Below are 576,716 nucleotides of genomic sequence, written 5' to 3' on the forward strand. Positions count from 1 at the left end.
CTAGAAAGCTCTAGCATTCTAAAATGCAGCGTTGATGGGAGCATGTTTTCAGCTCAGCTCTTTAGTATATGAGCGTCCAAACAAGAGCGTTGTAATGTGAGAACCTGCCAGCAAACGCCTGCCAATGTGGCACTTTTAGTTCCTCGTCTGTTAGAGTTAAGTTGGAGTTTTATGGTTTTTACTTTGGTTTTTTTTTCTTTTTTCTTTTTATAGACTCCATTTTGTCTCCGCTTTCCATAGGGATTCCACGAGTGCCTTCCATTTTGAAAGACGGCTGCCAATATGGGCTCATCTTCTTCTCTCAGATGAGGTGGGAAGATGAAGGCGGGAAGACTGGGGCAGGAAAATGACTCTAGTCTGCTCAGAGACAGGAGCCTATAAAAAGAGCTGGAGCCGCACCTCAGGGCTTCCTCTGCTGCTGCTTCTGCTCCTCTCTCTAGTCCCTTGTCAGTGTTGGTAGCTTGGGCGGCGGTTAGAGGACTGCTAGGCCTCGCAGGCCGATCTAATTTTATTTTATTTTATTTTACTTTATTGTGGGAAAACCTCATATGCCCACATGCCTGTAGGTCATTTCTTTTAGGCATTCTCCACACAGGACTGTGAGTCAATTAAGGAAGACAGAAGACAGAGGAAATCCGCGCCCCCATCTTTCACAGGTCCTGTTTCCAGTTGCTGACATCCCTGAAGGTTAATCCCTGTGTCCTCCTGCTCGTGGGGGACATGGCAATGTTTTCTTCACCTTTTCCTTGTAATCTTCTTGTGAGGGTCTGAATCAGGCTGACATCTGAGCCGTTATCTACTTCTATTCTCTTATGCTATAGGGAGTCCTATTTTCTTTGTTGTGTTGTATTACATCGTTCATATTATTAAATAAAAACCCCCTTACTTTTACTCAACTTAACCTTTGTCATAACTACACAATAACAGGGGTGGAGGAGGGTAGAGCCCCGCAGAACAGCCCATCTTCTGTTAAGTAAAACTAACTCTCTCGGACTAACACGGCAAGAGAAAGCCATAGATTTCAGTCTTATTCAGCTGGTCACGTGGAAGCAAAGCTCTGTGCTGTGCCTGGGGTGCAGAGGTCTAGGGGAATTCCAGCCACGCAGTGGAAACAGGGTATTGGGACAGAGAGGCAAGAGGAGCCATGCCCTTCCAGGTGCCCGTTATACCCTTTTTTTCCCTCCACTGCTGGTGTTGGAAGGGAAGCCTGAAGACCAGCCTCTGGGCTCCACTGGCGGCCTGATTTCAGAGAAGCCAAGCAAGCTGGCAGCCCATGTCTGTAGAGACGGAGGCTGCACCAAGTTAACACAGCAGGGGCATTATATTGGGTCTCCAGCTAGTCTCTCACCCAGCACCTACTTGTCCCAGCTGAGTGCAGGCCAATGGGCTTATCTAAGGAGCCTGCCCACCCGCAGCTCTCTGGCCATGAATCAGCTCTTGCTGATTTTTGCCTGAAAAACACCCAAAGGAAACAATCATACCTATCAGCCTATTACCAGCACTGAGATAACGTCACCATTTGCAGCCTGTGGGATCAGTCTGCTCCTCCTTTGCCCACCAGACAGCATTCTTTCCCTCCCCAGATGGCTGGTGTCCTTCTCAGGGCGGGCAACCTCACTGGCAGAGGGTTGCAGGCTTTGGCCATTCAGTTCCCGCCCCAAAGGGAGATTCTATTAAAAGGGCTTTCTAGCAAAACCCACTACAAGTAGACTTTCCTTTTGTTGATTTCCACCCCCCCACGCACACCCCTCCCACCCCCGGTAAAGATTCCACCACAGTCCTCCCGGTGCAGCATTGTGCCAAGGAAGGGGAACCAAGGAGTGACAGCACCTGGATACAATGAAGGATTGGCTTCTCTCTTTATTTTAGGGGCAAAATTGGTAGGTCCCTGTCCTGTGCCAGTGGGGCAGAAGGGAGGGTGGGAACGGAAAGCTGGTGGCACTAAGAGAAATCCCTCCCTCTGGGGATGTGAAAGAACAGGAAAAGGTGATTAAAAAACAATTGTGCCATCCTAGGGCAGCTGTTGGCTGGGAGTTCTCATCACGAGTTCAACACTGTGCTCTGGCTAAAATGGCTGTTCACTCTGCAGCAGGCTGGTGAAATCCATCCCCTCCAAATCTGGCAGGGGTCTGCCTGGGGCTTAGCCTGAGCTCTCCTGAGTTGACTTCCTGGTCTCAGTCTCTGCTGGCTTGGCTCGCTGGGATTGCCATGCAATCACGATCACCTCCTCTGTCTCCACACACACAAGGGTCACCAGAAAGATTTTATCCTGAGACCCTCAGCCCAGCAGCATCTCCCTCCACCCTGGAGCTCAGAGCATCACGCCCAGACCTGGCTGTTACTGGCCCAGCCGTTAGAAGTGGACACGGCTCATGGAGGTAGCACTGGTGACAGTGGGACAGGCTCTGCTTGTGAGGAGGAGGGAGATCTTGGTCTCACTGTGGAGGAAGGCTCCGGTTATGCAGGAATGGCATTAATGGGAACTGAAGGGAATTCTGCCTTGTCCTCTCCAGTGATGGTTTCTGTTACCATGAGCCTTGGGATCAACAGAAGGTTAGAAGAATGGTCAGATGGAAAGGTCCTCCAGGATCCATTAATGATTAATGATCATTCATTTAGCTTCAGTATGGCAGGGGGTTTACTGACAACGAGAGGCATCTACAACCTGTAAGAGCCTGACCACCCCATGGCACCCTCTCCTCAACACACGTGGCACTGCCAGCACATTCTGCCTCAGTTTCCTTCCCCAAGGTGAGTTGTCTTAGTTCTCCACAGACTGCTCAGTGCTGGAAATATGACTTGGTCCTCCAACCATGTCACAAACAAAGTTAATGTCTAGCACAGAAAAATGATCTTCCACCCTTTGGGGGCTTCTCCTCAGTCACCTCTCTGGGCCCTGTTCTCAGCCCCTTTATGGACTACACTGGAGTCTTTCCACTGCACCAGAGTATAGGCAGGTTCTTCTCGTCCTCAGCTTCTGCAGGGCTCTGTTCTCTGTATCTGTCCCTGCTCCAGGAGCGAGCTCTCAGTCCCTTGGATGGTTCCCTTGGAGCAGCCCTGCCAGAGAACCTTCCCCCAAATCAAGCCCGGCTGCTGCCTGCATTCCCACTCTCACGCCTCTTAGGAGGCCCAGGGAACCATTAACTATCATCACACACCCTTAACCCCACCCCTCCAGCTTGGAAGTTGGCAGTTAGTAAAGCAAATAGGATGTTAGGAATTATTAAAAAAGGGATCGATAATAAGACAAAAGATATCATACTTCCCCTATATAAAACTATGGTACGCCCACATCTCGAGTACTGCGTGCAGATGTGGTCTCCTCACCTCAAAAAAGATATACTGGCATTAGAAAAGGTTCAGAAAAGGGCAACTAAGATGATTAGGGGCTTGGAACGGGTCCCATATGGGGAGAGGCTAGAGAGACTGGGACTTTTCAGTTTGGAAAAGAGGCGATTGAGGGGCGATATGATAGAGGTATATAAAATCATGAATGGTGTGGAGAAAGTGAATATAGAAAAATTATTTACCTTTTCCCATAATACAAGAACTAGGGGACACCAAATGAAATTGATGGGTAGTAGGTTCAAAACTAATAAAAGGAAATTTTTCTTCACACAGCGCACAGTCAACCTGTGGAACTCCTTGCCCGAGGAGGCTGTGAAGGCCAGGACTCTATTAGGGTTTAAAAAAGAGCTTGATAAATTTTTGCAGGTTAGGTCCATAAATGGCTATTAGCCAGGGGTAAAGTATGGTGCCCCTAGCCTTCAGTACAAGGGCAGGAGATGGATGGCAGGAGATAAATCACTTGATCATTGTCTTCTGTTCTCCTTCTCTGGGGCACCTGGCATTGGCCACCGTCGGCAGATGGGATGCTGGGCTGGATGGACCTTTGGTCTGACCCAGTATGGCCATTCTTATGTTCTTATGTTCTTATGGAAGCACTGATTAGTTGTAGCTCACGGAGCTGGCAATAAAGAGGACAGTCCCCTTGTGGCACTGCCCAGCGAGCTCACACCTTAGAGACCACTGAAGTAGGCACTGCCCTAGGAGAATGTCCTGGGAAGGGCTGAGAGCTGCACAGGCGAGTCCCCGTCTCGGGAGAGAGCGCCGCAGGGTGACGGGATGGGCGCGTTACCTCTCGAGGTGGAAGAACGTTCTGTTGTCCAGCCTGAGGAGAGGGCCTCAAGGAGAACTGGGAAGAGGAGATGCTTAGACAAAAAAATGCAGATGGTGTAGCTGGAGGAAGGTGGGGAGAAGGACAGAAGGGCTCTGTCCCCTCCAAGGGGAACATCTCAGAACTGATCCACTGACACCTGCACAGCGAGGTCCTGCACGCTGCCTGCAGCAGGGGTCAGGCAGGGTTTATATCGCACTGTCAGCACCTTCCCAGCTTGAGGGGACCTAGCGAGCAATGGCGTGAAAGGAAAAAGCAGGGGAGCTCCGGTAAGGAACCCCTCGCTGACGGCGACACGTCCTGTCCTTCCCCCTCCCAGGCACGGGCTTAGACTTACAATGTACGTCTCCTCCACAGGGAGCACAGGGCAGGGCAGGCCTGACCCAACCACAGAGGTGAACTTGGACATCGCCAAGGACACCCTGGTTTGAGGAGCGCTAAACGAGACAGGAGAGACTTGTTTTTCTCTATTTAAAACATAGGTTCAAATGTTCTCTCTTATGAAACAATGGGTCAGATATTCCACCTGTGGAACAGGGCAGGGCGGCCAGGTCAGAAGCCGAGTTATGTTGTTTATTTCACATTGTGGTACCCGGCTGTCTATGGAAATACAGTTCACCTGTGTCCCAGCAGAGCTCCAAAAGAGTTTCCTGGGTTTGCGGCCTGGGAGCAGGGTCTGGCCGCTCAGGTGTGATCCGTAGCCCAGCGCTTGCCAGTCACAGAGTCGATTAGTGTTGCTCACCGCTTAGCAAAGGCCGGTCAGGGACTCACAACAGCTGTTCTGCTGTGTTCCAAGCCGTGATCCCGAGGACACAGGCCCACAAAGAGTTTGTATTGTACTGGACCTGAAAAATGTGGTAAGAGGTTTTACCAAGATTGCAAAAGGAGAATCCCAGGTACTGGTAACATAGAGTGTGTGTTTATTGTGGACTATTATGGTTAAAGAAGAGTCCTCCTTTGGAAACACCTGACTGCGAATGTTAACAAAAGCCACGAAACACCGATGTCCCTTGAAATGCAACTGTCCATAGTGCTGACCAGAAGCACCGTGTACAACTCCAAAGAGCTAAAACTTCAAAGTGGCTGCTCCGAGGCAGCTTACACTAGACCATATGATTGTCTTAGGGTTAAAGAAAAGTAAAAAAAAATCAAGACAACTATTTCTTTTCTTCATTGTTCATTTTGGCTACGTCTACACGTGCAGCCAACATCGAAATAGCTTATTTCGATGTTGCGACATTGAAATAGTCTATTTCGATGAATAACGTCTACACGTCCTCCAGGGCCAGCAACGTCGATGTTCAACTTCGACGTTGCTCAGCCCAACATCGAAATAGGCGCAGCGAGGGAACGTCTACACGTCAAAGTAGCACACATCGAAATAGGGATGCCAGGCACAGCTGCAGACAGGGTCACAGGGCGGACTCAACAGCAAGCCGCTCCCTTAAAGGGCCCCTCCCAGACACAGTTGCACTAAACAACACAAGGTACACAGAGCTGACAACTGGTGGCAGACCCTGTGCCTGCAGCATAGATCCCCAGCTGCCGCAGAAGCAGCCAGAAGCCCTGGGCTAAGGGCTGCTGCCCACGGTGACCATAGAGCCCCGCAGGGGCTGGAGAGAGAGCATCTCTCAACCCCCCAGCTGATGGCCACCATGGAGGACCCAGCAATTTCGACGTTGCGGGACGCGGATCGTCTACACGGTCCCTACTTCGACGTTGAACGTCGAAGTAGGGCGCTATTCCTATCTCCTCATGAGGTTAGCGACTTCGACGTCTCGCCGCCTAACGTCGAAGTTAACTTCGAAATAGCGCCCGACGCGTGTAGACGCGACGGGCGCTATTTCGAAGTTGGTGCCGCTACTTCGAAGTAGCGTGCACGTGTAGACGCAGCTCTTGAATGCCATGTACGTAAAGGGAAAGTTTCACTCTAGACTTCTCGTTTTTCTCTATATTGAATGTGTGTGTGTGTGTGTTGGGGAGGGGGCAGGGGGCACCCAACGTCATAGTTCGCCAAGAGTGCCAAAATCCATTGGGCTGGCCCTAGGAGAGGCAACCTCTGCCAGCCACCAATTAAAGCCCACTAAATGCATAATGTGCACCGTGCCCCTTGTGGGCAGGGCTCTTATCTAAGAGGAAAGGACTTGACCTTCTGGGCAGATGGCGACAGAAAGATGATCCAGAACTGGTTGATCACCAACCTCACCCTGGGAACTACCCCCGCCCGGAGCTCCCGTCAGTTCTGGCCCCCACCAGCTGTGCCGCCACATCTGGGGTGAGGGCACCTGCCAGGGCATAGGACTAACCGAACCTGCCCACTCTAGTACCTGAGGAAGCACAGCTCTGCATTGTATCACCATGGAAACAGAGACCATGAGGTGCTGAACATCAAAAGAATGGGCCAAATGATTCTTTGGACATGATCCAAGTTGTCCCAGCCTCTAGGCATCGGGAAATACCCGCCGGAGGAGGTTCTCTCGTGAGGTGCCCAGGACTTCCTGCAAGAGCTTGGGTGGGAAATGCTACGTGAGGAGCCTTTCCTACAGTCTTTCAGGACTTCTGCTGCCACACACCTGAGGAGCAATGCCCAGCTCAGGTGAGGTGGGGGCCTGAGTCTGAGGTTGGGAGGAGGGCAGAGCTGATCAGCTCCCTGGCTTCCAGCCTCTGCAGGAGGTGGGGTCCCCACAGCCCCCAGCAGGGTTCCACCCACGGGGGGTCGGGGTCTCCCCCAGTCCCATCCAGGGTTCTTAAATTCAAAAAGGATGCATACAATGAATGGAAACGTGGATACTTGACGAAGGAGGAGTATAAACATACGGCTGCAGAAAGCCGGGCAGTAATCAGGAAAGCGAAAGCACAATTGGAACTGCAGCTGGCAAGGGATGTGAAGAGTAACAAGACGGGTTTCTACAGGCATGTGAACAATAAACAGGTTATCAGAGAAGGTGTGGGGCCATTACTGGATGAGGGAGGTAACCTAGTGACAGATGATGCAGGAAAAGCTGAAGTACTCAATGCTTTTTTTGCCTCAGTCTTCACAGACAAAGTCAACTTCCCCATGACAGTCCTAGATCATGCAGTGTGGAGAGAAGGTGGAGGGCAGCCATCTGTGGGGAAGGAACAAGTTCTGAGCTATCTAGAAAAATTAGATGTGCACAAGTCCATGGGTCTGGATTTAATGCACCCCAGGGTACTGAGGGAATTGGCAGAGGTCATTACTGAATCTTTGGCCATTATCCTTGAAGACTCTTGGAGATCAGGAGAGATACCGGATGACTGGAAGAAGGCAAACGTAGTGCCCATCTTTAAAAAAGGAAAGAAGGACAATCCAGGGAACTATAGACCCATCAGCCTTACCTCAATCCCTGGGAAAATAATGAAGGGAATCCTCAAGGAATCCGTTTTGGAGCACTTGGAAGAAGGGAAAGTGATCAAAAGTAGCCAACATGGATTCACCAGGGGCAAGTCCTGCCTGACCAATCTGATTAGCTTCTATGATGAGGTAACTGGCTCTGTGGACATGGGGAAGTCAGTGGATGTGATATACCTTGACTTCAGCAAGGCTTTTGTTACTATCTCCCACAACATTCTTGTCCATAAGTTAAGGAAATATGGACTGGATCCTTGGACTATAAGATGGATAGAAAGCTGGCTTCATGGTTGGGCCCAACGGGTAGTGCTCAATATTTGGATGGTGGTCGGTTTCAAGCGGAGTGCCGCAGCGCTTGGTTCTGGGGCCAGTGTTATTCAACATCTTCATTAATGACCTGGATGAGAGACTGAATTGCACACTCAGCAAGTTTGTGGATGACACAAAACTAGGGGGCGAGGTAGATTCGTTAGAGGGTAGAGAGAATCCAGAGGGACCTGGATAAATTGGAGGACTGGGCCAAAAGAAATCTGATGCAGTTCAATAAGGAGAAGTGTAGAGTCCTGCACCTGGGACGGAAGAATCCCAAGCATTGTTATAGGCTGGGGACCAGCTGGCTCAGCAGCAGTACGATGGAAAGGGGTTAATGGTGGATGAAAGGCTGGATGTGAGTAAACAGTGTGCCCTTGTAGCCAAGAAGGCTAACGGCATACTAGGGTGCATTTCGAGCAGATCTAGAGAAGTAGTTATTCCTCTTTATTCAGCACTGGTGAGGCCATATCTGGACTATTGTGTCCAGTTTTGGGCCCCCCAGTATAAAAAGGATGTGGATTTGCTAGACCAAGTTCAGCAAAGGGCAACAAAAATGATTAAGGGGCTGGAGCACAAGACCTATGAGGAGAGGCTGAGGGATTTGGGCTTGTTTAGTTTACAGAAGAGAAGACTTAGGGGTGATTTAGTAGCAGCCTTCAACTTCCTGAAGGGGAGCTCTAAAGAGGAGGGTGAGAAACTGTTCTCCGTGGTGTCAGATGGCAGAACAAGGAGCAATGGTCTGAAGTTGAAGAGGGAGAGGTGTAGGTTAGATATTAGGAAAAACTGCTTCCCCAGGAGGGTGGTGAAGCACTGGAATGCGTTGCCTAGAGAGGTGGTGGATTCTCTGTCCCTTGAGGTTTTTTAAGTCCCGGCTGGACAAGGTCCTGGCTGGGATGATTTAGTGGGGATTGATCCTGCTTGAAGCAGGGGGCTGGACTAGATGACCTCCTGAGGTCCTTTCCAGCCCTGTGATTCTGTGATTCTGTGACTCTACCCAGCTGGCTTCCAGCCATGGGGGGAAGGGGCTGGGGTCTCCCCACCAGCCCCAGCCAGGGTTCCCACATCTGGCACTGCTGGCTGGGGCACCGTGCCTCAGCCAGCTTCCAAGTGTGGGGTTGGGGTTCCCACCACACCCAGGCAGCTGGCATTGCTGGCCGGACTGCGACACCCCAGCCAGCTTCCAGCTGCAGGGGTCCCTGTGCCTCCCCTAGCCCCCGCCAGCCCCTGAGTGTGACTCCCTTAGCCTCCTTCAGACCCTGAGTGACTCCCAAGTCCCAAGTGTGGGGTTTGAACCGGGCGGAGCACTGTGGGGGTGAGTGTCTTTCCTCCACCGCAGCTCTGACTAACCATAGTAACTGCAGGGTTATTATTTCATGAATACATTTCCCCTTTTCTATGAAATAACTACGATGAATATATAAACATGAAGGGGCACAATTTTGTATTCTTGCCTCAGGCGCAAAATTAGCTAGTTACAGCTCTGCTCCCCCCACCCCGCTGGTTTTGAATTGCCAAGTCTTCCTGAATTGTCAGAATGGCTCCCTGTCTGGGCAAGGTTGGGAACTGCTGGGCTACACCGACAGTGCAGGCAAGCAGACATGCCAGGCACCCTCTTCCCATGAAGATACTGGCACGCTGGGCGTGGGATGGGGATGGAGGGGCTGTGCAAGGAGAGAGAGCAAAGGAGCTAGACCTGTGCGAGCGCGTGGCTGCAAGGGGTAGGAAAGTGGAGACGATGGCCAACGTTTCAACCCAGATGTGCTGTCGCCAGGGTTCTAACCATTGACGCCGCTGGGAGCCGTCGGTCCTTTACTCATTGGACTGGACCAAACAGCTGGTCAAGCTAGTCCAGTCTCCTGCCTCCATCAGGAGCCAACGTGGGATGCCGCGGCTGGGAGCTAGGGGACGTCCCAGCTGCTTTATGGCCCGAAGCATGAAGGTTTCCATCCCTGGAGAGCTCTGGTTTATTCCATCAATAATAACTGGGGGTATTCGCGTTCCTCAGACGAGCAACCCATCACGTTCTGGATCCTGCTAAGGGCGCCTTTGAGAACCAGGTCTCTTCCTCTGAGATGCTCTGGCAAGAAGGATCGCAGGGCCCAGGCTTGTCCTGTGCAGGGTGTAACTCCCGGGGAAGAAGAAGAGTCATTTCCACAGAGCACTGGGGTGGAATTAGGAGGAATGGGGGGTGTGCCGAAGTGGGCAGTGTGAGGGTTTTAGCCCCCTGGTTGGGTTGCATGTGTTTCCCAGTGCCCTTTAACAACGCGAGGTGGGTGCCTCAGTTTCCCTGGGCAGGGCCTCAGTGCATAGTTGATGATGGGCGTTTTGGTGTGATGACTTCTCGCACACAGTCAGCGGCCCTCCAGGCTCTTTGTAACCTAGGCAACCACCTGACACCCTTCTTCCCTGGAAAACACAACAAAGGCAGGAGGAGGGGCCTGGCTGGTTTGAATTGGAACTGGGCAGCTGGAGAGGGGGACATGCTCATGTAGGAAGGAGGGCCAGGGCCCCGCTCCCCAAGCCGGATGGTACTGACAGCGTCAGGTTTCTGTGCTGATGTCTGTTCTACGCTGTGTCCCTGTCCCCTCATAACCCTCCTGTTATCCCTGCTGAGGGAGAGTCACACCGGCCCGCAGGTGGGGGACAGGGCCTGGGGACCCCCACACTCCGTGAGGGGGGAAAATCTGAGCAAAGGGAAAATGTAACGGGAATAACAGGCCACAGGGCCTGACGATCAGACTGACTGTGGGACCCTCTCTCCTGCCAAGCTCTGGGTGGTTTCACTCTCCAGGGAGCAAAAACGCAAGGGGCTGTACAGACACAGAAGACCTGGGGCCACTCCCGTGCTGCTCTCCTGGGGAGGCGCTGGGGAAAGTGGGCTAGGCCCCAGGGCTGGGAAAGCCCTTTTACCACCTAGGAAGCCCATGACTAGGAAAATCAAAGCAGGGGAGAGGGAGAAATGGCTGGAGTTCAGCAAGGAATCTTTGTTTGCTCAGGGCCATTTCTTCTCCCCCGTGGCCAGCTGCTCCCAGACCCCAGGGCAAGGGAGTGGCTGCTCTGTGCTGTGCCACTTACGGAGAAGCCCTTCAAACACTCCCCCCACCCCCAGACTACAAGTGAGCCCCAGCTCCCTGGAGTGCCGCTCCCTTCCACAAAGCCCCAGGCGTGAGCTCGCCCTGCTCTGGGCCCAGAAACCGGCTCTTCCCCAACGCCGTGTTTGCAGCAGGAGGAAAGTCCTCCGGAGGATCCTGCCTGGGCCTGCTCTGCACCCTGCAGCGGTACTGGTCAGACTGGTTCGCGTAGGAGAGGGATTTCTTTAACTGAGCTTGTCACACTGGAACAAACCCTCCTGCAGACTCAAGTACTGGTGAAGGGATCTCCGACACATACAGCTTCCTCCCTTCCTGCGTGGACACAGCAGTGCACCTACCCAGCGCTCGTCTCCCCACTGCACTGCGTCCTCGCAGGGGGCTGTTTATGTGTGGTACAACTTTACGGTGTCCAGCGCCTTGAACGTTGCCTGTGTTCTGCGTGCAGGCTCCAGGAAATGACCCACGGTTTGCAGCAGGGAAGGGACAGGCACATCCAGCTCCAGTTTCTCTTGGATGGCCCATTGGAGGGACGGCAGCAAAGCAGGGCAGTACCAGTCACACTCTAACATTGGAGGTAGATGGGGGGCAGCCCTCAAACAAGGAGCCAGAGAGGCCGGGCACTTGCATTGTTTTCACTTATCTGTCCCTGTTAGAGTGTAACAGGAAACACTGACATTGGGGTGCCCCATGGGACTAAGTAACCCATCAAAGAAGCATTGTGCAATGCTAACGAAGGACTTAAGGAGGTGACCACAGCCTGTGAACTGCAAAGCAAGTGGCCATTCTGTGCATGGGCGGAGGTCAGAAAGGAAAAACCCAGGTGGCTGGAGACGTTGCCAGCTCCTTCCGGCAGATCCTGTATCTCTGGACTGATTGGATCCCACAGGGCAGTGACCAGGCATGAAGCAGAGCTCCCCACAGACAAGCAGGGTGCCCTGAAAAGACTTTGGGGAACCTGGCAGTTTATTACACCACTGCCCCGTTGGGAGTTACAGACTGTGACTCACCTGTGCATATGTAATACATGCACCTAATAGGGAGCTAGCTCTTTAAGCGACCCCTGCGTGGGGGTGGTAGGAGTGAGTTGAGTGTTACTTTATAGACTAACAGGCAATGTGCAAGGCCCTGTACACTGTAAAGAAATATCTGTTAGTCTGTAAGGTGCCATGGGACTTCTTGTTGTTTTTGAAGATACAGACTAACTCACTCCCTCTCCGACACTTGAGCGTTACTGTTGCTGGGCAGATTTACCACGCCACCCAGAAGTTTCTGGAGTTGGGTCCAGTAGTTCGGGGTCAGATTTCATGAGCAAGCAGGCAGGACAGATGCTTCTCTAAGGCCTAGGTGAGCTGGGAGCAGATGAGTCACAGCAGAGAGCAGACGGTTCCTCACTCTGCAGCAGGTTGTTAACCCTCTACCGGGGATCACGGGCGATGCTGCTTAGAGCAAGGAGAACTGGGGAGGGAAAACACCTTCTGCGTTAATTGTCTGCTTTAAATGCTGTTTTCATTTTCGCCAAACTATTTTAGTTACTTTTCTCAGCATCAACAAGAAGTCCCGTGGCACCTCAGAGACTAACAGATGATTTAGAGCGTAAGCTGTCGTGGGCAAAGACCCACCTCGTCAGATGAATCTTCGTCAGATGCGGGTCTTTGCCCACGAAAGCCAATGCTCCAAATTATCTGCTAGTCTATAAGGTGCCCAGGGCTTCTTGCTGTGTTTGAAGATGCAGACTAGCACAGCTGCCCCTCTGATGCTCTTCCCGGTATGTTTCTTCAGTGTCTCTGTAAATGTGGGAATGAGGAGAGAGTCCTTTCAGCTTTGCTATTCTCAGGGGTTTTTTGTATTTTCTTGTAACAGGATTTCTCTCAGCCTGTTCATTTGGGAGGGAACTGACTAGTCTAATCCAGGAGACGGCTGCCTAGCGCTTACCACAGCAAAGGAAGCGGCTGCCTGGACTTCTGCAGAGGATTCCCTGCAAGCAAGTGGAGAGATGAATCAGACTCGGCATATGGTGCAGATTTGATGACCAGAAGCACAAATGGAGGCTTTGGTGAACTAAATCTCAGCTTTAGGGACCTCGCTGTCTCGTCTGGGACTGTGTTCGTGTGGGCTGAGCTGTTCACATTTTACTTTTAGTTTCCTTTTTACTTAGCATAACTATGCCCATCATCTCTGGGTTATAACATAGCCATGTTCTGTAGCGAGAAAGGGATTTCTTCTTAAGATTTGATACAAGTTATTTAATTAAAGTCAGTTCTTTAGTTTCTTCTGGAACTGGAATGGAAGGAGGCTGACATTGGGCAGCCCAGGCTCAAATCCCTTACAGACTACAGACTCTGGGTCTCCAGGATGGTATGCCAGTGGGAGTGGGGTTTCGTAGGCACTGGAGAAGGGCAGTGAATTCTCGCCCACCCAAGGTTACATGTAGATTTGGCCTGCTTTAACCTCTCAGTTCCTTTTGCTTCATTAATAACCCTTCAGCTTGTTCCCTATGGAACTGGCTGCCAGCGCTGACTTTGGGGTAAGGTCTGGGGAACCAGCTGAGCTGGTTGGGACTGGGAGCAACCTGCTGTGAGGGGACTTTTCTGTTACTCCAGTTTGTCTGGGTGGTAAATAATAAGGGGCGGGAGGTGTAAGGGGACAGACTGGGACACTGGTAAGACCGGTACGGATCCAGGAGCACGTCGTGTTCCTGGTGGGGTGAATTCTAGACACCACCACCAGCGTGGGTACCCGCCCTACTCCTCATGGGCCACCCTGAGGGTGGCACCCCAGCTGTGATGAGTCGCTCTGGACTGTGCGACAGTCTGAACGTGAATTCCCAGAGCGTCGCTGGGCCCAAAGGGCTCAGGCAGGAACCCAGGCAGGAAGAGGGAGGTGTGTTACGTCTGTAAGTGGCCCTGAGGCACCGGCTGCTGGAACCCCATCCCCAGTGCTGGCGGCCACAGTCCCAGAAGGAAGTTGCTAGGTTGGTGCTGGTCGGAGAAGAGGCGCGGGAGTGATGCCAGGCTGGGAGAACTGCCTTGCGGTGACCGGCTCGGGGAGTTCAGACGCTTTAGCCTGACAAGGGGAAGGTTACGGTTAAGCAGACGCCAGATGGAGGCAGAATGGAGCCACGGGGCACATTTTAGACCGTGCGCGCTAATGAACTGGACTGACTCCCCGGGGCTGCTGTGGGTTCTCCAGCTGAGCGACTGGAAAGCTCTAAACGCTCCAGCCAGTGGTAGCCCAGTGGCCCTGTTCATGCAGGAGATAAACCAGCCAATCACAGTGTGCCCTGCTGGCCTCAGGACCCGAATCGCAGCCCTCGGAAAGGTGCAGCCGAGCGGACGCTGCCCAGTGCTGCAGCACACAAAGGCTGCGGCTCTACCCTGGCACTGGCCTATTTCCCCAAGCACCATTCAGCTAAATGGCCATTGGGAAAACTGCCCCCAGGCCCCAGCTGCAGTGAACAGGGAGGGAGGAGCTGGTGCATGTCTGGCTAGAGGAGGGGAACAATGGGGAACAGGAAGCCAGCTGGGAGGGGATGAGCCCCAGAGCACAGCAGCCCGGAGTCAGGGAGGGAAGCCTGGAGTTGGCGGGGCAGGGGCTTGTGCCCAGTGTCTGTGGGGAGGCACAGGCGGGGCTGGACCCCAGAGCCCAGGCTCCAGGAGGCTCAGAAGGGGCTGTGGCAGCAGGCAAGTTCTGCTCACGCTGGGGCCCAGCCCCACTTCCTTTGCCGAACCTGCCCAGCACCTGGGGATTCCAGCCCCAGTTCTGCACTGGCTTTCATGCCAGGAGCTCTCATCTACGCGGCTTTGGCCCTTGCTGCCCATGGTACAGAAATAACCCCGTCTACCAAAGGCCATAAATCAGCTGCACTGAGGCTCTGCTCGTGGCCCTGCTATGGCTGCCCAGCCAGCTGAGCCATCTTCCTGTGAGCTGGGCACACACAATGGCCATGTCTCGGCTTCCCTCCCAATACTGCCTGGTTTTCAGGGCCGCCGTCCTTTGCTTCCTGGGAGAAGGGAATAAAAAACGTCCGGCTCCCAACAGCCCAGCATGCGCTCTGGGTAGGACAGAGCGGCACGTTTCCTGTCTGGGTGCTCAGCTCGCCCAGCGCCCCCCAGCAGATCTGGTGCCCTACACAGGCTGTGGGGCTGCTGGCAGGGTCATGGGGGCCTGATCTGTGGGGGCTGGAGCAGGCCAGGCAGGCAGCCATGTTCAGACCCACACTACACTCACTGACAGCAGAGGGAAGCTGCGTGACCCAGACCCAGCCTGCTCTGCAAGTTGCTTGGGATGGGGGTGGATACCCCACCCTGTCACAGGCAGTGGGAAGCAGAGCCATGCAGCTGGGAGCCGGCAGAGAGGTTGGGGCCAGTCACCCCTTTCCCCTGCTGCTGGGGAGTGCATGGGCAGCCCCACCCTGTGCCGCCAGCAACAGCCCCTGCAAAGCCCCCGGAACCCTTTGTCGGGGGCTGGGGTGGAGTGTGGGTGGGATGGGGGCAGAGCAGGCAGTATCCCAGGCTCTGCACCACCCTAGGTAGGGCCCTGCAGGGCACAGCCTGCATGAGCCAGCCAGGGAATGGGGCTGGCCACTGGAGCCGGGGTGGCCCCAGCACGCGGCTGCCAGGGAGCCATGTGATTTGGGGCCCTTCGCAGCTATGTACGTTGTGTGTTGGGCCGGACGGCCCTGAGCTCATCCTATGCAAAGTGGGTGGGGGGGTTGGGCAGCCCCCGCGTGGAGGGTCCCAGCACGACGACAGGCCCCGCGTGGGGCTGATCCTGAGTAGGGGGCTAGACAGCAGCATGCTGACGCTGGGGAGTGTGGAGGGGGTCGGCCGGTGGCTCTGAGACACGAAGCCCTTTGCCTCTAGCTGGGCGGTGTGAATCCACAGAGACTGGTGTGACTCAGTGCTCTGGCTGCTCACCTGGTTCCTGCAGTGCCAAGGGTGACGGGTCTGACTCCCAGCTCAGGAAAATGAGCCAGAGCAGCGGTGGTGCCCAGCAGGGCGCCCTCTAATTTCTTCCACCCCCGTGCGGAATAAATGTTGTTATGTGCACCAAGGCGTGCGCACCACCAATAGGAACTCACACGGCCCACTGTGGGTGCTGTGGACACCCTGCCAAGCAGCTGGGCAGCACCTGAATCTCTCCTGGGTGGCCGCTTGAGTGCTCAGCTTACAGGGAACCCTGGTGACCAGCGAGCCCAGTGAAGAGTCAACCTCTGGGCAATGGAGACAGCTGCTGAAAGTCTTTTCCATCCACAGGGCTGAGGAGGGGACATGCCAAGCCAATCTCCCCTGGCTGCTCTCACCTGGAGCTCCCAGCACGATGCTGCGGGAAACAGGGCTAAAGCCATCCTGAGCCACACGAGCAGGGGAGTGAGCAGGGCCGGCTGGGGACACAGCAGCCGGGAGGCTGAGCCTGGACACTGCAGCCTGCTCCAGGGGCCACCTTTTTAAAAGATGTTGAAAAATTGGCGATGGGGCAGCAAAGGGCCCAGTGTTTTGAGGGCTGGAACAAACACCTCCTTGTGAGCTCTGGGGAAGGGGCCCGCTGGATTTAGCTTCTGCAAAAGAGGCTGAGCAGTGACGTCACTGGAGTGTCTCAGAGCCTCCCTGGGGAGAAGGTGGTGGGTGTGACAGGGCTGGGCAATGCGCAGAGAAGGCAGAACCAGACCCAGTGGCTGGACGGTGGTGGGAACCAGATACGCTCATATTGGAAATAAGGCACAAACATGGCACAGGGAGAACAATTCTCCTTTGGAACAAACTAGCAAAGCAAGTGACGGATTCGCCATTTCTAGATGTCTCCTAGTGACGACCAGACGCCCTGCTGGGGTGTGCTTGGATCAGGACTGAGCTACTGGCACACAGGAGGCCTGGGACGGGCAGGGCTCAGAGTCGTTGCTCTGATGAGGCCTGTTCCAGCCTCAGCATCTCCTAATCAATGACAAACTGCATGTGGCCTCGGGAGCAGCCTGAGGGGTCCATGGTGCAGCCAGCTTGCTCCCCAGACTCAGCTCTCGTCAGCTGGGACAACCCAGGGGAAGCCACTCAAACATCCCTAGAGGCTGGCCAGGGGCAGGACACCAGCCTGTGACATCATAAAGGTGCGTTGCAGGAACGCAGCCTATTGGAGGGGAGTTGATGACCTCACAGAGCGACCATGACAACAGCCAGGCTGGACAGAGGCACGAGGCGGGAGCAACCTTGGAGACTCCGGTGGCTTTGCAGCAGCCAGGCTCCTTCCCACGGCCCCCCCGGGGCCGGAGAGCGAATTCGGATTAATCCGCATGAGCCTGAGGAGGAGCCTCGTTGGTGTTTTCTCCCTCCCCACCACCGACTGTGCAGCCTGGCTGGAAGGGGGGAGCCTCCAATGGAGCTGGCGCCTGCCGTGTCCGACCCGTGGGACCAGCTGAATTTTGGGCACAGAAATCACCAGGCTAAAGACTTTGTCCTGTCGAACCGGTGGGGCCGTTGGGTCGTTTGTTCAGGTTTCCCTTCTCCTCCTTCCCTCCCCACTCCTCTTCGTCTCCTGATTGCTTCCCCCTTTTCCTGTCTTCCCTCCCTCCAGCCAGGAGGCTGGTGGTGGGGTGTCTGTGTGTCTGTCTGTCTGTGTCTGTGTCTGTGTCGGGGCTGGGGGGTGTTGCTCTCATTGTGGGAGGCCCTCACAAAGACGTGGGGCTGGACTTGCCCTGGGACTGATCCCCTCTGGTGCCGACCTGGGCCATCCTTTGGGATGTCTGCTGAGACTTCCGTCCCACCCACCTCTCGCACTCTCCATGCTGATTGGCCAAGCAGGGGGCTATTGACAGGGAAGACTCGGGTCCCTTTGTTCTCTTTCAAGGCCAGACAAACCCGTCCCAAGCAGTCATGGGTTTGGGCGATGGCACTGCCCCCATCCAATGATTGGCCCCTGTGCAGCTCCGGGTTCTCTCTATCGGGCCAGGTCTGGCTGGACATTGACTGTGAGCCATGGCTGGCTTGCAGCTTGTTTCACAGCGCTGTGTTGTGACCCATCAGTGTGTGCCAAGGGGCTGGTGGGGGGCAGGACACCAGCCTTGCAGGCAGGGCCGGGGGCGGGGTGGGGTGGGGTGGCAGTGACATCACCAAGGCCTGATGCAGGACCTGGATGAGGGACTGGGTTGCACCCTCAGCAAGTTTGCAGATGACACAAAACTAGGGGGAGAGGTAGATACGTTGGAGGGTAGAGAGAGAATCTAGAGTGACCTGGATAAATTGGAGGACTGGGCCAAAAGAAATCTGATGCGGTTCAACAAGGAGAAGTGTAGAGTCCTGCACCTGGGGCGGAAGAATCCCAAGCATTGTTACAGGATGTGGACCGACTGGCTCAGCAGCAGTACGATGGAAAGGGACCTAGGGGTTATGGTGGATGAAAGGCTGGATATGAGTAAACCGTGTGCCCTTGTAGCCAAGAAGGCTAACGGCATACTGGGGTGCATTAGGAGGAGCATTTCATGCAGATCTAGAGAAGTGGTTGTTCCCCTCTATTCGGCACTCGTGAGGCCACATCTGGAATATTGTGTCCAGTTTTGGGCCCCTCAGTATAAAACTGACGTGGATTTGCTGGAGCAGGTTCAGCGGAGGGCAACAAAAATGATTAAGGGGCTGGAGCACAAGACCTATGAGGAGAGGCTGAGGGATTTGGGCTTGTTTAGTTTACAGAAGAGAAGACTGAGGGCTGATTTAATAGCAGCCTTCAACTTCCTGAAGGGGAGCTCTAAAGAGGAGGGTGAGAAACTGTTCTCAGTGGTGACGGATGGCAGAACAAGGAGGAATGGCCTGAAGTTAGACCCACAGCAGAGGTGGAGTAGGCGGCTATCTTTAAGTCTCTGGAGTACCAGTTGAACCTCTGTCATCTAGCACCTTCCAGACCTGCTCAGTGCCAAATGAGAGACTTTGCCAGATCACAGGAGGTTAATATTGTCTAGCACATTACCAACACTTCCACTGCCCAGAACTGGTGGCTGGAAACAAACTTCATGGAACCACGGGAAACTTGGCCACACCCATGATAAGTGGACATCCGGCTAACTAAAATCATGTCAGATTACGGATGTTACCAGACGAGAGAGATTACAGAGGTTCAGCCTGTACATCCTTTGTTAGAATGGGTAAGTGCTCCTTCCGCTCTCCGTTCACAGCAGGCAGGCTCCTGACGTGAGGAGCTGGATTGAAGGCAAAGATGGAGGAGCTCTCAGAGTCCTCTTATGCTCTTGCCCATGTGGAGGGAATTCCATTGTTCCTCCTTGTGTGGAAGCACATCTGAGAGGGAGCCTGTCACTTGATCAAGTCACCTGTCTGTGTCCTGTTTAAGCAATCTGCCCTTGCCCCTCTGCTGGGTTACACCTTACAGCCACGTTCCTCAGATATGGATTGGAATCTGATAGGGCCCTTTCTCCATCAAGTACCGGTTCACTTCATTAGGAACCCTTTCACAGTCATAGAATCCTAGGGCTGGCAGAGTCCTCAGGAGGTTGTTGAAGCAGGATCAACCCCAACTAAATCATCCCAGACAGGATTCAAAAACCTCTAGGGAGCTTCACCACTCTCCTAGTGAAATAGTTTTTCCAAATAGCCAGCTTAGACCTCTCCCTCTGTAACTTGAGACCGTTGTTCCTTCTTTTTCCATTCAGCACTACGAGAACAGCCTTGCTCCATCATCTTTTGAACCCCTCTTCAGGTAGCTGAAGGCTGCTATCAAATCACCCCTCACGCTTCTCTTGTGCAACTAAATAACTCCATATCTGTCAGCCTATTTTCATTAGTCATGTGCTCCAGCCCCCTAATAATTTTCATAGCCCTCCGCTGAACCCACACTAATGCATCCACATACCTTCTATACTGGGGGGGCCCAGAATTGGATGCAATACTCCAGATGTGGCCTCACCAGTGCTGAGTAGAGGGGAATAATCACTTCTCTAGATCTGCGGGAAATGCTTCTCCTAATACACCCCTTAGCTTTCTTGGCTGCAATGGCACACTCTTGACTTATTTCCAGCTTCTCATCCACTGTAACCCCCCAGGTCCTCTTCTGCTGAACTGCTACTTAGCCAGTTGATTCCCAGCCTGTAACAGTGCTTGGGATTCTTCCATCCCAAGCGCAGGACTCTGGTCTTGTCCTTGTTGAACCGCATCAGATTTCTTTGCACCCAAATCCTCCAATTTGTCCATCCCCTCATCCAGGTCATTAATAAAGATGTTGAACAACCGGCCCTAGAAGCAAACCCTGGGGCACTCTACTTGAATCCAATCACCAACCATACATTGAGCCATTGACCACTACCTGTTGGGCCCCTCCATCAGTTCAGCTTTCTATCCATCTTACAGTCCATTTAGCCAGTCAATACTTTCGTAACTTATGGGCAAGAATGTTGCGGGAGGCTGTATCAAAAGCTTTGTGAAGTCAAGGTATACCACATCCATGCACTTCCCCACGTCCACAGAGCAAATTACCTCATCACAGAAGCTAATCAGATTGGTCAGGCACGACTTGCCCTAGGTGAATCCATGTTGACTATTCCTGATCACTTTCCCCTCTTCCATGTGCTTTAAAACTGATTCCTTGAGGATCTTCTCCATGATTTTTCCAGAGACTGAGGTAAGGCTGACCAGTCTATAATTCCCCGGATTGCCCTTCTTGCCTCTTTTAAAGATGGGGACTACATTTGCCTTTTTCCAGTCATCCAGGACCTCTCCTGAGCTCTTCCTATTTTCAAAGATAATGGCCACAGGCTCTGCAATGATATTCGACAACTCCGTCGGATGCATTAAACCTTGACCCATAGATTTGTGTTTGTCTTGCATTTCTAAATAGTTCTTAACCCGTTCTTTCCTCACAGAGGACTGCCCACCTCCTTCCCATGCTACATGGCCTGGTGCTGTAATCTGGGCCCTGACCTGGTCTGTGAAGTCTGAGGCAAAAAAACCATTGAGTACTTCAGCTTTTCCCACGTCATCTGTCAGGAGGTTCCCTCCCTCATCCAGTAACGGACCCAGCCCCTCCCTTGTCACCCTCTTATTGTTAACATGCCTGTAGAAACCCTTCTTGTTACGCTTCACATCCCTTGCCAGCTGCAGCTCCAGTTGTGCGTTCGCTTTCCTGCTTACTGCCCGGCATTCTCCAGCCACGTACTTATACTCCTCCTTAGTCATCTGCACAAGTTTCCACTTCTTATAAGCCTTCTGTTTGTGTCTATGATCGCCATCGATTTCCCTGGGAAGCCAAGCTGGTTGCCACACCATCGCACCCATGTTTAGCCCAGTCACCTTAAAATCCAGTAGCGTCACACTGGTGAGCGGCCACTGCTCTCTGCCCGCCCTGCTCGGACGTCGGGGCTGCTCCTAGCGGCAGTGCAGAAGGAGGTGCAGCATGGTGTGGTGTTGTAACCCTTCCTTCTGCACCACGGCGGGTGGCAGCACTGCCTTCCAAACGGGGTGACCAGGTAGCAGGTGCCACTGGCCTGGTGCCTACCTCAGAAGGCAGAGCCAGCGCCAGCAGCAGCACAAAGGGAAGGGTGGCCCTGTATGGTATTGCCGCTTCCTTCTGTGCCACTCCTGGCCGTGGCTCTGCCTTCCAAGCTGGGCAGCCAGAAAGTCAGTGCTGCCGCCGGGAGCAGCATGGAAGGAAGGGCGGGATGGTGCGGTATCGCCTCCCTTCCTCATGTGCCGCTGCTTCTGGCAGCACTGAACTCCAGCCTGGGAGGCCACAGAGCAGCAGCCGCTGGCCAGGCACCCAGCTCAGAAGGCAGCGCTGCCACCAGCTGCAGCACAGAACAAAGGGTGGCAGGTGATAGTATCACTGCCCTTCCTTCTGCCCACTGCTGGCGGCAGTTCTGTCTTCCAAGCTGGGCAGCCGGAAAGGCAGCGCCACCGCCAGCTGCAGCGCAGAAGGAAGGGTGGCATGGTGTGTTATTGCCGCCTTTCCTCCCGCACTGCAGCTGCTGGTGATGCTGCCTTCTGAGCTGGGTGGCTGCAGAGCACCTGGCCTCTGGTGAGGTGCCCAGCTCGGATGGCAGCGCTGCTGGCAGCAGCAGCACAGAAAGAAGAGTGGTGTGACATGGCATTGCCACTCTTCCTTCTGTGCCGCTGCTGGTGGCATCTCCACCTTCCAAGCTGGGCAGCCAGAGAGAGCAGGAGCTGAGCTGCAAAGTCAGTGCAACCACCAGCAGCAGCGCAGAAGGAAGCATAACAAGCTCTGGGATTGCCACCCTTCCTTCTGCACCGCTGCTGGCAGGGGCAATGCTTGCCAGGTTCGGCAGCTGAGAGCAGCTGCCACTCCAGCCACCCAGCTCTGAAGGGAAGGAAAAGTCATGGACATGTTCTCCTATTTCCAAAAGCCACCTGGACAGAGATCAGAGGCCTGAAGAATTGGTCATGGCTGGGAAAGCCCAAACGGACGGTGACCCTATGAGCGACCCTCCTGCACTTGTCCTGCCACCCCCTGTTGGGGTGAGACCCCCAGAGTGAAAAATGCTGCTTTAGGGGATTCCACTACAACCCCAAGGTCCAGCATGGCCAATGGCTCTTGGCAGACCTTTTCCCACAACTTCCATGGAAGTGGTTGTATGTGCTCAGGGAAGTTTTTCCTATTTCAAATATCTGCCTGGATGGAGATTGGAGAACCAAAAGGAGGTCATGGCCAGGAAAGCCCAGTTGCATGGTGTGCCACTCAGACAGCCCCATCCCCGGCACTGAGTCACCAGATACTTCTTTGTACATAGTTGCATATAAATAAACCTGTTACTTACCTGGGAACACGAATATTGTGTCTCCCTGCCACTTGTATCAGCCAAAATTTATACAACCTTCTATTAACTTCGCTGGCTGGCCTGTCTTAATTTCCTGGAACAGCAGGAATAAAACTTGGCCTCCAACGGATGCTACATCAATGCAAAATTCTTCATCCCAGGAGCACACCCAACCTCCGATGGACCAACATCAGGAGGCAAATAAATAATCATGAGACTGGCTTAAAAGAATGAGATTAAAAGCAATAAATGAATAAATAATTCATTTGTGGTCTGTTTGGCTGTGTCTACACGTGCCCCAAACTTCGAAATGGCCATGCAAATGGCCATTTCGAAGTTTACTAATGAAGCGCTGAAATGCATATTCAGCGCTTCATTAGCATGCGGGCGGCAGCCGTGCTTCGAAATTGACGCTCCTTGCCGCCGCGCGGCGCGTCCAGACGGGGCTCCTTTTCGAAAGGAAGCCACCTACTTCGAAGTCCCCTTATTCCAATGAGCTCATGGGAATAAGGGGACTTCGAAGTAGGCGGCATCCTTTCGAAAAGGAGCCCCGTCTGGACGCGCCGCACAGCGGCAAGGAGCGTCAATTTCGAAGCACGGCTGCCGCCCGCATGCTAATGAAGCGCTGAATATGCATTTCAGCGCTTCATTAGTAAACTTCGAAATGGCCATTTGCATGGCCATTTCGAAGTTTGGGGCATGTGTAGACATAGCCAATATGTGTCTTTACATTCGTGACACACCCGGGTCAGGTGTTCAGCTTTTTCTCTGCAAACCCAAGCACTCGAAACGCTTTTTCAGTGAGAGCTGAGGGGGTATTTACACTCCAGAGCCTCTGTTGACAGAGCTGTGCCAGCCTGACCCCCTAGCTTACGTGCAGCCCACACATGCACAGAAGGAGTTTTTCTGTTGGCGTAACACTACCACCTACCCAAACACAGCCCTCTTAGACTCCTGGCTGGGGCAGTTGTGCCTCGTAGTCAGAGCGGTAGTCAGAGTGGCCCCCCCACCCCCACACACACCTCCCAGGGCTCTGCAAATCTGACCCATGGGAATATTCCTTCCCGCCCCAGACATGGGCTCCTGAGTATTTCGGCAAAACCCACTGGCCAAATACATGGGAAGAATGCTCTGGAGTAAGTTCAGGCCCACCAATGGGGTGGTGGGAAGGGGGCAGTTGCCCTGGGGCCTTGCATTTCAAAGCGGCCTGGTATCTCCCCACGGCCTGGGCAGTTCTAAGGGTGGCATGGCACTCTTGGGGCGGTGCATAGAGTTAGCTGCCCTGATCCTTCCACCTGAGGCCCTGCGCCTTTGGGAGCATGAAGCCAGCACCCCCACACCTTACCCCGGGGGTCCCATGAAGGCTGTCATCTCTCCTGAGCCCTTCTGTGATGGGGTTCGATTCTGAGATGAACTTTCAAAAACTGTTGCAACCACTGTTCTATGTTTGCACCAAACCTTGTGCCAAGTGGGCCAAAGACAGTATCTGTTGAAAGCTGTCCTTGGCCCCACCCCCTCACCTTGCCCCAGTCCCGCTGTTGGCAGCCTATTGTGAAAGGGCTCTTTGTCAAGTGAATCAGGACTTAAATGACAAGGGCCATAGTAACATCCAAGGACCGTCACTGGCTCCATTCAGACCAGCAGAGAGGCGATGGCAGAGTCCCTAAAAAGGACATGGGCAGCGACCTGCTCCTGTGACAGGCTCCATCGTGGACTTGCTTCCACACAGCAAGAACATAAAAGGAAAGAAGGACAATCCTGGGAACTACAGCCTGGTGAGTCTTACCTCGGTCCCCAGAAAAATCATGGAGGGGATCCTCAAGGAATCCATTTTGGAGCACTTGGAAGAGGGGAAAGTGACGAAGAGTAGTCAACATGGATTCACCAAGGGCAAGTCGTGCCTGACATTAAGCTAGGGGCTCAAGTAGATATATTAGAGGGTAGGGAGAGGGTCCAGAGTGACCTAGACAATGGTGTGTTGGGTGCATTAGGAGAAGTATTTCCAGCAGATCTAGAGAAGTGGTTGCTCCCCTCTACTCAGCACTGGTGAGGCCACATCTGGAGTACCGCATCCAGTTCTGGGCCCCCTCAGTATAGAAAGGACGTGAACACTTTGGCATGGGTTCAGCAGAGGGCAACAAAAATGATTAGGGGGCTGGAGCATGTGACCAATGAGGAGAGGCTGAGAGATTTGAGGTTATTTGGTTCGCAGAAGAGGAGACTGAGGGGTGATTTAATAGCAGCCTTCAACTTCCTGAAGGGGGGTTGTAAAAAGGATGGAGAGAAGCTGTTCTCAGTGGTGACAAATGGCAGAACAAGGAGCAAAGCTCTAAGCTACAGAGGAGAGGAGTAGGATGGATATTAGGAAGAGCTATTTCCCCAGGAGGGAGGTGAAGCACTGGAATGTGTTACCAAGACAGGCGGTGGAATCTCCATCCCTAGAGGTTTTTAAGTCCCGGCTGGCCAAGGTCCTGGCTGGGATGATTTAGTGGGGGCTGATCCTGCTTGAAGCAGGGGGCTGGACTCGATGGCCTCCTGAGGTCCCTTCCAGCCCTGGGATTCTGTGATTCTGTGAAGAATGGAATTGCCTCCACATGAGCAAGGGAATAAAGTGGACCCTGGGGATCCCTCTGTCTTTATCTTCACTCCGACTCAACGTGTCAGATGCCTCTTTGCCCCGAACTTGGGCCCGGAAGGACTGAGAGGATGGACCCCAGAGACTTGTGATATCACAGCCGACTCCGCCTCTGCCGTGAGCCTGCGGCGAGACCTGTGTGAGCGGCGGATGGAACTGGATTGCGTTAACAATTTGTGACCTCGTTGCCAGGCCTCACGCTGGCTCCTGGCAGAATCTCGCTCTTCGGAGACGAAGCTCCTCCTGGGCCGTGGCCAGTGTGCGCCAAGGTGGGACGGGTGCCGGGAGCAGTGGGTTACGGTGAAACAAGAACAGGGCACGCTGCTGTCCGCGGGGGGGGGCGGGATCTGGGGGTTCTGAGCATAGCCAGCGTCAGGGGCTGGGGATCACAGCGGACCAATTCGAGGGGAGTGGGATCGCGGGCGGGGAGAGGCCCCTCCTGTTAACCCACGAAGCGAAGGCAAGGCTGGCCCAGCCTGGGGTGGAGTGAGGGAGGAGCTGAAAGGCTATGGGACGCCCAGCTAAACTCCTACGTGACGAGGCACACGGGGACCCCTGGGACAGGCACCCACTGGTGCACGGTGCCCGTCAGCAGGGAACCCAGCCAGGGACGCTGGCCGTGCAGGGGAGAGGGGCCCTGCGTGGGACCCGCCTCGCTGGAGCCGCAAAAGACCCTTCATTCCTCATGGCCTGAGGAGGGCACAGGGCTGCAGGGTGGAGCTGCAAACCGGCAGTGCTGTGGGACAGGACGGTGAGACCCAGCTGGTGACTTTCTGGCTGGGGTCTTCCGACTCACCCAGAGACACGGGCACTGAGTGCTGGGAAGGCAGCAGCCCGTGGCTGTGACTTGTCAGTCCCAGTGACACAGGGAGGGCCGAACGGAGACCCTGAAGCCGCACTTGTGCTGTGAGCAACGAGGCGGGGAGGGCCTGCCCGGAGCTTTCCCCTCCCGGCTCCGGCACAGGGCAGTCGGAGAGAAGGGACGGCCGGGTCGTGCCGTGTGCACAAGACGATGGTGCGCAGGGCAGGGGGTTGCACTGATTAAACCCTGGGGTCATCGGAGGGCGGGGGGAGCCTCTACAGAAGGGAAGCGACCCTGGCGCAGAACACTGACAGGGTCTGGGGGTGCCAAGGGGGAGTTACTCCCATGAGGAGCTGGGGGAGTGGTACTTGGCCAGGCAGGGAAGTGGCAATCAGTGGCCTTGAGAATGGTCCCAGCTGGCCTGCAAGAAAGACAGGCTGGGCTCCCATTGGTGGAGCCCAAAGGAGGACATTGGTGTTGCCCTGGGGAGTTGAGTCTGACCAGGGCTCTAGCCACAAGAGGAGCTACACAATCCTCTGCACCAAGGTGAGACCCTTAACAGCTGCACGGCTCTGCCCGACGAGGGAAGGGCCCAGCATAACAAGAGGGATGTGATGGGCTGCAGGGAGCAGCGGTACATCGGCCGAGAGGGGCTCTGAAAAGCATATGGCATATGGCAAAAGCGTTAGGCATATGAAAGCCCCGCAGACGCAGCCAGGCGGGGTGGGCACCGGGCGGCGGGACGCTGGGTGCAGGGAGCCTTTGGGGTGGCTGAGCACACTGCCGAGAGGGGACATCACTCCTTGGGCTGCGTCTTAGCCCCCAGAGGGGCTGGAAGGCCGTGGAGCCCAGCCCGGCCCTTTCCAGGCAAGAGGCCCAGGGTGTGGTGGGGCCGACCTCCCTCTTGGCTTTGCCACTGTAATGTGTCGCCCCAGGTGGTCCCCTGCAGCGCTGGAGCCTGGGGCTGCCATTGGCTCCCCAGTGGGATGCCCCTTTCGCCCACAGACCCACCTGGGGACCATGGAGGGGTGAGCTCGGCACCACAACCTTCTCCTTCCCGTGGGCGAGAAACAGCCCCTGCTGGGGCCCAGCCTGTGGGGGGAGGGGGAGGGATGCATCAGCTGAACCAAGCGATCATCGACTGGCGTGTCGTGCGAGGGGGGCCCTGTCTGCAGCATCCCCCCTCGACTCCCATGGGACTCCCCCCGTCAATGCTGCTGGGGCTTGCCTGGAGCCATGGCGCTGTGGGGGGGGAATACGGAGCGGCGAGCCCCTCCACAGCAGCAGAGCTGTGGGAAGAGGGGATCCACTGGGGATCCCCACCAGTCACACGGAGCTCCTGGGGCCTGATGGCTTTACAGCAAAGCCTGCAGCGTGGGCAGCCCCTCCCCAGAGCTGAGAGCCAACAGCTGCTTTCTGCCACTGCCGAACAAGGAGCTTCCTCCCCCTGGGGGCCGCTGAGGTGCCCCGGAGCTGCTGTTGCTCTGGAGCCTTTCCAGCTTCCTGCCCCATGGAGCCGGGTGCAGCTGCCTCTCTGCCCGTGGGCACAGCCGGCTGTGTGCAGGCCGGCCTCCCTGCTGGCCCCGGGCTGGCAGGATGTGGAGACACTTCCCAGACCACCCTTTGCCACGAGGCCAGACCTCCCCTGCCCAGGGCATGGCACCACTGCCGGAGTCTCAGCTGGGCCACAGACGCCCTGCCAGACCTTGGGAGCGTCACTTACTCCCGGCAGCTGTAACACAGGCTAACGGCCCGGCCTTGCCCATGGAAGCTCGGTGGGGCCGGGAACTGGTTCGGACTCTGTCCAGCCCCTTGCACAGGGCTGTCCTGACCTCAGCAATGCTGCAGCACAAATAACACCCGTTTGCCCCATGGCGACACCCGGCAGAGAGGCAACGCTGTTTCCCAAGGCTGCGGGGAGTGACCCAAAGCCGGGGCAGACTCCAGCAGGCTCCAGCCTCCAAGTTCCGGCTGTGGCCACGAGACTCCCTGCCTCAGTTATCACAGGTCTTTCCGGTGGATAGGCCCCTCCAAGCCTAGATGCCAGCGGTGGGTCTCACCTAGTCTGTGCCCAGTAGGGCAGGCGCCCCCCGACGTGTTCTCCTCCAGGGCAGTGCCTCCCACGCGTATAACGTTCATCTATCCCTCTCGGGGCTTCGGCCTTGTCGGCGCACCCCTCTCCCCCGTGCCTAGCGCCTGACTTTTAGTGATTTATCTCCTGCCCTGTCCCGCATGAAATCCAGTGGTGTGGCACTGTATGGGCAGCCGCATGGCCCCACAGTATGCAATGTTTTTATGGCTGACCTGGAACAACACTTCCTCAGCTCTCGCCCCCAGTGCCCCTCCTCTGCCTGCGCCACACCGGTGACATCTTCACCATCTGGACCCCTGGGAAGGAGGCTCTTGAAGAGTTTCACCATCATGTCAACAGTTTCCACCCCACCATCAGCCTTAGCCTGGACCAGTCCGCACAAGAGGTTCACTTCCCGGACACTACTGTGCAGATAAGCGACGGTCACATAAATACCACCCTATACCGAAAACCCACGGACCGCTATGCTTATCTACACGCCTCCAGCGTCCACCCAGGGCACACCACACAATCCATTGTGTACAGCCAGGCACTAGGGAACAACCGTATTTGCTCTGATCCATCAGACAGAGACAAACATCTACAAGACCTTTACCAAGCTCTCCTCGAACTACAAAACCCACCTAAGGAAGTGAGGAAACAGATTGACAGAGCCAGACGGGTACCCAGAAGCCACCTGCTACAAGACAGGCCTTACAAGGAAAACAAGAGAACACCATTGACCGTCGCATACAGCCCCCACCTAAGGCCTCTCCAACACATCATCAGTGATCTGCAACCCATCCTGAGCAATGATCTTTCACTCTCACAGACCTGGGGAGGCAGGCCTGTCCTCGCCTACAGACAGCCTGCCAACCTTCAACAAATCCTCACCAGCCACTATAGATCACAAAACAGTAACTCTAAGCCTGGAACCAATCCCTGCAACAAACCCCACTGCCAACTCTGCTCACATATCTACACCAGCGATATCATCACAGGACCTAACACCAACTCTACCATCAGGGGCTCCTTTACCTGCACATCTACTAATATAATATGTGCCAGCAATGTCCCACCGCAATTTACATTGGCCAAACTGGACAGTCTCTCTGTAAATGAATAAATGGACATAACTCGGACATCAGCGGTAATATACAGAAGCCTGTGGGGGACACTTCAATCTCCCTGGACACACAGTAACAGATTTAAAAGTAAAACAAAACAAAAAAACCTTCAAAAATAAACTGAAAGAGAAATTTCTGAGCTCCAATTCATCTGCAAATTTGACACCATCAACCAAGGATTGAGCAGAGACTGGGAGTGGCTGGCCCCTTACAAAAGCAGTTTCTCTACTCTTGGTGTTCACACCTCCATATTATCAGCAGTTAACGGGCCACATGCCCCATGACTGAATAGACCTTGTCAGCTCTGGCCCTCCTCTGGACTGAGACTCCCTCTTTAAATCGTCCTCTGAACCTCCCCCCACACCCGTACATCTGATGAAGTGGGTCTTTGCCCACGAAAGGTTATGCTCCAAAATATCTGCTAGTGTGTAAGGTGCCACAGGACTTCTTATTGTGTCGGAAGTTACAGAGTAACTTGGCTCCCACTCTGATACGTGTCACCGGTGGTATGTGTCCCACACTTGGGGAAACTGCGCCAGGGGATTGAGCCAGGTAAGTTTGATGACCCACACCTGGGCTCCCACCTCTTCCCTGCAGATATTTTTCCACGTCCCGACTGACCTGCCCACGGCTGTGTGCTGGCACGTTCCCTTCCCCTGTGCGCCCCAGTGACCCTGGAAGTGTGCCCCAGCTCTGCAGTGGCTGGGGGCTCAGACACAGCCGGTCCACCGGCTTTCCACAGCTCGTTAAGCCCTCCTCTTTGGCAACAGCTGGAGCTCTGCTCAACCCCATCTTCTGGTGGGAGGGGAACGGCCTCCGGAGCTCCTCCGCCTGTCACCCCACCCTGTCTGCATGCTGGGCTCCCGCTCCTGCCCTGCCCAGATCAATGGACAGCTGCCAGCAAGGTGAGGGCATTGCCTGGCCCCCACTGCTTGTGGTCAGTGCCCCAGGAGCACACTGCTGGGATGGCTCTGGGAGTGAGAGTGCGGCAGCTCTCTGGCCTCCACGTGGGTGTGGGGCAGGGAGCTGGATGGTCCCAGTGTCCCCTTCTGCCTCGGGAGCGAGGAGTCTATGGAGCGTCAGGGACCCACATTCCTAACGAACACCCTGCAGGTGGGACCCGGCACCAGCCGAAACCACCCCACAGGCCTCGGGGTCGGCCGGCCGGCCGGGACCCCACAGCATTTCCAGAAGGACTGTGAAGTGCGGGGGTGGGGAGTCCCCCAAGCAGCCCTATCTGACTCTCTGCTCCAGCTCCCCGGGTGCCCCCCCCATGCTGGCAGAGAAGGGCCATCACACCTCCAGCTCCCTCAGAGCCAAGGGCAGCCTGGGGCCCCTCCTTTTGGTACAACCCTGCTAAGCTCAGGTTCCCAAAAGTGGGGGGCTGGCCCCCTTCTTTAAAAGAGGGGTTGATGGCCATTGGGGCTCTGCCCCCAGCACCCAGGCCAGGTTTAACCCTAGAATGGGCCAGGCCAGGGCCCATATGGTGCCATCTCAGAGCCCTGCCCAAGAATCATAGAATCCCAGGGCTGGAGGGGACCTCGGGAGGTCATCAAGTCCGGCCCCCTGCCCAAAGCAGGACCAGCCCCAACTCAATCATCCCAGCCAGGGCTTTTTCAAGCCTGGACTTAGAAACCTCTAGGGATGGAGATTCCATCTCCTCGCTAGGTAACAGATTCCAGTGCTTCACCTCTCTCCTGGGGAAAGAGTTTTTCCTAGTATCCAACCTACACCTCCTGCTCTGTAACTTCAGACCGTTGCTCCTTGTTCTGCCGTCCGCACCGCGGAGAACAGCCTCTCCCCATCCTCTGTGTAATCCCCCTGCAGGAAGTTGAAGGCTGCTATCAAATCCCCCCTCAGTCTTCTCGTCCACAGGTTAAATAAACCCAAATCCTACAGCCTGTCCTCATAAGCCACATGCTCCAGAACTGGGGGGCCCAGGGTTGCGCACAATAACCCAGATGTGCCTTCACCAGTGCTGAGCGTACAGGGGAATAATCACTTCTCTAGATCCGCTGGAAATGCTCCTCCTAAGTGCACCCCACTATGCCTTCAGCCTTCTTGGTTACAGAGGCCCTTTGTTGGCTCCTATCCAGCTTCCGGCCCGTCGGTTCCCAGCCTGTTGCGGTGCTTGGGGTCCCTCCGTGCTGAGTGCAGGCCTGAGCCCTGCGCAGCTCCAGGCTGGGGCTGGCCAGACGGGTTCAGCGAGAGAAGGAGCGGCTCCGAGGGAGCTGGAGGCTCCTGGGGTTCACATGTTCAGGCAAGTGTCCCTCCCGCTGCACCAAGCTCTGCTCTGCCAGTGCTACCTCGTCCCTGGACGCTAGGTCAGCCCTGGGCCTCTCAGCTGCCTGCCAGCCCCCCAGCTGCCGTGGGGGTTCTGCATCCTGCACGCCTGGGAGCCACCGACTCATTTAACAGCATTGCTTTGTCCTTATCTAGCACCCCCCAGCCAGCGCCCCCGAGCGCTCCTGCCCCTGCCTGAGCCTCAGCCTCCTGCAACGGCCGTTGGGTGGCCCTGTCCGCGCTGGGCTGAGACCAGGCAGCCAGAAGCCCCAAACTGGCTAAGGCCGTGGTGAAATCAGCTGCCACGTTTCCCACCGGGCTCATGTTTCACAAGCCTGTGGGTTCCTCCTTGTCCCAAGCCTCTGGGTGAGTCATGGCCCCACCCCACCTGCCCTGTGACTCAGGCTATATAACCAGCACCCTGCCGCCAGGGGAAGGCCAGATTCTGCAGGCCCAGCACTGTCCCGGCTTTGAGCAGGCTGGGAGCCAGCGGCGTTGCCCGGGCCAGGCTCAGGGCAGTGACCGCTGGGGGTTAGGATTTAATGAACAGCTACAGAGCGGGGCGAGGCTGGGAACCGCCCTGCGACTGGGCCCATGGCTGGAGGGAGGGTTTCCATCCAACACCCACTGGGGGTGTGGAGTGACTGCAGGGGCTCCCCAGCACTGCGTTCTCCGCGCTGAGTCCGTGGGGAGTTCGCCCACGAGGCAGGGAGAGCTGGTCCCTCAAACAGCCACCAGGTCCCAGGCAGAGCAGCGGGCGCCACAGAGCTCCTCCCGCCAGCAGCGATGGGGGCGAAAGCTGTGATCTGCCGCAGAGCGATTCGCAAGCAAAGGAGAGGGGACGTCCCTCTGCTAAACGAGCCCGTTCGCGTCCCCATGGGATGGAGAGGGAGTAAAGCGTCTCCCTCTGACAGTGGGGAAACTGAGGCACTAATAGCACACAGGCTCCCCCACGCCACCGCCGGAGGGGGTCAGGCATCGGGAGGTCCTGGCTCCCCATCGTGTGCTCAGGCCACACCTGGCTGCTGAGGCATCAGAGCCAAACCCCGTCTAGGTCGATGAAAACCCCCCTTGAGCCGGCCCAGGCTGAGGAGTTCAGGCCTGACGGCTTCGTGAGGGGAGCCCAGCTGGCGGCTGGACGGACAGACGGTGGCGGAGAGACAGTTCGGTGCCACAGGACGGGACAGGATCCTGCATGGAGCGACCCTGCCCCCAGCCCACCCCGCGGCACCCCGCCCTGCCCAGGAATTGCCAGGCAGGCCACGGGGGGCCTACAGCAACTGGGGGCGAAGGCGCCTCAGGCAGGACCAGCCAGCCGGGCCGGGCCGGGGGGGGGGCCCAGCCGTGGGAAGCAGGGACAGACCCGGCGCGAGCCGACAACAGAGCCAATGGCTGGCAGAGAGCAGAGCCCAGCAGCTCTGTCCGGGCCTGGGGGCCGGCAGCTCCAGCAGCATTCAGCCCAACGTGAACACGCAGCAGCTCTAGCTAATTCACCCTCCCCGAACACGCAGCTGCCCCGGGAGGCTGGCAGCCGTGCCCTGGCGGGGGCGGGGGCTGTCGGCGCCCCGGGGGCGCAGCAATGGCCTGTTTGCGCTGTTGCAGGCCCTCGGTGGTGCTGGCGGCATGCAGGGCTGCTGCCATGAGCCGAGCCACCGAGTGCCACAAAGAGGAGCCCACGGGAGCCGTCCACGGGAGAGAAACCGCTGAGCTCGGCTCGGCAGCGCAGCGGCAGGAAAACACCCGCCACGCCAAGTCCACGCCGGTCCCTTTGCTCGTCTCTCCCGCAGGGGGCTGGGAAGCCGAGTGGTTACTGGGCAGTGATGGGGAGCTGGGCCTACCCACGCCACCAGGCTCTCTCCCAGGCCCTGAGGGGGTCGGCAGCGTTGGACCTCGGGGGGCAGGACAGGGCCCCCCGAGTTACCCTCATGGAGTTACCGGGTACGGCCGCTTCCCTCGGCTTCTGGCCCCAGATCAGGAGACCAAATGGCCAGGCCCTGGCTCGGTCCTTCCCAGAGGCGTCCCTTGGCCCTTCCTGCAGGAGCTGCAGGGTCCGTCTGGCCTCTTCTCCAGGCTACTGGCTGGGGCTGCTGCCTGTGCGACCCTGTCTCCAGCTGAGCATGCAGCACTGGGTGTGAGGGGAGGGGGCGAGCTGGGCCCAGGGCTGTCCTTCAACCCCCTCCGGCCCAATGGGGGGTGTACGCCCCTCCCCACCCCAGGGGTTCTTTGAAAGCTCTGGCCCAGGGGCGCTTGTGAGGCCCGTCTCTGGCCTGTGCTAGGCCGGGGCCCAGGCCAGCTCCAGGGTTCTCAGCCCAGCATACATGTCCCGGAGTACTCAGCGGCTTCCGGGAGAGACAGCAACTCCTTCAGGCACCTGCCCACTCCCATAAGAGGCTGCCAGTGAGAGCCCACCCCACTTCCGGCAGCGCTGGGGCTCTCCTGCTCCGTGCGGTGCACACCGAGCCCTTCACCCCAACGGGAGTGCAGGCGGGCTCAGCGGCAAACCAGGGCACGCCAGAGGTGACGGGCTGGTGAGGTGCACCCGAGCTAGTGGGAAGCGGTTTTTGGGGAGGTGAGACCTGGGGGGCCAGTCCCCTGGGAAGGGTGAGTGCCGCCGGCCGAGGGGACGGCACTGAGCCCTGCTTTATAAATCTCGATCTTCCCCTGCCCCGAGGCTTAAACCCCTCGCAGCCCCAAACTGCCCCTCATCTACCTACATGAGCCCCACTGCTGCCCCCCACTGCTCCTTTGCCAGGCCGCTACTGCCACTGCCTGCTCCGTGCAGCCCCCCCGGCCCTCCTACTCCCTCCCCCCCCACAGCGTGGGCAGGTCCCTGCCCTCCGTGCTGAAATGGGACTCAGCTGAATTGGTTGAACGGCCGCATCCCTCCCGCCAGCTGTTCATTAAGGTGAGCTCCATCTTGGGGACTGGGAGCTGGAGGAGACAGTGGCAAGAGCTGCAAATGGCCCCTAAAAGAGCCACGCGGGGCTTGGAGCTGCCCAGCCAGTGATGACCCCTGGGCTGGGAATCCCTGCTCTACACCCAGCGGGGCAGCCAGCAGCACAAGCAGCAGGAGGGGCAGCGCTCACAACCCCGCAGCTTTGGACAGACACACACCGAGGGGTCAGCTGGGGCCCATCCCAGCAGAGGATCCCTGGGGCACACGGAGCACTCGGCCACTGCCTGGCACCCAGGGCAGAGCAGGGATGGAACGGGCCTGGTGCCTAGCAGGCTGCAAGTTGCCCATTGCATCTGCCAAAGCACCTGGTGTCAGGCCCTGACCCGGGGGACCTCTGCAGGCCCAGGCTGGGTGACGGGGGAGGAGCAGTTGCCCTGGGCCCCTTTTTGGTGCCAGGAGGGGAAGGGGGCCCAGCCCCGCGGTCCCGGCAACGCTGAGAGCCAACTGCCCTAGGCCCTGCCGGCCCTGGTGGGGCACAGAGCTGGACTCCACTCCCGCCTTGCCCAGGGCCCTGTGGCAGTTGCTGGCCTCGCTGTGCAGGCCTGTCTAGACAGCCACAGGCCCTGGGCTCAGGGGGCTGGTGCTCAGAGACAGTGTCGGAGGTTGGGAGGGACATGCCTACATTCACTTCAGCAGCTGATTTCTTCCGGGGCCGGCGGAGACCTGCACCCCTCTCCTGGAGCCGGCGGAGACCTGCACCCCTCTTCCAAGTCTGACGGAGACCCGCACCCCTCTCCTGGAGCCGGCGGAGACCCGCACCCCTCTCCCAGGGCCAGCGGATACCCGCACACCTCTCCCAAGGCCAGCGGAGGCCTGCATCCCTCTCCTGGGGCCAGCGGAGACCTGCACCCCTCTCCCGAGGCTGGCAGAGGCCTGCACCCCTCTCCTGGGGCTGGCGGAGACCTGAAGCTCTCTCCTGGAGCCGGCGGAGACCCGCACACCTCTCCTGGGGCTGGCGGAGATCTGCAGCCCTCTCCCAGTCCTGGCGGGGGGCTCAGCGCTCAGCTGACAGCAGGAGATGGGTACCATCAGACCTCTGCCCTGCCCGTCCGACAGCAGCACTGGGGCTGCCGGTGGCCCTCCGCCAGGGCTGCAGAGGCGACTGGTTCTCCCTCGGCGTCAGTGCTGGCTGCACCACGTGGCACCGTACAGCACAGCCAGAGGGGTGGCGGTTACTGTCACTGATTGCCGGGTCTGAGCTGTGCTGGACCCAGGCCAGGGGGGTTCCGTGCCAGGCCCCGCACGGGAAATCCCTGGCACACAGCCCCCGCGCAAGCGCCATGCAGGGGCGCAAGAGGCTCCCTAGGAAAGTGGGGACCCCTGACGGTCAGCCCACACCCCACCCTCGTCCCCCCACCCCAAGGCCCGGCTGGGGCCTCTTAGCACCAGTACGGTTCAGAGACGCAGTGTCTCCCTGCAGCCACACTCACGCCCCGGCCCGCCCGCCCTCTGGCAGGCTGAGCCACCCCAGCGTGCCCATGCAGGAGCTGGGGGGACAGCCGGTCCTTCCCATGCTCCAGCAGCTCAGCTGAAACCTGCCCCGGCTTCCTGCCCAGTGGGCAGTGACCCACCGGCCCTGCCCACTCCTCCCCTCGGTCTCCTCTGCCCTGGGCCTGACTCTCTCTGCTTCTCCCCAGACACAGGCAGCAGCAGCCCCTTCACCCTCCTCCGTCCGTGTCAAACTGGGCAGAACCCAGCAACGAGACCTTGTCCTCCATCGAGTGACGGCACTCGCTGAGTCCCAGAGCTCAGCACCTTCCTCTGCAGCTAAATAATAAGAGCAAAGACGGTCAGTAGAGCAGCGTGAAGGGAATATGCTCTGCCAGCCTTTCAAAGCTGTCATCGCTGTCAGTGGGGGCAGGGCTGATAATCAGGACTCCTGGGTTCCGTCCCTGGCTCTGCACTGACTCGCCAGGTGGTCATGACTCAGTGCTGAGCCCAAATTTCTGCTTCGGGGTGATGCGGAGGGAAGTTTTCGAGGCATGGCCGTCTGAGCAGGACATCCTTTAACGGGGGCAAGACGTCCTGTAACAGTGGCTTGGCAGATCCCACAGAGGAAAACCCAGCAGAGCCTGGCCAAAAGAGAACTGGAAGCGCAATTAGCAAAGGACACAACAATGAACAGCAAGAATTTTTTAAAGCACTTCACCAGCACTCCGCCTGGCCGGTGCACCACTGATGTGCTAAAGACGTACCTCTGTTTTAGGGGGTCAACCAGCATGTGCAGAAGAGTGATCCAGTGGATCAGAACAAAAAAGCAGCCCAGTAGCACTTTACAGACAAACAAAATAATTTATTGGGTGATGAACTTTCGTGGGACAGACCCACTTCTTCAGCCCATAGCCAGACCAGAACAGACTCAGTATTTAAGGCACAGAGAACCAAAAACAGTAATCAAGGTTGACAAATCAGAAAAATATAATCAAGATGAGGAAATCAGAGAGTAGAGGGGCAGAAGGTGGGGGGGGAGTCAAGAATTAGATTAAGCCAAGTATGCAAAAGAGCCCCTATAATGACCCAGAAAATTCACTTCCCAGTTCAAACCACGTGTTAATGTGTCGAATTTGAATATAAAAGAGAGTTCAGCAGCCTCTCTTTCCAAATGGCTGTGAAAATTCCTCTTCAGTAAGACGCAAACTTTTAAGTCGTTAGCAGAATGACCCACTCCATTAAAATGTTGGTTGACCGGTTTGTGGATCAGGAGTGTTTTTATGTCTATTCTGTGCCCATTAACTCTTTGTCTAAGAGAGTTTGAAGTCTGTCTGATGGATCAGGTGTAAGTCAATTTCCAGAAAGCGTCTGACAAGGTCCCTCACCAGAGGCTCTTAGGCAAAGTAAGCTGTCCCGGGATAAGGGGAAAGTCCTCTGATGGATGAGTACCTGGTTAAAGCAGGAAACAAAGAGTCAGAGTAAATGGTCAGCTTTCGCAGCACAAAGAGGTAGGTAGCAGGGTCCCCCGAGGTTCGGTACTGAGACCGGCGCAGTTCAACGTATTCATGATCTGGAGAAAGGGGTAAGCGGTGAGATGGCAAAATTTGCAAATGATACAAAACTACAGCTGACGGTGATGCTCAAATGAGGAGTGAGGAAGGGATCTCGCAGAACTGGGTGACGGGGCCCGACAGCTCCGGATGAGATCCAGTGTTGATAACGGCATATTGGAAAACATAATCCCAACTTCACGTCCAGGGTGACGTGGTCTAAATCAGCTGTCACCAGGCAAGGAAGAGATCTCGCCGATAGTTCTCTGCAAACATCTGCTGTGTGCAACAACAGCCAGAGCAGCTAAGAGAATGTTAGGAGCCATTACCAATCCATGGCCCGGCCTGCACCTTGAATTCCAGGTCAGCCTCATCTAAAAGAGCATATTATAACTAGGAAAAGTACAGAGGGGGCAACACAAAGGGTTAGGGGTAGGGAACAGCTTCCATGTGAGAAGAAACTAAAAATCCTGGAACTTTGCAGCTTGCAAAAGAGACGCCTGGCAGGGGAGACGATAGAGCTCTGTACAATCACAACTCGGGTGCAGAAAGTGAGTAGGGAATTGCTAGTTACCCCTTCACACAACACAAGATCGGGGGGGGGGGGTCACAGTGAAACTAGCGGGCAACAGGTTAAAAGAAACACGCAGAAGTGTTTCTTCACACGGCGTACAGGCAGCCTGTGGCACTCCCTGCCAGGGGTGTTAGAAAGGCCAAAAGTACAGCCGGGATCCAAAAAAAGGGCCTGCGACGTTCCTGGAGGGCAGGTTTATCCCTAGCTATTAGCTAAAACGGCCATGCACACAATCCCATGCTGCGGGTGTCTCTACAGGGGAGGGCTCACTGGAAGATTCCCTGTTCTGTTCACTCCCACTGGGGCACCAGGCACTGGCCACTGTGGGCAGACAGGCCACCGGGCTAGGTGGACCTGTGGTCTGACCCAAGGTGGTTGTGCTCATGTTTGCACTGTGGGCTGCAGGAGGGCTGGGGGGCACGGCTCTGAGGACATTGCCAGATGTGTGGACAAACCCCACGCAAGCGTCTCCGAGAGCCTGCAAGCAGCCTGCATCCGCCACCGACTTCTGAGTCCACATGTGGGCAAAGGATGCGGCTGAGGGGACTGCCGCAGGGTCTCGCTCTGCCCGAGGTGCGGCGCAGTGACGTGGAAGGAGGCGGATGAGTCTCGGCCACGGAGTCCCTCTGCCCCACGCAGGTCTCTGGGGTGCTGGCGTCCTCCCCACTCTGCTCCGCTCGCTGCTGGGGTGCGTTCCTGTTCTCAGCAAGGTCTGCAGCAGGCCAGGGCTCCGCGCGGTGGCACCGCCAGCCTCCAGCCCTTTGGCCCAGAGAGGCGCAGCCCCCAGCATGCGCGGCCCGCAGGCTCCCAGCAGCTGTTTGTGCGCATGGGGCGGGCGTGGGGCAGGGCTGTAAGTGGGAGCTGCTGGGCCAGGCTGGGGACCCCGCACAGACACCCCCAGCTAAGGGAGCGCCTGGCCCCCGCCCTGCTGGCCCTCGTCTTGTGCTCTGCTGACATCTGCTGGTGAGACACCATCATTTCACCAACACCCACGTCTCTTCCTGGGTCCCTGGATCCTTTCTGGTCTCTACTGCTGGAGTCACCTGCCGCCCCAGGCCTCCGGGATGCCCACAGAGACGGTGAGGAGAGGGAAGCTGCCGCTGCTGCTGCTTTGCTTTGCCGCCATCGGTCAGGCCTCACAACCCTGCAGCAGCAGAGAAACTGAGGCAAAGGCCCGTGACTCTCCAGCGCTCCTCACGAGCGACGTGCCGGGGCTGGGAACGCTGTGCTCCTTGCTGACTGGCACGCTGGCACACTGGCCCCACGGGGTAACACTAGCAGGCAGCGTGGCCACAGCCAGGTGGGGCTCCGGGGGAGTGCTCCTAAGAGACCCCGAATTAGGAGCAGTCCAGGGGGCTGTGAAACACAAAGGGACCAGTGGGTGGGGCTGCTGACAACAGACCAGGGTCTGGACTGGGCTAAGACACTGGAAGTGGAGCCCAGATTGCTGGCACCCAGTCCTGAGCTTCGGCCACTACGCCCCTCAGCCCCCTCTCCTTTGCGTAGACCCAGCGCATGCAAGGCCAGAAGGGACCGACCATTCACGCACCTCCTCTGGCCTCCTGCATAACCCCCACACCTGGCACTGACCCCAATGCCTCACGTGGGACTAACACACCACCCGGACCGGCACCAGGAGAGTCCCCCACATGCTTGGTGGCTGGTTCGTGGTCAGTCACCCTCGGGGCCAACACGCCTTGTAAACAGAGCACTTCGGCGGGCTCGCAGGAAACACACAAACAGCTGATCATCTGATCAGCAGAGCGCCCATAGCCGCTCGTAGCTGGTACTGTGTGTTTCTATTGTGGGTGCATAGCCACGCATGCTTCAGCGCACAGAACAAATTTGTTCTGCCCATGGGCGGAATAATATCAGAGGGATCCCTGCTTGGGGTTACAAGCTTGTAGAACCAGAGAATCTGAGGGCTGGAAGGGGCCTCACGAGGTCATGGAGCCCAGCCCCCTGCCCGGCACAAGATCAACCGCAACTAAATCATCCCAGCCGGGGCTTTGTCAAGCCGGGACATAAATACCTCTAGGGATGGAGATCCCATCACCTCTCCAGGTAACACATTCCAGTGCTTCACCTCCTGGTAAAGTAGTTTTTCCTAATATCCAGAGCTTAAAAAAAACCAAACAGCCCCGTATACAGCAAAGCCAAACTGAACTCAATGTGATTGGGTCCCAGAGCAATGAAGACGTGACACTGTATCTGGTTTTAACCACAGAAAGTGGTGGCTGATGGAGAATTCGGAATGATTTTCCCAGCTCACGCGGGAGCAGCTCATGGAACACCAGGGTTCCGCGGAATGGAGTTGAAGAAACACGGCCCTAGGTTGGGCCATATGATGATCCCATCCTTTGGACTGACAGCTCCCCCCACCCTTTCCCGTGCACTTGTGCTCCAGTCGGTGCACCTGCAAGAGCAACCTGTTGCCCGGAGCACAGAGAGGCCTAGGGGGCTGCTGGAAGGAAAACCAACTGCTCCTGCAGTGCCGACTGCCGTCGGGTGAGGACGCAAGGACACGGTCCCAGCTGGCAGGTGTTGGAGAACTCACACTGCCAGCACTGAGATTCCTTGTGCTTCCCAAGTGTTCTCAGGGGTAATTTCCTGTCTTGGGACCAACTGGAGCAGCCCCAGCTGGGTGACATTTGCCTGGCATCACTCTGGACTTCGAACCCAGGGCTCCAGCATCAGTCACGCCCTGCTGCAGCCTTGACCCAGACGCCACTGCTGGCCTGGCGCTGGAACTGCTGGCAAAAGGTCCTCCCCCCACTGGCTTGGCGCCTACCCCATAGAATATGACACATTCCCCCCCCATCTCACTCCCACCTGCTGGCCAAAATGCCCCCACCTCAGGGAGCACATCCGCACCCTGCTGGCTTGCTGACTCCACCCCATCCCCGCTGCACACGCATCTCCAGCGCTCACCTGAGCGTGGGTCCTCGATGCACCAAACCGGGAGTGAGGCTCTGCAGGCAGCACCCCGTAATGTAGCACCCATCTTTAAAACAGGAAAGAAAGACGATCCGGGGAACTACAGACCGGTCAGCCTCACCACAGTCCCCAGAAGAATCATGGTGGGGATCCTCCAGGAATCCATTCTGGAGCACTTGGAAGAGGGGAAAGTGATCAAGAGTAGTCAACGTGGATTCACCAAGGGCAAGTCCTGCCTGACCAATCAGTTTAGCTTCTATGAGGAGGTAACAGGCTCTGTGGACATGGGGAAGTCAGTGGATGTGATGTACCTTGACTTCAGCAAAGCTTCTGACGCAGTCTCCCACAACATTCTTGCCCATAAGTTAAGGAAGGATAGATTGGATACATGGACTGTAAGATGGACAGAAAACTGGCTAGAAGGTCAGGTCCAATGGATAGTGGTCAATGGCTCAATGTCTGGTTGGAGATCGATTTCAAGTGGGGTGCCACGAGGGTTGGTTCTAGGGCCAGTACTGTTCGACATCTTTATTACTGACCTGGATGAGGGGATGGATTGCACCCTCAGCAAGTATGCAGATGACACTATTAGGTAGAAAGGTAGATACATTGGAGGGTGGGGATAGGGTCCAGAGTGACATAGATAAAGTGGAGGACTGGGCCAAAATAAATGTGATGGGGTTCAACAAGGAGAACTGCAGCATCCTGCATTTGGGATGGAAGAATCCCAAGTATTGTTGTAGGCTGGGGACCAACTGGCTCAGCAGCAGTGCAGCAGAAAAGGACCAGGGGATTACAGGGGATGAGAGGCTGGATATGAGTCACCAGTGTCCCCCTGTAGCTAAGAATGCTAATGACATATTGGGGTGCATTAGGAGAAGCATTTCCCGCAGATCTAGAGAAGTTGTTATCCCCCTCTACTTGGCACTGGTGAGGAGGCCTCATCTAGAGTACTGTGTTCAGTTCAGGGCCCCCCAGCATAGAAAGGATGTAGATGCATTGGACAGGGTTCAGCGGAGAGCAACAAAAATGATGAGGGGGCTGCAGTAGTTGATATATGAGCAGATGCAGAGACTTGGGCTTATTTAGTTTGCAGAAGAGAAGAGTGAGGGATAATTTGATAGCAGCCCTCAACTTCCTGAAAGGGGGGCTCTAAAGAGGCTGGTGGGAGGCTGGGCTCAGTGGTGACAGATGGCAGAACAAGGAGCAATGGTCTGAAGTTACAGAGCAGGAGATGTAGGTTGAATATTAGGAAAAACTACTTCCCCAGGCGGGTGATGAAGCACTGGAATGCGTTGCCTAGAGAGGTGGTGGAATCTCCATCCCTCGAGATTTTTAAGTCCTGGCTTGACAAGTCCTGGCTGGGATGATTTAGTGGGGGCTGATCCTTCTTGAAGCAGGGGGCTGGAGTTCATGACCTCCTGAGGTCCCTTCCAGCCCTGGGGTTCTGTGATTCTATGATTCCAGGGCTGTGCTGGGCTCACAAGCTGAGTGGGACCCTCATGGGAGCTTGCATTGCCTCCTGGACCCTAGTTCTTCTGGGCCACCGTCAGCCACTTCCTTACTGAGTCCGTTCTTTTCACCCAGCAGAGGGGGTTGCACACACATGTGCTCACGCACCCATCTCCCATGCTGTCCCAGAGCCGTGGGACGCCTTTAGCCCCTGCTGGGCAGCCGTGCAAACTAGGGGGGAAACTGAGGCACACAACGGCTTCATAAAACTACAACAAAAATTCCTTTTGCATCACAGCAACACGGCCTGCTGCTGAGACTCCCCCGGGCCGCACCCGTCGGCCTCCTATCGTGCAGAGCTAAGGGGGAGCTTCACTTCGGAGCAGAAACATGCACGGTCCAGCCGAGCCCTTGCGCACTCATGGCAGCAAAGCCACTGGCTTGCACTCCCAGACGACCACATGCCTGGTGCAGTATCGCTCGCCTCTCGCTCTTCCCAGAGCCCCCGACTCTGCCCCACCCAGGCCGGAGGCATTTCCCCTTCCCACACCCCAGTGAGGGCGTCGAGCCGGCACTGAACCCCCTCTCCAGCGGTAAGGGGGGAGGCCTGGGCTCGCAGCTTGCACAGCGACAGGCTCTGCTTCACCACAGAGCAGGGGGCAGCCCAGGCAGCCCCTGGGCAAACGAATCCCCTCCCGCAGCTAGGATGGCAGGAGCCTGGCCAGATCCCCATCTACCAGCCTGTGACCACCACTGAGCAGCAAGGCAGGGCCATGGGAGAAGAGGGAGCACCAGGGTGGAGTCCCAGGGGTCTGGTTTCCAGCACTTAGAAAGGTGGTCACCCCCCACCCCTCAGCTGACAACAGGCTCCACCTGCAGCAGGTGAGGGACCCTGGGAAGGGTGGCAGGGCTCCCGCAGGTAGGAGATAATCCTCACGGAGCGACCAGCACCCACTGGCAGTGCTCAGCATCTGCAATGGCTTCAGCAAGGGAGGTCCCTGGTGCTACTGCAGCTGCCAAGCACCAGTCTGTCATTAGCTAATTACACAAAGAAGCCCCATGCTGAGACTGGGCCCTGCATGTCCCCATTTTCCAGCTGGGGAAGTTGGGGTCCAGGGAGGTGAGCGAGCTGTGCAAGGCCACCACGGAGCAGGCCAGGAAAAGAGCTGAGGTTCCTGGTCCACTGTCCCACGTCCAGCCACCCAGTCGCACCGTGGGACGAGGGTGGCCATGCCTAGTGGGTGGAGCAAGGTGGGGGCACCAGGAGCCTTAGGAAGCCGCAAGGGAACCAGGGCTGGAGTGCACCAAGCAGGTCAGGATGAGTGGGAGCAAAAGGCAGGATCAGGCCTGGAGCAAGGGTGGTGACAAGGCAGGTCCGGGAGCAATCCGGTGGCAGTACTGGGTGCTGAGCACCAGCGCTCAGCCTTTGCTGGTGGACTTAGGAGCTGGCTGGCTGATGCCCTTGGCCTGCCAGTGGGGTGGAACGGGAGAGGGTCAGGCCAGTGGCCTGGCTGAGAGTCAGTGGTGTGCAGATGCTGGGCAGGCCCGGTCCTGACACGAGCAAGCCAGCAGCGGCTCCAGGCACAGCACCTGGGGCAGTGTGGCCTAGTGGGCTCAGCACTGGGCTGGGAGCCAGGACTCCTCACACCTCATTACACGTCTGTTCACCATGTGACTCGGGGACAAACTGCTCCCCCTCTGTGTTCCTCATCCACCTGCAGCAGGGGGCTGGTGACCCCATCCGTTCCCCAGGGCTGATGGGGGCTGGGCACTGCCAGGCCACCACCATGAGTTTTATTGCAGGGCCAAGTGTCCTAGGGGAAGGGGAGAGCGGCCCCTGGGAGGGCAGCCCTGCCGGGAGCTGATCCTCCACCCCCACACATCCTCTCCCTGCCACTGCCCCTCAACACTGAGCTCTGCAGCTGAGCACGCCCTGCCCAACGCTTTCCCTGGGGCCAGAGCCCCTGAGGCCACCAGGGTTCTGGCCCCAACCCAGCAGGGGGGGCCGCAAGAACCCCCAAGGCAGTGAAGGGCTTGGATTAAACGAGCAAACCGGCGTATGCCGGCTAATGACTCTAATTAATTAATTAAGGGATAATCTCTAGTTCTTGGGAGTGGGCGGCTGCTGAGACTTGATTAACCACAGACGGTTTAATCCACCTTCAACGCTGCATGCCCCACACAGCAGCTGCTGTTACTTGGTGACAAACCAGGATGCGTGTGTGAAAGCAGGTGCCCACTCCTGGGCTCTGCTCCCTTGTGATGCCCCAGCAGAGCATGCCCAGAGCAGGGTGAGCTGTGGGCTTAGGGGTGCATTTTAAACTAATTGCTCTGGGGCACAGCCTGTTGTAAAATGGACAAAGTGACTGGACAGAGCAGTTTGCTGTCAGTAAGGGTTGTGCCTGGATTCCAAAGAGTTCAGCAAAGAATTACATATACTAGGGCTGAAAAGTGTTTAAAAATTAATTGTGATTGATGACAGTGTTAAACAATATTAGAATTCATTTACTGGCATTTTTGATGTTTTCCACATTTTTCAAATATACTGATTTCAATCACAGAACAAAGTGTACAGAGCTTATCGCTTTACGCTTATTTTTATTACCACTATTTACGCTGCATAAACACAGAAATAGTATTTTTCATTTCATCTCATCCAAGTACCATAGCACAGTCTTTTCATCATGGGACCAGAACTTCCTAGTGTACTACGTACAAAAAAATTGCATTCAAAAACAAAACAATGTAAAACTTCAGAGCCCATGAGTCCACTCAGTCCTACTTCCTGTTCAGCCAGTTGCTCCCAGAAAGACGTTCGTTTACGTTTGCAGGAGATAATGCTGCTTGCTTCTCATTTAGTCACTTGGAAGTGAGAAGAGGGGTCCGTGTGGCCCTTGTGTATTACTGCCCAATATGCTAAACATGCACATTCCCTACCCTGCTTCAGCCACCTTTCCAGAGGACACACTTCCGTGCTGATGACGCTCGTTAAAAAATGTGTCGGTGACTCAACTCTGGAAGGAAGAACTAGATGCTTCCTGCTCTGCTTTACCTGCATTCTGCCATATCTCACGTTGTAGCAGCCGGGGCGATGACGCAGCATTAGTTTGTTTTAAGAACACTTTCACCGCAGATTTGACAAAACACAAGGAAGGCGTCAATGGGAGATGATGACAGCTACAGGGCTAGACCCAAGGTTTGGAAGCTGAAAGGCCTTCCAATGTCTGAGAGGGAAGAGGCAGGGAAGCTGCTTTCAGAAGCCTGACATGAACACCACTCCCCTTTGGAAACCACAGAGCCTGAACCACCAAAAAAGAAAACCAGCCATCTCTTGGTGGCATCTGACTCAGAGCATGAAAATGAACACGCCTCAGTCCATACTTTGGCAGTAAGGAAATTCCCCTTTCACAGTCCACAGTATAGAACCCATGACACACAGTTAAGCAGTTCTGAATGTGTCCGGAAGGGGGCCCTGGGACACCCTCAGAAACTCGCCTGCAATTCATGGCGGTGTTTCTGTTGTGTGTCTCTTTATCATCTGCCTCTAAACTCTGAATTTCTTCTTCCAGCAGCACATGATCAGGTGTGTTCTCCTCCGTGTGGGGGCAAATTCACTGGTGTTCAGTCCCAGCTCTCTCTGCTACCCACCCTTCTCCGTCTGGTGCTCAATTAACATGGGCCACAGGCAGGTGCTCATAAGACAGGGGACAGTGTCCTTCTAACACCTCCCGCAGCTGGGGGACAGCCCTGTGCTCAGGGGCCACTCTCACTAGGACATCTCACTTTGTACTGCTTGGTGGCAAAGGTGAGGTCCAAGGTGGCCCCAGACCAGTCGAAAGACTGATTGTATCTTCGAGAACAAGAAGTCCTGTGGCACCTTATAGACTAACAGAGATTTTGGAGCATAAGCAGATGCATTTGACGCAGCAGGTCTTTGCCCATGAAAGCTTATGCTCCAAAATACCTGTTAGTCTATTAGGTGCCACAGGACGTCTTGCTGTTCTTGAAGATACAGACCCACATGTCCACCTCTCTCAGACTGATTGTAGAGTCCCAAAGGGGGAGTGCACCTGTGCTCAATCCAGAGTAGGACAAATGTGCTGCTACGGCCTGAGCGAATATGCCAAGGAGGGAGCTGTAACAGCCTCATCTCCTCTGCGCAGGGGGTGTAGCGGGGACATGCCATGCAGGCTGTGGCAGGCTACGCTATCAACAGAGAAACTCCTCACCCACAGGACACACAAGCTGCAGCCAGGCTCTCCCCAGGCCCCATGAGCCTGCATGCAGCAAGGATCCTTCCTGGTTTCACAGGCTACACCTCCAGGAGGGACTGCAGCAAATCTCACGCCAAGCAGCCAAGGGAGGTGGCTCGTGAAAGCGGATGATTCGGTGAAGCTGTTCATGCCCTTGTGTGTCTGTGGCACATTCGTACGTGACGTTATAAATACCGGCTCTGGCCCTGCATTGCAAGCGCTGTGGTGCTGGATTTCACAATGGAAGGTGCGCTCACCTCCCAGGCCGGCGACATGAGCGAAACAAAGGAAGAGCCACGTCGGGCGCCAAGCCACGTCTTAGGGATTTGTCCGAGGTGCCTCCGCAGGGAGCCTGCCGATGGCCGAACACCCCCAAAAAGGGAACAAACCCGCCGCCGGGTGGCACTTCAAAGATTAACACAACGACTCACGAGGTCCCGGGACAGGCCCCGTCTTCCGAACTTCTCCCATCGTTCCCAGGCCACCTTCCAGGCCCCTCTGCACCCACTGCGGGTGCAAAACCAGGGAACATCGTTACGCGACCAAGGGAACCGCGTGCCCACTTGGGAAACCCCAGCAGCCGCGTGGCCAACGGCCCAGTCCAACACCCCGGCCCCTCACCTGCCAGGGTGACCCTCCGACCCGCCCGGGCCCTCTAACCCCTCCCTGTGCCCTGGACCCCCACCCGCGCTCTGGCTGGGTGCCAGCGGGCACCGCCCGGCCTGGCAGAGCTCCGCCTGGGCCCGGTGCAGCCACCCTCGCAGGCTTAGGAAATGCCCCCCAAGGGCCGGGCACAGAACAGCGGAGCTGGAGGGGCAGGCGGTGGGTGTGGGGGGAGGTCCTCGCCCGCCTTCCCACGGCGCTGCGGCTGCCCCGGCCCGGCCCGCACGTGGGGCGCAGGCGGCGGGGGGTGACCCCGCGGGGGGGGCCGCCCCGGGCGGGTTCGGGGCTGCAGCGGCCCCGCCCCACGCCGGGCCCAGGCGGACTACAGCTCCCGGCGTGCCCGGCCGGGGCGGCGCCTGCCTCCGCCCGCCCCCGCCGCCCGGCGATCGCAGCCCCGCAGCCGCAGCCGCAGCCGGAGCCGGAGCCGGAGCCAGGGCGGGCAGCGCTGCGCGAGCCGAGCGCGGGATGAGCCGGCCCGGGGCTGCTGCGGCTCTGCCGGGCCGCGCCTAGTGCCGCCGCCGCCCGCCCCGGGGAGCAGCCCGGCCCCGCGCGGCACCGCCCCGCCCCGCCCCGCGCCGCGCCGGGGGCGCAGCATGGCGAGCCGGCCCAGGAGCAGCGAGGCCCTGAAGGTGGTGGCCCGCTGCCGCCCCATGAGCGGGAAGGAGGAGGCGGCCGGCTGCGAGCGGGTCTTGGAGATGGACGTGAAGCTGGGGCAGGTGACCCTCCGCAACCCCCGGGCCGCCCCCGGCGAGCTGGCCAAGACCTTCACCTTCGACGCGGTGTACGACGCCAGCTCCAAGCAGGCCGACCTGTACGACGAGACCGTCCGGCCCCTGATCGACTCTGTCCTGCAGGGCTTCAACGGCACCATCTTCGCCTACGGCCAGACGGGCACCGGGAAGACCTACACCATGCAAGGGGCCTGGGCCGAGGCGGAGAAGAGAGGCGTCATCCCCAGCTCCTTCGACCACATCTTCACTCACATCTCCCGCTCCCAGAACCAGCAGTACCTGGTCAGGGCCTCCTACCTGGAGATCTACCAGGAGGAGATCCGAGACCTGCTGGCCAAGGACCAGAGCAAGAAGCTGGAGCTGAAGGAGAACCCCGAGACGGGCGTTTACATCAAGGACCTCTCCTCCTTCGTGACGAAGAACGTGAAGGAGATCGAGCACGTCATGAACCTGGGCAACCAGGCCCGCTCAGTGGGCAGCACCAACATGAACGAGCACAGCTCCCGCTCCCACGCCATCTTCGTGATCACGGTGGAGTGCAGCGAGGCTGGCCTGGACGGAGAGGACCACATCCGGGTGGGCAAGCTCAACCTGGTAGACTTGGCTGGCAGCGAGCGCCAGAGCAAAACGGGGGGGCCCGGGGAGAGGCCTAAGGAGGCTTCCAAGATTAATCTCTCCCTCTCAGCCCTGGGCAACGTCATCTCCGCCCTGGTCGACGGAAAGAGCACCCACATCCCCTACAGAGACTCCAAGCTGACCCGCCTCCTGCAGGACTCCTTGGGCGGCAACGCCAAGACCATCATGGTGGCCACCCTGGGCCCAGCCTCTCACAGCTACGAAGAGAGCTTGTCCACCCTCCGGTTTGCCAACAGGGCGAAGAACATCAAGAATAAGCCCAGGGTCAACGAGGACCCGAAGGACACCCTGCTGCGGGAGTTCCAGGACGAGATCATCCGGCTGAAAGCCCAGCTGGAGAAGAGAGGGATGCTGAGCCGGAAGAGGAGGCGAAACAGCCGCAGGAAGAAGGCAGTGGACGGAGAGGCCCCGGAGGCCGACGGGGAGGAGGACAATGATGACGGCCTGGAGAAGAACGTGGAAAACTACTTGCAGGAGCAGAAGGAGCGGCTGGAGGAGGAGAAGGCGGCCATCCAAGATGACCACAGCCTGGTGAGCGAGGAGAAGCAGAAGCTGCTGGAGGAGAAGGAGAAGATGATCGAGGACCTGAGGAAGGAGCAGGAGGCCACCGAGTTATTGGCCACTAAGTACAAGGTAGGAGCCCGTGTGCTCAGTGCACCAAGGGTTTGCACGGGCAGCCTGGGGCAGGCCGTGTTTCACTGGCCTGGCTGGTGCACTACAGCCTGGAGGCCCAGGTTGGGCCGTGCACCTGCAGCATGGCACTGTGGGAGCTAGTCTGTTTAACTGCTGGCCTGCTGGAGAGTCCTTTCCTGTACCCAGGCCACTGGCTGCACAGTGGTCAGGCTGGGCCTTGCTGGCTGGCCTCCTGCTGGGGCAGGGCAGGGGAGGGCCCTTTGGCAGCGGCTGGCACGTTCAGGAGAGGGCTGAGTTTGGCGTATTCGCCCGAGTCCCCTCCCGATGACAAAGCTGTTTGCGGCGGTTGTGCTCCGGTGATGCTGCAGAGTCGTGCCCAGGGCCAGGGAGGGGGCTCCCAGACGCACGCTGGCCTGCAGCACCAGGGCTCAGCGACAGCCGATTGGAGCCCCAGTGCCCGATGCCTCCCTATTGTCTTCCCCACGTCCTTTCGGCTGATCCCGAGGTGGTCTGCCGGCAAGGAGCTGCAGACCCGTTGCAGCAGTGTGCTGCCTCAGGCACCTGTCACCCACCCCCAGGGAGCTCCAAACCCCAGAGCTTCCCCACACATCAGGCCCCCCACCCCTGGCACCAACCGGAGCAGTCGCAGTGGGAGGGGATTTTGTTTTACTCTGGGTTGGCTCTGCGGCTGCTGCGGAGCAGACGCTGTGGTGCAGCACCTAGGATCCCGGAGCCGGGGCCAGAGGCTGGGACAGCTTGTGGCTCCGGCATGGGGACTGTGTGTGTCTGGGGCGTGGCTCATGGCCTGAAACCCAGCACTCCCCCTCCCGGTGCATGCTGCTCTTTGCAGGGCGATGGGGCATGCTGCAGGGACGGTGCTGGCTCCCCTGGGGACTGGCACTGGAGGGACCTCCCCCAGGTCTGGGCTTTTGAAGCTGAATACTGCTAGCACGTTTGTTATGGGGGGGGCAGTGTCATCACCTCCAGCTGGGGAAACTGAGGCACAGTGCGAGGCAAGCACTTCCCCAAGGTCGCACAGCAACTTTTGCTGGAGAGCGGGGAAAGAGCCCAGGAGCCCTGACGCTCGGGGCGTTACATCACAGCTTCCCCCGGTTCGTGCTTGGACGGACTCCCCACCCTCCGCGAACATCCACGCTGCTGCCTCTGCTTACCCGGGTGGGAAATGGGACCCTGTCCCTCTGCACTGGATGGCAAGTCTCCCATGGCGTGCGCACCCTAGAACCAGCTGCTGGTGGCTGTGATTCTGGTACAGGCCTTACCCACCCAGGCATCTGCCCAGCCTTTGGGGCGAGAAGCACGCCAGCGTTCCCCTTTCAGTGCAGCATGTCCGCCCCAGGCAAGGGCCTTGCTATCCAGCCCCACTCTAAGTGCTTGGGGTGGAGATCCCTGCAGGGCCTGGGCTGTCGGTGCAGGTCCCTCAGGCCGACCCCTCCCCTGCTGCCCCTGGGGCCTGGGGGGAGTTACTCTTGCTGTGGGTTTCTCTTACTGCCTCTCCTGGGCATGGAGGAGGGGGTGGGGTGTCTTGGGGCTGCGGAGGGGTTGAGGATCAGGTGGCGGTCCTGGTGGGCTAACGCCCCGTGTGCCGGAGGAGGCTGGGCGTGGTTCGGTAACTCCTGGCTGCCCCATGGGGACCCAACATTGGCTGTGATCTCTTTGTCTGCTTTCCCTCCGTGGGGTTGCTTTGGGGACTGGGTGTATTTGGGGTTCCTAAAAGCCACAGTCACCTCCCCACCCAAGTGGGCGGCTGGGGCTGGAAGCTGCAAAAATCCTGTTGCAGAGAAATGTTCCTCTTGGGGCCGGTCCCTGAATCTGGCCCTGGTGGGTTTCCAGAGCGGTGCTGTGGGATGTTGGGAGCCCAGGCCCAGGGCTGGCAGCGGGTTAGTTCCGCGCCCAGGTACGGTGTCCCCAAACCCAGCTGTGGATGGAGTGCTGCACCCAGGGTGCGCTTGAAAGGTGGCTCCCTGCCCCCCCCCCGCCCCCCGGCGGGAGCTCTGCCTGTTCCACGCCCTTCTTCCCCCTGCCCCAAAGGGGGCACAACACAGCAGCGCCCCCTGGTGGGGAGGCTGCCAGCGCAGCCGGGCAGCTGGGAGTGTGGGGGGAGCCCCGGGCTGGAGGTGCAGGGCTGGCCCCTGGCCAGGTGTGGGCTGCAGCAGGAGGGGGAGGTGTGGTGCCTGGGGCTGGACTGGCAGGAGGGGCACGTCCCAGTCTGCCCTTTGCCTGGGGCTGGCTCTGTTCGTTCTTTGGCGCCCACGTTCTGCCATGCCGGGGCCCTGGGCTGCCTTTGCCTGCGTGTGATGTGTCTGCAGCTTGGTGCTGCCGTGGGGAGGAGGTCCAGCGGCATGCTGGGGGCTCACCGGGTGGGAACACGTGGGGCAGGGCCGTGGGGCTGGGCCACGCGCCTTTCAGACCCTAGGTCGGGGGGTGGGCGGGCAGGGGCTGGTGGGTCTGTGCACGCTGCCCCAGCCGCTGGCGGGAGCTCCCCAGAGGGTCTTGCTCTGAGGTTTTGGGGGCTGGGTGGGGTGTCTGGTGGGCACTGGGGCCAGGCTCTGCAAATCCTCCTGGAAACCTCTGGGCCCTGCCGGGGTGGCTGTGTGCTGGGTTTGGCTCTGCTCCCTGCTCAGCCCCAGGCCAGTGCTGTTAACACCTGCCCGCGCTGGGGGCTGCTCTGTGCGGCCCCTCCGTGGGCTGTGCCAGCCAGCCCGGGCCAGGCCCCTGGCAGCGTCTCCTGGGCTGGCCCTGTCTTGGCATCAGACCCGTTTCCACACCGGCGTCCCTGGCGTCCGCTGGTGTCGGTTTGTTAGCGAGCTCCCTTCCCCCACTGCCCTCACCTCCCAGCCATGCGCTCCGGGGGCAGGAGGCCGACCAGGGTTCACAGCCCCCCCAGAGGCGGATTCCCCAGGGTCTGGCTCAGCCTGGGCTGGCTCCAGCACTGTCTGTACCAGCTGTCACCTGCCGTGGGCTGGAGGCTGTGTGGTGACCTTGGCTGGCCACTGGCCCCTGCTCTCACTGTGAGGGTGCTGCCCCCCCCCCGCCCCCGCGGAGGCCGACAGGGCCACGGCTGGCTCTGGGGGTGCTGCCCACCCCCCCCCCCCCGCGGAGGCCGACAGGGGCCAGCTGGCTCTGGGGGTGCTGCCCCCCCCCTCACCTGCGGAGGCCGACAGGGGCCAGCTGGCTCTGGGGGTGCTGCCCCCCCCCCGCGGAGGCCGACAGGGCCCGGCTGGCTCTGGGGGTGCTGCCCCGCCCCCCCGGAGGCCGACAGGGCCCGGCTGGCTCTGGGGGTGCTGCCCCGCCCCCGTGGAGGCCGACAGGGCCTGGCTGGCTCTGGGGGTGCTGCCTTGCCCTCGCGGAGGCCGACAGGGCCCGGCTGGCTCTGGGGGTGCTGCCCTGCCCCCGTGGAGGCCGACAGGGGCCAGCTGGCTCTGGGGGTGCTGCCCTGCCCCCGCGGAGGCCGACAGGGGCCAGCTGGCTCTGGGGGTGCTGCCCTGCCCTCGCGGAGGCCGACAGGGGCCAGCTGGCTCTGGGGGTGCTGCCCTGCCCTCGCGGAGGCCGACAGGGCCCGGCTGGCTCTGGGGGTGCTGCCTTGCCCCCGCGGAGGCCGACAGGGCCCGGCTGGCTCTGGGGGTGCTGCCTTGCCCCCGTGGAGGCCGACAGGGGCCAGCTGGCTCTGGGGGTGCTGCCCTGCCCCCGTGGAGGCCGACAGGGGCCAGCTGGCTCTGGGGGTGCTGCCCTGCCCCCGTGGAGGCCGACAGGGGCCAGCTGGCTCTGGGGGTGCTGCCCTGCCCCCGCGGAGGCCGACAGGGCCTGGCTGGCTCTGGGGGTGCTGCCTTGCCCCCGCGGAGGCCGACAGGGCCCGGCTGGCTCTGGGGGTGCTGCCTTGCCCCCGCGGAGGCCGACAGGGCCCGGCTGGCTCTGGGGGTGCTGCCTTGCTCCCGTGGAGGCCGACAGGGCCCGGCTGGCTCTGGGGGTGCTGCCCCGCCCCCCCGGAGGCCGACAGGGCCCGGCTGGCTCTGGGGGTGCTGCCCTGCCCCCGCGGAGGCCGACAGGGCCTGACTGGTTTCCACGCATTGCCCCCTCAACAAGCTTTCCCAGTGCAGCTCGGAAGCCAACCATAAATGCAGGATTTGGATGCAGCTCCCCTGAGCGGCCAAGGTGGGGCCTGCAAGGGGGAGGGCAACAGCCTCCGGGGGGGTGAGGCTGGCACTGCCAGGAGAGCGGTGTTGGGGCCAGGGGGGGTGGCGCGCCAGGCACGAGGTTCTAGTGTGCGGCTGCAGAGAAGGCTCACCACCCTGCCCAGCATTTGCAGCACAGCCCTGCCTGCTCCCTGTTGCATAGGGCTGCCCCCTGGTCTGCGCAGACAGGCCCCTGGCCGCTCGGCTCTGCAGCCCTGTCTTGCAGGTCTAACCCCACTGCCCGTGTTCCCCGGGTCAGGCGTGTGCAGCGGGCTGGCTCTCTGGGCGGCGAGCTGAGCTGGGTGACACCCAGCTGGGCTCAGCCCCCTTTGCCTTCCGCTTACGCACCTGCTGATGCATCAGCCCATTGAGGAGCCTGCTGGGTTCCCCCCGGACTGCATTGCTGGGCCTCCATGCAGCGCACCAGCCTCCCCTGCCTCTCGCTGTGCGGCTGTGAGCTGCCCTGGAGCTCTGGCTGCCCCCAGCCCTGCAGTGCTTCATGCTGAAGGCCAGGAGCTGGAGCGGCCTCCGGAGCAGGCTAAAAGCAGGCAGCAGGCGCTGGCGGGTGCAGCTCAAGTCACAGGGGAGGCTAAGAGAAGAGTCGGGGCCGAGTGCTCTGGCGGGTGGCAGGGGGGAGTATTTTCCTGCCTCGGCAGTCTCTGGTTCCCCTCCCACTCACCTGTGTGGGCTGCGGGGCCCTTGGCTGCTTCCCCTTCCAACGGGGGGCGTCGACGCCTCTCGGAGCGAGGCTCTTGGGTAGGGCCACAGCTGCTGCAGTGCCAGAGGGGCAGCTCCAGACAGTGGGGTGTTTGGCAGGACCACAGTAACGCTGCTGGCAGTGCCCGGGGGAGCGTGGGGCACGGGGTTCGGTATTTAAACGAGAGGGTGTTTCCCTCCACACTGGGGTTGTTCCCGGGCGTGCCGCTGAGGCAGGCGGAGGTGGCTTCAGCCTAGCAGCTGGAACCCTCTGCCTGCTCCCAGCAGGCAACGTGGCGGGCCCAGGGCCACCTTATCTGCTCACTGCTGAGAAACGAGCGAGGCAGGGGCAGAGACTGGCTGGGTGTGCGTCTCCTACCCTGGCGTATCAGCTTCCTCTCCTGCTTCAGGGCTTGAGCCAGCAGGCCCCCACCTCTAGTATATCTGATTTTTCCTACTGGGATAGCATCCCTGGCCCAGGGCCCCATTCCACGAGGCACCGCGTAGACACAGAACCACAGGGCCGGCCCTGCCCCAGGGAGCTTATGGCCAAGAGGAGACCCCACCAGTTACAGACAGACTGCTGAGCGAGCACAAGGAAGCTGGCAGAGGGTAGTGGACAGCACGGCTGGTGGGGGGTCTCAGGGCACCGGCTGCCAAACTGTCGTCACCTTTTTCTGGGTATTGGAGCAGAGGAGAGTTCTAACAGGTTCTGACGGAGGGTCGTGAAGAAGTTCTGGGCTGCCTGCAGGAAGGTCCTCCCTTCAAGGGCCAGGGCCAGCTGGGGAGACAGCGTGAAGTTGCGTGCTGGGAGGCCTGAGGAACGGTGCTGGCGGCTGGGACCTTGGGCTGAGGATAGACAGGAGATGGTGGGTGGGTTGGGGCAAGGGAAGGTCCTCCCCTTCGAGGGGCCGTGGCAGTGAAGTAGTTTGCGTTTGGTGCGACAGAGACAGGGATTCCTGTCTGTGTAGCGTGTCCCACGTGCCCTGAGGCACCACCTGGCTGTGAGGACCTGGCGAGAGCTGATGCCCAGGTGATGGGCCCGAGGGACAGGTAGCGTACCGGGGTTGCTGCCGGAGACGGAGGAATGAGGGCGCGGAGCAAAGATCAGGAAACTTGTTTCAGCCACGTGGAGCCTGAGCCCCTGGTGGGACAGCCACGAGGAGCCGCCAGGGGGAGAGGGCGAGATTTCACAGTGGGCAGCGAGATGGGGCCGGGCTGGTCTGCGAGCTGCCGGCAGGGATGGCAAGGGGGGCTTGTGTGTGAGCCTGCACAGAGGCAAGGTGCAGAGGGCAGTCACGTCCCCATCGTGGTGGTCCCTCTGGCCTAGTGAGCTGCGCAGCCCCAGGTTCTTCAGCATTCGCTGTCCCCAGGGCGTCTTCTCCCAGCCAGAACTCTGGGTAGCGACTTCCTTGGGGCTCTGCAGGCCGGTCGACTAGATATGTCCATGCCCGGCAGGCCTGAAGGCCGAGCTCCCCGATCTGTGCGTCGTGCCACTTAAGGGGGTGTGGAGGAGGTTGGGGGGCCCAGCTGTGGCCCAGGCCAAGCCCCCTGGGGGCTCTGTTCCCAGCAGCGTCTGGGGATCTGGCTGCCACCTATCCTGTGCCCGAGGAGTCTGGTTGCCTGTCCCGTTCCTGGAGCGCCACTCCTAGCCACAGCCGCTGGCCCTGCACTTGGGGCACAGTCTGCCTGCCTTGGCCCCCGGTGGCGGCTCCAGTCCTGCCCCCGCGTTCAGCTGTGGCTCCAGCCTTGGCCCCTGATCTCCCGTCTGCACCCCCCTTGCAGAGCTGGGGTCCCGCTCCTGGTCCCGGCACCAAGGTGGTGGGTGGTCAGGGGTAAAGGGGGGCTCAGGATAAAAAGTTTGGGGGCCACTGCCTTAAATGGCCAGCAGGGCCTCTGACTGGGCCAGCCCCCTCTCCTGCCTTCCCCGAGGAGTGTCTCTTTGCCCCTCCTTTGCCTCCGAGGAGCAGGTGAGATGAGGTCTGCCCGGGCGGATGTGTCCCGGGGGCTTTGGGAAGGGTTGCCAGCAGGGTGGGCCGTGCACACAGGCGCCGGGGAGGGAGGGCGCGGAACGTGGCCTTGCCGTGAATGGAGGCCTGTGTCTGGCGTGCTCGCTCGCTCGTTTAACAAGCACAATACCCGTTAGCGAGTGTCTCCCCACACACAGCCAATGGGAGGGCGTGCTCCAGGCACAAAGGGGGCTGTTGTACTCGTTGGAGCTGCGTGCGTGTGCAGGCGGGATCGCAGATGGATGCACAGGGACCCACTTGCTGTCACGCCCTCCCTGACCCCCACCCCCAGGTTGCTCGCGAGTCCCGGCACCAGGGGATCAGACTCGCTCATGCCAGCAATGGCCCCACTCGACGCTCGCCTGCTGCACCCCACCGTGCCTCCCCGACACGCTTCTTTCCCCGCAGGCAGCGCCGGCACCCCAGGGCTGAGCGCCGTCCCCTGCCGGAGGAGACAGCAGTGGCCGGCCCTCCTGTTCCCCCACCACGTGACACCTTTGTGACGTCTCAGGGGCCTGCCGGGCTGGCAGCCCCTGGGCAGAGCCTCCATATGGGGGCTCTGCCCCTGGGGCACAGGTTGGCACAGCACCTGGAGTGTGGGGACAGGAATTGAGCTTTTGGGTCAGTGTGTGCGAATGGTTCCCTGGCGGCGGGGGTAGCGCCGTAACTCCAGCTCTGGTGCTTTGCAGCACTCAGGGTTTGCTGGGAAAGGAGGGTCTGATTGCCAGCACTATCCCATTGTCTGGGGGACAGGCTGAGGGACCCTAGATTGTTTGATTTGTGTTTGGCTGGACTCTCCATCGCCCTGGAAGGGGCCGGGACCAGCCAAGGGCTGAGGTGTGCGGCTCAGGGAGGTCCCAGGCAGCCACGTGGGCTCTGAGCGCGGGAGGTGTCTGGGTGAGAAGCCGGGTGAGGGGTTGAACGGTGTGTCAGAGCTCCCCAGAGCCCAGCGCCGTACATTGGCCCCATTCCCGGTCAGACCCCAGGGCGGGTTCGGTGTGAGAAGTGGACTTCACTTTGCCCAGAACAGCAGGCGGTTGTGCCGCTCTTGAGAACGGTGCCCCCCAGATGTGACCGCTGGAAAGCAGCGAAAAAACAGAGGTGCTCCTGTTCCAGCTCCTCAGCAGGGTCTGAGTCTGAGTAACAGCAGCGGCCAGCTCTGTTTGTGGGCGGTACAAAGGCCATCACCGCAGGCGAGCGGCCGTGTCAAGCAAGTGATGAAGGGAAAAGCGTGTCGTGCTCTGAGTTCACCCAGCAAACGAACAAAGCACAGCAATGCCCTCCAACCTCCGACTGCAGCACCACGCTCTGATGACGCAGGGCTTTTTGTTGGCGAGCTCCTTGATAAATTGACAAAACAAGGCTCTGCAAGGGATTAGCGCGTGACAGTGGAAAGGAACAAAAGTGAATCTGGGAGCTGAGTGCAACATAATCACAGCCAATCTGATTAGCGATGGCCTGATGTCACCATGCATAGTAAGTGACTTTAACAGGCTCATTACGCCGTGCGTGGAAGCATTTGCTGTAAGTTCCGGGAAGGACAGCAGTCGGAGGTTGAAAGAGGAGATTAGGAAGTCCCCTATGAGCTTGTGTTGATGAACATTCTGGGTATCTGGACGATCATGGGGGGGATCATGTTTAGGACTATAAGAGAATTCAGAGAAGAGCTAGGTAGACTCGTGGAGGTTAGGTCCATAAAAGGCTATTAGCCAGGATGGGTATGTGGATATATAATTGAGTTACCCATCTCCTAGAAGTGGAAGGGGCCTCAGGAGGTCATCTAGTCCAGTCCCCTGCCCTCTTGGCAGGGCCAAGCACCATCCCTGACATTTATTTGTCCCCATCCCTAAACAGCCCCCTCAAGGATTGAGCTCACACCCCCAGGTTTAGCAGGCCAAGGCTCAAACCACTGAGCCATCCCTCCCCTGGCCGTTGCCTGGTAGGAATGGTGAGCCTGGGCTCTGTTTGTCAGGGGCTGGGCGTAGATGGCAGGAGACAAACCACTTGAGCATTGTCTTCGGTCCACCCCCTCTGGGGCAGCTGGCACTGGCTACTGTCGGCAGACAGGATCCTGGCCTAGATGGATCTTTGGTCTGACCCAGTAATGGCCATTCTTATGTTCTTATGACGTAACTTGCCTGCAGCTCCAGATGCAAAAGTCTGGAGTGAGCCCTGCCTGTCTGACCTAAGGGCCTAGGACTGGCAGGGCGGATACGCTCCAGGAAAGGCTCTGAAAAACGTGTTGGAACCACAGGGAGGCGCAAACCAAAATGGAGGACAGCAAACCAGAGGTTTGTTTCTGCTGGACTTCCTCTTCTGGAGGAGGTTCGCAGGTGGTGCTGGGCGAGCAGAATCTGCTGGGTAATGAATGTGCCGGCAGAGAGTCGACTGCTCCTGGTCACCGCATGCAAAGGGCACCCCTGAAAACCACTGAGGTAGTCCCGTTCGGACTTCACAGTTAAGGATAATGCACTTCAGCTCCCCTGTGGGGTAGCAGGAGCTCCCAGGGTCGTGCTGCGGCAAAGACAGCAAAGGGGAGCCCAGGCCGTGTAAATGGGAGCAGTGACTAGGAAGAGGAGGAGGTCCCATAGCACCGTAAAGACTAACAATTTTATTTATTAGGCAATGAACTTTTGTGGGAAAGACTACAGGCCTGCTTGGTTTTGTGGTTTGTTTGTGAAGCTGCAGACTAACTGGGATCCCCTCCGAGACTAGGAAGAGGATAGTGATGTTTTACTTCTGTATTTGGCCTTGATGAGTGGAATATTGGAGTGCGGCTGCCAGTCCGGGTGGAAGGGTGCTGACAAGCTGGAGATGGGGCAGAGATGGTGGGAGGTCTGGAGGCAATGCCTTGCCATGAAAGCACTCACCCTGTTTAGCTCACAAAAAGATGATGGAGAGGGTGACTCGATTATAGTGCGTCAGTGGGAAGGAAATACCAGGAACTAAAGCGATCTTACATCTAGTCTAGGAAGGTAGAACATACGAATGGCCCTGCTGTGGCAGACCCAGAGGGTTCACCTAACCCGATATCCTGTCTTCAGACAGCAGCCGGAGCCAGCACGTCAGAGGGAGTGAACAAAACAGGAAATCACCAGAGTGATCCCTCTCCTGTCATCCATTTGTAACCTCTGACAAACAGAGGCTCAGGGTCCCAGTCCTGCCCATCCTGGCTTACAGCCACTGATGGATCTAACCGCCACGAATTTATCTCGTGTATTTTTGAACCCTACTATAGAATCCTAGAACCTCGAGGGCTAATGAGTCCAGTCCCCCACACTCATGGCAGGATCCCATCCCATCCCTGCCAGGTCTTTGCCTTACCTGCTCTTAAAAAGCCCCAGTGATGGAGATTCCACAACCTCCCGAGGAAATGTATTCCAGGGTTTAATCACAATGACAGGGAGCTTGTCCTGCTGTCCAACCTAGTCCTACCTTGCTGCAGTTTAAGCTCTTTGCTTCTTGTCCCGCCTTCAGAAGTTACGGAGAATAATTTTTTCCCTCCTCTTAACAGCATTTTAGATGCTTGGAAGTTATCATGGCCCCTCAGTCTTCTCTTCTCCAGAGTAAGCAAACCCAAGGCTTTCGGCCTTCCCACATAGATCATGTCTTCTGGATCATTTTTCCACTTCTCTGGACTTTCTCCAGTCTGTCCACCTCTTTCCTGAAGTGCGGTGTCCAGAACAGGATGCAGTACTCCCGTTGAGGCCTAATCGCAGAGCAGAGCGCAAGAGTGACTTCTCATGTCTTGCTCACCACACTCCTGTTCAGGCGTCCCAGAGTCATGTTTGCTGGTTTTGCAACGGCGTCACACTGACTCATATTTAACTTGTGGTCCACTCTAACCCCTAGATCCCTTTCTGCCATACGCCTTCCTAGACAGTCGCTTCCCATTCTGTATGTGTGAAAACGATCCTTCCTTCCTAAGTGGAGCAATTTCTGTTTCTCCCTATTGAATTTCATCCTATTTACCTCAGAGCATTTCTCCACTTGGTCCAAATCTTTGTGCATTAGATTCTTATCCTCCAAAGCACGAGCAACACCTCCAGCTGGCAGAGCCGTACTCTGCATAGGGCACCACCCCTTTGCACCCCTCCTTTTCTGCTTCACCCCAGACAAGATGCAGCGGGGGGTGGTACAACTGCACGGATGAGAGGAGCTGCCACCACACGGTGCTGGTTCCTGGGACCCCGTTCCTCTTCGTTGGTCGCACTGTTTCTTGGTGGTGGAGCCCTGTGGCTCAGCGGATATCAGCGTCTGTTCGCGGCTACCTGCCTCCATGGGTAACGTTTGTATCCACGTAAGGCTTTATCCACATTCTAACCTTGGCCTTCACAACACATTCTGGCAAGGAGTTCCATGGTTGTCTGTGTGCTGGGTGAAGAAGTACTTCCTTCTCTTTGTTTTAAACGAGAACCAATGGCTGGAAGGGGAAACCAAACAAATACCAATTAGAAACAGTGCACAAACTTTGGCAGGCGAGCGTGTTCCACCATGGGAATAACCTACCTAATGGGTAGGTCAGCCTCTGTAGCTGGGGATTGTGGGTTTGAGTCCCATCTGGGTCATGCTAATGACTTGGGGAGGGATAGCTCAGGGGTTTGAGTATTTGGGGTGGGGAGAAGGGATAGCTCAGTGGTTTGAGCATTGGCCTGCTAAGTCATGGATTGTGAGCCCGCTCCTTGAGGGGAGGAGGGCACAGAGAGATCTGGGGCAAATAGATGTCAGGGATGGTGCTTGGTCCTGCCAAAAGGGCAGGGGACTGGACTAGATGACCTCCTGAGGTCCCTTCCAGTTCCAGATGTGTATCTACATTTATTTATTTAAATTTAAGTGAGTATGTCTTCAGATCGAGGTTGGATGCCTTTCCAGGTTCTTGTGTTTGACCAGAGCAGCATTGTTTGGGCTCAGTAACAGGATGAAATTGAGCTGTGTGGCAGTCAGACTAGAGGGTGGGTCTGTTCTGGCATTAAACTCCAGGAATCTAGATCTCTTTCACTGATCTCCTTTGGATTTGTCCCAGCCCCTGTGATGTCCAGTGTACCATGGCCTGGATTTTGTGGCTGTCAATGGGACCATGTAATCACTTGGTCATCTGGGTGGAGGAAGGGTGCAGAGGGAGGTGGGGGAATCGACACAGAGAGGCACTGGAATGAAAGCCTTAAACTGACCAGGAGCAAACAGCAGTTCCTGCTGTGTAAGAAATGCTCACGTTGCCTGGACTCACCAAGGGTGGAGGCAGCAGCTGCATAAATGGAGGGAGAGTAGAACACCAAGCGTTTGCCCAGATTCACGGGCCGGCCGACCGATCAGCAGCTAGTCAGTTACGGTTAGTGCCCCGGACCCATGGCTGCTGGAGGCCAGAGAATACCGCGGCTGCGGTGGCTGACAAAAGAAGGATTATTTAGAGAGAGAGAGAAATTGCACCAAAGCTCCAGTACTGGAATACGTTGAGACTGACCAACAGCGTAAGGCATCAGCTGGCTGCTTCTATTCCACCTGAGCCTGCAGTCCGGCAAGGTGACCCCAGTGGCATTTGCTTCCAGATGTCTCCCGGCAGGACCCCAGAACTGTGCTCGGAGAGCAGGAGGGAATGCTGTCAGGGTTATTTCTGCCTCTGGGCGTCTTCTTCCCTGCGTTTATGGACAGAAACCAGTCAAGGTTGAAATTGTCTGATGCCACAGCACAGAAGTCCCGTTGTACGAAGTTGCACCGAGACCTCAGCACAGGATCGTGCTGTCGCACAAATCAGCAGCAGTGCTCGTTAAATCGGCAGTCTGGGCCCAGCGAGGAGTCCCTTAAAGCAGGCCTGCTTTGACCTATAAATAAGGAAAGAAGCTGCGGGAAAAGGAGGTTGAAGCAAGGCCGAGTCAGTCCCTGCCCACTTCTCAAACAAGGGCAAGCTCCCAAGGAAAACAGCAAACGGCCCAACCTCCAATGAGCTGGAGGGTTGCGCTATGTGGAAGTACCTGGGCACCTCAAAGCATTCAGACCCAGCGGGACTTTGACAGATGGGCTTCTGTGCAGGGGGCGTTGTCTCATTGCACGCGAGGTGAGGGCAGAAATAGCACCGCCCACCATGCCTCGCTGGGTCTTCAGAATGGCACGAACCCAGCCCAGTCCTGGCCAGGCACCAGGGCCGCTGCCCAGCGGAAAGCGTCCAAGTGTGAAATAGGCAACACAGGCTGGAAGCAGAACATCAAAGCCACCCAGTCACTGAGCGTGATGGGAGCAGCACGTAGCTTTCAAATGATGGATCCAAAAACCCCTGAGGTTCAGAGGTCATAGCTACAGGCTGAACCTCTCTTGTCCGGCATCCTTGGGACAGGACCGGTGCCAGACAAGAGAATTTGCCGGCCCACGAGAGGTCGGTATTGTCTCACGCATCACCAACACTTCCACTGCTTGCAGGGCTCTTAAAAGATATTTAGGGGTGAATTAGAAGTAAATAACAAACCAGATGAGAGCCAGGACCGGTGGCTGTTAACAAACTTAATGGGTCCACAAGAAACTTGGCCACACCTATAATAAGTGGTCGTCCAGCTGACGAAAATCATGCCAGATTACGGATGTTGCTGGGTGAAAGAGCTCCAGACTAGAGAGGTTCAACCTGCACTGGCAGATGCCTAAAGGAGAGGTAGAATAATTTTCTTCCTGGTAGGGGTTCCAGGTCACGTACCCTCATGGCTTTTGATCCAGTGCTTCTCGACCCAGGGTGCGTATCCCTGGAGGTGTGCGGAGGTCGTCCAGGGAGTATTTGCTTAGTTTAACAGCAGGAGACTTAAAAACCACCACCGACGTCCATACAAACTAAGATCTTATGCAGACAGTGATTTGTTTTGACTGGGCTCTATGCTGTGCCCTGAGACCTACGTCTGATCATGACGTTCCCATTGATTTATGTGACGGGGGAGGAAGTCAGAAACGTTTCAGCACTAGTGTGCTGTGACCCGTTTGTGTCTGTGTGTCCGAGTGGGGTCAGCTAGTCGGTTTTTAGGGACGTGAAAGTGGGTGGCAGGCAAGACAAGTGAGGCTTCTCTTGGGGCACGGCTGTCTGGAAAGTTCGCGCCACCGGTGCCGAAGACACTGGAGGTAGCAGCTCTGGATCTGATCTTCCTTCCCTGGGGCTGCTGGACGAAGGCAGACCCCAGGGTTTGCTTAGCTCCCGGCCTGGCTTCTGCAGCTTAAACTTGGCACACGAGCGGTGTGTAGCTCTGGACTCGGCAGCCGTGGCAATGGCTGCTGGTGAGGCTCCTGGGGAGCTGGGAGGGCCTCAGGAGAGACCTTTTTCTGTGTCTGCACTGCTCCTAGTACAGGGCGTGCTGCTCTGGGGTTGAGGCCTCTAAGCTCTGCGGTAATTACCTGAACCAGACCGATTTCCCAAGCCACCTGGTGTGCGTGTCGGGGGGGGGGGGGGGGGGCGGCGGAAGGGTGTGTGTGTGCGCGCGTGGGGGGGGGGGGCAGAAGGGTGTGTTAACCCGTTCATGACCCCAGCGACGGGTGTGGCAGGTGCTGGAGATGGCTGACAGGAGAGATCACACTCCCTCCAGGGCCTGGGCTGGATGCGGCCGTTCCCCTGTTCTTAGACCAGACGTGTGGCCTGTCGATCCTGGCGGGGAGGGTCGGTGCCTCAGGGCTGTTGCCGTCCCTGTGTGTTCACTCCAGGTCTCCGTACAGCTGGCAGGAGAGGTTCTCCTTATCCCTGGCTCTGGGGCCGACGGCGCTGGTCTCCCACAGCTTTGTGTTCTGGGCAGTTCTTTGGGTCTTACCCTGTTACTGAAAGCAGGTCCTGACCCAGCAATTCTGTAAATACGGACCACACCCCCCAGTGGGCCCTGTCCCCCCACTTTCCAGCTAGGTCTGCCCTCTGCCCCTGCCCCCCATTTCCAGCTAGGCCTGTCCCCTGCCCCTCCCCCCCATTTCCCGCTAGGTCTGTCCCCTGCCCCTCCCCCCCATTTCCTGCTAGGTCTGCCCTCTGCCCCTCCCCCCATTTCCTGCTAGGTCTGTCCCCTGCCCCTCCCCCCCATTTCCAGCTAGGTCTGTCCCCTGCCCCTCCCCCCCATTTCCAGCTAGGTCTGCCCTCTGCCCCTCCCCCCATTTCCTGCTAGGTCTGTCCCCTGCCCCTCCCCCCCATTTCCAGCTAGGTCTGCCCTCTGCCCCTTTCCAGCCATCCCTAGTTTACCCACCTCAAAACAGCCCCCTTCCAACCCTTGCTAGGCCTGAAGAGCCCCCACCCCGTCCATGGCTCAAGGGTCCTCCACTCCACCCTGCCCAGACTGAACCCCTCCACAAGGTGCCAGCTCCCCATGCCTGAACACCCCAAGCCCGCTCAGATTGAACCCCCCCCCAGCCCCAACAGCCCCCCCCCACCTGACCACCCCCACAACCCCTGCTTAGCCTGGAAACCCCTCCCCCACTCTCACTGCCCCCCCGCAAGGCCCCAACACCCTCCCCGCGCCTGAACACAGCCCCACCCCCGCTCGGCCCTGGGTGGGGGGAGGATTACCTGGAACGGGGCAGGTGGCAGCAGCAGCTGTAGGGGATTTGCCTCCCCGCCCCGCCACCCCGCAGGCCTCCAGCTGCCTGCTGGAGCTCAGTGCGGGGAGAGGGTGTGATGGAGTGCTCCAAAGGTCCCCTGCAGCTGCCCCCTGCCCCAGTGATCCCTGGCCAGGCTGGGGACAGAGCAGGGAAGGGGTGGGGCAGCCGTGGGAGGGCGTTCGCACCCCTCAAACCCCCTGCGGCGGGCGTGTAAATCAGAATTCCTGGGGGGGGCGCGGGTCCCGTTTTACCCGGCCTGGGTGAACTGTCCCCCCTGCGGCTGCCAGGGCGCATCCCCCTGCTGAGGAGGACGTGCTAGACCAAAGGGGGAAGGACCGTGGTCCCTTCCCAGCTCCGCTCTCAGACGGTGCTCCCCTTCCTGCTGGAGCTCAGCGCCCCGGAGAGATCGGGCCGCCGCGGACAGGCCTGGCGAGGCCGTGCCATGCTCGGTGCACACTCCCTGCCCACGCGGGCGAGCAGAAACAGCACGAGTCGAAGAAGGTCCAAATTCTGCTGGCGGCTTCCACCTGGCACTGCGGGGCGGGGGGCGAGCCGGCTTCAGCCCCCTCCCCCCAGCAAATAGGAGGCACTCCGGGGAGAACAGAGGAGCCCAGGGGAGAGCTGCCCACGGCCCATGAATGACGGACCCACAGGCAGCACTTCGCCCTCTCCGTCCCTCTCGGGTCTTTCCCCCGCCCCCGCCCCCTCAGGCCCCTTTGCAGCTAGGTCCCACTGAGAAGGGCGGGACCCGGGGCGCTGGGGACACAGGGACGTGGGGTGGGGCAGAGACACGCCACCTCCTCTGACTGCGGCCGTGTAAGCCCGAGTCCCAGGCACGGGTCGATCTCGACCTCTCCCCACCCCAGCCTGGCGTGCGCCGGGGAGTCACAGCTCAGACCCGCCATGCCACGCTCTGTTCTGTACCAGCCCAGCTTCACCCTGAGCCAGGCCGCTTCTCCTGGGGGTGCTCCCTTCCGCAGCTCCCACGCCTCCCGCTGTGCCTGGCGCCCTCCCTGGCATCAGGCAGCCTGCGAGCTGCCCCGGGGCTGCTCCGCTCTGCTCTCACTCTGCCAGTGCAGGGTCAGATGCAGGGGACTTCTCCCCTCCGCTGCCTAGGAAACGGAGCCTCTGGCTCTTACGGGGCCTGGGGGGAACGTGTGGGTCACAGGAGCCCTGACGGTGGTGCGCAGCGGCAAGAAAACGATCTAGACCCCAGGCTGTCCAAGGCAGGAAGACGACAAAGAAAGCTGAAGGGAACTCCGTGGAGAGCTACTCAGAGGAGCAGGGCGAGGTTGGAAGACAGGGTCCTACCCATGCGCCTGGCTGCCCTGGCGCTGTGCTTTCTCGCGAGGGTATTTGTCCTTGGCGGTCGCTGTCAGCGTATCTCGTTAGTGCGTCTGTAGCTGCTGCCATGCTCACGGGGCGGGCGAGCAGGTCAGCCGTGCGTAAAACGCTCATTGCTAGAACAAGTTCAGCTGCCTCCGTGTCAGCCCTCCTCTGTGGGAGAGGACAAAGGCCGAACCCCACAACGCGACAGGAGAGCCGGGGGCGGGTTCTGGCTTCCCGCGCTTGAGAGCAGGGGGCTCTCTGAGGGGAAAAGGTGAACACAAGTTAACTTGTGCTAGTTTGGTTACGCGACCCCTTGCGCAGGGCTGGACGCGGGGCACGCCCTCGGGTATGGGAGTGAAATCCGGGTGCATCTCTTTGAATCTGGTGGTGGGATTTCACATGTGCTGCTGAGAAACAGAGCAGATGAGTGTTGGAAGGAAGTAAATGAGGGCGGCAAGGAGCCGCTGGAGGTGGGGGGGCAGAGCTAGAAAACGAGTGGCGGGATTAAAATGAACAGAGAAGTGAGGCTGAACAGCAGGAGCAAGGCCCTGAGAACGGGAGAAGCGTTTTGGTGGAAACTCCGTCTCTGGGGACCAAGCCCAGGCAAAGCCCCGCGGAGGACCCTGGAGGGGACAGTCCTGCCCTGCCTGGAGGATTAAGCCCAGTGATGTCACAGGGTTTCCTTATCTCTGTTTCCTTGAGCCCGTCTGTGCTCTCCATGACACTGGGATGTCACGACCCCGGCTGTAGGTTCCTGGGCTCCTCAGAGCGTGTGCTAAGCTGTCAGGCAGCCGCAGCTCTGGCCCCATGCAACAAGCCTCTGACCCTTGGTCTTTTCCGGCTTGCTGGAGCCGATGACTAGTTAAATTGAGTCATCTGTGGCTGAAAGCAGGCAGTGCCCTCTGAAAGCCTGGAGATAACAATTACCAACATGGTATTTAGAGGCCCTGGCACAATAGGCTGTGATCTTATAGTCACTTACTCCTTGTACCGGCAGAGTTGCGTTTGTGCCCCGGGCTGTAACGTCTGAGCTGGTTGGTACCCAGCAGCACCACATCAGGTTTCCTGGTGTCAACGTCAATGTCTGGCCATTGGTGTAACAGCCGTTGATGGGTTTTCATGTTAGTATTGTAGTTGGTGATGCAGGTGTGATGAGATTATCGTGTCTTAATGTTTATGCCCAAGATTGCAGATAGAAGAACATCTAGTGGACGAGCAAGCGGGGTTCAGGAAAGATAGAAGTACCATACAGCAGGTATTGGCACTAAGATTGATAGCGGAGAAAGCTCGGTGAAAGAACAAAAACGTATACACTTGCTTTGTCGATTTTCAGAAGGCATTTGACAGTATAGATCAGGAAGCGATTGGGCAGTGCTGGAGTCGTACGGAGTGGATAGCAGATATACCTGGGTCCTGTATGATATCAGGACAGCTACACTGGGTCAGACAAAAGGTCACCTAGCCCAGTATCCTGTCTTCCGACAGTGGCCAGTGCCAGGGGCCCTGGAGCGAATGAACAGAACCGGCAATCAAGTGATCTGTCCCTTGTCACCATTCCCAGCTCCTGGCAAACAGAGGCTAGGGCCACCAGCCCTGCCTGTTCCAGTTGGTAGCTGTGGATAAATCTATCCTCCTTGAATTTACTTTGTTCTTATCAGAACCCTATTACAGTTTGGGCATTTCCACCATCCTCTGGAAAAGAATTCCATAGGGTGACTGTGAAGCAAAACATTTTTTATATGTTTTTATATCTGCTGCCTGCAAATGTAATTGGGTGGCTGCCTTATGGTCTGAAACACAAAAGTGGAACAGAAATAACCAGGTGTTTGGAACAGGCACCATATGAAGAGAGATTAAAAAGACTGGGGCTTTTCAGCTTAGAGAAGAGGAGACGAAGGAGGGACGTGCTAGAGGTCTGTAAAATCATGACAGGTGCAGAAACAGTGAATAAGGAAAGGTTGCGTGTTTGTTCCCATAATGTACGAACTGGGGGTCACCCAATTAAACTAATGGGCAGCAGGTTTAAAACTGACCAAAGGTAGGTTTTCTTTTCACGCAGCGCACGACTGGCCGGTGGGACTCCTCACCAGGGGAGGGTGTGAGCACCAGGACTTTAACAGGGTTCAGAAGAGAACGGGATAAATTCATGGAGGTTCGGTCCATCAGTGGCTGTTAGCCAGGCTGGGCAGGAATGTTTGTGTTTTTCAGAGGCTGGAAACAGATGACAGGGGACAGATCATTAGGTGAGTCCCTCCCTGTTCTCTTCACTCCCTCTGGGGCACCTGGCATTAGCCAGAGTCGGAGGCTAAAGGGACCTTTGTCCTGTCCTAGTCTGGCCATTCTTGTGTTCTTATGATAGTGATGGAGTAGGTAACGTTTCCTTATTCATTTTTTCACACCATTCATGATTTTCAAGGTCTTTAACGTGCCCTGCTCCCTTAGCCATTCCTTTCCCAAGCTGAAAAGTCCCACTCTTGTTAATCTGGCCTCATACGGAAGCTGTTCCTTACCCCTTGTCATTTCTATTGCCCTTCTCGGTACCTCTCCCAAAGCCAGTGCATCTTTCTTTCGGTGTGGCAAGCCGAGCTGCGGGCAGTATTCAGAGGAGGGCATACCACAACTTTACTTAGAGACAATGCGGCATTTTCTGTCTTATTTCCTATTCCTTCCCTGAGGATTTCTAGTGTTCTGTTGGCTTTGTAGATTGCCACTTCATGTTGCCCAAATGCTTTTAGGGAACGCTCCACATTGATTCCAGGATCTCCTTCCTGAGTGGGATCAGCTATTTTAGACCCCATCATTTTGTGCATATGACTGGGATTATATTTTCCATGTGCATTACTTTGCATTCATCAACACTGCATTCCATCTGCCCTGGTGTTGCCCAGTCACCCACTGTTGTGAGATCCCTTTGTAACTGTTTACAGTCATCTTTGGATTTAACTATTCTGAGCAATTTTATATGCTCTGAAAATTTTGCCACATCCCTGCTTATCCCCTTTTCAAAATCAGTTATGAAAAGTTGAGCAGCCCTGGTCCGAAGGCAGACTGCCGTAAACCTTCAAAATAAGGGCATTAGTCTGCACATAATTCACTTTAACGTGAGTTAAGCACAACTTGAAGATGCTCTGTGGACCCTTCTCCCTGCCTTCCCCCAGCTGTGCGGCTGAAGGAAGGTAGGGGGAAGGCTTTTAGCTTGCCTAGCTGCCCACAGCTGCAGGCAGTGAGGTGAGTAGAAGCCCCTTCTCCCTGCCTTCCCCTTGCAGCACTGTTGTCAGGCAGGGACAAGCCGCCAGGAAACTGACCACCCTGGTGGGCTGGTCAGTTTTCCAGTCCCGCAAGCAGAGGGGAGCTGGGAACCAAGTGGCAGCCGGGTTCCCTCTCCCTTCTGACTTGAGTGAAGATTTGAGTTATGTGGGGATTGCAAGAATGCAACCCCCGCATATCTCAAGGGCTTACTGTACTCTTCTTCCCCCCTGCCCAGCCTTTTAAGTCAGTGGTTCCCAATCTTCTCCAGAAGAGGACCCAATTCAGGAACAGTTCATGACCCAAGGCAATTCAAAATGGCAGGGGGGAGCCATGCCATAACTAGCTAATTGTCTGCCCAAGGCAAGACTATAAAATTGTTCCCCCTCTTGTTTATATATTCCTGGTAGTTATTTAATAGAAAAAGGGAAAAATAATAAAATAATAACACTGTTTATTATAGTTAATTATGTAATTATTATAGTTGATCTGAGTTGTGGTAAGGGAAAGACATTCATCTTCAGATAGCTCCCCACACTCAGAGGCCGGAGGGGCTGGGGGGGGTCACATGGGGGGGGCTTGGGGGGCTGGGGGAGTCACAGTTGGACTGGAGAGGCAGGGAGGATCACGCTGGGGGAGTAACACTTGGGCTGAGGTGGCTGGGGAGCTGGGAGAGTCACACTCAGGTTGGGGGGAAAAAAGGAAAGCTGATAGATCAGCTACATAGAACAGCGGCAGGCAAAAGGTGAGGAGAGAGGGAGGCAGGCAGAAATTACTTACTGCAAGAGACTAGTAAGTGGCTTGCCTGGGGTGGCTACAAATATCAAAGGGGGAGATGTAATGTGTAATTGCTTTTGTATTGATAGATCTGCTGGATGTGGCAGCGTTACAGAGCTGCAAATGGCTTCTTTAAGAGCCACATGCAGCTCCGAGCTGCTGGCGACCCTTAACATATCTAATCTTGACTCATGTTTGCTTCCCGACCCATAGGTTGGGAATCCCTGTTTTAAGTGGAGTGCCTGGCAATGTTTGCATCATCATCTAATGATCCTCCAAGGACTGGAATGACAAGCCTTTTGTTTTCTTAATCGCCCTGCCTCTCTCTGTTTATAAAGGAACTCCCTCCTCTGAAGGCAAAGCTGGGACCAGAGCAAGCTCTGTTGCAGTTAGGAGCTGCCTCTGGGGCTACAATGTGCTTTGGGCAGACCCTAGAATCATAGAATCATAGAACACTAGGACCGGAAGGGGCCTCGAGAGGCCATCGAGTCCAGTCCCCTGCCCTAACGGCAGGACCGACCACTATCTACACCATCCCTGATAGAGATCTATCTAATCTGTTCTTAAATATCTCCAGCGAGGGAGATTCCACAACCTCCCTTGGCAACTTATCCCAGTACTTGACCACCCTGACAGTTAGGAACTTTTTCCTAATGTCCAACCTAAACTTCCCTTGCTGCAGTTTAAGTCCATTGCCTCTTGCTCTCTCCTCAGAGGCCAAGAAGAACAAGTTTTCTCCCTCCTCCTTATGACACCCTTTAAGATGTCTGAAAACCGCTATCATGTCCCCCCTCAATCTTCTTTTTTCCAAGCTAAACAAGCCCAATTCTTTCAGCCTTTCTTCATAAGTCACGTTCTCCAGACCTTTTATCATTCTAGTTGCTCTTCTCTGGACCTTCTCTAATTTCTCCACATCTTTCTTGAACTGGGGTGCCCAGAACTGGACACAATATTCCAGCTGAGGTCTAACCAGCGCAGAGTAGAGCGGTAGAATGATTTCTCGTGTCTTGTTCACAACACACCTGCTAATGCATCCCAGAATCATGTTTGCTTTTTTTGCAACAGCATCACACTTTTGACTCATATTTAACTTGTGATCTACTAGAACCCCTAGATCGCTTTCTGCTGTACTCCTTCCTAGACAGTCTTTTCCCATTCTGTATGTGTGAAACAGATTATTCCTTCCTAAGTGCAGCACCTTACATTTATCTTTATTAAACTTCATCCTGTTTACTTCAGACCATTTCTCTAATTTATCTAGATCATTCTGAATTATGACCCTATCCTCCAAGGTAGTTGCAACCCCTCCCAGCTTGGTATCATCTGCAAACTTAATAAGCGTACTTTCTATGCCAATATCCAAATCATTAATGAAGATATTGAACAGAACTGGTCCCAAAACAGACCCCTGCGGAACCCCACTAGTTATACTTTTCCAGCTGGATTGAGCACCATTAACAACTACTCTCTGGGTGCGATTAGCCAGCCAGTTATGCACCCACCTTATTGCAGCATGATTTAAGTTGGACTTGCCTAGTTTGTCGATAAGAATATTATGTGAGACTGTATCAAATGCTTTACTGAAGTCTAGGTATACCACATCCACTGCTTCTCCCTTATCTACGAGTCTCGTTATCGTGTCAAAAAACGCTATCAGGTTGGTTTGACATGATTTGTTTTTTACAAAACCATGCTGGCTGTTCCCTGTCACTTTACTACCTTCCAAGTGCTTGCAGATGACTTCCTTAACTACCTGCTCCATTATCTTTCCTGGCACAGAAGTTAGGCTTACTGGCCTGTAATTTCCTGGGTTGTTCTTATTCCCCTTTTTGTAGATGGGCACTATATTTGCCCTCTTCCAGTCTTCTGGAATCTCTCCTGTCTCCCATGACTTTCCAAAAATGAGAGCTAACGGCTCAGCTACCTCTTCTATCAGCTCCTTGAGGATTCTAGGATGCATTTCATCAGGCCCTGGTGACTTGCAGACATCTAATTTTTCCAAATGGTTTTTAACTTGTTCTTTTTTTATTTCAAAAACTAACTCTACCCCTTTTCCACCAGCATTCTCTATGTCAGGCATTCCTTCAGACTTCTCTGTGAAGACTGAAACAAAGAAGTCATTAAGCATCTCTGCCATTTCCAAGTTCCCCATTACTGTTTGTCCCTCCTCACTGAGCAATGGCCCTACCCTGTCCTTGGTCTTCCTCTTGTTTCTAATATATTTGTAAAAGGCCTTCTTGTTACCCTTTATGCGTGTAACTAGTTGGAGCTCATTTTGTGCCTTAGCCCTTCTAATTTTACTCCTGCATTCCTGTGTTATTTGCCTGTGTTCATTCTTTGTAATTTGTCCCAGTTTCCATTTTTTATAGGATTCCTTTTTTAGTTTGAGATCATGCAGGATCTCCTGGTTAAGCCAAGGCGGTCTTTGCCCATATTTACTATCTTTCCTACATAGGGGAATAGCTTGTTTTTGGGCCCTTAATAATGTCTCTTTGAAAAACTGCCAACTCTCCTCAGTTGTTTTTCCCCTCAGTTTTTCCTCCCATGGGACCTTATCTACCAGCTCTCTGAGTTTACCAAAATCTGCCTTCCTGAAATCCATCATCTCTATTTTGCTATTTTCTCTCCTACCAGTCCTTAGAATTGTGAATTCTATGATTTCATGATCACTTTCACCCAAGCAGCCTCCCACCTTCAAATTCTCGACCAAGTCCTCCTTATTTGTCAAAATCAAATCCAGAACAGTTTCTCCCCTGGTGGCTTTTTCAACTTTTTGGAATAAAAAATTGTCTCCAATGCAGTCTAAGAACTTATTGGGTAGTCTGTGCCCCGCTGTATTAGTGTCCCAGCATATATCTGGATAGTTAAAGTCTCCCATCACCACCAAATCCTGGGCTCTGGATGATTTTGTTAGTTGCTTAAAAAAAGCATCATCCACCTCTTCCACCTGGTTAGGTGGCCTGTGGTAGACTCCTAACAGGACATCACCCTTGTTTTTTACCCCTCTTAAACTAACCCACAGACTCTCAACACGTCCATCTCCTATGTCCATCTCCACCTCAGTCCAAGTGTGTACATTTTTTATATATAAGACAACACCTCCCCCCTTTTTTCCCTGTCTATCTTTCCTAACCAGGCTGTAGCCTTCAATACCAACATTCCAATCATGTGTATTATCCCACCAAGTTTCTGCGATGCCAATGATATCAAAAGAAGTCGAGGGGTTCAAACTTCAGGGGGGCCACAAACCTTCTAGCCACCCTTAAATGGCACCCCTGGTGTCAGGGCCCCTCTCATGGTTGGTCTACTTGGAGGACAATAAAATCTTTGTACCACCTGCTGCTCACATCCATGCTGTGGACCTACAGGGCCTGGGCTCCAGCCATGCTGCAGAAGGGGCCATGTGATTCCATGTGGCGAAGCATCTGTCTTTCCCTTTCTTTTTTACGGCTCCAAGGAAATGAGATAAAAAAAACCTCCTGAAGAGAAGGTTGAGGTGTCAAAGTCAAGGACGTAAAACGGGGAAGTGACAAAACCCAGGCAGCTCGGTGACCCGCACTGTGCCGAGGCGCTCTCGTTAAACGCGCCGTCCTCGATCGCGGCAGGGGCCAGGCGCTGGCCGGGGGGTGCACGGAGAGAGCAGCTGCCCATGTGCATTTAAAACACTGGACTGGAACTCAGGCCAGCTCGGTTCTGTTCCTGCCTGTGCTCTGGGCTGCCTGGAATAGGGCTCTCTAACGGAGGCGCCCTGGGGACTGAACTGAGGTCCTACTGGGCTCCAAATTCTGGGCTTTCCGCCTTTGCAATCCCTCCCGCTGAACCAGGACATGACGTCGTGCGGCAGGCGTGCGCAGGGAGATGTGTGTCTAGAGGAGGCTGTGGATGTAGGTTGTGAGGGGTGCGTGAGTTGGGGAGTGAGCAGGTCTGTGGGTGAGCAGGGTCTTTATTTAACCCTCTGAGTGGGCTCCTGCCGTGAGGCGCGGAAGAGCAGCAGACAGAAAACGAGACAAGGAAGAGCCTCAGGCAGAGCCCTGGGAAGCTCTCGCCCCCTCCCTCAGCCACCCCGTCCCAACCTCTTGGTTTCCTGCCGGCTGGAGGGGCAGGGAAGCCAGCAGGGGCAGCAGCTGCACGAGCAAGGAGAGAGGACAATCTGTGCTGGCAGAACCAGGCCAGCAGAAGCACTTAGGATGTGCAGCGTGACCTAGATATCCTGGTGGTGGGAAATGGCTGGCTGCAGCCCAGCCCGAGACTCCCAGCAGGCGGCGGGGAAGGGGCCCTGCACGCTTGCAGCTTGCCCGGTTCCTTGCCACGTGCTCAGGTTCCCTGAGCTCTCTTTGTGGCAGGGGGCGCTCCGCAGCCCAGGTCTCTCCCCCTCTGGGGTTCTTGGTCCTGCTGCCCTTCCGCTGCCGCACGCAGGCCTCCGTTTCTGTCCCTGTCTGCCTGTCCTGCCGCGTTCCCTGCTGCCCCTGGCCAGCAATGCTGAAAGGCCCTTGGGCTTCTTGGCGGCAGCGTGGGGCTCTGAGATCTCATTCACCCGCTGACCCCACAGCCAGGGTTGGTCTTAGCCCCACTACCCCCCATTAACGCCACCCTCCCTCTTACTCAGTTGGTGACACAGGAGCCATCTTCTAATGTCTCCCTCATCCCCTGCAACTGGGCCAGGTCGGCACCTGCCGCTTCTTGCTCCAGGGCCTGTCTGAGCTCGGTCCTTGTCCTTTCTGCCCGGTGAGAGCGCTTATTCTGCTGCCTTGATTAGCCCTCCCATCCCACATCCTTCTCCTCTCCTGCCTTCCTGCTGAGTCACTAGCTAGCTAGCAGTCACCCCGTCACCGGTAGTCACCAGGATGGCCTCCAGACGGGTCCCTGGCTCTGTCAGGTGTTGGTAACCCTTTGGCTGCGGGCAGACGCTCCCTCTGTGTGCTGCCCTGGCTCTGCGCAGATCCCAACGTTGCAGACCCTGGGAGAAACCCCCAGGAGTAGAGAGTCAGGTAAGGTGTGAAGGTGCCAGGCAAGGTTTATTGTCCATGAAGCACGGTTCTCCCAGATGTTCTGCTGGTACAAGTGCCTGTCTCAGTGGCCATGGCAGTCCGTGGTAGGGTTTGCTCCTGCCCCTTGGCTGGACAAAGAGAAGCCCCTCTGAGGTACTTCTTCCTACTCAGGTACAAACAAGTGATGCCTCACTCCCGACGCACCAAGGTGCCACCTTTGTGCTGTACTTAGATACTACAGCAGATGGTTCGATCAGAACAGCTCGCGCCGTCATTCTGTCAACCTGAGCCTCTCCTGGACCCGGGTCAGCATGTTCCTCTTATCTGTGGGGAGTGCGTAGTACCCAGATGTTTCCTAAAGGGGTGTTCTGGGACCATCCCTCTGGGATGTGCTTAGTACTGCTTTGGTGTGCGTGTTTCTGCAGGATCAGCCCTGTTCGTGCCAGATCATGGGAGCCAGGCCTGGCTCTAGCTCACAGCTCAACTGTGCGTTGTATTGGCAAAGTCTTGGCTACGTTCATTGCCCTTGGGCCCCTGCCAGCCTGTGGTACGTGGGCTTAGATTTCAAGCCCTCTGCTTCCTGTACATCCAGCTTCACATTCAAGCTGTTGGGAGTTGCAGCTCCAACAACGCAGCCTGGAAAGAAGGCGGCGACTTTGAAGGGGAGGAGTAATTAACCACTGGGCTGGTTTCCCAAAGGACATGGTGGATTCATTATCACAGGCAGTGTTGAGACCAGGAGGGGGTGTTTCTCTAACAGCTCTGCTCTAGGGAGTGTTGTGGGGCAGGTCCCTGGCCTGGGTTATACAGGGCTCTGATGAGAGGATCCCACTGGTCCCTGCCAGCCAGCCTGTCCAGAACACAGTCGGTTAGATCAGCTGTGGGGGCAGGGGGGGAATAGCTCAGTGGTTTGAGCATTGCCCTCCTAAACCCAGGGTTGTGAGCTCAATCCTTGAGGAGGCCATTTAGGGATTGGGGCAAATAGATGTCAGGGATGGTCCTTGATCCTGCCAAGAGGGCAGAGGGCTGGACTAGATGACCTCCTGAGGTCCCTTCCAGTTCTAGGAGATGCGCATGTCCAGTTATGTCTGTCTATTTCTCAGATGGCATCACTTTTCCTTCACCCCTGCCCTCCATTCCCCTCCACATCAAAGTCAAGCTATTCCTTCCCCAGCTCAGCTGCCCCCCACTCACCCTGTGACAGTGTGTGCGCACTAGTGACAGGAGGCATGCAAAGAAAGGGGAACAGGCGAGTTTTGAGAAGCCTTTGTACAACCCATGCCCACTCATGGCACTCTGATACCTGGCCCTGCAGATTTCCAAGACCAGCAGCTGATGAAGTGAGTCTGTGCTCACGAAAGCTCATGCTCAAAACTTTTCTGTTAGTCTATAAGGTGCCACAGGACCCTTCGTTGCTGTCACCCTCTTGTGGCACCCAGCCCAGCTGGATGAACCTGCTACTGGCATGGCTCAGTACCACAGGGCTGTTAGCACATGCAGTGACGGCTCAGACTCGGAGGTGCTGGGGTCAGTCCTGACGAGCAGGGGCTTAGAGGGCTGCCTGAGGGCCTGTCCACTCCTATGGTCCATTCACCCTAAGCACTGGGCCCAGCCCACGGAGAGCTCAGGCTCCGTGGTTCCTTGGCCTGTGCGCTGCAGCTGCCTGGGGGGAAGGCAGCTGGTTGTTCGCGTGCTGGCTAAGCAGCATGTCCTTCCCCACGGCATCGGGCGCTTAAGAACTGGGCAGAAACTCAGCCAGCGCTTCCAGTTGGACTGTTTGCTCCTGGCTCCTGCTGCTTCCAGCAATCGGGGGGTTAACGGCGACCGGTGGCAGCTTTGCAGGGACCTCACGGCTGCTCACGCACTGGCTGGAAGATTAATTTTTAAAGCCGTGTTGGTAGCAGCGCGGAGAGGGGCTGTCTGGCTCCCGCCGTGCTCTGCGTCCGTAATCCCCAGCCCGGCAGCTTTCTGGAGAGCAGCTAATTAGCAGGGCGACCTTCCCCTGCGCCCCGTGGCATTGGTGTCCGCACAGCTCAACTTGGGGCAGGGGCAGTGTCTGTGCCCCTGCGAACAGCATGAGAGGGTTCTCCCTCCCCAGCGGGAAGCTGGGCAGAGCTGGCTGTCCCGCGGCAGGAGGGGGGATCCAGGGACGAAGGCCAGTGAGTGCCTGTGGTGCCTTCCACCAGCCCCTCACGGACTTCCCACGGCAGCAGGAGTTGGGTTCCCGGCTTTCTGCTCCGCCGCTGGCTGCAGCCTGTGTCAGCGGGAGAGTTCCCCAGCACCAGGCCCCCTGGGCTTTGCTCCTGGTCAGTTTCAGTGCCTCACCCACCCTGGGGTCACCCCCCCGAACCCTCTCCCGAGAGCCTGTTTCAGCTCTTTGGCTCTCCCCTGCCAGTCCCCCAGCTGCTTCTCTCTGCTCTCCCTGCAGCTGGTGGTGCCCTGGGGCTGCCCAGGCCTGTGCTGCTGTTTCTTCAGGGCGGCGGGGAGGGGACTGCCTTGCAGGGGGGATCGTGTCAGGGCCAGCCCCTGAGCTGCTTCCAGGACACAGCTAGACAGAGGCAGCCCCACGCTCACAGGCACATGCAGAGGAGTGACACACCCAGCCGCACGGCCCTGTGTGCTTCCCCCGCCCCGTCCTCTGTTGACGAGAAATATGAGTCCCTGTCAGTATCCGCGTGTGGAATAAATTTTATGTGCAGTGGGGGATGTGCGGATGTGCACCGCCAATGGAAACCCAGGCTGCCGGCTGGGGGTGCTCTGCTCGTCAGCTCAGCAGCCGCCCCAGTGCTCAGCTGGTCCCTGTCTCGCTGTACACCTAGGGAAGCACTTGTGAAGTGTGCAGGGTCTGGCCCGAGATGCAGCAGGAGTAGCCGTGGCACCCCTGCCCTGCTACCGATTGTACGGGGAGGCAGGAGGCGGGGGGCGCTCCTGGGCCGAACAGATCCTCTTGTTAAAGTCCTGCCCTGCTGGCAGAGAGGGGACGTCTCCTCTCGGCCCAGGGAAAACCAGCGTGTCGCTTCCCAGCGACAGGGAGACCAGCGCGTGTTGCACCAGCGTGTGCCGCACCCCCTGCCTAGCTTCTCTGGTGGCAGGGCCCAGGTCTGGCTCTGTTCTCCACACTGCTGTTTCGGGAGGAGCTGTGCCCTGGGTCCTGCCCCCAGCAGGACCCTCCATCACCCCCTGCGGGTGGCCAGGGGTGCGGCAGAGCATCCTCTCCCGGCTGGTGGGAGGAGGCAGGGGATGGTGGGAGCCAGTGTGGGCTGGCGGATTGGCTGTGAAGCTGCAGCCTGGGGTCCGTCCCCCCCCCGGCTCTGGCGTTGGCTTTGTAGCGGTTGCCCAGAGGTGGGCACCGGGGCTAACCCCTCTCTGCTGACACTGGCGTGGGCCAGGGTCGTGAGCGTGGCTGTGCAGTGGTCACACGGGGCTGCAGCAGTCCCTGGCTGGTAGCTAATGGCCTCTGGTATCACCCAGCCCAGGGGTCAGTACTGTGTGTCTCGACTGATACTCCATACGGCTGGAGGGTGCTGGGCTGGGGCAGGGCAGAGGGTCGCCATTCTCGCCCCCAGCAGGGCGCACAGGCTGGGGCTTCGTGGCCTCCTGTGGGGCAGCTGCACTGCAGAGAGCAACGCACCCAGAGCTCAGCAGCTGTGCGGAAGGAAGTGGGATCGACAACGGCCCTGGCTTTGCGCCAGGGTCTCAGGGATGTGTCATCGCTGAATGCCGGGGACCGGCACACAACAGGACATTGTCTGCGGTGTCAGTCCCACAGCCCAAGGGCAGCGACCGAGCAGGCAGTGTGTCCCAGAGGGAGGGGCACCCACTGCCTGCCACCAGCGCCCCCCCGGGGGCCACGCACCCCTTGTGGGAACGGCACACATCACTGGGGTGGCCCCGACTCTGCCCAGCCGGCGTCGCGCAGGGCGCTCAGAGAGGATTCTCCTCTGGATGGAGCCCGGCTCCTGGGCCCGCTGCGGCTGGGGGCGGATGTGTGGCAGCGGCGTGGGCTGGGGCTGCTGTTCGTTCGGTGCCTCCCTGTTTCTGTCCCGTGGCCCGTGGGAGCAGGGCTGGCAGGAGTGGAGTGGAGTGGGCGCTGCCGTTGGTTACGGCAGCCCCCAGCAAATGCATGCTGTGATCTCCTCCCTCCCTGCGTTGCCTCTCTGCTGTCCCCAGTCAAGGCCAGAGGAGCAGCGTGAAAGGCACCACCGGGGCAGCCTGAGACGGGGAAGGGGGCAGAGGTGGAAGCAGGGGGAGGTTTCCCTCCACAGGCTCCTTCCCAAGGCCTGGAGCTCATTCCCGCCTGAGGCTGCAGACCAGAGGGTCTCTCTCTGAGCGGGGAGCTTAACCCAGCGGCAGAGGGGGAGCTCCCAGCCGGGAGCGCAGGAACGCACTTGGTGCTCGCAGTGCAGGGCCTGGAGAGCCACACGAGTGGCCAGGCAGCTCACTGCTAACGCTGGCGAAGCCAGAGACAACCCCATGCAAACGGCCCTCTGCGCACAGATCCCCCCTGGCACACGCACACAGGTCAGCTGGCCCAGCCGGCTGCTCTACCCACTAGATCATCCTACCCCTTCTGTCCCAAGGCAGGGGGATGCTGCCCCTCCGCCTGGCGCCCCAGGAGTGCCGCTCATGAGCTGGCAGACCCCGTGGGGTGACGGTCGCCTGCCACGCGAATGGCATCCTGTGCTTCATGTCTGCCTCGCAACCCCCGGCCTCGGCAGCAACGAGCTCCCAGCCCAGCAGTGCTGGGCCTACGGCCTGGCGGGCAGTGGGACAGGGCAGGTGCAGAAGAGGCCAGGCAGGGGGTGGGACGATGCTGAAGGAGGGAGGGAACGGGGGGCAGAAGGGGAAGGGGTGAGAACTGTCCCTTGGCTGTCTCTGCTCGGCGGGTGCCTGGGCTGTCTGGCACCAGATGGGCTGTGGGGCCCGGAATGGGGCTGGCGAGGGGCAGTGCTGTGCCGGGAGCCCCGGCTGTGTCCTGGGAACCCCCCTGGGGCGTTGGAGTCTGACAGGAGCAGGCCCTGTGCCTGCCACAGGCTCCGCCCAGGCGCTTAGCGGGGCGGGGCAGGGATTGACCTGCTGGGCCTTTCACCCCCAAGGGCCACTGGTTCTAATCCAGCCCCGTGGCAGGGGCCTGGCAGGCTCGGAGGAGGGAAAAGGGGGTGCGAAGCCTTTCCCCACTAGCCTGGCACAGAGCTTTCCTGCCTCTCATCCCCCACTGCCCAGCGAGCACGGGGGTCCCCGCTGGGCTCCCCGGAGCTGCTGAGAGCCGCCTGGCTCCCTCGGGCACGGGAGCGCCAGCAGCCGCGTGTGCTGGCAGGGTGCTGCCAGCGGGGGGGCGGGGCCCCACTCACATGCCATAAGACGCAGGAGGAGTGCACAGCTGAGCGCCTGACTGGGGACACCGTGGCACTGCTGAGTCCTGGGGGGCGGGAGCTGACAGCAGCTGCTGGCTGGGAGAGGGACCCCATGTGCCCCTGGACCTGTGTTCCGGCTCCTGGGCCGTGCTCCGAGCCGAGGGACCAGGGGGGTCTCAGAGGAGCAACCAGGCAGGAGAGAGGAACATTGCGTGAGCTGCAGGGTGGCAGGAGCGACCCAGAGCTGGGAGTGCGCATGGCCTCCGAGTGGTATTGAGGCAGAGCCGAGCCCGGAGCAGCAGAGGGGCTGTGGGTTGGCAGGGAGGCGCCTCGTCCAAACAGGGCAGAGGCCTAGGGTGTGAGAGGTGTGCAACACGAGGTCAGAGGTGGGGCTGGAGAGCGTGCCCAGAAGTCTGCCAGCTGAATGCTGTAGCCTGCTGGTGTATAAGCGGATTAGCTACCAGCTGGGAGATGGAGGCCGGGACGGTAAAATACAGGGGTGCAGCTCAGCCCAGCACTGCAGCCGTCTGCATGGAGGCTGGGGTCCCTGGCAGGCAGCCAAGCGGGAACCAAATGCTGCCGACTGTGTGAGAGGGGAGACAGCTGTTTGTGTACTATTGGTGTCCGTCCACAAAATGTCACCTTCCCCCTTTGCTACCCTGAGCCGGAGCTGATCAGAGCTGGTCCCACTTTGCCTCCCTGGTGTAATTCATGAGGGCATGTGAGCCCCCTGGGGCCCTGGAGAAGTGTAGTGGTAGCCATGGGACCGTTACAGGGCTGGATTCAGCCCCAAGGGGGCTGCATTGGAAAATTAGTGGTTGGTAGCACCCCAGCAGGAACACAAAGGCAATAGGACTTAGCTAGCGCCATCAGGCCCTGCCCTGTCCCTGGTCCTCCCAGCAGCTCAGAATTCCCTTTGCACTCTTTTGCCAGCTGAGCCTGTGGAACATGTGACCACCCAGAGCCTGGAGGGCAGCTGGGGATGCTAGGAATGGAGCTGGACCCCCCTGCGGAGCTTGCTGGGCCCTCAGCTCAGTGCCAGTGGGCTGCTCCCACAAGTCAGCTGCAGCTGGGCACCGTGTGCTGCTCACATGACAGAGGCACTTTATTTGATGATGCAAGTGGCTGAGACGCGGGATCTGGTCACTCCTGGCATCCCCTCCGGACGCTACGCGGCAGCGATATGCAGGTTTTGGGCAGCTGGTGGCTTACAAAGGAAGTATCTGTCCGTATGCCCTGTGGGAAGAGTGGAAGAATGGGAGAGACCGAGACGTTAGCCCTTGGGAGCCAAGGGACTGCTCCTGATGCCATAAAACGCCTGTTGCAGCTGTGAGCACACAGATCCCCTTGAGACTGTCACTTGATGTGCTGAGTTACCTGCCCTCTGGGCTGCCCCAGCGCTAGGTCCCACTGAGCCCAGTCCTCTGGTCTCCTCCACCAATGGCACAGAGTTGGGGCCACAGCCCACAGCAGAGTAACACGGACCCTGAGATCAGCTCAGGGCAGGCTCACTCGAAGATACATGACACATTGCCCAGGTGCACAAGGCTGCTGGGAGCAGAACCCCAGAGAAATCCGTCTTTCTCTGGATAAAGTTTTATACAGCGCAGACTCAGAAGTTGTTCGCCCCCTGTATCAGCGAGAGAGATGCCCAGCTGCCCCTGGTAGTGTCATTTACACAGGGTTAGTAATAAACTAACATGATTTTATTACGTATGAGAAGTAGGATCTAAGTGGTTGCAACGGAGCTCGTGACCTAATAATTTGTTAGTCTCTAAGGTGCTACAGGGCTGCTTGTTATTTGTGAAGCTACCGACTAACATGGCTCCCCTTGGACATGGACTGCAAGCAGTGGTCAAGTCAAGGTGACTGATAACTCTCCCCGTAGTAGCTCCGTTGCCTAGCTACCCCAGAGACAGCCACCTTAGAAATACCAGAGCTAAAGGGTGGCTGGCACACTTGATCAAATTACGTTACCGAGCAAAATAAAACAAAACATGCCAGCTAAGCTACTACTCCATGGAACTTCTTACATGCTATTTCTCTCCCTACCAGTGCTTCTAATCATCTTTTTACATTCCTAGAAGAGCTGACTGGCTTGGCCGAAAGGATCACTAGTAAAACAAGAATTACCACGCTGCCGCCGTGTTTCAGAGTTAACGCCCACCAATACAAATGGGCTGATTCCTTTTCAGAGTAAAAGGTTGTGGATGAATGGCATACCTAGCCTCCCAGTGTGCCCTTCAACCCTCTGTGTGGCTGTTCAGTGCCCCCACCTGCAGTCCTTATGCAGGACTGGTCCCCCAGTGTACATAATAGCACCTGGATTAAATTACCCTGCACCGCACAGGGATGCCTGCGTGAAGCTTGGAAATTATGTAGCCCTGGGCCTTGGCTCAGCTCAGTAACAAACTGCTTTGTTGGATCCACAGAATCCGAGGGCTGGAAGGGACCTCAGGAGGTCGTCTACTCCAGCCCCCTGCCCAAAGCAGGATCGACGCCCACTAAGTCATCCCAGCCAGGGCTTTGTCAAGCCGGGACTGAGAAACCTCTAGGGATGGTCTGCAGACTGACGGCTGTAAGGCGGCTGCTGCTACCCTGTACTTTTGAAGGTGGGCATCTCAGCTGGGCTGTTCGTTGTAGGCAGAGCTGCACAGAATGCCAACAAAGAACAGCAGCTGCCTTCAGTGCCCCCAGCACACCTGGCTGCAATGCTGCTACAGTCGGTAGGAACAGCGCCAGAATTTCAAGCAAACGTGTCACAGGATCTGCAGCAGACTAGTGTTATGTGCCTGTCTTTTCCAGCAGCATCAGTTCAGGCATCCTTGGGTGGCTGTAATTTGCTTTGCTTTCCGCTGCTTTGGAGCTTGTAGTTTGAGTGGTTGACGTGGAACCTTGCATGGGCTGGGAGTAGTGATCAAGTCCAGGCGATAGTCGCTCTGTTGCCTAGATACCGGGGGACAGCCGCCTTAGAAATACCAGTGTGGGTGGAACCGGGAGAGAGGCTTGCCACCTAAAATGAGGGGCGGCGTGAAACTGGTTTTCTCTGCCTAGGTTCCTGTAGCCAACAGTTTGCTGTGAATCCCAAGTTACCGCCTTCTGCAGCAAGTGGGCTGGGAATCCATCCCCATGGAGAAAGCAAAGGGAAAGGTGCATGAGCTTGTCTTCTCCTGGCCATGTGCGCTCCACGCTTTGTCATGCCCGGTCCCACGCACCGTGTGGCTGGCAGCGGCTTCGGACCACCTCTCTCGGGGGGAGGGCTGTGTTTTACCAGTCAGAGAGTGATCCTGGCATGGAAGCAAAATGCTTTGGCGTTCTCGGTGACAGCTCTTCACCCCGCTGGGCGAAGGACAACTGTGCACTTGCCGCTGTGCTGCCCTGAGGGGGCCAATATATTTGAGTTGACGGAGTCCTTCTCCTACCGTAGGGCCCAAGAGACGCGTGCAGGAGCAGTCAGCATCATCCCAGAACTCACTAGTGGCTCCTCCCGGCGGAGTGCTGGACACAGGCTGCTCCCAGGGCCAGCAACCTGCCCCTTCGTGGCCGCAGTCCAGCTCTTCAGGGGCTGTCTGGCCCATAAGAGGATTTGTGTTTTGGGACTGGCAAACAGGAGCTCAGGCTGGTCTGGAGCAGGTACAGGGGAGTTCTCTGTCTGGAGCTGACCTGCCCTGCCTAAGAAAGGGTCTGAGGGGCCAGCGGAGGGACCACATAACCCTGTGGGTCTTACCCTTATCAGATTTCCTTGTTTCTCAGGCTTCACCCTGCGACTCTCAGGTAGATCTGGGGTGTCCTGAGTATGTGGGTGTAGGAGATGGGGCCACCTAGATCATCTCACAGGCAGTGAAGTTGGTCCCTTGTATCTGCCAGCGGCAGGTCCCCCACCTCTTGGCATGTGGAGGGGACTGTCTGGCATGTCCATAGAGCTCTCAGAGCTGCAGAGTGAGAGGAGCCAGACGGAACTGGCTGTGGTCCCCTGCAGTGCCGGGTCTCACTTTAAATATGGCCCCTTTTGAAAACCCGTTGAGTCAAGGAAGCCACTGTGGTTAATGATGAAGGAGACTGAGGTGCCCTCCAATCCCTTCAAAATAACATCCTGCCTGCTCTGGATTTCTGCCTCAGTGGCCTCCGTCCTCCTTCCAGCCATCGGCTCCGCTGTGCTCCTGCAGGAGAGACGTGAGGCCGGGGACTGGGGCTGGATGCTCTGGAAAAGGAGGCATGAAATATGACCGAGCCGGCTTTGCATGTGGGGCTATATCTACCTGTTGTCCGATATTTTTGCAGATATCTTCTGGAAAAGCTGGATTTGAGGTTCCGATCCTGCTTCCAACTGCTCCCTGTGTGAATCGGCAGTAACCCCACTGAGCTGAAGGAAAGCACAGGGGTATAAAATTGATCCAGCCTGGCTCCGTGGGCTTCGTTCTTGGTTGCCCTGCACCTGCCACATTCATTGCCAAAGGGGCGTGAAACGCTGTCACATCAAAGCAGGAGCCTTCCAGACCTGTTTTGTCCCCGTGTAAATTATTGTGCAAGATCCAAGACAGCCGAGATGTGGGCTCCTAGCCTTTCCCATCCCAGTTACTTTACCAACCTGCATGTGGGGAAGCTCTCTTAAAGGGGCAGTCCTCCTGTGGCTTGGCAGCAGGGCAGATGGGTCTTGCTCTTTTTAAGATCATTTCAAACTTTTTTCTCGCACTTCCCTGTGGATGGGGCCACAAGTAGCGCGGGCCAGTATTACGATGGGATGAGCTAGCTGCAAGGGTCTCGTGGGACCTTACCATGTTTCAGTTCCAGCTGGATTCTGGTTGGTTCTGCAGCTGCACAGACTGTGGCAGACGTGCTATCATTATAGGTGTTCCCACGCCCATGTAACGCTTGGGTGGGAATCCTGGAAAGGATGTTGTTAATTCAGTAGATGATGATCTGGCGCAGCATCAGGCACTGTTTTGTCGCAGGTGACATCTTCTGAATGAAGCATAAAATAAGTGTTCTCGTCACTCGTAGCCGTTGCGGATCCATGGCTTCTTTCTCAGGAGTGCCGTGCGGCTCCAGGACTCGTCAAAGACCAGCCTGGGTATTTAATTACCTTCTGCTTTCCTTCCTGTGAGGGATTCCAGCTGGCCAATGACCTGCCGTCTAGGAATCCTTCTAGGCTTTCATGTAGTGCCAGCTGCAGATCCCGGACTCTATCACCCTGGGCAGATCCTGGCTGAAACATCCTGGACTCTATCATCCCAGTGGGTGCCACATTGTGGAGGGGGGCACCTGAAGTGAGGGATGGGACCTTCTGCATTCTGAACCCTATGAAGCTAAAGAAACAAGTTGACCAGTTCTCATCACACATAGGGTTGTTTTCTGTGGCGTGGCTGGAGGCCTTTCGTATGGGTTGCTAGTAGCATCTGTTGGGTGTAGGGCAGTTTGATTTTATCAGTAGTGGGCACATTCATTGAGAGCTGGCCTCAGGAGGTTTGATTATCATTTGCCACCGCCAGCTGTGCCTTTTTGTTCATGCTGCCTAGCTCAAGGGTGGTCTCAGATGATTGTGTTTTAGCTCAGGAGAGGACATTGGCCAGTTGCGGGCTGGGGACCGTCACACAGGCACCTGGGATTAATTGACCTGCTTACCCCTATCCATCGTAATCCTGTGGAGATGTTAGATGGCTGGAACAAAGCCGGTCGGTGTGGCTGTGGACACTTGGTGCTAGGGACCTCAGCTGACTCAGCGAGCTGTTGTGGAAATTCATGGGTGCTGTTTGGCACAGGCCCAAGGCAGGCATGTGATTGCATGGCGCCTGCACGCTCTGGGCCGGGGGGAGCAGTGCCTCGTTGGTACGGCACACGCGTGGGTGAGAGGTTGTAAGTCGGGGTCAGCAACCAAAATAGCAAGAGGAGCCATTTTTTCCAACTGGGTTACAAAATCAATCCCTCAGGAGCCGCAGTGCTTGTGAATACAAGACCGTCCTTGGAAAGTAACGTCAGACCGTGCTCTTCCTAACCCCGGTTTGACAAACAGAGTTGGAGCAGTTAGAAAGTTTAAGGTACTTTCACCACCGAGTCGGAGATCAAACGAGGACAAGGAAAACGTTGCGCCTGGGGACAGGCACTTCATCAGGAAGGAGCAGTGTTCACATCAACCCTCCACACCAGTGTTCCTCAACCTTTTTAAAAATTGAGCACCCCCAGCCCCCCTGAACTTATCCCCCCTCCCCCTCCAGAGCCAAATGGCCCCCTCCCCTGCTCTAACCCAACCACTCTCCCCTCCTCCAGAGCCAGGTACCCCCAGCCCTCCTGAACTTATCCCCCCTCCCCCTCCAGAGCCAGACAGACCCCTCCCTTGCTCTAACCCAACCACTCTCCCCTCCTCCAGAGCCGGGTACCCCCAGCCCCCTGAACTAATCCCCCTCCCCTCCTCCAGAGCCAGGTACCCCCAGCCCCCTGAACTAATCCCCCCTCCCCTCCTCCAGAGCCAGGTACCCCCAGCCCTCCTGAACTTATCCCCCCTCCCCCTCCAGAGCCAGACAGACCCCTCCCTTGCTCTAACCCAACCACTCTCCCCTCCTCCAGAGCCGGGTACCCCCAGCCCCCTGAACTAATCCCCCCTCCCCTCCTCCAGAGCCAGGTACCCCCAGCCCCCTGAACTAATCCCCCCTCCCCTCCTCCAGAGCCAGGTACCCCCAGCCCTCCTGAACTTATCCCCCCTCCCCCTCCAGAGCCAGACAGACCCCTCCCCTGCTCTAACCCAACTCCTCTCCCCTTCTCCAGAGCTGGGTACCCCCAGCCCCGCCTTTACCCCATCCTCTCTCCCCTCCTCCACAGCCAGACACCCCAGCCCCCTCCCCCACTTCAACGCAATCCCCCCTCCCCTCCTCCAGAGCCAGGCACCCCCCAGCCCCTCCCCCCACCGCTGTAATCTAGTGCTGGAGACTCACTGGATCCGCCATCATCTCTGCTGCTGGGTGCTTCTCCTTCGAAGCGCTGGGGAGGGATGCACGCACAGAACGGCGCACAGCGCTCCTCGGCGCCGCGTGTGCCTTGGGCACGTGTAGCCCCAGGCTTCTCTCATGTCCCGGGCTCGGCAACCAGCCAGCGGCACGGGGAGCCCGCCGCAGGCAGCTCTGCAGCCAGGCCTTGCTTCCGGGGCTGGTAGAGAGCTGCAGAGGAGTCAGCGGTGCTGGTATCCAAAGCCGCAAATGACTCATTAAAGAGCTGCATGCAGCTCCGGAGCCGCAGGTTGCCGACCCCTGTTCTAAGTCCGTTCCCAGGGCGGCTGCTGGCGGGACACTGCTGGGCCTGGGCCTCTCTGACCCCGGCAGGAAGCAGAGACCTTGTGAAGAGCTTCGTGGGGGGCCTTGGATCCCTGGGGATGTCACCTGATGTGCTGGGACTCCCCAAGCCCACCTCTTCTGCCAGCCTGGGCCCCCTGGGACCCTGCCATGCTGAGCCAGGCTGGCAAGCCTCTGCCAGCGCGCCCCCACCTGCAGCGCGATGCGGACACAGCCGTGAGCTCTGGGAAGGCTCAGCTTACAGGGCCTGCTCCAGCACTCAGTCACCCGCCTCCCTTGCAGCGCAAACCCAGAAGGATGTGAAATTTGCTCCTCCCTCGGTGCAGGGAAAGATATGCACCTCCCCACCCCTGCCCCCACTCATCATAATTACCCAAACCGGATTGTACTGTAAACAAGAAATGGAGCTATTGAGCACACAGGGTGTACGCTCCGTGGTGACTGAGGAAGGAAAGCAAAGCACCAAGACATCGGCGACAATAACTGTTCCTCAACCTAGACATCGCTTGGGGCAGGTTCTTTCCCAGGCCCTGCATTTTTACAGCCAGGGCAGGGGGAGCCTTAGCCAGTTCTGCCCCCTCCTCCACCCAGTCTCCATCCTGTGGCTTCAGGTGTTTTCAGCTCTCTAGGTGGCATGTGGAGGTGGGAGTGAAGGAGGCTGAAGCCTGTGCTTGTTTTCTTGCTGCACCTTCTAGCAGATTTCCGTAAGGCAGGAATCCTCTGCGTGAGTCCCCCGCCTCCCAGTACAAGCTGCAGGCTAGTAGCAGGTGACCCCCATCACCCGACTCCGTCGTGTCCCAGTGTTCATGAGTCAGGGGCTGTATGGGGCTCTGCAGGAAGGCCAGGCCTTTGCCCCATCCATTGGCCTGGCTGAGGGACCATCAGCCCCATCCGTTTTCTCTGCTGTTGTAATGGAGGTGTTAGCAGGTGGTGTCACCCAAAGTAGCACCCTTGAAATAGCCCCTGTTCCTAACTCTGGATGCCGAAATGATGCCGGTGTCGAATTAGGACCTTCACGTTCAGTGAATCAGTGTGTCCGTGAGTTCTCTCACATAAAGCGTGTCCTCGTTATGCCACGTTCGTCTCACCCACTCGTTTTCCTAACGCGGACAGAGCACAGGGTCACAGGGCTGTGCAGAAGGTGTGGTTGGGCCCCCAGCGCCTGGCTTAACGGCTGGGTGTAAGCGTGCGCTCCAAGGGCCAGGCAGAGCAGGGTTCTGGGATCACCACCAGCTGGGCACACAGAGCTGTCTGTCATCCTCAGTCATTGTTACAGGCTGGGGACCGACTGGCTCAGCAGCAGTATGATGGAAAGGGACCTAGGGGTTATGGTGGATGAAAGGCTGGATATGAGTAAACAGTGTGACCTTGTAGCCAAGAAGGCTAATGGCAGACTGGGGTGCATTAGGAGGAGCATTTCGAGCAGATCTAGAGAAGTAGTTATTCCTCTTTCTTCGGCTCTGGTGAGGCCACATCTGGACTATTGTGCCCAGTTTTGGGCCCCCCAGTACAAAAAGGATGTGGATGTGCTGGAGCAGGTTCAGTGGAGGGCAACAAAAATGGTTAGGTGGCTGGAGCACAAGACCTATGAGGAGAGGCTGAGGGATTTGGGCTTGTTTAGTTTACAGAAGAGAAGACTGAGGGGTGATTTACTAGCAGCCTTCAACTTCCTGAAGGGGAGCTCTGAAGAGGAGGGTGAGAAACTGTTCTCAGTGGTGACAGATGGAAGAAAAAGGAGCAATGGTCTGAAGTTGAAGAGGGAGAGGTGTAGGTTAGATATGAGGAAAAACTACTTCCCCAGGCGGGTGGTGAAGCACTGGAATGCGTTGCCCAGAGAGGTGGTGGATTCTCCATCCCTTGAGGTTTTTAAGTCCCGGCTGGACAAGGTCCTGGCTGGGATGACTTAGTGGGGGTTGATCCTGCTTGAGGCAGGGGGATGGACTAGATGACCTCCCGAGGTCCCCTCCAGCCATCAGTCTCTGTGATTCTGTGATTTCCATCCCCAAAATTCAGTCACTGGGGCTGGGGGTGCACCCTCCCCCCATCACTTCCCCTCTCCTGGCTTTATCCTCAGCTTCCTCCACGGGAGCTGGCGGCAGAGGCAGGGCTCTGAGCAGCAGCCCGGAGCCCCGGCATGGGGCTTGTGGAGGCAGTGCCACACTGCTTAGAGGAAACTTGGAGTTTGTGCCGCACGCTAGCAAGCCCTGCTCACAACAGGGGGTCATGGCACGGTGGTGCCACCCCCTGCGCCCAGCAGGTGCTGAAATGCTGACCTGTCCCGAGCACAGTCCCCTGAGCAGGTGCCCAGATCTCTTCTGCTCCTCCGTCGAGGCTTGGCTTTACCCGGACAGCGTCACACTGGTCTGAGCCGAGCCCACCTTCCTAGCCCTTCCCAGCGATGCTGCTGGCCATGCCAGATCCTTCCGGTTGAACCTCTCTGGTCCAGCACTCTGCAGTCGAGCGCAGCTTTAGGTAGCCGGATGACCACTTATCATGGGTGTGGCCAAGTTTCCCGGGATCCCCTAAAGTTGGTTTCCAGCCAATTCAGTGCTGCATGCTGTTGTTTAGCTGTAATTTACCCCTAAATCTCTGCTAATCACCCAGTAAGCCGGGGCGGGGGGGCGGCGGTGTTGGTAATGCTGCTAGACAATATTGACCTCCCATGGTCCAGCAGATTCTCTGTTTCTGCACTGGTCAGGTCCTGAGAGTGCCGGATGAGAGAGGTCCAAGCTTTGGTACCTTTCACTCTTCTTCCCCTGGGCCCTGGCTGACTGGTTTCTCTCACAGTGGCACCTCGCAGCCTGGCACCCAGGGCTCTGCACAAACACAGAACAAGACCTGAGGTGGGTCTGAATCGCAATCAGTGCGGGGGGGCCCAGAAAGTCGGAGTCGGCGTCCCTGCATTGCCCCGGCCGGCATTTTCCAAAAGGACCAGGGCTGCCCCTAGGCACATGCAGAGTATGTGGCAGCAGCAGACACCTGAAAAAGGTGGGACACCTGCACAGCTGTGTTTGCTGGTTGCCTATGGACAGCCATGACCCCCTCTGCTGTTTCCTCTCCCAGGGTCTGTTCTCCCCTCTCTGCTGCAGGGCTTCTCCTAGCCCCCCGTGCTCCTCTTAGCCTGCAGCAGCCAGCCAGTGCATGCTCCCCGCTGCCAAACTGGCTGCAGAGGGGGCCCCAGCCTCCGCAGCTCAGTTCCAGCCCCCGAGTCCCAGTAGAAGCTGCACGGAGGGGAGATGAGGGAAGCATTGTGAGAGGGGGTAGGAAGGGAGCCCCTGCCCCCCAGCAGAAGCTGCATGGGGTGAGCACAGTTGCAAAGGTCACTGAAGTTTGTAAAGAGTCTCATTTGGGGAAGGAGCAGGGCTGCTCTGAGCCCCGTTGAAGCCAATGGCTGCTGCGGCTGCTCAGCAGCAGCACATCTGGAGTCGCTACATGTCTAGGCCTGGGCTAGGGTCCTCACCGCCCTTTTGGAGCACCGGGAGCGGTGGTTTCTAGAGCACCTATCAGTGGGACTTGTACTCCCGCACCTCTCAGCCACAAGTGAAAAGCCCATGGTTTGGCTGGCCGTGCCGTGCCTCAGTTTCCCTCTCTGTACCTGTGGGTAACAAAGACCTACCTCCGGAGGGGTGGGATGGAGGTTTCTGAGGTAATGTTTGTGTCTGATTTGCTGGCGGAAAGTGTTCCAGAAATGCTCAGTGTTCTGACCAGTTTCGATGCCTTGGTTCCCATCAGCCAACCCAAGCAGGATGTTCCTTCTGTTCTTCAAAGCAGCTGTCGCCTCTCCTGCCTTGATCTGCCCTCTTCTGCTGCCCCCTCCGTGGTGGTAATGCTCCATGGGCCCCCGCAGGGCAGGAGCTGCACGGTCAGGTGTCTGTTGCCCACTTCTTAGCCCCTTGCTCCTCTCCTGTGTGCGTAGGGGAGAGCAATGTGCTGACCCCTCCCCATGTCCCTTCTTCTCTGGCCTCCCCAGGCGATGGAGAGCAAGCTGCTGATAGGAGGCAGGAACATCATGGACCACACAAATGAGCAACAGAAGATGCTGGAGCTGAAAAGGCAGGAGATAGCTGAGCAGGTAAATCTCTGCTTAGAAAGGTGGCTGGGCAGGGCTGGCGCTGGCTTGTGGTCCCCACAGACCATCACTGGCCCTGTTCTAGATGTCACTGTCCAGAGAGTATATCGGCAATCTGTTTTATGCATTGCAGATGTGTGTGTGATGTTTCACAGTCCCTGGGGGAAGTCGGCAGAACACACAGTCCTGAGTGATGTAATTGGGGGGACAGTTTAAAAGGCACTGCCAGATGCAGTCCAGCTCCCGGTGCCCAGATTCCACAGTGATGGGCACCCACAGTGAGACAGAATGCCCTGCAAGCCCCATTAAACTCAGCTGAGTCCATCCCTGTGGTATCCCTGCTCGGTCCCATCTGCATTGCCACAGCAAGTGTGGGATAGCAGTTGCCATCCTCAGGCTGTTTCTTTCTGTCCCTGGCTTAGGGGAGTTAGATTCAGGGAGATCCCATTGTAGAGAAAGCGGGATCCATGGACTTTGATGCATCTCATCTGGGTGAGAGCTGGTCTGTGGGCCAAGACTGTGAATGCCACCACAAGATGTGGTGGGATTAGCTGTGCTGTGGGCATTGGCCTGAGAAAGGGGTTCCCCACTCACACCCAGGCCCTAGTGACCTCCTGTCAGCACGAGTCCTGTTTGCTGTTGAGCTGAACAGCTGAGATGAAAGGCTCCCAGACCTTTTTAACTGCAGGGCCGCAGGATGGTTTCGGGGGCAGGGGGAGGGGCTGTTCCCGCGATGGTTGTGTTTCTCCCGGTTGCAGAAACGTCGGGAGCGGGAGATACAGCAGCAGATGCTGCTTCGGGATGAGGAGACCATGGAACTGCGGGAGACCTTCACCTCTCTTCAGCAGGAAGTGGAGCTCAAGACCAAGAAGCTGAAGAAGGTGAGAGGCTGCCTGTGTCGGGAGGCAGGTGCGGGGAGCCAGGCTCCGGCTGTGCTTCTTAGTAATGACACAACAAGGTGGATTCACCCTTGTGCTGAAACTGGGGGGAGCAGGGGGGTGGCTTGTGGGTCAGTCTTGCTTCTGCTGAACCTAGATCGTGCAGGACAGGTCATGTCAGGGGTTGCCGTGACCTTTCTAATTGTTCATAGCAGGACCGCTGACATTCCAGCCCCCCCAGCCTCTCCCCCAGGCCACACCCCATCCTGACTCCCCCCCCAAGGCCCCACCCTTTTTCCACCTCTTTCTCCCACACCCAATCTCTTCTCCGTGATCCTGCCCCTGCTCCACCTGTCCCCATTGCTCACTACTCTTCCCTACCCCATTGGTTTGCTGGATCCTTTCAGTGAGATGGCCCTGGCTGAGCAGGGCTGACATGGGTTAACAATCTCTTCGCCCCACAGTAACCAGACTTGTAGTTTGGGTGCTTGTCAGAGTTGCGAGGTCCTCTTTTCAATCTGACTTTCCGGTAGAAGACTGGGCACCTGGCAGCCCTTGATGGAATCTGGACACATAAGCCAGGGACTGGACTCTCTGGGTAAATTCCCAGTGGGTGGTGACCAAATGCTGTCCCTGCCTGTATCGGGGCTGCAGCAGGTCCAGGACACCTTTGTACATTGTGACATGACATTTTCGGTGCGTGCCACTAAAGCCACATCCTCACCTCCGTGATCCAGACAGCTCGAACCAGAGTGCGAGAAGCGGCTGGTGTCAAGTGGTGTCACTCCAGTGATACCAGCTGAGGATCTGTCCCGAAGCCCCTGCCAGGCTCATCTTTGTAATAAAGGTGCAGCCCACGTGTGTTAGCCACGTCTGGCACCCACGCAGCATTCGGCAGGTGTTCTGTGGGGCGCAAGGTTGGACGAACTTTCAGCTTCCTGGGTGGGAACACTTGTGGGAAACCCATTTTCCAGGCCTTTTGGGGGCACTGTGAGCAAGTGGCTTGTTTTCACATGGGGTAGGACCTCAGGCCACATCCCAGAAGCTGCTGCATGGACAGGTACTACCAGGAGCTCTTTCTTGTTGTCCCCAGTTGTACGCTAAGCTGCAGGCTGTGAAGGCCGAGATTCAGGACCAGCATGATGAGTACATCAGAGTGCGGCAGGACTTGGAGGAAGCACAAAATGAACAGACCCGGGAACTTAAACTCAAGTAAGTATCTTCTCACCTTCATGGGCAATGCATGAGATAAGCTCTGCCAGCCGTCAGACCATGCTGAGAGAAATGGCAGAAAGGAACAGAACGAGGTATTCCAATGTTTACAGTGATAATGAAAAAAAAAGTCCTTTTTCTTCAGTGACTAAGGAGGATGTCAAACTGCAGCAAAAGAATTTTTAAATCTCCAGGATTAGCTCTCTTCCATCCAAGAGTTTTAAAATAACTGGCCGAGGAGTTTTCTGACCCAGGATTGTTCCTTTTCCCAAATTTTGGAGTACTGGGACAAGGAGAAAGTTAATGTGCTAATATTTTTAAAAGGTTAACAGTCTAACCAAGGTAACCATAGTCCTGTAGGCCTGATATTAAACCTGGGAAGACTCAGAGAAAACCTAATATGGTTCTGACTCAGTAACAAATGAAAGGATGTTGCCATAATTAATACCACTAGCTGGAATATTATGGAAAGTAAGTTGTTAAACAAACCTACTCTTGGTTTATGATGACATCTCAGGTTTGGTTGCTAAAGGTTGTTGTGCTCATACAGTGTTCTTAAGCCTCTGTAAGGCATTTGACTCAGCCCCGTGCAATTTTCTGATTTTAAAATACATCATCATACAAAATCAGGGTGACCCTGTAAAATGGGTTACAAACTGATTAACTGAAGGATTTCAAAAAGTAAGGTCGATGAGAACTCCTCCTCCCAGGGGTGTTTCTGGTGGGGACCCACAGGGATCTGTTCATGGCCCAAAATTATTAACTGTCTTTTTCAATGATGTGGGGGAAAATAGAAAATCATTAGTGGCAAAATCTCTAGAGGTGACACAAAAATTGGTGGAATGGTAAATGGTGCTGTGGACAGCTCAGGTACATCGACCAGCACTTCTCAGAGGGTGGATCGGGACCCCAAAGTGGGTTGCCGTCCTGTTTTAAAGGAGTCACTGCAGCTGGCGTTAGACTTGTTGGGGTCTGGGGCCAGGGCCAAGGCATACCACCCCGGGCAGTGGGGTCAGGCTACAAACACCCCACTCCTACCCACCCCATGCCCACCCCCAATCAGGGCTTCAGTTTTGGCTGCCCCCCATGGAGAGTGGGGGTCAGGATTTGCTGCACCTTCCTGGGGTCTTGTAGTAATTTTTGTGTTCAGATGGGTGTTGGGGAGCAGTGAAGTTGAAGAACCACTGGGCCAGACTGGCAGGGATCACCATATATCACCAAATGCAAGTTCCATACAACTAGGAACAAGGTCACTGTTATGGAGGCGGGGCGGGTGGATCCGAGAAGCTGTGGCCAGTTCTGCTGCCCTGCTCCAAAAAGAACGTTAGAAAATAGGCGAGGGCTCAGAAAAGCCCTCCGGGAACCAGTCAAGGCCTGACAAACCTGCGTCATTGTGAGAGATTTGAGATGCTCAATCCAACTTGGTTCTCCAAACTGAGAGGCAACTTGGATCAGCCTCTACAAGTACTGACACAAGGATGAGATTTCTGACTGTAGGCAGCGCCTTCATCTAGTGGAGAAGGTGTAATGAGAGCCAAGTGTTGGAAGCTGAAGCCAAGCAACCTCCGATGAGACTCAAGGTGCAGCTTTTCAACAGGGCGGTTAAGGAACAATTGGAACAACTTACCACGGGATGTGAGGGAGGTGCCATTATTTGAAGCCTTTCATTCGGGCCCTTTCCAAGACCTGGGTCTCTTTCAGAACAACTGTGGGCAAGTGGCAGGAATCACTGGGTGAGGGTCTTTGGCCTTCACTATGCAGGAGGTCATCAACGGTCACCAATACTTCCCTGTGGCCGAGAACCCAGAGTTGCCATGGCTCTTGAGAGGCCCTTACGAACACTCAAGGGATGAGGGTAGCTGGCGTGGCAGGCTGGAGGCTGAGGGACAGACTGGGATGGGTTAATTCTTCTGGAGCAGGGGAGACTCCGTGTCTCCTCTAAGGATGCCCAGCAGGATTTTGGCTTGTAAATGAGGCACCTGTAAATGACCGTGCATGATCAGGTGGGGCTGACTCTCAAAATCTGGCTCAGCAGGGCGAATGGAGAGCAATATCGGTGCAAGATCCTGCCTGTTCCTACCCTGAGAAAGACCTTCTGCCCCACGTCCACCCCACAGCGGTACTCCCAGGCTATGTCTGCACTTGGGAATAAAGTTGAATTTGTTAAAGTTGACTTTGTAACACTGGATTTTATGAAAGTCAAGTTGAGTGTCCACACCTGCTCACAAAGTCAACGTAGTGTGTCCCCCTCTGAATTGCCTACAGTCAGCTGCGGCCGGAGTGCATTGTGGGCACCAGTCCCACGGCGCCTGCAGCCCTGCTGCGTTTTGGGTTTCTATGCCAGTGTCTTGTAGGGAAGAAAGTCATTGCAAGTGGCTGTGGGCGTGTTGTGTCATCATCCCCGAGTGCGTTGCTCTCACTCCCCCAGGCCGTCGAAAACTAATGGCCGTTTTTCTGCAGCCTGCCCCTGCCTCAGGATGCTTTGATGACGGCTCGGAGCACAGTAGTGGCTCAAGCACTGTCATTGCTTCAGGCAAATTAAGGAGATGACTTCTGGGCCAGGGTCTCTTCACTTGGTGAAGCCCACGTACCCAAGTGCCACTTGTGGCTGATGTAGATACCGATGTAATAACTGCGTGGACCGCTGTCTTCACAAAGAAAGATGAGACAATGACATGTGTTCTCTTCCCGCTCTAGGAGTGGGGTCTAGTAGGGTAGAGGGTGGGTGGGCTGGTAACCAGGACTCCTGGGTTCTCTACCCAACTCTGGGAGGGCATTTGTGGTCTAGTGGTTACAGTGCTGGAAGGAGCCATTACCCTAGCAGAAGTAGTACTGGCTTTAGAAGAGACGGAAAAGTTAAGGAAGTATTAGAAGATAGAAACGCTGGGGAGAGATGAACCCTCGAGACTGTTGTCTCTTGGCCCCACTAAAGAATTAAGGGATTCCCTTGCATCTTCTAGTAAAGAAGTCCTAGGTCAACTGCCTGTGTGGGAGAGGGAGGAGGAGGGAGAGGCCACAAGCTCCATTGCTTCGTAGGAAATCATCCTGAGCCACATGCTTTGGGAAGGAAGCATGGCCCTGCAGAGAGAGCATAGGACACTGGCTTTAACCAAAGAACCTGTTGGGTTGGGGTTACTTTTTAAAAAGGGACAGAAGACAATACTCTTTAGAAAATATCCAGCGGCACACAGTTCATAGAATTCTAGGGCTGGAAGGGACCTCAGGAGGTCATCTAGTCCAGCCCCCTGCCCAAAGCAGGAAGAACCCCAACTAAATCATCCCAGCCAGGACCATGTCGAGCCGGGACTTAAAAACCTCTAAGGATGGAGATTCCACCACTTGTCTCAGTAACACAGTTACAGTAGAGACCACTTAAAAATGTAACATGATGCATTAGAGTGGTGGGGGGGCAGCCCTGTAAAATGTACAGCACCCAACACAAGTTTCTCAGCCTCTCCAGCTAAATTCTGTGCAGGGAAAAAGTCCTCTCAAGCACTGAAACCCCACATAGGACAAGGCATGAGGCCATTGGCAGCCACGGTCTGCACAGCCCAGCAGCCATTGGCAGGCTGGGCGGGGTCTTTGATTTTCACCCAGTGCTGCTGAGCGTCTCTGACGTTTACGCAGCACCATTCATCCACCCACTCAGAAATGAGATCCTGGATCTCCTGATGGCTCTGTGCTAGAGCTCATTTGCAACCCCAAGAAATCGTGGCTAGATGCGACTGCTCCTCGGGTGTGCTGGCCACGCTGGCCAGAAACAGAATGAGTTCAAATTCCTGGGCTTCCTCTTACTGGCTTCTTGCACAGCTGGAGAGCAGTAGAGGTGAAAGTGGCCAGAACAGCCACATTTCAGGCATTGTGGGATACCTCTGGAAGCCGATAAAATTGACTGGCAGTAACACTGTTTCCACACTAGCATTAATCTGACCTTTTACATTCAAACTTGGCATTACTCCGCCTGGGAGGGGTGGGGCGGGGCAGGGTGGGCCGGGGCGAGAACGTCGACCTTAGTGCCCCTTAAAATCTACCTAATGGTATTTGCAATGAAGACAGTCATATTGTAAAGTCGACTTCATGCTGTAGTATAGACAAAGACCCCGTCAGAGCCAGGCTCTGCAGAGCCAGATGGGAGTCAGTGAGCGTTCCCAGTAGTGTGGTAAGTGGCATTAGGCCAGTGCATTGGTGTAACGGGCTGTCCGATGCAGGCTACCTCTCACTGTGTCTGACAGGAGATGCTCTGGCTCTTCTCTCTGCTTGCTCTGCTCTGTCCCTGGCCCCATCTCTGCCTGCCTGGTGGCATTGCTCTGCCTGTGGTCTCTGGTTCTGTTGTTTCCTCCTCCTGTTCCCTTTTCCGTTTCTCTCTGCACCTGCTCATCATCCCGTCTCTGCTCTTTTCCCCACCCTTTCCCTATTCTCGCTTCTCCCCATCATCTCCCCCTTCCTTGCTTCTTCCTCTGTCGTCCCTTTTGTCTGCCGCCACCGGCTCCTGCTTGCCATGGCTTTCGTGCAGATACTTGATCATTGAGAACTTCATCCCTCCTGAGGAGAAGAACAAGATCATGAACCGCCTGTACTATGACAGTGAGGAGGACCAGTGGAAGTTCCAGCCGCTCGTGCCTGCTGGGGGGTAAGGCTGTACTTCTGGACAAGGGGGCCTGGCCTACTGCTGGGGCCTTTTCCTGAGGCACTGGCAGCAGCCCCTCCTGGCTGCAGGAGGGTGGATTCTACATGGGGAGGAATGGCCAGGTGGGCGGAAGCCCAGCAGAGCAGGGGTGCCCGATGGTTACTGAGTTGCTGGCTCATTGAGCAGAGACGCCTCCTTAACACAGCTTCACACAGGCCCTCCTGAGGGGGAATTTGGCCCAGAGGGGAGGGCCCTGGAGAACAGGCACCACAAGGAACAGTGTGGGGCTGCAGTTGGGTACACAGTGCAGTGAGTGGGAGGGCAGGCGGTGCCAGAAGAGTGGGGTGCAGAGAGCCCCCGGAGGTGTCTGTCTTGCAGGAGCCCCAGTTCCCTGTGGGAGCAGCATTCCTCTGAATTCAGGGCACGCCTGAATCTGACTGTCCTGAGCCGTGGAACCCACTGGGGTGCCCAGGGCTGCGCTGCCAGCCACCTGAGCACCCAGACTGGAGCCTGTGCGCTGTGGCCGGTGTCTCTTACCGGGGCACCTGGATGTCTAGGGGACCAGCTCTGCACCAGACCCCAGGCACATACCAGGAAGGAAGGGAAGCCCAGTTCTTCCAAAATTTACATCTGTTTAGGGAGAGACTGAGGCAGCCAGGGCCACGTTGGCTGGGTTTATTCTCAGTGCTGTACAGTAACGTGTATTATAAATCTCTCCTTAGCAGCAACAACCAGATGAAGAAGAGGCCAACGTCTGCCGTGGGCTACAAGAGACCCATCAGCCAGTACGCGCGGGTGGCCATGGCCATGGGAGCCCATCCGCGGTACCGGGTGAGTGTGGGAGCTGAAAGGGGAGGAGTGAAGTGATGGGGTGGATGAAGGAGGAACCAATGTGGAGCTGCAGGAATGGCTGGAGGCGATGTGGGACTCGGGGGAATGGCTCCCCTGAGAGTGGAAGGCGTTGACTCCTTTTCCTGGGGCAGGGGCGTCATAGCAACAGGAAGAGCCAGTTACTTTGTGTCACAGAGCAGGAGGCAGGAGCAGCCTGGAGGTCTGGTGTGTTGCTGTATCACTGAGCCTGGGCATGGGAGGGGTTGTCAGCCACCTGGTGCCTGGGCTCGTTGGCCTGGGAAGAAGAGCTCTGTCTGACAGGCCAAAGGGGGCCAGCTACCCCTCCAAGCCCCACCAAGCTCATCCCCTGTCTGCCTCTAGGTGAATGGAAAGGGGCCACCGCACAGGCTTATGCCTGTAGCATCTGCCCCACAGCCCAGCTGGCCAAATTCACCAACAGAGCTATCCCCCTGCCCCGCCCCTCACCTGGGTCAGTACCTGGCCAAAGGACAGGACACAGAGGGTGGGAATAAGTGGTCAGTTTCAGAATGGAGGGAGGTAAATAGTGAATTCCCCAGGGGTCTGTGCTGGGCCAGGGCACTTCAGCATATTCATTGCTGGTGATCAGGGAAACAGGACAAGCCAACAGATGGCAAAATATGCAGTTGATACAAAATTACCCAGGGCACTTAAATCTGAAGCAGAATGCACTGGCTTATAAGGGGATCTCAGACCTGGGTGACTGATTGCAATGGGTTACGAGGGGATCTCAGACTTGGGTGACTGACTGTGATGGGTTACAAGGGGATCTCACACACCTGGGTGACTGGGCATCAAAATGGAGCTGAAATTCAGTGCTGACAAATGCAAAGTGAGTCACATTGGAAAACATAGTCCCAGCTAGACCAACAAAATAATTGGGTCTAAATTAGCTGTTACCGCTCAGAAGAGAGAGCCTGCAGTCATTGTGGACAGCACATTGATTGCAGCTGCAATCAAAAACCTAAGAGAACGTGAGGAACTAGTGGGAAAAGGATAACGCCATTGTCTAAGTCGATGGCATGCCCACACCTAGAACACAGCTTGCTGTCCTGGTCACCCCATCTCAGAAAGGATATATTAGAATTGGAAAAAGTACAGAAAAGAGCAGCAGAAATGATTAGGGGTCTGTGACAGTTTCTGTGTGGGAAAAGACTTAAAAGACTGGGGCATGCTAGCTGGGAAAAGGGAGGATTAAGAGGGGACATGGAAGAGGTCTATAAAATCATGACTCTTGTGGAGAAAATTGTTAGGAAAGTGAAATTTTTTCCTTCTCGTAACACAAGAACCAGGGGCTACCCAGTGAGATTATTAGGTAGCAGGGTTAAAACAAACACAAGGAAGCATTTCCTCACACATGACACAGACAACCTGTGGAATTCCCTGCCAGAGGGTTAAGGCCAAGACTCTAAGAGGATTCAAAAAAGAGCTGAATAAATTCATGGGGGATTGGTCCATCAATGGGTATTAGCCAGGCTGGTACGGAATTTAGCCCTGTGCTCTGAGGGTCTTAACTTCTGACTGCCAAATGCTGGGACTGGCCAACAGAGAACAGATCACTCGATAAATGCCTTGTTCATTCCCTCTGGGGCACCTGGCACTGGAAGACAGGATGCTGGGCTAGACGGGTCATTGTTCTGACCCACCATGGACATTTTTATGTTGTTCCGACTCAGACACTGCTGTTCACTGGGCCACACGATTGCAACCACTCAGTCCTGTCCCTTGTGGGCATGTCACCATGGTGGCACTAGCCAGCTCCCCTGCAAGGCACTGATGTCAGGGAAGCGGGGGGTACGGAGAGCAAGCAGGGTTGTCTGAGAAAGCAGGTGAGAGACAGTGGGTCTAGGGATTTGGCCTCCAGCTGCCTGGACAGGAAATGTCTCCTGCCACCAAAGCGGCACCCTGCATCTGCACGGTGCTGTTTCCCTGGTGATGAGAGGCCTGCCCTGTTAGTGAATCCGTTTGTCAGTGTTGTTTGTACTCTGTTTGGTGAAGGCTGAGAACATCATGTTCCTGGAGCTGGACCTCTCCCCACCAGCTGTCTTTGAATTTGAGCTGACCAAGGACCAGAGCGAACAGGACCCACGAGCGCTGCACCTTGAGAGACTGATGCGCCTGGACAGTCTCCTAGAGCGGCCAGCAGCTTCCAGGGTGCGGAAGTCCCGATCCTGGTGAGTCCCCACGGCGCAGAGGGTCAAAGCATCTTCCTCTGAGGCTTGCTAGCACTCAGGGGTGGCACCAGGACGTGGGAGAATATGGGTGCTGAGGCCAGGAAGGGATAAGATTACGAGCAACTGTGAGGACCCCACTGGTCTGCCAGGGAGTAATTCATAACAAGCTGTGTGAAATTACAGCTCATCTGTTCCATGCTTGGCACATTTCTTGCCACAGGGGCGTTGGTTCCCCAGGTTGGAGAGTCCAAGAATGAGGAAGCTCCAAGCATGGAAGAGGAGGGAAAAGCAACACACTGGGTCACTGCATAAGGTGTCGTCTCCATGGTGATGTCCAGGGGAATGGATGGGCTCACTTCTGCATCTGTCATAGAATCACAGGACTGGAAGGGACCTTGAGAGGTCATTGAGTCCAGTCCCCTGCATTCATGGCAGGACCAGATACCATCTGGACTATCCCTGATAGATGGCTATCTACCCTGCTCTGAAATATCTCCAGGGATGGAGAGTCCACAACCTCCTCAGGCAATTTTTCCAGTAATTAACCACCCTGACAGTTAGGAAGTTTTTCCTAATGTCCAACCTAAACCTCCCTTGCTGCAGTTTAAGCCCATTGCTCCTTGTCCTAGCACCAAAGCTTAAGGAGAATAATTTTTATCCCTTCTCCTTGTAACAACTTTTTTGGGCATGTGAAAGCTACGTCATGTCCCCCCCTCAGTCTCCTTTTTCCAGACTAAACAAACCTAATTATTTCAATTGTCCCTCATAGGTCATATTTTCTAGACCTTTAATCATTTTTGTTGCTCTTCTCTGGACTCTCTCCAGTTTCTCCACATCTTTCCTGTGGTGCCCAGAACTGGACACAGTAGTCCAGGTGAGGCCTAATCAGCACAGAATAGAGGGGAAAATGACTTCTCATTCTTCCTCACAACACACCTGTTAATGCATCCCAGAATCAGGTTTGCTGTCTTTGCAACAGCATCACACTGTTGACTCATATTTAGCCTGTGGTCCACTACAACCCCTAGATCCCTTTCTGGAGTACTCCCTTCAAAAGGAGTCCCCTCCCGTTTTTTATATATGCAACAGTACTTTGTGTTTGTCCTAATTGTCCCTGAGGTCCCGCCCCTGTACTAGTCCTCTGCTGAGGCTCCACCTCCACACCGGGCCTTCTTCCCAAGGCCCTCCCACTTCCCTGGAGGGCGCCTGTCCCCCTGGAGCGATAACACTGAGGGCCTGGGCTAGATTCTGTTCTCTAATAAAAGCAGTGCCATCTGTTCATGCCCAGGGCCTCCGCAGAGATAACAGGCTTGTTATCGCACAGCTGGGCCCTCAGTCCCGCAAGCTAGGCAGTGTCGGGGACACAGGATCTTTCTCCTTGGCCAGAGCCTCTTCACATGCCCAGAGCAGGTGTCTGTCCATGAGCCCCTGCCAGACTCCCTGCACAAGGGACCCAAGTCTCTTTGGACACAGGGGTCACAGCCAACACTGCCCCCATTGCCCAGCCTCACCTGGACTGCACAATCAGGCATGGCAGTCCAGAGCTGCCATCTTGATAATCAAGAGCCTGTTGATGCCAGAGCAGGAAATCACTTTCTAGCCAGCTTTTAGTGTGGGTTTAGCAATCCCAGGGAGAACCTGAGGTCAGAGTTTTCAAATTTGGGAACCTAAAGTTTGGCATCTAAATGAACTGAGCTTCCCAGCTCCCCTTGGATAAGCACTAACATCCATTCTGCAGTCACTGTTAAATGAGTGTTAAACACAGGGCCTCCCATCCCACAGTCTGCACTGCTAAAATGCAGCTTCCTCTGGCCTGGAGCGCAGCAGCTAGGTAACGGCATGGAACTCAGCCTGCCTCCCATTTGGGTACAAAGGGCAGAGCTGACCCAGCTGGGATCTGACCCTGTGACTCAAGGGCTGTTGGCTCCTCATAGGGCAGTGGTTAGTCCATCCCCTCTAACTCCATATGCCCCTTTATAGCGCTACTTGGAGCAAAGCAGCTGGTGCTCCTTGTTAGTGGGTGTGGATGGGAGGCTGGGAGGAGGGAGAGAGGTGGACGCTGAGGCCAGAGAGCAGTTTTCCTCTTATCCCACTCTCAGGTGCCAGACGCCCCGGTCGCTGCCGCCCTCAACAACTCACGTTTCCCTGGCATCCGCCGCCCAGCGCCCACCTGCGATGCCAGCGCAGGAGTGATGGTTGCCCTGGAGCTCTTGCCTTCCCTTCCATCTTCGCACAGCCAGGACTGCGCCACCCATCGCTGGCTGCTTCCGACAGCGCTCGGCCCAGGCAGGGGATTCCCCGTCAGCAGCCTCCCTGCCCTGGGCCATCTCGTCTTTGTCTTCAGCTACTTCTTGTGTGTGTGTGTTTGTGTGAGACTCTCGGTGGCCAGGGACACAGGCGCTGCCCTCCTGTTCCCTCCCCCTCAGAATCAGTCACTTTATTTATTTATCCTATTTATTTGGGCAGTGGGTTCGCAATGCAGAGTTAGGTGGCGCGGTCAAGTTGAGTCACAGCCGAGGCTCGTGGGCACCCTGCAGATTTCACCCTTCTCCTCTGCCTTGCTTAAAGCTGCTGTGCAATGCCAGAGCACCTCCCGGGGAGCCAGCTGCAATCACAAAAGCTGCATTTTTGTTAGGTCAGTAACATGCTGCCCATTGCAAGCAGAAAACGGGTGGGAAGCTAAGCCCTGGCTCTCAGATGGCTTTCCTGTGAGATGGGAACAGCTGGCACTGTCCACACACTCAGCAGACGGGATGGTTGTTTGCTTTCTCACAGGCTTGTGACCATTTCACAAGCATCTGGGGATTTTCTCACAGCCAGGCCTTGTGTATGCCGGCCACAGACAAAGGGACACCTTCCGTGCCGTCTCAGCAGCAGCAGCCGTGACCTCTTGTTGAGTTCTAGGCTCAGCTGTCTCCCTGTGATGTGCAAAGGGGGAGCTGATGTCCACTGATCCCAGGACTTTGCTTGACAAAGGCACCTGTGGGTGATGGCTGGACCCACCTCACCATGTCATCTGACATCCTGCTTTGTTTCCACTTGGACCTTACCTTGGTGGAGCAGCCAGCGGGAACTTCCATCCCATTCTCCCAAAGACATGCACAGAGACTGGAGAGGAACATTACCCACTCAGAAAAAGGCCTCACAGATCAAAGCAGCAATGGAAGGATCAACCAGTGAAGGGCAGAAGATAACTGAACCCACATGTCCTGGCACTGGTACCTGGACTGCGTGTTACACTACTAGGGAACATCCTTGGTCCGCTGCAGGGTTATGGAGGAGGCAAGGGCAAACAGGTAAAAGGAGGGACAAGAGGAGCTTTTGTCCAGTCCTGTTGAGGAGGATTAAAACAGGAATCCAGCAGCAGCCCAGGCTACTGCTGTTAGGACTCAGGCCAGCGTTCCTGCATGTGTCAACATTCAACCCTTTGGTTGAGGGCAGGTGCATTGTCACCTAAGACCTTCTGCTAGGGGGTGGGAGGGCACAGAGAAAGGTGTGGGCTCTTGGGCAGGCACAGATGTGTAGCACTGGGGGAGAGGGAGAAGCAGCAATCAAAGACCTTTGCCCAATCCCAGTCAGTGAGATGGGATTTAGCTGGTTCACTCAAGACCTGGGTTATAAAATTGCCTTTCCACAGTTCCTGGTCGGAGGCCAGCCCCCAGCTGGATCAGAAGAAGGAGCTGTGCCCTGGAATCCAGCTGATGGGGCTTACACAAGGATGGATACAAGGGCTCGCCCCATTGCGGGTATTGTCCTTAGACCAAGGGAGACCTCATTAGAGTTTTGCCACCATCCACTAGTGAGCCCTCTGCGTGTCTGCCTGCTCCCTCTCTCCGTCACTGCTGTTGGCCTCTCCCAGCTGCCCCAGAACTCTGCTTCCAGTCGCACAGCTCTTCAACCCCCGTGCCTTTGAGTGGGAGGAAATGAAGCAGTGGCAAAGTGTGGGGCCTCCCTCTGCTGTCAGGGCGGTGACACCAGCAGCATCTTACTGAATTGCGTGAGTCCTCACTGCTGGACTCGGCAGGAGCAGACCCTGCAGCGTGGGGATCAGCTAATTCATCTCCCTGGAGCGAGGGCTTAGGCTGCGCAGCTTAGAGAAGAGCAAACCTCTGTGCAGTCAGCTTTCCATCCAGTGCCCAGCTCACGGATGGGAAAGCCTGGCCTGGGGAGTCCACGCAGCACAACCGCCCTCTCATTCCATAGCATGCCTGGGAAGCCACAGGTTACAATCCTGTTTTCTGTTAGAGAGTAGCAGCCCGACCGTGGCTGGTTGGGTCCTGCCATCTCCTCTGGCCAGAGGGGCCGGTTTAAAGGTGAAGCCAGCTGCTGCTTTCTCCAGGATGTGTTCAAGCTCCCACTCATCCAGCACGGCGTTTTCACTCTTGAGACATTTCCAGTGCACTCTCCATTGGGTGGTGTGTAGGTCCCCGTCCTTCTGCATTACCTGGGTCAGGCATGCTTGTGCATCCTTGCTACCAGTTCTTCTCTCTGGCACCCTCTCCTTTCTCCAGGGCCTCCAGGAGTGGGGGTGGCACTGGCTGGGCCTTGCATTGCTTCAGATGATGTAGATGTGTGAAGCTGGTAGGAGGAGCAGCAGCTCTCTGGCTGAGGCTGGAGATGACCTCTGCTTCTCCAAAGCATCGAAGCAACCCCCCAAAAGCCCATGAAGGGGAGGAGAAGGGCCCATGAGATATCACAGGTGGAAGACCCTCCAGGTGCCATGGCCATGGGACCAGGAACCGTGCTGCCACAGAACAATGCCAGTCACATCAGTGAGAGGAGCAAGGGAGACGGGAATGCCTTCCCACTTTCTTTGTGACCACACAGTTTTCCCTTCTCCAGTACCAGAGCCATGGAGGAGCAGCGTTACTCTGGCAGGCGCAGCATCCCTGCACTGGCACAATGGAGCACCGGGCTGCAGGAGGAAGGAGACAGACTGAAAATGGGGGAGGGGGGGTCCTCCATGAACCCCATTCAGATACACTGCTGGCTCCCCAGTGCTCCCAGCTGCCCTGGGGCTGGGGCAGCAGAGTTGTGTGTGGGGGGAGGAGCTGATCAGGCTGGAACAGAACTAGTGGAGGCTAAAACCAGCGTGCTGCTGCCAGACTCGCTGGGGCTGTTTTGTTCCCTCGCTCCAGTTGGTGCCAATGTCGGCAGCTGATTGATTCTCCTCATTCCCACTTCCTCCCCCTGCAGTTGGCCCATAATGTTGGAAGGAAGCCTGGGTGTCTGCGGTGCTCTGAGCCCTGACTTCTGCTTCTTTATCTCACCCAGCTGCAGGGCCCCTGCCTCGGAGGCTCCGCACCAATCGCCCTGCTCACCACACTAGTGGAGAGGGCTAATGCTCAGGTGAGCAGCACACCAGGGAAAGCAGCTTGTCCTCAGCACCATCCACAGGGACAGACAGGCACCAGCCCTCCTCCAGGGATGTGGGTGGGTCCAAAGCAACTCCCCACACATCTACATCCAGGGCAGGAATGGGCCATTCCCATGTCCAAGAACATACGCCTCTCCCCCTCTTTACTCCAGAGGAACTCGAACTAGGTGAGGCATCTGCAGAACGGCTTGTCTGACTTCTTATTTGTACATTTCCTTTTGGGCACAGATGCAGGTGCCTGTTTGACAGAAGGGTTCTGTGTGGCCCTGGGTATAGCCAGAGAGAGTGGCTGGATTTTCATTCACCACCTCCAGGGAGTGCACTGGGAATCCTCTGAGCTCGACACACAAAGGCACTTGTAGCCTTGCTGTCACCCTTTAGCAGCTCTCCAGCCATTTCTAGCACTCCAGGTTTTGAGTGGTACGTACCCAGTTTTAGACATGCTAGTGCTTCGGACTGCCCACCTCCTCTTCAGCACATAGACACCCCTGCTCTCTTTTCACATGGTGTTCAGGGAAGGTAAGTGAGACCATCTCCCACAACATCTCGTGCAGTTCCTGTTTGCCCTCCAGTGGTTTGTCCTGTGCTGTGATGAAGCACAAGACCCAGGCAAGATTAGTCATAATGTGCAAACTTTCCAGCTGACGCTGCTGCTCTTATTAAGAACCCTCCCCTGGGGTTGGAAATTTGACATGGACACTTTGGGTCCAGTCACCCCACTTGCCCAGCTTTGAATGTTGACTTTCCAAGGTTCAGCATCCTAAGAAAACTCCACAAATAGCAACCCCTATTGATGATGTGCAGAGAGCTGGGTGGGGGGGAGCGGCGTGCATGTGCAGGGGCCAGGGCCGAGCTGCGCTCAAAACCTAAGTGCTGCTTTGACGCATCTGTTGTGTGTGGACAGCTGAAAAATCTCGCGCACTCTCAAGCTGCTGCTGCCAGTAACCTCACAATCTTAGCACAAAACCCAAATAAGGCTGTAAATAAATACTGATTATTTAAGATGAGAACCACAATGCTAGCAGTGGTGTCTGTCCTCTGCCTCGGTACGATGGGCTGACTCACCCCCACAGCCTCACTGCATTGCTGCAAGAACCTCAGATGTATATTTCTATCGTTCTTTGTATGTCGGTATGTATGTAGGTGTGTGCAGGCGTGTGTGTGTGTGTGTTGCCCAGGGGCCAATTTACCATTCACGTGAGCAATGACCGGGGGGCAAATTCCAGAGGGGTTAGCAGGTTGCTATTTTTTTTTTCAATTAATCAGCCAATGGACTGACAAGGTGAGGGCCTTGATTAGGACCAAATTTTTGTGCCTGTTGTCATGGTGGTTTTATTTAGAAAGCAAAAGTTTACTGTCTGGTAGCCCATCCTTGTCGCGCTATACATATGAATATACAGGCCATATTATAAATATCTATATATATTATACATATTATCTGGTCATTGTCCTCACCTCCCCCGGCTGCGGATGGACACTTCTTCACTACTCTGTAAGGTAGCTTTGACGTGGTGGTGGGAATGAACAGAAAGTGCCACGGTAACAAGGACAACAATAAAGGACTGAGCATCACTGCAAAGAAAGCTGCTGCCCCCTTCGTTTGTGTTTTTTTTTGTCAAGGGGGACCCACTCACAGGTGCCCTGATGTAACAGTTCCATGCAGCATACCTACTAGACAGCGCAGGGTGATATTAAATCCACTGAACCAATGGTCAGAGCTAGGGCACTGAGATTCGGATGCCTGGCTCTGCCATTCAATTGTTCTGTGAACCCAGGCAACCATAACAGCTAACAACTTCCATGCTACAGCCTTTTTACTGTGGTTTCTTAGTAGCACTGCTGGGTGATTAACAGCTGTGGCCTCTTCTCCCCAGGGTTTGGACAGAGAATGTGAGGTGTGACAAAGATGGGCTGAGAAAAGGAGGGCTGATGTGTGAAGAAGGGAACAGCAGTGTTGTGAGAAGGACATAGTCCAAGAGTGAAAGCAAAAAGCGGGAGGAATCGCTTATTTAGAACGAGAGGATGGATGTCTGAGGAAAGCCAGAGAGGAGAGATTTGGACAAACTAGTGAGACAGGTGGACTTGATTAGGAGGGAACTGCAGGACTGGTTGAGAGCTTGTCTAGGAGGCAAGTTTACCTGCTAGAGAGGTAAGCGAGTTAGTCTGTATCTTCAAAAACAACAAGTCCTGTGGCACCTTATAGACTAACAGATATTTTGAAGCATAAGCTTTTGTGGGCAAAGACCTGCATACATCCTGACTGAACAGACCTTGTCAGCTCTGGCCCTCCCCTTTAGTGAGACTCCCTCTTTAAATCCTCCTCTGAACCCCACCCCCCCCCGCACGACTCATGCATCTGACGAAGCAAGTCTTTGCCCATGAAAACTTATGCTCCAAAATATGTTAGTCTGTAAGGTGCCACAGGTCTGTGACTTACAGTCCCCCCCACACCTTAGCATGAGTGCTCTTAGACTGGAAGCTCTTTGGGAGTGGAACCATCTTGTCACTCTCTGTGCAAACAGGCCTCATCCATCAGGACAAGATGGTCTGCAATCCAAGTAAAACTAGAAGCTCTACAGCTCCCTCCAAGGCTGCAAGCTGCCTGACTGAGGAGTTCCCAGCAGTGAGGAGGATAAAGAAAGAGGGATAAGGCTTAAATGAAAACACAAGGTCTGGTTTTGCCAGTTTTTAGCTTAACTGAGTGATGAGACACCCTAAGGAGATTGTTGGGGCAACACAAAGGGCTGAAAATCTGTGTGACAGGTGAGAGGGTAGGGCAGGAGAAACGGATTGATGGTTTATCAGCACAACATGGCAATCGCAAGGCTTAATTAACAAGGGCTTTTAAGGGCTGGGCTCGGTGCTGAGGGGGTATCCTGGGAAAGGTGTCACGACAAGCAAAGAATTACTTCATGTCAAACAGAGTTGCTGAGTGACTTCAGCAGAGCCGCCTTTGCCAACGGGCATGTTCTATCCCACACAAGATGACAGTGATTTCAAAGAGGGAAAACCAGCTCAGTCACCAGCTACAAAGCTCACTCTTAGAGACACTTCTCAGGCTCATTTGACTTTCCTGATGCCTCTGCCCATGCAGGAAGAGCAGCTGCCATCTTAGATTAATGGAGGTGCCATATTTGCTCCATGTTTGTTTCTGCCCCTCCCACCCAATACACAGCAGACGGAACCAGGACACTGTCACCTTGAGAGGCTGCATGTGCTATGTAGGCAGTAATTGGCTGTTCCTGAATTCCCACACACCATAATGAGGGTTTATTCTCACAAGTGACCTAGATAAATTGGAGGATTGAGCCCAACCATCCATCCAGCTTTCTATGCATCTTGTAGCCCAGGGATCCAATCTATATTTCTTAAACTTACGGGCTAGAATGTTGTGGGAGACCATATCAAAAGCTTTGCTGAGGTCAAGATATATCACATCCACTGACTTTCCCACGCCTGTTACCTTGTTATAGAAGCTAAACAGACTGGTCAGGCAGGACTTGCCCCTGGTGAATCCATGTTGGCTACTTTTGATCACTTTCGCCTCTTCCAAGTGCTCCAAAATGGATTCCTTGATAGCAGCCTTAAGCTTCCTGAAAGGGGGCTCTGGAGAGGATGGAGAGAGACTGTTCTCAATGGTGACAGATAGCAGAACAAAGAGCAATGGTCTGAAGTTACAGAGGGAGAGGTGTAGGCTGGATTTTAGGAAAAACTGTTTCACCAGAAGGGTGGTGAAGCACTGGAATGCATTACCTAGAGAGGTGGTGGAATCTCCATCCCTAGAGGTTTTTAAGTCATGGCTTGACATGGTCCTGGCTGGGATGATTTAGTTGGGGGTTGATTCTGCTTTAGGCAAGGGGCTGGACTAGATGGTCTCCTAAGGTCCCTTCCAGCCCTAGGATTCTATGATGCAATATACAAAGCAGCTCAGGACTTGCATGTTTTCTGGGTGTGGGTTGCTCTTTTAAAATACAAAGCTAATGTTATTTCCATGATGACGTGGTTCAATGAATTTAACAGTACTTGACATTGCCCTTCAAATTCACAGCATCTTCCCTTCTCTGGAACTGTCACCCTTTATGGTGAAGGCTGATAGCATTAAGTGCAGATATTATCTTTCTTGCAGGGGACCACAGGACCAGAAGGGACTTCACAGCAACGCCATCACATAATGCCACTTGTGAATATATCACACACCAGCTTTGAACCAGAAGTTTAGTAGTTCCCAAACTTTTCAGCATCATGCCCCCCTTTTGATTTTTGAGAAACCCTCACACCCCCCAGCTATTCTTTTTCCATCATCCAACCCCCCTTCTAACAAAAAATTGAATTCGTAATTTAAAATAAACACAAAAACTTGACATAAAAATGGTATTTAAAATTACAAATAAGCACAAATAGCTTTTCTTTGTCCCAAAATGTAATAAAAATGTAATTTAACATCAGAAACAGCAGAAAAAAATTAATGTGAAGGATGATGCTGCATTTTCTTCACAAGTTGGGAAATCCTAGGTTTGAAAGATGAAAGTGCGCAACGCAAATGGTTTTTGACATTCAGTCAATTTCTTTGTTTCATTTTTCACAGAAGTACATTGACAAAAATGGAAGAATAATAGGTAGCGCTTCTCCAAATTTTAAGTACATTGGGAAATATTTTATCCAAAATTCCTCCAAGCTTGAGTTTTTTAAATTATCTTTGCACTTGAATTATATTTTATTTCAAGTGCTTGGTCTGGCAATGAATCGGCATCAACGTTGAATGGATTTCGTACTAATTTGTGAATGGGGTTACAGGAAAAGTTGTCTGGAAAATAGTGGATAGCAGACTCAATGGAGCCATATCCCCCCACCCTGCCCCGAGCCACTCGCCAACTACCGGAGCCTTAGTGCCTCTCCACCCACAGGGCTTCCTTACCTCCTGACAGACCTTAACCCTGCTGGGCCGACACCAGCCCAGCCAAAGGCTGCAAAGGCCGATTCCAGCCCCATGCTGGACATGGCCCTCGCCCCAGCCCCATGGGCACCAGCTCCGCCCCAAATGGGCTGCTGGCATGGCCACATCTGCAGGCACAGCCCAGGCCCAACAGAGACCAGCTGCAGTCCTTGCCAAGGTGCCAGACACTGTGCAGGCCCCGTCCCAACCCAGAGGCCAACTATGGACCAGCCAGGCTAACGGCAACAGCCCCCACCTTGTAAGCGTCTGGTGCAGCCTCCAGCCGGCCAGCTGCCTGGATCCCCGTGCCAGCCACCAGAGCTGCCTGTGCCAGCCACCCACCCATCCAAGCCCTGCGCTGCCAGAGCTGCCTGCTCACCCACCAGCCACCAGGGCCAGCTGTCTGCTCTCCCACCAGCTGCCCGAGCAGCCCATCCAAGCTGCGGGTCAACTGCCTGAGCCTCGTAAGCCCCCTGCCCAAGCCCTACCCCTCCCCACCCGCAAACCCAGGCACTACCAGTCCCATGCTCTTACCCCATCCCCCTCCCTTTCCCCTGAGCCAGGCCCCCTAGCCCCTCATCTAACCCCATCCTCCTCCTCCCTCCCCCCCAGCCCACATGCCTTTGCAGGAGGCAGCTGGCTCCATGTGGGTCTTCGCTGGCTGCCTGCTTTTTATAGCAGCTGTGCCAGGCCACCCATGTAAAATGGCAGGGGCTGAAAGCTGGAAGCAAAGGCCAACTCTTTGAGTGGCAGGGATGATGGCAGGGGGGGGGAGTTGGGTCACCTCACCCCCTCTGGAATTTCTGCATGCCCCCCAGTTTTGGAAACCATGCAATAGTTGGACTGTGTGCCCCACTAATTATAAAGGGAAGTTGGCCCAGACCCAACCTCCTCTGATGCTTAGAAACCTGTGTTTGGTGTCTGACAAAGTTTCTTCATGGCCAGGTCACACCCAGTTATTCCTGTGTCAGCCAACACTCTTCTGTAGCTTAACAAGTTCTGCTCCTTCCCTGGGGGTTCCTGCCTGATGTATTTACAGTGAACAATCCTATCCCAAGCCAAGTAAGATATGCCCTCTGTTCATCTGCTCAGGCCGAGAAGCTCTTCTCTGCACCTGGTCCAGCTCGTATTCTTCGTGCTTGAATATGAACAGAATGCTATGTGGTTTTCCAGAGCAGTCTGCTGTGCCTTGCACAATGGCATTAATGCTTCCCTAGCTCTACCGGGAATGTCTTCATTGATGCACACGTTTGCCTTTTTGAAGGCAGCATCACATGAGCGAGACACAGTCATCCTGGGACAAGCCCAGCTCTCTCTCACTTCCGTTTGTCCTTTCCAGCTCATGAGGTTCCAGCTTACAGCTGAAATTCCCGTTGTTAATGCCTAAGTGCACACCCTTGGAATGGGTACTGTTCAGTTTCATCCTATGTCTATTACTTCCATCCTCAACATCTTCCAGAGTAATGCCCTGAGCCTGCTCCTAATTGAGGAAGCTGTCCAACTGTGTGCCATCAGCACATTTAATTACCACATTTAATTATATCCTGTATCACAGTCTCCTTAGAATGGCTTCTAAATTAGAGGGTATAGATTTAGAGGAATTCCATTAGACCCCCATTGCTTGCTTCCTTGTTAATTTCAAAAGGACTTTTCCACAAGGAATCAAAAGACTGTGGCCAAGATATTCAAACATAGGTGCTAAAGTTAGGCATAAATTTACAATTTGGCACATAAATAACGAGGGGTCCTGTGGCACCCTATAGACTAACAAATGTATGAGCATAAGCTTTTTTGGGCAAAGACCCACTTCGTCAGATGCAGGCCAGGACCTGCATCTGACGAAGTGGGTCTTTGCCCACGAAAGTTTATGCTCATACATTTCTGTTAGTCTATAAGGTGCCACAGGACCCCTCATTGCTTTTGCAGATCCAGACTAACACAGCTACCCTTCTGATACTTGGCACATAAATAAGTGACCTGATTTTTCAGAGGTGCTGCTTCCATGCAACTCCTATTAACTTCAAAGTTCCTGCAAAGTGACCATTACCCCAGGTGAACCAGCCAAACCTATCAGCAGACAGAGCTGTAGTAAACAATACCTGATGATGTGGTTGAGCCCAGGTCTACACTAGACCTGAAAGTCAATTGTAGATACACAATTCCAGCTATGGACATTGCATAACTGGAATTGACTTATCTACAACTGACTTACATGGCCCTCCTCACTGAGTGTCCACCTTTGTGCTAGTCTGGCATTCCACTTGCCCCTGCCAGCTGCCCCACTGGCTGCCTGCCAGTCGCTCCTGCCAGCTGCCTGTCCCCTGTTCTCTGCCAGACATTTGCCCACTGTCTTGTGGGTTTAGCTGTAGGCAAAACCCTGTGATTCCAGCTGTGGCTTCAGCTCTCAGTGATTTCAGTGCATAGTGGCATTCAGATCTGGGCCTAGCCACAGCATCTCAATACCCACCAAGGAGGATTCTCACAAAATAAGTATAGACCCAGGGTTAGATCTATCTTTGAACAGTGGGGGGGGGGGGGGGGCAGAAGAGAGAACTAGCCAAACCAGTCTTACAACCATATGACCAAAAGGCTCCCAGCCAACTGGTTCAGCCACTATCCCTCCCCCTGTTACACCATAACGCTTGGATTGAGGGAGCCCTGTGCAACCTATAGCTTATACAGCAGTGATGACTGCCATGTACTCCCACAACAACCACCAGCATTGGTGAGACTCCACAATTCTTATACTGGGTGATAGCATAAATTGTGACTTTACAACAACATGTTGTTTACAACAGACAAAACCTCATGGCTTCACCTGCTACCCATCAGGCTTTGTTTACAAGGCATTACATATGCACACCTTTGCATTTTCATGCAAATGCTCTCTAAAAGACACATTCCCCAAATCATTCAACAGTATTGAGCTCCTGCTGGCACATTCCTTACAAGTGAAATAGCTGAAGTAATAGGATGACAGTGTATAGTATGCAAACCCTACACCAGGCAATGCACGGCCAATGAATCATTGTAGGATCAGCCAGTCCCACCCCGACGAACTATCAGAGATGCCAGCATTGGAGGGAGGAACTTAAAAAGGGCAAACACACAGTCCAGCTGGTAACAGACCAGAGAGCAGCAAACTGCCAGTCATAGAATCGTAGGGTTGGAAGAGACCTCTGGAGGTTATTGAGTCCAACCCCCTGCTGAAATCAGGAACAATCCCTACTAAATCTTACCATCAACATCCTTGTCAAGCCAGTACTTAAAGCCCTCTATGGATGGAGATTCCACCACCTCACTAGGTAATGCATTCCAGTGCTTCACCACTCCCCTAGTTAAACTGATTTTCCTAAATATCCAACCTACACCTCCCCAACTGCTCCTTGTTCTGTCATCTCTCACCACTGAGCACAGCCTAACTCCATCCTCTCTGGAAGTTCCCTTCAGGTAGTAGGAGGCTGTTCTCAAATCACCCCTCAATCTTCTCTTTTGCAGACTAGATAAGCCTAAATCCCTCAGCCTCTCCTTATAAGTCATGTGCTCCAGCCCCCTAATCATTTTTGTTCCCCTCCACTGGACTCTCTAGTGTGTCCACATCCTTTCTGTAATGGGGGAGAGCAGAACTGGATGCATTAGCCCAGATGCTGCCTCACCAGTGCTGAATAAAGGAGAATATTCACCTCCCTAGATCTGCTGGCAATGCTCCTACTAAGGCACTCCAGCATGCCATTAGCCTTTTTAGCTAAAAGGGCAAACTGTTGGCTCATATCCAACTTCTCATCCGCTGCAATGCCCAGGTGCTTTTCTGCAGAACTGTTGCTTAGTCAGTTGGTCCTCAGGGACTTCGAAGTTGCCCAGGCACGTTGAAGTACCGGCAGGTTAGCTACAGCTACACACAAACTGGCACTTCAAAGTTAAACACTTCGGAGTTGCCGCGGGAAAGAATTAGCTTAATGAAGCGCTGCATATGCAGCACAGCACTTCATTAATAATCTCCCAATAACTTACTTACCATGCTCCCTTCGAAGGAGGGAACTAGTGTAGACAAGCCCTATGTGTCTCTGTTTTCTCGGTGTGCTGCATGTTCAGTGAGGAGTGGTTGTAACCTTGCTTAGTATTGGAACCTGGATATTGGGTATCCCACAAGCTGGTGAGCAGGAGGCCCACCCAGCATGGGAACCAGTCAGTTCTGACCACTGGGAGGACAAAAGGTTGAGGAGAGAGGATCTGGGTGGCCTGACCAGCCAGTTTCAGCAGGTGGGGGAACAAAGATTAAAAGAGGCTCAGATGGTCTGTTTAGTTGGGAGTGAAGACAAAGGAGGGGCTGTTGAGGTACATGATATAAGATAATTGGGTAGAAGGAGGGGGCTGCTGGACTGGGAACAAAGAGCAGACTGAGCCCCCCAGGAGTGGGACATATGCAGATGGACTGTGCTGGAACTGGCAGGTTCAAAGGCCTTGAAAACTCCTTGTGCTCTGTTCAGACATTCAATAAACCTCCTGTGTTATGCTGGCTGAGAATCACTGCAGGCTAGACATTGGGGTTGCATAGCTCCATCTGGGTGGGAAGGCCCCCCAGGCCCAGAGCGAGTGGACTCACTGAGAGGGGTGCCTGGTGAGAAACAGCTATGCTGGATGCTCACAAAGTGCAGTTCTGGGAATCAGTGAAGCCCAGGGCTTAAGCCTGGATACATAATGGGCCCCTGGGAATGGCTGGCGCACTGAGGGGCATTCCTTCCAGGGACCATACAGGGCCAAGAAATCACAGGGCCCGTGAGTCCATGACAGGGAAAGAAAACAGCTTTAACCCACCTGCAGGACAGTTCATTGATGTTAATTTCTTTCTGTGGTGATTGACAAGCCCCAGCCAGAGGGCTGAGCCACTCAGAGCTCACCTGACGTGGTGGAACAGCCAGACGCCAAAGAGCAAAGGCCTGGGTGAGTGCAACGTCCTCACCTGGGGCTTCGGAGAGTCTGAGGAAGGAACCCAGTGACAATGTGGGGGAGAATTAGCACCTGATCTTTTCACCTCTGGAGAAAAGGAATGGCTGGCGACCTGGATTGCTGAACACCCTGGGCCTAAACGCTTGGGCTGCTAAGACAGCAGCAACCTGGATCTGAAAAGTCTCCCAAAGTGCATGAGCAAGACTCTGCAGCAGCATCTTGGGCAGCTTCTACACTATCACTCTCCCGTTGGCGGTGCCACAGTAATGAGGCAGTTCCCACAGAACTAGACTGGAGTAAGGGAATGTCGAAGGGAGGCACTTATTTCGAAGTTGCCCCGTCGTCACTGTCAGCCTGCAATTCGAAGTCCGCACTTTGAAATTTGCGTGGCTGCCATTATGCTATTGAGGCACTGAATATGCACTTTAGGGCCTCCTTAGCCTGCTTCAAATTGCCTCATTACTATGGTACCTCCGACAGGAGAGTGATAGTGTAGAAGCAGCCTGGTGCAGAAGGTAGCAGAAGTAGCTACTCTGGAACTTTGGGAAAAGAACAGGAAAACCAGCAATGGCTGATCCAACAGGCAATATAGCCGCAGAGACTTCCTGGGATTTCACCTCCAGGCTGTAGGCAGAGCCCCAGAAATGGTGGTTCAACACTGAACTTGTGAAATCAGGCCCCTCAGACAACCCTCAAGATTTCCTTTTGATATTCGAGCCAAGTGGTGAGGGTAGCTCCATGGCCACCTAAGCAGCAGGCATCTTAATTGACTGGGCCTGTCCTCCAGTGGCTGGATGTAACAGCAACGCAAAAGTACATACACCCAGCAGAAGGCAGCTGTTCTGGGTTACCTTAATCCCCCAGAGAGCGAGAGAGGGACTTCTGAGTAGAGTTGTGACACTGAACAGGTTCCTCCCAGGGACCACATGGAGTGAGAGTGCTCTGATCCTGTGAGTCCATGCCAGCGAATGCTGCTGGATCTCCTCAGTCGAGACTGGGGACGAATCCCACATCCTGATCTGTGCCATCTTCACTTCAGTGTGAGACAGCCCTAACCAGAGCCGGAGGGCATCCGGCAGCTCCTGACACAGAGCTAAATGAAGACGCTTTGTGTCATGGGCTCACTGCCTTCGCCACCCCCTGAGTGCAATAGCTGTACTTGTTGTCCTTGACAGCCTTTTCAAACACGGGCCCAGTCTCCCACTCACAGACAGCCCTTCTATGTTACACATCCAATCGCCATCTGTTCCAAGAAGGCCTTACTCTAGGAGTTCTCAACTTCATTGCACCGCACCCCCATTCTGGCATAATGAATTATTATGCATGCCTTGTACAAAACAAACCCTAACACAGAGAGGTGTGCGGGAGTTTCAGGGTACCATTCTGTCTAAGTTATTTTGAGTTACGGTTACAGTGTAACCATAATCTTGGAGAGCGTGAATCTATGGGTTCAGGCTGTATTATTAGGGACCCAATAAACACCCAAAGAAAGGCCTTTGAGTAAATAAGCTGGTTTTCAGACAGCCTCTTCTTTTCTGCTCCAGTAAAGAGACAAGACTTCTGGCCCACAGAAGGCTCCAATCTTTACAGAAGGGATGGAAAGACGCGGTCTGCTCAGACCCCAGAAGACCGCACGCTTGCTCTGAGATAAGTTATAATTAACTTGAAACTACATCCCCATGCATTGGAAGCTATTGGAGGACTGCTTCTGTCAGAGCCTGTGGTAGGGCTGGGGTGATCTCTGCTAAGACTAGCATGTGTTCAGGTTCTGTTGTTTTTAATATGTCTGTAGTGCTTTTATAATTATAATTGTGGGAAGTCACCCTGTTAACTGAAAGCAAGCCCACCTCTTGCAGCAGCCTTTCTCTGCTGGGAGTACCACAGAAAAGGCTGGGCAGGAACTTTTCAGCCTGGCAATACCCTTGTAAGAGGGGAGGGAGAAGAGGGTCTCCACCCCGGAGAGGTGACAGCTAGAGGAGCTGGAAGCCTGTGGGATTCCTCTTTTTGAATCACTGAGGGAAACAGATGTATTTGCTTTGAACTGTGACAGCACCTAGTGTTTGTCCCTTAGTGAATATTTCAAAACCTTTCCTAGAAAATGTCTTCCAGCTTCTACCCCCCTCCTGTGGTCAGATACTATCTCACTGGGCTGTTTACTGATGTTTTGCAATTAGCCGAATCAGGAAACCAGTAGATTGAATCTTTGGCGCACTGATGGGTGACAGCTAGGCTGGAAATTAAAAAGCCTTGAGCTTGCTACTTGAAGTTTTGACCTGAATGTTGCTGCTTAAAACAGAAGGTAGCTCTCAACTTGAACACCACGATGGCTCACACTCTTAATATGAAAGTGATGACACATCAGGTTATCATCGCGCTTTAGAGAACTGATCAAATGTAATTTATTTCCAAAACTTTAGACGTTTATCTCTGGAAATTGTATATTACTATAATAATTGTTATTCAATTGTTTTGCTTGACTTTCAGCATTCTAAATTCCAAGCTCCCTCCTCCCCCATCTTAAATTCACTGTCCCTTTTTAATAACATCCTCCTGGCGTTACCAGTGATTTCAACACACAAGGACTCAATATGCTAGTCCTATGATGTTTTTTTCTGTCTGTCAGAGCCCTAAGTTTCTCTAGGGACCTGAGAATGTAACCACCACCATACTGGGTCAGACCAAAGGTCTATCTAGCCCAGTGTCCTGTCTTTCAACAGCGGTTGAATCTGAGTACATCAGAGGGAAGGAACAGAATGGCTACGTCTACACGTACAGCCAACATCGAAATAGCTTATTTCGATGTTGCGACATCGAAATAGGCTATTTCGATGAATAACGTCTACACGTCCTCCAGGGCCGGCAACGTCGATGTTCAACTTCGACGTTGCTCAGCCCAACATCGAAATAGGCGCAGCGAGGGAACGTCTACACGTCAAAGTAGCACACATCGAAATAGGGATGCCAGGCACAGCTGCAGACAGGGTCACAGGGCGGACTCAACAGCCAGCCGCTCCCTTAAAGGGCCCCTCCCAGACACAGTTGCACTAAACAACACAAGATCCACAGAGCTGAGAACTGGTTGCAGACCCTGCGCCTGCAGCATAGATCCCCAGCAGCCGCAGAAGCAGCCAGAAGCCCTGGGTTAAGGGCTGCTGCCCACGGTGACCATAGAGCCCCACAGGGGCTGGAGAGAGAGCATCTCTCAACCCCCCAGCTGATGGCCGCCATGGAGGACCCAGCAATTTCGACATTGCGGGACGCGGATCGTCTACACGGTCCCTACTTCGACGTTGAACGTCGAAGTAGGGCGCTATTCCTATCTCCTCATGAGGTTAGCGACTTCGACGTCTCACCGCCTAACGTCGAAGTTAGTGCCGCTACTTCGAAGTAGCGTGCACGTGTAGACGCAGCTAAAAGGTGATAATCAAGCAATCCATTCTCTGTCCCCCAGTCCCAACTTCTGACAAACAGAAGCCGGGGCACCAGTCCTGCCCAGCCTGGCTAATAGGCACTGGTGGACTTATCCTCCAAGAACTTATCTACTTCTTTTTTGAACTCTGTTATAGGATTGGCATTCACAATGTCCTCTATTAATTTCATTCGGTGACCCTGTAGCAGTGTAGTCAAGAGGGGAATCCTAGGCCTCATCTGAGAGTTGCTGGCCATTCCATGGTGTCACTCTGAACAGGCGGCCACACCTTTTGCTACACCAACTCTATAAACAACTCAGAAATGGGGAATTAGCAATCTCTGGTTCAACAGTCTTGGGGACTGGTACCACCAAGTGGGAGAAGGGGGTTGTTCAGAGGCACTAATAGCTATTGAGGGTGTCACGTGGCTGGACTTTTATATTGGGTCTGGAAACCATTTTATATGCCCAGTGTGGCTATTGGCCCCAAATACTGTGCTGGGGTGCCAGTGAAGTGTCAAATGAAAGCTGATGATGCACTGAATCTATGTTTGCTGCTTGTGTGTCTGTATCATGTATGTATGTAAAGTTATAGATTTCTGCCTTGTGGGTTATCCTGGGAAGGAACAAGGCGAAGGGAGTAAACCCTGACAGAAAATCCGGAGGGGAGTCCAAAGGTGGTTCTGTGCCAACTTCTGGCATTGACCCGGCAACCCCTGCAGCTGAGCTGGTACCAGACGTAGAGGTTATCCTCTCCTTTGGACTATATCAGTAAAGCCGAGAGGGGGACACTGGCGTCTGGGCAGCCCAGGGTCCCAAAAAGAAAAAATTGCCCAGGCTTGCGCCTGGAGAGGTACTCCAGCATCGCTTAACAGCGTTGAACCAACACGGGAGGTAACAGATACCAGTTATAAGCTCTCTCTCAATTGGCAAAGAGAACGAGTGCCGGGGTTGCCTTTGACGGTGGGAGAGATCATCGCATCTCACTGGACAGTTACCGCCTGCCTCAAGCTGGGCGGCCCCCAGCCAGAAGGGTACTGTCCCGCCACAGTTCACCTGCCTCACTGGGTGCGTGAGGCTTAAGGTTCCCAAACCTGACAAGTGACTGAAATTTGAGCACCAGGCAAACCAATAAGAAAATCAACAAGAAAAGGAAACCATCAAAGTTTTAAGCTTGCTTGCTGGAATGTGTGGACTATGCTGACCGGTTTGACTGAAGATCTTCAGGACAACAGTGACACCCGAAAGATCGCTGTCATCAATGAGGAACTGAAGAGGCTCCAAGTTGACATTGCTGCTCTGCAAGAGACACGACTCGCAGATTCGGGATCTCTAAAGGAAAAGGACTACACCTTCTTCTGGCAGGGTAAAGCCCAAGATGAACCCAGGGAGCATGGTGTTGATTTGCCATCAGAAACACCCTTCTACAAATGGTGGAATTAGTCATGGGCGGATCAGAAAGACTCCTTCAGGTCACACTTCAAACTTGCACCGGTCATGTTCACAAGATCAGCGCTTACGCTCCAACCCTGTACGCCACACCAGAAGTAAAAGACAAGTTCTATGACGTGCTTAGTGCTGCCATAGCGCAAATACCTGCTTGCGAACAACTGTACATTTTGGGTGACTTCAGTGCAAGAGGTGGAGCTGATTGTGACTCATGGCTTTCCTGCATAGGCCACTTCGGTGTGGGAAAAATGAATGAAAACGGACAGCGTCTTCTCAGACTTTGCATGTATCACAATCTGTGCATCACAAACATATTTTTCCAAACCAAGCCACAGCACAGAGTGTCATGGAGACGCCCACGCTCGAAACACTGGCATCAACTAGACGTGGTCATCACTAGACGTGATAAACTCAGAAATGTCCTTCTGACACACAGCTATCATAGTGCCAACTGCGGTACAGATCACTCGCTAGTTTGCTCCAAACTCAAAGTGAGACCCAAGAAGCTGTACCACTCTAAACCAACTGAAAGGCCCCGCATTGATGCCAGAAAGATAGCAAACTCAGAGAGAGCCAAAAAGTTCAGAGTGACCCTCGAGGAGAATCTGCACAGCAGCCCTGGGGGTGCTGATGTGACATCCAGATGGCAGCATCTGAGGGATACAGTTTACAACATGGCCTTGTCAGTGTTTGGAAGAACAGCTAGATACACAAATGACTGGTTCGACGCGAATTCTGATGAGATGATTCCAGCCATCAAAAAGAAGCGCACTGCACTCCTGGAGTACAAACGCTCACCGAGCCAGAGTACCCCGCAAGCACTCAGAGCAGCCAGAAACACAGTACAGTAGACAGCCAGGCACTGTGCCAACAACTACTGGCTCGAGCTATGCAGCAGCATCCAGACCAGTGCTGACTCTGGTAATCTCAGGGGAATGTACGAGGGTATGAAGAAGGCATTAGGACCCATCCAGAACAAGATGGCACCTCTGAAATCCAAATCTGGTGAAGTCATCACTGACAAAGCCAAACAGATGGAGCGCTGGGTCGAGCACTACTCCGAGCTGTACTCACGTAAGAACACTGTGGTTGATACAGCCCTCGATGCCTTCAAGCTCCTACCAGTAACGGACAAACTGGATCAGGAACCAACTGTGGACGAACTGAAGAAAGCCATCGACAGCACTTCAGTAGGAAAGGCCCCAGGCCACGATGGTATACCACCAGAGGTAATCAAGTGTGCCATGGACATCCTCCTGGAACCCCTACATGAGCTACTGTGCCTGTGCTGGAGAGAGGGAGAGGTTCCACAGGATATGTGCAACACTAACATTGTAACCTTGTATAAGAACAAAAGAGACAGAAGCGACTGCAACAATTACCATGGAATCTCCCTCCTAAGCATCGCTGGTAAACTGTTCACTCGCATCATCCTCGTCAGACTCCAGAAGATTGCTGAGAGGGTGTATCCCGAATCACAGTGCAGATTCTGCGCAGAGAGATCTACCATTGACATGGTCTTCTCTCTGAGGCAGCTGCAGGAGAAATGCAGGGAGCAAAGGAAGCCACTCTATATTGCCTTCATTGACCTGACCAAAGCCTTCGACTTGGTCAGCAGGGTTGGACTGTTCAAACTGCTCCACAAGATAGGCTGTCCACCACGGTTACTCAAGATGGTCCAGTCTTTCCACGAAGACATGAGAGGAACCATCCAATATGATGGCACATTATCGGGTGTTTTCAGCATCAGGAGCAGTGTCAAACAAGGATGCGTGCTTGCTCCGACATTGTTCGGGATCTTCTTTGCACTCCTCCTGAAGCACGCCTTTGGATCTTCAAGAGAGGGCATCTTTTTGCACACAAAATCTGATGGGAAACTGTTTAATCTTGCAAGGCTGAAAGCTAAGTCTAAGGTGCGTGAAGTCCTCATCAGAGATATGCGGTTCGCAGATGACGCTGAAGTGTCACACACAGAAGACCAGCTTCAGAAACTGCTGGATCAGTTCTCCAAAGCATGCAAGGACTTCGGGCTTTCCATTAGTCTAAAGAAGACAAACATACTTGGTCAGGACGTTGCTGAACCTCCATCCATCAGCACTGACAACTATACATTAGAGGTCATCCACAAGTTCGTTTACCTCGGATCCACCATCACTGACACCCTGTCATTGGAGACTGAGCTAAATAGGAGGATCGTAAAAGCAGCCACAACTCTGTCCAGACTCAGCAAGAGAGCATGGAATAACATCAAGTTGTACACCCACACCAAAATGCAAGTCTACAGAGCCTGCATCCTCAGCACCCTCCTTTACGGCAGTGAGTCTTGGACCCTGTATGCCCGCCAGGAAAAGAGGCTGAACGTCTTCCACTTGCGCTGCCTCAGGCGCATCCTTGGAATATTGTGGAAGGACAGAGCAACCAACTCTGCTGTCCTTGAGCAAGCTGGAATCCCAGCCATGAACACCCTCCTCAGGCAGTGGCGGCTCCGCTGGCTTGGTCACGTCCACAGGATGAATGATGGAAGGATCCCAAAAGACATCCTGCATGGTGAGCTAGCTTCTGGCAAAAGACCTCCCGGACACCCCCAGTTGTGCTACAAAGATGTTTGCAAGAGGGACCTCAGGGAGGTAGACATCGAGCCGGACAGCTGGGAGGAGCTGGCAGACAACTGCAGCAGATGGAGGCAGGAACTACACAAGGGCCTCCAGAAGGGTGAGATGTGGATCAGACAGCTAGCAGAGGAGAAGCGAGCCCACAGAAAGCACAGTAAGAACCTGCCAAACACCCATTACACATGCAACAGATGCAGCAAGGACCGTCACTCTCATGTGGGCCTTCACAGTCACAGTTGACGCTGCAAAATGATGATCCCAAATGGAACTACAAAGGGCTCAATCCATAGTCTACGTAGACTGAAGGATGCCTACTCCTACTCCTAGATTTCTAGCTCTCCAGCTTTATGAGAAATGTTTCAGTGCCGAGGTTCACAGTGGGAGGCTGGTCTCCACCACAGCCAGGACAATAGACAGAGCAAAGGCCCAGATGGCCAACACCCCTTTTGTGATGGTGGGATTTCCCTACTGGGACTGCAACGAATGGAAACTCAGCACAGTGACCCACCAGGTCAGGCGGTAAGCCAAGGCCTATGGAGAAGAAAGGAATTTTTCCTGTGCATATGAAGAACTGTAAGATAGGCCCTGGCAAGGACTTTCTTTGTTCTTCAGTCCTCAAGAGTTAGGCTTGTCTGGACTAGGGGCGCATTCCTCAGAAGGATGATGTGGATTTAGCAGTGTCCATCTTGGATCTTTTGTCTTGTGGTCTCCAAACGCCAATGTCCCAGCATGTGGACCCCAGTAGGCCGGATCTACAAGGCTCCAATGACTGAATCTATGTAACCTGAAATAAACTTTCAGAGACTTTCAAGAATCAGCAAATATCACTGGCCTCCATCAGTAGTTGTAACTGATGCATGTAAAGTATTGTTTTAACAATTCTTCTCTCTAACCTTGTTCTTTCTTTTGTATTAATAAATATTTAGGTATTAGATCTAAAGAACTGGTGAGTGTGTTGCTTGGGTAAGATCCACATATATATTGACTGGGGTCTGGGGCTGGGCCCTTTGGGGTCTGGAAGAATCTGTGGTGTTTGGTGAAACAGGCTGAAGAGCCTCTGACCTGAAGTTGGGGGCTGCTGGTCTGTGCTGGTATAGTAGCCGAGAAGTCTATGGGTTTGCTTGTTTGGCTTCTGGCTGGCCAGTGGAGGTGGCAGAGGTGCTGTGGTTGCTGGTTGGGTTTGCCTTAGTGAGAAGGAAATCTCAGCCTGGTGCTGTAAGTGGCCCAGATTTTAAGCAATGGTACTCTAGAATGATTCTCTAGCTGTGCCCAGAAACACCATCTTATCACAGAGGGAAAGTACTGCCACCACAGTGGTGGGTTGCATGGGCCCACTCAACTCCACCACACCCCAGCCCAGGGCCTCAGCAACAGCAGAGATGTATGCTGCTGGGTCAGCAGGGATCCCAGCACAACACTACCTTCACCTGGGGAAACCCACAGTGGGACAACAGTGGGCTTCTTCATAAACTCCCCCTCACTCATACCTGTGCCCACTGGTCATCCTCAATGTCTTCAAGGTACTCCTTGGATTCGGGCACATATGGCAGTTTGAGATCCCAAGCATCTGTCCCCACCTGGTGGAGGTGCCTCATTGCAGATGGCTTCTGCAGGAGAACGGGGGCCTCCAGCCAGCCCTCTTCCTCCCAAGGGCTGGAGGCCATCTCCCAGGCAGAGCACTGCTGGGAGACATCTGCTCCCTCTGGTGGCTGATTCCCAGCCGAGCGGCAGGCCCACCTCTTATACTTCCTTTTCCTACATGGAGGCTCTGCCCCTCTGCTTTCGACATGGGTATCAGGGGCTTTTCCAGCTCTTACCAGCCAAGGCTTTTCTGCACTGTACACTATGTGGAAGACCACACCTCTTTACTACAGACCCCTAGATTTTGTTTTATGAGAACATATCCTTATTTATTTTCTCCACACTGCTCATGACTTTATAGACCTCTATGGCTGTGTCTACACTAGCCCCAAACTTCGAAATGGCCATACAAATGGCCATTTCGAAGTTTGCTAATGAAGCGCTGAAATACATATTGAAGGAGCAGATGGGAATAAGGGGACTTTGAAGTAGGCGGGGTCCTTTCAAAAAGGAGCCCCGTCGGGACGAGCTGCGCGGCGGCGAGGCGCATCAATTTCGAAGTGCCGCGGCCGCCCGCATGCTAATGAAGCGCTGAATATGTATTTCAGCGCTTCATTAGTAAACTTCGAAATGGCCATTTGCATGGCCATTTTGAAGTTTGGGGCTAGTGTAGACACAGCCTATCACATCTCCCTACAGTTTTTCCCTTTTCCAAGAGGAAAAGTCCCCATCATATTAATCTTTCCTCATACAGAAGCTATTCATACCCCTAATAATTTTTGTTGCCCTTTTCTGTACCTTTTCTAATTCCAATATAGCTTTTCTGAGATGGGGTGACCACAGCTGCAAGCAGTATTTAAGATGTGGGTGTACCATGGATTTGTGCCCTTATGATATTTTCTGTCATATCTATCCCATTCTTAATGATTCCTAACATTCTGTTTGACTGCTGCTACACATTGTGATGATGTTTTAAGAGCACTTATCCACAAAGACTCCAAGATTTCTTTCTTGAATGATAACAGGTAATCTAGACCCCATCATTTTATATTTTGTATGCACAATTGGGATTATATTTTCCAGTGTGAATCCAGCCACAATCTTTCTGTCTCTTTTCATCACTGATAATTAAGATTCTGCAGAAATAACTTAGCCAGCAATGCTGTTGATTACAGAATCATAGACATGTAGAGCTGGAAGGGTCCTTGAGAGGTCATCAAGAATAATTCATGAGACTGGGTAGCATCTGATTTAGTCTCTTGGATCTAGGCTGGCTGTACTTGCACGTGTCTGTAAGGTCAGCTCACGTGGTTCATGTCTACAGGGAGCTGAGAAGCTGTTAGCTGAGACAGGCTGTGTTACATAGATAGATAGCAGGTGTTAGATATACTTAGTCACTCTTCTAACTGTAACCACTCTTCAGCAGAAAATAAAGCTGAAAGTCCAGGTTTCGTTCCTTAGATTTATAGATTCTAAGGCCAGAAGGGAACATTGTGATTATATGACCTCAGCTCCTCCATCAAACAAGTTGATGAACTTACACAAAGTACTAGAAAATACTCAGTCTTCATTTAAAAATGTCAAGGGATGGAGAAACCACAATCGCTCGTGGTAAATTATTCCAATGGTTAATTGCTTCACTGTTATTTGGGGATTTACTTAAGGAAAAACAGACTTTAAGGTCAAGTGCTAACTTTGCTTTCTTCTTCAGGGGGTCACTTTGGTCAGGTGTAGGACACTTGAGAATCAGATACACTGTATGCACTGGCATTTTTGCCTGTAAAACTTTTGTTGTGCAGGGGTGTGAAAAAACACCCTGACTAACAAAAGTGCCAGTGCGGAACATGGTGTGTTGTCAAGAGTTGCTGTTTTGGTGACATGCACGCCGTCATTTGTTAGAAGTGGTTTAATTAAGCTGGCAGGAAAAGTTTCTTCCTCCAGCATAGAGCAGCTGTGCAGGAGACCTTACAGTTGCACAACTGCCAAGGTACAGCTGTGCTGCTATAAGGTCTGTGGTGTAGACAAAACCTTAGTTTCCTGCTTTCCTTCCTTTTTGGCCCAGCACAAACCAATGCTTGCTCCCCCACATTACCCTGGCCATTAAAACAAGGACATTTGCTATTGTGCAGTGTGAGAAGTTATGTCCTTCCCTCACTCTCATTTTGCTGATTTCCTGTCTACTTCAGAAAATGACAAACTAATAACCACTTTGTCTGTTCTCCAGTCACTCACTTAACATCAGCAGCAGCATTCCAGGGCAACAAGCTGTACGTACCACCCTGCTCATCTATGCCATTGTGCGTAGTTTGGTCACAGAGATCCCCTTGAGACCATCACTTGATATGGTGAAGTATCACTGAGACAATCTTCCTGCCTTCCTAGGAGCCCACTTTACTCCGTCTTGGCAAGATCGGCCCTCCAGCCTTCTCCAGCACTGACACTGAGATGGGATCATAGCTCTATATCGAGCAATTTAAACACTGAGATCAGCTCAGTTCTGGGAAGGCTCAGTGAAAGGGACTTACCTCAGCTCCCAGGGGGACAGTCCCAATGGGACCTGAACCCCAGATAAATAAGCCTTATTTCATATACAACTTTTTAGAGAGCAAGCTTATATTGTCCACCCTCTTTCTTACATAAAGACAGATGCATGACCGCTTTTCCCACTGCCCAAGTAACAATTATTTACATTAGGGTTATTACTAAATAAAAGTGATTTTCTTAAGTATAAAAAGTAGAATATAAGCAGTCTCAAGAAATAGCACAAAAAGTAAATTACTGTGCACAAAGCATATGGACAGCCTCACAACAAAATGGAACACCAGCCATGGGGAATGTTTCATAGACAGAATTACAAAAGCATTTGTACCTGGGACTAAATGAATTCTTTGCTTCAGTCTTCACAGCTGAGGATATTAGGGGGATTCCCAAACCTGAGCCACCCTTTGTAGGTGACAAATCTGAGGAATTGTCCAAGAACAAGGTGTCATTAGAGGCGGCTTTGGAACAAATTCACAAACTTAACAGTAACAAGTCACCAGGATCAGATGGCATTCACCCAAGAGTTCTGAAAGAACTCAAATGTGAAATTGCAGAACTGTAGACTGTGATTTGTAACCTATCCTTTATATCAGCTTCTGTACTCAATGCCTGAAAGATAACATAACACCAATATTTAGAAAGGGCTCCAGAGGGGATCCCAGCAGTTGCAGACCAGTAAGTCTAACATTAGTACTATGCAAACTAGCTGAAACCATAGTAAAGAATAAAATTGTCAGCCACATAGAAGAACATAATTTTTTGGCCAAAACTCAATACGGTATCTGAAAAGGGAAATTATGTCTTACTAATCTATTCGAGTTCTTTGAAGGGGTCAACAAACATGTGGACAAGGGGGATCCAGTAGATATAGCATACTTAGATTTCCAGAAAGCCTTTGACAAGGTCCCTCACCAAAGGCTCATACATAAATTAAATTGTCATGAGATAAGAGGAGAGGTCCTTTCATGGATTGAGAATTGGCTAAAAGACAGGAAACAAAGGGTAGGAATAAATAGTAAATTTTCAGAATGGAGAGAGGTAACTAGTGGCACAAGAGTCAGTCCTTAGACCAAATCCTATTCAATTTATTCATAAATGATCTGGAGAAAGGGGTAAACTGTGAGGTGGCAAAGTTTGCAGACAATACTAAACTGCTCAAGATAGTTAAGACCAAACAGACTGTGAAAAACTTCAAAAGGATCTCACAAAACTGACTAATTGGGCAACAAAATGGCAAATTAAATTTAATGTGAATAAATGTAAAGTAACGCACATTGAAAAAAAAAAAATAACCGCAACTATACATATAATATGACGGGCGCTAATTTAGCTACAGCTAATCAGGAAAGAGGTCTTGGAGTCATTGTGGATAGGTCTCCGAAAACATCCACACAGAGTGCAGCGGCAGTCAAAAAAGCAAACAGGATCTTAGGAATCATTAAAAAAGAGTTAGAGAATAAGACAGAGAATATCTTATTGCCCCTATATAAAACCATGCTATGCCCACATGTTGAATACTGTGTAAAGATGTGGTCACCTCATCTCAAAAAAGATATACTGGCATTAGAAAAGGTTCAGAAAAGGGCAACTAAAATGATTAGGGGTTGGGAACAGGTCCTCTACAAAGAGAAATTTAAGAGACAAGGACTTTTCAGCTTTGAAAAAAGGAGACTAAGGGTGGGGTATGACAGAGGTACATAAAATTATGAGAGGTATGGAGAAGGTGAAAAATGATTTACTTGTTCTCATAATATAAGAACTAAGGAACATCAAACAAAATTAATGGGTATCAGGTTTAAAATAAAAGTGACTTCTTCACACAGCACATATTCAAAATGTGGAACTCCTCGCCAGAGGAGGCTGTGAAGGCTCGGAATATAACAGAGCTAGATAAATTAATGGATGTTAGGTCTATTAATGGCGAGTAGCCAGGATGGGTAAGAAATTATGTTCTCAGCCTCTGTTTGTCAGAGGCTGGAGATGGATGGCAGGAGACAGATCTTACCTGTTCAGTTCACTCCGTGAGGCTACTATTCAGGGAGGCAGATGTTTTGTGTGACAGCCCTACAACAGAAAAGGACAAATGCTAGAATCAGACATTTATGTATTTGTTGAGAATGACAACTGCTAGTCATTGTGGCTACAAGGAGTGGCAGAAGAGACAGGGCGCTGCAGCTAGTCATCAGGAATGGTGTAAAGGAGTAATGTACCAGCTAACAATTGGGGAATATGCGGGACAATTGGGTGATGCGATGGGAATGAAGGAGCTTGAGGCAGGCGGTGGGAGACGGGAGCAGCAGCTGGAGAGAGGCAATGGGTGGCAGCGCTTAGGAACACTGGTAGCAGCAGTTTTGGTTAAGGGAAGGGGCACCAACTGTACATACGGGTGGCACTGGGAAGGGACCACTGGTAGCAACTGGGGAATGGAAACATGCAGTAAAAGGGACCGCTGAGCCGCAGGATGGCAGTCGGGGAAGGCAAAAAGGAAGCGTGCAGCAGCGGGTGTGAAAGGTGGGAAGGGGAGTATGGGACAGGCAGCCGTTGGGCGGGGAGCGTGCGGCAGTGGGAGAGGGGAGCAGGTGGTGGCTGGGTTGGGGCGGCGGAGCGGGCGGCAGCTGGGCACTTCGGGAAGGGGAAAGGATCGTGGCTGGGGGGGTTTGGGGAGGGGAGCGGGTGGCTGTTAGGGTGGTGCGGGTTGAGCGAGGGGTTGCTGGGGTGGTGGGGGGTAGCGGTCAGGGACTGGGTGGCTGTTGAGGAGGGAAGCGGGTTGAGGGAGGAGGGGGGTCGCTGGGGTGGTGTAGGGGACTGGGTGGCCGCTGGGGAGGGAAACAGGTGGGCGCTGTGGTAGCGGCTGGGGCGGTGCGGCTGGGGGATGAGAGGGGAAGGGAGCGGGCGGCCGTTGGGGACGGATGTGGACAGGGGTTGGGGTGACGGTTGGGGTGGTGCAGGTGGGGGAGGGGAGCGGGTGGCCGTTGGGAAGAGCCCCTGGGGAGCTGAGGGGGAGGGGGACGAAGCCGCCGCCAGAGCCCGCAGCGGGGGGCGGGGCGCTGGTGAGTGGCAGGGCGGAGGAGGGCGCCTCGCGCGCGCCGGTTGCGGAAGGCCTCGGAGGGCATTTGGGGGATGGGCTGTGGGCGGGGCGGGGCGGGGCGCGGCGCAAGCTGTGCGCGCTCGCGCTCGCGCTCTCGCCGGGGCGGGGCTTTTCGTCTCCTGGCCCCTCCCTCCCCCTCCGGAGGCCAGTGCAGTAGGTGGAGTCACGCGAGCGGGGTCACATGACCGTAGCTCCCGTACGGTGGGTTCCCAATATGGCAGCAGCGGCCGCAGGGGGAGCTGGAGCCTGGAGCGCTCGGACCTAGGGCCGCCCGCCCGCCGCTCTTCTCCGCGCCCCCCTCCCCCCCCCAGCACTGCGGCCCCGCGCCTGGGCGGACGGATCTCGGCCGGGCCCCTGCGAACCAGCTGCACCCCCTCGCGTGCGACATGAGGGAGAGGGGCCGCAGGAAGAAGGGCAGGACCTGGGCAGAGGCCGCCAGAACGGTGCGTGGGGCCCGGGCCCGGGCGGCGGGAGCTGCGCAGAGGCGGGCAGGGGGCCGGAGCCAGGCTGACCCGAGAGACAGGAGGCCGCCGGGGCGGGTCAGAGGCCTTCCTGCGGCTGCCACGGGTCTGGCGGGCTCCCCCCTCCGGCCGCAGTGCGGCCACTGCTGGTGCGCGCTGCGTCCGCGGGGGCCCGGACCAGCTGCGCTGGGGGGGAGCCTGTCCCCGGAGGTCAGCTTTGGGCGGGTCATTTGGCCCCAGCGCCCCGACCTGGAGCGAGGCCTTGGGCAGCGAGGTGCATACGCTCTTCGCCAGGTCGGGCTCGCAGGGCTGAAGCAGACTGGCAGGCAGCTCGGGTAGCCTGACAGGGTTAGAGGCGTCTCTGGGGCTGAGCAGAGCGTCTCTCTCTCTCTCTCTCTCCAAACACTAGCTGAGCTGTTGCAAGAGTTTGTCTTGGGCAATTACCGTCTGGGCTTGTAGTTTTTGCTGAATGTGTGTGAGAGAAACCAGGCATGTAGTGGGATAAATTCGGGACTGTTTCTCATTAGAAATATACCTGCTTTATGTACTTCGTCCTGGCAGTACTTGCTCCTTAACTGATGATAGCTTAAACTCAAATTCTTATTCCGAGGATGGTTTCTGGAGAGGTCTTGTCTTCATTTGACTCTATCTGGGCCTGGTTTAGGCTAAACTCTTACACAGACACAGTGGATGAGCCAATGGTCATTTAGAAGTGCCTTAATAGTTCACAAAAGTAAACCAAACTCTGTCTTACTGAAAGGTTGTACACACTTGGCTGGTGTCAGATTAAATTAGAGAGATGGTTTCTCTGAACGGTAGGTCTGTGTGTAAATAAAAGGATTTCAATGAATAGCAACAACTTGATATGTGTCAGAGAATACTTAACACTAGTCTCTGAAGGTAGGAGGCTATTCAGATGGAAACAGATATTTGTGTGCTGGAAGCTGTACTCTCTAGGGACTGAGTGAAAGATGAGGGTGGGGATAGCACTTAGCCTGAGAAAAACAAGTGGAAACAAGCACACAGGACAAGTCTGCACTGTTGCTTTAGTGCGTTGTAACTTTCTGGCTCAGTGGTTTGAAAAATCACCCTCCATCTCCCTCTCCTCCTCTAGGGCAGCGAGTTATAGTTTTTGAAACATCCGTGTGAACCAGGCTTCCGCACTGGCAGTCATGCTGCCGGCACTGTTAGCTGCTCCCCTTATGGCTGTGGTTCTACAGAGCACTGGGAAAGCTCTCTCCCAGCATTGCGGCCACAGCAGAAACTGCACCTTAAATGTCTGAGTGTACACAAACAATCTAAGTAAGACTTAGGCTAAGTTCTTTAGGTCAGGCCGGACCTCATGTTACGCCTGTGCAGAGCTCAGGACAGTAGGACTCTGGTGTCTAGGTTTAATTCTCAGTATTCACACTATGAGTACAGCCTCACTATTCACATTTTGTAAATGGGAGACTGAATCATAAAGAGGGTAAATGTCTAACATCAGTGAGTCAGTTTGAAACCTGGGACTGACTGACTGAACTTAAACACTTGTACTGTGCGTGGGAGCATAGGTCATCTACAAGTCTTTTCCATTTCACTCTGTGTTGGGACAAAACTGTCTGGCTCCAGGAGTACCCCAGTTGTTGTCCTTCAGTCTCAGTAAATCTTCTCCATGTTGTCTGAGGTCTTCCTTTTTTGCGTTTTCCATGCGAGAGCTTGACAGACTATGCTGGATGATGATTTTCTGAGAGTGAGGTAACGAAGGGTAACAACATGATTAGGAGTATGGAGGGGCTTCTGTATGAAGAGAGTTTAACAAGACTGGGATTGTTCATGTTAGAAAACAGATGACTGAGGGTGGGATATAACTGATACCTATCTATCTATAAAATCTTGACTTCTGTGAAGAAAGTGAATTAGGAGGTGTTGTTTACTCGTTCCCGTAACACAAGAACAAGGGATCACCCCATAACATTAATAGGTCACGGTTTAAACAAAAAAAGTACTTTACACAATGCACGGTCATCCTGTGGAAGTCTCTGCCAGGGTATGTTGGGAAGAGCAAAACTAAAATGGGTTCAAAGAACTAGGTAAGTTCATAGAGGATAGGTACATCACTGGCTATTAGTCAAGGTGATCAGGATGGTTCAGGTTGTCTTTTGATCTCCAGCTGCCAGAAGTGGACTAGATGACAGAGGGTAGCTCACTGAACTGCTTTGTTCTGTTTATTCTCTATAATGCCTCAGATGCTGGCTGCTGTCAGCTATAGGATACTGGGCAAGATCATTGATCATTGGTCTGTGACCCATGGCTATTAAGTTCTCTTCTTAATACTAGAATAAAACTTAGGCTCCTTCAAAGTGCTACTTTGTCAAATAGAGCCATATCAGGCTTGTTCAGGACTGAGCTTTTCTTATCCGGTTCCAGCTATACTGTTATCAAATCTAATTCTGGCAGCTATGAAGGTTTAGATAGCTTTCTGTGTATATGAAAGAGACCCCGGGCCTGACCATATTTCTTTTTGTAAAAGTTTAAAAAATGTTAATGACTTTTACCCTCTCATAGCTGTCTGTGCATCTTTGGGACTTGAATTTATTGTGAACAATTGTATGAGCCCTGCAGGTGCCACTTGATAGATCAGGGGTCAACATCCCTTCCAAGGTGGAGTGCCAGAATTTGAGCTTTTGACTTCTACATATGGTCCGAGTGCTGGTGATAACATTTACAGTCTCTAATAGTCCTACTCATAACAGCTTCATTAATAAATAAATAAAGATGCAGAGCTTTACTGCTTAGGTCAGGGGTCTTCAACCTGTGACTCTGAAGCCGCATATGGCATTTTTAAGGACTACTTTGTGGCTCCTGGTGCTCTAATTGCAAAGGGAAGAAAACAAACCAAATACCCCTCCTGGTTATTTTCGATAAACAGCAAACATCTAAAAGCCCAACAATGAACAACTCATATCTAAATAGGAAACAATATGTGATCTTGAAATGTTGCATAACCCCCTCTTGTGTCCTCCAGGGGAGAGATGGTTTGGAAGTGAATGTCAGGAAGACAGTGGTACAGACACCTATGTGAAGTGTGAGGGAAATAGAATATGTAAAAAGTTTATGAACATCCTGCAGTAAACATGTATCACATTACAAATCACTTTGTGTGCGTGCTGTTCTTAAAACAGTGTTACGAAAGGTATGGTTTGATGTTATTTATTAAGGTCTTTCTTGTATTCACATGAATTGTGGCTCTTGAATTACTGAGTTTTTTCACTAAATTGGAAAAAATGCCTCTTCTTGCTATTTTGGTAGCCAGCCCCTGGTTTTAGTGGTGGTTGGTAGCATTAGCTGTTTTTTTGTTAATCCACAGACTGAGTGGCTTTAAGCAAGTTCCTGGCTGTGTGGGGGAGGAGAAGCAGGTCTGAGCTGAGCTCCTGCCTCATGTGCTGATGAAAATCAGCTTGTGTGCCACTCTTGGCACCCATGCTGAGGGTTTGTGCCCCCTAGGATAGATAATCCAAGGGCAAACTCATCCATTCGTTTTGTACACTGAAGGGTAAAAGGATTTCTACCAGAGGTATTGGTTCACGACTACATGTATATAGCAGAATTATCAATAATAATCAGAAAAGTATCAACACATATTTCTGTTCTTCATTTTTCAAATTACTGCAGGCAAAAATGTAGTAGTGTCACATGATAATGAAAGACCTTTCATTCCTATATTAGCTCAGGAAAATGTATTTGTTTTAACTAAAGCTAGGCATTGTTAGGTCAGCAAGTCCAGATAAATTGCACCTGAGAACTTTCTAAAATAGCTGATTGTAGCATTCTCAGGACTGTTAATATAATTTTTTCTCTAGGTCGTGGGGCACTGGGTGGTTCCAGGGGACTCCAAGCAAACTAATGTGCCAATACTTAAAAAGGGTAAAGGGCCTGGGCTGGGCAAGTATAGCCGTGTTAGTCTGATGTAGGTCATGGACAAAATAATGGAATGGCAGATGTGAGACTCAATTCCAGGAGACTAGTTAATGCCAGTGAGCATGGGTTTATGGAGAATATCTCTTACCAAATGTCTTTTGTGATGAGCACGCAACTTGGGTTGATGTTAAATAGCATTGATATAATGTGCTTAAGTGAGGAATTTGACTTGGTATGGAATGACATTTTGGTAAAGAAGCTGGAGTGACACAAATCCAAAAAGGCGCGCATTAAATGGTTAAAACCTTGCTAACAGAGGTTTGGTGTAAATGGGGAATCATATTAAATGGGTCTCTTTCAGGTGGGGTCCCCCGAGAATGGTGATCTCCCAACCTTTTAAAGCATGAGATCCCTTTCTGAATGTAAGTGCAACCTAGGATCCTCCTCAAACCCAAACACCCTTGGTCCTGCCCTGCTCCCTACCTCCCTCCCTCACTTTCATTAGGCTGGGGCAGGGGTTGGGGTGCAGGCTGTAGTCTTGGGCCAAGGCAGTTGGAGTGTAGAAAGGGCTCTGAGCTGAGCCTGGGGCAGGGAGATGAGGTGCACCCGCAGGTTTAGTGCAGTCTCTGGGAGAGAGTTTGGTTGCAGAAGGGGGTTCAGGGCTGGGTAAGGGGTTCAGAATGCAAGCTGTGGCTAGGCCCTGCTTACCTCAGGCAGGTCACACGCAGTGATGTAGTAGAGTTAAGGCAGACACCTCCACCCTGCATCACTCTTGAAAGTGGCCATCATGTCCAGCAGCAGATCCTGCGGGGGAAGGACAGGTGGGTCCATGTACTGTCCTCTGTCTGTAGGTGCTTCTCCCTGTTATAGGAATTGCCTTTGACTTATTCCTGCAGGGGAGGGCACAATACAGCCTGTGGGCCAGATCCAGTCTATGGACCACCCTGCTGGGACCCTCCGGCATGCAGCAGGAAGCTGCTTAGAGCAGCGTGAGGCTACCCCACACTGCTTAAGCAGTGTCCTGCTTCATGTAGCTGTCTGCTTCAGACCCCAGGGGGAGGCTTTGTGTGCTGCCTTTGCCCCGGCTCTCAGAAATGGAGGCTCAGAGATTTTTGCGGTGGTGGGTGGGTTAGAAATAATCTGAAGTGGATCTTACCCACCCAAGTTCATTACCTAATGAATAAAATTTTTAGCCTTTTATGGTGCTACAGGACTGCTTGTTTTTTGTGAAGCGACAGACTAACCTGACTACCCCTCTAAGATTAATATTTAGGAGGAGTTCTTGAACAAATGGACTCGCAGATGGACGGATGCAGGTTTCTAAAATTACATAGTATGCAATGCACTGTAGGGGTGTAATGTGATCAGTGCTTGAATGTGGTGGCAGTCTTTGCACCAAGACAAAAGTCTACCTCTTAAAAACGTTAACTGTACTCCTGTAGTTTTGTGAGTGACGCATGAGGATGTTAGCAAAATGATACCATTGGAGATACACATCTCCTAAACCTGGAAGGGACCTCAGGAGGTCATCAAGTCCAGTCCCCTGCTCTCTTGGCAGGACAAAGCACCATCCCTGACATCTATTTGCACCAATCCCTAAATGGCCTCCTCAAGGATTGAGCTCACAACTCTGGGTTTAGGAAGGCAATGCTGAAACCACAGAGCTATCCTTCCCCTCCCACCCCCCTTGCAGAATCCCACACTTCACCAATACTTCAGTCTTTTGTGTTGAGACTATATTTCTTATATTGGGACTGCTGGCAACTGTGTTTAAATATGTGGCATGCATCTAAGCTAAAAGAGTTTACCCTATATTATGTTTGTATAGAAAACTTGAGTGGCTTGATCTTCCTCATTTCTCCTGTTTAGGATAACTTTCAGTGAGCTGCAATGTGCCCTGAATCTAATTTAATTTTGTGCAGAAATTTTTAAAAAGTGCCTTTATAAAAATGTGAGTTGATTACAAACAAAATCAAGGTAACTGAATCTGCAGAATGTTTGTTTCTTTGGGAGTCACAGATGTTTTGTTTCCATGAAAATTAGATGTTTCCAGTTCCAGGAAAAACTATTCCCCAAAGGCTTATTATTGAGGTCTCATGGGTGTCAGGATATGACCAGGTCTGCTGAAGATTAAATCTCTCTTGCCTTCTGAATTCTTAGAAGAAAGGTGTAGTTTTCAAATACACAGACTATGGCTATATGGATTCTTTTTGGCATGGGTAAAAGACAACTGAATGACTGACTTCTGATGAAATGAATTGAAGATTTATATACCTTAAAAACACGTTCTGGGGCTGAGAGGAACAAACGCAACATATATCGCTGTCTGTGACCTGCAGAGCCAGTATTTGTGCGCTGAAGAGGGTATCTCTCCTTCAACCCAATTGTGCAAGCAGAGAAGGAAAGTGAATCTCAAGATACTGTGTGTACTTACCTTGGGTGAACTGCACACAAGTTAAAACAACTCTTCTTCTGCCAGGCCAAAGGAGGCCATGGTGATCATCTACCCTGACTGCCTATACAACACAGGCCTAAGAGCTTTCCCAAAATAATTTCTAGATGAGAGCTTTAAGAAAAAAAATCCAACCCTTATTTTAAAAATAGTGTTGTAAAATCCACTACAACCCTTTGTAAATTGTTGAGTGGTTGATTACTCTCGCCATTACCGTTTTATGCTCTGTCTGCAGTTTGAGCTAGTGTAGTTTCAGCTTCTAACCGCAGTATTGTGTACCTTTTTCCGATAAATGAAGACATCATTCTTGATTATTTGTTTCCCTTGGAGATGTTACAGACTGCAGTCAAGTCAATGCTCAAGCTTCTTGTCATGCTAAACAAATGGTGCTTCTTCAGACTCCCTATGAGACGTGTTTTCTAGTGATTCTTCTGGCTCTTCTCTGAACTGTGTCCGGTTTATTAACCTCTTTCTCAAATTGTGGGCATTGGAACTGGACAGAGTTTTCCAGCAATTATTGCACCAGTGCCAAGTGTCAGAAGTAAAATAACCTCCATACTCCTACATGAGAATCCCCTATCTATGTGTTTGAGGGTTTTATTAGCTCTTTTGGGCATGGTGTCACGCTGGGATCTCATGCTGTGATAGTTATCCACCATAACCCCAAATCTCTTACAGCTTGATGGCTTCCAAGGGTAGTCTCTCATCCTCTAAGTATGACCTGCATTCTTAAATATGTACACTTAGCCATATTAAAATACACATTTGCCCAATTTATCAAGAAAGCAATCTGGATCAGTACCAATGATCTGTCCTCTTCCTTGCTTACCACTCCCCCGAATTTTGGTTCATGTGTGGACTTCATCAGTGGCACAACCATCTCCTTTCTTCCGTCCTACTGAGAGATGTTGGGCTGCACATGTTCTTAAGACTTTAAGTATAAGGACTTCTTAACAGGAACACTTTTTGGAACAGAAGCCACGGTGTCCCCCTCCTTTTTTCAGTGTATTTGTAGCAAATATTTCCGTGTTTGTGTGTGGTTTTTTTTAATTATCTAGCTCTGGTCTTCACATCAGCCAACAATGCTGCTCAATATCTTTCCAGAGAAACAAATCCTGTAAGAAAAATGTGTTCCTAAATTGTAGTGGGGTGTAGGTTACAGGGAAAGGCCCCAATCCTGCTAATATTTGACTCTGCTTAACTTTACATGAGTGTTTGCAGAGTCAGAGCATCTGTTGCTTAACTGAGAGGGAAAGGAAGAGGAAAAGATGCAGATTGATAGTCAACAGTGGAATCAAACAAGCCGTTATTGGTAGAGTCTCAAACTTTGTCCCTCTTCTGCATATGAAATTAACAGAATATAGAAATTAGGTATAACTTAAATTCTGTTGTGCAGCTGTTGCTGTTCTATTTCAGGGCAGTTAGGAAAGACAGTTTCTTTCAAAATCAGGGATTGTATGGAGTGTCTTGTGTGGATGAAGAAGGTGAAATGAAAGTTTGAACATGAGTCCTGACTGTATTTTTTATTTATTATTTTTAACATTGTAACTACGTACAGGTTGAACCTCTCTTGTCCGGCACTCTGTGGTCCAGTATGATTTTAGTTTGCTGGCTGTCCCCCTAACAGGGGTGTGTCCAAGGTTTCCTTGGGTCTCATAGACTAACGGATATTTTGGAGCATAAGCGTAAGGTGCCACAGGACTTCTTGTTTTTGAAGATAGACTAACTTGGCTACCTCTCTGATACTTGGTTTCATAGAGTTTGTTTACTGCTACCAGTCCTGGCTCCCAGTGTTCTGTGCTTAGTCACAAAGAGGTAGCCATGTGAGTCTGTGTCTATACAAAACAAAACAAAACAAAACAAAAAAAACAGTCCTGCAACACTTTAAAGACTAACAAAATAATTTATTAGGTGATGAGCTTTTGTGGGACAGACCAACTTCTTCAGATCTGGAAAATTCTGATAAACGTTTGTCTTGTCAGTTTACTTTTAACAGAGATGGGGGAAAATGAAATGAAAACTGATGAATCAGCTACACAGGACAGAAAGAAGATGGATGAAGTGGAGGGAAAGGGGGAAGAAAATACCTTACTGCAAGTGTTGCCGGAGGGCAGTACAAATCTCAAAGATGGGGGAAACTGTCCTTGTAATGACAGGTATCAGAGAGGTAGCTGTGTTGGTCTGTATTTTCGAGAACGAGAAGTCCTGTGGCACCTTATAGAATATCTGTTAGTCTATAGATCCATGGTCTACGTAGACTGAAGGATGCCTAGTAAGTCTAAGGTGCCACAGGACTTTTTGTTGTCCTTGTAATGCGTAAGGTAGTTGATATCTTTGAGACCAAGGTGTAAAGGGAGAATGAACTCCAATTCAGATGTCTCCCTTTGTAATCTGGTGTTTAGTCTCTTTGTTCTAGAATGCAGGTCTGCATGTCTGGAATGCTTTGGGCTGCATATGCAATTACCTTGCGCATTTCAAGGACAGCGCTCACCTAATAAATTATTTTGCTAGTCTTTAAAGTGCTACTTGACTGCTTTTTGTTTTGAAAGTATCAGAGAGGTAGCCGTGTTAGTCTGTATCTTCAAAAACAACAAGAAGACCGGTAGCACCTTATAGACTAACATATTTTGGAGCATAAGCTTTCATGGGCAAAGACCCACTTCGTATCTTAGTCTATAAGGTGCCACAGGACTTCTTGTTGTATTACGAGGACAGTTTCCCCATCTTTGATATTTGTAGTGACCTCCAGGCAACCCACTTAAGTAGTAAGTAACTTTCTTCCCCCTTGCCCCCCCTTCACCCTCCCTCCTGTCCTATGTAGCTGGTCTTTTTTTTTTTAAGTGGAATTTACTGGGAACAAAATATAAAGCATTGCATTAATGGATTGTTAAAACTGGGCAACTGTGCTGTGTTGAAAGCCACTATACTAAGGAAAAGTTTCTGTACTGAAAAGTGACCATGGTATCTAGGGTGATTTCCTTGTCACATTGTTTTGTCGTGTGTCGTCGTCCCCCCCCCCCCCGGGCGCGCTGTACAATGATTAATTATGTGCTTTTTGTCAAGAGGAAGTGTTGGGATTGGTTAAAAGATGGGACTTACTTTATCATAACACATTTTTATTTTAGAATCCTCTTTGTATAGTTATAGCTTTTCTCTGACTGTGTTAAACTTTTTGAAACACTGACACCCTGAAGCAGTTATCTGCTGAATGGCAAGCAGACTTAATTTCACACAAGCAATAGTACTACTATGACAAATATATTATAATAGTTACACAAAAATAGTACTACTGAATGAATAGTCCAGTCTACAAAATCTTTACTACACGTGGTGATCCACAACAGGAGAGAAACACTTAGATATTTGGGAAGAGTTTTCATGACTGGCAGGAAATGAAATTTTACCTTCTGATCCAGCCGGGAGTTAAAAACCTTAAGGGATGGAGAATCCACCACCTCTCTAGGCAGTGCATTCCAGTGCTTCACCACCCTCCTGGTGAAGTAGTTTTTCCTAATATCTAACCTACACCTCTCCTCTCCAACTTTACTCTTTGTTATGCCATCTGTCACCACTGAGAACAGTTTCTCAACCTTCTTTTTAGAGCTCCCCTTCAGGAAGTTGAAGGCTGCTATTAAATCACCTCTAAGTCTTCTCTTCTGTAAACTAAACAAGCCCAAATCCCTCAGGCTCTCCTCATAGGTCTTGTGCTCCAGCCCCTTAATCATTTTTGTTGCCTTTTGCTGAACCTGCTCCAGCATTCTACATTAGTCCTCGGATACAATCGGAACTATAGTAATTGTGATGGAATATTCTCCAAGATTATTATCCCTTCCAAAACGTACATTCCCAAGGCTATTCATAAATGCTATGGCATTGATATGACATAGCCATGTAGGTCCTAGGATATTGGGGACAAGACGGGTGAGGGAAAAACTGTTTACGGACCAAGTTCTGTTGGCAAAGGACAAACCTTTGAAGTACACAGACCTAAAGAAGAGCTCTAATTTTTTTTCTTTTTTTACCAACCGATGTTGCTCCAACTGGGGGGAAGATTACCTCGCCTGCCATGGCATGCATATAGCAGCAGAGGGCTACTTTCTTGTGACAATGTCAGTGAAGTATAACGCTTTTGTATGATTTTAAAATGTTAGTAGTGCACAAGAAATCAGAAAAGGATCATGCTAGATGTCGGGTTTGATCACGATCCTTAGTTAAGGGAGTTGTAGAATCCTAGGACACGAGAACCATAAGGGGCCTCGAGAGGTCAGTGAGTCTCATCCCTTGCCCTCACAGCAGGACCAAGGACTGTCTAGACCAGTGATTCCCAAAGTTTTTGGCATCACGCCCCCCTTTTGATTTTTGAGACACTCTCACATCCCCACCTTCTCTTTACCGTCATCCAACCCTCCTTTTTAACAAAAAATTTGAGTTGTAATTAATATTAAAAGTAAGCACAAATAGTGTTTTGTTTTTGTCCCCTTGTGGGTCCCTGGTGCAGCCCCAGCTGGCCAGCTGACCGCCCTCCTGAGACCTGCGCTGCTGGAGCTGCCTGCTCAAGCCCTGTGCTGCCAGGGCCAGCTGCCCTCCCCAGTTCCTGGCCAGCCACTTGCCCAAGTCCCACGCTGCCTGGGCCAGCTGACCAATCACTAACCCAAGCTACCCCAAGCCCTGCGCTACCGGGGCCGCCTGCCAGCTTGAGCCACCTGAACCCCGCGCTACCAGGGCCTACTGTCCGTCCGCCAGCCCAAGCCACCTGAGCCCTGCAATGCTATGGCCAGCCTCTCAAGCCCCACGAGTCTTGCAAGCTGACCAGCCACCCAAGCCTTGCATGCCCTGCGAGCCACCCACCTGAGCCCCTCCCCCCCCCAAAGCTAGCCACCACCAGCCCCCCATTTTTACCCTATCCCACTTACCCAGCCCTCCGTCTAACCCCATTCTCCTCCTCCTACTCCCCCCCGCCAGCCCACGCTCCCTCACCTTTGCATGTGGGTCTTCACCAGCTGTCTGCTTTTTATAGCGTCTGTACCGGGTCACTGACATAAAATGATAGAGGCTGAGAGCCACAGGCAAACGCCGTCTCTTTCTTTGGGTGGGGGGTAAATGATGGGGGGGCGCCTAGCTCACCTCGCACCCCCTCTCTGGGATTTCTGCACACGCCCCCCAGTTTGGGAAACCGTGGTCTCGAATATCTCTGATAGATGTCTAACCTGCCCTTAAGTATCTCGAGTGGTGGAGATTCCACAACTTTCCTAGATTATTTCAGTGTTTAACCATCCTGACAGGAAGCTTTTCCTAAAGTCCAACTTCCTTTGCTGTAGTTTATGCCCATTGCTCTTTGTCCTATCCTCAGAGGCCAAGGAGAACAATTTTTCTCCCTCTTTCTTGTAACCCTCTTTGGGGTACTTGAAAACTGCTATCATGTCCCTTCTAAGTCGTCTTTTTCAAACTAAACAAGCCCGGTTAAGAATCATAGAATCATAGAAGATTAGGACTGGAAGGGAACTCGAGAGGCCGTCGAGTCCAGCCCCCTGCCCTCATGGCAGGACCAAGCACTTTCTAGACCATCCCTGAAAGCCATCTATCTAACCTCTTCTTAAATATCTCCAGTGATGGAGATTCTACCACCTCCCTTGGCAATTCGTTCCAGTGTTTGATCACCCTGACAGTTAGGAACTTTTTCCTAATGTCCAACCTGAACCTCCCCTGCTGCAGTTTCAGTCCATTGCTTGTTCTATCCTCAGAGGCAAGGAAGAACAAATTCTCTCCCTCTGCCTTATGACACCCTTTTAGATACCTGAAAACTGCTATCATGTCCCCCCTCAATCTTCTTTTTTTCCAAACTAAACAAGCCCAATTCTTTCAGCCTTCCTTCATAGGTCATGTTCTCTAGACCTTTGATCATTCTCGTTGCTCTCCTCTGGACCCTCTCCAATTTCTCCACATCCTTCCTGAACTGCGGTGCCCAGAACTGGACACAATACTCCAGCTGAGGCCTAACCAGCGCAGAGTAGAGCGGGAGAATGACTTCTCGTGTCTTGTTCACAACACACCTGTTAATGCATCCTAGAATCATGTTTGCTTTTTTTGCAACAGCATCACACTGTTGACTCATATTTAGCTTGTGGTCCACTATAACCCCTAGATCCCTTTCTGCTGTACTCATTCCTAGGCAGTCCTTTCCCATTCTGTAAGTGTGACACTGATTGTTCCTTCCTAAGTGGAGCACTTTGCATTTGTCCTTATTAAACTTCATCCTGTTTACCTCAGCCCATTTCTCCAGTTTATCCAGATCCTTTTGAATTATGACCCTGTCCTCCAAAGCAGTTGCAACCCCTCCCAGCTTGGTATCATCTGCAAACTTAATAAGTGTACTTTCTATGTCAATATCTAAATCGTTAATGAAGATATTGAACAGAACGGGTCCTAAAACAGACCCCTGCGGAACCCCACAAGTTAGACTTTTCCAGCAGGATTGAAAACCATTAAGAACTACTCTCTGGGTATGGTTATCCAGCCAGTTGTTCATTCACCTTTATAGTAACCCCATCTAAGTTGTATTTGAGTAGTTTATTGATAAGTATATTATGTGAGACCGTGTCAAATGCTTTGCTGAAGTCTTGGTATATCACATCTACCGCTTCTCCCTTATCCACAAGGCTCGTTATTCTATCAAAGAAAGCTATTAGATTGGTTTGACATGATCTGTTTTTAACAAAACCATGCTGGCTGTTCTCTATCACCTTACCACCTTCCAAATGCTTGCAGATGATTTCTTTAATGACCTTCTCCATTATCTTTCCTGGCACAGAAGTTAAGCTGACTGGCCTGTAGTTTCCCGGGTTATTCTTGTTCCCCTTTTTATAAATGGGTACTATATTTGCCCTTTTCCAGTCTTCTGGAATCTCTCCCGTCTCCCTCGATTTTTCCAAAAATGATTGCTAAAGGCTCAGATACCTCTTATATCAGCTCCTTGAGGATTCTAGGATGCATTTCATCAGGCCTTGGTGATTTGCAGACATCTAATTTTTCTAAGTAAATTTTAATTTGTTCTTTTTGTATTTGAACTTCTAAACCTACGCCTTTTTCACTAGCATTCTCTATGTCAGGCATTCCTTCAGATTTCTCTGAAGACCGAAACAAAGAAATCATTAAACATCTCTGCCATTTCCAAATTCCCTGTTACTGTTTCTCCCTCATCACTGACCAATGGCCCTACCCTCTCCTTGGTCTTCCTCTTGTTACCAATGTATTTGTAAAAACCCTTCTTGTTTCCCTTTATGCTTGTAGCTAGCTTGAGCTCATTTTGTGCCTTAGCCTTACTAATCTTGCTCCTGCATGCTCGTGTTGTTTGCCTATATTCATCCTTTGTAATTTGTCCTTGTTTCCATTTCTTATACAATTCCTTTTTTAGTTTGAGATCATGCAAGATCTCCTGGTTAAGCCAAGGCAGTCTTTTGCCATGTTTTCTATCTTTCCTACTCAGCGGGATAGCTTGCTTTTGGGCCCTTAATGTTGTCCCTTTGAAAAACTGCCAGCTCTCCTTAGCCGTTTTTCCCCTCAGTTTAGCTTCAGACCTTACCTACCAGCTGTCTGAGTTTACCAAAATCTGCCTTCGTGAAATCCATTATCTCTATTGTACTGTTTTCCCTTCTAACCTTCCTTAGAATTGTGAACTCTGATTTCATGATCACTTTCACCCAAGCATCCTTCCACTTTCAAATTCTCAATAATTTCCTCCCTATTTGTTAAAATTAAATCTAGAACAGCTTCCCCCCGGTAGCTTTTTCAGCCTTTTGGAATACAAAGTTGTCTGCAATGCAATCCAAGAATTTATTGGACAGTCTCTCCCCTGCTGTATTAGTTTCCCAACATATACGTGGATAGTTGAAGTCCCCCATCACCACCAAATTCTGGGCCCTGGATGATTTTGTTAGCTGTTTAAAGAGAGCCTCATCCACCTCTTCCGCCTGGCTAGGGGGCCTGTAGTAGACACCTAGTAGGACCTCATCCTTGTTTTTTACTCCTCTGAGTCTAACCCAGAGACTTTCAACCCATCCATCTCCTATATCCATCTCCACCTCTGTCCAAGTGTGTACATTTTTAATATACAAGGCAACACCTCCTCCCTTCTTTCCCTGTCTGTCCTTCCTAAGCAGGCTGTACCCTTCAATACCAACATTCCAATCATGAGTATTATCCCACCAAGTTTCTGTGATGCCAAGTTCTTTCAGTCTTCTCTCATAGCTCATGTTCTCTAGACCTTTAATCGTATTTGTTGCTCTTTTCTGGACCTTCTCCAATTTTGCCACAGCTTTCTTGACATGCGGTGCCCAGGACTGGACACAGTACTCCAATTGAGGCCTAATGAGCACTGAGTAGAGCATAAGAATGACTTCTCGTGTCTTGCTCTCAACACTCCTGTTAATATATCCCAGAATCATGTATGCTTTTTTTTTTTGCAACAGACTCGTATTTAGCTTGTTGTTCATATGACCCCTAGATCCCTTTCTGCAGTACTCTTTCCTGGACAGTCTCTTCCCATTTTGTATGTATGAAGCTGATTATTCCTTCCGAAGTGGAATACTTTGCATTTGTCCTTATGAAACTTCATCCTGTTTATCGCAGACCATTTCTCCATTTTGAATTCTGACTCTACCCTTCAAAGCGGTTGCAGCCGCTCCCAGCTTGGTGCCATCTGCAAACTTAATAAGCATACTCCCTCTGCCAATATCTAAACAGTTGATGAAGATAGTGAATAGAACTGGTCCCAAAACAGACCCCGCAGACTCTCTTGCAGTTTTTGTCTAGTTCAGGCACTTATACGATTCCCATTAGTATCGTATTAGAGTGTCTAATTTATTGCTTCTCTGGACATCCTTGCGAGATAGGGAAGTGCTGTTTTGATACTGAAGAGCTGAGGTACAGACAGAGGCTGAATTGCCAAGAGAAGTCTGTGGTGGAGCAGGGATATGACCCCTGGTTTCTTGAGTTATTGCCCAAAGCATCACTTCCCTTAGCTCCTTCATTACTCCTGTATTTACTCAACAAACTTAAAAGCTATTTAACTTTTTTAGTAGATGGGACTGCCAGCTCTTCTTCCTGATTCCTGTGTAAATGCCGTTTTGCGTCCAACATGCCTGTGTATGGTTTAGTTGTTTTCAGTGGTCCCTCTAATCTTTTCATCCATGTGTGGAATAATTTTTCATGTGTACCAAGGCATGAGTGGCTGTGCACCACCAGTAGAAACAAAACCCAGCTGTGGGCACTCTGCAAATCAGCTGGGTGGCATTTGAACCTCTCCTGAGTGCACAAATTACAGGGAACGTTGGTTGTGATGTCTGTTGGCTTTGTAATATGTAAAAGCAAAGCTCATCTGGTATGGGTTAGAAATGTCCGAAATGCTGCTACTATGGTTTTTCTGTGCCATGGTCAACTATGAAGTGAAATGTTTTGTCTGCCAGCACTACTTATTTTTTGGGGAGACAGGAGAAGGAATTGCTTAGGATCACTTTTTCGTAGTTTCAAACGTTTAAACTTAATGTTGGCTCTTCATGAAGTGACATGACCTCCTTTTAAAATACAAGTAAAACTTAAATGAAATAGGTTTTGTTTCTTAATTTATAGTTTTTTGTTTAATCCTTAATCTCTCTGTGCATTGTTTCCTGTGACCCTGCTGGCTCTTATATTGTTAATGAGGAAAAAACCCATAAATGTGACATGTTTAAAAATATACGGATTGGAATCCTGGATGTTTTGAAGCCAATGAGGGAGAATTCAGTAGCAGCAGACTTACGCTCTTCATCACTGACTTCCTCATGAAATGGTAGGTTCAATTTAATGCCTCACTAGAGAATTGTTTATATCAGGTAAAGTTTCTGTAAAGTGAGAGTTGAAGCTCCCATATGATTTTTTTTTTTTTTTTTTTTTTTGTTCCCTTGAGCATCTTTAATGCCATACTTGTGTTCAGTGTTTAACATCATGTTTAGTAAAAACACACATGCTTTAACGTCAATGTCTGAGATCATACTTGACCTTACAAATTAGCCAATTCAAAGTCAATGCTGCTGCTCTGTTCTTTCAGTACACTGACAGAAAGACAGTGCAGATTTCACTTTATTCTGTTGGCATGAGGACCCGTAAGTATTGATCTGAACAGTAAAACTTCAATAACAGTAGTAGTTACGTTTATTATTGGGTTGCATATTTGTGTGCCTGACACCATAAACATGGGTTTTAGAGAAAATACAAGTTCTAGCCCTGCAAATTTAATCTTGGATTTCAAACTGTCTGTGCTCTTTGAAATTAGTACGTAATTGTTAATAAAAATTGTGTCCAAGTTCTGCCCTTTTCATATCTGTATTGTCATCAGGGAGGCGACACAAGTAAACAAAGGGCAGATTTATTTCCTGCAGTGAAAACTGAGGGACCAATACTAACAGATTCTGTCCCACTCCCTAATAGCTGGGCTGGTTCTGTAGGGCTACTGGTACAAAAGGAGTCAGTTCACTGAAGGGTTTGGTTTTTTGTTTTTGTTTTTTGGGGATTTTTTGGACTGTGCATTACTGGAACTGAATAAATAAAAACTTGATTAGAAAATTGCTGCTTAATGTGTTTTAATGTTACTTTTTACAACAACTAAAAGTACAGCAGTTGCTCTAAGAGTGCTTCCCTTGGTTTTCCCGCTTCCTCTTCCATCTGGGGTCATCTGAAGTGTCTCTTAAGTTTGTCTAGAGACAGGAGTAAACATTACCTCTTATGGATTACACAATTACTGTTCAAAAGCAAAGCTTTGCTGAACTACATCTACAGTGTCTTGCCTAATCTGGCATCATTTGAGAGCAAGGAAAGAGCCACTCAGCTTCTCCATGCACCCTCCCCGTGGTTTCTGGCACACTTTCCAAAATCTTTCAGTCTGTGGGTGTTGTGGCTGTTAGGAAGCTGCAGTAGGTTAGTGTTCTTGGCAGTTACATCTCATGCAAACTGGTAACTGTAATACAAACCAAACTTGAAAGGATTTTTAAATCCAGCTGTGTTCAACATCATGACTTCAGTGTAGCCACAGGGAAAGGCCATATCCAGGTTTGGAGATGTTTCTGTTAGGTTTTGCTGCCCTCCCTGGAAGGATAATGTGAGTGTGCTTTGTAAATTTGAAGGCATTTTAGAGGAGGAGACTCCTAGAAATGAACTTCACAAAGTTGGCTTAAGGATACTGAAGCAAAGTGGCACAATTCTTTAAAGGCACATATGTGCATTATGTTTTGAGGCGTGATCTATGTCTTTGGCCTTTTGTTCACCATATGTGCACTTTCCAAGTGACAAGCCTACAACTGCACTTCTCTCCAAGTGAAATACCACAGTTCATCCCACATTAGACTGAAAGGCAGGTATCATGCCCTGGTGCCTCAGTGTTGTGTAATTAGGATGTGTTTTGTACAAAGGATGTCTTGTGATTCCAGTGATCAGCGGACTAACAAAGAAGAGGATGGCGTGAAGACATCCTAGTCATTATTGAGTGACTGCCAAAAGAGAGATGTTTTATGAGGTATCTTTGTAAAAGCCTGCTAAACATTAATATCTTGTTGGTTGGTGTATACATGTTGTGTGTGAGGTTATGGTGTTTGGCTCAGTATGTTAATGAAACACATTGTGAGGTTCAAAACATCCACAAGCAGCCTTCCAGGTACAACAGGAAAAAATCCAAATAAGGTTAATGCCTTATAGAGCCACATAAGCACAAAAATTACCCCAGGAACTGAGTACAGGAGAAGCCTCTTGGAGATAGCACTACACAAAAGGGAACCCTTTGACCTAGGTCAAGCAAAAGAGCTTTCCAGCAAGGGAGACGTAGGTATAGAAGAGGGACAGTGATCTCATGGGACACCCTGATCTCCCTGCAGCCATGCGCCTGGAAACACCAGGGGAACGAAGACTGAAATGTGGGAAGTTGATGGTCTTGGGTTAGAAGGGTTTTTGGCAGCTCATATCTGGGGAGGGGCAGGGCAAACCTGTGCATGTGCATGCCTCGCCACATTGAGGGAGAGGGTGAATTTTTACAAGCTTGCACTCTTTAGTTCTCTGTGCAGCACAAGACATTGTTTAGGTTTACCTCCAAAAAGGGGTGTGCTCACCCAGCATTCATGTGTTCTGTCACACGGAGCTGACTTCAGTGTATTTCAGCAGCTGGGTGTGGTTCTACCTGGGTGTGCTGCAAGAGGCCAGAGAGCATAATGCAGCAAAGCAAGAAATCCAGGCTGATGGATCGGCAGAGGCTCTGTCAAACCCCAGTGTATCAGGTGGCATCCTGGACTAGAGTGACGGTTCCAAGCTATCATTACTGGGATACATCATCTGCTGACTGCTAGCTGTCGTGAGGCGTGAGTGGGTTTGGAAATGCTGTAAACTTCTCTGCAGGAACTGGTGGCCAGTATGACAATTCAGTGAGAGAACAGCTTGCTGAAATCAGAGAATGATTTATTTATCCTTAGGAACACCAGGGAGCAAATGATTTAAAAATAACGAAAACCTAAGCATGCGTTGTCTTAGCGTTTGCCCCACTCATGTAGTGGGCCTGAGTTCAACTGTAGTATTCTCATTCTCCTGGGGCCTGAGTTGCAGCCTGCTTTCCTGCAGACCCTCTGTCTCCTTGTCTCTTCTAATCCACAGCTTCTAAGAGGCTGACTTTTGTATGATATAGACAGGTGGGTAATATAGTATCTTTAATTGGACCAACTTCTGCTGGGGTGCACGACAAGCTTTTGAGCTTCAGAAGAGGTGTATGTAGGCTTAAACATGTCTCTTGCCAACTGAATTTGTCTAATAAAAGATCTCATCTCACCCAGCTTGGCTCTCAAATATCCTGAGACTGTCTCACATATCGGAACACTGCATACCTATATTATGAGTTGGGGCTTTGTGATTGAGGTTAACAATGCACAGTGTGTATGTTCCTGGAGTCTTACAGAGCCACATGTGGCAGACACCCACTCACAATCAACTGGCTATTCATATGATAGATTATTTTATGACTATCTCCTGCTTTCTTCACAATATATATTTTTGGTTTACAGATAAAATGTGCTGCTTGGAAAGTTGACTAGCCTTGGTTTCATCCTTTGGAAGAGCGCGGGGACAATTGCAGAAGTGACAATGTTCGTATCTGAGTCATTATGAAAGATTTTGTGAACATAAGGCTTCCTCCCTAACTGCACTTGCAAAAGTGAGCTGTAGAGATGCTGTCTGTACTGGATGAATGCAAACCTGTTCTGTCTCGCAAGTAAAATATACTTGCATCCTACATGTCAGAACTCCCTTACTGCTAGCATGACCCATCTCAGCCCACCCAAAAAAACCCTTGTGGTCTGTGGCATCTCTGCCACAGTCTACAGGACCTGAAGTTGCCGAGACTTGAGTGAGTTGGGTGGAGTTAATTTGGTTTATTTTCGCTGGCTTTTCTGAAGTTAGAATTGGCACGATCAGTGAGCCAGCGCTACGGCTGTGTCTACACTTGAATTTCTCTTTCGGAAGAGGTATGCACGTGAGGGAAATTGAAAATGCAAATGCTGTGCAGATTTGCATATCTGGCGCCTCATTTGCATATTTCAAAAGAACTTCTTTCGAAAGAAGAAAACCAGTGTAGACCCTGCTCTTTCGAAAGTAAACCCCATGTTCGAAAGAATCCTTCTTCCCTTTTTATTATCAGCTTTCAGGCAGAAAACAAAAATCATAATGTGAGCAGTCATATTTCTATAGTGGTTAAAACTAATGTAGTTCTTAATCAGTTAAGTAATTAACATCCTTTAACTGTTTTCACTTGGGTCCTGCCTCCTGGCCACACCATGGTCATGGGGTCTTGCTAGTGCTGGGGTTGCTTTGGCCCTTAGTGCGAGGAACCCTTGTCTGTGCCCTCTGAGAGTCAGCTGCCTGAGTCCTCCAGCCATGGGCGACACACGCCCTCCTCTTTCAGCCTATGCAGGCTTGTTTGTCACTCTAGATTAGCAGGTGGGGGGAGGGAGTACAGGGTGCAGCTAGTACATCTTGTGAACTTGCCTAGGTTCTGGGTTGGAGCTTAAAATAAGTGGAAACCTCAAAAATAATGAATTTTAATCTTGTTTTACATTTGTATTTTTAAATAAATTTCCTAAAGAAAGAGATTCTTATCCTGTTTTTAACTAAATATGACCTTTAGGCTAAACATGACTAATGTTCCCTCTAATTTTTTTCATGCATGTACAAAAGAAATGTTTTGTGCACCAGGGCATGTTTGCTCTGCTAATCAGCTTGGTGGCATTCGAATTCCTCCTGGCTGGCTGCTCGAGTGCTCAGTTTACTGAATTTCATTCTGCTTTTTGCAAATCAGGAGCTTATACTATATCTGTCTACACCCTGGGTCTGCAACTGAAATAGCACGAAGAGCTATTTTTTTCAAATTAAGTTACAAAATCAATATGTCAAGAGCCGGAATGCATGTGAACCTGAGACAGTCCTTAATAAGTAATCAAACTACTTTCTGACTCCATTTTAAGTGCACACAATGTTTGTATCAGTTAGAAAGTTGTTACCCCATCTCCAGGCTCCACGTGCCTCACCACCCAAATCTGCACCCCCATCCCCAACCAATTACCCCTTTCTCCTCAGACCTGTCCCCCCCACTCCATTCCCAGGAGTTACCTGCTGCAGATGCTCTGCGTGCTGCCCAAATCCCCCAGATGCTGAGGTACGAGGAGGCGGCCTGGGGACAGTGCCCACCGTGCCCCCCTTGCAGTGCAGGCTAGCACTGGGTGCTGCGGGTGGGTGCTTCTGAGTTGGCAGCGGCAGCAGGGAAGGGGGAGAAAACAGCTGGTGGAAGAGTGGCTGCCTCTCTTCCCCCTGTGGCTGTCTGCCAGGGCTGGAGTGGAACCACCTGCTCTCTCCCTGTCTGCATCTGCTGAGTGCAGTGCTTGGAGTGGGCTGCAGCAGCTGAGAAGTGCTGGCTGGGCTGGCGGGAGCGGGGCAGGAGCCAGAGGAGGACAAGCACCCCCCTCCGGTCTGGGAGTGGAGGAAACAATGCTGGCCATGGCCAGGGGTGAGCTGGCTGCTTTCTTCCCCGTCTCCATGGCACAGTTGGGTGGTGCCCGTCCACAGCTCTTAGCATTGACTGGTGGGCAGCATGCTGCTGGGGAGGGAGCTGGATTCCTGATCTCCTTCTCCACTGCTGTGCTGTGCACCTTCCTCCCACCCCGCTGGCGTCCAGCTTCTCATCATGGCTCCGGCAGTGGAGCCCTGCCGGCTGCCTCTTCCAGGGCTCCCTGCCGCTGCTGACTCCAACTGCAGCTCTGGAGGCTGCCGCCTCTCAAACAAAAAAAAATTAAATTCCGTTTTCATTGCGGACGTTGTTAAAGCAGCAGCTCCTTAAAGAGCTGTATGTGGCTATGGAGCCACAGGTTGCTGACCCCTGGTCTACACTCTCTGAAGCTTGGGTATCTTACCTTTCATTGAGTCAGATGATTTATTTTACATTTTGCCTTATGTTAGAAACTGGTGAATGATGCATTTCTTGTGATCTGCCTCAAGATCTGTTTTGCTGGAAATAGGAATTCCGTGAAAATTCACAAAATCAGCATGTTTTATTAGTTGACTGAAATTATCTTAAGAAAAGTTCATGCATGTGTTGTATTTAAAATTGATTTAGTGGACAAAGTAAATATTCTCTGTAGATGGTGAATTGCAATAATTGTTTCTGGTCAGTGTCATTCAGGAAATTAGAACTAGTAGATCTCGTCCTTCCACCCAGTTTTAGTTCATGTTTTGAAGGAGGAAAATAAGATATTCTGCTTGTTTATAACTCCAACTAGCTTTCTTAATATAAATTGTAAGTGAAATTTAATTTTAAATAAGTTTATATTAAAAACACGGCCAAATTAAAAATCTGACTTGTTGACTCTTTTGAAAAATTTTTTTTATTCACTCAAATACCTTCTTTTGCTGCACTGGAAAAAGCAAAAGCAGATGCTTTGCTGTTACTGTTTGAAGGTAACGTTCCAAAAAATTTTTAAATGACTGAATTGGACTTAAAAAAAGAAAACGAAATCTCCTCCCCCATTTCTGATTCTAACTATTCTAAGGCGGGATCAGCCTTTAAGCAACATTTTTAAGTATGAAAGTTTCTCCCATTGTCAGTAGCTAAACAGTAATGACCTATTTGCTGAGACCGCTTCAGCCTGGTTACTCAAAATGGAGCAACTTCAGTACTGATAAATGTGTTTATCAGAAAAGATCTCTGTTGCTGCCACAAGTACTCCAAAGAATGCAGTAGCAGTAACAGTTAAAGATAAAAGGGCTAGAGGATTTCTGCTCTACACTGGTTTTGTGGGGTTAGCGTTCAGATTTCATGGTTGCCAAACTGGCCAGACAGGCTTGCATACAGAGCAGTGCCTTTAGTGTGATGACGGTTTGTTGCAGATGTCTGCCTCCAGGCAGGGCTGCCGCTGCCACTCCCTCTCCCCTTTCCACAGCTGGGGGAACAGTGAGGAGCAGCAGTGACACGCAGAGCCCCTTCCTGCCCTGTAAGAGCCCATGGGTCATCCCCTCTGAGACTATGGGCTCTGCAGAAGGCATCCGCGAGCTCTGGGGTCTGGATCTGGACCACAGGCTAGGACTTCCCCACCCCTGCAACAGAATGAAGCTACAGAGAAGAAAAGTTGTAATCCATTGGGTTACTCAGCTTTCTTTGTTCCCTGTCACTTCATTTGTTGCTGATTAAACCTTATTAACTTTTCAAAAGAAATTGGCACAAGTAATATGTGGTGGTGTAGCCACGTTGGTACAAGAATATTGGAGTGTCAAGGAGGCAAGCTTGAGCTTACACAGAGCTCTTCTTCAGACTCTAGAAGAGAGGTGTCCTCAGCTGATGGTGAGAAAGAAAGGGAATTCCAACTCCCCAGTGCTGTATGCAGTGTTTGGGGGTTCTCTCCAGGATGTATTGAGATAGGAGACCCTAAAACTGGATCTCTGACTTACCTCACTTCCTTAGCTTGCTCCTTTCGTGTCTGTTTTGGGGAGCGGAGAAATAGAAAATTCTTTAACTTTATTAAAATGGAACTTTTCAAGCTCTTTGCAAAAACCCTTTGAAAAAAGTAGAGCTTGTTTAAATGTGATAAATGGTCAGGCTGACCTATAACACACTTTTGCCTGTTGCTGCTGGCATGGAGTAATTTGTATGCTAAAGAATATCTGTGACAGGGCATGGGTACTGCACGATCTGTTGAGCAAGGAGTTATCTTTGGTCTGGCTCATGTGCTTGGGAGGAGGGTTAGAAGAGCAGGGAGCATGTCCTTGAAGGTGAAGCTCCACACCCAAGATCCTACGACTGTGTTGAATGTGGTTTTGTTTGCTTTCTGATGTGTTTTCACTGAGTGCTGGGAACAAGGAAGTCCAAGTGTTGCTGATGACAGTGAAGGTATTCTGCTGTGTCATTTACCAATTCAGACACTACAAGATAGTTAAAGCTAAAATTGCAGATTGTGTACTACTTACAGCTGTGTACAAAGACTGAAAACAATTAAAAATTGTCTGTTATTTACATTTAAACATCTTTTCATCCAGATCTCGTCAGTCTTTTGCAGCATTGGACAGGCAGGAAGTACAACAAACTGTAGTTTAATGAGCTGGAGTCTGTTTTGACTGCCCTTCACAGTTTTCAAAGCTAGAAAAGATGTGACCATCTGCCTCCTGTGTAACACAGGTTAGAAAGCTTCCCAAAAGAATTTCTAGAGCAGATGGTTTAAAAAAGTGTCTATATTTAATTTAACTGTTGGAACAAAGTCTGGACACCGTTTACCATAACCTGCCTCAGAAATTTCCATCCTACAGAAACAATTCAGCGATGGGAACTCCACCACGGGCCCTGCTAAATTGTTCCGGTTGTGAATTACCCCACAGTTTGGAGATAGAGAAGGGGAAAAAAGATTATCTGATGTTTGAATTTCTCTAGCTTCAGCTTGAGGCCATTTCTCTGCTAAAGTTAAGTCTATTATCAAATACTAATTCTCATTGTAGGTACTTTATAGAAATTGACACCCCTTAACCGTCTCTTATTAGGCTAAATATTGACCTCCTTGTCTTTGTCACTGTAAGGCAGATTTGCTTGTCACTTAGTCATTTTCATGGCTCTTCTGAGTCCTCTCTAATTTATCACCATCGTGCTTGAATTCTGAGCACCAGAACTAGACACAGTATTCCTCTCGCAGTCACACCAGTGTTAAGATCAGCGGTGAAATAAAAATAACCTTATTACCCCTACTGCAAGCCAGTTTTCCAGAGACAAAAGATTGACCAGCATCTCTGCCAGGTGTCAGCATAACCAGTGGGACTATGACCTGGTTAAGCTGTAACAGAGAGGTAGCCATGTTAGTCTGTACTCCAACAAAACAAAGCAGCAGAAATGTAGCACTTTAACATCTAACCGAAAAGTTTATTCAGTGATCAGCTTTTGTGGGAAAGGCCCACTTCATCAGATCCTGGTTAAGCAGTCATCCTTCAACGGGAAGAAGCTTGTGAGTAAGAATTTTTCACCTGGGCCAAGGGAATTTTTTTCCTGAACTTCAGCTGCAGTTTTTCAAAGGGGGAAGAGAGAGAGAAATGATCAACAAAGACCTTAAATCTCTCCCTTCATCTCTACTGGCAATGTCTCTAATGAATGAAGGACAATAAAGGGGGTATTAGACTGGGAGAGGGGTCCTGGCTGGAAGAAATCCTGTAAGACTGCTCTAGGCATGTGGTGAGAGAAACCCTTTTACTTTAAATTCACTCAATTTGTTAGGTGAGGCATTAGTTTGCATTTTTTTTTAATTTCTTTGTAACCAATTGTGACTCTTGAGTTTAATTATTTGTAATTACTTAAAATCTTCCTGTAGTTGAGACTTGTTCTGTTCTATCTAAACACGCTTGGATGACAGTGATTGGGAACTTGGGATAACAAGATTTGTGCACCTCATTATCTAGTAATCAAATAGACTTGTGAGCTTGTTTTGTCCAGAAGAAAAGAACAGGGCAATACAAGACACCCATTTCTGGGGACAAGTCTGGGACTAGAAATCTCCTTGTCACTCTGAAATATAATTCAGGAGTGGCTGGCTAGAACACTAGTATAACTCAGTTGGGAATTAGTTACTTAGTATGTAACTCAGTTACATACTGGTGCCTGTCTGTGAGTAGGCCAGGAGTGTTTGTGCTCTCGCAGAAAAAATAGTGTAAAAGGCACCCCACATCAGAGTATTAAGGGACACAACTGTTAAACAGTTCAAATTATATCTTGACTTGTATGAAGTAGTGGGATCCTTAACCACATTCTCCACACCCCACTGCCTTGTGGGTTATCCTGGAAAGGAGCAAGGCTAAGGGAGTAAACCCTGACAGAAAATCCGGAGTGGAGTCCGAAGGCGGTTCGGTGTCAACTTCTGGCACTGTCCCGGCAACTCCTGCAGCTGAGCTGGTACCAGACATGGAAGTTATCCTCTCCTTTGGACTATATCAGTAAAGCCGAGAGGGGGACACCGGTGTCTGGGCAGCCCAGAGTCTCCATAATAAGTGACCAGGCTCGCGCCCAGAGAGGTACTCCGGCGTCACTGAACAGCGTTGCATCAACACGGGAGACAACAGATACGGGTTATAAGCTCTTGCTCAATTGGCATAGAGAACGAGCGCCGGGGTTGCCTTTGACAGTGGGAGAGATCCTCGCATCTCACTGGACAGTCACCTCCTGCCTCAAGCTGGGCAGCCCCCAGCCAATAGGGTACTGCCCCGCCACAGTTCACCTGCCTCGCTGGGTGCGTGAGGCTTAAGGTTCCTGAACCTGACAAATGACTGAAATTTGGGCACCAGGCAAACCAATAAGAACATCAACAATTTAAGCTTGCTTGCTGGAATGTGCGGACCATGCTGACCGGCTTGACTGAAGATCTTCAGGCCATCAGTGACACCCGAAAGACCGCTGTCATCAACAAGGAACTGAAGAGGCTCCGAGTTGATATCGCTGCACTGCAAGAGAAGCGACTCGCAGATTTGGGATCTCTAAAGGAAAAGGACTACACCTTCTTCTGGCAGGGTAAAGCCCAAGAAGAACCCAGAGAGCATGGTGTTGGCTTTGCTGTCAGAAACACCCTTCTACAAATGGTGGAATTAGTCATGGGCAGATCAGAAAGACTTCTTCGGATCACGCTTCAAACTTGCACCAGTCCCGTCCACCTGATGAGCGTTTATGCTCCAACCCTGTACGCCACGCCAGAAGTAAAAGACACGTTCTGTGACGTGCTTAGTGCTGCTGTAGCACAAATACCTGTTCGTGAACAACTGTACATCTTGGGTGACTTCAATGCAAGAGTTGGAGCTGATTGGGCCTCATGGCCTCCCTGCTTAGGACACTTTGGTGTGGGAAAAATGAATGACAATGGACAGCGCCTCCTTGAACTGTGCACGTACCACAATCTGTGCATCACAAACACATTCTTCCAAATGAAGCCACAGCACAGAGTGTAGTGGAGACACCCACGCTCGAAACACTGGCATCAAGTAGACGTGGTCATCACTAGGCGTAATAACCTCAAAAACGTCCTTCTGACACGCAGCTATCATAGTGCTGACTGTGATACAGATCACTCGCTAGTTTGCTCCAAGCTCAAGCTGAGACCCAAGAATCTGTACCGCTCTAAACCTGCTGGATGGCCCCGCATTGATGCCAGAAAGACAGCAAACTCGGAGAAAGCTGAAAAGTTCAGAGAGACCCTCCAGGAAAATCTGCGCAGCGGCCCTGGGGATGCCGATGTGACATCCAAATGGCAACATCTGAGGGATACAGTTTACAACACGGCCTTGTCGGTGTTTGGAAGAAGAGCTAGAAACATGAACGACTGGTTCGAAGCTAACTCCGATGAGATGATTCCAGTCATTGAAAAGAAGCGCCCTGCACTCCTGGAGTACAAATGCTCACCGAGCCAGAGTACCCAGCAAGCACTTAGAGAGGCCAGAAGAACAGTACAGCAGACAGCCAGGTGCTGTGCCAACAACCACTGGCTCCAGCTATGCAGCAGCATCTAGACCTGTGCCGACTTTGGTAATCTCAGAGGAATGTACGAGGGTATGAGGAAGGCATTAGGACCCACCCAGAACAAGATGGCACCTCTGAAATCCAAATCTGGTGAAGTCATCGCTGACAAAGCCAAACAGATGGAGCACTGGGTTGAGCACTACTCCGAGCTGTACTCACGCGAGAAAGTTGTGGTTGACGCATCCCTCGATGCCGTCGAGCTCCTACCAGTAATGGACGAACTGGATCAGGAACCGATTGTGGATGAACTGAAGAGAGCCATCGACAGCATTGCAGCAGGAAAGGCCCCTGGCCACGATGGTACCACCAGAGGTAATCAAGTGTGCTGCGGACACACTGCTGGAACCCCTACATGAGCTGCTGTGCCTGTGCTGGAAAGAAGGTGAGGTTCCACAGGATATGCGTGACGCTAACATTGTATAAGAACAAAGGAGACAGAAGCGACTGCACCAGCTATCGTGGAATCTTCCTCCTAAGCGTCACTGGTAAACTGTTCACTCGCGTCATCCTTGGCAGACTCTAGAAGATTGCTGAGAGGGTGTACCCCGAATCGCAGTGCGGATTCCGCACAGAGAGGTCTACCATTGACATGGTCTTCTCTCTAAGGCAGCTGCAGGAGAAGTGCAGGGAGCAGAGGAAGTCACTCTACATAGCCTTCATCGACCTGACCAAGGCCTTTGACTTGGTCAGCAGGGATGGTCTGTTCAAACTGCTCCACAAGATAGGTTGTCCTCCACGGTTACTCAAGATGATCCAGTCGTTCCACAAAGACATGAGAGGAACCATCCAATATGACGACGCATTATTGGATGCTTTTAAAATTGGGAGCGGCCTCAAACAAGGATGCGTGCTTGCTCCGACATTGTTCGGGATCTTCTTTGCACTCCTCCTGAAGCATGCCTTTGGATCTTCAACAGAGGGCATCTTGCTGCACACAAGATCCGATGGGAAAGTGTTTAAACTTGCAAGGCTGAAAGCTAAGTCTAAGGTGCGGGAAGTCCTCATCAGAGACATGCTGTTCGCAGACGATGCTGCTGTAGTGTCTCACACAGAAGACCAGCTTCAAAAACTGCTGGATCAGTTCTCCACAGCATGCAAGGACTTTGGGCTTACCATCAGCCTAAAGAAGACAAACGTACTCGGTCAGGATGTTGCTGAATCCCCATCCATCAGCATTGACAACTATACGTTAGAGGTCGTCCACGAGTTCGTTTACCTCGGGTACACCATCACTGACACCCTGTCGTTGGACACTGAGCTAAATAGGAGGATCGGAAAAGCGGCCACAAGTCTGTCCAGACTCAGCAAGAGAGTGTGGAATAACAACAAGCTGTTCACTCACACCAAAATACAAGTCTTCAGAGCCTGCATCCTCAGCACCCTCCTTTGTGGCAGCGAGACTTGGACCCTGTATGCCCGCCAGGAAAAGAGGCTGAATGTCTTCCACTTGCGCTGCCTCAGGCGCATCCTTGGAATATCGTGGAAGGACAGAGTGACCAACACCGCTGTCCTCAAGCAAGCTGGAATCCCAACCATGCACACCCTCCTCAGGCAGCGTCGGCTCCGCTGGCTTGGCCACGTCCACAGGATGAATGATGGAAGGACTCCAAAAGACATCCTGTATGGTGAGCTAGCCTCTGGCAAAAGATCTCCCGGACGCCCCCAGTTGCACTACAAAGATGTCTGCAAGAGAGACCTCAGAGAGGTAGACATCGAGCTGGACAACTGGGAAGAACTAGCAGACGACCGCAGCAGATGGAGGCAGGGGTTACACAAGGGCCTTCAGAAGGGCGAGATGAGGATCAGACAGCTAGCAAAGGAGAAGCGAGCGCACAGAAAGCACACAAAAGACTTGCCAGACACCCACCACATCTGCAAGAGATGCAGCAAGGACTGTCACTCTCGTGTGGGTCTTCATAGTTACAGTAGACGCTGTAAATGAAGTCCTCAATTGAAACTGAAGGGCGCGATCCATAGTCTATGCAGACTGAAGGATGCCTACTACTACTACTATATCTTGATTTACGTCACACCATATAAACACATTTTTAAACTGTTAATTACTTAGTGTGAGGAAAGATATGGATGTTAGCTATTTGCGATCAATCCTGGTGAAAACAACGAGAGGTCCTGTGGCACCTTATAGCCTAACAGATACATTGGAGCATACGCTCTTGTGGGCAAAGACCAACTTCATCAGATGGGTCTGAGAAACCCATCAGACAAAGTGGGTCTTTGCCCTCAAAAACTTATGCTCCAATATATCTGTTAGGCTATAAGGTGCCACAGGCCTTCTTGTTGCTTTTGCGAATCCTGGTGAAGATGTGCTGTGCCAACAGGAGAGTTGCTCACTCCTTGGTGTAATTACTCCACTGGAGTAAGAAGCAAAAGCCATATCCGCAGGAGAGTCTTCACATGCTTTACATTTCTGAGCAACATAAGTTACATCAACTTTGGGTGTAGTATACACTTGCTCCAAATTTTTGTTTGACGTACCATTTAAACCCCTAACCCATACGTACACATGCCAAAAAAACCGAACAGATCATATCCCATTGTCTTGTGGAGTTCTAACACATACCCTTCTATCCATCTTTTCTTACAAATCATCTCTTGCAGCCTTTGTCTAGGTGTGGAAGTCCTGCCCTTGAGATGGGGAGGTCACAATATTTTAGATTCAGGGCATTTGTTTGAATGTGAAAAGCTCTAAGGCTTTTGTGTAGTTCCCTGTATTGTGTTTAATACTATTGTGGTGTGTTGCCAAGAGGGAGCAGAGTTGTCTTTCTGCTGTATGTACTTCCTTCTCTATTGGCTTTGTCTGAGCCACAAAACTAATTTTCCCTTCATTTGTCTCTTCCTTGGTAAGGTATGGTGCCTAGCCTTTTGTCAAAGGCGGGAGATGGATGGCAGGAGACAAATGGCTTGATAGTTGTCTTTGGTTCACCTCCTCTGGGGCACCAGGCATTGGCTACTGTTGGCAGACAGGGTGCTGGGCTAGATGGACCTTTGGTCTGACCCAGTATGGCTGTTATGGTGTGTTCCACACAGCACGCCTATGCTTGAAACCCTCTCCTTCCCTTTATGGTTCAGCAGACCTCCAGATTCTCTGAAGTCTCTCCTTTAGAAAGCACTTCTTCCAGATGCCCTGGAGGTTCTTTCACAGCACCATTGCAGAATACAGCCTTTCTGGCGTCAGCAGCCAGTGCTCTGTATTCTTTATCTGTAGGATGCATGTTTGGATTGAAGCTGTGTGTGGCAAGTGGGTAGCACACTTCTGATGCTGTGGAGGCTAGGAAAGAGGTTGGTCACACCTTGTGTGGGTGGTGGGCATTGTTCTGAAATAGAAATGGAGATGCCTTGAAGGAGTTTCAATTTTCAGTTTGTCTTTTTTCTGCTGCTCCCAGCAGCACAGAACTTGAGAGCTCAGTTTCCTATCTCAGCTTAGTGCGGGTTTCCTTAATACTCTGATCAGCCACAGTTCTTCAGTGGGTGACTCTTAGATACGCCTACGCTGCAATGTTTTGGTAATAAAATTTCATGTGAACATGCAGAATTCCCCACCTACCCCCCAAGTCACCCAAGCATGTTTGTACCGGCTCCTTCATTGGACAGTTTGTGGGCTCATTTTTAGTTCCCTCATCAACAGACTGAGCAGTGCACTGTGGACATGCATCCTGCAGTTCCTGGCGACACCTTTCACGGGGCACTATGGGAATGCAGAACGGAGAGCAGCCTGTCTTGGGAACATGAAAAACGTTCTGTCGGGCATGGCTTCCTCCAGGAGCTGACAGCTCCCTTGGTAGAAGTGCCATTTCTTGCTGTGCACTCCATGTTCCTACACTTGTCTCCTATGCTCTGCTCAGTGCTGTGAGCACCTAAGGCATTGCAGCAAAGTTGCTGGTGAAGCTACTGACGGGAAGGAGTGTTGCGGGCAGATGACACCGAGTGACCTGGGCAGCAGCAACCTGACATTGCATTTGGCTGTCACGGAGCAACCTGTACAGAGTAGACCATTGCTTTTGGGTTAGGGGAACCAACTCTAAGTGGTGTGATCGCATTTCCATACATGTGTGGGATGAACACCAGTGGCTACAGAACTGTGAGATGCATAATGCAACCTTTCTGGAGTTGTGTGCTGAGCTGGCCCCCAAACTGCGGCGCAAGGACCCCCGAATGAGGGCTGCCCTTTGGTAGAGAAGCGTGTTTAGCAATCACTGTGTGAAAGCGGGTGACTCTGGGTTGCTACCTGTCTCACAAATCAGTTTGGAGTGAGGAAGTCTGTTGCTGGGAGCTGCACTTCTGCATGTGAGCCAGGCAATAAATCACCATTCTGCTGCAGAGGACTGAGACTCTGGGAGCCATGCATGACATATTGGCTGGCTTTGCAGAGATGGGCTTTCCTAACTGAGGGGGCAGTCAGCGGTGCACGTTACAATTGTAGCGCCAGCCCACCTTGCCAGAGAATGTATCACCCGGAAGGTAATGATGCTTCAGGCACTTGTATGTCACTGTGGGCATTTCACAGACATAAGTGCAGCGTGGTCTGAACAGGTGAATGTTGCACACCTCTTCAGAATCACTGGCTTCTACAGAAGGCTGCAGGCAGTGACTTTATTTCCAGACCACAAGATTACATTGGAGCATGTGGAAATTTCCGTAGAGATCATGGGTTATCTGGCTTACCACTTACAACCCTGGTTCATGAAACTTTACACAGGGTACCTACCCTGCTGTAAGGAAGCGGTTCAACAGGCTGAGCTGATGCTGCACTGTAGTGGAATGTGCCTTTGGAAGGTTGAAATGGAAATAGAGGTGTCTCTATGGCAGACTAGACCTTATGGAAGGTCATGTCCCCATGGTTATATCTGCATTCTGTTGCTTGCACAATCTGTGTGAAAGCAAAGGTGAAGTGGTTGCTCATGGGTGGAGTTTTGTCACCAAAAAGGGATTTTTAACATAAGACTGGCCATACTGGGTCGGACCAAAGGTCCACCTAGCCCAGTATCCTGTCTTCTAACAGCTGGTAATGCCACGTGTCCCAGAGAGTGAACAGAAGAGGGAATCATCAAGTGATTCCTCCCCTGTCACCCATGCCCAGCTTCTGACACAACTTGATGACGAAACTTGACAGTGTAAACGTGCCCTTAGTTTGAAAAAGAAAATATGGGCATCACTAGAGGTACTGCTTTAGCATGTCTTTCTACCTTTTATGGAAGCCTTTTCTTTTTGATCTGAGAGAAGCTGCTGCGTCTTCGTTTGAGCAACTATATTTTTGAGCTAAAATAGGGATGTGATCCTTGAGAATTTATCTCCCTCCAGTAGCACAGCCAGCTAAGAAGCATGCTTTGAGATTGTGTGTGTGTTTGGTAAATTAAAACACTGGGGAGAAACACTAACATGTGCAGATGGTGGTTTTTTTTTTTTTTTTTTTTTTTTTTTAAAATGGCTTTTGTCTCTAATTACATCAGTGCTTCCCCTTCCTTCTTGACCTCATAGCTGATTAAAACCTTGAATAGCACTTGACTAATTGGATGAGTAGAAAAGATACTTGAAATTTGGGTCAAGTCTTCTCAGAGCTCTTTCCCTCCTCCTTTTCCCATACCTTCTCTCTGATTATTGCTAGGATGAAACTACAGAATTTAATATGCTGACTCTGTCAACAAACTGTCTTGTCTCGGGAATGAGTGAGGAGAAATTTTAACAGGAAATGGAGTGTTAACATCACAGTCTATTTCTCATTCTTTAAATGTTTGCATTGCAGACAGGCTGCTGTTCATCCTCTCATCAAAAGATCGTAATGACACCCAGAACCATTACCTACTCTTTTCATTGCTGACAGTGGAATTTTGGCTGCAGAGAGGAAGAACTAGGATTTTAATGGCCTGTCTCATTGGAGGGACTTAAATCCCCTGTTTGTTTTTTCTAGAACAAACCTTATTGAGCCAAAATGTTAAGATATGGGGCTACTAAAGGTGGTGAAACAGACGTGGAAGTTCATGACTGTTTTCGGTGCTCTGTGTTGCTCAACATTTGTCAAAGCTGTCATGGGTTCCATGGCTCTTTGGGCTCATCCATTATGTAGTTGAGAGAGACAGTCTGTGTCTCTGTCAGTTCCAGAACTCCTCCTAAACAGTAAGAGAGAGGACCACCAAGTTCAGCGTATGACTTCGTCTTGCCATAACTTAATGCAAGGTAAGGATTTGGTTGGGCCAGGAAAAGGAAATGTGCCTGGAATGTGATTGCTTTTCGTAAAACTATACAGAAAAGAGAATCACCAGGCGGGTGAAAAGGGCTAGTTACAGGCACATGCCTTCCATCACTTTTTCCCCAGCCCCAATTCTCCCACACCCCAGGCACCCTTTAGGGATGCGGGGGGGGTGGTGGTCCCCGGAAGATTCCCTCCCCCACCTGATTCATATGGGACTATTGCTAGCTGTTTCCCTTTGTCAGGGAGTGAAGGGAAGGTGCACAGTTTGCTGCATTCCTCACCATGGCTGGGGAGTACAGGGGGCAGACAAACCTGGATCTGCCCCAGCTGGGGACGTGCACCCTTCCCACAGCTGTGCCCGCTGAATCTGTTGAGGCCATAGAGAGGTGCAGCACGCCTGGCCCCAAACTGCTGTGGTAGTGCTTTCTCCTTGGGGCAGCCTGCTTACTCCCCAAGCAATGATTTAAATAACGCATGTGCATTTTCCTCTTATTTTTGAAAAATCAGAAAATGAGCTCAGCACCAGAGCACTGCCTGATTAATCTTCTAGCTTAGAAATAAAGCTAATACCAAGGCTTCCCACAAGTGGCAAGCATATGACAAACAGTTGAAGGAACTGCAGTTGGAACTGGTAACCAGTTAATCTGTAACAGTGAATGTTGACTAAAAGTCCAGTGTCTTTCTCTCACCTGAGGCTGGTAAAGAAAACCAGTTTTAAGGAAGTGCATAGTGAGTAGGTAAACTGGAATAGTGTGAAGATTCTCTGGTTCAACTCTTGCCAGGAAACTCCTCAACATTTATTCCAACAAACCTCCAGGTTTGAGTGCTGCATAGCTCTATGGGTCCCAGTTGTAGGTCTTACAGGAGCTGCAGTGGTGTAACAGAACAGAAAATGGCCACAAGAATACTTTGATTACATATTATAAAAGTAATTTCCTAATACCTGTATATGACTTCAGTGGAAGTTTTGTCTGGCTAAGGAAGGGTAAATGTATTACACCACTTGGGAGCAACAGTTATTTACCAGAGCATTCAAAGCCACTGCTTTTATAGTCCTGTTTAGATTTGCACAGGCAGGATCCCTGAGTAGGGAGGCACTCTGCAAATGTTATACTCACATGGTCGGTTATCACTGTGGAGACACCAATGTTGTCACTCCTTCCAAGAAATAAACAAAGTGAAGAAAGTCCTTTTCCGTGATGGTATGTCACCTGACAGCAGATAAGCCTGCCAGCTGTCCTGGGCCTGCTTCTCCCCTGTACAAAACAGGCAGGAGCTGCTTCATGTCCTGTCCAGCTTTCTCTTCGTGAAATAATGGAAAAAGCATCCCTGCTTCCCTGTGGTGTATCCCTTTTAAGGGGCACACCTTAGATGTCAGCATTCAGATCCCATTTTCCCTTCCTCTTAGGGCACTGCTGGGTTACACTTACTCTCCAGAGTGAAGTGTGTAGGCTGCTAATGTTCAGAGGATTTGCTGGTGAAGTTGAATGTGTTAGTTTTTTCATTGTCTAATATCAGAATCTAATGTCTGGGAATGGTGCAGGCCAAATGATCTCTAGCTCTGCTTGGAAAGCGGCTTTATTCTGCATATCTTGAATTCCATCATTAGGGTTATAGAGGAGTCAGCTAACAGGAAGATCACTAGCTAAACTTGTAGTAGATTGCTCTCTTGTATCAGGAAAAACAAGCTCTAGTGTCTGTAAGGTGGCAATATTGCATTGACTTAATTACTAGGCTGAGTCTGTATGAGAGTTTACGTTGACTTCTGCATTTAGCTTCCCTTTAAGTCCCGATTTGAAACTGCTTTGGAAGGATGGCAAGAATGCAGTAATCAAGACTGGCTTGTTAGAAAATGACTGTTGGACTGTGAGAGAGAAGTGTATTCGATGAAAAATGGATGCGAACGCTGAGTGTGAAAGAAATTAATATTGGCAATATAACTCTCTAAAAAGCATCAGTATCTCCCAGGAAATAGAAACATTGTGCAGGGAGGGGGCAGCAAGGACTCGAATTATAGCTGTGGAGAAGAATGATAAGATGAATAAAAAATCATTTTTCAACTGTCCAAGTAGTGTGAGCAGCCAGCCAAGTCTGTAGGGGTTTTAAAGGACAGCAATGAAAGCTTATTGACAGATAATATTGAGATGGCTCCATGCTGGAATTGCTTTTCCTTTTGTGGTATTCACGCAGGTAGCTGAAGGTCAGCTCTCTAGGATATGCTGTCATGCTGATGATAACTTCAGGGTTTCTTGATTTAAAAGAAAAGGGGGGAGGCAGATTATGAGGATATATAGATGAATAACTATAACTTTTCAGACTCTTTGGAAAGGAATGTGTAAGTAATCAAGTAAAATACTACTTAGGCCAGACTCTTTTCATGGTTTGGGAAAGAGGTACAGGAAGGTCTCTGAGTACGTGAGGGTTCCGTCCCACGCACCCGTGTGAAATCTGGGTTACGTGCAAGTTGGGGTCTGGCTTTTTCTGTGGCAGAACGCATGTTCTGCAGCTGAGGAAGCAGCTGAAAGGTAAGTCCTGGGGGAGCGGGGGGGGGAGACACAGTTGGGGAGGTTTAAGCCTGGAGGTGGGTTGGGGCAATGGGAGGTGGGTGGGTTAGGGCTGCAGGGAGGAGAGGGGTGGAGTTAAGCTGGAGCGGTGTGCGGGGTAGTGAGTCGGAGCCCTCCTCAGCCGGTGAGCTGGGACGTGGCTGGAGGTTGAACCGGAGCCAGAGCCACGCGCGGTTGGTGAGATGGTGGGGGGAGGAGGGGTGAACTGGGGATGGCGGGAGAGTTTGGATTGGAGCCACGTGTGGGAGTTTAAACTGGGGTGTGGGGCGTGGAGGGTGAACCAAAGCCACGCTCAAGAGGTAGTGAGCCAGAACCAGAGGTGGCGGTTGCAGGTGAGCTAGATCCACGCATAGACAGTGAGCGAGGCCGCGGCAGGGGGTTAAGCTGGAGCCAGAGCCAGGCGTGGGTGGTGAGCTGGCAGAGGGGTTGAACTGGGGCTGTGCGTGGGTGGGGGTGTGCATGTGTGAGACTCAGACTGGATGTGTGTGTGACAAGGAGAGCAGCTCCCAGTGGCTAAGGATGACCCCTGGGGCTGCAACCTAAGGTGGCAGGTAACACCTCTGCCCTGAACAAAGAGGAGGGAGGAGCTGAGCAGAGATTTGAATCGGAGAAGGCAGTTTGAAGCTGGGGGGGGGAGAGGGAGCTGGAAGGCAGCCAGCCTGGCGAGGGGGGAAGCTACACCCCAGAGGGGCTGGAATGACTCTTCTGTGAGAAACTGGGCCTCTGTTGCCTAATAAACTTCCTTTTCTACCTGCTGAATGAGAGTCACTTCTGCCTGCGGCCAGGGTGCAGTGCATGGGGACCCCTGAACCCCATCACACTGGTGTCAGCAGTGGGATGCACTGCATCCACGGATCAGCTCCCAGCAGTGGCTGACTGAGGGCAGGGGAAGGAAGGAGCCCCACAAGAGCCCGAGGTGCTGGAGGTGGAGCAGAGCGATTCCTGCAGCTTTTGCTGGTGAGTGGAGACCCCGAGGGACAGTGGGGAGATGGATTATACGCTATTGCTGAAGGCAGACCTAGTGGGGCTGTGCAGAGAGAGGGGCCTGACTGTGCGGAAGGCGACTAAGGCCCAGCTGACTGCCTAGCTTGAAGAGAGTGACCGATCCAGGGGGCTGGAGCCTGTCCCAGCAGGAAGTGGCCAGTCACCCCTGGGGAGAGTTTCGGATTCCCAGACAGGATCCGGGGCTCGATGCTTCAGACAGACGCGGTGCCCACCAGGTCGCGCTCAGCTAGCAGTGGTCCATCGCGGGCGGAGTCCCCCGCTGCAGAGCTACGACGGCTGGAGCTCGAGGTGCGATTAAAGGAACTGGAAGCCCAGGAACGGGAGAGAATGTGAGCGCCAGGAACGGGAAAGAGAGTGCGAACACGAGCGCCAGCTACAAGAGAGTCAACGGGAGGAGAGCGAGCAAGAGCAGGAACACGAGCGGGCCATGGCGGAGGCGAGACGCCAAGAGGCCCCAGCTGCGGTGAGTGGGGAGAGGGCCAGGCGGCTCGGGGTGGCCAGTCACTTGGAGACGCGCGTGCTGGCCCAGTGTCAGGACACGGGACATGGACGAGTTCCTTACCGCCTTTGAGCGAGCCTGTGAGCTGCATGAGGTTCCCCCAGCCGAATGGCTCCGACACTTCACCCCCTTGCTGGACCAGAAGGCCGCAGCAGTGCTCAGCCAGCTGGAGGGGCTGCAGCCTGGGGACTATGAACGGGTCAAACAGGCCCTGTTGCATAAGTTCAGGCTGACTCGGAGATGTACAAGAAGTTCCAGGAGGCGCAGAAGAGGCCAGAGGAAACCTACATAGACGCGGCCTCCCGCCTGAGGCAATACTACTGGAAGTGGGTGTTCGGGAGGGGAGTCCAGTCTGTAAAGGACCTGGTCAAGCTGACGGTCCTGGAACGATTCTACAAGATGTGCTCACCTCACCTGAGGGTGTGGCTCGAGGACCGGACGCATAGGGGTCCGCAAAGCGTGGGGAAGCTGGTGGATGACTTCACAAACAGCTGGGCCAGGTTTGAAAGTGAACCCCAGAAAGAGAGGGAGTCCCAGAGAGACCAGTTCCTGGCTGTACGACAGTGGGGACCACCTCTTGGGAGAGCCCAGGAAAGAGGGGCCGGCCACCCACCCCCCAGAGGGCCGGCCAGAGCCTAGACAGAGCAGCTGGCCCGAGGGACACAGCAAGACCCGGGCTGTTATCTCTGTGGGCGGAAGGGGCATAGATCAGCCCAGTGCCCCAAGTTCCCAGACAGGTTGAGCAGGCCGGGGGGTCATGGAGTCAATTGGCTGGAGTCCCAAAAGCCAGAGGGGCTGACGACCGTGGCAGGTGGTGCCGACAGTGTGTCCTCGGCTTGGGCTGAGCTGGCCCCACAGACAAGCTCCTCAGGGGGCCCAAATGCACAAGGATCAGTTTACAGAGTGGGGCAGCGCTGCCTCTGCGGAGCGAGTGTCTCACACCCCTCGAGGTGGATGGGAGAAAGCTCACGGGGTTCTGGGACAGAGGCACGGACGTGATGCTGGCCCAGCCCGGGGTGGTGGCACTGGGCTGGATGATGCCCAATTCCCACCTGATTGTAACGGGAATCGATGGGACCCCTTTCAAGGTGCCCATGGCGAGGGTGCACCTGAAATGGTGGGATAAGGAAGGCCCCAAGGAGGTGGGCATGTACAGCCATTTGCCTGCGGATGTACTAATGGGGGGTGATCTGGAGCGCTGGCCAGGTGAGTGCCCGAGTGCCCTGGTCTTGACCCGCAGCCAAAGAAAACGAGGGGTGCGCTCCCCAGGTTTGGGGGTAGACACCCAGACGAAGCCACAGGGGCTGACCTTGAGACAAAGGGGGCCTCCAAAAACCAGGTCTCACAGGCTGGTGGTTCTGGAGCCAGGCAGGGAAGGGGAAGTGGCTTCTGCCCCTGCCCCTGCCCCAGTCGAAGAGTTCCAGGCAGAGCAGCAGAGAGACCCCTCCTTGCAGAAGCTGAGGGAACTGGCCAGTATCAGCCCAGCTCTACAGCTGGGGGAGGGCTGCAGGGAGAGATTCCTGTGGGAAAAGGGATTCCTGTACTGGGAATGGGTTCCCAGACACAAAGCGGAGCCATGACAGGTCCAGAGGCAGCTGGTGTTCCCCCAAAAGTACCAGCGCAGGCTACTGTACCTAGCCCATGATGTCCTGCTTGCAGGACACTAGGGGATCCACTGCACCAGGAGAAGGTTGCTACAGAACGTTTTCTGGCCAGGGATCTTTGCAGCTGTCTGTCAATATTGGCTGTCCTGCAATCTGTGCCAGAGGGTGGGGAAGACCTGGGACAAGAGGAAAGCCTCTCTGGGGCCACTGCCCATCATAGAGGAGCCTTTCCAGAAAGTGTCTATGGACATAGTGGGGCCCTTCAGTAAGGCAACACGTTCTGGGAAGAAATATATCTTGGTGGTGGTAAATTTTGCCACACGATACCCAGAAGCAGTGGCCCTGACCTCTGTCAACGCTGACACCGTGGCGGATGCACTGCTGTCCATTTTCAGCAGAATGGGGTTCCCCAAGGAGGTCCTCACAGATCAGGGGTCCATCTTCATGTCGGCCCTGCTGCAAAGCTTGTGGGACAAGTGTGGGGTCCGGCACATCTGGGCCACAGCCTACCACCCGTGGACCAGTGGGCTGGTGGAGAGGTTCAATGGGACTCTGAAGCAGATGCTGAGAACCTTCATGAATCAATACCCCCATGACTGGGACAAGTACTTACCCCACCTGCTGTTTGCGTACAGGGAGGTGCCCCAGGAATCCACGGGGTTCTCCCTGTTTGAGCTGCTGTATGGAAGGAAGGTACGGGGACCCCTGGACTTGCTCAGAGAAGAGTGGGAGGGGACGGCCTCTTCTGAAGGCGAGTCAGTGGTACAGTATGTACTGACCTTCTGGGAAAAACTCACCAAGCTCATGGGCCTGGCCAGGGAGAACCTCTCCATGGCCCAAAGGAAGCAAAAGGTCTGGTATGACCATAACGCCAGGGCCCGAGCCTATGCCACTGGGGACCAAGTGATGGTTCTCGTACCCATGCAGCAGAACAAGCTGCCTGGAGTGGCCCCTTCAAGGTCGTGAAACAGCTGAATGACGTGAATTATGTGGCGGAACTGTCAAACTGGGCGCACAGCCACCGGGTCTGTCGTGAACATGATGAAACCTTACTGGGACAGGGAGAACTTGGTGCTGACAGCGTGCAGGCACTGGGAGGGGCAGGGGGATGATCCCTTGGTGGACATACTCAAAGGGACTGGAGCCGGCTCCTTGCTGGAGTCTATTCCCCTCTCAGACCAGCTGACCCCTGCCCAGCAGACGGAGATCAAGGAGGTGCTGCATTCACACCAACAGGTGTTCTCTGACAGACCTGGACTCACTGACCTGGCTGTCCACTGAATAGAGACAGGCACCCACGCTCCTATCAAGTGTGTGCCATTCAGAGCCACAGGGAAGATGGCTCAGGACATAGAGTGGGAGGTTGAAGACATGCTGGCTCTGGGGGTGATCCAACCCTCCTCCAGCCCCTGGGCATCTCCTGTGGTGTTAGTCCCTAAAAAAGATGGGTCTGTCCGGCTTTGTGTGGACTATTGCAGACTTAACGCCATCACTGTATCAGATGCCTACCCCATGCCCAGACCTGATGACCTCTTAGACAAGTTGGGGGGAGCTCGTTACCTTACCACCATAGACCTCACCAGGGAGTACTGGCAAGTGCCATTTTATGAAGATGCCCGGCTCAAGTCGGCTTTCATCACCCCGTGGGACTGAGTTCCTGTTCCTGCCCTTCGGCCTCAAGGGGGCACCCGCTACCTTCCAGCATCTGGTGGACCAGCTACTGAAGGAGATGGAGAGCTTTGCCCTGGCTTACATGGATGACATTTTCATCTTTAGCCAGACATGGGAGGACCATGTGTCCCAGGTCAAGCGGGTGCTGGACCGACTTCAGAAGGCTGGGCTCACTATCAAGGCAGGGAAGTACAAGGTGGGGATGGCTGAGGTGACCTACTTGGGTCACAAGGGCAGTGTCTACACTAGCCCCAAACTTTGAAATGGCCGTTTCGAAGTTTACTAATGAAGCGCTGAAATGCATATTCAGCGCTTCATTAGCATGCGGGCGGCCGCAGCACTTCAAAATTGACGCGCTTCGCCGCCGGGTGGCTCGTCCCAACGGGGCTCCTTTTCAAAAGGACCCCGCCTACTTCGAAGTCCCCTTATTCCCATCTGCTCATGGGAATAAGGGGACTTCGAAGTAGGCGGGGTCCTTTCAAAAAGGAGCCCCGTAGGGACGAGCCGCGCCAATTTCAAAGTGCCGCGGCCGCCCGCATGCTAATGAAGCGCTGAATATGCATTTCAGCGCTTCATTAGTAAACTTCGAAACGGCCATTTGCATGGCCATTTCAAAGTTTGGGGCTAGTGTAGACGCTGCCAAGGTGGGCAGCGGCTGCTTAAAGCCAGAGCCAGCTAAAGTGGAGGCTGTCAGACTGGCCAATACCCCAGACTAAGAAGCAGGTCCAGGCCTTCATCGGGATGGCGGGGTACTACTGGAGGTTTGTGTCCCACTTTAGCTCCATTGCAGCTCCCCTCACGGAGCTGTGTAAGAAAGGAAAGCCTGACAAGGTGGTCTGGACCGAACAGTGCCAAGAGGCCCTCTGCGCCCTGAAGGAGTCTCTGGTCAGGGCCTCAGTGCTGGCAAATCCAGACTTCGACAAGCCCTTCATGGTGTTCGCTGAAGTCTCAGACATGGGGCTGGGCACTGCGCTAATGTGGGTGAAGGACAAGGGGGAGAAACACCCTGTCGTGTACCTGAGCAAGAAGCTGCTGCCCCAGGAGCAGAACTATGCGGCCATAGAGAAGGAATGTCTGGCCATGGTGTGGGCTCTGGGGAAGCTGCAGCCGTACCTGTTTGGACGGCATTTCACTGTGGGCACCGATCACTCACCCCAACCTGGCTGCATCACATGAAAGGGGCCAACACCAAGCTCCTGCGGTAGAGTCTGCTCCTGCAGGACTATGACATGGAGGTGGTCTATGTCAAGGGGAACAAAACCACAGCAGATGCCCTGTCACGCAGGGAGGGCCCTGAACTTCTCCAGGTGACTGGCAAAGTGACCCCGCTCAGTTCGGTCTGGAAGGGGGGAGAGATGTGATGGAGTGGGGGGAGTGCATGTGTGAGACTCAGGCTGGATGTGTGTGTGACAAGGAGAGCAGCTCCCAGTGGCTAAGGATGACACCTGGGGCTGTACCCTAAGCTGGCACGTAACACCTCTGCCCTGAACAAAGAGGAAGGAGGAGCCGAGTGGAGTTTTGAATCGGAGAAGGCAGTTAGAAGCTGGGGGGAGAGGGAGCTGGAAGGCAGCCAGCCTGGCGAGGGGAGAAGCTACACTCCAGAGGGGCACCCCTTGCGCTGCTCTCCCCAGGATGTGTTGGAATGACTGATTGCTGTACTGACTCTTCTGTGAGAAACTGGGCCTCTGTCACCTAATAAACTTCCTGTTCTACCTGCTGAGTGAAAGTCACTCCTGCCTGCCGATGGGGTGCAGTGCATGGGGACCCCTGAACCCCATCACGGGCTGGGGGGTTGAACCAGAGCCACGTGCAGAGGAATTAAACCAGGGGAGGAGGATGGAAACAAGGCTGCATGCGAGGGGTTTGAATTGGAGCCACAGGGGGGTTTAAATGGGGGTGGGGGATTGGGGGTGAACCAGAGTTACGCGCAAGGGGTGATGAACCAGAGCCACATGTGGGCAGGGAGGAGGGAGGTTGTGTCAGAGTCGTGCGTGAGGGGTGGTGAGCAGGAGCTTTGTGCCAGTGTTGAGCGGAGATGTGGGGGTGGAAGCTGAGCCCAGGCCATGCAGAGCCAGTGGGGTTGAGCCAGGGCCGGGGGAGGGAGTTAAGCGCAACTGGAAATCACGCTACAGGGTTTACAGTAGGAATCGGGGTCAGAGGCGTAAGAGCGGGGTCATGTACTCTGAGACCTTACTGTATTGGTAACAGACACTGATTTGGGGAGGCTGCGAAGTTATCGTGTGGTACCAGTGCTCTGGGTAGCTATAGAGTTACCATTTCTAATGTTCTGTGTGAGCTTGTGGAAATGCTAATAATTTGGTGTTTAAATGCGTCGCTTGGTGAATGAGGGCTCTTAAGAGAACAGTCTGGTAGTTTAATTTTTTGGCTTACTGGAAGGCTTATAAGTGAAACAATGAGCATAAGGTGTGTCAGACTTAGAAAATCATTCACTAACTTGATACACAAAAGAGAAGGTCACAACGTGTGGAAGAACAGCCATGGGGAAATGCAACTACTGCCTTGGGAATAGTCACTGGATGGCAGAAAAGTACTGGGTATATCATCTCAAATGTGCTTTAGTGTTGCTGTATTTCTGATAAACTCATACTTGTTTAAATCAAAATATTACTGTTGGTGAAATTTAATGACCTGTGTTACATAGGAGTTGAGATGGTCCCTTCCGTCCTTAAACTCTCAGATTCATTAAACTCACAGAATCATAGCAGACAAGGATTGGGAAAGACCTCATCCAGTCCCCAAACACCCCCACCCACTTTGTAAGCAGGACCAACTCCAACTAAATCATCCCAGCAGAGCTTTGTCAAACATGGTCTTAAAACCTCTATGGTCTTAACTTCTATTTCACCCCCTCTCTAAGTGACCCATTCCAGTGCTTTACCACACTCCTACTTAAGTTTTTCTTAATATTCAACCTAGATTTCCCCCCTTTCAACTTGAGGTCATTGCTTGTTCTGTCCTCTGCCCCCGCTGAGAATGGCTTGGCTCCATCCTCTTTGGAAAGGCCCCCACACCCACTTTCTGTTAGTTGAAGACTATCAAATCACACCTCACTCTTTTGCAGACTAAATAAGCTCAGTTCCCTCTGTTCTGCTCATAAGTCATGTGCCCCAGTCCCCTCATCATTTTTGTTACCTTCTGCTGGACTCTCTCCAATGCTTCCACATCCTTTCTGCAGTGGGCGGGGGGATGGGCAGCAAACTGAACACAGTACTCCAGATGTGGCTTCACTAGTGCCCAGTAGAGAGGAATAATAACGCCTGATGCAGTTCAATATGCTGTTGGCTTTTTTGACAACAAAGGAACACTCTTGACTCGCATCCTGCTTCTTATCTACTGTGATCCCCAGATCCTTTTCTCCTGAGTTGCAACAGAATGCAGTGTGTTTGAGTTCCATTGGTAAACCAAAATGGCCTGATGGCGAGGGGTGGATGTGTCTGGTTACAATGACCCAATAAACTGTCAGAATATTTGTTGCTCTGGAGAGCGTGCTGCGCTCTTGCGTATTAGCAGAATGTGAGCAAGTAGAAAGTAGAGCTGGTAAATTAGCATAACAGCCATTGAGAGTAAATTCAGTATTCTAGAGGTGCGATTACTGAGTCTGCTGTTTCATTATGGCACAAGCAACAGCTTAAGTACTTTTCCATTGGGTGCTTTTTGAGCCACCTGAGGCCAAAGGAAGAGTCCACTCTTGTATGTTACTATTCCAGTTTAAGCATCTATGCGCCAGACTGCTGTGAGGGGACCCAGCTGTTGAATCTCTGGATGTGTCATAAGTGTACCAGGTGATTTGAATGAAGTATGTGTATATGTGCACAAAGCATCTTGTAGTTCCCTTGCTTGCCTGGAGCCAACCCCAGTGATGACAGGTGTACCTTTTGGTTGCTTGTACCAGGCTGACAAGCCAGCCATGTCCTTCAGACCATGCAAGGTGAAAGTTCTTTCCTTTATCCTCACAGATTGTGGGATGCTGCACAACATGGATGACAGTGACCACGTTGGCATTCACATGGTTTTGCAGGCAGTACTGTCTGTTGTCAGATGCTACCAGCGTGGTGCTCTGCTCTCTCCAATGTTGGTATCAGTCGGCTGCGTGCGTGCGTTCCCTCTGTGTGCTGCACCAGCTCTGCAGATAGCCGACACAGCAGACCCGAAGAGAAGCCCCAATGACCACAGAGTTTAGTAAGGTGTGAAGGCACGTCGGCCAGGTTTATTGCTGTTTTGGACACAATAGTAGTTCCCTGTAGACTACTTAGTCTGAGTCAGGGCATACTACAAATATGCACCCATGATCAATGGACTCGACTCAGTCAGTGGCAGGACTTTCCACTGCCCCCTCAGCGGGACCCAAACCACACCCCAGGAGTACATTCTTATACACCGGTACAAACAGTTTACACATCACTCCTGACGTATTGAGGTACAACCCTTCTATGTAGTCACTTGCTGCCTCTCACCTTGTACATGTTGGTTCGAACAAAACAACTCTATCCATCATATTACCCCTTTGCCCCTGTCACTGGGATGGGTCGGCCTGTTCGTTCTTACCTGTGGAATGTTCCAGGGTAGGGTGTTCTGGTACCATGTTCATACTTCAGTATGCTAGGTAGATATGTTTATGCAACATCAACCCTCTTCTTGCCAACTTCTGTGAGCAATGCATTCCTTTAGCTCACAGCTGAACTTTGCTTTCTGTTAGCAAAGTCTTGACCATTAGTTTAGTTCAGGCCTAAGGCCTCATACTGGGCTTGTACTTACTACACTAGCGTGGCTTCAGCTGTCCAGATACGTATTCTAGTATGCATCTGTCTTGCACATCTCATTTTGATGATTGTGAACCTCTTTACAGTCAGCCAAATCCTGCCAAACAAGGCAGTCTATTTGCTGGCAGCAGATTCATGGGCTTCTGGTGGTGGGCAAACTGTGGGCATATGAATGCCAGGGATATACTCAGGAGAATTTGGGAAGTCTCTGAAAGGCAGCTGTTACATCATGCATATGAGTTATGCCATGGTAAATTACATTATAATTGCCACACAAAATCCCACTGTCATAATAGTGACATTTGACTTGCCAGTACTAAATGAATTAGCCATGGACTTGTACCACTTTGGCTTTGTGGTCAATGTCGTAACCTGCTTCCATACTGGTATGATTGCCCTTATTTCTATGTCCTGCTGCCTGAGGATTGGAACAAGCTCCTCATAGCACAGCCATATGATATTTAACATTTTGTAAGTCACGTGAAACAAAACAGTCGTCACTGATAGTTTTCAGATAATAGAGGGCAGGTTGCTGATTTAGACTGGTGTGGATCACTTGGTAAGCTTCACCCCAGTGACACTCCTACACACAGGGCTACTAGAGATCAAGCCAGCTATGCACCTGTGTTTGATTGGTAGTCCCAGTGTGACGCAACCAGCACTGGTTCTCCTCTTCTCCTTAGCATGTCCAGTCTCACTCCCCTTGTACTTGGAATTGATGTCTCAGGACTTTGGTTGGCTGCTCTGCCAGAATCTGCGTTTCCTTCATGTAGCAACCTGGAAACACCATGGTTAAGTCCCAGAGAAAGGGCTTGCTGAGAGCAAGTCTAGGCACTACTGATGAGTAGAAAGGCCTCTATTAGGGCCGTCTATCGAGCAGAGTGGAAGTGGTTCATGGTCTGGGCTTGCCAAACTGAAGTCTTGGTGGCTGGACAAGTGCATCAGTCTGTATGTGACAATTTTTTTGTGCCTGAGACACCAAACCATAGCAGTTTCCTCTGTCAAGGTTCGACTGGTGGGAATATCTGCTTTCCCTATTTTTGTGGACAAAAACAAATTTTTGTTTTTCAAATGACATGACTGATTCCTTTTAAAAGCCTACAGAAGTTGTACCCTCAAATCCTTTTCCACTTCAGGCTGGAACCTGGTCTTGTCTAACTTTATGAGCTCACCATTTGAGCCTTTCAAAATGTGCTGCTTACTTTGTCTCCTGGAAGGTGGTTTTCCTATTTGCCATCACTTGTGCCAGGAGAGTGTCAACTGTTTCCTGTAAGTTCTTTAATGGTAAGGCATAGTTATGACCTCATCTGAGATTCCTCCTTAAAGTAGCTTGATTTTCAAAGCAGTCAAGCAACATACTGTGTTCTTCTTCGAGTGTCCCCGTGGGTGCTCCACATTAGGTGTCGGGCTCGCCCGGCGCCGCAGATCGGATCTTCCAAGCAGTTTCTGCCGGACCGCGCATGCGCCGGTGCGCGCCGCTCCCTTGCGCGCTCCTGGCCACGTGCGTGATCCGGTCCCCGCCAGTTCCTCTTAACCGCCGTCGGCTGCAGATGGAATCCGACTAGGCTACGGCCAAGTTAGCATATTCAATGGTTTTAACTGTTTTTCTTTAAAGTTTTCAAGTTCTTAGGCTACTGTTAAGGTAGCCAGTTGTTATTTTCAAAAAAAAAAAAAAAAAAAAAAAAAAAAAAGAAACAACAAGCGGGACGGCATTCAGTCCAGTCCTAGTAACAAGCAGAGCACCGGAGGCCAGGAGCCTAGGGCCATTAGCTCTCCTGCCGCGGCAGGCTATCGGAGAGGGGGAAAACAGCACAGAGAAGGTGCTAAGTACCCCATTAACAACTGAAAGACTCACCAACAATGTCCTATTCAGGATTCAAGGAATGTGAGTCTTGCCGAGAGGCAATGCCAGCGTCTGATGGGCACAGTCACTGCATAAGGTGCCGGGGGAGTCCCATGTCATGCAGAAATGCTCCTTCTGTGCAAAATTAACAGCCAGAGCAAGGAAGGAAAGGGAGATGCGGCTTGAAATGCTGCTCTTCGACAAGGCCCTCCAGCCAGACGTGCCGGAGCGGCTGCAGCAGGAGGGACCCTCTGGGGCCCATAAAAGGAAAGCCGCCTCCCTCACCCCATCAGCGCAAAAACGGAGGAAAGTCTCCCCAGCCCGATCCCTGCCGGCAGCAACACCGAGCGGGATGGGAGGAGCGCACAGCCCCCAGCCGCAGCAACAGCTGATCGGTGGCGGCACGGAGAGCCACGTGGAGGCGGCTCAGCCTCCGATAATCAAACAGCCGCCCCGCACCGCAGGCAGGGCGGCGGCTAAACAAGCGCCGGTACCGGCGGCACTGCAAGCAGAGGCACCGACCCTGGGGAACGGGCGGTGCAGAGCGCGCAGGCACGCAGCCTGCAGGCACCGGAGGACACCGCCCGTGCGGCACCACCCATAAGCGTGCCGAGCACGGTGCGGATGGGGCCGAGATCCCCTACACGTCAGGGGGCGGAGCTACCCCCTCAAGGGAGGGGGAAGGCTGCACACAAAACAAGGCACTGCAGCCCCTCTTCAGACAGGGCTGCAGAGTTGCTTTCTCTCAGCCCTCCGCTCATGCTGCAGACTCCAACTAGGAGGCAGGGGTCCCCCCTAGCCTACCTGGAGCCCCTGTCTCCATTTTTACAACCAGCCTCGCCCTGGCTGGGACCACCTTCACCCTTCCTGGGGTTTGAGCCGCTGGAGTACTATCACAAATCACTCTCTCCAGTGTCCCAGGTCTCTCGACGATCTCACTCGCCCAGACGCAGAGGGTATGCACCAAGGGAGTGGTCCAGGTCACCTTCCCAAGAGCAGTGCCCATGCTGCCATGGTCGCCCCTATCATGCGGGGCATAGACACCACCGGCAGTCTACCAGGGAAAGATCCCCACAGACGGTCCCGTATCCCCGAGGGCAATCGCGAACGGGGACAGAGACTCAAGTATCTCAGGAGGAACTGGTTATGGAACCCCGAGATTTTTCCCTTGCAAGCTTCCAGCGAGCGGATGTACCATCACCAACAGGAACCGGAAGGGTCCAGAGAGGCGTACCCTAGTGGTTCCTCGCTCTCCTCCCCGGACGAGGCTACGGCCCCGGGGGATGTCCATCCTCCGGACGATCTCAAACAGTTCCAAGAGCTGTTTTACGAGGGTGGCCTTCACGCAAGGCATCCAGACAGCAAAGGTGCAAGAGAAACACCATAAGCTCCTCAAAAATCTGAGACCTCCGGCCTCCTCCAAAATAGCAATACCGCTTGATGACACAATCTTGGAGTCCCCCACTATGATATGGCAGACTCCTGCGACTATTCCGCCTGTCCACAAGAGAGCGGATTAAAAAAAAAAAAAAAAATACTTCGTGCCGGCGAAGGGCATGGAGTTCCTGTTCAGCCACCCACAACCAAATTCCTTGGTGGTGGAGTCGTCGCAACACGGGGGAACAGACAAAGATGCCAAGAAGCTAGAGCTGTTCGGCAGAAAGGTCTACTCCTCCTCCACTCTACTGTTGCAAATGGCAAATTACGCAGCGCATCTAGCGAACCATAATTTCGACAACCACACTAGGTTAACCTCCCTCATGGACTCGCTTCCAGAGGGCAAGAAACCAGTGCTCAAGGCCATCATGCAAGAAGACTACGCGGCCTCGAGGACGGGAGTTCAGATCGCCCTGGATGTTGCAGACACAGCAGCAGCTCCACAGCTACAGCAGTGGTGATGCGAATGGAGTCCTGGCTCCAGACTTCGGGTATACCGAGGGACCTGCAGACAAAGATAGTCGATCTTCCCTTCGACTCGCAGAAGCTGTTTGCTGAATCAACTGACTCGGTCCTTCATTCCAGTAAAGATTCAAGAGCCACACTTAGGACCCTGGGGATTTATACCCCTCCATACAGAAAGAAAAAGTACTACCCTCAACAAAGACGGTACCAGTACCAGCAACAGCGTCCCCAGTACCACAGGGGTTACGAGCAAGGGCGACATCATCAGCACCAGCAGTACAGAACTCCCAGGCGACGTTCCCAACAGAGCCGTGCGTCCTCGGGGCAGGGCCAAAGGCCACAAGTTTGACACACAGATCCAGGGCTGCGCCATCACTACCATCGCACAAGGTCATCCGAAGCGGTTATTCCACCATTGCCTCCGACCATTCTATAACCAGTGGCAAAGGATCACCACAGACAAATGGGTGCTGGAGATCATAGCCACGGGGTACGCCATCCCCTTCCAGTCGCTCCCACCGCCATGACCTCCACCCAGGCCCCACCTCCAGGAGGCCTCCCACGTAGCGAGGCTCAAGCAGGAGGTAGACCATCTCATGCTCATAGGGGCAGTGGAAAGAGTGCCGGAGCAACTGCAAGGGAGAGGGTTCTACTCGAGGTACTTCCTCACGGAGAAAAAGACAGGAGGCTGGAGGTCCATCTTAGATTTTCGAGGCCTCAACCAGTACCTGCGCAAGCAGCGCTTTTGGATGATCACAATCACCTCCATCCTTACGGCACTAGACGATGGAGATTGGTTCGCAGCCCTCGACTTACAAGACGCGTATTTTCACATAACTATTCATCCGGCTCACCGACGATTCCTCCGGTTTCATGGTAGGCAAAGAACATTTTCAATACAAGGTCCTACCGTTTGGTCTCTCCTCAGCCCCCAGAGTCTTCACCAAGACCTTGGCAGTGGTGTCAGCCTACCTGCACAGACAGGGAGTATTTATATTCCAGTATCTGGATGACTGCCTACTCAAAGGGGCCTCGAAGGAGGAGGTACTACGCATGATATGCGTCACAGCAGGCACGTTCTCTTCACTCGGCCTGGTTATCAATCTGACAAAATCAAAGATAGACCCCACACAGGACATAGAGTTCATAGGGGCACGCATAAATTCTATTACAGCGAGAGTGTATCTACCAGAGACTTGCTTTCGGGCCATCGGCTCCCTCGTGCAAGTCATCGCCTTCAGCCCTACGGTGCCGGTTCTGACGTGCTTACAGCTGCTGGGCCACATGGCAGCAGCGACGTTCGTAGAACAGAACGCCAGGTTACACATGCGCAGCATGCAGCACTGGCTGGCGAGCGTACACAAACCGGCAGCACACACCGTTCACAGGGTGGCGTCGCCCACAACAGAGGTGCGCAAATCCCTGCAATGGTGGGTAAACCCCGAGAACCTGCTAACAGGGGTACCCTTCCACCAACCACACATATTGGTTTTTCTTACTACAGACGCCTCCCTCATAGGGTGGGGAGCACACATGGGCGAAGAGGTGACGCAAGGGCTGTGGTCCTCCACGGAGCAGTCACTGCACATAAATATACTGGAGCTCAGAGCAGTGTTCAACGCCTGCAGACACTTTCGAGACCATATACAAGGCAAAGTAGTTGGGATCAGTACAGACAATACCTCCACCATGTTTTATATAAATCGGCAAGGAGGAGCTTGGTCCCGTGCCTTATGTGCGGAAGCAGTCCGGTTGTGGAACTGCTGCATCATCAACAATATAACCTTGAAAGCCTCGTACTTACCAGGCGCTCACAATGTGAAGGCAGACCAGCTGAGCAGGCGTTTCGCACTCACACACGAGTGGCAGATCCGTCCCGATCTGCTGCGACCGATTTTTCACGCATGGGGTTTTTCCCCAGATAGACCTGTTTGCTACTCAGCACAACAAGAAGTGCCCACGATTCTGCTCCAGGGCAGGACTGGGACGGGGGTCCCTGAGGGACGCTTTCACGATCTCATGGAGGGGCCCCCTGCTTTACGTTTTCCCTCCCACAGTGCTCATCCACAGTGTTGCAGAAATCCAGGAGGGAAGGAGCCTGAATGATCCTGATAGTCCCAACGTGGGATCGACAGCAATGGTTCCCCCTACTCCTGCGCATGTCGGACCGGCCACCGATGCCCCTTCCAGTGGCACTGGATCTGCTCACGCAAGCCCAGGGGTCCGTAGTGCATCCGCACCCCCAAGGCCTGCGACTACAAACGTGCTTAATCCATGGCTCAGCTCCCTAGAGAGCACATGTACGGAGGAAGTGCAGCAAGTCCTAGAAAGTAGCAGGAGGACTTCCACCAGGAAGACCTACAAGCAGAAATGGACTCGCTTCACGGCATGGTGTTCTACCAAACAGCTAGCCCCCCTTTTGGTGCCTATGCCTGTGATATTAGAGTATTTACTGGACCTCAAGAGAGGACGACTCTCACTATCCTTGTTAAAGGTCCACCTTGCCGCCATTTTGGCGTTCAGACACAAAGAGGAAGGGCACACGGTGTTTGCCCATCCCATGGTTACCAGTTCCTCAAAGGGCTGGTAAACCTATACCCCCCTCGGAAACCGCTTCCACCTTCGTGGAACTTGGACCTGGTGCTTAATGCGAAAACGGGACCACCGTTCGAGCCTTTGGCCACGGTTTCGCTCCGCCTCCTTATGATAAAGACGACCTTTCTTCTCGCAATCACGTCAGCTCGCAGGGTGAGCGAGCTTGCGGCAGTTATGGCAACGCCACCCTGAGCTGTTTTTTCCAAGGAGGCGGTAACCATACGGATGCATCCAGCCTTTGTTCCTAAAGTTTCTTCTGAGTTTCATACTAACGAACCTATCGTTTTACCCTCGTTTTATCCAAAGCCTCATAACTCTAACAAAGAGGCGCGCCTACACCTCCTGGACATGAGGAGGCGCTAGCTTTCTATATAGACAGGACCAAGTCCTTCCGGAGAACGGATAGACTCCTAGTCTCTATCGCTCCCAAATCAAAAGGAGAATGTCTCTCTTCGCAGAGAATCTCGAAGCACATCGTATCTTGCATAAAAATGTGCTACGAACTCAAGAAGACTCCTTTACTGGCCATGCCCAGGGTTCATTCCACTAGGGCGGTGGCGGCATCAACAGCCTTTTTTCAAGGCGTTGCGCTAAAAGACATTTGCAGAGCGGTGACCTGGTCATCCTGTGACACCTTCGCCAAACATTACGCCCTTCACAGGGTATTCCAAGAGGATACCCGTCTCTCTGCAGCGGTCCTCTCGGGGACAAGCTGCACATAATCCGATTACCCACCTCCTATCTTGGGTTACTGCTGGGTAGTCACCTATCGTGGAGCACCCACGGGGACACTCGAAGAAGCAAGAGAGGTTACTCACCGTAGTAACGGTGGTTCTTCGAGATGTGTCCCCGTGGGTGCTCCACTACCCGCCCATCCTCCCCACTCCGGATCTCTGTTTAGTGTTTTGCAGGAGCATCTGAGGCGGTTGGTCAAGGAACTGGTGGGGACCGGATCGCGCACGTGGCCAGGAGCGCGCAAGGGAGCGGCGCTCACCGGCGCATGCGCGGTCCAGCAGAAACTGCTTGGAAGATCCGATCTGCGGCGCCAGGCGAGCCCGACACCTAATTTGGAGCACCCACGGGGACACATCTCGAAGAACCACCGTTACTATGGTGAGTAACCTTTCTTTTTTTCCTCAAAACCTCATGCAAATGGGAATGAAGGACAACACACACAGGACATTCAACAAGCTCTGTAGCATGCTATATAGACAGGATCGAACTATTTCAGCAGTCCACTTAGCTGTTCCTGGCTCTAGTAGATGGAATGAAAGGTCCCCTGACCTCCTCACGGAAGTTGTCTTAGTAAACTTCCTGCGTCTGCACTGTTTGTGAACAGGCAGATGCTTTCACACCAAGTAATGGATCTGCTTTGCTAAGTGCAGGTTCTAAAAGCTGTCAAACACTTACTAGCAAATGCTATATAAATTGAAAATTCTCTGAAGGCAGTTAAAACTGTTATTGCTGGTCATCTAGTTAGCTTAGCTGTAACTCTAAAAGATGGCAAAGCTATGGGGTGGGTATCCTGTAGAGGGCTGTGTGTGTGCTTCCATTTAGAGTCTGTATCTGCTTAAATTGCCAGTAGATGCACCTCAAATGGCTAAACATTTGATTCAAGTGATAACATTCCCTTTAAACCAGCATTGGGAACAGGAGGGAAACTGTTTAGGCGGCTGCTGCTGCTGCTGTCACTCACCTGTGCTAGTATCATTCTTGTCACAATATCAGCACAGGTAGGTGGGTTAGAAAAAGCAATTTAATGTAGAACTCCCCTATCAAAGCCAGCGCAGTTTGTAGGTGAACGAGTGCTGTTCATTTGGTGTGAGCTTTCTACAGGGTGTGCTAAAGTACACAAGGTCAGCTTGGTTTTAAAACTGCGACAGCACTGATAAGCATGAGGCAAAGGCTTTCTGGTAAAGCTGCCTTTGCAGAAGAGACTAGAAGAGAGGACAGATCCAAGGCAGTTCTTTTGAGGTGGCAAGCAGCAGCTCTTGTAGGTGCTGTGGTAATTCTTGAGAGGTGTGAACTGTTTCCTTCCATCTCAGTGAAGAGCTATCTTTAATTGTGGTAATTTAAAATAGCACTGGTAACTTTCACCATTGATTAAAGAACACAGGTAAGAGGAGTGATCCTCTTAGCTCTTTACTGTGTATTGTGTCTCAGGGTGGTATTGAGAAGGCAGAGCTTTTACCCTGCATCAGGAAATAGTTGCAGAAATTAGAAATAGGAAGGGCTGAGTCCAGCTTTGTTAGTTCCTCCCTATCAGCAAATGCCATATTCTGCACAATGCATATTATTGTGTTTTCTGTGTAGCTTTAAATTGTGGCCACAAGGTGTCACTCATGGTTCACATTCAGATGTATTTTAGCTGGCTTCTGGGGCAGGCAAACTGCTTAATCTTCAAAGGTGGCAGTGAAGCTATCCTCTTCCAGTGTAGGATTTAAATGCATGCTGGTATCTGTCATGTTGGCCATGAGTTTAAGGTTCAACATACTGCTCTTCAAGCAATTTTAAAATAGCATGCCCCTTTTCATTACCATTCTAGCACTTTACTTTCTCTTGTTTTCCCTGTTACATTTTGGTCTCATTTGCTGTATTTCGTTGCATGGTATTATGTTTGTATGGGTAGCAGCACTGAAAAATTCCATTGTTATGTCAGATATTGACCTACAGAACAAGTGTCCTGTGGATGTGTGTGTGACAAGGAGAGCAGCTCCCAGTGTAGCAGAATTTCATAATGTGCCATTTCCTCTTCTCTGGAAAGTTCCTGTTCAGAAGGAAGCTGTTCCTGACAGAATGAATCCTGAGACACAGAAGCTACTGTCTTTAAGGGAAATTAGCAAATATTGCCTCATTGCCTTTTTTCCCCTTCTCCAAGAGAGAAAGTGGTCCCATTTCACTAAACTGGGTATGGAATGTGCAGTATGCAGCAAATTTGAACACCTACAGTAATGGGAATTTTAGACGCTTGCTCTTGTTTTGTGATGATGCTCAGTTTTTGCTAATCACTGTGTATAACTGTGCTTTGGATGTAGAGGGGTGGGGGAAGGATACGTTTAGAGCCATCTGGTATCACTTGTTAATAGCATGCAATGTTTCTCCAGGCATGTTGTTCCCAGGATATTATTGAGACAAGGTCAGTAAGGTTGAGGTCAGGAAAATTTCTTCATAATCTCAAGCGTTCTCTCTCCCCCCCCCCCGCCCCAAATAGGCAATATCTTGTACATTTTTGATTGAGCTTAATAGACGGGGCTCAAATGTCTCCCTGCATGATAGCCTGTTTTCTAGGCCTCAGGTCATTTTTGTGGTTTGTCTTTGAACCCTGACCAGTTTTTTCAATATTCCTTCCAAAGCATGGATGCTAATTTCCAGTTTTCCAGCAGTGATTTTGCCAGTGCTCTGAATTGATAGTCTTATATTTATACGTTCCAATATTGCATTACTGTTTTAGCCCCAACACTACCTTTAGCACAGTGTTTCTCAACTTTTTATAAACTGTCCTTTTTTCCAAAAAAAGAAAAAAGTACCCCCAAACTTCTCACGCATACCCCAAGGGTAGGAATAGCAGGGGTACAGAAACATTGTCCTAAGGTAATCTGAGGTCTTGAAACAAGTGCCATTCAACCTTCCACATGACTGTACCCTTTTCAGGAGTGAAATTTGTTTTGCATACCACAAAGTTACACCTCATTTAAAAACTACTTGCAAAAACATGCAGAAATATAATAGACTGCTGTTGAAAACTTGCTGGCTTTCTACCCTCTTATCAAATAAATGAATTGGAATAGAAATATTGTACTTACATTTCAGCATAAGGTATATGAATCAGTAGAACAAATTGAGTGAACTTTTGATTGTACTGGTTGTACTAGTGTTTGTTATGTAGCCTGTTGCAAAACGAGGCAAATATCTAGAGGAGTTGATGTACCCCCTGGAAGAGCTCAGTGTGCCCCCATGGGTACTCACACCACTGCTTGAGAGAGCCTGCATTAGCAGACTTGAAAGTTTTAGAAAAAGAACCTGTATTTTAAATGTATAAAGATGAGGACCATCAAAACTAATTTTCCATCTTTTTGATATTTCCCTGCATTTTGCAGGGAGAGCAGGCGTTTTCTCTTCCAGGAATCGAAGAGATGGCAGTTTCGAATGTTTGGGAGAAAAATTCTCTTACTCAGAATCATAAACACTAACTATTTCCTGGAAAATTCTGTGCATGACTTACAGGACTGTTGGAATGAGAATGACATCACAGGTATCAAGAAAGTGATCAAAAGAGAGGAAGATGAGAGATGAATTTCTGATGTGAAGCCACTTATTTCGTATTGGGCGAACATAACTTAACGGCCATACTGGATTAGACCAAAGGTCCCTCTAGTCCAGTATCCTGTCTTCCTACAGTGGCCTTTGCCTGGTGCCCCAGAGGGAATGAACAGAACAGGAAATCATCTAGTGATCTATTCCCAACTTTTGGCAAACAGAAGTTAAGGGAACCACCCCTTTCCGTCCTGGGTACTAGCTATTGATGGACCTATCCTCCATGAATGTATCTAGTTGTTTCATATTATAATTGTGACCTTCACAGCATCCTCTGACAAAGAGTTTCACAGGCTGACTGTGTGTTGTGTAAAAACGTGCTTCCTTTTGTTTGTTTCTAAACATTTTTCCTGTAAATTTCATTTGATGACCTCTGGTTCTTGTGTTACGGGAGTAAATAGCTTTTACCTTGTCCATACCTGTAATTCTTCATTCCAGTGCATCTGATGAAGTGGGTTTTACCCACAAAATCTTATGTCCAAATAATTGTTAGTCTTTAAGGCGCCTTTATCTTCTCTCTTGTTGGGCAATCGAGAATGAGTAGGATATTTTCATGTCATAGGATAACGAGCCTTGTGGATAGGGGAGAAGCAATAGATGTGGTATACCTAGATTTCAGTAAAGCATTTGATACGGTCTCACATGATATTCTTACCAAAAAAACTAGGCAAATACAATTTAGATAAGGCTACTAAAAGGTGGGTGCATAACTGGCCGGATAACTGTATAGAATAGTTCATAGAATGATAGAACACAAGGACTGGAAGGGACCTCGAGAGGCCATCGAGTCCAGCCCCCTCCCCCAATGGCAGGACCAAGTACTATCTAAACCATTCCTGATAGACATCTATCTAACCTGTTGTTAAATATCTCCAGCGATGGAGATTCCACAACCTCCCTTGGCAATTTATTCCACTGTTTGACCGCCCTGACAGTTAGGAACTTTTTCCTAATGTCCAACCTAAACCTCCCTTGCTGCAGTTTAAGCCCATTGCCTCTTGTTCCATCCTCAGAGGCCAAGAAGAACAAGTTTTCTCCTTCCTCCTTATGACTCCCTTTTAGATACCTGAAAACTGCTATCATGGCTACCCTCTATCTTTTTTCCAAACTAAACAAGCCCAATTCTTTCAACTTTTTTTCATAGGTCACATTCTCCAGACCTTTAATCATTCTTGTCGCTCTTCTCCAGACCCTCTCTAGTTTCTCCACATCTTTTTTGAACTGCGGTGCCCAGAACTGGACACAATACTCCAGCTGAGGCCTAACCAGCGCAGAGTAGAGTGCAAGAATGACTTCTCGTGTCTTGTTCACAACACACCTGTTAATGCATCCCAGAATCATGTTTGCTTTTTTTTTTTTTTTTTTTTTTTTTTGCAACAGCATCACACTGTTGACACATATTTAGCTTGTGGTCCACTATAACCCCTAGATCCCTTTCTGCTGTACTCATTCCTAGGCAGTCCTTTCCCATTCTGTATGCGTGAAACTGATTGTTCCTTCCCAAGTGGAGCACTTTGCATTTGTCCTTATTAAACTTCATCCTGTTTACCTCAGAGCATTTCTCCAATTTATTCATATAATTTTGAATTATGACCCTGTCCTCCAAAGCTGTTCCAACCCCTCCCAACTTGGTATCATCTGCAAACTTAATAAGCATACTTTCTATGCCAGTATCTAAATCATTGATGAAGACATTGAACAGAACCGGTCCTAACACAGACCCCAGCAGAACCCCACTTGCTATACTTTTCCAGCAGGATTGAAAACCATTAAGAACTACTCTCTGGGTATGGTTATCCAGCCAGTTATGCACCCACCTTATAGTAGCCTCATCTAAATTGTATTTGCCTAGTTTTTTGAGAAGAATATAATGAGAGACGGTATCAAATGCTTTACTAAAGTCTAGGTATACCACATCTACTGCCTCTCCCCTATCCACAAGGCTCGTTGTCCTATCAAAGAAAGCTATCGGATTAGTTTGACAAGATTTATTCTTTATAAACTCATGCTGGCTGTTTCCTATTACCTTACCACCTTCCAAGTGCTTGCAGATGATTACTTTAATTACCTGTTCCATTATCTTTCCTGGCACTGAAGTTAAGCTGACTGGCCTGTAATTTCCTGGGTTATTCTTATTCCCCTTTCTATAGATGGGCACTATATTTGCCCTTTTCCAGTCTTCTGGAATCTCTCCTGTCTCCCATGATTTTCCAAAGATGATAGATAAAGGCTCAGATACCTCCTCTATCAGCTCCTTGAGTATTCTAGGGTGCATTTCATCAGGCCCTGGTGACTTGCAGACATCTAATTTTCCTAACTGATGTTTAACTTGTTCTTTTTTTATTTCAACTTCTAACCCTACCCCTTTCCCACTAGCTTTCACTGTGTTGGGCATTCCTTCCTCAGACTTCTCAGTGAAGACCGAAACAAAGAAGTCATTAAGCATCTCTGCCATTTCCAAGTTCCCTGTTACTGTTTCTCCCTCCTCACTGAGCAATGGCCCTACCCTGTCCCTGGTCTTCCTCTTGTTTCTAATATATTTATAAAAAGCCTTCTTGTTTCCCTTTATCCCTGTAGCTAATTTTAGCTCATTTTGTGCGTTAGCCTTTCTAATCTTTCTCCTGCATTCTTGTGGTGTTTGCCTATATTCATCCTTTGTAATTTGTCCTTGTTTCCATTTTTTATGCAATTCCTTTTTTATTTTGAGATCATGCAAGGTCTCCTGGTTAAGCCATGGCAGTCTTTTTCCATATTTTCTCTCTTTCCTAAACAGCGGGATAGCTTGCTTTTGGGCCCTTAATAATGTCCCTTTGAAAAACTGCCAACTCTCCTCAGCTGTTTTTCCCCTCAGTTTAGCTTCCCATGGGACCTTACCTACCAGCTCTCTGAGTTTACCAAAATCTGCCCTCCTGAAATCCATTATCTCTATTTTGCTGTTTTCTGTTCTACCTACCCTACCTTAGGATTGTGAACTCTGTGATTTCATGATCACTTTCACTCAAGCTGCCTTCCACCTTCAAGTTCTCTACCAATTCCTCCCTATTTGTTAAAATAAAATCTAAAACAGCTTCACCTCAGTAGCTTTTTCAACCTTTTGGAATAAAAAATTGTCTCCAATACAATCCAAGAACTTACTGGATAGTCTGTGCCCCGCTGTATTAGTTTCCCAACATATATCTGGATAGTTGAAGTCCCCCATCACCACCAAATCTGGGGCCCTGCTTGACTTTGTTAGTTGTTTAAAAAAAGCCTCATCCACCTCTTCCACCTGGCTAGGCGGCTTGTGGTAGAAGCCTAGCAGGACATCACCCTTGTTTTTTAACCCTCTTAGTCTAACCCAGAGACTCTCAACACGTCCATCTCCTATGTTCATCTCCACCTCAGTCCAAGTGTGTACATTTTTACTATATAAGGCAACACCTCCCCCCTTTCTTCCCTGTCTATCCTTCCTAAGCAGGTTGTACCCTTCGATACCAACATTCCAATCACGTCTATTATCCCACCAAGTTTCCCAAGTGCCAACGATGTCATAGTTATATTTATTAGCACTTCCAGTTCTTCCTGCTTATTACCCATACTTCTTGCATTTGTATACAGGCATCTAAGATATTGATTTGATCTTTCCTCCCTGTTTTGCCCTGACCTTCTTTTTACTCTGACATTGTTGACCATGCTGCCTCCCATTTCTGACCCATCACCCAGGTTTCCATGTTCTCCACTTACCTGGTGGGCTTTGCTCCCCTGCCCCTGTTGAACCTAGTTTAAAGCCCTCCTCGCTAGGTTAGCCAGTCTGTGTCCAAATACGGTCTTTCTCCTCCTCGAAAGGTGAACACCATCCCTGCCCAGCAGTCCTTCCTGTAATAGCATCCCGTGGTCAAGGCAACCAAAGCCTTCCTGGCGACACGATCTTTGAAGCCAGGCTTTCACCTCTAGGATGCACCTTTCTCTGCCTGGGCCCCTACCACTGACAGGCAGGATTGAGGAGAATACCACCTGCACCCCAAACTCCTTCACCCGTGCCCCCAGAGCCCTGAAGTCACTCTTGACCTGCTCAGCATCATACCTCACAGTATCATTAGTGCCCACATGGATGAGAAGCACGGGATAGTAGTCAGAGGGCCTGATAATCCTCGACAACACCTCCATAACGTCTCGAATTTGGGCCCCCAGTTCTCAGTCCTGCTGGAAAAGTATAACAAGTGGGGTTCCTCAGGGGTCTGTTTTAGGACTGGTTCTGTTCAATATCTTCATCAACATTTTAGATATTAGCATAGAAAGTATACTTATTATGTTTGCCGATGAAAAAGCTTCCATTGCTGGGTCAGACCAAAGATCCCTCTAGCCAAGCATCCTGTCTTCCAACAGTGTCCAGTGCCAGTTGTCTCAAAGGGAATGATCAGAACCGGTTATCAAGTGATCTATTACCCATTCCTGGCTCTGACAGAGGCCAGGGATGCTTTCCCTGCCAGTCCTGGCTAATAGCCAGTGATGGACCTATCTTTCATGAATGTATCTAGCTCTTGTTTGAACTGCTACAGTTTTGGCCTTCACAATATCCCCTGCCAAGGAGTTCCACAGATTGACTGTGCATTGTGTGGAAAAAATACTTCCTTTTGTTTTAAACCCACTGCCTATTAATTTCATTTGGTGACCTGTAGTTCTTTTGTTATAGGAAGGAGTAAATAACTTCACTTTCTCCACACTAGTCAACTTGGAGTGCAGATATTTGTAACCAAAATAATATAAACAGGATGAATGATGGAAGGATTCCAAAAGACATCCTGTATGGTGAGCTAGCCTCTGGCAAAAGACCTCCCGGACGCACCCAGTTGCACTGCAAAGATGTCTGCAAGAGAGACCTCAGAGAGGTAGACATTGAGCTGGACAACTGGGAAGAACTAGCAGATGACCGCAGCAGATGGAGGCAGGGGTTACACAAGGGCCTTCAGAAGGGCGAGATGAGGATCAGACAGCTAGCAGAGGAGAAGCGAGCACACAGAAAGCACACTAAGGACTTGCCAGACACCCACCACATCTGCAAGAGATGCAGCAAGGACTGTCACTCTCATGTGGGTCTTCATAGTCACAGTAGACACTATAAATGAAGTCCTCAATTGAAACTATAAAGGGTGTGATCCATCGTCTATGCAGACTGAAGGATGCCTACTATAAAGTAAACACTCTACACTTTGTGTTGTAATTGAAATCAATGTATTAAGCTGTAGGAAAAAATGTAAAATACTTAATTTTCAGTGGGTATTCTATTAAATAGTAAGATTTAAACTGCAATTAATCGGTTTCTTAATTGCAAGGGGGGGTGCTTAATGACAAGTCTTAACTGAGGTTGACAAACCTATTTAGTATAACAACCAGCCCTTATCAAAACAAAAAAGCAGTCATGTAGCACAAACGGCTGAATGTAGTGCATTGTATGTTGAATAGTAACAGAGAGAGCCATGTTAGTCTGTGTTCTATCAAAACAAAAAAGCATGATAGAACACAGACTAACACGGCTATCTCTCTGTTACTGTTCAACCAGCGCTTACGTTTTCATTTCTACTCCCAAATTCTAATGCCTGTGTTGCTTTCGTTCCATAGGCTTGGACGTATCTTATAGACCAATGTTTAAGTTTTATTGTTTAAAATTCATCCTTTAGATAAAATAGGCTTAATTTTTGGAAGAACTGGGCAAACTTTAAATAATAGCTGGTTCTAAACACAATAGTTGCTTATACTGTTTCTAAAATCTTTTTAAACAGTATACATTTTGGTGATTGTATACTCTTTAACTGATCATTTTTTCTAAAATTCAAATTAAATGAAATTGTCAGTATCTAAAGCGAAGTTTGTGTACTGGAAGAGCTAAATTGATTATGAAAACTCACTTTTAGTTAAACCTGGTACAAGTCTGTATATAGAGAAACACCCTAGATGAAGCTTTGACTGGCTTTCTGTAACTTGATGAGAAAGTGACTCCTGATCCTGTAGCACTTTGAAGACTAACAAAATAATTTATTAGGTGATGAGCTTTTGTGGGGTAAGCTCACGAAAGCTCATTGCCTAATAAATTATTTTGTTAGCCTTTATGACTGCTGTTTTGTTTGGTGAAGATACAGACTAACACTGTGACTATTCTCAGATCCTGAATACTGTTTAGAGAGGGTGCGTTCTGCTTTCTGTTGGCTGTGATGTATCAGTGACAGCTGCTAGTGCTCCTGGCTCTAAACAAGTGGAGAATGGAAACATTCCTCTTGTTGATTTTATGACTAACAAAATAACATAGTAACGTGTTAAAACAATGGTAATTAAATCTCATTCTTCTGGGCATCTGTTTCTACGCCATCAAGGTGGATTCCTCTTTAATCACAGCCCCCCTTGCAACATAATATGACTGGCTGGTGCATTCTGGGTTTCTTGTGCCTTTTACCCCCCCCCCCCCCCCGCCCCTTCTCTCCTCTCGGAAGTGTCAGATGGATCTGCTGCCATTGGTTTGATTCAATGTTTCAATTCCTGCATTCCTAAGTAGGGTCAAGTCTTCTGTAGGTCAAGAGAGCTCATACTTTGCTCTCTTGGAACAGAAGTAAACCTGTTCCAAAGAGATGAGAGAAATGGGTGACATAGCACTGGAAGATTGGTACAATCCATGCAAATATCCAAAGGAGTCTAAATAACAATACAGTTGAACTTGTCATCGCACCTTCGGATACTAAGCACAACTTCTCTCACCCTACATTACAAGTAAAATATGTACCTCTTCAGGATCATCGTCTGGACTGGGGCTACTTTGCTCTGAGCTTTCTATAACATAAAAGGACACTCACTATTTTTCAAACCCTCCTTAGTACTAATTACCTGGTATATAAACAGTCCAAAGTACATGGCTTTTTGCGAGTTCCCTTCCAAAAAAATTTTAATAACCCTCAGTCCTGTGTCTGTCATTTTGACATCTAAGCTCTTCCTGGAAAGGAACTGAGGCCAGGTCCCCACTGAATGATATCATTCTAATTAACTCCCTCTCAGGTGTGACAATGTCACATCTCTGAGTGACTCAACCCCCAAAGCTTCTTGCTTCACCACAGCTGCCGTCTCTCAGGTTTGGTCTACACTAGGGATCAAAGTTGATCTCAGATACACAATTCTAGCAACGCCATTAGCATAGCTAGAAGTGACATGTCATGATGGACTTTGTACCAAGGTGTAGACTGGGGCTCTTTGGGCTTACGCGGACGTCCCTTACTTCACCCAGCAGTGTGGAGTGCTAGAGTCGGCGACAGAGCCCAGAGAGATCGATTTTTGCCACATCTTCATTGACACAGCAAAACTGAACTCCAGCAGATGGATCGCAGCGCGTTGAATCTGCGATAAGTATACGCACACCCTAGAGAGGTGGATTAGCTACGCTGACAGGAGAAGCTCTTCTCTCGCCATAGTAGCATCTTCCCTGCAGTGGTGCAGCTACTCCATGGCAGCACTGGGCAAGAAGACAGGCCCCAGCCACGTTTTATTGGTGTGAAGCACTAGGTGTGCTTGCGATCAGAGAGGCTGTACATGTAACTTCTTTGCAGGAAACATTATTTTACTATTGTACAGCATTTTACAGAGCTTTTAAATTAAGGGAGGTAGGCGCCCAGCTCCCTTAAAGGCCCCTTTGAAAACCTCAGTGTTGGTGGAAGGGTCTCCATTTTTTCCCCAATGTGGCAGTTGCCCTGTAAGGCCAAAATAGAGGCAATCTCTCGTATTCTGTTACAAAGGAGCTCACAAACCTATACTCGGTAAAAGCTTAGTTCCAGTGGCTGCCCTTGTAATTCCATTCAGAGCCATGCAAAAAATCAGTAACTTAACACTTTGTAAGATTTTTACCAGCTGTACAGCACCTTTTGGCTTTTGCATACTATACTATATACTATACTAGGGGTTAGCTCAAGCCTCCCCTACAAAAAGGATAGCTTAGTGGTTTGAGCATTGGCCTGCTAATCCCAGGATTGTGAATTCAATCCTGAGGGGGGCATTTAGGGATCTGGGGCAAATAGAGGGGAGAAAAAAGTGGGGGGGGCGGTGCTTGGTCCTGCCCAGAGGGCAAGGGACTGGACTTGATGACCTCCCGATGTCCCTTCCACCTCTAGGAGATGTGTATCTCCATATACATATACATTCTACCTAGAGCTGCCCCACCGGACATGTGGGTGGGACAGGGAGCATTGCCTTGGGCAGGTGATAGCAGCGGCAGCTGCAGGGGATCATCTCCCCTTGCTCCTGCCTCCCCTTGCTTCCCCCCAAGCACCTGACAGCCCTTTCTCATGAGTTAGACCTTGCCTCCTGGAACCAAGCCTCTCTGAGCCTTCAGTACACCTGTCTGGACCCCTGGGGCTTCTGTTGCCCCAGGGAATAATGCAACCCTGTTCTCTAGAGCATGAAAATGCAGGAGCACTTGGACACAGCCTAGGAATTCTCAGGGCTCATAGGCCTGGCCTGCTTCAGCACATCATGTCCCAAGTCTCTCCTGCAGCCAGATAGGCTCTACCCAATCTCTCTCCCACCCAGTCCACAATCCCCCTCCTTCCAACTGCTCCTTCCTCATCCTCTATCCAGCTAAACAGGGTCACCTGGGCCCCTCTCTTTTCCCCTCTCCTCTCATCCGTCCTTTGTTTCCTCCACTGGCTGGAACCAGCTAGTTAGGTCACTGGGGTCTCCATTCTGCCTGCGCAGTTGGAGCTGGGTGTGCCGGTCACAAGTCACTGGGGTCTCCATTCTGTGCTGGTCCCCTCACCTCATTAAACCAGTCACCCATGGGCACTGAGTGCCACACCATCTGCATGCCAGCCCTTTGAACCCCTCACGGATCCTCCCTTTCATCACAACATGTGGGGTCTGGTTTTGCGTAGCTCTGTGCATCTCTTCCCCTACTAAAGAGGGAGCTGTGAGGCTTTTAAAATGAGCACAGAGGGCTTTGTGTGACATCTGTCGTGTGCTGTTGCATTAATTTTGCTGGTTTATGTGGGCCCAAAAAGTGAAAGATGTTAATGTGACCCTGTCACAATCTGACGTTAAACAGTTGCCTGTGGCTTGTCTGCAGTCTGCTTTTATAATAGTGCTCCTTGCAGAGGTAAATTGTAAACCAGAAGTTTCGCACCTTGGAGTGGAGTTCTGGGAGAAGATGTGCTTACGTCAATGGTCCCCAAGCTTTCGTGTCTATGCCTCCTTAGGGCCCCTAGTAGGGTTGGCTATGCAGCTGTGGACCCAGGGGCCATAGCCATGATTGGACCTGAGGTTGGAGTGAAGCTGGGTGCAAAGCTGGCCTGGGTGGTCCTCCCTCCTAGTCCCCTGTGGAAGGCTGCCCCAGACCCTGGCATGCCTCCCACAACATTCTTTTGTGCCCGCCTATGAGGGCGTGCCCTAGAGTTTGGGGACCACTGCCTTGAACTATGAGGGGAAGGCCGTTAAGGGTTCAAGGAATGAGATGGTTTGACAGAGAGAAGACCTCAGTCAGAGGTGCTAGACCACGGTTTCCAAAACTGGGGGCATGAAGAAATTCTGGGGGGAGGCTACCTCCCCCCATTCCAAGAAGGGGTCAGCCTTTGCTTCCAGTTCTCAGACCCTGCTATTTTATGTGAGTGACCTGGCGCAGCTGCTGTGAAAAGCAGGCGGCTGGCAAGGACTCGCAGGGAGCTAGCTGCCTTCTGCAAAGGAGTGTGGGCTTGTGGGGGAGGAGGAGAAGGATGGGGTTAGATGGGGGCTGGGACAGCCTGGCTCGGGGGAGGGCAATGGGGTAAGAACTGGGGGGCGGGGGGGGCGCTGGTGGTGCCTGGTTTTGGGGGGTGGGAGGGGCTTGGGTGGGTGGCTTGTGGGGCTCGGGTGGTGGGGTCGCTGACCCCAGCAGTGTGGGTCTTGGGCAGGCGGCTGGCCCTGGCGGCTGTTGGGCAGGTAGCTCTGGTAGCACAGGGATCAGGTGGGTGGGTGATTGGTGCAGGCAGCTCTGGCGGCTGGCACAGGGCTCAGGCAGGTGGCCAGCTGAAGCTGCACAAGGTGGGGGCTGTGCCATTAGCCTGGCCGGTCCACAGTCGGCCTGTGGGCTGGACAGGGCCGGCACGTCGTCTGGCACCCGATCCAGGGCTGCAGCTGGTCTCTGCAGGGCCCAGGCCATGCCTACAGCTCTGGGGCCATGCCAGCAGCTCATCTGGGGACGAGCTGGTCCGCCTGGGGCCCGGGCCATGTCCAGCATGGGGCTGGAACCAGCCGTCACAGCCTGCGTCTGGGCTGGTGTTGGCCCAGCGGGGGTAAGGGTCCAGCAGGTTGTAAGGGGGCCCTAGGGCTGAGTGGGGACATTAAAGCTTCAGCGGCTGACGTACAGCTTGGGGCAGGGTGGCACATCTCCATTGAGTCTATCTGCTATTTTCCATACAACTTTTCTGGCAACCCCATTGATAAACTGGGGTGCAATCCATTCAATGTTGGTGTTGATACATTGCCAGAAGTATTGCAAGAACAAGCACTTGAAATAAAATATGATTCAAGTGCTAAAGATAATTTCGAAAACTCAAGCTTGGAGGAATTTTGGATAAAATATTTCCCAATGTACTTGAAAGCTGGGGAAGAAGCACTGTGTTATTCTTCCATTCTTGTCAATATACTTCTGTGAAAAAAGCTTTTAATGTTTAGTCACATTAAAAACGAAACGAAGACATTGACTGAATGTCGAAAACCATTTGCGTTGCGCGCTTCCATCTTTCAAACCCAGGGTTTCCCAACTTATGAAGAAAATGCCGCATCATCCTGCACATTAAATTCATTTTGTTTCTGCTGTTTCTGATGTTAAATTACATTTTTATTAGTTTTTCTTGGTCCAAAAATTTGTGCTGATTCTAATTTTAAGTAGCGTTTTTATATCAAGTTTTTGTGTTTATTTTAAATTGAGTTGAATTTTTGGTTAAAAGAGGGATTGGATGATGGTAAAGAAGAGATGGGGGGGCTTGAAGGGCTCTCAAAAATCAAAAGGGGGGGTGTGATGCTGAAAAGTTTGGGAACCACTGTGCTAGAGCATGGGTGGCCAACCTGTGACTCTGAGCCTTTAAATGTGGCTCCTTAGAGCCACCTGCCAGGAGTGCCACCTGCCTGTGCCACGCATGCGCCCCACCATTTAGTGGGTGAAGCACCACGAGGAGGCACAGCCGCTCCCTTCAGAGCTGCATACTGGGAATGCTGCCAGTCTGCGCTATGTATGCACCCCACCCCTTGGTGGGAGAAGCGTGTGGCAGCGACTCCGATTGACTTGCTGGCATAGAATTCAAGTGGGGCGAGGGACTTGGTGAGCCTGGCTCTGGGGGAAGGCATTCATTCAGAGTGGGGGGCTGGGAGTGCCTGGCTCTGCGGGAGAGGGAGGGCACTGAGCCACATCATATATTTTTAAATATCTATCTATGATCTATATTTATTTAATTATGTAGATATAGATCTATAACATGTGGCTCTGTCTCTCACGGGTTGGCCACCTCTGAGTGAGAGGAGATGTACCCAGGAGTGCACCTGAGTCTCCCAGACAGGGCTAGTGTCTGGCCTGTTTAGAGAGGCTTAAAGAACTGACCACCAGACCCTACATTCTGTTCTAGCAGTTGGGTGAGTGCCCATTATAAGGGCGTTGATCTGTCTGTGTGACCCTTTCCACACCTCTCCCATTCGCTTTCATTGTTGATCATCTTTACTCCATTTGCACGCTAAAACAGGAATACTGCTGTTTTTCAGTGTACAGCACTATTGCAGCCTACACAGAACAATAGATTTGTCTATCCACTTAAATGACCTAAAAATCCCAATTACTTAAAGCTTTAAACAGTTAAAAGGAATGTGAAGCTATGATGCAGTATATATGTATTTTAGCTACCACCCAGGCTTTCAGTGAGTTTCCGGTGCAAGGGGTAGGGAAAAGATTCATGCAACCCAGTAATTCCAGTCGCCTAGTGCACTCCGTGGAGATGTGAATACTGTTGAGTGGGGTTTATTGAGCATAAGATATTTTGTTTTTTGAAAAACTGCAGTTAAGTAATGTTGTCTTCATCTATTTATGCATGCCAGGTCCTGGAGAAATATCCCAATACACCTATGAGCCATAAAGAGATTCTTCAGGTTATCCAGAAAGAAGGTCTGAAAGAAATCAGGTGAGTTGCTGTACCGTTGTATCCTATCTTCTGCCTTTTTTTTTTTTTTTTTTTTTTTTTTTTACTAAAGGTAAAATTTGTCATGTTTTTGCAGTGCATAAAGGACTTCTGTCTCCAATTTTTTTATTTTATGGAATGATTCCCAGGTGACCTTTAGGCAGTGTTGCACATTTTACTTCAAGTGATTCATAATTTGTTCCTAATCTGTCTTTGTTCTTCAAGCCTTGTAATTGCTCATAGAAATTGACATGCTCTGATATTTTTAGGCTCAAAGTTTGTATTTTTATACAAAAATGAAAATTTTCTTATACAGTAAGCCGCTGACATGCATGATTTTGAGTTGCGCTTAACTCACATTAATGCGAGTTAAGTGCAACTCAAAATCCCTCTCCACATGGCTCTAGCTCCACGTCCCCCCCCCACCCCCAGCTTTCCCCTCACCCTGCACGGCTCCGGCTCTGACTCACTTCTCCCTCTTTGGAGCAGTTCCAACTCATCATCCCCCCCATCCCCCTTGCAGCCCTAACCCACTCCAGGATTAATGCCCCCCATGGCTACAACCACCGCCAGGCTTAATCATCCATGACTGCCATCCCCAACCCCAGGACTTACCTTTTAAAAGGAGCTCCAGGTGCTCCTGCTGCTGCCCTGGCTGCAGAACATGTGTTCCTCCTGAGGGGAAAAAAGCCTCTGCCCCCAACTTACGCAAAATTCAAGTTACACAAGGTTGTCTCTTGGGGCTACTGTATTAGCTTTTATTAACTTATGTTCACTTTTCAAAATCTGGAATTTAATTTTTTTTCTGAAGTGTTTTACTCAAATATTGCCACATTTTACTGGAGCAGAAAGGGACAGAAAAAGTTAACTAGAAATTGAGCTGAAACACATGAAATTAATACCTCACCCCCTTTACAAGAATCCCCTTGTGGCAGGCTGAGACTTTAATACGGGTTTCTGACTTTACAACAGATCTGTGAGAACAAGCATGGCAGGCCAGAATAAACCTCTTCTTGAAGGGCTCCTGTGAGCACATCCCCAGTGCTCTAGGACTTGTGCTAAAGGTGCTGTCCTCAGGCTGGTCTAAAGGCTCTGGTGAGCAGAGGAAGGAGCACACAACCTAGATTGCTCTCACCCAGTCCTCACAGGAAAAGCAGAGGCTCCTCATGCTGCTTTTTTAAAGAACAGTTTCAGGTAGAAGATGAGTCTTGTTGGCATCCTCTGGGGGTACCAATCATTGTGCTTTGGTACATGTCTTGCCTGGCAGAATCTGTGGCACTTGCTATTGACAAAGATGATATGTGGAACTAATGGCCTTCATCTGTTTGCTGTCAGTACCACCTTTCCCAGCAGCAAAAGCATGCACAGTACTGGATGACCTCAGTGTCAGTTCACTCTGAATTGCCACTGCTCTCCTCTGTGGTGAGAATACCATCCATGCTACCAACTGCTTGTACTGTTATGGTATCAAGTTCTTCAGTGCCAGCTAGTTTGGATGCTGTGGTTTTCCGTGGGGCACTGGTTAAGGTGTCTCCTACCTCTGGAGGAGGAGTATTCACTCTCCCCAGCCTCTAAGCATGGTGGGGAAAGATACCACTCCAGCCACTCTTCATGGTCCTAGTAATTTGAGTTTTGTGTAGCTTTGACAGGGAATTTAGGGCATGTAATTATTTCCATTATATCTAGGGATTCCCAAGACAAGCATTCTCCGTGGTATCGGTTCTCCTGACTCTTTACTCCTGCTACCAGTCTTGGGCCCATTGTGCACCTTGGTGATTATAGCCTGCTAATGAAGCCAGCTTCTGCACCTCCATCTGGCCTCAGGTCTCCTTCTCTCACAAAATACGGGAATGCTTTAAAGGCATTAGAGAACAATTCCTAAGCATTTACAGGAGCCAGGCTGTGAGGAAGAGTATCTGCTAAAGAACTTGTAGGAGTAATTATCTCTTCTTCATTCTACCATCTGTATCAAACACACAACTTGATGATTACAAGACCTTTCATTCACATTTTTGCAATATTGCAGTCATCCCCGAAGTAGTACCCGAAGGTCTCCAGGAGGAGTGCCAGGGGCTCGTCCTGGATGCTTTTTGTGGATCTCCTACCTGAACAGTTGTCAATGCCAGTGAACAAATGACTTCTGGAATCAACTATGCAGGTCTGGCGAACGCCAGGATCCCCCAGTGCCTTCATCCAAAAGAGCTGATAGACAGCAAGTCCCATTACCATGATTTGAGTAATTCAGCATGTGTCTTGTGACAGGCTTCTGAGTTCTGACTGCAGTCCATGAATGGGCCAAGCATCAGGGATCACCACTGAGCATGCACCACAAGCAAAAAAGCAAAGAGATTGATTATTTGGACACCCACATTTGTAAATGAAAATTGCCAGTTACCAGGCATGATAATTAGCTAAATGTAATTAGTTGAATAGGCACTTCTATTCTTTTTTTTAAGTGGAGATATGCATCTCCTAGAATTGGAAGGGACCTTGAGAGGTCATCTAGTCCAGTCCCCTGCCTTCTTGGCAGGGCCAAGCACAATCCCTGATATCTATTTTCCCCAGTCCCTAAATGGCCTCCACAAGGATTAAACTCACAACCGTGGGTTTAGCAGGCCAGTGCTCAAACCACTGAGCTATCTCTTCCCCCTCTTCTAAATTCTTGGATACCTCCCTGCCTCCCCAGACAGCACAGAGGAATTTAAGTTCCTTGTTCCAGAGGGTCAGATGGTGACATGCACCTATGTGCAGGCTGCGTTTCTTAAAAGTTCTTGGGTAACAATAAGATCATTAGATGTCCTGTAGCAAGGAGGTCAGGCCACAGAGCTACTAGATGCAGAAAAGATCATCTGAACCTCTTAAGAAAAGACAGAGGTACCAGAGTAAACCTTCTGCCTCCCTTTCATCACCCAGCAGCCTCTCCAAGGCAGCCAGCTTGATTCCTTCATTGTGATTCCTGTTCTGGAGACGCGTGCTTGCGCTCTCTCTCTCTTCCCCACCTCTCACTCACTTTCTGGAAACACTATTTTATTTCAAGGAGCCTGGAATCTCATCAATAGATCCTTGGGTCCCAAGGGATCAGAGCAGATGGGGTATGCTATGCGATACTAGACCTTTCCTATTCCTGCAGCTGCCTGTCCCATCCCTTTTCTGTAACCCCTCTCATATGAGATTGTTATATCAAGAGATGATGGAGTTGGTTCTGAGTCTTGGAGTGGTGTAAGAAGTGCCTCTGGAACACAGAGAGAATGCTTTACCCCATTATGTTCCATTACCAAAGAAAAGCGAGGAAAGGTGCCCAGTTCTGGACTTGATATAGTTAGATACCTTCATCTGCTGATTCAGATTCAGCATGGTAATATTGGCCATGATCATCTCCTTCCTAGAGCGACAGGACTGTCATGGCTCTCAGCTTCCAAGATGCCATAGCTACACGTAAGTCTATCCAGTTCACAGGAAAAAAATTCTTGGATTCCAATGTGGTAATTTCCCCTATCAATAGAGTTCTGCAGTTTCAACTATCTACAGGGCTTACACAGTGCCTGGTGGGGATGCTGGTTCACCTTATAAAACAGCAACAAATGCAGGTGTACTCATCTCAGTGATTGGCTTTTTTTAAGGGAAATTATCACAATGTGGGACTGACTGCATTTATTGGAATTTCCAGCTTTTCACTTACCTGAGTCTCAGTCAGTACAGTCAGACCTGTGAGTTCAAAGGATGATATTGAAAAATGTCATGGATGAAAAATGGATTTCTGGGACAATAATTGTGAAGTGGATTTCCTTGAGACTAAGGAGAGGTTAAACCTAATTTTCAACAGCTAGTGCCGCAAAAGCCATGTCTTTGTCTGCGGAGTACTGCTCCTGGAAACCAAAGGGCCAAGCTGTATAAAGAACTGGCTGAGCTGTCTAGTCTGGCATCTGGGTTAGAATCCAAGAACAGTTGTGAATTTTTAACTACGGTGAGGTTACTTGCAGAATTGTGGAGTTAGTGTTGGCTGATTACTGCACCAAGGCAAGCACGAAATGGAATAGAGATTGAACCTATCTAGTCTAGCATGCTCCGCATCTGACCAGTGCCAAACCAGAGAATTTGCTGGACCACAGGTCAGTATTGTCTGGCAGCATTACCAACACTTCCTCTGCTTACTGAGCTCTGAAAAGACATTTAGGAATAAATTACAGCTACATAACACCACAGAACACTGAGAGCCAGGACTGGTGGCAGTAAACAAACTTTATGGGACCACTGGAAACTTGGCCACAACCATGTTAAGTGGCCGTCAAGCTAACCAAAATTATGCCAGATCACTGATGTTGCCAGATGAGAGGTTCAATCTGTATTATGTGTAATTAACACTTACTGCTAACAGGATGACAGACTTAATTGACATCAGTGGAGACTGATGCCTGGAACTTAACCACGTCACAAATATAGCTCTGGCAGCCGTGTAATATTTTTCTCACTAGCGTGCATCATTTGTAAGCAACCAGGCCAAAGCTTAGATGCGAGATGATCCTTTGGTCATTTTCAAGTTTGTTCATCCCTGGATCGAGACTAACGAGGAGACCTATGTTCCAGTCCTCTGTAAATATGTTTACAGTAGTGCTAAATTGAAATCTGTGTGTGTTAGTAACAAAACTTGGAATTCTTATATTGGTCTGATAACACAGACAGTGGCGAGGCTTTCCAGTGTCGTTTCCTCCATGACCAAGACAAACCATGCTCAGTTTACCTCTCCCCCTCTCTCTTCCTTTTTAGGCTATACATCATTTGGCAGAGACTGCTAGGAGTGCAAAATTGTGAAATAGCTTGCTGTAAACTATTGCAACAACTTAAGGGAATTCTGTTCACTTCTAACAGCTTGTAGGGAACGGCATTTTTCAAATCACAGTTGCAGTATTGAGATCTTGTTTAAATGATTCACTAGTCAGTAGCTGCAACTGCTCCTTCACCATCGTGCTATTAAAGCCATCAAGGAGAAGGAAGGATGGAAGAAGAGAATTTAAACCAGCCTTTCATTTATGCATAATCCAAGATGAAGAAAGAAACCTGCAATTAAAGCATCTTTCATCAGCTGCATGTATTTTGTAGGTATTTAGAGAGAAGAAACTGGAAAGAGCAGAGGCTAACTAGTCATTTTCTTAGCACAGTCAGTAGAATCTTTCTTGGTCTCTGAGACACATGATCTATCCACATCAGATCTCCTTAAACAGTTCCAGCTGAAATTAGTTACTTCCAACCTTACCTTGCTACTAACAATTGTAATATGTCATGTTCCTACTAGGCTCAGAGAAAGATGTTCATTTTGACTTTTTTCCACATAAGCTTGTCTACATCTTTTTGGTTTTTGTATAAAATATCCATTATTAAAACTGAAATCTCTTGAATACAGATATCTTGTAGCAGCTTAAACTGTGTAAATGACATCCAAAAGGTACATTCCCATGTACGTGGAGTTGACTTCTGGTTGCATTTCCAAAGCTGTGACAGGGTTAAGCCCGTGGGGATATAGGGGTTGGTTGTCTAAAGCAAATGTAGTTACTATCCCTATTTCTATTTTTAAGATTTGTGTTTTGGAATTCTTTTACATCAGTGCAGGGCTGAGAGATGTGGAACCTGAGTCTTTCAGATCGAAGCCATATTCTGCCTAATTGAAGATTCCTTCTTTCCTCTGGCTTGTAGTGTATGAGAAGGTGAAATTATTTTTTCTGTTCCTCAGCTGAAGCATGTGCTTCCTTATGTACTCCCTTGACATTTTCTCCTGTTCCTTGTCTGAGTCCAGTTCTTTTCTTTTCACAGTTGTGTTGATTCACATTAGTAGAGATTTTCTTATTGATGCTGATTGCTAGGAGTAAGGATAGAAAATATATTCTCTGGTTTTGAAGATTATTTGCACACCCTTGGAGCAATAGGATGAATAACATCTTTGGTTTTGGCTGTTGCACATTAGTCCATGCGTGTTGGTTTTTTAAATTTTTGTTTTTGTTGTAGTAAGCCCTACTAGACAAAATCTAGTGCATTATGAAAATTGAAGAAACTGGTCACTCTGTCTCCATTGGTGATGTAGAACAATATGTATCCACTGCTTTTGTCTGTTAGAATAAGACATTCTTTTCCCAGCACTGGTGCTTGCAGCTTAAAGTGGCCCAAATGTGATTTATTTGTACATTAAGTGCATTCATCTGCTTATAGAAGACTCGGTGGTGGTGTAAAAGCATGTTGGGTGGCTCCCTTTCACCTCCCTGTAATCTGTTCTTTGTGCAGCCTCTCTGCCTTTTGTTCAGCTCCTTTGTGGATTTGACTGTTACTCTGATAAGCTTGTTGACCCGTTGATTGAGCCACTGCCCTGTCTGTTCTGTGTCTTTAGGTTTGTCTTTCTTGTGCAGGGGTCTGCAACCAAAATAGCGAGAAGAGACATTTTTTTTTCAAATTCAGTTGCAAAATCCCAGGAGTCACAATGCACGTGACTGAGACAGTCCTTAATAAATAACATCACACCATATTTTTTGTAACCCCTATTTTAAGAACAGCACACGTGCAATGATTTGTTTGTTACTTTTCAGCCCTTTATTGGAGGACAAATGAGGATAAGGAAAAGACTACGTCTGAGGGTAGGCTCTTAAGCAGGAAGGAACAACGTTCTCATCAACTCCTCATGCTGAGGAGGACTGGGGCAGCAAGTTCCCTGCAGGTGGCACTCAATGTCACACCCGCTCTCCCACCTAGAGCTGAAGCACTGACTCCAATTGGCATTCCAGGAACTGATGCTACTGCTGGTTCAAGGCAGCACGAGTTCCCACGCTCCCAGGAGCAGCGGCGTCCAGACACATTAGCTGCTCTGCGTGAGACCAGATGCCAGCTCTTTGCCTGTCCATTGGGTGGCAGCAGTGTGCTCTGCCTCCGCCCTGCCCCTTGCGCTGCTGGTGGTGTGGGGAGCCCACCTGAGGCGAGCTCTGTGGCCAGCCCTTACCTGGGGCGGCCCTTGTCACCCACAGGGTGGGGGAGGGAGGACATAGAACTGTCCCCTATAGTCCCCTCCCACTGGGGCCAGGCCACTCTGTTGGTGCCTGAATGGAGCCATTGCATCTCCAGATGCCGATGCAGCTGTGCTGGTGTATGTTAGAGCAGTTGCAGGAAGAGCAGAAACTCACGTTCCCTCTCTAAGGGTGGCCATTCCACCACAATAGGAGCTAAGAGACTGGAATCATTCAAACCTTTGAAAGAAAATGGGTACCTTGAATGAATGCAAAAAAGCCCCCGGACCTATGGGGGCTAACCTGCCCCACACCCTCCCTTCTCAGGCTTTATCCCTGTCATGGCTCCTTCCCCACTCTAGCAAGATAAATGCAGAAGTGGGGGTCAGCAAAAGTACCTCCAAAACCTTATCTACCAGGTTTTGGTATAAACATCCCCCCCCAAAAAATCCCCAAAACCTTAGATTTTGGGGATAAAATTCGCTACCACCACCCAAGTAAGAATAAGGAAACCAGGGAGAGACGACTTGGGAAATCTCAGCCCCAAAAGTAAAAACCAGGACACAAAGATTAACCAATACCAGGTTAATAAAAAGAAAAAGAGAGAACTTTTATTATTACAACACTATTCGTGTTGCAAGCCTCCTGACTAGATGGAAGAGTCACAAAGTAAAACACATGGGGAATCTCCACCATGGGCCTAGAACTTAGTTACAAGGAGAGTAAAAGAATATTTCTAAAAAGTGCACAGACATCAGATCCCACTTGCCAAACCATAAAACGATAAAGCCTAATGGATCTATCTAAACTTTACCCTACTTACAGGAGATTGGAGGGTCTATTCTTGGAGGGAGATATCCTCTCTCTCTCCCTCATGTCTGGAAAGAAGAAGGAGAAGAGACAGAACAGAAGAGGGAGGAGCCAAAATTCAATTCTTACCTACATTCCTATAGGCCAACCCTACCTGGCTTAGGAGGTTAACCCTTTTACTCCCAGGCTGCTGGCTGACCCTCATGATCATGACAATCCCCCTTTGGCCTCCAACCTGCCCCCCATCTCCAGGCTTTACCTGCCTCGGCCCCCAACCTGGCCCTTGGGACTAACCCATCCACCCAAAGAGGCTCTAGCTTAACCCCACCTGAACAAACTCCTCCCAAGTTAGCTCCTCCCCATTACCTCACCCAACATGGTGGACAAAGCTACTATAGCCACCTCTGCTCTTCCGGCTCTAGTCCTGAGGGCCCAATTTCATTGGCTGCCCTTTGGCAATGCAAGAGGCCAGTTGCTGCTAATGAATGGTGAGGATGACGCAGGAACTGCAGGACTGGCTGGCTCCTCTTCCAGATAACCACTGGCTCCCTTGGCCCTGCCCCCATCACACACGCCGGCTACTTTATGCACATGCAGCCACTTCATTGTGTGCAGTCCTCTCCTAGCCTTTGACCTACAGTGGGTTCAAACCCTGACTCCTGCCTGCTGAGATGTGGGCATTGATTGGTAGCTGTGGCACTGGCTGGGGACCCTACGCCAAGTGTCCACATGTGCCTAGCGGTAGGAAGGCTGGTGTGGAGGTGTTCTCCTGGCTGTGGTGAGCCAAGCCATGCCCACCAGAGGCCTGTGGCCATTCTAGTAGTGGGGTGAGGTGAGTGAAGGGCTCCCTGCCCTGCTGCCACTGAAATAATGGAAGTAAATTCAGTTGGTTTAGCAGCTGGATCCCTCCTGCCAGCTGTTAGACTAATTAAATTGAGTTCTCCTGTGTCGGTGGCAGCAGGCAGGGAGCTGCAGAGAAGTCTGCGGCAGCAGCTCCTGGAGCTGCAAATGACTCTTTAAAGAACTGCATGAGGCTCCATAGTTCCAGGTTGCCAACCCCCATTCTAGTGGCTATTGGCTCCAAAGCAGCAAGGGGAGTTCTTCTTTCTTGCTCTCTGTTGTTGCATTTTTGTAAAGACAAATGTTTTCCTAGTTCTGTTTGTAACTGAAAATAGTATCTGAGTGTTACTTGCTACAAGAGATCCTTCTCTGTGCTTTTAGTCCTCTCCTAGATCACAGCACGGAAGCATATATCAGGTGTTTGGAGAGAGTTTCAGTTCTCTTCGGACAATTCACAGCTGTTCCATCAACTGGATTTTTTTTTGTAGCTTTTGTTAGTAAAAGGGCAAATGTATCAAAACAGCACTAGCAAAGCAAGGTCTAGTATTGCCTGTCTTATTTTTTCATATTTATACCACTTAGGATAAAAATAGTCTGCGGCTTATAAAAAGATAAGGACTTAACTGGACAAGAGACACGCCACCAAATTTTCACTACACCCCATAACAGCTCTGCCTGGCTTTTCTCCCCCCGTCTTCAGAGGAAATTCCTAAGTCTGGGCTTACCTGGACCTGAACTACCACATGCAGTTTTTATTTTGTGATGGTTCTCCATAAGCAAACGGTATTAAATTCCCTTTCTTTAAAAGATGTATCCTCAATTTAAGATTCAGTGGTACTTAGCTTTGGAAACTACTCTTCTCCCACACCATCTTTTGATCTGCCGTAGCTCAGATTTTGTTGACCCATCAGGGCAAATCACAAAGCCTATTTATTCACTTAAGCCTTCTGGTAAGAAGCTTGATGAGGACTTGCTTTTATGGGGAGAAGAGTTTAGTTGAGGGCAGCTTGTGGGTTAGCTGCTGGCTTGATTTTGACTTTTGGGACTGATAGTAAAAACTGTGAAAGGATTTGGGTGCATACGCATATGTAGTGCTAAAACACAATGTTTTATATCCATTCCAGGTAAAAGAACAGAGGGTAAAATCAATGCTTGCTGACTGGAAAAGGTCAAATATATAGACACTGTCATAGCATACCTAGTGTAATGGGCACTTACTATTCCCCAGGAAATGTGTGGGAGAAACGTAGGCTAGGTGACGGGGGTCTTTTCCCACATCCTAGCATTTCTTAGGGCAGAGGCGACTTCTCTAGTCAGAGGGACTTGCAATCAATTCAGCAGGCGCAAAATGTATAGAAGTATTTGGCAAAGTAACTGGGAAACTTTCTCCAACGCTGGTGTCATAGCTGAGAACTCTAGGTTCAGGCAAACCTGAAGAAGAGTATGGAGTAAATTTGGAAGCTTATCTCACTACTCAACAGACGTTACCTCATCCATCTTAAGAATATAAAAGCAGCCATAATGAGTCAGACCAAAGGTCCATCTAGTCCAGTATCGTGTCTTCTGACAGTGGCCAGTGCCAGGTGCCCCAGAGGGGGAGTGGATTGAACAGGTAACAATCAAGCGATCTCTCTCCTGTCATCCATCTCCAGCTTCTGACAGAGCGTCTTGTCTCTGTAGTATCCTGGGACAGCACAGCTACAACAACAGTGCATCAAGCATGGGAGGATAGATAGCTCAGTGGTTTGAGCATTGGCCTGATAAACCCAGGGTTGTGAGTTCAGCTGTTGAAGGGGACATTTAGGGATCTGGGGCAAAAAAAATAAAGATGGTGCTTGGTCCTTGCCAGGAAGGCAGGGGACTGAACTTGGTGGCCTCCTGAGGTCCCTTCCAGCTCTGAGTTGTGTATCTCTATATAACAATAATAGTCTTGGGACCACAGCAGTTGTCAGTTCCACTTTCCTAGGTACAATAGAGTCTGTTTAAGAGCAACCTGGGTATAGGCAAATTCTGTTTAGTTGCAGTGTTTGTTGGGAACCAGTCCTGTCCCTTTGACTTTAACATGAATGAGATTTGGATGTTGGCAATGGCATGCTGCTTATTACCCTGTGGGAAGAAATGTCATTCCCTGCCTGCAGCTGGGGCCTGCCAGGATGTGTGTTCCCTGGTTGCTGCTGTGGAAACCTGCCTGAATCATAGAACAGTAGAGCTGGAAGAGACCTAAAAAAGCCATCGAGTCCAGCTCCCTGCTGTGAGCAGGATCATACCCATCAGATCAGCCCCACCAGGGCTTTGTCGAGCTGAGACTTAAACACCTCCAGGGCTGGAGGCTCCACTACTTCCCTGGGCAGACCATTCCAATGCTTCACCACCCTCCTAGTGAAAAAGTTTTTCCTTATGTTCAACCTGGACCTTTCCAACCGCAACTTGAGACCATTGTTCTGTGTTCTGCCATCTGTGACCACTGTGAACAGCCTCTCTCCAGCCTCCCTTCAGTAAGTTGAAGGCTGTTTATCAAGTCCCCACCTCAGTCTTCTCTTCTGCAGACTAAACAGTCCCAATTCCCTCAACCTTTCTTCATAAGTCATATGCTCCAGCCCCCTAATTATTTTGGTTGCCCTCCGCTGGACCCTCTCCAGTGTATCCACATTCTTCCTATATTTGGGGGCCCAGAACTGGACACAGTACTCCAGATGCAGCCTCACCAAAGTCGAATAAAGAGGAATAATCACTTCTCTGGATCTCCTGGCAACACTCCTCTTGATGCAACCTAATATGCCATTAGCCTTCTTGGCTACAGTGGCACAGTGTTGACTCATGTCCATCTTCTCATCCACTACAACTCGCAGTCCTTTTCTGCAAAACTACTACCGAGCCAGTCGGACCCCAGCCTGTAACAATGCTTGGGATTCTTCTGGGCCAAGTGCAGGACTCTGCACTTGTCCTTATTGAACCTCATCAGATTTCTTGCAGCCCAGTCTTGCAATTTGTCTAAGCCAGTCTGGACCCTGTCCCTACCCTCCAGCATATCTACCTCTCCCCCTAGCTTAGTGTCATCCGCAAACTTGCTGAGGGTGCAATCCAATCCCTCATCCAGGTCGTTGATAAATATGTTGAACAGAACAGGAACCAGAGCCGAACCTTGGGGCACTCCACTAGAAACCAACTGCCATCCCAACATCGAGCCGTTGATCACTACCCTCTGGGCCCGACCTTCTAGCTAGCTTTCTGTCCATCTTACCCACCATTTATCCAATCCACGTTCCTTTAACTTGCCGACAAGAATATTGTGGGAGACCGTATCAAAAGCTTTGCTGAAGTCCAGATAAATTACATCCATTGATTTTTTTTATTTTTTTTTCTCCCCCCCGCCCCCCATCTACAGAGCCAGTTATCTCATTGTAGAAACTAATCAGGTTGGTCAGGCATGACTTGCCCTTCATGAATCTGTGCTGACTATTCTTGATCACTCTCCTCTCCTCCAAGTGCCTCAGAATGACTTCCTTGAGGAGCCCCTCCATGATATTTCCAGGACTGATGTAAGACTGACCGGCCTATAGTTCCCTGGATCATCCTTCTTCCCTTTTTTTAAAGATGTGCACTACATTTGCCTTTTCCCAATCATCTGGGATCTCTCCCGATCTCCACGATTTTTCAAAGATAATGTCCAAGGGCTTGTCAACAACATATGCCAACTCCCTCAGAGCCCTAGGATGAATTAGGTCCGGGCCCATCGATTTTTATGTACATTTAGCCTTTTTAGATAGCTCCTAACCTGTTCTTTCCCCAGCAAAGGCTGTCTACCTTCATCCCACAATGCATCACTTATCACATTAGTCCAGGAGCTGTCTTTGTCCGTGAAGACAGAGGCAAAGAAAGCATTAAGTACTTCAGCTGTCCCTACATCATCTGACACTGGGTTACCTCCCTCACCCAGTAGGGGCCCCACGCCCTCTCTGATCACCACCTTCTTTCTAACATGCCCGTAGAAACTTTTCTTGTTATCTTTCACATTCCTCGCGAGTTGCAATTCCAGTTGCGCTTTCGCCTTCCTGATAACTGCCCTGCATTCTCGAGCTGTACGTTTATACCCCTCCCTAGACATCTGTCCAAGTTTCCACTTTTTGTAAGCTCCCTTTTTGTGCCTAAGTTTTCCAAGGATTTCCCCATTAAGCTAGTCTGGGCTCCTACCATATTTACTTCTCTTGCTGCGCATCGGGCCAGTTTCTTTCTGCGCCTTCAATAGGGCTTCCTTAAAATGCTGCCAGTTTTTGTGGACTCCTTTTCCCTTCATGATAGCATCCCAGGGGATTCTGCCCATCAGGTTCCTGAAGGAGTCAGTCTGCTTTTCTGATGTCCAAGGTGTGTAATTTGCGGCTCTCTTTCCTTCCTTTGGTCAGAATCCTGAAGTCTACCATCTCATGATCACTGCTTCCCAGGTTGTCACCCATCTCTACCTTCCCTATTAGTTCCTCCCTGTTTGAAAGCAGCAGGTCGAGCCGCACGCAACCGCTGGTTGGGTCCTTCAGCACTTGTACCAAGAAGTGATCCCCAACATTCTCCAGAAATTCCTGGACTACTTGTGTACTGCCATATTGTTCTCCCAACAGACGTCAAGGTAATTAAAATCCCCCATGATAACGAGAGCCTGTGATCCGGAAACTTCTCTCAGTTGTCCAGAAAAAGCCTCATCTACCTCATCATCCTGATTTGGCGGCCTGTAGCAGACACCAACCACCACATCTCCAGTGCTGCCCACACCACTAAACTTGACCCATAGATTCTCAACAGGCTTTTCTCCCTCTGTGGTGGAGTTCCAAGCACTCATAGCGCTCTCTTACATACAGTGCACCTCCTCCTCCTTTTCTCCCTTGCATGTTCTTCCTGAACAGTTTACACCCTTTCGTGGCAGCGCTCCAGTCATGCGAGTCATCCCACCTAGTCTCTGTTATTCCAATCAAGTCATAGTTCTTGGACTGAGCCAGGGCTTCTGATTCCTCCTGCTTGTTACCCAGGCTTCTGGCATTGGTGTACAAACACTTCAGATAACCAATTGATCTCCCCACCCTCACTACTCGAACCAAGGGTCCACTTTTGTTGTACATTCCTCTTTGCATTTCTTCCCGGCTTCCAAGTTCCTTTCTACCCACAGGGTTTCGGTCACCGTCCCCCAGCAAACCTAGGTTAAAGCTCTCTTCGCTAAGTTTGCAAGCCTACTTGTGAAAATGCTCCTTCCTCTCTTGGTTAGGTGGACCCTATCTCTTCCCAGTAATCCTTGTTCCCAGAACAGCATCCCATGATCAAAGAATCCAAAGCCCTCTCTCCGACACCACCTGCGTAACCACATGTTTACTTCCTCAATTCGACGGTCCCTACCTAGCACGTTCCCTTCGACAGGGAGGATGGATGAGAACACCACTGGCGCTCCAAATTCTTTGACCCTTCTACCCAGCATCACATAATCCGCAGTAACCCGCTCAAGGTCATTGTTGGCCGTATCATTAGTTCCCACGTGCAGAAGTAGGAAGGGGTGGTATTCCGAAGGCTTGAGCAGTTTTGTACGGCTCTCAGTCACATCCTGAATTCGAGCTCCCGGTATACAGCACACCTCGCGAGACTGCAGGTCCGGTCGGCAGATGGATGGTTCACAGGGACACGGGATGTTTCCCTGTGCTCTGCAGGTTGCGTCCAGGGAAGGCAGTGCAGGGACATGCGGAGCCATAGCCCCCAGAGGGCACAGGGAGAGGTGTGACACAACTCCACAGGCCCCCCACTAGAAAGACACAGTATCTGGCTTGTAGCTCTCACTGCCTGCTGTTGTGCTCCCTGGCCCTTAGATGGGCTTGCAGTGCTGTACCCTGGGAGGCCTGTGGACCCTGCCTGCACTGCTGCAAACCTGCTTTCTGCTTATTAGTAACTTTCTACAAGTAACTGTGAGGGGTCGCCAATAAGTGGTATTACATCATCTCTTGAAAACAAGCTCAGAATATCTGAGGACAGGCACACCCAGTCCATACACCTGCTTGCATGCCTAATGTATTGAGGTTTCCTTTAGGCAGATAGGCTCCCGTTGTGTTTATCATGGTAGGATAATTCATCGTTAGCATTGAGATCCGATCAGATGCCTCCTCTATCCTTCTCTTTCCTGAGGAACTTGGTGACTAGTTTTGAGCCAGCAAGTTGTCTGGGGCATCAGACAAAATACTTGTGACATGTGCTTTTTGAACCCTAGATGTGTCCCCCAGCTTAAGCCATATTCATATTTGGCTTCCTGTGAAATGAAAACCAAATAAGGCAGACTCTCCCCTGACAGAAGCTGTGCTTCCCGTGCAGGCCAAAGTAGATCTCCTGTGAATGTAATAATAATGATATGATGATGAATCTGATCCATTTCTTTGAAGATATTCCTCTCCTTGCAAGTAGAGAGGATCACTTGCCATGGCCTCCCCTCATCTCAGGGTATGTCTGCCTCACACAGGTTTTAGGAACACGGCTGCATCGACACAGCTCTGTCACTCGGTCGGTGTGTGTGAACACAGTTCTGTTGACAAAAGTGACCACAGATACTTCCACTGCCAGTGAGGGGGTTTTACTTGGTTGGCAGCAGAGCCCTTCTGCCAGCAAAGTAGCATTCACACTTTGTCTTGCTGTGGCAAAATTTTATTTGTGGTTTTTTTAGGCACCCATGGCAACAGAAGTTTTGTTGATCAAGTGCAGGTGTGCACATAGCCTCCGTCCATTAACTGCCCTCTCGTTAGGGAGCTGCTTAGGTCTCCTTGCTAGATAATACTGTGCCCTAGGTTCTGCGCTCTTTTTGCATGGGGCCTGTCTTGCAGGTCTCTCGGGAGAGAGATGAGTCCGGTGTACTCTGCGAAATGTTCCAGGACATGTTTAGGTGAAAGGCACTACCACATGTGAATGGCAGCTCATTGAAGACACTATCAAAGTTGACAGGCCCATATTTTTTACTCAACAAACGTGCATTTACTTTCACCCGTTTCTCCTGAACCTAAGAGGTGGTTTGCTTACCAAGCCGGTGCTACAGCAGCGTACAACAGAAATTGCTACATCAAGGCAGTTCTATTAAAAACTCACATAGTTACTTCATTACTAAACTTTCATCTTCAGACATGATTGTACCCTTTGCTGTGCCAGTATGCTCCCCATATGAGTTATTTGGCTGGTAGTATATTGCTTCTGCGTAGAAATAAGTGGGGTCGGAGGGGAAGTACTGTTGACCCCAGTAGTCTGTTTGCCGTCTGCATGGTTCCATTAACTTTCCACGTCAAAGAGCAGCCAGGCAACTGTCCGTAGTTGATAGCTGTATCAGAGCTTCTCTGAGTGGAAAATGAGGGGAGGTGCACCCTCTTCCAACACTGCTCCTTTTACACCTGCATTAATTCTCCACTAGCTTGGGTGCTACTGAAGTCTGTTCCAAAATTGTGTATTGGTGCAGCGCTCCATTTCCTTTGAAGGACTTCTAGGGGTGGGGGTGAGCGTTTATATTAATTATTAGATAATTGCTTTGCTTAAAGTTTTTAAAGGGGTGTCTCTCTCCTTTTTTTGGGTTGCAATCCAACTCCAGAAGGTAAGACCTATTGCTACTATTATATGTAAGCTTAATTGAACTTAACTCACAGATATGTAATTAAACCTTAATTAAGAAACCAATCAGCTTGCTTCATGCACAGGTCTACAAACAGAGTAGTAGCTGTATAATTAGCTTTAAAGCTTTCACTTGTTGAATCTAGTTTTTTGCATGCTGTTTGCATTAGCATTAGAGTGCAATGCAAATTTGAAACCTAATCTGCTTGTGAAGTTTGTGGAAGATGTCAATTAGGTTAACAGCATGGGAGTGCATAGTGTCTTACAAATTAACATTAGAACTGTTTGTGAACCTGAAATGTGTGAGCAAAAGCTTGATTTGCATGGTAGTGTTCTTTGTGCACTTGTTTGTTTTTGATGGTTTTTGGAGGAGGGTTGTCTTGTTTTTGAGTGAAGTGAGTTTTAACGCATGCTTTATAACTTTGATTTTTTGGGAAACTTTACAGCTTTTTCTGCATTGTCCATTCTAGATTTTTGGAAATTAGTTTGAAAATTAGTACAGTATCAGTTGTTAAAATGCTCCATTCTCAGGTATTCCAGTAAACAAATTAAACTGCATTTTAAATCAAATGGTTCACTTCAAAGTGTTCTGTGTGGTCCAGTTTTGAATGCAAAAATCTTAGAGGAAAGCTGAAAATGCTCTTCAAGTCTGTGTAACTCAGCGGTAAAAACACAGAGTAAAGGGGGAGGGGAATTTTAAAGAATAAAGCTAGCAGTATTCAAAAGCATTGGCTAACCCCCCATTTGCAGTTATTGTATAATAAATGTATACATAGTCCTTATTTGGACATTTTATCTTAAGCTTTCATTTATAAGTAGAGTTGTGGTTAATAGATGTCCTAAAGATTAATTTAGTCCAACAGGTGAAAAGGTTGCTTATAGCCGTCTACAACAATTTCTGGAGGTCTGTAATATTTACTTATGTTTGTAAGATGTTTATAATTTCTGTTATATTTATTGAATATAAAGTGTGGACTATTACTCCAATAAACAAATCTCCCTCGGGTTGAAATTTTCCATGGGGGCAATGTTGGTATTGCAAACATATGTATTCATTGGGGGGTGGGGGGCATTTTTGGGCATGTTTCTCAGAAATCTTGTGCTCTTATAACTGATGAACCAATTTTGTTGAAACTTTGGTTTTCTTTAGTCTCATTGAGATCAAAGAAACAAGCCCAGTTTGAAAGAAGTCTACAAAAGATTGGCAATTGAATGTGGGAAGAATGAACCCCGACACAGGCGTGTGTGCACAATAGGAATTTGTTGGACTTCTCTGTTTGATTCAGAATATCTAGAGTGTGCAGGATGCCTTACTCTAAAGTAATAAAGATGTAAGTTTGGCCCCTCTTGAAAAATACCAGGCTAGCCATAACGCACTTGAACAGACAACTAGTTTGGAGGGCAGAGCAGAGCATTGAAAGCCCAGCTCCAGAGTACTCATTTTCTCATTTGTTACTGCCCTTAATAATCCTTTGCAGCTTGTCCTTCTCTAGCATATCTTTCTTAATATTTTCATTCATGAATTGGAGGAGGGGATAAGGAACATGTTCAATTTTGACATTAGGTGAGAGAAATCTGGGTATTTTGAAAGCTACTAGATAAACTTCCCAAGCTGATGCACCTAAGTCCAGTACGCACTCTACTAGTTCAGGCATGTATGTTGCGTGAGAAGGTGCTTAATAGTACCAATGGAAGTTAGAGAATGAGCCAGTGGGAGATAATACATTTGATACACAACTATGCAATGGGATCGATACACTTGGAAAGCAGTAATCCTGAAGAGGACGGCAAACAGAAATTTATTTAACAGAGTACCTAATGTACAGAGAACTTCACGAACTTACAGGATGCCTGACCAACAAATTGATACAGCACTTCGGGGAATAGTTAAAACACAAGAGTGGGTGTACACCTACAGACAGAAGTACTAATGAATGATGTGGAAACTGACACGGAGAAAACTGTGGCTTCTAGAAATGGAAACCATAGCACGCTGGCAATTTCATGTGCATACGTAAGGCATGTCTTCAATACCCACTGGATTGATGGGCTCCAGTCAATCCAGTAGGAGTTGATTTTTATCATGTCTAGTATAGACGTGATAAATAGACTGCTGCACACTCTTGGAGAAGAGTAAGAGCAGTCAACAGGAGCATGTCAGCTGTCTTGACTTACACAGTGAAGATACCACAATAGGTAGAGCTAAGTATGTGGACTTCAGCTATGTTACTCATGTAGCTGAAGTTGCATAACTTAGATCAACAGCCCAGAGTAGTATAGACTGGGCCATGCCCTTCAGGTTGGATATTGCACATGGTACGATAGCTAGATAAGGGTTCATGTGATGCGTTGGCCTCATCTTTCATCAGGATGTTACAGTACTTTATAGATGCCGCTTAGGTGCTTCAGTTGTTGCAGTGTCCTGTAAATTTAGGACAGGTAATGAGCTGCATGTACACTGTTGCTCTTCCTGCTCATTAATAAAGGTAGTTCAGGGCTGGCTCTGTGTGTTTGCTTTGCTTTGTAGTGTCTCAGCAAGGAAGTCTAAAGGTGCTATAACGAAGGACAATAATAGGATAACCAAAAAGTAATCTAAATTACTGTGGGTAATTAGACAATGAAGGTGACAAACAGTGCTGTGAAGGCTTTTTTCTTCTGCACTGAAGTCTTTCTCGATCTATACGCAGTGCCTGAATATGCTGGTTATGTGGATCAGTTTGACTAATCCTGTAAAGAATTTTATTTTGAGAGACTGGAGTGGTCCTTGGCTGCTAATAGTTTAACAACTAGCAACACCACCCTTTTTCAGCTTTGAGAAGTGGGACTTATGAGACCTGTTGCATAGTCTCACAGGTGTTAGTAAAGCCAAAAGAGTAGCTAGGGAGGTAAGGGGTGATAACCAGTTAGCAAATAAATTTGTTTCCAATGTCAGAGGGGTAGCCTTGTTGGTGTGTGTCCACAAAAACAATGAGAAGTCCTGTGACACATGATAGACCAACTGGTTTTTTTTCCTCTTTTTTGGAGCATAATCTGTCATGGGCAAAGACCTCCTTCGTCAGATGCATATCACATGCATCTGATGATGTGTGTCTTTGTCCACGAAAGCTTATGCTCCAGAAAAATCTGTTGGTCTATCAGGTGCCACAGGACTTCTTGTTTTTGTTTCCAGTAGTTCTCCAGAAAGCTTGTCCAGTTTTTATAAGTTGAATCTACAGACTGCAGAATTCAGGGCCACTTATGTGACGGAACTCAGGTCATTGAGCTTAGTGCAGGAATAACTTAATGAAATTCTAGATGCTGTAGAAAGTCAGACTAGATAATGGCCCTTTCTGCCCGAAGATATAGGGCTTTGGACATGGAGTTGGGAGACCTGGTTTAATTGTCTGGCTATAGTACCGGCCTCGTAGATGAGTGGGGCGGGTCACTTCATGTGTCTGTGCCTCTTTCCCCTCCCAGGCATTTCCTTGTCCATACGGACTGTAAATTCTCCTGGCTGGGGACTTTCTCACAGTGTTAGCATAGTACCTAGTAGAATAGGGCTCCACTGTCAACTGCAGCCTGTAGGCACTGCAGCAGTGTAATTAATAATAACAACAAATCCTCACTGACTCTATTCGTATACGAGCTGTGTGTTGTCTTAGCCTAGGCTGCAAGATTTTTGGTTACTCTCTCCAGCTGTATGTTTGCACAACACCCAGCACAATGGAATCCAGATCTGTTTGGGAACACTGTATACTATTGTGATAGACATTAGTGATCACCTGCTTAACTGCCTTGTCTCTAAAGTATAGCACTCCATATGGGGATGTGTAATTCTAGATTCATATATGTTGTCTGAACCTCCTGTTTACCATCTTCTGCCTCAGGTTTCTCCTCTCACCCCTATCCCAAATTATGGGGTGGGGGAAGGCATGAGGTGACTTCACTACTTTCATGGATAAATTTGTTAAACTTTCATACTAAAGGTTACTCCTTACAAATTGAAAGATTAAAGAATAATCTTATCTGGAATCAAGTCTCAGTGGGGGTGGCCATTTTAGGCTCTTGCAGCAAAAGCAAGGAGGAGTCCTTTGGGATATGAACACTAACAAATACAGCTTTCGTGTGCTGGAACACACAGTTCATCAGATGCATGAAATGGAAACTTCAGGGTGTGTGTGTGTGTGTGTGTGTGTGTGTGTGTGTGTGTACACACACATGCACATACAAAGAAGGGTTTGTTGTGTTACTATGTGGAGGGCCATTGTGGAGGCCCAGTCAAGGTGGGATGTGATCCATTCTCAAAAGTTGATGAGTGTGTGAATACCAAAAGAGGGGAAAATCACTTTGTGTGTTGAGCTAGTCACTCCCCAGTCTCTATTCAGACCCAGTTTGATAGTGTTCAATTTGCATATGAATTGCAGCTCTGTGGGGTCACTCTAATGTCTTTATTTCAAGTAACAGCAACGAAGGGTCCTGTGGCACCTTATAGACTAACAGAAAAGCTTTGAGCATGAGCTTTCGTGAGCACAGACTCACTTGACCAGCATCTGATGAAGTGAGTCTGTGCTCACGAAAGCTCATGCTCAAAACTTTTCTGTTAGTCTGTAAGGTGCCAGAGGACCCTTCGTAGCTGTTACAGATCCAGACTAACATGGCTACCCCTCCGATACTTTATTTCAAGTGTTTTGGTGAATTATGGCAACTTTTGAGTCTGTGAAACTGCAGAGCTGGAACTCCTATCCAAAGATGACACCCGTCCGTCCTGGGGGAGTTCTGCAATTTTACAATGGCTCCAAATGCAGTGATTTCAGAATTCCCCCAGAGCTATCAGTCTTAACATTGCTTGAATATGGCAACTCCAGCTCCTCCCCGGGACTGATTTAAGTAAAGGTATTCAATCCACCTCTGCATGTTTACAGTTTGATTATGAAAGACTCAGGGGGCTTTAGTGTCTGGCAGTTTCAGAGAAACAGGTGAGCAGGCCTGATATTGACAACATAATCTCTAGTAGTGTTCCTTCAACATTAGAGGCTAATCCTGTGCTTTTGTTTTCAGTGGGACTTCTCCTCTTGCATGTCTGAATGCTATGCTGCATACAAACTCCCGAGGGGAAGAGGGCATTTTCTATAAGGTCCCAGGGAGAATGGGAGTGTACACACTGAAGGTAAGTGTCTCAGCTGGGGGAACTTCCTTTAAAAATTTAAGTGAACTTTTAATCATTTTAATAAATGTTGGATTGAGAGCCCTGAATAATGAAATGCCCCTCATCTGGTAACCCTCAACAGAATAGGCAATTGCAGAAGCTTCCCCAATGTATCTCAGACCTGATGTCAAGGGAACATCTGTAAACGAGAAGCATGTTTAGTTTTCATGCCTTAGCAGTCCTTCACCTCTTTGAGGCTAAAGGGGTGCTGAGCATGCCTCCAAAGGCCAAGTGTCAACGCTGGTCCAGAGGTCCAGTCCCTGCTCACCAGAGATGCCATCGATGCCAGAGGCGCTCCTGGCAGCGCAGAGCTTGCTCTGGATTATGGCACCATTCTTGACGCTGAGGAGATTGACGCCCCCAAGACAGGTGCTAAATTGTCCTCCATCCCAAGGCAAGCCAGTTAAAAGAGCACGACCACCTTTGCCCTCCGCCCAGCGTGATCTTCGGTGCCAGCGCAAGCACCACTTTGGTCTTCGGTGTTGGAGGCATCCGACTCAGAGTCTGACCCCTATTTCTCCAGCTTGGTCAGGAGTAGGAGTGCTCGATCCTCCTCTCAGCGGAGTTGGCATTCGGGGCAGGGACAGTGGCCGCTGAACTGTCAGATGGCGCCACAAAGGCCTTTTTGGACTCCAGGGGCATTTTATTCAGCTACAGTCTAGGGCCCCATCACTGCTGGCGGCAGCGGTATCACCCCCAGTACCACATTTGGCACCACTGGCTTCGCTAGGAGCGCTGCCACAAGATGCGTTGTTGGAGCAGCTTCCCTCCGTGGGGTGGTCCTCATTGGCGCTATCTGTTTCTTTGGCACTGACACCCTCGGGGCCAGGGCTGGCTCCGGTGGTTTTGCTGCTGCTTCCTCCTCTGGTGCCGTGCACTTTGGTGCAGTCCCATCCCGGCCCCTATGGAGCCTACCAGGTTACAGGGGCTGTTGGCATCGGCAGCTCCTGCAGCTCCTACTACTTCAGCAGTTCTCCGTTGTTGCTGACCTCTGTGGTCTTGATGCCAGCATCACAGCTGTTGCCAGTGCACCTCGGGGGCAGCACTTTGGCTCCGTCAGGTACTGTGGGCGTTGATGGCTCGGCGCAGGCAAGGACCTCCTCTTCCTTCCTTTCTGGACAAAGAGGTCACTGGTTCTTCTGCTTCACCGGTCTTGGAGGGCAGAGCTGTTCCACTGGGTAGCCCAGGAATTGGGGATGCAGGTGGAGGAGGTCAAGGACGCTGATAATGGATATTTTGTCCTCATTGGGTCCCACCAGAGTAGCCTTGCCGCTCCTAAAGACCATTGCGGAGACAGCTGAGACCACGTGGCAGACGCTGGCATTATCCCAGCCCGCCACGAGGAAAAATGAGAAATGATACTTTGTCTCCTCTGTGGGGAGCAAGCACCTGTTCACCCACCCACCTCTCGACTTCCTGGCTGTGGATGCGGCCAACCACCGGGGGAGAGAAGGGTTTCAAGGGCTCTTGCCCAAAGACAGTTGAAACGGCTGGATGTGTACGGGAGGAAAGTTGATTCAACGTGAGGGCCGCAGCTGCGCACAGCTAATGAGCAAGCCCTAGCGAGCAGGTACACGGCAGTGTCCTCCCTCTTGAAATTCAGAGTTTGTTACCCCGGACGCTGAACCTGAATTTATGGCGATTGTGGAAGGGAACAAACCGATTTCACGTACAGCCCTACAAGCCGCTCTAGAGGCTGCTGATCCGGTGACATGGGTCATGGTGTCGGGGTGGCCATGAGGTGGGGGACTTAGCTGCATGTTTCTGGTCTGCCCCGGAGGTGCCGCAGACTGAGACTTACCCTTGGAGAGACTGTGTCGTTCTCAGAGAAAACTGTTAAAAGGCTGCGTAGTCTTAGATTCGGGGGCCACCCTAAGGTCTCTAGGGCTCCACACTCCTACAACCCAGCACAGACGTTTTAACCCCTGCCTTCCCCGAGGCAATTCCCTCAGCAGCCCAGGGATTGAAATAGATGGAGAGGTCGCAGCAGCAGGAGGTGCTCCCATCTGCTTGGCCAGGGCAAGGGGCAGCAGAAGTCCCTGACAGGGCCAAAACCTAACTTTTGAGGGTGCAGTCGGAAGCACCACACTACTCCTTGTGTTGGATCTACCACGCCCTTTTTCTGTTCTGCCTATCCCCTTTCTACCCTGGTTGGTGCTGTATGACATCGGACCAGTGGGCCCTTTGCACGGTAGAAAAGGGATACATTATCCAATTCAGTTCTTACCCACCTTTCCACCCTGCTTCTTTGTCCATCTTCAGGGACTCCTCTCACAAGAGCCTGCTCAAGCAGGAGAGCCAATCGCTTCTTGAGGGGGTAGCAACAGAGGAGGTTCCCCTGCAATTCAGGGGCCAGGAGTCTTATTCCCATATTTCCTAATTCCAAAATCAAAGGGAGGACTGAGACCCATCAGGGACCTCTGGGGCCCAAACAGGTTGGTAGAAAAGCTTGGATTTTGCATAGTCTCCCTGGGGCTCATTATCCTGCTGCTGGATCTGGGGGGACTGGTTTACAGCTCTCGACTTTCAGGACGCATAATTTCACATTGCAGCCTAACCTCCCCACAGGAGGTTCCTGAGGTTTGTAGTGAATGGAGGACGTAGTCAGTCACAGTCTTTCTGTTGGGTCTGACAGTGGCTTCAAGGGTTTTCACCAAGTGCGTGGTGGTGGCGGTGGTGGCAGCCTTTCTCCACAGGCACAGAATCGAATTGTTCCTGTACCTGGACAACTGATTGGTCAAAGGGAGCTCAGAGGCCCACATTCACCAACACACACAGTTCATCCATCAAACTTTCGACAGTCTGTCTTTTGGTGAACGAGCTAAAGTTTACATTTACTCCCACATGAAGAATAGTTTCTGGGGTCTCTCATGGACTCAGTGCTTGTCAGGGCCTTCCTGCCGGAGAGCAGGTTTCCGGTTATGGCCAGCATCTTAAACAACCTGCTTAAGTTCCCCACCATGATGGCCAGGTGTTGCGTGAAGCTCCTAGGACACGTGGCAGCTTGTACCTTCATGGGGCAGCATGCCAGACTCTGATTACGTCCTCTCCAGTTGTGGCTGGCTTCAGTGTACCACCCTGTGAGGGACCGTATAGACAAATTAGTGGCATTGCCGCAGCAGGTACAGCGGACCTGCATTCCTGGCTGGGCGTGCAGACAGTGTGTGTAGGGGCACTCTTTGGACCCATCCATCCCTGCCACCCTGTCTCTGGTAACTGATGTGTCATACCTAGGTTGGCAGGTGCATCTGGGGAAGTGCCAGGCTCAGGCCCCGTGGGGCATGCCAGACCTCAAGCCTCACATCAGTGTAAGAGAGTTTAAGGTGATCAGGTTGGTGTGCGAGGTGTTTTCGGACAACCTAGTGGGACATTGCATGTCAGTGAGCACAGACCACGCAATGGCAATGTATTGTATCAATAGACCAGGTGGTGGGGTGCGGTGCACGCTCCTCTCCCCTGTATCACCATGCTATCAGGCTCTGGGAGTTCTGCATTCAGCACCAAATTCTCCTGCAGGCCCAGTACTCATCCAAAGTCCACAATACTTCTCCTTCATGACCCACGAGTGGTCCATCCACCCAGATGTGCGGCAATCAATTTTCCAAATTTGGGGCTATCCCCAGGTGGACTTGTTTGCCATGCACCTCAATGTGAAGTGCCAAACATTTTGTTGTTACCAGAACTGGAGTCCTGGGGGGAGCGAGTTCAGTGTATCCTGGGTGGGCACCCTGCTGTATGCATTCTCTCCGCTTCCCCTTGACCACATGGTCCTCCTCAAAATTGAAGTGGACTGGGCCTCGGTAATCCTGTTGGCTTTGGCCAGGCAGCATTGGTACTTGGTTCTGTTAGACCTATCGGTGAGCCACCCAGTAACACCCCCATTGCGCCTGGACCTGTTGACACAGGAGGCTTCAGCACCCCAAACTCCTGTCCCTTCACCTCACAGCATGGAAGCTTCGTGGTGGAGTGCCATGCGACTTTCCTGCTCAGAACTGGTGAGGGAAGTACTTTTAAATAATAGAAAACCTTTCATGAAGGCCACTCACTTGGCAAAGTGGAAAAGTTTCACAGTTTGGATGCCCTAGAAAGGGTTAGTCTCCTTACAGGCCACAATCCCTTTGCTCCTAGATTATCTGTGGCACCTGAATCCAGCGGGGCTGTCCCTCTCCTCCATAAAGTACAGTTGGGTGGCCATTGCTGCTTTTCATCCTGGCCCAGACCATTTGTCGGTATTCTCGGGCATGGTGGTCAAGAGGTTCATGAAAGGCCTGGAATGGGTTAGACCACAAGCGTGGGACCCTTTACCCTCACAGGACCTTAAATTGGTATTGGCTAAGCTTATGGGGGCTCCTTTTGAACCGTTGCTTCTGTTCCATGCTCTTTCTAAGTTACGAAACAGCCTTTTTGGTGGCCATCACATTGGCCAAAAGGGCGTCTGAATTGAGGGCTCTTACTGTGGTCTCACTCTATATGGTGTTCCACAAGGACACGGTTAGATTGAGACACCACCGGCTTTCCTGGAAAGGTGGGCTCTTGTTTCCATATCAGGATATTTTATTACCTGTGTTTTATCCTAAACGTTGTGCTATGCCAAGGGAGCAGAGTTTACGTACCTTAGATGTCTGTACAGCTTTAGCCTTGTGTATTGACAGGACCAAACCTTTTAGAAAGTCACAGCAGCTCTTCGTTGTGGTGGCAGACAGGATGAAGGGCCTCCTGTTTTTCCTCCCAGAGGATTAACTCTTGGACCATGGCTTGCATTAGGGAATGCTACAGATTAGTAAGGGTTCCCCTTACTGTGTTGTAAGAGAGTGCAAGCATCCGTGGCAGCATTCCTAGCCCATGTCCTTATTCAGAAAAGCTGTGGGACAGCCACCTGGTGGTCTTATATGTGTTTGCAGCCCATCAGGCAATCACGCAGCATGCTAGAGAGGGTGCTGCGGTGGGTAGGGCTGTACTACAGTCATTCTGCAGCTCCCACCCCAGCTCCTAATGCCAACTTTTACTTATCTATATTGGAATGGAAGTGAGCAGGGATCTGTAATCAAAACAGAAGTGCCATTTGTTCAAATTCCGTTATGAAATCAATACTTCAAGAGCCACAACGCACGTGCGTATGAGACAGTCCCTAGTCACACTGCACTTTTTGTAACCCTAGTCTAAGAACAGCGAACGCTTGTTACTTTCACCCCTGATTGGAGAGCAAATGAGGACAAGGAAAATGCTGCGCCTGGGGATAGGCTCTTAAGCAGGGAGGAGCAATGTTCACATCAACCCTTCACGTACCTGCCCTCAGCTTCCCAGGCTCTGCTCCCCTCCACCTCCAATCTGCCCCCATCCTCAAGCTTTATCCTCCATACTGCAACCCCCTCATCCCCCAAATACCCGCCCCCAGCTTAACCCCTCTGAGGTGTTAACCTTTCCAGAGGGCCAGCCAGCAGCAACCCTGCCCTGGAGATGAGGGACAAGGATCAGAAACCTCCATTACATGAGCTCCGTCCCAGCCTCCTGGGGGCATTAGCACTGGGAATGTTACCACAGGAGAGCTCCCAGCAGGCCTGGGTGGGGGCAGCTGCACCCTCAGGAGCTGGCAGTGCTGAGTTGTCCTGGGGTGGGGTGTGAGCCTGAATGAACTGGCTGCACACACCAGCTGCCAGCAGAGTGGAAGTGCTGGCTGCTCCAGGGATGCATCGTGAGCAGCTCAGAGCTTTGTCCTAGCAGGCAGCGACCTGGCAGGTCCCAGCCAGGCTGTACCAGGCCTTCAGCAGGTGGCAGTAGGGCCCCTCATGATCACAGATCTGCTCCCAGCTGGAAAGGAGCCAGGTGCTGTGCTGCTACAGGGGCTCCTGGGCAGAGCCGCTGGTAGTGTCTCCCTTTTGGCCAGTGCCAATGGGCGCGCTAGGGCCCAGCTCGCCTGTTGAGACCAGACCCTGAGGCAGTACCATTTAGCTCAGCAATGGTGTCCATGTTGACTCAGCAGCAAGGCACTATCCCTGTGCTGGCAGCTCTGGAAGTTTGTGCTTCAGCATGTGATTTGCTAAGTCTCTTTGTGCTGATTGTAGCAGAGATCAAGAGTTCAATCTCCTGGTATGGTTGGCTGCTAATTAGTGTTTTCTGGCCACTTTGTTTAAGCATTCAGTATTATGGACTTCTCTGGACACCTGAGTCATATAGTGCTGCCCAGAGAGAAAATGGCAATGATGTGTCCAGTGCCATCCTTTCCAGGCTAGCATCACCAATACCTGTTGCAGACAGGAACAACTCTTCCCACCGCCCCACTCTGGGCAGAAGATGCTAATTCATCCTGAGATTTGGAGGTCAGCTAATCCCTGTTGCAGTTGCATCACTTAGCTCACAGCTCTTCCCACTGGAGACTGTCGTGACCAGCCACTACAGATCCATGGCCTGAAAGTAATTGGGCTCCAGCACTTTCCTGATGCTTATTTGAGAAGTCTTGCGGTCGTCCCCCTCCCTGCTTGTAGATCATCTACATAACCTCTCCCCTCTCGTTAAGGGGGCATCCAGACCAATCCCAGCAGGAACTCGTTCCTATTACTAGGCTTGGTACTGAGCAAGAGGAAATTGTTTTGGTGAATCTCCCCTTGCAAGAACTGGAGGAGGTTTTGCCACAGCCAGCTTTGGCTGCTCCTCTTCATCCAACAAGGTAGTTGTAACCAAGGGTTCCTCATCTCTGAGAGCCTCTCAGAGCCTCTTTAAGAGCATTGCTTCTAGCTGGCATAGTTAGGTGGATGAGGTTTGAGAGGGGTTCCACAGGCTTGTATACATCTTGATAGCCATAGGCATTTCTCAGGTGGCGCTTCCAATTGATAAGGCTATCCTGGAGCCCACCAAAGGGCTAGGCAATCTCCAGCTTCCCCCACGCACAGCAGAAAGGCTTGCTTGCTAGCGCTGTTCTCCCTTATGGGAATCTGCGCATTTTTACGCCCCAGGATTCACCCTCCAGTGGTCGTTAGTGGTTTCACCTGCCAGCGAGCTAGAATAAGTTTTGGCAGAAAACTATATTCAACAGCTGACCTGCAGTTCAGGATTACTAATCAGTGGGTGTAGCTGGCCTCCGATGACTCTCTATCCACTGAGACAATATCTTGAAGTTTTAAGGATGGGTAGTTGCTCACTATGGTGAATGAGAGAAAATTAGTGGTCTGGACCTAACTTCAGGTGGGTTTGGGTGCTTCAGCTCTGCAGTTAGTGCCAGCATATTGTCCATTGTGATGTGTGGATGTTTGTGGTTCCAGTCATCTGTTCTATCTTAGTCATTCCAAGAAAGCATCTTGGGGTTTGGATTTTGTACTTTCTTCTTCCGAAGCCTAAAAGTAAAAGGAGGTCTGACCCAGAGATCTGCGAAAGTTGAACAAATGCAAAAAGAAGAGCGTTTTCCTGGTCACTCTGACTTTCATTAGCCATTCCTTGGATCATATTGGCTGTACACTGCCCTCAATATATTTTCGTGGTGCAATATATCAAAGCCATAGGAATTTCCTGTGTTTGGTCAGCCAATCCACTTACCATTTTACAGTCATGTCTGTGCCCCCATAAGTGTTTTACAAAATGCCTAGCAGTGGGTTATGAGGTATTGCTATACGTATTACTGAAATATGTTGAGAGAGGCTCACAGCTGGCCTTTCAATAGCAACAGTGGAGCAGCTATCATTGGCCTGACAGGTGTTAATGCCTGTTGAGAGGAATCCGCTATGCCAGGGGTTATCAGGGAAGGCACATACGCTGTGGGCAGCCTGATCTCTTCCCCCCCCATGCCCCTCCCTTCACAGCAAGGATCTTTCTAGAAGCTGGAAAAAAGCCTGGGATGGACCGTGGTATCATGGCCTCTCTTGTCCAACCTCTCCCTCCAGCCCCCATCTCAGCATCTGGAAGATCTCCTGGAAGACAGACTTGAAACTAGGGTGGGGGTTGGTCCCAGACTGGAAGGGAGTTCACTTGAAGTATTGAGAACTATCACTGCCTATAACATCTGTTAGGATCGGTGACTGGGTCAAATCCTGCATAGTTGGTTAAAGTTAGAGTTTAGACTTTCTTTTTATTTTTTGGATAGCCAATTTCGATTTTTGTGCTTGCTACTTATAATCACTTAACAGAGCTTGGTTGCAGTTCTTGAAGAATCTCAGGTCACGTTTCCAAGGACTGTTGTATGTGCACTACCTTCAGTCAGAGTGACAGACTAGTTAATGAGCTTGCACTGGCCAAGAGTTTTGAGCAGTGTAAGACAGTGTGTTTCTGTGGTGATGGGGCTGGTGCCTTCCTTTATATGATTCATGAGTGGCTTAGGGCACTCGTGCAATTTAGCTGGGTGTGGGGCTCCACGTACTGATGGCTGAGTGATCACAGCTCCTGGAGGGGCTTGCTGCTTGTAGCTGGCGTAGCTTTTAGAGGGACAAGTCAGTCTTGAGAGTAAAGGGGACTTAGTGGCTCGGTCTCAGCGTGTACTCTGAAAAGTCCCTTCAAATACTGGCCTCACAAGTACAGTTCGTAGGGGCAGTAACAGACTATACAACTGCCAGAGACTACTTTTCCCAGCACAGATTTAATATGACGGCTGGTCTGATTACTGAAATACAGTCAAATCCTCTCTCTGTTGTAGAATTCCTCAGTTAACCCTTGCCAACCAGTCTTGCCTTGCTGTAAATTGGAGACCTTTTTAAAATCAGTGGGTCCAGGTAACTTGCTTCCAAGAGTTTTAAAACCCAGCAGAGAAGCTGCTGGATCATGGAAGGTGATTTTGTTTTTCTGTAACTGGAGTGTTGGGGAATTTCTGGAAGGAAGTTGATGATGTGCCAGTTGGGATGAGCCTGGTATCTGTAGCCCCCCCTCATCCTGGCGCTGTTCACGCGCGTGGCACTGGAGCACCTGAGATACAGGACTTGGTGATTAACAATGAACCGAAGTAAGATAATTAATGCAAATCATTGTGGGTTTATGGGTAATAGGTCCTAATTTGATATATTTTTAATGAGATGACAGATTTGGTGGATAAAGCAGTAGAGTTGATGGACTATATAGATATATTTAAATTGATGCCATGCAACATATGAATTGAAAATTTAGATGAACATGAATTAACATGGCACACATTAAATGGATTAAAATTGGCTGTTAGGTCACAATGTAACTGTAAATGAGGAATGGTCATCAGGCAGGTGTTTCCACTGGCATCTGATTTTCTTTGCCCTGCGTGGTTGAACAGCTGATAGTGTGCAGATCAGACAAAAACTGGGGAGTGGTGAGTAACCAGGGTCACTGGTTAAGAGAAATCTTGATCAGTTGGGGTTTTGGCAAAATGGAACGGTCTCTAAAAGATCCACCTGACTTTCCACTAAGTTCCCCCTTTCACCCGTCTGTTCAGAGTGTTCAAATCAGGAATCCACACTCAAGATAACCAAACTGTACTTTATTAAATATAAGATAGGAATGATGAAAAAGGGGCTGAGAGAGGATGGAATAACTGGGTCTGGAAACTGCTAAACTCACAACAAACATACAGGGCGGGAGAAGGGAATTGGGGTCATACTTCTACCTTCTCTGGCCACACACTGTCTCGATGTTGATCAGGAACAAATGGATGGCAGCAGGAGGTCAGGCGGAATCCTATCTAAATACCCACCCTGACCCACCCACCCTAGTGCGTGGATGTTAACCCTGTCTAATAGAATGATTCGTCACTGCAGGTCACCACTTCCCTGATGTTACCTAGTCTAATCAGTAGACTGTCCCTTCAAGCTAGTGACCAGCCTTCTGAGAGAGCCTGTCACTCAGGGGAGCAGCGCTCACTGCACCCTCCCAGTGACCAGGCAAGAGAGAGAGCCCCGAGCTCTGTGCACGCTCTCTATGGATTGATTGATTGCGTAGCAACAATTTCTTGTTCTTTCTTTGTTTTTCCACCTTTCTCCTGAACAAGGAAGAAATCTCCTTCCAAATGGATGTTGCCCTGAAGTTAAAACAAAACAAGATGGCACACCTACACCTGAGTAACCAGTTTAACTATTGAGAGAAGATTTCACAAATTCACGTTAGTACTGGGGGCAAGCAAACACTGTTCATATTAATACTGCTAAACGTAAATGTGTATATCGAGGAACAAAGAATGCTGTCCCAAAACCGCATACAAAAGAGCTAGCGCAAACCTGGTATTCGTAAACAGGATAATCTTGAATAGGAACAGAGAGGTTATATTATATCTGTATTTGCACTAGGACCACTGCTGGCATTGTGCATCCGGTTGTAATGCCCACAATTCATGGAGGATGTTGATAAATGAGAGAGGATTCAGAGAAGAGCTACAAGTATGATTAAAGGGTGAGAAATATGCCTTGTAATGAGAAACTGCAGGAGTGCTGTGTGTTCCTTAACAAAGAGATAGTCATGGGTGATTTGAATACAGTCAGTCAGTAGCTACTTGGCAGAGAAGAATTTCATAATGGACTCTTCAAAAGTCATCTGCTAAACTGAACATAATCCATTGGCTGGAAGCTGGAGTGAGACAAATTTAGACTGGAAATAATGTGTACATTTTTAAAGGTGAGAGTAATTATTAAAACAATTTACCCAGGACTGTGGTGGGGTCTCCATCACTGGTTCTAACATCGAGTGTGTGTGTTTCTGAAATCTGCTCCAGAAATTATTATGGGCAAGTTCTCTTGCCTGTGCAATATAGAATGTTAGAAAAGATGCTTGCAATGGTCCCGTTCTGGCCCGTAGAATCTCTGAATCCCTGTTTGTTTCAGTTCATCTGAAACCTGTTCAGTCCTCCCCGGTTATCTCTCATGGTGATTCCTCTCCCATGTGTAGAAAATGCTGTGGTGTGCAGCCCATGTTTCATCTCAACTCAAGTGGGGAAGCAGGTGTAGGCCTGGCTTGACATAAGCATCTTGCCTCATTATTCAGCGGGTGTAAGGGGGAAGATGATTGGAGGCTTAAATGATAAATATGGGCATGACAAGTAGGATTCAGGATGTCTGTGCTAGTTAAGAGACTCAGCAGCACCTTGATGCTAGGGAATATAACAAGATAAACCTGGAGTGCAAAGATCAGGCTGTATGAGAACAGCACAATGACAGAACATGCTGTGCAGTATTGGTTATTGTGAAGACTGCCTAATTATTTCAGGTAACTTTAATGCTGGTGTTGGCTGTGGTGATTTTGCAAAGCATGGTATACTTGGAAACTATGGCGTAGGTCAAACCAATCTGACAGCATTCTTTGGTAGGATAACGAGCCTTGTGGATAAGGGAGAAGTGGTGGATATGGTATACCAAGACTTTAGTAAGGCATTTGATATGGTCTCACATGATATTCTTATCAATAAACTAGGCACATACAACTTAGATGGGGCTACTATAAGGTGGGTGCAAAACTAGCTGGCTAACCATACTCAGAGAGTAGTTATTAATGGTTCTCAATCCTGCTGGCAAGGTATAACAAATGGGGTTCTGCAGGGGTCTGTTTTAGGACCGGTTCTGTTCAATATCTTCATCAACCATGTAGATATTGGCTTAGAAAGTATTCTTATTAAGTTTGCAGATGATACCAAGCTGGGAGGGGTTGCAACTGCTTTGGAGGTTAGGGTCATAATTCAAAATGATCTGAACAAATGGGAGAAATGGTCTGAGGTAAACAGGATGAAGTTTAATAAAGACAAATGCAAAGTGCTCCACTTAGAAAGGCACAATCAGTTTGACACATGCAAAATGGGAAGTGACTGTCTAGGAAGGAGTACAGCAGAAAGGGATCTAGGGATTATAGTGGACCACAAGCTAAATATGAGTCAACAGTGTGATGCTGCTACAAAAAAAGCAAACCTGATTCTGGGATGCATTAACAGGTGTGTGGTGAGCAAGACACGAGAAGTCGTTCTCCTGCTCTACTCTACGTTGGTTAGGCCTCAGCTGGAGTATTGTGTCCAGTTCTGGGCACCGCACGCAGTTCAAGAGATGTGGAGAAATTGGAGAGTGTCCAGAAAAGAGCAACAAAAATGATCAGAGGACTAGAGAACGTGACCTATGAAGAAAGGCTGAAAGAATTGGGCTTGTTTAGTTTGGAAAAGAGAAGATTGAGGGGGTACATGATAGCAGTTTTCAGGTATCTTAAAGGGTGTCATAAGGAGGAGGGAGAAAACTTGTTCTTGGCCTCTGAGGATAAAACAAGAAGCAATGGGCTTAAACTGCAGCAAGGGAGGTTTAGGTTGGACATTAGGAAAAAGTTCCTAACTGTCAGGGTGGTTGAACAGTGGAATAAATTGCCTGGGGAGGTTGTGGAATCTCGATTTCCGGAGATATTTAAGAACAGTTTAGATAAATGTCTATCAGGTATGGTCTAGACAGTACTTGGTCCTGCCATGAGGGCAGGGGGCTGGACTTAATGACCTTTCAAGGTCCCTTTGATTCCATGATAGGTAAGACACAAACATCAGTAGCCTAATGAAATAGAGAATCCCCTTGATGTCAAGTGATAAGTGCCTGCTGAGCCCTTAGCTTGCCTGCTCTGAGTGGAAAAAGACCAAATGTGTGGCAGCTTGCAGCATGCTCCAGTGCAAACTCTACCAACTGCGAAATAATGCGGCTTTACTGTAAAGCAGACAAACGACTGGTTCTTGCTGCCACACATGACCCCAAATGTTCCTGGAATGCAGTCAAAGCTGTATATATTCCTACTTAATCTGTCTTGACAGTGCTGCCTAGTGCTGATGGTCAGTCTCTTATGTTATCTTGCACTGTCATCCATCATTGATGTGTACATTTTAGAGAACAACTTAATTATTTACTATTTCCGATGAGTTGCTGGATATTTCAGCTGGAAATTTCAAACATGAAAAATCTCCTCATTGATAAACTTCCTGAATTTTTTCATCTCTGGCTTCAAGAAATCATACCACAATATCTGATAGATGCCAACATAATGGCTATTGAGAAGCATACAGGCCCAAAGAATGTCTGCAGTAATTATTGTGACATCTCTTTGCTATCCACTGCTGACAAGACTTTAGCATGGATCTTCCTGCAATTGTGTTTGACTCAAATCATCTACCACATCTAATCATGGTGCAGTTTTCGTGCACAGTGGAGCACTATTGATGCAATTTTCGTCATTCGACACTTACAGGAAAAATGTTGCGAAAAGATGTTGACAGTAGTAAAAATCCACAGCGGCAGAACTACCAACTTGTTGGAAGTAACTAGCATCCTTGTGGCAAACCAGGCCAAACCAAATGACGAGCCTCACTAGAGGGTAGTCTGTGCGTGGTGGAGAGCAGCATCCCCCGGCCTTGCCATCCATGAGTCTGCGTGGAGACAGGACTTGGTCTGTGAGGCTGTTGTTCCGGTAGCTTTCATCAGCATGAAGACGCACATGCACCCACATGCGCATACTGTGATGATACAGTGAGTTTGACCTTTGTTTTACACTTCTGTATCAAGCTCTGTCAATGCATTATTGGTCATTAGGGAGTTGATCCAAAGCCCACTGAAGTCCTTTGGACTCTTTCCACTAACTTAGTGGGCTTTGGGTCAGGCCCCTTGTCTTTTTCACAAATAGAACTTCCTCCCTTACCCAAGCAGTTAGACTTTCAACTTAAAATATGTGCTTGCTGTCAAACTTAGAAACCCTAATCTGCCCTTCAAACCTTTAACCTTCTTGCATTTGTGTTAGCCCCTCGGCACTCCAGTCAGGGACCAGCCCCCTTTCTTCTAGCTACTGCATAAACACAATGCAGAAATAGTTTCTGCTCCTAAGACTTTCCGCGTGAGTCTAAGACAAGAGACAGCAGGTGGCGAGCACAAGGAGATGATATGCTAATACTGGGGAGTCTCTTTTAATAAGCATCACTGTGGAAGAGTTTTGAGGGGGGATTTAAGGGAGGACAATGATGTGCCTTTGTGGATATTTGAGGTACTTCTGCCAAGTGGGAGAGGCAGGCTGGGCAATGACATGGAAGGTGGTTGTTTTAAAAATCAAAGTGGACTGTGAAGACTGGCTGGCATCAGTGTTTGATCCAGGGTGGGCATTGACATCTGGGTAGGTAGGAATATGGATTTAAAAATAAAATAAAAAAAAAAGTCTGATGCAAGTGACCCCTTTTCCCCCTGAAAAAAGTGAAAGAATTGTGCTAAACTCCTTACCTTAATTACTCTCTCTGGCTCCTCTGCTAGCCTCTTTTCATTAGGACCTGTTTGGACTCTAAGCTCCTCAGGGGAAGGGGTAATACCATCTTCCTAGTGCTTGTAAAGCACTGTGCAGACTTTGAGGTATATAAATAACAAAATGGTTATACTGCATGGTTGTAGTCTGCTGCTGTTTAGAGATGCAAGAAGACTTATTATCCCATACAAGGTGCTTTCAAAAAGTTAAGGAACAGCCCCTTTCTGAGGAGTTCACAGTCTAAGATCAGGTACAGCAGTTGTGGAGCAGGAGCACAGCCCATGAGGAACATGTTGAAGAAGACATGTTAAATCTTGAAGGCAGGTGCTGTGCACGTGAGCTCAGAAAGGGGAGTGTGGGAGGAGGGGCAAAGATAAAGAAGGTGAAGAGTGGCCGTGATCTTGGTGAGCAGTGAGGGCAGGTGGGGATGTTGGAATGAGACCATGGCAGGTACAGGAGAAATGGAAGAGCAACAGGAAAACTTTAAGGGGTGATAAGATGAACATAACATGCAAGACAGAGGGGTTGAGTGGCAGCATTTTGTATGTGATGTTGTAGGGCAATGTGGGTGTGTGGGAGTCAGACGAGGATGGTCTCTGATGTCACTCAACTGCATAGAAGAAACCATCGTCTGTGCTTAGTGAATAATACAAAAAGCCTTCTCCTTTTGATGTTTTCGTTTCGCATGAAATGTGTATGGACTTGGAGTAGGCAGAGTCGATGTGACGTATCTTTCTTTCCTTTGTAGAAGGATGTTGCAGACGGATTAAAAGAGCTGTCTGATGGCTCTGAAGACAGCAGTGATGCACAGTCAGACTCTCAGAGCTTGGAGAACAGCAGCAGTAGCAGCAGTAGCAGCGATGGTGGCAGTAACAAAGAAAGGAAGAAAAGCAGATGGAAAAAGAGAGGTAATTTGCCCCTTCAGAAGAGATATTGCCATGTGCTAGGCCTAAAAGGGTCTGCAGAAAGCTCTGAGATTCTTATGGCTCATAAACTAAGTATATAAAATGATTGGAGATACACATTTCCTGGAACTGGATGGGACCTTGGGAGATTATCTAGTCCAGTCCCCTGCCCTTATGGCAGGACCAGGCACCATCCTTGACATGTATTTGCCTGAATCCCTCAATGGCCTCCTCAAGGACTGAACTCACAACGCTGGGTTTAACAGGCCAATGCTCAAACCACTGAGCTATTCTTCCCCCCGTTGGTTGCTAAGGAAAACTTATGACAAGTGTGCTTCCCCCTCTTTTCCTGGTGGAGCTCCCTAAATGAAGGAATGCCTCTTGCATCTTGCACTGTGCTCAATAAATCCTTCCCTGGAAAGGCACCTGCAGGTAGCAGTTTGTTTGGAGGCTCCATTGTGAGCCCTAGGCCTGTAGGTTTGTACTACAAACACACAACACAGCAGTCATACACCTTCCCCAGTGCAAGCAGACATCAACTTTCCTCCCCTATCCTGTGTATGCGGGAAGACCATGCCTCTAAATTCTGGCCTCGCTGGGTGAGATGGGGGAATTCCAGCTGCTGGTGAGCAATGGTAATGCAGGTGAGTAGTCGTGGTGCTGAAAATCTCGGGCTGACCTTCAGGCTTGCTCGCCAGTCCAGAAGTTATTTGGACTGGTCCTGCTGGAGTGTCACAGGTATGAAGAGCTATTCAACCGAGCTGTAAACCCTGCATCTAACAGCATCCCCTTCATGTTGCTCCATTCCCCTCTCACCAGCACCCATGTGCAGGGTTTTTCTCTTGTCATGTCCCATGATACTGAAAGCTTGGCTATTGCCTAATTTATGATGTGTTCAGTTTTTTGTTGAATATTGATTTATGTACCTCATCAGATATTACATATACAGAATACTGTCCTTTTCTCTCCCAGTGAAGTCCAAGGGGTCACTGGAGTCCACTCCTGTTGCTATGACAAGCAATACTGTTTCCAATGTCAAGAGCAGCTACAATGGCTCAATGAAGGTAAGTGGAGGAAATATCATGTTTCATCATCTGTTTTCTCCTGATCCTGATATTTTCTCCACTTCATGGAGCCATTGCAGCTCCTGCTGGGTAGTGGAACCCGCCATGTTATGGAATCAGAAGTAGCTGAGACATATTGTCAGGGAGTCTGGAGCTCTCCTCCAGGCTGAGGACCCGGTGTCCCAAGCACTGTACCAACATTTGGTAAATGACACACTCTGCCCCAAAGAGGCTGCAGTCTAAATCTGTGAGATGGGGACCAGAAGGAGGTTTGGGGGATGATGTTAACAAAAATAAGAGACTTGTTTAGCTCAGGAAAGCTGTATGCAGTTCTCAGGCAATGGGCATTTTTCTCACAACTACCCACCTGCCTGTCTTCAGGCAAGCTGGTCCTGTTTAGTGGTGTGGACCAAGAGTCTGTCCTATTCCCCCAAATAATTCTGCCTCTCAACTTTCTTTGGCCAACAGTGTTAGTAACATGGGGTAAGGATGGCTTTGAAAGAGAGCTTTCCATCAGTCTGTTTAAACAGGGTTTTGATTTCTCTTTGCTGTTCATATCCAACACCTCGTTTCCCCCTCTTTTTTCCCTTTTTTGAGTAGGGGTGCTCGTGGTGGTGGAGTGGGTTGGACTAGATGGCATCTAGAGGTGTCTTCCAACTCTAATCTTCTAAGATACTGTATTGACCAATAAGGTTTAGGGATGGTGGTTAAGCAGAATGCAACTCTGTATTGTGTATTAAGAAGGTACGAGACATGTTTCTTCAGTGTGGACACGCTGTGCAACTGAGAGGCCAAAGACAGCTCTTAGTTTGCTTGCGTCAGAGCAGGGGTCAGTAGCCCCCAGCATGGATGCCAAGAATGGCATGCCAGCCGATTTTCATCAGCACACGAGCCAGGAGTTTAGCCCCACCCCTCCTGCAGCAGGAGGGTTGTTTAGCAGGCTTCCTGCTTCTGATGTACTTAACATTTTGCTGTTTTTGAGTTTTTGGCTAGCTGTCCCTCAGGCTCCTTTTTGGCTTTTCTTATTATGTTTTTGCACTTAACAGAATTTATGCTCCTTTCTATTTTCCTAACTGGTATTTAACTTCCACTTTTTAAACAATGCCTTTTTATATTTCACTGCTTCTACCTGGTGGTTGTACCATGGTGGCACTTTTTTGGTACTCTTACTCTGGTTTTTTTTAATTTGGGGGTATACATTAAAGTGGGGCATCTATTACTGGTAACTTTAAAATCCTTGCAAGCTGCATGGGAACTTTTTTCATTTTTTGCACTGTGCCTTTTTGTTTAACTAACCTCCTCATTTTTGTGTAGTTTCCCTTTCTGAAATTAATTGCCACAGTGTTGGGTTGCTGAGGTGCTTTATCCACCACAGGGATATTGAATTTTATTATATTATGGTCGCTGGTTTCAAGCATTCCAGTTATATTTACCTCTTGGACCAGATTCTGTGCTCCTCTTAAAACTAAATCAAGAATTGCATCTCCCTAGGTCACTTTACTAGCAGGCTTCATATAGCCCTGGCCTTAGTGATAGTCCTGCCCCCTGGTTAAGGCTCAACCAATGAACAGAGGGTTCTAGAATTTAAATCACAGCTTCCAACTGCCAGCCGCAGTACATAGTCCTTCAAGCAAACAGCTCAGCACGTGGGTTTCCAAACAAACAGACAAATATGAGCTCAGCACATGGTATCTTTAATGCAACCAACAAGTAACCCCCAGCGCACACAGTGCAGACAGCCACTTACCTCAAGGGGCCCATAATTGCTGCTCCTTCACCTGGAGAACTCCCACGTGAAACTCCCTGTTAGCTGCTTCTGTTAGCTCAGTTCCGTGGTCGCAGAGGTGACACAGGTGATCAAAGGGAGGGAATACAAATGTCTGAGCAAAGGCTGAAGGAAATGGCTATGTTTTAGTTTGGAAAAGAGGAGAATATTTGGGAGGAGGGACCTGATAATAATCTGCCAATAGTTGAAAGGCTGCCATAAAAAGATGGAGAAGAGTTGTTCTCTTTTGCCGCATAGGGCATGGCAAGAGGCAGTGGGGTCAAAATACAGCAGAGCAGATTTAGATTTAATCCCAGGATAAAGTTTTCAGCTAACAGTAGGTCTATAGAACAGAGTGCCCAGAATGGTCATGGAACCTCCGTCACTGGAGACTTTCAGAAAGAGGCTGGATCGCCTTGAGTTTTGGGTGGCTTAGACACAACAAGTCCTGCATCTTGGCAGGATTTAGGCTGAGATGACCCTTGTGGCTTCTAACCCTGTGATTCAAAGGTACATTATACTACAATATGTGTTTATTTCTGGCAGTATGTAGACAGGTGGTGTGTCTAGCCTATATATGGACAAAACCAAAAAGGGAACAAGGGGTGTGTGGTGTGTGTGTTGGGTTCAGTGTCAGCCGGAGATGCAAGTCCTAGTGAGTATGACAGGGATTGATGTCAGCCAGGGGAGTGAGTCCGTAGGGCTTGTGGGGCGCGCTATGGTGTCGGCTGGGGGAAGAGGTTCCATGTGGCTGGGGTTGAGTACAATATGGCTTGTGGATGTTGGCTGGGTATGCTGTCACCCAGTAGGGTGGGCTGTAGGAGGTGACTAGGTAGGGTGTTGGTAGAGGCAATGGAGTCTCTCCACTTGGGCCAAGGGTAGGCTCTTGTGTCGTGTAAGGGGCATGCATTAGACAGCAGTTCCCTGTGGTGGCCGTGTTTGATGCCTCGTTTGCCCTTTGGGAGTGTCTCCCTCCACCTGCGCTTGGCCAGGATATGCTTAGTTCTGTCTGGGGTGTAGGTGGGCGAGCTCAGGTGTAGCGAGCAGGGTGGACAGTAATACCAGAGAGTCTTCTTAACATTTCCCTCCATTACCCCATCCCTGTCTTTCTGCAGTCAAGCATATTGCCTAGTCCCCTTTGCCATTTGTGTGCCAGTTGGAACAAAGTCTGGACGTGGTGTGAGAATCAAGCGGGTGGGTTTATTACTCGGTGCTGGCAGAGTGCCACTTCGCTTATTAGGCTCAGTGGACACTGTGAAGCAGTTGGTTAAAATTGATTGATTATATAGGATGTCCGTGGGCAAAGAGAAGCAACTGGAGGCTGTAGCAGCAAGACAAAATGAGCACAGTAAACCAATAATCTGACAGGTTACACAAATTAATCCTCCCGTAGCTCGAATAAAGTTTATCTAATACCTAGATACTACTACTTAGCGGTTTAATTAAACAGTACATGCATGGAGTTCCAATAATGAGTTTCCAGAGAGGCATGATCCCGTGATGCATATCTAAGGATTTAAAGCAGCATGAGCAAAAGTAAGTGACAAGCTTACTGAGTTTGTTAACTTTATATTTCTGAGAGTCCAGGTCGACAACAGTGGGAGTTGTTTGGGGAGAGAGGGTGTTCTTCTAGCCTAGTTCTGAGACTTGAACGCAGCTGCTGCTAGGCTGGCACTCTCTCTCACACTTTAAGGCACTGTTTCTGTTAGTGGCTTTGTTGAGGTCTGTAGTGTATGATAAAGGGCAGAGACAGCAGATTTTCGCTAACACTGACTGCCTGTGAATCACAATATATGTTATGAGACATTAGGCCTTATACCAGACTATGAAATTTAGGAATGATGAAAAGGGGATCTTTTCATAAATCGTAATAGGCATTGGAAACTTTTACCCTACAGTGCTCTACCAAATGGATAGTTGCTTCTGAGTGAACGCATATGCCTACAGCAGTACAGCTGGAAATTAGTTCTGTGTAAGAAGACTTACATTGAAAAAAATAAAATAAAATGAAGTTACTTGTCCAAGGATGAAAAGTTAGCGGTCAGTGGAGTTTGCAGCTTGGTCAGCACAAGGTAAATTTTGAGGAAACTTGGGGGCACAAGCCCATTTTTGTCTTTTATATCATGAAGGGTGCAACAAGGCCTGAGTACTGTCTAGCAAAGTAACACAAATGTGATTTATGATCTCCATGGACTGCCCAGTTCATCTGGAACAATGCAGCTGTCTGCCTTTTAATGACCATGCCCATGGAACAGGAGCTTGCTTCTGAAGAAATGGGATGATGACAAACTGTAGCATCTTCATCAGTCTCTAAATTTTGTTCTTCTAATGTGAAGATGTCTTTCTACTCCAAAAGAGTCCAGCATCAACAGACTAAAGTGATGGTGGGGAAACTTATAAAGCAAACGTATAAGAATAGCCAGACTGGGTCAGGCCAAAGGTCCATCTAGCCCAGTGTCCTGTCTTTTGACAGTGATCAGTGCCAGGTGCTTCAAAGCAAATGAACAGAGTAGGTAATCATCAAGTGATCATCCCATCATTCACTCCCAGCTCCAAGGCATTTTTGTTAGATGTTCATGGACTGGGGGGGCATAGGCGCCTAGATCCATGAACCTACGCACAGCAATAAATATTTTAAGGTCAGTCAGTAAAAACATTGATAACTGATGCTCCCTGCCTGAAGGCATCTGGGTGTAATAAGATGAAATGAAACTTCAGTATTTACAGGGTAGATGCCCAGAAATTGTAATAAATGAAAATGGGAAATACCTCTTATCAGGGCTGATCCCTTGCCTCTGACACTCCAAATGCCAGAAGTGGGGCCCCGCAAAAACCTTAATATCTTGCCTTTATAGGACGCACTTAAAGTTCCCTAAGGTCACAGATTCCCTATGTCTGGGGGTAGTGCCTCCCCCACCAAGTGAAAAAGCTGCCCTTAAAACCCAAGAAGGCACACGTGGATATTTCCCTGTGGATATTTCCCTGTGAACCCCAAGCTTCACCCCTCCCTAAGGAGAGAAGCGGGAAGAACAATAGAAGAAATAAGATGTGATCTGATAGCTGACCCTTTGATCTAGGTATGAAAAATACACAGATCTTCCTTAGGACACAGGAATCAAATTATTACCTTAAAGTAATTTATTAACAAAACAAAAGATAAACTATATCAGGAAGGTGGTGTAGCATACTTGGTTGCTCAATGTAATGTAATCAAAGCAAGTAAAATCATCAAGGTTACAGTGCCTAGAATTACTTCATTGGGATTCAGCTTAGAAGTTACAGACTACCGGGGGATGGCGGGGGAGGGAGGAAGGAAGGAATATATCAACCAGCCTGAGAAGTCCCACATAAAATCCAAAATAAGAATAACCTGATTTGTCTGTCTAAACATTTCTTTTCTACTTACATATCTATGTGCTGATTATTATGTGGTCAGGGTATTTACTGGAATTAAGCATATTGGTCTTTCCTGGCTCCAGCTGCAGAACAGACTCCTCAGCCTGCAGCTGTTTCCATTCAAAAAGGATTCCTGTCTCACCATTGGCTCATGTGGCGCTTCCCACAGAGATCCCCTTCTCTGTGGGTTTAACTCTTTACAGGCATTCATCATGACACCTCTGGACTCTCGTCCACCAAAAGACTTCAAGACTGCTTCTGATGTTGGATGCCTCAAGACAGAGCATTCCAGGCACATGTACCCACTGTGGAAAAGGCCCTGTCTTCTACCCTGTGTGTGACTCAAGATGGCTAACGCTGCAGTGTCTCCCATTTTTGTCTGCTGCTGGGACAGAATGCAAAGATGTTCCAGCAACTCTTGAGTTCCCCAAAGGGTCTTGGTCTGAGAAGAGATTGCGGACAGCTGTTCCCTTTTAACTTACTGCTGCACTATTGTTGCAGGAAGTCTGACCCCAAGAGCTTGGACCGAGAACCTGTCATATGATGTGTCAGATGGGAATCAAACTCCAGCAATGTTGTTGAGCAGCTTCATCTCTCTGTATTCTGGCTTCTCTTCATGTAAAATGGGGGTAACATTTACCTACCTGCCGGGATTGACTGGAAGCTAATGTTTGTCGAACACTTTGAAAATGAAATGTACTACAGAAATATCAAGTATTTATTGCTCATTTTACACTGAGTGCCTTTTGCAAGAATTGGTTTGTAGATTTGTTCTGTTTTGCTTGTTGACCAGGCCCTGTCTACATTGGAGAGATTTCCTGTGTACTAGCTTTATGCTGATCTGAGAGAGTTCTCCTGTTAACGTAATTAAGCAGCTCCCAAGGAGCATTGGTGGCTGTCGGTGGGAGAGGGTTTCTTGCTGATATAACGCTGCCAATGCCAGGACCTCTCTGTGTAACTTACCTCACTTGGGGAGTGTTTTTGCACCCCTGAGCAACACACATTAAACTGACAGAGCTTTTAGCCTAAGTGATTCAGGATTTTAGAGTCCTGTATGAAAACGTGGTGCACACCTCTCATGTTTTCCTAATGAGCATGTAACCTGATGAATTTACAGTGACCCTAGAAATACTAATTGTGAGGTGATGCCTGAGGATAACCCTCAATACCTTTCATATCTTTTACCTGAAAGTGCGGTACAAGCATTAGTTCAATCCCCTGACATCTTTGGGAGGTGTACATGTTCTTATTTGAGTAATTTAGCAATAATCTGATTTGGCCAGTCACCAATAAGCGTGTAAAAAGAGACAGTTAAGCAGAAAGTTCAGAGGATTTGGATGTCCAGTGTGTCATTTTAAAATCAAGTGCCGTGACTTCTGGGATTAAATTGATCATTTTTTCCCCCTCCCTCCTGAATATTGTGATGTGACTGTCGATGCGGCAACACCAAGGGGAGGATATTGTGAATGAAACCGTAAAGAGAACTGTGCCTTGAGAACTAGTTTACCACTGTCAATGGAATTATGGGTCTTAACTTTATAAAAGCTTGGTGCTCAACTGGTGGCAATGTAGACCACTTGCAAACATTTAAACTGCAGTGTCTTCTAGACCAGCTCTGAGTAGTGCTGTATGATTCTGGTAAAAATGTCAGCAAACTGGCTTCATCCTCTCTGGGCGAGTATTCCCAAGACTGAGTCCGTCAATGGAGTATTGTGGTAGTGGTGCCACAGGGAATGATGTTAATAAAGATGCCAGTTCAGACACAGCCCTGGGGTCAAGGTGTGGCAGAAGACTTTGGAGAAAGGTGTAAGGTGTATGACATGTTACCAATTCCCTAGCCAACACACTGGAGACCATGTGCTGTTACAAGTTACAACATGATCTTACAATGCCTCTTGTTTGTAAATGTTTGCACATTACCACAAAGCGGGTCTTTGCCCATGAAAGCTATGCTTCAAAATATCTGTTAGTCTAAGGTGCCACAGGACTTCTTGATGTTTTTGAAGCTACAGACTAACTCGGCCACCTCTCTGAATTTTGTAAGAAATACTAGAGAGCATCTAGGTCAGAGCATGCAAGTCATTAACTCCAGAGCTAATACCAGACACATTAAAACACTGAAGGAATTTTTATTATAGTTTAATATCTTTAGAGTTATTTTTAAACAGAACAAGCAGACGTAGAAACTGAATATATGTGCTTTTTTTTGCTGCTGTAGCAGAGCACAGCAGCAATATGCAGTGAGTTTCTTTCTCTCATATGCCTCTTCTACAGGACATGGGTTGTGTGATTGCCACATTTTCTGATATAATTTTATTGTAAAGGTTGAGTGCTAGATTCACTCACTGCAGCTTCCCCAGTTTGAGAGTGCCTTTAAAATGCTTAGTAGGAAGTAAGTCTGTCTGTGAAAAGGGGGAAAACGTTTACACTTTCAACCTTAATTCTAATTTTCATACCAATTTCCTGGATATTAAATGTAATTTTTAAATGTCATTAAGTGGCAGTGACATAAAACCAATGGAGTGTAGAATAGGAAAAATAAGATAGAACAAGAGGAGGTTTGTTTCAAGGCTAAACTTGACACCCATATCTCTTGGGCATTGATATGATCACATGGGTCTGTGTTTTTCACTGTACTTAGTTTTAAATTTTGTCTTTGCCTTCAGGGCTTTGCACAATTCGGTCTTCATCCGCATTGCCACTCTTGTATCTGTTATGTTGCTCTGCCAATTATGTCCTCAGTGGAGAAAGAAGAGTTTAAGAACTATTTAGAAAAGATGGACATGCACAGATCCATGGGGCCACGTCAAATGCATCCAAGGGTGCTGAGGGAGTGGGCTCTGCAATCTATCAGCCGCTGGCCATTATCGCTGAACTCATGTTGATTGGGTTAGGAACCAGATGATTGAAAAAGGCAAATGTAGTGCCCAGCTTTAAAAAAGGGAAGAAGGAGAATCTGGGGAATTACAGACCAGTCAGCCTCACCCCAGCCACCAGAAAAATCATGGAGGGGAACCTCAAGAAATTTTGAAGCTCATGGAGGAGAGAAAAGTGATCAGGAGTAGTCAACATGGATTCACCAATGGCAAGATATACCTGACCAACCTGATTGCCTTCTGTGAAGAGGTAACTGGCTGAGGATATGCAGAATGTGGTGGACCTAATATACCTTGATTTCGGCAAAGCTTTTGCTATAGTCTCCCACAGTATCCTTTCTAACAAGTTAAAGATAAATGGGCTGTAAGGTAGATAGAAAGCTGGCTAAATCATTGGGCTCAATAGCTCTGTCTGGTTGGCAGCTGGTTTCGTTCAACATCTTTCTTAATGACCAAGGTGAGGGGATGTATTGCACGCTTAGCAAATTTGCAAATGATGCTAAACTGGGGGAAGAGGTAGATATGCTGGAGGGGTTGGGGATAGGGCTAGGGAGAGAGTTTAGGGTGACCGAGCTACATTGAAGGATTGCACTAAAAGAAATTTGATGAGAGTTCAACAAGGCCAAGTTGCAGGGTTTTTTACTTAGGACAGAGGAATCACAAGCACTGCTACTGACTGGGAACTGATTGGCTAAGGTGCAATTCTGCAGCAAAGCACTGTAATCCCCAGGTCAATGAGAGGCTAGATATGAGCCAACAATGTGCCCTTGTAGCCAAGAAGGCCAATACCATATTGGAGTGTATTAGGAGGAGCATTGCCAGCAGCTTGAGGGTTGTGATTATTCCTCTTACTCGGTGCTGGTGAGGCCACATCTGGAATATTGTGTCTAATTCTGGGCTCCCCCATTACAGAGGGGATGTGGACACACTGGAGAGAGTCCAGTGGAGGGCGACTGATAAGGGGGCTGGAGTACACGATTTATGAGGAGAGGCTGATAGATTAGGGCAGATGAGATGAATGAGGGGAGGCTAGATAGCAGTGTTCAGCTACCTGCAGTGGGAGGGGGAGTGCTCCAAAGAGGAAGGAGAGAGGCTGCAACTGCGTTGATCTTGCAAGTATTGATGTGCCCTGTGTGGCATGACTCTGGTCCTCAGCACTGTTTCTTTGCTTATCCTGCTTCTAGCCTGGGAAGTGCCACCAAATTTTGTTGTTCATAGAAGGTGAGGCCAGAACGCTGTTGACTTGAGTGTATAAAATTTCCTTGCCCAGCAACAACTTACATGTATGAACTTCCTCATGGATTTCCAAAAGCACCCCTCAGACACAATGCACAAACAAAGACTTGTGAAATCTTTAAGACAAAATCCTGTTTGCCATGACAGTGTTCAGCGTGAACATCCTCAGATTGACATAATATATCTGATCAGATAAACCAGACATGCCCAGTTCTGTGATCAGATCACAATGGCTTTTGCTCTTTGATTCCAGATTTCTGTGCAGTCAGTGACACAGAGGTGAAATTTCCCTCCCTACATAGACTGCAGGTGTGTTCTGGAGCGCTTATGCTACTGGAAACATGTAAGCAACTGTAAACAGACGTGCTTGAGAGTAAACATCTGAACAGGCACCTACCATGTAGCAAGTTTAAACAACCTACCTGCATAAAAGACCGCTGTTATTTCATTGGACTCCAAAGAATGCATGCTAGGTTGAGAAGTATTGCAGGAAAGCTTTCAAAGCTGTTTTGTGCTTTCTCTACCCCCCCCACCCCCAACATAAAGGTCACATCTGTAAGTGAGTGACCCCTTCCAGTGTCTGCTAAGCCCCAAAGAACTGGTGTAGATAGAAAAATTTCTGGTGAAGAGTGACAAACCAAGTTCAGTGGTAATTCTTTTATTCGTCTGTCTGGTAGTTCTTTTGTTGTTACCACCACAAGGGATGGAGGGTAACAATGTGAGACGCAATAAAAGGAGGAAATGTGTGCTTTAGACTATAAGCCAAAAACTAAGAAAATCACTAGCAAAGCAAAAACTCGTTAGGGAAAACCCCTGGTGTGGTTGTTGACTTCCTACAGCTTATCACTGAAACAGTGATGTGAGAACTAGTCTGAGTGAACGCCGTGAAGGGGAGATGGAAGTCTGAATTCGAACTTTTGCAGAGAGTTTGCAAAGGCCCAAGCCCACAGAAGGCTTTTTGCATTTCAGCATGAGCACAAGCTCTTTTTGCTGAGAGTTTGCAAAATGCCATACATATCTTGCTTGAAATTGGATCCTTTTAGCTCATTTTGAAGCAAGGTTCAAATCTGGGTAGTGGTGTTCAGTGCAACGGTAGGTACCCACGAAAAAGGGGAGAGAAAGGGACTCCCCCAGAGTGCAATACAAAAGAGAAGCTTCATTACCTATGATCATAGGTGTGTAGGCCATCCCAGAAGTCACATGTCTAAGTTTGAGAGTGGAAAGTATGGCACTGCTTTCCTACAAGACTCTAGAGAGAGAAGAATGGATTTTTATTTTCTCTGAGGCAGTCTAACTATTCATATTTGGTCTGTAAGTATCTTTTCTGTAAGGGTTTCAAAGGGCTTTCAACACAGATAAATTGTCTCACATCCTGCTGTAGATTATAGGGCCAAAATGGACCACTGTGATCATAGTCTGATTTTCTAGATCAAGCCTGGAATGTGGTCTCCTTTTCTTCCAAAAATTCCAGTTGTTGTAATTCAGGGTGTAATCAAAATGTAGCCTGCAGGTGAGAAGTGACCTACAATTGTAAAATATCCAGGTAACCATTGATCATGTTTACAGCTGTGTATCATTTAAGAGACCTTTGAGGTTTAAATCCTATTCATATGCACACAAAATGACTCCTGTGTAATTTGAACTGGTCTGTGAATTACACTACTGAGTAATGCTGGTACAGCGTGCAAAAACGAAGCTGAAAGGAGAGAACCTAGAATTCTAACATCAGTCAGTGAAGTGAAGGCAAACTGGGCTAGAGGGTGAACAGATGAGCTGTGTTCTCTCCCCCTCCTCTTGCTTAGAGGCATTGAGTTGAGTTCTGTGGAACTTTGCAGTGTAGCTTAGTGTGACATCATTTTTGCTCATATACATATAAAACAGGAAACGCATTCAGATAACATCTACAGCCACTTCCTTATATGTACAAAAATAAAGAGCTCTGACAGCAGCAAAACTGACACTGATTTTAAAATGGATAGAAAGCCAGCATTTGTAGACCCACATGGGCATTACCCTGAGCCAATCAGGAGCATAGGGGAAAAAATTTGAAAACAAACCTTATACATTGCCATTAGAATCCGTGCATCTCTGCATTAGCTGAGAGTGGGCAGAAGACTGGATCATTGATTGCAAATCTTCACGACGAGGAACAATGTTGAGAGAGCAGCCTTACAAAATTCCACTCCAAGGTAAGATGATGTTACTTGAGCAGGTAGCTGTTAACAAACTTTCCTTTGTAAGCAGCTCAGTGGCTGGTTTTTGGAGGGCTTGCTTGTAGTTTCTGCTATTGCAGTAAGACGTAACACCAGCTAGAAGCCTTCCTTTCTCTTTGGCTCTGAATTGGAACGTCTGCCAAGCTTTCTCCTTTTTGGGTTAACAATAAAAATACAGCTTTTCTGGACACAACCCAGTGTTTGTCAAAGGGCGTTGCCAAGTCTCTTTGGATCATACATACTTCACTTTATCCTGGAAGCTTGAAACTGACATATTGCAGTATCAAATGCTTTTTCCACCATTTCACATACCTCTTTGTTGTTGTAGGGTTGCTTGTTGTGAGCAGTGCTTATCCTGGTATGATTGCTCAGTGTTACTAGGCTGTGTGCGCATTCTGGTTTGCCATTACACTTATGAGCTGTGGATTACTGGCACAGGCTTTTTTTTTTTTTTTTTTTTTTTTTTTTTAAATAAGCTGCACTGAACTAGCCTGAAAAGAAAAACACACAGAAACAAGTTTTGTTTCCATAGAGGTCAGTGGAAAAACTTCAGTTGACCTTGATAGGACCGGAATCACGCCCACAAAGTACAAAAAGGGGGGAAAAAAGACTTTGCAAATGGGGCAAGGAAATAAAGGGTAATTGACTCTAGTATGAGATTACGCAAATTTTACAATGTCTCTTAACAGCTGATCCAACGGGAGGTGGCTTTATTTTATAGTTTGTCTGAGGTTTCTAGTGTCCTTAGCTGACCCTGCCTAATCAGCAGTGTGCAGACAGGGAGAGTCCTTATCACTTGATCTAAACTGATACTTGGTCGAGATTGGATACCCCAGTAGTTCTCTGCAACCAACTGAGGGGTTGGTCCAGCTAACTGAGCATTGGTAGAGAACTTAAGGCCAGAAAGGAGCAGTGGAAGTTTTTTATTCCTTAAGCACATATTTGCAGTGTGTGGCAGGAGAAATTGCATCATGTGGGAGATGTATATTAGAGGTTGTATACAACCACTGGTAAAATATCACTGACTCTTCTAAAAAAGTATTTTCTCTAGGATATTACGTTTTGAAGATGAATTGATGATTTGACAGGAAATTGGTGGCTATATGGGACAGACAAGAATCACAACTGGTAAAATACTGGCATATTTCCTAAAGCTCAGAGCAACTGGTAGAAATTGAGGAAGAGAAAAAATATAAACAGAAATCGAGTGTTGCTCATAAAAAGTCCAGAGAACAAGGGGACGTTTTTACATATTTCGAGGAACAAAAGTCTGGCTGATATAGGTGTATTATTGGATGGGGGTGCTAAATGTGTTACTGCAGAAAAAGGCAGCGATAGTCAGCAAGTATTTGTGATGTGTCTTTAAAATACACAGAAAGATAGTCATCTCACATGCGGAGGATGAAATACTACTCAGCCCACTCCTAAACAATAAGAATGTTTGTTTGCATTATGAGAGAGAAAGGTAGGCAATGAGCAAGCCCACGTAGCTGCACCTAAGGGTCCTGTAACTGGTGGCTGAGGAGATCTCTGTCTCAGTAATTTCACTAAGTACTGGAATATTGTGAAGAATTCTGGAGAGTGGAAGAGTGATAATTTTATGCGAGTACTCACAAATGGGATGACCTATGTAATTAGAGTGTGACACCAGTCCCATGCAAATTAGTAGAAAGGCTGATATGGGATGCAATCAGTAAAAAAGCCAAAGGGTGGGAATATGATTGTCAGTCAGCATGGCTGTATGGAAAGTAAATCACGTGCCTAGCCAGCCTGATTGCATGTTTTGATGAGATTACAAGTTTGGTTGATAAAGCAAATTGCAGGTGTAACAGATTTGGACTTTTGTAATGCATTTGATTCCCCTCCCCCATGGGATTCTGTGGGGATTAGTTCTAGATCCTGTGCTATTCAGCATTTTTATTAGTGGTCTGGGGTCAATATAAGATTGTGGTAAATACAATTTGCAGATTCGACATAGTGGAGTAGTAAATGATGAGGAGGGCAAGGCACTCATATGGAGTGATCTGAATTGCCTGTTACACTGGATTCATTCAAACCAAGTGCATTTAGTACAGCCAAAGGCAAGAGCTGCTAGGAACGACTATTTCAGGCCATGTTACGCAATGGGGCATTGCACCCTGAGAAGTGGAGATCCTGAAAAGGATTCAGGGGTCACTATAGACAAGCAGTTGCACAGGAATTGCCAAGGTGATGCTGTAGCTAATGCCATCCATGTAGGAGTAAGCAGAGCAGTGAGGAGTGCGAATTTTTACTTCTGTCCAGCCCTGCTGAGACCAATACTAGAGTAATCCATCAGTTTCTGGGGTCCATGTTTAAAAAAGGGTATCGAAAAATTGGAGAGGATGCAGAAAAAAAACCTCAAAAATTATGCGATGGCCAGGAAAAGTGCCTTAGAGCGAAAGACTCAAGTTGCTCAGTTTGCTTAGTGTGTCGAAAAGAAAGTCAAGAGGAGAGTTCGTTATGATACCTTAATGTGGAGAAAATACCTGGCACTAGAGCCGTTCCATGGGGAAGGGCAGAACAAGAACCAATGGCTGGAAATGAAAACGAGTCAAATTCAGATTGGAAAGGCGGCATGCGTTTTTAACAATGAACATTGTCTTAACTAGTGAAGCAAACTAGTAAGGAATGGGATGGATTCTCTTCCCTTTGGCAGCTCTTGATATCTATCTAGCTGGGGGAGGAAGGGGGGATAGCTTTGGCTAAAACTTCATAGCAATTTATCACACTGCCCTGGTTTTTGTTTTATTTTCCTTAGTTGTGTGGCAATGTATGAAGTCCTCCTTTTATAGGACACTGATGGTGTTATATTTTCCCACGCGTGTAGCAATTTAAAGCAAGCATTTCAAATGTGCCCTACCCCTACGTGCAGCCTGTAAAGACATTTAGGCTGTGTCTACACTACAAAATAACTATTTGAAGTTGCTTACTTCAAAGCAAGCAACTTCGAAGAAGGGCGTCCACACACAAAATGCACCCTCCCTTACTTCGAAGTTCGCTTTCCCTTACTTCGAAGTTAAATGTCTACATGCAAATACTCCCTACTTCGAAGTAAGGGGACAGGAAATGATGAAGGTGGGGGGTCACATGGCCAACAAGCCCTTCCAGGCTTGCAGCCAGCCAACCCCTTAAAGGGCCCCTCCCAGCACCCACAGCCCGCACGTGCTCAAGGCTGACAGGCTGAAGACAGCAGCACGTACACAGGGGAACAGCCGGAGACCATGCCAGCTCCCTCCCTCGATGAGGACGATGCCCTCACGATCCTGATCAGCCTGCTGGCCATGCTGCTTGCCATGTAGCACCAGCAGCATGGGTGGCTTGCTTGCTTGGGAGCCAGCCTTGAGGCCCTTGCCACCCTCATGCTGCCCCCTCCCCAAGCCAGAGCTGGTCGGCCTATGCCACCAGCACCGAATGGTGACACTGGCTGGTGCTGGAAGACTGGGACGACCAGTGATGGCTCAGGAATTTCAGGATAACCTGGCAGATATTCGAGGACCTCCAGCACCGGGACACCTGTATGTGGCCAGCGCTCCTGGTGCAGAATAGGGTGGCCATCACACTATGGCGGCTGGCCACCTCTGACAGCCACAGATCCGTTAGCCACCAATTTGCTGTTGGCAAGGCCACCATGGGAGCAGTGCTGAAAGAGGTATGGCCAGCCCTCACCATGGACCCACCCCAGGGAGGGGCGACCAGGAAGGGGGCAAGGGCCCCCTGGCAGGGTGTGTGGGGGCCCCCAGTCCAGTGGTCATGGACGTCCCCCCCCCTTCTCCCTACAGGTCATCCAAGTCATCAACAGAGTGCTCCTGTGACGTGTCGTGACCCTGGGGGACCTGGAGGCCACCCTTGCTGGGTTCACGGACCTGGGCTTCCCCAACTGTTTTGGAGCCCTGGATGGGATGCATGTTGTGATCTGGGCTCTGGACCACATAAACAGGAAGGGGTACCACTCAGTGGTACTTCAGGCCCGGGTGGCCACGAGGGGCCATTTCCTGGATGTGTGTGTGGGGTGGCCAGGCAGGGCCCATGACATGCAGGTGTTCCGGAATTTGTGGCTGGGATGCCAGATGCAGGAGGGCACATATGTCCCCCGCATGGGAGCTCCTGCTTGGGGACATCATGATGCGCCCCCCGCAGCCCTAAAACTAGACGCACCATGCCGGCCCAGGACATCTTTAACGATCACCTCAACCATGCCAGGGACATAGTCAAGCGTGCGTTTGGGAAGCTGAAGGGGAGGTTTTGCTGCTTCCTCCCTAGGCTGGATGTCAGCCTCCCGAATGTCCCCACGGTCTTTGCCGCCTGCTGTGCCCTCCACAACCTTGTGGTGGGCCGCTGGGAGACCTTCATGCAGGGCTGGGCCGGGGACCGGGGGAGCTGGCTATGAGCAGCCACCCGCTGCCCTGTGCTGTGAGGCACAGCGGGATGGGGTCAGGGTCCGGGATGCTCTCTGCCGGGCCTTCACACAGGGCCAGCCCTGACCACCCCCACCAGCCACGCACCACACCACTCTGCACTTTTCTCACATGCGCACGCACACTAGCCGCCAGGGAGCACCAGGGACACAGGCTAGGGTGGGAACGGAAAGCTTTAATGAGGGAAATAAAGTAACGTACAATATGGAATGGAAAGTGGAAACCTTCGGTGTGCACGGAGGGACTGGTTGGCAGTGGGAAGGCAGGGGCTCAGGTGGGGGACTGGAATGGAGGGGGGGCCAGGATGGTGCCAGTGATGGCGGGGCGATGATGAGGGGGCCAGTTGGTTTGAGGCGTGGGGGGGGCCTGGAGCCATATTGGCCACGGCTGCCCCTACTGCCCCAGAATCAGGGTCCCCTGCAGGGCTCTGATGGGGCCAGGACCATGGGGAGGTAGGGCTGGGTTGGGGGTGCTGCGGGCTCTGCCCCCATGGGGTATGCAGAAGGGGCCACTGGGGCTGGGCCAGGAGCGCCCGCCCCCATCAGCAGCCACTGGGCCAGATCAAGGTGCTCAGCTGAGGACAGGTCCACTACACGTCAGGCTGTGGCTGGAGGGGCAGCTGCAGAATGGGCTCGTGAGGGGGAGGGAGGCTGGGCGAGGCGGCCAGCCAAGGCCTGGAGCAGGGCATCCATGCTGTTAGCCAGCCTCGCCCCATCGCCAGCCATTCCTGCAGCACGCCGGTCAGCTCCTGCATGACTGCCTGGTTGGTGACCACCTTGTCATCTCTCCACTGCCGTCTCCAAGGGGCCCACCAATGGCCATGGGGGGATTCAGGCTGGGGCGATGGGGCGGCCTCCCAGCCTTCCATAACTGTGGCCTGCTCAGGGCTGCAGGGTTGGCTGGCTGGTAAGGGACCTGTGGAGACAGGAGGGGATGGGGACGGACCATGAGCGCTGGCTCCTGACCTGGTGGGGGGGGGAGCAGCTGGATCTCCCACTCCCTTGTCCCCTGCCCCACCTCCCTGCCGCCTGCTGGCCCATGGGATCCCGGCTGCCCAGGGGTTCACGCTTGGCGAGGATCAGCCCATGCTTCCCCCCTCTCCCATCCCCAGGTGTGTGGGCTGTGGGACTATTCTGGGAGGGGCCCATCCTTGCGATGTCCCACTTGCCCTGAACGTACCGTCTGTGACCTCCTGGGGCTGGGGTGAGGCCCGGCTCAATGGTGCCTGGCTTGGTGTTCTGGAGGGGAGGGCAATGATGAGGGTGCCGTCGCTGGAGTCCCTGTCATCACTCTGTCTCAGTGGGCTGGTCTCTGCGCGAGGGACTGGTGGTGCCTGGGGTTGCCAGGGAGCTGCTGCTTTTCAGGCAGCCAGCAGGGACCATAGAGCCTTGCGTGGGTTAGCCAGACTGTCTTCATCCTCCGGGGGAGCCCCTCCTTGGAGGACTCCTTACTTTGAAGTAAGGAGTGCAGAGCGTCTACACACTAACTTTGAGGTTAAACTTCAAAGTAAGCCTCTACTCCATTCCTGGGAATGGAGTAGTGACTTCGAAGCTAGTCTCCCTTACTTCGATGTGAACTTCTAAGTAAGGGAAAGCACATGTGGAAGCTCTGCAGGCTACTTCGAAGTAGCCCCTTACTTCAAAGTTAGTTTGTAGTGTAGACGCACCCTAAGCTGACTATGAGGCTTACCCTTTGAGACCTATTGTTTCTGTAGCCCGCACATTTGTTTAAGGTGAAAGATTGCTATGCCAAGATTTTTCCTTTTGAAAATCTTGATGGGTATTTAGGTGGCAAAACAAAGGTTTAGGATCCTCACCCTTAGACCTCCACTTTATATAAAAAAAAAAAAAAAAAAAATCATGGCGCAGAATTCCGTTGCTTGCAAATGAGGTGCAGTCCTCTGCATCTGTCAGGGTACCAGCTGGGTGTTATGGTGGGCAAGATTTGGATTCGTGTGCTTAAAAGAAAGATTAGAGCAAGTGGTTCTATAATAATTTTCATCCTTGTGATGCCAGAGAGTTGTCATTTTAAAACAGACTTTCCTGGTTCTGAGTAGTTGAACCCTGTTGTTTAATTTCAGCCCACAATATAAAAATAACAGGACATATATTCTTATCAGTATAAACAGAGGGAAAATTGAGATCTAATGACTTGTCAAGTGTGGGCCTTCAATTCCTTGTCCAGGGGTCCTCTAATCTCCGCACATTTATTTGTGGTCTTGCAGTTTGTTCTTAGAAGAACAATGGGAGCCACTTCCTCTTGTTGTTTCCCTGGAAAAGAAGCTCTATAGAATGAGTCTCTTTCCTAAACTGAGAGAGGTTGTCAATGTCCAAGCTGGATCATAGGCAGCCATACCTAGTGGTCATTGCCAGTGTCCACAGTCAGCTGGGTTAGGATACCAGGAGGTCAGAGGTAGATGGCAAACCAGAGATCAGAACCACATGTCAGAGATTGAGTCAAGCCAACTCAGAATGCCAGGAAGTCAAGTCAGGAGAGCAGGAGGCAGAGGAACAGGTTACACAGGCCAGAGGAGGAGTGTGGTTCCCAGTTGTTTGGAAAGCTTCCTGTTCCTTTTGTTGGCAGAAGAAGGGCCAGTAGGCCAGTTGACTCCTGAGTGGAGGGTTGTAGTGTGGTTTCTCCTGTAGACATAGGTTTGAGGCATGTGGGTCATGATCATCACCTTTTCCTGTATGGGTGACCTCTAGGAAACATGCTTCCAGGTTTTTCAGGGTGGCTTCTGTGCAGGGTTTGAACCAATGCTGGGGCATGAACATACTTTTGCATGGCCTTCCAAGTATGTTCCTCTGGGACACAGTCTTCTCTCAATCAGGTCTCACAGCTTACCTTGCTTGATCTTGGTATGGAGGACTTTGTGGATGATGTATTTCTCCTCACCTTGTACCGGCACTGGGGGCAGCAGTGGTTGAGGTCTGTGGGGATGTGTGTTCTCAGTATAGGGTTTTAGGAGTGACACATGGAATGCAAGATGGACTCTAAGGAATTGAGAGAGATGGAGCTTGAAGTTGATTGGTTTGATTTGTCACTGAATCTGCAAGGGCTCAGTTTTTTTGAAAAATTTTTAGATGAACCCTTCAGGCCAAAAATGTCAAAGCCTAGAAAATCTTGTAGATCGTGCGCTTTGTGAAGGCTGTCTCATCACAGGCAGCCTGGACTTTGCCCATCTTAATTCCTCCCAGTCACAGAATGAAACCCATGAACTCAATCGAGGGTTGATCTAAAGCACTCTTTTTGAATTTAGAGTGGAAACTGTGGTGTTGTAATCTCCCTGAACTGTGTGGACATGAGTGGCGTTGGTGCAGTTTGGGGGCATCAATGTATCATCTAAGGCTAAGTCTGTACTAGGGAAATAAGCATTTCTAGCTACATCATTTGCTTAGGTAGAATCAACTTACTTCCCTAGTGAATTCCAAACCTCTTTAGCGTAGAGTTGACGTCTCTTACTCAACATACTAGCGTGGAGTGTGGGGTCAATGACCATGCCCAGAGAGGTTGATTTTTTTGCCATGTCTTCACCAGACGCACTAAATCAAATTCTGGGAGACTGACCGTGGCACAGCCATCTTCTGGGATGTATAGACAAGCCCTAAGTATATCCCTGCAAACTGCTGCTAGGTCTCTAAGTGCATTATTTTTGAAATGTTGGAATGTGGCTGAGGCATTAGTCAATCCAAATGGTATGACTAAATATTTAGAGTAGTTATAATTGGTTTGAAAAGGAAGTTTCTACTCCTCTTCTTCTATATGGTCGAGACTGTAAGCTCCCTAGACATCCATTTTTGGGAACATGTAGGCAGTCCCCACATAGTCATATGGGTTGGGGTTAGTGGGTAGGTGTACCAGATGTTACTTGGCTTGGGACTTGGTAATCCATGCAGAGATGGAGGCTGCCATCTTTCCTCCTTTACAAAAAGGACTGGGGCACTGTCTGAGGAAGTTGGCCTATGGATGAACAAGTTCTCTTGAATTTATTCTGCCATGTTGCTGGTTCAGCATCTGATGTTGTGTAGCTCCACCCAAAACATGTTTAGCCTTAGCTTAGTGGGAGTCGGGGAGAGAGAGTGAGTGTAAGTTGGAGCGGGTAAGTTTTCTGCATTCCTCTTTTTGAAGTTGCAGTACTTCAAGGGCATGGGGAGAAGAGTTCCATAGTTCACTTAATAGGGGTTTCAGTGCACGTGACTAAAACCTTTTTGGACATAGGTACAACACTAGCTGGTTTCTGGCTGTGCTGTCAACAGAATTCTGATGGGAAAGTAACTTTCCTGTCCTGCCACTGAATGAGGGAGTCATTTTTGGAAAAATTAGATGTCTGCAAGTCACCAGGGCCTGATGAAATGCATCCTAGAATCCTCAAGGAGCTGATAGAAGAGGTAGCTGAGCCGTTAGCTCTCATTTTTGGAAAGTCATGGGAGACAGGAGAGATTCCAGAAGACTGGAAGAGGGCAAATATAGTGCCCATCTACAAAAAGGGGAATAAGAACAACCCAGGAAATTACAGGCCAGTAAGCTTAACTTCTGTGCCAGGAAAGATAATGGAGCAGGTAGTTAAGGAAGTCATCTGCAAGCACTTGGAAGGTAGTAAAGTGATAGGGAACAGCCAGCATGGTTTTGTAAAAAACAAATCATGTCAAACCAACCTGATAGCGTTTTTTGACACGATAACGAGACTCGTAGATAAGGGAGAAGCAGTGGATGCGGTATACCTAGACTTTAGTAAAGCATTTGATAAGGTCTCGCATAATATTCTTATCGACAAACTAGGCAAGTCCAACTTAAATTGCGCTGCAATAAGGTGGGTGCATAACTGGCTGGCTAATCGCACCCAGAGAGTAGTTGTTAATGGTGCTCAATCCAGCTGGAAAAGCATAACAAGTGGGGTTCCGCAGGGGTCTGTTTTGGGACCAGTTCTGTTCAATATCTTCATTAATGATTTGGATATTGGCATAGAAAGTACGCTTATTAAGTTTGCAGATGATACCAAGCTGGGAGGGGTTGCAACTACCTTGGAGGATAGGGTCATAATTCAGAATGATCTAGATAAATTAGAGAAATGGTCTGAAGTAAACAGGATGAAGTTTAATAAAGATAAATGTAAGGTGCTGCACTTAGGAAGGAATAATCTGTTTCACACATACAGAATGGGAAAAGACTGTCTAGGAAGGAGTACGGCAGAAAGGGACCTAGGGGTTCTAGTAGATCACAAGTTAAATATGAGTCAACAGTGTGATGCTGTTGCAAAAAAAGCAAACCTGATTCTGGGATGCATTAGCAGGTGTGTTGTGAACAAGACACGAGAAATCATTCTACCGCTCTACTCTACGCTGGTTAGACCTCAGCTGGAATATTGTGTCCAGTTCTGGGCACCCCAATTCAAGAAAGATGTGGAGAAATTAGAGAAGGTCCAGAGAAGAGCAACTAGAATGATAAAAGGTCTGGAGAACATGACTTAGGAAGAAAGGCTGAAAGAATTGGGCTTGTTTAGCTTGGAAAAAAGAAGATTGAGGGGGGACATGATAGCGGTTTTCAGATATCTTAAAGGGTGTCATAAGGAGGAGGGAGAAAACTTGTTCTTCTTGGCCTCTGAGGAGAGAACAAGAGGCAATGGACTTAAACTGCAGCAAGGGAAGTTTAGGTTGGACATTAGGAAAAAGTTCCTAACTGTCAGGGTGGTCAAGTACTGGAATAAGTTGCCAAGGGAGGTTGTGGAATCTCCCTTGCTGGAGATATTTAAGAACAAATTAGATAGATGTCTATCAGGGATGGTGTAGATAGTGGTCGGTCCTGCCGTCGGGGCAGGGGACTGGACTCGATGGCCTCTCGAGGCCCCTTCCGGTCCTAGTGTTCTATGATTCTATGAAAAATGAGTCAGGAGATGCCAATAGATCACACAAAATGGAATTCTCACCATGTCCCCGAATAACAACATATAAGGGAGATTGTGTCCTCCGCAACCAGACCTAAGGATACTGGGAAGCTATCAATAGTTTGTCATGTTCGGCATAGCCTAGTGACAAAGGGGAACGCGCAGTGCCTGCGCTGTAGCTGTATTCATAAAATCTGCTGCTTCCAGATTTGATGGAGGGCTTGTTATAAGGGGATCTGCTGAGCCCCCCAAGACATCCAGTTGCATGAACAACTTCAAACGGGAAGCCAGACGAGTTCAGACAGGAAATAGGGCATACACTTTGAGGCATGTGGGTAATTAACCTTTGGAATAGTTTACCAAGGGTTGTGGTGGATTTTTCCATCATTGGAATTTGTAAATCAAGATTGGAGGCTTTTTTAAAAGACATGCTGTAGTTCAAAAGGCATTATTTTGGGAAAGCTCTGTGTTCTGTGTTCTGCAGGAGGTCAGATAGGATTATCACTGTGGTCTCCTCTGGCCTGGGGACGTATGATTCTCTCTCAGGGTTGCCAGGCTGGTTAGGCTGATGTTTTGGTGTTAAAGGAACTTGCAGCCTTTGGGTTGGGGACAGCTGGTAAGTTCTGGCAGAGTTTTTGTGAAATACTTTAAACAGCTATGCAGCAGTTGAACCACCTGTGGGATTTGTCTCTGGTTAATGTCACCTAAATATGATACAGAACCCCCAGTACTGTAATTCTTGAGTGGGTAATTAAGACTATTTCTGGGAAGTTTGATTTGCAGATATTAATGTACTTGATTTCTCTCTTTCTTCTCTAAAATATCTGGAGCTGGAAAACTCCTACATCCTACTCACTGCAAACTCCAGGAGGAGAGAGAGCCTGGAAACACAAATACTGCTTCATATCAGAAACCTTAAATATAAAAATCCATTTTACATGGGTCATCTTAAAATCTAGCTTTCTTTCCTTACAGGCAGCAAAGAACTATAGGTGCTTATACCTCACAAATTTGCTTGGAAGGCAAGTACAGGCAAAGTCCTGAGGAAGAAGGGAGGGGAATTCTAAAGTATCAAAAGCAAAACCCTCAAATATCACCCCTGATGTGGATATATCCTAGTGGCTGGGAAGTACTAGTTAAGCTGACCAACTGTTAAGCTACCTAAAGGATTTCAGAACTGTCAAGCCACAGCATAGTGAACAGCTCAGTGGGTAGTGATCAATGGCTCAGTGTCTAGTTGGTAGCCAGTATCAAGTGGAGTGCCTCAAGGGTTGGTCCTGGAGTGGGTTTTGTTAATGATCTGGATTATGGGTGTGTTTGTAGCCTCAGCAATTTCTTCAATGACCCTAAACCAGGGGAAAGTAGATACACTGGAGGGTAGGGATGGGATTCAGAGTGACCTAGACAAATTGGAGTATTGGTGTTGTCCCTGCTTTGAGTAGGGCATTGGACTACAGGGTCTCTTGAGGTCTCTTCCAGCACTAATGTTCTATGATATTTCAAAAATAATCTGTTTCTCAGAGACCATTAAACAACTAGGAAGACACCACTGATAACGTGCCTTAAGAAGTAGTCATGTGAAAAGATACCAAAAGCCAGATCGTGCTGGGGCTCCCTACCCAGTCTCCCCTAGCTGCATACATACAGATCCTCCCTTTTACTGGGGCCCCACTGAAATTCCACCCGCACAACTCATGCGTCTGATGTAGTGGGTCTTTGCCCACAAAAGCTTATGCTCCAAAATATCTGTTAGTCTGTAAGGTGCCAAAGGACTTGTTGTTATACATGAAAACATAACTCTAACTGCATACAGCTGTCTAGAAACAGCCCTTAGTGTTCAGGGAAACTGTTTGCTGCTTTGTGCAGTGTGCCTTCCTGTTCTGGAATATCCACCTGCACTGCTGACATGAGAAACTGGGGGAAACTCAAGCCAAAGAGCTGCAGTTTTAAGACCAAAGAGGAATTGAAACCCTCTACTGTATGGCTGCAGCTGTTTAAGATTATCCGAGGAGCAGCAATAGTAGCTTTCTGTCACCCTTTCTGCAGTATACTTGAACCTCTTCAATCCGGCAGCCCTGGGAAACGGGGCATGCCAGATTAAGGGCCACGGAGGGCAGTGCAGCGGGGTCTGGGACAAGTGAATTATAGAGATTCAAGCGTATCATTCTCATAAGAATGAGCACACTGGGTTAGACCAACAGTTCATCTAGCCCAGCATCCTATCTTCTGACAGTGGCCAGTGCCAGGTGCTTTTAGGGGACAGGGCAGTTACTGAGTGAGCCATATCCTGTTGTCCAGTCCCAGCTTCTGGCAGTCAGTGGGTTAGGGAAATCTGGAGCATGGCATTTTGTATCCTTGACTATCTTGGCTAATAAGTGTCCATGGGAAATGAGTTCCACAGGTTGCCTGTATGTTATGTGAAGAAATATTTCCTTATGTTTCCTTTAAAACTGCTGGCTATTAAATTCATTGTGTGTTCCCTGTTTATTATAATATCATGACACAGATTTCTGAAGAGTTCGTTTGTGCTGGATCATGGGCACATTTTCCTGTTCCTCAACTAACACATATGCCATCATGTGCCAACTATGCCCACACGCCATGTATATGGGCCAGACTGTAAACACTCTGATGAAGAATGAATGGACGCAAAACGGACACAAAAAACTTCCTAACTCACAAACCTGTCAGCCAGCACTTCAATGGAATAGGCCATTCTGTTAATGACCTGAAAGTCTGTGCTTTACTGAAAAGGAACTTTACAATTGTTTACAGAGAGCGCTCAGAACTCTCATTTATATTCATATTTGACACATTAACATGTAGTTTAAACCAGGACAGCAATTACCTGGCCCATTATAAGGACTCTTTTATATACTTTGTTTTATCTAACTCTTGACTTCCCCACACACATACCCCCACACTTCTGCTGCTCCTCTGCTCTTCTCATTTGCCAATTTTGATAACAATTTTTCTGATTTGTCAACCTGGATAACAATTTTTGGACCTCTGTGCTTTATATATTGAGTCTGTTCTGCTAAGGCTGTGATCTGAAGAAGAGAGTCTGTCCCACGAAAGCTCATCACCTAATAAATTGTTTTGTTAGTCTTTAAAGTGCTACTTGACTGCTTTTTGGTTGTGATAGAGCGCAGACTAACACGTCTATCTCTCTGTCACCATTTGCCCTGGAGATTTCATACATGCCTATTGCACGTGCATTGTCTTACCAGCAGGACCCAACAGTTATTTGTATGTTTTTTTTAACTAGTGCTCTCTAATTGCATCTCTTGTAATATAAAATCATTTCCCTAGAGGTCGTGCATTGTGCTGCTGTAGGAGCAAAAAGAGGAGGCTGGAAGAGTTACCTGGCTCAGAAATCACCCCTCTAGCTGATAGGATGTGGATATTAGGTTTGAAGGACATCCCATATAGGTCTCATATGCAGGGATGTTGTCAGCTGCACTGGGCTGGAAGAAAAGGAGCTGTGGAGTTCAGGAGAAGTGGGATAATAAAAGGAACCAATATTGCCCCAGTATTATGTGGTGTTTGCAAAAATAGAATCCTGTCATCTTTGCTGCCAGACAGATTTGCATTGTGCAAGCAAAACGCCTGACTGGGAGCAGCATTCTTGTTGAGGAGAGATCAGGATGTGTAGTAACAAACAGTTGAGTCAGATGGAGTCTCGCCAGTAAACTAGAGAGTGAACTCAGACTGACTGTAACATTAGCAGACTCTGCATCCTTCTGTCACGAGCACAAAATGGCAACTGCACGTGTGTTTCAATGAAATGATTCCAAACAAAACACATGGTGGAGGGATGTGGGCTGTATGGTTCGGTGAGGCTTGAGACAGCTAGGATAAACCACATGCTAATGAGCAGGGGAATGGGATAAGGTGGTATTCTATGCAGATTTTCACAGCGCACTCTACTCCTGTGGAAGAGAAGTTGTGTTTGCATGGAAGTCAGACAGAGAAAAGGCTCTAATGGGCAAAGTTTAAAGCTTGTTTTTTAGGGATAGTTTGAGTTTAATTCCGAGAGCCACATACTTGCCAACCCTGTCAGTGTAAATTGGAGAGATTCTGGATTGTAACATAGACCACCTGTGTCTTGGACAGTCAGGGCCATTTGTTTACTTAGTTACATTCAGGTCCACTGAAGAGGTAGGGGCAAAGAGGGCAGTTGCCCCCGGATCCTTTTGAAACACTGTGGCAGAGCTGCTCTGACTGTCAGTGGCTGTAAGGGCAGGGGGTCAGTGCCACAGTGTGCGCAGTGCTAAGAACTGAATGCCCTTGGGCTTGCTCCTAGGGCATGCAGGTGTGGTCCCCTCCTATCTTGTGCTGGGGCCTGTTGTGGCTGGCAGCACTGCTGGTTACATTATATTTATCTTAAGTGGAAGAATTCCACAGACATGTTCACAACCGGCACCCCACCATCAAGCTCAGCCTTGATCATTCCACAGGAGAAACCCATTTCCTGGACATCATAGTACAAATAACAACTTGAGGTTTGCGGATGATATAGTTATCATTGAGGAAGATGAGGAGAAGCTAGCGAAAACGGTGCGGGTGTTAAACAAAGAAGGGAAGCGGTACGGACTGATTATGAACATTGATAAAACAAAAACAATGGTATTTGGAGATAAGGAAATAGGAAGGAAGATCAGTGTGAATGGCATTGAACTAGAAAATACAGAGAAGTTCACATATCTAGGGAACAACATAACATATGATCTAGACTGTAAGAAGGAAACAGCGACTAGAATAGCGAAAGCAAGAGCAAGTTTGAAGGCGATGGATAAGATTTGGAAAAGAAAAGCAGTTAGCTTAAGAATGAAGCTGGGTGTCTTGAAAACGTGTATTCAGCAGCATGTTGTACGGATGTGAGACACGGGTGATGATAAAAGATTCGAAAAGAAGAATATTGACGTTCAAAAGGAGTTGTTATAGAAAGATTCTGGGAATAAGATGGATGCGGAAGGTCACCAATGAGGAATTCCATAGGAAGATACAGCCGAAAGAGAACCTGCTGCAGAAGGTTATAAAACAGAAGCTACAACTATTTGGACATATTTGCAGAATGAACAACGACTGAAAAATCAAGACCCTGGTATTCGGCATAATGGTTTGTTCGAATAGGAGAGGCAGACCCCACAGGGAATGGGTAGATGATGCAGTAGATTGGTGCGGAGCTGGTCTACAGAAACTAAGACACTCTGCACTGGACAGGGAAAGATGGAAGGAAATAGTGAGAGAGGCATCAGACACCAACAGGCGCTGAGCCCATGGATGATGATGATGATGATAGTACAAATCACTGATGGCCGAATCAATACCACTCTACTGGAAACCCACTGACTGCTACATTTACCTACATGCCTCCAGCTTCCATCCAGGATATATCACATGATCCATTGTTTATAGTCAAACCCTTAGATACAATCACACGTTCTCCAGTCCTACTGACAGAGACTAAAAACTTCAAGATCTCTACCAGGAATTTGTAAAACTTAATTACCCACAGGACAGCTTGTTGGTTTTGAAGATACAGACTAATTCGGCTGCCCTCTGCTACCAGCTACTTCTAGATAGGCCCAAGGAGGTTGTTAACAGAACACCGCTTGTCATCACCTATAGCCCCCAACTCAAACCCCTCCAGTGCAACAATCTACAACCTATACAGGAACATGATGCTACCCTCTCAGTGGGCCTGGGTGAGAGGCCTGTGCTTTCCTACAGACAACCACCTAACCTCAGGAAAATTCTCACTAGCAACCACAGGCCACAACACAGAAATACTAACCCTGGAACATTTTCCTGCAACAAACCCCATTGCCAACTCTGTCCACATGTTGACTTGGGAGACGCCATCATTGGGCATAACAACATCAGTTACACGATCAAGGGCTCATATTCCTGTACCTCCACTAATCTTGTATATGCCATGTGCCTGCAACAACCCCTGCTATGAATATTGGACAGACTGGACAATCACTTCTCCAAAGAATGAATGGACACAAATCAGACATTAGGAATCTGAATACACACAAACCTGTCAGTGAGCATTTCAGTGGGGCAGGCCTTAGCATTAAAGGCCTCAAAATCTGCATCCCAAAACGAAGAGACTTTAACACCAGATTACAATGGGAGACATCTGAGCTGGAGTTTATTCTCAAGTTTAATACTTTGCATTTACATCTCAATAGAGATAGTAATTACCTTACACGTTACAAGGACAGTTGCTCTGTCTTTGTTATTTCTAGTAATCTCCGACAAATCACTTAACTTAATAGACACTTTAAATAAGTAATTTTCTTCTCCCTCTTCCTCATCCTTTGCCCTCCCCCCACGGTCCTATGTAGCTGATTTTGTCATTTTTATTTCATTTTTTTCTCTCTTTAATTCTTGTCATGTCAGTTTACTTTTATCAGAATTTCCAGATCTGACAGTTTTTGTCCCACAAAAGCTCATCACTTAATTATTTTGTTAATCTTTAAAGTGCTATAAAACTGCTTTTTTGTTTTGTCACTTTTTGTTATGCTTTTCAGATACTGATATCATCACAAAAATATGTGATGTCCTTGTGTCTCGTGGGTCATTACCATATCCTGTTCAGGAATTGTAATACACATAAGCCTATAGGGGAACACTTTAACCTCCCTGGACATTCAATAATTAGTTTAAAAGTAGATATTCTTCTACAAAAGAATTTTACCACAAGATTACAGAGGGAGAAATTTGAATTGGTATTCATTTGCAAATTTGACACATTTAAATTAGTCCTTTACACAAATCTCAACTATCTTATGCATTACGAGGACAATTTCCCCACCTCTGATATTTGCAGGAATGGTACACAACCTACATAACTTAATTTGCTTCATCTACTAGTGACAAGTAACTTTTTTCCCCCTCCTTCCTCTCCCCTCTCTCTCCTTTATAAACTCTGGATTCCAGCTGTCTACTCCAAGGTTAGAACTGGGTTTTACTCATGAAAGCTCATGACCTAATACATGTGTCAGTCTTTAAGATGCTACAGGACTATTTTGTTTTTATGTATTTATGAAGAAATTAAGTTGAAAGAACTCTGCCTTGCACTTGGAATGAAAAATAGGGAGATCTCTGAGGGTTCTGAGCTCTTGGGCAACTTTACTCTACTCTTGGACCAGACCTACCAAAATTTGTTTTGCTTTATTGTTACTGTTGAGAGTTCCATTGTGGCTGAGGAGCATAGTTGTTGAACATGTTCCTCATCCTGGAGATTAAGACAGTCTTTTAGATCTCCAGGGCCCAAGGCATGGAGTACTTTGGTGATATGGACTGAGAACTTGAACTTGGTTCAAACCTCTGTGCAAAGGCCATGTAGCAAGTGGAGGATGTAGTGATGTGCTCAGGGTAAGCTGTGGTGCTGAGCAGAAGCACTGAACTTCACTGTACTATCCATAGTGTTTTAAATGCTGAAGGCGTCATGTCCAGGTATCTGGAATTGCTGTTGCCCAACCAAGAAAAAACAATAACATGAATAATTGAGTTCACATCTTTGTCCACCAGAATATGAGTCTTCCCTAGCTAACTGGAGATGGTAGAAACCCTAGTATGTCATGAAGTGAAAGTTCATCATCCACAAAGGATGCAAGAGAACCCTTAAACTATGGACTAAATTGACCAAGCGTAGATATGTACCTGCAACCAAAGGAGCCTGCATTGTGGTTTCAAACTCTTCAAAATACTTACCTCTAACCACATGCTTGGGTTTAGCTCAACCCAGATCTTCGTCCATGAGCTAATCTCATGTAAGATCTGGGTCTTCCTGGTGGTAGTAGTGCAGCTATATATGGTGAAGGACAGGTTGAGCAGTAGATCACCTGCACATTGCTAGCACTTGAATTCCTGACCAGTTCTTCCAATGATTGCAGCTAGATGTTGAAAAGACCTGTGGAGAAAATTAATTCTCGTGGAACTTGGCAAGGCAAGGCTAGTGGTGGTGATGTTCCAGGCTGCTCCAGCCTATCGTTCTTCCATTCTCCATGTGACCTCACTTAGTTCCACATCCCAATTCTAGTCCCATTCTCTACAGCATCATCTCTTGATTTCATATCCCAAAGTAGCCCCCAGTTCTTTGTCCTCTCTCCCTTGTCCCAGTTGTCTTCCCTCCATTCCATCCTCTCCCATGCCTCACCACTACTCCTCACTATCTGGCTATTACCTCCTTCTCAACACTAATAATCTGGATAATCCTCACTCTGCTGCTGTACTTCTGCCCACATTCTTTTTACTTTCATGGGATTTTTTAATTTTCTTTTTCGGTGAGGTTATTGGCTAGGTTTAGAGTAAGTTATCTGCTTCTTACCCTGCTTCTCAACAAACATTCACTTTTCTCGAGGAAGTTTTGCATCTGATAATAGGGGACTATGACAGTGCCTCGTGAGCCATCCCAGCATTAGTGTCATTACCACAGTAATAGTCAGTAGTGCTTATCACTGTTCTGTGCACATGAGAAGCCTGATTTTCAAATAAGCCTCTCAAATGCACTGGTATTCTTCTGCAAGTGCTGCTTTTGGAGCTGTTTGAAGTGGTGCGGGAGCTAATTGCAGTGAGCGCTGGGTCCTTTAAGAACACAGTAGGCTATAGCCAAACTGCCAGTGCCATCATGTGGCAAGCTGTTCCCTCTTCTGCACTGATCACCATCTCAACACACTTTGTTGATGCAGACCACTCATGAGGCGACAACATATAGGTCTCCAGAATTATCATGTGCTAGCAACACGTGGGTATTTCTGTATCTAGACAATTGGTTGATAGGCAAATCCAGACTTCAGGTGGTCATTCATGTTTGAATTATTTGAGAAATTTTTGACGGTTGGGACTGTTACCAAATGAAAGAAAGTCAACCTTGTCCCCGGTTCAGATGGTGGAATTTAGAGGAGCAGCCCTAGACGCCAGTCAAGCCAGATCGTATCTATCTAAGTCCAGGTTCCACGCCCTAGCTGAGTTTGTCCAGGGGCTGATGGAGTTTCCTGTGACCTCAGTAAGAAATGTCTCAGAATTCAGGGACATATGACTTGTGTACCTCTATGGTGCAATGCACCTGCCTCCAGCTCCAGCCTCTGCAAATCTGGTTAGCATCGATGTACAGGCCTGCCTGCCAAACTGTGGATGTGATCATTACCCTCCTGGCCCCGTTGCTAGAGCTGTTAAGATCAAGTGTCTTCCAGACAGGCTGACTTAAGGCTGTATTGACTGTCAGCAGGTGTGCTGCTCCTGCTATGCAGAATACTCTCCCTGGGTTAATGAGTCAGGCCAGTACCATCTCCTTTATCTTTCTCCCTTAGACTCACATCAGCAGACACCTGTATGAAATTTTCTAATTAATGCTGGCTGCTTGAGGTGCATCTGAGAATTATTAGTACTTTGTGATGTGCTTTTAAAACTGCCAAAGGTGGGATGTGTTATGTATCTGTGTTTGTCTCCTCACCCTGTTCAGTGACTCCATGGATGCTGTTGGGATTGATAAATTGGCTCACCGTCAAAGACCTTCAGTGATCACCATTTTGCCTCTGCAAAAGCAGAGGAGAATCTCCTGTCCTCTCTTGGCTGTGGTATACAAATGTAGGGTACAGGTTGTCTGATCCCTTGGTATGATGGCATTCTCTCTTGGCATATTCAGAGACTACCAGCCCCATGAGCCTCCAAAGATGGGTTGATGTGGTTTGCCTAACTCTTCAGTGTGTGCTCAAGTACTGCTCTTAGCCTGGAGTAACTGCCATTTTGATACAAGTGTAATCACTGCCCCCACAGCCCTCCCCACGACTACACTACGGCTGAAAGCAGAACTAGCTTGTGTCTGTTTAGATGAACCCTGTGGTGGCTCCATCTTGGAGATTCGCATTGTCAGAGGAGTTGGTACACTGTAGCCCCAATGTTTGTTGTGATGGATTTTGGAGGGACTGCAATCAGTTTGAGAGAGAAGTGGTCATTCTGCCGGGGTTGCTTTGCCTGTTACCTGATGATTTCCACATTGTCCTTGTCCTCTAGTTAACAGATGAGACAGACCCATTTGAAGGACTGTGGTTTTGGGATGAATTCACTCCTACATATGGAGCTGCCTTTATTCTGTATTCCTTAATCCAGGACAAAGATCATTTTAACCACTCTCTTTTTCTGTCCTTTTCCCTTTCCCATGGTGTCTGTCAGTGGCAAGCTTCTTTACCTTTGCTCTGTTCCAATTCAGGCAAAAGTGTATGTGAACGCAGGGCTTCTCAGGAGGCTTTCAGAGCTCTGAAACGAGGAGAGGATTGTATGCAGACATGTCTTGGACTTGGTCAGTGCTATCGTTCATTTCCCGAGAGCTGCCAGCGCCAATATATTCAACTTCCTCTTTGTGTGTGTGTGTGTATGTGTTTCTGTGTGCATGGCAACAGTTGGCCCTTTCTATTGCATAACAACCTAGTGTGATACTGGGAATGGATAATCTTAGTTACAGCATGAAAGTCTCAGCTTCACCCAGGGCAAAGAGCAGGAGTGCGTGTTCTAGAAAGCTGCAATTGGGACAGTATTTTGGGAGCATTCATTCTTCCTTCATTTCAGCAAAGAGCAGTTGTGTGGAAGAAATCTTTTTTTTTTTATTTAGTGATGGGTAGCAATTATAAGTTTCATCTTGTTTTAATATAAATGGATTGTGCAGTTCTACTTATGATAAACTATATACCTCTAAAATAAACAAAGCATAGGGGTTAATGAGACACACGAGTCTCAAAATACATTGTGATGAGTTTAATGTAGATTTTATGTCCTACATCTGGATCCCATTAGCTGGTTAAAAATGGGTTTATTTTAAGCTTATGACTGCACATATTTGAAGGGGGGGTATTATATTTTTAGTTCAGCTTGATAGTACTTTCTTTCCGAATGAGTAAAGTGCTGGCTTTGCTATCTGAATGTGTGCATTTCAAGACAGAAAACTTCATGGCAATTCATGCAACTCCTAGAATGGGCACTCTGGGTCTACTGTTTTAATTGTTTTTATATTGCTTATATCTAAAACCAAAATAAAATCAAAGACAAAAATTTCAGTTGAGTTCCTACTCCTGAGCTCCAGCTGGCAGAGGTGAGTACAGTAAACCCCCCATTTAATGGACTAATGGGGGAAGGGGTGTCCATTATTCCCAAAAGTCCATTAAACGCAAGGGTTTACTGCCCTGTCCTTCTACCAGCCCCAGTCCCCCCACACCCCCGCCAAGAAAAAACAACACCCCCAAATCAAAAAATAAAATAACAAAAACAAAAAGAAACGACCCTGTCACTCACCAAACTTGCCATTGGAGGAGCCCCTGGACACCACCCTGGCGCAGACCCCACCGCGCGTCTGGCACCCTGCTGCCTCACGTGGCTGAAGGTGCTCTGCCATGTTGGCCGCAACTGCCTTGCCGTGTGCGGCTGGAGGCGCCTTGCCGCACACAGCTTGAGGCACTAAAGGCGCCTCGAGGCAGCCGTTGCATGTGGCTAAGCCGCTGTGCGTGGCCAATAGGACCCTGCCCCACGCAGCTGCAGCTGTCTCACCACACCTGGAGGCACCTGCTGCGTGCCGCCGAAAGGGCCATCTTGTGGTCTGTGAGGACTGCCAGCACCGCCAGAGCCGCTATGCACTTCTCCCACAAGGGTGCAGTTTGCAGCAGCAGTAAGTCTCCCCCTTTTTACTCCTTTTTGGCACCAGGGGGAGAATTTAGGATTTTATGGACCCCAGCAGACTTTGGGAACACCAGATGTCTGATGTTCTCCAAGTCCGCTAAATTGGGGCTCATAATAGCAAGGGTTTACTGTGCCCTATCCGTGTGGCCACATGACACGTTGGCTTTTCTCATAGGGATGATGGGACAGGTGAAGTGCCGATTTCATCGGCAGGTTCTGGAACAAGTTGCAGTACATTTAGATGGTGCCACATGTTACATTTTACAGAGGGGTCACCGTGTTAGTCTGTAGCCTCAAGAACAACAAAAAGTCTTGTGGCACCTTACAGACTAACAGATATTTTGGAGCATAAGCTTTAGTGGGCAAAGACCCGCTTCGTCTGATGCATGAGTGGCGGCGGGGTGATTTCAGAGGGGTATTTAAAGAGTGGGGTCCCAGTAAGAGGGAGGGCCAGAGCTGACAAGGTCTATTCAGCACGGTGGAAATGGCCCAGTATCAGCAGTACTTATCAAAAGAGGAGAAAACAAGTCAGATCAGACACCCACCTAAGGAAGTGAGGAAACAGATTGATAGAGCCAGACGGGTACCCAGAAGCCACCTGCTACAAGACAGGCCTTGCAAGGAAAACAAGAGAACACCATTGACCATCACATACAGCCCCCACCTAAGGCCTCTCCAGCACATCATCAGTGATCTGCAACCCATCCTGAACAATGATCTTTCACTCTCACAGACCTTGGGAGGCAGGCAGACAGCCTGCCCACCTCAAACAAATCCTCACCAGCCACTACAAATCACAAACCAATGACTCTAGGCCTGCAACCAGCCCTTGTAACAGTCCTCACTGCCAACTCTGCTCACATATCTACACCAGTGACATCATCACAGGACCTAACATCAACTCTACCATCAGGGGCTCCTTTACCTGCATATCTACTAGTATAATATATGCCATCATGTGCCAGCAGTGCCCCACTGCAATTTACATTGGCCAAACTGGACAGTCTCTGTAAAAGAATAAATGGACATAACTCAGACATCAGGAACAGTATCAAAACAAAAAGCAGTCCAGTAGCACTTTAAAGACTAGCAAAATAGTTTATTAGGTGATGAGCTTTCGTGGGACAGACCCACTTCTTCAGACCATATCCAGACCAGAACAGACTCAATATTTAAGACACAGAGAACCAAAAACAGTAAGCAAGGAGGACAAATCAGAAAAAGATAATCAAGGTGAGCAAATCAGAGAGTGGAGGGGTGGGGGAGAAGATCAAGAATTAGATTGAGTCACGTATGCAGACGAGCCCCTATAGTGACTCAGAAAGTTCCCATCACGATTTAAACTATGTGTTAATGTTCTGAATTTGAATATAAATGTCAGTTCATCCACTTCTCTTTCTAAAATGGAGCGATAATGTCTCGTCAGTAACACACATACCTTGAGGTCATTGACAGAATGCCCCATTCCATTAAAATGTTGACAAACTGGTTTGTGGATCTGGAGTGTTTTAATGTCTGTTTTGTGCCCATTGACCCTTTGTCTAAGGGAGTTAGAAGTCTATCCAATATACAAAGCATCTGGGCATTGTTGGCACATGATGGCATATACGATGTTAGTAGAGGAGCATGAGAAAGTGCCCGTGATTCTGTGAGTAACCTGGTCAGGTCCAGTGATGGTATTTCCAGAGAAGATATGTGGACAAAGCTGGCAGCGGGCTTTGTTGCAGGGAAAGGTTCCAGGACTGGTGTTCCTGGGGTATAGACTGTGGCTGTTAGTAAGGATCCTCATGAGGTTGGGAGGTTGTCTGTAGGAGAGAACAGGCATGTCACCCAGGGCCTTCTGGAGAGTAGCATCCTGATTAAGAATAGGTTGTAGGTCTTTAATAATTTGTTGCAGTGGTCTGAGTTGGGGGCTGTAGGTGATGACCAGTGGTGTTCTGTTTTTGGTTCTCTGTGTCTTAAATATTGAGTCTGTTCTGGTCTGGATATGGTCTGAAGAAGTGGATCTGTCCCACGAAAGCTCACCTAATAAAGTATTTTGCTAGTCTTTAAAGTGCTACTTGACTGCTTTTTGTTTTGATAGTGTATAGACTAGCACGGCTTACTCTCTGTTACTATTCATCAGGAACAGTAATGTACGGAAGCCTGTGGGGGAACACTTCAGTTCCCTGGACACTCAGTGGCAGATTTAAGGGTGACAGTTGTGAAACAAAAAAGTTTCAAAAATCAGATGGAGAGAGAAATCTCTGAGCTGCAATTTATTTACAAATTTGACTCCATTAACCATGGATTAAACAGAGACTGGGAGTTTACAGTGGCTCGCAGTTTACAAAGACAGTTTCTCTGCTTTGGGTGTTGATAGCTCCCCATTAGACACTGACAATGGCTCACATCCCCCTGTCTGATCTGACTTGTTTTTTCCTCTTTTGATAACTATTGTTGTTACTGGGCCATTTCCACCTTGCTGAATAGACCTTGTCAGCTCTGGCCCTCCCTCTTACTGGGACCCCACTCTTTTTAAATACCCCTCTGAAACCACCCCCTCACTCATGCATCTGATGAAGTGGGTCTTTGCCCGAGAAAGCTTATGCTCCAAAATATCTTAGTCTATAAGGGTCTACAAGACTACAAGACTAAAAGTCTACAAGACTTTTTGTTGTTCTCGATGCTACGTTTTAAAAACCAAGAAAATGTGTGCCGCCAGGCATGGGAAACAAATGTTAATTTCATACCAAAGAAGAGGGAAAAAATATCGGGTTTGCCCTAGTAGCTGTTGTCTGTGCTGGTTTACACACTCCTGAAGCGTCAGTAATGTCTGTGTACCAGGGGTTGCAGTAGCCAAATTAGTTTTTCCACTGTCTTTGGAGCTCACTGAAGCAGTTATCCAGATTTCTGCATATCCGACATTCTTTGTAATTCCCTGTAGGAGTATAAAAAGGTTAAATGTATTAGAAACAGAATTTAGTAGTGCAGAATATTGTGTTTCTAGTTCCTTACCAATTAAAGCTATTTCTCTTGTTAACCTCTACTACTTTGAACCATGATCTTGTCTGAAGTTATGTAAAGGATGTGGTAGTTGAGTTCTGTCAGTACTTGGATCAGAAATCACCAAGAGAACCCCAGGGTCCTCTAAGAAGTTGTGTGGGAAATTCATACTTACCTCGAGTGATGAATTCACTGGACCATCAAGCTAGAGAGACACTGTCTTATGAAAGTTGTCTGTCTCCACCCTCTTCCCCCAATGACATATAAAATAAAAGTCCTTGGCCACTTGTCATGAGCAATAGATAAATTTAACTTTGAGGATTTTGAGTACTAAATCACTGTATCCTCTCCCTGTTCCTGTTTATGAATATTTGGCCTCCCTAGTTAAACTTCTTAGTTATAGTTTCACCCTGCACTACTGAACAGCTGCTATGGTGTTCCCTAGAAATGACTTCACGTCGATGGTTAGCAGAGCGATTCTTAAGAGTGGTTTATACAGGGCTGCAGTGAGGGGAGAGTCACGCTGGATGTTAGGAAAAAATATTGCACTAGTGGGGAAGCACTAGAATGCGTTACCTAGGGAGGTGGTGGGATCTCCATACCTAGAGGTTTTTAAGTCCTGGCTTGATGAAGCCCTGGCTGGGATGATTTAGTTGAGTGGCCCTGCTTTGGGCAGAGGGCTGGGCTAGATGACCTCCTGAGGTCTCTTCCAACCCTAATCTTCTGTGATCATCTAAAGCAGGGGTCAACAACCCACTCCCAGCATCAGAGCTGATTTGAAGTGGCATGTGGGGGAAGCTCCAGCCCTGCCCCTCCTCCTCCTCATGGAGCATGGGAAGGGACTGGAGCACGGGGCTGGGGCCACAGCTGTACCATGGAGCCTCAGCCACGGTTGGGCCGGAGCCTCCGCCACAGAGCCATGGCCCAAGGCTAGGGCTCTGGAACAGGACTAGGGCGGGCCTCCTCACTCCAGCTGGAACACAGGGCTGGAGCGCAATGCTGGTATGCCCCACTTCTCCTAGCTGGAGCACAAGGCTGGAATGCGCCCCATGCTGGGGTGCTGCGATCATAAGGCTACTCTCCCAGTTTTAAGTAGGACTTAGATTGTGTCTATACGACAGGCTTAACCGCAGGATAAGCTACGGAATCTGAGCTATGCAAATTGCCTAGCTTATTTTGAGTAGATTTAGGAATAGCCTGTTTCAGCATGTGGTGCCATTTAGATGGCACCACATGCCGAAAAAGTGCTATTGCAAGGCATTCCTGTACGCCTCCTGTGATGAGATGTACAGGGATGCCAGAAAAACGCATCCGTTATCTCAAAAACAGTTTTGAGGCGATGAGGGCATTTCTTGGACAGGGCAGGGTACCACTGAATCCCGAGATAGCACCTGCCATGTAGGCATAGTCTCTGGGACTTTAGAAAGTATCAGTGGCACTCAGACTGTAGAGGTCAAAAGGTCAAATTTCAGCACCCCACCTTGGAAAGGTAGCTGACCCCTGATCTAAAGCTCATTAGGATCCCTTTAAATAAGTTGCTTGTAAATACAAGAGCACTTTTGAGCTTGCTTCTTCAGCAATGTCCAGTGCACCTCTGCTTCAGCCGTAGTAACAACCTTAATAGTTATTAAGATCGGTTCACTGTTGATTTTCAGCCCTGGTCAGCAAGAGGCGAGGGCTGCTCCTGCAACAGGAATAACGTATTGTAAAAGCAGGAGCCAGGCAGTGTCATGGGCCAGTTTTGGGGTGGAAGAACGTGCTTTCCTAAGCTCCGATCACAGTCAGAAAACTACCTCCGCATGGTGCCAGAATGTTAGCTCTCCTGTCTGCCTCCCTGATTTGCTGTCTCCCTCCCTTGGCTCCTTTACACCTGCCCACTGGACTGCTGCCTGCTGTGCAGGAGGAATTCTCCAGGTCCGTTCCTGGATTGGCTGAAATCCTCACATTCATCATAACTCAAAGGTCTTTCTGCTTTTCCCTTCCCCCTCCCTCTTGTCCATCCTTATCAGCCTTGACCTGCAGCACCGCTTGCTTTTCAGCCCTGGACCCTCTTTTCTTCCAGCAGCTCCTCTTGGTCCAGCCTGGGATTTCTCTCCTGTCCCAGTTCCCTTCCGAAATTCCTGCTTCTTCTTCGAGTGTCCCCGTGGGTGCTCCACATTAGGTGTCGGGCTCGCCCGGCGCCGCAGATCGGATCTTCCAAGCAGTTTCTGCCGGACCGCGCATGCGCCGGCGCGCGCCACTCCCCCTCGCGCTCCCAGCCACGTGCGCGATCCGGTCCCCGCCAGTTCCTCTTAACCACCGTCGGCTGCAGACGGAATCCGACTAGGCTAAGGCCAAATAGCGTATTCAATGACTTTAACTGTTTTTCTTTCAAAGTTTTTTTCAGATACTTAGGCTACTATGAGTTAGCCGGTTGTTATTTTGCAAAAAAAAAAAAAAGAGAACGAACAACAACAAACAAACTACGAGCGGGACAGCTTCAGCCAGTCCCAGTAACAACCGCCGGAGGCCAGGAGCTACGGCCATCAGCCCTCCTGCTGAGGCAGGCCATCGGATGGGGAAAACAGCACAGGGAAGGTGCTAAGTACCCACTTAATAAAACTCAAAGACTCACCAATAATGTCCTCTTCAGGCTTTAAAAAATGTGAGTCCTGCCGAGAGGCGATTAAGGAGAGACAGGGAGATGCGGCTTAAAATGCTGCTTTGGATAAGGCCCTCCAGCCAGACGTGCCGGAGCGGCCGCAGCAGGAGAGACCCTCCGGGGCCCATAAAAGGAAAGCTGCCTCCCTCACTCCATCAGCGCACAAACGGAGGAAAGTCTCCCCAACCCAATCCCTGCCGGCAGCAACAGTGAGCGGGACGGGAGGAGCAAGCAGCCCCCAGCCGCAGCAACAGCTGATCGGCGGCGGCAGGGAGAGCCACGTGGAAGCGGCTCAGCCTCCGATAATCAGCCAGCCGCCCCGCACCGCAGGCAGGGCAGCAGCTTAAAACTGCTTTTCATAAGGCCCTCCAGCCAGACGTGCCGGAGCGGCCGCAGCAGGAGGGACCCTGCGGGGCCCATAAAAGGAAAGCTGCCAAAAACGGAGGAAAGCCTCCCCAGCCCAATCCCTGCCGGCAACAATAGCGAGCGGGACGGGAGGAGCGAGCAGCCCCCAGCCGCAGCAACAGCTGATCGGCGGCGGCACGGAGAGCCACGTGAAAGCGGCTCAGCCTCCGATAATCAGCCAGCCGCCCCGCACGGCAGGCAGGGCGGCGGCTAAACAAGCGCCGGTACCGGCGGCACCGCAGGCAGCGGCACCGGCACCGACCCCCGGAGAACCGGCGGTGCAGAGCGCGCAGGCACGCAGCCTGCAGGCACCGGAGCACACCGCACCTGCAGCACCGCCCTCCAGCGTGCCGAGCTCGGTGCGCACGGGGCCGGAATCCCCTGTACGTCAGGGGGCAGAGTTACCTCCTCAAGGGAGGGGGAAGGCTGCACAGAAGAGGAGGCATTGCAGCCCCTCTCCGCACAGGGCTGTGGAGTTGCTTTCTCACAGTCCTCCACTTATGTTACAGATTCCAACCAGAAGGCAGGGGTCCCCCCTAGCCTACCCGGAGCCCCCTTCTCCATTTTTTGCAACCAGCCTCACCCTGGCTGGGACCACCTTCACCCTTCCTGGGGTTTTGAACCGCTGGACTATTATGCAAAATCGCTCTCTCCAGCCCTCCCCCAGACGCAGAGGGTATGCACCAAGGGAGTGGTCTAGGTCACCTTCCCAAGAACAGTGCCTATACTGCCATGGTCGCCCCTACCACACGGGGCATAGACACCATCGGCTATCTACCAGGGAAAGATCCCCACAAACGATCTCGTACCCCCGAGGGCAATTGCGACTGGGGACAGAGACTCAAGCATCTCAGGGGGGGACTGGTTATGGAACCCCGAGATTTTCCCTCGCAAACCTCTAGTGAGAGGGTGTACCATCACCAGCAGGAACCGGAAGGGTCCACAGAGACGTATCCCAGTGGTTCCTCGCTCTCCTCCCCGGATAAGGCTACGGCCCCGGGGGACGTCCATCCTCCGGACGATCTCAAACAGTTCCAAGAGCTGTTTTACGAGAGTGGCCTTCACGCAAGGCATCCAGACAGCTAAGGTGCAAGAGAAACACCATAAGCTCCTCAAAAATCTGAGACCTCCGGCCTCCTCCAAAATAGCAATACCGCTTAATGACGCAATCTTGGAGTCTGCCACTATGATATGGCAGACTCCTGCGACTATTCCGCCTGTCCACAAGAGAGCGGAAAAAAAAACAAAACAAAAAAACAAAAAAACTTCGTGCCGACAAAGGGCACGGAGTTCCTGTTCAGCCACCCACAACCAAATTCCTTGGTGGTGGAGTCGTCGCAATGTGGGGGAACAGACAAACATGCCAAAAAGCTAGAGCTGTTGGGCAGAAAGGTCTACTCCTCCTCCACTCTACTGTTGCGAATGGCAAATTACGCAGCGCATCTAGCGAACCATAATTTCGATAACCACATTAGGTTAACCTCCCTCATGGACTCGCTTCCAGAGGGCAAGAAACCAGTGCTCAAGGCCATCATGCAAGAAGGCTACGCGGCCTCGAGGACGGGAGTTCAGATCGCCCTGGATGTTGCGGACTCAGCAACAGCGTCCCCAGTACCACAGGGGTTACGAGCAAGGGCGACATCAACAGCACCAGCAGTACAGAACTCCCAGGCATCGTTCCCAACACAGCCGTGCGCCCTCGGGGCAGGGCCAAAGGCCACAAGTTTGACACACAGATCCAGGGCTGCGCCATCACTACCGTCGCAAGGTCATCCGAAGCGGTTATTCCACCATCGCCTCCGACCATTCTATAACCAGTGACGAAGGATCACCACAGACAAATGGGTGCTGGAGATCATAGCCACGGGGTACGCCACCCCCTTCCAGTCGCTCCCACCGCCATGACCTCCACCCAGGCCCCACCTCCAGGAGGCCTCCCACGTGGCGAGGCTCAAGCAGGAGGTAGACCATCTCATGCTCATAGGGGCAGTGGAAAGAGTGCCGGAGCAACTGCAAGGGAGAGGGTTCTACTCCAGGTACTTCCTCACGGGGAAAAAGACAGGAGGCGGGAGGTCCATCTTAGATTTTCGAGGCCTCAACCGGTACCTGCGCAAGCAACGCTTTCGGATGATCACAATCGCCTCCATCCTTACGGCACTATACGATGGAGATTGGTTCGCAGCCCTCGACTTATAAGACGCGTATTTTCACATAACTATTCATCCAGCTCACCTACGATTCCTCTGGTTTCTCATGGTAGGCAAAGAACATTTTCAATACAAGGTCCTACCGTTTGGCCTCTCCTCGGCCCCCAGAGTCTTCACCAAGCCCTTGGTAGTGGTGTCAGCCTACCTGCACAGACAGGGGGTATTTATATTCCAGTATCCGGATGACTGCCTACTCAAAGGGGCCTCGAAGGAGGAGGTACTACGCATAATATGCGTCACAACAGGCACGTTCTCTCGCTCGGCCTGGTTATCAATCTGACAAAATCAAAGATAGACCCCACGCAGGACATAGAGTTCGTAGGGGCACGCATAAATTCTATTACAGCGAGGGCGTATCTACCAGAGACTCCCTTTCGGGCTGTTGGCTCCCTCGTGCTAATCTTCACCTTCAGCCCTACGGTGCTGGTTCTGACGTGCTTACAGCTGCTGGGCCACATGGCAGCAGCGGCGTTCGTACAACAGAACGCCAGGTTACACATGCGCAGCATGCAGCACTGGCTTGCGAGCGTATACAACCCGGCAGCACACACTGTTCACAGGGTGGCGTCGCCCACAACAGAGGTGCGCAAATCCCTGCAATGGTGGGTAAACCCCGAGAACCTGCTAACAGGGGTACCCTTCCACCAACCACACATATTGGTTTTTCTTACTACAGACGCCTCCCTCATAGGGTGGGGAGCACAGATGGGCGAAGAGGTGACGCAAGGGCTGTGGTCCTCCACGGAGCAGTCACTGCACACAAATATACTGGAGCTCAGAGTAGTGTTCAACGCCTGCAGACACTTTCGAGACCATATAGAAGGCAAAGTAGTCGGGATCAGTATAGACAATACCTCCACCATGTTTTATATGAATCGGCAAGGAGGAGCTCGGTCCCGTGCCTTATGTGCAGAAGCAGTCCGGTCGTGAAACTGCTGTGTCGCCAACAATATAACCCTGGAAGCCTCGTACTTCCCAGGTGCTCACAATGTGCAGGCAGACCAGCTGAGCAGGCGTTTCGCACTCACGCACGAGTGGCAGATCCGTCCCGATCTGCTGCAACCGATTTTTCACGCATGGGGTTTTTCCCCAGATAGACCTGTTTGCTACTCAGCACAACAAGAAGTGCCCACGATTCTGCTCCAGGGCAGGACTGGGACGGGGGTCCCTGGGGGACGCCTTCGCGATCTCTTGGAGGGGCCCCCTGCTTTACGCTTTCCCTCCCACAGTGCTCATCCACAAGGTGTTGCAGAAAGTCAGGAGGGAAGGAGCCTGAATGATCCCGATAGTCCCAACGTGGGATCGACAGCAATGGTTCCCCCTACTCCTGCGCATGTCGGACCAGCCACCGATGCCCCTTCCGGTGGCGCCGGATCTGCTCACGCAAGCCCAGGGGTCCATAGTGCATCCGCACCCCCAAGGCCTGCGACTACAAACGTGGTTAATCCATGGCTCAGCTCCCTAGAGAGCACATGTACGGAGGAAGTGCAGCAAGTCCTAGAAAGCATCAGGAGGACTTCCACCAGGAAGACCTACAAGCAGAAATGGACTCGCTTTACGGCATGGTGTTCTACCAAACAGCTAGCCCCCCTTTCGGTGCCTATGGCTGTGATATTAGAGTATTTACTGGACCTCAAGAGAGGAGGACTCTCGCTATGCTCGTTTAAGGTCCACCTTGCCGCCTTTTTGGCATTCACACACGGAGAGACAGGGCACACGGTGTTCGCCCATCCCATGGTTACCAGGTTCCTTAAAGGGCTGGTAAACCTATACCCCTCCCCTCGGAAACCGCTTCCACCTTCGTGGAACTTGGACCTGGTGCTTAATGCGAAAAGGGGACCACCGTTCGAGCCTTTGGCCACGGTTTTCCCTCTGCCTCCTTATGATAAAGACGACCTCTCTTCTCGCAATCACGTCAGCTCGCAGGGTGAGCGAGCTTGCGGCAGTTATGGCAATGCCACCCTGCGCTGTTTTTTCCAAGGAGGTGGTAACCATACGGCTGCATCCAGCCTTTGTTCCTAAAGTTTCTTCTGAGCTTCATACTAACGAACCTATTGTTTACCCTCGTTTTATCCAAAGCCTCATAACTCTGACAAAGAGGCGCGCCTACGCCTCCTGGACGTGAGGAGGCGCTAGCTTTCTATATAGACAGGGCCAAGTCCTTCCAGAGAATGGATAGACTCCTAGTCTCTATCGCTCTCAAATCAAAAGGAGAATGTCTCTCTTCGCAGAGAATCTCGAAGCACATCGTATCTTGCATTAAAAAGTGCTACAAACTCAAAAAGACTCCTTTCCTGGCCATGCCCAGAACTCATTCCACTAGGGCGGTGGCAGCATCAACAGCCCTTTTTCAAGGGCGTTGCGCTAAAAGACATTTGCAGAGCGGCGACCTGGTCATCCTGTGACACCTTCGCCAAACATTACGCCCTTCACAGGGTATTCCAAGAGGATACCCGTCTCTCGACAGCGGTCCTCTCGGGGACAAGCTGCACATACTCCGATTACCCACCTCCTATCTTGGGTTACTGCTGGGTAGTCACCTAATGTGGAGCACCCACGGGGACACTCGAAGAAGAAAGAAAGGTTACTCACCGTAGTAACGGTGGTTCTTCGAGATGTGTCCCCGTGGGTGCTCCACTACCCGCCCATCCTCCCCTCTTCGGATCTCTGTTTAGTGTTTTGCAGGAGCATCCGAGGCGGTTGGTCAAGGAACTGGCGGGGACCGGATCGCGCACGTGGCCGGGAGCGCGCGGGGGAGTGGTGCGCACCGGCGCATGCGCGGTCCGGCAGAAACTGCTTGGAAGATCCGATCTGCGGCGCCGGGCGAGCCCGACACCTAATGTGGAGCACCCACGGGGACACATCTCGAAGAACCACCGTTACTACGGTGAGTAACCTTTCTTTCCTGATCAACTTTTTACTACCTGCTGTTCAGTCCTGGGCCCCTCTTACACAGTCTGTCAGTTGGATCAACTTGTGTGATAGGCTTCTGGTATAAACGTCTTGGAGCTGGAAAGGTTAACTGCTTGCTGAAAGCCAGGCTGCCTGTGGATTGATAAAAGACCAGCTCATGCTACCAACCACCACCTAAACGGTGAAGTTCTGCATCTTAATTTATGAATGAAGCTGTTATAAGTAGGAGTGTTAGTGACTTTAAAATGTCTCACCAGCACTTGGACTGCGCATCGAGGTCAAAAGGTCATTATGGCACTCTGCCCGTACTAAACCATTTAATCAATCAACTCTGTTTTTTGTTCCCATTGCAACTGGATGCAAGGACTGTCTGTATCCTCCCAGAAGATTTCTTGGATTATGGCATGCATCAGCATCTCCTGTGACCCAGACAAGGTTCTAGTTCTTCCATTAACCTGTGCACTGCACAAGAGGACAAGCTTCATCCACAGTGTTCCAGGTTCCCAGCCAGGACATCTGCAGAGTGGCAAAATGGGTCTTCAGTTCAGTTTACACATTTACATCCCATTTTGCCATCGCTCAGCATGCTATTGATGATGCCCCATTTGGTAGAGCAGTGCTCCAGTCTGCAACTCACTGGTCCCCAACCCTTCCTGCAGAACTGCTTGGAAGTCCCCTATTTGGAATCAATGTGAGCAATCACTTGAAGAAAAAATGGTACCTACCTCTCATAACTATTGTTCAAGATGTGGTGTTCATGTCTGTTTCAAGGCCCACCTGCCTGCCCTATATCAGAGTTTCTGGCAAGAAGGGTTCTCTGCCAATCACTTTATACACTGTCACATCAGCACCATTCCAGGGGCTCCATAGCTGAACTGACAGGTACCGCTAGTAGAAAAACCTTCCAACAACTAGGCACACAGCACGCCCCATACCCACTTGGAATGGACATGAGCAACACATCTCAAAGAACTATAGTTATGAGAGATAGATAGCTAACTGTTTTCAGTCACTCTCTTCTGTTCTTATCCATTGTTGCCAACATCACAGCTCCAATCATTAACCACTCCTCCCCCGCATCCCCACCCTCCCGATTGGGAAACGAGGTGTGGTAGAGCTCTTCCTATATGTGTGAAACTTACCCGGGTACACTTGAGTCATACGCAGCTTGATATGCAGCTCCGCAGTCTTTCCTAGCCTATCAAGGACTATCTTTTACAGGTTTAGAAATACAGTGGAATCTCAGAGTTACAAATGTCTCTGGACTCCTCGTTGTTTTTGCAAATACAGACTAACACAGCTACCCCTCCGAGACTTGTCAGGAATGGGGGTTGTTCATAACTCGGAAATATTTGTAACTCTTAAGGAAACAACTATTGTCTTAGTACAGCCTGCAACTTTATTGTTCAGAAAAAAAATGCTGCTTTTAGCCATCTTAATTTAAAAATGAAACAAGCACAAAAACAATTACTCTGTCAAGTTTAAAGTAAATTCCCCCCCTCTTTTTAGTAGTTAGTTTAAAACACTACTGTATTGTATTTGCTACCCTTCTCTTTCTCCCCTCCCCACTGCTACCTGGTTGTATATTTCCCATTCCAAATAAGGTGTGGCCTTGGCTGGTCAGTTCATAACTCTGGTGTTCGTAACTGAGGTACTTCCAAAGTTGCAGCTCCAGAATTGGGCTGGTAAGCCATCAATGGACTTGCAAATAGGAGGATGACATGAAGATGTCCTGTTTGTTATCAAGTGACGGCCAAGCAACTACTGAAGTGGAAACAAAGTCATTAATCTTCAAAATTGAGATGGCGCCTGAAGGCTTTCCAGTTACATCTGTCACTTTTATAGTGCAACTCCAGAGCACGTGATTATTTTTGTAACAACAACTCCAAGTGGTCCAGCAATCTAGCATCAGGAAGCATAATTTTCCTGCTCCACATAGGATCATGTTTAAAATGTGTACAATTTAACATTAATACTTATGTGGCCCTTGCAAGTTACAAAGTGAAAGAGCATTTTTAAGACGACAAACCACACTGTGTCTGTATGCTCTGTAGATACACTGAAGTTTTAACTGAGCTACGGAAATCTAAAGGAAACAAGTTCATCTTCTAAAACCTTGTACTTACAGGAACGCAAACTCCCCACAGCAGATGCATGCCCACTAAACAGCTTGTCACTTTAAGCTTATGGATGTACACATCTTTTTATTTTATGTCCATGTTGTGGGGTCTGAGAGCCAAGTACTCTCTCAGTTAAGTACTTATCGCTTTGTTAGCCAGTAGCTAAACTAAACCCCCCATGACCATGCCAACCTAAATCTCTTCTGTTTGTGCTTCAGAATTCATTGTGGTTACAGCTGTCAGTACAAGAGCAGCAACCCCCATTATACAGAGAACGTCAGCATTAAAACAGTGCAAAGGGTAGTCATTTGACTCTCCAAGATGGGAATCCACTCCTCAGCATATTTGGCTTTTGCTAGTTTAAAGGAACAAAGAGTTTAGCCTGTAGTCCAGAATGTGTTTCATAGGATGTTGAGAAATTGAAGTGAGACACAGCAGTTGCTGCTAGTGGTTTTAGCTATTCTGCTTCACACAAAACAGGTAGTTTCTGTCTTGATTGGTTTCAGAGAGGATGTGGTTTATGTTCCTGCTATTCAAATGTCTCAAAGCAAATAGCATCCAACCCTGTTTCTGAGTAACCTGTGTTTATGTACAAGAGTTGTAAGCAAGAATTAAGACTTTTATACCAGGTCTGGAGTTAAGTGGTTACCTAAGCAAGGGCCACAGTTGCAGCTTGCTGGCAGACTTGAAGAATGTGTTACGTTTGCAGCTATCTTTGTCTTTAATAAGAAGTGAAGTCTATGGACACTGTGGGTCCCTCATTCAGTGAGGCACCAAGCTTTTCATTTCAAGAAGGATGTACAGCTCTGTCTGCATCTAAATAACTGGATAGTCATATGCTGTCCTTTCTTTTTGTATTCTTTTATCACACTTCCCATTGTTGATTTCCTTTCAAAAGTAAGCCGTCTCCCCAGTCTCTCCTCATGTTAATTTTCCAAGCCTCTAGTCATTTTCCAAGCTCCTCTCTGCACCCCTCTGTGTGTAATGTTCTTTTGAGACCGGACAACCAGTGCACCATGCAATACTCAGAGGGGATCACACCGCTGTTTTTTATAAAAGCATTGTAATATACACAGCATGATTGACCAGCCCCATTTGTTATACAGCCTGCCTGCCATCCTGTTTTGTGGTTGTGCTCCAGCTCTCTACAGTGACGGCTCTCTTTCCTGAGTGTTAACTTTTATTTTAGAGCTGTGCATGAGTATTTCAGTTGTCTTTCCCTCCGCACACCCCCATCCCTCTTCAACCAAGTGCATTTCATTTGCCATCATGTTTCCCATTTGTCTATCTTTGCTAGGTCTCTCTAGTTCCTTACTTGTCTTGACTATGTGTCACCTGCAGATTTTGTTGTCTCATTACTTAGCGCTTTTCTAGACCATTAATAAATGGTTTAACAACACTAGGCCTAGTGCAGAATCTTGAGGAATCCCCTGTTGATGTTTTGCCGTGGTGAAAATTGACTTTGATCCTACTTGTTCCTTTCTGCCTTCTACAAAGTTTCTGGTCCATGACAGTATTTTGCCTGTCATCCATGACTCCTTAGTTTCTTTAATAGCCTTTTGTGAAAGGTTTTTCAAAGGCCTTGTAAATGTCTAAACAGTCAACCAGTTCTCCATTATCTCCTACTTTAATGGCATGCTCAAATAATTGGTAGGCTAGTGAGACATGATTTTATTGTGCAGAAACCATGCTGGTTGGACTCTATTGTATTATCTTCTAGGTATTCTATTATACTATTTTTCATTTCATTTTTCTGGGTGCCGCATTTCAAGAAAGATGTGGAGAAATTGGAAAGGGTCCAGAGAAGAGCAACAAGAATGATCGGAGGTCTAGAGAACATGACTTATGAAGAAAGGCTGAAAGAATTGGGCTTGTTTAGCTTGGAAAAAAGATTAAGGGGTGGACATGATAGCGGTTTTCAGTTATCTAAAAGGGTGTCATAAAGAAGAGGGAAAATACTTGTTCTTTTTGGCCTCTGAGGATAGAACAAGAAGCAATGGGCTTAAACTGTAGCAAGGAAGGTTTAGGTTGGACATTAGGGAAACAATTCCAAACTGTCAGGGTGGTCAAACACTGGAATAAACTGCCTAGGGAGGTTGTGGAATCTCCATCTCTAGAGATATTTAAGAACAGGTTAGATAAGTGTCTATCAGGGATGGTCTAGACAGTACATGGTCCTGCCATGAGGGCAGGGGGCTGGACTGCATGACCTCTTGAGGTCCCTTCCAGTCCTAGCATTCTATGATTATCATTTCAGCCACTTGGGGAAGTACAGATGTAAGGCTGGCAAGTCCATAATCACTGTTGGCACTTTTATAAAATACAGTAAACTCCAAGATATGTTTATTTGACTTGCACATACCTTCAGTCACCAGGGCCTTGAGTGGCAGGGAAACTAACCAGCTGCTGCACCGGTCACTTTCCTAGCTTCTGTGGGGGCGGCAGCCGAGAGCCTGACTCTTGGCTGCTGCCACTGACAGGAGCCAAGAAGCTGCTCCTGACAGGAGCTGCAGCCTGACTCTTGCAACCTTTGACAGGAGCAGTTTCCACACTTCTGTCAGGGGTGGCAGCCAAGAGTCAGCCTGCTGCTCCTAACAGGACCAGTTTCCTTGTCCCCGGGAGTGGTGGGGAGCTGGGAACCAGGTGGGAGTCTGGCTCCCCTCCTCTGGCAGGAGCTGGGAAACTGACCAGTGATGGTCAGGTTCCCAGCTCCTCCGACTTGTGCGAAATTTGAGTTACGTGAGGTTGCCCAGGAGCGCAACCCTCGTGTAACTTGTGGTTCTTCTTCGAGTGTCCCTGTGGGTGCTCCACAATAGGTGTCGGGCTCGCCCGGCGCCGCAGATCAGAAATCTTCCAGCAGTTTCTCCTGGATCGCACATGCGCCGGCGCGCGCCGCTCCCCTGCACGCCCCCAGCCACGTGCACGATCCGGTCCCCGCCACTTCCTTCTCAACCTCCATCGGCTGCAGAAGGAATCCGCTCAGGCTAAGGCCAGAGTCAGATTAGATAGTGTTTCTACGTGTAAATTGTTGTTTTTTCAGGTAAAAAAAAAAAAGAGGACAAAGAGAATATCAAAAAAAAAAAAAGAAAAATATATAATAAAAAAGAGAGGAGCGGAGAAGAAGAGTGGACGTGAAGGCCAGTAGGCCGCCCGCTGCCCCGCAGGTAAGTGACTGCAATTCGGGTAAAAAGGCACGGAGTAAGTGCTAAGTACCCTATTAACAGTAAAGGACTCACCGTGATGGCCTCTTCAGGTTTTAAAAAGTGTGTCTCCTGCCGTGAAGCTATGCCGGCCTCCGATGGGCATAGTGAATGCATCCGCTGCCTGGGGGAATCACATATTACCCAGAAGTGTTCTCACTGTGCTAAGCTCACAGCCAGGGCCAGGAAAGACACAGAAATGCGTCTTAAAATGCTCTTGTTTGACAAGGCCCTCCAGCCGGACTTGCCGGAGAAGCCTCACCCAGAAGGGCCCTCTGGGTTGCATAAGAGGAAGGCAGCTTCTCTGACCCCCTCGGTGCAGAAACGGAGGAAACTCTCCCCAGCTCGATCCTTGCCGGTGGTTTCAGCGAGCGGGATGAGCGGAGCGCACAGCCCCCAGCCGCACGCTCAGGCAAGCGACAGCGCACGTGGCAGAGGCTGAGCCTCTGGTTACACAACAGCTGGCACGCGTGGCGCCTAGAGCGTCAGCAAGGCAAGCGCCGGAACCGGCGGCACCGCCACAGGCGGCAACGGCCCCTGCTGCACCAACGGTGCAGGGCCGCCAGGCATGGAGCCTGCAGGCACCGGAGGAAGTTACCCGCGTGGCACTGCAGCTGAGCGTGCCAAGCGCGGCGCCGACTGCGGGGCCGAGATCCCCGGCACGGGAGGGGGCAGTGCCAGCCCCGCAGGGGAGGGGCAAGGCAAAATCAAAAGCACGGCACCGCAGCCCATCTCTGGACAGGGCTGCACTGCTACTAGCAACAAGCCCTCCCCCTGTGCTACACACGTCGCCCAGAAGGCCTGGGTCTCCACCGGCCTATCCAGAACCACCTCCTCCGTTCCTCCAACCAATGTCACCATGGCTTGGGCCACCTTCACCTTTTCTGGGATTGGATCCCCTGGAGTACTATCACAAACCAGTTTCACCTCTATCTGTGTCGTCGCGGAGGTCTCGCTCTCCCAGACGTCGGGGGTACACACCCCGCGAGTGGTCTAGGTCTCCATCCCTGGACCCTTGCCCGTGCTGCCATGGTCGTCCTTATCATGCTGGACACAGACACCCCAGGCCTACGCCCAGGGGCAGGTCCCCCCGGCCGTTCAGAACCCCCGTGGACACTCCCAATCGGGGATGGAAGCACAGTTATCTCAAGGGGAGTTAATTTTAGAACCCCGAGATTTTCCTTCACAATCCTCCAGTGAGCAAGTGTATCATCGACCGCAGGAGCCTGAGGGTTCGAGGGAGGTTTACCCTAGTGGTTCCTCCTCATCCTCCCCAGATGAGGTCATGGCCCCCAGGGATCTCTCCCCCGGATGACCTGAAACAGTTTCAGGAGCTGTTTAAAAGGGTGGCTTTCACACAAGGCATTCAAACGGCAGAGGTGCAGGAGAAAGATCACAAACTCCTGAAAAATTTGAGACCCCCGGCTTCATCCAAAATTGCTATTCCGCTGGACGAAGCCATTATGGAGTCAGCCACCACCATATGGCAGACTCCGGCCTCCGTTCCGCCTACGAACAAGAGAGCGGATAAGAAGTACTTCGTCCCGGCCAAGGGCATGGAGTTCCTCTTCAGTCACCCACAACCAAATTCGTTAGTGGTCGAATCGTCCCAGCAGAGGTCAAAGGCTTCTCAGTACAAATCGGGGGGATCGGACAAAGATGCTAAGAAGCTAGAGCTGTTTGGCAGGAAAGTATATTCTTCCTCTACCCTGCTATTGAGAGTGGCAAATTATGCGGCACACCTAGCGAACCATAATTTTGATAATTAGTCCAGGCTTACTCCTCTCATGGATTCACTTCCGGAAGATAAGGAGCCGGTGTTAAAGGCAATAGTGCAAGAGGGCTACGCAGCATCGCGGACAGGAGTCCAGATTGCCCTGGATGTGGCGGATGCGGCGGCACGTTCAACGGCTACAGCAGTGGTCATACGTAGAGAATCCTGGCTCCAGACATCGGGTATCCCGAGGGACCTACAGGCGAAGATCGTGGACCTTCCCTTTGACACGCAAAAGCTGTTTGCAGACTCAACCGACTCGGTCCTCCACTCCAGTAAGGACTCGAGAGCTACACTTAGAACCTTGGGTATTTATACTCCTCCATACAGGAAGAAAAAATATTATCCTCAGCAAAGACGCTACCCGTACCAACTGCAGCGCGCTCAGTATCAACGGGGCTACGACCAAGGGCGCCATCAACAGCAGCAACAGTACAGTACTCCCAGGCGACGTTCTCAACAAAGCCGTACACCCGCGGGACAGGCCCAAAGGCAACAAGTTTGACGGGTATGTCGAGGGCTGCACTATCACTACCATCGCTCAATGCCACTCTCAGCTCATATTCCATCACCGCCTCAGACCGTTCCACCCCCACTGGCAAAAGATCACCACAGACAAATGGGTGCTGGAGATCATAGCCATGGGTTATGCGATCCCTTTCCAGTCGCTCCCACCGATGAAGCCTCCCTCCAGGCCTCACCTCCAGGACGCTGCCCACGAGGCGAGGCTCAAGCAGGAGGTGGACCACCTTATGTTCATAGGGGCGGTGGAAAGAGTGCCGGAACAATTCCAGGGGAAAGGTTTTTATTCACGCTACTTCCTAACAGAAGAAAACAGGAGGCTGGAGGCCCATCCTAGATCTTCAGGGCCTCAACCGCTACTTGCGCAAGCAACGTTTTTGGATGATCACAGTTGCCTCCATACTCACGGCACTGGACGATGGAGATTGGTTTGCAGCCCTCAACTTACAAGATGCTTACTTTCATATAACAATCCACCCAGCACACAGGCGCTTCCTCCGCTTCATGGTCGGCAAGGAACACTTCCAGTACAGGGTTCTTCCGTTCGGCCTCTCCTCGGCCCCCAGAGTCTTTACCAAAACCCTGGCAGTGGTGTCAGCCTACCTGCACAGACGGGGGTGTTTATCTTCCCATACCTGGATGACTGTCTGCTGAAAGGGGCCTCGAAGGCAGAGGTCCTACGCATGATACGCGTCGCAGCGGACACGTTTTCTTCGCTGGGCCTAGTCGTCAACCTCGCAAAGTCAAAGACCGAACCCACACGAGACACAGAGTTCATAGGGGCACACACAAACTCTATTACAGCAAGGGTGTACCTACCCGACGCCCACTTCCACACCATCAGTTCGCTGGTGCAAGTCATCACATACAGCCCCACGGTGCCGGTCTTAACGTGCTTACAGCTGCTGGGCCACATGGCGGCAGCGACATTTGTGGTACAGAAAGCCAGATTGCACATGCGAAGCCTGCAGCATTGGCTGGCGAGCATTTACAAACCAGCATCCCACACTGTCCACAGGGTGGTGTCGCCCATGACAGAGGTGCGCAGATCCCTGGAATGGTGAGAAAACTCCAAGAATCTGCTAGTAGGGGTGCCCTTTCACCAACCACAAATTTGTATTTTTCTTACTACCGATGCCTCCCACATAGGATGGGGAGCGCACATCGGCGACAAGGTGACGCAAGGGCTATGGTCCTCTGCGGAACAGACACTGCACATAAACATACTGGAGCTCAGAGCAGTGTTCAACGCCTGCAAACATTTTCGAGATTACCTACATGGCAAAGTAGTTGGGATCAATACCGACAATACCTCCACTATGTTTTACATCAATCGACAAGGAGGAGCCCGATCCCGTGCCCTATGTGCGGAAGCAGTCTAACTGTGGAACTGGTGCATCGCCAACAACATAACGTTGAAAGCCTCATACTTGCCGGGAGCTCACAACATGAAAGCAGATCAGCTGAGCAGGCGCTTCGCACTCACGCACGAATGGCAGATCCGCTCCGATCTGCTACGGCCCATTTTTCATACATGGGGGTTTCCCCAGATCGATCTGTTAGCCACCCAGCACAACAAGAAGTGTCCCCAGTACTGCTCCAGGGCAGGAGTGGGGCGGGGGTCCCTGGGGGACACATTCATGATTTCATGGATGGGCCCCCTACTTTATGTGTTCCCCCCACAGCGCTTATCCACAAGGTCTTGCAGAAAGCCAGAAGGGAGAGAGCTCACATGATACTCACAGTCCCAATGTGGGATCGGCAACAATGGTTTCCCTTGCTTCTGCACATGTCGGACCGCCCACCGCTCCCTCTACCGGTGGCGCCGGACCTACTCACGTAGGCTCAGGGGTCCATAGTGCACCCGCACCCTCAGGGTCTGTGCCTACAAACATGGCTAATCCATGGCTCAGCTCCTCAGAGAGCACATGTACGGAGGGAGTACAACAAGTCCTGGAATGTAGCTGAAGGACGTCCACCAAGAAGACTTACGAGCAGAAATGGACTCGATTCACAGCCTGGTGTTCTGCCAAGCAGTTAGCTCCCCTTGACGTTCCTATACTGATAATACTAGAATACTTATTGGACCTCAAGAGGGGCGGGCTTTCTTTATCCTCGCTAAAAGTCCACCTCGCCGCTATATCAGCCTTTGGGCATACAGAGGAAGGGCCCACGGTATTCGCCCATCCTATCGTTACCAGGTTCTTTAAGGGGCTGGTAAACCTTTACCCCCCTCGAAAACCGCTTCCACCATCGTGGAACTTGGACTTGGTGCTCAGCACGCTAACGGGTCCACTTTTTGAACCATTAGCTACAGTTCCCCTACCTTCCTCCTTGCAATTACATCAGCTCGCAGGGTGAGTGAGCTCGCAGCAGTTATGGCAACGCTGCCCTGCACAGTATTCTCAAAGGAGGCGGTAACCTTAAGGCTGCACCCAGCCTTTGTTCCAAAAGTTTCTTCAGAGTTCCATCTTAACGAACCAATAGTTTTACCCTCGTTTTACTTGAAGCTTCACAGCCTCAGCAAAGAGGCACGCCTGCACCTCCTGGATGTGAGGAGGGCGTTGGCCTTCTACATAGACAGAACTAAGTCCTTCGGAAAACGGACAGGCTCCTAGTCTCTCTCGCTCCCAGGTCAAAAGGGGAAGGCCTCTCTTCACAGAGAATTTCAAAGCACATTGTGTCCTGTATAATAATGTGCTACGAGCTTCAAAAGACCCCTTTGCTGGCCCCGCCTAGGGCTCACTCCACCAGGGCCGTGGTGGCGTCAACAGCCTTCTTCAAGGGCATCGCGTTAAAAGACATCTGTAGAGTGGCAACCTGGTCATCCTACGACACCTTCGCCAAGCATTATGCCCTAGATCGGGTATTCCAAGAGGATATCCGTCTGTTGACAGCAGTCCTCTCGGGGGCAAGCTGCACGTAAACAGATTACCAACCTCCTTTCTTGGGTTACTGCTGGGTAGTCACCTATTGTGGAGCACCCACGGGGACACTTGAAGAAGAAAGAGAAGTTACTCACCGTAGTAACGGTGGTTCTTCGAGATGTGTCCCCGTGGGTGCTCCACCACCCGCCCATCCTCCCCGCTTCGGATCTCTGTCTAGTGTTTTGCAGGAGCATTCGAGCGGTTGGTCAAGGAGCTGGCGGGGACCGGATCGCACACGTGGCCGGGGGTGCGCAGGGGAGTGGCGCACGCCGGTGCATGCGCGGTCCGGCAGAAACTGCTTGGAAGATCCGATCTGTGGTGCCGGGCAAGCCCGACACCTATTGTGGAGCACCCACGGGGACACATCTCGAAGAACCACCGTTACTACGGTGAGTAACTTCTCTGTCTACAGTACAGTTACTACAGCTGCAACATTTCTGTCTTTTGATCCCGTAGCTGTTTGTGAGAAGAGGCTGTATATTTCTACTAGTTCTTCAGCCACTTCTTACTGGGGCTCCTGCCAAATTCTCAGGCATATACAACCTGCATTTAAACTTACGTGTTCCACAACCTTCACATATAAACTTGTTCTTCTGTTACTGGCTTCTGAAAAGCTGTGGTTGTTTTCTTAAGTAACATCAATACTGCCTCTAAGAATTTTGCTTATTTTATTTTTCCTGCTGGGGACTTTTTGACTAGCCATCTCATATTATTGACGTTTCTCTTGCTAAAGTATTTTTGTCACTTACTGCCGCCTAGCGCGTGGAACCTGAATCTGTTGTAGCCACTATTAGTGGCTAAGCAACTTTTACTTCCTGAATTAACTCTCAGATATTGCTTTAGACTAAATAGGGTTGCACCAGTCCTTGTGTTTTCCTAGAGCTAGCAGTACCTAGAAGAAATCTGATTTTTCTCTACAGTTTCTCCTTTTGTGCCATATGATCAGTTTACCAGTGAGCACTTGAAGTCCTCCATTATAATAATTTTCTTAGATTTTATTGCCTCTTTTCATCTCAGCACTATCAGTTTTTTTTCTTGAGCCAAAGGCTGCTACTAAGCCCTTCTGATTTGTTTACATTCTTACCCCTTGGGGTTCTGATCCATAGAGGTTCAGCTGCGTGGTCGTCTTTGCTGGAATTTTCATCCTTTAGCTACACCATTGCCAGCCCGTATTTGTTTTTCCTAAATAACACTGAACCATGCACTACAGTATCTTTTTTTGGCCATTTTACCATGTTTTTGTAATGTATTATATCAAAATCATTGTTCATTGCAAAGTATTCAGGTTCATGTCCGTTTGTAAGTGACGTGTTTGCATGCAGACATCAATAGTTTTGACCAATTGCCTGTTTTTATCTGACTTGCTAATCTGACACCCTGCTAATTTCACAGAGGTTTTCTGTGCTCTTTTCATGTCCTTGATTTGAACGTTTTGTATTTTGCATCCCATCTTTATTGGATTCATTTACCATTGCATTACACCTGCCCTGACCAGATGGCTCTGTGTGACACACATGTTCCTTAGTTTCTGATGGCTTTCCCACCCCACTTAAGTGGTGGGCACCAATAGTCTTTCCTGCTCCAAGGCAAAGTTCAGAGCAGGAGTGAATGGAAGGAGACATGGCGCAGCATGTCGGGCAGTAAGTGGGGTCAGGGGAATTAGCCCTGCAGGTGACTTGGACTGGGTTCTCGTGGCATGTTAGGTGGAGAATTTTGGTTCAAGCAGGCACACACATCACATGGTCAGTGGAGTGAGAGAGGTCTCTGGAAATTGTCCCCTATCCTAGTTTGCTTGCTGCAGTGAGACCCCTTGGAAAGTGTAAGGGTCTGTCTGCCCAGCTACATTATTTTGAAATGGTCTGTTCCAGAAGAGATTTTCCAGAATAGCTTGGTTTGAAATAGTGCTGGTACACACAAAATGCATTTTGAAGTAGCACTTAGCTAGTTTGAAATACAGCATCTACGCACACCAGAGCCTGTTGCGAAATAGAGCCATTGGGTGCACGATGGCTTATTTCAAAATAGGCTCTACTCTCTGTCTACAGTTATTTCGAAATAAGCCAACTGCTATTCCATTATGTAGCTATTAGGAAAGTTGTTCGGAAATAATGGCTGTTATTACAAAATAGCTTTGCTGTGCAGACTTACCCTGGGCGACTGGAGATTGAGGTCTTGTTTCATTTGGTGAGGTGGTGTTCCTACAGCTAGGGAAAAGCTCTTCCGTTTCTGTAGGATGCACCTTGGTGAGAGCACTGCTGGGGCATGGTTGCAAGGCCGTGCCTATACTGCCGGCGCGCCTGGGGTGTGGGGCTGAGACTGTAAAGGGGAGCCAGAAAGGATGATGTTAAAGGCTTAATTTTTTTCCCCCTCAGGACTGTGGGTCTTTTCAGGGGGAGAGGGTAGAATCCTGTTCCTTTACTGCTTTAATCTCCATTTTTCTCTCCAGCGCTCCCTCTCTTAACTTGGTGGGGGTGGAGTGTGTGTGAGCACAGGACATGATGCTCGATGACATGCTTGCAAGAGAGTTATTTTTAAGGCCATGGTCTCCAGTCATTTGTGGGCTGCTCTGCCAGTTTGCCCAGACTAAGACCTCAGTTATACTGGTGAGTCCCCACCTCTTGCCTTTTTAGCTGTGAACCAGCTACCTCAGCCAGGCCCTATCATGGGGGGCAGGAAGGGCACAGGGAGTAGGTGCCCCCAGGCCCAGCAATTTAAAAGGGAGCAGTGATGGCTGGAGGCCTGGACCCTTTCAATGGCTGCTGCAGCGCCAGGTGGCTCTGCAGGATGGCAGGGTGGGAGGGTGCTCACAGAGCTCGTCCTTTCCACCCAAGGTTCCGTTCCTCCCGCAAGCCGCCCCCTGCACCACCTCAGCCACGGGTCTGGCAACTCTGTCAGCACCCTGAACACAGCTGAGGGTTTGAGCTGTGCCCACATGCAGGCTTGCGGTCATGAGAGCGGCCCAGGTTCTCTGGGGTTGAGCACAAAGAACTGAGTAAGAGATGGGCAGCAGAGGGACTCCAGGGCCCAGCACAGGGGCCCAGCAGAAGGGGTTTGGGCTTGCTCCCGTTGAAGTCAGTTGCCAACCTTCCAGGAGGGAGTGTGGGAAGCTGTAAGCATCAGTCACAGCCCTGAGGTGTGAGGACTAATATGTGTAGCACTGAGATGGGAACCACAATGTCCAGAGCAGCAAGGGGCAGTTAACTGAGGCTGTGTTGCCTAGTGCTCAGAGCCAGGAACGGGAGGAAGTGGGGCATTTGTTCTAACACAGCCAAACTCTGACTTGGATGGAGACTGACTACAGTCACCTACCAAGTGCCTTCGCTGCCCCAGTTTGGAAGAGGGAGTGAAAAAACAGGAACCTCGTCAGTGCCAATCAGCTGCCAGTTTGGCAGTTGCTGCCCTGCACTTTCCTGGAGAAATAACCTGGGAACAATGCCCCAGGTCGGGTAGCGTTTCCTAGATGTGCAGCACCTGCAGACCAGTAGGGGTGAGGATCCTGGGAAAAAGTGCTGGGGGGCATGCGAGGACTGATTGTTTTCCCTGCAGCCAACAGAGTCAGTTCTGTGTTTCTCTTTTGTTTTCCCTAGTACCATCCAGACTGTCACAGACATGCTCTCCGCAGTCCGGCTGCCCGTCTCCTTCCCTCCCAGCAGGTAAAGGTATCTCACCATCACAGAAGCACAGCAAGAAGGCACTCAAACAGGTAAGGGGTAAGGCAGTGACCTGTCTGTGAGTGGTTTACACTGAAGTCACTTTATTCCTCCAACTAAGTTTCTAAGATAAGCTCTAATCTGCAAGGAACTAGTTCAGAGCCTTTCCTTCCCCCTCACAGAAAGCATCACTGGAGGGGGGCAGGGGCGAGGGGCTCCTGTGGGAGGGCCTTCACAATCTTGTGCCTCGTCAGTCTTGATTGTTCTACACAGTAGCTGGCTGAAGTGATTGTTTGTTCTGGGGAAAGGAATTCCAGAGTTCCTGCCTGTGTGAGGGGCAGGCACAGTCTTGGCAGCAGGCACCTGTGGTGGCCAGAGCTGACCTTGTGGGTGGACACTGTTGGTGACTGCCCAGGGCACTGGGGCCCAGAGACTGCCAAAGGACTGGGCCCCACCCAGTGGGTGATAAAAGGGGCTCCAGGAGATCACCGGGTCCTCACTCTCCAGCATGACACCTGCACCACCACTGCCAGTCAGCTCAGCTGCTGCTGCTCTGCTGGCAAAGCAGCTGCTTGGGAAATGTTACTTACAGGGCACCAAAGAAAGTTGGCCTGGGGTGCCATTTTCCGAGGCTGGCCTTGGTTATGGGATTGGGGGAGAGGGGTCACGTTGCTTCCACTACTTGGGAATGACGCTGCCATGCAGGTAGAGTAGCGGTTCCTAAACTATGTGTTGGGACCCCAAAGTGGGTCACTACTCAGTTTTAGTGGCCAGTGCTGGCATTAGACTTCTTGGGGTCCAGGGCTGAAGCCAAAGTCCCATCACCTGAGGCCAGAGTGGAATTCTGAGCCCCACTGCCCTTGGGCTTTGTCTTGGGACGCCTGCCTAAGGCAGTGAGGCCTGGACAGGCCCTGGCTTCAGCCCACCCCCCAACCTATGGGGTCGTGCAGTAATTCTTGTTGTCAGAAGCGGGCGTGGGGCAGTGAAGTTTGAGAACCTCTGATCTAGACAGCTCCATGCACAATGCTCCGCTGAACTCCTTGGCTCCACTTGAAATGGTCGATTGACTATGGCCTTTAGAAGGAGCTCTGTGCAGCAGGACAGGCCCATCTTATTTTAGAACAAGGTTCTCAAACGTCACTGCACTGCACCCCCTTCTGACAGCCAAAAATATTACGTGACCCCACGAAGGGGAACCAAAGCCCAAGCCTCACCAACCTAGGCAGGGCAGGGGAGGCCAAGCCAAAGCCTTGCTGCTCCCAAGCTTCAGGGTTCAGCCCTGGGCAGTGGGGCTTGGCTTTGTCTTCAGCCCTGAGGCCCAGTTAGTGTAATGCCAGCTGTGGCAGCCCCATTAAAATGGGGACCCATCCACAGGTTGACAGCCACTGCTGGAGATCCATTTTGGAAAAGGTGCGTGATCCTTCTGAAGTAAATTCTAAACCAGAGGGTCCTGCACATGTTGCTTCTGAGACTCAGCTGGACACCCCATAGGGGAGGCTTGCACGTGTGTAGCAGCTGCTGTAATATCTGTGAGCAGAAGCAGTGGGTGCTGGAAACAAGATGGTCTGCACCGTTGTGGGGAGGGGAAGAGGAAAACAGTGGGAAGAAGTAGGGGTCATGGAAGGAACTAGAGATGGAGATGCAGCGGGGGGGGGGGGCGGGGGGAGTGACAGGCATCCTCCTTCCAGTGCACTTAGAACTACTTTTTTATACTCACTCTGTCCCTTTTACTTTGCATGACCTGGTCTAGTATTGCTGGTTTTAACTGTATAACTAAACAGGTCCATACATTGTTTTAAATAACAAATAAAAACAGGCATGAGCTAAGAATGTGGGACTTGCTCCCCCAGGGTCCCTGGAGGGCAGCTTTGAGGTGAGCTGTTAGATGCTACTGGGGGGAGATGGAGGAAGAACCAAACAGGAAAAGTGATAGTGTGCAGCCACTGAAAGGGATGGCGCTCTCAGCTCTCCTCTCCGGCGTGGGTGCTGCTTGGGAGCATCCTGTCGTGCACCCACACTGATGACATGCACAGATAAATTCACAAGGAGAGGGGATGAGAGTGCAAAACGAAAGGAAATAAGAAGAATCCTGGTAGGAAATGGTTGAAAAGGAGGGGACAGGCTGTTTTCAACTCACTGTTTGAAGTACACTCTGCTTGCAGTGGGGAGGTTGTTGTTTACTGCTTGAGGAAATGCACCTGGATTTGTTTAGAGGTATTTACAGAGTTTCTATTGTTTCATTGAAACACCTGTTTGCTGCTGCTGGGCTCAGCAGAACTTTAGGGGGAAACTTATTTTCACTCCTGTTGTAATTGTTTTCTAAATGGAGTGGTATGTTTTTTGAAAATAGCTTTGAAGGGCCACTGGCAATTCAATTGGGCCCAAGGAGTAGAGGATGTTAAGGCTAAGCTTTTGCAAAGGCCAATCTTCAGTGTTGACATGAAATCTAAATCCCGTTTTTTAGATGAATAAACAGTCCTCCTTTCCCTGCATCTTCACCCCAGTGAGTGTTTGCTGTTCAAACACTTCAGCACTGAGAACAAAACTAAAACTGAGTTCACTGGTTTACATCGGGGTCAGCAACCTTTCCGAGGCAGGGCACCAAAATTTGACCTTTTGACCTCTATGTATGGTCCGAGTGCCAGTGATCCTTTATAAAGTCACTCATAGTCCTACTTACAACAGCTTCATTAATAAATTAAGGTGCAGAGCTTTGCTGTTTAGATGGTGGTTGGTAGCATTAAAGGGTCTTTTGCTAATCCACAGATGGCATGGCTTTGAGCAAGCTTCCAGCTGCCTGGAGGAGGAGGGCCAGGGCTGAGCTCATACCTCGAGTGCTGATGAAAATCGGCTCACATGCCACTATGGGCACATTTGCTGACCCCTGGTTTACATTATCCTTGTTGAGAAAACACACCAACTAAAGGGCAAAATGCCAAGAGCTTAACTGGATTTTGAGAACTCTTTCACTGTTAGTGATGTATGACCAATAAAGGAGTATCTGATTCATACACACCAGCAAAGTACAAGAACACACTTGTGTGCCCTCCTCTAGTTCATGGCCATCTTCACAGTAGCTGGTGCCTGATGTGTTAAGAAGAAGCAGTAAAACCTGCTGTTGGCAATTATGGTGTAATTTTTTCACAGAGGAAGTTTCTTCCTAAACTGTCTCTGGTTTGCTTGTGCCTTGAAGCAGGAGGGTTTATAACCTCTCTAAAAAAGATGTTTTGTGCTGTCCAGTGCAACTGTGAATATCTGCATTATCACCATAAATGACATTTTAAAAGTTGCAGTCATATATTATGGCAGTGAATTCCCCAGGTTATTTCTGCTTAGTAGAAAATATTTCATTTACTAGTTTTAAATTTGTTGCTTGTCCATTTCCTTGACAAAACAGTCAGCTTGTCTTGTATTATGAAGTGAATAGAAGCAACCAAGCCCCTTCTCCCTATTTTGTGTACATCTGTCTTATCCCTACTTACTTGTCTCCTCTGTCCTAAACATTCCTAATCTTTTCAGCTGCAGCCTATGATTACTTATGTTCCCTGTCTGAACTGCTCCCCCAGCATATCTGACATCTGCTTTTAAAGGCAGGGTTCCTTTACTTGGTGCATTTACTCAGCTGAACTCAGTATCCAGGTGAGGGTGTCCCATTGATTTATATAAAGGCATCATAGTATTTTTAAAAACAACAAGAAGTCCTGTGGCATCTTATAGACTAACAGATATTTTGGAGTGTGAGCTTTCGTGGGCAAAGACCCGCTTCATCAGATGCATTTTGTTAGTATTTTTGTTACTTTCTACTCTATGCCTAATTTCCATCCTACCATGTATCTGCTGTACTTCTTGCTGTTCTCTCTAGTGGCTTCGTTGTTGTGGGATTTCCATTTTCAGGGCTAGTTTTTGGCTTGAATGACCTTGTGAACTTTCTCCTTTAACCCAAATTCCGTGTCCTGCCCTCTTGCTTCCTCTTCTGGCGAAGGCAGTGCATGCCTTCTAGGACTTGGTTAAAGATGTTTTAAGAGCCCCCATGTGGCTGCAAAGAATTTGAACTTTCTTCACTTTCAGTTCCAGAATTTTTGACAACCTTCCTCGTTCTTAAAAATTCCACCTTACTACAGTTTAGTGTCACCTTATGGGTTTTTTTGTAAGATCGCTCCCCTCAGGAAGGTGAAATTAATTGTATTGTTGTCACCAGAGCTGAAATTCAGCCAGAGCCAACTGGAGAGGAGCTGTGGTACCCGGAAGCCCTGGCTTGCCCTGCAAGACTGGAGCCGCAAGCCCTGGGAAATACTTGGGGACATTTTAAATCCTGATAGTCACCATTATTCAGTGGCTCTATTTTCTGTATAATTACAGTTAGGTATTTCTCATGTTCTTTAAAACTCACTGTTCCAAGAAAGTCATTTCCGAGCCTGAGAAACTGCTCCACTTCAGCCTTTTCCTGTTACATTTGAACTGTTTATATGCAGACAAAGGGGAGAAAATCTCTCCTGGGGACGGATTTCCCAAGCTCATTAAAATTCTTGGCTGAGAGGTGCTCTCAAGGCCCAAGTGCACCTTTTTATAATAGACCCTGTTCTGTGCCGTTGTTCTTACAAACTTGTTCTGAATTCTTTGTCAGTCATGTCCTTCTCCCCGCTCTCACTAGGCCCTGAAGCAGCAGCAACAGAAGCAGCAACAGCAGCAGCAATGCAGAGCAGGCATGCCCGTGTCTTCTAACCAGCAACTTCTACTGAAGACTGTGAAGGCAGCCAGTGACTCCACACCTGCTAAACCCGGTATGAGGCAGTGAGATGTCCAGGCTTTTGTTTGCTGTCATGTATCTCTAACTTGGCTTTCAGAGAAGAGAGGGAGAGGCAGCCACTATTTTCCAGAGCATTCTTTGTATTTCTAAACTGTTCTCGCTTCTGTTCTCATCTTTGCGCATACTAAGAAAACACATAGGGGTGGGGGGGATGGATTTTGAGGCCAGAAGGAACCATTATGGTCATTTGACTGATTCCCTGCATAGCACAGCCCATAGGATTTCATCTGAACTTCTATATCAAGCCTATACATTCTGACTGAGCTAGAACAGAAAGCAATCCAGTTTTGCTCAAGAGTTCAAGTAATGGAGAATCTATCACAACCCTTGGTAAGATGTTCAAGTGGTTAATCACCTTCATTGGTAAAACGTGTACCTTATTTCTACTCTGAAGTTTTCTAGCATCAGCTTTCATCCATTGGATTTTTCTGTGCTATTGTGTGGTACGCTAAAGAGCCCTGTTCTGTCAGAATACTTCTCCCCATGTAGGTATTTCTTGATTGTGGTCCCCGGAGGAAGGTGAAATTAATTGTATTGTAGTCACCAGTGCTTAAATTCAGCCAGAGCCAATCATAAAGGTCTGCTTCTCTTCTGTTCTGCTTCTCAGTATCTTTCTTTATGCAGCAAGGCTTGCATTAGCTGTATTAGCACCAGAATCACACTGGAAGCTCATGTTCAATTGTTTATCCACTGACACTTAAGTCATTTTAGATTCACTTCCTCCCAGCACATGGGTTTTCCATCCTGTAACTAGGGCCTTTCTGTTTTGTTCCAAGGTGTGTGTCCTTGACTTTAGCTCAGCTAATCTAGATCACTCTGTAGAGCCTGTCTGTTCAGTTGTTGGGTCACCTGCAAATAATTACCACAGTGATCGTATATACTTTTCTAGATAATTGTTAAACATCTCACATAGCTTTGGGCCATCAACAGATCTCCATGGATCTTTTCCCCGTTAGCAGTATGTATTAATTAGCATGATGTTAAGTGCAAGTTTGCCTTGGTCTGTATTAAGGGAACAATTGTGTTTGACACTGTGCTAATTAAAGCATATTTGTTAACATAATTCCTTTGGTTTATACATCAATTCTCTCTTCTCAGAGGACCTGAATCAGGGAATCCATGTCAGGAACATCATGTGGATGAATAACAAGCAGTCCTGTAGCACCTTAAAGACTAACAAAATTATTTACTAGGTAATGAGTTTTTGTGGGTAAGACGCACTTCTTCAGACTACTAAGATCCAGAGTTTTTGTAGTGGAGACAGAGGAGATAGAAAGGAGGGGAAAAACAGGGCTTACCTGTCACTAATAGGACCAGTGGAAGAAGCAAATTAAATTAGGTGGGATGGGTGCCATTCCTGCAAGTATCAGAGGTGGGGAAATTGCCCTTGTCACATGTAAGATAACTGAGATCCTTGTTAAGGCCCTTTTAGAAGTGTCAGATTTGCAAATGAATTCCAATTCAGATGTCTCCTTCTGTAATCTTGTGGCAAGATCCTTTTGTAGAAGACTGGCTATTCTGAAATCCTTTATTGACTGTCCAGGCAGGTTAGTGTTCCCCCACAGCTTTGGGTGTGTGCGGGTTCCTAATGTTGGATTTATGTCCATTCATCCTTTGCTTCAAAAACTGTCTGGTTTGTCCAGTGTACATGGAAGAGAGGGTGTTGCTGGCACATGATGGCATATATCACATTAGTGGATATGCAGGTATACAAGCTCCTGGTGATGTGGCTGATGTAATTAGGTCCAGTGATGTCTCAAGTATAGATATGTGGACAGAACTGGCAATGGGTCTTTTTGCAGGGATAGGTCCTTGGGTTATTGCTTTTGTGGTAAGGTGCGTGGCCGCTAGTGAGTATTTTCTTGAGGTTGGGTTGCTGTTGGTAGGAGATGACAGGCCTGTCAGAGTGACAGATTGTGTTCCAGTGTAGGTTTTAGATTGTCAGTGATATGCTGGAGGGGTTTAAGCTGAGGGTGATGGGTGATGACAAGTGGTGGTCTCTTATTTTCCTGGTTGGGCATATTGTGAAGTAGGTGACTTCCGGGTACTCATCTTGCTTTGTCAGTCTGTTTCTTTACTTTCACAGTTAGTGATTGAAGTTTTATGAATGCTTGATAAAAGACCTTGGCTACGTCTACACTAGCCCCAAACTTTGAAATTGCCATGCAAATGGCCACTTTGAAGTTTGCTAATGAAGCGCTGAAATACATATTCAGCGCTTCATTAGCATGCGGGCAGCCGCGGCACTTCGAAATTGACGTGCCTCGCCGCTGTGCGGCTCGTCTCAACGGGGCTCCTTTTCGAAAGGACCCCGCCTACTTCGAAGTCCCCTTATTCCCATCTTCTCATGGGAATAAGGGGACTTCGAAGTAGGCGGGGTCCTTTCAAAAAGGAGCCCCGTCGGGACGAGCCGCGCAGCGAGGCGTGTCAATTTCGAAGTGCCGTGGCCGCCCACATGCTAATGAAGCGCTGAATATGTATTTCAGCGCTTCATTAGTAAACTTCAAAATGGCCATTTGCATGGCAATTTCAAAGTTTGGGGCTAGTGTAGACACGGCCCTTGTATTTTTGTCTCTGTTGGTGGAATTGGAGTAGGTATGGGTGTATCTTAAGGCTTGGTTGTAATGGCTTTTGCCTTACCTACAACTCTTTCCGATTTGGGGAGAGTTTATAGCTCCAAGTTAACGGCACTGCCATGGGCACTGCCATGGTCCCACAATATGCCAACGTTTTTATGGCTGACCTAGAATGTTTCCTCAGCTCTTGTCCCCTCGCATCTTTCCTCTACTTAGATTACATTGATGACATCATTATATAAACCCATGGTAAGGAGACCCTTGAAGAATTTCACAGGGATTTCAACAATTTCCACCCCATCATCAACCTCAGCCTTGACCACTCCACACAAGAGATCCATTTTCTGGACCTTATAGTACAAATCAACCAAGGTCACATTAATTCCACTCTATACCAGAAAACCACCAACTGCTATTTTTACCTACATTACAACCAAAACATCTTTTAAAATAAAAAAAAGGGGTGGAGACCACTTGGTGTGAGAAGGACACAGATTCTGTGGGTGACAACCTCAGATGCTTCATTCCAGCAACCCCTTCCACAGCATCAAAGGAGCTGTAACCAGACAGTGTGTGATGTCATACCTGCCATTACTAGCCCCTTTCTCCATGAGTAGGACTGTTACTGTTCCTCCTGTCTGTCTTTAGCATCTCCCTGCCCTTCCACCAAGGGTTTTACTTCTGCTCCGTTAAGCTTTGTCTTGAGAAGGGTTTAGTCTAACTACGAATCTTTGCCCTTATAGCTATATCACTGGAAGGTGTGAGCAAATCACATGCTCTAGCCAACACAGATGTGCTGGCAAAAGCCCTTGTGTAGATGCTATGAAGCTGACAGAAGGGACTTCTGTTGGTATAACTATTGCCATTCAGGTGTACTTGTGCCAGCAGAATGCTTTTACTTGACTCATGCTGTGTCTCCATTAGAGGACTCTGCTGCCCCAGCTGTTCTGGTGTATCTAGACTTTATTGGATAGACTTCAAACTCTCTTAGACAAAGAATTAATGTGCACAAAACAGACATAAACACTCCTAATCCACAAACAGGTCAGTCAGCATTTTAATGGAGTGGGCCATTCTGTTAATGACCTGAAGGCCTGCGTCTTACTCGAGGAATTTTCACACCAGATTGGAAAGAGAGGCTGCTGAACTCTCTCTTATATTCAAATTTGAAATGTGGTTTGAACTGGGATGGGAATTTTTTAGGTCTTTATAGGAGCTCTTTTGCATACTTGGCTTAATCAAATTCTTGACCTCCCCCCACCCCCAAAATCTTCTGCCCCTCTACTCTCTGATTTGCTTAACTTGATTATATTTTTCTGATTTGTCAACCTTGATGATTATTTTTGGTTTTCTGTGCCTTAAGTATTGAGTCTGTTCTGGTCTGGCTATGGGCTGGGGAAGTGGCTCTGTCCCACAAAAGCTCATCACCTAATAAATTATTTTGTTAGTCTTTAAAGTGCTACATGATGGGGTCAAATTTAGCTACGACAGATCAGGAAAGGGATCTTGGAGTTATAGTGGATAGTTCTCTGAAGACATCCACGCAGTGTGCAGCGGCAGTTAGTAAGGCAAATAGGATGTTAGGAATTATTAAAAAAGGGATCGATAATAAGACAAAAGATATCATACTTCCCCTATATAAAACTATGGTACGCCCACATCTCGAGTACTGCGTGCAGATGTGGTCTCCTCACCTCAAAAAAGATATATTGGCATTAGAAAAGGTTCAGAAAAGGGCGACTAAGATGATTAGGGGCTTGGAAAGGGTCCCATATGGGGAGAGGCTAGAGAGACTGGGACTTTTCAGTTTGGAAAAAAGGCGATTGAGGGGCGATATGATAGAGGTATATAAAATCATGAATGGTGTGGAGAAAGTGAATATAGAAAAATTATTTACCTTTTCCCATAATACAAGAACTAGGGGACACCAAATGAAATTGATGGGTAGTAGGTTCAAAACTAATAAAAGGAAATTTTTCTTCACACAGCGCACAGTCAACCTGTGGAACTCCTTGCCCGAGGAGGCTGTGAAGGCCAGGATTCTATTAGGGTTTAAAAAAGAGCTTGATAAATTTTTGCAGGTCAGGTCCATAAATGGCTATTAGCCAGGGATAAAGTATGGTGCCCTAGCCTTCATAACAAGGGCAGGAGATGGATGGCAGGAGATAAATCACTTGTCTTCTGTTCTCCTTCTCTGGGGCACCTGGCATTGGCCACCGTCGGCAGATGGGATGCTGGGCTTGATGGACCTTTGGTCTGACCCAGTATGGCCATTCTTATGTTCTTATGTACTGGACTGCTTTTTTGTTCTGGTGTAGCTAGGTTTCTAAACGACTGGTAGTGTAGACAACATGTGGACAAAGTCTTGGAAGGGGTTGCAGTTAGTGGTGCCCCTGCGAATGATGCCTTGACCCCTCCTGAGCACAGTAGGATGGACCTGTACAGCTACAATGCAGAGGAGCCCCAGTACTGCACACCTTTTGAAGGAGATGCCAAAGAATGTGTTCTCAAGCATAACATTTAATTAAGAGCTCTATTTATCGATCAGTATGTAATGTTTATACAGTGCTTTGAAATCAAAGTGCTCAGTATTATTATTCATTATTGACTATAATTACTAATGTCATACAGAGGGTGTGACATTCTTTCAGTCTTGGGTGAATAAATAATCATGCCAGCCATTGATTAGTGATCCTTCATAAAGGCGCGAGGGCCTAACATTCCCTGATAGAGATTAATCTACTTTCTAGTTTTTGTTTTTAGCTAACGACAAAAGTAAAAAATGTATTTCAGTTTTGACAGTTGTGAGACCAGCTTAACTAACTCTTCCTAGTAACCTCACACAAGATATCCTAACATGCTGCGTACAAGAATGGTGACGGGGAGGTTCCAGGCTGGATATGTGGTTATGACCACTCCTATGAGTACAATATATCTCATGCTGCAGCCACACTAAAATATCAGGGCATGTTATGTTACAGCAGCTCCATTGGCTTAGCACCAAATGTGGTGCTGCCATTACAGTGTCTGTCTAGTAGCTTTGCAGACACAAAAAGGGGAGGAAAATATTTAGGTCAGTCCAAAGTCATACACTTCTGCTCCCAAATCAGAGACCTAATCCAGTCCTAGCAAAAGTTACTTCTCTGAAACTACCAATGTAATAGGCCAGATGTTAACTACAGACATGGGCAGTTAGGGAATCTTAACTCTGCTCTCCAATCTGCCTGGCATTCCATGCTGGATACTGGAGGTCAGCTGGCTGGATAGAATTCCAGAGAATGTTGATGTTTGGGTCTTTTTGACTCGTTTCTACTTAACTGTGTTTAATGACCACCTATGAAAGCTTATGCCCGAGTAAATCTGTTAGTCTGTATGGTGTCACAGGATTCCTTATTGTTTCTGCACAGCTGAACTAACTTGGCTATCACTCTGTGACAGTACGTGTTTGCTTATTGCATCTCTTCAGTTGACCCTTGGAGACTCAAACCCCAAACCAGCTGAAGCTGTCTTGGCTAGCTGTTTAATTGCCGCTGCCGTGTCCTATGTAACTTCTGTGCAGCTGAATGCAGGGTTGAAGCTAGTTTGCAAGTATCCAGCTGCAAGGAACAAGCCTATTATGTGGTGTGTTTAATAATGAAGTAATTCAAGGGGTCCCAGACCAGCTCTGCCATTAAGACCCTGTTGAGAGGAAGAAGGGAAAGGACGTAAATCAATTGTGGGTTGTTGCTGAAGCATTTCTTGCATGTGCTGCATTGCATATCAGTGGAGGCTTTCAGGAGGAATCCCAGGGAGGGGGTGCCTCTGACCTCTCCGGACAGGTGAAAGAAGGTAGGGCTTGTTTGCCTGGAGAATCCTGTGCATTTTAAACACAAGTGTGGGAAGGGGTATGGTGGGTGCATAAGCCATCCGCTCAAGCTGCTGAGCCCCTGGGACCACTTCAAACATTTCCCAAACTTTTCTTTAGTGACCAGCTTAATCCTGACTGGCTGTTTGGCTCTTTGGCTTGGGCTTTCTTCTCAGAGCACCACTCGGCCCTCATCTTCAGACCTTGCCACCTAGCCCTTGTTTCCCATCCTCAGGGATGGAGTGCATCTTGCAGCCAGCAGGCTGGGAGAGGAGGCCTGAGCGTGGCCACAGAACTGGGGACTGTTGGAGAATAATTTTCATTTCACATATGAAGTGGCTCACACCCCTACCCCGTAACATTGACAGCGCTCAAAGCGCTGCAGAGCCAACAGAATTCCTCTCCCTGCTTGAGCTTCCCACCCTCCTCATAACTGTCCCCGTGGGTCTTTTCTTAGCTAGTCAGATATACCCAGCCATTTTGCTCCAGCTCCCTTTTCTCATGTTTGGCATTTTTTCCAAATTACCTTCATTTTTGGCTGCTACGCAGTGGGTAGAAGGTTCCCTGAATCCAGCGTCCCACTTCTGACCTCTGACGCATCAGCCCTGAAGCATGGGAGAGAGAGAGAGGGAAAAACAGCCAGGAAAGTTGGGACTGAGACTGTCAAATTAACTCCTGTGTACCCTAGAAGTAGCTCTCTCCTTTGTCCTTTGGTCTCACTAGATCCACTATTCCTGTGTTGGAGCCGTGGGTGTTTATGAAGCCTCCAGTACAATGGGGCGTGATCCTGCTGGCAGGGTTTGGGTGTTACTGTCACATGAGTGATTAATAACAATGTTCAGTAGCTTTGTGACTTAACTGTGCATGCTGTTAAGTTCCTTTTCTATTGCTATGAGATGGGAGCATCTTTAGCTATGTGGAGTACAGGCCTGTTACTGCACATACACCTGAGGCAGTGGGAAGACACCAACCAATGTTCTTAGCTCACCTCATTGAGGAAAAGAAAGGAACAGAAAATACACTCGGACAGGCATGGAATCTTTCTGTGAGCAGAAGGAAATATTACTGCTGTCGCGAGAGGAATAGTGAAAAACTAAGCACCACAAGTGCTCAGGAAGTGGGAGGGACGGATTATGAGGAGATGCTGAGAGTGAAATCTGATTAATTTGGCTAAGCAGCGTCTTTAGGGAAGCACCTCATAATCTGAATTATATGAAGGGTGTAACCACCAAGGAGGGAGAGGAGTTATTAGGGCTGGCCTGAGGGAATGCCCCAAGGAGTAATGAGATGATGTGAAGAAAAGGAAAATGTAGGCTGAGAATCACAAAATATTGCCTAGCAATGAGTTCCACTCCATTGTAGAGCAACTTCTGAAAGGTGCCCTCATCCTCCCATCACTGGACTGATAAAGAATAAACAGTCTGCATTGATGGGAAATTGATTTAGAGGATCAATGAAGCTGGATTCCACCTCTGTCCTCTGTGTGAGTGGGTGGCTCCAGAAGGCCCTGCTGCATGTAGAAAACTAGGAAATCAGTGCAAGGAGAAGAGAGGAACATGGGGTCGTCTGCTCTTACAGCGCTGCAGCAACACAACGTGAGCACTTAGTGAAGAGCTCCTTTCATCAGCCCAGGCACTCTGCCCTTCTGACTACACTGGAGTTACGCTGCTGTAACCGCTGCTTAGGAGTGTGGTTTATTCGTGTCCCTAACTGATGTAGTTATCCCAACTTAAGCCTGTGGGGTAGACCAGGACTCAGATGGGTCCTGTAGAAATTCTTGTGCTGGCACTGTTGTGAATGAAGTGCTTGTACGTGGCAGGGCTCTATTATGCCCATGTGGACTGATGACTTGTGTAACACTTGGTGGTTTGTAGACCCCAATGTTGATATGTTTGTTTCCTGTGCAGCTTGGGAAGGAAGGCAGTCAGACGGACAATCAAGCAGCCCTCAGAATTACACATCCAGCTCCTCTCCCTCTGTTAAGACTGATAACTCCCTGCCAGGTCTGGGGAAGAAGCCATTCCAGAGATCTGACAGACTCCATGCAAGTAAGATTTTATTTTATTCCTCCTGGCCCCGCCCCCGCCAAGGATTTTGTTGCTCTGATGCCAGACTAAAAAGCATAGTGGAAAATGAAGTAAAAGCTGCAGCTAATGCCAGGGTCGGCACAGTTTCTGGCCAATTGTGGAAGCCCCTCTTGCTCATGGGCATGAATTAAGGAAAATAAAGTCACCACCCGACTCAGAAACTGCAGCCCAACAGGTCTGTGCCCAGCTCTTCTCACCTGGAAGATTTTCTGGCTTCTGTGCTCACAACCCTCTGTGCCACAGAGGCAGAAAAGGACTTGCATTATTGAGCAGCCTTGTCCTTCTATCACATAAGGTGGTGTTACTTTAGAAAACCCTCCTTCAGGCCCAAAAGTGCTGCTTGGTTTCCCGCCAGGCTTTTAAAGTTAAATGGTTATCAGTTCCCCTTTGCTGCTCATCATCTGTTTTACAGAAGCTTGATGTCCAAATGAAATCTCTCAATCATTTCTGTAGGCCAGGGGAGTAGGGGGATGCCATGTGCTCAGGCCAGTGGCCTAGAAGGGGCCCCTGTTGGTGACACGTTTTTATCTGATTTGGTCTGAATTAGAAGACTTGTGCTGAACAGATCCATCCACATACTGTTCAGAGTCCTCTGCGATTTCTCCACACCCCCTTAAGGTGCTGGTTCTGAAACTGCAGTCTGCATGCCGCTAGTGCTCCGTGGCTGCTTGCAGGTGGGCCTCGGGCCTCGTCCCTCTCCCCGTAGCAGGGAGCTTGCATTGGCACCCCAGCCCTGCAGCAACACCTCCCCCCTCGAGGTTCTTGCCCAGCACCAGCTTCCCGCTGTGTTGGGGTGGCGTGAACTCAGAGCCGGAAACGGCTCATATAACAGTGTTCCTGTAGCTCCCGTTGGCCCTATTTCAGCCAATGGGAGCTGTAAAGGGCAGTATGTAGTGGTGGGGAGCACAGTCAGGTAAGCGGCCCCCACTCTCCTCATGAACAGTCCCTGTGCTCCCCCTCTCACCCAGCTCCAGTTGGCTCCTGGACCTGCCTCCCACCCAGCTCTCCCCGCCCCAGTTGGCTCCTGCATCCTCTCTACTGGCCAGACACCCTGCCCCCCAGTTATTGCTGCACCCTCCCATCCTTCCAGATGCCCCAACCTCGTCCCCATTCCTATTCTACTCCCTGGCATTCCCCTTCCTGCACAGTGAACCCCTTGTTTTTCGCATCACCCAAGAACTTGGGGAGGTCTCACAGTCTGCTAACCCCGAGACCCCAAGAGAGTTGATCTGACCTGTAGGAAGCCCTGACACTTGGTCCTCCCTGCCTTCTCTCACCCCTGCCATGGGGCTGGAGCACCAGGGAGTGAGGTATCAGTTGGGGTTGGAGTCATTGCTGAGCATGGGGGGGGGTTGATTTTTGGGTAGGGGGTCACCCCATTGCACAAATACCCCTCCCCCCCAGCTGGCCCTAGGTGACATTTTTCTTTGTCTCTGCTTGCATGCCCACCACTGCCATGCTTTTTCCTATTAAGTGAATTTTAGTTCTGAGGTGGTTCCGTGGCTCTGGGTATGCTGGATACTGATACCTGTTCTGGCCCTATGGCACCATCCCAGCACTAAAATTCATTTAATGGAAAACTTCAGGGAAAAGAGAGTATGGCAGAATTGAGTGTTCACTTAGTGTTTGTGATGGAGCGGGAGGAGTGCATGTGTGAGACTCAGGCTGGATGTGTGTGAGACAAGCAGAGCAGCTTCCAGCAGCTGGGGATGACCCCTGGGGCTATAACATACGCTGGCAGGTAACCCTTCTGCCCTGAACAAAGAGGAGGGAGGAGCCAAGCTGGGTTTTGAATCAGAGGGGGCAGTTAGAAGTTGGAGGGGAGAGGGAGTTGGATGGCAACCAGCCTGGCGAGGGGAAGCTACACCCCAGAGGGGGCACCCCTTGGGCTCCTCTCCCCAGGACGGGTTGGAATGACTTTCTCAGACTGCTGCACTGACTCTTGTGTGAGAAACTGGGCCTCTGTTGCCTAATAAACTTCCTGTTCTACCTGCTGAGTGAGTCACTCCTGCCTGCGGACGGGGGGCAGTGCATGGGGACCCCTGAACCCCATCACAGTGTTTTTGTGGCCTGGCTCCTTGGGTATGTGCATGTGCCAGCAAGGTGTGCACGAGAGGGGAGCAGTACAGCAGGCTGGAGAGAGCTGCTCTGTATTACAGACCCAGCTCCAAGACAGTGAAATAGCACAAACCAAACAGACTGCAAAACCTACATAGGTTTTCTAAATGGCCTGTGCACGTTACCTTCTGCAAATGGAACCAGCTTCCGTGGGTCTTGTGCTGGTGAGAACAGTGATTTTAACATCACCACCATCCCCCCATGCCCCAGCAGAACTTGGGATGATTGTCTTCGTTACTTTTTATTATCCATTTTTAATTGAAATTCACCAGCCATAATGGCACATTGTCCAAAATGTAACGGACAAGTCCAGAAGAAACAGCATATACTCAACTCAACAGATGCTGTATCTGATCAGGCTGTTTCTGAAATTACAGTGCTCACTCATGTGAGATATTCTGTAGCATGGGGATTGGTGCTAGAATGGTAGGGGTAGAGGTTAGGACTTTACTATGTGGAAAAGGGAAGAAGCAAGAATATATTTCGTTCTTACTGCTTTGTTTAACATTGTGGTCTCAATACAAGCAGAACCGGTTGTTAAAAAGTGTGAACATGTTACTAATTTTTTTTCTATATCACTTCTGCTTTTGCTGAATGCAAAATACCACTGAACCAGAAAGAAATCCAAAGGAGGAAGCAGTCCCTGGCAAGAGGATTATAATAGATAACAGTACACTTGCTAAAAAGAAAAAAAATCCTCGTGAGAGGAACTCTAACCCCAGCACAGTGGAGGCTCTGCTGTTGCATTATATGTGGCAGCCAGGAATCCCATGATCTTAGGCCCAGACAAAGCAGACTATTTGGAGGTTAGTAGTTTCCAAGGGAGATGAGACCTTCATAGCCCCAGAGATCCCCACGTGGTGTATTTAATCATCCCATCACGCCCCAACTCCCAGGACTCTACGTATTGCTAACCCTTAGGGCAGACGGGTGGCTGTTTGCTGGCACTGCTCCTGACTTTGCCATGGGAATCCTTAACTGCTCTTTCCCTTCTAGGGCTGGAAAATGAGCCATCAAAACAGTATTATTAATGTCTTCAGGGTACCTATGAGCTAAGTGAAGAGTAGCTCAGAGTTAGGTGAGCTCTTACTCATGCCTCAGGTGATACAGACCTCTGTGGTTCATTACAGGGCAGTTGAAGAGGACAAAATGTGCTGAAATTGATGTGGAAACACCTGACTCCATCCTAGTGAACACAAACCTGCGGGCACTGATAAACAAGCACACGTTCTCTGTCTTACCCCCCGACTGTCAGCAACGACTGCTGCTGCTGCTCCCAGAGGTGGACAGACAGGTATGCCACATGTTCTGTTATTGAGCGGGGCCGTGTTCCCAGGTGGCAGCTAACAGAGTATCCAAGAATTGCTCATGCTATAGATGCAGGCTACCTAGACAACAATTGCCAATTCACTGAGATAAAGGCAATCCAATCTCAGGTTTCAGAACATAAACGATGCTTGCTAGTAACATGGATGGCATTTTTCATCCACATACAGCCCTACTTGGAAAAGACATGGAGTGTTGATTTCAAGGAAGAATTGGGTATTGATGGAGCCCAGAGGGATGGGCCTATAGTTTTATCCAGTGTAGATAATCCATCATTCCTAAAAGCAGGGAGAGCAGTAGTTTATGCTGTAGTGAGGTGGACATGTTCTTTGTAGGGAGTTTTAAATGCCAGCTTTTCCCCCTAATCTTTACAATGCATTCTTATCCCTGTAGCCTGTTAGCAGAGATGCCTTACTGGATTGGCCCTAAAACAATGGTTACACTTAGCTCAGTCATAGAATCATAGAACATTAGGACCGGAAGGGGCCTCGAGAGGCCATCAAGTCCAGTCCCCTGCCCCGACAGCAGGACCGACCACTGTCTACACCATCCCTGATAGACATCTATCTAATCTGTTCTTAAATATCTCCAGCGAGGGAGATTCCACAACCTCCCTTGGCAACTTATTCCAGTACTTGACCACCCTGACAGTTAGGAACTTTTTCCTAATGTCCAACCTAAACTTCCCTTGCTGCAGTTTAAGTCCATTGCCTCTTGTTCTCTCCTCAGAGGCCAAGAAGAACAAGTTTTCTCCCTCCTCCTTATGACACCCTTTAAGATATCTGAAAACCGCCTATCATGTCCCCCCTCAATCTTCTTTTTTCCAAGCTAAACAAGCCCAGTTCTTTCAGCCTTTCTTCATAAGTCATGTTCTCCAGACCTTTTATCATTCTAGTTGCTCTTCTCTGGACCTTCTCTAATTTCTCCACATCTTTCTTGAACTGGGGTGCCCAGAACTGGACACAATACTCCAGCTGAGGCCTAACCAGCGCAGAGTAGAGCGGTAGAATGATTTCTCGTGTCTTGTTCACAACACACCTGCTAATGCATCCCAGAATCGGGTTTGCTTTTTTTGCAACAGCATCACACTGTTGACTCATATTTAACTTGTGATCGACTAGAACCCCTAGATCCCTTTCTGCTGTACTCCTTCCTAGACAGTCTTTTCCCATTCTGTATGTGTGAAACAGATTATTCCTTCCTAAGTGCAGCACCTGACCCTCAGGGTTTCAGGATTTGTCAACAGCTGTCACGTTAGCATTGTGGTATGCTGAGTTTGGTGAAATGACGCAAGGATAGATAGCGATCTAGCCATCCATAAATGCACAATCTTTACATTAGTGGGAAAAGGTGTTAGTGCACCATTTATCAGCTCAGAGAAAAATGCTGTCCCTCTTTCACAAAGTCTGTTCGAAGTTGGAAGACCAAACACACAGTTTAGAGCTGTGTGTGGTGCAGATTACCTATATTTTATAGATCACCAATGCATGGCCTCTTGAGGAATTCTGTGTTAAGATCTGAAAAATTGAAGAAGATAATTCATTGCATAAGATGAGGGGGTTAGTTCCAGATATATGGAATTGCATGTTAAGAAATGAAGAGGGTGAGTGGAAGAAGTACTCAAAGGATGCCTAAAAGAAGGTGATTTAGGTGGTCCAAAAGCAGTTGGAATCAGTGGACATGGAGGCAGCAGTGTGAGCATGTGGAAAGTTCCACAGAACCTTGATGGTGAAGAGGAATATTGCTATTTAGGGCTGTTAATTAATTGCAGTTAATTCATGGGATTAACTCAAAAAATTGTTCACAATTAAAAATTACAATCACACTGTGAACCACAAGAATGACAGCTGAAATTATTAAATGTTTTGGATGTTTTTCTGTATTTTCAAATATATTTTTCTCTTACAACACAGAATTCAAAGTGCATTGTGCTCACTTTAATTTTGATTACAAACATTTACACTGTAAAATAACAGAAATAGTATTTTTCAGTTCACTTCATCCAAGTACCGCAGTACAGTGTTTCTCAACCTCTTTTGATAAAGTATCTCCCCCCCAGCCCACAAAAAAAAGTAGCCCCCATACCAACAATTTTCAGACATGAAAATTTTTTTCTACTGTTGCAAAACTTCCATTTAAACAACTTAATTGAAACTGGTTGGTTGGAAGAAATTGTTTATAGGCAATGAACTTGCCATCGTACTTACGATTGTGCAAATAGGATAAATTAAAAAAAAATCAGGTGAGCATAAAATAAGTCCAGTGTTGTTATTCATACATATTATATATTTTTAGGCAAACATCAGTGAACAGCGATCAATGAAATTACAAAAAAAATTATATTTAATGTGAAATTTGAGCTTGGTTGGATGAAATCAAATGTTCAAACTTAGGTTTCAAACTGCTGATGGCCACAATTAAATCAATGTTTCTAATATGGTTTCCTGCGTGTTATCTGCTTCCAAATATGCAGTTTTATTCTTTGTTTTCACAAGGAATCCATCCATTTTAAACCCTTTCAATTGTAATTAAAAATAGTAAACTAAAACTGTACAAATAGCAATTTTATCACTTCAGATAACAAACATAATATTCCAGAGCCAGGCGCTGCCAGCTCCCCACTTTAATCCAGTCACCCCCCATCTCCTCCAGAGCCAGGCATCCCCAGCCCTCCCCACTCCTCACTTTAACCCAACTCCCCCAGCTGTAAGCCAGTGCCAGCAACTCACTGGAGGTGCCGCTGCTGCTGCCACCATCACCACTGCCACGCGCTTCTCCCTCCAGTGCTCTCGTGGCTCCGGGTGTTTTGTTGCTCAAAGAGCTACATGAGGCTCCAGTGCACGTATTTTTCTACCTCCCCTCCCTGACTTCTCTTATGTACCCCTAAGGGTACACTTACTGTGCATTCAGAAACCTGCTGTAGTACAGTCTCTTGTGGAATATCTGGATCAATATCGGGATGGTGGTCGGTTTCAAGCAGAGTGCCACATGGCTCAGTTCTGAGACCAGTGTTCTTCAACATCTTTATTAATGACCTGGATGAGGGACTGGATTGCAACCTCAGTAAGTTTGCGGATGACGCAAAACTAGGGGGAGGGGTAGATACATTGGAGGGAAGAAAGAGAATCCAGAGTGACCTGGATAAATTAAATGATTGGGTCAAAAGAAATCTGATGCGGTTCAACAAGGAGAAGTGTAGAGTCCTGCACCTGGGGCGGAAGAATCCCAAGCATTGTTATAGACTGGGGGCCGACTGGCTCAGCAGCAGTATGATGGAAAGGGACCTAGGGGTTATGTTGGATGAGAGGCTGAATATGAATAAACAGTGTGCCCTTGTAGCCAAGAAGGCTAACGGCATACTGGGGTGCATTAGGAGGAGCATTTCGAGCAGATCTAGAGATGTAATTATTCCCCTCTATTCGGCACTGGTGAGGCCACATCTGGAATATTGTGTCCAGTTGTGGCCCCCGGCCCCCCCCCACCCCCCAGTATAAAAAGGATATGGGTGTGCCGGAGCAGGTTCAGCGGAGGGCAACAAAAATGATTAAGGGGCTCACACACAAGACCTATGAGGAGAGGCTGAGGGATTTGGGCTTGTTTAGTTTACAGAAGAGAAGACTGAGGGGTGATTTAGTAGCAGCCTTCAACTTCCTGAAGGGGAGCTCTAAAGAGGAGAGTGAGAAACTGTTCTCAGTGGTGTCAGATGGCAGAGCAAGGAGTAATGGTCAGAAGTTGAAGTGGGAGAGGTGTAGGTTAGATATTAGGGAAAACTACTTCACCAGGCGGGTGGTGAAGCATTGGAATGCATTGCCTAGAGAGATGGTGGATTCTCCCTCCCTTGAGGTTAACTCCCAGCTTGACCAGGTCTTGGCTGGGATGACTTAGTGGGTGTTGATCCTGCTCGAAGCAGGGGGCTGAACTAGATGGCCTCCTGAGGTCCCTCCTGCTCCACAGCTGGAGCAAAAGCCTCCTCTCAGGAGCCCCAGCAGGGCCCTAATTGGCAGCTAATTGCCTCAGCTGCTGGCTCCACAGCCTCAGCTGCCTCCCTAAGATGGGTTTAACACTTTATCCTCCTGGAGTGGGGTGACCTTCAGTATGGGGCTCCCTCCGCCACTGAGGTCATGCATGCTGGGCCCCCAGTCTTCAAACCTCGTGCCTTCTCTGGCAAGCCTATTCCCATGAGCAACGCACACACCAGTTGTCTGAAGTGTCTAGAAGAAACTTACGTGAAGGAGCACTGTCAAATTTGTTGGGAGTTTAAGACTCATACAGTGAGAGATCAGACTGATAGCTGTCCTAATAGAAGCTGCTCAGATTCAGCACCAAGCACTCCAGCCTTGGTGGAAAGTGCTTCTCTGGCACTGTGTGCATCCCGGCACTGTTTTCCATCTCCAATGCCAAGGAAGAAGCATAAAGAGCAGCACACCAATAGAGGGTGCTCATCAGTGCCCGAGGAAAGGAAAGCCAGGTGAGGGAAGTGGAGTGTGATACACATGGGACCACTCCTTTATCTGTAGTCCTATGGTCAAACCACCAACTCCACCCAGAATGTAGAATTGGTTTGAGATCCAGCCCCAGCAGTGCAGGAAAGCCACTGCCGTGCAAGTGGAATTGTAGTGCCTTTGTATGAGCCAAGTACTTGTTATTGCTCCTCCTGCCACCAGTTCTGATGAGAGAACCACTGACTCCAATGAGTAGGAGAGACCGTGGTGCTCTGAGTTCCTTCTCAGCACTGGGACTTTCAGTACCTTCTAGGGTAAGCTGATTCTCCTTTTCTTTATGAAGAGCTCCCCAGTCCACCATTGGTCTCCAAACCTTCAGCATCAAACAGCAAAAGTGAGGGGTACCGCTCTTCCATGGTCATCCCAAGAGGACTCATCATCCAAGGCAGTCTTGGAGTCTACACCCAGCTCAAGAGTGAACACCAGGACCCACCCTAAATGCTGCCAGATCTCAGGCTAGCTCCCACCACCACCACCAGTACGTGGCCAGGTAGACAGTGAAAAACAACTGGCACTCTGCCCAATATTGATACCATTAGTGTTGGAATACCTACTCGAATGAAATGCTCTGGTTTATCAACAAGCTCGATCAAAGTCCATTTAGTAGCAATTACACCATTCCATCACGAGATTGGCAGGCCTCAGTCTTCATGCAGTCATTGCTAAATGCTTCCTCACGGGTCTCCAGAATATTTACCCAGATGCTGGCTACCCTACTCGTGTCTGGGACCTCAAACTGTTCTTGAAATGCCTCCCCAACCCCCAGTTGAACATTTTAGCCACCTGTTTACCCTGCATTTATCCATGGAAGTGGCCTCTCTTGTTGCTATTATTTATGCCAAACGTGAGTGGGATAGGGGCTCTCATGGTCAATGTTCCCGCTAATCTTCTCCGTGCGTGTGTGGATTTTTTCCAGCCATGTGCAGAATAAATATTTTATGTGCACTCAAATATGTGCAAATATGTACCATCAGTAGTAACAAAACACCTAATTGTGGGCCCTAAGCTAATCAGCTGGGTGGCCTTTGAATCTCTCCTGAGTGGTTGCGTGCTCAGGAACATGGCCAATCCCCCCTATGGGATATCCTTCAAGGACACAGTCATGCTACAACCACATGCAAAACCTCTGGCGCGAGGTCGTGCACATGTTCGTGGCAGCACCAATGGCACTGAGCATATACTGCACACATGCCACTGGTGCTGACACTGCTACTGTAAATCTGATCAACAGCACTGAGACACTCCAACACTTGAAGTAGAGCACCCACAGTGACATATCTGGAACCTTAGTCATTGCACAAGTCATATGCGGCTCTTCCCTAATAATCTTTGTTGTCCTCCTTTACTTTTTCCAACTCTGAGTGTGTCTCTTTTGAGATAGGACAAACAAAACGGCACTGATTATTCAGGGCATGGATGTACCATGGACTTATGCAGTGGTAATGTATTTTCTTATCTCTACCTTCCTTAATGGACCTTAGCAGTCTGCTAGTGCTTTTGACTGCCACTGAGCACATATTTTCAGAGAACTTAAATAAAAGCATATGGAATAAGCTAATGAAGTTTGCAGATGATGCTAAGCTGGGAGGGTCTTTGCAAGTGCTTTAAAAGGCAGCATTATAATTCCAAATGATCTGGATGAACTGGGGAAATGGACACCTAGTTTGTGCATTTGTCACGGTATTTTTAGTTTCCATGCACCTTGCAGGCATTTCACTCTTATGGTTGTTTCTTTAAATTTCTATTTAGCTTCCTCATTTTTGGGTAGTTCCCCTTTTTGACGTTAAATGCCACTGTGGTGGGTTCAGGGCTGCCAAAAGTGGGGCAGCAGCATCTGGAGCCCTGGGCACTTTAAATCACTGTCCAAGCCCCATATGGCAACCTCCAGGAGACGCAGAGAGTGGGTGAGGCTAGCCTGAGACCCTACCCATTTTGAGGGGCCTGAAGCTGAGCCCCCTCACCACTCTCCCTTCCTTATGGCCCAGTGAAAACTGTCACCAGTCCCTGGGTAGGTTTCTTTAGTATATTCCACCCTACAAGGATGTTAAATTTAATTACATTTTGGCCACTGGTATTGGGTAGTTATAGCCATAATCAATTCTTGGACCAAATCCTCTCCCCTTGTGGGTTACAGGATTAATATTAAAGGAGTCTAGAAATTTCATCTCTTTATCCTATCCTGATGTGACACATCTAGTCAGTATGGGAACAGCTAAGTTTCCCCCATTACTGGGTTTCCTCTTTTTGTAACCTCTCCAATCCCCTGTTGCTTTTGTAATAACTTATTCTACGTGAAATGATGAATGATGGTGTTCGCAGTTGGACTTTGCATGCAAGAGAATCAGCAGTGTAGGCAAGACAACTCCCATCTTGACTGTTAGTTTAGTATAATAAAATGTCCAGGATACAGTGCCTCATAAGCTCAGAAAGTACCTGTTCTGAAATGCTGTTTTGTAACATTCTCCAGCTGTGCTTACAGTCAATATCCCTCTGATTTTTACACTTATATGAGCCGGTCTCTTTTTCCTTATCTCAAACTCCAAAAGCACAACAGTGACGTGGCACTGCATTGGGGAATGCTCTTTACGCCTCTCTTCATAGAAAGCCATCAGGGCCCTGCGCTATAGCCTGCAAACTACCCTCAAAATCTCCCTTTGAGGTGTTCAACATGGAAAGAATAATAGGTAGGGAGGCTGCTGGGATGGCTTTTTATGGGTAAAACCCCTGGGTTCCCTTAGGCTCCTGAGAAGCCTTGCTCTAGCAAGCAGTGCATGTCTTCCTGCTAGCCACCCTGTTGTTCAGAAATTTCTCCTGCCTCCATTCCTTTTCTTCCTGCAGTGTGATTTTTGTTTTACCAAGAGCTCTAGCTTGTGCAATCTAGTTCACTCTACTTGCCAAGTCACAGTGCTGAATCAGACTCTGACTGGGAAAGAGTTCTGAGTAGCTCAATAAATGTCTGACACTTGATAGATTTTAGATGAAGGATAATACTGTAGCATTTTTCTTAGAACTGCCCACCACTCTGTGCTGTTTTGCTCCTCAGAGAATCTGTAATCTCTTAAAAACTGGATAAGAAAAACTGCTTAAACTAGAAAACTGGAGAAGGGAAAAGGTAAAAATTGATGTGCCAAGTCTCCATAGTCACACTCATCTTCCATGTGTTCCTCTGGATGCTGTGGGTGTTGGTGCAGAAAATCAAAATCCTATCTAATAGCCTTGTAAAGGACATAAAGGCTTGTATTAAAAGAGACGAAGATGACCCAGTGGCTACCCAGCCCTCCAACATCTGCCTATACCCAATACTGAGAGATGCTCCTTTCCAAATCCAGCTGCACCAACAGTGCACACGTTATGCCATACCTGAGACAAGGGATTCAGCACCATACAGTTAAGCAGTGTGCACTCTGCTTTCTTAATCATTGCAACACAGCTGCTCAGTTGCCCCCTTATGGTAGATCTCAGTGTAAGTGTCCTATGCAAACCCACTGCTATTGGCAGTATTTTAAATTCAGTTATCTACATGACAAATGCTGACATTAAGTGAAAATAAAGCTTCGCTTAAATCTTGCATTGTTGAAAGTTTGCTACATAATTCTTTCCTTCCCCTAAATCTCTCTTGTTTGGGAGTTGGCTGATTTACTGTGCCAGAAGCCTACTAGCAGGGTTTGTATCTTCTACAGGAAACAAAAGCCACCATACATTGGCCCCTAGTGAGCTGCTCTGATTTATGGAACTGTGTGGTTTTTGCTTGTTTGAACTGACTTGTAATTCTATAATATGTTGAGCAGAAAGAAACTGAGAGCTTCTCCTGTTACTCCTGTTGTCGTTCCCTTCGGGGTCAAGTGTACAGCTACTGGCCAAGAGTTCACTCTTTCCTTTTCTACATCACAGTGAAGTATAGCTAGTTATTATTTTATAGGCTGTATCATAACATGGCTGTCTGAAATATCCATGGCTCTGATTCTGTGCATTTGATACCTCCTGATGCTTTTATCACTATGCTGTTTTGTATCTTCCTAGCGTTAGAGGAGCCTAGTGGGCCAGGCCCTCCTTGTGGTGGGCACTTTACAGACACAGAACAAAAAGATTGTCCTTGTTGCTGGGAGCTTACTATCTAAGGCAATGCCTATATTAGAGTGATCTGTTGACACAAGTGTCAAAAGATGTCTCCCAACAAAACTACTGCGGACAAATTGCAGCCAGACATGAAAGCAGATCACACTTTCAATTGCTCAGTTGACAGAGATTGGCCAGACTGCCTGGCTGGGCTCTCCATCAAATGGCCCCTGGAACCCTGCAGACAGGGTCCTGCCACATGCTGGTGGCAGTGTCAGAGCATAACATCAGTTGGGCCCGGTCCTGTGACGGTCACTCCTGCTCATCCTGCAGCTATTGCTTGAGGAGGTCGGTCAGCCTCCAGCACATGGCAGTGTGGGCCCTCTGGGGGTCATCATTGGCCCGGGGAGATCTCCTTCACTCAGGGGCCCATCCTCTTGGTGGTGGGGTTCCAGCTTTCCCTGGTCCTGTTTTGGGGCTTGTTCACTCTGCTTCTGGGATGGGGCTGGCTGGCCTGGGCAGCAAGGTGGGAGGCTCAAAGCTGGAAGGGGCCTCAGGAGGTAGTTGAGTCCCGTCCTCTGCCCTCTTGGCAGGACCAAGCACCATCCCCGACAGATTTTTTTTGTTTGTTTGTCTATTTGCCCCAAATGGCCTCCTCAAGGATTGAGCTCACGAGCCTGGGTTTACAAGAGCAATGTTCAGACCACTAAGCTATTCCTCCCTCTATCCCTCTACCTGCTTGGTGCGGGTCTAGCCGTAAGGAAGATGAGGAGGGGGAAATGGAAAGTCATTCACACAATACACTCCCCACAGCCCTGCTCTCCTCTGTGAGCAGCAACCAAAACCCACCAGGCCATGAGATGGAGATGTCCCAGGAGCACAGGCATGTGTGGCTTGCATAATGGGCCCTGCTGCAAGGGGACACTATGGTGCTTTGGGGACTGGGCTGACTGTTGCAGGCCCTTCCCCATTCCAGCTCAATGGGCTAGTGGCCAGGTGGGAGTGCTGGCCACAGTGGGGTCCGTGCATGGGTAGTTGGTGAGCCAGGCACAGCCCAGTCCTCCCCAGAGCCCCTCCATGCGTGTGGCTTGCAGCACTGCCCACAGGAGCAGGTGATGACTCTCACCTGTGAGCATGCCTGCAAGCCAGGAGCCACACTCCTCAGTGTGTCTGGGGTCAGGCTGGTACCCCTGTGGTGAGCCTGCTTCCAGCTGTGGCAAGGGCTGGTGGACCTCCTTTTCCCCAGGGCCTGGAGCTCATCCAGGTTCCCGTGAGGCTGGCAGTGGGCTGGCACCTGTGTCCAGGGGCTGTCTGCTGGGCCTGGGTGGGACATGCTGCTGTGCAAGTGGTTCCACACACTGGGCCCACAGTGCAAGATCTCACCTGAGCCAGCCTGGTGAGGCTCGCAGCACGGCCAGTCTGCTCCTGCACCCCATGCCTTGGTACTTACCAGAAGGTCCCTCAGTCAGCTCAACGGACACCATGTGGGTGGCCTGGCTGGAGGGGAATGAGTCAAGCATGCTCACGTCTGGCTCTGATGGGGTTTGGGTCCTGGGGTGCTCCTGGTCCTCCTTGGGCTCTGCCTGTTGGGAGGACTTCCTCTGTGGTATTCACAGGAGCAGGTGGATGGGAGGTGTCATCACTCCCCAAGAGGTGGTGGAGCTCCCTGTAGGTGGGGCAGGTGGCCAGTCCTGCCCCTGTATCACAGGCCCAAGTGTAGCCTTGCCTCGGTTCTTTAACGTTTGCATGCACCTGCTCCAGTTTTGTTGAAAAAAGTCTCTAGTGTAGACAAGCCTAAACAAACCATGGAGACACTCGGACTGGAAATTACAAGTTAAACTATGCAACTTTTAAAAGATTGCTTTTGGTGTCCCTAGCTTCCTCTCTGTACCTTCTCTCCTCTCCCGCCCTAGAAAGTGCTAGGGTTGCTGTTTTTGACAGCATCTCAGTGTTTACTCTCTAAAAATTTGGAAGGGCACCTTGCACCTGCAGAAGCCTTTTGAGAGTTTAAATATAGTTGGAGAGACACATCTCCTAGAGCTGAAAGGGAGCTTGGGAGGTCATCTAGTCCAGTCCCCTGCTCTCTTTGGAGGACCAGGCACCATCCCTGATGTCTATTTGACCCAATCCCTAAATGGTCTCCTCAAGGATTGAGCTCACACCCCTGGGTTTAGCTAGCTAGTGCTCAAACCACTGAACTATCCCTTCCCAGCTTGAGTTGTACTGCTGGTTTTCTGTTATGATCCATGCAATTTGTAAAGCACCCACATGTGCTTCTCTGTCCCTTGTAGGACCCTATGATTCTCATTTGTACAAGGGTTTTTATTATGTATGCTTGCATGGCAGAGGGAGGGTAGAGGTCTGTGATGAAGGTGGGGAGGGCAAGAGAAATCTACCAGCATTCCACAGGATCCAGATTTAGGAACGTGCCTTCTGTGGCCATTAATTTTAGGAACATGCCTTCTGCGGCCTCCTGGGTCAATCAGAAGAACAGCACCTCTGATCCCAGAGTGACAGTATATGGCACCTACATCTGTATTCAGTGAGTTAACACTTGCTTTATTGTTTCTCTCAGGTTGGGGCAGATGGTTTGATGAAGCTGAGTGGCTCAGCACTCAACAATGAGTTCTTTACTTCAGCTGCCCAAGGCTGGAAGGAGAGGTTGTCAGAAGGTGAGTTTGTCCCCATTGGGAAGCAAGGACTTGAACTTTTAAGGAGTGTCAGCTTATGTGGCATCTCTGTCACTGTGGAGTTGCACGTGGTAGCCCATTTGTTATGATCTTCTGCTAATTGTTTCATGGGTAAGAACATAAGAAGATAGTTAAGACCAAAGCAGACTGTGAAGAACTTCAAAAAGATCTCACAAAACTGAGTGACTGGGCAACAAAATGGCAAATGAAATTTAATGTGGATAAATGTCAAGTATCGGAGGGGTAGCTGTGTTAGTCTGGATCTGTAACAGCAACGAAGGGTCCTGTGGTACCTTATAGACTAACAGAAAAGTTTTGAGCATGAGCTTTCGTGAGCACAGACTCACTTCATCAGATGCAAAGTAATGCACATTGGAAAAAATAACCCCAACTACTCATACAATATGAGGGGAGCTAATTTAGCTACAACTAATCAGGAAAGAGATCTTGGAGTCATTGTCTCTGAAAACATCCACACTGTGTGCAGCAGGAATCATTAGAAAAGGGATAGAGAATAAGAGGGAGAATATCTTATTGCCCTTATATAAACCCGTGGTACGCCCGAATCTTGAATAGTGCATACAGATGTGGTCACCAAAAGCTATATTGGCATTAGAAAAGGTTCAGAAAAGGGCAACTAAAATGATGAGCAGTTTGGAACGGGTCCCTTATGATGAGAAAGTAACACGACTAGGACTTTTCAGTTTAGAAAAGAGGAGACTAAGTAGGGAAATGACAGAGGTCTATAAAATGAGTGCTGTGGAGAAAGTGAACAAGAAAAAAATGTTTACTTGTTCCCATAATACACTCACCCTTTGTTAAAGGAGTACTTTATTTTCAAGTACTCACTTACACGAGGGACACATTTACTGACCTTTTGATCACTGGATGAGTGAACTCCTCCTGCAAATATGAGACTTGTCCCCACCCCATGGCTCCAACCCATTCCAGCCTGACACCCCGCTGCCAGCCCCGCAGACCCAAACCGTGGCAACTTAAACCCCTGCTAACTCTGGCGCACCCAAACTGCCAAAACATAAACCCCCCGCCACCAAACCGTGTGCACCCAAACTGCCAAAACTTAACTCCCCCCGCCGGCCTCCAGTACCCAAACTGCTGAAATCTAAACCCCCTGCCGATGCCCATGCACCCGAACCACCATAACTTGAATACCCCCCCAGCCCCGTGCATCCAAACTGCCGCAACTTAAACCCCCCACTGGCCCCGCGCACCTGAACCGCCGCAACTTAAACCCCCCACACGCCAGAACCACTGCAACCTAAACCCCCCGCCGGCCCCGCGTGCCCAAACTGCCGCAACTTAAACCCCCCGTGTGCCCGAACTGCCACAACTGAAGCCCCCCACGCACCCGAACTGCCGCAACTTAATCCCCCCACCAGCCCCACCCGCCTGAACCACCACAACTTAAACCCCCTGCGCGCTCGAACCGCCGCAACTTAAACCCCCCGCCGGCCCCACGCGCCTGAACCACCGCAACTTAAACCCCACACACGCCGGAACCACCGGAGCTTAAACCCGCCACCGGCCCCGCGCGCCTGAACCACCGCAACTTAAACCCCACACACGCCGGAACCACCGGAGCTTAAACCCGCCGCTGGCCCCGCACGCCTGAACCACCGCAACTTAAACCCCACACACGTCGGAACCACCGCAACTTAAACCCCCCGCTGGCCCCACGTGCCCAAACCGCTGCTACTTAATCCCCCCAGCCGCCCGAACGACCGCAGCTTAAACCCCCCGCGTGCCCGAACCACCAGAGCTTAAACCCACCGCCGGCCCCGCACGCCCGAACCGCCGCAACTGAAACGCCCTGCCGGCCCAGCGCACCTGAACTGCCGCAACTCAAACCCCCCGCCAGCCCCGCACACCCAAACCACCGCAACTCAAACCCCCCGCCAACCCCACCCACCCAGACTGCTGAAACTTTAAATCCCCCACCACCCCGAGCACCCGAATCGCTGCAGCCTAACCCCGCTGGCCCCTCAGACCAAAACTGTCGCAAATTTAACACCACCACCTGTCTCCGCTAGCCTTACAGACCCGACGTGCAGCAGCCTGAACCCTGCCACCCCACCCAACCCAACCCAATCCACCACCATCTTTTAACTCTCCCTCCCACTCATGTCACAGAATCATAGGGCTGGAAGGGACCTCAGGAGGTCATCCAGTCCAGCCCCCTGCTTCAAGCAGGATCAACCTCTACCAAGTCATCCCAGCCAGGACCTTGTCCCACCGGGACTTAAAAACCTCAAGGGATGGAGAATCCACCACCTCTGTAGGCAACGCATTCCAATGCTTCACCACCCGCCTGGTGAAGAAGTTTTTCCTAATATCTAACCTACACCTTTCCCTCTTCGACTTCTGATCATTACTCCTTGTTCTGCGATCTAACACCACTGAGAACAATTTCTCATCCTCCTCTTTAGAGCTCCCCTTCAGGAAGTTGAAGGCTGCTATTAAATCACCTCTAAGTCTTCTCTTCTGTAAACTAAACAAGCCCGAATCCCACAGCCTATCTTTGTGGGTCTTGTACTCCAGACCCTTAATCATTTTTGTTGCCCTTCGCTGAACCTGCTCTAGCAAATCCACATCCTTTTTATGCTGGGGGGCCAAAACTGGACACAATATTCCAGATGTGGCCTCACCAGTGCCGAATAAAGAGGAATAACTACTTCCCTAGATCTGCTTGAAATGCTCCTCCTAATGCACCCCAGTATGCCGTTAGCTTTCTTGGCTACAAGGGCACACTGTTTACTCATATCCAGCCTTTCATCCACCATAACCCCTAGCTCCCTTTCCATCATACTGCTGCTGAGCCAGTTGGCCCCAGCCTGTAACAATGTTTGGGATTCTTCCGCCCCAGGTGCAGGACTCTACACTTCTCCTTATTGAACTGCATCAGATTTCTTTTGGCCCAGATCTCCAATTTATCCAGGTCCCTCTGGATTCTCTCTCTACCCTCCAACGTTTCTACCTCTCCCCCTAGTTTTGTGTTATCCGCAAACTTGCTGAGGGTGCAATCCAGTCCCTCATCCAGGTCATTAATAAAGATGTTGAATAACACCGGCCCCAGAACCGAGCCTTGCGGCACTCCGCTTGAAACAGACCGCCATCCAGATATTGAGCCATTGACCACTACCCGTTGGGCCCGACCATCAAGCCAGCTTTCTATCCATCGTATAGTCCAAGGATCCAATCCATATTTCCTTAACTTATGGACAAGAATGTTGTGGGAGACCATATCAAAAGCCTTGCTGAAGTCAAGGTATATCACATCCACTGACTTCCCCATGTCCACAGAGCTTGTTACGTCATCATAGAAGCTGATCAGATTGGTGAGGCAGGACTTGCCGCTGGTGAATCCATGTTGGCTACTTTTGATCACTTTCCCCTCTTCCAAGTGCTTCAAAATGGATTCCTTGAGGATTCCTTCCATTATTTTCCCAGGGATTGAGGTAAGGCTGACGGGTCTATAGTTCCCTGGATTGTCCTTCTTTCCTTTTTTAAAGATGGGCACTACGTTTGCCTTCTTCCAGTCATCCGGTGTCTCCCCTGATCTCCAAGAGTCTTCAAGGATAATGGCCAAAGGTTCAGTAATGACCTCTGCCAATTCCCTAAGTACCCTGGGGTGCATTAAATCCAGACCCATGGACTTGTGCACATCTGGTTTTTCTAGCTAGCTCAGAACTTGTTCCTTCCCTACAGATGGCTGCCCTCCACCTTCCCATACTGCATCATCTAGGACTGTCATGTGGAAGTTGACTTTGTCCGTGAAGACTAAGGCAAAAAAAGCATTGAGTACTTCAGCTTTTCCTGCATCATCTGTCACTAGGTTACCTCCCTCATCCAGTAATGACCCCACACCTTCTCTGATAACCTGTTTATTGTTCACATGCCTGTAGAAAACCTTGTTACTCTTCACATGTCACCAAACTGCCCCCAGCCTTTAACCCCCCACAACCCCAGGTTCACTTACCTTTCAAAAGCAGCGCCATCTGCTGCCACTCCAAGCACTTGGACCCAATCAGAGACTCTTACACATACCTGAATAGGAATTTAGTGTCCCTCTTACAAGTTTTCGCCTATGAGCAAAAAGTTAGGAACCAATTGTGCTTGTATAGCGCGGGATGAGGGTATAAGTACCAGAGGACACCAAATGAAATTAATTGGCAGCAGGTTTAAAACAAAAGGAAATTCTTCACACAGTGCTCAGTCAACCTGTGGAACTCCTTGTCAGAGGAGGCTGTGAAGGTTAGAAGTATAAGAGGGTTTAAAAAAGAGCTAGGTAAATTCAAGGATGTTAGGTCCATTTATGTGTCTTAGCCAAGACACATGGGTAAGAAATGGTGTCCCTAGCTTCTGTTTGTCAGAGGCTGGAGATGGATGGTAGGAGAGAGATCATTACCTGTTCAGTTCACTCCCTCTGGGGTGCCTGGTATTGGCCACTGTTGGCAGACGGGATACTGGGCTGGATGGACCTTTGATCTGACCCAGTTTGGCCATTTTTATGTTTTTAAATCATTCTTTTCATAAGACTTCTAGATAGCATTTGCTGAATTCAGATCTCCAGTATCTTTTTGATGGTTATGCAGCCATGATATTTTTAAAATTCTTCTATAACACTATAATTCAAAGTACTATAATTTCATTATTATGAAGTGTTTGCATCTCTGTGTTTCACAACAGTAATTTAACACAGACTAAATGTAAATTATTAAGAGCTGGACTTTTAATCTTTAGATTTATGTCTCTTGTCAGATGCTTATTCTTCCAGCATCTCTCTCATTCTTGCTGTTTTGGTGCCGATGTTGGTTTCTGATCGTCCATCTTCTATAAAGATGTTTACTAAAGCAATAATCTCACCTTTTGTGTAGTTGTCATTCACTGGAATTTTGCACATGTACCCAGGATTCTTGCGTACCACCATGTCTTACCCATATTCAGTTTTATGCCATTCTTTTTGCCATAGTCATACATAATCTCCACCAATTTCATCTTCTGAATCTGCCCACAGCACCTTATCATTCACATATTGAATGTCATTCAGCCATTTTACGTTCATCTTAATATTTTATTCTGTTTCTTGGCTATAATTAGACTCACTATAAATATTGAGTAAAGGGTGTTTTGCAACTGCGTAATGGAGATTTCATGTGAAATGGGAAAACGGCTGCACTCAAAATGGTCCATGAGGAAAAAGTACCAGCTAGTGTTTATCCAGACCATAGGGCAGAGAGAAAGTTCCATTGGAGACGTGTTCTTTTGAAAAAATGTGACACTCAGCATGGCAAGACGACTTTCTCTAGAAATAATGTGTATGACAAGGCAGAGACCCTGAAAAAATATAATGTTGGGATGGTAAAGCCATTGTAGTGGAACTAGCAATTTCTATGATCCATAATTTGTTCACAGAAGAAGGAGGCCATGTGCCATGTTACAGAACTATGGTAGCTCCATTTGTCCCCTGGGCTACATGCTGGCCACTGCTTCTATTTGCATACAGAGGTGTTGTTTATCAAAGCCAGTGAGGCATCATTTTATCTCAATTACTTCATTTAAAATATGTACCAAAATGATGAAAGTCAATATGTCATTGGTGACATTGTGGCAGAAACATGCTTTGGGTACCACCATTATATAGCTTCATCTGAGGATTTAACTGCTAGTCACATGCCAGGTTTTGGAGAACAATATTCCAATCTGATGTAGCTAATATTTCTGATCCCCACCCTGCCCAGAGTGTACTACTTACAAGTCCCCTACAGCAGGATCCACGCAGATATGCAGTTGAAGAAAAACGAACCCCTACTTACCTCACGGTAACTGTGATACTTGGAGATGCTGTAGTTGGTGTAGATCCCATGACCCAACCTTCTGCTCTGCTTTATGGAGTATCCCCCAGTCACAGGCTTTTACCTGCAAGGGGCCCTATAGGAAGGCTTGCAGTTGCTCTGCCTTTAACAGGTTACAGGATATCACTGTAGAGTACCAAACAGTTTTGTTTGGCTCTTTCCCCCACACAGAGAGCATGTTGCAACATTACTCTGTGATTTGCACTGGCTGCCAGTTGATTTTGAGGTGAAGTTTACAATATTGGTTTTGATTTGTAGTGTTAAATCAACTGGGTCTTGGCTATTTGAGAGAACTGGCAGTTAGTATCCTCTAACAGCTCTGTGGCTTACATGGAAGTGGGCTGCACCTATGAGTTATTGGCTTAGAAATTTCTTTCCTTTCCCATGATCTGCCACAGTCTGGCTTCATACCTCAATGGCAACCTCAGCTGTTTTCTCAGCCTCTTTTTTTTTCTTTTCTTCCAATAAGATAAAGATTTGATTGGCAGAAGGGGAATAAAGGGAAGGAGTATATTATGGTGTCCAAAGGTTTTTATGTTTGTTTGGCATGTTTTGCTAGCTTGTTTAACTTTTGTGACAGGCACAGTTGGAAAATTAAATACATTATTGATCACTAGGCATGGATTGCAGCCACCTGTGGACTGCAAAAGTGGTTTAATGCACCTAGCAACTCTATCCACTAGTTTAGAACAGGAAGTAAAGAATAATCCTAATTTACAGCTGAAATTGAAAGGGGAATTTCAGGATACAGACTGCAAACTAGATTGAGTCTCTTAATTTAAAATACTGCCATAGTATTGTTAAATGACCACAAGAGCTTGGTGGTTCTTCGAGTGGTCCCCGTGGGTGCTCCACAGTAGGTGTCAGGCTCGCCCTGGCGCCGCAGATCGGAAATCTTCTAGCAGTTTCCTCTGGATTGCGCATGCGCCAATGCGCGCTGCTCCTTCACGTGCCCCCAGTCATGTGCGTGATCCGTTCCCCGCCAGTTCCTTCTCAACTGCCAATGGCTGCAGATGGAATCCGCTCCGGCTCCAATGCCTGAGACAGATGAGACTGTTAATTCTAGTTGTTAGCTTTTTTTTTTTTTTTTTTTTTTGTTACTATTATACGTAAAAAAAAAAAAATAGTAACTAAGTAAGAGAAGAGGAACGGACGGGAGAAGAGCGGACAAAGAAGGCTGAGTTAAGCCGTCCACTGCCCTAAAGGCCGTAAATGTTATTTGTTTGAAGAACGCAGTGATTAGTGGCTAAGTACCCTATTAACAGTTGAAGACTCACCGGGATGTCTTCCTCGGGGTTGAAGAAGTGTGAGTCATGCCGCGAGGCTATGCCGGCCTCTGATGGGCATAGTAAGTGCATTCGTTGTCTGGGGGAGTCCCATGTTACCCAGAAGTGCTCTCACTGCGCTAAGCTTACAGCCAGGGCCAGGAAGGACAGAGAAATGAAGCTCAAAATGATCTTGTTTGATAAGGCCCTTCAGCCCGAGCCACCGGAGAAGCCTCACACAGAAGGGCCCTCAGGGTCGCACAAAAGGAAGGTGGCTTCTTTGACCCCCTCTGTGCAAAAGAAGCAGCAGCTCTCCCCGGCTCGATCCTTGCCGGTGACTTCAGCGAGCAGGACGAGTGGAACGCAGAGCCCTAAACTGCGGGCTGATGAAAGTGGCAGCGTGGCTGTGGCTGGGCCTCCGATTATTCAACAGTCGGCACCAAGGGCGCCGCGGGCACCAGCATGGCAAGTGCCGGAATCAGCGGCGCCACCTCACGCGGCACCGGCTCTCACGGCGCCGACGGCGCAAGGACACCCAGCACGAGGCCAAACGGCGCCAGAGGAAGCTACCCGCGCGGCACCGCATATGATGGCACCGAGCGCGGCACCGACAGTGGGGCCGAGATCCCTGGCACAGGAGGGGGCGGCACCCACCCTGCAGGAGTGGGGGAAGCTAGGGCTAAAACCCAGCACCACAGTCCATCTCCAGACATTGCTGTGCTGCCATTATCACCCAGCCCCCGCCCCCGCCCCCAGATACATACGCCACGTCGTCAGGCAGCAATTCCAATGGCCTGTTTCAGTCCCCCCTCCCCGTTCCTCCAACCACCTTCGCCTTGGCTCAGGCCACCTTCACCCTTTTCGGGCATGGATCCCTACGAATACTATCACAAACCAGCTTCACCATTATCAATGTCGTCACGGAGATCCCACTCTTCCAGACATCATAGGTACACACTCGGATCGTGGTCCAGGTCTCCATCAATGGGCCCTTGCCCATGTTGTTATGGCCATCCTCCTCATACTGAACACCGACATCGGAGGTCCAGATCCAGGGGCAGATCCCCACCCACTCCTCGCCAACACCCCTACATACACTCTTGCTCTGGGAGACGAACGCAGTTGTCCCAGGTGGAAATAGGTCCAGATTCCCGAGACTTTCCTTCACATCACACGAAGGAGCAAACATACCAGCGAACTCAGGAACCAGAGGAGTTGGAGGAGGTTTATCCTAGCGGCAGCGCCTCATCCTCCCCAGATGAGGCAGTTGTCCCCGGGGACATCTCCCCTCCGGATGACCTTAAACAATTCCAAGATCTGTTCAAAAGAGTAGCATACATGCAGGACATTCAAATAGCAGAGGTGCAGGAGAAGCATCATAAACTCCTGAAAAATTTGAGACCCCCCGGCTTCATCTAAAATCGCCATCCCACTGGACGAAGCCATTATGGAATCAGCCACTAACATATGGCAGACTCCAGCCTCTATCTCGCCTACGAATAAAAGGGCGGATAAGAAATACTTTGTCCCAGCCAAAGGCATGGAATTCCTGTTTAGCCACCCACACCCCAATTCTTTGGTGGTTGAATCGTCCCAACAGAGGTCAAAGACGCCTCAGTATAAATCAGGGGGGTCAGATAAAGATGCTAAGAAGTTAGAACTGTTCGGCAGAAAGGTCTACTCCTCCTCTACCTTATTACTGAGAATGGCAAACTATGCGGCACATTTATCAAACCATAACTTTGACAATTACTCTAGACTTACCTCTCACATGGATTTCCTCCCAGAGGACAAGAAGCCAGTGTTAAAGGCGATCGTCCAGGAGGGCTATGCGGCCTCGCGAATGGGAGTTCAGATTGCCCTGGACATGGTGGACACAGCGGCACGCTCAACAGCCGCAGCCGTGGTAATGTGTAGGGAATCCTGGCTCCAGACATCTGGTATCCCCAGAGATCTACAGGTGAAGATCGTAGATCTTCCCTTCGACAAGCAAAAGTTGTTTGCAGAATCAACTGACTCGGTCCTCCACTCTAGCAAAGATTCGAGGGCCACACTTAAGACCCTGGGTATCTACACTCCTCTGTACAAGAAAAAGAAATTCTACCCCAACAAAGGCGCTACGCTTACGAGCCACAACGTGCACAATACCAGCGAGGCTATGACCAAGGGTGCCATCAACAGCAGCAAAAGTACAGGGCCCCCAGGCGACATTCTCAACAAAGTCGCACAACCTCGGGGCAAGCCCAGAGTCAGCAAGTTTGACGGGTATGTCGAGGACTGCACTATCAACACCATCTCTCAATGCCACTCTCACCTCATGTTCCATCATCGCCTCAAACCGTTCTACTCCCAATGGCACAACATCACAACAGACAAATGGGTGCTGGAAATTATAGCCACGGGTTACAGGATCCCCTTCCAGTCAGTATCACCACCGAAACCTCCCATCCGGCCTCTTCTCAGGGACCCTTCTCACGAGACAAGCCTGAAGCAGGAGGTAGATCACCTCATGTTCATAGGGGCGGTGGAAGGAGTACCGGAACAATTCCAAGGGAAAGGTTTTTACTCACGCTACTCCCTAACAGAGAAGAAAACAGGAGGCTGGAGGCCGATCTTGGACCTACGGGGCCTCAACCGATACTTGTGCAAGCAGCGCTTCCGGATGATTACAGTTGCCTCCATACTTACGGCACTGGACGATGGAGACTGGTTTGCAGCCTTCGACTTACAAGATGCTTACTTTCATATAACAATCCACCTGGCACACAGACGTTTCCTCCGCTTCACGGTCAGTGGGGAGCATTTCCAATACAGGGGTCTTCCGTTCGGCCTATCCTCGGAACCCAGAGTCTTTACCAAACCCTGGCAGTGGTATCAGCTTACCCTGCACAGGCAGGGCGTGTTTATTTTTCCATATCTGGACGACTGTCTACTGAAAGGGGCCTCAAAAGCAGAGGTCCTACGCATGATACATGTCACCGCGAACACGTTCACTTCACTGGGCCTAGTTATCAACCTCGCAAAGTCAAAGACCGAACCCACGCAAGATATAGAATTCATGGGGGCGCGCATAAACTCTATTACATCAAGAGTATACCTGCCCGACGCCTGCTTCCACACCATCAAATCCCTGGTACAAGTCATGATGTACAGCCCCGCGGTGCCGATCCTAACATGTCTGCAACTTTTGGGGCACATGGCGGCCGCCACATTTGTGGTACAGAATGTCAGGTTACACATGCGAAGCCTGCAGTATTGGCTGGTGAGCGTTTACAGACCGGCAGCCCATACCATCCACAGGGTAGTATCACCCACGACGGAGGTACGAAAGTCACTAGTGTGGTAGGCGGATCCCAAGAACCTGCTAGTGGGAGTACCCTTCCACCAACCACAAATTTCTGTTTTTCTTACAACCGATGCCTCCCACATAGGATGGGGAGCGCACATTGGCAGCAAGGTGGCACAAGGGCTATGGTCCCCTGTGGAACAGACACTGCACATAAACATACTGGAGCTCAGAGCAGTGTTCAGTGCGTGCAGACATTTTCGGAAATGCCTGCACGGCAAAGTAGATGGGATCAATACCGACAATACCTCCACCGTGTTTTACATCAATCGACAAGGAGGGGCATGGTCCCGTGCGCTATGCGCAGAAGCAGTCCGATTGTGGAACTGGTGCATTGCCAGCAACATAACGTTGAAAGCCTTGTACTTGCCCGGTGTCCACAACATGAAGGCAGACCAACTGAGCAGGCGCTTTGCACTCACGCACGAGTGGCAGATCCACTCCGACCTGCTCCAACGCATATTTCACACCTGGGGGTTTCCCCAAGTCGATTTGTTTGCCACCCAACACAACAGAAATGCCCTCAGTACTGCTCCAGAGCAGGAATAGAGCGGGGGTCCTTGGGGGATGCCTCCATGATCTCATGGAAGGGCCCTCTACTCTATGCGTTTCCCCCCACAACACTCATCCACAAGGTTCTGCAGAAAGCCAGAAGGGAGAGAGCTCACATGATACTCATAGTCCCAACCTGGGACCGACAACAATGGTTTCCCCTGCTTCTGCGCATGTTGGGTCATCCACCACTCCCCCTACTGGTGGTGCCGGACTTACTTACGCAGGCTCAGGGGTCCATAGTATACCCGCACCCTCAGGGACTCCACCTACAAGCATGGCTAATCCATGGCTCAGCACCTTAGAGAGCACGTGTATGGAGGGAGTAAGACAAGTCTTAGAGTGTAGCCGAAGGACCTCCACCAGGAGGACTTACGAACAGAAATGGACACGATTTACCTCCTGGTGCCCTTCCAAGCAGTTAGCTCCTCTTGACGTCCCTTTAACTGTAATTTTGGAATACCTGCTGGACCTCAAACAAGACAGGCTTTCTCTATCCTCGCTAAAGGTCCACCTCACAGCTATATCAGCTTTTCGGCACAAAGAGGAAGGGCCCACCATATTTGCCCATCCTATTGTCACAAGGTTCCTGGAGGGGCTGGTAAACCTGTACCCCCCTTGGAAACTGCTACCACCGTCATGGAGTTTGGACTTGGTACTCCACACGCTATCGGAATCGCCCTTTGAACCATTAGCCACGGTACCCCTCTGACTACTTACCATAAAAACAACCTTCCTTCTTGCGATTACGTCAGCCCACAGGGTGAGCGAACTCGCAGCAGTGATGGCTGCTGCACAGTATTCTCAAAATAAGCAGTGATCTTACGGTTACACCCAGCCTTTGTTCCGAAAGTTTCCTTGGAGTTCCACATTAACAAACCAATAGTACTACCCTCGTTTTACCCAAAGCCTCACAGCTCCAGCAAGGAGGCACGACTGCATCTCCTAGATGTGAGGAGGGCGTTGGCCTTTTACATATACAGAACTAAGCCCTTTCAGAAAACGGACACAGTCCTGGTGTCTCTCGCTCCCAGGTCGAAAGGGGAAGGCCTCTCTTCCCAGAGAATTTTAAATCACATTGTGTCCTGCATAAAACTGTGGTACGAGCTCCGAAAGACCCCTCTGCTAGCTCCACCCAAGGCTCACTCCACCAGAGCAGTGGCGTCGTCAACGGCCTTCTTCAAGGGAATCGCGTTGAAAGACATTTGCAGAGCGGCAACTTGGTCATCTTACGACACCTTCGCCAAGCATTATGCCCTGCATTGGGTGTTCAATGAGGATCTGTCGACAGCAGTCCTCTCAAGGGCAAGCTGCACATGAATTGAGTACCCACCTCCTTACTTGGGGTTACTGCTGGGTAGTCACCTACTGTGGAGCACCCACGGGGACCACTCAAAGAAGAAAGAAAAGTTACTCACTTGTAGTAACGATGGTTCTTCGAGATGTGTCCCCGTGGGTGCTCCACTACTTGCCCATCCTCCCCGCTTCGGATCTCTGTCAGGTGTTTTTCAGGAGCATCCGGGGCAGTTGGTCAAGGAACTGGTGGGGAACGGATCACGCACATGACCGAGGGCGTGCGAAGGAGCGGCACACATCGGCGCATGTGCGATCCAGAGGAAACTGCTAGAAGATTTCCGATCTGCAGCGCTGGGGCAAGCCCGACACCTACTGTGGAGCACCCAAGGGGACACATTTCGAAGAACCATCATTACTACAAGTGAGTAACTTCTCTTTTTACATCCTCTCTTGAAAGACAGTACTAGCAAAATAACAGTTACAAGTCAAAACTATTGTGTTGTATCTCTAATAATACATAGTCTCTAGTCTATCAAAACAAAAAAGCAGTTATATAGCACTTTAACAAAATAATTTATTTGGTGATGAACTTTCATGGCACAGACCCACTGGATCTGAAGTGTCTGTCTCACGAAAGCTCATCACCTAATAAATTATTTTGTTAGTCTTTAAAGTGCTACATGACTGCTTTTTTGTTTTGATAATCTGTAAAAGAGGCCTTGCTGAACTAGTTCCTAATGCACTGGTTTAGCTAAAAATGGCAATGAACCTTAAGTCTGGCTGTCTCTCTTGATTGCAAAACAGCAGGAATGTAGAACTTTAAAGACTAACAAAAAGATTTATTCAGTGATGAGCTTTTGTGGAACAGAACCCCATGAAAGCTCATAACCATATAAATCATTTTGTTAGTCTTTAAAGTACTACATTCCTGCGGCTTTGTTTTGTTGGAGCACAGACTAACATGGCTACCTCTCTGTTGCTATTCTCATAATAACAGGTGGCCTAGAACTTCTTTTTGCTTGCCCTTTTTGCTGAGATCCATTTTGTGTATTGTAGGTGAGTTCACCCCAGAAATGCAACTGAGAATACGACAGGAGATTGAAAAGGAGAAAAAGGTGGAGCTGTGGAAGGAACAATTCTTTGAGAGTTACTATGGCCAAAGGTAAGAAACTGGACTGTCTTTCTCCTATGGCACGTCCTGAGGCACTGGTTCCCAGAGTTTGGAGCTCATTTTTTTTCATGGAATAATCTTTATTAGTGAGCTTCTAAGTTGATTGAGGGTCAACTAAATCTGTCCATAACAGCATCATAAAAAACCCTGTTAGCTCATGTTAATTCCTGGTCTGTTCTGGATTGTTCCCTAAAGCACAGTTTCCAATACTTCATCCATCTAGCTCTAGCCCTCCTCGTCTGCTACAGTGCAGGGTGTAGTTGAGGGTTCACATCTCTTCCCCATCTACACTCTCATAGGTTTGGAAATTCCATCCCCAAAAGTTTCCTTGGCATATTCCAGCCAAGTTACCTATTCAGTATTTACTGTCTTTGAGTATAATTTTTTATCTTCACGTGTTCTTCAGCTATGCATACCATTGTGAATCCTCATGGATCTTGATTCAAAGACTGTTGAGCTGAACTCTCACAATCACTGTCGAGCAGAGTTCTCACATTATTCTGTTCAAATTGTTCATAGAATTATAGGTTAGAAAGTAACCTCAGGACGTTGAATCCAACTGCCTGGTGAAAGCAGGACCAGTCCCAACTAAATCATCCCAGAGAGATTTTTGTCAAGAAGGTTCTTAAAAACCTCTAAGGATGGAGATTCTACCACCTCTCTAGGTAATCCATTCCAGAGCTTCACCACTCTAGTGAAATAGTTTTTCCTGATGTCCAGCTTAGACCTCCCTCACCACAGAACTGAGGACTCAGATTTGGATGCAATACTTCAGATCCAGCCTTACTAGTGCCGAATAAAGAGGAACAATTACCTTCCCAGATCTACTGTCTTAATTACCCAATAAAGGGGAATAATTACCCCCCTAGACCTACTGGTTTAATAGAGATCCTAGCTTCCCTCTTGCTAGGAGAGAACCGCAGCTTTCTCTGTCCTCAGGCTCTGGAGACTGTAGTTTGTGATAGGTGTCCAGTTGTTGCCTTTAGCAAACCCAAATATGTGAAAGGACAGAATCTGTCCCAGAGAGCACCCTGCCTGTTTTTCCACTTGCCTGTGTTGTCTGGTGGGCACAGGGGAGCGGAATTGTATGCTGCCTGGCACATCTCCAGCTGATGGAGAGGAGGGAGCCTCTCTTGAGAGGATTGCTGCAAATTAAGTGCACTTAGTCGTTCAAATAGGCAGCCACGGACCAGCACAGGCAACTTTACTGGGGTGTGAAGGGACACTGGTTGGCATCCGCTGTCCCACCTAAAAAATCACAAGTACCCAATGACAATGTTGTGGCATGGTGCGTGTAGCCTGCTATCAAATAAGACTACTGGCCCATCATTCCGCATGAGATGAGGGTCTGGGATACTTGGGCCCCTGGATAATTTTGGGTAATCCAAATGGCGTATGAACCATGATTTGATCACCAGCATCCAAGAGAGTGTGACTCCTTAAGTCACCCCAGGGAAGACAACCCTATCAGAACATTCCTCACTGCCTTGTGGGTAGGTTCGGGAGATCCAGAGACTATGGGAGTAAACCTGGAGAGCAAATCCAGAGTGGAGACCCTAAGGCGGGTAGCAGGGAGGATTCATCCAACCTGCTTTCTGGCATCTCCGTGCAGTCACCTCAGTTCCACATGTACTGACCTTTGTCTTTCCTTTGGATTCAACTGGTTGACTGAGAGGGGGATAGTGCCTCTTGGGCAACACACTTGCTCCAAACACTAGCCAAGGCAATGCAGCTTGTAAGAGGGTGCCAAATGGAGAGGACACTCCAACCTTGCTGACAGCATGGAAACAACACAGGAAGTGGCAGTTATGGGTTATAAGCCCTCCTCAACTGGCAAAGAGGACAATGCCATGGGTCACTTTCGTCAGTGGGAGGAGTCATCGTACTCCACTGGTCAGCTACTGCCCGCCTCAAGCCGTGCAGCCCCCGGGTCAGTAAGGTGCTGACGCACCACATCTGCCTTTGTCATTGGGGCATGGGGATAGACCAGAAATTGAAAAATAGATATACATGACGTACCCGCCATAAAATAAAATAATAAATCAACTTGCCTCCGGCTCGGCAGCTGGAATATGTGGACCATATGTCCAGGACTTGAATCTGCCTATGACGTTATGAAGACAGACTCAATTTGCAAAATAGCAGTCATAGATCAACAGCAACACAAACTGAACATCAACATTGCTGTTCTGCAAGAAACCAGGCTGGCAGGTGCTAGGTCAGCGAAAGAAACCACCTATACTTTCTTCTGGAAGGGCTTGAGTTCAGAGGAACGCTGCCTCCACCGAGTTGGATTTGCTGTTTGGAACAATCTGCTGAAATCTATCAATATGCCCACAGCTGAATCAGAACACATTTAGATCCTTTAAGCTCTGCACCAAGTCAGGATATGTCAACATAATCAGTGCTTATGTACCCATGTTGGCATCATGCACTGAAGACAAGGACCGCTTTTATGACTATCTTCAGAAAGTTATTGACTCCTTTCTAACTGGTGAACAACTGCCATGGGGACTTCAACACAAGAGTTGGACGTGACCATCATTCCTGGCCCGTCTGCCTTGGTCATCACAGTATTGGGAAAATGAACAAAAATGGTCAAAGGCTGCTCGAATTCAGCTCTCAGAATCAGCTCCACATCACTAATACATCCTTTAACTTGAAAGAGTGTCACAAGGTTTCATGGCGCCACCCCAGCTCCAGTCACTGGCATCAATTTGACCTTATACTAGTACACAGGAAACATCTCAACACCGTCAAATTTACACACACATACCACAGCTCAGATTGCGACATGTATCACTCCTTGATCATCAGCAGAGTGAAAATCATCCAAAAGAAACTCTATACGACAAAGTTATGCAGTAAGCCAAAGATCAATACCAGAGATGCACTGAAATGCTCTGTCTTTGCAGATGATCTCATTTGCAAAACAGAACACAAACCTGACCAACAAGCCATTAGAAACATGGTCCATGCTGAGACATGCAATATGCAAATGTTTCAAATCTGCCTTTGGAACATGTAAATTCTCTAACAAAGACTGGATCGATGAAAATGCTGATATTCTTAGGCCTCTTCTTGAAGAAAAACACAAGGCACATCTGAATAATTTAAAGAACCCATCTCAAAGCACAAGAGATCAACTTCAACATGCAAGACCTGCCCTTTAGAGGGAATCCAGGCAAACAAGTATTGAGCCGAGCTATGTTCTGATATTCAAAAGGAGTCTGATTTGGGTGACCTGAAAACTGTCTGATGGATCAGACCAGACATTACCAAAGTCACCCCACTGAAGCATTTAAATAGATAGGTGATCACAGACAAAAAGCTGCAGATGTCCAGATGGGTGAAACACTACTCAAGTCTTTATTCCCATGAGCATACAATAAATACAACCTGAACCTGACATCCTCATTCCAACTCTTCCAGAAATGTCAGAGCTGGATTCAGAGCCTATGGAGGAGGAACTTTCTCAAGCTCTTGATGCTCTCTCCAGTGGAAAAGCACCAGGAAACAACAGAATACCAGCTGAAGGCCTGAAGGCAAACAAGGCTGTGCTCTTCCCCTTCCTCTACGACTTGCTCCTAAAATGGTGGAGAGTGGGAGATTCCACATATGACATGAAGGATGCAAACATTATCACTCTATTTAAAAAAAAAAAAAGCGGGGGGGGAGCAAAAAGGCTGACTGCAACGACCTACAGATCATCTCTTTACTGAGCATCGCAGGGGAAAGCATTTGCCAGTGTCATTGTCAAACATCTGCTAAAACTCGCAGTCTGAGTCTGTTGAGAAACACAATGTGGCTTCAGGGCTGGCAGGTCAAGAACGAACATGATTTTTTGTCTTCAACTACAGGAAAAATGCAGAGAACAAGGAAAGCCATTATTCATAGCATTTGTGGACTTAACAAAAGCATTTGACACAGTTAGCAGATCAGGACTATACAATGTATTAACCAAGATTGGCTGCCCACCGACCCTACTCAAGCTCATAACATCTTTTCACAAAAACATGAAAGCAACAGTGCAATGTGATGTATCTACAACCAGAACAGTTTGCAATGAACAGCAGAGTCTAACAAAGGTGTGTTCTGGCCCCTATCATCTGCAGCATATTCTTCTCAGTAGTACTAAATTGCTCATTTCAAAACTCACGCAGCAACATGTTTCTTCAGACAAGGTTAGATGACTCTCTCTACAACCCTGGCAACACTCAAGGCCAAAATTAAGGTCAAGAAAGTCCTTATTAGAGAATTCCTCTTCGTAGATGGTGCAGCTCTTGTTGCTCCTAATGAAGACATGCTACAGTTGCTGATGGATTCTTTATCCACAGCCTGCAAGTTGTTTTCCCTTGACATAAGCATGAAGAAAACTGTTATATTCGCTCAAGGTATACCTCAGCGGCTCAATGTCATTCTGGATAACAACCCATTAGATGTGGTTCAGTAATACTTTTACCTTGGATCTACTGTCACCACAAACCTATCCATGGATGAAGAACTGAACATCAGAATCGGGAAGAGCTACTATTTTTGGCAGACTTACAAAATGAGCATGGAACAATCCTAAACTGACAGTGAAAACAGAGATATTGATCTACCAGGCATGTGTATTGAGTATCCTGCTATATGGTGCTGAAGCATGAACCACCTACTCGACCCAGGAGAAAAAACTGAACAGTTTCCATTTTCGCTGCCTCCATAGAATTATGAATATCAATTGGCAAGATAAAGTTTCAAATGCAGATGTCCTGTTACAATCTGGTATATCCAGCCTCATAGTGATCCTCAACAGCAGAAGGCTTCGTTGGCTTGGTCATGTGAGAAGAATGGGTGACGAGTGTCTTCCCAAAGAAATCCCTCTTCAGTGAATTGTCATGTGGGTTGAGAAAAAGAGGAAGACCAAAGCTAAGATTCAAGGATACGTGCAAGAGTGCCATGAAAAAATTCAACATCGATCCAAAATCCTGGGAATCTACATCATAAGATAGAAATACCCGGCAATGATTGCTACAACAGGGCGCATCATCCTTCGATAGTATATATGCAAGCCATGCAAAACAACTGTGTCTTAGAAGGAAAAACTCTCAGACTCAAGAATTCGGAAATTGACATGCGGTTATTGCAACCAACCGTGCAAATCCAGTATTGGACAGATAAGCCATGAGAGAAGCTGCAGACTCAAACACTGCCCACAGATCCTCACCGTCACTGCTAACCATTGTTTGAGATGAAAAGGGGCCATAGTATAGATCTACTGGCAGTGTCCATGCTAATGCACCCGCCGTATCCTGTTAGCCTTCTTGCTGAGGGTGCAATCCATCCCCACATCCAAGTCATTAATAAAGATGTTGGGGGGGAAAAATGGCCACAGAACCGACCCTTGAGGTACTTTGTTTGATACTGGCCACGAACCAGGTGCAGAGTCATTGACCACAACCTGTTGAGCCTGACAGTCTAGCCATCTTTCTATCCAACTTAGTCTATCCAATCCATACTTCCTTCACTTGATGGCAAGAATAGCGTGGGACACTGTATCAAAAGCTTTGCTGAAGTAAAGGTGTAATATGTCCACTGTCTTTCCATAGCCACATTTACCTCATCACAGAAGGCAATCTGGTTGTTCAGGCATGACTTGCCCTTGGTGAATCCATGTTGCCTATTCCTGATCACTTTCCTCTCCTCCGAGTGCTTCAAAATGAATTCTTTGAGGATCCACTCCATGATTTTTCAGGGGACTGAGATGAGGCTGACTAGTCTGTAGTTGCCCAGATTCTTCTTCCTCCCTTTTTTAACAATGTAGCCACATTCCTAGCTACAAGCAGCCCTGCCCTCCCCACTGTGAGATGAGGGATTGCAGAACATTTCAGGTTCCTCCATCAGAAGCTGTATACTACAAGTGAAAAGCACAGAGGTAGGATTGATAAGTGTAAAAATAATTTGAAGTTCCGCTCTCTACAGAACTTCATTGATGAGGAGCTGTGCTCAGGTCTGGGACATCGCCTTGGCTCCTGCCCTTTCATCTGTACTGCTTTAAATGATGTGCAGCTTGGGCTGCTCGAAACCTTGCTCTCCTGATGATGAGAGTACCCAAGCTCTGGTAGGTTACTGACACGGACAAATGTAAGGCAGCAGGTGCTGGCTGATAGAGAGGAATGCCTAAAATGTCAAGTGTCCTTTCCTACAGCATCTGCAAGTTCTTGAAAATTGGTGGGGAGATGGATTAAGGAGCAGATCCAAGTTGTGTAAGGTAACTCCCTCTCTTGGCTTGTAGTAAATGGTGCCTAATGCAAACCCCTCGCACAGGATTGGATTGTAGGGAACTGCAGGTTTGATTTCTGTGTTTGTCAGAGACAGATACTGTTGTGGCACGTGATGTGTCCGTCTGCCAAAAGTACCCTCTTGAAAAAGACAATCATTATGAATCTAATATACAAGGAAGTGTTTAAAATCATGTTCATTGTCATTGGGCTGTAGGAATCAATTCTGTGATGCTCTCTGGCTTCATTTGGCCATGCTACAGACCAAGTTTTTTACAAGGCAGTGTGTGTGTGGGCGGGGGTGGGGCGGAGGTTTGAATATCGCAACAGCTGTTTTTTCTGGGAATTTAAGTTCATTTCCCCGACTTATTTGTTTCCCAGGCTGGTAGTGAGGTTAGGGGCAGTCTCATGAGAGGCTGCCTGCCTCCTGAAGGTACAGGGTTGAGATATTAGGTGTGGAGATCTTTGATCATATTCAAACATAAATGCTGTCTTGGAGGAAATTTATTTTTTGAACTCTTTTGACTGAGGGTGCTTCAGTATTATAAAAAAAATCTGTGCAAAAATGGTGCACTCTCTGGGCAGGGGATGTTTGTAACCCTTTCCAGATCTCTTTTTGTAAACTCCAAGTTGTGGGGGTAAGGCTTAGGGGAGCCAGGTGGAAATCCTACGGGTTTGTTGGGGTCATCTTCTGTTATATCCAGGGATGGCTGCTTAAAGGGAGCTTTAGCCATAGTAGCTTCTTGTAGCTGAACAGCTGAACCATTGGTGAAATCCTTTTCAGTCTGTGACCTGGAAAATTAGCATTGGTGTAAAGGAAAGCCCTGTACCATGTAACAAGGCCCTTCTTGTTGATGTTTAAAGAGCGCTGCTTCTGGACCAGTAAGTTCTATGTAGGTTGGAAGAGTGGTAGCTTCAAGGAAGAGTGTCAAAAATGGTGAGTTTAAAATCAGAGAAAATGATTTGTATAAATTTTTCTTCAGGTTCTGGTAGGGATACAGAACCTTCTGCACCCATTTTTCATGGCAAAAATGCTTTCTTCAGGCCTATGTTTTATGAAACATATTTTTTCTTTTTTCTTGTTAGTTCTGGAATGAATCCTGAAGAGTCCAGGAGACTGACAAAATACACCAGCACTGCTGACACACAGGCCGGGAATCTACCAGCTGAACAAATGAAATGTATGCTCATTTCCAAGGCATCACCCAAGAAAGAGGAGATAATACCTCTGTCTGAATCTAAAGCACACACAGTGCAGGCGGCACCACAAGTACTGAAAAAAGAAGACAGAAGAGATGTGCATCCCCGAATAGGCAAACCAGTAGTGTCTGTAAATTCCTCAGATAACAATGCACTGAAACTTAATGACCAAGCGCTCCATAGGCTTCTGAATGATACTGAGGAATCTAAGCAAGAAAAGCCACAAACTGCTTCTGGTCATCAGCCAGAAGTCAGACAGCACACACTCTTCAAGGATCTGTTAGTAAAGGAAAACACAAGCCCTTCAGTCTTGGCCCACAACAAACCAAAGAGCCCCAAAGCAGGCGAAGTAGTGGCAAGCAAGGTGAGTCAAGTGACTCATCAAGAAATACCTAAAACAGAACCCCCTGCAACCGAAGAAATGGACAACAGTGCTGAGGGCCTCAAGAGGAAGTCAGCAAGTGAGGAAGAAGTGCTGGTTAGTCCTGAAAAAAAACCACGAATCATGGACAACTGTCAGTACCAGCAGTCATTTCGGACCCAACCACAGTCCTTTCCTGCAGCAGGGGAGGGGGCACAGGTGCGAAAGGTTCCACCACTCAAGGTAAAGGAAACTGGAGACACGTTCATCATGGGGGTATATAGGCCATTTCCACTAGTAACTCTTTAAAAAGTTTTGCTTTTATTTTGAATCCAGCTATGCATATAACTCCCACTACTTGCATGTTATAGTAATGAGAGTATTTGATATAGGAATCCCAGAGCCCTGCCATTTGGCTATGAGAGTCTTCTGCCCTGCTGATGAAGTTTGCACTCCTGTCAGTGGGTAGTTCAGGTCTATAGTATGAGACAGTTGTAAAAGCCCTGAACTGGAATAATAGGGGACACTGTAGATCAATTGGCAGTTGCATCGGGAAATCTGGGGAGGAGTTTTCAAGACTAGGGATGGAGGAGTGTACAGTGCACAACAGATGTGTGAACATTCCCAGTATTTGAATAGATGAAGATTGAGCTTCCCACATTGTCAAACAAAAATCAGCTACCTACCTGAGCTCAACAGATGGCTAGGACTTCAATACCGTGTATCTTTTATGGGGCTTGGTGTGACTGACTGGATGCAATGGGCTGCGTGTGTGTGTCTCTCAATCTGAGCAGTAAATGGGGAAGACTTTTTGGGATAACCACTCAGTTCTAAAACCCCACCACCTGCTGCAGCCTGGATGTACAAAAGGGAGCAATGTATCACCACTGATGTAAGAGACAGGCTGCAGGGGAAGTTCCTACAAGGCAGTATATTTGGCTGAGATCCAGTTCTGAGTGGGAGCCATCCAACTGGTGAATAGTGGACATACTTCTTGAGGTCATGTGACACTGCCTCTGCCAATAGGGCTGTGTGTGTACAGATAGCTGCGGCTTCTTCACTGGCACTGTGTTATACATAATGATAGAACTTCAGAAGTCTGCACGTTTTCAAAAACAGCCCCATTTCTGTGACTGCAAAAGCATGGATTCTAATTACACAGTTACGTGCACCTACGGTTTAGGCTCTCTAAGGTCTAATTGCCTCACCTGTAGACACAATCAAGAATTCAGATACGTCCGGCCTAAATGGTGCTTGGAAAATTGTATCCAGAATTATTTATTCCTATAATTTTGTCCTTTCCAAGCTGAAGCTATCTGGGCATTGAATTCTCTATCGTGCCTGTTTTATCCTGGATTTCTCAACTGCCTTCATGAGTTGGTAACACAGAATTAAATTAGATAGCTTGCTAATAAACAGGTCTTTACCAGACATATTTCCCATTTAATTTAACTGAATACCATTAAGGATTTGTCTTAATGTATAAATTTCTGACTGCTATAAATTTAGAATTTGTGTGTAGATAATTCGCTTCTGCTCAGTTATCTCTTCTCTACTTTTTTCCAGATTCCTGTCTCAAGAATCTCCTCTATGCCATTTCTTGCTAGCCGGGTCTCTCACGGGGCTTGCTTTCCAACCTCTGTCACCAGTCCTGGAAGAACGGGGGCCAGAACTTTGGCAGACATCAAAGCAAAAGCACAGCTGGCCAAGGCCCAGAGGGCAGCAGCTGCAGCAGCAGCCGCTGCCGCAGCCGCCAGTGGGGGAGCCATCCCAGGTCCTGGTCCAGGAGGTGGTGGTGGTGGCCCAGGAGGGGGAGAAGGAAAAGAGAAAAGTAGTACAGCAAAAAATGGAACCAATGAAACTGGAATTCAAGGCAGTGCCCTGGAACTGGCAGGAACTGGAAGCGGGGGAAGTACGAGAAGGCCTTTTCCCCATTGTCCAGAGACCAATTCCCAAGTGGAGACCCAGGCAACAGAGCAGACATCACCTTTCAGTGTCTCTAGAGCACAACTACAGCAGACCCCCACAGCACAACCCAGAACTGCAACTAGAAACAGAGGGGAAGAGTCACCATCACCAGCCCCACCAGCATTAGAGGCAATGAACAGAGTGAAAGTGAGCCCTCCAAATGTGACTGTAAGTCAGGTTTCTGGACCTTCCATTGGTTCAATCCACATAGGTTCTGTCCATAATGACAAACAAGAGAAAGGACCTTCGGCTCTAGCAGGTCCAGGCCAGATCTCAGAGGCACCACCTGTCAGGAATGACCCAATCTGTGTCAGTGTATCCAGAGCAGGTGTTGACAAAAATGTGACCAAGTCAGCACTTACTGCCACAGAAGGGACCAGCCTAAGTATTCCTACAAGGAAACTTCTTTCCCCTCTGGTATCTTCACTGGCAGCCGTAACCTCAGAAACTCAGGCTGGTGTTATGGTAGCATCTGCTATATCTACTCCATCCTGTAGCACTTTGTCAGTAACCCCTAGCCTTAAAGCTCATACATCTCCCTTGAGCACAAGTGGACCCCTTGTGAAGACAAGCTCCAGTATTCCTGCTAATAATCCCTTGGTCACCCAGCTGCTCCAAGGTAAAGACGTCCCAATGGAACTAATCATGCCTAAGCCTCTCACCAAAGTAGAAATGAAAACTGTCCCACTAGCTCCAAATGATTCAAATGGGTCAGTGATTTCCAGTGCCACAAACACATCAGGGAATGGCTCTGGAAGGGAAAGTGATGAGAAACTATCAAATTTAGCAATGCAGCAACTTGGAAAGATATTTTTCCCAAGCAAGCAGCTGCCTCATGTTCCAAGGACATTTCCCCTCTTGGGAAAGGATGTGAGGAGCACTAGTGCTGAGCAGTACCAGTGCCCAGAGGCACTCGACAAGGCCACTCAAGAACAGGTCCTTCAGACACTTATCAAGCGGGTCCAGAGGCAGAATCTGTTCTCAGTCCTGCAACCTACACAGCTCAGCCTCAGTCACTCAGGTTTCCAGTTAGACAACAGCTCCACCAGTCAAAGATTCATGCTGGGATTCTTGGGGAGAAGGACATCCAAGCCTGCCATGTCTGGCCATTACCTGCTAAATATTTCCACCTATGGTCGTGGCTCAGAGAGTTTCAAGAGAGGTCTGTCCATGAACCCTGAGACCCGCTTGTGTCTCAATGATCCGTCTGATGATCCAAAAATAGAATTTGGGGAAAGTGAAGAAATAACTGGCAATGGTAGCAGTAGTGATGAAGGAGATGCAGATGATGAAAGTACTGATGATGAATATGAACATATCATTGTAAAAGAAGAACCCCTGGCTTCCCAGGTCTCCAGCCAGCGTGAAAGAGAACAGGTATCAGACAAAGTAAACACTTCAGATTGCAGTGTGCCTGCTAGAAGGAACATAAATAAGGAGGCAGGAGCCAGACAGGAACATGTTCACCAGTTCCCAGGAGACCAAATGTTCGATGGAACTGCATTAGCAAGAGATTTAATTCAGGCTGCCCAGGAGCAAGTGGCACATGCTATGAGGGGCAAAAGGATGCACAGCAGTCCTGAAGTCTACAGCACTTCTGCATCAGTTGCAGGCTCTGTTTTGCAGCAGCCCCCCCTGCTTTCCCACTCATACTCTCCAAAGCTGTACGGAAACTCTGCAGCACAGCTCATTGGTCCTAATTACAGTGGCACTATAAATGTGTCCACCTCTCCAGAGGTGAACCAAGGGGGTCTCATGACCGGGCTGTCTGAATGCAATCAGTTGGCCAGTAGCATGGAAAATGTCATGTCCTTCTCTGTGACTGTAACCACACTTCCTGCCAGCCAGGCTTTGAACACGGGCAGCCACAATCAGACCATCCCAGTTCAAGCCTTTGGTGATGACAACAACATGGAGGATTCACCTTCTAAATGCTACTGCAGGTTGAAAGCCATGATCATGTGCAAAGGCTGTGGTGCCTTCTGCCATGATGACTGCATCGGCCCCTCCAAGCTCTGTGTCTCCTGCCTTGTAGTACGGTAACTGAGACACATGAGAGGAAGTGGGAAGTGGCTTAGTTTTGTGCCTCCTTTTGAAATTACAGCCGGAAGAAAGAAGAGTTTTACAGCCTTGCACAGAGACACGTTACTGAATCAGGAATACAGAGTAGCATTCTTCTTTCATTGAAGAAAGAGCACCTTGTTGTATAGTGAGTCTAAGTGAGCTCAACTATGTGAATTGTGACAAGAGTTTGCACTTAAGAAATCATGTAAATATGTCACATTATTTTGTTTAAAGAATATTTTTTCAATCTTTTAGACGACAATGTTTGACTTATACTGCAGATTCATTAACCCATCTCCTATCAGTTCCTATTCCAGGGTAGCCTAAACCCTGCTCTCTATTAATAAGAGAACTTCCAGCCAAACTTTAGTCCCTTGGTCTTTCCATAGTAAAACAGAAAGAATAGGAAAAATAAAAACTGGGAGATCAAGAAGATTTAAGTTTTCTGTTGAGCACAGAACTCTGAGGTTTGGTGTCTCAGTTCAGGGTTGTCTCAGTTAGTTGAACTGATCGGGAAATTGGGGTCGTTAGTGTTCTAACTGGCACTCATTTGAAAGGCTATCAGTTGCCCCCAACTCTAGGTTTCTGGAAGCCAAAGTGGGCTGTGCAATAGTGGCTGGGGTTTTTTGGCTGCATATTGTCTGCCTTCCAACTCATCAGTTACAATAGCATTGTCTGTATAAAGTCAGTACCTTGGTTCTCTACTTCTGGGAGATTGGAAAAGCAACGATAGTAGAAATAATCTCCCAAGAATTCAAGTAAGTAATAAAAAAACAATTAGTGATGATCAGCAACCATAAGAGACCATTTAAAGCAAAGGTCTTAATATAAAGCAACCTATGCATCAGACACTTGCTTTATTAGGCATTACAGTGTTAGAACTTAGGTGCCTCTCCAACAATTTCCAACCATCAAACGTGACAATACGTTACACAAGTTAAATGACACACTCACTTATAGTGCTTGCCAGGCAGCTTGTCATGGCTGCTGAACATCGCTGTGATAAGCCAATTTATGTTAAAGTCCTATATCTAGCTAAGCGTAAATCATAGCACACAAAGGGTTGAGTAGCTACATCATTATCTCTAGAGGATATTTCTTCATGTTTCAAAACATCAAATCCTTTGGCCTGATCTCATGTTTTACTCAGATCCAGGATTTTAACAGTTGACATCACAAGCCAAGAATGAGGAGCATTGGCAAAAGTATGTGTGGATCACAGGACTGGAATTGCAGGAGCCCCTGTCATGCATGAGGTTACTGAGAAAGCTGTCTGTGACAAGATGACCCTAATGCCAGGTTGAAGCTAATGATATTAATCCTTCACTCTTGAAAGCATTGATTGTCACAATGTTGCCCAAATTAACTAATCAAAATTGAACAGGCATTACAGCACCATCATCTCAGCAACCAGAATATCCGACAGACTGGCCAGTAAAGTACTTAAATGCCCATTGCTTCCCACAGTATGCAACTGAAGCATACTCCAACTCACATTTCACAATATCAGAGCACTAGGTTATTACTCCTAAAAGTAACATCCTCTTCCCAGCAAAGTGCATCGAGCTCAAGAATCAAAGCCAGTTCCATGTTGTGGCTGTTTGAGAAATAAGTACATTAAGTAGAAATTCATGTACCTTTTTGATGAAAGGGCACAGAAATCACTTTTACGCCAAAGGTATTTTTAAAATGAAAAAATACTAACTGGGTATGATAACTTATCATTAAATACTCCATTAGCTATTCTCTAAGGACTGGGCTTTTGTTCCTAGCTTGAACATACTGTTCCTTCCCCTCGTGTGAAAAATGTCCAGGGTGCCGCAGTTAAAGATAGGCAAGCTAGATGACTGCATACAATGGATTTTATCAGACAATAGCTGGCCATTTGTGTTGGTGAGCAAGTTGAGTGCCTGCTCCCTCAATACTCAAAATATCTCCCTCCCTGCCTGTCTCTGGGTGCCACCCTCCAAACCAAGATTATCATCAGTGAAATACCATAATCTATTATGTTCCCATCCTCAGCTCTGCTCATCCTAAATTTGCTGGGGGGAATATTTTCCCCTAATTGTATGTACTAAGTAATTTTTAAAACAAAAAGAGCCCCTTGGTTTTTGTGACATGTCAAAAGTGTACTCTCAGCAGCATTTCACCAGTAAGCAAACAGTATCCCCAAAGTCGGCCCATTCCATACGCTATAGCTACGGATGTTGGCGTGCATGCAGAAATGCAAACCAAACTTCTGCCTTGCAAACAGTTATTCTGTCAGAGGGAGACCTTTGTTTTAGCGCCTAGTGCATTCTGAAGCAAGTGCCCATTAGGGCAGCGACATAGTACTTTCAGTTTTCCTCTTCCCCATGCAAGAGTTAGTTCTGCGGCATCTTTTGAATTATGGGCTACTGTGTCAGATGGTCATTATGATATCACACACACAACTAACTGGTAACTAAAATGAAACATACTCCTGTTCTCTGAGGCACTGAGAAAAAAAGATCTTTTTCTGTTTTCCTGTATCTCAGGGCTTGTCTATTCAGGACAGTTTTACCAGCCATTCTGGTATAATGATGCATTGTCTGTCTTGTGATTTTCTAATCCAGCTCAAAAACTTTTATAGCCTTCTCCCACAACTCATGAGCATACATCTGGTTGGCCTGCCAGTCTAAGGTCAGCTGATATCTAGTCTCTGTACTGAGTTTTTAGTCTCCCCGTTGGTCATAGGTGTAAACATGCATCTGCACACACGTGTATAACACCTCCTTCCCAGCTGCCATAAACTAACCCAGAAAGGGCACTACAGGGCGAGTCCATACTGCCCAACATTTGATACTATGGGGCATGAATTGCAGAGCACACTAGCATGATATGCTGCAACTCCCCTTAGTGGTTACTACAGGCATGAGCTAAAGGATACTTAGTTCTTGTTGACTTAGTCTTGTTTAAAACACAAGCCTGGCCATTTTGTTCTTGCCCACAGGATCTGTGCAAGGGAGTTACAGCTTGTCATGCTAATGCCCACTGCAATTCCCATCCTGTATTCCAAACGGTAGGGTCATAAAGACAAACCGTTACACTAGAACACACCACTCCATCTGATGAAGTGTTTTTTATCCTGAAAGCTTATGCCCAAGTAAATCTGTTATACTTTAAGATGCCATAGCACTCCTCATTTTGCAGATACAGACTAACACAGCTATCCTTCTGAGATGTAGCAGAGTAACACTGACTGCAAGGGAGATATATATTGGTATAGTTTATATGTGGCTTTAAATCTACCACTTAGTTTACACAGGCGTAATTTTCCCATGTTGACAAGCTCCCTGAGAAGGGAGCAGAAGACTTTGGAGGAACAGGACAGTGGCCTGTGGTCCTGTTGTGCTGGCCGGGACTTTACGTCTATTGCAACTTTCACTTTAAAAGACCTGAAGTTTTATTTCTAGCAGGATATTTAAAATAGGTGTAGAGCCCCTAATTTTCAACTCCTTTGAAATTTGTGGGATCACCTCAGTTGGGAGTTTGCACATCTGGCTCCCATGTTCTGTACACCTATTTCTCTGTGTGATGCTGCCTCTGAGTCCTAAGTAGCTGCTGTTGCATGACATACTGCTTCAGGAACTGAATTAAGTGAGTCACTATCACAGCAAGAAGGAAACTGGACCTAGGAAGTGTCCAATTTGGATTTGTAATGACCACTATGGTATTAGCAGGACTTTCTTGTTTGTGGTCACTATAATCTTACTCAACAGTGATCTAGAGCTTTACAGCTCAGTTTAGTGCCTTAACTATGTTTGGTTACATCGATAATTTACAGTTGCTGCCCCACTCCAATATAATGAATCCTCTTGGTTGGAGGGCTTTGATTTTACCACAATTAAACAAGCTTTCTCTGGAACTTAATGAAAGTATACCAATAGGTTCACCAACAGCATTAAGCAGCTAGTTAATTATTAGAAACAATGGGGCTTGGATTACTGAATATTTCAGCAATAGGTCTGCCCATACCCTTGAAGGCTTTGCACATTTCACGGTGATGGGGATTAAATAACAATTGGCTCAGCAAGGAGAACCTGAGGACAGAGTAGGAATATTTGTTAGTGAGCACATTTCCTTTCAGCCCGTTCTTTCTAATCACCTGTCCTAAAATGTGTGTCCAGAAAAATAACCCTTTCCTATTGGCTGCTGTTAGTCAAGGGACATTGTGGAGTAGTTTAGATATAACATTTTTGGCTCTGGGCATCCAGATATGGTGCTAGCACTTTATAATAAATGCCAGTGTAAAAATTGGAGACTCAATATTTTGCAATGCCCAATATCAGAGCAATGTTTGTGACATAGAACATTGCCAAAGAAAAGGTTATTCAGAATTAAATCTTCTGCTGCTTGGATTGCAATCCAGACCTTGCAATGGGAGAACTAGAAAGTGAAACTTATCAGGCTGGTTTCACTGTTTATTGCAAAGAATAACTAATTTGATAAACACATTCCATGAATGGTGATGTAAATGGAGTTTTACAAATAAGTTTCAAGTTTCTGAGATAGCATTAGTTAAAGGATGGAAACTCGTTTTAAGGTTTTTAAGTTGACAATGTCTTTTTTTTTTTAAATGTGACAAAATGACTGAATAAATGATGGACCCTATCACCAAAGTTGTACTACGTTTGCAACAGTAAAAATGTTAAGGAAGACGTTTTCTGGAAGTTATTTATCGGACAGATGAGTAAATGCTAGATGTTGTCGTCGCTGGTCATTACTGCTTAAATAATGCCTATTTAAATTGTTCTAGATGGCATTGAGAGTGTTATGGGTCCAGTTTTTTTCTCACGTGAGAGAGGTCCTGTGGAAGATGTGAGTAAAGGCTGCTATACTGGGCATTAATTGGAACTGAGCTATGTTTGCTTTAGTCCAATGAGGAAGCCTTTCCACATTTCATTTGGATTCATTTGTTTAGGCCCAGTATTTCAAAAGTAGCCACCAGTTTTGAGATGCCTCAGTCCTAGGGACTGGATTCTGCTGTGTGCCTGCAATTCCAGCTTTCAGCATCTCTGAAAATCAGGCCCAAGGTATTTGTTGGAACATTCAGAATTGAAGATCTCTTCTGAAAATGTGACTGTTAACACTGGAAGTGGGAAGACAGGGTGTGGCATGCTCCCTTTGGGTGTTGCCATCTGCTACAGCTAGCATGGCTTTTATTACAGGATGGAGAAACCCATTGCTAGGAAGTTATTACCTGAGGCATCTCTCAGCTCTGGAAACTATCCCCAATTAATGCAAAGTACATAAACCCAGCATGGGTGAGAGAGACCCTTTGAAACTTCAAGTCCTGTTGCTACCCCCGGGGAGGATAGCTCAAAGATTTGCTAGGATGACAGTTTTCTTTGTAACTTTTTTTTATAGTAGACATTTGATACAAAAGAAGATTGATTTTAAGAGCTTAAAGTAATATATTTTAAGTAATATATATTTTAATATTTGTGTAAAAATGACAAAGATTTGTGACTTAGATATACAGGGTATTGTGTATGTCTAGTTTCTCAGCAGGGCCAAGAGAATTTCCCTGGCAGGGGAACTGAAAGCACTTGGGTTTTCCATTAATGCAATAAAAGTGAGGATTCTTAAAACAGAAATCCAGTAGTGTTTACCAGATGCTCTTTCATTTTGTTTGGCCACAAGGCTAGTATACGTGATTAGAAGATAAGCTTTTGTCTGTGTTTTGCCTTTTTAAAGGGACTTAACTTGGAATAGAGGGTATGTACAAAAAAATCAAGGTGACACACCATTTTAAAAGTCATATTTTTTCACATATAGAAGAACCATATTTTACATAAGAATTTTAAGTATTTGAAATAAATATGTATATAAATATACTGTCTCTACTTCATATATTCTTTGTTTTACATTTTAATTATATTAAAATATTTGAGCTGGTTGGAGTTCCTAACTATGTATTAATGTAAAAAAGAGAGTACTGCCTCTTGGCGTTGCTGCTGCAACAGAATGTAGGGTAGCAAAAAAGCTTGAAGCTCAGCAAAGAATGAATTTAAATATTTTAGCTGTTTTAGAAATACAGTACAGATTTTTTTTCAGTCCTGTGTCCTGTTTGTGTCCGTTTATGTTCCATCCTATTTTGCCTCAGAAATATGATGAACAATCAATGGTGAGAAGTCGAGGAGTTGAGGTGGAGCTTTATACAAGCACTGCAATAGAGACATACTGGTACAACGGTACTCAACTAAAATTATTAGAATTCTAATACATGTAGCTAATAGTTTGATTCTTGTGTGATCCTGTGATAGTAGAGATGGGGTGCGAATACAATATGCCAAGAACCTCAGTATATTTTGTATTTCTAGGCAACAGTCTCTAATGAGTTTTCTTTTGTAGGACCTTGGGTTCACCAACATCACTGCAGAGGGCGATGTGTGCCCTCAGTCACTCCTGCAAGAGGGAATGGGTTCTCTGCTAGTGCACTTGGGTAGGACCTCTAGAAAACTCCTTAAGGGGAAGCACTACTAAAACTGGTGAGACTGCAGGCAACATTCCTCAGAGGAATTCAGTTTCCAAGATGCAGATACTTGTCCCTCTGGGAATCCTTGTATTTAAGATCACAATAATAATATGAATGTAAAAAAGATGAAATTCTGGTTTGGGGGGGATGATGATGGCTGCAGACTACAATAACGGTTAGCATGCATGTGCATTTTATACAGCATATCCAGTGCAGTTTACCTAATAATGCGCCCAAACCTGTGAAGTGCTCAGCATCTTTAATTACCATTGAAATTATTAGCAGCTGAGATTGCAGTGCACCTTTCAGGATTAGGCTAAAGTCCATATGGCATTTGTTACAACTGATTTGTATTGTAATATCTCATCCATTCCTCCCACCCCAGTAATTTATATCAGAGCTCTATCTGATTTATTTCAAAAACAGTAAAGCTCTAAAGACAGTACTTGATTGGGATAATAAAACACTATTGAGGAACACAATACATTTAAGTTGCTGCACTTTTGATCAATGGCCCCATTTTTGGGCCTTCTTTTGTCCCCGGACACAAAGTCTACACACACATCTCCCCCAGCAGGAAAGCATCTCCCACTGGTGACAAAAGGGTGACAGATTTGTCTGTCAGTCAGTCCCTGGTGTGCGGTAATACCGAGCAAGGGAAGAGGCATGGTTAGAACTTGTTACACTCTGGCTATTTTTTGCACTGACAGAAGACTCCAGAATCTGTGCATAAAGGGGAAATACAGACACGTTTGCCCCTTTACCTTCTGGGTGGCATTGAGCTCTTCTCAGGTTTATTTTCAAATTGGAGCTCAAACAATCCTGGAGGAACTGCTGGAATCTCAGATAGACAAAAAATTTTTACCATAACTTGTGATTAGGGTTTGTGGAGAGGTAAATTGCATTCAGAAAACTAATTGGTTTGTGTTAAGGGTTTGACTTTAAAGAAGACAGTCAAATATTTTGTTGTTGCTCAGATTATTTTCCAGACACCCCCAAATATGCCAAGTCCCTGTTTACATATACACAGTGAGGTTTCTTTTTGTAGCCATTTTATCTTTGTCTGTGAACTGCAATCTGCACAAAGGGGTTTTCACCCTGAACAGTTGCACTATAAGAAGATTACACTGTTTGGGTGTGTATATTTATATATAACGAGTGTATATGTGTGTGTATATATACTATTATATTCTACATAAATGTACCTAAAAAGGCTGTAAATCCATCTTAGAATACTGTTGAAACACTACAAATTTGGAGAACAACATTTGAGTCACCCCAGCTGTATCTACACTAGGTCCCAACTTCGAAGGGAGCATGGTAAGTAGGGTGTTGGGAGATTATTAATGAAGTGCTGTGGTGCATATGCAGAACTTCATTAAGCTAATTCTCCCCTGTGACAACTTCAAAGTGTTAAACTTTGAAGTGCTGGCTTGCATGTAGCCGTGGCTCAACCGCAGGTACTTCGAAGTGCCCAGGCTACTTCGAAGTCCCTTTACTCCTACACGTGAGCCCGCACTTCGAAGTTGCTGCAGGAGAGAATTAGCTTAATGAAGTGCTGCATATGCATCGCAGCACTTCATTCATAATATCCCAACACCTTACTTACCATGCTCCCTTTGAAGTTAGGAGCTAGTGTAGACACAGCCCCCAAGTCTTAAATGGAATTACAACTTTTATATTTGTTTTAATACTTAAAATACCTGGGCTAGGAGAAAAATACACCATGTGTGTTTTGATTTGCTGCACTTTGTCTAAACAATCCTAGTCTTGCTCTTGTTGCTGCAGCTCCCATCCCTTCCTGCCCCATTTGAAACTTAGAAGACAATTTTTTCCCTTTTGGATTTCTTTCAGTTGTGCTTCTCAGAAGCTGAATAGTCTTTTTATTTGAAAAGCTGTGCCAAGAGTTTAGTGTTCCGGGGTTTGGCCTTTTATAAGACATTACAGCTGCACGCCAGTCCCAACATGAAGCAGTGAGCTGATAGTTGATTAAGCCAGTTAAAATTTGATTCTAAAATGTTCCCTTTGCAAACTGGCAGAGCCAACCAATCAAACTTAAATGAGAACTGTCATTTGCTTTTATCCAATGGTGAGTTTGTAGTGAAAATAACATGATTACAATTCACTGTCCTCTTTAATAAGGACATTATACAATTTTCAGGCTTTTGGGGAAAAAAAAAAAGGTCAATTCCATTAAACCAGCAATCACAGCAGGGGAATGTGCTGTCCATTATATTGCAGCTTTTCAGATTGGCAAAGTTCATTCTAATAAACTGATTCTCCCCCAAATGAAAAATAAAATAATTTTGAAAGTCTACTTCAGGGTCTGCTGTATAAGATTCCACCTTAGCTTCTCACCAGCATTACGAAGGATCTGAAAAAGTGCTTAAAAACAGTGTATTTGTATACTTTCTCTTTGAAATCTGTGTGTCCATAGGAGATAGCACTTTGAAAAGCAAAAGGCAGCCTTGTGGCTTATATGTCTTACTGCAGATAAGTTCTTCTTCCCCTCACTCCTTATTTTTGTTATGTAAAACTACCTGCTTCACAAAGGAATGTAAAATACAATAGTTCTTCAGCACATGGATAAATGCATATTTTATCTTAATGTTTCATTTATGTTGAATAAAAGCATATGATTTTATGGTCACCGTTGCTGTGAAGGTCTTCTCCTTTGAAAATATGATGAAGTAAGTGAAGCAACAAACTTCACCAGGCAGAAAGTTTTAATTTCATGTTTGGCAGGAAAGCCAACTATGTCTTTTTTTTTTTTCAAAATCATCTCCCTACATTTCACAGGGGAAGGATTGGCTGTGAACACCTAGTTGTTGATCATTTTTGCATTTCTCTGTTTCATCAGAGGATTTCAAATTACTTCAGAAACATTCGTGCACTGCAGGGTATGAGTAAATATCCTCACTTGCATATGAGGAAACTGAGGCACAGACACATTGGCTTTCCCAAGATCACTTAATTGAATCAACAAGAGTAGAACTCAGGTGTCTTGTCTCCAGTCTTGTGCTCTAACTACAATGCAAAGTTTAAACCTGGAAGAGGATGTTCTCTTCTCTGCAGAATCATCAGCTTTCTCACCAGTCGTCTTCTGCAGTCCACTCTGTTAGAGTGCATTTTAACTTACAGGTTTGATTTTAGAGCTGAAGGAACACTGTGCACATTTCTGTTGGCATAATAACAATGTGTAGAACTATGGAGCTAATTTCAATCTGGTAGCAGTCCTGATGTGCAAACAATATGATTCTTCCCAAACCTCCTGTGCCTGACGCTGATGCCATTCCAATTTTCTCTCCAATGCAGGTCTCTTACAGAAAAGAGCTAACAGCTTTGCTGAGGCAGCACACTTCTGTGTCTTAATTTCTGAACTCCTTTTTCCTTCTCCAGTGTCTGCTGTGTTTTGCCAAGTAACTTCTGTTTTGGTGCATGCCCTAATGCACTGCAAGCCAGCAGCAGAAGAGCTATCCCTTTCACCTCCTTAGTCTCTACTTTCTTGTGCTCTACCTCCACATCAAACACGTGACTCATAAAATCCTGTGGATTGGAATGCATAGAGATGACCTGAGTATCCAACTGCACTACACCTCCTCTGTGTTGTTGAGTACTTACTTATGTTAACTCCATTATAAGGAGCATGCATGCCCACATGCACAGTCCCCAGAAATTTTTGCCTTAGTGTGTGAACACTGTTGTTACTCAGTTAATAAAACACACTCCGGGCTGATGAGAGGGTGAAGGGAGGGCCGTAAATGGAAAATGGTGGTGACCCAACACGAAATGGAGAAAACAGCTGTGCCCTGTGAAAATGGAAATATGCATCCTTCAAGTTGAGGGTGGTCAACCAGTCCCAGATTGGGGGAAGGAATAAGAGAGGCCACAGAGACCATGTGAAACTATAATTTCTTGAGAGATTTGCTATAACAGCGCAGGTCCAGATCAGTCGGAGGCCCCCTTTTGCTTTTGGGATTAGGAAATTGCAATAATACAATCCTTTCCCTTTCAAGTCCAAAGGGACTTCCTTTTCCATCTCCAAGTTTAGGAGGTTCTCAACATCCTGGACAAAGAGTCGCTTGCGAGAAAAGAAGTGGGAAGGAGTGTCAACCATAATTTGAGGCTGTAGCCCAAAGATGATCTGTTGAGTTGCTAAGGGTCTGAGGTCAGCTGTGACCAGGTCAACCAGAAAGGGTATAAGCAGTTGAAAAAAGAGCAGGGGATAGATCCTGGGAAGTAAGTGAGTGGGCACTTAAAAGGCTTGAGCTCCATCCTCAAGATCCATTCTAATGCTCTGCCTTTTATGCCCAAAGCTAACTGCCTCAGATACCTAATTCTGAGGTGTACATACCCTACAAATTCATACATTACAGCCATTTTAACATATCGTGCCCATCACTCGATTAAGCAGATTTGCATTTATTACTTTCTTGTCCAGCCACTGTCGGCTATCACTTGAGTGTAATTTCTATCACTAAGTTTTCCTAATTCCCAAATATTGAAAGGTAATATTGGGCCATTTATCTATGGCAAGAGTTACAGGCCTTCCGTACTGTGCTAACTTGTTTCAGCTAATGCCTTACAATATAGAGGCCTGTAGCGTCCTTGCATTACAGCTGAATATAAGGAAGGCATGCTAGCCTGCTCTGGTTCAATTATCTAGTGACTCAGTGATACACCAGCTATATCTGCATGATTTTGATTCTGCATTCAATAGATGGGTCTAGATAGCTTTCCTGAGAGGCTACAATTCATTTAGCATTCAGTATTGTGCACAAATGCCTTATTACTTAATCCATCAACCTAGATTTGTCAATACTGATTTCACGTACTGCCACGCAGCTCATTCAGTTAGCTCTTTAAGGGTTTAATTCAGCTGAGCTATCCATGGCGTTTATAAGGTGCAGTTCAGCATGTTATCTACAGTGTTATGATTTTTACCACAGACTCTTAAGTTATAGTGGCATCTGAACACTACCAGGTGTCTTTTTTTTTGGGGGGGTGGGGGGGAGGGCAACGAGAAGCAGCAGTTCCCCCTTGGATAATCAGAACCAAGAACCCTGCCAATGCAGGACATTGGCTTCTGCCTCCCCTCTAGCCATGAACATAGGACACATTTTTGATCTCTGGATAGTAGCAGAGAGAGAGCCGTGCTAGTCTATATACTATGAAAACAAAAAAGCAGTCCAGTAGCACTTTAAAGACTAACAAAATTATTAGGTGATGAGCTTCATGGGACAGACCATCTGAAGAAGTAGGTCTGTCCCACGAACGCTCATCACCTAATAAATTATTTTGTTAGTCTTTAAAGTGCTACTGGACTGCTTTTTTGTTTTCTTTATCTCTGGCTCAGCTGTTTCTCTGATGCTCTCCACACACTTACCCCCCAGCCACACTGATTGAAAAGCTATTTCACTTTTCTCTCCCCTACCCCTAGGCTGCCTATTTGTTCTATTGGTTGGTAATGTTTCACTGTGAGAGCAGCAGAACTAAAGAATGACCACCTGCTGCGATCTTTCCCTGTTGTCAAGAAACAAACATGCTGTTACCCTACAAACATTGCTTAGTTTACACTTAAAACTTTCCTATTTTTTCTAACTCTCCAATTTTTGTGGCAATGACAAAAAGGGCTTCCGCTCCACTTGCCCTGGGACCTAGTGTGGCTGTCAGCCCCATTACTTCCCCTACCAAAACCTGAAATGATGCCTCTGAACTCCACATATAGATAATGAGCTAAATTCATTCAGTGGAATTACACCTGCAATGAAATTGGCCCATTGCAATTCTCTAAAGAAAAAGGCAAGAGAATCCTGCTTACGGTCAGCTGTGCTGTTTTTTTTTTTCTGGGCAATTAATTTTCTCGTGCTTGTGGAACAAGATTGTGAGGTTGGCACATCAAACAGGTGAAAATGCCATAAAGCTATCTTTTCCTATTTGCTCTATGCGCCCTAAGTCCTGGCTTTGTGCAAAGGGACAGTTTTTGGCTTATATTCCAGGGCTTCAGTGACAGCATAGAGAGAAGAGCATGCTTTACTCAATGCCTAGTGTGCATGCCAAAGATAAAATCACTTTTGAATGTTTTGCCAAGACACTGAGTATTAAAAATTACTTAATTGTTCTTGGTTTGATTCACCCATGATATGCTCCAACATTTTTAACCAATCTCTAAATGGTATGGAAAGAAGTGTTTGGATAATCAAAACCAGCTGTAATCACTTGTTCTTCTGTTCTTGCGCCTCTAAACATAGTTACATAATATCAGGAAGATCTGCAAGCACAGATATTATTGTAATTTAGCCATAAACAGGGAGGAACTAGATGGAAATTGAAAAGAGAAGGCAGCTTCAGTGAAAGACCATGATACATATGGTTCAAAGCAACACTCCTCAGATTGTTGGTTGTGAGTTTGTTTTAAGTTTGTGAGTATGTCACCAGGTCCAGTGTGAGATTCACTTGTGTCTGGAGAAGAAAGCTGAAGCTGCCCCAGTCCCACTGGCCTGGGCTGACACCCAAAAAACTTAACTTTGCAGAGCTCCCTGTGCAATGGAACCCAAGAGAACCTGTTCTGCTTACCACCCATAATACTAGCCCTGACTGACACTAGTGTAATATAGGGGCAAAGAATTTCTCTGGTGGTTTTTGCATTCAGAAGCAGGCTGCAGTATAATTTCAGATTTGCCATTCTAGGGAATGGCAGGCAGAAAAATGATAAATATAATGGATTTCAAGAAGACAGACTTTACCAAACTTGGGAAGTTGGTAGGTAATATCCCATAGGAAGTAAGTCTAAGGGGGAAAAAATTTTAAACATAGTAGTTTTTCAAAGAGCTGTTCTTAAGGGCACAAAAGTAAATGATCCCACTGCATAGGAAGTATGGCAAAAGGTCACTCTGGCTTAATTAGGTGATCTTCAATGATCTGAAACTCAAAAGAGTTCTACAAAAAGTGGAAACTAGGTCAAGTTACAAAGGGTGAATATAAACAAATACAACAAGGATGTAAGGGACAAAATTAGGCCCAGACACAAAACCAGATTAAATTAGCTACAGCCATAAAGATTAACAAACAGTAAGCCATTTCTGCCTTGCACAGTGTACTGGAAAGACGCTCTAATGCCCCCAGCCTCTCCACACAGCTGCTTTTCCTCCGGCTCCACCTGCATACACGACTGTGGGTGGGAAGCAGGGAGTATTATGGCAGCCAGAGGAACTGCCAGCATTCTGCTTCTTTTCCTGCTGGTCTTCCTAGGCCTGTCCTCCAGCAGGGTAGCTGCTGCACAGTGTCAGAAGAGATGCAGCTCTGTGAAAGGGCAGACAGTGTGGCGGAGGCCTCTACGCCTTTCCCTCCTGGCAGGGACAGCGGGAAAAGCAGCAGCCTTACCAGCAGTTACTCTTGTACTACCACCACCCCCTGCCATGGCCCCCCACTCAGGTAAGGAGGAGAGAAAGAGAAGATTGTGGGGGCAATAGGCTGAGGGTGGGGCAGAATCACATGGAAGGTAATATGGGGCAGTCACGCTGACATTGCTGTCCTCTTTCCCCCTCCCCCGACAAGTGTTAAGAAATTTCTTTTACTTGCACTGTTAGTAACCAGAAAATAGTTTATAAATACATGAAAAGCAACAAGAGCAGTGACAAGGTAGGTCTATAACTCACTGAGGAAAGAAAAACAAAACAATGTGAACTTACAGAGGTTCTAAATTACTTGCTTCTTTTAGTTTTCACCAGAAAAGGTTAGTAGTGACTGGAAGCCAGTTGCGGAGAAGAGGGGCTCAGTGTGCCAGCAGGGCGGCAGAGTGCTGTGTGGTAAGTCTGGGGAGGCGACCTCCCACACCTGCTGCTGCCGCTGCCTGCTTGCCTTGCCCACGCCCTGCCCCAGGTAAGCCTCCCCCTCCCATCCAATGGACAGGACAGCTCTGGCCTGTCAGGAGTCCCTCCTCTACACCTGCTGTGAGTGCCAGGGACTGGACTCAATGACTTCTCAAGGTCCCTTCCAGCTCTATGTAATAGGTGTATCTCCATGTTTGAATCACTGTTGCTGTGTTAACTGCTGCTTAAGATATTCTACTGAACTTAATTTTGCAGGGAAGGCATAGCTCAGTGGTTTGGGCATTGGCCTGTTAAATACAGGATTGTGAGCTCAGTCCTTGAGGAGGCTGTTTAGGGGTCTGAGGCAACTAGATTTAAAAAAAAAGTCAGGGATGGTGCTTTGCCTTGTCCAGAGGGCAGGGGACTGGATTCATTGACCTCCCAAGGTGTATGAGATGTGCACACTTTTCCAAGGCAAGTGCCAAAATTTGACCTTTTGATCTCTATGTACAATCTGAGTGCTGGTGGGACTTTTTACAGTCACTAATAGTCCCACTTATAACAGCTTTGTTAATAAATAAATTAAGATGCAGAGATTTACCATTTAGGTGGTGGTTAGTAGCATGAGCTGATCTTTCGTTAATCCACAGACAGCATGGCTTTGAGCAAGCTCCCAGTTGCATGGGGGAGGAGGGGAAGGGTGAGGCTTCCACTTCATGTGCCAATGAAAATTAGCTTGTGCGCCACTCTCGGCATGCATGCTGAGTGTTGTTGACCCTGAACTGATGGCATAGAGATTACATTTATAAAATTTGTGGAAGATATCAAACTGGGAGGTGCCTCAAGTGCTTTGGGGAATAGGATTAAAATCCAAAATTATGCAAAAAAAATGGTCTGAAGTGGTCTGAAGTGGTCTGAAGTAAAAGTATGAAATTCAATAAGGCCAAAGGCAAAGTACTTCACTGAGGAAGGAATAATCAGTTGCACACATGCAAAATGGGAAATGACTACCTAGGAAATAATGCGGAAGGGGATCTGGGGATCATAGTGGATCACAAGCTAAATATGAGTCAACAAAGTAACACTGTTGCACTTCCAGTAAACATAATTGTTGGAAGCATTAGCAGGAATGTTCTAAGGAAGACATGAAAAATAATTCTTCTGCTATACTCCATGGTGATTAGGCCTCAACTGTAGTGTTGTAACCAGTTCTGGGGGCCACCTTTCAAGAAAGATGTGGCCAAATTGGAAAAGGTCCAAAGAAGAGCAACAAAAATGATTGGAAGATATGGAAAGCATGATATATAATAGAAAATTGAAAAAAACTGGGTTTACTTAGCTTGGAGAAGAAAAGACTGCAAGAAGACATGATAAAAATTTTCAAGCATGAAAGAGGTTGTTACTTATAAGAGAGGAAAAACTATTCTCCTTAAGGGCAATCTAGGTTGGACATTAAGGAAAACGTCCTAAATGTCAAGGCAATTAAGCACTGGAATAAATTGCCTACAGAGGTTGTAGAATTACCCTCACTGGTGATTTTTTAAGAGCCAAAGAGAGAAACATCTGTCAAGGATAGTCAAGATCTGTAGTGCTCAAAGTGGGGGGCATGAAATTTCATAAGGGGGACACAGCACAATTGGCTGCTGGGTCTCTAGCTCATCTACCTCATTAAAAATGTTGATATATGTTACTGTTTTTATATATGTGTATTCACATTTATAAACCAATTAAGAAAGTTTTTACATTCTACAAACTTATTTTCTTATACATGTCAAAAGTTTTTTTTTTCATATGAACATAACCAAAATTTCCATTGGTTTGGGTTACATTAGATGGTTGGCGGGTGGGGGGGTGCGCGTGTTGCTAATTACAGGGATGAAAAGTGGGGCCTGACATAAAAAGTTTGTTAACCCCAGTCTAGATGATATTTAGTCCTACCAAAAATGCAGGAAAGTGGATTACGCAACTGTTTAAGGTCCCTTCTGACTCCTTGTTTCCATGATAAAAGAACAGCTCAAAGACTATACTACTTCTGCTTTTTAAAAATTAATAATAAATATTAATTTTAATACTTGGCATCTTCCCTCAAAGGCTCTCATAGCCCTTTTGAAACATAAATTAAGTCTTATAATGCCCCACTCCCTCTGAGGCATGTAAATTATGATTATTCCCTTGTTACAAATGGGGATACTGTACCACAGCACAGTGAAATGACTTGTCCAAAGTCACCTGGGACGTTTGTGCCAGAACCAAAACTCCAATCTAGATTTTGTACAAGAAGACAGAAAAAGAAGTCATGTGGCTGAGGAAGCTGTTCTGTCTCCTATTATTTTTAATGTTCTTTTCCAATTCCAATATGTTGTTTTTGAGAAGGGACAATGAGCATTGCATAGAGTTTTGAAGATAAGGGCATACCATAGATTTATATAGTGGTATGATGATATTCTTTATTTTATTATCTATCCCTTTCCTAAGGGTTCACCACATTCTGTTCGCTTTTTGTATTGCTGATATACACTGAGTGGGTGTTTTCAGAGAACTATCACAGAATCATAGGGCAGGAAGGGACCTCAGGAGGTCATCTAGTCCAGCCCCCTGCTTCAAGCAGGATCAACCCCACTAAGTCATCCCAGCCAGGACCTTGTCCAGCTGGGACTTAAAAACCTCAAGGGATGGAGAATCCACCACTTCTCTAGGCAACGCATTACAATGCTTCACCACCTGCCTGGTGAGGTAGTTTCTCCTAATATCTAACCTACACCTTTCCCTCTTCAACTTCTGACCATTACTCCTTGTTCTGCTGTCTGACACCACTGAGAACAGTTTCTCACCCTCCTTTTTAGAGCTCCCCTTCAGGAAGTTGAAGGCTGCTATTAAATCACCTCTAAGTCTTCTCTTCTGTAAACTAAACAAGCCCAAATCCCTCAGCCTATCCTCATAAGTCTTGTGTGCCAGACCCTTAATCATTTTTGTTCCCCTTCACTGAACCTGCTCCAGCAAATCCACATCCTTTTTATACTGGGAGGCCCAAAACTGGACACAATATTCCAGATGTGGCCTCACCAGTGCCGAATAAAGAGGAATAACTACTTCTCCAGCCACAAAAGCCTCTATATATTCACCGTAGTCGTCAGTTTCTGAGATCTTGGACCTGTCCAGTAATCGTATGCTAGAGGATTGAGGTCTGTTCAGTGGCAGAGCCTGAGATAATAGCTGGGGAAGGGGCTGCTGACAAAAGACTGCCCACAGATCCCAGTGTGGCCAACAGGGTGGCATGGACGTGAAACCCACTGTTGTTGCCACTGCTTGAGCTGTAACGTTTTGTTTACTGTTCTCTGAGGTAAAATATCATTGTCAGAGTTAGAGAATCTTGCGGACATGGAGGCTGGGGTTGCTGATCGAGAAAACTTCAAACTGAGCAGACAGCCATCAGTGCCAAATAACCGGATGCCTGGTGCAGAGGCGACTGAAAGCTCCCCAGCTGTGGTATACTGGGGTACGAATGGGAGAGGGGGCATCAGGGCTGGAGCACCCTACACTGTCAGTGTTGTCAGAACAGTAAACGTTGGAGCCACATTTAGTGCTTTGATATGCTTCCCCAGGGCCAGCTTGTCAGCAGGTCAGGGAGCAGATGGGGCAGCTGATGGTACCAGCATACCATGTGTAGAAGCCAGCACCCCATTTTTCTGACGGCTTTCTCCTCCATGCCAGAGTGGTGGCTGTATCACAGAGGCCAACTGCTTTGTCAGTTGCGGAAAAGCGCACCATCTCCTTGTGTTCCTGGCCAGTATGGCTCTTAGAGCAATATTAATTGCCCCCTTTGAAGCAGAAAGGGCGGCAGAGCAATGCTTTGATGTGGTCACCTGGTTTGTTGGAGAGGCAGACCCTGATGAAGTATGCGACCTCTTCCTGGCGAAAGGAGATTTCCCTTATCTCTAGGGTTGGCCTGTGTAAGAGCCTGTCAGCAGGTTCAAACCTCTGTGGAGTGTGTCTGAGGTGGGAGGCAGTGTGAGAGTCCATAGCTTTAAGTGCTTGCTCCATTTCCCAAATGCAGAGCTGCTGCTGTCTGGCTTTCCTTGGTCTTTTTTGTAAGATCACAGTGTAAGCAATCATCGGTGTTGTGTTGCGGTCCCAGGCAGCAGGCACAGGAAGAGTGGCCATGTTCTGCCACAGAGATGGACAGACCACAAGTTAAACACTTCTTGAAACCTGGAGAACATGGCATGCCAAAATGAAATGGACTAGGCTGGGCTTCGGTGTGGGGTGGAGCTGTTGAAAGTGGCTAAAGCCACTGGAGAAAAGCAGCAACTCCAACTTTTCTGTCGTTGTTGTTGTTGTTGTTTCTCTCTGTCACTCTGTTTTTCAGAAGTGTCTACTATAAAAAGGTAAACTGAGTGCATGTGAGGGGGGGCTGCTCTGACTGTGACCAAAGCTGGTGGTGATCAGAGAAGAACTGAGGAGGTGGCTTGCTGTGCGTGCACAGTAGATGCTCCAGGTGTCTTGTGCCTGTGCCCTGCATGTGTGGCCAGCCGCAGGGGGGTACCACGACCAACAAATTGCCAACCAGTACGTGCAGTGGTGCTGGCCCACCTGAAGGTGGAGCACCCACAGGAACCCTCAAAGCAGAAATACCATGCAATGGCCACTACAAAAACACCATGCTAATTCCTGTTTTCAGTGTACGTTAGCATTGTAAATAAGAGGGGAGCTTTATTCCCCGTAAATATAAACCATCTTGTTTGTCTTTGCAGTTGGCTGAATAAGAAGTAGGACTGAGTGAACATGTAAGTTCAAAAGTTTTACAATTTTTGTTTTTGAGTGCAGTTATGTGGCAAAAAATCTCCACTTGTACGTTTCACTTTCAAGATAAAGAGATTGCATTACAGTACTTGTGTGAGAACTGAAAATACTACTTTTGGTTTTTTACAGTGCAAATATTTGTAGTAAAATAATAATATAAAGTGAGCACTGTACACTTTGCATTCTGTGTTGTAATTGAAATCAATGCATTTGGAAATGAAGAAAACCATCCTAAAATATTTAATACATTTCAATTTGTATTTAGCAGGGAGTTCAAACTGCAAATTAATTAAGATCAATTTTTTACTTACATGAGTTAATTGCAATTAATCAAAAGCCCCAATAATACTACTAAAAAAGAATGCACCGTTAATCTGTGTGCATGCAATACACACATAGCAGACAAAATCAGATCTGGTGCTCCTGTGGGCACGCTTTATTGCTCCTGCACGTTTTGTCTTTGGCTGCCATATCCAAATATAGGGCCACAGCTAGTGACAGCCACTGACTTATCAGCCTTGTTTAGTTTTATGCAATAAATATATCATAAACTGCCAAGGACATGCTCTAAGTTCCCACTAAATTGTGTGGATGCACAGCTTCCCCCAAAGCCCTACACAGGGATTCAAGGTTGCATTGGGCAGAGATGCCTCTCCTCAAATCACAAAGCTTCCCCTCCCTGCTGGGGCTATAGAAAGAGGCCTATGCAGCCGGTTTGGCTCCTAGGTGGGCAACAACGGGGCTCCATGAAGAGTGAAGCCTCATGCCCTGCCCCCACCTGCCTAGAGCCAGACCTGCTAAGCCCTTCTGAGACACAGCATAGCGCCGCAGGACAGCCTGAAAACCAATTCCTCATTCAATCCTCAGGCCCCCAAACCTGGAGCCACCTCCTGCACCTCAAATGCCTTATCCCTGGCCCACCCCAAAACCCACACATCTAGTCCAGAGCCTGTACCACTTCCTTCATCCCAGCCTTGAGACTCTGCCCAAACTGGGAGCCTCCTCTTGTATTCCAAACCCCTTATCCCCAGACTCTCCCCCGAGCCCTCACCCCTTCTTGTACCCCAGCCCCCTGCTATAACCTGCAGTTGTTCCTGTATTCCAAATCCCTTTGCTTCACCACCCAGCTGGAGTCCCCTCCTGCACCACTCCCTCATCCCCAGAGCCTATGCATCCCAATCCTATGTCCCAGCCCTGAGATGCTCCTCCTGACCCCATACACCCAGTCAGAGTTCTCACATTCCTGCACCTAGCCCTCTGCCTCAGGCGTAAGTCCCTGTCATACTCAGAACCCCTCAGTTCCACTCCCACCATACGAATTTTGTTACATGCACAAATGTGAAGGGTGATGTGTTGCATGGCACCTTTGTGTCACACATCACCTCCACATCATTACACTTAAAATCCATTCTGCTCTCAGGTAGGAAAAATCAGAGGGAACAATGACCATGCTCTTCTGCGTTATAAACATTCCCAGTTGCCAGCCAACAGGATAACAATGATTAAAGCAGGAGCAAAGTGCAATGGGAGATGCCGAATCTTATGTATTACTCTCTTTGTTCTCTCTGTGTGACAGGATAATTACCTTGCCTGAGCTTGCAGTCTGCTCCCAATCTATATTTAGACATTGATTGCAGAGCTCTCCTTTCACTTTTCAGGTCCTGTATTCCAAACTGGCAAGAAGCAAAACAAAAACAAAGTAGATGCTTGCAAAATTCAGGAAGGTTCTGCTAAAGTACAGATAAAATGAGGAGTTTAATAAGATATCCTTTATACAGCTCTCGCCCACAGCATAACACATACAATAGTAGAATTGTTGTAAAGACATTATGGAGCAGTGGTTGAAAATAGACTCAGGGACATGTACCGGGCTGATAAGTATAAGTACTCCCTGTGTTGTGTGCTGGATAGAAGCAGTTAAATTTGAAATGGAGTTTCAATCACCTCTGCACACTTGTCCTAGCAGTCTGTATGTTCCATTGTGTACTAAGAGAAGTGACTAAAAGGCAGATATGCTAGCTAGCAAAAGAAGTTGTCCTTGTCACCCAGGAGTGACGACTGAGCCTGGGGGCACTTGCAACTAGGAAAAGTGCAGCTGATCTCAGGGCAGAGCCAACTTTCATCCATTTAGCCTCTTAGAAGATTGCCAAGTGGAGTGGTCCCTCCATTAACTTGTTCCAATAGCCAATGGACTACAAATACAGAACGTTCTGTTTGACAGTAGGAATGGCACCATGATCAGTGGGGACACCTTCCTCATGGCAAGGGAACACAATTCATGACTGCATTCCCTTAACTCCAAGACTTTAAGAACATAATTTTCAGTACAGATACCTAATTCCTTAAATATATCCACACATAAAATTTGCAATTATTATGACTACAGGCTCTTGGTAGAGACTCATATGCCACCCGTGGCTGAACTATTATGGAGCTATCCAATCCTGAAAGACCAATATAAAAATCTAGCATCTGCTGTGTCCTTTGCTACTTGGCAGCCCACACATTCTTTGAATGTATTTCTTTTGTTAGTCCTTGTTCTACATTCAGCTCTCACCTTGGCTCCAACAGCTTCAAGTATGAGGCAGTGGCCACACACCAACATTCCACTTCAGCTGGTGGGCTAAACCAGGCAGAATGAGGGAAAATGACTATCCCAACATACTAAGTCTTCTTTGGTAGTGTAGCAGCTGGAAAAGCACTACATCAACATACTGTAAGCCTTGACAAGGCACAAAAGAGGTCAACAGCTACCCAATTGCAGCTAGTGAATTTCCCATTTTTACCACTGTCTTCAACTTCAGCTCCCATGCAACACTGTTCTCACTTCAAAAAACTCGTGCAGTGGCGTACACATGCCTTTAAAAGAAAGTCCCACGGAGAGTGGTGAAGTGATTGGTGTACATGATACTGTGAATTAAAGTCACAAGCTTGTATGAAGGCATCCTGGACCTCTGGTCAATCAGCTTTGAATTCTGGGCAGCAAGGATGGCTGGCAACTTTTAAGGTGATTGACCAGCCTTTTTTTTATGCACAGCACTGTTCACCATAGCAAGGAAAGAGGTCAGAAAAAGGGCTCTAACCTATTGCTTGCCAACTTTACTCTGGCTGGGATAATGTAACGTGGGGATCATCTACTCAGCTGTGATTCTTAATGTAGAACAAGAGCTAACACTATGGTAACATGGAACTAATAGCAAATCAAGACCTGAAAGATATACAGCCTAAATTTCAAGGGAACTTGCTAGCCACAGCATCAAAGTAGTTTTCCTCAGCCAAACCAAAATTGGAGCCAAAGTCTCCATTAAGGAACAAGGAAACAGGTACACCTTCTTTGTGCAGGAGGTTTGTTCCTCAAAATCACATTCCTTTCATAGAATCATAGAATCTGAGGGCTGGAAAGGACTTCAGGAGGTCATCAAGTCCAGCCCCCTGCCTAAAACAGGATCAACCCCAAATAAGTCATCCCAGCCAGGACTTTGTCAAGCCAGGACTTAAAAACCTCTAGGGATGGAGATTCCACCACCTCTCTAGGTACCGCATTGCAGTGCTTCACCACTCTCCTGGGCTACGTCAACACTTACCAAAAACTTCGAAATGGCCATGCTAATGGCCAGATCAAAGAACACCAATGAGGCACTGAAATGCATATTCAGCGCCTTGTTAGCATGCCGCGAGCTGCGGCACTTCAAAATTGCCGCGTTTCGCTCCCGCACGGCTCAACTACATGGGGTCCTTTTCAAAAGGACCCCACCAACATCGAAATGCCCCTATTCCTATGAGTATTTCAGCACCTCATTGGTATTCTTTGATCTGGCCATTAGCATAGTCATTTCGAAGTTTTTAGTAAGTGCAGACACAGCCCTGCTGAAATAGTTTTTCCTAGTATCCAGCCTACACCTCCCCCTCTGTAACTTTAAATCATTGCTCCTTGACCTGCCACCTGTGACTATCAAGTATTTCCTTCATCAGAGCCCCAGCCTGCACTTTATGCAGACATGGGCTCTTCTCTCTTCATGGAGGAAGTGGAACATGGTATATCCAGTGCAGGTCACAAAGGCTGGTACTGCTGTGTCCAGCTTTTGTTGCTGAAGCAACGCTGTATTTATAAAGCAAGGCGTCTAAACGGCGTATGACAGACTCCCTTGGATTGTTAGCAATTCCCTGTGTAGTGGAAGAATACTAGATGGATAGAAACAATTTTCAGTCATTAATCAGAATAGATTAGAACCAGTGGTCTGGAGGCAAACTTTATACTTTGAGCCATGTTTGTGGAACTCTACCTGGCAGTCAAGAAAGCAAGAGTCTTACGCTGGAAGACTATAGATTTTTTTTTTCTTGCCTATGCTTCCCTTCTCCATATACCACAATTTTTTCCATGCTTTGCACAATGTATCTTTGCTTACCCAATTGTCCTTACATTGCCTCTGGTTTGGGTTAGTTTGCTGGGTCAGCAGTATTTGAGACTTCAGTTTTGTTTGCTCAATAATAGTGGGCAAGCCTTTCTCTTTGTCAGCTTTGACCCTTCCCCTTTCTGATTTCTTTGTGGTTTCTTCAGAAACTGCAATCTTAGTAGTCCTGTAATGCTGACCAGATCCGCATGCAAGATGAGTACATTATGTTGCAACTATTTTTCTTATTTTGATTCAGAATGATATTAAGAGCCTGGTGAGTGGATAGCTGAAGGACTGGCTAGAACAACACAAATGATATGTTGTGATGGATGCTCTCTCCGTGAGGGCTGCTTGACTGACCAATCAAGGGCTACGTCTACATGTGTATGCTACATCGAAATAGCTTATTTCGATGTAGCAACATCGAAATAAGCTATTTCGATGAATAACGTCTACATGTCCTCCAGGGCTGGTGCCGTCGCACCACATCGAAGTAGGCGCTGCAGGGGAGCGGCTACACGCCAAAGTAGCACACAGCGAAATAAGGGTGCCAGGAACAGCTGCAGACAGGGTCACAGGGCGGACTAGCACTTCCAGGGCAACAGCTAGCTGCTCCCTTAAAGGGCCCCTCCCAGACACACTCAGCCTGCACAGCACGCGGTTTGCAGAGCCATAGGCACACACACCTCGACGACACAGTTATGGACCCCCCAGCAGCAGCAGCAGCAGCAGCAGCAGCAGCCACAGCCAGAGGTCCACCCAGCCGCCCCTGCAGGAGCAGTGCTCACCCTGCTCAATGCTATGCAGGAGGCAGCTGATCACATTCTAGCCACAGAAGAGGAGCTGCCCCCAGGGGAGGAGGAAGCAACCCCAGACCCTGCAGGCCCCCCACCCCACCCCGGCTGCACATACCGCCGGCTGTGGAGCTACCCCACAAGCACTGACTGGTGGGAGCGGCTGGTGCTCGGCGAGTGGGACGACGACCGCTGGCTCCAGAACTTTCGTATGAGCCGGCAGACATTTCTGGAGCTATGCCAGTGGCTCACCCCCACACTGAGGCACCAGGACACCGCCATGCGGTGTGCCCTCAGCATGGAGAAATGGGTCGGCACCGCTGTCTGGAAGCTGGCCACTCCAGACAGCTACCGATCCGTGGGCCAGCAATTTGGCGTTGGCAAAGCCACCGTTGGGGCTGTCCTCATGGAGGTAAGAGGACCTACGGGGAGGGGGAGGCAGCCCAGGGGAGGGGAGGGGAGCCCTGGCAGGGCAGGGCCAGACACACCCTGCACACCTCTCCTCATTGGTGCTCTCTCATGTCCTTCCCCTGCAGGTCGTCCGTGCCATCAATGCCCTGCTCCTCCACAGGCTCATGCGGCTTGGGGACCCAGATGCCGCCATCGCGGGGTTTGCCACCCTGGGCTTCCCAAATTGCTTCAGGGCTCTGGACGGGACCCATATCCCCATCTGTGCCCTGGAGTACCATGAAGGATGCTTCTTGAACAGGAAGGGCTACCACTCAGTGGTCCTCCAGGCCTTGGTGGACAGCCGGGGTCACTTCCTGGACATATGTGTTGGCTGGCCTGGCAGCACCCACGACACCCGGGTATTCCGGAATTCGGGCCTGTGCCGCCGGCTTGAGGCAGGGACCTACATCCCCCAGCGGGAGATCCCTTTTGGGGACACCACGATGCCCCTCTGCATCGTCGCAGATGTGGCGTACCCCCTCCGGCCCTGGCTCATGCACCCTTACACAGGCCATCTGTCAGCCAGCCAGGAGCGCTTCAACATGTGCCTGAACCATGCGCGCCAGGTGGTTGAGCACACATTTGGCCGCCTCAAAGAGCGCTGGAGGCGTCTCCTCACCCGCCTTGAGGCGGGCCCCACCAACATCCCCCAGATTGTGGGCGTGTGCAGCGCCCTCCACACCCTGGTGGAGAGCAAGGGGGAGGCATTCTTTCAGGGCTGGGCTGTGGAGGCTGGCAGGGCCAACGTGCAGCCACCCGCTGCCCCCAGTCACCAGGTGGACCCCGAGGCGATCCAGGTCCGGGAGGCCCTGTGGGCCCATTTCGACGAGGCTGCAGGGTGAACGCTGGCAGGCCCTCCCACTGCACCCCCCCCATCCTCCACAACACTCCCTGCCCCTATGCCCACACCACAGAGCACCCAAGAGCACACCCCCCTCACCTTTCTTGAAAATAAAAATAGACCTGTTGTTCGTGAAACCACCAAACGTTGAATTCTTATTATTATTATATTATTTACAACAAACATAAATGTTATATATATTATAATGATGATAAGCAAAAAAAAGGGGAAGACAAGAAAGGGGAGAACTATTTACATGGGGGGGCAGGTATCATAACATAACAGGGGTTTAATACAAACTATATACAAAACACAAGTAAAAGGGGATATGTACAAAGGGTGGGGCACGTCCTGGACCCCGCACCCCCTAATGTCCAGCGCTGGGGGTGGGCGGCCGTGACCCGCGCCTTGGCCTCAGCCCTGGCCAGGGCTGGCTGGGGGCCGGGCAGACCGGCAAATATGGCCAGCGGGTGTCAGCAGGCCCCAGGTCCCCCTCGGCGGATGGCCCCTCGGTGGCGGACGGCGGTGGGACGGCGGGTGGAGCGGCGGGTGGAGCAGGCAGGGCGGGCAGAGCAGCGGCTGGCACGGCATGGGGGGGCCAGGTAGTCCGTGTTGCACTCAAATGTGCACATAAAGGCCCCCCATGCCTCCTGGCGCCAAGCCAGCACCCGCTCCTGCAGATGGAGCCGCCGCTCCTCCACCCACAGGCGCTGCTCTGAGACTCACCAGCAGCTGGGGGGGTGGGGTCCGTCACCGTCCTCGGATGGTGCTGGGTCTGCTGTCGTCCCCACCCTGGGGCTGGTTGGTGCTCCGCCTAGGGGCTGGCCTGGAGTGATGGCCCCGGTGGGCTCTCCAGGACCACTGACACCTCGCCGGCGCTCTCCGGTCCCTCCGATGGTGCAGCTGCGGAACACCGGGGGTGGGGGGGGGAGTGGAGACAGCCGTTAGTGTGGGCCCCGAGCCGTGGCCCTTGTCCCCCCACCCCTCTGCTGCTGGTTCCCCATCCCCGTGAGATGCTGATGATGATTATGGGTGTCCCGCCCCCTCCCCCCCGGGGGACCCTAGGTTTCGCTCCCCTCATCCCCAGGGATGGGGCATGGCACTGTCGTGCTGGGGAGGCAGGGGCTGATGCACTCTTCTGAGGGACATGCCACTGCTGTCCTTGGGGCCATGGTCATCTGGGCATGTGGAGGGCCCTGGTCATGTCTGTTGCCCCCACCCCTCAACCCTGGGGGTGTGCACCGGGGGAGATACATACCTGACGGTCCGCTCCCACGGTCGGGGGACACCCGGTGGGCGGACGCCCTGCTGGAGCTCCGGGACAGGATGGCGATCCGGAGCCCCCCATTCCTGGAGGAGGATCCCCCCTCCTCCTCCTCCTCCGGTGTCCCAGGGGTGGGCTCCTGGGGTGCGGTGCTTGCCTCCAGGGCGGACTCCGCCTCCAGGGCCTGCTGGGGCTCGGCGGCCAAGGTGTCAAGAGTGGCCGGAGGGGAGGAGGTGTGCCAGGGGCCCAGGATGGCCCTGAGCTCCCTGTAAAAGGGGCAAGTGACGGGGGCGGCCCCAGATCGGCTGGCCGCATCCTGGTCCTGGGCATAACCCTGCCGCAGCTCCTTAACCTTAGTCCTGATGTGGTCAGGAGTGTGGGCAGGGTGACCCCAGGTGGCCAGGCCCTCGGCCAGCCGAGTGAACGCATCTGCGTTCCGCCTCTTGCTCCCCATTACCTGGAGTACCTCCTCCTCGCTCCAGAGCCCCAGCAGGTCCCGGAGCTCGGCCTCTGTCCAGGAAGGGCCCCGCTGCCTCTTCCTCAGCTGGCTGCCAGCCTGGGAGCCCTGGCTCCCCTGGGGGGGGGGGTGCCCTGGGGGCGCTTGCTGGCTGCCATCGCTGCGGGGGGCGGTGGTGGACTGCGGCTGCTGTGAGATGTGCAGGCTGGCCGCAAGGCTGTGCTGCCGCGTGCACGCTCTCAGCTTTCTGCACAGGAAGGCAGGGGGCGGGGACCTTTAAGGGGCCGCTGCACGCGGCGACCATCGAGCTCAGGGGCTGGAGAGAGCGTCTCTCAACCCCTCAGCTGATGGCCGCCATGGCGGACCCCACTATTTCGATGTTGCGGGACGCGCATCGGCTACACATGCCCTACTTCGACATTGAACATCGAAAGTAGGGCGCTATTCCCATCCCCTCATGAGGACAGCGACTTCGACGTCTCGCCGCCTTACGTCGAAGTTGGCGTGGCTACTTCGAAGTAGCTGGCATGTGTAGACGTGGCTAAGGTGATTCAAAAGCACGTATGTGACAAATAAACAGTATGTGCACCCTGGTTTGAGAGCATTATGTTAAAAACTAAACTCCTTGATAGCTGTAATTAAATATGAAATGTACTTTATAATTAAGGAAACAAAGTGTAAATTTAAACCTTTCAATATAGATATATTTGTGACATGTCTGAGGTATCTCCTCTTAGATGTTTATTTGGGAGGTTGTTGAGCACTTTAAACTGTCTGAAGAATTTGTGAGTACTGTGCAGTCTCCTTTGCTTTAAAGTGCATGCCCACAATTGGCCACCTCAATCCATTGTTTAGGAAAGCAGTCAAGCAGCACTTTAAAGACTAACAAAATCATTTATTAGGTGAGCTTTCATGGGGCAGACCCACTTCTTCAAACTATAGCCATACCAGAGCAGACTCAATATTTAAGGCACAGAGAACCAAAAACAGTAATCAAGGTGACAAATCAGAAAAAAAAATTTCAAGGTGAGCAAATCAGAGAGTAGAGGGGCAGAAAGGCAGGGAGGAGTCAAGAATTATATTAAGCCAAGTATGCAAACAAGCCCCTATAGTGACTCAGAAAACTCCCATCCTGGTTCAAACCATGTGTTAATGTGTTGAATTTGAATATAAAAGAGAGTTCTGCAGCCTCCCTTTCAAGAGTGTTGTGAAAATTCCTCTTCAGTAACACGCAAACTCTTAAGTCATTAACAGACTGGCCCACTCCATTAAAATGCCAGCTAACAAGTTCGTGGATCAGGAGTGTTTTTATGTCTGTTTTGTGCCCATTAACTCTTTGTATAAGGGAGTTTGAAGTCTGTCCAATATACAAAGCATCTGGGCATTGTTGGCACATGATGGCATATATGATGTTAGTTGAGGAACATGAGAATGTGCCCTTGATTCTGTGAATAACGTGGTTAGGTCCAGTGATGGTATCTCCAGAATAGATATGTGGACAAAGTTGGCAATGGGCCTTGTTGCAAGGAAAAGTTCCAGGACCTGTGTTCCTGCGGTACAGACTGTGGCTGTTGGTGAGAATCCTCATAAGGTTGGGAGGTTGTCTGTAGGAGAGAACAGGACTCTCATCTAGGGCCTTCTGGAGTGTGGCATCCTGATTAAGGATAGGTTGTAGGTCTTTAATAATTCAACCACTGCAACAAATTACTAAAGACCTACAAGCTATCCTTAATCAGGATGCCACGCTCCAGAAGGCCCTAGATGACAGTCCTGTTCTCTCCTACAGACAACCTCCCAACCTTGTGAGGATTCTCACCAACAGCCACAGTCTCTACCGCAGGAACACTGGTCCTGGAACTTTTCCTTGCAACAAAGCCCGCTGCCAGCTTTGTCCAATTTGTGTCAGCAGGAGACAAACCTTTCTCAGTGGCTAATCCAAAACTTTGGAATGAACTCATCCAGGAATGAAGGGACACCACAAATTTTGCCATCTTCCACTCCAAGAGAAAGGTGCATTTCTGACCTTACTTTGAAATTCACAGCAACAGATACATTTAGTAATTAAATATAACCCCAATATACAAAACAAAAAACATATCAAAGCAAGACATTTCATTGCATATGCTTCTCCCCTTAGGGAGAGGCTGGGAGAACAGGCCTGTGACAAAGGTTATGCATATTTTTAATGAACTACTAGAAAGTGATCAAATACTATGGTGATGAGTGCAGAGTAAGTACCCCTACAGAATAGAGTAGATGCTTTTGAGCTAGAATATGCCTGGTGTCATCCTGGAAAGGAACCTACATTTATCCAAGAGGTCGTAAATGGGGCTTGTGTGCTTGATCTGTATAATGGAGAAAATCTGAGGGACTTCTTGGGTCACACCATCAACCTTAAACTCCTGTAGTGGAGCGGCTATCCCCATCTGGCCAGGAGGGGTTAAAGCAGGCTGGGGACTGTGCCAATGAGGAAAAGGCTTCTAGGGAGCCAGTCAGAGGTTGGCTTGCAGAGACGGTCCTGTTTATAAGGAACTACTGAGCAGAGCACCGGGCAATTGGGTCCTGATCAGAGAGCATGCGGGACTGGTTCCCTGAGAGGAAGCACCTTTGACAAAGCAGTGCTGATTAGGCTCAGGGGATCTGGGGAGAGGCACCAGCCTGTTAACTCCCAGGCTGAGGCCTTGATACAAGGGCCAAGAAGGTGCAAGGAGTCATGGGAGAGTGGCCCAGGGAATGAAAGGCAATACAGGGGAATGAAGGAGAGCAGAACAAGGCTGCTGCCAGTGAGTCCCTGCGCTGGGACCCAGAGTAGTGGATGGGTCTGGGACCCCCACCTTTGCACTGCATCTAGCCACAAGTGGAGCACAACTTGGTTCTCCCCCTTGCACAGCATCTAGTCACCAATGGAGCATGGCCTATACAGTCTGCAGCTTGTCCTTGGAGTAAGGGACTAGACACTGGCTGCAGTTGGCCATGGTGTCAGGTGTGAGACTGAGGACGGTTGAGACCCCCTGAAGAGGGCAAGAGACTGGAGTAGTGGGCACTGCTGGAAGTCAGTGTCCTGAAGAGGATGCTGTGGTCCTGGAAGCAATATAGGTCCAGAGCTAGAGGGTGAAGAGAGTGGAGCAATGACAAGAGAGACACTGGCCAGAAGAGGGCACCAGGCTGAGGGTCGGAGCTAATTCCCAGCATGACCAGCACGAAGTCAAACACCCTGGTTTTAATACAACTTAATTTTCTTGTGAACACAATCCCTGTGATAGTCTCTGTATGTTAATTTCAATAAAGGAATGTTAAAAAATACAGAGATCCAAACCACATTTATGGAGAAATGAACAAGAAAGCAGAAATTCCACAAATGAAACAAAACCAAATCTTAGCATAACAATGACAGTTGCCAACAACCAACTCTGAACAAAAGTCAACAGTTCCACTGAAAATGTTCTTTGTTAAAAGGGCTCATGGATAAGAAAACATTCTTGTAGCTAAGATTAGCCCTTTCGACAAAAAATCTCTCTCTGAAAAAATTATGACAAGGAAAGTGATGTTAAAGCTAAGCACTGTAGACCTCTTCTCTTGGTGGTCACTTAATAACAAGCAGGATATCTTCATGCCCTCCTACTTGTGAGTCTACTGGTGGCTGACCAGCCCAATTTTGGAAACACAGGTCTTATCGCAGAGGGGGCAGGCGCTGGTAGCTGTTGCAGGGATGTAAGGCAGTTTTTGCTACTTTTGTGCTCAGCTTCTCCTCGTGTGCATTGTGGTGGGAACCTCTGAAATTGCACCACCCCCTTAAAGAGTACCACTCTCCACTGGGGATGGTCCTGGGCAAGGTTCTCCCAGGTGTCCACACCTATGATATGCTTTTCATGTGTGCCAACAGTATATTCTTATATCGCTTCCCCTGGGCCCCATTGCTCCTCCATCCTGCCTCCAACTCTGCAAACAGAATCTATTTTCAGAGGTGCTGCTCAGACATCTGAACCACATGATCAGTTTAAGGAAGTTGTGGGTGAATGAAAGTTGTGGGTGAATGTTAATTGCTTCAGTGCTGGTCATTTTTGACTCTTCCAGGATGCTAGTGTTCATGGGCCTGTCCTCCTAAGAGGTACTGAGGGAATTGGCAGAGGCCTCTAAGCTTAACCCAACAACACACAACTGGCTTTTCTCCCTCCTTATACTGGAGCTCTGAGCAATCATACTGCTCCATCACATAGTGTGCAACTCCTCCTCCTTTTCTCCCCGCCTGTCCTTCCGAAGCAATTTATACCCTTCCATGACCGTACTCCAGTTACGTGAATTGTCCCACCAAGTCTCCGTTATTCCAACCACCTCATACTTCTTTGACTCTGCCAGGGCCTCTAATTCTTCCCATTTGTTTCCCAGGCTGCTTGCATTTGTGTACAAGTACCTTAAAAAAATGGCTGATTGGCCCACTTTCTCCTCTTCACCCAAGAATCCTACTTTGTTGTTCCCTACTCCTTCCCCATTTACCTCAGGGCTTGTGTCATTGCCCCCGATAAACCTAGTTTAAAGCCCTCCTCACTAGGTTTGCAAGCCTGCCTGCAAAAATGCTCTTTTTTTTTCTTCGTTAGGTGGAACCCATCTCTTCCTAGCAATCCTTGTTCATAAAACAGAATCCCACGGTCAAAGAAACAAAATTGTTCTCTGCGACATCACCTACACAACCAGGCATTTACCTCAGCGATTTGATGATTCCTATCCGGACCCCTTCCTTCCACAGGGAGGATGGACGAGAACACCACTTGTGATCCATATTCCTTGATCTTTCTTGCTAAGGTTATGTAATCTGCAGTGATCTCGTCAAGGTTGCTCTTGGGTGTATCATTAGTTCCTACATGGAGAAGTAGGAAGGGGTAATACAGTAGGCTTGCAACATTTGCGAGGGTTTGGTGTTCAGAACCCTCACGAATGTTGATTTTCGCGAATGTGGGTGGGGCTCATAGCCCCAGGGAAGCAGGGGCTACCAGCGCTCCCTGCCCCGGAAAGCGGCAGCTGTCTGTGCTCCCTGCTACAGTGCCCCAGGAACATGCGGCTGCCTGCACGCCCCATAGGAGTCCCGGGAAGCAGCGGCTGCCTGCACTCCCGAAAGGAGCCCCCAGAAGTGGCAGCTGCCTGTGCTCCCTACCCAAGGGGCTCCGGGGAAGCGGCAGCTGCTGGTGCTCCCTGCCCTAGAACCCCAGGAAGCAGCAGCCTCCGTTGCTCTCAGCCCTGGAGCCCGCGAAGAAGCTGCTCACAAATAATTGAATTCGTGAACATTAAGTTCACAAATGTGGGGACCTCGTTGTAGTCTGCAAGTTTGATGATTTTTGGAAGAAACTCTGTAACATCCTGGATTCTAGCTGCTGGCAAGCAGCAAACTTGCTGGGATTCTACATCTGCATGGCAGATGGATGACTTCATCCCTCTTTGGAGGGAGTCCCCGATCACCACCACCCATCTTCGTCTCTTAGGGGTGGTGGTCGTAGAACCCCCATCCCCAGGACTGCGTATCCCATGCCTTAGAATTGATGGGGTCTTCTTCTGATCCATTCCCTGTGAGGTATCTGCCCCAGCTATCTCCACTGTATCACCTTTGCAGAGAGGGTGAAAGCAGTTGCTTAACTCCACTGGAATTGGAAAGATCTGAATTGGTTTTCTTCTCCTGGAGGTAACATGCTTCCAGTTCTCTTCCTTGTTTTGAATAGCCTGCGTTTCCTGCAGTACTAAAATAGTGCCTTCTATCCAGAAAATCTTCACCTTCCCTGAGGGTTGATATTTGCGCCTCAAGTCTTCTAATCTTCTCTTTTGCTGGGGGTGATGAGCGAAACACCCAAAGTTCTCCCCTTTCCCAGCTGTAGGGTGGATTAAAATCCTTGGCGGTCCAGATCAGGTCCCTGGGCCACATCTTGCCAACCCCCTGGTCCAATTGTTCCTTGTCATGTGTAATTCAGAGGACCTCAGGAGGAAGGGTTGTGGGCTGGAATAAGGACTAACGTATTTCCCAGCCCCACTTGAAGGAAAGACCTTGTCCTACTGTTGCTGCAGTATCTCTTTGGTAAAAAGTCCGCTCATGGGGGACAACTAAGAACTTGCAGCTGCAGGTGTTGCCTGCAGTCATTACAAGGGGTGGGCTTAAAACCAGGAGGCTGCTCCGAAGGGGCAAACCAAAAGGGGCTTCCCTTTGGGGTAGACTGAAGGTGAGGGAGGATGTTGTGGTGGTTGTGTGATAAATTGTAACTTTTGTGTGTGTTTGTGGGTGCTGGTGACAGCAGCACACTTGTCTGTGTGTTGGTCTATTCTGTCCCTAGTGAGAGCATGGAGGGCAGGGCACGGTTCTTGGTGAGACGAATTTCCTACTTCCTGCCCATACTGAAGGTCCAAAAAGGGTTTTGTCTATTTTTTTGTTTCATTACAAGTTTAGGCACAGACAGGGTGGCTAAGGAGAAGGGTTTAGTTAGCACTGTGGCCGTTTTAACAGGTAGGGAAAGATATGGTAAAAAGACCAGGATTGGCCAGTCGAGAAAAATAAAGTTTCAACAATTGTGTACAATTCCTTGTTCTGGTCCTGTTCCCAGCCTCAATGATTCTGGGAACCTTCATACCCGGCTGTCATCCTTGAGGGTACTGCTGTTGAATGCCAGGTTAGTAACCCACAAGACAACTATCATCCATGATTTAATCCTGGATGAAGGGGCCAACTTGGCTTGTATTACTGAGACCTGACTGAGAGTGGAGGGAGGTGTTAACCTTTCCCAGTTGTGTCTGGTTGGGTTCCAGGTACAGCAGGAGCCACGGCTTGGTGGTTGTGGGGCGGGGTGGCAATTGTCGATTGGGACACAATCTCATTGACCAGGGCCTTCAACAAAGTATTAGATTTGAGTGCTTATACCTGATTTTGGGTGGTCAGGATAGGTTGGGTGTTCTACTTTTTTACAGTCCACCTCACTGTACGGCAGATGCTCTGCTTGAGCTGGCCAAGGTCATCTCAGATGTGGTGTTGAGGATCCCAAAGCTTTTGGTCTTGGGGGACTTTAATATTCACATTGAGGCTGTCCTGTCTGGTCCAGCCTGAGAGCTTCCGGATATTATGACAATGTTAGGACTATCCCAAGACATAAGTGTCCCCATGCATGTTGCTGGTCATACACTCGATTTGGTCTTTTGGACTAAGGGTGATAAGAGTTCTTGAGATAAGTGATGCGGTTACACTCCCCTGTCATGGACTGCTCACTCCGGGGGTCTGATTAAGAAGGTTTGCCCCCAGAGGCTGATGGTCTTGGAGGGCTTCTTGAGGTCCCTGAGAGATTACTAAGCTGTTATGGCAAATGGTCCTGTCTATGTTCTAGTTAGTATATGGAACACCGAAGAAGCCCAAGCAGTTGACATGATTGCTCCTCGGTGCCCTTTTCAAGCTAGCCAAACCAAGTTCGTTCCCTGGTTCTCTGGGGAACTGATGGTGGCAAAACAATCTGTGCAATGGCTAGAATACTGCTGGAGGAGAATGAGAGCTGAGTCTGACCGACTGCAGGGTAGAGCTGAATTGCAAGCTTACTCTGTAGCTGTGTTGAAAGTGAACAAAAACTATTTTTCTATATGTATTGCCACCTGCACAAAGCCATTCAGCAGAACTGTTTTGAGTGGTGCGGGGCCTGGTACGGTCTGGCACTTATGATGATACAGAGGCACTTTTGGCTTCCAGCTGTGATCAGTTCGCAAAGCACTTTGAAGCTAAGATTGCTCACATTTGCTCTGACTTGGACCCTGGTTCCCATGCAAGTGGGGTACAGAATGTGTTGAGTGCACCATCCAGTTGTTTCTCTTTGGAACAGTTTCAGTTACTGGAGACCAAGGACATGGATAAGGTGTTTGGAAGAGTGCATCCGACCACATGATCGCTTGACCTCTGCCCCTCCTCACTTATTAAATCTAGCTGGGAGAAGATAACTGGTTGGGTTCAGAGGATTATTAATCCTTGTTTTAGATCTGGCATAGTTCCAGCTGCCCTGAAAGAGGCAATGATAAAACTGCTACTTAAAAAGCCTTCTCTGGAGCCACACGACTTCAGTAACTATCAGTCAGTTGCTAATATTCCATTCTTGGCAAGTTGCTTGAGGGAGCAGCGGCATTGCAACTTCAGGCATTCTTGGAAGAAATGGACTATTTAGATCCATTTCAGTCTGGTTTTAGGCCAGGCTTTGGACCTGAAACCGCCTTCATCACCCTGATGGATGACCAACGCTGGGAAGTAGACAGGGGGAATGTGTCCCTGTTAATTCTCCTGGACTTCTCAGTGGCTTTTGAAACCATGGACCATGGTATCGTTCTGGAATGCCTGGGGGAATTGGGATCAGAGGAACTGTATTGCAGTGGTTCTGGTCTTACCTGTTGGGATGTTTTCAGAAGGTGGAACTAGAGGACTGTTATTCGACCCCATGGCAACTGTGCTTCGGGGTACTGCAAGGTTCCATATTATCACCTATGCTCTTTAACATATCCATGAAACCGCTGGGAGAAGTTGTAAGGTGTTTTGGAGGACAGTACCACCAATATGCAGATGATACCCACATTTACTTCCCTGTAAGACCAGAACCAGGTATGGCAGTAACTGATTTAAACTTATGTCTGGAAGCGGTGATGGACTGGATGAAGTCTAATGAGCTGAAGTTGAATCCAGTTAAGACTGAGGTCAAGTGGATCAGGAGACCACGTGTTCAGGAATATGTCACGGTACCTGTTTTAGACAGGGTTTCTCTTCCCCTGAAAGAACAAGTACGGAGCTTGGAGTCCTCCCAGTCCATTTTTTAATATGTGAAAAGCAAATTTCTTGAGTGGCTAGGAGTGCTTTTGGGCAGCTTTGTCTGAGCCACCATCTGTGACCCTTCCTGTACAGTCATGACTTGGCCATGGTGATCCATGTTCTTGTCACATCTTGACTGGATTATTGTAATGCACTCTATATGGGACTGCCTTTAAAGAGTCTTTGGAGACTTCAGCTGGTCCAGAATGGAGCTGCCCGAGTTTTAACTAACATTCATTATGCAGCACATATTATGTCAGTGCTCCAGCAGCTGCACTGGCTTCCAGTATGTTTCCACGCACAATTTAAGGTCTTAGTCACAACTTATAAAGACCTAAATGGGTTGGGTCCACCGTATTTAAAGGACTGTCTTTCCCCACATGAACCCTCCCAGGGATTGAGGTCAGCTGGGGAGGCGCTGCTCGCTGTTTCCCCACTTAGGAAGATAACTAACACAGTGGGGCACAGATTATCCAATAAGTTATTGGACTGCATTGGAGACAACTTTTTATTTAAAAATGTTGAAAAAGCTGCTGGAGGGAAGCTGTTCTAGATTTGATTTTAACAAATAGGGAGGAACTGATTGAGAATTTGAAAGTGGAAGGCAACTTGGGTGAAAGTGATCATGAAATCATAGAGTTCACACTTATAAGGAAGAGTAGAAGGGAAAACACAAAATAGAGACAATGGATTTCAGGAAAGTGGATTTTGGTAAACTCAGAGAGCTGGTAGAGAAGGTCCCATGGGAAGCAAGACTGAGGGGAAAAACAACTGAGGAGAGTTGGCAGTTTTTCAAAGGGACATTATTAAGGGCCAAAAGCAAGCTATTCCACTGCATAGGAAAGACAGAAAATATGGCAAAAGACTGCCTTGGCTTAACCAGGAGATCTTGCATGATCTCAAAATAAAAAATGACTCATATAAAAAATGGAAACGAGGACAAATTACAAAGGATGAATATAGGCAAACACCACAGGAATGGAGGGGAAAGATCTGAAAGGCAAAGGCACAAAATGAGCTCAAACTAGCTACAGGCATACAGGTAAACAAGAGTTTTTATACATACATTAAAAACAAGGGGAAGACCAAGGACAGGGTAGGCCCATTGCTCAGTGAGGAGGGAGAAACAGTAACAGGAAACTTGGAAATCGCAGAGATGCTTAAAGACTTCTTTGTTTCGGTCTTTGCTGAGAAGTCTGAAGAAGGAATGCCTAACATAGTGAATGCTAGTGGGAAAGGAGTAGGTTTAGAAGATAAAATAAAAAAAAACAAGTTAAAAATCACTTAGAAAAGTTAGATGTCTGCAAGTCACGAGGGCCTGATGAAATGTATCCTAGAATACTCAAGGAGCTGATAGAAGAGGTATCTGAGCCTTTAGCTATCATAGTTGGAAAATCATGGGAGACAGGAGAGATTCCAGAAGACTGAAAAAGGGCAAATATAGTACCCATCTATAAAAAGGGGAATAAGAACTACACAGGAAACTACAGATCAGTCAGTTTAACTTCTGTGCCAAGAAAGATAATGGAGCAAGTCATTAAGGAAATCATCTGCAAACACTCGGAAGGTGGCAAGCTGATAGGGAACAGCCAGCATGGATTTGTGAAAAACATAAATCATGTCAAACCAATCTGATAGCTTTCTTTGATAGGATAATGAGGCTTGTCGATAAGGGAGAAGTGGTGGATGTGGTAGACCTAGACTTTAGTAAGGCATTTGATATGGTCTCACATGATATTCTTACCAATAAACCAGGCACATACAACTTAGATGGGGCTACTGTAAAGTGGGTGCAAAACTGGCTGGATAACTGTACTCAGAGCATAGTTATTAATGGTTCTCAATCCTGCAGAAAAGTATAACTAGTGGGGTTCCTCAGGGGTCTGTTTTGGGACTGGTTCTGTTCAATATCTTCACCAACCATTTAGATATAGACATAGAAAGTATGCTTAAGTTTGCAGATACCACCAAGCTAGGAGGGGTTGCAACTGCTTTGGAGGATAGGGTCAAAATTCAAAATGATCTGGACAAATTGGTGAAATTAGGAGATAAACAGGATGAAGTTTAATAAGGACAAATGCAAAGTGCTCCACTTAGAAAGGAACAATCAGTTTCACGCATACAGAATGGGAAGTGACTGTCTAGGAAGGAGTATGGTAGAAAGGGATCTAGGGGCTATAGGGGACCAGAAGCTAAATAGGAGTCAACAGTGTGATGCGGTTGCAAAAAAAGCAAATATGATTCTGGGATGCATTAATGGGTGTATTGTGAAACAGACACAAGAAGTTATTCTTCCGCTCTACTCTGTGCTGGTTAGGCCTCAGTTGGAGTATTGTGTCCAGTTCTGGACACCGCAATTCAAGAAACACGTGGAGAAATTGGAAATCGTCCAGAAAAGAGCAACAAGAGTGATCAAAGGTCAAGAAACATGACCTATGAAGGAAGGCTGAAAGAATTGGGCTTCTTTAGTTTGGAAAAGAAAAGACCCGGGGGGGGGACATGATAGCGGTTTTCAGGAATCTAAAAGGGTGTCATAAGGAGGAGGGAGAAAACTTGTTCTTCTTGGCCTCTGAGGATAGAAAAAGAAGAAGTGGGCTTAAACTGCAGCAAGGGAGGTTTAGGTTGGACGTTAGGAAAAAGTTCTTAACTATCAGGGTGGTCAAACACTGGAATAAACTGCCTAGGGAGGTTGTGGAATCTCCATGTCTGGAAATATTTAAGAATAGGTTAGATAAATGTCTATCAGGGATGGTCCAGACAGTACTTGGTCCTGCCATGAGGACAGGAGGCTGGATTCGATGACCTCTCGAGGTCCCTTGCAGTCCTAGTATTCTATGATTCCATGATTTTATGATGTGACCCAATACTTCTGGGGGCTGCTGGACCTATGTACATAAAGGTACATAGAGGTCAATGACAAAGTAGAAGAAGGGAATGAGAAGATTTCTGGCAGCTGCAATTCCTCACACACTCTGAGGGAAGGAGACAGTACCACATAGGATACTCCACACAAGCCAGGGACCAAGCATCAGGATGTTTCTCCCTCTGGATCCTTGGGCTGTAAAATGGAGCAGGTATTGTACAAAGCCTCCACTCAGTCCAACACAATGCAGATGTAAATTCTGTAACTTTCAGTCATTGCTGGGTTTAAGTGGTATAACTTTCTCTAAGCTTTGTAGGTTTGTTTTATAGATTTTACTTTGTTCTACGTACAGTAATTCCTTGCAATGAATGATTTCAATTTGCGCTTAACTAGCATTAACGCAAGTTAAGAACAACTGAAAATCCCACTGCCTCCATCCCTGGCTCGACCCTCCTCCCCACGTGTGGCCCTGGCTCAACGCCCCCCACTCTCCCTCCAATGCATGGCCCCAGTTCAAACCCCCCTGATCTTGGTTCACCCCCAACCTGCATCATGCTCACCTCTCTGCACCTGGTTCTGGCTCACCAGCCCCCACACCTGGCCCCAGTTAACCCCCACCCTTTGTGGCTCCAGCTCAACCCCTCAAAAGGCCACACGGTCCCAGCTCAGCCTCCCACCCTGCACCCTCTGCATCCCTAACCCACCCAAGGCTTAACCCCCTGCCTCCCACCCATGGCCCCAACCCACCACCAGGCTTAACCCTCCCCAACTGCCCCCCCACAACCTGAGGTCTTACTTTTCAAAAGGTGCTCCAGGCGCTCCTGCTGTTTCCACGGCAGCAGAATGTGCATTCTACCAGGGAAAAAAGCCCGCCCCACCAGATTATGCGAAATTCGAGTTACACAAGTGAGTGTGGGAATGCTATCCTCACACAGCTTGAGGGACTACTGTAGTTATATTTTGTTTCAGAAGCTTTGTTTTGTAGCAGCTGCCAGTTCTGTAGTAAGTATTTGAAGTTAGTAAGCAACTGTTTATAGATACTATAAGTCTGTAAGAAATCCTGGCTTGTTAAAAAGTTAGGTATGTTTCCGTTTTCATTAGAAGTATGAATGTGTGTGTGCACGCGCGCGGGAGCGTGTGCACGTGCACACAATGGAATCAGTCCCTGAAGCCAGCCTGTCTGGACAACCAGGTGCTAGCAACACCTCGATGGCCAGACAACAAATGGAGCTGAACCCTGCAAAAGACTTACCTAAGAAAGAGAAAGAGGCCTCATCTGTTGAAGATCAAAATCCCCTCTGCTGTTAGCTGATGACTCATGGTCATACAACACCTGAGGCAGTGGGACAGGACAAGAGCTATGGAGTGGAATATATAAAAAGATGGGTACAAAGCTAAAAGGGAGTTCTTCTTGCCATTACCACTCTGCAGGAGTTAGTCTTGGCTGGCTGGGGAGGCAGAAGGAGGCCCTGGGCCCCTCTATCTCTCCCCAGGATGGATGGTACTGACTGCTTCTGAGTACTACACTGACAAGGGAACAAGCTGACAAGGGGTCATACAATCAGCTTGCTGTCCTGGATTTATAACTGCAGGCAAACACATTGGATCCACTATGCCTTGGCTTCCTCAACTGTCCCTTTTGTTTTACTTTCTAAATTTAAACCAACCCAATGTTGTGTTTGAACTAAAGTGAATAACACAAGTTAAAGTGACAAATTGTGCATTTTGTCTCTTCAGAGGAATAAACAAACCTAATTATTCCTCTGAATTGCCCAGGAATGGGCTGGACATTCCAGAGCAAGTGTTATTGGGAAATCAGGTCTAAGAGAGGGGTGGGCAACAATTTTTGATGTGTGTCTGATGTTACTGAATTTTAAAATAAATATTAGAACCATTACTGTAACCATTATCCTATGTTTGCACCAACTCTAGTGCCAAGTGGGCCTAATGAGGTGTCTAATGACAGCTGGTAATTCACTGAATCTGTTTATGCTGCTTATGTCTGTAGCATTTTTGCAAGTGAAATTATACGTATTGGCTCTGTACTTGTAGCTGCAGTTAGGACACAAAAGGAGGCAGGACAGCCTAATGTGAAAGAATTTCCAGCCAGGTAAAGCCGAATAGATAATAATCCACATCTCAAAAATGTTGTAGGGACCTGTTGACTGACCCCGCAGCCATTGGCAGAAGAATGGACAGGTGACTTGATCAGGTGGTTCTCTGTTGTGTACGTGCCACAAGCAGGATTTTCCCTCCACATAAGCAAAAAGGAGCCAGAAGTCAACATAATAATTGTGAAATGTATGAAACAACAATATTTTAAAAGTTATGTATCCATAATGGAAGTTATGTTTTTAAAGCCTTGAAGGTTAAAGGCAGGTCACAAAGAAGTGACATGCCTTGTTTCTGTCTCAGTGTAAGTCTATTTGTATAATGAGCTACCAGCTAATCAAGACTGAAATACTGATGACACTCTGAAGTCTAGAAGTAACAATACACAGCAGGAGGCTGTGAGGTTTATTAATAAAGTTGAAAGGACTGTTCTGATATAGCTGGGATTACTGAGGGACACCCTGATATTCTTCACCTAAGAGACAAACTGCCACTGTGCCTGTCTTATAAATGGAGGGTCACAGATAGCCAGGCTATAAACATTGGAAGAAAGATTGTGGGTGAGGTAAACTTTGTTAGACAACAGAATGCTTTTTAATTAAGTCAAGGCTCTAGAACGTATTATAATTTTATAGGTAGCCCTTTGTTTCTAATATTCCTACTTGACATCACCTGAATCTCTACACTTTTTAAAATAAACTTTTCCTTAGTTTTTTTACAAATAGATCAAAATGCTATGTACAGGTTGTACCTTCCTTGTCCAGCACCCTCGGAACCTCAGAGGTCCCAAACAAGGGATTTTGCTGGACTAGGGGAGATAATGCCTTGGCCACCCCTTACTCCCTCCGGCTGCGCCTCCCTGGCTTTCCGGCTGCAGCTCGCCACAGCAGCCAGCCCCAGGCCTGTAGGGCTGCTAGGGAAGCCAGCACTCCAGCCTCGGTCTCCTGCCCAGGGCTTCCCAGGGAAGCTGGAGCTCTGGCCTCAGTCCTCCACACAGGTCTGCCAGTGCTCTGAGTCCAGTGTCCCACAGGAGGCTGCCGGGGAAGCCACAGCTCTGGCCCTGGTGTTCTGGAGGAGGCTGGCAGGAAAAACAGGCACTCTGACCCTGGTGTCCCACAGGAGGATGCTGGGTGAAGCCAGCTCTCCAGCCCCGCTGCCTTGTCCTGGGCTGGCACAGGAAACTGGCACTCCAGCCCTGGCGTCCCACCTGGGACTGCCACGGCAAGCCAGCGCTCTGGCTCTGGTATTCCAGCCAGGGCTCCTTTGGGAAGCTGTCACTTTGATCTCTGTCTCTCACAGGATGTTGAGGATGGATGCCACCTCCAACCCAGCCTTGCTGCCCTCCCCGTGGGGCTGCCAGCTGGTTGCTCTCCTTCCCTGGTTCTGCGGTCCAGGAACATCCCTCATCCTGCCAGAGGAGGGATGTTGCTGAATAAGAGTGTGCCAGTTTTTGGAGATGCAACCTGCATGAAGTCTTTGGACGGAATTACTTTTAATTCTGAAATGGAAATTGTGTTGACTGTAAAATGTTTTAGGCAGGAGTCAAATCTGGAAATCAGTGATAGTCTTAAGATGTGTGGGCAAACCAAATTTCGCTCACGCAGGATCCCAAAATAAATCATTAGATTGCCCAGTTATTCGGAAAGGTTGGTCATGTGGAGGGAAAATCCTGCTTGTTGGTCATGATCTGCGAAATTCCTTCCCCTTAGCATGTTTCTAATGCCCAACTGGCCTCTTCAGAAGGTAGAGCTCAGATGCTTTAAAACATTTTTTCAGACTTAAGTGTACCTCTTTTTAATGGGACAAATAAAAAAAAAAAGATACGAGTAGTGTCCCAAGTTTTTTCAGTATTGCTTCAGTGTGGGAGGATCAGACCAATACTTTGAACACCAAATTAGCTTAGAAGAAACAGGCAATTTTGTAAATGGCTGATGGGGTTGTGGGGGCTGGGAGGGATTCAGCACTCTATATTTTGGGAAATCCTGGCTTAAATGTTCTGAAATTAAGATTGCTAAATCTATTGTTCACCTCTGTGAAGCACAGCAAATTTCAACAGAGAGGTAGCTGTTAGTCTGTATCTTCACAAAACGAAAAAACAGTCCTGTAGCACTTCAAAGACTAACAACGTAATTTAATAAAATAATTTATCACCTAATATGTTGTTATTCGTTACATAATAAAGTATTTTGTTAGTCTTTAAAGTGCGACAGGACTTCTTTTTGTTGATAGCTTATTTCAAGGCATTCTTGGTCAACACCTTGATTTTAAAGTTAAGAATAGTAATATTCGAAACAGCAACTCTCAATTACCCATAGTAAAGCTATGCACGGCTGCTCATAATGCTGAACTGCCAGCTTCACTGATGACAAAGATGGTCTCTAGTCCAGACTAGGAAAAAAAAAAAAAAGGCTCTTTAATTTACTATGGTCACTGAAACTCCAGCTCAATACGACCTGCTGTTGGGCCCCCGCATTCCTGTATGTACTCTTTGACTAGAGCCTCCAGCTTCTTGGGAATAACAGGCAGTCCTACAGCACCTTAAAGACGCACAAATTATGAGCTTTTGTGGGTAAGACCCATTTCTTCAGATGCCTGGCTCTCATGGGGTCCTGTCTGGCTGGAGAGCCTGAGATTGGAGGAGCCTTTGGGGTTTACCAACTGGGAACTCGGCCAAGCTCTGACCAGAGTACTGCAAACCCCAGGGGCTCAACCATCATGGGACTGGCTTAACTCCGGCATTTATTTAAAAAAAAACAAACACCAAAGGTGCGTCGCTTGATGTACCTGTGAATTCTGAGCCTTCAGCGCGAACTTGGGGCGACCAGGAGTCTGAGAGACTCAGTTAAAAGGAAGGGAAGGTGGCGCTGCGGGAAAACACGCTGATGAGACGTACCCCAAGCCACCAAGCCGGCAGCCGCCGGCAGGGAGAGGCACGGGCCGTGCTGGGTTGCAGGCGCTAGGCAGGGAGCCGCGTCAAGGCCCATCACAGAGACCAGGCCCCCCCAGGGGAAGGGGTGGCACCGTTTCGGGACTGCCCGGTAGGGGCCCGCCCGATACGCTCCATGCACGGACTCAGGGGATGGCGAGCGCAAGTCTCCTCACAGAGCTGCGTCCCCACAGCAACAGCCTTGACACGAGCCCGCCGACGGCGCTAGCTCGCCAGAAGCGCGCGCGATCCGCGATTCCAACGGCGGCTGGCGAGTGGGAGGCCGCGGCCGCGCGAGAAGACGTGCTCGCTGATTGGCTGCAGAAGCGCGAGGGCCGGCGAGCCAACCGCGAGGCGCGAGCGGGCGGGAGTCGCGCAGAGTCGGTTGTCGATTGGCTGGAGCCCCGGGAGCGGGGGCGGGGAAACAAGCTCCCGCGAGTTAGCCGGAAAAGGTTGTAGGGGCGGGACCAGCAGGGGTGACCGCAGTTCTCCCGGGGCGGGCGGAGGCGACATCGGGTTGGTTGGTGCGAGCGCGCGTCCGCGCGCCCCTCCTGAAGTCTTCTCGGATTGGCCGGAGTGGGCGCCCGCGAGGCGGCGGGGCGGGTCGGTTGGAGCTGAGGCGTCCGGGGGCTCGGCGGTTTCACTGAGCCGGAGTCAGGTGGCTTCCGGCGGCCTGGTCGCCTTTTTCCTGCCGGAGAGCGGGCCTGGGCACCCCCGGAAAAGTGAGTGCGCTGGGGACGGAACAGGCGCGGACGGAGCGGGACTGCGGGGAGCTGGGGCTGCTGCCGGGCGGGGCGGAGCGGACGCAGCCTGGGCGAGTCGGGCCCCTCGCCTCGCGTGAGGGGGCGTCGCGGCCACGGAACTGGCCCTGCTCTTGCAGCCCTTGTCGGGGAGAGCAGCCGGCGGGAGGTGCCTGGAGGGGCTGAGCTGAGGAGCTGCCGCCTTCGCGCCGGGTCCCGCCGTACGCTGATGTGTGCAGGTGCCGGCTCTGCTGTCGCTCTGGGCTGGAGCAGCGGCGGCCGAGACCGTGATCGCTGCCCCAGCCTTGCGCGCGCCCCGCCGCTTTTCTGCCCCGAGGGAAAGCTCCGAGCGCCCGCCTGGGTCCGACTCCTGCCCAAAGCGCGGCCTGGCCTGGCCTGGCCCCCCGGGCTCTGGGGGCAGCGAGGGTTTTGGTGTTCTGGCGCCCTGCTACCTTGTTGCGAGAAACACCTGTCCCAATGGTGGGCCTGAGCCTGGAGACAAACAAGGGGGTAGGTGCTTCGTTCCCCCCGGTGAGAGTGTCCCCTGCCCCCGTGTGCTTTGGGGGAAAGGTTGCTGCTGCCTCTTTAACAGCTCTAATTGATTTTTACGGGGGCTGTATTTAGCTCTAGTGTGGAACTGTCCTGGCTCACCAGAGGTTTGTGCTGTTTTTCTTCCACCCTGAACCTGAGGGGTATAGACCATTAGGCAGTAAAACTGGTGCCGACTTTGCTTCCTAGCTCAAAGGCTTCGTTTTCTCACGTACACAAGTTGGTCCAATTAAAGGTATTATCTCACCCAGCTCGTTTCCCTGGGTGTTGTCAGACATGCTCTGGGCCAAAATTGGTATATGCTTTGCAATAGGCAAAGGCTGTGACCCTTCAGAGGGGAAGAAGTGTTAAGTGGTGTGTGTGGTTTTTTTCCCTCCCTGTGAGATCAAGAAAAAAGGACTTTTTTTCCATTTCTCCCTCTCCCCATGTGAGTAGTTGCTGATGGGATTGCTATTTGGTTTGTGAAAGGAGGTGACTATTAGAGCTTTAAAATTTGATTCCATCTTTTCTGTTAAAGGCAAGTAGAGCTCATACAATAGCTCTTCTTAGAAATTGTTTTGTTCTCAAGTGGAAACTAAATTTGACATTCCTGAGATTCCTAATGGGAAAAGTAAACAGGAAAAAAATACTCAGGTGATTTTTACACAACATGAAGAAACAAAGGGACAATTTTACGCTCCCTTTCCAGGTAGCCTTTAAAAATTTGAGAAGAAATTAAGAATGAAGAAGAAATGGAAGTTGGTCCTGGAGTTTTTATGTAATCCAGGTAATCATGATTGTTCTATACATGATGTCTAAGGGGTAGCTGTGTTAGTCTTTAGCTTTACAAAAAACAAACAGTTCTGTAGCACAGGAGTTTTCAACCAATGTGTTGTGAGAACTGTCTGTGTGCCATGAAACTTAATCAATTTCCCCTTGCCTTTGCAGTGGTGTGGTGGGGACCCTGATGACCCCACACCAACTGGGGCTTGAGCAGAAAGGCTGCCTTGAGTCCCAGCTGGTGTGAGGTTGATTGATTTCCTCCTGTGGTGGCTCTTCGCATAATGCCAACCCTGCAGGATCCAATTCATGCTGGGAGGCAGCTGAAATGCTACTTCCTGGCCCAAACAGGCTGTGGGGGGACCCTGTCCCCTTCTCCACTGTGGCAAGGAGGGCAGCAGCCTGTTGGAGTTGGGACACAGTTTAAATGGTAGGCCCTGGCTCTGACTTGCTGGCAGGGAGGGAAACCTGCTCTCTGGCACTGCCTCCTCACCCCTCCCTCTTCTGCCACAAGTAACTGAGTTACTACTGAAATTTTCAGTGGTTACTTGATTAATGAACATCCCTTGCAAAGTGTGTGTTCAGTTGCCCACCTTTTTTTTTTTCTGACCTGTTGAAGATGGTGTATTTTAAACATTTGATCCTTGTCTAGCTTATTGTATGCCCTACTATGTTGTAAAGTTCTCCAGTAAGACTGTAACCATAGTAAATGTAAGTAAACATGTTTGAGTAACAGAGAGGGAGCTGTGCTAGTCTATAGACTATCAAAACAAAAAAGCAGTCAAGTAGCACTTTAAAGACTAACAAAATAATGTATTAGGTGAGCTTTCGTGGGACAGACCCACTTCTTCAGACCATAGCCATACCAGAACAGACTCAATATTTAAGGCACAGAGAACCAAAAACAGTAATCAAGGTGGACAAATCAGGGAAAAAAAATGGTCAAGGTGAGCAAATCAGAGAGAAGAGGGGTGGAAGGCGGGGAGTCAAGAATTAGATTAAGCCAAGCATGCAAATGATGTTTCTGAGTAATCAATTCACCTGAAAAAATTTAAGGTGCTACAGAACTGCTTGTTTTTCGTTAAACATAATGTGGTATTGAACATAGAATGTGCTTGAACAAATACATAAATTATTTAACCAGCTTCTTGTAACTTTTACATTTGATCTATTCTTGAAAAAATACACAGTACAAATACAAGTATATCGAAGTGGGAGAGCAAGTTGAGAAAAATACTCTTGTGGGCTGTAGTTCTGTATAACAGTACAAATGCGTCAGCAGTTATGCCACCAAATTTAAGCCTGTTGAATGTTTATAGGCAGTGCTCCAAGGAAAAACTTGATGGTATGGAAAGTGTTGATTAAGTTGGTGGCATTCTTTCCTGTAGAACCCTGCAGAATTTGTTTTTATTATATGAGAAACTGTATCCATGTCTGACTGATGTACTGTTAACCTTCTGTAACACTAGAGAGGAATTCTTAATAACTGGAAAGTGAGTTATATAATTGTGAACAGCCAATTTTGTAGGCCACATAGAGAAATACTTAGATTTAACAGATTTCTTTTTTTCCCCCGAGGGCCCCTATGGTTCAGTGTTTAAGACATGAGTCTGCTACTGTCAAAATCTGGATGAAGTTCGAACTTGTGCAGTCTCTTGGTGGGGAAGGGTTGATAAGTTTCTTTATTTAATAATAAAAGCTTGTGAAGGATGCAAAATTAATTTCTTACAGCAGAAAAAGTGAGTGTAGAGCTAATGCTCCCCTCATTGCCATCAGTCTACACTTTTATCTAATGCAAATGGTACTTTGAAGGAAGAGAAGCTGTTGCTCCTGAGTTGTCTGTATTACAGTAAATTCTTTCATATTCGGTCTTCTATTATCCAGTGCTCTCAAATAACCAGTATTTTAACTATAAGTAAATTTTAATTGTTTTCCATACACGCAATATTGTTAAAGCAAATACAAATAAATGCAGCAAATACAATATAAGTTTACAGTGCACAGTACCACTGTTGCTGGTAAATAAAGTGCTCTGCATACATTTTTGTTTGTTATTTAATATCTGGTCTTGGTTTTTCTTTAGTGTTATGCATTGCTCGGTCTACCTCTCTGTTATCCGGAATATTTGAATATCTGGCAACCTCTAGGTCCCAGAGCTGCTGGGTATGAAAGAATTTACTAAAGTGGTTTGCTGGGGTAGTATGTACATAGAGCTAATTGAACGATTGGGACTTTTGTTAGCACGGCAGGGACAAATGAGTGAGCAAACACAATTATGATATGGCAACTTTGAATATAGCCCATCACCTGCCCAAAATAAGACTTTCAATAAACCAGGCCGGGTCCCCTACAAAATTCAATTTACATCTGAAAACTGTAATAGCACTTGACATCAAACCTCTTCTAAAACAAAGCAAAACCAACAACATGTGCGCAGACGCGCGCGCGCACACACACACACACACACACACAAAAACCTGCTTTTATTTTTATTTTAAGGCAGAAAGTTTTAAACAACTTAAATGTAGCAGTCAGTATCCTCTCCCTGAAACATTTTGCCACACACAATATTTTGTTTGAAAGAAAAAAGGTTGAAAGTTTCTGTTGAGTTTAGCACCAACTTTGGAATATGTAAACATTTGTCTGAAAATGAACAACTAAGGGGACCATGTAGTTCTCCTGCTACCATGCAATCTTTCATTGGTCAGTATTATTTAATATATAAAGCAGCCATCCTTTACTGTATTCCTGAACAATTGGAAAATGCATGTAAAGGTTGAAATAGTGATACTATATTACTGTATTCTGTATTAAAAGGTTACAGACATGAAAGTTTCTTATTTTTTAAAAGGGGAACAAAGAGGACGCAAAACATTAATCTCACTGATCCATAAATTTGATTTCTGGAAGATTATGGGACCATATTATTAAACAGCTACTTTATAAGCGTGCAGGGGGTACATTTGTCAAGAACAAATCATGACAGTCTAACCCAGATTTTCTTCCTTGACAGGGTTTCTGGCCTAAGGGCTAGAAGGAAGCAGTGTATGTGGTGTATCTTAATTTTAATAAGTCTTTTGACAGTTCCATGTAACACGCTTATGATCAAACTAGAAGAATACTGCCTGGATGATATTCCTATAAGGCGGGTGCACAAGTGGTTGAAAAACCATGCTCAAGGAGTTATTCTGTATCAAATTCTGAGAGTATGTCTAGTGGGGTTCATCATGGTTCAGTCCTGGGTTTGTACTTTTCAGAGGTTTTGTTAATGGCTTGGAAAATGGAGTGGAGAGTGCTTGTAAAATTTATGGATGATGCGACATTAGGAGGGGTTGCTAGCATTTTGGAGGATAGGATTAGAATTCAAAATGACATTGCTAAATTGGCGAATCAGTCTGAATTCAACCTGAAGACAGTCCAAAATGTTAAGTGCAAAGTACTACGCTTAGAGAGGAAACAGTGGGTTTACAACTATAAAGTTGGGAATAACTGCAGATGGTGGCACTACTGAAAATGATTACCAATTGAATATGATGTAATTGTGGAAAAAGTTGAAATGTATTAACAGAAGCATTGTCTCTGATACATTGAAGATAATTATCCTGCTGTAATCAGCACTAGTTGTATCTTACCTGCAGAAGTGTCCTGTTCTAAGCATCATGTTTTAGGAAATATGTGGATAAATTGGAGACGTTCCCAAGTGGAACAGTAAAAATAATAAAACGCTGAGAAGATCTGACCTGTGTAGAAGTATTTTTAAAAATTGGGCATGTTTAATCTTCAGGCAAGAAAACTGAGGAGATACATACTAATAATCTTCAATTAAGGGCTGTTGCAAAGAGCACAGTGGTCAGTTGTCATCTATATTCAGTGAAGTAAGGCAAGAAGCAAGGTAGAATTAGGCTAGTATTAGGCAAAACTTTATATCTATAAAAAGTTAACTGTTGGAAAGTTTTCAAAGGTTGTTAAGGAATTCCCATCACTGGAGGTTTTTAAGACCAGATTAGAGTTAGACAAATACCGATCAGTGATGGTTTATGAATATTTGGTCTTGCCTCTCTATGAGGAAATGGGTTACATGACCTCTTGAAGTCCCTTCCAGTCCTACATTTCAATGATACAACATTTTCAAGTCACTAATGTCTGACCATATTAGTTGCTACACAAAACTGCCTGTTAATTGTTACACAGTCTAACTAAAACATGCAATCTTTTCATAAGCCTGCAACACCTTATCAACTCATTTTATAACTCCAAGTAGATCTGTCATTTCAATTCTATTAATAAAAGTACTATTCTAAAACTCAGAACATCACTTTGAGAATTTATAGATGTTTGAGGTAAGCTAATCTGTCCTAGCTCTCTTTTGAAATCTTTATTCGTAACTTGCTTGCATGCAAATAAGTACAAACTCAGTATCTTTTCATTAGTGGGGAAAAAAATTAGGGACAAAGTGTTACAAAAACATAGCATGGTTCTAGTGTCTGCTATTAAATACAGTCTCAGGTTATATAGGAAGAGGGACAGCAAATTATACATTTGGAGTGATAGGGTATACTCTAAAATGTACATATTTTAAAAATTACTTGCTCTGTGGTAATTCAGTAGCCAAGAGCAAATTATACCTGAAGTGTGTGAGTATGGAGAAGGTCAAATTAAGTGTTCCCATTACACAATTCTGTTATTTCCATTGTGTCATTCTAGTATAGTGTATCTTATAAGAAATCAAGCCTTGCCAATAACTGTTGGTAAGAGTTCATAACTTCCTCCTCCCTATCAGTATAAAACAGCAATATAGTGTTAACGGTTTTTTTGGTGTTCAGTTGTTTTTATTTTACATTGACACCAAATCTTAACCTTTCATTATATACTACAAAGTTTTGTATTGACTAGTAGATATTTTTTCTTGTAGATGAGGGACGGAACCTGATGGTGCTCCTTTGAGTGGCTTCTGTGTATTCCCACTTCAGGGGATGCACCACATGTAGCTCAGAGAATGCAACCTAACTAGCCACGTTTGCTGGAGGGCTCACACATCCCTTGCTGTTTCTGAATATTTTAGGGACAAGGCTGTAAAAGGTTCCGGATTCTTTGACTGTCTTGAGTGCTCCAACATATATTGGCAACAGAGGATCCTGTGGCACCTTTATAGACTAACAGAAAAGTTTTAAGCATGAGCTTTCATGAGCACAGACTCACATCATCAGATGCTGGTCTTGGAAATCTGCAGGGCCAGGTATAAATAAGCCAGAGCAAGGGTGGGGATAACAAGGTTAGCTCAGTCAGCAAGGGTGAGGCTTACTACCAGCAGTTGTTCTGGAGGTGTGAACACCAAGGGAGGGGAAGCTGCTTCTGTATTTAGCCAGCCATTTGTAGTCTTTGTTTAAGCCAGAGCTGAGGGCATCGAATTTGCAGATGAATTGTAGCTCAGAAATTTCTGTTTGGAGTCTGGTCCTGAAATTTCCTTCGTGGCTGTTACAGATCCAGACTAACACAGCTACCCCTCCGATACTTAACATATATTGGAAATCTCACTGTGACAAGCTCCTGGCTTCAGGTCTTTCCTGGAGGAAAAAGTTGCATGTAACATTTCTGGAATTAAAATCTATCTGAGGCAAGAATCCTTTCAATGGTCATCTCCAACCCGGAGGTGCTCAGGTGGTCATAGACAATACCACTTGCAAAATTTTACTTAATCAAGGGGATACATATTCTTTTGGGCTATATAGAAGCAATGGTGTTGCGCGAATGGTGCATCCTTCAAGATATTCCTGCAAGCCAAGTGCATTATTAATGAGTATAATAGTCTGGGGAAAAAAAAAAAAGTGCTCTGATGGACAACCATGAGCAGTCACTTAAGGCAATGATACAGAAAAAGTTCATATGCTGGATTCAATAAGAATACTTAACAGTATTCCATGATGTGTGTATGTACCTGGTCTTCTACTCTTCAGTTTGTTCAAAAACTTATGGACACAGGAGACTGTTCCCTTACAATTTTTCTTATAAAACATATTTTGTGTGTGTGTTTGAGAGAGAGAGCGCACCATTTGCTTCAAACAGACAAAATATTGAGCTGTGCAGGGTAAGTGACTTGTTTCAAGGTGAGAAGTATCATCATGATCATCTAATCTGACAGTCTACAAATTTGCAGGCTACAGAATTTCAGCCATCCATTTTTGCAGTATAGGGCCATAGCAAATACATCACATACTGTGAAATAAGCCTTTCCCCATTAAATCTGTTGTGTACTTGTTCCTAGGGTGCCTCATCAAAGGGAGCCTTCTAGCTCCCACTGGGCAGAGGAAGGCATGATTTGTCCCTCTGCCGCAAACTTGTCTTGCAGTGGGAAGGGAAGACAAGATCAGACCCAATTCTGGGTGCCTTCCCTTGCTGTAGCATGCTATCTGGGACTGGACAGCAACCTGAGGTTCCTGCAGCAGGAAGAGGCATATGAAATTGGATCATATTTTCCCTGTGGTGCTGGGAGTACCTCTATCAAACTGGGCTTCCCAACTTTGACTGGGCAGTGGAAGGACAGGACTTGTCCCTCTTCTGCAAACTGTTGTGGTGATGGGAATGGGGGACCAGACCAGATCCGCTTTGGGGTGATTCCGCCTGCTGCAGGATGGTGTCTGGGACTGGGCACCAGCATGAGGTTCCTGCAGCTGTGTGTGGAGTCAGGAGTGTAGTGCTTTCTGTAGTTGTGCAGGTATTGTCCCTCCCAAGCCGGTCAGGACTAGCTACGAGGAGCCCTACATGGCTGTGCTTCCAGAAGCACAGTGAAGATCAGACTCATTTCTACCTATTGAAATTTCCTGGGGCTGCAGGAGTCCAGCTCTGAAGGCAGCACAGAAATGAGGATGACAATCCTATGACCTCCTTACAACAGAGTTTGCAACTTCCACCCTATTTCCTTTTGGTTTGGTACTCCACAGTTACAATTCAGTGAAATTTCAAGTTTGAATAGCTGAAAATGTGAAATTTACCAGTTTTCAAATCCTGTGGCTTTGAGGTTGGCTATAAAGGACTGTGAATTGAGCAGAATTTATTAATAATAGATTCTGTAACCTGAGTCTGAATTGCTGAACTCGTCAAAAGGTGATAAAGAATTCAAGTTATCAATCCATCATTTTCACTAGTTTAAACCTAATACTGTGGTAGGTAAAAGAAAACAAGGGAGAAAAATGACTATTTTTTTGTTGATTTTGTTCCGTTTCTCATGGTAGATTAGGCAAAATTTGAAGGGTGACAAACATCTACGCTTGTACATGTGGGATTTCAATAAGAAATATTTAATAAAATTGAAAAAAGATTGTATGGTTCTTGATTTTTTTCTCTAGGGGTGCAGGAGTGGAAGAAAAGTAAGCATGGTGTGACTGATAGTTAATGCTTGGAAAGTTTTGCACTACTCAGCCCAGGGACTAAGTATGCTCACTGACCTAAAAAGAATCTTCACAACATCATGCATGCTCCTTGTGATTTGAAGTGGAAAAGTACTTAAAGCTTAGGCCGTTACCTACAGCTGATGAGCTCCAAGAAGAGCGAAACCTTTTAAAATAGGTCCTGTAGTATTGGCCTAAGAAGGTTGGGCGTGAAGTGCTTACTTTCATCCTTAAGCTTTTGTGAAGCCAGAAATCAAAGTACAATCTGGCGTGGGCAGTGACTGAAGCTGAAACCAAATAGACTTTTCTAACTAGAAAAATGTATTTGAAAAATAAAATACACCCACACAGAGTGGGATTGGGAAAGGATGTAGAAGCATAGAATGCTAGGACTGGAAGAGACCTTGAGAGGTCTTTGAGTCCAGTCCCCTGCCCTCATGGTAAGCCTAAGTACTGTCTAGACCATTCCTGATAGACATTCATCTAACCTGTTCTTAAATATCTCCAGAGATGGAGATTCTACAACCTCCCTAGGCAGTTTATTCCAGTGTTTGGCCACCTTGACAGTTAAGAACTTTTTCCTAATGTCCAACCCAAACCTCCCATGCTGCAGTTTAAGCCCATTGCTTCTTGCTCTATCCTCAGAGGCCAAGAAGAACAAGTTTTCTCCCTCCTCCTTATGACACCCTTTTAGATACTTGAAAACCCTTATTATATCCCCCCTCCCCAATTTTCTTTTTTCCAAACTAAACAAACTCAATTCTTTCAGCCTTCCTTCATAGGTAATGTTCTCTAGACCTTTGATCATTCTTGTTGCTCTTCTCTGGACCCTTTCCAATTTCTCCACATCTTTCTTGAAATGTGGCGCCCAGACCTGGACACAATACTCCAACTGAAGCCTAACCAGTGTAGAGTAGAGCTGAAGAATGACTTCTCATGTCTTGTTCACAACACACTTGTTAATGCATCCCAGAATCATATTTGCTTTTTGCAACAGCATCGCACTGTTGACTCATATTTAACTTGTAGTCCACTATAACCCCTAGATCACTTTCTGCCATACTCCTTCCTAGACAGTTGCTTCCCATTCTGTATGTGTGAAACTGATTGCTCCTAAGTGGAGCACTTTGCATTTGTCTTTATTAAACTTCATCCTGTTTACTTCAGACCATTTCTCCAATTTGTCCAGATCATTTTGAAATTTTACCCTATCTTCCAAAGCAGTTGCAACCCCTCCTAGCTTAGTATCATCTGCAAACTTAATAAGCTTACTTTCTATGCCAATATCTAATGGTTGTTGAAGATACTGAACAGAGCCAGTCCCAATACAGACCCCTACAGAACCCCACTTGTTATACCTTTCCAGCAGGATTGAGACCCATTAATAAATACTCCCCGAGTATGGTTAGCCAGCCAGTTTTGCACCCACCTTACAGTAGTCCCATCTAAGTTGTATTTGCCTAATTTTATTGATAAGAATATTATGCGAGACCATATCAAATGCCTTACTAAAGTCTCAGTATACCCACATCCACCACTTCTCCCTTATCCACAAGGCTCATTATCCTATCAAAGAAAGCTATTGGATTGGTTTGACATGATTTGTTGTTTACAAATCCATGCTGGCTGTTCCCTATCAGCTTACCACCTTCCATGTGTGTTGCAGATGATTTCCTTAATTACTTGTTCCATTATCTTTGCTGGCACAGAAGTTAAACTGACTGATATGTAGTTTCCTGCATTGTTTATTCCCCTTTTTGTACATGGGCACTGTATTTGCCCTTTTCCAGTCTTCTGGAATCTCTCCCATCTCCAATGATTTTCCAAAGATCATAGTTAAAGGCTCAGATACCTCCTGTATCAGCTCCTTGAGTATTCTAGAATGTATTTCATCAGGCCCTGGTGACTTGCAGACATCTAACTTTCCTAAGTGATTTTTAACTTGTTCTTTTATCTTCTAAATCTACTCCTTTCCCACTAGCATTCACTATGTTAGACATTCCTTCTTAAGACTTCTCAGTGAAGACCAAAACAAAGAAGTCATTAAGCATCTCTGACTTTTCCAAGTTTCCCATTCCTGTTTCTCCCTCCTCGCTGAGCAATGGGCCTACCCTGTCCTTGGTCTTCCTCTTGCTTTTAATGTATTTATAAAAAGTTGTCTTGTTTCCCTTTATGCCCGGAGCTCATTTTGTGCTTTTGCCTTTCTAATCCTGCCCTTGCATTCCTGTGATGTTTGCCTATATTCATCCTTTGTAATTTTGTCCTAGTTTCCATTTTTTATGATTCCTTTTTTATTTTGAGATTATGCAAGATCTCCTAGTTAAGCCAAGGCAGTCCTCTGCCATATTTTCTACTTTCCTACGCAGCGGAATAGCTTGCTTTTGGGCCCTTAATAATGTCCCTTTGAAAAACTGCCAACTCTCCTCAGTTGTTTTTCCCCTCAATCTTGCTTCCCAGGGGACCCTACCTACTAGCTCTCTGAGTTTGCCAAAATCTGCCTTCCTGAAGTCCATTGTCTCTGTTTTGCTGTTCTCCCTTCTACCCTTCCTTAAAATTGAGAACACTATGATTTCATGACTACTTTCACCCAATATAGGAGAGACATGGAACAAAAGAATCAAGTGTAAAATGAAGGAAGTGAGGAAAAGTGTGAGAAGAAAAAGAAAAGGATTGTAAAATAAGTTAAGGCCCTTTAAATAGTTTTAAAAAAAAAACAAAACACCTAGGGAAGTTTTCCTCTTTTCCCTATGTAAAATAAACAAACTGTATTTTCTGAGGAATCTGGTAAAGTGATCATTCTGAAAGCAATCAACTCGCTTTAGTATTCTTTCTTGGTTTTGAAACCAAAAAGCAGTCCAGTAGTACTTTAAAGACTAACAAACTAGTTTATTAGGTGATGAGCTTTCATGGGTCTGTCCCACGAAAGCTCATCACCTGATAAACTATTGTTTGTCTTTTAAAGTGCTACTGGACTGCTTTTTTGTTTTGATAGTATGTAGACTAGTACAGCTATCTCTGTTACTTTCCTGGTTTTGATGTGGGAATACATGCCTGTTGCTCAACAAAGTCTTACTCCAGGGGGAATAGTGCCAAAAATTAAAAGCTCTGCGCACAGTATTTCAAAATTCTGCGTAGTTAGAATCCAGTCATTTTTAACTTAGTTTGGCCATGTATTTCAAAATTCTTGTCAGCAATTAAATCTGTGATGATACAGGCAACAGAAAAGGTTCAAGAAATTATGTAAAATTCCCTACTTGGGATATTAATACAGAACTTTGAGTAGTAATTCATTTAAACTACAATGCAGAAATGTGTGTTCTGCCTCCCTCAGAAGCAATGCAAAGGTTTGAGGAAAAGTTGGATAAAAGAAGAGCTGAGAGATAGGGAAGTAATTGCTTGGAAATAGCAAGGGAGTGAACCTGGAGGGTTGCTGGGTGTGGGTGGGAGAAGTATGGAACATTTTTTTTTTTTTTTTTTTTTTTGTGGGGTAGGGGGAGAAATTGTTAGGACCCTGGCTGACCTCTATCCTGTCCCATTCAGTCTGGCACATCTGCCCCATGGCTATCATTCTCCTTCCTCATCCCCATGTGTCCCTATACCCGATCCTGTTCAGCCCCTGGCTTAATGCTATGATGCCCCAACTTCTGTGCTCCTGTCCCAGAGTGTCACTCCCAATAGCCTCTCTGAACTCCATTCTGTTTGCTGTCTCTTCCCCTACCCCTCTATATGCCTTGTTCTGTTCATCTTCTGCATCCCGTGCCTCCTCACCTCACCTTATGGGCAGGACTCATTGAGTAAATTAGCATCTCTCCCACCCTCTGTGGATGACTGGCTGTTCCAGCCTGGAGCTGGTTGCCCTCTCTTCTGATATCAAAGCAGCTCTGATGGGTGAAACGCATAACTGCAGCATCTCTTGAGGAGAATTTTATTATCTGCAGGCAATAAAATTATGTGCTTGCACAGTGGCACAGAATTTCCTTTAGGTAAAATATGAAATGCCAGTTTTTAAGGTTCAGTGTACGCATGTCCTTATAATTTTGAAGAGAAGGATTGAAAAATGCCGAATTTAAAAAAAGCTTCAGGATGCATTGTTTTATAATTTGTAAATCCAAATTGTAGGTAAAATACTTTTTAGTGCTACAAGTGAGAGAGGGCATTCTTCAGAAGATGTATAGATATCTGGATTTCTTTTCATTGGTGTATGCTCTTGCGTATAGTGAAGATGGTACCTCCTCAAACTTTAAGTGTGTTCATTTGAACAAGATGTGGGGAATCTCTTTTGGATTGGAGCCACTGATCTACAGAAAAACCAGTTGGGGGCCACACAAGTGAGAGGCAATCCCCACGCCCTCCAAAACAACCTTCACTGATGAGACCCCACGGCTGAAATACCTCACTCCACTGGCCCTGGCAAGACTAAACTTCAGGATTTCCCACAGGCCAGATTAACTCCTTTCAGGTCTCGGGGTTAGTAAATTGTGAGGTCCCCCACGCTCTGGGGTGAATCCAAAATGAGGTGCTCAGTGTGTGTGAGGAAGCTGCCAGTGAGTGGGATAGGTATTGGGGTGAGGGTGGGAGGTAGGGTGCTGTCTGGTTGGGAGTGGAGGTCTGGACAGGAAGGAGGGTGCAGGAGCAGGCTTAGGGTGAGGTGTCTGGAATAATGGGAGGGTGCTGGAGTGAGCTGGGGTGTGATGTCTGGCTAGGAGGGAGGGTGCAGGAGAGGATTGAAGGTGAGAGACCTGACAAGCAGGAAAGGTGCAGCAGTGAGTTGTGGGGTGCATTGTGTGACTAGGAGGGAAGGTGAAGGAGCAAGGATAAGTGCAGTATCAGGTAGCTAGGGTGTCTGGCCAGGAGAGAGGGTACAGGAGCAGGCCGGGGGGTAGGATGTGGCTATGGGAAGGGTGCAGGAGCAAGAGAGTGTAGGAGCAGATTGAGGGTGAGGGTCTGAATGAGAAGGGGTGCAGGAGTTGAATGGCAGTGGGAGAGTGGGTGGGGAGGAGTAGAGCTGTGTGGGAGGGAGGTGCAGGAGCAGGATAGGGGTGCAGAGGTGATAGAGGAGTGCAGGGGCAGGAAGGGGTGGAGTGGGCATGGAAGAGCTGGCTGGCAGTGGGGGCAGGAGGGGATGGGGGTGCAAGGGCTGGCCGTGAGGGGAGCGAGAGGGTGCTTACCTAGCTTCATGCTCCTTGCTGCTCCCAGGTACTGTCTTCCTTTGCTGTCATTGGCCAAAAATCCGGCCAGTGGGAGCAGTGGGGAAACCCCCTCCCCCCAGCCAGGGAAGAGGGAGCACAGCAGTAGTGGTGCCATGTGCAGCTGCTTCCTGCTCCCTTACCCATGGGACAGATCCAACCTGCAAGGCTTGGAGCTCCCCAGGAGCTGGATGTTAGGGAGGGGATCTCTCTGAGCCTTGAGATCTGGATCCAGGTCAGCCGTGGTTGGGATCTGGGCCATGTTCCTGGGAGTCCTCACCCTGGGTTTAAGCAGTAGGTATCTTGAGCCAATATCTGCTATGGGAGCTAGGCATCCTCTTGTTGCTCAAATTTTTAGGCTACAGCTAGTAATAAGCTCTGCGTTGCTGATAGGGTTACCTAACATCTCAAACACCACTTCATCTTTTCTCTTTGTACAAAGTGTCTTTTATCTATGCTGGCAATCTCCCCTCAATCAAGATAAGTTGTTCAGCAGTAGCAGCAACTCCCAGTTTGGCACACTTAAGGGGTTCACACCTCCAAAATGCTTGTTCTTATCTGGAACATTTAGGGCTTTTTGGTGTTTGGTGAAATGTGTATTGGCCAATGCATTAGCACTCTGGTTTCCATAGCTCCCACAGCACTGAAAGATTTTGCACAATTGACTTGTGTCTCTCTCTTGTATTTTTCTCTTTTCTTCAGGTATCAGGGTCAGTAGGTGTGAACAAAGGGTAGATCAAATGCCTACAGTAGTTTTCATAGTATTCATGGAAAGCATCCATCTGAGAAGCTGTGTGGATCCCTGTGGTAGTACTTGTTTCAACTGATACACAGGTATTTGCATCATATCTGAATGATGGAGTGATCTGGTAGCTTATCTGGACTGGACTGCTGAAAGTTCAGGCACAAACTAGCTTAGGGATGAACTTCAAATTCTTCCAATCCAAATTGTACATCCATGCATCTCAGGATGAAATATCCATGCAAGGGGGCATGTTCCCCCAATGTACAAAATGATTACAAGACTGAAAAATCTGTATATAAATTATCAGGATATTACTGATATTCAGGGCGCACAGATGCCTAGAAGTGGTTGTGATGGGGTTCAGGGGTCCCCCTGCACTGCACCCCGTCTGCTGTCAGGATTGACTCTCACTCAGCAGGTACAACAGAAGGTTTATTAGGCAACAGATGCCCAGTTTCTCACAGAAGCGACAGCACAGCAGCCAGAGACAGTCCTTCCAGCCCGTCCTGGGGAGAAGACCCCGAGGGGTGCCCCTCTGGGGTGTAGCTTTCCCCCTTCTCAGGCTGGCTGCCTTCCAGCTCCTCTTTCCCCAGCTTCCTAACTGCCGCCCCTGATTCAAAACCCAGCTCGGCTCCTCCCTCCTCTTTGTTCAGGGCAGAGGTGTTACCTGCCAGTTGTAGCCCCAGGGTCATCCTTAGCCACTGGCAGCTGCTGCTTGCCTCAGACATCCAGCCTGACTCTCACATGCACTCCCCCCACTCCATCACATCTGGTCTTATCCAAATAGTTGGGTCACTATGCTCTGCATAAACCATTTTGGAGAGACAGAATCATATTATTTTCATAAGGAAGCCCTGCAGATGTTGGAGAGGATAATATCTTAGGATTGTTCCTAGCAGCTACTTAATTGGCATGAATGCAACACAGCAAGCAGGCCAAGTTGTGACCAGTTATCAATCAACTCATATTTTTTTGTTTTGGGGTACTGGACATGAACTTTTCAGTACTGATTATCCCTGAGAGAGAAGCTTTGAGGTACTATTGGCAATGTGCACTAAGTTTTGGGAAGAAATTATTGGCATGGATTTCTTCTCTAATTACAGGGGAGGGAAGCACACCCTATTTCTTCTGTCACATTTGATAGCTAACTTTGTGACAAAAGAATAACCCCAAGAATGAAACTTTTTGCTGCTTCTAATGGCCATGTTATACTAGGAAAATGATTATTAATAGGATGACTGTTTGATTCACTCAAGCTGAGAGTCTTTGTCTTCTGATCATACAGAACATGGATGCCACTCTTCATCTCAACACAATCTGTTCTAGTTAGCATCATGTCGGAGGAGGTACCCACTGAGATGCCTTTTTAAGGGCAGATGCCTCAAGATCTCAAGTCCAAGAGCCTCTAAAAGACATTGTGATTTAAATGTTTTGTTCCATGCGTGTGTTTGCTTTGTGTTCATTCTGTTTGTTTCCCTGACTCTGGGCAGACAGCTGGCACAGTAGACCTTGACTGCATTGCCCAATGACCACAAGCTCCATGAAGGCACCAGCCCAGGTTTTTTGTCTATTAAGCACAATAATAGTATTTGGTAGATCCTATGAGGATACTAAAGCATGTATATTGGTGACAGTGCATACAGCATGGTGAATGGAGGAGCTTTCTATTCGCCCCCTCAGGTGGACAAAAATAGACACTCTGAGAGGGGTCTTTATACCCTGATACAAGCAAATTACATACTGCCTCTGACAGTTGCTGTCTCCTGATCTGCTTAGTTGTCACTCATCACCTTGTACATGGTGGTTCAATCAAAATTTTTTTTTCATACTGACCATGTGTTGGGAACTAATTTAGCTATAACTACTCGAGAGAGATCTTGGAGTAATGGTGGAAAGTTCTCTGGAAACATCCACTCAATGTGCAGCAGCAGTTAAAAAGATAAATTGAATAGTAGGAATCCTTTTTTAAAAAAAAAAAAAAAAAAAAAAAGGGGGGGGGGGCGGGGGAATAAGACTCTCTTGCCTTTACATAAATCTACGGTACATACATATTTTGAATACAGTGTATGGATGTGGTCACCACATCTTAAAAAGATACCTTGGTATAAGAAGAAGTTCAGAACCAGGCAACAAAAATGATTAGGGGTTTGGAATGGCTGCCATACAAGGAGAGATGAAAAAAGCTGGGACTTCTCAGCTTACAAAAGAGGAGACTAAAGGAGTGGGTATGATAGAGTTCTATAAAATCATGACTGGTTTTGAGAAAATAAGTTATTTACTTGTTCCTATAACACAAGAATGAGGTGTCGTCAAATTAAACTAATAAGTAACAGGTTTAAAACCAGCAGAGGAAGTATTTCTTCATGCAACACACGGTCTATCTGTGGAACTCCTTGCCAGAGGACGTTGTGAAGAATGGGATTGAAACAGGGTTCCCAAGAAAAACCAACTAGATAAATTCATGGAGGAGAGGTCTGTAAATGGCTATTAGCCAGGAAGGGTAGAATCATAGGGTTGGAAGAGACCTCAGGAGGTCATCAAGTCCAACCTCTGCTTAAGGCAGGACGAATCCCAATTAAACCATCCCACTCTAGGGATGGAGATGCCATCATCTTTCTAGGTAACCTCTTCCAGTACTTCACCAGATCCAACCTTGGCCTCTCCCACTGCAACTTGAGACCAATGCCCCTCATTTTGTCATCTGTCACCACTGAAAACTGCATCTCTCCATCCTCTTTGTAATCCGCCTTCAGGTAGTTGAAGGCTGCTATCAACTTCTCCACCCCCACTCTTCTCTTCGATAGACTAAATAAGCCTAAATCCCTGAGCCTCTCGGGAGAGGTATCCATAACCTCTTGTCAGAAGCTGGGAATGGATGACAGGGAAGGGATCACTTGATTGCCTGTTCCGTTCATTCCTTTGGGACACCTGACATTGACCACTGTTGGTAGGCAGGATACTGGGCAAGATGGACCTTTGGTCTAACCTCATAATTCCATTCTAATGTTCTTCTGTTCTCATTCTTCTGTTCTGCAGATGAAACAAACCCATTTACTTTAATCTTACCTCAAAGCTCATGATTTCTACAACTTTTGTGATCTTTGTTGCTCTCCCATGGACTTTCTTCAGTTTACCCACACTTTTCCTGAAATGTGGCATCTGGAACTGGACACACTACTCCAATTGAGACTCATGTCTTGCTTATAGCACTTTTGTTAATACTTCCCAGAATATGTGGATTTTTTCCAACTGTATTATATTTTTGACTCATATTTAACTTGTGATCCACTATGACCCCCAGATCCCTTTCTGCAGTCCTCTTTTCTAGGCAGTCGTTTTCCATTTTGTATGTGTACAACTGATTAGTCCTTCCTAAATGCATTTTGCATTTGTCTTTTTTGAATTTCATTGTTTACTTCAGCCCACTTTTCCAGGTTGTTTCGATCATAGGTGCCAGTGGGGAAGGGCAGGGCAATAGCAGTCCTATGTACTGCGACGCTGCTTGCTCTTCCTCATATTCCCCTGACTATGAGGGAACTAGGAGAAGGTACACAGATTTGTGTGAATTACCCCTCTGCTCTCTTTCCGCACCAGCCAGGAGTGAGAGGTATGTGTGCAAGCAAGATGTGTGCTTCCCCTTATTCCCTGATCAGGGAAAGGGAGGAATAGCAAGTAGCATCTGAATAAGCATGGCTGCTGCATCCCCTTCCCTTCCAAAATGGCACCCTTTTTCCAGATTGTTTTGAATTTTAATTCTGTCCTCCAAGACACTTGCAACCTTCCCAGCTTATCTGCAAACCTTAGAATCATAGAAGAGTAGGACTGGAAGGGACCTCGAGAGGCCATCGAGTCCAGCCCCCGGCCCTCATGGCAGGGCCAAGCATTTTCTAGACCATCCCTGAAAGCCATCTATCTAACCTCTTCTTAAATAGCTCCAGTGATGGAGATTCTACCACCTCCCTTGGCAATTTGTTCCAGTGTTTGATCACCCTGACAGTTAGGAACTTTTTCCTAATGTCCAACCTGAACCTCCCCTGCTGCAATTTCAGTCCATTGCCTCTTGTTCTATTCTCCAGAGGCGAGGAAGAACAAGTTCCCTCCCTCTGCCTTTTGACACCCTTTTAAATACCTGAAAACTGCTATCATGTCCCCCCTCAGTCTTCTCTTTTCCAAACTAAACAAACCCAATTCTTTCAGCCTTTCTTCATAGGTCATGTTCTCTAGAGCTTTGATCATTCTCGTTGCTCTCCTCTGGAACCTCTCCAATTTCTCCACATCCTTCCTGAACTGCGGTGCCCAGAACTGGACACAATACTCCAGCTGAGGCCTAACCAGCGCAGAGTAGAGCGGGAGAATGACTTCTCGTGTCTTGTTCATGACACACCTGTTAATGCATCCTTGAATCATGTTTGCCTTTTTCGCAACAGCATCACGCTGTTGACTCATATTTAGCTTGTAGTCCACTATAACCCCCAGATCCCTTTCTGCTGTACTCATTCCTAGGCAGTCCTTTCCCATTCTGTATGTGTGACACTGATTGTTTCTTCCTAAGTGGAGCACTTTGCATTTGTCCTTATTAAACTTCATCCTGTTTACCTCAGCCCATTTCTCCAGTGTATCCAGATCCTTTTGAATTATGACCCTAACCTCCAAAGAAGTTGCAACCCCTCCCAGCTTGGTATCATCTGCGAACTTAAGTGTACTTTGTGTCAATATCTAAATCGTTAATGAATATATTGAGCAGAACCGATCCTAGAGCAGACCCCTGCGGAACCCCACTAGTTATACTTTTCCAGCTGGATTGAAAACCATTAACTACTCTCTGGGTACGGTTTTCCAGCCAGTTGTTCACCCACCTTATAGTAGCCCCATCTAAGTTGTATTTGCGTAGTTTATTGATAAGTATATTATGTGAGACCGTGTCAAATGCTTTACTGAATTCTCGGTATATCACATCCACCACTTCTCCCTTATCCACAAGGCTCGTTATTCTATCAAAGAAAGCTATTAGATTGGTTTGACATGATCTGTTTTTAACAAAACCATGCTGGCTGTTCCCTAGCACCTTACCACCTTCCAAATGCTTGCAGATGATTTCTTTAATGACCTGCTCCATTATCTTTCCTGGCACAGAAGTTAAGCTGACTGGCCTGTAGTTTCCTGGGTTATTCTTGTTCCCCTTTTTATAAATGGGTACTATATTTGCCCTTTTCCAGTCTTCTGGAATGTCTCCCATCTCCCACGATTTACCAAAAATGATTGCTAAAGGCTCAGATACCTCTTCTATCAACTCCTTGACGATTCTAGGATGCATTTCATCAGACCCTGGTGATTTGCAGACATCTAATTTTTCTAAGTAAATTTTAATTTGTTCTTTGCTTATTTCAACTTCTAAGCCTACCCCTTTTTCACTAGCATTCTCTATGTCAGGCATTCCTTCAGATTTCTCAGTGAAGACTGAAACAAAGAAATCATTAAACATTTCTGCCATTTCCAAATTCCCTGTTACGGTTCCTCCCTCCTCCACTGACCAATGGCCCTACCCTCTCCTTAGTCTTCCTCTTTTTACCAATGTATTTGTAAAAAGCCTTCTTGTTTCCCTTTATGCATGTAGCTAGTTTGAGCTCATTTTGTGCCTTAGCCTTTCTAATCTTGCTCCTGCACGCTCGTGTTGTTTGCTTATATTCATCCTTTGTAATTTGTCCTAGTTTCCATTTCTTATAATATTTCTTTTTTATTTTGAGATCATGCAAGATCTCCTGGTTAAGCCAAGGCAGTCTTTTGCCATGTTTTCTATCTTTCCTACGCAGCGGGATAGCTTGCTTTTGGGCCCTTAATAATGTCCCTTTGAAAAACTGCCAACTCTCCTCAGCCGTTTTTCCCCTCAGTTTAGCTTCCCATGGGACCTTACCTACTAGCTGTCTGACTTTACCAAAATCTGCCTTCCTGAAATCCATTATTTCTATTGTACTGTTTTCCCTTCTACCTTTCCTTAGAATTGTGAACTCTATGATTTCATGATCACTTTCACCCAAGCATCCTTCCACTTTCAAATTCTCAATAATTTCCTCCCTATTTGTTAAAATTAAATCTAGAACAGCTTCCCCTCTGGTAGCTTTTTCAACCTTTTGGAATAAAAAGTTGTCTGTAATGCAATCCAAGAATTTATTGGACAGTCTGTCCCCTGCTGTATTAGTTTCCCAACATATACCTGGATAGTTGAAGTCCCCCATCGCCACCAAATTCTGGGCCCTGGAAGATTTTGTTAGCCTCATCCACCTCTTCCGCCTGGCTAGGGGGCGTGTAGTAGACTCCTATAGGACTTCATCCTTGTTTTTTACTCTGAGTCTAACCCAGAGACTTTCAACCCATCTGTCTCCTATATCCATCTCCACCTCTGTCCAAGTGTGTACATTTTTAATATACAAGGCAACACCTCCTCCCTTCTTTCCCTGTCTGTCCTTCCTAAGCAGGCTGTACCCTTCAATACCAACATTCCAATCATGAGTATTATCCCACCAAGTTTCTGTGATGCCAACGATATCGTAGTTGTATTCATTTATTAGTACTTCCAATTCTTCTTGCTTATTTCCCATACCTCTTGCATTTGTATATAGGCATCTCAGACATTGATTTGGTCTTGCCTCCCAGTTTTGCCCTGGCCCTCTTTTTACTCTCCCAGTGTAGCCCATACTCCCTCCCATTTCAAATTCATCTCCCATGTATTCGTGCTGTCCACTTACCTGCAGGCTTGGCTCCCCTGCTCCCATCAAACCTAGTTTAAAGCCCTCCTCACTAGGTTAGCCAGCCTGTGTCCGAATATGGTCTTCCCCGTCCTCGAAAGGTGAACGCCATCTCTGCCTAGCAGTCCTTCCCGGAAAAGGATCCCATGGTCAAAGAAACCAAAGCCTTCCTGGCGACACCATCTACGCAACCAAGCATTCACCTCTAAGATACACCTGTCTCTGCCTGGGCCCCTACTTCTGACAGGCAGGATTGAAGAGAATACCACCTGTGCCCCAAACTCCCTGACCCGTGCCCCCACAGCCCTGAAGTCACTCTTGACCTGCTCAGCATCACGCCTCGAAGTATCATTAGTGCCCACATGGATGAGAAGCATGGGATAGTAGTCAGAGGGCCAGATAATCTTTGACAATGCCTGCGTAACGTCTCGGATACGGGCCCCGGCAGGCAGCACACCTCCCGAGATGAAATGTCAGGGCGACAGATGGGCGCCTCCGTCCCCCTTGGAAGAGAGTCTCCAACCACCACTACTCTACGTTTCCTTCTTGCAGGGGTGGCAGTAGACTTCCCAGCCTTGGGGGTACGAGGCTTCTCCTCGGCTGTATGGGGTAATTCTTGGTCTCCTGTATTGAGTACAGCATAACGGTTTTCCAGTACCACGGTGGGAGAGTTCTGAGCAGGGGTGGGACACAGCCTGCTGTGAGAAGTAACCAGCTGCCAGTGTCCACCCTGGCCCACCTCCTCCAGTGGTTTATCAGCCGTCCTGTGCACTGGGACAGTTACCTCCGCAGTCTCCACCTGAATACTATCCAGGAACTGCTCATGGACTCGGATACTCCTCAACCTGGCCACCTCCTCCTGTAGCTCCCCCACCTGCCACCTGAGAGATTCCACCAGCAGGCACCTTTCACACTGAATATTCCCTCAGCCTGGGTATCAGTAAGTGGGAACGGCAAGCCACAGTCCTTGCAGAACCACACCAGGATCTGGGTAGAAACATCCATGGTCAGGCGGTCTGTCTGGCTATAGGCACAAGTGGAGGAGACAGCAGTAGCGCTGGCACAGGTGTTGCGGGTCTTCCTAACCATTATAGTCCCTCTTTAAACTTACCTGTCTGCAGCTCCCTGTCCGCTATGCTCCCCTGGTCGCTCCTGCCTCTGGCTTTTAAGCCTGCTGGCCTCTTTCAGGCCCTCCCCCTATGAGTCACACAGGGGAAGGCTGATCAAGGAAGCAAAAGGTCAGGCAGGCAGGAAGCAAGGCTGATCAAGGAGGCAAAAGGTCAGGCAGGCAGTCCCAACTGAAACTCCCTCCACCTGGAATCAAAATGGCAGTTCTCTCTCTATATATATATAGATATAGATATAGATATAATAGAGTGAGTACCTCATATGTGTACTCACTATACTGTTATCTAAATAGCCAATGAAGCTGTTGAGCAGAGCTGGACTCAGAACTTAACCTCTATAACACCCAACTTGATGTGTCTTTTCAAAATGACTGTGAGCCACCGTTAACTAGTCTCTGGAAATGGTTTTCCAACCAGTTATTCCCCCACATTTCATTAGTCCCATCTAGGTTGTATTTCCCTAGTTTGGCTATGGGAAGGTCACGTGCAATTATCAAACACCTTACTAAAATCAAGATATACAGTATCTACCACTTCAAATTGTTTTTCACTCATCCAGCGCCAAATTTTCTGGTTGTGCAACAGCAAACGAGTGAGCAAGACAGAGAGGTGTGTGTCCAAAGAAAAGGAGTCCTAAAAGCCTGAAGTCCTGAGATCTATGAGTACAGCATTTTAGGGCTATTACTTCAGGATTGTGACTTTTTTTGCAACTGAAGACCAGCTAAGTTCCTGACCCTGGTGGAAGCTAGATTTTTTTTTTTTTTGGAAATTGATTTTAAAATTGTCTTAATCATGCTGTTTAAAAAATTGAGAAAATCTGGAGGTAAGAATAGCTTTCTCTTACACTCCAGAATTGGAATTGGTTACCAAGGAAGCAACTCTCATAGGCATACGAAGAGAACTGAAGGCAGTGACTCATGAAAATTTGCACAGTTCCAAGAGGGCACAGTGGAACTTTCTCTGAAGAACAAGACATTCGCTGTGTCTTAGATGAGCTACACACCAAGACCAGAAAAAGCAAGTTCAGAGCGAGACAAAAGGGAAGCTGGGGTACTTGATTCAGACTAATTAGTTCAAAAAACTTGGTAACATGATAAGGTGAAGACACACATGAAGTGAAATCTCTGGTCTAATTTGCAGAAGACTGGTACCTTCCCTGCCTTTGGAGGGTTCCCTAATTTTAAGGAATTCTGTAATCTTATGTCCTGTGTTGTGACAAACAGAAATGTTAACGTATAGGCTTGTCTGTTAGCCTGAGAGAGAATTTTGGGTTTGACTTTTGATACTTTATGTCCATATTAATGTGTGTGAACAAGGAACAAAGACACTATTTTATTTCCCACAACCGTATGGGACTTTTAGTACAATGAAAACAAAAAAACAGTACTTTAAAGACTAACAAAATAATTTATTAGGTGATGAGCTTTTGTGGGGCAGACCCACTTCTTAAGATGATAGCCACACCAGAACAGACTCAATATTTAAGGCACAGAGAACCAAAAATAGTAATCAAGGTTGACAAATCAGAAAAATTATCATCAAGGTAAGCAAATCAGAGAGCAGAGGGTCAGAAGGAGCGGGGGGAAGTCAAGAATTAGATAAAGCAAAGTATGTAAACGAGCACCTATAATGAGCTAGAAAATTCAAACCACGTGTTAATTTGTTGAATCTGAATGTAAAAGAGGTCAGCAGCCTCTCTTTCCAAACGGCTGTGAAAGTTCCTTTTCAGTAAAACACAGACTTTCAGGTCATTAACAGAATGACCCACTCCATTAAAGTGCTGCCTGACAGGTTTGTGAATCAGGAGTGTTTTTATGTCTGTTTTGTGCCCATTAACTCTTTGTCTGAGAGAGTTTGATGTCTGTCCAATATACAAAGCATGTGGGCATTGTTGGGACATGATGGCATATATGATGTTAGTTGAGGAACATGAGAATGTGCCCATGATTGTGTGACTAACCTGTTTAGGTCCAGTGGTGATATCTCCAGAATAGATGTGTGGAGAAAGTTGGCAATGGGCCTTATTGCAAGGAAAAGTTCCAGGATTGGTATTCCTGCAGTATAGACTGTGGTTGTTTGGTGAGAATCCTCATAAGGTTGGGAGGTTGTCTGTAGAAGAGAACAGGCCTGTCACCTCGGGCCTTCTGGAGTGTGGCATCCTGATTAAGGATAGGTTGTAGGTCTTTAATAATGCATGTTTGTGTTGCTCATGACTAGAGGGCAACCCCCTACCCCCATATTCTAGATTATGCAGTTACATCCAAACTTTTAAAAAGAGCTTTTAGGTACAAAATAAAGCACTCAAAAGCTAGATTTGAGGTTGCCTATGCAGCCCTTAATTTCCCATTGTGATCTTAATTGTGCAGATGCAATTATGACATGGTTTGACTTCAAAACATTGGTATTCTTTTCATGTGGTTTTATCATATATGTAATATAAAGTCTTTCTTTTGAGCCATTAGTGGTGATCTTCAAAAATCATGGAAGTTGGGAGAAATTTCGGAGAACTGGAAAATGACATTTGCCCATCTTTGAAAAGGGGACTAAGGATGAGCCTGGAAATTACAGAGCAGTCCGCTTCACTTCGCTTCACTTGGAAATAAAATAATATAAATAATTAAACAATCAATTTGCAAACAACTAGAAGATAAGTGATACTGGGGGATATATTAGCAGGAATATTGCAAGCAAAACATCAGAAATTTTTCTACTCTATTGCATGCTGGTTAGGCCTCAATTGGAGTATTGCACCACGTTTCGGAAAAGATGTGGCGAAGTTGGAGTACATCCAGAGAAGAGCAGCAAAAATGGTTAAAGGTCTAGAAAATATTACCCCGAGGCAAGACTGAAGGAAGAAAAACTGGGTTTGTGTAGTCTGGAGAGAAAAAGATTGAGAGGAGACAGGGTAACCATTTTCGAGTACATAAAAGATTGTTACAAGGGGGGGGATGAAAAATTGTTCTAGTTTATTTCTGAGGGTCAGATAAGAAGCAATGGACTTAAATTTCAGGAAGGAGGTTTTAGGCCGTGTGTAAGGAAACACTTACTTCCTGTCAGGGTTGTTAAGCACTGGAATACATTGCCTAGGAATGAAGAGGAATCTCCATCACTGGGGAGTTTTTTTTTTTAAGAACAGATTAGACAAATACCTCTCAGGGATTCTCTAGATAACACTTAGTTCTCTTTGAGTGCAAGTGGTATCTCTCAAGGTCTCTTCCAGTCCTGCGATTCTATAATCTATTGAGGAAAAAAAAAAAAACCTTTCCATTAGGTGGAGCCATACTGGCTACAACATGAGTCATCAGCAGGTTTTGAACTCTCAGATCTGGAGCACTGACTTTTACCAGTTAACCTAATGAAGTAATTGATTCGAATAGTAGCTTGTTATCCAGCCATGTAAGGGGAATGTGCTATATCTTGGTAATTGTTTGCAGACAGAAAATATTTATAAAATGTATGGTGATGTTCAGTAATCTCCAAATTCAATTCTGTATACAGAGAGGAACAAAATACAGGAGTCTCTGCTGCTGCTATCCCTGCTTCTCTCGTCCAGCCTGCCCCAGTGTAGTTTTGTGTTCTCCCCTCCATCCTATGTCCATTCCTCCTTCCAGTTTAAATGTTCTCTATCTTGCCATACAGTCCCAAGTCCTGCCCTGGGCTCCTCATCCCACATATCTCAATATGCTCTTCCCTCCCCTTCCCATATCCTAGTCTCTTGTCCCTTCTTGATCCTTGTTCTAGTCTATTCATTCAGCCCTTTTCCCAGCTATGGTCTGAAGAAGTGGGTCTGTCCCACGAAAGCTCACCTAATAAACTATTTTGCTAGACTTGGAGTAGTTTTCAATGGTTTGCATCAAACCAGGGCACAGTATGTAGTGGGGCCCAGAAGGGTCTGTTCTGGGTTAGGTACTAGTCAATATTCTCATTAATGATGTGGATAATGAGGTGGAGTGCATGTATATAAAAGAAGAGAATATAATAGTGTAATTAAGGTCAGTAAGTGCTATTAAATGAAATTCATAGATTTTTAAGCTCAGATGGGACAGTTGTAATAATCTAGCCCAGAGGTGAGCAACCCCTGGCACTGGTGCCAGAAGTGGCAGGTGAGCCGATTTTCACTGGCACACGAGGCAGGAACTCATCCCTGCCAATCCTCCCCCATGTAGCTGGGAGCTTGCTCAGAGTTGTGCCCCCTGTGGATTAATAAACAACCAGCCGATGCTACCAACCACCACCTAAATGTTAATGCTTGGCATCTTAATTTATTAATGAAGCTGTTTTAGGTAGGACTATTAGTGAGTTTGAAAAGTATCGCCAGCACTTGGACAGTACATAGAGGTTTTCAACACTGTCTCAGAAAAGTTGCTGACCCCTAATGTAGCCTGGCTTCCTGGACAGGCCATAGATCTTCCCCAAACTAATTTTGAAAGCATACATTTTAGAAAACATCCAGTCTTCATTCCAATTATACAACAAGTTGGAAGAAGTTTTTTTAATCTAAATGTTGTGATGTAAATTGGTGCTTGCTTGCTTGCTTTGGTATTTTGGAAAGTCTGAATTAGCAGAAGCAAAATCTCTTGTTTGTCATATGTTCATTCACAAATAGTACTTGATACTTATATCTCTTTAGGAGTTTGGCAAAGTGTTCTAAATTGGCATTCTCAATAGGCTAATACTTTTAATGTGGAACACAACAGTATGATAAGTATTATAAAAAATAAGACAACAGAATTGCGTTCCAAAGGATACATATTTTTAAATCTAGTAATGTTTCTTTTTTGTTAATATTTTTGCCTGTTACTTTGAATTCACCTGTTCTTTGACTATGTGATGATTTTCATCTGTCTTCAAAAATTTTCACTTGATGATGAATAAAATAAATGTTTGTAGTATGTTGGTTTTGTATAGGGAAAATTAATAGCATAAACACTGTTTTAACTTTTTGTCTTTAGAATGATTGAGGAGAGTGGGAAGAGGAGGAGGACAATGGCAGAGAAGAGACAGCTGTTCATGGAAATGAGTAAGTCACAGTATTGAGGATAAATCATTCATTTAAACGTAACAGGATGGCTTGTTGCTAGAGAGTGTGGGGCTGGCCAACGCTGGTTACTGAAGAGGTAAGTCTCTGTTGGATAAGTTTATTCCCTATAAAGAGAAGAAAGTTGCTGGAGTGAGGAGGAAAGATGAGGTAACTGCAAGCAATAAGAGAGGCTTCTGCAGAGAAGACCAAGAGATGAAGGGGTTTTGGAAGCTGCCAGGAGAAGGATGTCATACTGGGATAGAGGAAGAATTCTATGTGTAGCAGAAGAACAGGGCTAAGTATAAACTCTTAATGGTTATTGATTTTATTTGGTGAACCCTGAGGATTGCTTGAACTACTTCTTTTAAACGAGCCCTTTGTGGAGATGCTGCTGTTCATGTTATGTACTGCATGGTGTTCTTAACAGACCTGGAAGCAGTGATGGGGTATGCTCAATAAATACTAACTGCACTACAGTGCTACAGGTTTTTTAAAGAAACTACAACTATGTAACCATACCTTTTTTTCTCTCCAAAGAGAAAGCGGTTTTGCGGAACACTACACACTTATAATTTCAGTACTAAAGGAAAAACCCTCATCTTGGGGAAACTCAGCCAGAGTTAAGGGTCTTATGCATCCTAGCTCTTCCTACTTTTACAGGTGTATATAGCATTCCTTAATTTATATGCTCACCTACTTTTTGCCTCCACAGCATAGTTTATTCATTGTGAAGCTGAAGCTTATGGAGTGTTTAGTGAGAGAGTTCTTCAATATTTTATGATCAGTTTTCGAGGCCAAAAATGTGATGGAAATTGCTGTACATGATCATAATGCATATATCTAGGAGGTGTTATGTTTCCATATACAACAATTAGATTGTCATTTTCAGAGTTTTGAGGGATACATTTTACTGGCTTATCATTCTTTGAACTTAAATTTTGTATGGGAATTCCTGTGGTTAATAACTTGGGTGTGGGGGAATACCATTATTACCTCTGCCTGCCCTGGAAGGCAGGCAACTCTGTTTTTGTTCAGTTTGTACAGTGGAATCTTATTCCATGTCTGGGGCTGCTATACACACACAGAATCATAGAAGAGTAGGACTGGAAGGGACCTCGAGAGGCCATCGAGTCCAGCCCCCTGCCCTCATGGCAGGGCCAAGCACTTTCTAGACCATCCCTGAAAGCCATCTATCTAACCTCTTCTTAAGTATCTCCAGTGATGGAGATTCTACCACCTCCCTTGGCAATTTGTTCCAGTGTTTGATCACCCTGACAGTTAGGAACTTTTTCCTAATGTCCAACCTGAACCTCCCCTGCTGCAATTTCAGTCCATTGCCTCTTGTTCTATCCTCAGAGGCAAGGAAGAACAAATTCCCTCCCTCTGCCTTATGACACCCTTTTAGATACCTGAAAACTGCTATCATGTCCCACACAGTGAACATTCTCTGCAGAAACTTGGAGTGAGACACTTACCTGTTAGAAATCTATGACACTGAATGTCACAGCCCTATAGCAACTGCTTTGAAAGTATATCACAAAACTGCGAGGATCATCACTGCTAGCCCCTTCCACTCCGTCAGTAATTTACAAGTCTAGCTTGCTTTTTAAGGTTAGAGAGGGCCAAAGAGCTGTTACTAAGGAGCCACAGACCTCTCTTATCTTGCTGTCAAATTTAGGATTTTATAGATCTGTTCATCAGTGGAATATTTTCGCTTAAACCTGGTAAAATCTTAATTATTCTCACTCTTTTCCCCCCATGAGCAGTCTGAGTGCAAATGTCTGTTCATTGCAACATTGGCGAGGTCTGAAGGGGTACTGTTCCTTGCCTGCTGCTTCCTTGAAAACCTGACCGTAGTTTGATAGTTACACTGATTTTTTCCCCCCCCCTCCCAGTACTGAAAATAATCTCACACCTCTCTAATTCTTTGGATTGTCAAGATTGCCTTTCTTTACAAATGATGTAACTTTTGCCTTTAGTCAGTTATCTGACGACACCTCTTGCTTCGTGTGTATAGTTTTCCACCACTTTTGTGGTGGTGGTGGTCTGTTGTCCAAAAGTGAGCAAAGTGGGGGCCTGGCCCCCTCGGGGGAGAGGGAGAGCCTGAAATTTCCTAAGGGGGTGCACAGCATGATTGGCTGTTGGGGCTGAGGCTGATCCATTCCATGGAAAATGTTCAAATATGTTGTTTTTATGTATGTGTATTCACACAGTTTTTCCATTCTACTGACTTATTTTCTTACATATGTCAATTTTTTTATATGAACATGATCTAAATTTGTCAGTTTGGATTACATTAGACAAGTTGGGGAGCGCTGCTAACTGCCGAGATGAAAAATGGGGCCCCATGTAAAAAGTTTGCTCGTCCCTGTTCTAGTCCCGCTTATTTTTCTATTTCTTTGGTGATTGGTTCAGTACTGATGGCCCTTCTGTATCGTGAGCTGCCCTATTGATCTATAGCATGTGTAGTATGCTTGCATCTGTGTGTCACAGCGTTTAGCACTATGTCACAATGCTTCTACTACCAACACCTCTGGCATTTGCTGTCAGTTCTCTAGTAGCTGCTGCTCACAAACAGGGAAGAACTAATAAGAGAAATAGATGTGGGTGGCAGTGTGGGCTGCAGCAATCGTGAGATGGTGAATTTCGGGATCCTGGCAAAACGAAGAAAAGTGAGCAGTAAAATATAGACCCTTTATTTCAGAAGAGCAGACTTCAACTCCTTCAGAGAGCGATGGGCAGGATCCTGTGGGAAGCTAATATGAAGGGTAAAGGTGTTCAGGAGGGCTGGCAGTATTTCAAGGAAGCCTTATTGAAGTTACGGAACAAACCATCCTGATGCACAGTAAGAAAAGCAAACATGGTAGGCAGCCAGTGTTATTTATGAGGGAAATCCTTAGTGAGCTTAAACTCAAAAAGGATGCATGTAAGAAGTGGAAACTTGAACAGATGACTGAGGAGGAGTATAAATATATGGCTGGAGAATGCTGGGGAGTAATCAGGAAGGTGAAAGCACATTTCAGTCTACTTACGATACATCAATGACATCTTTTATGGTTCGGACCCATGCATAGAGACTGCAAAAATTCCACAGAGACTCTAACAATCTGCATCCCACCATCAATTTATGCCTCGACTACTCCATGTGAGAGAGAGATTTCCTGGACACTACAGTACAAATCAAGGATGGCCTGATCAGTACCACACTCTACGGGAAACCCACTGATCTCTATACTTACCTACATGCTTCTACCTTCCATCCTGCAGCTAGATCCATTGTTTACAGTTAAGCCCTTAGGTACAATCGCATTTGCTCAGATCCTACTGACAGAGACCAAAAACTACAAGATCTCTACCACATATCCATAAACCTGAATTACCCACCAGGAGAAATTAAAAGAACAAATGCCAGACAAATACCCAGAGACCAGCTACTCCAAAATAAGCCCAAAAAAGCCAAGAACAGAACACCACTCGTCATTACCTACAGCTGCCAACTCAAACCACTGCAACGCATTATTAAAGACCTACAACCTATCCTTAATCAGGATGCCACACTCCAGAAGGCCCGAGGTGACAGGCCTGTTCTCTCCTACAGACAACATCCCAACCTTATGAGGATTCTCACCAACAGCCACAGTCTGTACCGCAGGAATACCAATCCTGGAACTTTTCCTTGCAACAAGGCCCATTGCCAACTTTCTCCACATATCTATTCTGTAGATACCATCACTGGATCTAAACAGTTTATTCACAGAATCATGGGCACATTCTTATGTTCCTCAGCTAACATCATATATGCCATCATGTGCCAATAATGCCCAGATGCCTTGTATATTGGACAGACTGCAAACTCTCTTAGACAAAGAATTAATGGGCATAACACAGACATAAAAACACTCCTGATTCACAAACCTGTCAGGCAGCACTTTAATGGAGTAGGCCATTCTGTTAATGACCTGAAGGTCTGTGTTCTACTGAAAAGGAACTTTCACAGCTGTTTGGAAAGAGAAGCTGCTAAACTCTCTCATATTCGAATGTGACACATTAACACGTGGTTTGAACTGGGATGACAGTTTTCTAGCTCATTATAGGTGCTCGTTTACATACTTTACTTTATCTAATTCTTGACTTCCCCCACTCCTTCTGCTCTTCTCTCTGATTTGCTTACCTGGATAATTTTTTTTCTGATTTGTCAACCTTGATTACTATTTTTGGTTCTCTGTGCCTTAAATATTGAGTCTGTTCTGGTATGGCTATGATCTGAAGAAGTGGGTCTGTCCTACAAAAGGTCACCTCATAAATTATTTTGTTAGACTTTTAAAGTGCTACTGGACTGCTTTTTTGTTTTCCTGGCAACAGATGATGTGGGAAAAGCTGAAGTACTCAATGCTTTTTTTTGACTCTGTCTTCACAGAAAAGGTCAGCTCCCAGACTACTGCTCTAGGCAGTGCAGTATGGAAAGAGTGGGCAGCGCTCAGCGGGGAAAGAACAGGTGAAGAGCTACAGTAGATTCTTTCATATCCAGCATTCTATCATCCAGAACTCTCAAATAATTGGCATTTTAACTATAAATAAATTTGATTTTCATTTTCCGTAAGTACAGTGCAGTGAAAATAAATACATTAAATACAGTGTAAGTTGACAGTGTATATTACCACTGGTAAATAAAGTACTCTGCATACTTTTTTGTTTTTCTTAATATCTAATCTTATTTTTCTTTAGTGTTGTTCATTTCAATACCTATCTATCTAATACTTACCTATTGTCCAGACTATTTGAATAGCCGGTAACCTCCTAGTCCCAGGGCTGCTGGCTATGAAAGATCTCTTCCTCTGTGCTGTCCAACATGGATGCATACACCTGAGTGACCATGATGTTGAATGGTTTTGCTTTGAATCTTGCTACCATCATTCTTGCACTCACTGGTTGGTATACTAATAATTCTTCTGTAGCAATTTTGCTAAGAGGGAATCTGACTTCTGCCTCACGGTTCGTTTAGTTCCCTGACCAAATGACTTTGCAACCTCACATCTCTCCTGATGTCATCCAAACACATCTCTGCCAGTCCAAGTATACTGCATCAGTATCTTCCCATTTCCTTTTAAAGCTGCTCTTGCTTTCCAGTTGCCCACAATGTTCAGACGTTCCATGTTCCATCTGATATGTCTGTGTTAGTTGAAATTTTCTTTTGGTAGACCGCTTATTGACCCAATCCCAATTGCTTGATTGGTGCCACAGAGCTAGTTTGTCCAGGGGATGTCTGAGCCAGCATTTTATAGCAGTTCATCGTATTGACATTGGATTTTATTCGTATTGTTTCATGATCAGCACATCGATACTCATCTGACCAACCCTCCTCCTTTATGCAGGCTTGTGACTGGCATGGAACCCCCAGAGGCTTCATGGAGGAGTTTTAGAAGAGCTAGACATATGCAAATCCATGGGTCCACATTTAATACATCCAAGGGTACTGAGGGAATTGGGAGCAATTGTTGCAGAGCCTTTAGCCCTTATATTTGAAAACTTGTGGAGATTGGGAGAGGTCTGTGACTGGAAAAAGGCAAATCTGGTGCCCATCTTTAAAAACAAGAAAGGAGGACAATCCAGGAACTATAGGCTAGTCAGCCTCACCTCAGGCCCTGATTCACCAGGGGCAAGTCATGCCTGACGAATCTGATTAGCTTCTATGATGAAGTAATTGGCTCTGTGAATGTGGGGAAGTCAGTGGACCTGATATATCTTGATTTTTAGCAAAGCTTTTGATACAGTCTGCCACAATATTCTTGCCCATAAGTTAAGGAAGTGTGGATTGGATAAATGGACTGTAAGGTGGATAGAAAGCTGGTTAGATGGTTGGGCCTAATGGGTAGTGATAAGTGGCTCCATGTCTGGTTGACTGTTGCTTTCAAGTGGAATACCCCAAGGACTGGTTCTAGGGCCGGTATTCAACATCTTTAATTACTTGGATGAGGGGATGAATTGCACCCTCAGCAAATTTGCAGATGACACTAAGCTAGGGGTACATTGGAGGGTAGGGATGGGGTCCAGACTGACCTAGATAACTTTGTAGATTGGGCCAAAAGTAATCTGATGAGGTTCAACAAGGACAAGTCCAGAGTCCTGCACTTGGGATGGAAGACTCCCAAGTATTTTTACAGGCTGGGTGCCAACTGGCTAAGTAACAGTGCAGCAGGAAAGGACCTGAGGATTACCATGGATGAGAGGCTGGATATGAGTCAACAGTGTGCCCTTGTAGCTAAGAAGGCTAAAGGCATATTGGGGTGCATTAGGAGGAGCATTTCCAGCAGATCTAGTTGTTCTCCCCCAGCTATATTCAGCACTGGTAAGACCACATCTGCAGTATTATATCCAGTTATACCCACCCCAGCCCCAAGTATAGAAAGGTTGTGGAAGCATTGGAGCAGGTCCAGCGGAGGGCAACAAAAATGATTAGGGAATTGCAGCACATGACCCATGAGGAGAGCTTGAGGGATTTTGGCTTATTTAGTTTGCAGAAGAGAAGACTGAGGGGCAATTTGATAGCCTTCAACTTCCTGAAAGGGGCTCTGAAGAGGATGGAGAGAGACTGTGTTCTCAGTAGTGACAGATGATAGGACAAGGAACAATGCTCTGAAGTTAGAGAGAGAGAGGTGTAGATTGGGTATTAGGAAAAACTATTTCACTAGGAGAGAGTGGTTAAGCACTGGAATTTGTTACCTAGAGAGATGGTGGAAACTCCATCCTTTGAGGTTTTAAGTCCTGGCTTGACAAAGTCCTGGCTTGAAGGATTTAGTTATGGTTGCTCCTCCTTTAAGCAGGCAGCTGGATTCGATGACGACCTGAGGTCTCTTCCAGCTCTGAGTCTTTAAGTGGTTGTCCAGCTAATTAAAACCATGCCAGATGATGGATGTTACTGGTTAAGAGCTCCAGATAGGAGGTTCAACCTGCATTATATTAAACTAAAATAAATAGTTACATTCCACACCCTTGATGAGGTGTTATCCCATTATCAAGTGATAAACAATCATAACCCTCTCACATGGGTATGACTGTATCATAGGTAGTCCGTCATGTCCAACTATGATGTCTTGAGCTTGCAGAGACTTGTTGGTTGTGGACTCACGTGTGGCTGAGGCGTCCAAGCTTTGAGTGGCATTGGTGTTCACAGTGGGGGCAAGGGAATTGTCCTGGCTCTGTTGGTGTGGCTGCTGCTGTTGCTTTCTTCCTCTCACAAGCATCAATGAGGCATAGGCATTGCTGCTCTTCGAAGTTGTCGTGTGTTGTACGAGAGCACGCCAGCCTGTTCGGTCTTCTGCATGCTGCTGTAGCTGATCTGTTTTTAATCCAGCATGAGCAATGTTGGCCTTCACGCAGTCTTTATACCTCCTGCGAGGCCTACCTTGATTCCTTTTGCCCTGGGAGAGTTCACCATAAAGGAGTTGCTTAGGGATTGTTGACTCCTCCATTCGTATGACGTGCCCTGTCCGGTGAAACTGGGCTTTCAGAATCATGTCTTTGATGCTCGTGGTTCCTGCTCTGTCCAGGACTTCCAGGTTTGTAACTCCTGTCCTGCTATCAAATGTGCAGTATTGACCTCAGGCTGCATGTGTGGAAGCGCTCTAGCAGTTTTGTATGTTTTCTGTACAAGGTCCAGGTTTCACAGCTGTACAGGAGACTGGTCAGGACTACAGCCTTGTACGCTTTCAATTTAGTGGACTCTCTGATATTGTGCTGATTCAGCACTCATGCTCTCAAACGTCCTAGTGCCCAGCTGGCTGGCAGATTCTGGCATTGATTTCTTTGTCAAGGGAGCCATAATTGGCTATCACACTGCCAAGGTACTTGAACTCCTCTACTGTTTTTAACTCTGTTCCTTCAATAAAGATTGAAGTGGGGAAAACAGCAGATCTTGGAGCAGGTTGAAACAGTACCTCAGTTTTTCCTAGGCTGATGGTCAAACCAAAGAGGCGAGTCGCATCAGCAAACTTGTTGACAATGAGCTGGAGATCAGATTCCTTGTGTGTCATAAGTGCCCAGTCATCAGCAAAAAGGGCTTCAAGGATGAGCCTCTAAAGTGTCTTGGTTTTAGCATTCAAACGACAAAGGTCGAAAAGTGACCATCAAGTCTGTATTTTATGTAGACTGCAGGGTCCAGGTCCCTAACTGCGTGGCTGAGGACGCACGCAAAAAAGAGGTTGAATAACATTTGGGGCCAGCATGTACCCTTGCTTCACACCATTGGATATCTCAAATGGATCTGAGGACTCGCCATTTGAAAGAACAAAGCCAGTCATGTCATCGTGGAACAGGCGTATGAAGTTAATGAATCTTTTTGGGCAGCCAGGTTTTGACAGGATAACCCACAGAGCTTCTCTGATGGTGTCAGATGCCTTGGTCAGGTCTATAAAGACAACGTACAGATCCAAGTTCTGTTCTATGCACTTTTCCTGGACTTGACGAACAACAAATATCATGTTAATGGTGCTGCGGCCTGGGTGAAAACCACACTGTGCCTTTGGTAAGTTCTCCTCTGAGATGCTGGTGATCATATGGTTGAGGACAAGTCGTGCAAAGATCTTCCCATCAGTACAGAGAAGGGAGATGCCCTGGTAATTTCCACAATCAGCTTTTTTGCCCTTGTTCTTGAAGAGCGAGATGATTGTGGCATCCGTAAAGTCTTTGGGCATGTCTTCTTCCCATATGCTGACCAAGATGTTGTGGAAGGCTTCAAGTGACACTGGTCCTATTGCTTTGAAAATTTCAGCAGGGCTACTGTCCGTTCTCAGGGCTTTGCAAGAGCTGGTCTAGCTGATTGCCTTTTTGACCTTATGCATTGTGAGGGCATGTCCAAACTGTCTGTTGTGGGTTTCTGAGAGAGCTGGTGTAGGACCACATGGTCAACAATGGAGGGTCTGTTGAGAAAGTTGCTAAAGTGTTCTCTCTACCGATTGTTGATTCTGTTGTTCTCCCTCAGAAGGGTCATGCCATCTGCAGAAAGGAGAGGTGTAGCACTTGGCTTTGAAGGTCCATCTATAACTTTGATAGCACTGAAGAACATCTTGGAGTTCTTGGTGTCGGCATAGTATTGAAGTTCATCAGCTTTACTCTCCCACCACTCATCGTGCATTTTGCGAAGTGCCGTTTGTGCCTGGCTCTGAAGGCATTTGAAACGATCACATTTGGAGATTGAAGACTGATCATTTTGTCGTAGCAGAAATGCATTCTGTTTTTCCTCTAAGATCTTCATGATGGCCTCATCATTTTCATCAAACTAGTCTCTGTGAACTCTCCCTTTTTCAGTCCTAGTGTTGACTGGGCTGACTCCGTCGCCAGGGTTTTGAACTGGTCCCACTTTTGTGTTGGGTCTCCAGTCAGAGGTCCATGGGATGTCAGCACTTCGTCAAGGCAGGCTGTATATTGCAGTTATTAATACAATGGTGCAGTAAACTGAGGGGAAGGATAGCTCAGTGGTTTGAGCACTGGCCTGTTAAACCCAGGGTTGAGAATTCAGTCCCTGAGGAGGGTATATGGGGGTCTGTGGCAAAGAGATTTAGGGGGGGAAAAAAAAAAGAAAATTGGTCAAATGGTGATAGGTCCTGCTATGAGTGCAAGAGACTGGGCTTGATGATCTCTGAATGTCTGTCCCTTCCAGCTCTATGAGAGAGATAGGTAAACTCTTTCATATCTGGCAGCACTGGGACCAGGAGGTTGCAGGGTATTCAAATATCTTGGTTAACAGAGAACAGCTGGGAGGAGGCACAGTTGGGAGTCAGTGGCTGTGGCAATAACAAGGGTTACCCCTGCCTCCAGCATCCTAATGCTGGCTCCTGCTCAATTGCTGCCTCTACTTTGAATGTGGAGACAGCATGAAGTCTCTTGAATGGTGGTTCCCAAAGTTTTTGGCATCGTGACCCCCTTTCATTTCTGAGAAACCCTCATGCCCCCCCACCTCTTCTTTAGCTTCATCCAACCCCCCCTTTAACAAAAAAATTAAATTGCTAATTTAAAATTAAAACAAAAGCTTGACATGAAAATATTATTTAAAAATAAGCACAAATAATTTTTCATGGGCCCTTTGTGTTTGTCTGGTGCAACCCCAGCTGGCCAGCTGCCTGATCCCTATGCCAGCCTCAAGAACTGCCTGCCCGAGACCAATGCTGCCAGAGCTGCCCGTCTGAGCCCCACACCACTGGGACCATCCACCTGCTCACCCCCAGCTGCCAGGGTCAGCCATCCACCTGCCTGCTGTCCATCTGAGCCCCATGCTGCCGGGACCAGCTGCCTGCTCATCAGCCACCTAAGCTGCCCACCCAAGCCCCACACTGCCAGGGCCAGCTGCCTGAGCCCCATGCTTCTGGGGCCAGCTGCCCAAGCCCTGCACTGCCTGGGCCAGGCACCTGCCCACCAGCCTGAGCTGGCCAAGCCCCATGCTGCTGGGGCCAGCTGCCTGAGCCTCTCAAGTCCCAGAAGCTGGCCATCTGCCTGAGCCTTGCAAGCCCTGTAAGCTGCCCACCCAAACCCCTCCCCTGCCCTCTTACAAAGCCAGGCAGCCCCAGCACCTCCAACCCACACTCGCTCTCATTTGCAGAAGGCAGCCAGCTCCATGTGGGTCTTTGCCAGCTGCTTGTTTTTATAGCGGCTGCGCCGGGTGACCCATGTAAAATGGCAGGGGCTTAGAGCTGGAAGCAAAGGCTGGATCTTTCTTCAGGTGTGGGGCAGGAATGATGGGGGGCTGGGTCACCTTGCTCCCCCAGGAATTTCTTCATGCCCCCCAGGTTGGGAAACCACATGCTAGATAATGACGGGGCGGGGCTTGCCACTTTGGAAGGCAGACACTGGTTGGGAGAGTGAAGGAGCTGCACACAGACAGTACAGAAGGAAGCTGATTGGGCTGGCCCCAAGAAGAAGGGCGCTGTTTCCGCACTTAGTAACTCACAAACCCCAGCCATGATACCTCTTCTCTGCACTCTCACCCAGTGTCTGCTGCTCGGGGTACCCAGCTGTGACCAGTTATTTGAGTGTTCAAGTTACTCAAATACCTGATGAAAGAGTGTTTACAGTACTTAGTAAATATAATTGATATAATCCTCAAATCTTGTGTAACAAAAATACATACCTAAAGGTTATAAGTAACTTAACTCCATGTGCATACCATTATTCTGTAGTGTTAGGGATTGGTTGTTCTCCAGGGATTCTTTCAGCTAAATCAATTTCTCCTCTGGATTGTTCTATGTAATTATAATCATATGGGACTTCTGGAATTTAGTGTGGGCATCATACTTCATAAGTATCAACATCCTCGTAATTTCTGAATGCTGCTGATGCTTTGACAATTGAAACCCAGAGAAAGGAAACAGTCTGAATTGTATACAGCAGGAGGTTAACCCTGTTTGTATTTATTGCTATGTTTTCCTTGTATGTAAAATAGGGTAAGGATGATGCACGTAGTAAGGACATTGTCAATATTTCATCTGTTCAATCCAGCTCCCATTCCTTTAGGTGTACTGTTTTGTGAACTACCTAGTTTAAAATCTTAACTATTGTTTGACTTGTTTTATCCATGTCATTACTAATTTCAATTAAATGAGAATCTTCTCTGTCCAAAATTTGTTTTAGCTGTAAGATTAATGGTGGTATCATAGATAGTGTTGTGTGACCTGTTATAGGCACTCATGGTTTAAATCAAAAAGTTGGATTTGTAACCATACATCTGCGCTGTGTTAAAGATCTTTGATTGGTTGCTATTCAACGTTGCCCTTGTTCTGCATAGGCTATTCATCCCATAAAATGGGGGTGAGCAAACTTTTTATGTCACGCCCCACTTTTTGTCCCTGCGATTAGTAGGGCCCCTCAACCTGTCTAATGTAAACCAAAGTAATGGATGTTTTGGTTGTGTTCATATTGTGGACATAAGAGGAAAGGCGTTTGCACTGCTCCAGCAGTACTGGGTGTGGGGGTGGAGGGAGTGGAAGGGATTGCTCAGTGATTTGAGCATTGGCCTGCGAAACCCAGGTTTGAGGGTTCAGCCCTCAAGGGGGCCATATAAGGATTTGGGGTAAACAGATTTAAAAAAAAAAATCAATCAGGACTAGTGCTAGGTCCTGCTGAGAGGGTAGGGGACTGGACTCGATGTCTTCTGAAGGTTCCTTCCAGTTCTATGAGAGAGGTATATTTCCATATATTACTGCTATCAAAAATGTAAAGCACAACCAGAATTTTCTGAAGGACAGGTCCCAGCATTCTCTCTCTGTTGCCCTGCTCTTAGCTCTGCACACTCTGAACCCTTCCTAACTGCTGCTATTCTCACAGTCAACTCCTACTTCTAACACCCAATTGCTGTCCTCTGTGCCGAGTCCTGAACTATCCATGCTACCTTTGCACTCAACCCACCCCTTCCTGAATATGCAGCCCTGTGCTCTTTCCCCAAATTGCCCCACGCTCATCTTTCACCCTGCACCAAGTCCTGCAGTCTCACCTTAGGAGACCTAGCCCTTAGTCTGTATCCAAAGAGGTTGTCAGAATGGAGAGCAGCATCCCCACCAAGTGCCAAGCAATTCTGGGAGACCCAGACCCCATCATTCTGTATCTCCACTTTCCCAGTAGGCACGACAGTTCTCCCACCCTCCTGGGGACTGGGGTTTGGATCCAGTTCTCCCACTTTACTGGGGACTGGGGTTCCCAGTACCCCACACTCTTCTCTGTGGGAATTGGGGTGCCTGGTGTACCTCTGGGAGATAGGACTGCAAAAGTGAGGGTGACTAAGTTACAGGCTTTCAATGTCACTTAGATTTGGTCTAGCTACCCCACCATTATGCCAGTGGGGAAGGGTTATGATAACTGTCTCCATTCAGGGCCAATTTTTAGGAGTGGGACTGGGTTCTCTACCTGTCTTCAGCACTGTATTCCTGCTGACTTGTGTTCACTGGCAGCCCATACACCAACAATGAAATATATATGAACAGTGCAGCTTGAAGAACAGTTGCTGGTGGCAGGGTGGCCTAAGGGCATGAGGGGTAGGACTTCAGCCCATTCCCTAGAAGCTGTAGTGTTAGTTTGGGGCATGGCCCTAAGGGTCTAGTTTCCCCTGCTTAGGGGGAAGGTTCTCTGGGAATCTCCCTCTTTTATCCTGGGTGCGGGTTTGGAGGCTGCATCCTCCAGTGGCCAACCCAGCAGCAGCTTTGGCTCAGGCCTTGCAAGTGTCAGAGCCAGCTCCTGTCTCTTGGCTGGTCAGCCCTGAACTGGGCTCCCTTCCCTCCTTTTATCCTTCCTCCAGGCCTGACGCTGACAGCAGGTGAACGGGGGTGGGGTTCATTGGGCAAACAGGCTGTGTTTAGCCCCTGCACTGGCAGGTCTTTCTTTCACTCCCTTACGATAACCAAGTTATTTTTCCCATTGTTTTGTCTCTGATGCTTGCAGAAACTAATTTTAAAATGTTTATTGCCTCACATTGTAAAGTCAAACTACTTTAATCTCAAAATTCTTTGAGTGGCAAGAACAAATGATTATTTACACTTGGAGGGGGAGCCATGTTAGTCTGTAACTTTGCAAATAACAAGCAGTCCTGTAGCATCTTAAAGACTAACAAATTTATTAGGTAATGGGCTTTCATGGGTCAGATCTACTTCTTGGTTTACCCACAAAAGCTTATTACCTAATAAATATTTGTGGCAATAAAGAGTCTTTAGTATTAGTCACTTAGGGTTACTTTCATAGTGTACTTAATAGTTTGCTAATTGTGAATAACACAGATATACCAAACTTGCATCTGTTGATAATTTGTTTCTTACACTTGTTAAGCGTGTATATTAAATTTCTGTACCTTGAGTTTGCATGTGAAAAATGGTAAAGGTTTACATTTGATTAGCTAGCACCGTGTAATCATGTACCTGAGAGAAATACTTTATCGCATGAAGTAAATGTTAAAGAAAAAAGGTTGGAGGGTAAATAGGCTTCTTTTGTTTTGATTTATAGGGGCTCAAAATTTTGATGTCATCAGACTTTCAACGTATCGGACTGCCTGCAAACTGAGATTTGTGCAGAAAAGATGTAATCGTAAGTCATAACACTGTACATTTCAGTAAGCAGATGAATTACTGTATGTGTATTTGATTTTGGAATGTAGTATACATGTAAGCTTAAAGAGTAAAGATTATATCTTGGCATTTGCTGAAGCTGTATTTTTAAACAATTTACTTTATTTTAGAAAATGATGGAATCAATAAAAGAAGTGAATGTAAAAAATTAAGGGATGTGCAGTATTTAACTTCGCTTCTTGAAATCTTAGGTGAATTGTATAATCAGCTATTTTACCTAAGAATATTTACTATACAGTATGGTCCAAGGATCTATGTTTTGTAGTATGTATTTTCTCATACTGTCACAGTTCATTGATCTCATAGCTCGTTAATTTAAAATTTAATCCATAGAGAAATAGGTGATGATAGTCTTTAATTTTTTAAATGTAGGTTGTATGCATTATACAGTAAACTCTTTATCGGCTATTTGATGAACTGGAACACTCAGATAAACAGCATAATGCGGGCAAATGCGGCTTCCTCCCCCACCCCCCCCGAGAGTCCCAGGGTGCTGCATGAGCCCCGCCATCTCCAGGCTGAGAGGGAGCCCTTCACATTCCTTGTGCTAAGTGGCATCTGTGCAGCAATGTGCCCCTGCAAGTGGCTCCTTGCGGGGCTCCACCACGCTGTAAGTGGATCCTTGTGGTGTCCACCACTCCAGAACCAGCTCCTTGTGGGGGCTCTGCAGCTGTGCTGCAAGTGGCTCCTCGAGGGGCTCAACTGCCCCTCAAGAGGCTCCTTGTGGGACTCCATGACTGCCTCAAGTGGCTCCTTGGAGCGTGGCTGTGTAGTTGAGTGGGAGCTGTCACTGGTGGGTGGGAGGAGCTGAATTTTCTTATTGGGGGTGGGGGCACTGACCACTGCCTGTGCCTCCCCCCTCCCCCAGCAGCTCTCCATTAACTGGAATATTCAAATATCCTGCAACCTCCCAGTCCGGGGGTTGCCGGATATCACGGAGTTTGCTGTATTTGCAGTGCATTGTGTTGATCAGTACACAGCACAAAGAGTAGGTTTGTGGACTTGAGAATAAATCTTTCTTTGCCTTGAATGATGCTGGATAAAGTGGAACTGGTGCAGTTCAGTTGTGGGGAAGGTTGGAGGGTGCCTTTAGGGAACAGTGCAGAAGATGTGCATATTGTGTTATCATCATCATCATCATCAACTGTGGGCTCAGCCCCCGTTGGTGTCTGATGCCTCTCTCACTATTTCGTTCCAGCATATTGTGTACTGCAAAGCAAAGCTCTTCTCAGGATTTCTAGTTGCAGTTGTATAGAGGTAGGTGCACTACCATAAGGGCTCAGTGCAGCAACAGCTAAAGTGATTGACTGTGGTTTGGGAGAGGATTCTTTTCTCTCTTCCCAGTCCTTACTCAGGAAGTGCATGGAGGACAATTGTCCCTTAATTCATTGAGGTGTGTGAAAATACTTCCTTAGATCAGCCTAAGATACTGTTTGATTATTTTTTTGTAAAGATGTTTACTTTTGCCTGAAACTTGTATAGTTTTTATAGTTAAAAGCTTATGTTTTCCGCTCTATCCCATTGCGAGGAGAGGGTAGGTGTGTTGAAGTGGTGACATAAACCTTCCCATATGGTCTTTTTTGCTGCGGTCCCATTCTTGATGGCCGAAGGATAAAGTTCCAAAAGTTTCCAGACGAAGGTTTCTATTATGTTAGTGAAATATCTAAATAGTTTTATAGGTGGGTCTCACTTGCTCTCTTTGTCCTAGTTTGCTCTTAGTAAATTGTGATAAAGCCAAATTTGAAATTAACTAGGAGGCAAGTCAGTGGTGAATGTAAAGCTTGTTCTTCTAGGGATAGCATTTTCAGGTTTGTTGTTACACCATTTTAGAAGTGTGCTGTATGTTCCATTCTTGCAAGCATGGAAGGGAAAGCCTTAAAGTTCTCTAGGTCTAATTTATTTTCAGGTTGCACACAAAAATGACAGTAATATGTTCATTTACAAGGATAACTTTGGAAAACGAAAACCAGTATTCGTTTCAGTGCTACCAGAAAGGGAGCATGATTTATCTTGGGAAGCAAACAATTGATGATGGGAGTTGGGGAGGGTACAGGAACGTTCAAGTTATGTTGGGTTACATCACTGATCGTCTCAGATGAATCAAAAGCATGGTTTGACAGCCTTACATAACAAAATATCATAAAGGTTCTTTAGCTTGTCCTGGTAAGTGACTCAGTGGAAATCAGAGGGTACTCCTCATGTGTAAGATATAATTCAAGACTGATTTTTGAGCTTTTCACAATGTGGTGGGAGGATCTAGGAACATCAAAATAGGCAATACCATCTTATTTTAAGAATTCCTTGTCTGACTTATTATTTAATGTTGAGCTAAAAAAGGAAAATATCAATATGTTACACACTTGACTTGTAAATAAGGCCTGAGAACAACTTCTTGGAAGTATTATTATTATTTACATTGGAAATTCATGTTTGTCTGCCTTGGAAAAATGGAAGAACTGGTAGGATTATGGCAGTGCATTTACCATGGAAATAAAAATCTTGGATGCTGGTGCTAACTAAAAGGTGCCTAGTTTGCGTTCAAGAACAACGCTAACGCAAGCTAGGTATCTTTTAGTTCTCAATTGCAGCTATAGTATAGGACAGCCAGAGTGAAACACTTTTGGTGCACTCTCCAGTTTTCATCTGCAAACTCCACATTATGGCATAACATTGACAAGGCCCAAATTGGTGCAACGTCACAACTTCAGTTATTTTGTTCACTATTTAAAATTCAGCTATCATTAAAATCTATTTGCGAGGATATGTTTACAATAGTGATTGTACATGTGTCTCATCGGCCATAATCTTCCAGTGTTCTTGTTTAAACCCAGACGTATGTGCCTGAAGGTGAGTAGAAGAGTCAGCCAGCATGCCTGAGGTGTGTTGGGTCAGTGTGGGTCAGGTTAGACATGACCCCATACGCATATCAATTTGCAGTATGGAGTAAGGAGCTTGTACCTGGTCCTGGTTGTCAATAATCGTCCACCCCAGTCCCACAATGCTCTGAAAGCTTTTCTTCCTGGACCCTACTGAATCTATAAAGAACCCTGTCCTCCCATTTTCACCAATGATAGTGAGCTGTGGTGCCTATATCAGAACAGATGTCTGCTATACTCTTTTGATTAATATGGGTAAATATGGATCCTACTTGGAGAGCAGTCTCCTGGCTCACCAACATAGCTCAGATGCAGATGAATGTATGATTTGAGTACAGTGTCTACAGCTTTTCTCAACGTAGAAGGAGCCATGTACATCAGGAGATTGTACCAAGGCTGGATCAGGTGGACAGGGAGCTGACTCTGGCCTATTCCAGGAAGGCATCAAGCACATGAGGCTTCTGTACAAGAGGACAAAAGGCTAGAACCATCAGAAGAACATATGAAGAGCCATACTAGTCAGACCAATGGTCCATCTTGCCCAACACTGCAAGAGACTTCAAAGAATGAACAGAATAGGACAATTTATTGAGTCATCCATCCACTGCCAGCTTCTTGGAGTTGGAGGCTTATGGATACCTGAAGCATGGAGTTGCATACCTGGCCATTTTGACTAATAGCTATTAATAGACACATCTTCCATGAACTTATCTAATTCTTAAGAATTCTAATTCTAATTCTTAATTCTAACTTTGAATTCTAATTCTTATCTAATTCTATTGATAGACATATCTTCCATGAACTTATCTAATTCCCAAAAGCAAGCTATCCCGCTGCGTAGGAAAGATAGAAAACATGGCAAAAGACTGCCTTGGCTTAACCAGGAGATCTTGCATGATCTCAAAATAAAAAAGGAATCGTGTAAGAAATGGAAACTAGCACAAATTACAAAGGACGAATATAGGCAAACAACACAAGCATGCAGGAGCAAGATTAGAAAGGCTAAGGCACAAAATGAGCTCAAACTAGCTACAAGCATAAAGGGAAACAAGAAGGCTTTTTACAAATACATTGGTAACAAGAGGAAGACCAAGGGGAGGGGAGGGCCATTGGTCAGTGACGAGGGAGAAACAGTAACAGAGAATTTGGAAATGGCAGAGATGTTTAATGATTTCTTTATTTCGGTCTTCACTGAGAAATCTGAAGGAATGCCTGACACAGAGAATGCTAGTGAAAAAGGGGTAGGTTTAGAAGTTGAAATAAGCAAAGAACAAATTAAAATTTACTTAGAAAAATTAGATGTCTGCAAATCACCAGGGTCTGATGAAATGCATCCTAGAATCCTCAAGGAGCTGATAGAAGAGGTATCTGAGCCTTTAGCAATCATTTTTGGAAAATCGTGGGAAACGGGAGAGATTCCAGAAGACTGGAAAAGGGCAAATATAATACCCATTTATAAAAAGGGGAACAAGAATAACCCGGGAAACTACAGGCCAGTCAGCTTAATTTCAGTGCCAGGAAAGATAATGGAGCAGGTCATTAAAGAAATCTGCAAGCATTTGGAAGGTGGTAAGGTGATAGGGAACAGCCAGCATGGTTTTGTTAAAAACAGATCATGTCAAACCAATCTAATAACTTTCTTCAATAGAATAATGAGCCTTGTGGATAAGGGAGAAGCGGTGGATGTGGTATACCTAGACTTCAGTAAAGCATTTGACACGGTCTCACATAACATACTTATCAATAAACTACTCAAATACAACTTAGATGGGGCTACTATAAGGTGGGTGAACAACTGGCTGGATAACCGTACCCAGAGAGTAGTTATTAATGGTTTTCAATCCAGCTGGAAAAGTATAACTAATGGGGTTCCGCAGGGGTCTGTTTTAGGACCGGTTCTGTTCAATATCTTCATTAACGATTTAGATATTGACATAGAAAGTACACTTATTAAGTTTGCAGATGATACCAAGCTGGGAGGGGTTGCAACTTCTTTGGAGGATAGGGTCATAATTCAAAAGGATCTGGATACACTGGAGAAATGGGCTGAGGTAAACAGGGTGAAGTTTAATATGCATAAATGCAAAGTGCTCCACTTAGGAAGGAACAATCAGTGTCACATTTACAGAATGGGAAAGGACTGCCTAGGAATGAGTACAGCAGAAAGGGATCCGGGAGTTATAGTGGACCACAAGCTAAATATGAGTCAACAGTGCGATGCTGTTGCAAAAAAAAGCAAACATGATTCTAGGATGCATTAACAGGTGTGTTGTGAACAAGACGTGAGAAGTCATTCTCCCGCTCTACTCTGCGCTGGTTAGGCCTCAGCTGGAGTGTTGTGTCCAGTTCTGGGCACCGCAATGTTCAGGAAGGATGTGGAGAAATTGGAGAGGGTCCAGAGGAGAGCAATGAGAATGATCAAAGGTCTAGAGAACATGACCTATGAAGAAAGGCTTAAAGAATTGGGCTTGTTTAGTTCGGAAAAGAGAAGATTGAGGGGGGACATGATAGCAGTTTTCAGGTATCTAAAAGGATGTCATAAGGCAGAGGGAGGGAACTTGTTCTTCCTTGCCTCTGAGGATAGAACAGGAGGCAATGGACTTAAATTGCAGCAGGGGAGGTTCAGGTTGGACATTAGGAAAAAGTTCCTAACTGTCAGGGTGATCAAACACTGGAACGAATTGCCAAGGGAGGTGGTAGAATCTCCATCAGTGGAGATAGATGGCTTTCAGGGATGGTCTAGAAAGTTCTTGGTCCTGCCATGAGGGCAGGGGCCTGGACTTGATGGCCTCTCGAAGTCCCTTCCAGTCCTACTCTTCTGTGATTCTTTTTTTGAACCCAGCTACTTTTTTTTGCCTTCACAGCATCTCTTGGTAAGGGGTTTGACAGGTTGATTGTGCTGTGTGAAGAAGTACTTCCTTACGGTTGTTTTAAACCTGCTGCCTGTTAGATTCATTCAGCGACTACTGGTTTGTCTGTTATCTGCACACATGAAAGACTTCTGTGTTCACTTTCTGCATACCATTCATGATTGTAGAGACTGTAGAAAGTGTTTCATACCCCAATTATCTTTGCTGTTTTTGTGCGTTCTGTTTCTAATGTATCTCTTTTCAGATGGGGTGACTAGAACTTTACTCTGTATTTAAGGATTTATGCAGTGGTATTGTGATGTATTCTGCCTTATTGTCTTGCCTATTGCTAATATTCAGTTAGCTTTTTTGACTGAGAACCCCAAGATCTTTCTTGACTGGTAACAGCTAATTTAAGCCTCATGATTTTATAAGTATAACTGGGATTATTTTTTTCCCCAAAGTGTTACTTTGCACTTTTCAACATTGAATTTTATCTTCCTTTTTGTCACCCAGTTTTACGAGACCCCATTTTAACACTTCAAAGTAATTTAGTATTGTTTGCACACTTTGACACCTCACTTCTACCCGTTTCCAGACCTGTATTGAACAGCGTAGGTCCCAGTACAGGTCCATGGGAGACCATGCTATTTATCTCCATTCTGAAAACTGACCTTTCACTCCAACTGTTGTTTCCTGTCTTTTAACCAGTTGCTGATCCAGGAGAGGATCTTCCTTCGTATTCCATGTCTGCTTACTTTGCTTAAGAGCCTTTGGTGAAAGACCTTGTCACAGGCTTTCTGAAAGTCCAGGTACACTGGATCCTTTGGATCACCCCTGTCTACCCACTCAAAGAATTCTAATAGGCAGATGAGGCACGGTTTTCCACTCCAAAAGCTGTTTTAGCTCTTCCGCAGTGTCCCGGGAACAGAACGGCCTATCATTGCCACAGTCACTTTTTTTTAAATCTGCCTTATATTAGCTATCTGCAACTCATGTGGTATGGAAGCTGATTTAAGCCATAGGTTACATGCCAGAATTGCCAGTTGTGTAATTTCATGTGAGTTCCTTCTGAACTCTTGGGTGAACACTGCCAGGTGGCCTTTTTTTACTGAATTAATCAGTTTTTTTTTTTCCTAAAGTGTCCTTTATTGACACCTCAGTCTGGCACAGTTCCTCAGATTCCTCATCTAACAAGAATGGCTTGGTTGTGAAGTTCTTCCCCATACTCTCTGCAGTTAAGAGAAGTGCAAAACATTCATTTAGCATTTCTGCAGCACTACTGTCTTTCTCGAGCACTCCTTTATCATTTTCCGTGGTCCAGTGGCTCTACAGCCTGTTAGGCAGGCTTCCTGTTGTGGATATTCTTAAATCAATCTTGCTGCTTGCCTCTTTAGGGAGGAGTTCTTCAAATTCCTATTTGGCCTTTCTAATTGTACTTTCACACTTGACTTGTCAGAGTTTACCCTTTCTATTTTCCTCACTAGGATTTGACTTTCCATTTGTAAGGGATGACTTTATGCTTCTAAACAGATTTTTTTTTTACTTTGCTGTTTAGCTACGGTGGCAAATTTTGATCCTCTTCCAATTTTTTCTTTTAATTTGGGGTGTATGTTTAGTTTGACCTCTATTGCAGTGTTTTTAAATAGTCTCCTTGAAGTTTACAGGCAACTTGCCCCCTTGACTGTTCTTTTCAATATCGACAACAGGCTCTGACATTTCTTTGTAGTTCCCCTTTGTGAATTTAAATGGTACTATGGTAAGTTTCTTTGTTTCCCCACCCTCCAATAAGAATGTTAAATTTAATTACATTGGTCACTATTATTGAGTCATTCAGCTGCATTCACTTGTTAGACTAGATGGTGTGTTCCACATAGGACTAAATAGAAGCCTCTCCTCTTGTGTGTTCCAGGATTTGACGCCCCAAGTAGTTGTTGTTTGGTGTGCCTAGAAATTTTATTTCTGCATCCCTTCCTGAGGTGAAATGTTTCCAGTCAGTATGGGGATAGTTGAATTCTCCCATTTTAATTAGGTTTTTACGGGGGAGGGGATATTGTTTCTCTAATCTCCTGAGAATTTCAGGGTCACTTATCACTGTCCTGTAGCAGGCTATCCCTACTGCTGTTCCTAACTGCTAATGATAGTACGTCTATTTAGAGATGCCATGCAACAGTGTGATAAGTTTGAGGTTCTTTATTTTTTGTCAACGCTTCCTTTCACGTGTAGAGCCACTTCCCCACCAGTATGACCTACTATGTCATTCCTATATATTTTGTACTCTTGTATTACCAGATCCCAATTGGTATCTTTGTTCCACCACATTTTCGTGATACTTAACATATCAATATCCTCATTTAATGACAGGCACCTATCTTAATATTTTAACTTCTAGCAATGATATAGTAGCATTTGTATGTTTGTTGGTATGTTATTGTCTGATGGGATGCCGGTGAGGGCCAGGGTGAGGAGCCAGCAGGGGGCTGTGGGCGGCGGGGGGGTGTCCCAGAAGACCCAGAGGATGAGGCAGCTGTGTCTTTTACCTAAGGAGCTGATTGAGAAATCCCCTCTTTTTCCTCTCTGACAAACCTGAAGAGGACCCCAAGCTGCAGCCTGGAAGCAGAACGTGAGGCTGGTAAGTTACAGTGGACCCCTCACCCCCACAGTCAATATTCCCTCTTGCTCTGGTGTTACGTTGTTGATTTTAAGCTCCATTCAACCAAGAAATATCCCTGAGCAAGACATGGCTATGTATCAATTATTTTTATTGATTTCTAATCAGCCAACTGAATAATAGTGACTTAAGTTATGTCTTAAAAACAGATTATTGGAGAAAGGTCACTGTGCCCCTACGCATGTACATTTCTCTGCAAGCAGTCAGCAGCAATGATCCTGGGATTAAGTGAGAGCAAAAGGGAGCAGGTGGATTTACCAAATTCCCGGTTGAATATAGGACAATTGTAAAATACTTAGCTTATCTAAACATAATTTTTCCTGTCTCTATCCTGTGAGTCTTGCCTTGCCCACACTGAAACATTCTGCACAAGTTGCGGTAGATGCATGAGTGAGAAGGATCCCATCTGGCAGGTGGATAATCACAGTGTGGCGTCCCTTTGCAGTGAGGAAGTGAAGTGCTTGTAGTACTGATGTGAAACTTGCAGGAAGACAGTACAGTTACAATATCTTTCCCTGTCTTGTCGCCTTGATTGGACAGAGGAACAGGATTTTATAGTGATGCTAAAGGTATGGATGAGGCTATGCATTGTTTACATCTGCTTTTGCATGAATACTTCATGTTTTAGCTGAGAATATAGGCAATTTCCAGTTGAATTGCCTGGTAGTCTGAGAGTATAGGTCTTCAGATTTCTGGTATAGCAGAAACTCCAGCTGGTCTTTGAGGTTTGGTGGCAGTTTTGCAAATCTGCTTGGTTCACCTTTAAAGCTATCCAAATCCCTCCATTCAGCAATATGTAGAGGGGTGACCAGTAGCAGAAATATCTTTTGCATAGGTTCTGGATGTTCTCCACTGAACTGCAAAACCACCTCTTTTTTGTTCTAGTATCTTGAAAGCTGCTGCTATTTTCAGAGTGTTGGCTAGCCTTTATAGTAGAATGCATACTGATAACATAGCCTCTGAAAGGAACTGTTCTTTTCCCGAAGCCCACCCTGCTTTTGAGACACTAATTAAAATTTAACTATTTTAAAACACTAGACATTTTTCTTGCCTATTTGCAACCTCTGCTCTTCTTCCAGATGCATGTAAAAGTTCTCTGAGAACCATGGATAGTGTAATAGTTACATTCATGGTGTGATGTGATGGGGATTACTCAGCTTCTTCCAAAGGAGGAAAAATGCTCCTTTTGTTTTTGAATTGGCAGGACTTTTGTCTTCTGAGAGAGAGATCCTTCCATCAGGAAAACAGGCGCAACGTACCAGAGACGACAGAGCAGGTGGAGGACAACTCTGGAGTAATTCCTGAGAGGGATGGACAGAACGAACAAGGAACAGTCTGAGCTGCTTAGGGCATGAGTGGATTGGGCTCCCCAGTAGGATGGCAGATTGGTGAACTGCTTCATGGAGCAGGAGGCAAGCCAGAGGAGAGACTCATAGAACTGGTGATCAGATGAGTTCGGGGGCTCCTGGCTCCCATTGCATCTGCATCTCTGTTAATGTCTGCCACCTTCTTCCCCAGATGGTAACTGGGATATGGCTGAGCCAGAGAACCTAATCCCAAGTGACCAGAAGGAGACCATGAAACTTTCAGGATTCCTGGGACCATACCCTTAATTAGTACCCAAACCACCATTCCCCAGGGACGACTCAGAACATCCTGGAGGGGAAAGATAAGCCTGCAGAGTCCTGGAACCCCCAGCAAGTGCCCACCCCCTACTCCTGTGCTGAAGCTGTTCTGGGTTCTTAAGAATAATTTTCCCTGGTTGCTGTTCCCCCTTTGGCAGGGGGAGACCAGGGAAACTGGTGCTCACATGGTGTTTATGGATTCAGTCCCGTTATATTTTAAGTATTGTTGGTTTACATTCCTTTTTAAAAAGGGTATTACTAACACATTCAATTTAGTACTTGTGATAGATGTTATTGTTTCCTTGACTTTTGTCCCACATATGATGATCATAAGATAACTTTAAGTTTGGGATTGGTCCCCACAATTCACAGCATGTGAATTTCAGTGGTGTAACTTTCTGGTGCCACTACAATGGAAGCGCTTTTCTGTCTGAACTCCCCTCTTACTCTGTTCAGAAATATCTGAAGTCTCAATGATGTGTGAATATGAAGTGGAAGCGCAATTAGCGTTCTGTGCATGGAGAAGCTATTAGTTCTTGGCGCAGCAGAACACACAGCCTAAGTGTTCTAGTGCTGAAGGTTCAGTGTAAGTTCCTCTCATGGCTCCATAAAGGTCTATTTTATCATTAAGAAGTTTCCCGTTCTAAAGCCACTTGTCGTTATCCTGAGTTTCCAAAATCATGTGGTCCTATAATACAAAGTCCTGGCTGGGATGATTTAATTGGGGTTGGTCCTTCTTTGTGCAGGAGGCTGAACTCCGAAGGTCTCTTCCAGCCTAGCATTCTATGATTCTGTACTTACTTGTTCTCCTGCTTCAGAAGTGATGGTCCACTCTAAGATTAACTGTGGTGATTATTGGCATTCACAATTGCTATACCATATAAACTAAATTATTTGTCATTTACCGTCGAGGTTTGCAGTCTGTCAGATTTCCTCTCAAATTCCATGTGTTGTCTTGCTGAACTGTATAATGGTTTATCCTGTAATGAGGAGGAGCAGAACTGCCTCATCGTACCTTTGCTCTGTCTTTCACACACTTTGGCAGGGAACAAAAGTGAAGGGTGACATAAGGAGGAGCTGCAATTGACAGATTTGTGAAAGTGGGGAACAGTAGCAGAAACAGAGCAAAATAGTTTTTAGAGTGTCTGCCTGCTTGCACAGAGCCCTGGAATACCACCCCTGAAATGATAACACTGATTTACCAATACCAGTGTGGATGTGGGTAAACACATTTCCTTAGCATTCTATTTGTGTCCAAATAGCCTCTGCCTTCCTCCTGGTAAGTGGACTTATGTGGACACTTGGCACAAGTATGGAAAGCATGCATGAGCATGTTTAGTGACCAAGTATGCATGCCAATTTAGACATAACTGGTACTGCTTAAGAGAGAAATATTTGAAGGATTTATTTTTCATTTTTCCTTCAAGAGCATAGAAAATTCCAGATCTATATTAGTCATTCAAGAAATCATACAACAACAAAAAGACACTTTCCTAAGGGGAAAAAGTCTAATTAAAAACCAATCTAATTATTTTGCTTCCTGAAAACAGTTTTTCTCTGTCTGTTGGAAATTATTTTCCTATTGGTTTTATTAAAATTAATCATGACTAATTATCCATATGTGCACTCCTGTATTAGTTCAAAAGCCACCTGGTGTTGATTACACCCAGGAGATACCTTCCCATCATGACGTGACTCTAGTGGGGCAAGTAAAAGCAATGACAAAGAAGGCTTAGAAATGCCTGCTTTTTTACACACTATAACAAACAGGTCATGTCATTGCTGGTTATTGCATCTTAGCTGAAAGTAGAGGAGGGAGTTTTAGTGCAGAACCCTGCCTCCTGACTCTGTTAAAACAAAATTTCATGGCTGGAGCACATTCTTCTCAAGTTTTCCTTATCTTGTTTGGCATATTCTCTCTAATGAGCAAACTACACATTTCTTTATACTAAAAACTGAATTATTTACTGTGCCTTGTGCCTAATTAACCATATTTTTTATTTCTATTGCCTCAACCCAAACATTGAGAGTACTAGTATTTTTAAGGGTTACTACAAATTCTTAACACAAATAACTCTTATTTCTCAGTATGTCATCCTTTTCACATGCTTTAGTGCAGGTGTTCTCAAATTTCATTGCACTGTATCCTTCCTCTGACAATAATTACTACTACATGAACCCAAGAGGGGAGATCGAAGCCTCCGCCCACTTTCTCTCCTTCAGTCTTGCCACCCTGGGCAGGGGAGCCAAAGTCTGACCCCGCCCCCCCACTTCCTCAGACGGAGTGTGTGTGTGTGTCAAAGCTGAAACACTGAGGTCCTGCAGCCTGAGCTAAGGTGGGCCTAGGGCAGAAGCCCTCAAGCTTTGGCCCCTGCAAGTCTGTGGATTCAGCCCCTGCTGAATTCAGCCTCTGCAAGTGGATTCAGCCCCTGCAAGTCTGTCAGGACTTACAGTCCCATTAAAATGGGGTTGAGACCCACTTTGGGGTCTGTGACATTATCTGATTAGAATATGGCTATGCAAATCATTCATTACTACTGTCACGTAATTGCAACAAATCTTATGCATAGAGGGTCAATAGAAAGAGTGAAGCAGCTCTCAGTCTAAATAGCCCAGAATACACCTTTAGATACCTGTTAGAAAAATGTGTGTGTGATAATTAGGGGTATTCCATGCTGGTGAGCTTCAGCTTAGAAATACAGACCTGTTAGGAAAGTAGAGGTAATGCTAATTATATGTGTTTACTTACCTTGTTAGGTGTTAACCATGTGAACAGACAGTTCCTGTCTGTCACTTTAGCTTTTGATCAAGAGAGCAAATGAAATATGAAGTTAGATCACTTCTTGGGTGAAATAAAATCATTGTCTGTTCCCTTAAAGTTTATCACTGTAGTAAGTACAGGCCCAGGATGAGGCCTTAGGCCTGAACCAAAGTAATGGTCAAAACTTTGGTAACAGAAAGCAAAGTGCAGCTGTGAGCTAAAGGAATGCATTGCTTTCACAGAAGTTGGCAAGTAGAGGGTTGATGTTGCATTTTGCTCACAGAAGTTGGCAAGAAGAGGGTTGATGTTGCATAAACCTATCTACCTAGCATGTTGAAATAGGAACATGGTACCAGAACACCCGACCCTGGAACATTCCACAGATAAAGAACAGGCCGACCCATCCCAATGACAGGGGCAGAAGGGTAATATGATGGATAGAGTTGTTTTGTTCGAACCAACATGTACAAGGTGAGAGGCGGCACGTGACTACGTAGAAGGATTGTACCTCAATACGTCAGGAGAGATGTGTGAATTGTTTGTACCTGTGTATAAAAATGTACTTCTGGGATGTGGTCTGGGTCTGGCTGAGGGGGCAGTGGAAAGTCCCGCCACTGACTGAGCCGAGTCCATTGACCGTGGGTGCATATTTGTAGTGTGCCCTGACTTAGACTCAAAAATCTACAGGGAACTACTATTGTATCCAATACGGCAATAAACCTGGCTGACGTGCCGTCGCACCTTACTAGACTCTGTGGTCATTGGGGGTTGTCCTCGGGTCTGCTGTGTCAGCTATCTGCAGATAGCTGAGGCAGCACACAGAGGGAACACACGCACGCAGCTGAGTGATACATTGGAGAGAGCAGAGCACCACGCTGGTGGCAACTCTGACAACAATCACAAACTACTTAATGGATAAATTATCCTTTGTTTACCCATTTAGGTAATTACCAGGGAAGCAGGACAGAGTTTTTCAACCTTTTTTTAAAGTACCTCTTTTAAAAAAAATCTCGTGTGCGTGCATGTGCGCTTCCCTAAGGATATATGTACCACTGATTGAGAAACATGGTGCTGGGGTAATTTGAGGTCTTGAAACAAGTGCCATTCAACCTTTCTAGGTGACTGTACCTTTTCAGGAGTCCGATTTTGTTCTGCATACCACCGTTACACCTCACTTAAAAACTACTTACAAAATCATCATGCAAAAATCTCACAGCAGATTACTACTGAAAACTTGCTGACTTTCTACCATCTGATTATCAAATCAATGAAGTGGAATAGAAATAGCGTACTTACATATCAGCATAAGGCGTATGAAGCAGTAGAAACAAGTCATTGAATTTAAAAACTGGATATCTTTTTAAAAAGGCATAACTCGGAAATTAGATTAATGAAGAAATTAGTCACTTAGCACAGATTCTCACTCTCTTATAAAGTACCCCTTTAAAAAAATATCCCTCTCCTCCTCTCGTGTACCCCTAAGGGTGTGCATACCACCAGTTGAGAAATGTGGTCCTAAAGTAATCTGAGATCTTGACACAAGTGCGTTTCAACCCCTCCAGATCACTGGATATTTTCAGGGGTTAGATTTGTTTTGCATATCACCAAATTTCTTTTGCTTCATTGCTGCTAGTCAGTGTGGGGGCGTAAGCGCTGATGACTGTAACATGGTGAGAGGTGTTGAAGGGGAAATGGAGCTTGATCAGATGCTTACTGATGCAAGTTGGTAGGTCAGGAAGCTGGTGCAGAAGTGATGTCTTGATGGCAAGTCCCACTCCGTGGATTCTGTCTTCGTTTTCTGGCCTACCTTTCCAGAAGAAGGTATAACCTCCTTTTGGTTCGCAGATGGATCCTTACTCTGCCAGTCTGGTCTCCTTCAGGGTGGCTGTCAATGTTATAACATGCTAGTTCTTTTGCTGTGAGGGCTGTTCTTCTCTCAGGCCCCATAGCATTCTCCCTGTCCAAGAGGGTGCAAATGTTCCATGCTGCAAATATCTTTTCTTTTCACTGTTTTTTGACCACTGTGAGGGTAAAACTGCCAGCTGCGACATGCTGGCCATTTTGTTTGGGACAAGAAATTTTTGGGACACCTTTTCCAGTCCCCTCCCTCATTTTGAAGGTGAACAGTGCTGTTCCTAAAAAGGCCTGATCAGTTGCCTGGGATGCTGCCGAACTCCTCTGTCATCCTGTGGTCAGAGTCGAGTGACTAAAGTCCACAGGCCACCTATGTGCAGGTTTGGAGCTATGACTTGCAGTGGTCACTTCCACCTGTCGCTTTGCACCTCCACCATCACCACAGGACTTTGAGGTAGACAGAAATGATGAGAATGTGCAAAGAACCTGTGTGGGAGAATGTTTAAAGTGGAAAAGCTGTTGCACAGGGGCAGTTCCACTCTGTCGACCTCGGAAGCCTGGTTACAGTGGTACGAAAAGTCATCACGGCTGGAGACTTCCTAGGCTGCAGTGGATGGCCATGCCATCTTTGGTGCCTTGTCATGCCCTTCGCTTTCCACAGAGTCGTGCAGAACAGCCTTCCTGGTCATTGGATGTTGCTGTTGATCTCATCCATCCAATCGCCAGGGACGATTTTGCATGCTGGGATAGGCAATTCCCTATCTCACCACAGGTTTCAGACCTGCCAGCTGCCCTCACCTGGTTTAGCCTGCCTATTGAAACAGTTTATAGGGTGTGGCTGCTACATGCTACAGCTTCTTGGAGCCACAGGTGAGAGGTGGGTGCCAGGTGGGGACCAAAGGTGCATGAACTGCCCCCAAAGAGACACGATAAGACCCCACACCGTGGCTACGTCTACACTAGCCCCAAACTTTGAAATGGCCACGCAAATGGCCATTTTGAAGTTTACTAATGAAGCGCTGAAATGCATATTCAGCACCTCATTAGCATGAGGGCAGCCGCGGCGCTTTGAAATTGACGCGGCTCGTCCCGACGGGGCTCCTTTTCGAAAGGACCCCGCCTACTTCGAAATCCCCTTATTCCCATGAGCAGTTGGGAATAAGGGGACTTTGAAGTAGGCGGGGTCCTTTCGAAAAGGAGCCCTGTCGGAACGAGCCACCCGGCGGTGAGCTGTGTCAATTTCGAAGCGCCGCGGCCGCCCGCATGCTAATGAAGTGCTGAACATGCATTTCAGTGCTTCATTAGTAAACTTCGAAATGGCCATTTGCTTGGCCATTTCGAAGTTTGGGGCACGTGTAGACACAGCCCAGAGGTGCTATCCCTCCCTGGACATTGAAGCCATGATTCTGAAAGCCCAGCTTCTCTGGACAGGACACGTCATATGAATGGAGGAGTCAACAATCCCTAAGCAACTCCTCTATGGTGAACTCTCCCAGGGCAAAAGAAATCAAGGTAGGCCTCGCAGGAGGAAGAAAGACTGCGTGAAGGCCAACATTGCTCATGCTGGTTTAAAACCAGATCAGCTAGAGCAGCATGCAAAAGACCGAACAGGCTGGTGTGCTGTCGTACGACACACGTGTGACAACTATGAAGAGCAGTGATGCATATGCCTCATTGGTGCTCGTGAGAGGAAGAAAGCAACAACAGCAGCTGCACCAACAGAACCAGGACAATTCCTTTGCCCCCACTGTGAATGCCCAGGCGGTTCAGAGCTTGGACTCCTCAGCCACATGCGAGTCCACAGCCTGTGCAAGCTCAAGACATCATAGCTGGACATGACAGACTATATACTACTACCACCAAGTTACGCTTCACTTAAACTACTTACTTATAAAAACATGCAGAAATCTCAGTGGACTGCTACTGAAAACTTGCTGACTTTCTACCATCCTATTAGCAAATCGATGAATTGGAATAGAAATATTGCACTTACGTTGCAGCAGAAGGCATATGAAGCAGTGGAAACAAGTCATTGTCTGAATGAACTTTTAGACTGCACTGACTTTACTACTGTTTTTTAATGGAGCCTGTTGTAAAACCAGGCAAATATCTAGAGTGGATGTACCACCGGCATACCTAAGAGTACCCCCAAGGGTATACATACCCCTGGTTGAGAAACACTGACTTAGCATAATAAAGGAAGGATGAGGCTTTTAGATATAGTACAAAACGGTGTTAAAATATTATTATCTAGGGTGCAAATTCAAGCATTCTAATGTTAGCTGTTTTCAAGTTTGCAATATTGCCCACTTGTGTGTCCAATATGATTGAGAAAAGAGTCCTATAAAACACTTACATCATTTTAAAACATATATACATAGAAAGGGGCACTAAGATTGTATGGACAACTGTAAATCTGGCATTTTTGTACATATTTTTTATTTTCATTTTTTCAAAGGGTGAGAAGGGTTAAAAATTTTAACCATCATGCATTATCCATGGGATTGGAGATTTCAACCCTTCAATACTGATTTCTTCTACTTGAGTTATTGATATTAAGGACAGAAGGAACAATTATGATCGTGTAAATTATACACTGTTTGACAAAAGGCCAGAACTTCACCCACTAATTTCTTCATTAGTCTAATTTCTGAGCTATGTCTTTTTAAAAAAGATATCCAATTTTCAAATTTAGATTTCTAGTGATGGAGTTTCGAACAAGTACCTCACTAAATTGTTACAATTATTAATATCCGGGTTGTTAAAAAATGTTCCCTCTATTTTTAGTCCAATTTTGTCTTCGGCTTCCAACCATTAACACTTGTGATTTAAAAAGCAGACTACAATAACTGTCTTTTTTCTATATACTTGTAGATTGTGATCAAGTGAGCTCTTAACTTTCTGTTGGATAAGATAAATAGGTTAAGTGATCTTTGGTCTCTCACTATCAGATGTCTTCCATATCCTGAACCATTCTGACAGCTAACAGAGAGTTATCTGTGTTAGTCTGGACTCCAACAAAGCAAAGCAAAACAAAACAGTCTTTTTGCTGTTTTGTTTCATTCCGATAGCTCTCTTCTGAACCCTTCAATTTTTAAGTCGTCTCCAAAGAATTCACATCACTACTGGATATCATGTTCAGGTAATTTTCTCACTAATACCATACACAGAAGTGATGCCATCTCCTTAATTCTACTTGTTACTCCCCTACTTACACATCCAAATATTGTTTGCTGCTTTTGCTAGAACACTGCATTGGGAACTCATGTTCAGTTGCTCATTTATCGTGATCCCCAAGTGCTTTTTCAGAATCACTACTTTCTGAGAGAGCTCTTCATTTTAGAGTTGTAACCTACATTCTTTGTTCCTAGATGTATGGCCCTGCATAAGACTTCATTAAAAACACATGATTCTCAGATGAATCTGTTATCAACTGAACTGTCTCCATCATTAAACAGTAAGCAAAATTTGTCAGTAATGATTTTGTATTTTCTTCCAAATTATTGGAAAAAAAATTCAAGAGCATTAGGTTTTTCTCAACTTTTCTGGAACTTGCCCAGTGTGGAAGTTTAGTTAAAATCATCATTAATGGATCTGAGTGCTCCTCATCCAGGTGCAAGTTACCCAGTGTGGCAGATTTAGTAGTGTGATTCATTTAATATTTGCAGTTATGCATCTTCCATAGTGGTAATGAAATATAAAATATTTTGTTATCATTAGTAGACCTATGAGGAGAGGCTGAGGGATTTGGGCTTGTGTAGTTTACAGAAGAGAAAACTTAAGGGTGATTTAATAGCAGCCTTCAACTTCCTGAAGGGGAGCTCTAAAGAAGAGGGTGAGAAACTGTTCTCCATGGTGTCAGATGGCAGAACAAGGAGTAATGGTCTGAAGTTGAAGAGGGAGAGGTGTAGGTTAGATATTAGGAAAAACTACTTCACCAGCAGGGTGGTGAAACATTGGAATGTGTTGTCTAGAGAGGTGTTGGATTCTCCATCCCTTGAGGTTTTTAAATCCTGGCTTGACAAGGTCCTGGCTGGGATGACTTAGTGGGGTTGATCCTGCTTGAAGCAGGAGGCTAGACTAGATGACCTCCTGAGGTTCCTTCCAGCCCTATGATTATAAGGAATAAGTAGGACTGCTCTTCAAACCTCTTTGGACTCAGCCGCATGCATCACATCTGCAGGCATAGTCATGAGACGGTCTGTATGGCTACAGCCCTCTGGCCTCCCTTTTGCAGTCCATACTTTGAGGGCTCAAGTCTGTTCTTGGAGCAGATGGACTTGAGGCTTTGTAGCCTGAAAGACATCAGGGCTACAATGAAATTTCTAGAGAGGCACACTCTGGCTACCTAGAGTAGGCTTTTCAAGCCTCAGCGGCAGCAATGGCAATGCCAGTCATTCCTTAGGCAGGAATTCTTTTCCCTCAGGGCCCAGAATAGGCGCAGGCTATCCAGCCAATCAAGCTGGGGCCAAACCCCTCCAAAAACACGTTTGAGGGCTCTTTACCACTTGTGACTTTGGACCATTCCCCTTGTTTCCCTCTACTGTTTATCCCACTTACACTGTTTGTGGTCCCTTTATAAACATTGGGCCATGTAGTGCAGGTGGGTTATGCCCTCCAGTTCAGTTCTTACTCTCCATCTCACTGCCCTTCCCTGTCCTTCATCCGGGAACCTCCTCATAATCAACTCCTTCCGCAAGAGGTTCAGTTGCTCCTCACTATGGTGGCAGTGGAGGAGGCTCCTCAGGAGCTAAAGACCAAAGAATTTTATTTTCTGGTATTTCCTAATCCCAAAAGCAAGGAGAGGCCTCAGAGCCAGATTGGACTTCCATGGTCTCAACAAATTTATGGTAAAGTTGAAATTCCATATGGTCTCTGAGCATGATTCTCTCTTCCTTGGATCTGAGGGATTGGAGTGCAGCCCTCAACATGACACCTACGTCCATATCAGCATTTGCCCAGCTCTCAGGTAATTCTGTTTGTGGTCAATCAGGAACACTATCGATTCACCATGCTTCCATTTGGCTAATCCACAGCTGCCCACATGTTCACCAAGTGCATGGTGGTAGTAGCAGCCCTTCTCCACAACAGACAGATGCAGGTGCATCGTTATGCCAATGATTGGCTGCTGTGGGGAAGCTCTAGGAAGCAGGTGGAGTCAGACTAGTCAGAGATATCGTCTGCAGACTGGGGGGACTCCTCAGTGTAGAAAAGTCAATGTTTATTCTGACCCAGAAAATAGGATTCATAGGGATGGTGCTGGGCATGGTGCAGGCAATAGCAATCCTGCCAGAATCCATATTGCAAGCATGGTGCAGATCTATCAGTCACGCTTGTGGTCATGATGAGGTACTGCAGAGGGTTGCTTGAGTCTCCTGGGGCACGGGGCTCTTCCCTCTTGTGGTATGAAGGCTTTGTGGTTAAACAACTGGAGCTCTGATGCTCTCAATCTGTGAGGGAGATATTTCTGGACAGTAGGAAGCCCTCCACTAGAACTGCATACCGAATAAGTGGAAAAGGTTCTTGTGGTGTGAAGAGAGACACTTTCCAAGACCTCCATCTTTTATTCTGGGCTACCTGCTAGACGTGAAACAATGGGAGCTGGCACTGTCACCTAGGGTACACCTTGTGGCTATCTCAGCATGCCAGCCCCAGGAATCAGGGTACTTGTTTGACACACTCAAGATAGCATACTGCTGTAAAGGTTTAAAGAGACTGTCCTCTAATTCACAGCCACTTGTGTCTGCTTAGGGTCTCAGCCTGGTGCTATTCAGGCTCATGGATCTGCCATTTGAACCATTTGTCACTTGCTTCCTGCTCTGCCTTTCTTGGGAGGTGCAGAGCCTAGTAGTCATTACATCAGCCAGGAGGATTTTCTGAGCTGAAGGCACTTTGGAACTTCCTTGTATGGTCTATATGCAAAGTGTAACTCAGACTTCACCTGGCCTTTCTGTCCAAGGTAGTGCCTCAGTTCTTCATGGGGTAGACAACGGTCAATATTCTTCCTGAAACCACAAGCCAATTTGGGACAGCAGAAACTGCATACCCCTGGATGTATAAAGAGCTGTAGTGTTTTAGCACACAAAGACCTTCAGAAAATCAACTGAATACTTTATACCTGTAGCTGACTGGATGAAGGGTCTTGTTGCTTTTTCACAGTGTATCTCCTCGTGGCTCATGGACTACATCTGTACTTGCTTTGACCTGACCAGGGTCCCAGCTCTGGCAATCACAGCCCACTCAGCAAGCGTGCAAGCCTTGAACTGTTTTCTTGGCTCAGATGCCAATATAGGAGATCTATAGAGGTCAATCTGGTCTTCGGTGCACACGTTCACCATTTATTACACTATCAACCAGTAAGCCAGGGATGATGCAGATATTGGAAGAGTGGTTCTCCAATCAACAATTCCTTATCACTGACCCCACGTCCACCCTACCAGGGGAAAGCTTGGCAGTCTTCTGATCGGAATAGACATGAACCAAGCACTTGAAGGAAGAAAAAAGTTACTCACCTTCTCATAACTCTTGTTTTTGAGATGTCGTTTGTGTCCTTTCCAACCTTCCCTCCTAGCCAGCAAGACAGAACCGAAGGGGGAGAGGTGAGGTTGGCAGGGTCATATATGGAGCACAATAAGGGCACTTCTCTAGCGGGCTCCTAAGGGAAAGTAGTTCCTGATAAGAACAAGGAATTACAAAAGTGATTCCTCTCTGACATCCATTTCCAATGTCTGACAAACGGAGGCCAGGGACACCATTTCTACCTATCCTGGCTAACAGCTATTGATGGACCTAACCTCCATGAATTTATCCAGTTCTTTTTGAACCCTGTTAAAGTCCTGGTCTTCACAGCCTCCTCTGGCAAGGAGTTCCACAGGTTTACCATGTGCTGCATGAAGAAAAACTTGCTTTGATTGTTTTAAACCTGCTACGCACTATTGCCATTTGGCGACCTCTGATTCTTTTGTTATGGGAACAAGTAAATAACTTTCCTTATTCACTCTTTCCACATCAGTCATGATTTTATAGACATCTATCATATTGCCCTTTAGTATCCTTTTTTCCTAAGCTGAAAAGTCCAAGTCTTTTTAATCTTTCTTCATATGGCACCCACTGCAAACCCCTAATAATTTTTGTTTCCCTTTTCTGAACCTTTTCCAAAGCCAACATGTATTTTTGAGATGAGGCAACATCTGTATGCAATATTCAAGATGTGGGTGTATCATGGACTTCTATCCCTTTTTTTGAATGATTCCTAACATTGTTTGCTTTTTATGACTGCTGTAGCACATTGAGTGGAAGTTTTCAGAGAACTGTTAACTGTGACTCCAAGTTCTCTCTCTTGAGTTGTTATAGCTAAATTAGTCTCCATTTTGTGTGTCGTTGGGATTATTTTTTCCAAAGTGCATGTGATTTCTGTGCATGTGGCACACGTACACTTGATTGGAATGTATGTAACACATCTCAAAGGAAGGAGAAAGGAAGCGACTGGTTTTCTCACCCTTTTTAAAGTTAGATATTAGGTTTTCCCTTTTGCTGTCCTCTGGTACCTCATCAGTCCTTCATGAACTCTGAGGTAATTGCTAACAGTTCTGAGCTTGCTTCAGCAGACATTCAAGTGCCTTACTGTGAATTTCATCAGATTGTGCTGACTTGAATACATCTAACTTATCTAAAGAGTCTTTTTCCCTTGTCTACAGGGGAAGTAAAGCAGAATCTCAAACTGAGGAATTTCTTGATTTTTGCGCTGGACTTGAGGGAGCAAAGTAGTTGCACAGTCTTTGTCCCAGCTATGGCTCACAGTTTCCCCTCCACTTGTGTAGGATTAGGCTTCTCAGCTAAATTTGCTCATTTGTCCTTTGTCTTTTTGATTGACCATTCTCTGTTCCTAAGCACCCCCCTCAGTGTACATGTACATTGTAGAGAGTCGAAATAGTCTAAAGGGGAAGCATAGAAGATGACTATCTACTTTGCTCCCGATGCCCTTTAAGAACTCCCAGTGCATAACCTAAACACCAAAGCAAGCACAAATCCCACACCCCCACATCCTTCAAGATACAACTTGAACTCCAGAGATCAATATTACAAATACATGAATCCCAGTAGAGCCTTCTTAATGTACATACTACTTGTTGAGATCTCCCCCAAGAATGGGAAAGATCTTGGAAAAGGTAAATCAAAAATTGCTTTTTTAAAAATCCATCTGTGATAGCCTTGGGAATGTGAATATAACTGCCTGTTGTATTTTAACTCTGCTCCCCCAGCTATGGCAATTGCAGTGGTCAGACCTCCTAGTATGGAGCTATTGTGAATGGCTGAGCACCTGGCTAACTTGAAGGGAAGAAATAGAAAGCTTGGGATGAAATGTTTTGAGACCTCAATGCAGACCTCCATCCCCCACTTAAAAATAATAGGAAGCTAGAAGTCTGAGAGGAAATTACATGGAGATAGCAGCGAAAGTGTTGTAGTAATCAGAGACAGCGTTACCATGGCAAAAGTCACTGTACAGAAGGCTATTCTTGTGTCCACAACTCTTGGGGGGCAACCCAGAATCAGAATGTTCTGCTGAATACATGCTGGTGGCAGGCAAATAGGCAATCCAGTGTCCTCAACCAGGACCCAGCCTTTTTCTAAGATTCATGGACCATAGGGAGTACTGAGAACACCGGCATATGTTGCCATTTATCCCTACTGAGATGTTCTACCAGAAAACATTCCCCACTCCCCCACTCCAGCTGAAGCACGAGGTAGTGAGAATAGTTTTATTTGGGAATCCAGCTCTTTTAGACATGTAGTGACCCTGATACTTTGAGCCCCAATGCAAGATGACCCTGAAAAGTCAAACAAGAAGAAACAGAGGCAAGAGCTATGCCTGCCTGTGAATTGGATCATCCCCATTCTTGTTTCACCCTCTAGTGCACAGTGTCCCTTTAATTAAAACAGAATACAATTTTAAAGGTTCATTTCTGCTTGTTATACAAATTGTTTAATAAAAAACATTAAAACTTTTCAAACTAATTTGGTAAAGAATGGTACACAGAAACTGTAAATTTTCCATAATCCCTAGATTTTTATAAAAGAATCAAGGCACAGACACAAGATAAAATAAGAAATGCCATCTGTATTGCTTATTTGGTGTATGCAAGCCAGTCAAGCTAAGTTTCAGTTTTCTTAACAGCTTTATTGAAGGTCTGTAAAAGATGCTGAAATGTTTATCTGTTCCCACCTAGATAATAGTGGTGCTCGTTTCTGCACGCTTTCAGACCTGAGATTAAGGCCAGGTCTACACTAGACTTTAAAGTTGATTGTAGATATGCAGTTCCAATTATATAAATTGCATAGCTGGAATCAACTTACAGTAGAGCCCCGAGTTACACAGAGGTTGCATTCCTTGCAACCCCTGCATAACTCAAATTTTGTGCAAGTTGAGGGAGACAGGAACTAGGTGGTAGCCTAGTTCATGGATCCCCTGGGCTTTCAGGAGCCAGGAAACTGACCAGCCCAGGAGGGCTGGTCAGTTTCCTGACTCTCAGAGTAGCGGGGAGTGGGAACCGGGTAGCAGCCTGGTTCCCATCTCCCTGCCACTCTGAGAGCCAGGAAACTGACCAACTACGAGCTGGTCAGGTTTCCAGGTCCCAAAAGCAGTGGGGAGCTGGAGGAAGCTGGAGAGAAGCTAAGCCACCACAGCTGTCTGCTGCCCTGGCTCTCCCACGTGGGGGAGCCCAACAGGTGGCGCAGCATCTCCCCAGCTGTGGGAAGCGGGGGAAAAAGCCCCGGTGCAGCCTCTGTCTGCCCACTGGTCCCCCGCCAGCAGCAGTGCTTCTCTCCTGCTTCCCCAGCTGGAGGAGCCTAGTGGCTGGTGCAGCTTCTGCCAGCTGGGAGAAGCTGGGGAGAAGCCCTGGCACAGCAGCTGGGGGAGCCCGGCAGGCAGACAGCTGTTGCAGTGGGGTTTCTCTCCTGCTTCCCCTCGGGGGCTGGAATGCTTTCCATGTGCACTTAACTCGCCTTATTGCAAGTTAAGTGCAAATTGAAAGCACGCATGCTGGGGAATTACTGTTATCTACAATCCACTTACCTGGCCATCCTTACAGAGGGAGGTCAACAGGAAAAGCTGTCCCCATGTCCTCCCTTACTACTTAACTGTTGACACCTGAAGGTTTGATTTCGTGCATCCCTACTAAGCGTGCTGAATCAAACCCCAGTAGATTGACCCTGACTAGGTAAATCTTCTGGGTAGTGGAGACATACCCTATAGCAGTAAGCATCCCAGCTGGTACTGCAGGGCTAGTGCTACATAGATCTTAACTTTCCTTTGCCATTTTGAAATTCTTTTGCCACTGCTGATCGTACCATTTCTGTGGAATGATCATTTCCCACTAATCAATGCTGGTTTCCTGAGTCCAGAAATGGCCGTGTGTTATATGAAGCTGCTCCTGAAACAGTTCCTGTAGTAGCAGATACTTGGTGTCATCCTTGCCCTCCTCTTTCTGCCACTAGAGCTGCTGCTGCTGCTGCTGCTGCACTCATATTATCTGCTTGGTGATGCACTCTGAAAAGATCAAAATTGAAGACACCTGGCTTCAGGAACTCAAGAAGTCCAAATAACTTCTGTGTATTCGTGGCTGCTAGTGCAATAGTACAACCTATTATAGGGTCCATGCTGGCTGTCAGGAATTCAAAAATGGTGCTAACCCTCCCAGAAAGAGGAGGCGTGGGACAGAAGGAGAGTAGAATCATGGAATTACTTTATTTTGACTGTGTAAGTCCCAGAATTCCACAGGCTTCTGCTGCACATCCCATAGCGCAACGCAATCAACTCTAATACACACAGTGTGCACAACAGCAAAGTGAAGGACCATGGGATACCTTCCCAGAACACCATGTATTTAGGGGACACAAAGCCCCCCCAATACCTAAACAAAATAATACAAGTGTCTCAACGCAATGTGAACTAAGTCCTGCATATCCAGGGCTTTAGTTATTGTTCAGTCCTGTATTGCGGGCCCAAAATATGACATGCTCATTAGCACCTAGATAATCCATCAACTTCAGTTATCAATTTATCTTTATCTGTCTCTCTCTCCTAAATAGAAATATCCTGGCTTGATTGAAATGCTTTTATGTGGTACTGAAGTTACAGGGCTAATTATATTAGCTGGGAGCAGCAGAAGGCTGTTATTCCAGAAGGAGATGGGTTTCTGGGTGCTTTGATTAAGGGGAGTGCAAACTGGTAGGCATTCTTCTGATCAACATGTCACCCCCAGATAGGGTGGGATGTGATAGATCCAGGGTTAAGAGTGTGGAAAGCTGGTTTGTTTCTATTTCCGGGTGTTTCTATTGCACTGCTTATGCTGTTACTGCTGCTGTGTTGTCAGCAACACAAGTCCATCTCTTTATAATGCTCAACTTCATTTATACTAGGCACATTTCCAAAGCTGCAAATGGAAATACTGAAATGGAGAACAGTTTTGTACATACATGGATAGAAGGCTGTATACGAGTTTATTTTTATTCAGAAGCTGACCTGGTACTTATTTGTTTAGTACCAAACGAGCTCAGCATTGCAGAAAAAAAACTGAAGAGAAGCCTTTTCTGATTCCTGATCACAGGCCAAATAGAGAAGTTAAAAGTACCCAATGAAGATAGTGGCTTTGTGTGGGAGGCTTTCGAGTTCTACCAAAGCTTTAATTCATGTAAGGTACTTATGTGGCCATACTATGAGCACACTAGTTTTTATTCTATTTTCCCGCAAGACGCTTCTGAGAAATAGGAAGTGGTGGCGTTCTTATTTTTCAGATGGCCAAGTGAGGAATGGAGAGGCTTGGCTATGCCTAGACCTTTGCAGCTATTTTGGGATACAAATGTATCCTGAAATAACTCCATGGTGTTCTGTTTCTGCTACCCCTTGTCATGAGAGGGGTAGCGGAAACTGCAAAATAGGCCATTTTTTTCAAACTGTGGTCCCGTTTGGATGGCATCAAGCTCGAAATAAGGTAACTTGAAATAATTTGTGCCATGTGTTGCACAAATGGTGTAAATTGTTGTGAGTTAGGGCTATAGTCTGAACGTAGCCTAAGGACTTGCTTTCCAGGAAATCTGGGGCAGAGTAGGGAATTGAACCAAGATCATTGCAGTCCCTGGCTAGTGGCCTGTCCACTGGCCTTGTCTTCTTTGAGCATAACATTACAAATTTGACACTAATAATAACAGATTTGTCATCACTGCTGAAGGTACATGTTATAATGACAAGATGAGGGGACTAGAATGGTTGAAGTGTTGTTTTATAAAGGGAATCCTGCCTTGTACATTATTAGGAGGTCACTGTGGAAAGAGATGGACAAGACCCTGTAAAGCATATATCATTCAAAGATCAAAAATGTTTTTTCAATAACTAGGGTGCAAGTGCTGATGAAGCAACAGTGAATAAAAACCTTCACCTCTTGGAGTGCCACATACATTGAATTAGAGGATACTCCTTTAGTGTCCCTGAAATAATTGCAGATGATGGATTTTCTTTATCGTTTTCCTTAAAACTCGAAGAGCACTCAGATCTAGCAATGTCAAAGCAAAGGCTGCCTGCATGATCTAAAATATGTGCAGGGCTTAGGCTTTGCTACAAGGCATGCACAGAACAAATCACAGTTGTGACTTACAAAGAGAGAACTTAGATTAAAATATGACGAGTTTTGAGTGCTTCATTTTGCAATCTTAATTTTTTCCAGGAATATATGTACTGTAGTTTAACAACTCTTAAAGAACTAATAGAACATGATTAGATTAAATGTTCAGTATAACCTGATTTTTTTGATAATTAAAAGGTTTTCTAGGTGTTCTGTGAGTTTTTTTTTATGACGAAACATATTGTGAGGAGTATAATTTCTTTGGTGATTTTAATAGGATGTCCTCTTCCCTCGTTTCTGAATTTTTTGTGTATTCTGCGTAACATGTTTAGGGGGTAGAGTCTGCTGTTCTTAAAATGCCAAATATTATCCAAAAGTGGTGTTTCTAAGAGAGTAAATCTGGACATTCCAAAAATAAGTTAATTTCTTTCTTTACTTTTAGTTCATCTTGTTGATATTTGGAATATGATTGAAGCTTTCCGAGACAATGGCCTTAATACATTGGATCACAACACAGAGATCAGTGTTTCTCGATTGGAAACAATCATTTCATCCATCTACTACCAGCTAAATAAACGCCTTCCTTCTACTCACCAGATCAGTGTGGAGCAATCCATCAGCCTTCTCCTCAACTTTATGATAGCAGCATATGACAGGTTAGTCGCTCTTCCATTTGTATTCTTTTCTTAAACTAGTTAATTTATTTGGGCATAGTCAGCTAAGGGCTGAACCTAAATTTCATAAAGTGGAGCAGCTTGCACATCTTTAATGTAGTGGTGGTGTATGCACCCCTTGAAGATGCATTGCTGCTTGCTGGGCCATGTATGTCTCTAAAGCTGGGTGGGAGGACCCCAGCCTGTGGTCTGGATCTGGCCCCTGAAGGTCAGGGTTTCCCTCCCTAGCATCCAGCCCACTGCAGGGTTGGAAGTGTGGTGCTCCAAGCCTCGCAGGCTGGAGTCAGGCAAAGTAGGGCCAAATCTAGCCCATGGGATTTCTCTGGTGCGGGGGGGGGGGGGGGGTGCAAGAAAGAACTCCACATACCACCACCACCACCACCACCACCTCCTGTCCCCTGGCTGGGGAAATGGCAGCAGATTGCTAACTGGAGAGGCTTTTTCCCCACCCACTTGATTGGCTGGAACTTCAAAACCAGACTACACAGAGAAACTGCAGACCTGCAATTCATATGCAAATTGAACACAATCAAACTAGGACTGAATAAAGACTTAGAATGGTTGTCTCACAGCAAAGACAATTTTCCTGGCCTTGGTATTCACACCTCCCAATCAGCTGGTGAGAGTGAGCCACCTGCACCCTGACTGAATTGACCTTGTTAATACTGATCCTACATTTGATAAGTAACTCCCTTCTTTTGATGTGCTTGTGTGTGTATTATGTATCTACCTCTGTGATTTCCACACATCTGACAAAATAGTTTTTACCCATAAAATCTTATGCCCAAATAAGTGTGTTAGCCTTTAAGGTGTCATAGAACTCCTTGTTTTTGCAGACAGACTAACGTGACTACCTCTCTGAAATTCCACTCAGTGATATTCCACTATATTTTCTTTACATTTGAAAAGCAAGTGTAGCAGTCATGGAACATAAGGGTTAGATTTACAAGTGCTCTGTCCATATAGGGAGTGAAGGTCTGCTGCGTGGATCAAAGGGTACAGCCCCGAGACTTGCAATAACAGAGATGTCTGTGTCCTGAAAGGACAGAGCAGCAGTGTGGGCTTGTACAAGCTATATTTGAGGTATTGTTTTTTGGTTTTTTGGTTTTCATTTTGTCTAATATTTAATAAAATGTAAGTTTTTAAAGCACTCCCTGGCTTGGGAATATAACATTGGTAAACACTGGCAAGGGAGGCTGAATTTTTATCTGAACTCTCTAAGGCAGTGGTGTCCAATAAGAATTTCAGGATCACCACAGCCCCGCCTCTCACACAGAGCCAGCAACCCCTTCCCCAGAGCCAGGCACCCCTCTCCCTAAGAGCCAGGCACACCCCACCACCCCAACTTCCAAGATACCACTCCAGCTACTGGTACTGCCAGTCTGGAATTGCCAGGCCCTGCAGCTGGAGATGCCCAAGTCGTGCTGGGCCATGTGGCTGAAGATGCCCAGCTGCACCGGGCTGGAGCTGCCGCCGCACTCTTGTCCAACCAAGTGGTGCAACCCATATGTGGAGCGGGCAGAAGGCACTCCATTTCACCACACCATATTGTCCTTTTCGCCACGTGGCAAATGAGAGGTGTATAGCACACTGCGGCTCTAAGGGACAATCCTACCTAGAAGCTTCTGTAGACTAGTCCAGGAAAAACTTTCAGAAAAGACTTGTGTGTGGGCAATCTGGTGATAAGAAGTTAAAGGACCTCATGTGGATAGGAGGACTTTTACAATAGCTAAAGGGTGAACATTTAAGAGAAATCTGAGACACTCTGGGACATGTTTCTGCCAACAGCAATCTTGTTTTAATCAAATGTAGAAGAAGCCACTTAAATGAGCGACAAGGTCAGGGATTGTCTATGTTGCTGGCATTGGAAAATACAATTTTATATCTCATTGTTACAACAAAAGAGGACCAGCTGTAGTAGAAAATTCAGAAACAGGAAAAATTGAATGTGTTTGGAAGTGCTTTCAGGGAAGCAAGAAAAATTAAAAGCCAGACGCCTGTGGAAAATGTCCCCCTCACCTGAGACAGAGATCATGGAAGCTGTGATCAGGGCAGTTTTCCTCGGACTGTTCCTCAGGAGCGGCTTCAAGGGAGAAACTAATCTGAGTCTGCAAAACTGAGACTTAGCCTATTACCAGGGAAGGGGGACAGTGAACTTTAGCTGCATCAGTCCTGAGCAGCACTAGAGCTAGACGAGATACTCCAGGATTTCCTAGACCGAGCACTTGATTTGAGACAAAATGTTTGCCTGACGAGAAGCTGATTGTCCTTGTACAAAACATGTTTCTTCCATTGTGTCCTGGCAGAACTACAGAATAATAGTATTTGGCATTCTATTGGACCAACTTCCATTGGTGAGAGAGACAAGGTTTTGATCTTACACATAGGTGTTCATGGTCTCAAGTCAGTGGGTAAAAGATAAGCTGCAAGGGACATACCTTAGAAAACTTTAAAGATTGCTAGAAGTAGAAGATGACCTGTCCTTTCCTACAGACAACCACCTAAGCTCAGGAAAATTCTTACTAGCAACCACATGTCACACCACAGAAATACTAATCCTGGAACTTTTCCTTGCAACAAACTTCATTTCCTCTGTCCACGTATTTACACTGGAGACACTATCACTCAACTGTACCACATCAGTTACAGAATCAGAGGCTCATATTTCTTTACTTTCACCAATGTGATATATGGAGATATATGCCATCATGTTCCAGTAATACCCCTCTGATACGCATATTGGACAAACTGGACAATCACTTCGGCAAGGAATGTATAGATAGGAATCTGAATGCATGTAAACCTGTCAGTGAGTATTTCATTCTACCAGAGGGGTAGCCATGGTAGTCTGTATCCATAAAAACAGTGAGAAGTCCTGTGGCACCTTATATATTAACAGATTTATTGGAGCATAAGGTTTCATGGGCATGCATCCCATGGAAGCTTATGCTCCAAAAATCTGATAGTCTTCAAGATGACACAAGACTTCTCATTGTCATTTTGGTCTAGCAGGTCATAGCATTCAAAACTTAAGTCTGCATTCTAAAACAGAGACTTTAACAGGTTACAAATGGAGGCACCTGAATGGAAATTCGTTCTCAAGTTTGATATGTTACACCTAGGACTCAACCACCTTTGATATATGTAGTGATCCCAGGCAGCCCACTTAATAGACACTTGCAATATGTATTTTTCTTCCCCTTCCCCTGCTCCTTCTGTTCTAACTAGCTGAATCATCAGTTTTTTCATTTTGATTATCTTTCTGTTAAATTCTTTGTCTCAGTTATCATTTATCAGAATTTTCCAAATCTGAAGAAGTGGGTCTGTCCCATGAAAGCTCATCACATAATAAATTATTTTGTTAGTCTTTAAAGTGCTACAGGACTTATTTTTAGTTTGGTGAAGATACAAATTAGTATGGCTACCTCTCTGTGACTATTGATCTTAAGATGATAATGAAACAAATCCAGTTCCATTTGAGCAAAGATAATGACTTCTTGACTGCTCCTGTACTGGTTAGCGCAACCAACCTAGAGAACTTGCCTATAGCATTGTTGAGGTGATGCTCACACACCATAGATGCATAGTAACAGTGAGGTAGTCGTGTCAGTCTGTATTCTAACAAAACCGCAGTCATGTAGCACTTTAAAGAGTAACGAAACAATTTATTAGGTGATGAGTTTTTGTGGGACAGACCCACTTCTTCAGATCTATAACATTTCCAGTCCAGACTCAATTACATGGCACAGAGGTCCAAAAAATTGTAATAAAAACTGACAAATACATGGAACCGAAGAAGGAGAGTGAAGGGTAGGGGATATTAAGCATCTTGCCTGAGATAATTATGACCGAAGGAAGGGATACAGTCTTTGTAATGCATGATGATTGGTGTCCCTGTTCAGACCAAGTATTAATGTTTTGACTTTGAGTATGAACTCCAGTTCGCTGATGAAAATGTGCAAAGAACTGGTGCGGGAGAATGTTTAAAGTGGAAAAGCTATTGCATGGGGGCAGTTCCACCCTCTCAACCTCAGAAGCCTGGCTCCAGTGGTACGAAAAGTCGTCACGGCTGGGACTTCCTAGGCTGCAGTGGATGGCCATGCCATCTTTGGTGCCTTGTCATGCCCTTCGCTCTCCACGGTGTTGCAGAACTGCCTTCCTGGTCGTTGGATCTTGCTGTTGATCTCATCTGCCCAGTGCCTACTTTGAATGCTTGGATAGGCAATTCCCTATCTCACCGCAGGTTTCAGACCTGCTGGCTACCCTCACCCGGTTTAGCCTGCCTGTCGAAGCAGTTTATTGGGGTGTGGCTGCTGCATGCTACAGCTTCTTGGAGCCACAGGTGAGAGGTTGGTGTCAGGTGGGGACCAAAGGTGCACAAACTGCCCCAAAGAGACATGACAGGTTCCCACACCAGAGGCACTACCCCTCTCCGGACACCCCATACAATCTCCCCTTTAATCTGCTTTTGAATTTTCTTTGTCGTGGGACGAATATTCTCAGGATTTTAACAGAATGGCCCACTCCATTGATATGCTCACTAACAAGCTTATGTATATTGAAATTTCTAATGTCTGCTTTGTGTCCATTCATTCTTTGGCAAAGTGTTTGCCCAATGTACATAGTGTACATACAGAGCAAATTTCAGCCATTACTCAGTTGCTTGCAAGGGGGCAGGAAGAGGAGGCAGCTCCAGAGAGTAGGAGATCCTCTGCAAAGAGCCACAGGCAGGGGAATTTGATGAACTTTCATGGCACATTTGGAAAGTTCTCATGGCACACCAAGATATCATGGCATACTGGTTGAAAACTACTGGCACAGTGGTTGACCACTGAATTAGCAGGGATCCCAACTGCAACAGGCCGGGCATGCTTCTCAGGCAAAGCTGCCTCTAGATCAAGGTTAGCTATGCCAGACCACTTCCTCTCTTCCCCACACTGTGTCCCTGGAAAAGCAGGGTGTCCTCTGCCTGCCTCCAGGTAGGTGGCCTGTGGCAGTCTTGGCAGGTCCATGTCAGGAGCAGGCTCTCCAGCGGGCGGGGCATCTCAGCAGCTGGATCAGAAGCCAGAAGTGGGTAGGGTCCATCTGCTTCCTTCACTGTTTGGCCCCAGCTGACTGGGAGGTCCTGTTCTATACACTTCCTGTCCTGGTGAAGTATTTCCCGGAGGAGGAGTGAGGCAGGTCTGGCTCCACATACTTAGGCATGGAGAGTGGTTCCTTTTCCTGTGGTTTGAAGGCAGGCCACATCACTTCACTATACATATATTGTCACTGAAGTCTCTGTATTCAACAGCAAATATCAGCTTACCAGAGCTTCACTAACTAATGTAGTTATATGAGAACTATTTGCAAATGTGCCAGTAGACTTTTTGTATGTAGACAAGTGTGAAAGAATTCATTTACTAGTCATAGTGAATCACTTCACTAGATTTGTCCAATGCTACCTTATCAGCTATAGGCCAGGAAAGATTGTGGCAGACAGTCTTCAGTGACTTTGTTTTAAAATTTAGGTTTCCCAAAAGATTCCATCATGACCAAGCAGCAGAGCCAAGAAATAATGTAGTCAAAGCTAAATCTTTTCTGTAAAAGTGAAAAATCTCTCTTGGTCCCACACAACCCACAGTGCAATGGACAAGTAAAAAGTCTGAACTGCCCTCTGCTGGCTATGTTGAGAACCTTGCCAGAAAAATAAATGTCTGTGTCTCTCTCTCTCTCTCTCTCTCTCTCTCACACACACACACACACACACACACACACACACACACACACACACACACACACACACACACACACACACACACACACACACACACACACACACACACAAAAAAAGCAATCCTGTAGCACCTTAAAGACTATACATATTATTTATTAGGTGATGAGCTTTTGTGGGACAGACCCACTTCTTCAGACCTGGAGAATAATATCTGATACCTGAGAGAAAAGAATTTATCAAAGGTAGAAAAAATGAAAGAAAGAAGCTGATGAATCAGCTAGATGAGGGGGAAGAAGGGGAGGGTGGAGGAGAAAAACTCTGCAAGTGTCTTAAGTGAAGTGGGATGCCTGTGGTCACTGTAAATATCAAAGGTGGGGAAAATGGGCTTGTAATGCGTAAGATAATTAATGTCTTTGAGTCCATGGGGGATAGTATCAAACTTGAAAATAAGTTCCAATTCAGATATCTCCCTTTTTAATCCGGTATTAAAATCCGTTTTAAAATACGCACCGTTGAGTCTTCAATAGTGTGTCCTGCCAAGCTGAAATCCTCACTTACCGATCTGTGTATTCAGATTCCTAATGTCTGATTTGCATCCATTCATCATTTGGCGAAGTGATTGTCCATTTTGTCCAATATACATGGCAGAGGGGCATTGTTGGCACATGATGGCATATATCACATTAGTGAGAGCTCATATTCCTGCACTTCCACCCTATCTGGCTGATTGTTTTGTTTTGTCAAGATACAGACTAATTCAGCTACCTGTCTGAGAAAAGTCAAACTGTAAGAACTCCCGGAAGAATGTAATCAAGTACTATAACTGTACATGAAATGAGGCTACCCCTTTATATTTATTATATGGAAGATGGCCACATTTGCCCATTGACCTCATGTTCGATCTCCCTATAAACTCTGACCTGGCTTCTTTAAAGACTACATTGAGAAATGCAGACACCATTTCAGAAACTTGACTGAAACTTTTAAAATGTCATCAAAATGTTCTAAAAAAATTATAATGACCAGAAAGTACACAGTACTGTCCTCTTGCTAGGTGACAGAGTTCTTGTCCTGAACCTTTTAGAGAGATGGGTATCAGGCAAATTAAGATCCTCTTGAGAAGATAAGGTATTTCAAAGGAAGTGAAATAATCCAGTCTATGAAGTAAAAGCAGAAAATTGAGATGGATGTGGTAGTGCTTCATAGTCTTTTTCTTCCTGGTGACTTCTTGTCTTTGGAGATTACACTATCCTCATAAACCACCACAGTAGATGACACAGAAAACAGGGCAAACTAATGCAATAAGAGATCAAAATGAGGACTGGAACTTGGACTCCAGTGGTTCTGAGAGTGGAGAGGAACTGCTTTATGTAATGGTATCAGAGATTGCTCCTGGTAAGGAGGCTCTGAATCCAGAAGCAGAAATGTTTAGTCTATCCCTGGGAAATTAGGAGAACGATAATGCTGTAAATTTAGAAACTGCTGATCAAAACATATTTGCAGCAGGCACTGAAAGGCAAGAATGCCAGATCAAGCAGCCCGCAACCAAAGGTACATAATGAGAGATCACCAGAACAATTCAGTGACACTCAAGGTTATCTGACTAGAGTGATAAGAGTCCTGCAGATACTGATGTAAACATTTAGGGACACCTATTTATCAGTATCTGAATCTGGCTTTTGGAATCAGAATACAACATGGGTTGGCCTCACGTTTGTCACGTGTCATATGAAGGGCTTCTTCCTAGACTTTATCTTGTTTTGTATACAAAACTGATGTAATCTTGATAAAAGAAGTGATATTGATCTGTGATAAGAATAATGCTCTAAATAAAGTGTTTAACAGTCCTGGATAGTTTGTAATTGTGTTACTTTAATACATTTTCTGAAGAGCCTGATACACTCACTTCCACTTGGAGTTATATGATTAAAGCAATTATCATATAAGAAGTGTTAGGTCACAAGTAGGGTTAAGAATTTGTCATGGGCATTTTTTAGTAAAAGTCACAGACAGGTCACAGGCAATGAACAAAAGTAACGAGGTCTCCAGCTTCACTGAAGAATAACAGAGGCAATGAAGGGGCATGGGGGAGAGAGGGGAAACTTGCCGCTCCCGTCCCGCTGCTGCTCCTGAGGTGGGGGCTGCCCTACTGCTGCTCCAGCCCCTAGAGACTAAGGCTTGTGTACGCTTCTGTGAAGACTGACCCATTCAGGTTCGATCTTCCAGAGTTCAATTTCAGGAGTCTGGTAAAGCGTTAGATATTCTGGTTCCAGTGGGAGCCTATGGCCAAAATGCTAGTGAGATTGTGGGATTCATAAATGGGAATCTTGAGTATGAGTAGAGAAGTTATTTAACCTCTATATTTTTGCACAGGCAAACTTGCTGCGAGAATGCTCTGTCCAGTTCTGATGTCCACAGTTGAAGAAAAGGGCGTTGATAAATTGGAGGGGTTCAGAGAAGAGGCTCAAGAATGATTAAAGGATTAGAAAACATGCCTCACATGCCTCAAGGAGCTCATTCTTTTTAACTTAACAAAGAGAAGGTTAAGGGGTGATTTAATTACAGTTTAAAAGTGTGTCTATGCATGACAAATAATAGTGGGCTCTTCAATCTAGCATTGGAAGGTATAACACAAACCAATGCCTGGAAGTTCAAGCTAGACAAATTGAGACTGGTAATAAGGTATTTTGAGGAAGAATGTTCAACCTTCCAGCACACTAAGGATGCAGGGTCAGCTGCAGGAGCTATATGGTTGACCCATTCCCCCTGTCCTAAAGGAGGTTCTTTTTTTGAGGCTTTGAATGCCAAGTCAATGTATCTTCTACTGTCCTTTGCACAGCTGCAATATCAGCCTGATAGGCAGCTTCTGCAGCAAGCTAAGGGACTATACAGAAGGAAAACAGGATGTCTAATGTGTTTTTCTAGAAACAGCCAGCATCTTCAGCCTTCTAGACTCTGTTTTGCTGCGTCTGCTGGGAGTACTGAACCAAATACATTTAGTTTTCTCCCTTTAGAGATAACATAGTTCATTTCCTATCATATTGGGAACAGAACAGCTGATGATTGGGTCTTGCGTATCATCCAGAATGACTGCCCTCCAGTTCCCCTTTCTTCTTCTGAGACCCTCATGAAATCTTGCTTCTAGAACGGTTGGCGTCTCCACACCAGATGGAAATTGTTGAAGGGGACCCAAGTTTTCTCTTCCACTTGTAAATTATTTTACCTTTTCTACATTGCTGTAACAAATCTGTAAAGTATTATCCATAGCACACAGTATGGCATAGATAATTTCAGTTAGTCTTTTTATTTAGAATTATAGTGCTCAGAAATTATGTAGCTCTTATCCATACTTATATATATGCTCTTGGTACGCCTTATATGTCTTTAACTACTGTGAAATTAACGCCATACTAACTCTGGCTTTATCATGAGATCACTGTGCTATAGCCTTCATAATCCTCTGTTATGATATGTTTGTGTTTTACCTCCCTGTAAAGCATTTTGTTACTTTTTATAAGAATTGTTTCTGCATACTGCATTGCTCTGAATAAAATCTTTCCATTGCTTTTATAAGGAATTAGTATACAATGTCTCATGCTGACATTAGGAAATGGGTGCCCGATTGTGCCGTCTGTTCCTGGTAGTGCAGCAGCCTATGTGACTTTAATGGTGGGTGGAGGGACACCTATCCATGCTTGTTCCTGTTCTACACAGAATGTTCAGAATGTCTTGTCACCTAACCTGTTTCGTTGGAATATCACCTCTTTCTCTGAGTGTTAGTGTTCATAAAGAGATGGAATTCCTGAGAAGCAGCAGCAGCAGAAGCAAGAGACATAATTAAACAGGCATATTCTAAACAGAAAAGAATGACTCATACTAATCAGCTACAACCACTTAAGTAGGTGAGAAACAGGTAAAATAAAAAGCCAGCCTCACTTCATCCATAGAGTTCCCATAACTGTGCAAGGGCGTTTGTCATTGTGGATTGCCATTGGCTACCTGTTAGCTGTTCTAAATTACTAACAAAGCTAAAAGTAACTAACTTTTTTGCATTATGTTAACTGTTAGTTGTATGAAGCATCGCACTTATGGGAAGGTATAAATGCAACTTTTCTTCTGACCCTTACATATTTTTATCATTCCAAGTAGTAATTATTTGTCATGTATTTTATTTTACAGTGAGGGCCATGGGAAGTTGACAGTATTTTCAGTTAAAGCTATGTTAGCAACCATGTGTGGTGGGAAAATACAAGACAAACTAAGATGTAAGTACTTTAAGTAAATTTAACCTTTATTTGAAATTTTCTATTTTCACCATTAGTCTCTCTCACTTTATATTTAATAGTTACATTTTAGAAAATTTGCTACAGTTCTCTTGCTCATCCAGCAATGGTGTTATTGAAATGAATCTTGCTATGTTAATCTTTCTGCTAATGCATGCCATCTGCTGGCTACAAAAGATGCTCAGTTCATACTTAAAGGAATATTTTGCTTAGAAAAAGTGAAACCAAACTGCAAAAATTTGAAACTTATTTGGAGGTTCCTATCCTTCAGAAAGTTTTGTTCATTCAAGACTTGACCCAACTGTAAAAATGAAGTCAGTGGAAACTTTGCCATTACCTTCAATATGTACTAGATTGTACAGCGGATTAACACAGTATCAGTATGTGGTCTAATACTGTGATTTGTAATACTGACATCTCTTGGAGCCCTTTGGGCACTTCTCAGGGTTAATAGTGGTATCGAGGGTTAATCACTACTGCCTTCTCCCAGTGAGAGAGTGTCTTGTCTATGCCACATGAGGAGACTCTCCCTAGCCACTGGCAGCTAGCAACACATGCTCTGCAAGCCTCACTCTTTCTCCCAGCAGCCCTCTGAATTATATACCCACTTTGTTACACTGTAGTGCCCTGTCCCTTATTCTCTGGGCACCTACAGTGTAAACCAGTGTGTTAGATCTGTAAGCAGTGTACAGCAGTACAAAAGTCTCCTGTACAGAAGGCTTTTAGACAAGTCAATAGTAAAACCAAATTGAAGTTTATTAACTGCTCTTATGTTGGAGATAAAAATAAATGCAAGCAATAAGGGTTTGGAAATATAAGGGTACAAGTAAAAGAAAAACATAAAACATTCTGTAGCTTATACTTTTTTCCTATTTAGTAAGATGTTGGACACCAAATTGTTACAGTACTTGTCCAGTCCGGAAAACTGAGCCCCATCTTTGACAAGAGACACCCTTGGTCGTGGAGTGTCTCCTCCTTAATGGATCACGACTTATATTTTTATCATCTCTTATACAGTTACATACTATTGCTTTTTACTCAAGAGATCTCCCTAGTCAGAGGGTTTTTTTACCTTTCTGAATTCTTAAGATTACACTTGTTCCAGACAGTAAACATAGGCTAGCTCAACAGATGTTCATTGTTCTCAGTGTTGATTAGGTGAGCCCTGAGACCCAGCTCAACTCAGGTAACAAGGTTCACTTTAACAGTTTTGAAACCCAATATTCAAGATGTTACATAAACTTAAAATTAATTCCTATACAACTGTCAGTCAATAACTATGACAATCAGCTAATTCTTAGCTTATGGCAGAGATCACAAACATTACACTTGAGCGAAATATTGAAAAGTTGGTCAGACGGGGTAATATTCCTGCCAGCATATGTATAGGCATGTTGGTGTCACACCCTTGAAAACAGCTTGAGATTGCTATCTGAGCTATCTTGCAAATCATAAAAAAGATGACAGGAACAAAGAATGGAGGCTGGCATCACTGTGGGAATAATGGAGTTTGAGTGACAAATTTCATTTCAATGTTTTCAAACTATTTTGGGTTTTCTTTAAAATTTAAACTTCAGTTCAGACCTTACTGAGCTTTAAATCATAGCATCATAGAAAGGTATGGCTGGAAGCAACCTTGAGACTTATCAAGTCCAGCCCACTGTGATTAGGCAGGGCTACGTCAACCTAGACCATCCCTTACAAGTGCTTCTCCAACCTATTCTGAAAAATCCTCAGTGATGGTTTAATAAGGGGCTTAAAGAACAGGTTAGAGCACTTGAGTTTGTCCCCCTGCCCACCTTCTGTGGTCAAGATGCCTCAGACGTGAAGGCCAGGGAGTAGATGGGACCCTTCCCATTCCATTTGGTCCCAGTCCAGGAAGTTGTGTAAGTCAACTTGTGAGTAGGGGACCTACTAACATCAGGGAGTTCACATCCTCTGCCCCAAGCTGCTTCCTCCTGATGCCCCTTCAGGGCATGGCTCTTCAGATTCAAGTTCCTGTGGCAGCTTGTCTTCTGTCTCCTTGAACTTCTTCTCATGGATCCTGGGTGGCATACCATTGCAGTCCTTCAGTTGCAGGAACCATAAGTGGAATTAGAATCCCCAGAAGCCCTCTCTTCTTTTGTCACCCAGGTTCCTCTTAGGCTGGGTACTCCTAGACAGATTTTGCCATCTCTGGCCAGGAAGATCATGCTTGGTTCCTGGTGCCTGCTTCAGCTGGCAGCGTAGTGCTCCATCTCAAATTTGTCCATGTTTTTCCTAATGTGTGGTCCCAAAAGCTGGGGACGCAGCTCCAGTTGAGGCCTCCCCATTGCAAAGAAGAGCAGGACAATTACCTCCTGCATCTTACACGTGACACTTGCTCTAACTTACTACAGAATATTAACTGTTTTTTACAACTATATCATGTTCATTTTGTGGTCCACTATAACCTCTCTTGCATGGTGACAAGTATCAGAGAGGAAGCTGTGTTAGTCTGTATCTTCAAAAATAACAAGAAGTCCTGTGGCACCTTATAAACTGACAGATATTTGGGAGCATAAGCTTTCGTGGGCAAAGACCTGCTTCGTCAGACTGCCTGCGAAAGCTTGTGCTCCAAAATATCTGATAGTCTATAAGGTGCCACAGGACGACTTGTTGTTTTTTAAACCTCTCTGATCCTTTTCAGCACTACTACCACCTATCAGCTGTTCTCTATTTTGTGGTTGTACATTTAATTTTTTCCTTTTAGCTTGAACTCTGTGCACTTGGCTTCACTGAATTTCATTTGATTGATTTTTGCAGCAATTTGTCAAGGTCCTCTTAGATTCTAATTCTGATGCTGGAAGCTATTTTGGATGCTGTACTTTCCACTGAAAGTATGAAAAGTTTAAAAGTGTTTTAGTCAGCTGGCGTACAGTATTTAGGAGCCCATATGAGCAACTGCCCTTACTTTCTATGGTTGACTGAAGCTGTTCTTAATCTCTGTTACTCTCAGGTTCTGTGTGCATCTTTTTGCAGCAGCAAACTTAAAATCCAGCCTCTTCACACCTGGTCCCTGGTGCTGGGAATTTTCATGTTTGCTTCCTTGCAGAGAGTTGGCAGAAATAGCTTACTCTTCGCTAGTAGTCATTAGGAATCAATGTCCAGTTCTTAGGTCTTCCTTTTTTTTCCTTTGGTAACTCCATTCATATGTGGACAGTAGAGCTGGTTGGAAATTTCAAGCTAAACTTAACTATATCATAAAAATGCAGACTGAGTAGAATAAAATGTTTTGGCTAGTCTATTACATACTACTCTAAATAATTACCTTCACTGATCTAAATGCATACCTTATTTTCCTGTTTGAATTGTCCTACCACTGGACCTTCTGGACCTTTTGGGTATTACATCTACACTAGGAAATTAGGTTGAATTTTTTTAAGGTCAGTTTTTAACACCCAATTTTGTAAAGTCGAGGGTGCATGTCGGCATTGGCACATGAAGTCAATGGAGTGCATCCCCATTAGGGTGAGCAGATTTTACTTTGTCAGCAATACGTTCAGTATACCTATCCCACAGCTCCTGCTGTGCCCCCCCCCCCCTTGCATTGTGGGTTAAGCTCCCCATGTGTGACAGGACAAAAAAGTGCCAGAGATGGTTCTGGGTGTGTGTTGTCAGCCTCTCGTGGTGCACGTATCTCCTTCCCCTCCTTTGGAAAGCAATGTCAAAAAGTGGTTTTTTTGCCCTTTTTCCACTGGGTATCAATGCAGATGCCATTACCAGGCTAGAATGGAACCCGTCCAGCTTCAAACTGTTGTGGCAAGTATTATGAGCATCTCACACATTGTGCTGTGGAATGTGCAGAGCCTAAACCTCCTTCAGAGTGATGAACACTCTGAGGAGGACATGGACATACAAGAATGTGAAACACCAGAAAGGAGGGATGGGGAGATGTTGGCTGAACCTGATGTTTTGTGCACAATGGAGTACTGCTTCTGGTGCTGTGAAACGAGGTCGGACTGGTGAGACTGCATTGTTCTGCAGGTGTGGGATGGTCAGCAGTGGCTAAAAAGCTTCTGCATGCATTAGGCTGTGCTCATGGAACTTTGCAAAATGCTTTCCCTTGCCCTGAAGTGCACTAATATGAAAATGAGACAATCTCTGACAGTACAGAAGTGAGTGGCAATAGCTCTGTGGAAACTTGCAATGTTAGACAGCTACCAGTCAGTGGATAATCAATTCAGAGTGGGCACATCCACAGTGGGGGCTGCTGTTATCCAGGTGGCTAAGGCTATCAATACCTTTCTGTTATGAAAAACAGTGACTCTGGGAAATATGCAGGACATAATGGATAGTTTAGCTGCGATAGGGTTCCCTAAATATGGCCGGGCAATAGATAGGGATGTGCATTCCATACTGGCACCAGATTGCCTTGCTACAGAGTACATAAACTGCAAGGGGTACATCTTGATAGTGTTGCAGGTGTGCTGGATCACAAGGTTTCACTGTCATCAACATGGGATGGTTAAGAAAGGGCCATGACCTGCACATCTCTGGTCTGTTCAGAAAGCTGCAGAATGGAACTATCTTCCCAGACCAGAAAATCACCACTGGAGAGGTAGAGATGCAAATAGGAATTCTGGGAGATCCAACTTACCCCTTGCTCCCTTTGCTCGTACACAGGCAGCCTGGATGGCAGTAAGGAGCAATTCAACTACAGAATGGTAGTAGTACGTGCATTTGGCCATTAAAAGCCAGGATGAGGAGCATCCTGACTCACTTAGACCTCAGTGAAAGCAACATTCCCCTCAGGGTGGCATCTTGCTGTGTGCTTCATAACTTATGTGAGAATTCAGGAGAAGATTTCATGCCAGGCTGGAGGGCCAAGGCAGAGCACTTGGCTACTAAATATGAGCAGTCAGACACCAGGACAATAAGCACAGCAAGGAGCACTGCTAATCAGAGAGGCTTTGGAAAACAGCTTTATGAATGACCAGATGATAACCTGACTGTCATGTCTGTTGCAGTTAAGGAGATCCCCCCCATATGATGTGTGCTGGCCTGTAAACCTCTCCCTCACCCATGCTGTGCAACACAAGCAATAAAGACACCGTTTTTGAGAGCTTAACTGATTTTATTGTGGGGACAAAATGTAGCATACAGTAAAGGATTTCATGGCAAGGGCTACAGAGGTGGGTAAGCAAAGGCAAGAGGTGTTCTGCCATGGCAGGTGGGGGAATGGCAGCCTTCTGCATTCAGAAGCATCTGTGGGAGTGGAATGCAAGGCTACCCTTGACAACTTTCCACCCCCCACCACTCTGAGGCACCAGTGGCGGGAGTTTATGGAACATGGTGAGAAGGGCTTCTGGTTCATCGTGGATTGCAGTGGGGCTCCGTGCTCCTATTCCAGGCACCTCAAGATCTCTGTATGCGACACCATCAACTTCAACATCTCCTCCTGGGTCTGGACTTCACGTTCTCTGACCATTCTCCTCTTCTCCTGATCTGCTTTTCAGTCCTCCCAATCTACTCTTCAACATGGTTCTCCTCCGTGCATTTAACTCTGCCCTGTCTTTGTGGGCAATTTGCATGTGTTCTAGGAACGTATAGTCCTGTGTTCACTTCCTCCTTTGAATCTGTGTCCATCTTGATATGAACTGAAACAAAATTGTGTAACATCTCCACAATTGAATGAGAGTTTGAATGGAGGCGTGAATGGAAAGTACTGAAACATAGTAATGTGAACTGGGAACTGGCTGGTGTGACTGATGAAGCAATAAAATGGACAATTGACAGCAGTAAACAAGACCAAATAAGGAAAATGGACCGGTGCCTATGTGGCTGGAGTAATGAGGTGCTGTTTAATGTTGCATTGACTGGAGCAACAAGGTGCAGTCTGACGCTGCATTAGCAAGGAGGAGGTAATTCAGAATGAAGAATTTGTGTACGTGACCAGCCAGAGATAAAAGGTCCAAGCACCAGGGATAAAGAGGAGATGAGACAGCAGACATGACTGGGGGCAGCATATGCTCTGCCAGAGCTCCACCTTCCAAGTTTCACCCACACCCTGGGCTGGCCATCCAAAGATGAGGATGATGTGTAAATGAGCATAGGAAAATTCTCCTTGTAATTTGGCAAATAAACTGTTTTTATTGAGGAATACTCACATGGAGTGGTTCCCTTTCTATAATGTCCTGGTGTGAGGGCTTGATCAATCCTCATTGCCACACTGGCTGTTTAACAGTCCAACAGCGGAGAGGAATGGGGAGCAGTGATCAAAGAGCTGGCTGTTGCACATACTGGAACAAAACATGAATAAAGGCCAGACATTAAAGAGGTAAGTTGTACAACACACAAAATAATTTAATGAAAGAGCCTCTGTGGCAAGCAATAGGGATGTGTTATGTTCAAGGGCAAATTTTGGCTTTTAAGAGTCCTCTGTGCAGCAGGTACTACACAAAGATCTTATGGGCCCTGCTTAACTCGGTTCACTTCCAGTCATGGTAAGGCACGAATTGAGGCATGCTTTTGAGCCTTGATTGCAAAATCAATTTCTGCAGGTGTGCACACTGCAAGCAGGGTGAGGGCATCGTGACTTTTGGGGCCATGGCAGTCCCAGTTGCAGGGCAAGGCATGGGAATGCAGCTTGTGCTAGTGGGATTGTGTGGCTCTCATAGTTGCTACATACTTCTCCCTGCTTTGCCAGTGCAGTGAATGTTTCCCTTCCTCAGGAGCCCTAGCAGGGTGGAAACAAGGCAGGGCAGTCCAGCTTGTACTTTCAAAGCTGTGTCGTTCTCGCAGTCTCTGGGTGCTTCACTTCTCTGCTTTTCTGACACAGTGCAAGTTTCCCTTTCTTCAGGAGCCTAGGAAGGTGTGGGGAGGGTAGGCATGGCAGTGTGGCATGTGCCTCTTTTGGTCACTGTATGATTCTCCTCCCCACTCTGCTGGGGCAGTAAAGTTTCTCTTCTCCCAGGAACCTAGGGAAGGGAGAGGGATGTTCCAGGCACGGTGGAGCAGCTCGTGCTATCATAGTTTACTGCTCCTTCCCCTGCTTCTGCCAGGTTGCAATGCAAGATATAAGCCTGCTTAGAATAAGATACTTTGGTAAGGAACGGATGCTGATTGAATGTAGGCAGAAGGTTGGTCAATCTGCTGCACTGCTCTATGGTGGAACAACACCAGATTACTTGTTGCTGGCTGGGTGTGGAAAGGTGTTCTATCGTTGAGGTCAGAATAAGGCAGGCCTCACTAGAAGTCCTGAGGAGTATTAGAGTTCCTGTCTGAGAGCTTTATGGAGATGTTAGGGGGAATTGATTCTCCATCCCCAAGAATGTTAAGTTGTTCCAGGAGGCCAGGGTTGGGCAGGTACGGCGTCTGCCACAGATCATGTCCAGTTGCCACAACCCACTTGTAGCATGATTAAAAATGAGACCTCACCAAAGGTGCCCTCCCTGCTATCAGGGTCCAGCTACAAAATGTCCTGGGAGGAGGGGATGAGATCCAAAGTTAAAGAAAGTTCCTGGCTGTCTGTGAGATCAGCTGCTGATCATTGTGGTTGTTCTCCTCTTCCTCATCCACCACTTCTTCGCTGCTGTTGCCAGAGGCTGCCTGAAGAACCTCTTAGGAGATACCCATTCGCTGTTTGGGGAAAGAGGCTGGGTCCTGCCTAGAGTCCCATGCAGCTGCTCATAGAAGCGGAATGTTCGCAGCAATGATGCAGAATGTCCGTTTGCTTCATCCTCTTGTACACCTGCCTGACTTCCTTTATTTTCATGCAGCACTGCTGGGTATTCCTTGTCTATCCTTTTTCCACCATGCTCTGTGGGATCTTGTCATAGATGTTTGCATTTCTTTTGCTGCTTTGTAGTTCTGCCAGCGCAGCTTCATCCTCTCACACAGTAATAAGGTCACGGATCTCCTGTGTGCTCCATTCTTGAGCTCCTCTGTGACCCTAGGAATTCATGGCCAGATGTGCTGCTGGAGCACTGCCTGCTCTGCTCGCTACACTGGCGAAACAGCAAATGAAATTCAAACATTCCTGGGCCATTTCCAGCACACCTGGAGAGCAGCAGAGCTGAAAATGATGACCAGAATGGTCACGATGGGGCAGAGTGGGACACCTGCAGGAGGCCACGAATGTAGAATTCCACAGCGCTCCATCCATACCACCCTAAAGTCGACCCTGCAAGGTGAAGTGTGGCATTACTCCTTCTGAAAGTGAGTACCAAATTTGACTTAGGAGCCCTTAAAATTGGTGTAATGGAGCCTGTAGTGTGGACTGATTGCTTAGAAAATTGACCTAAGTCAGCTAAGTTTGCCTTAACATCATAGGGTCCTAGGCTGAAGAGTCTATTTTCAATATTTGTTCCCCATCTATCTACTTATAGAGTGTGATCGTGTCCCTTTAATGTTCTCTTATTTAAATTAAATGGATTTAGCTCCTCAAGTTTATCATTATAAGTCATGTTTTGTAATTCTTGTGGTGGTTCTCTGTACACTTCCCAGTTTATCAGCATCCTTCTTGAAATGTGAATACCAGAACTGGGATACAATATTTCGGCAGTGGTCACTCCAGAGCCAAATACACAAGTAAAATAATTCAGGCTGTCATTTAATTGTAGTTAAATCAAGCTGTTAACACAAAACAAATTGATTAAAAATAATGAATAATTGCCATTTTAATTACACTGTTGGTAGAATACCTGTTGAAATTTATTATAATATTTTGGATCTTTTTCTACATTTTCAAATAGATTGATTTCAGTACAACACAATACAAAGCGTACAGTGGTCACCTCATTTTGTATTACAAATATTTGGAATGCAAAATAAACAAGAGATAATGGAAATGCTGCCTGCTTCTTATTTATGATGTCTCCTGAAAGTGAGCACAGACCTTCTCAGGGCACTTTTGTAGCCCGTGTTGTAAGCTGTTTATGTGCCAGATGTGTCAAACACTCCTTTGTGCCTTCATTCTTCAGCCACCATGTTAGAGGGCATACTTCCATGAGGATGATGAATGCAGAGTGGCTAGGTTAATTGAGTCACAGATATTCATCATAAAATTATGAAACATGCCCCCATTCTCCTTGTCATCAGATGTTCAGTTGTGTGCATAAGTTCTTTCTCTGTGCTGCACCAGCTCTTGTGAGAGAGCCCGTAGAACAGACTCTGAGTGAATTGATCAAACCACAAGAGGGTTTGAGCAGTGAAAGGAAATTGGTTAGGTTCATTGCCCACAAAGCACAGTTCTAGCTCCCTAGTTCAGTCTCTACAACTACACTAGCACATGTATCCCTGTGACAATGGATGCAGCTCACTAAATGGCTTTTTCTACTGCTCTGTAGGCTGGGCAAAGATTTAAAGCTGGGTATCCCAGCATTTACATATTGAGACCAACAATCTGGGTTAAACAACTTGGGCATCGCCTGGTGTGTTTCATGACGTTTCTTATCTCCCCTTGTATTTTGCTCCTTATGTTTCAAACAAAGCATCCCTGTTCACTGTCTGTGGTTTGTACCTTTACTTCTGATGTTTTAGACAAAACATCACTGTCATATTTATCAAACTCTTATGTGCTAGGTTGTGGCATTCTTGTGCTGTCCTGCTGGAAAGTGTTTACATATTCACTGCATTTCAGCAGTACTGGTGCCACATTCACATACTGCACACTGACGTGCAGGCAAGCATCAGCTTTTGACAGAGCCTGACGGGTGCTCATAGCATAACTTTTGCTGATTTTTGGTTCAAGCTGTAGGACTTGTACCAGCTCCATGCTTCAGGCTCTCTCTTTCTGCTACACTGCCCATCCCAAACTCATCTTTCTTGCATTCAACATACTGAGTTCTGAGGTTTTTAGTAAATTGGAAAAATATTTTATATCAGAATGTTGGGAAAGAACCTGGAGGATATATAAAAAATGGAAGTCCAGTCATGTTCAGTTTTATATTGTATCTTGGAAACAAATAATATAAAACTTTTATGTTCATGGTAAAACAAGGAGATATAGCTTGTATAATGGTGTAAAATTTTGTGGTAGAATGCACAATATGTTTTCAGTAAACTTATATTTAAATATTTACTTTATTTTATTCTTATAGATATTTTCTCCCAAATGTCAGATTCTAATGGATTGATGATCTTTACAAAGTTTGATCAGTTTTTGAGAGAAGTGTTAAAACTTCCAACAGCTGTATTTGAAGGGCCTTCTTTTGGATACACAGAACATTCCGTACGGACATGTTTCCCACAACAAGTAAGAGTTAAAAATGTAACTGTATATTGAATGTTAAAATAGTGCTGCCTTCTAATATCCAGTGGCTTCTTTTCTTATGGTTTATATATACATAAGTATGTGGACAAGAAAGATCCAGTGGCTATAATGTACTTAGATTTCCAGAAAGCCTTTGACAAAGTCGCTCACCAAATGCTCTTAAGTAAAATAAGTAGTCAAGGGATAAGAGGGAAGGTCTTCTGATGGATTGATAACTGGTTAAAAGACAGGAAACAAAGGGCAGGAATAGATGGTAAGTTTTTAGAATGGAGAGTGGTAACTAGAGGTATCCCCCAAGCGTCTGTACTGGGACCAATCCTATTCAAAATATTTATAAACGATTTAGAGAAAGGGGTACACAGTGAGATGGCAAAATTTGCAGACGATACTAATCTGCTCAAGGTAGTTAAGAAGAAAGCAGACTGTGAAGAGCTTCAAAAACATCTCAAAATTAAAACAAAAAGCAGTCAAGTAGCACTTTAAAGACTAGCAAAATAGTTTATTAGGTGAGCTTTCGTGGGACAGACCCACTTTTTCAGACCATATCCAGACCAGAACAGACTCAATATTTAAGAGACAGAGAACCAAAAACAGTAAGCAAGGAGGACAAATCAGAAAAAGATAATCAAGGTGAGCAAATCAGAGAGTGGAGGGGTGGGGGGGAAGATCAAGAATTAGATTGAGTCAAGTATGCAGACGAGCCCCTATAGTGACTCAGAAAGTTCCCATCACGATTTAAACCATGTGTTAATGTTCCGAATTTGAATATAAATGTCAGTTCGTCCACTTCTCTTTCTAAAATGGACTAAGTGGACGAACTGACATTTATATTCAAATTCGGAACATTAACACATGGTTTAAATCGTGATGGGAACTTTCTGAGTCACTATAGCCGTGTCTACACGTGCACGCTACTTCGAAGTAGCGGCACTAACTTCAAAATAGTGCCCGTCACGGCTACACGTGTTGGGCACTATTTCGATGTTAGCATCGACGTTAGGCGGTGAGACGTCGAAGTCGCTAACCCCATGAGGGGATGGGAATAGCACCCTACTTCGACGTTCAACATCGAAGTAGGGAACGTGTAGTCGTTGCGCGTCCCGCAACATCGAAATTGCGGGGTCCTCCATGGCGGCCATCAGCTGAGGGGTTGAGAGACGCTCTCTCTCCAGCCCCTGCGGGGATCTATGGTCACCGTGTGCAGCAGCCCTTAGCCCAGGGCTTCTGGCTGCTGCTGCTGCAGCTGGGGGTCTGTGCTGCATGCACAGGGTCTGCAACCAGTTGTCGGCTCTGTGGATCTTGTGCTGTTTAGTGCAAGTGTGTCTGGGAGGGGCCCTTTAAGGGAACGGCTTGCTGTTGAGTCCGCCCTGTGACCCTGTCTGCAGCTGTGCCTGGCACCCTTATTTCGATGTGTGCTACTTTGGCGTGTAGACGTTCCCTCGCTGCACCTATTTCGATGTGGTGCTGCACAATGTCGATGTTGAACATCGACGTTGCCAGCCCTGGAGGACGTGTAGACGTTATTCATCAAAATAGCCTATTTCGATGTCTCCATATCGAAATAGGCTACTTCGATGTAGGCTTCACGTGTAGATGTAGCTAACGGGCTCGTCTGCATACTTGACTCAATCTAATTCTTGACCTTCCCCTCCACCCCTCCACTCTCTGATTTGCTCACCTAGATTATCTTTTTCTGATTCGTCCTCCTTGCTTACTGTTTTTGGTTCTCTGTGTCTTAAATATTGAGTCTGTTCTGGTCTGGATATGGTCTATAGGAGTGGGTCTGTCCCACGAAAGCTCACCTAATAAACTATTTTGTGAGTCTTTAAAGTGCTACTTGACTGCTTTTTGTTTTGATAGTGTATAGACTAGCACGGCTTACTCTCTGTTACATCTCAAAATTAAGTGATTTGACAAAAAAAAGTCAGATACGTTTATCATAAAAATTCAAAGTAATGCATATTGGAGAATATCATCCCAACTATACATAAAGTATGGGGATTAATTTAACTATAGCCACTCGAGAGAGATCTTGGAGTCATTGTGGGTAGTTCTCTGAAAACATTCACTCAATGTGCTGCAGCAGTCAAAAAAGCAAACTATGTTAGGAATCATTAGAAAAGAGGGAGAGAATAGGACATAGACTGTCTTACTGCTTCTATATCAATCTGTAGTACCCTCACATCTTGAATACTGTGCACAGATGTGGTCATCTAATCTCAAAAAAGATATCTTGCCATTGGAAAAGGTTTGGAAAAAGGCAACAAAAATGATTGAGTTTGGAATAGGTGTCATCTGAAGAAAGATTAAACAGACAAACTTTTCATCTTAGAAAAAAGAGGAGATGAATGGGAGATGTGCTAGAGGTCTATAAAATCATGACAGGTATGAAAAAAGTGAATAAGGAAAAGTTATTTATTTGTTCTTATAACATAAGAACTATGGGTCACCAAATGAAATTAATAGATAGCAGGTTTAAACCAAACAAAATAAAGTATTTCTTCATGCAGCTAATGGTAAGCCTATGGAACTCCTTGCCATAGGATGTTGTGAAGACCATGACTTTAACAGGGTTAAAAAAAGAACTAGATAAATTTGTGGAGTTTAGGTCCATCAGTGGCTATTAGCCAAGATGGGTAGCAATGGTGTTTTTCAAAGGCTGGAAATAGCTGAATCATCTTTGACAAAGGCTGGAGAGGGATCACTTGATCATTACCTGTTCTGTTCGCTCCTTCCAGGGGATCTGGCATTGGCCGCTGTCAGAAGGCAGGATACTGGGCTGGTTATATTCATTCTTTTTAAGGTTATATGTTATATACACCAAAAAAAAAATTACGAGGGTCTGAGTAAATGATAGCAGAGTGCTAGCTATCCTGTAGTTAAGGTTGGCACCTGATTTCTATTTAAAGTTTAACACTAAATCCTCTAAAATTATCATGGTTTCTTGGCTTGCTTTGAAATTTGATGTGGCTCTTGGTGGTGTGGGGTTTGGTTACTGATCCAGATTTTGGGGTCATTTGAACAACAGATTCACCTTCAGTTATTGACCATATAGGCATCAATAGCTCTGTGCATTCAGATTTTCATAGGGCAGATTTTGGTGATCATTTGATGACGAATAGGACATCTTCATGTCACCCTCTTATTTGTTAGTCCATTTATGGCTGATCAGTCCAATTCTGGAGCTACCCATCTTGTCAAAGAAGGGGCAAGTGTTGGTAGCTGTTGGAGGGGTGCGGGGCAGTTTTTGATGCCCTTTTCTTCTCCATCTCTCCTCACCTACACTTTGGCGGGACCTCTCAAATTGCACCACCCCCTCACAGATTACTGTTCTCCACTGGGGATGGTCTTGGGCAAGGTTCTCCCAAGTGTCAGCACTGTTGGTGCACTTTTTCATGTGTGCCTTCAGCATGTCCTTATATCACTTCCTCTGGCCCCCAGTGCTCCTCTGTCCTTTTATCCAACTCAGAAGACAGAACCTTTTTTGGGTGGTGCTGATATGACATCCAAACCACATGACTAGTCCACTAAGCTGTTGAATGATGATGGCTTCGCTGCTGGTCATATTTGACTCTTCCCGGATGCTAGTTTTCATGCACCTATCTTCCCAAGAGATATTTAGGATTCTTCTGAAGCGGCGTTCATGATATTGTTTGAGTGCCTTTAAATGGCACTTGTATGTTGTCTATGTTTCCCATGCGTACAGTAGGTTTGGAACAACCACTAGATAGTATACAAGGAGCTTTGTCTTGGCACAGATGTCCCAGTTCTTGAAGAACTGTTGTCTCAGGCAGGCAAAAGCAGAGTTTGCGTGGTTTAGATGATGCTGGATTTCTGCATCAATGTCAACTTTTGCAGAAAGGTGACTTCCAAGGAATGGGAAATACTTCATATTTTCTCGCAGTTCTCCATTAACTTCAGTAGAAGGCGCATGAGAATGTCCTGTTGGCGAGGTTTGGTGGAGCACCTTGGTCTTTTTGATGTTGAGCATGAGGCCAAGAGTCTCGTATGTTTCAGCAAAGGCACTTAAGATCTTCTGTAGGGCCGCAGGAGGAAGAGCAGCAACCATGTTGTCCTCTGTGTACTGGAATGCCATGGTGGAGGTCTCTCTTCTAGCCTTCAGTCTCCTGAGATTGAAGAGGTTTCCGTTCGTTCTGTAGACAATCTTCATGCCATCTGGAAGCTTGCCATCAATGAGGTGAAGGGTCATGGTGATGAAGGTGCAGAACAGTGATGGGATAATGACACAGCCTTGTTTGAATCCCATTTTGAGCTCAAAGGAGTTGCTTTGGGATCCATTGTTGCTCAATACTGTGGCAGTCATGTTGTTGTGAAGCAGTCTCAAGATGCTAATGAATTTTTCAGAGCAGCTGATCTTGCAGAGAATAGTCCGCAAGACACTACGATTGACTGAGTCGAATGCTTTGGTCAGATCAATGAAACTCATGCATATGGCTTGTATTTGTTCACAATATTTTTCTTGCAGTTGCCGGGCAGTGAAGATCATGCCCGCTGTTTCTTGGGATGGTCAGAAGCCACCCTGGGAGTCTGCAAAGATTTCTTCTGAGAGTGGCAGGAGTTGACTTGCAAGGATTTGAGCTAAGATTCTCCCTGCTGTTGACAGGAGAGAGATGACATGACAGTTTCCACAGTCCAACTTGTCACTCTTCTTGAAAAGACTGACAACCAGTGTGCTTCTGAAATCTTGCAGCATCTGCTCCCTATCCCAGATCTTAAGAATCGGGGATGGAGTTGTTTGTGGGGCTAGGGCCCACCTTTTTTGAAGACTTTGGCAGGGATTCCATCTAGTCCAGTTGCCTTGTTGCACTTGATTGCTTTGATGGCAGCGTGGACCTCACTCAGAACAGGAAGTGTTGCAAGATCATCCCTAGGCAGTTGCTGAGGGATTTGGTCAAGGGATTCTAAGACGATGGTGGAGGGGTGGATGAAGAGCCTATTTTAGTGCTCCCTCTAGTGAGAAGCTAAAAGACTTCATTGTCTTTCAAGAGCTGGGTACCATCCTTTGATCTCAGAGGATTGATACCATGGTTGTTCAGTCCAGATACCTCTTGTATCATTTAAGTCTGCGAGGTGCTGGAGTTCTCATTCCTTTTCAGTCCCCCACTGTTTTTTTCAGAGTCCTTGTTTTACGTTGGACTTCTGCCTTGGCCTTGGCATTCACTTTCTCTTTGTTGTGTAGTTGATTTCGCTTTGCCAGGCCCTGAAGGCTTTCCCTTTTTTCTCAATCAGTGTTCAATTTCCATATCATTCTCAACAAACCAGTCATGATGCTTCCTGGATCGGTAACCAGTAGTTTCTCCACAAGCTCCAATAATGGCATTTTTCAGCTGACACCAGTGTTCTTCCACATCTTCAGGGTGTACTGTCAGCAGTACTTCCTTTGGAGGGCTAGCTGGAAGTCACTTTGTGTAATGGGGTCCTTCAAGCCTGGTACTTTGATCTTTCAACTGATCTGTTTCCTCTGACTTCTCCATTTGATGACAATCCTAACTGCCATTACGAATCGAATAAGACTGTCATTACAAGTAGTCATTGGATGTGTGAGAAGGACATCACGGTGATTACAAGTGTTGACGATGATATAGTCTATGAGGTGCCAGTGCTTCTATCGAGGAGGTTGCCATGAGGTCTTAAATTTTGTTTTTATGGTGGAAGAGGGTGTTCATGACGATGAGCTTGTGTGTCCATACATTTTGTACGTAGGAAATTTGGAGTTGCTGTTGCTAGCTCCTTCATTCCCAGTGGTAGTTTGCCAGAGGTCTGCATCTCTTCCAGCCCTGGCATTGAAATCTCCCAAGAGAATAATCTTGTCTTCTTTGGGACGTCTTTCAGAACCGTGTGCACTTGGGTGTAGAACTTCTCCTTCATGTCATCTTTGACCTCTAGAGTTGGTGCATAAGCACTGATGATGGTTGCCAGTTGGTTTTTTGCAAGCTTCAAGTAGAGAGCCATGAGACAGTCTCTGATGCCAACAGGGACTTCAGATTGGTTCATTTTTGATCACAAGTACTACTTCATGAATTCGTTTTTCTTCCTTTGAGGTTCTTTTCCAGAAAAATGTGTATCCTCCTTCTCTTAGCTGTCCTCCTCTGGTCTACATACTTCTACCAGGGCAGCTGTAGAATTGTAGAATCCTAGAGCTGGAAGGGAACTTAGCAGATCATCTAGTCCAGACCCCTCCCTCAAGCAGGATCAACCCAACTAAGTTATCCCAGTCAAGACTTTGTCAAGCTGGGACTTAAAAACCTCTAGGGAGGGAGATTCCACCACCTGTCTAGGTAACGCATTATAGTGCTGCACCACGCTCCTGGTGAAATAGTATTTCCCAATATCCGACCTACACCTGTCCCTTTTTAACTTCAGTCCTTGTTCTGCTATCTGTCACCACTGAGAACAGTCTCCCTCCATGCTCTTCAGAGCTCCACTTCAGGAAGTTAAAGGTTCCTATCAAATCACCCCTCACTCTTCTCTTCTGCAAACCAAATAAACCCAGATCCCTCAGCCTCTCCTCATAGGTCATGTGCCCCAGCCCCCTAATAATTTTGTTGCCCTCCCCTGGACCCAGTCCAATGCATCCACATCCTTTCTATACTGAGGGGCCCAGAACTGCACACAATACTCTAGTGGTGGCCTCACCAGTGCAGAATAGAGGGGAATAATAACTTCTCTACATCTGCTGGAAATGCTTCTCCTAATGCACCCCAATATGCTGTTAGCCTCCTTGGCAACAAGGGCGCACTGTTGACTCGTATCCAGCCCCTCATCCACTATAATCCCCAGGTCCTTTTCTGCTGCACTGCTACTTAGCCAGTTGGTCCCTGTCTGTAAATGTGCTTGGGATTGTTCCCTCATAAGTGCATGACTCTGCCCTTGTCCTTGTTGAACTTCATTAGATTACTTTTGGCCCAATCCACCAATTTATCTAGGTCACTCTGGACCCTATACCTACCCTCCAACATATCTATCTGTTTCCCTAGCTTAGTATTATCCATAAATTTGCTGAGTGCAATCCATCCCTTCATTCACGTCATTAATAAAGATGTTGAACAGTACCGGCCCCAGCACTGATCCTTGGGCACTCCACTTGAAACTGACCGCCAACGAGATATTGAGCCATTGACCACTATCCCTTGGTCCTGACCATCTAGCCAGCTTTCTATCCATCTTACAGTCCATGTATCCAATCCATACTTCCTTAACTTATAGGCAAGAATGTTGTGGGAGACTGCATCAAAAGCTGTGCTAAACTCAAGGTATATCACATCCATTGACTTCCCCATGTTCACACAGCCAGTAACCTCATCATAGAAGCTAATCAGATTGGTCAGACACGACTTGCCCTTGATGAATCCATGTGGACTACTCTTGATCACTTTCCTCTCTAAGTGCTTCAAAATGGATTCCTTGAGGATCCCCTCCATGATTTTTCCAGGGAATGAGGTAAGGCTGACCGGTTTATAGTGTTGTGGATTCTCCTTTCCTTTTTTTAAAGACTGGCACTATGCCTTTTTCCAGTCATCTGGGACTTCTCCCGATCTCCACGAGTTTTCAGTGATAATGGCCAAAGGCTCTGCAATGACATCTGCCAATTCCCTCAGTACACTTGGATGCATTTAATCCTGATCTGTGGATTTGTGCGCGTCTAGCTTTTCTAAATAGCTCTTAATCTGTTCTTTCCCCACCGAGGGCTGCCCTCCTCCTTACTATACTGCATTGCCTAGTTCCATAATTTGGGAGCTGACCTTTTCTGTGAAGACCAAGGCAAAAAAAGCCTTTCTCATATCATCTGTTACCACTGCCGTCCAGTAATGGACCCACACCCTCCCTGATAACCCTCTTATTGTTAACATGTCTGTAGAAACCTTCCTTGTTGCCCTTCACATTCTTTGCTAGCTGCAATTCCATTTGTACATTCACTTTCCTGTTTACTCTCCAGCATTCTCTAGCCATATATTTATATTCCTCCTTAGTCATCTATCCAAGTTACTACTACTTATATGCATCCTTTTTGAGTTTCAACTAACCAAGGATTTCCCTTTTAAACCAAGCTGGTTGCCTACCGTATTTGCTATATCGATATTGAATCCTGGCAGTGATAATTCCCGTGCATGTTTCGGATCATTCACTGTCTTCCTTGTCCATTAGAGTTCAAACATTCCATTTTCCAAAGTTTACTTTTTGATTTTGACTGCATAGAAGTGAATCGACTGTATGCGGTTATCCAGTCGGGGTGTTGAGGTGTGTTATGTTCAAGGCACCTTTTCTAGACCACTCCCCATGTGGGGTGAGCAAAGCAGGTCCTATATAAGGCTGTTCAGTTGGGGATGCAGTTGCCAGACCGTTCTACCACCTCGGTCCTTGAAACAGGACGACTGATACATCTATTGACTACATGATGGTCCATGACTAAAAGCTTCCAGATTTCACAATCCTGCTCCCATTGCCAGTCACTACATGGCTTAAGTTTAGGAGAGTAGTACACCGAGAAGACACCCGTGTCTGACATCTTTTCACAAGGGGGAACTATTGCATTGCAGCCACCATATGGTTCTTGATGGATGGAACGTCCATGGCATGGGATGCACAATGACTAGGAGTCCTCTTGTCTGCTGCAGCCTTCATCCGCATTCACAGTCATTGTAGCATTGCCCTTGCTATCCTTCTCCTGTTCTGCTGTTGAGGACTTTTAGGATGATTCTTTGTTTGAACCACCCCCCCGGACCTTGTTTGAACCATCGTCCTGGACTTTGCTGCCATGGATGACCCATTGCTCTTGGGTTCATTGGAACACACAAGCCCATTCACCACAATGAAGTGATGATCCGGGGAGTGGGCTTTTTTGAAGATAAACTTTGTTTAATAAACTTTATATCTAATCTGGCAATCCCTCCAAGTTCATACTAACGCCCAGGTTATTAGAGGTAGTTAATAATGGGAACATGTAAGATGAAATTTCATGATTTTGAAATAAGGCTATAAGGGCCCTAGTAAACATACCCCCAAACCATTATGCTGCACAATTAATATTATATAATATACAGTTAAAATTTTGTATAACCAGTAGCCTTTAGCAAATTAATTTGTTACTGTGTTTTAAAAGACCCCCTTTATATAAATGAAGATTTGAAAGTGCAAGTAAGTGACAGTGAAAGTAACAGAGTGAAGCAGCAGTTGAGTTTAAAGTCAATAACCTCATTTCTCATAGAAAAGATCTCTCAGCCGTTAGACGGTGACAATACTGACAGACGTTTCCAGTTCTGATGATGAAAACTGTGTATCCACAAATGACATTTCAATACCACTACCTCAAAATGAGGTGGTCATTAATCAAGGCAGTAGCAATAGATGCAGAGTCTATGCTCCATTTAGAGCCAGTGCAGACAGAAAATGAGGCCCTTGGAGAAATTTGAGTCACTGTGACAAATTTGGATTCCTTTGGGAGTTCAGAGAACTAACTGATGAAGATCTGTATTCAGCAGCTGAACAATTTCAACAAAGGTATAACAATGAAATGTAAAGAGATCTCTGTGACAAGACCATGTTCCTGAAATGTATGCTAACTTTAAATTGGACTGCAAGCCAAAGGAGCTGCTTCAAGAAATATTCCGTCTTGTCCTGTCAGCTGTATTTCCTAATATCGCAATTGTATTTTGTGTTTTTGTGACTCTCCCTGCATCATTGGTTTTAGGTGAATGCACAGTCAACATGTTAAATAAAGAGCTGTCATCATTATACAATGGGACAAGAGCATTTGAATGGGCTTGCAAAAATTCTTAACATTAACAATGACGTTGCACATAAATTAGATTTTTCTTTAATTATAAATGAGTTTGTGCACAACATAGCCAGAAAGGCATTCCTGAAATGAAGACAAAAAGCAGTCAAGTAGCACTTTAAAGATTATTTTGCTAGTCTTTGAAGTGCTATTTGACTGCTTTTTGTTTTGATAGTATATAGACTAGCACGGCTCCCTCTCTGTTACTGAAATGAAGAGTTTTGCTTGCAGTGAAAACTCTCAATAAAATTTAAATTTTTAATATACATGCTATTGGTATGATGACTTAATTGTTAATAAATTAATGTTTCAAGTTTTTGTTTTCATATACTTTTGGTACTAGTATGTCCCTGTGGGTGAGAAGTTAGATAGATCAGGGGCCTCTCTAAATTCAAAGTGGCCTGGGCCTCTGTCATTTTCAGAGTGGGCTTGCTTACAAAGGAAGTTGTGTAATCCCTGTCACTGGAAGGTTTTAAGAATGGATGGACAACACCTGTCAGGGATGTTATAGGAATGCTTTATCTTGCCTAGATGTAGGGGCTGAACTGCATCTTTGAGTTGCTTCCAGCCCTTTTTTTTTTTTATTTGTCAGGGAGAGAAGGTAGACACACTCCTCTTCCTCCCCCAACTCCAGAAAGATATAGGTAAATTGGACAGAACTTCTCCAAAATGAGTGCATTAGTCATTTGGGGGTTTGCTGCCCAGGAAGATTGTGGACAATTCTCTTCCTCCTGTAAAACAGGGCATTGGCCATTTGTGCTCCACTGCAGTCAGCAGGGTTGCCACCACCTTCTTTAATCACACTCATGGCAGCTCCATTGATGTACCACCAACATACAGAGAGACAAGAGAGCAAGACTGTCTGAACAGTGTTTTTTACCCATGGGTCACCTGCCAGAACAGTTGATTTGGCTTCTCAAAAAGTTGATGATGTATCTGGCCTTGCACAGGTGTTTGTTTCTTCCCTGTGAAAGTGGAAGAAATCTAGTTCAGACGTTACCTAGCTAAATACTTCTTCCCGTTACCATGGTTTCCTGAGCTTTTCTTCTTGGCAAATTTCACTGGTATGCCTTTTCATCAATATTATATCAGTCCTCCTCTTCTCTTTCCTTGCTTGTTTGTCTCAGAGCATGAACAGGATGGGACACTATGGAGAGATTGCTCTCTGCTTGAAAGTTCACTTCCTTTGCTTCCTTCTCTAAATCACTTAATTTAAAATCAGTTTCCTTACTCACTTGTTCAAATTTTAGTACAGTTCTGTTCTTTCCTGTTTCCGTTTCCTTGTTTGCCTAAATACTCCTTTTAATTCCACCTTTCCTTGCCTGTGTACTTTTTTCGATGTTGTGCCATATGCTTGGAACTGTCTCCCTTAATTCACTGAACAACCTTCTCTCTTTGCATTTGAATTGCGTCCTTTAAACCACTTCTTTGCAAAGCCTTTCAGCTGTGATTCACAGAGTACTGACTACATATTCGGCCCCTTTGAATTTATCTATGCGTTATGAATTTATGGATAATTAATGTTTGTAGTATTTACTACTTTGTTTCTGGTATACTGTCAGATTGAAAATTCCTTGGAGTGTAAGAGTGATTGTATCTGTCTCTACAGTATGAAACACACTGTTGGTATTCAGTAAATTAATAGTATAAAAACCCCATAGAATGAAGGTTATTGCAAGGAATGCAGTTCTGTTTTGAAAGTGAATCGTGTTTTTTTTCTTTTACAGAAAAAGATAATGCTAAATATGTTTTTAGACACACTTATGGTTGATCCACCCCCTCAGTGCCTTGTATGGCTACCTCTCATGCACAGACTTGCACATGTTGAAAATGGTAAGTTATATATTTATTATATCTGAAATTTCTGTTCAGAAAAGTGTGTGTGTGTGTGCGTGTGTGCGCGCGCGCGTAATATATATAAAATGCTCTTTTCCATACATTGGATCTTAGTGTTCACTTTCTCTGATTGTTCCCACTGTGTGGTGTTAATCCGAGAGCACTGAGGGACAGAAGCTATGTCTACGCTTACCTGGAAGATCCATGGCTCCTACGGTGATTTTTGATACACCAATTGCATAACAAAAATTGACTTTGCAGCTGTCTCCTTCCATGGCTGTCTTCATGGCAGAAGGTTGAGGGGAATGGTCCTCCCATTGACCTTCTTTAATCCTCACAGCTTGCCAGGAGCTGTGGGGTTGATGTTGACCATGGAATGCGCTGTTTTGCACATGCACAAAATGGCATCAAAGAAGATTGCACCTCAGCGGTAGATCTTCCAGCATTAGTGTAGATGTAGCCAGGGTCTGAGGATATGAATACCCACAGATTCCAGTGACTTCAGTGTGAATTGTGTTTGCTTATCACGTGTGAAAACTGGACCCTATAACCATGCAGAAAATTAAGCGATGACTTAGAACAATCCTATTATTTTTAACTTTTCTTTTTATTTCAAGTTTAAACATCATTAACAAAATGGGATTAAAAATAAAAAATATAACCTTTAGGGAAAAAAGGATTTCTGCAAGTGAACAAACTCAGCCCACAACTTTTAAAGAATTTTTTCTTACATCACCCTTAAATTGCAGAATCATAGAATACAAGGACTGGAAGGAACGTTGAGACGTCATTGTGTCCAGCCACTGATGGTATGGAAGATTTTTGGGTGCCAATCCTGGGGCCTTTGCCGAGTGTCTCATGAGTTTCCCAATCCTTTTCTGCCTTCTGCTATGAACAACATGAAGGTGGATCTCTCTCCTTTCGTGTCCAGAGCTTTCCTTAGCTGCAAGTTTGCAATTACACCTACACAGGAAGATATTTCTCTGAGAAGTGATTAGGGTTTGAAAAACTGCAGAATCACAGGGCTGGAAGGGACCTCAGGAAGTAATCTAGTCCAGCCCCCTGATTCAAGCAGGATCAACCCTTACGAAGTCATCCCAGCCAGGACCTTGTCCAGCTGGGACTTAAAAACCTCAAGGGATGGAGAATCCACCACCTCTCTAGGCAAGGATAATAAATGGTAATAAATATACTTATTGTGTGCATCCTGGTCTTTAGCTGACATTCTAAATATATCAATACATTCTGCGAAGCATAACATCCCCATCTCAAATCTCAATTTCCATTTTTGAGAGAGTCATCTGCTGTGGTCCCAGTGATTCACCACAGACTTAGTCCAACCCCTATTCCCCTTTTTTGTGACAGATCTTGAGTAATCACTTTCTCCCTCATCTTTTCTTGTAGCTACCCAGGTATGAGCAAACCTTGCCAATTCTTCCTCAACATATTAAAAACCCTAAGTCTTCTTGAAACTCTTATCTTTCGTACTCTACTTTCTCCAAAATCTTGCAGCTAAAATGATCTTCTTTGCCTGTCTAATGGACCACATCATCCTCATCTCTGAATATTTCCAGTTAAGGTACCTGGTTCATTCACTTTATCAAATTCAGACTTTTTAGTTGTCATTCAAGACTCTGAAGACTCTGCAATTGCCTATGTCTCAATCTTTTCTGATTTCACGTTGCCCCACCCACTCTGCTTTTTCTGATATGCCAGCCTCGGTATCCTAGTTCAGGGGTCGGCAACCTGTGGCTCCAGAGCCGCATCCAGCTCTTTAAGGAGCCACTTGCAGCTCTGAGCACTGCCGCTGCTGTCTCCTCTTGCAGCTCTGGAGTTTGCTGCCACTTCAATGGAATTTAGAGTGTTTTTGTTTAAGCAGTGGCAGTCTCTGGAGCCGCTGAGCAGTCAGCTGCAGCCAGCAGAAGACAGCAGGGCAGGGAGCCCCAGAAGAGGAAGCTGGCAGGGTAGGAAGCTACTCCACGTTGGGTGAAGTCAGCTTGCAGGAGAGTGGTAGGGAGGGGCAGTCGAGCCTGCCCTGCCCTGCCCAAGCTGCGCAGCTGGGCACAGAAGGAGCAGTAGAGGGAAGGTGGGGGCTGTGGAGGAGCTGCAGCTGCGTGTGGAGCTCATCAGCTGAGGCAGGTAAATCCTGAGGCTGAAGGAATTGAACCTTGGGTTGGGGTTGCTGTTTGGGGCAGAGTGGGTTAAACCTGGGGTTGGGATAGTGGTTTGTGGGATGCGGGGTAAAGCTTTGGAATAGGGGAGCAGATTTGGGGGTTTGAGGCAGGTAAAGCCTGGAGATGGGGGTAACTTAACATTCTAACTGGTACAAATAATTGTGTACCCTGTTCTTAAAATAGGGGTGACAAAAAGTATGGTTTGTCATTATTTATTAAGGACTGTCTCATATTCAGGTGTATGGTGGCTCTTGAAGTATCGAATTTTGTAACTGAATTTGAAAAAATGGCTCTTCTCGCTATTCCGGTTGCAGATCCCTGCGCTAGCTATTTTTCTTCTTTCTCAGCTTTGTGACTTTCTGAATGCTTTCTCTGTTCATCAAGCCACTGATTTTTTCACACCATCTGTGTGTATGTAATATATACATGCACACACATTTAATGGAACAAGTAACCATGAGATGTCACTCACCTGTTGTATCATCACCTAAAGGTGCAGGTAGCCATGTAGCCCCAAAATATTAAGACCCAGTTGTTCTAGGTATTGTACAGAAGCAGTCTTTGCCTCCAAAAACTGATAATCCTTGGCTAAGACGAAGTTTGATAGGTAGCTGAAAAAAATGCAGGAGGAGTTACTGAGTACAGCGTAATATTATGTGCATATTTTACATAGACAATACTTGTTTGTATCCCAAATTCATTCAACTCATTCAACCCAATAAACTTACCAGAATTCTGTGGTTACAATGAAGGGGAGAGGATGCTGCTGACAACCTTTAGCTCTTCACACAGTGGCTTAAGGGTGATGGCCATTTTCTATAGATCAGGGTAGATAAGGAGCTCTTGTCCTCGATGCAATAGAGCAGGCCTTTTATAGGCACAGTGCTTCTCCTCTCAATCTGTGGAAAGGGAATTGAGAAGGAATTCTAAACACAGCCATCCCTTTCTTTACCTGTCAGGCTACCCATCCTGACTGGTCATTCAACTCAACGGTCAAAATAAAACACATTCAGATAGACATTTAGTACATGGAATGTCGGAACTCTTATTGACAATGACCAAAGAGTGGAAAGAAGGACAGCCCTCATAGGCAAAACACTAAAGAGGTATAACATGGACATCACTGTCCTCTAAGACAGTCAGAGGTGGGTTTCACCATATGGTCCAACATTGCTTGCAAGTTTGACTTGCATCCCAAGAGAGTTAATGACTGACTTATAGAGCTCCACACAGAAATGATGGTTATGCCGCTCTTATCAGTGACTATGCAGTGACATTGACTCATACACCAAGGAGCCATTTTATGTAGGTCTTAGTAGTGTCATCAAAGGGGTGCCATGTCAGGATAAACTCATTGTCTTGGGAAAATTTAGTGCTTGTGTGGGAACCTGCTCTGATACGTGGAAGTATGTGTTAGGCCATCATAGCATTGGAGTGTCACTCTAAAGGCCAACTGTTTCTCCCTATGTGTATCAAGTTCAATCTCACTATTATCAACACTGTCTTGCAGCATACCAATAAATATTAGAAAACACTGGTGCATCGTAGGTCAAAACAGTGGCACGTGCTGGACTGTGTAATTGTATGGTCTAAAGACATTAGAGGTGCTGAATGCTGGTCAGACTACTGACTTGTGAGAAGCGTCATGTTATGCTTCTCACTAAAACATCCCAGTAGATGTCTCTGCCCAATGCAGAAGATTACTGTGGCTCTCATGGAAGACTCCAGCAAACAATCAAAGTTGAAACAGATAATGGAGGCTGCAGTAGCTGAAGTCCCAGAGAACTCCACAGATATGTCCAGAGTCAGGGTGGTGTTTCTGATGGCTGCGGCACCATGGACATGATTTTTTCAGACTCACGGATACAAGAGAAGGCATGTGAACAGAATAAGGACCTATATATTGTGTGTGTTGACGTGATCAGAGCCTTCAATATGATGAATCATAAGGGCATACAGAAACTATTCATAAAATTGGTTGCATGGAAAAGATGATTGTGGTCATTTGGTCATTTCATGAAGACTCAATGGCCAAGGCTGTGGTCTGAGATGACTCGTAAGAAGTTTTTACTGTCACAAGCAGCACAAAAAATGTGTAATGTCTCCAGTCCACTATATCATAGACTTTTCAGACACATTCTTTACATTTCAGCATTTTGACAAAGATGTAAACATCTAGTTCAGATTGAATGGGGGACTTTTTGATCTACACCAACTCAGGACTTGCACCAAGGTAATGGAACAGCTGTTGAGAGCTCCCATTTGCTGCAACAAGGCCTTCAAGGCCATATCATGGATAGTTTTGCCTATGCCTGAGCATACTTCTATTTCATAACAAGCCAGCACCATGCTGCCAGCATCACTGATACCGTGATCTCATCATCAGTCTTGAGAAAACATCCCTTGACTCAGCCAGAAATTGTCATTTTTATCTGAACACATTTGTTGGCATATTGGGAGAAGCCATCCATGCAGATATATGTGCAGTTTGTAAGAATACACTCCTTTTTGTTTAATTCCTAATAAAAATTGTGGTAGTCTCAGCTTGCCACCTGCCTAGATGATGATAGCTGGTAGCGTTCGGTAAATATCATGTATAGGCTGAATGCTGTAATGGGCTTTCAAGGCAGGTTGTGAAATCACTCTAACTGGACGTTTTTAACAGGTTAGACAAACCCCTGCCAGGAATGTACAGTGTACATGGTCCTGCCTCTGTGCAGAGAGTGAGACTAGATGACTTCTCAAGGTTCTCTCCAGCCCTGTGGTTGTTTGTTAGAAGTAAATCACAAGTTTGAGTGTGGCTTCCTAGAACTGCACAGAATAGCTGAAGAGGATTAGTTTGGTTGGCTTGTGGTGATGGAAGGACTGGGGCAAAGAGAGAGATGCTGGAAAGCTTGCATACTTTGGGTGGAATTGAGGTTGTGTTGCATTTTCTGGGTTTAGGTGTCTTTACTGTTGGTGAGGTTCATGCTTCTTGGTGTACTAGGAGAGGTACTTTTAGATGCCTCAATTTTTACATGGCTTAACTGGCTTTTGAGGTTATTAGTTATCACGTGTTGTGTTCAGAGATAAGAGTCCAGGGGCACCTTAAAGACTAACAATTAACTAAAACAGTGTATTTGTTTATGAACAGTAATAGAACTTTATTCTTTTATTACTCATTAAGCAATTTGTGCTTATTATGGTATAGAAAAATAAGGATCTGAGGAGCATCCAATCTAAAAGCCAGACACACAAATTGCCCTGCAATGCCCAGAGGGAAAGTATTACCTGTTGGTCAGGATAATAACCTGCTGTGGTGGTCACTGATCAGGCTTGCTTTGGGCAAGGATGAAGGCTGTTACGAAAATAGAAAAAAGATTCTCCATTTGGTCTAGTAGCGTGAATCTTTTGCTGACGTAAACAGGAATTTAAGCTATATTGTACATTTAATAGTAAGTCACAAGGACTCAAAGAGCATTAATGCACACCTGGCTGCCATCTCAGCCCACTGGGACCCCTGTGTAGGATAAAAACATAATTTTCCATCCAACAATAGTCAGAGTCCTCTGAAGATTTACTAAAGCCTTTCCCCAGAATAAGAGAACCATGTCTTTCCTGTGATCTAGATTTGGTGCGAACTAAGGTAAAGCACACTCCATTTGGATCTGTCAGGACCACTTTTCTGAAACACCTGTCCCTTAAACATTTACGTTCGCTGTAATCAGAGCAGCAGGAAAACTCAGTGAACTCCAAATTCTAATGGCTACTCCTTCCTATACAGTAAAGCTCAAAGATTAAGTAGTGTGTAGGCCTCGTTCTAGTTTAATGCTTGAGTAGTATCGAACTTCAGCATTAGCTAATTTATTTTTTTCCTCTTAGTTGTTCCCTAGTTATTGTTCTCACCCATGGAAAATACATCTCCACACTTTGAAAGAGAAGAATACAAAGCCCATTAAAATTTTAATAGGCTATTTGTTGCATACAGGGAAAGCAGCTAAAGAAAACAAGACAAAATAAAGATATCTTCTCAGTGGTTTAAGGCTTGCCTACAACTCTGCTGCAACACAACTAAGTTACCAGGACCTTCAGGGTTCAGGGTCCATTTGAATAGAGCCATTTCAGCTTCTATGATATTTCTTAGGCACTTCCTCCTACTAGAAATCAGCAGAGCAGCAACTTAAAGTTTTGTACATAACTTTGACCAACTGCTGTTTTTTCGACTTAGCATCATGTGCTGATGCTCAATTTGTCAGGGAGGTGCTACAATCTGTACATTGTTGTGAACTTCTCTCTCACCTTCCACCTGGGCAGTACTGATCACTTGTTTTCCCCAAGTGGGAATACAAATATTGTCTTGAAGAATAGAGGGGTTGTTCACTAGTAACTTGCTCTTTAAGAATTGTTTTTATGCTGCCTGGCCTTCTTTGCCTTGGAGTTTTGTGTGTTGCCAGCGATCTCTACTTCAGGAGGTGGTTGGTGATTGGATGCATGTATCAGGAGACCAGATCATAGGTAGTCGGGTCAAACTGGAGCAGGAGTCAGGCCCAGTTTGTATGCCAGAGCCAGTGGTCAAAACAGGGCCGGTCCCAAGAAGCAGAGTTGAAGGTCATAGGTAGAATCAGAGTCCAAATGCCAATGTGAAGGATTACACCAGAGTCACAGTCAGGAATCAGAGCCACAGCTTGCACAAGGATGACCAGGAGTCAGGAAAGGAAGGACCAGGGCTGGTTCTGAGGCAGGGTTGAGGCTGGAACAGAATGGAAACAATATGGGTTCAGGGCAGGAGCCAAGTTTAGTGAGAGAGAACAGCAGGTAGGCAGAGAGTCTGTGGGCATGTGCATCAAGCAGGCAGTGAGCTGCTGCTGCAACTGAAGATCTGTCCTGCTACCTTCCTCAGCCAGTCAAGCAGGGTGGTCCTTCAGGCAACCTAGCTGGGTTGCTAGGGTGTCAGGCATGCTGAGCAGACCAGCCTCAGAGCCGTATCCCTGGCAGTAGGTGTACTCCCTCATAGTCTTAAAAGTCAACATCACAAGAGAGTGTTTGCGCGCACAGCCTTTTGGGCTTGTCTTTGAGGAGTGTTCTGCAATTTATCATCAAGGGGCAGGATGTTATAGAGGTGTGAATTCATTTGTGGCTGACTCTTGAAAAACAGATGTTGGTAAGTAACTTCTCTTTGCCTAGAGTAAATCCTGTTTTCTGTGGCATGGAATCGCTTAGAGGTACTGTTTACCTCACAGGTTGGGAAATAATTCTTCAGAATAGATTTACAAAGCTGTAAGCTTGATGGTTGTACTTACATTTATATACATGCCTCCCTCAAAGCAATCGTCATTAGAGTAGTTTTAAGTTCTGTTCTTGAAAAGTGATCTTATACCTCTTCCCGAGTGTTATAAAGATCCCATTAAACTGTGTACTGATCTTATTCACTGAGGGAATAGGTAGTTGTTCTAACCTGTAAATGGTGTTTCTCAAGGTGTGGCTACACTTATGGGAAGATGAACATGCTGGCTGTCGGTTGTTCCTTTGCTGGCTGCAAAGGAGCTGGTCAGATATATTTTATTGTTTGAATCACCTTTAAAGATAAAGCCAAAGAAACAAAAAGGTGGTCAGATAATTTGCCAACATTCATATACAGTTAATTTATTAGGTGCCTGGGTTATAGACACAGGTAAAGGTGTGATCTGTGCTTCATGGCATTTACAATCTAATAAAATCTTTCTGAAATAGATATGGTTACAGGACAGTCAAGTGTTAAAAGATAAAAATAAATTTTTACACTACTAGAGTATGCTTAATACATTTTTTCCTCTTCTACAGAGGGGAAAAAGAATGTAGGAACTTCTTCCAGTTGGATTTACAGCAGTGTCTTCAGTCAAGTCTGTTTTCTTCCACAGAGCTTATTTCAACAGGAATGTAACAAAATGGATTATAAGGCCCCATGAATGGAATGCTTTTGGTATTATAATGCACATCGCAAAAACTGAAGCATGTATCTCAAAAATGATTATTTTCTTTATAATATATTTGACTAAAGAAAACTTGTGATACCCTATGAGAGAAAAGAATTTCTCTTATCTCTGAGTGGTATTTTTCCAATGGATTACATTCAGTCCACAACTTAATGAGTGGTTGTTTTCCTCACACAAGAAAAACTCCAGGCAACCAAAGAAACTGAACAATTTTTGGGTGCTAATCCATCTGTTCTCAAGCTTCTCTGAAGTACCCCTAGCTCCATCTGCACATTACTTAACTAGAATACTTACAAACTACAAGGAGACAAACGTCTGATTGGAAGGAAAATTTAGCTAACATAGGTACTTCACTATGTCGAGGTACAAGTAAAAAAAAAAAAATTCTTAGGGCTGACAATCGAAGACTAAAATAAAAAAACACTAATTAGATACTCTGAAACACTATCCAATAATGAAAACTTGTAGAGGTAAAATAATAGATGCAAACAGTGAACATAAACTAATCAAACAAATAAAAACCATAAAAGATGGGTCATCCTGAATTGAGCTTGTATCGTCTGAGGCCAGGTCTACTCGAGGAGGTAAAAACTGATTTTAGATGCCCAAGTTCAGCTACAAGAATTGCATAGCTGGAGTTGACTTATTTAAAATCACACAGTGGGAGGTCGACAGTGTGTCTGTCCACTGTGGGGCTGAAGTCGTGAGCCCCTGCAGGCACAGCTTGGGGTCTTGAACTTCTGCTGTGGGGGAGGAGTCAGACAACTGTGCTGCTGTGGGAGTGGAGTGGGCCTGCCTCGTGCTTATCAGAAGTGGCGTAGTGCTCATACTGAGTCTGGAGGGGATAACAGAGGGGTGCGTGTGGCCCCCTGTGCACCTCTCACTTTGCCTGTGTGAAAGATTGTCATTTCATGGCTCAAAGGATCAGTAAATTTGGCCACCCCTCCATATATTGTCCTTTATACTGGCCACATCAGTTAGTGTTAAGTATAGGACAACAATATGAGTAGAAATGTGAATGCAAGTAGTTGTTACTGTAGCAGCAAGCTCTTCAAAGCACTTTTGTGACTTAGCAGCACAGCCTTCTGAGCTGCAGTTTCAACTTGCTGCCTTTCATCCACATGCTGACATCCCCCAGATGTCAGAAAATGCGCTCTCATGAAAACCTTGAATGTGCTTTTCTATGTCTCTGTGCCTAATCCTCATCATGCTTGACCTTTCTGCAGACACTTCCTCACCCTGGACTTCCTTTACTATTTCCTGTGACTGTGCTGCTTTCCTTTTCTGTCACTGACTTTCCTTTTCTCCCTTTCTCCACTTGCCAAAAGGTTTGTTCTAGTCCCCTTACTCTTCTCCCTCTGCGTTGCATTTTATTTTTGGTTATCCTTTCTTTTCCATTTCAATTAGTTTAACTATCACATCTGAAATGACAATTTTAATACACTTTTGCATCCAAACCAGTCTCTTCTGAGTCAGTCTTGCATCCCTCAATCTCTGATATCTCGCCCTGTATGGATCATTGTCGTCCAAAATTTGACATAGCTAAAAATGACCTCATAATCTTACCTCACAAACTATCTTGCTGCCATTATGGTCTATCACATCCTCATCTTCCTAGCTATCAAGGCCTGTAGCCATGGGATCATGTTTAATTCTATCAACTTTCTCTTACATAAAGGCTGTTACTCAGTCTTGTCACTTTTCATCTGAAAGCTGCAAAATTATCCACCATTTTCATTTCATTCTAAAACAGAAAATATTATGTAGCCTCTGTATAAACCCATGGTGTGCCCTCCTCTTGAATACTGCATGCAGATGTGGTTCTCTCACCTCAAAAAAGATGTATTAGAGTTGGAAAAGATACAGAAAAGGGCATCAAAATTAAAGGGGGTGTCACAGCTTCCAAATGAGGGGAGATTAATAAGGTTAGAACTCTTCAGCTTGGAAAAGAGGTGACTTAAGTTGAGATTGTGATATCAGTGTATAAAATCCTGACTGGTGTGGAGAAGGGTCAATAAGAAAGGGATATTTACTTCTGCTCATAATACATAAACTTTCCCCACCAGTGTGTTCTGGGTTTTGTCCCTCCTTCCTCTCAAGTATCAGAGATGGCCATGGCTGAAGAGGGGGGACTAGAGGGAGCGGTTACAAGGAATTCTCCTCCAGTTCTTGGCTGGTAGGTCTTGCTGATATGCTCAGTATCAACAGCTGCTGTAAGAGGCAACACTAATGGGATTTATTATGGATAAAGTACAGAAGGAAATGGTTTACTCTCTTATTGACACAAAAACTATGAGTTACTAAAATTAATAAACAGGTTTAAAACAAATAAGAAGCATTTCTTCAGACAAACCACAGTCAACCTGGAGATCCTTTGTCAGAGGATGTTGTGAAGACCAAGACTATAGCAGAGTTAAAAAAGAACTAGATAAATTCATGGAGGATAGATCTGTCAATGGCTATTAGCGGGGATCGTGTCCTTAGTCTCTGTTTTGCCAGGAGCTGGGAATGGGTGACAAGATAGATCACGTGATGATTCCCTGTTCTGTTAATTCCTTCTGGGGCATCTGGCACTGGCCACTGTTAGAAAACAGGATACTGGGCTAGATAGACCTTTGGTCTGGCCCAGTGTGGCCATTCTTACATTCTTTTTCTGATGACAGAATTGCTTGTCCATGCTCTAATAAATAGCTGATGTTTGTTATTGTAACCTCCTCCTCTTTAATCTTGTAGATACCTACTTTACTTCCTGCTGTCTGTTCAAATGCTGTCACCAGAATAATTTCCCCTCGCTGTTTGGTTTTCACTTCATTTTTATTCCATAAGATATTTTCACTGGTTTTCCTCTTGCCCAGAATATCATCTTGAAATTCTCTATCCTTGGATTCAAGACTCGATACTACTGTCCCAATTCTCCATCAATGGCCTTTTGCATTCCCCCATTCTCTCCAATCCAATAGTGTTGATAGCTTTTAAGTTTCCTTTGTAGCTTTCTTCCACTTTTCTAATTTATTCACTTTTTAGGTTACCTCCTTTATCTTGTGCATATCTCATTACATTACATCATGAAGGGGAAGTAAAGGGTAAACTAAACAAACAAAACCAGAAAATGAAAAGTAAGTCAAGAAGATTTTGTCTCGCAGAGTTCTTATATGCGCTCTCTTGTTTGTTTATGCTTTCTCATCTCCTTCTTACCACTTCTTTTAGACTTTTGATGACCATCACTATTTATCCTGTCTAATTTAGATTGTGAGCTCTTTGGTACAGTGTCTTTGTTGTCCAGGCACCTAGCATAGTTCTGAGAGTTCAAAAATAAAGTCAGAACTCAACTTTATATGTCTGGGTACTGACTGTATTTTAACAGTGTGCAACCTACATTATTTTGTGATTGATATGACAGATGGAAAAGACTCATCCCATCCATCTCCCTGCTATTGTAAGATTGTTTCCTTTTGTACGGTAAGAATTTTAGCTAATTTGATTTTCACGTTCCAAGCAAGGGGACTTCCACTATATTCTCTCTGAAACTCCCATAAATTAGGTTTGAAAATCCTTTGTATACTGTGTAAACTTCAGGTTGTTGAAATTACATACAGATTTCACAATCACACAGGATCTGAATAGGGACATATTTAATCAAAATATTGTAATTTGTTTAATTTAAATGATTTTTATAAGTTTGAATTTGTTAGCAAATTTTATTTTGCTGTGTTGGAAATTTCATCCCTGTTGGGGACGCAGATTTATTATGTGTAATTTTTCAGATAATAGTAAAATAATACTTCTTAAGAATCTTTTATTGCTTTTCCCCCTTGAAGTCTTCCATCCTGTGGAATGTTCATATTGTCGGTGTGAGAGCATGATGGGTTTCCGGTACCGATGCCAGCAGTGCCACAACTACCAGCTCTGTCAAAACTGTTTTTGGCGTGGCCATGCAAATGGCCCTCATAGCAACCAACATCAGATGAAGGAGCATTCCTCTTGGGTAACTCAGTTTTGTTTGTAATAATGCACTGACCATCTCTATGCAAATTTCTTTTGAAAGCTAAAAATGTTTTTTGTGATAGCCTTCGAATGGCAAGTTAAATTTGCAAGGTTCCCAAATAGCAACTTATAAATAGGCACATCGTACCTTATTGTGAATTGTACACAATTTTATTTAATGATTCAACATCATTCTGCTCAGTGCTTGACAAGCACGTTCCTGCTCTCAAGCACCTTGCATTCTGAGACTTATAAAACAAAGCCTTTGTTGTCGTCGTCTTTTTGCAAGCACTCTACCTTTCTACATCCCTCTTTTTACCAGCCTAATAACACACAGTAGTTTTGATGTCATCACAAAGCAAGAGAACACTATGCGCACACAGTGCACTTTTTGACAAAGTGGTGTTCTTGAACTCAACTCTGGATTTCCTGTCTGGGTTTACTCCCACAGCGTTTGGATTTCCCAAACCTATCCCCAAGGCAGTGGGGAATTTTCTAACAGGGTTGTCTTCCCAAGGGTGACGTAAGGAGTCTCGCTGCCTTGGATGCAGGTGACCAGATCGTGGTTCATATGCCGTTTGGATTAACCAAAGTAATCCAGTGACCCAGGTATCCCAGACCCTCATCTTATGCAGAACGGGGGGGCAGAAGCTGCTCAGTCCTCTCACATGCCATCATGCTCAGGGATCTGCGCTGTCCACCCAGCACCCGTGAGCTGCTGGCGCTGCTGCTGCTACCCCTGCTCGGGGCTCGTGGAGGACCATGTGAGCAAGAAGAAATAACACATGGCAAATGGCAGGGAGGATTGGGTCAGCTCGATCCTCTCTGCCACCACCTGCTTCTCTGTCGCTGAGCAACCCCCTGCCTGCAGCACACCTCCGGCCTGGCCTGCTCCCAAACCCCCCTGGTTGCAGCCCCTCCCACAGCCCTGCCCACAGCCCTCCCACACCCCTTGGTCTGGTCTGGTCCTGCCTGGCCTGCTCCCAACACCCCCTTGCCCACAGCCCCCAACCACATCCTACAACCCAGCCTGCTCCCAACATCCCCTAACCTGCCCCACCAGGTAAGTTAAGGATTTACTGCTGCTGCAGCCTGGAGGAGCTGCCAATTCATCCACCGGCGCAACAGCTATCTCCAGCTGCACACAGCAAAGCGGCTCCCGCCACGTGGTGGGGCAACTGTGGCAATGTAGTGAGGTGTCTGCAGCTCCTCCCGCACCCTTCGGCCCAGCCCACTCCCTCCCTTGCACCCTCTGGCCCAGCCCGGCCCAGTCCCCATACTTGCCAGCCTACAGCTCCCCATGCACTGTCTGTCCTGGCCCACTCCGCACATCCACCCCGGCCCAGTCTCCGAATGCCCCTGGCCCACCATTTCCCCAAATCCCACCCGGTAAGTTAAGGCTTACTGCTGGTGCAGCCCAGAGGAGCCACCGATACCTCCAGCTGCGCACGGAAAAGTGGCTCCAGTTGTGGGGCAGCCGCAACTGCGTGCTGTGAGGCAGGTCTGGCCGTGCAGTGGGGCACCCATAGCCATGCCCCTCCAGCCACTCTCTGCAGCTCCCTTCGCACCTTGAGGCCTGGCCCATTCCAGCTCGCTCCCTCCTTCACACCCTCTGGCCCAGCCTGAGTCGCTCCCAACATGCTCCTGGCCCCGTCCCCGAAACCCGTGGCTCGCTGCATCCCCCCGGTACTGCTGGTGCAGTCTGGAGGAACGCCATCTCCTCCACCGGGGCTGCCATCACCCTGTGATTACACCATGAGCCGAAGACAAGGACCACTTTTATTATAATCTTCAGAAAGTTATCGACTCCTTTCCAACTGGCAAACAACTGTACCTCCTTGGTGTGACTTCAATGCTTGAGTTGGATGTGACCCTCAGTCACCACAGTATTGGGAAAACGAACGAACGAAAATGGTCAATGGCATCTCGAATTCAGCTCTCAGAATTAGCTCTGCATCGCTAATACTTTCTTTAACCTGAAAAAATGTCACAATGTTTCATGGTGCCACCCCAGATCCAGTCACTGACATCAACTTAACCTTGTACTGATAAGCAGGAAACATCTCAATGCCGTAAAAATTACACGCAAATATCACAGTGCAGATTGAGACAACGATCACTCCTTGATAATCAGCAGAGTGAAAATTGTCTGAAAGAAATTCTATATGACAAAGGAATGCAGTAAGTTAAAAATCAATACCAGAAATGCGCTGAAATGCTCTGTCTTTGCAGATGATTTCACTTGCAAAATGGAACACAAACCTGACCAACAAACCGTTGATGAAACATGGTCCATTCTGAGAGATGCTATATACGAATGTGCCAAATCTGCCTTTGGAACATATAAATTCTCTAACAAAGACTGGATCGATGAAAATGCTGACATTTTTGGGCCTCTTCTTGAAGAAAAACACAAGGCACATCTAAATAACAAAGAACCCATCTCAAAGCACAAGAGATCAACTTCAACATGCAAGATCTGTTCTTCAGAGAGAATCCAGGTGGTCTGTGAACAAGTATTGGGCTGACCTATGTTCTAATAGTCAAACGGCATCTGATTTGGGCAACCTGAAAACTATGTATGATGGATTGAAGAAAGCACTTGGTCCGAATATTACCAAAGTCACCCCACTGAAGCATTTAAATGGACTGGTGATCACAGACAAAAAGATGCTGATGTTCAGATGGGTGGAACACTATTCAAGTCTTTATTCCCACGAGAATACAATACAACCTGAACTTGCCAACCTCATCCCAACTCTTCCAGAAATGCCAGAGCTAGATGCAGAACCTACGGTGGAGGAACTCTCAACCTCTTGATGCTCTCTCCAATGGAAAAGCATTAGGAAACGACAGAATTCCAGCTCAAGTCCTGAAGGCAAACAAGGCTGTGCTCTTGCCCTTCTTCTATGATTTACTCCTAAAATGTTGGAGTGTAGGTGATGTCCCACATGACATGAAGGATGTAAACATCATCACTCTCTTTGTAAAAACAAAGGTGGCAAGGGTGACTGCAGCAACTGCAGAGGCATCTCATTACTGAGTATCTCGGACAAAGCATTTGCTGTGTCATTCTCAAATGCCTGCAAACACTCACAGATTGAGTCTATCCAGAAACACAGTGTGGCTTCAAGGCTGGCAGGTCAACAATGGACATGATTTTCTCTCTCTGACAAGTACAGGAAAATGCAGAGAACAAGGAAAGCCATTATTCGTAGCATTTATGGGCTTAACAAAGGTGCTTGACAGTTAGTAGATCAGGACTATACAGACTATTAGTCAAGATTGGCTGCCCACAGATCGTACTCAAGCTCATAATCTCCTTTCATGAAAACATGAAAGCAACAGTGCAATATGATGGATCTACATTGGAACTGTTTGCAGTGAATAGCGGAGTCAAACAATGGTGTGTTCTTGCCCCTACTCTCTTCGACATATTCTTCTCAGTCCTATTAAATTGCGCATTTCAAAACTCTCACAGCGATGTATTTCTCCACAAAAGATTAGATCACTCTCTCTACAACGTGGCAAGACTCAAGGCCAAAACTAAGGTCAAGAAAGTCCTCATCAGGGAACTCAACTTCGCAGATGCTGCTGCTCTTGTCGCTCATAAGGAAGACACACCACAGTCGCTGATGGATTCTCTATCCACAGCCTGCAAGTTGTTTTCCCTTGACATAAGCATGAAGAATACTGTTGTATTCACTCAAGGTATACATCAGCAACCCAATGTCACTCTGGATAACAGCCCATTAGATGTGCTGCAATAGTTCTGTTACCTTGGATCTACTGTCGCCACAAACCTATCCATGGATGAAGAACTGAACATCAGAATTGGGAAGGCATCTAAGATTTTTGGCAGACTTACGAAATGAGCATGGAACAATCCTAAACTGACAGTGAAAGCAGATACTAATCTACCAGGTATGTATATTGAGTATCCTTATATGTGGTTCTGAGACATGGACCACTACTTGAACCAGGAGGAAAAAACTGAGCAGCTTCTATCCTCGCTGTCTCTGCAGAATGAATATCAGCTGGCAAGATAAAGCTTTAAATGCAGATGTCCTGTCAAGATCTGGTGTACCCAGCCTCATAGCGATCTTCAACAGCAGAAGAAATCTACATCATCAGATTGAAATACCTGACAGTGAATGCTACAACAGTGGACATCATCCTTTGGTAGTATATGTGCAAGCCACATGAAAGAACTTTTGTCTTAGGAGGAAAAACTCTGACTCATGAATTTGGAGTAGACTGATGTGCGGCTATTGCAATTGACTGTGCAAATCCAATATTGGATGGATAAGCCACGAGAGAAGCTGCAGACTCAAACACTGCCCATAGATCCTCACCGCCACTGATAACCACCGTCTCTCAAATGAAAAGGGACCATGGTAGTGTTCTTGAATGCAGTAGCTCTTTAAAATAAATGTTTGTATTGTATATATTGTGGAACACAGACTCTTAATTCAGTAAAATAATCTCAGACCCATTCAGTAAAGTTTAGAAAAAGAGCATGCCAGAAAACTATATCATCCTAAATCAGGGATTGGCAGCCTGCGGCTCTGGAGCCACATTCAGCTCTTTATGTAGTCACTTGTGGCTCCGGGTGCTGCCACCACTGACTCCTCTTGCAGCTCTCTGCCCTCTTATGCTGAAATAATTTGAACTGAATTGAATTGGTTTAATGGCCGTCGGAGCAGCGGGAGGGATCTGGCCGTTAAACCAATTTAGTTCCATTACTTCAGCCCGTCAGGGCAGGGAGCCATGCATGCTCCAGGTGGGGGAACTGAGCAGGAGAGCTTGAGGGTAGGGGTGGCTTATTCTGCCCCTGCTGGAGCCACACAGCCCTGTTGAGAAGTAGCCCCGTTGAGAAGGAGGAGGAGTAGCAGTGCGCACACAGCTGGAGGAACTCATCAGCTGAGGCAAGTTAATCCTGGGTTGGGGGCTGAGCTGGGTTATTCCTGAGGATGGGGGGCAGGTTTGGGGCTGAGACTGGTTAAGCCTGGGGATGGGGTGGGTGGGTTTGAGGCACAGAGGGGTTAAGCCTGAGGATGAGGGGTGAAGGTACAAACCAGTGTGCATTTGCTGTTTTTAAAATAAGGGTGATGAAAAGCACGGTTTGACATTATTAAGGACTGTCTCATATTCACATGCATTGCAGCTCTTGAAGTACTGATTTGGTAACTGAATTAGAAAAAAATGGCTCTTCTCGCTATTTTGGTTGCAGACCCCTTTCCCAAGCAATAAGTAATAATTCAAGGTCTAGAGGACCGGATGTCACAGGTGAGATGATTATGTATGTAAGAACCCCGACAGAGCCAAGCGTAATCTTCAGCCTCCCCACCCCCACATCTTAGTCCACAAATTATAGCCTATGGGGATTAGGGTGGACAGTGCCAAAAGCTTAGTATCTGTCCTTAAACGGTTAAGTAAGATTACAAAACTAAGAATTTGGCTGATTGTGCCTTTAAAAAAAATACAGAATGGAAAGCCAGGCACCTGAGGGCAAGGCACTGTCTGGGCCCTTAGGTTCTGTGCTAGCACAGAGGGGCTTCTATTCTGTCCCAGTCTCATCCTGTGATGCCACAGAGAAGCAGGCAAGCATTCTTAATTGCTCTGTTTGCTCCTAATTGGTCAGCACAGAGGAGTCCAATAGCAATTGAAGGATCACTGCACTTGTCGTTGTAATCTTGCATATTTGTCACAGCCTCCCACCCCCTGCCACTCTACATAAATTCCCTCCCACTCCCCCAGAGCCAGGCAGCCCCAGCCCACCACTCACTGCTGTAATTCAATATGCTGGTTACCGCCACTGGAACTGCCGCAGGAGCTGCATGGCTCCAGGCTGGGGCTGCAGGGGCTGCTCCAGGCCATGGGAGCCACAATGGGTCAAGAGACACAGGGGCTGCTGCTGCTACATGATTGTCCCATCAAGTGGTGGGGCACATGTGCGGAGCGGGTGGAATGAGGAGCCGCATTTAAAGGCTCCAAGAGCCGCTTGCAGCTCCAGAGCCTTATTTGCCTCACTGCAGTGTCCTGTTTGCCACATGTGGCAAATGTATTGGGTACTGCGGGGTCAGTGCTTCTTAACTCGAGTGGTTTTATGAGATTAAGTTGGGATGCAAAGTGTTGCAGAGCGGAGGTAGAATCATGGAATCAGAGGGCTGGAGGAGACCTGAGGATGTCACTGAATCCAACCCTCTGCTGGAAGCAGGACTAATACCAACTAAATCATCCCAGGCAGGACTTTGTCATGCAAAGACTTAGAGACCTCTAGGGAAGATGATCCTAGCATCCCCCTAGGTACTCCATTCCGGTGCTTCACCACTCGCCAGGGGAATAAATTTTTCCTAATCTCCAATCTAGTCCCTCCCTACTGCAAGTTGAGACCTTGTTTCTTGTACTGTCGTCTGTCACCCTTAGAACAGCCTCACTCTTCTCTTCTGTAGACTAAGTAAACTCAGATCCCTCAGCCTCTCCTCATAAGTCATATGTGCCACCCACCTAATCATTTTTGTCACCGTCCAGGTGTTCACCCTCCAAGGTGTTCTCTTGGAATGATGTAGCCAAGGTGTTGCTCCTTTGTGATGAATATATTCTATGTCAGAAGAACAATTTCTGAAATTGCTGAAACCAGCTAAAAAGCTGTAGGGTTTGAAAGCGTATTTTTCAGTGTACCAAAGCCTTGTTCTTTCTAGGACACTTTCTATTTCAGAAGGATAATAATAGAATATTTATTATTTGCACAGTATTCTAATTCAACAGCCTCTGAGAACCATTAATAGTATAACTAAAAGTAAATATAGTTGTTTGTACTGTGGTAGCATTTAGAGGCCTGATGAGGACCCCATTCTGTCAGTCATTGTACAGACACATAAGAATCTCACTGTCCTAAGTGACTGAGAGTTTGACTGTGTTCCAGTTATTGTAGCTGCAAAGTCCAATGCACTTTTTTCTCTCTTAGAAAACCCTTCTTTTGTATTATTAATCCACGGTCCCCTGTAAAATTTTCTAAAGGTGACTTGCAAATCAGTCTATAAAATTATTAACCATAACAATACTGGCTGAATGCCCTGCAATCCAAGTGAAGAGGGACATGTTCAGTACTCTTTCAAAGAGTTCCTTTCCCCAGCAGAGGGCAAACTATTTCCATGCTCAAATAAAGGCAAGAGCTGAGTCAGACTTTGTGGGAAGGATGTTTGCAGTGTTGTAACCATGCTAGTCCTGAGATATTAGAGAGAGAAAGTGGGTGAGGTAATATCTTTAATTGGACTGACTTTTGTTGCTGAAAGAGACAAGCTTCCTAGTGACGGAGCTCTTTTGGTCTGGGAAGATACTCGAGGCTTGTCTTCACATACAATGCTACAGAAGTGTAGCTGTAGGCTTTAGAGGAGATGCTTCAGTGACAAGGGGAGAGAGCTGCTCCTGTTAAAGCAGTTCATTTTTCAGAAGCATAATAATAGAATCTTTTTAATATAATAGAATGTTCTGAAAGGTTCTAATAATAATAGAATCTTCTGAAAGGCAGTGTTACATTGCCAGGAAAAGGTCTCCTGTTGACAAGGTGCTAGTTATACAGGAGATTAAGCCAATATAACTTGATTGTTTCGAGGGGTGTGAATTTTTCACACACACCTCAGTGATCTTGTTATACTGATATAGGTCTGTAGTGTAAACCTAGCCTCAGAGTCTCACTGCTAAATACCAGGCAGAACAGACTGTTTGACATAAATAGTTAACACTAAGTAGCCATTCAAGCAGAGGTGTTCCACGGACACCCCTCCAGTCATAGGACAAAAATGGGGTTTAGCTGGTCACAGTTGTTGTAGTAAAGCATAAGTTTGAGTTTTTACTAAATCCATAATTTTTAATATCTATCAAAGATAAGAATGTAAGCTCACAAGCTCATCCTTTGAAAGTTCTGTGCAGGTTTCCTTTGAGGATGAGGATGGACAGGTCAGATATGCAGTACCGTTTTGTGAAAAGTGCTCACCCACGGATGAGATGATGATTTTTGTTTTATTTTTGCGTGTGAGTTTATTTAAAAGCAGAGTGTTTATCTGGTTTCAGTCACAAGTTGTTGATGAGGCATTTAGTGCACCGGATGAGATACACTGCACATTATGAGAGACATGCAAATACCAGGGATCTTAAAAAGTGCACTATGGGAGTTTTAATCATTATAGTAGGGGAGATATGGTCTGCAGGTTTTGCCTGTTTTGTTCGGGCAAGGTTTGGTGCTACTTTGAGTTAGTGGGTCCTAGGCTGTGGGGAACTTCTGATGATGAGCTTGCCTAGGTTGAGGGATTGTCTGAAGGACAGAAGAGGTAGTTTGGGAGCAAATGCTTTCAGAGTGTGGTCGTTATCAACTAAGTGGTGGTGGGGGAATGGTAGATAACAACTAGGGTTGTGCGTTTGGAGGGTATTGAAAAAGGTTCTTGAGATATTTGGTTTGGCCCATTCTGTGATATGTTCTACTCTCCTAAAGGAGTGTTCTTGTTTAGGACAGGTGTTTCGTTGGTATGTTACCATGTGTACCCTAGATTTTCTTTTGAGTGTGTTACATGACATCTGTGTTCCTTGCAGCTGATAACAGATTTCTTGGTGAGTTTGGATTGGTTAATGGCTCTGTGAAGTAAAGTGTGGTGATCCATGCATTTCTTGTGAATAGTTGTCTGTAGCACTCCCTTGTTGAAGCTGATTGTAGTCTCCAGGAAGTTGATACTGATGTGGGACTGTTCCAGAGAGAGTTTGATGAATGGATGGTGGTGGTTGAAGTTGTGGTGTAAATCTGTGTGTTTAGGTTGTCTGCCCAGAGGGTGAAAATGTTACCCATGTATCTCAGGTTTTTCCATGGGTTTGTAGTGCATTTGTACATACATTGTTCTTTACGATGGCCCATGAAGAGTGTAGCATATTGGAAGGCCACCTTAGGGAGAGGTTTTTAAAACAACAAAACTCAGTAAAACGGCGGGGCGGGGAGGGACTTCAACTATCCTGTATCAACTGCATCCATGCCACAGCAGAATGGGATGCAGAGTTTCTTGATACCTTAAAGGGTTGCTTCTTGAAGCAGCAAAACCTGGAGCTTACAGGAGGAGAGGCAATTTTTAATTTAGTCCTAAGTGGAGCACAGGATTTGGTCCAAGAGCTGTATATAGGTAGATCACTTGGTAATAGTGATCATAATATAATTACATGTAACCATCCCTGTGATGGGGGAAAACACCATAGCAGCTCAATACTGAAGCAGTTAATTTCAGAAAGGGAGTATAATTAGGATCATCTCACTGCCACAGCACCTCCTGCTGGTCATCCAAGGAATGAGATCATTTCAGCCTCATTACAGGGGAACTATACAAAACTGAGAAAGTTAATTAAGCAGAAGTTAAAAGGTATGGTGCCAAAAGTGAAATTCCATGTATACTCCGTGAAAACTTTTTCAAGATACCGTAATAGAGGCACATCTTAAATACTTACTTGGAATACGTGGAACGATCCGTCATTTAATTGATGCAGATAGTCTTGCCACTCATGCAGACCACAACTTTTCCGCACCATCCTATTTTGTGTGACTCTTGTCCACATCCTTCTATGAATCCGACATAAAAGATCCACCAAGTGTGCTACAGGTCTTGCTCTATTCACGTCTTGTGGATACCAACGGAATATAGGTCCTGTCCATCTGTTGTGTCTCAATCTTGCAACAGGACCAGCCCATCTCCTTTTCTGGTCATACATAACTTGGATAATACCATTGACACCACTTCTTGCTCCCAAATCATAGAATCATAGAACACTAGGACCGGAAGGGGCCTCGAGAGGCCATCGAGTCCAGTCCCCTGCCCCGGCGGCAGGACCGACCACTATCTACACCATCCCTGATAGACATCTATCTAATCTGTTCTTAGAAATCTCCAGCGAGGGAGATTCCACAACCTCCCTTGGCAACTTATTCCAGTACTTGACCACCCTGACAGTTAAGAACTTTTTCCTAATGTCCAACCTAAACTTCCCTTGCTGCAGTTTACATAAGAACATAAGAATGGCCATACTGGGTCAGACCAAAGGTCCATCGAGCCCAGCATCCCATCTGCCGACGGTGGCCAATGCCAGGTGCCCCAGAGAAGGAGAACAAAAGACAATGATCAAGTGATTTATCTCCTGCCATCCATCTCCTGCCCTTGTTCTGAAGGCTAGGGCACCATACTTTATCCCTGGCTAATAGCCATTTATGGACCTAAACTATGGACCTAGTTTAAGTCTATTGCCTCTTGTTCTCTCCTCAGAGGCCAAGAAGAACAAGTTTTCTCCCTCCTCCTTATGACACCCTTTAAGATATCTGAAAACCGCTATCATGTCCCCCCTCAATCTTCTTTTTTCCAAGCTAAACAAGCCCAATTCTTTCAGCCTTTCTTCATAAGTCACGTTTTCCAGACCTTTTATCATTCTAGTTGCTCTTCTCTGGACCTTCTCTAATTTCTCCACATCTTTCTTGAATTGGGGTGCCCAGAACTGGACACAATATTCCAGCTGAGGTCTAACCAGCGCAGAGTAGAGCGGTAGAATGATTTCTCGTGTCTTGTTCACAACACACCTGCTAATGCATCCCAGAATCATGTTTGCTTTTTTTGCAACAGCATCACACTGTTGACTCATATTTAACTTGTGATCTACTAGAACCCCTAGATCCCTTTCTGCTGTACTCCTTCCTAGACAGTCTTTTCCCATTCTGTATGTGTGAAACAGATTATTCCTTCCTAAGTGCAGCACCTTACATTTATCTTTATTAAACTTCATTCTGTTTACTTCAGACCATTTCTCTAATTCATCTAGATCATTCTGAATTATGACCCTATCCTCCAAGGTAGTTGGAACCCCTCCCAGCTTGGTATCATCTGCAAACTTAATAAGCGTACTTTCTATGCCAATATCCAAATCATTAATGAAGATATTGAACAGAACTGGTCCCAAAACAGACCCCTGCGGAACCCCACTTGTTATGCTTTTCCAGCTGGATTGAGCACCATTAACAACTACTCTCTGGGTGCGATTAGCCAGCCAGTTACGCACCCACCTTCAGTAGTAACATGCTGTAATCTATTTACACTTGCCATGCACCTTTACATTTCTTTTTGGATGGTTTGGAGCTTTGACCCTTCTGCAGGTGTCATATTCTATGATTTGCAGCTGTACAGTATTACTGGAAGAGTTCTGGTGTTAGAGAGAGACTTTTGCTGTGGCAGAAAGTTTGGAATTGGCAAACACACTGTGCAGATCGCAAAGGCGATCTAACCTGACTTCCTCCTCCAGCACAACTCCTGGCCCAGCTCATTGTCCATCTGCAGTGCCTGTCCAAGATATACATTTTGATCCACCAGCTCTACAGGCTGTCCGTCCAGCTGCATGACATACTCCGAACAACATGCATTTTTCATCCATGTAGTTTTTTCCATTGTGGATGGTCAGGCCAATCTCCTTCACATTCTTTCCAATGTCATTGAGAAAAATTTGCAATGTTCTGCTTTTTGATGCAATTAGAATGATGTTATCTATGAAGAGGAGCATCTGAAGAACCTTGCCATCAATCAGAAATTTTTTTTTCAGTTGGTTCACTGTAGAGAATCCCCTGTGAAAACCTCTCTGTTCCTTTTTCATATTTTCCTCGAGGATACCCTCAATATGGACATAGATCTTTCTCATAAAGACCTTATGACGATGAGAAAGCAGTCAGATGGTTGTGAATGTCTTCTCAATTGCTTTTTTGTTAGTTTCAATCTTCCAATCTTTCAGAATTTTCCCCTCTTTGACATAGCTTGAGAATCTCTCACTAAATGCTTTTATAAGCGTGTCACCTCCCATGCAACATTCTTCCATGTTTACTTGGTCTAAACCAGCTGCTCTTCCTAACTTGAACTTCTGACGGGCCACTGCCACTTTTTCATGGAGCGTATCAGGCTTGTGTGTGACAGAACCCAAATGTAATAACTCCACTGCTGTTGCTGATGAAAATAGTTTGCTGTTATAAAAGCACCAGCAAATCTTTTCCATTTCACATCTGTTTGTCATTCTTCTGCCATCTTCATCAACAAACACGCTTGGAAGCGTTTGGCTTAGCTGCGTTTCATGCCAACTTCCTCACAAACTCATTTTTTCTACAGTTTCCATTTGCTCTTTTGCAAGACAACAATGCTCGTAATCGTCTATCATCTTTCTCCTCAACACACACGTCACATCTAGATTGTTCTCAAGTATCCAGACGTGAAAGCAGCTGCACTTTTACTCAGCTAAATTTTTGGGTACCTTTTCTACCTCTGCACACCAATCTACTAAAATTCATTGAGCGGGTCAGCAAACGTGGACAGTGGAGACCCAGTGTACTTAGATTTTCAGAGAGCCTTACTGAAGGCACTTAAGCAAAGTCAGCTGTTGTGGTATAAGAGAGAAGGTCCTCTCATGGATTGGTAACTGCTTAAAAGATAGGAAACAAAGGGTAGGGGAAAAAGGTCAGTTTTCAGAATGAACAGAGGTAAATAGTGGTGACGGGAGGCAAGGCTTTGAGTCAGGCCTGACCAGCTAGCAGCTCTCTCTGTAAGAAGGGAGCTCCCAGCAAACAAGGGGTGAACAGCGAACAGGGGGCAGCAGCGAACAGGGAAGGGAGTTTGCCTCTGGGCAAAGTGTCCTAGAGGAGCTTGGGTATGGTGTTCCACCTGTGCCCTGCAAGGCAGCACTACCAGGAAAAGGAGTCTCGGAAGAGAAGAGCCTGAAGAGCGATGGGGAAAGGTGGACCTGGGGGCACTGAGAGCAGCTGAGGGGAGAGGGGCTAGTGCAGTGAGGAGGGCGGACATGGGAGCAGATGCGGGTAGTGGGTTGCGGAGGGTCCTATGGTGATGATAGCTGGGGGCAGGGGCAGTGAAAGGTGGGGAGGAGGGTCCTCGGGATATGAGGTCATTGCTCTGCAGGGAGCTGTGGTGACAGAGGTATGAAGTAGTGGGATCTTTAACCACATTCTCCACACCCCACTGCCTTGTGGATTATCCTGGGAAAGAGAGAGGCTAAGGGAGTAAACCCTGACAGAAAATCCGGAGTGGAGTCCGAAGGCGGTTCGGTGTCAACTTCTGGCACTGTCCCGGCAACTCCTGCAGCTGAGCTGGTACCAGACATGGAGGTTATCCTCTCCTTTGGACTATATCAGTAAAGCCGAGAGGGGGACACTGGTGTCTGGGCAGCCCAGAGTCTCCAAAATAAGTGCCCACGCTTGCGCCCGGAGAGGTACTCCGGCATCGCTGAACAGCGTTGCATCAACACGGGAGGCAACAGATACCGGTTATAAGCTCTTGCTTGATTGGCGTAGAGAACAAGCGCCAGGGGTTGCCTTCAACGGTGGGAGAGATCCTCGCATCTCACTGGACAGTCACCGCCGGCCTCAAGCTGGGCAGCCCCCAGCCAATAGGGTACTGTCCCGCCACAGTTCACCTGCCTTGCTGGATGCGTGAGGCTTAAGGTTCCAGAACCTGACAAGTGACTGAAATTTGGGCACCAGGCAAACCAATAAGAAAATCAACAAGAAATGAGAAACATCAACAATTTAAGCTTGCTTGCTGGAATGTACGGACCAGGCTGACCGGCTTGACTAAGAACATAAGAACATAAGAATGGCCATACTGGGTCAGACCAAAGGTCCATCCAGCCCAGCATCCCATCTGCCGACGGTGGCCAATGCCAGGTGCCCCAGAGAAGGAGAACAGAAGACAAAGATCAAGTGATTTATCTCCTGCCATCCATCTCTTGCCCTTATTCTGAAGGCTAGGGGCACCATACTTTATCCCTGGCTAATAGCCATTTATGGACCTAACCTGCAAAAATTTATCAAGCTCTTTTTTAAACCCTAATAGAGTCCTGGCCTTCACAGCCTCCTCGGGCAAGGAGTTCCACAGGTTGACTGTGCGCTGTGTGAAGAAAAATTTCCTTTTATTAGTTTTGAACCTACTACCCATCAATTTCATTTGGTGTCCCCTAGTTCTTGTATTATGGGAAAAGGTAAATAATTTTTCTATATTCACTTTCTCCACACCATTCATGATTTTATATACCTCTATCATATCGCCCCTCAATCGCCTCTTTTCCAAACTGAAAAGTCCCAGTCTCTCTAGCCTTTCCCCATATGGGACCTGTTCCAAGCCCCTAATCATCTTAGTTGCCCTTTTCTGAACCTTTTCTAATGCCAATATATCTTTTTTGAGGTGAGGAGACCACATCTGCACGCAGTACTCAAGATGTGGGCGTACCATAGTTTTATATAGGGGAAGTATGATATCTTTTGTCTTATTATCGATCCCTTTTTTAATAATTCCTAACATCCTATTTGCCTTACTAACTGCCGCTGCACACTGCGTGGATGTCTTCAGAGAACTATCCACTATAACTCCAAGATCCCTTTCCTGATCTGTCATAGCTAAATTTGACCCCATCATGTAGTACGTGTAATTTGGGTTATTTTTTCCAACATGCATTACCTTACACTTACCCAGATTAAATTTCATTTGCCATTTTGCTGCCCAATCACTCAGTTTGCTGAGATCTTTTTGTAGTTCTTCACAATCCTTTTTGGTTTTGACTGTCCTGAACAACTTGGTGTCATCTGCAAACTTGGCCACCTCACTGCTTACCTCATTTTCTAGATCATTGATGAACAAATTGAACAGGATCGGTCCCAGGACTGACCCCTGGGGAACACCACTAGTTACCCTCCTCCATTGTGAAAATTTACCATTTATTCCCACCCTTTGTTTTCTGTCTTTTAACCAATTCCCGATCCATGAAAGGACCTTTCCTCCTATCCCATGACCACCTAATTTACATAAAAGCCTTTGGTGTGGGACCATGTCAAAGGCTTTCTGGAAATCTAGGTATATTATGTCCACTGGGTGCCCCTTGTCCGCATGTTTATTAACCCCTTCAAAGAATTCTAATAGATTAGTTAGACACGACTTCCCTCTGCAGAAACCATGCTGACTTTTGCCCAACAATTCGTGCTCTTCTACGTGCCGTGCAATTTTATTCTTTACTAGTGTTTCTACTAATTTGCCTGGTACTGATGTTAAACTTATCGGTCTATAATTGCCAGGGTCTCCTCTAGAGCCTTTTTTAAATATTGGCGTAATATTGGCCGTCTTCCAGTCATTCGGTACCAAAGTGGATTTAAAGGATAGGTTACAAACCACTGTTAATAACTCTGCAATTTCACATTTGAGTTCTTTCAGAACCCTTGGGTGAATGCCGTCTGGTCCTGGAGACTTGTTACTATTCAGCTTATCAATTAACTCCAAAACCTCCTCTAATGTCACTTCTTCAATCTGAGTGAGTTCCTCAGATTTGTCACCTAAAAAGGCTGGCTCAAATTTAGGAACCTCTGTAACATCCTCAGCCGTGAAGACTGAAGCAAAGAAATCATTTAATCGCTCCGCAATGGCACTGTCTTCCTTGATCGCTCCTTTTATATCTTTGTCGTCCAAGGGCCCCACTGCTTTTTTAGCGGGCTTCCTGCTTCTAATGTATTTAAAAAACATTTTACTATCGTTTTTTGAATTTTTGGCTAGCTGTTCCTCAAAATCTTTTTTGGCTTTTCTTACTACATTATGAGAGTTAATTTGGGAGTGTTTATGTTCCTTTCTATTTTCCTCACTAGGATTTGACTTCCACTTTTTAAAAGCTGCCCTTTTCTCTCTGTCTGCCTTTTTAACAGGGCTGTTTAGCCATGGTGGTTCTTTGTTAGGTCTCTTACTGTGTTTTTTTATTTGGGGTATACATTTAAGTTGGGCCTCTAGTATGGTGTCTTTAAACAGTTTCCATGCAGCTTCCAGGGATTTTAGTTTAATTACTCTATCTTTTAGTTTCTGTTTAACTAGCTTCCTCATTTTAGTGTAATTCCCCTTTTTGAAATTAAATGCCAGAGTGTTTGACCGCTGCGGTGTTCTTCCCAACACAGGAATATTAAAAGTTATTATATTGTGGTCACTATTTCCAAGCGGTCCAGTAACAGTTACCTCTTGGACCAGATCCTGCATTCCAGTCAAGACTAGATCGAGAATTGACTCTTGACTGGAGATCTTCAGGCCATCAGTGACACCCGAAAGACCGCTGTCATCAACAAGGAACTGAAGAGGCTCCGAGTTGATATCGCTGCGCTGCAAGAGACGCGACTCGCAGATTCGGGATCTCTAAAGGAAAAGGACTACACCTTTTTCTGGCAGGGTAAAGCCCAAGAAGAACCCAGAGAGCATGGTGTTGGCTTTGCTGTCAGAAACACCCTTCTACAAATGGTGGAATTAGTCATGGGCGGATCAGAAAGATTTCTTTGGATCACGCTTCAAACTTGCGCCAGTCCCGTCCACCTGATCAGTGCTTATGCTCCAACCCTGTACGCCACACCAGAAGTAAAAGACAAGTTCTATGACGTGCTTAGTGCTGCTGTAGCGCAAATACCTGCTCGTGAACAACTGTACATATTGGGTGACTTCAATGCAAGAGTTGGAGCTGATTGGGCCTCATGGCCTTCCTGCTTAGGATACTTCGGTGTGGGAAAAATGAATGACAATGGACAGCGTCTCCTTGAACTGTGCATGTACCACAATCTCTGCATCACAAACACCTTCTTCCAAACGAAGCCGCAGCAGAGTGTCGTGGAGACACCCACGCTCGAAGCACTGGCATCAACTAGATGTGGTCATCACTAGGCGTAATAACCTCAAAAACGTCCTTCTGACACGCAGCTACCATAGTGCTGACTGTGATACAGATCACTTGCTAGTTTGCTCCAAGTTCAAGCTGAGACCCAAGAAGCTGTACCTCTCTAAACCTGCTGGAAGGCCCCGCATTGACGCCAGAAAGACGGCAAACTCGGAGAAAGCTGAAAAGTTCAGAGAGACCCTCGAGGAAAATCTGCGCAGCGGCCCTGGGGACGCCGATGCGACATCCAAATGGCAACATCTGAGGGATACAGTTTACAACACGGCCTTGTCGGCGTTTCGAAGAAGAGCTAGAAACATGAACGACTGGTTTGAAGCTAACTCCGATGAGATGATTCCAGTCATTGAAAAGAAGAGCGCTGCACTCCTGGAGTACAAATGCTCACCAAGCCAGAGTACCCAGCAAGCACTTAGAGAGGCCAGAAGAACAGTACAGCAGACAGCCAGGCACTGTGCCGACAACCACTGGCTCCAGCTATGCAGCAGCACCAGACCTGTGCCGACTTTGGTAATCTCAGAGGAATGTACGAGGGTATGAGGAAGGCATTAGGACCCACCCAGAACAAGATGGCACCTCTGAAATCCAAATCTGGTGAAGTCATCGCTGACAAATCCAAACAGATGGAGCGCTGGGTTGAGCAGTACTCCGAGCTGTACTCACGTGAGAACGTTGTGGTTGATGCAGCCCTCGATGCTGTCGAGCTCCTACCAGTAATGGACGAACTGGATCAAGAACCGACTGTGGACGAACTGAAAACAGCCATCAACAGCATTGCAGCAGGAAAGGCCCCGGTCAGGATGGTATACCACCAGAGGTAATCAAATGTGCCGCGGACACACTCCTGGAACCCCTACATGAGCTACTGTGCCTGTGCTGGAAAGAGGGTGAGGTTCCACAGGATATGCGCGACGCTAACATTGTAACGTTGCATAAGAACAAAGGAGACAGAAGCGACTGCAACAACTACTGTGGAATCTCCCTCCTAAGCATCAGTGGTAAACTGTTTGCCCACGTCGTCCTTGGCAGACTCCAGAAGATTGCTGAGAGGGTGTACCCCGAATCAAGGTGGATCCAGACTGCTGGCATTAAACATTAAAAAGGACATAGAGCAGTTTTTAAACTAAGAGGTGGGGGAAAGCCGATTGGTGCGGGGGAGCACCTGGATCGGACGGAGACTTCTCTTACACGAGGCTCCATAGACAGGGATTCCCTAGAAGTTAGTCAGATAGGGAACGTGGGAAATAATATATGGGCAAGATCAGATGTGAAACAATCGTGCATAAAAAAATCCACCACGTCTGTGAAAGGTGGACATATAAATAGTGGTAGTTTTCTAACATGCTTTTACACTAATGCTAGGAGTCTGTCTAATAAGATGGGTGAACTGGAGTACCTCATATCAAAGGAGGAAGTTGACATAGTAGGCATCTCAGAAACATGGTGGAATGAGGACAATCAGTGGGACACTATCATACCGGGATATAAATTATATCGGAAAGACAGAACAGGTCGTGCGGGTGGCGGAGTGGTACTATATGTGAAGGATAATATAGAATCAAATGAAGTAAAAATCCTAAAGGAATCAAAATGTTCCATAGAATCATTATGGATAACAATTCATTCCTCTAATATGAATATGGCATTAGGAATATATTACCGACCACCTAACCAGGACAGTGATAGTGATGCTGAAATGTTAAGGGAGATTAGAGAGGCTATCAAAATAAAAAACACAGTAATAATAGGAGATTTCAATTATCCCCATATTGATTGGGTGCATGTCACCTCAGGACGGGATTCAGAGATTAAATTTCTTGATGCCTTAAATGACTGCTTCTTGGAGCAGCTAGTACAGGAACCCACAAGGGGAGAGTCGATTCTCGATCTAGTCTTGACTGGAACGCAGGATCTGGTCCAAGAGGTAACTGTTACTGGACCGCTTGGAAATAGTGACCACAATATAATAACTTTTAATATTCCTGTGTTGGGAAGAACACCGCAGCGGTCAAACACTCTGGCATTTAATTTCAAAAAGGGGAATTACACTAAAATGAGGAAGCTAGTTAAACAGAAACTAAAAGGTAGAGTAATTAAACTAAAATCCCTGGAAGCTGCATGGAAACTGTTTAAAGACACCATACTAGAGGCCCAACTTAAATGTATACCCCAAATAAAAAAACACAGTAAGAGACCTAACAAAGAACCACCATGGCTAAACAGCCATGTTAAAAAGGCAGTGAGAGAGAAAAGGGCAGCTTTTAAAAAGTGGAAGTCAAATCCTAGTGAGGAAAATAGAAAGGAACATAAACACTCCCAAATTAACTGTCATAATGTAGTAAGAAAAGCCAAAAAAGAGTTTGAGGAACAGCTAGCCAAAAATTCAAAAAACAATAGTAAAATGTTTTTTAAATACATTAGAAGCAGGAAGCCTGCTAAAAAAGCAGTGGGGCCCTTGGATGATAAAGATATAAAAGGAGCGATCAAGGAAGACAGTGCCATTGCGGAGCGATTAAATGATTTCTTTGCTTCAGTCTTCACGGCTGAAGATGTTACAGAGGTTCCTAAATCTGAGCCAGCCTTTTTAGGCGACAAATCTGAGGAACTCACTCAGATTGAAGTGACATTAGAGGAGGTTTTGGAATTAATTGATAAGCTGAATAGTAACAAGTCTCCAGGACCAGATGGCATTCACCCAAGGGTTCTGAAAGAACTCAAATGTGAAATTGCGGAGTTATTAACAGTGGTTTGTAACCTATCCTTTAAATCCACTTTGGTACCAAATGACTGGAAGACGGCCAATATAACACCAATATTTAAAAAAGGCTCTAGAGGAGATCCTGGCAATTATAGACCGATAAGTTTAACATCAGTACCAGGTAAATTAGTAGAAACACTAGTAAAGAGTAAAATTGCAAGGCACATAGAAGAGCACGAATTGTTGGGCAAAAGTCAGCATGGTTTCTGCAGAGGGAAGTCGTGTCTGTCTAATCTATTAGAATTCTTTGAAGGGGTTAATAAACATGCGGACAAGGGGCACCCAGTGGACATAATATACCTAGATTTCCAGAAAGCCTTTGACACGGTCCCACACCAAAGGCTTTTATGTAAATTAGGTGGTCATGGGATAGGAGGAAAGGTCCTTTCATGGATCGGGAATTGGTTAAAAGACAGAAAACAAAGGGTGGGAATAAATGGTAAATTTTCACAATGGAGGCGGGTAACTAGTGGTGTTCCCCAGGGCTCAGTCCTGGGACCGATCCTGTTCAACTTGTTCATCAATGATCTAGAAAATGAGGTAAGCAGTGAGGTGGCAAAGTTTACAGATGACACCAAGTTGTTCAGGACAGTCAAAACCAAAAGGGATTGTGAAGAACTACAAAAAGATCTCAGCAAACTGAGTGATTGGGCAGCAAAATGGCAAATGAAATTTAATGTGGGTAAGTGTAAGGTAATGCATGTTGGAAAAAATAACCCAAATTACACGTACTACATGATGGGGTCAAATTTAGCTACGACAGATCAGGAAAGGGATCTTGGAGTTATAGTGGATAGTTCTCTGAAGACATCCACGCAGTGTGCAGCGGCAGTTAGTAAGGCAAATAGGATGTTAGGAATTATTAAAAAAGGGATCGATAATAAGACAAAAGATATCATACTTCCCCTATATAAAACTATGGTACGCCCACATCTCGAGTACTGCGTGCAGATGTGGTCTCCTCACCTCAAAAAAGATATATTGGCATTAGAAAAGGTTCAGAAAAGGGCGACTAAGATGATTAGGGGCTTGGAAAGGGTCCCATATGGGGAGAGGCTAGAGAGACTGGGACTTTTCAGTTTGGAAAAGAGGCGATTGAGGGGCGATATGATAGAGGTATATAAAATCATAAATGGTGTGGAGAAAGTGAATATAGAAAAATTATTTACCTTTTCCCATAATACAAGAACTAGGGGACACCAAATGAAATTGATGGGTAGTAGGTTCAAAACTAATAAAAGGAAATTTTTCTTCACACAGCGCACAGTCAACCTGTGGAACTCCTTGCCCGAGGAGGCTGTGAAGGCCAGGACTCTATTAGGGTTTAAAAAAGAGCTTGATAAATTTTTGCAGGTCAGGTCCATAAATGGCTATTAGCCAGGGATAAAGTATGGTGCCCTAGCCTTCATAACAAGGGCAGGAGATGGATGGCAGGAGATAAATCACTTGTCTTCTGTTCTCCTTCTCTGGGGCACCTGGTATTGGCCACCGTCGGCAGATGGGATGCTGGGCTTGATGGACCTTTGGTCTGACCCAGTATGGCCATTCTTATGTTCTTATGTTCTTAATCGCAGTGCAGATTCCGCGCAGAGAGGTCTACCTTTGACATGGCCTTCTCTCTAAAGCAGCTGCAGGAGAGGTGCAGAGAGCAGAGGAAGCCACTCTACATAGCCTTCATCGACCTGACCAAGGCCTTTGACTTGGTCAGCAGGGATGGTCTGTTCAAACTGCTCCACAAGATAGGCTGTCCTCCACGGTTACTCAAGATGATCCAGTTGTTCCACAAAGACATGAGAGGAACCATCCAATATGACGGCGCTTTATCGGATGCTTTCAGAATCAGGAACGGCCTCAAACAAGGATGCGTGCTTGCTCTGACATTGTTCGGGATCTTCTTCGCACTCCTTCTGAAGCATGCCTTTGGATCTTCAACAGAGGGCATCTTGCTGCACACAAGATCTGATGGGAAACTCTTTAACCTTGCAAGGCTGAAAGCTAAGTCTAAGGTGCGAGAAGTCCTCATCAGAGACATGCTGTTCACAGACGATGCTGCTGTAGTGTCTCTCACAGAAGACCAGCTTCAAAAACTGCTGGATCAGGTCTAAAAAGTGTGCAAGGACTTTGGGCTTACCATCAGCCTAAAGAAGACAAACGTACTCGGTCAGGATGTTGCTGAATCCCCATCAGTCAGCATTGACAAGTATATGTTAGAGGTTGTCCACGAGTTCATTTACCTCGGGTCCACCATCACTGACACCCTGTCGTTGGACACTGAGCTAAATAGGAGGATCGGAAAAACGGCCACAACTCTGTCCACACTCAGCAAGAGAGTGTGGAATAACAACAAGCTGTACACTCACACCAAAATGCAAGTCTACAGAGCCTGCATCCTCAGCACCCTCCTTTATGGCAGCGAGACTTGGACCCTGTATGCCCGCCAGGAAAAGAGGCTGAACGTCTTCCACTGGCGCTGCCTCAGGCGCATCCTTGGAATATCATGGAAGGACAGAGTGACCAACACCAGCTTGCTCGAGGACGGCGGAATTCCAACCATGCACACCCTCCTCAGGCAGCGTCGACTCCACTAGCTTGGCCACGTCCACAGGATGAACGATGGAAGGATTCCAAAAGACATCCTGTATGGCGAGCTAGCCTCTGGCAAAAGACCTCCCGGACGCCCCCAGTTGCGCAACAAAGATGTCTGCAAGAGGGACCTCAGAGAGGTAGACATCGAGCTGGACAACTGGGAAGAACTAGCAGATGACCGCAGCAGATGGAGGTAGGGGTTACACAAGGGCCTTCAGAAGGGCGAGATGAAGATCAGACAGCTAGCAAAGGAGAAGCGAGCACACAGAAAGCACACTAAGGACTTGCCAGACACCCACCACATCTGCAAGAGATGCAGCAAGGACTATCACTCTCGTGTGCGTCTTCATAGTCACAATAGACGCTGTAAATGAAGTCCTGAATTGAAACTTTAAAGGTCGCGCTCCATAGTCTATGCAGACTGAAGGATGCCTACTACTACTACTACCCTCTGGGGTCTGTTTTCGGACCCGTTCTATTCGACATATTTATAAATGATCTGGAAAATGGGGTGAAAAGTGAGGGGGTGGAATTTGTAGATGATACAAAATTTTTGAAGATTGTTTAGTCCCAAGCAGACTGAAAAGAACTGAAAACAGATTTTACACATTGGGTGACTGGGCATCAAAAAATCAGATGAAATGTAATGTTGGCAAGTGTAAAATAATGAACATGGGAAAACATAATCCCAGCTATGCGTATAAAACTTTGAAGACTGAATTAGCCGTTATTACTAATGTAAGAGTCATTGTGAATAGTTATCTGGAAACATCTACTGGATATGCAGTCAAAAAAAGCAAACAGAATGTTAGGTAATAATTAAAAAGGGATAGGTAAGACAGAAAATATCATATTGCCACTACATAAATTCCTGAAATGCCAGTCTTAAATACTGCATGCAGATGCAGTCCTCCTATCTCAAAATAGATATATTGGAATTGGAAAATATTCAGAAAAGAGCAACAAAAATTATTAGGGGTATGTAATCACTGCTGTGTGAGGACTAAATAATAATACTGGGACCTCTCAGCTTGGAAAAGAAAAATGAGACCCAAGCGGGGATATGATAGAGTCCTGTAAAATCATGCCTAGTATGGCGAAAGTAAATAAGGAAGTCCCTTATTTCTCATACTTGTATTCCTTCACTTGACACCAGAAGTAGAAGTCAACAAATGAGATGAATAGACTGTAGTTTTAAAATGAAGAAAATATTTTTTTTTCATATGATGCACAGTTAACCTGTGCAGTTCTTTGCCAGAGAATGTTTTCAAGGCCAAGACTATAACCAGGTTAAAAAAAGCACTAGATAAATTCATGGAGGGTAGGTCTGTAATATAGGATGTTTTTCCAGGCACAGCTAAGATACAAACCAGGGCAAATAGCTTAAGACAGCCACACATCAAACCAGTTACAAAGAGCACTTCTGCTGCAACATTGCCCAGGAAGAAGTCACACAAACAGTTCCCTCAGACACTCCAGCTTCCCTTGTGCCACAACCAGTATCTTTACTTACACAGGTGAAAGGTTCTGTAAACCAATCATGCCAAATCCAAACAGGTTCTTCCAGTTCCAAAGGACCAGCCACATTCCAACTGAGTACCTTAGACCTTACCCAAAAGAGCACTCTGTGCCAATCCTTTATAATCTTAATTCTGAAGGTTTAGTAATAAAATAATAGGTTGAGAGTAAAATTGTTAAAGCAATCAAAGTACACGCAGCAATCATAAAGTTCTTGATGCAAGCTTGCAGCAGATGGAATAGTCTATCTGAAAAGTCTCTGGAGTACATCCTTTGTTAGGATGGGTCAGCAATCATTCTGGGCTTAGCTCATAGCAGAGATGCTTCTGAAGTAATGAGCTCGATTGAAGAGAAAAGATAGAGGAAACTCAGGGTGCCCTTTCTACCCTAGCCCATGTAGAGGGGAATCCATTGTTCCTCCCTGTGGGGAGACGTGACCAAAATGGAACCTGTCACATAAGTAGGTCACCTGTCCATGTCCTTTTTTGGGCAATCTACCATTGCCAGTCTCCTGGGCTACACGTCCAAATTCCTCAGATGTGGACTGGAATGAAGTACTGTTCTACCTGACTAGGAATTCTTTTACAGTAGGTTGTCATTCCTCCTCCTGTGGTCTCCCAGAAGCTGAAATTTCAAGTACAAGCACAGAGTCAGTACTTATACCTCCACATATAAAAATGATTAAAAACATACAAGCAGCATAAACAGATTCAGTGTATCACCTGTTTTCATTAGACACCTCACTTGGCACAAGATTTGGTGCAAACCTAGAACAGTGGTTGCAATAACGTTTTGCATGTTCATTTTAAAATCCAGTAATGTGGATGTTGTGAAGGCCAAGACCCTAACCAGGTTCAAAAAAGAACTAGGTACATTCCTAGAGGATAGGTCCATCAATTGCTTTTAGCCAGGATGGGCAGGGATGGTGTCCTTTGTTTCCATGTGCTAGAACCTGGGAATGGGTAACAGGTAACTTGACAATTCCCTATTATTTTTTATTCCTTCTGGGGCAACTGTCAGCTGCTTCTGGAAGAGAGGATAAGCTGGGCCGGATGAACCTTTGTTGTGACTCAGTATGACTGTTTTTTTGTTTTTTTTTGTTTCTGTGTATAAAGACCTTCATCACAATGTCCATAAGACTTTTCTGAGGACAAACTTCCTAGTCAGAAAGTATACTATACTTGTAGCCCAAGGAGTACATTTTTTTATGAAATGTGACTTTTATAGCTAGATGGATGTGACGTCAATACCATAGTCGTTATTCCTCATAGAGAGTGTTTCTTTTTGTCACAAGCAAATGAAATTCTGCTCCTTCAGAGTACGCTACTCCTACTTAACCCTCGTACTCTGCGTGGAGCATAGGTCATCTACAAATCTCCTCCACTTCGTTCTGTCTTGGGATAAAACTTCCAGCTGGCTCTGGGAATGCCCCAGTTGTTGTCCTTCAATCTTAGTAGATCTTCTCCACGTTGTCCGAGGATTTCCTCTTTTGTGTTTTCCTTGAGTGTTCCATCTGAGAGCTTGAACAGTGTATGCTGGATAATGGTTTTCTGAGTGCGTGGCCTAGACATCCCCACTTTCTTCTCTTGATTTCAATGTCCATGCACCCTTAGGGCTTAAATCACTTTGACTGCATCTACACTAGCAAGTTCTTTCAAACAATTTTTTTTGAAAGAAGGGAGCTCTTTCAAAAGATCCTGTGGCGCGTCTAAGCACAAAAAGCATTCTTTAGAAAGTAAATCGAAGGAATGCAGCACTCCTTTCAAAAGCACTCTTCCACTCCCATTATAGGAAGAATGCCTTCTGTCAAAAGCTTCTTTTGAAGGAAAACACATGTAGGGCTCTTCTTTCGAAAGAACAGTCTTCATGGCACCTGATTTTTCTATCCCTGGCCCATCCTTTCGAAAGAGTAGGGGCTGTGTGGATGCTCTCTTTGGAAAGAGCAGATCACTCTTTTGATCTGCTTTTTTGTGTGTGGACACACTCTTTTGGAAGAAGTTCTTTTGGAAGAGATCTTCCAGAAGGGCTTCTTTCAAAAGATCTCTGTAGTGTAGACATAGCCTTCCTGCCTGCACAGTAACCAGGGAACTGGAAGTGTCTGGGTTATGTCAGTGGCCAGCAACAGCCTGGAGGTGTAATTGTCTTTGGAAACTATGCAGGCAGGAAGGGATAAGTTGCTTCCAGCTGCATGGGAGAGAGACAAAGGGAAGAAAGTTCTGTATATATACAGGCCAGGCAATCACTTTGCCTTTCTTCTCCCCTGCATCTGGAACCAGCTCTCATCTCTTGCCTCCTGCACAGTGCCAAAGGGTGCTGCTAGTCCCGTTCTGCTGTGAACCCTAGCAGAAACTGGGGTTTGTGTGACCCTTTGTTTTCCCCACCCATTGTCTCAAGAAGGTGCAGTGCTAGGTACCAGGAAAGGCAGGTCCATCCCAGGGGCCCAGCCAGGCATGGCGAGTAGAGAGCACCTGGCAGGGATTGTAGGATTGGTCAATCAGCCTCCTCTCACCCCTCCGCCCACACCATGGGTGAGAGGTATACAGGCGTGCATGTTTGTCACCTCTCCCCATGGGTAGGAGGTAGAGGTTTGTGTCTCCTCCACATGTGAGCCCTCAAGATAAGGTAAATAGAAAGAATCCAACTATGATATATTTTTTAACAGGGTCTCAGTCCTAGCTTAATATTAATTTAAATGTTTGTATGAGTGCTGTTGAGCTCACTTGAACAAGAGTAATTTTGTCAGATGTCCTGTGTTCAGCATAGGGAAAATATGGTCACCAGGCTGCATTATATTTAAAAATTATCTTTCTAAAAATCACTTGAATATCTGAAATACCATAGGAAAGACCTATGACCTTTTGAAGTGACCCTGCTAGAAAGATCAGAATTCCCATTTGGGAAATTTATTAATCTAGCAGGCTCATAAATGAATCTACAGTCTTTCAGAATTCTAGCTCATTAGGAATGAGGTGATTACTTCAGCCACTTAACCTGTTTAGCTGTCCAAATTGTACTAGATGTGTACAAATCAGCTAGATACTGTATTTAAACCAAGATTTTCTATATTTTCTGAAGTTGGATATTTTTAAACATCTCAGCTCTTACCTTGCCCAGACTGATCTGCTCATTCTTTGACTTTTTTTAAAAAAACAGAAATCGCCTGCAAAGAAGCTGAGCCATGCAATTAGTAAGTCTCTCGGTTGTGTGCCTACTAGAGAGCCATCTCACCCTGTATTTCCTGAACAGCCAGAGAAGCCACTTGATCTTGCTCATATCGTGTGAGTATCCATTTATCTGTATCCTTCCTTTTATCAAAACGTAAAACTAAGTTGATACCAAACTGTTTGTGGATATATATATATGAGTTCAAAATATGGGTTTTTAGGTTCCATTTGGGTTCACCATTGAGTTTTTCAGAGAGGTAGTTTTGTAAGAAAGAAAGGATCCATTTTAAACATATTTATCACTTTACATTGATACATTTTACACTCAGGAACACATGTCTAATGGGGATGATATAGATGGTTCTTGTTTTCTTTCTGTGAGGTCAGGAGACTGAACTTGATGACCTCTTGAGGTCCCTTTCAGTTCTCGTGCTCTGTGATTCACATGGGATACTCACTTAGTCTGGATTTCTGTAAGTGGGAAATGTGAGCCACAATCTCTACAAAACCATGCCAAGGTCTGAGTAGAAGCCTCCATGATCAGGGTCAGGTCTACTTTTAAAAGTGTGGTCTGTCTGGCTACAGGCACAGGTGGAGGAGACAAGACCAGTGCTGGCACAGGTGATGTGAGTCTTCCTAACCATAGTAGGACTCCCTCAGAGTTCCCCTTACAAACTCCCTCTCAAACTCCCCTATTAGCAGAAGGGTTTGTTCAGTGTGGGTGGGGAGATCATCATCTCTCCCTCTCGGACTCCCGTTTGCAGCTTCCTGCTGGTCACATTCTGTCCCTTCTATGTCTTCCTGAGATATAAATTTTGGTCACATTGTTAACTTCTAGTTGTTTTAGAGTAACCCATCAACATTTTGAATGGGGAAAACATTATTTTTAAGCTGTTAGTTTTCTGTCCATACTTTACAAGAAGCCTTGCTATATGCTTTCTTTTTAAAAGTTATGGCCTGCTTGCTTTTTGGAGCACTGCTCCTGAGATGAAAAGTTTGGAAAAGGCACAGAAATGCTTCTTTTAAAACACTTAAGGTGAACTTCTGGCTATATATAGTTTACTACCAATTCAGCCCCACCACCCCTACCACTGTTAATGGTATAGACTAGGTTTTAAAAGTGGTCAGAGTAACTGAAGGAAGGATGTACACCTAAAGGTTATGTAGGGGCATGAGGACTTCTATTTATTTAAGTGTTAGTGATGAGCTGTACAAGATGCAACAGAAGATTGTACTTTCCGTAAGGAGTTACACTTCAACAGATGGATGAAACTAACTGTGACACCAAGAGGAAAGTTACATTAGATTTTTTTTTTCTTTAAGAAAAGACTTTTCCTCAGATTACGTAGTGCTGGGATAAGGAAGGTGTTTGATAATATGTTCGCACAACAGCAAAAAGGATTGTTAGGAGTTTGTCTTCAATGGAATGTTAATGCAAATTATTGCCCCTAATTTGAATCCTGTCCACGCACAGTGCAGGACATGTTACAATGCTTTTAAATTGAGTTGGCTGGCTCATTAGAGAGCAAAGGCTAAAGCTTGAGTTAGCATAACTTTATCACACCTGTTTTCTGCAGTTAATCTGTTTGCTCCATCAAGCTTGAACATTTATTTTGAAGTCACTGCTCTGATTAGAGCTAGACTAATTCTGGAGGAGTTAATTCATGTGTCTATAACTCAAATTAACTGTGTACTAAAGACAGCCAAAGAGGGGACAAAAATAAGAGAGTTGGTTTGGGTAGTGGGAAGGAAGGAACAGTGGGACTTTTCTAAGACACAGGGTTTTTTTAATAGCAGCAAGATGGGAGGTTAAAGATGAAATCCATTAGAGAATCAGTGCAGAAAAAGAATTCTTAAATTGTGAAAAGATTTTTAAACTACTTTATTTTTAGTTTGCTAATGCAGAGCTCTGTTAAAATTATCTTCTTCTTTCTGTCAGTGAGGTAACATTAGCACTCCATCTACTTCTGATTTACAGTTACTCTAAAAGATGCTCTTGTTTCTCATAATTTTTTCTCTAAACAAACTGATTAAGATGAGAAGCATCAACAATTAGTAGATATTTACATCCAAGCTTCTTGTCAGATGGGGTTATTTTGGCTTGATTTCATAGGTTTCTGTGGGACAAATTTTTCATGTCTGAGTTTGAAGAGTAATCTCCTGAAGACAGAAATAGATGTACTGTTGATGCCAACTCACAGATATAGGAGGAGGAATATATTCAGTGCTAATGTGTACAAATTTGGGGTGGGAGGGAGGAAAGGATGTAAATACCTTTAATTTAAATAAGGAAATTCTTATTTAATTAATGCTCTATCACTGTTTATCTGGAGAGAACTTCCATGAGCCCCTGGTTAAAATTTTGCCACCAAATCTAAAGGATGTTATGAGCAATTTTTCGAACTCAAATGGAGTTCAGATATCTCTTCTGGCTGCTCCTCAGTCATCCCTGAGGATTCACAAACATGTCTGAAGATTAGATATTTTTGACTTGGCACCAGACTTTCAAGATTTCAGAAGTGTTCAGGTATTACCAAAAAGATTTCCTTGGGAGGATGAGCTCAGACCTCCTGAAAAGGTCTCCATCCCTTACTTGATATCCTATAAATTGAACACTGTACTTTACTATTTGTATAGTAAGTATAATTGAAAAGAACATAGTACGAATTTTTTGGACAAGAGTTGCTTTGCTCTGTCGCCATTGTCGAAGAAAGAAAGTTTGATTACATGGGTAAAAAAGAACAGCTTCCCTAGTTCCTCCTTTCTGAGCAACTGCAATTCTGATAAATAGAATTTATCATAGACTAAGGGGAACTTTTCTTGGTAATCTCTATTTTGAATATTAAAGCACATAATTTTGCTTTGTAGAGAGAGCTCTAGACTTAATTGCAGTGGGAAATTCCTTTGGTTATCTATAATTAGAATTCGGCACAAAATTTGAAACAAAATAGGCTGGAGTATTTGAAAAAGTAGGATAAGGCAAGGTTTAAATGTTTACCAGACACCTACTATCCACAGAACTAGACACATTAGCCACAGATAAATACAGAAAATGCAAGGAAATCTTTACTGGTAAAGTTCAGGAGCAATGTCTTGCTGATAATGCCAGCCCTCTTCCCTTCTCCAGCAGGTGGGAAGAGATAAAATGCCTTGGAAGTCTTCAAGATGATATCCTTTGATCCTACTTGGGACTCATCTTTCGTCTCAGCCTCTGGCAATGAGGTGTCTTGGAAACACAGTTTTCCCTTCACTCTTTAGCTCATTAAAGGGAAGAGTTTTTCTCTATATTGTTCTGAATGTTTTGGCGGTTCTCTAGAAAGTTGTAATATCCGCTCAGAGTTCCTATAGCAGTAACAGCAGAGTAAAAGTTCTAATAATTTCTGACAGCTCTGTGCTGCCCAAAAGGTTTTGAATAGAAGCAATGAAAGTGGCCATAGTCACCTTGTTAATTCCACTCTTCTGCTTTCCAAGGTTTTTTTGGGGGGAGGAGGGTGGAATCCAATTATTTGTTTTTAAATTGTCTGATGAAATAATGTTCCTTTTTTCTAATGACAATATAGCAATTAGAAATAACTGTGTTCCTGTCGTACAAACCAGTGCTTTTACCACAGCTCTTTACCAAGAGCCTACCTGCTTTTCTAATAGGTATGAGAGAATCATGTACAGTATTTTACTGTAAGACTGTCAGAACCTTTTGATCAAGAAACAGCTTTAAGTCTCAAACTCAGATTCCTCTGGCAAGCTGATCATCATCCTCATGGCATGTTTTGATACTGAGACTAAGAGCAAACAGGATCCTCTTGATCACTTTTTTGTAAGCAGCGAGGGGAGAATTTACATTTAACTAGGCAATTTTTGTTTTTAAAACAATCATGAAGCTACTCTGTTCTTTAACTTTAGCTAAATCTTTAAATAGCCAGTTTGCCAGAAAAAAAATCAAACTACATTTCTAGACTTAGTTGCTAGGCATATAAATAACATGGGAGAGAATTTAATAATCAGATGACTGCGTCCACATTTTGAATGGAAAGTGTCTGTTTCTATCCTGCTAGCTATACGTTTTCCTTATTGCCTCCTGCAAACTATAGGCGGGGAAGCCCCAGTCCTTCCTATATTAGGAAATTGGTTTGAGACACTTAACACTCTTATGCCCCCAGAGTCCAGAGGTGCTTTTTGTGATTCCTTGAGTGTGCTACAATACCAGGCCTGACTTCCACAAGATGGTGGGCAGGAACAAAATGAATGCCCACATCCAAGCTGAACAGTTTTCTTTAAGCATTGATTAGTTCCCCATTTATACAGTATGTAGTTTTCAAGGTTAGAACTCTGAAAGCTTTGTACCCCAGTTTTCCTTTAACTGTCCCTGCTTAGTTTCTGCTATGAGCCTGCAGAATGAGAGATATTTTTAAAGAGTACCATCAAAAAGCCCTTCAACTTTAATAAATAGTGGGAGGAAAACTGTCAAGGCATGTAAAAGGCCATGTGACTTGCTTTAAAATACTGTAGGATGATGCTAAAATAGTATGCCTAAGAGAGCTTTGATGTGTGTTTATCTTCCTGATTTCAGCAGTTTGATTAGTTTCCACATGTAACAGCAAACATTGCAAGCTGCTAGACTTTTTTTTTTTTTTAAAAAAAAAAAAAAAGCATTTTCAGGCCCTTTGATAGAATGACTGTTTAAATTGTACCACCAGAATGTAACTGGATAGCACACTTCTAAAATGCAGAGGTGCCTCTGATTTCTTAACATGTGCTGCATTTGTGTCTGTGGCATTCACAAGTGAGGCCGGAGGATTAAAAGATGTCCTTTGCAATAAATGAGAGAGCTGAATCAGTTTGTTGGAAACAACAACGGCGTACATCAGATATGCTATATACTTTCATCAACAGAAGTTGGTCCACAAAAAATTCTCACTCACCTTGTCTCTCTAGTATCCTGGGACCAACATGACCACAACACTGCAAACATATGCCAGCTAGCGGTCAGTAATGAACCAGTGACCCAGTAAGTTTGCAGAGGACTTTGGGTTACTGAAGCAGCCACCATGTGAAGGAGAGCTAAACCTGACTTGAACAAAAACTGTCAACATTTTTTATGTTCCCTTCATGTATAAAGTAGGGTTTCCCCTCACTGGCTGTGGGGTATAAATAAATCAGAGCTTTCTTTGTAGTTTGGACAAAGCATTTTTCTGTCAAAACCTGTCTGTAGAACCTTACCAGAAGTTCTGGCAAGCCTTCTGAGACAAAGATGTGTCCTTCCACAGTTTCAATGTCAAACTGTTTCTTAAACTTTTTCTGTTAATTTTAGTCTAAATAAAAGTTTAAAGTTAATTCTGCAATATTGGACAAAATCCAACTGTGCTAGCGATGGGAAAATTTTGTCAAGTCTTCTCTTCCTGTATAAGGATTTAAAATAAAGCCCAGAATTAAAGTAAAGCAGAAGAGTAAGAAAAGAGCTCAGACTGCCGCTTGTTAGTGCAGCCGTATATCAAAGATAAACTCTGTGAGTCTATGGCAGGTCAAGACCAAAAGGACTCATTAGATCATCTAATTTAACTGTATGATAGGGCAGCACAGTTTACCCAGTTGTCCCGATAAGTTCTGTTTTGGTTAAAGCATACTTTCCAGACAGTCATCCAGTTTTGATTGGAAGTCAATGATAAATGACGAATCCATCAGTTTTTGTCTCTCTTCTTCTCCAATTCTATTTCTCCAACGATGTAGTCAGAGGTATTATAACCCAAATCCTTTCCTCTATGCACTACTCCCGTTTCTACTTCCAAGGATGGTCTTATCTCTCTTGCATAGTATCACACATCAGTGCCCAGAATGCTCTTCCATGCCTTGCTCATTCGTAGGGCTTACCTACAAGGTGTTTGTTCCAGTATGACTATTTTGGGTATGGGTGTGATTTTTTTTTAACTGAAATAGTTATAGTGGTGTAGTTCCTGGTGTAGACACAGATATATTGGTATAAAGATGCCTTAAGTATCTTGCTATGGCTTATTTCCTTTTCTGTGTGGTAACAGTCCTGTTCTTATTGGATAATGCAGGGATGCACCTGCATGTATGGTAGCAAATGGTAATACCACTTCAACTATACCAGTATGATTGAAGCAGTACATCTTTTGGTTGTGGTAGGGTTTCGATTATTAGTAAGACTTCAAATAGTACAGAAAGGAAGGTTGTACTTTACTGAACCAGTCTAGGGAGTAGCTAAGTTGCTTTGTATGTTCCAGCTACAGGCTGAATCTCTCTAATCCAGGATTCTCTGGTCCAGGAACTTCTGTGATCTGATAGGACCACAGATGTTCCTGCATCAGAGAGTCCTAATAACTGGGAGACTTGCCAGGCCAGCAGCCATGAAGAGAGCTTGGGAGTGGGGGCCAAGGGTCAGGAAGATTGCCCAACAGCTGGAAGAGAGCCTGGAGGCTGGCAGCAGGACGGCTGGCATTGACCTTCCCTGGTCCAGCAAATTATCTGGTTCAGGATTCATCAGGTCCTGAGGATGCTGGAATAGGGACGTCCAACATGTAGTTCTCAGAAACTCACTTTGTTCGGGGGAGGGATATCTCAGTGGTTAGAGCTTTGCCTTTGTAAACCCAGGGTTATGAGTTCCGTCTTTGAGGAGGCCTTTCAAGGTTTTGCGGCAGGTTAGATTTGGGGGGGAAAAAAAAACTGTCAGGGATGGTGATAGGTCCTGCTGTGAGTGCCAGGGACTGGCTCGATCACCTCTCAAAGTCCCTTCCAGTTTTATGAGATATGTATAGCTCCATGTTTTATACCTTAAAGACACAAAGAAAATGGTCTCATCAGTGGTAGGTGACTTGATTTACACAACTGATAAGATAAAGCTTTCTATTCAAGTGGTTATGGCAGGAAACACCTGTAACAAACAAAACAAAAAAGCAGTCAAGTAGCACTTTAAAGACTAACAAAATAATTTATTGGGTGAGCTTTCGTGGGACAGACCCACTTCTTCAGATCATAGCCATACCAGTACAGACTCAATATTTAAGGCACAGAGAACCAAAAACAGTAATTAAGGTTGACAAATCAGAAAAATATTAACAAGGTGAGCAAATCAGAGAGCAGAGGGGCAGGGGAGGTGGGGAAGTCAAGAATTAGATTAAGCGAAGTATGCAAATGAGCCCCTATAGTGACCCAGAAAATTCCAATCTCGGTTCAAACCACATGTTAATGTGTTGAATTTGAATATAAAAGAGAGTTCAGCAGCCTCTCTTTGAAGAGTGTTGTGAAAATTCCTCTTCAGTAACGCACAAACTCTTAAGGCATTAACAAAATGGCCCACTCCATTAAAATGCCGGCTAACAGGTTTGTGGATCAGGAGTGTTTTTATGTCTGTTTTGTGCCCATTAACTCTTTGTCTAAGAGAGTTTGAAGTCTGTCCAATATACAGAGCATCTGGGCATTGTTGGCACATGATGGCATATATGATGTTAGTTGAGGAACATGAGAATGTGCTAGTGATTCTATAAATAACCTGATTAGGTCCAGTGATGTTATCTCCAGAAAAGATATGTGGACAAAGCTGGCAGCGGGCTTTGTTGCAAGGAAAAGTCCCAGGACTGGAGTTCCTGCGGTGTAGACTGTGGCTGTTGGTGAGAATCCTCATAAGGTTGGGAGGTTGTCTGTAGTAGAGAACAGGACTGTCACCTAGGGCCTTCTGGAGTGTGGCATCCTGATTAACGATAGGTTGTGGGTCTTTAATAATTCGTTGCAGTAGTTTGAGTTGGGGGCTGTAGGTGATGACCAGAGGGGTTCTGTTCTTGGCTTTTTTGGGCCTATCTTGGAGTTACTGGTCTCTGGTTATTCGTCTGGCCCTGTTGATTTGTTTTTTTATTTCTCCTGTTGGGTAATTCGGGTTTGTGACTATTTGGTAAAGATCTTGTAGTTTTTGGTCTCTGTCAGTAGGATCAGAGCAAATGCAATTGTACCTAAGGGCTTGACTGTAAACAATGGATCTAGTTGTGTGTGCAGGATGGAAGCTAGAAGGGTGTAGGTAAGTATAGTGATCAGTGGGTTTCCGGTTGAGTTGTGGTACTGATCAGGCCATCCTTGATTTGTACTGTAATGTCCAGGAAATGTGCGTCTCATGTGGAGTAAGTGAGGCATAAGTTGATGGTGGGGTGTAGATTGTTAAAGTCTCTGTGGAATTCTTCTAGAGTCTCTATGCCATGGGTCCAAATCATAAAGATGTCATCAATGTATCTTAAGTAGAGGAGGGGTAACAGGGGACGAGAGCTGAGGAATCGTTGTTCCAAGTCATCCATAAATATATTAGCATATTGTGGGGCCAGTGCGGATGCCCATAGCAGTTCCACTAATCTGGAGGTATAAATTGTCCCCAAATCGGAAATAATTGTGGGTGAGAACAAAGTTACAGAGGTCATACACCAGATTGGCTGTGGTGACATCCGGGATGGTATTCCTGATTGCTTGTAATCCGTCTTTGTGTAGAGTATTAGTGTATAGAGCTTCTACATCCATTGTGGCAAGCAGTGGGTCTGTCCCACGAGAGTTCACTTAATAAATTATTTTGTTAGTCTTTAAAGTGCTACTTGATTGCTTTTTTGTTTTGATAGTATATAGACTATAGAACCCACAAGGGGAGAGTCAATTCTCAGTCTAGTACTGACTGGAAAGCAGGATCTGGTCCAAGAACTAACTATTACAGGACCGCTTGGAAATAGTGACCATAATATAATAACGTTTAATATTCCTGTGTTGGGAAGAACACCGCAGCAGTCCAACACTCTGGCATTTAATTTCAAAAAGGGGAATTGTACAAAAATTAGGAGGTTAGTTAAACAGAAATTAAAAGGTAGAGTAACTACAGTAAAATCCCTGCAGGCTGTGTGGAAACTTTTCAAGGACACCGTATTAGAGGCCCAACTTAAATGTATACCCCAAATTAAAAAACACAGTAAGAGACCTAAAAAAGAGCCACCGTGGCTTAACCATGTACAAGAGGCAGTGAGAGATAAAAAGGCATCCTTTAAAAAGTGGAAGTCAAATCCTAGTGAGGAAAATAGAAAGGAACATAAACACTGCCAAATTAAGTGTAAAAATGTAATAAGAAAAGCCAAAAAAGATTTTGAGGAACAGTTAGCCATAAATTCAAAAACCAATAGTAAAATGTTTAAGTACATTAGAAGCAGGAAGCCCGCTAAAAAAGCAGTGAGACCCCTGGACGATAGAGATATAAAAGAAGCAATCAAGGAAGATGATGCCATTGCCGAGAAACTAAATGATTTCTTTGCTTCGGTCTTCACGGCTGAGGATATTACAGAGGTACCCAAATCTGAGCCGTCCTTTGTAGGTGACAAATCTGAGGAACTGTCCCAGATTGAAGTGTCGGTAGAAGAGGTTTTGGAACTAATTGATAAGCTAAACAGTAACAAGTCTCCAGGACCAGATGACATTCACCCAAGGGTTCTGAAAGAACTCAGATGTGAAATTGCAGAGCTATTCATGGTGGTTTGTAACCTATCCTTTAAATCAGTTTCGGTACCCAATGACTGGAAGACAGCTGATATAACGCCAATATTTAAAAAGGGCTCTAGAGGAGACCCTGGCAATTACAGACCTGTAAGTCTTAACGTCAGTACCAGGCAAATTAGTAGAAACAATGGTAAAGAATAAAATTGTCAGACACATAGAAGAACATGATTAGTTGGGCAAAAGTCAGCATGGTTTCTGTTGAGGGAAGTCGTGTCTTACTAATCTATTAGAATTCTTTGAAGGGGTTAACCAACATGCAGACGGGGGATCCAGTGGACTTAATATACTTAGATTTCCAGAAAGCCTTTGACAAGGTCCCTCACCAAAGGCTCTTATGTAAATTAGGTAGTCATGGCATAGGAGGAAAGATCCTTTCATGGATTGGAAACTGGTTAAAAGACAGGAAACAAAGGGTTGGAATAAATGGTAAATTTTCACAATGGAAGGGGGTAACTAGTGGTGTTCCCCAAGGGTCAGTCCTGGGACCAATCCTGTTCAACTTGTTCATCAATGATCTAGAGAAAGGGGTAAGCAGTGAGGTGGCAAAGTTTGGAGATGATACCAAGCTGTTCAGGACAGTCAAAACCAAAGTAGATTATGAAGAACTTCAAAAAGATCTCAGCAAACTGAGCGATTGGGCAGAAAAATGGCAAATGAAATTTAATGTGGGTAAGTGTAAGATAATGCACATTGGGAAAAATAATCCCAATTACACATACAATGTGATGGGGGCAAATTTAGCTACAACAGATCAGGAAAGGGATCTTGGAGTTATAGTGGATAGTTCTCTGAAAACATCCACACAGTGTGCAGCAGCAGTCAGTAAAGCAAATAGGATGTTAGGAATTATTAAAAACGGGATAGAAAATAAGACTAAGAATATCATACTTCCCTATATAAAACTATGGTACACCCACATCTTGAGTACTGCGTGCAGATGTGGTCTCCTCACCTCAAAAAAGATATACTGGCATTAGAAAAAGTTCAGAAAACGGCAACTAAAATGATTAAGGGTTTGGAAAGGGTCCCATATGAGGAGAGGCTAGAGAGACTGGGACTTTTCAGTCTAGAAAAGAGGAGATTGAGGGGCGATATGATAGAGGTATATAAAATCATGAATGGTGTGCAGAAAGTGAATACAGAAAAGTTATTTACTTGTTCCCATAATATAAGAACTAGATGACCCCAAATGAAATTAATGGGAAGTAGGTTCAAAACTAATAGGAAAATTTTTCTTCACACAGCGCACAGTCAACCTGTGGAGCTCCTTGCCGGAGGAGGCTGTGAAGGCCAGCACGCTAACAGAGTTTAAAATAGAGCTTGATAAATTTTTGGAGGTTAGGTCCATAAATGGCTATTAGCCAAGGGTAAAGCATGGTGCCCCTAGCCTTTAGTCAAAGGCTGGAGACAGATGGCAGGAGACAAATCGCTTGATCATTGTCTTCGGTTCACCTCCTCTGGGGCACCTTGCATTGGCCACTGTCGGCAGACAGGATACTGGGCTGGATGGACCTTTGGTCTGACCCAGTATGGCCGTTCTTATGTTAGACTAGCATGGCTTTCTCTCTGTTACTCTAACAACCAGTAATTCTGATAAGCTTAACCAATTTCTCCAATGGTCATTATTAGTCATAGAAAACATTTGCCCCTCATCAATCACAAGTACTCCATTTCTAGCTAGCTGGGTTCATTTCCTAGCGTAAGGAGTCAGAGTAAGAGGAGTTATCATCCATAAGCAATAACATTCTAGGTTCATCTAAAGTTCAGCTTTTTGATATCATATTAGGTTATCTAAAGTTCAGTTTAAGCACAAAGATTCATGGGAATTTTATTCACCTACTAAGAGTGATTGCAATTGTGAAGGGTTCCACCTGGTGCCACTTGGAACCAGGGTACCACTAAGTATACCTGAACCACCAACCTGAGTTCCCTTTGCTCAGTAATGTTGAGACAAGTTAGCCAAGCCCTTCCTCAGGCTTTACCAGCACACATAAATGCAGGGACACACCCAGCTGCTGCTTCAGACAGATGATGTGATCAGCTTTGCATGGGAAAGATCAGATAAGGAATTGCCCAGCACTTCCTTACACACCCCTTCTAGACTCTAAACTCAAAATTGTATTGTCCTGTGCTGCATGGAGAACTATACTGCTTAAGGTTATTGATGTTCGTTCCCTCCCTCAATGCAGAAGAAGGCATGTACAGCTTTTTGCCCTCCCCCAGTTCATGAATTCCACAGACTGGTTTAAGAGAAAACACGAAACAAGTTTCTTAATTATAAAAGATATATTTTAACTATTTTGTTTGATGGCAGGTACGTCATTTACATCGACTTTTCAATTTTCGTTCTATCCCCATGCACCCAATGAGGAAGACAGATGTGGCGGGTCAGTACCTTCTTGACTGGGGGCTGCTCAGCTTGAGGTTAGTGGTAGCTGATTAGTGGAGCACGATGACTCCTCCCACTGATGAAAGCGACCCATGGTGGCATCCTCTTCACCAGTTGAGGAGGGCTTATAACCTATAACTGCCACTTTGTGTTGTTTCTATGTTATCAGCAAGGATGGAGTGCCCTCTCCATTTGGCACCTTCTTACACACTGCATTGCCTGGGCAAGTGTGTGGAGCAAGTGTGTTGCCCAAGCAGCACTATCCCCCTCTCGGTTGCCCAGTTGAGTCCAAAGGAAAGACGGAAGTCAGTACATTGGGAACTGAGGTGACTGCAAGGAGAAGCTGGAAAGCAGGTTGGACGAATCCTCCCTGCTTTTCTGCCTTAGGGTCTCCACTCCGGATTTTCTGTCTGGGTTTACTCCTATAGCATTTGGATCTCCCAAACCTACCCAGAAGGCAGTGGAGACTTTTCTAACAGGGTTGTCTTCCCTGGGGTGGCTTAAGGAGTCACGATCCCTTGGATGCCAGTGACGAAATCATGGTTCATACGCTATTTGGATTAACCAAAATAATCCTTGGACCCAAGTATCCCAGAACCTCATCTCATGCAGTAAGAGGGGTCAGTAGCCTTATTTGATGGCAGGTTACATTTGCCATGCCACAACATTGTCATCAGGCACTTGTAATTTTTAGATGGGACATCAGATGGCAGCCAGTGCCCCATCACACCCTGGTAGTGTTGCCTCTGCTGGTGTACAGCTGCACATTTGGACAACAAAGCTCACTTACTTTGCAGCAGACCTCTCAGGAGAGGTCCCACTCCTTCCACCTGGAGACACACTGGGTGGCATGTAGCTCTGCTTCCCCATATTCACCAGGTACCTGTAAAACAGTAAATATTAAACCAACTTGCCTCTGGCTCGGTAGCTGGAATGTGCATACCATGTGTCCAGGACTTGAATCTGCCTCCGACCTTCTGAACACAGACTCAATATGCAAAACGGCACTTATAGACCAACAGCTACACAAACTGAACATTGACGTCTCTGCTCTCCAGCAAACCAGGCTGACAGATGTTACTGAAAGAAACCAACTACACTTTCTTCTGGAAGGTCTTGAGTTCAGAGGAACACTGGCTCTATGGAGTTGGATTTGCTGTTCAAAACAATCTCCCAAAACCTATCCATACACCGACAGCTGAATTGGAGCGCATTATATCCTTGAAGCTCTACACCAAGTCAGGATATGTCAACATCACCAGTGCTTGTGCCACTTTTGGCATCATGCACCAAAGACAAGGACTGCTTTTATTATAATCTTCAGAAAGCTACTGACTCATTTCCAACTGGTGAACAACTGTACATCCTTGGCGACTTCAGTGCTAGAATTGGATGCGACCTTCAGTCCTGCCCCATCTGCCTCGGTCATCACGGTGTTGGGAAATGAATGAAAACGATCAAAGGCTTCTTGAATTCAGCCCTCAGAATCAACTCTGCATCACTAATACTTTAACTTGAAAGACTGTCACAAGGTTTCATGGTGCCAGCCTATATCAGGTCATTGGCATCAACTTAACCTTGTACTAGTACGCAGGAGACATCTCAACACTGTCAAATTTACACGCATGTACCACAACACAGATTGACACTGATCACTCCTTGATCATCTGCAGAGTGGAAATCATCCTGAAGAAACTCTATCAAAACAAAAAGCAGTCAAGTAGCACTTTAAAGACTCGCAAAATAGTTTATTAGGTGAGATTTCGTGGGACAGACCCACTTCTTCAGACCATATCCAGACCAGAACAGACTCAATATTTAAGAGACAGACAACCAAAAACAGTAAGCAAGGAGGACAAATCAGAAAAAGATAATCAAGGTGAGCAAATCAGAGAGTGAAGGGGTGGGGGGGAAGATCAAGAATTAGATTGAGTTAAGTATGCAGACGAGCCCCTATAGTGACTCAGAAAGTTCACATCCCGATTTAAACCATGTGTTAATGTTCCGAATTTGAATATAAATGTCAATTCGTCCGTTTCCCTTTCTACAAAGGAGCAATAATATCTTTCAGTAACACACATACCTTGAGGTCATTGACAGAATGCCCCATTCCATTAAAATGTTAACTAACTGGTTTGTGGATCTGGAGTGTTTCAATGTCTGTCTTGTGCTCGTTGACCCTTTGTCTAAGGGAGTTAGAAGTCTGTCCAATATACAAAGCATCTGGGCATTGTTGACACATGATGGCATATATGATGTTAGTAGAGGAGCATGAGAAAGTGCCCGTGATTCTGTGAGTAACCTGGTTAGGTCCAGTGGTGGTATTTCCAGAGAAGATATGTGGACAAAGCTGGCAGCGGGCTTTGTTGCAGGGAAAGGTTCCAGGACTTGTGTTCCAAACTGTATATTACAAAGGAATGTAGGAAGCCAAAGATCAATAGCCTCAATACCAGAGATGCTCTGAAATCATAGGGCTGGAAGGGACCTCAGGAGGTCATCTAGTCCAGCCCCCTGCTTCAAGCAGGATCAACTCCAACTAAGTCATCCCAGCCAGGACCATGTCAAGCTGGGACTTAAAAACCTCTAGGAATGGAGAATCCACCATTTCTCTAGACAATGCATTCCAATGCTTCACCACCATTCTGGTGAAGCATCATCATCAATAACCATGGGCTCGGCGCCCGTTGGTGTCTGATGCCTCTCTCACTATTTACTTCCATCTTTCCCTATCCAGTCCAGAGTGGCTTAGTTTCTGTAGACTAGCTCTGCACCAATCTACTACATCATCTATACATTCTCTGTGGGGTCTGCCTCTCCTATTCAAACCATCCATTATGCCGAATACTAGGGTCTTGATTTTTTGTTCATCATTCACTAAATGTTAAAAGATGCTGGCTCAGACATCGCCTGGATAAACAAGGTCCGCGATACCAGTCGAGCGATTGGGGTTGGGTCAATAAGTTGGCTACCAAAAGAAAATTACACCTAACACATATGTTATCCATTAACCAAAACTGGCTGACCACCGACCTTACTCAAGTTTATAACATCCTTTCAGGAATACATGAAAGCAACAGTGCAATATGATGATCTACATCAGAACCCTTTGCACTGGATAGCGGAGTCAAACAAGGGTGTGTTCTTGCCCGTTCGCTTTTCGGCATATTGTTCTCAGTTCCACAAAATTGCACATTTCAAAACTTACACAGCGATGTATTTCTCCACACAAGATTAGATGGCTCTCTCTACAACCTGGCAAGACTCAAAGCCAAAACTAAAGTCATGAAAGTCCTTATTAGGGAACTCCTCTTTGTAGATGATGCAGCCCTCATCACTCATAATGAGAATACACTACAGTTGCTGCAAGTTGTTTTCCCTTGACATAAGTATGAAGAAAACTGTTGTATTCACTCAAGGTATACCTCAGAAACCCAATGTCATTTTGGATAACAGCCAATTAGATGTGGTTCAACAGTTTTGTTACCCTGGATCTACTGTCACCACAAACCTATCCATGGACAAAGAACTGAACATCAGAATCGGAAGGCAGCTACAATTTTTGGCAGACTTACTAAACGAGCATGGAACAATCCTAAACTGACAGTGAAAAGAAAGATACTGATCTACCAGGCATGTGTGTTGAGTATCCTGCTATATGGATCTGAGACATGGACCACCTTCTTGAATCAGGAGAAAATACTGAACAGCTTTCATCTTTGCTGTCTCTGCAGAATTATGAATATAAACTGGAAGATAAAGGTTCAATGCAGATGTCCTGTCAAGATCTGGCCTACTCAGCCTCATAGCAATCCTCAACAGCAGAAGACTACAATAGCTTGGTCATGTGAGAAGAATGTGTGACGAACGTCTTCCCAAAGAAATGCTCCTTGGTGAACTGTCGTGGGTTGAGAACAAGAGGAAGACCAAAGCTAAGATTCAAGGATATTTGCAAAGTCGCCAGGAAAAAAGTCAACATTGATCTAAACTCCTGGGAATCTACGTAATCAGATCAAAATACCTGACAGTGATTGCTACAACAGGGCACATCAGCCTTTGATAGTATTTGTGCAAGTCACACAGAAGAACTTTGTCATAGAAGGAAATACTCTCAGATTCAGGAATTTGAAAAGAGACTGACATGGTTATTGCAATTGACCATGCAAATCCAATATTGGACGGATAAGCCACGAGAGAAGCTGCAGACTCAAACACTGCCACCGCTGCTAGCCACCGTGTCTCAAGACAAAAGGGGCCACAGAGATAGATATTTTAAGTAATACTCAGGGATAGTAGAGACCAAAGCAGATTACTTTAAGAGGTAGCCATGTTACTCTGTATTCTATCAAAACAAACCAGCTGTCATGTAGCACTTCAAAGACTAACAAAATTTATGAGGTGATGAGCTTTCATGCGGCAGACCCACTTCCTCCAGATCTGGAGGAAGTGGTCTGCCCCGTGAAAGCTCATCACCTCATAAATTATTTTGTTAGTCTTTTGAAGTGCTACATGACTGCTGGTTTGTTTCGTTACAAGTAGTAGATTGCAGAGATGGTTGAAGGCCAGCAGCTTAAAACTTCAACTATTTCATTCAGAGGTTAGACAACTTTCCAGCCTGGGCTCAGATCTTTTTCCTACATTTTGTTTTTTATATGTTTACAGTAGCCATCTTGGATGGGGAGTCAGTGAAGAATGAGCCGCAATTAAGTTACACCCCTACATTAAAGAGTTTTTATATATGGTAGAAATTCTGTGTCTTGTGGAGGATTGTCACCTCCAGCCAGTGGAAAAGTACTAATTTTATCATGGAGTCCAGTCACAGGTGACTCAGTCGTACTACCCTGCAGCCATAACTCAATCTGGTTTCAACATCCACAGGCTTTCCAGAAAGGCAGGAGAGTAACATCTTCAAAGACCTACAGTTTTTCTTAAAGGCTCTCTCCACCCAACAATCTAGACTGATTACATGCTGTCTAGTGTGCATTTGCCAGGAGTAAACAGCCTTGTAATAGGTCCATAACTTCAGATACAAATATGATGCATGCATATAAATCTAATAATCGTATTCAGTAAATCATAACCTTTGCAATGATATTTTACATGGCCCATCTTGCACAAAGGCCATAATATCATAAGCATATCTCTGAGGAATATGGGACAGAGCATCATGGGAATTTAGTTCATTTGTAACCTGTATGTAGAGAAACCTATAGTGACTAGTGTCTAAAAGCTTGGGATCAAACTCGGGTGTTGGTGTGATGCATTCTTCTCTGCACAAAATTCAGGTATACTCAGATGATACTCTTTGGGAAGCATTTTTTACATAATAGATCATACAGGGGAGCTTTTGACATAAATTCCTACCTCACAACAGTATGAAGGGTGTGGCAGACATGACAACTTCTTGCTATATCTTTGTGAAATCTCAGTGCATTAAGTTTAGCTCATCATCATATCATAGAGCTGGAAGGGACCTCAAGAGGTCATAGAGTCCAATCCACTGCACTCGCAACAGGAACCATCACCATCCCTGACAGATTTTTTTCTTTTCTTAAATCTAACCTGCCTTAGGACCTCGAAAGCTCTGCCGGGAATTGAACTCACAAACCTGGGTTTACAAGGCCCATACTCTAAGTTTATGTATCATTGAGGACCATGGATGGTATATAATTACATAATGGAGAGTGACTACAGCCATTCTGGAGTTCTGAGCAGTGGGGAATAATTACATAAATTCACTCAGGTTGTAACAGCTCCACAGAGGTAATTACCTGAGAGGTTCACAGAGGCTGTTCAAACTGAATTTTCCACAGATTGGTAGAACAAGAAGAGACTTGTGGATAAATATCTTGAGTTTGAGTTGATGTAGTGTATTTTTTCTGATCCATCATATGGATAGGACTTTCTGCTCATGGGGATTCCAATTCTTTAAGAGTTGGAAGCATTTTGCCTGCTGAGGTCCCATAAGACAGGTGGGTATTACAAAGGTAGCCATGTTAGTCTGTATCTTCAAAAACAACAAGAAGTCCTATGGCACCTTATAGACTAACAGAAATTTTGGAGCAAAAGCTTTCATGGGCAAAGACCCGCTTCGTCAGATGCATGAGTAGGGGAGAGGGAGGGTGTTTCAGAGGAGGATTTAGAGAGTGGGGTCTCAGTAAAGGGGAGAGCCAGAGCTGACAAGGTCTATTCAATCAGGGTGGAAATGGCCCATTATCGGTAGTTAATATGGAGTAGTGAACATCAAGAGAGGAGAAAACAAGTCAGATCAGTCGGGGGGATGTGGCCCATTGTCAGATTGTAATGTGGAGGTGTGAATATCAAGAGCAGAGAATCTGCTTTTGTAATGGGCCAACCGCTCCCAGTCTCTCTTTCACCCTTGGTTGATGGAGTCAAATTTGCAGATGAATTGCAGCTCAGAAATTTCTCTCTCCATTTTATAAATTCTATCCAACACATTCACGGATGATCTAGAAAAAGTGTTTTCTGTGAGGTGGCAAAATTACATATGATACAAAATTATGTAAGAGATTTAAATCCAAAGCAGACTGTGAGATGTTATAAAAGGATTTCACAAAGCTGGGTGACTGGACAACAAAAATGTTTTTCCTTCTTTTATGCATCTTTAACAGAAGGCTAAAAAGGGATTTTTAACGGTGTATTTGCCATTCTACTAAGCAGGCTTAGATTTCTGTACATCAAATCTGAACCTTGTTTAAAACTGTTTCATATTGAACAGTGTCTGGGTTATATTACCCCCTCCCCTTTGAATACACTTTAGCTCCTGTATTCAATCCAGATTAATAAAACTGGCCTTATTGAGAAGCTTGCAAAAGATGCCTTCAGAAATGTCTGTTCTTATCTAATATACCAGATGCATTAAAATGTAGCTTCAGGACAGGCTGAGGTATAGAAACAACATTTGTAGTGCTGATCTTTTCTTATCCCTGGATAAAGATCAAGCATCTATTTTCTTGCTCTGGGACCTCACTGAAGCACTTGACAGTATCAGAGGATGCTGTTTTCCTGAGGAGGAGGTGAACAGTGGTCCAAGGAAATGCTGTGAATTTATTTGGATTTCATTCTCTGGTCCACTTACAAGGTAGATATGGGAAACTGAACCTTTACAGTCAAAACATTTCTTGAGCGGTGCCACAAAGATCTGTTTTCTTGTTTGTCCTAGAAAATACGTATCACATGCAATATTCTTGAAGCTTGTTATATTCACTTTACGAATATTAGTGTACACATATTGTGGGGAGTAGCACCTCCAGGGGCAAAACAGCAATTGGCCTCAGAGGGGAAAGGAGGGTGTAATTACTTCTGGGACTGGTGAACAACTCCAGAGAAGTACTATCTGCAAGGAGAATTGCGTAAAGTGGTTCAGATTGGGTTGTAGAAGCCAAAGGAAATAAAATATTTGTGGTAGAAAAAGCTGAGTTTAACCTAACTGATGGATCAAATTGACGCTGTCCAAAAGGACCTTTTATTCAAGGCTTAGGGCAGTGTGTGGCAACCCTGAGAATTTGCCGCCATCTTCATAGGAGTTGTGGGTGGCAACAATAAGGTTAATAATGCATGTAGCCCTTTTATGTTTTCTCCCTGTTGCTTTTATCCTAAAATAAATGTTCTCTGTTTTGAAAGTGTGGTGTGTTTATTTGTAATTGTTGGCATACATTATTCATATCCCTGGAGGAGAAAGCAAAGCATTAGGTGCTGGACTTTGATTGCAGTGGTTGCAATAAGCACAGTAAAGTACAAGGAGAGGGGCAGTCACCTAAAACTCCGGTTAGAAGCAAGAGACACAAGTCCCTGCTCAGACATGTGATGGCTAGATGAGCAGGCCCCGAGGTGGTGAAAGGTACAATTACACTCTACAGAAACTGCAACTGCAGTCACTGAAAAAATAGTGCAACTTAATGGAATGAAATTTCTGCCAACCATATGCACACAAGTGCATCTAAAATGTAAAGGACAGATGCTATTCAGTTATCCTACTATCAGGCCAAAACGAGCACATGGATGAGGTAGAGCTGCCTGCAGTTGAATCCTAGCAACACAAAGCTTATTCTTGTGGACAGAGAAAAACTTTCTAAAGAGTTGGCTGCCATGGTATTGCACTTATCAGTCAAGAATACAGTCTAAGTGATGTTCTGGACTCTTCACTGATGCTGAGCTACATATAGGACTGTATGTAAGGAAATATTTCTACCAACTCTCACTGACTAGAAGACAGTGTACCAAAATTTAAACTCAGAACCGCAGGGGAGGGGGAAGAGCCTTATCCCCATGGTGGGGACGGAATTTGAGCCAGTCCAGCCTTTTAAGTGAAGAGTAGTGGGATGAGGGAGGTGGTTAACCAAGTAACCAACAGAAATTTTGGAGGTTGCTTGGTTACCAGATTACTTGGTCTTTAAAATCCCTAATTTGGGCTTTATTGCATCAGTTCTGAGGAAAAAAAATGCAGCTCCATTGGTTCTTCACTGGCAAACAACAGAATATGGCATTGAGTTGGAAGTCTGTGCTCATTTTCCAAACCTAGTTCTGTGCCCCAGCAGTTTAGAGGTTACTTACTGGTAACCATTGTTTGAGAGCTGCCCCTGTCTCTTCACAGATATGATACACATAACATGAAGCCACAAAACTGTCTTGAAAAGCTGTGTCAACAGGGGCAGACAATGTGCCTAACTGGTCTTACATCAGGGTGTCATCCTCAGCACACCCTTTATGAGGGCTTATACTGCAAGCATCAGGATTCCTTCTGTCTAGCTGCACAGTCTCTGTCTTGTAGATATCACCACCATGGCTCAGGCAGTCATGCCTAGTGGTTAGAGCAGTGGCATGGTTAGAGCTAGAATCAGGACACAGGAGCGAAAGCTGAAGTCAGAAGTCCAAGAGCAAGCCAAGAGGCAGATCTGTCATATTCCAGGTGGTGTTCATTTGGGTCTTGGCTGGAGCTGATGGAGTTGGTGATGTCATTTAGCTCCCTGGCTCTCGTCTGGTCTGGTCTGGTCTGATCAGGAGACCTTTCAGGTTTAGGGACAAAACTTCCCAAGGGCTCAGGAGATAGTGTGGTTCGCATTCCATGATGGGTAAAGCTTGGATCTTCCCCTTTTTCACATCTTTTAGTCAGCCATTGTTACAGTAGTTGCAACTTTTTCCTCTGCTAATTATCTAAGTAAATTTTTAAGAACCCCAGGTGAGAGCATTGGATTGACTAAACCATGCCTTCAGTATTTTGTCCACCAATTAGGCATAATGTCTTACATGATAAGTTTGAGTCATGGATTTCCAGTCCCACACTCTTCTTGTTTACTAAGCATGGTTTTAACACAGACCTTGAGTTATAGGCTTTGTCGTTTGAACGAATTCAGTTTTCCTGTGCCTTTTTGCCCCTTTCCTCATCAACATCTTTGTAATAGGTTATTCTGACATTTTATGAGTTTACACTCGCTTTTTAAAATTGAACTCAGAATTAGGGGAAGGGCCTAAGAGAGATTTCCTAGGTTGGCTCTGAAAACAATATTGCTTTACTATTTGAGGGGGAATTCTTTCTACCATCTTGAGTATTAGTAATCTCAGTCGTGGTCTTTGTTGGCTAGCATGTACTGATAATACGAGTACTCTATATGAAATCTTTATGTGCACATGGTGTTCTTGACAGAAAGTACCAGGAGAATGCACATATTCATACACTTTATAGTTTCTATGAAAGAAACCATTTCCAACTTTAACTTGCTCAGTAATAGTTGCCAGAAGCATTCTCACACAGGGAAAAGATGGAGGACTTTCAGAATGAAGGATTAGGTGGTAAAAGAGTGAATTCTAAATTGCTGTAATAGACTAAATTGAAGAGATTAAAAGATGAAATTTTAAGATAATCAGTGACTCAAAGAGGGATATTTTGTTAGAAGAAAGAACACAAGAAAGTTCAAGGTGGTTTTCTGGCTGCCCTTCTCTTTGTGCTGCCTCACTATGCACAATAATCCTAGCTTACTAGTAACGTGTTCCAGCAGAGCGTGTTAAAATTGCATCACTTGGTTTCAGCTGTGTTAGGATATTGGTAAGTGCTGACTGAGGAGGCAGGAGTAAAGGGTCAGTTGCTCCTGGGCCTGGGATTTCAAGGGGCCTGGAACTCAAACACCACTGCAGCCGAACTAGCGGCGGCAGCTCTACCTCCAGGCCCCTTTGAAGTGCAGTGGAGTGCTGTGATGCTGCTCTGTATGCAGCTGTGAGGCGGGAGGGGGAGGAGGTGGTGCCAGGACAGGATGTCCTAAGCAATGCCCCAGGCACTCTTGGCCAAGCCAGGCCCGCCTTCCACCTTGACCCTGGGCCTGTGGTGGCTGTGCTGGTTTTACAATAGAGCAGGGGTGAGCAAACTTTTTACATCAGGCTCCACTTTTCATCCCTGCAATTGGCAGGGTCCCTCCAACCTGTCTAATGTCATCGAAAATGCTAGTTATGTTCATATTAAAAAACAAAACAAAACAACACTTTTGGCATGGTGCTTGGTCCTGCCAAGAGGGCAGGGGACTGGACTCAATGACCTCCCAAGGTCCCTTATAGCTCTGAGACGTGTATCTCCATGTATTAAGTGTAAGAAAACAAGTATGTAGAATGTAAATACTTCATTAATTGGTATATAAACAGGAATACACATATACACTGGGGCTGCTGAGGTGCTGGTACTCAGTACCAGCACAAAAACAGCACTGCGCATACATGAAAACATTAACATATTTCAGCATTTTTAGTGAGATGGATGAACCTGAGGCACAACTGCTGATTACGCTGTGCCCACCTTATGAGATTTCATGACCCCCAAGGGGACCTGTCCCCCACTTGGATCACCCCTGTAACAGAGAAAAATATGTGTAAATAAAGTGATCGATGTTGCTTAGGGTTCCACGAGACTAGGTCATCATTTTTTATAATACAACCTGCAGTTGATTCCTGTGTCATACAGAAAGTAGTCTGGTCCAGTTTAAATTAAATCTTGAGTTTAAGCTTTTCTGATTGCTCTGGTGGTAAAGAATTGTAGTACAGTAGACTTAGAGTGAAAGACAATATATTTTAGTTTAACTTATATTCATTAATCAGCTAATCTTCACTAAATAAATTACATTTTAGCAGATCACAAATGTAGCGTATCACATGTGAGTTTCTGGTGTGAGGTGTCTAGATAGTTCTTTGAATGTTTGCCAAAAAAAACTTTGAGTTCTCAAAATACTTAAACTATGAACTGCATTTTAATGAAATAAATTGCATCTTAGTCTAGCTTTAATGTGTCCTGCAAATTCAATATATTTAAATACTTCAAACAATATTGCAGTACCTAAAGACTGCTGGAGGCCTTCAGTGTTCTTGAGTTTGTTACCTTTCATTGATTTAAGCAGCTGATGTCAGGTTATCAGTTCTCATTCCGCTGCTGTATAATCCACATGCTGTATTGGATCTGATCTGGGGTTGCCAGGTGTCTGGCTTTGGATTAGAATATCCTTTTGGAAAAGGGGTGGTGGCCTGGATCCTGTTTGGAGTCCAGTTTGTTTGGGTTGGCAGGCTCCCTACCTAGTTCCCTACCTGGTTCCATATGGCTCTCCACAGGTGGTGACATGTCCATACAAGCCATTTGTGGAAGCACAGCTGAGGGGCTCCACATAGCTAATGGAAGATGTAGGGTGACACCTGCGGGTGGGGGCTGTATGAGATGCTGCACCTCCACCTATTAGCCAAGCAACATATCAACACCTTCTGGGAGCTGCGTGAGGTAAGCATCATCTGGAGCTTGTACTCATCACCCCCATTCATATTCCAAACCCCTGCCCCAGTCCTGAGTCCCCTCCCACAGCCAAAAGTCCTCCTGGAGCCCGCATCCTGCACTCCCTTCTACAGCTCAACCCCAGCTTAGCCCATCTTTTCCACAATGTAAAATCCTTGGCCCCAGCCCAGAGTCCACTCCTGCACTCCAAATCCTCTCCTTCCTAGCCCTATGCCAAAGCCCCAAAACCTGCCCCAGTCCAGAACCCCCTCCCAGACTCTGAACCCCTCATTTCAAGCCACAGCTACGGTCTAGAGCCCATACTCCCTTCTGTATCCCAACCCCTGTCAGAGCCTGGATCCCCATTCCAAAGCCAGGTGAAAAAGAGCAAGTGAGGATGGGGGAGAGCAAGCAATAGAGGGGAGGAGGGATAGAGTGAGCAGGGGGCAGAGCCTTAGGGAGGGGGCAAAGGTGTTCAGTTTTGTGCAATTAGAAATGTGGCATCCCTAATCTGGTTCAGGAGAAAAACCAAATTTGCCATGGAAGAGAAATCAGTTTATATCAGTTGAATATTTATTTGCAATTTTGTGAGTGCGCATACATGTGTATTTATGGTCTTTGGGTAAGTCTTTTCTTGATGTCAGTGGAAGACTGTTAGGGTATTATCCAGCAAAATTAAGTAGGAGCTGATAAGTTGTTCTTTATATCTGTCATACATAGAACCCATTGTAACCAGCCAACAAATCCAGGCAGGCAACATGAGCAGAAAGTTGATGTGGCCCTATGGGAACACCATTACTTTAAGTGTTCATAGATTTATATAACTTTAGAAACAGATATCCAAGTACAAATACTATGTTTTCTGTAGCTTACAGAATTAAATTAGCATTTCTTTTTCTACTTATTTTTTACACTTTTTTGGCAAATATGGTATCAGTGAATTTGAAATGTATGTACAAACAAATGTGGAAGATATAGCTCAGGATTAGGCACTAGCAAAATGTTGAAGCAGTATAGTAGAATCTCAGATTTGCAGACACCCCATTAGTGGAGGGTTTTCATAACTCTGGAATGCTCAATACTGGAAAAAAATGTTACAGGTTTGCTTTCAAAAGTTTATAGCTGAACATTGACTACATCCAGCATAGAAACTTTACTGGGAAGAAGAAAAATGCTACTTTCCCTTTGTCTATGCAGACTGAAGGATGCCTACTACTACTACTACTTTGTTTTACTGGTTTGTTTAACACTGTACTTTATTTGCCTTTTTTTTGTCTCTGCTGCTGCCTGATTGTGTGTTTCTAGATCCAAATGATGTGTATGGTTATGTGGTCACTTCATAACTCTAATGTTCATAGGTCTGAATTCTGCTGTATTTTCTTTCTACTACATCCAGAAAAAGGGGGACATTAAACATGGTTTCTTCTCGTATCCCCATCAAAGTAGTTACCATATTTTGTTTCTCATGGTGATAGCACAGGCTTTAATACAAGTCCCATTTAGAGCCTAAAACTTTTGACATTCTTTAGTTCATTTACTGTTTCCCTTTTTCATGAATGAAATAAATATGTAGATGCAGTCGCATGTTTATCATTTTATAGTGGTAATATATAATATGTAAGAATTTAAATATTATTTCATATATGTGAGTTTAGTGCTTTTACAGTGTAGCTGTAGTGGCAGCTCTGTACTTATATTCTGAATCATTCCTTCTGATTGTCTTTCTGCTCCTCCCTCATTGTCATCTCTTCTTTCTCACATCCTTTCCTCTCTTTTTACTCCTCTGTCTATGCTGCTGAATCTGAGCTTTGTTAGAAATAGGAATCTGCAGCTTCTCCACTTCACTGAGAAAAGTGTGTTGGTGGCTCTTTTTATCTGTTTATAAGTGGTCAGTAGAAGATCTTTTACCAGTGCTGTAAATATTAAGGTGCCAGACTTTCTTCTGCTGAAGCCTCAGTTGTCATCTCCTTGAAATGGAAAAAGTCTAATCACCGAGGACAATGAAGACCCAAATATCTAAGCATCAATAATTTGAGTATCTAGAAGTTTGTGTAGTTTGTTTTATTATTACATTTTTTAATCTTTAAGTTCAGGTAGCTCATGCTGTTTCTATCTTGGACAGCCTTTACTTAAAGAGCAGTCCTGCCGAGAAGCTGGGCAAAAGACCCCGCACAGTAGAAACCAGTATTTTCTGCATATCAGTATTGAACTTCCTACAGATAGTCTTTTCCATCTCATGTTTAGATGTCCTGTGAGGAATAATATATTTTTGAAGTGCAAGTGTAAGTTTTGAATTTTATTCCCTATTTAAGAGAGAGAGAGTGCATACATTTGAATATACGTGGTATGGGTTGGATATATTGGTAAAAAAAAAAAAAAATCACATTCGTACCTGCTGCTTGCTATCTCTGCTGATTCTGGATAATAAGATAAAGGGTATGTTTTACTATTGCTTGTCATCATTGATAGCTTTCAAATACTTTAGATTGATAAAAATCTTGAGCCCCGTAGTTACGTTGTAATCAGCTGTTAGCAGGGCCTTATCTTCCTTAAAAATGTTTTGTAAAATGAAATACCTTGTGAACAGGAGATCCTTGGTCATGTGACAGTTCTGTTTCCTTAGAGACAACAGCAGTGTGTAGTGCATTAGGATGCTTATTCAGTAGAGAAAGGAAGAGACATTTGCTACAGAGCACAAAGGTTTGGCGTGTTTGCTTCCCTTTCTGTTTTGTTGCTTTAGCTTAAAAGGGCTAGTAGGGTTTTTTTATGCTGTAAGGATGCAAGGGCTCATTGTTAAGGCAGAGTTAACTTCTCTGAATACGGTTTTAAAATGTAACCCTTGTATGTGATTATTTGTAGTTAGCATTACAGACTAGCGAGACCGATGCCATTAGCAGAGCTGTAGCATGACCATGCTGGTAGGTTTTATTTGTTTCTGTCTGTTGCAAACAGATTGCAAAAACAGCTCATGTAGGGACATTACATGGAATGTTTTATTGAGCTCGTTGTAATTGGTTAAGTTTCCATCTTTTTTTTTAAGCCATTCATATAATGGTTCAAGAATAAAGTCTTGAGGAAGTAAAATATAACTGTGTATCCTGTTCATAATCTTGCAAAATATGGCATTAGTAGAAAGTAGAAAAATAGTCAATGGCATTTTTACATGCCAGTTAATATGCATGTTCAACTTTACTGCAAATGAATGCAGAAATGTGTTAATGAACTCAATGGATCTGTTATCTCAGTGACTAACAGCATGAAAATATTATTCCTTCTTACAAGTAAAAGACTCTGACTAGCAATAGAATGTTCCTTTATGCTTTATATTCAAGATGGTATATACAAATAAATTGTATTATGTAATAGAACTGGCTAATAATGAACTCATAAAAATGATTCAGGTGATACATTGTATTTTCAAGGAGTTACTATATGAAACTGAGTTTTCTTTATCCCATGAGAACTAGTTCTTCTATAAAACAAGAGCGAATTAATTGTAGTGCAGCGTTATAATTGCAGATTGTAGTTTGTTTAACTTTTTAGCATTTCTATTTGCTGGTTATTTTATCTGATGCACCAATATCCAGAATAGTTCTCTAGATTACTGACAACTTCGCAGTTAATATACATTATTTAGTAATTTGTTCAGACAAACAGATATTTTTAGCTTAGCAGTTTTGAAAAAGAAAAATGTCAAAAACATTTGTTGTTTTTTCCAGTGACAGATGGTAATGTAAAATCAGATTGAGTGACAGGAGGCTGTTATGCTGCTATTAACAATGAATGATTAAGTAGTAAAAATATTGCACTTTCCAAAGATGATAAACTCCTTTGGCAAACATTCAGTGTGCTATTGTTGGCTTATACATTTGACCCAAATTGTTGGTTTATACATTGTTTTCCTTTCCTCAGGAGAGCTTTTGGCAGGTCTATTAATTAATGGTAGTAAAAAATTAGATATGATTCAAAAACAATTACAAGCTCCATGCAGGCTTTGGGGGAAGTTACTTCAAACATATTTTAGGAAGGGAGCATTTTCCAACCCTAACTCTCACCAATTAAAAACCCATTGAGTAGTTTTAAACACAGGCCCTTAGCAATTTCCCATAATTTGTAACAAGAAACAGGGCACAACTTCAATTACTGATGAATCTGAAGTGGGTCAAACTATAATAAAACATTTTAAAAGTAGCTTGCATGGTTTGCATTGGAATAGAAGAGTTGTCAATGATTTTTACGCTGTGCTTATTACCACCACCATTCCTCTTTTGTGGGAACTGATTTCTGGCTCAGCATAATCTTAGTTATTTTTTCTTGTTGGGGCTCACCTTGGGTAAGTGTAAGCAATTATCTTAAATAATTCTCCTTCCTTCTCATAAACATACTGTCAGAAAGCAGTATTATATAATGAAGAATTGCTGGCTGTCATATTAAAGCTTGTATTTGGAAAGCAAAATGAAAATGCCCCCCTGCCTTCCTGGAATGAGAGTTTTATTGATTATTGTTATAACCATATATCATTCACAGAATTTTTTTTTTAAATTGAGAGTGGGTACTTGTGGTGCAAGTAAAGAACTATGGGGCCTCTTTCCTTCTACATCTTTGTTATTTCAGTAGCCTAAAGGCTTTATATTTGAAGGTTGTTTGAACCATCTGAAATTGTTGTACATAGTTCCATATGTTACAAAGGCAGCTTGCTGCTACTGGTCTCTTTTCTTGGAACACTCATCAGAGAAGTCAAATAAACCATAGAAACTGATTTCTCTTTTTATCCCTAGAATTGATTTCTACGGAATGACATTGACATATATCTGAGCTAGTAACAAAACAATTTGCCTGGACGCTTCCTGTGCTTAGCCTGTTCTGTGAATAAACAGAAGATTTGAGTTTCCAGAGCTGTTATTGGATATCTTCTACCAAAAATAAATTCACTTTACAGTTAAGAAACATAGTTGAAAACCACAATATGCTTCTACCCTCTCTTTTGCCTCTTCAAAATGAATAAAAGCATTTGCAGAATGGGGAGCCTGTGAAGAGAAAGCTAGGGGGAAAAGTTTGTTTCAGCATTTTAAATAGTTGAAGATATTTTTTGTTTGCGTCCTTCACAATACTGTAAAATTGGCCCTCAACAATAACCACTGATTAAATGTAAAATTATAGGTGTCCACTGGATTGCCTTTCTCAGGTGCAGTTCTTGACTTGCTGTAAAATGGTGGCTGGGTAAGTCAGAGTATATATTTGGCTTGTATTTCATTCTAAAGATGAACTGCAAAGAACAGAAGATGTACCCTTTTTTCTGCTGGATGATAACTAAAACAACCCTCTATTTTATTTTGTGCTAGAAATATCAGGTACCAATTTCCCACTCTTCGCTGGAGGATTTTGGTAAATCTTTAGGCGATCTTAATGGTGACATCAAAAGCTCAGTACTGAAACCTGAGAGCAGTTCTCCCAGGGTCCCCATGAGCTAAAATAAGAACCTAAGTAGAGCAGAGATGAAGGGGGAATTGATTTGAATCTTCAGATGCCCTGAGGCCCTCTCTGTGGTTGCATGGAAACCATGTAGTTCTTCTTTGAAAGGTGACTTTGTAAAAATGATTTCACTTATTCAGAATTGATCCTTGAATGCATTTTAGAGTCACATCTGTTCACTTCCGTAACTAAAATAAACGTTAGTTCTGCAGAGCTATCACATCTTTGGGAGAGTGAGTCAGATGATGCTGTGGGTCAGGCATAATCAACAGAATTCTTAACGTCAAATTGGAGAGTCAAATACTACAGTCATTTATACCCGCATAAGCCCACTGAGGAAAATAGTTATACCAGTGTAAATGAGGATAAGATTGGGTCTTCAGTGTCTTTGGTGGTGATGCACAAGCAAGGGGGACATCATCTTGTCTTAGATTCCAGGTTAGGTTTGAACGTCAGACAGAATAACCACATTTTTCCTTTCAAACTGAAGAAAGTTAAACTGGAGTAATTAAGAAATAATCAATCTAAAATTAAACAATGCCATTTTTATGATAGCCAAAACTGTGTGGAAAAGAGACATTTTTGGGCTTTCTAAAAGTTTTCCAACTTAAGCTCTTACCTGAGTTACAAAATTGTTTAAGCACAGAGCTAACATAATCTGCAGCATCGAAACTAATTCTTTGAGCAAGTCAGAGATCTGTTTAAATAGTTTATTGAATGTGAATCCCTTACTAGTGTGCATAGAAGCCCCTCTCTCCTCTAGAAACCAGAGGAACTGCAGCTGAATTATGTCTTCAGCTGTGATGTGATTATTCATTCTCTAAACTTTAGCCCCATTTTCTCATGCAGTGGGAGAAATCAAAGCCACATGGACTGGATCCTCAGGTCCAGCTAAGCTCTTCTTGGTGAAAGATTCAAAGGGGATGGAAGGATGGTTGCCCTAGGTGCTGAATTGTCCTGAAATCTCCCCTGCTTCTTTTGCTATGTCCACGGATTGCTACTTGGTGATTTCTTTCAGTATAGCAAGGTCTGTAATACAGCAGAGAATCTAGTCCTATATTTCCAATTAATATATATTTTAAAATGTGGGGGGGGGAGGAGCAGAAAGACAAAACCTTTATAAAACCAAAAGTAAGACCATCATTTTTAAGGGGGAGATAAAATTTTGTTTTTGAGAGAGATTTTCCATCCCCACCGGAAAAGATAGAAAATATATTTTTCCTGTCTTGTTTGTCCTTGACAGGGGGCTGGCATAATCCTTACATTCCTACTGTGGATATCTAGTTCTTTAAGTTATTTTGAAGCTCCAGTATGGAAAAATAGTAAGAATAAGCAAAACTTTTCAGAGTGGTTGCTTTGTATCAAACACACTTGACTGAAGCACCCACAAAGCCATGCACTTCTTATTAAATAATGTAACTATTTAGGACTAAAGTTAGAGGAGATAAAACAGATGGTGTAGCTGACACATTGGTGGCAGTGACTCTTGCACATCAGAGCAACATAAAGCAAGGTCTAATAGGAAAAGCAGCTACCAGAAGAGTATAAGAAGGTGTAGCTGAGGGGTAGGTGTCTGATGTCTGTCTTCTTCTTACATTGGGTAGCTGTTTTTCTTGCTTTCACTTCCTCACAATTTAGGTTCTAGCCACTTCTCAAAATCTAATTTACACTGGCTTTTCTCTCACCATAGCATTTGACTAATTTTTATGTGATTTGATGTGTTCTCTGTAATTTGTACTTCTGGCAACATTTTAAGATTAATGTTCCATGGACCGCGTGAAAAATCTGAAACTGCACCTGCTGCTGTTGGCTTTCAATCACATGGGCAAAGTTGCTCTAAGAAGTAAATTGTTCAAAGGTTAATTAGGCTTCCTGATAAACACTGCACTTGATTTCATATCTGAATTTGTCTAGCTTCAACTTTCAGGCACTGGACATTGTTCTACCTTTGTCTGAAACATTGAAGAGTGCTCTGTCATCCAATTTGTGTTTCCCACAGCAGGTACTTACAGTCAGTGATCAAGTCATCCCTTAGCTTTTTCCTCATTAAGCTAAATAGATTGAGCTCTGTGAGTCCATCACTATAAGACATGTTTTCCAATCCTTTTTGTGATTCTTCTATGAACCCTCGTCAGTTCAACAACATCATAGCAACATCATTTTTAAATTTGGATGCCAGACGTAGATGCAATACTCCTGCAACAGTTCACATCAATACAGAGATAATATGACTGTCCTACTCGCATTCAGCAGTAGGCATCCTTCAGTCTGCATAGACTATGGATCGCGCCCTTTATAGTTTCAATTGAGGGCTTCATTTATAGTGTCTACTGTGACTATGAAGACCCACACGAGAGTGACAGTCCTTGCTGCATCTCTTGCAGATGTGGGGGGTGTCTGGCAAGTCCTCATTGTGCTTTCTGTGCGCTCGCTTCTCCTCTGCTAGCTGTCTGATCCTCATTCAGCATACTCCTATTTATGTATCCAAGGTTTGCATTAGTCATTTTGATTACAGTGTCATAGGAGGACTTCATGTTTTGTTAATTATCCACGATGACCACCGATTCCTTTTTAAAGTCACTGCTTCCCAGGATAGTGTCCCCATCCTGTAAGTATGGCATACATTCTGTGATCCTCACTGTGTGTTTGTTTGACCATACTGCCATTCGTGTTGTTTTCTTTTACCAGCTTATCAAGAAATCCACATGACTCAGTAGCAGTGACCTATCCTCTTCATGAATTTAATCTGCAAACTTTAGCAATACTTAACGTTATGCTTTTCTTCAGGTCATGGATAAAATGTTAGAAAGCAAAGGACCAAGAACCAATCCCTTGTGTAATCTACTAGAAATACAGTACCAGAGAGATAGTTGTGTTAGTCTGTGATCTATCAAAACAAAAAAGCAGTCATGTAGCACTTTAAAGACTAACAAAATGATTTATTTACTGATGACTTCCCATTTTCAATTACATTTGAGACCTGTCAGCTTCTCTCTATCTGTGTGCCATATTAACTTCATATTAGTTTCTTAGTCAGGATGTTGTGTGGTGCCAGGCAAAATGCTTTACAGTAGTCTAAGTATATGACTTCAATACTATTTCATTCATTCTAAAACCACTAATGCCAGCAAGCAAGACTATATCACCACCTTCCTCTTTCTCTGTATGGGGCAAGCTTCTTTCTTGGTTGAAAAATACTGCATTTTTATAGGTTTTCCTTCTCTTTATCTGGTGTTTATGCTTGGTATAGAATAGATATCTATCAAACATACTTATAATCTAGTTTATTCACTCAGTAGTGTACAGGGAAGAAGACGACCAGTATTTAGATTGGAATAATGGCTGTTTTATAGCTAAGCAATGTGCTGCACAGAAAAAAGGAGAATCATCCTTTCACTTCCTCCTACTTACCAATGGATACTGCAGTTATTAGTGGACATAGGTCCATCCAGTAGCTAACGATGAGAATATTTATCTCCTAAATAATATAATAAGCATATAGAAATAAGAAGCATTTGAGAGGTAAATTCATTTTTCTAGGTCTGTCAATAAAGACTGTTTTCAAATGCACACTCTGTCCTATTTTGTCCCGGTTAAAGCAAATGGGCAGAGGACAAAATTAACACACATTTTTCTGAAGGTGTTTCCGGTATTTTTAAAAACTTTTTAGACATACAGAGTGGAAAAGTAAAACTATTGGTTAGGGAATGAGCTGAAGGAATGTTCTTAATGTTGTTTGATAATAGCCCTTAAGACCTCTGAGATTCTACTCATGAATTTCTCCTTTGCTGAAAACCATCTCTCACCTTTTACTTAGTCTTCTAACGCTATTTTGAGAAGAGGACTAATTAGCAGATGTGCCAGTCTAGCTGGGGGTCTACACCAATCTTTGATAGCACAAATCATGTCTTGAAGCCTCGGTGACAGAGAGGCTATCCTGAAATGTGTTGCAGCTCATGAGTCTGCAGCTAGTGAATGGTTCTGTGCTGGAAAGAATAGCATTATTTGTGTGACTGTAGTATGTGTGTGGTTTTTATGACATGAGTTAAGGCTAAGGCAAACAAAGAGTTGATGTAAACAGTGACATCACTGGTGATTTCTGTGATTTAGTTTTAGTGACTGCATTAATAAAGATGCACTTTCTAAAATAAGTGTAAAAATTCTGTCTGATATACTGCTGAGGGAGATCTATTGTGGTTGTTTGCACACATATGTTCTTTGTTTTGGAATGTATACTGTCTCTAGATGTGTTCTCTATCTCGGAGACTCTCTCTCTGATTGTGGTGGTTTGCACACAGATGTGTTTTCTGTCTTGGAATAGTTATATACTGTCTCTAATAGAGTTATGTACTATCTCTAATAGAGTCCTTTTTGTGTGGAGCTTAATTAACTCCTAGTCTTTGGAGAAGTTCCTTTTGGATTTTGCAACAGAAATAGTGACATTATTCTTTGTAGTTTACTGTAAAACCACATTGCAGTAATTCTTCCAGTAATAAAATATGAGAAATATGGCCAGTGTTCCCTGAAAGCTGAGTGCTTGGGCTCCTGCCCAGCTGATTAGCAGAATGCCCACAGCCTCCCTCAGCCGGCAGCATGTATTTCTATTGGGCTACAGTTACACTAGCGAATTTGGCGACAAAACCCTGGTTTTGTCAACAAAACTTGTGGAATGTTCACACACAAAATGCATTTTGTTGATAGCTTGTTGTCAAAACTCAGCACATTTGCTGGCAGCGTTCTGCTTCTCAGGCATGAGGCATAATGCTGCTGTTGGCAGGTTCTGTCGACAAAAAGGCTGTGTGGACCCTCTGGGGGTTCTTCTCTTGACAGATAGGGCATCCATAACAAGGGGTAGCCCCGTCTGCTATGCTTCCTGGTGCCTGTTTTGTGGAGAGAGCAGCTGGGAAGTCCGGCCACTCTGTCAACAGAGTGGAGCTCTCTTCCAATTGGCTTTTGTGTGTGGCTGCACTCTATCAACAGAAGTTTTGTCAAGAAAGTCTTCCAACAGCGACTTCTGTAGTGTAACCCTAGCCTTGGTGGTGCACATCTCCACATGCCTTACTGCACCTAACAAAATGTATTCCACACATGGCTGGGAAAAATAGAGGGAGTATTGGTCATGGCTGTAGTCTTTTGTGAAAATAGCTGGCATGTCATAATGAAATGGGATGGGATTTCACACAGTCATGCCAATGAATGTGTGAAATCTCAGTTTCTTAGAGAGAGTATTCCAAGACAGTTTGTTCTTGTGCCCTCTCTTTGTTTTTCAAAGACACCCTATGAAGAGCACAAAAGCAAACTATTCCCCCTACATAAGAAAGATGGAAAGTATGGCAAGAGACCACACTGGCTAAACCAAGAGATATTGAAAGGTCTACAAATCAAAAAGGAGCTCTGCAAAAAGAGGAAACTAGGTCAAATTGCAAGTAACATAACATATATATAGGTTCAAAATTCAGGAGGACCAAAGCACAGAATGAGCTCAAACTAGCTAGAGACATTGGGGCTACATCTACACTGCAGCGCTCTTCCAAAAAAATTCTTCTGGCCTCTCTTTCAAAAGAGCAGAGCAGGAAATGCTATGGATGGGGTCACATAGCCGGCAAGCCCTTCCAGGAGCGCTGGCCAGGTGCTCCCTTAAAGGTCCCCCCCCCCCCCAACCACCTCTTCCGTGCATATGTTTCTGAGGCCTGCCTTGCTGCAGATGGCAGAGCAGACCTTGTGCAGGGACTGTAGGACCAGGGACCAAACAGCAACAGCTGCAATGTTTGCGAACTTCAACATTTGCTAGGGTTCTCAACACGGACCCCTCACTAACGTTCAGATTCTACTGTATAGTGCCTATCTATAAGAATGGAAATGAGGACGCCAGGGAATTACAGTCCAGTCATCTTAAATTCTGTGCCAGAAAACATAATGGAACAAATAATTAGGGAGTCCATTTGCAAACACCTCAAAGGTAATAAGGTGATAAATAACAGCATGAGTTTAGAAAGAATAAATCATGTCAAACCAAGCTGATAGCTTTCTTTGACAGGAGAACAACCCTTGTAGATAAGGAGGAATTGGTAGATGTGATATATTGAGACTTGAATAAGACATCTGACACAGTTTCACATGACCTTTTCCTTGATAAAGTAAGGAAATACAACCTAATGGAGATATTATTATGCATTTTAGGGGGGTGCATTATAGGTTGGATAACTGCTTCCAGAGAGTAATTAACAATGGTACACAGTCATGGTGGAGGGACATGACAGTTGGGGTTCTGCAAGATCAGTTTTGGGTCTGGTTCTGTTCAATACCTTAATTAATAATTTAGATGATAGCATAGAGAGTATGCTTAGAAAGGCTGCAGCTAATACCAAGCTGAGAGGGATTGCAAGCACTTTGAAAGGATAGCATTGTAATTCAAAATGATCTGGGGAAACTGGACAAAATGTTCCGAGGTAAATAGGATGAAATTTGGTACGAAGAAATGAAGTGTACACCACTTAAGAAGGAACACATACAAAATGAGAAATGATTGCCTACAGAGGAATACAGTGGAAAGATCTAGAGGTCACAGTGGCCTCACAATATAAATAGGAGTAAAAAATGTGATACTGTTGGAAAAAAAAATCATCATTCTGGGATATATCAACAAGAGTGTTGTAAGGAAGACACAAGAAGTAATTCTCCTGCTCTACTCATTAGGTCTCAAATGGAGTATTATGTACAGTTCTGAGTACCACATTTCAGGAAAGATGTGGACAAATTGGAGACAGTCCAGAGAAGAGCAGCAAAAATGATTAAACAACTAGAACAGACCATCTTTGAGGAAAAAATTGAAAGAATTGTTTGTTTAGTTTGGGAAAGACTAAACTGAGAGTGGACATGAGAACAGCTTTCAAGTATCTAAAAAGTTGTTAAAGGGAGGGACAAAAATTCTCCTCCTTAACTCCTGGTGATAGGAAGAGAACCAATGAGCTTAAATTGCAACCAGGGAGGCTTTAGGTTGGACATTAGGAAAAGCTTCCTAACTGACAGGATGCTTAGGTGCTGGAATTGATTGTCAAAGGAGGTGGTAAAATCTTTATCATTGGAGATTATTCTGAACAGGTTGGAAAACTGTCAGGGTGACCTCTTGAATTGATGACTTCTCAAGGTTCATTCCAATTCTGCTATTCCATGATACAGAGCCTCTCAGGAATTCTAAGAATTATAGAATAAGGAAACATTGCCATCCTAACTCTGCTTCTATAAAAGTACATAGTAGGAAAAAAAAGTATATAATTTGATCAGGTTCTATTTTCAAACAGTGATTTTCTTACCATGGAGTGGGAGGCTGGAGGGAAGTGTTTGAAAAGACCATAGTCTAAGTTGTGATTATGGTTAGGTGCAAACCGTTCTCAGTGAATTGCAATAAAGTGAGTTGACTGTTTCTAAATAGCTGTGAGGTAAATCTTGAAGTGCCCTGAAGTAAGAATCCATCACATTTTAAATAGTTTTTCAATTAACACCTTATTTAATAAATTTTAAAGAACCTCATGTTATCAGGATGCATTTCCCTTTACATTATATGTAGCCTGGTTAGGTGGTGTTTGCTTTTTATAAAATGGCCTTACAGTTAAAATACTAAACTAAGAATCAGATCTATGTTTTGTTTCCACCTTTCTCATAGTTTTTGTGTTAATTTAGTCATCCATCTGTTCCACATCTGTAAAAGTGGGGAGAGAAATATTTGTCCGCCTTTGGGATGTTTGAGGATAAATTATTTCATGTGCAAGCCTATAGGTGATAGAGAAGCTTGCAAACAGATCAGAAATATTTTGCAAGTAAAGAGCTTATATGAATTTTTATCAGTCCCAATGATACTTTACTCTTCATTATGGATGGACCAACACATGAATTTGCTAAATTCTTTGGCATCACAAAGACTACATTTTTCATTAGAAGAGAGTTTTGGCCCATAAAATGGGCCAAGTTCTAGTAGTAATGACCAGGAGGGAAGGGAGCAGGGGGACAAGAGAAAAAGTCATAAGACTGCAGGTACAGTGGTTGGCATCATACAAAATTTGATGGCTCTAAATTAGTTGTTTTTTCTTAATATCAGCACTCACCACTAACCCTATGCATAGCTCTTCTGTACTTTAAAGCAGGTATGAAAAAATTGGGGGGGCCGTCAAGGAGGCGTGAAATTTCCAAAGGGTGGCATAACATGGTTGGCTGTTACATCTCAGGCTCATCCATTTCATTAAAATGTTGAAATATGTTACTGGTTTTTATGTATGTGTATTTACATTCTACACACTTATTTTCTTACATGTGCTGAAAGGGTTTATTTTCATATGAACATTATCAAAATTTCCATCAGTTTGGATTACATTAGACAGGCTGGGCTTTGGGGACGGGGCTGATAATTTCAGGGAGGAAAAGTGAGGCCAGATGTGAAAAGTTTGCTCATCCTGTATTAGAGATTTAGTGTGGGTGGTGGCCACAGGAGACTCTGCCTTTGAGGGCTTGGCAGAAGAGAGTTTGAGTGGTTATGCAAATAAGAGATTTTGTGGGGAAAGAGTGTTTTTATAGATGAGCGAGAAAGGAGTATGCGCATGTGAGGAAATGAAAATGGGATGACTGCAGAGGTTTTGGTAGTGATGAACTTCAGAGAAAAGAATGATGCGGGTGGAAGAGAGGAAGGAAGAAGATAACACAGTATAGTAGAAAAATAGGTCTGAGTGGGGAAAGAAGGATCGAGAGATGGGTTATTACACAATACAGAATAATACTACATGCAGATCATCCCACCACTTTTCCCTGGGGGATCTCATTTGCATATACAAATTCAAATATCTCTATACCATATTTAGAGTATGGGAGACTATATTCTGGGAAGCAATGACTCTGAAAAGATGCTGTCCTGTAGCAACTTAACAACTATCAGTTTTATTTATTAGGTAAAGTGCTTTCATGGGAAAGACACACTTCAGATTCCAGAGCAGAACTGAGATTGAACTGAGGAATCAGCTAAATGTCAAGAGTAAGGAGAAATAGGAAGAGAGGAAGGAAGGGCGGGGAGGGGGAGAGAGAGCCGTTGTGAAGAGTAAATCTAGTGGGAAGTCGGCCATCCCTGTGAATATCACAGGTGGGGAAAGTGTCTTTGTAATGCATAAGATCATTGAGATCCTTGTTGAGTCCCCAATTAAAGGAATCAAACTTGCAAATGAATTCCAATTCAGATGTCTCCCTTTGTAATCTGGTGTTAAAATCTCTTTGTAGTGGTACACAAACCTTAAAGTCATTTATGGAGTATCCTGCCAGGTTAATGCTTTCACTTACCATTTTATGTGTATTCAGATTCCTTATGTTCAATACATAGTAATTGTCCAGTTTGTCCAACGTACATGGCAGAGGAACATTATTGGCACATGATGGTGTATATCAAATTGGTGGAAGTGAAAAGGTCATAGAATCATAGAACAATAGAGCTGGAAGGGACCTAAAAAAGCCATCGAGTCCAGCCCCCTGCTCTAAGCAGGACCATACCCATCAGATCAGCCCCGCCAGGGCTTTGTTGAGCCAAGACTTAAACACCTCCAGGGATGGAGACTCCACTACTTCTCTGGGTAGACCATTCTAATGCTTCACCACCCTCCTAGTGAAAAAGTTTTTCCTAATGTTCAACCTGGACCTTTCCAACCGCAACTTGAGACCATTGTTCCATGTTCTGCCATCCGTGACCACTGTGAACAGCCTCTATGCAGCCTCCCTTCAGTAAGTTGAAGGCTGTTATCAAGTCCCCCCTCAGTCTTCTCTTCTGCAGACTAAACAGTCCCAATTCCCTCAACCTTTCTTCATAAGTCATATGTTCCAGCCCCCTAATTATTTTGGTCGCCCTCCGCTGGACCCTCTCCAGTGTATCCACATTCTTCCTATATTTGGGGGCCCAGAACTGGACACAGTACTCCAGATGCAGCCTCACCAAAGCTGAATAAAGAGAAATAATCACTTCTCTGTATCTCCTGGCAACAGTCCTCTTGATGCAACCTGATATGCCATTAGCTTTCTTGGCTACAATGGCACACTGTTGACTCATGTCCATCTTGTCATCCACTACAACTCCCAGGTCCTTTTCTGCAAAACTACCGAGCCAGTCGGACCCCAGCCTGTAACAATGCTTGGGATTCTTCTGGGCCAAGTGCAGTACCCTGCACTTGTCCTTATTGAACCTCATCAGATTTCTTGCAGCCCAGTCTTCCAATTTGTCTAAGTCAGTCTGGACCCCGTCCTTACCCTCCAGCGTATCTACCTCTCCCCCTAGCTTAGTGTCATCTGCAAACTTGCTGAGGGTGCAATCCAACCCCTCATCCAGGTCATTGATAAATACGTTGAACAGAGGTAAGGTAAGGTAGGCATCCTTCAGTCTGCATAGACTATGGATCGCGCCCTTTAAAGCTTCATTTGAGGACTTCATTTACGGCGTCTATTGTGACTATGAAGACCCACACAAGAGTGACAGTCCTTTCTGCATCTCTTGCAGATGTAGCGGGTGTCTGACAAGTCCTTAGTGTGCTTTCTGTGCGCTCGCTTCTCCTCTGCTAGCTGTCTGATCTTCATCTCGCCCTTCTGAAGGCCCTTGTGTAACCCCTGCCTCCATCTGCTGTGGTCGTCTGCTAGTTCTTCCCAGTTGTCCAGCTCAATGTCTACCTCTCTGAGGTCTCTCTTGCAGACATCTTTGTAGCGCAACCGGGGGCATCTGGGAGGTCTTCTGCCAGAGGCTAGCTCACCATACAGGATGTCTTTTGGAATCCTTCCATCATTCATCCTGTGGACGTGGCCAAGCCAGTGGAGCTAATGCTGCCTGAGGAGGGTGTGCATGGTTGGGATTCCAGCTTGCTCGAGGACGGCATTGTTGGTCACTCTGTCCTTCCATGATATTCCAAGGATGCGCCTGAGGCAGCGCCAGTGGAAGACATTCAGCCTCTTTTCCTGATGGGCATACAGGGTCCAAGTCTCGCTGCCATAAAGGAGGGTGCTGAGGATGCAGGCTCTGTAGACTTGCATTTTGGTGTGAGTGTACAGCTTGTTGTTGTTCCACGCTCTCTTGCTGAGTCTGGACAGAGTTGTGGCTCAGCGTCCAACGACAGGGTGTCAGTGTTGGTGGACCCGAGGTAAACGAACTCGTGGATGACCTCTAACGTATAGTTCTCAATGCTGATCGATGGGGATTCAGCAACATCCTGACCGAGTATGTTTGTCTTCTTTAAGCTGATGGTAAGCCCAAAGTCCTTGCACGCTTTGGAGAACCGATCCAGCAGTTTTTGAAGCTGGTCTTCTGTGTGAGACACTACAGCAGCATCATCTGCGAACAGCATGTCTCTGATGAGGACTTCTCGCACCTTAGACTTAGCTTTCAGCCTTGCAAGGTTAAACAGTTTCCCATCAGATCTTGTGTGCAGCAAGATGCCCTCTGTTGAAGATCCAAAGGCATGCTTCAGGAGGAGTGCGAAGAAAATCCCGAACAATGTCGGAGTAAGCACACATCCTTGTTTGAGGCCGCTCCTGATTCTGAAAGCATTTGATAATGCGTCGTCATATTGGATGGTTCCTCTTATGTCTTCGTGGAACGACTGGATCATCTTGAGTAACCGTGGAGGACAGCCTATCTTGTGGAGCAGTTTGAGCAGACCATCCCTGCTGACCAAGTCAAAGGCCTTGGTCAGGTCGATGAAGGCTATGTAGAGTGGCTTCCTCTGCTCCCTGCACTTTTCCTGCAGCTGCCTGAGAGAGAAGACCATGTCAACGGTAGACCTCTCTGCGCGGAATCCACACTGCAATTTGGGGTACACCCTCTCAGCAATCTTCTGGAGTCTGCCAAGGATGATGCGAGCGAACAGTTTACCAGTGATGCTTAGGAGGGAGATTCCACGGTAGTTGTTGCAGTCGCTTCTGTCTCCTTTGTTCTTATACAACGTTACAATGTTAGCGTCGCGCATATCCTGTGGAACCTCACCCTCTTTCCAGCACAGGCACAGTAGCTCATGTAGTTCATGACGTTGAACAGAACAGGACCCCGAACCGAACCTTGGGGCACTTCACTGGAAACCAACCACCATCCCGACATCGCACCGTTGATCACTACCCTCTGGGCCTAACCTTC

The 576,716-nt window shown here is 47.4% G+C and overlaps 3 protein-coding genes and 2 long non-coding RNA genes across 17 annotated transcripts in view; 3 read left to right on the forward strand and 2 right to left on the reverse strand.

Moving 5' to 3' along the window:
* Positions 1-47,853: 47,853 nt before the first annotated feature.
* KIF3C (kinesin family member 3C) lies at positions 47,854-111,611 on the forward strand. 3 transcript variants are annotated; one of them, XR_012645159.1, is made up of 9 exons: positions 47,854-49,446; positions 91,824-91,925; positions 92,681-92,803; positions 93,894-94,012; positions 98,526-98,642; positions 99,362-99,470; positions 101,508-101,683; positions 103,783-104,979; positions 105,321-108,070. XR_012645159.1 is itself a non-coding variant. In XM_074991527.1 (8 exons), the coding sequence occupies exons 1-8, from the start codon at positions 48,040-48,042 to the stop codon at positions 111,230-111,232; spliced, it is 2,199 nt and encodes a 732-aa protein (XP_074847628.1). In that variant the 5' UTR covers positions 47,854-48,039; the 3' UTR covers positions 111,233-111,611. The 3 variants fall into 3 exon arrangements, 2 of the variants coding, with proteins under 2 accessions (XP_074847628.1, XP_074847626.1); XM_074991527.1 differs by lacking the exons at positions 103,783-104,979; positions 105,321-108,070 and adding an exon at positions 111,187-111,611; XM_074991525.1 differs by having other exon boundaries at positions 103,783-108,070.
* On the reverse strand, positions 107,514-131,225 carry LOC142011668 (uncharacterized). The gene is made up of 4 exons (XR_012645160.1): positions 130,538-131,225; positions 128,861-128,951; positions 110,524-110,666; positions 107,514-107,646 (listed from the first exon to the last, which is right to left on the reverse strand). It is a non-coding gene; the product is annotated as an uncharacterized LOC142011668 (long non-coding RNA).
* Positions 131,226-131,795: 570 nt separating this feature from the next.
* On the forward strand, positions 131,796-353,602 carry ASXL2 (ASXL transcriptional regulator 2). 3 transcript variants are annotated; one of them, XM_074991522.1, is made up of 12 exons: positions 131,796-132,063; positions 200,565-200,647; positions 221,917-222,025; positions 236,979-237,138; positions 296,969-297,084; positions 301,683-301,812; positions 310,166-310,306; positions 313,594-313,757; positions 324,923-325,019; positions 338,426-338,531; positions 345,890-346,607; positions 347,931-353,602. In XM_074991522.1, the coding sequence occupies exons 1-12, from the start codon at positions 132,007-132,009 to the stop codon at positions 350,373-350,375; spliced, it is 4,326 nt and encodes a 1,441-aa protein (XP_074847623.1). In that variant the 5' UTR covers positions 131,796-132,006; the 3' UTR covers positions 350,376-353,602. The 3 variants fall into 3 exon arrangements, with proteins under 3 accessions (XP_074847623.1, XP_074847625.1, XP_074847624.1); XM_074991524.1 differs by lacking the exons at positions 131,796-132,063; positions 200,565-200,647 and adding an exon at positions 206,321-206,343; XM_074991523.1 differs by lacking the exons at positions 131,796-132,063; positions 200,565-200,647 and adding an exon at positions 218,039-218,210.
* Positions 149,035-153,331, reverse strand: LOC142010665 (uncharacterized). Its single transcript, XR_012644860.1, has 3 exons — positions 153,101-153,331; positions 150,540-150,886; positions 149,035-149,160 (listed from the first exon to the last, which is right to left on the reverse strand). It is a non-coding gene; the product is annotated as an uncharacterized LOC142010665 (long non-coding RNA).
* Positions 353,603-395,041: 41,439 nt separating the features above from the next.
* DTNB (dystrobrevin beta) overlaps positions 395,042-576,716 on the forward strand; it is a 361,871-nt gene continuing 180,196 nt past the window's right edge. For 5 of the 9 annotated variants that reach the window (XM_074991528.1, XM_074991530.1, XM_074991531.1 and 2 more), the window contains exons 1-9: positions 395,042-395,129; positions 422,594-422,661; positions 436,636-436,716; positions 464,453-464,666; positions 474,580-474,665; positions 484,745-484,899; positions 496,441-496,546; positions 508,493-508,659; positions 535,426-535,550. In XM_074991528.1, the coding sequence (XP_074847629.1) occupies positions 422,595-422,661; positions 436,636-436,716; positions 464,453-464,666; positions 474,580-474,665; positions 484,745-484,899; positions 496,441-496,546; positions 508,493-508,659; positions 535,426-535,550 (1,001 nt within the window). In that variant the 5' untranslated portion in view covers positions 395,042-395,129; position 422,594. Of the gene's footprint in view, positions 395,130-396,384; positions 396,463-422,593; positions 422,662-436,635; positions 436,717-447,328; positions 447,365-454,765; positions 454,851-464,452; positions 464,667-474,579; positions 474,666-484,744; positions 484,900-496,440; positions 496,547-508,492; positions 508,660-535,425; positions 535,551-538,563; positions 538,841-576,716 lie in introns of those variants that run through there. The other 4 variants (XM_074991536.1, XM_074991529.1, XM_074991535.1 and 1 more) reach the window with 4 other exon arrangements.

Source organism: Carettochelys insculpta, chromosome 3, assembly GCF_033958435.1.
Source record: "Carettochelys insculpta isolate YL-2023 chromosome 3, ASM3395843v1, whole genome shotgun sequence".
In the NCBI taxonomy this organism is placed as follows: Eukaryota; Metazoa; Chordata; order Testudines; family Carettochelyidae; genus Carettochelys; species Carettochelys insculpta.

Excerpts from the sequence above, each read along its gene's own strand:
- KIF3C (XM_074991525.1), top strand. The coding sequence starts at position 48,040 with ATGGCGAGCCGGCCCAGGAGCAGCGAGGCCCTGAAGGTGGTGGCCCGC. Across the intron at positions 49,447-91,823 it reads TATTGGCCACTAAGTACAAG|GCGATGGAGAGCAAGCTGCT; the intron begins GTAGGAGCCCGT and ends TGGCCTCCCCAG. Across the intron at positions 94,013-98,525 it reads ACCCGGGAACTTAAACTCAA|ATACTTGATCATTGAGAACT; the intron begins GTAAGTATCTTC and ends GCTTTCGTGCAG.
- ASXL2 (XM_074991522.1), top strand. The coding sequence starts at position 132,007 with ATGAGGGAGAGGGGCCGCAGGAAGAAGGGCAGGACCTGGGCAGAGGCC. Across the intron at positions 237,139-296,968 it reads AAGCAGATGGAAAAAGAGAG|TACCATCCAGACTGTCACAG; the intron begins GTAATTTGCCCC and ends TGTTTTCCCTAG. Across the intron at positions 297,085-301,682 it reads GCAAGAAGGCACTCAAACAG|GCCCTGAAGCAGCAGCAACA; the intron begins GTAAGGGGTAAG and ends CGCTCTCACTAG.